Raw genomic sequence first — 570,654 nt, forward strand, 5'->3', positions numbered from 1 at the left:
ACGCGCTATCTCAGAGTTGCGAATGGCATCATTACAGAGTCCCGCAGCCCATACGCCTCACCCATTGTGGTAGCCTGGCACCCCATGCTTGCAGCCTCAGTTATGCAAGTAAAAAAATTGCTTGAGCCCTGGCATCTAATTGTTTGAGCCCCGGGGTACCTCTTTCATTACAAATTAAGTACTGCCTCTGGTAGTGGAGGGAGACCCTGTTGGACACTGGGGATGTGTTGGATGGGAGACCCCTTGGGACATGGTTTCCTCACCGTGCCTCAGTAGTGTAGTACCCTTGGTCCATGGGGCACTGTGCAATGCTTGCTTACCTGGTTGGTGGGAATTTTCCTTTTACATCAGACATATATTGGGGACATTCTGATTGCAATGAACCCGTTCCAGAGCCTTCCACTCTACGAGAAACCAGTAAGTGTCCCCTCATTCCAGTGTATGGTGTGAGTAGCGTGAGTGTGTGGTGTCTTGTGCTGGTGTGGCCCTGGTGGGGAAGAGGTGCAGGTGGCCCTTCCCGGGGCGGGGCGGGCCAGACAAGGGGAACAGAGTTGTGCACTTTGCTCTTGATGTTTGGATCACATTACTTCCCTGTGAAGTTTATATTGTTACCCATAAGGAATGTGGCTAGTTGGGCTTTTGTAGGAGGCTTTTCTATGTACTTTAAGTCCCTGTTTTTTTCAAAATGTAGTAAGTCTCATACAGATTTTGTCAGCTGTGTTTTGATTTCTCTCTGTCACCCATGGCTCTTTGTGCTTCATTCTGTTTGAAACAAAATATTTTAGACAGTTTTAAATCTACAAAGTACTCATTGAACTGAGTATCCAGTAATAAAAAACAATCCTGCTTGCAGCAGCCTTCACATCATACTCACTGTTTACACCCTACCCTCGCCCTCCTCCCCACAAATGCTCAAGAATAGAGATGACCTTTGCAATAAGCCAGAAGGTTCTAAGCAGGGCAGTGGCAGGGGGTTCTGGGGCACATTATGTTTTTGGAAATCTTCATCTGACATGTGGTGTATTGTTTGATTGGCTCTATCAAACCATGGAAAATGTAATCTAAGCTTCTCCCTCCCTTGTCGCAGTGGCTAGCTGAGGTGAGGAGGGGAGAATTTACCCTCTGTCCCTCTAACTGTTCTGGCATTTCACTTTAATTGAATTTTCCTCCTGCTCCCAGGTGTCAGAGAAATATCAGAACCATGACAAGGGTACCCTACCCCCCCACATCTTTGCCATTGCTGACAGAGCATACCAGGCCATGCTGGGACATCTGGCAACAGGACCTCAGAACCAGTGTATCGTCATCAGGTAAGAGAAAATAATTCAAAATATTTGTAGGGCTCCATATTGTGGGACAGTACAGTCTTGTCAGACCTGCATCACTGACAGGGAGAGCAGACAAGATGGAACTATCAACTTTGCACCTTCCGGTCTGTGGCCAATGCCCTCATTAAGCTGGTGTTTAAAGAAGGGGGAATGAAGACCAAAGGCCTCTTCCTGGAATCCATTTAAGTGCTTATTATGGTGGTTAAAACAGAACCTCTGTGTTTTCTTCCCACATACCCACCCTTCACCCTTTTCATTCACTTCCTAAGAGTTGACTACAGGGGCAGTGAGTTCAGAGTCACAGACGGTTAGAGTTGGAAGAGACCTCGGGAGGTCATTTAGTCCAACGCCCTGCTCAAAGCAGGACCAATCCCCAATTTTTGCCCCGGATCTCTAAATGGCCCCCTCAAGGATTGAACTCTCAATCCTGGGTTTAGCAGGCCAATGCTCAAACCAATGAGCTATGCCTTCCCCCAAAGCCAGGGCTTTGTCAAGCCAGGCCTGAAAAACCTGTAAAGATGGAGGTTCCACCCCTCCCCTCCCAGTAACCCATTCCAGTGCTTCACCCTCCTAGTGAAATAGTTTTTCATAATATCCAACCTAAACTTCCACCACTGCAACTTGAGACCATTGCTCCTTGTTCTGTCATCTGCCACCACTGAAAATAGCCGAGCTCCATTCTCTTTGGAACCCCACTTCAGATAGTTGAAGGCTGCTATCAAATCCCCCCTCACTCTTCTCTTCTGCAGACTAAATAAGCCAAGTTCCCTCAGCCTGTCCTTATGCGTCATGTGCCCCAGCCCCCTAATCATTTTTATTGCCCTCTGTTGGACTCTCTCCAATTTGTCCACATCCTTTCTGTAGTGGGGGGCCCAAAACTGGATGCAGTACTTCAGATGTGGCCTCACCAGTGCCAAATAGAGGGGAATAATCACTTCCCTTGATCTGCTGGCAATGCAGCCCAGTATGCTGTTAGCCTTCTTGGTAACAAGGACACACTGTTGACTCATATCCAGCTTCCTGTCCACTGTAATCCCCAGGTCCTTTTCTGCAGAACTGCTGCTTGCTTTGCTAGTTGGTCCCCAGCCTGTAGCAGTGCATGGGATTCTTCCATCCTCAGTGCAGGACTCTGCACTTGTCCTTCTTGAACCTCATCAGATTTCTTTTAGCCGAATCCTCCAATTTGTCTAGGTCACTCTGGACTCTATCCCTACCCTCCAGCATATCTACCTCTCCCCCCAGCTTAGTGTCACCCGCAAACTTGCTGAGGGTGCAATCCCTTCCATCCTCCAGTTCATTAATGAAGATGTTGAACAAAATCGGCCCCAGGACAGACTCCTGGGGCACTCTGCTTGGTGCCGGCTGCCAACTAGACATTGAGCCATTGGTCACTACCCATTGAGCCTGACGATCTAGCCATCTTTCTATCCACCTTATAGTCCATTCATCCAATCCATACTTTTTTAACTTGCTGGCAAGAATACTGTGGGAGACCATATCAAAAGTTTTGCTAAAATCAAGATATATCACGTCCACTGCTTTCCCCATATCCACAGAGTCAGCAGTATGATAAACTGCTTGGCAAGAGATGGGTGATATTCTACGGCATCATCACTAGGCTCTACAGCCAACACTGAGGATATAGGCTTTTTATTGCTATTTCTTTTATTGCAGTACATGCTATGATTGTCTTAAAAGTGCTGAATGCCTAGACAGAACGCCCCATTGAGATGAGTGGGGCAGGTGAGATCTCTCCTTTTGTTTGAGGCTGTCTCTGCAGTGGCATACAGAGTCAGGTATCAGGCTAACCTTTGGAATGTTCTTCATGGCCAGTGGCACGAGACATTTAATCTGTTTTCCAGTAACAGGTTAAATTTTGCAAAAGTTGAAGGGAGCCCCAGTATGATGATGGCCTGGCTTCTGGCCAGATGTGTCTTATTGAACAATGCTCACAAGGAGAGGACATGACAGGGAAAGAATATATGTGTCTGGGGCAGATGTGCTTTTGGGATCACAGATCATTTGGGTAATAAATATTATCAGGCTCCGAGTTAGAGAATGGATGGCTGCTCTTGGAGTAAGGGAAAGAATTAGAAAAAGTCTAATTCCTCTCTGTGCCTGGACAATTAGGTACATCAGTGGTGAGAAATACTAGTAGGAAACTCACCCTTTCTTTCCAGACAAGGACCTGGCTATGGTGATCTGCTTGTTGTCACCTTCAGATTGGATAACTGTAACTCGCTATATCTGTAGAAGCAATGCAGAGAAGGAAGTAATGTGCAAAATCCAGCTCTCTGCCTTCTCAAGGGATGGGCTGCTGCAAATACTTTACACCTGTGCTCTAATCCCTCAGCTGTTTCCCAGTCTTCTTCCATTGCTTGTTTGAGGTTCTGATATTCAATGACCTAGTGGTTCAGGACCCAGCTTAATTTGCAAACACATCTCCATCCACAACCTATTTGAGGGCACTTGTTTTTCTGGAGCAATACAGCTGCCAAAGCCCATGGTGAAGTGCATGAGAGATAGAAGTAAATATTTTTGGGTGAGGAAGTTAAGTGTGGAGATTGAGCTAACTGGGAGTCTGACCCACTGTGAGGTTTGTTGTAGGTTCCGCCTCTTTGGGAAAAGCAGCTCCTACAGTAGCTAGTATAATGAGGATTAAAAATCTTATTCCCAAAGTTGAGGCTCCTATAACCACAGAGTCAAGGAAGGAAGAAGAGCAGAAACCACCCCCTCATCCCCACCCCCGAGCCCTTCAGAGACCTGGCTATGGAGATCTTATTGACCTGGGGTGTTCTAGACACTACAGCAGTGGGCAGTATAACATAGATAGATACTTATAAACAGAGTGAATTTGCTGTGGAACCCTGACATGATAAACAGGAGACCCCATGATGTCATAATTAGACTTCGTGGAACTGTACAGCGCAGTAGAGGGAACCAGCTGGAGGCGAAAGCCCCTGGGGCACGGCTGAGGGGACATAGCTGCTGACTGAGGGCCCAGCTCTGCAGTCAGCAGCGCAGAAGTAAGGGTGGCAATACCATATCATGCCCATCCTTCGCGCCGGTGCTTGCGGGGGCTGTGCCTTCAGAGCTTGGCTCCTGGCCAGCAGCCACCACTCTCCAGCTGCCCAGCTCTGAAGGCAGCGCTGCCGCCAGTAGCAGTGCAGAAGTAAGGTTAGCAGTACTGCAGCCCCCCCGCACAATAACCTTGTGACCCCCCCCCATAATTTTTTTGGGTAAGGACTCCTACAGTTACAACACCATGAAATTTCAGATTTAAATGGCTGAAATAATGAAATTTATGATTTTTAAAATCCTATGGCCGTGAAATTGACCAAAATGGATGGTGAATTTGGTAGGGCCCTAATCATATCATATATATCAGGTTATTAACTATCTTCTCTGCTGCTACAACAGGAAGTTCATGGTTTGTGTTATCTGCAAACAGCAAAGGCTATAACTGAGGACACTTAGTGTGAGCAAAGATCTGGGGGAGGAGGAAGGGAAGGCACCCTTGTTACACATAGCTAAGGCTATGTTTTAGTCACGGGTATTTTTAGTAAAAGTCATGGACAGGTCACGGGCAATAAAGGTCACGGTCCTGGTCTCGGACTGCTGCTCCAAGGCAGTGCTGGGGACCAGCTGCCTGGGGCTGCCAGAGCAGTGGCAGGTGCGTCTGGCCCCGGGGCTTCCCCAGCTGCCGGTGTGGTTCTGGGGTCAGCTGCACCAGTGCTGCAGAATTCACGGAGGTCACAGAAAGTCACAGAATCCGTGACTTCCATGACCTCCGTGAATGATTTGCAGCCTTACACATAGCCTCAATACTAGATGCTACTTTGATGGGCTATGTTTTATTCCATTGCTTCTGGGCACACAGAATGTCACAAAGATGAGAGATCCCATCTTGAACTGACCAGGAAATAGCGTGGCCTCTGTGATCTGTACGTTCCTCACTGCCCAGATTAGTCACTGCAACTCACTCTGCTGGGTCCGAATGAAGTCTCTCTCTGAGACTTCAGCTGGCGCATTGTGTAACAGCCATCTCCTAAGTAACAAAGGTAGATATGATCACATTGCCCTGTTCTCTGAATTCCACTGTCTCCATTTCTGCTGGTGTCAGAGCTAAATTAAATCCTCACCCTAATATGCTTTGCGCTAGGACCTGGCCAACTGGGAGATAGCCTCAGGTAGCTATATTCAGCGTGCACAATACAGGGGACAGAGTTATCTCCGCAGCAGGATCTGGTGATGGAACTCCACTGCTCTCTGGCAGGTTGAGACCTACAGAGCCTTTCCTCAGCCATGGCTCCCATTAAAACCAAAAACTAACCAGCTGCCCCAACCCTGTGACCTGGGGGAGGGCAGGCATTACATAGTTCCTGACTTCAAGAGCTTACATTCTGTCTTTTTATTCTATGTTTGTGCGATACCCAGCACAGTGGGGCCCTGATCCATGACTGGGGCTCCTAGATAATGCCACAATATAAATAATAATAGGAAGCTAAATGTCCTTAGTCTCTTTGTAGCTGTTCAGTGCTTAAGTGCATAGATGATGGGTGCCTTAGAAATACCATAAAGAGAAGGTGGTTTTAGTGATTACTGTGTAGGGCCACGAGCATCCAATGGAAGTCTGGGTGGGTCATACTCCCTTTTGGGAACTGGTGTCTCTCTGTAACCGAATAACAGCAGTCTGGGACTTTTCCTCCTTGCTGAGTGTCAAACTGGCACACTATCCCCTTCCCCCTCATACCAGAGCAACATTCAACCACCTGGCTGTGCGTTGACCCTAGATTCCTGTCCAGCCTGGTGCATGTCAAACCAAGATGATCTCCCTTTCTCCTTTGCTGCTATCCTATGTCTTGTTTAGAGAGAGGAGTTCAGGTCACCAGCCCCCCGCCACCTGAATCCTAGGAGTCTGCTTGTCCCAGCACTCCATTAGACTGTACATCACCCCTCCACTCCACCCTGTAGCCACAGAGAGCTGCAGAGCAGAAGCCACACCTGGGACATAAAGTGCAGTGCCCAGGTGTGTAAACCGTCCTGCCCTTTGGAGTATGTGCACTATTTCCTGCTTCTGCTCTGTGACTCACAGATCTTCACACAGGGTGAAGTCTTAGTGCACATATGCTGTCATGGGATCACAGCCCAATTAAGGACATGGAAGCAGTGGGACAAGTTCTGCTTGTAAGGGTTGGGAGGGGAGGGAATGCCTTGTATATGTGAAGGATTCAGTGAGACAGGTGCCTTTCAAGGTCATTCCTCCCTCTTTGCCCAGAGCTGGGGATACTAAGAAATTCCTTTTGGCCCCATTGCTTAAGGGACTGCCCAATGGGTCAAGTTCACAGATAGGTGGGAGACAATGTTAATGTGGGTAAGACCCCTCCATCCCCAGGGTCAAGAAAGAATCTCAAGTGGAGGGTGTTAAATTGCAACACTGGGTGCGGAGGCTTACTAGGGGATCAGTGCCCTATAGAACCTGTTGCCATGGGGAGTGGGGTGGGTCACGGTGGTGCTAATGTGGAAACTGCCAGTAGGAGGCACCTGGAGCTGTGCAGTAGTGTTGGTACATGGCGGGTGTTGGTTCAAAGAAAGAGAAGATGCGCTGAGGCATAAGGGGAATAGCATCTGAGTCCTAGTGGTGGTAGAGTTTCCTGTCCTCACCCTCTGCTCTTTTTTGACAGCGGAGAGAGTGGTGCAGGGAAAACCGAGAGTGTAAAGCTACTGCTGCAACACATCATGCACCTGTGCAAGGGTAACTCACAGCTGGAGCAGCAGATACTGCAGGTGAGTCATTGAAATAGAATGCAGGGGGACAGACGGAGGGGTGGCCACAGAGCAACTCACGGTTGGCTTAGGGGGTTCTACAGATGAGTCATTGGGAGTGGAAAAAGCACAGAGTAAATGAAATCTTAGCAACGGTATAAATCCAATACTAGATTGTCAGTTATGATGTAGACAAGACATGGGTTCATTAAATATTTGGCAAGAAGCAGGAATATAGAAATTATTTCAGTAATCAGTATATTCCATCAGTAATTAGGGAGGATGTTAAACAGCATCTTTTCAAGTTAAAGATTTCTAAATCAGCAGGACCAGATAAGTTGTATCTAAGAATGTTAAAAGAATCAGCTAAGGAGTTCTTTGAACCATTAATGTTGTTTTTTTATTAAATCTTGGAACACTGGGGAACAGTCTAGTCCAATGGACTAGAAAATATCCAGTGTTGTGCCAATATTTAAAAAGAATAAACAGTATGTCCCTGGTCATAGGCTGGTTAGCCTGATGTTGATCCCAGTCAAAATCATGGAAAGGCTGGTATGGGATGCAGTCAGTAAAGATGCTGTAGCTAAGAGAGCAAATATGATCCTTGAATGTATGTGAAGGGGAATATAAAGTAGAAACAATGAGGTGGCATTGCTTCTGTATACAGCATTAATGAAACCCTTACTGGAATAGTTTGTTCAGTTCTGGTGTCACTCCTCCAAAAGGTTTCAGAGTAGCAGCCGTGTTAGTCTGTATTCGCAAAAAGAAAAGGAGTACTAGCAGCACCTTAGAGACTAACCAATTTATTTGAGCATAAGCTTTCGTGAGCTACAGCTCACTTCATCGGATGCATTCCGATGCATTCCACTAGTACTCCTTTTCTTTTTACTCCTCCAAAAGGATGCTGACAAATTGGAAAGGGTTCAGAAGGGAGCTACAAGAATGATTCAAGGCCAGGAAAACCTGTCTTATAGTGAGAAACTAAAGAAACTCAGTCTATTTAGTTTATCTAAGAGAGAGTAAATAGCTAACTTGATCATTGCCTATGTTTACCTACATGGGGGAAAAGAAATTTCAGATAGCAGAGGTCTCTTTAATCTAGCAAACAAAGGGATAACAAGATTCAGTGTCTGGAAGCTGAAGCTAAACAAATTCAGACTGGAAATAAAGTACACATATTTAACAGTGATGGTAATTAACCATTGGAACAACTAACATAAGGATGTGGTGTATTCTTCATCACTTGAAGTACAGTATTTTAATTCAAGACTAGATAACTTTTTAAAGGAGGTGCTATAGCTCAACCAGAAGTTAGGGGCTTGATGGAGTGATTACTGGGTGAGTTTCTCTGGCCTCTTATGGAGGAGGCCAAATTAGAGGATCATAATGGTCCCTTCTGGCTTTAAAATCTATGAATTGCAGCAGGAGTATTGGAACCTGCAGGAGGTTGGGGGCACAGGGCAACCTGTAGTGGAGCAGTGGATTTGCAGATTATCATGTGGAGGGGCCCTTCCATCCCCAGTCATTAGTAGCCAAGTTTATCAGATTCGTTTCTGAGTCCTATAACTCAGTCATTCTGCCCCATATTAATTTCTCTCTCTGCTGTGAACTTCCCCCTGTGTGTCTGTCTTTCTGTCATTGAGTTCCCCAGACCTGCACACAGTATCCCATGTAGGCCCATCCATGAGAGGGATCCCTCTCAACCCCCACTGCTTGGTGGAAGTGGGAGGCTTCTGGGATTGAGGGGCTGAGGGCAGAATCCCAAGGGTTCTCTCTAGGACCTGACAAACTGTCCTTTCCTTGCTCCAGGATGTGGTGCCTTTGCTTATACAGTCCATGGTTGCATTGGATTATTTTGTCACTGTGTGCATTTCCAGCCTGATTTGAGCGACTCAAATCTTTTTTTTTTTTTCCCCTATGGCTCCTCAAGAGGCCATGAGGCTGTTTCACATGATACCTCTGATACCTTCTGCAACCTAGCTGGGCCATTGTAGGTGGGAGGGGATGTTAAGGGTTCCCTGTTGCTTATACCTCCCCATCAACTCTGTACATTTCCCTTCCAGGTGAACCCATTGCTCGAAGCCTTTGGCAATGCACAAACTGTGATGAATGACAACAGCAGCCGCTTTGGAAAATACATGCAGCTGAGGTTCCAAAGGAGTACAGGTGAGACCCAGGACTAGGTCTCTGGGTGTGTGGAACCCATCATCTGTGTGGTGATTTCTTTCCTTCTGCCCCTTCCCCATGTAGTGAGGGGCGCCAAGCTGAGCGAGTATCTGCTAGAGAAGTCTCGTGTCGTGCAACAAGATGCTGGAGAGAGGAATTTCCATGTCTTCTACTATATGTTTGCTGGGCTCACTGCAGAGGAAAAGGAGATGTATGGATTGCTAGATCCCTCATTGTACAGGTATGCGAGTGGCAGGTCCTACTCTGGCTTCTCAGTGGAGTGCAGGTCAGAATAATGTGCTCCTACAGCCCCATATGGGAAGGAGTGGAGGAAGAGGATTTGTCCTGGTGTGAGAGTTGAGTAATGAGAGGAGAGCAAAGGGTTGGGGGATTGTCATGGAAGGCTGCAGCTGGGCTCTGAACATAGATGTAGTGTGGCCTAATGGATGGGACACTGGTCTGGGACTCAGGAGACTTGGGTTCTGTTCCTGGCTCTGCCAGTGACCTGGGGAAATCACTCCCCTCTCTGTACCTCTGCTTCCCCCCACCCTATGTCTGCGCTGTCTCTTTGGGGCAGGGACTGACTCACTGAGACTGCCCTGCACAGTGCTCTCATATGAGACATGTGTGATGTACTCAGGGTATAATCTGAACTGATGAACAGCTGTGTCCCCTCAGCTTTCCTACATGGGGTGCCTTTTACAGTGAGAGCTACCACGCCTGGTCTGTTCACACAGCTTCCAGCATGTAAATTATTCCTAGTTATATTGTATGAGTGCTGTAGCCAGCTACTCTTGAATTACACTACAGAGTAACACCAGCAAACTCCAAGTCCCAGACTTGCCGCAGAGATGTATGCCTTGTACTGCCCAGCTCTCTTCGGGACAACACAAGCTCATATGAAGTTCATCATTTTATTAATACAAAATGATATGTGCAAATCCTGTTATCCCAAATGGAGTTTCCCAAACACTTCAATTCAAAGACACAGGTTTAGATAAAACAATAAAACAAGTTTATTAATTTTAAAAGGATAGATTTTAAGTGAATACAACTAATGAGGCATAAAAGTCAGAATTGGTTACAATAAAAATAAAAGTAAAACACAACTATTGCCTAACAACAAACTTGAGTGAATTCAAAGCAAGGTGTCTCTCACCACATGTTTCAGCAGTCTTAATGGCTGAACTTCTTTTGTTTGTCAGGTATTGTGGATGCTGTGGGCAGAGAGAAAGGGAAGAACGATGTGGGGCTTCTGCCATCCCTTGTTATAGTTCTTTGCCTTTTTTGAGACAAAAAGTCTTTGTGGACGGAAACCCCAAGCTGTTACTTTTTAAGATCTAGATTTTTTGCTCATGTCATTGTGTGCATGGCCCATGTATAGCCATTTAGCAGGTGATGGCCCATTTGGCCTGTTTACACCTGGCTGAGGCGTCAGTTTATCTTTTCATAGAATCCTAGGACTGGAAGGGACCTCGAGAAGTCATCTAGTCTAGTCCCCTGCAGTCATGGAAGGACTAAGTATTTTGTCTCTGAGGAACTGGTTTGGCTGCTTCCCAGATCAGAATGTGTCTTAGTAACACCATACAGTGGAATTTTATAACTTTATCAGCACAATATTGACCAGTGAGTTACGAGTTTTCAAATGATACCTCACAAGGCATATTCGTACAAAGGTTATTATAATAGCATGCATGGGCTGAATACAGGGGTGCAGAGCATCATAGTATGTAGACTGTACCCTAATACAAATAATATCAGTTGACTCACTTGTTTCCCCAGGTACATAAGCGGCTGGTTTAGGGCAGAGGATGTGGCTGAGTCCTGGAAGCACAAGTACTGGGAGGTGCGTAATGCCCTAGACATGGTGGGCTTCCAGGAACAGGTGAGTACAGTGGGCACTCTGTCATCATCTCCACCCCCTCTGCTCAGTTAGCCCATTTGACCCACTTCTACTTCCCTCCTTCAAGAAAAGGAGGACTTGTGGCACCTTAGAGACTAACCAATTTATTAGAGCATGAGCTTTCGTGAGCTACAGCTCACTTCCTCAGAAGTGAGCTGTAGCTCACGAAAGCTCATGCTCTAATAAATTGGTTAGTCTCTAAGGTGCCACAAGTCCTCCTTTTCTTTTTGCGAATACAGACTAACACGGCTGTTACTCTGATTCCCTCCTTCAGTTTGCTGTGCTGTTCACAGGCTAACAGATTCAGTGCAGAGCTCCCTTCCCCCCCCCACCACATACGTGACCTTCCTCGCCCTCCACCACTGCAGGAAGTTTGAAGTTCCACTGGAAGAGGGCTGCTTATTGCTCATCATGTGTATGTACATGCCCACATACATCTGTGGGTACCAACCCCAAGCCATCTCTGTTGTGTATTTTAGGAGCAGGTGGACATGCAGGCAATCCTGGCTGGAGTCCTGTCTCTGGGCAATGTGACCTTCCAGTCCCAGGAGAACAATGGGGCCGTGAGAGTGAGTGAAGCCTCCAGGGGGTGGCTGAAGGCTTCAGCGGTGAGTCGAGTGAGAGGCTCAGAGGAGTGAGACAAGATTGTGCTCCCACTGGGGACCCGTGTGGGGTTTGGGGAATATTTATATTAGGAATGGTCTTTAAATCCATGTATGAAGGGTAGATGAGGGCCACTGCGGGGGTCCTTCCATTCTTTGGGTGCTGCTTATGCTACACACCTGACTGATGCAGCAGAGGGGACTCCTATCACTGATTCTAAAGACGCTACAAAAGAATTAGGAGTTGTCCCAGGAATGCACCAGATTGCCCTAGTGACTGGTATCTTCAAGCCCTCTTCTCTCCCACCATGCACCTTATGTGGGTTTTAACTACCAGCAGGTTACTCAGTTCAAAGCCAGGTTCAGAATTGGAGGAGAAGATGGGCTGGGGCTACAGACCAATTCTTTTCTATCTCAGCCCCTCACATCCTGGCAGCATCCAAATCCAGCTTTCTCCATATTGTATCGAAAACCTGATCCGTCTTCTCTCTCCTCAAAGCTAAAACACTTGGTCAGACCCTGATCTCTCCTGTGTCAATTACTACAACCTTTTTCTCCCTGGCCTGACACCCACATCACTCTTCTCCCCAATTTTGTCAAAACACAGGTACTAGACTTTTTCTCACCTGTTGATCTGACAGCACCACTCCTCCCACAGGCCCTCCTGCACACTGCATCAGATCTGGCCTTGGTGGGGTGCAGTTTCCTGTAATCTGAGCTTGACTATTGAAGTTCTCACTAAGAATAATGTTCCCTGGCTTGAAAAAGCTCCAGCTCATCCAAAATGCAGCAGCTCATCTGCTTAACAGGCTGCTGTGCGCCACCCCCTCCTCTGCCACCTCAATGCCCTACTCTCAACAGTGGCTTCCTATTGAGTAAATCCAATTCTAGGTCTCTATTTTGATTTCAAAGCCCCACCATGGGGTCGGCCCCAGCTCCCTGACATGTAGCCTTTTCTTTTTAGTTAAAGTAATTTTAGTGACATTAGATGTATTCAGCTTTGGTAGCTACATTCTCAAGTTCAACAGTTACCTCTGCCACTTGTTTCATATCTAGCGTTCATAAGAACACATGAAAATCAAGGAAAGTAGCACATGCAATTACAGAGTAAGGTCTAATGTTTTTTATCAATGTTATTCAAGTTACTGGCACAGTTATGAATATCACAGCATGTATAAATTGTAGCTGCAGTCATACTCCCATCCTCCTAGATAGTGTTAGGGTCTGATGGGTGTTTTATGGAGTGATCATCCGTAGAGGGATGGTTCCTGGAGGAGTTTTTCTATAGGAAGCTCAATTTTTCCAATCTGGGCACCTTCTTTCTATAATGTGATTTTGCCTATACCTACATTGTGTGCATGTGCATGAAAGTGTCAACCGTCTTTTCCGTTTGGTTTGGTTTGGTGTTTCTATAGGTTGTGTATAGTTCCTTTTATTCTCATTATCATTGATGCATAACCTCTATCCTGTGGTTAAGGCACGTGTTAAACAAAAATGTGCTTCTAGAGCATTTTTGCGATCTAAAATTAATCTTTTGGCCAATATTTTTCACTTTCATTTCTTGGTACATCTTTTCGTATAATCTTATGGCATTGGGTTATTTTTTGGTTACTTACTGATGTCAGTATTTTTTATTTCTAAGGCCTAAAATATCTAAGCTAAAATCTTACAGGCCTCAGCCTATAGGCTTTGCATTTCAGCCTTCCTTACTTAGATACCTAATACATATTTATCCCTTCTAACTACTAATCAATCTTATACTTTTATAATCCTATCACTTAAGTTTGGTTAGGATACAATAATTATATATAACATGTCATGTTAGTTAATTATAACATGACAAAATAAATAATAAAATCAAATCATTGGCTACAGAGAGATTCCCCCTCTCCTCAACTTTTCACAGTGACTGCATGCCACTGGAACCATGAAGCTGCCCCTCTGCAGGGGAGGCTTGTGATTGCAGGAGATGGAACCGTCACAGGAGCTGGGTTCTGACTCTGGAATTCACTGCCTGGTGAAATCAGAATGAGCACTAACCTCATTGTATTTGGAGCTAAGTAAAAGCCACACCTCTGCACCCAGGCTCAGTCTGCTCTTGCCAGCAGCGCAGGAATAGAAATTTCCGTGCTGTAGCTTTCTACTTTTGGAGAGCACTCTGGTTCTATGGTAACCAGGAGCCATAGGATCATGTTTTAAATGTCTCTTCCTCCCCTTCAAGGATGGGCAGAGCTCTGACACAGATTTCAGCTCAGGCAATTAATAATGTGTTATGTAAATAATTGGAGGTAAGTGCTGGGAAGGTGTATGTGGGGGGTTGGGAAGGCAGCAGCCCAAGAGGGCTGTTTGTGCGTGAGAGCGAGTGAGCAAGCTGGTCTTAAGGAGAGTGGTGGCTGCAGAGTTTGTGGCTTGATGCCCACAATGTCTTCTTATTATTTACGTTACGATAACGTCAAGAGGCCCCAGTCAGGATATGACCCCATTATACTGGGTGGCGCACAAAGGTGGGGAGACATAGCCACTGCACTATGGAACCAGGGATTGAAACTGACTATTCTCTTTGGTCCCTTTTCTCCCAGGGTCAATTTGGAGTCCAGGAAGAGGAACTATTGAAATGCCTCATTTGTAAAGTGTCCGTAACCCGGGGAGAGCAGATTCAGCGTTTCCACACCCAGCAGCAGGCTGAGGGTAAGGAGCAGGGGAGGTAAATCAGAAAAATTGTCTGGAAGAGCCCTTCTAGGCACATTTGTCTTATCTGTGACCTTAGAGCCTGGTATTGTCCCAACAGTGTATGTAAACTCTCTGGAGCAGGGATTATGTCTCCCTATGTGTTTGTGCAGCCCCCCTTGTAATGGGCCCTAATCCTGAGAGGGGCCTGTGATGAGGTGCCACCTGGAGCTGGGATACCACTGAGCCTCCCTGACCCACCAGCCTGGACTCCCTCTCACACTGTACTGCTGTGACAAGCTGCAAAGCCATCCAGGCTTCAGCTTGCACTTTCACCAACATACATACAGGTAGGGACACACCCACCTGCAGTTTCAGGCAGGTGCTTTGACCAGCCCCTGTATAGGAAGGCAACAGCTAGGGTAACAACCAGCTTCTCAGGCATGCACCCCTTCTGGAGTATAAACCCAAAATTATACCATCTTGCACTGCACAGGGAACTGTACAGTGTAAGCTCATAAAATTCACCCCATCCATCAATGTGGAGAGGAATATGCAATAGCCTTCTACCCCTGAGTTATGTTTCCCACACACTGGTTTAGATAAAGCAAAAATAAGTTTATTAACTAAAAAAGAGAGATTATAAATGATAGCAAACAGATCAAAGCAGTTTACCTAGCAAATAAACAAAAAGTGCAAACTAAACTTAATACTGCCAGTCCTCGACTTTACGATGTTCAAGTTACAACGAATGGCACTTACAACATTTATAAATTATCATTGTGTTTTGACTTTATGATATCGGTTTCGACTTTACAATACTCGATCTGATATTGTTCCTATGGGAAATTCGAGTTACAATGTTTTCGACTTAAGACGCGACTTTCAGGAACCAATTGTGTCGTAAGTCCGAGGACTGCATGTATGCTAAATAGATTGGATATGAATAACAGATTCTCACCCCAAGTGATAATATGAGCAGGCTGCAGATTCTTAAGGGGCAAGCTGCACTTGCTTGCAGCTTGGAATCTCCAGGTGTTCCATTCACAGGCTAAAAATTCCTTTAACCTGGGTTCAGCACTTCCCCCAGTTCAGTCTTTGTTCCTCCAGAGTCTTTGTGTGGGGAGTGAAGAATCCCTGGTGATGTCACTCCCTGCCTTAAATAGCTTTTGTATATGGCAGGAATGTTTTGTTTCAAACCTTAGTTCCCAGACTGGTCAGTGGAAAAACACTGACATCCCAAAATGGAGTCTAGAAACATGTGGTCACATCATATGTCTTTGTAGAATCATAGCAGCCATTGCTCGGAGGCTGTCTGTAGCATCCGTAGGACAACAGAAAAAGCCGATCACAGGAAGAGAATGGCCCTGTTCAAACATTAGAGCCAAAGCAAGATGTCTGCTGCATTGGTCATCCCCACATCTGTCATACTCACAATACAGATACTAAAAAGCCCTTTTAACTGCATTTAAAACCAGATGGGAAAGAGCACAGGAGTATTATTCTATTGGCCTGCATCCTAAGGCTGGAAGTGGTTATAAAACATGACCCTCCTCCAGCCTTGTCAGACCACTTCCACATCCAGGCAGAAACGAGAGTTTTCCCCATTGTGAAGAAAAAATAAACTATTTGTATAGTGCTCCTTGAAAATTTGGATCTCACCAAACTACTGTACTGACAGAAAACTCCACCTACCTGAGACACCAAGGGGTAGAGAGATCAGTGAGGCACTACTGTGGCCATAGATACCCCAGCACCAAAACCATCTCCCCACCACCCACATGGATCACTGTGGCTCTCCAAGAACCTGCAACAGGAAAAGTAGGAAGGAAGGAAACTTGAGCATCAGCGCTGGAAGTAGCATGATAGAAGCAGGCTGAGACAAAAGAAAGGGATCCTACAAACCCATGCTGGTGCCATGAAGGGACAGAAAGAGACTGCCTCTCTTCTGCCATATGGACAGCAAAGTCACACCACACAGAAGCCTTCTGGACTTGAAATTGCTTTAACTCAAACAGCCCCACATCCCATCACTTCACACTGTGGAGATTTCTTATTCCATAGAGTTTACCTGCCCCAGGGATGGCTTCGCAGACCTCCAAAAACAGCCAGCTAAGAGCAGCTAAGAAATTAATGCTCCCAGCCCACTCCTATATTGTCATGGAGGCACTGATAGCATCAGGGCCACCCCTGAGACTCTGCCTCTGCCCTCCCCTGCAGTTGAGAGACTAGAGAGCACCTGGGACACCGACTGGTAGAGACTGTCAGGTGTCATCTTCTAGTGAAAGGAACCTAGTGCGCCCCACACACCCCAACACCTAGCAGTCTGACCTGCATCAAGAAACAGTCATTCAGCTCAAGAGACTTCCCAGCCCAGTGTCCGACCTCCCTTTGGTAAGCCAGCTCAGAGAGAAAATAGCAAAATCTAGTCTCCAATACCACCTGCAGGTGTCCTGAGTCTGTCAGTCAGGATTGAGGCCAGGGCCTGGCACAGAGCCAGCACTTGTTGCCTCCCATGGATGCCCTCCTCTTGCCTTTAGTCAAGGGGAGCCCATCCAGGGATGAAAGGAAAGGGAAGTCCTGAAATGGCTTAGATCTAGCCTAGGGGGTTGTCCTGGACAACTGTCCCCCACAAAGCACTCAGCTTTGGGGCATCATACTCAGCTCTACCATGATATTCAAGATTGGTATAATGTTTTAGGGAGAGCTGAGGAGACAGTCAAAGCTACAGTGTCAGCAGCACATGGACTGCACCCAGCTCTCCATCTTCTGTATGTCCGACACAGCCAGCACCAGCTCCCTGTGTCTTGACTAAGATCAGCAGCTAGATGATGGGGAACCCAGTACGTAAAACCAGCCATACTGGGTCAGGCCAATGGTCCTCGCCCAGTATCCAGTCTTCTCACTCTGACTGTGGCCTGTGCCAAGTGCTTCAGAGGGAATGAACAGAACAGGGCAATCATCAAATGATCCATCCCTTGTTGTCCAGTCCCAGCTTCTGGCAGTCAGAGGCTAGGAATACCCAGAGTATGGGTTTGCATCCCTGGTGTTGATTTAGCAGGTCTGGGGAAGACACGTAAATTGTCTTCACCTGCTAAGTAAATTACGTAACTGAAGTAGCGTAACTTAGATCAACTTACAGTGTTAGTGTAGACAAGCCCTGAAAGTCCAAGTACACTGTATCCACTGGCACACCCTCATCCACATGTTTGTTTGACCTCCTCAAACAATTCTAAATGATTGGTGAGGTATAATTTCCCTTTTCAAAAGCTGTGTTGGCTCTTCCCCCAACAAATTGTGTTCATCTATGTGTCTGATAATTTTGTTCTTTACTATAGTTTCAACCAATTTGCCTGGTACTGAAATTAGGTTTACTTGCCTGTAATTGCCATGATCACTTCTAGAGCCTTTTAAAAAAAATTAGTGTCACATTAGCTATCCTCCAGTCATCCTATACAGAAACTGAGTTAAGCGATAGAAAAGGAGTATTTGTGGCACCTTAGAGACTAACCAATTTATTTGAGCATAAGCTTTTGTGAGCTACAGCTCACGAAAGCTTATGCTCAAATAAATTGGTTAGTCTCTAAGGTGCCACAAGTACTCCTTTTCTTTTTGTGAATACAGACTAACACGGCTGTTACTCTGAAACCTGTAGTTAAGCGATAGGTTACTTACTACACTGCAATTTCATATTTGAGTTCCTTCAGAACTCTTGGGTGAATACCATCTGGTTCTGGTGACATTACTGTTTAATTTATCAATTTGTTCCAAAACCACCTCTACTGACACCTCAATCTGGGACAGTTCCTCAGATTTGTCCCCTGAAAAGAATGGATCAGATATGGGATTCTCCCTCAATCTCTTTGCAGTAAAGACTGATGCAAAGAATTCATTTAGCATCTCTGCAATGGCCTTATCTTCCTTGAGCGTGCTTTTTTTTTTTTTTTTTTTTTTTTTTGTACCTTAGTTGTCCAGTGGCCCCACTGATTGTTTGGCAGGCTTTCTGCTTCTGGGTATACTTAAAAAAAATTCGCTGTTTGTTTTTGAGTCTTTTGCTAGTTACTCTTCAAAAAAAATTTTTTGGCCTGCCTAATTATACTTTTACTTGACTTGCCAGAGTGTATGCTCCTTTCTATTGTCCTCAGTAGGATTTGACTTCGAATTTCTAACGGGAAGCCCTTTTGCCTCTAGCATATTCTTATCTTTATTGTTTAACAATGAAGTGGTAACACTTTTTTGGTCCTCTTGCTATGTTTTTTAAATTGGGGTATTGTCATAAATATAAAGGGAAGGGTAAACCCCTTTGAAATCCCTCCTGGCCAGGGGAAAGCTCCTCTCACCTGTAAAGGGTTAAGAAGCTAAAGGTAACCTCGCTGGCACCTGACCAAAATGACCAATGAGGAGACAAGATACTTTCAAAAGCTGGGAGGAGGGAGAGAAACAAAGGGTCTGTGTCTGTCTGTAGTCGTCTTGGCCGGGGATAGACCAAGAATGGAGTCTTAGAACTTTTAGTAAGTAATCTAGCTAGGTATGTGTTAGATTATGATTTCTTTAAATGGCTGAGAAAAGAATTGTGCTGAATAGAATAACTATTTCTGTCTGTGTATCTTTTTTGTAACTTAAGGTTTTGCCTAGAGGGGTTCTCTATGTTTTTGAATCTAATTACCCTGTAAGATATCTACCATCCTGATTTTACAGGGGGGATTTCTTTATTTCTATTTACTTCTATTTTTATTAAAAGTCTTCTTGTAAGAAACTGAATGCTTTTTCATTGTTCTCAGATCCAAGGGTTTGGGTCTGTGGTCACCTATGCAAATTGGTGAGACTTTTTATCCAACATTTCCCAGGAAAGGGGGGGTGCAAGTGTTGGGAGGATTGTTCATTGTTCTTAAGATCCGAGGGTCTGGGTCTGTGGTCACCTAGGCAAAGTGGTGAGGCTTTTTACCAAACCTTGTCCAGGAAGTGGGGTGCAAGGTTTTGGGAAGTATTTTGGGGGGAAGGACGCGTCCAAACAGCTCTTCCCCAGTAACCAGTATTAGTTTGGTGGTGGTAGCGGCCAGTCCAAGGACAACAGGTGGAATATTTTGTACCTTGGGGAAGTTTTGACCTAAGCTGGTAAAGATAAGCTTAGGAGGTTTTTCATGCAGGTCCCCACATCTGTACCCTAGAGTTCAGAGTGGGGGAGGAACCTTGACAGGTATACATTTAATTGAGCCTCTATGAAAGTGTTTTTAAAAGTTTCTATGCAGCTTGCAGGCATTTAATTTTTGAGACTCCTCCTTTTAATTTCCATTTAACTAGCTTCCTTATTTTTATGTAGTTCTCCTTTCTGAAGCTAAATGCTACCATGGTGGGTTTCTTTGGTATTCTCTCTCTCCTTCCTTCTCCCCACCCCCCAGGATGTTAAATTTAATTATGTTATGGTCGCTATTACTGAGCAGTTCAAGTATATTGACTTCTTGGGCCAGATCCTGTGCTCCACTTAGGACTAAATTAAGAATTTCCTCTCCCCTTGTGGGTTCCAGGACTAGCTGCTCCAAGGAAGAGTCATTTAAGGTGTCTAGAAACTTTATCTCTGTATCTCAGTCTGAGGTGACATATACTTAATTGATTATGGGGATAGTTGAAATCCCCTATTATTATGATTGAGTTTTCTACTTCTATAGTCTCTCTCATCTCCTGGAACATTTCACAGTCCTCATCACCATTCTGGTCAGGTGGTCGGTAGTGTATTCTTACCCAGGCAAGAACGGAGGTGATGTAGGTGGGAAGGGGGATGTGCTTCAAAGAACTTGAGCCGTCTGTAACATAATTCACTATCCAGCACGTCTGCCCTCAGGCTAAGCCCCAGCCTAAGGGTGATAAACTCACTTCCATCTGCAACTGATCAGAGCTTTATCATATGCAGGCTCAGATGTTGCAGTTCATTATATCTGAGAAGACACATCAGTCCCTGAGGGAGATTCAGTTGGTACAAAACTCAATACAAACACATCACCTCTATCTCTGTACTGGCTTCCCCCATAAGCCCTCCATGGGATCAGCCCTGGTTCCCTGAGAGACATCCCTGTCTTTGCAGCAGGACCTCCCATAGGTATGGTCCACCAAAATCCTCAGTCGGGGAGGGCTTGTGAATGCAGGAGACCGAGCTGCCAAAGGTCCCAGACCTAGAATATGAAACTCTGCCATAGGAGAGGAGATCATCGGCCTTGTCATATTTTGAACTAAAACTCATCACATTGACATAACTTCCCCAATGTGCTACATGCACACACAGCAAAACCATCCCCCTTGCTCACTCCCATATACACAAACCATTTTTTGTTACCCAGGGTTCTTTCAACCCAAAGCTCTTGGTAACTTTTACTCTGTGCAAGGTGGTGTCAGGAAATAAATCAGGGGAGACACAGCCGTCTGACCGATAGATGGCGGCACAAACAGGACAACATGAGTGCTTTCATTTAAAGCTAAACTTTACTTAGTCTCATGCACTTACACACGTCGGCAACAGGTTATTAAAAAAACACCCCCAACCCTCGATAATTACCAAAGCTGTGTGTGGCTCTCGAGTGGCACAGTGGCAGCCCGTCTGCCGGTGGGGAACACAAGATGCATCCAGAGGGAGAGTTCAGTCCCAAAGAATCCCACTACCTCATACTTTTCCCCCTTATTTATGCATTAGTAATAGAATGACATGTCCCTTAAAAAAAATTTGTTCGGCAAGCAGTTCCAATGGGCAAGCAAGAGGCTCCTTCTGATCATTGATCCCAGGTGTGGGTTTTTCCAGAGTTTGCAGCCTTGAGGCCCCAATAGATGTTCCTGGGGCACATCCTGCTCTTCTAAAATGCATGCATCAGCAACTTCAACACAATTCTTATTAGGAAGGCTGCGGGGTCAAGCTGCCCTTTCTGTGGCACTCAAAATCCCCTCCCCTCCTGCCTTGGTCAAGCTGAGTTTGCTACATGGCCACTTTACGGCCTGCTGACTTGGCTGCTTTTAGCAATAAGCCGTAGTGGTTTCAGGCACTTTACTGGTTTGCTGACATCTCCCTGTACATTAGCGCCTACTTTCAGCTCTTGCAACTTGCTCCCTCTTCTAGACCAAAAGCAGGATAGATACCTAGGTTCACAGATCCATGTGTTGCAGATACCCCTCTAAGTTGAGTGCTTGCTCAACTCTCTCTCCAGAAATGGGAATTTCTGAGATGCTTGATGGCTTTTGCTTAAAAGCAACTTGTTTGTTTAATAGAGTAAAAAGATGATTTACAAACAAAACAGATGTCTCTCCTGGCAAGATTTAATCTCTTATATATGCTTACTAGCCAGATGGTCTATCTTCAGTTACCTCTTAGACAGCAAGTTTTCTCCCTGTCTTTCTGTTAGGTTTTAGTCCATCATGCTGTGTTTGTGTGTGGCAGACAGACATAATCAGTCAGCCCTTAAGAAGCTGGCCCCTGTTTTGTCTCTGGGATCATTAACAGATTCCCTGGGGATTGTATTCCCTCCCACCTAAACTGGTTTCCTTGGTCTGCTGGAGCTTCCAGCTGGGTCTCTGAGTGCAGTATAATTGTTATTTGCACTCATAAGTGTGTTGCACCATCACCAATAAGGAAGTAGTTAATTTTCCTCCTACTGCTAAGGAGTCCAGACACCCTGTGGAGCTTCAGAATACCCTTAGAACAGGGGTGGGCAAACTTTTTGGCCTGAGAGCCACAACTGGGTATGGAAATTGTATGGTGGGCCATGAATGCTCACAAAATTGGGATTGGGGTTCAGGAGGGGGTGAGGGCTCTGGATGGGGGTGCGGGCTCTGGGGTGGGACCAGAAATGAGGAGTTCAGGGTGTGGGAGGGGGCTCCAGGCTGTGGCAGGGGGTTGGAGTATGGGGAGGGGGGCCCCCGACTGGAGCTGCAGGCTCTGGGGTGGGGCTGGGGTTGAGGGGTTTGCAGTGCAGGAGGGGACTCCGGGCTGAGACCGAGGGGTTCGGAGGGCGGGAGAGGGTCAGGGCTGGGGGTTGGGGCATGGGAGGAGATCGGGGTGCAGGCTCCAGGTGGCGCTTAACAGAAGCAGCTGCATATCCTCCCTCTGCCTCCCACACAGAGGCGCAGCCAGGTGGCTCTGTGCACTGCCTCATCCACAGGCGCCGCCCCTGCAACTCCCATTGGCCATGGTTCCCAGCCAATGGGAGCTGCAGGGTCGGTGCTTGGGGCGGGGGCTGTACGTGGAGCCCCCTGGCTGCCCCTAAACATAGGAGCCATAGGGGAGACATGCCGCTGCTTCTGGGAGCAGCCCCCAACCTTGCTCCCTGCCTGGAGCACGGGAGCTCAAGAGTCGGATTAAATCATCTGGTAGGCCAAATGTGGCCCGTGGGACGTAGTTTGTCCACCCCTGTCTTAGAACATAGGACAGAAAAATCAGATTTTAGCTACAGATCAAAATATACAATGAATACAGGGATATGTGGTTATTGTCACAAACTCTGTAAACTTATCAATTCTTTCTCGTCTTGGGAAGAGGGAGAGAAATACTATTATTGTTTTGATTAATAACAGACTATTCCATTGATAGGGAATGCAGAGGGCTTGTCCACATGACTATTTAGTGTGTGGCAAGCTGGAGTGTAAACCTACAGCACTGTAGCCTGCCATGCACCATCTGACTGTGTGGACCCTGCTACGGAGCACTAACTAATAGTGCACTTTGACCTCCTGCTGTTTGAAACAGCAATAGCAAAAGCAGGTGAGAGGTCAAGTGGGGGGATAAGGTTGAAAAATTATACTTTGAGCCTGTGTATTCAATATTTAAATAAGGGTGTTTGATAAGTCTTTCGATTAGAATGGCACATGTGTGTCTATGGAGTTCAGACCTGACTAAATGTTTACATCTTTCAATGCACAGGCACATTCTGAATTGGGCATACTTCTATAGGGAAGTCCATAGGACATCTGCAGGTGCTAGTTAAGTTCTCATGCGTTAAAAGTTAAGCATTTGTTTGCAAAAAGAAAAGGAGTACTGTTGGTGTAGAGGGCTTCTACATCCATAGTGGCCAGGATGGCATTATCAGGAAAATCACTGATGGATTGTAGTTTCCTCAGGAAGTCAGTGGTGTCTCGAAGGTAGCTGGGAGTGCTGGTAGCCAGACAATCCTGCTGTCAGGGTGCCAATGCCTGAAATGATGGGGCGCCCAGGATTTCCAGATTTATGGATCTTGGGTAGTAGATAGAATATCCCAGGTCGGGGTTCCAGGGTTGTGTCTGTGGGGATTTGATCTTGTGCTTTTTCAGGGAGTTTCTTGAGCAAATGCTGTAGTTGCTTTTGGTAACACAATGCCATCCACAGACTCAGAAACAACTCTGACCTCATAATCAAAAAGGCTGACAAAGGGGGTGCTGTTGTCATCATGAATAGGTCGGAATATGAACAAGAGGTTGCTCGGCAGCTCTCCAACACCACTTTCTACAAGCCATTACCCTCTGATCCCACTGAGAGTTACCAAAAGCAGCTACAGCATTTGCTCAAGAAACTCCCTGAAAAAGCACAAGAACAAATCCCCACAGACACACCCCTGGAACCCCGACCTGGGATATTTTATCTACTACCCAAGATCCATAAACCTGGAAATCCTGGGCGCCCCATCATCTCAGGCATTGGCTCCCTGACTGCAGGATTGTCTGGCTATGTAGACTCCCTCCTCAGGCCCTACGCTACCAGCACTCCCAGCTACCTTCAAGACACCACTGACTTCCTGAGGAAACTACAATCCATCGGTGATCTTCCTGATAACACCATCCTGGCCACTATGGATGTAGAAGCCCTCTACACCAACATTCCACACAAAGATGGACTACAAACCGTCAAGAACACTATCCCCGATAATGTCACGGCTAACCTGGTGGCTGAACTTTGTGACTTTGTCCTTATCCATAACTATTTTACATTTGGGGACAATGTATACCTTCAAATCAGCGGCACTGCTATGGGTACCCGCATGGCCCCACAGTATGCCAACGTTTTTATGGCTGACTTAGAACAACGCTTTCTCAGCTATCGTCCCCTAACTCCCCTACTCTACTTGCGCTACATTGATAACATCTTCATCATCTGGACCCATGGAAAAGAAGCCCTTGAGGAATTTCACCATGATTTCAACAATCTCCATCCCACCATCAACCTCAGCCTGGTCCAGTCCACACAAGAAATCCACTTCCTGGACACTACAGTGCTAATAAAAGATGGTCACATAAACACCACCCTATACCGGAAACCTACTGACCGCTATTCCTACCTACATGCCTCCAGCTTTCACCCTGACCACATCACACGATCCATTGTCTACAACCAAGCACTGTGATACAACCGCATTTGCTCCAACCCCTCAGACAGAGACAGACACCTACAAGATCTCTATCAAGCATTCTTACAACTACAATACCCACCTGCGGAAGTGAAGAAACAGATTGATAGAGCCAGAAGAGTTCCCGGAAGTCACCTACTACAGGACAGGCCTAACAAAGAAAATAACAGAACGCCACTAGCCATCACCTTCAGCCCCCAACTAAAACCCCTCCAACGCATTATCAAGGATCTACAACCTATCCTGAAGGACGACCCAACACTCTCACAAATCTTGGGAGACAGGCCAGTCCTTGCCTACAGACAGTCCCCCAACCTGAAGCGAATACTCACCAGCAATCACATACCACACAACAGAACCACTAACCCAGGAACCTATCCTTGCAACAAAGCCCGTTGCCAACTGTGCCCACATATCTATTCAGGGGACACCATCACAGGGCCTAATCACATCAGCCACACTATCAGAGGCTCGTTCACCTGCACATCCACCAATGTGACATATGCCATCATGTGCCAGCAATGCCCCTCTGCCATGTACATTGGTCAAACTGGACAGTCTCTACATAAAAGAATAAATGGACACAAATCAGGTGTCAAGAATTATAACATTCATAAACCAGTTGGAGAACACTTCAATCTCTCTGGTCACTCGATTTCTGATCTCAAAGTGACTATCCTTCAACAAAAAACTTCAAAAATAGACTCCAACGAGAGACTGCTGAATTGGAATTCATTTGCAAATTGGATACAATTAACTTATGCTTGAATAGAGACTGGGAGTGGCTAAGTCATTATGCAAGGTAACCTATTTCCCCTTGTTTTTTCCTACCCCTCCGACCCCCCACTGTTCCTCAGACGTTCTTGTTAAACCCTGGATTTGTGTTGGAAATGGCCCACCTTGATTATCATACAAATTGTAAGGAGAGTGATTACTTTACATAAGCTATTACCAGCAGGAGAGTGGGGTGGGGGGAGAGAAAACCTTTTGTAGTGATAATCACCCATTTTTTCATGGTTTGTGTGTATAAAAACAAACATCTTCTGTATTTTCCACAGTATGTATCCGATGAAGTGAGCTGTAGCTCACGAAAGCTTATGCTCAAATAAATTGGTTAGTGTCTAAGGTGCCACAAGTACTCCTTATGTTTTTGTCTTCCCAAGGAATCTTAAGGGTGGGTAGGGGTCAAAATCCATCTTGTAATGGATAGCTAGTTACAGTCTCAACAGAGCTTCATAATCTACTCCAGACAGAGCATTAATCACATGTAGGGGGAGGTGCAGAGAAATAGCCCAGGCCCCACATTCCCTATTTAGCATGTGCAACGGTACCCAGTCCTCCCTCTGGAGCCATTAGGTCTTTTGGGCCCCCAGGTGGAGGAGGGTCCCACCCCAAGGACCTCTTGGTGGCCTAGGGAGAAGCTCAGAAGCTCTTCGAGGGAAAGGAGCACCTGTGGTTAGGTGACCATCTTTCTTTATTGTCTGGCTGTGCAGATGCCCGGGACTCCATTGCTAAGGTGGCATATGGCCGCGTGTTTGGTTGGATTGTCCGCAAAATCAATGAACTGCTGGCTGAGAATGTGGATCCTGAGGTGGAGCTGAGGGAGATTGGTGAGTCCCAACTATTTTGCTCCTGTCAGCCCCCTGAATGCACATGCTACAGTCAAAGGGGCAAAGCACCATGGGGGTGGAGGTGTCTCTAGGACTGAATACAGGGTTGTAATTCCCAGGAGATGGTAGCCTTGGGGAAGATTATTTTCACAGTGTCTCTGGAGGACACAGTCAGAAGAGGAACCTGGCTGCACAGATGTAATTCTGGGGGAGAATGCAGTCTTTGCAATGGGGCAGAGCTTGTGCTGGGGTTTGGATTGTTGCTGGGAGTCTCACTAGAGTTCACTGGGATTTAGTTCTAGTGTTCTCTGTGAGGTGGGTCTCTGTGGGGTGGAGGGAGCTGGGGTGTAGCTGGCTGCAGGGATGGGATTGGTGTGAGGGGAATGAGACGCAGTGCAGGGGTGTCATGGCAGCCTGTGGAAGAAGCATTATGCGGGGGGGGAGAGGGTTTCACAAGGCCAAGTCTCTGAGGGGATGAGAGCTTGGTGTGAAGGCATGGGGCTCAGGGAGGGGAGTATTTAGCTGCCAAAGTTGGGGGCTTAGTTTAAGGAGTATTCAGCCACCCCATAGGTGAGTCTACAGGGGTCTATGTTGAGGCTCATCTCCCTCCTTCTAGGGATCCTGGATATCTTTGGGTTTGAGAACTTTGTGGTGAATCGTTTTGAGCAGCTCTGCATAAACTTGGCCAATGAGCAGCTGCAGCACTTCTTCAATTATGTGAGTTCCAGGTGTGACATTTTCTGGCCTGGCAGGGTGCTCCGCAGGGCGTTGGGAGAGCCATGGGAGGGCAGAGTGGTGACCTCTCCTTGTACAGTAGGGCCCCCATGGGGCTGGGGGAGCCCAGAGTGGTGATCCTGGAGCAGAGGCCTCCTCATGCATGGGGGTTACCATTGGATGGTGGGCCTGGCACAGAGGGATTGCTCACAGCAGTGATCTTGTCTTGGGGAGGTTTGAAGCTGTGACTCTGCCTTGCATGTGGAGTGTTGAGGGGAAGGATGCATGACTTGGCTGAAGGCTGTTGGTGCTGCTGGGAGCTCCAATTTTACTCTCTTCTGTGTCTCAGCATATTTTCCAACTGGAGCAGGCCGCATACCAGGAGGAAGGGCTGCCCTGGGAGGAAATTACATTCAACAATAACAAACCCATTTTGGTGAGTGACCTAGAGCTGGGTGTGGGAGAGACCCCTCTAGCCCTAGGCAGAGGCCCGAGGGAGGAAGTGCTGTATCCAATGTTGGGAGGGTTAGGATCTTGGGAAAAGTTCTTTTGAAGGTGGGGGCAGAGAGTGTAGTGAGCAGATGGAGGGGAGATGGCCTCTCAGGAGAGGATGGACTGCCTTCACTCCTGTTAGGTAAGGGGCTCATCTCTTTTCCTTCTCCTGCTGCAGGACCTGTTCCTGGCCAAGCCGCTGGGGCTGCTGTCTCTCCTGGATGAGCAGAGCACGTTCCCTCAGGTATGGCAATTTGTGACTAGAGTGGTACAGGGACAAGCTGTGGATCAGAGAAGATGTTGTGGGGGCTGGTGCAACAGATGTCTGAGGAGAATCATAGAAGATTAGGGTTGGAAGAGACCTCAGGAGGTCATCTAGTCCACCCCCCTGCTCAAAGCAGGACCAACCCTGTGTTGTAATTGAAATCCAATATATTTGAAAATGTCAAAAAATATCCAAAAATATTTAGTACATTTCAGTTGGTAGTCTATTGTTTAACAGTGCGATTAAAACTGCTGTTAATCGCGATTAATTTTTTTAATTGCAATTAATTTTTTTTTAGTTAATTGCATGAGTTAACTGCCATTAATCAACAGCCCTAATAAAAAATGTACCAGGAAATTCCATATAAACACTCAAAAACCAGGAAATGGCCAACGTTAAGTTTTTCGGTATAACCTTAACATGTGTCCTGTTTGTGCATATGCATTACATTAGTCTTTAGTTATATGATCAGGTACTGTTATATATGTATGACCAGTATCTCATCCAGTGAACAAGGCAGGGTGCACTCATTCAGCAGAGGCGATTAAAAAAAAATTAGAAATAATTATACTTAAACATTATTTAAAAACAAGTATTTCATTTTTATAAGGAAAACCAACTCATTCTTAAAGAGCTTGATTGTACATGCATTCATAGAATCATAGAATATCAGGGTTGGAAGGGACCTCAGGAGGTCATCTAGTCCAACCCCCTGCTCAAAGCAGGACCAATACCCAACTAAATCATCCCAGCCAGGGCTTTCTCAAGCCTAACCTTAAAAATATCTAAGGAAGGAGATTCTACCACCTCCCTACGTAACGCATTCCAGTGTTTCACCACCCTCCTAGTGAAAAAGTTTATCCTAATATCCAACCTAAACCTCCCCCACTGCAACTTGAGACCATTACTCCTTGTTCTGTCATCAGCTACCACTGAGAACAGTCTAGAGCCCTCCTCTTTGGAACCCCCTTTCAGGAAGTTGAAAGCAGCTGTCAAATCCCCCCTCATTCTTCTCTTCCACAGACTAAACAATCCCAGTTCCCTCAGCCTCTCCTCATAAGTCATGTGTTCCCGTCCCCTAATCATTTTTGTTGCCTTCCGCTGGACTCTTTCCAATTTTTCCACATCCTTCTTGTAGTGTGGGGCCCAGAACTGGACACAGTACTCCAGATGAGGCCTCACCAATGTCGAATAGACGGAAACGATCACGTCCCTCGATCTGCTGGCAAAGGCCCTAATTATACATCCCAAAATGCCATTGGCCTTCTTGGCAACAAGGGCACACTGTTGACTCCTACCCAGCTTCTCGTCCATTGTAACCCCTAGGTCCTTTTCCGCAGAACTGCTGCCGAGCCATTCGGTCCCTAGTCTGTAGCGGTGCATGGGATTCTTCCGTCCTAAGTGCAGCACTCTGCACTTGTCCTTGTTGAACCTCATCAGATTTCTTTTGGCCCAATCCTCCAATTTGTCTAGGTCCCTCTGTATCCTATCTCCACCCTCCAACGTATCTACCACTCCTCCCAGTTTAGTGTCATTTGCAAACTTGCTGAGGGTGCAATCCACACCATCCTCTAGATCATTTATGAAGATATTGAACAAAACCGACCCTTGGGGCACTCCACTTGATACCGGCTGCCAACTAGACATGGAGCCATTGATCACTACCCATTGAGCCCGACAATCTAGCCAGCTTTCTATCCACCTTATAGTCCATTCATCCAGCCCATACTTCTTTAACTTGCTGGCAAGAATACTGTGGGAGACCGTGTCAAAAGCTTTGCTAAAGTCAAGGAACAACACGTCCACTGCTTTCCCTTCGTCCACAGAGCCAGTTATCTCATCATAGATGGCAATTAGATTAGTCTAGGGAGGTGGTGGAATCTCCTTCCTTAGAAGTTTTTTAAGGTCAGGCTTGACAAAGCCCTGGCTGGGATGATTTAATTGCGTATGGGTCCTGCTTTTGAGCAGGGGGTTGGACTAGATGACCTCCTGAGGTCCCTTCCAACCCTGATATTCTATGATTCTAGTCAGGCATGACTTGTCCTTGGTGAATCCATGCTGACTGTTCCTGATCACTTTCCTCTCCTCTAAGTGCTTCAGAATTGATTCCTTGAGGACCTGCTCCATGATTTTTCCAGGGACTGAGGTGAGGCTGACTGGCCTGTAGTTCCCAGGATCCTCCTTCTTCCCTTTTTTAAAGATGGGCACTACATTAGCCTTTTTCCAGTCATCTGGGACCTCCCCCGATCACCATGAGTTTTCAAAGATAATGGCCAATGGCTCTGCAATCACATCCACCAACTCCTTTAGCACTCTTGGATGCAGCGGATCCGGCCCTATGGACTTGTGCTCATCCAGCTTTTCTAAATAGTCCTGAACCACTTCTTTCTCCACAGAGGGCTGGTCACCTCCTTTTGATTGCAACAAGAGTATTTACAAAGGTTCTGGCTGTAGTGGCAACCCATCTACAAGGTCAAGGTGTATCAATATTTCCTTACTTTGACTGGTTAATCAAAAGTTGAACATAACAGTTAGTGCAAGAGTCCACGTGCACCCTGAGGCTCTTATTCCAACATCTCAAGTACATTTCAAGTTGCAGTGGGGGAGGTTTAGATTGGATATTAGGAAAAACTTTTTCACTAGGAGGGTGGTGAAACACTGGAATGCGTTACCTAGGGAGGTGGTAGAATCTCCTTCCTTAGAGGTTTTTAAGGTCAGGCTTGACAAAGCCCTGGCTGGGATGATTTAACTGGGAATTGGTCCTGCTTCGAGCAGGGGGTTGGACTAGATGACCTTCTGGGGTCCCTTCCAACCCTGATATTCTATGATTCTATGATCTCAGCTTAAACACAGAAAAGGCCACTTTAACCCTATGGACTTTAGAATTATTGTGGCAAGATTGGAGCTCACCACAGAGTGAACATACTGTCTTCTCGAGAGATTCCAAATTACACACAGCTTGATCTATCACCTCCAGCAACCCCTCAGACATGTGCAATTTTGCCTTGTTTGCTTGGGACACATGGCATCATTCACACATGTAACCCTGTTTGTGAGACTCATCTACATTGCATTCAGGCATGGCTCAAGCAGGCGTACGCACCAGGCCAACACAGTCTAGACATGTTGATCATGGTACGTTGGTGAAATCTCCACTCACTGAACTGGTGGAAGGAGAGACAGAACATTTGTATGGGAATCCTATTAACCCCCTTCTTTTCCAGTAAAAAAAAAAAGGTGACATTTCTGTTGGGATGAGAAGCCCATATAAAGGGCCGTGTAGCTCAGGGCACTTTGTCCCCATTGAGACACATTATCAACATGCTAGAACTGAAAGTTGTGTATGAATCATGAAAACGCTGCTTGCTTCTGATCTAGAATCAGCACATGCAGATTGTCAGACAATATGAAAGCTGTCTGCTATATCAACAAGTAGGGCAAAGCAAGATCCTCTCACTTGAGCACAGAAGTGACAACCTCTGGAACTGGCTCATTCACCATCACATCGCACTGTCTGCGGTTCACGTACGGGGAAACAAACCATGTTAGCTGACAGGCTTAGCAGGCATTTTTCTGGGGACCATGAGTGGGAACTACAAGACCAGGTGACACAGAATATATTCTTTCATTGGGGTCTTCTGTTCAGGGATCTGTCTCCATCAAGCGAAAACAGGGATTGTCAGAGATACTGTTCCAGGGATGCTTGAGGCCCAAATTCAACCAGAGATGCCTTCCTGCTTAAATGATTGGATCATCTGATATACACATTTCTTCCAATTCCCCAGCTGCTGAAAGTGCTGGTAAAGGTCGGGCAAGGCAAGGCAAAAGTCATCCTGGTGATACCAATATGGTCAAGGCAATTCTGGTTCCCTGTGTTACTCCAGCTGTCCACTCATTCTCACCTCTGCATCCCATTGTCAGCTGACCTACTTACTCGGGACAGAAGCATACCGTCCCAGCCCAGCATTTCTGTACCTATCAGTAGAGCTGGGACTTGAGTGATAGTGGAGAATGTCAAAAAATATCAGTGTAGATGCTAAGCGTACAAAGTGAACAAACCAAACGCAAAGAAATATCATTTTCACGGATAATCCTATAGCATCTTGCCTGATACTTGAAGTAACAGCAAGTGAAACATTTCCTTACCGAAGAGTGATACATTTTTATGCTGATTTCCATTTACTTTTGGCATTATTCGATTACATTCCCCAAATCTTTGAAGCTAGCTCCCTGTGAAGTCATGTTGGCTGCTGCTGCTCTTTGCATTTTTCCCCCAAAGGAATTACACCCTGAGCACTTTAAGGAGTTTTAGTATTCTCCAGCTGACCTGGTAGATTTTTATCCTTCCTCACAATGTACCAAGCCTATTAGATTTTTTATTTTATTTTATTTTTTTTTTTTAATTCCCACAAATTTGCTTTAGGTCTTGATCATACAGATAGCCCACTTGATTTCAATGGGACCACTCGTGTGTAAAGTTAAATATGTGTATAAGTGTTTGCAGAATCAGGGTCTTTGCCTCTTTCGTTATGCCATTTAGAGTTCAAAGATCTGTAAGTCAGAGAGGAACATTAGACCCATAGAATCATAGAAGATTAGGGTTGGAAGAGACCTCAGGAGGTCAAAGCAGAACCAACCCCAACAAAATCAACCCAGGAGTCAAGCCAGGCCCTAAAAACCTCTAAGAATGAAGATTCCACCATTCATATAGTTTCACTTTGAAATATTGTAGCTGTACCTGGGATATGGCATCATCTCTGTGCAACACATAATAGACAAACTGAAAGGACCTGCTGCATAACACAGGCCACAGAATTTCACCCAGTAACTCCTTCACTGAGCCTAGTAACTTGTGACTGAGATTGTGTGAGTCTCTTCCTAAAAGATCCATTAAATCTTGATTTAAAGACTTCAATTGATGGAGAATCCGACACATCTCTTTGTTCAAATGTGGGTGGATGCCAATCTGGGAAGCTAGTGGGTGGATTTACAGTATGGGCATTTGCAGAAAGGCTAAGTAGCTGTTGGTAGAGGGAGTTGCTGCATGGACAAGAATTCTCTTCATCACTGTCTCAGCTTTTAGGGTGGCTTTTATTGTATTTGTATTGTATTGAAATGTGTTTCTAGTCAGTTGTAGATCCCTGCCCAGTGTCTTGGTGGGAATGGAGATGCTGTATAAATAATAACTATTAATTTCTCATTTTGTGGGATTTTACTATCAAATCTCTTGTGTTGCAGGCGACTGATAAAACCTTTGTGGATAAACTGAACAGCACCTTCAAGGGGAACTCACACTTCCAGCCATGTAGGGGCCGTGTGCTAGGGTTCAGCATCATTCACTATGCAGGGAAGGTAAGTACTTTTTAGGGTACAAAATGGCACTCTGTCTCATGTGAGTGAAAGAGATGGTGTGTGATCCAGGGCCCATGGGGGTATGGGTGGGAGAGATGTGCTCCTGGGGGGCCACTTCTTAAGTGAGGTTGGGCTCTCTAGAAGGTATCCTATTTAACATAGTTATCAATGACCTGGAAGAAAACATAAAATTATTGCTGATAAAGTCTTCAGATGAACCAAAAATTGGGGGCGTAGTAATTAACGAAGAGGACAGGTCACTGATTCAGGGTGATCTCAGTCTCTTGGTAAACTGGGGGCAGGTAAACAGTATGAGTTTTAATGTAGCTAAATATAAATGTATACATCTAGGAACAAAGAATGTAGGCCATACTTAGCCCTTGTCTACACTACAAAGTTTTGTCGGCAAAAGTTATGCCACTTTAAAACCGCTGTTGCGTGTCCACACTAGCTCCTGGTGTCAGGAGAGTGCATCCTTGCTAACAGCTCTTGCATTGACACAAAGAGCAATGCACCTGTAGCTATCCTACTGTGCAATTGCCTGCAGGGTGCTTTGGGAACGGTTTGCAATGCCTCATGGGACAGGTACGGCATCACATGATGCAGGTTCTTCTTCGAGTGGTGTCCCTGTGGGTGCTCCACTCTAGATGTCAGTGCATCCCTGTGCTGGAGATTTTTCGCAGCAGTACTCAGTCGGGAGAAGGGCGTGCACAGGAGCTGTCTCGTGCAGCTGTTGGCGCCTCCTGTAGTGCGTGCACCCCCGACCGTCACCTCAGTTCCTTCTCAACTGACCTTGGCTGCAGATTGAGCTCCGCGGCAGTACTCTCTTTGATACATTCGGGGGCGGGGGGGGGGAGTTAAAGTTACATAAGAACTTCTTATTAATCTATACTTAGTTGCATAGTTTCATTAGTATTAGTCTGTATATAGAAAAGGAGTACTTGTGGCACCTTAGAGACTAACAAATTTATTTGAGCATAAGCTTTCGTGAGCTACAGCTCACTTCATCGGATGCATTCAGTGGAAAATACAGTGGGGAGATTTGTATACACAGAGAACATGAAACAATGGGTGTTACCATACAGACTGTAACAAGAGTGATCAGGAAAGGTGAGCTATTACCAGCAGGAAGGGGGTGAGGGAAGAGGCGGGGGAACCTTTTGTAGAGATAATCAAGGTGGGCATCTTCATCAAGTAGATTAGGGGACGAGAACTGAGGACGAGAACTGAGGAACCCAGAAGTTACCTACTACAGGACAGGCCCAACAAAGAAAATAACAGAACACCACTAGCCATCACCTTCAGCCCCCAACTAAAACCTCTCCAATGCATCATCAAGGATCTACAACCTATCCTGAAGGATGACCCATCACTCTCACAGATCTTGGGAGACAGGCCAGTCCTTGCTTACAGACAGCCCCCCAACCTGAAGCAAATACTCACCAGCAACCACACACCACACAACAGAAACACTAACCCAGGAACCTATCTTTGCAACAAAGCCCGTTGCCAACTGTGTCCACATATCTATTCAGGGGACACCATCATAGGGCCTAATCACATCAGCCACACTATCAGAGGCTCGTTCACCTGCACATCTATCAGTGTGATATATGCCATCATGTACATTGGCCGGACTGGACAATCTCTACGTAAAAGAATAAATGGACACAAATCAAATGTCAAGAATTATAACATTAAAAAACCAGTCGGAGAACACTTCAATCTCTTTGGTCACTTGCTTACAGACCTAAAAGTGGCAATTCTTCAACAAAAAAACTTCAAAAACAGACTCCAATGAGAGACTGCTGAATTGGAATTAATTTGCAAACTGGATACAATTAACTTAAGCTTGAATAAAGACTGGGAGTGGATGTGTCATTACACAAAGTAAAACTATTTCCCCTTGTTTATTTCCCCTTCTACTGTTCTTGTAGAGTGGTGGAAATGGCTCACCTTGATTATCACTACAAAAGGTTCCCCCGCCTCTTCCCCCCGCCCCCACCGCTCTCCTCCTGGTAATAGCTCGCCTTTCCTGATCACTCTTGTTACAGTCTGTATGGTAACACCCATTGTTTCATGTTCTCTGTGTATATAAATCACCCCACTGTATTTTCCACTGAATACATCCGATGAAGTGAGCTGTAACCCACGAAAGCTTATGCTCAAATAAATTTGTTAGTCTCTAAGTTGCCACAAGTACTCCTTTTCTTTTTACGGATACAGACTACACGGCTGCTACTCTGAAACCAGTCTGTATATAGTTTACATAGTTTTTTTAGTTCCTCTTACAGGTTTTTCTTCTTCAACAACAACAAATTCTTTACTTAGTTGTCCGTTTAGGAATAGCTCTACGGTTTACCACTTCAATTAACTCCCACCCTCATCTATTGAGCAGGGGAGAGGCTTAACTGAAGTCATGCTGGGCTCAACAGGGTTTAAAAAATGTGACTCCTGCCATGAACCAATGCTGGTCTCTGACAGCCACGCATCCTGCATACAGTGTCTGGGATAAACTCATATCTCCAAGAAATGCATACACTGCAGCAATTTGAAGTCAAGAGCAAGACGTAATAGGGATCTCCATTTGAAAATGCTTCTGATGGAGAAATCCCTCCAACCGCTGCAAGAGACGTTCTCCAGGGAGTCTCATAAACCGAGATTCCTAAGCTACGATAAGGTTCCGACTTCCAAAACTATCAGGAGGCGAGCCTCGACCTCTCCAAGGAACTTTCACAAAAAGAGAGCTTCTCCAGCAAGGTCTTTACCCTCAGTGCTCCACTCATCCAGAAAGAGCACTTATAAGGCACTGGGCTCCTCCAGCACCATCTGTCAGCGGACCTCTGCCAAGCCCCAAAATGCAGCACCGGAGTTGAGACGTCAAGTCTCCTCCATGGCACTGACTATCCCAGTGTGGCATGCAACACAGGCAGCGGCAATGCAATCAATGCTGCCACCACTGGCACCAGCTCCAGACTTGATGTCGGCTAACAAACTGAATCCGGCACTGGTCAGGGCTCAAATGGTTGACTGCAACCCCGAGGCGGGACCAATGCAACTGCTACATCATACTGACATAGCAGTTTCTTCTGCACCACAGTCACCACTGCTCAAAACCGAACACTCCCCGAGCTACATAGCATGGTACTATCCTTCATCTCCTGCACCGATCTCCATGCATAGTGGTGAGGAAGGAGACGTGCAGGACAACCGCTTCTCTGTGTTCATCCCCATCACAGATGAGACCTACATGGAACACTATGAAGCCTAAGACTCATCGCTCCAAGCATTCACAGCCCTGCTATGCGCAGCACTGGCCTTACCCATTACCACCTTGTGACATTATTGACTTGAACTGGGACCGTATAGAACATTGTTGCAACCAAGGTCCTGTAGTGGCACCAAATATTGTATAAAGGGGGTCAAATAAGGTGTCTAAGATGAGGTTATGGTTTGCTGGTTAGGATTATGCTATCTGTTTGCATGTATCATTTTGTATTTAAAGATATAAGTATTGGCTCTATACTGTCTGTATTCCAAACTTATGCTATGCTTCTGGGTGACACCCCAGACAAGTTGGTGTCAGCTCTGCCTAGCCTGTTTGATGGCCCATTAAGGACCATCAGCTATACAAGTGACCCAATGAGAGAAGGCAGACATGCCTCGTGACTCAGCAAGGTATGCAGGGACCTGCCGATGGACAGAACTCTGAGGGTTTTCCAGGCCATGTGGTGGACAGCTTGTCCTTGGGACAAAGAAAGAAAGACCACATGGCAAGAGAGTATAAAAAGCTGCTGCAGCTCCTCCAGCTGGTCTTCAATCCTGCTTCTTACCTCTGGAGGGACTTTGCTACGCTGAAGCTTTGCACCAAGGACTGAATGACCCATCCCAGCTGCGGATGTACTCCAGAGACTTGATTTGAACCTGCACTTTATTCCATCACTGCTGCAAGCTCGAACCAAGAACTTTGCCATTCCTGTATGTAATTGATTCCATTTAACCAATTCTAGCACTCATCTCTATCTTTTTCCTTTTATGAATAAACCTTTAGATTTTAGATTCTAAAGGATTGGCAACAGCGTGATTTGTGGGTAAGGTCTGATTTATATATTGACCTGGGTCTGGGGCTTGGCCCTTTGGGGTCGAGGGAACCTCTTTTTTTAACCATTCATCCCCATAAGGAGTGGCACTGGTGGTGATACTGGGAAACTGGAGTGTCTAAGGGAATTGCTTGTGTGACTTGTGGTTAGCCAGTGCTGTAAAACCAAAGTCTTCTCTGTTTGGCTGGTTTGGTTTGCCTTGATGGGCATAGAAACCCCAGCCTTGGGCTGTAACTGCCCTGCTTTAAGCAATTTGTCCTGAATTGGCACTCTCAGTTGGGTCCCGCCAGAACCAGCCTTGTTACACACCTTACCCCATGTAATGGCCACAAGGGGGGTCTGTCATAAATATAAAGGGAAGGGTAACCACCTTTCTGTATACAGTGCTATAAAATCCCTCCTGGCCAGAGGCAAAACCCTTTCACCTGTAAAGGATTAAGAAGCTAAGATAACCTCGCTAGCACCTGACTAAAATGACCAATGAGGAGACAAGATACTTTCAAAGCTGGAGGGGGAGAAACAAAGGGTCTGTCTGTCTGTTTGATGCTTTTGCCGGGAACAGATCAGGAATGCAGTCTCAGAAACTCTGTTAAGTTAGTAAGTAATCTAGCTAGAAATGCGTTAGATTTCCTTTTGTTTATTGGCTGGTAAAATACACTGTGCTGAATTGAGTGTATATTCCTGTTTTTGTGTCTTTTTGTAGCTTAAGGTTTTGCCTAGAGGGATTCTCTATGTTTTGAATCTGTAAGGTATTTACCATCCTGATTTTACAGAGGTGATTTTTTTATCTTTTCTTTAATTAAGATTCTTCTTTTAAGAACCTGATTGATTTTTCATTGTTCTTAAGATCCAAGGGTTTGGGTCTGTGTTCACCTATGCAAATTGGTGAGGATTTTTATCAAGCTTTCCCCAGGAAAGGGGGTGTAGGGCTTGGGGGGATATTGATTCACCAAGGGAAGGTCATGCCTGACTAATCTAATCGCCTTCCTTGATGAGATTACTGGTTCTGTGGATGAAGGGAAAGCAGTGGACGTATTGTTTCTTGACTTTAGCAAAGCTTTTGACACGGTTTCCCACAGTATTCTTGTCAGCAAGTTAAGGAAGTATGGGCTGGATGAATGCACTATAAGGTGGGTAGAAAGTTGGCTAGATTGTCGGGCTCAACGGGTAGTGATCAATGGCTCCATGTCTAGTTGGCAGCCGGTATCAAGTGGAGTGCCCCAAGGGTCGGTGCTGGGGCCGGTTTTGTTCAATGTCTTCATAAATGATCTGGAGGATGGTGTGGATTGCACTCTCAGCAAATTTGCGGATGATACTAAACTAGGAGGAGTGGTAGATACGCTGGAGGGCAGGGATAGGATACAGAGGGACCTAGACAAATTGGAGGATTGGGCCAAAAGAAATCTGATGAGGTTCAACAAGGATAAGTGCAAGGTCCTGCACTTAGGACGGAAGAATCCCATGCACCGCTACAAACTAGGGACCGAATGGCTAGGCAGCAGTTCTGCGGAAAAGGACGTAGGGGTTACAGTGGACGAGAAGCTGGATATGAGTCAACAGTGTGCCCTTGTTGCCAAGAAGGCCAATGGCATTTTGGGGTGTATAAGTAGGGGCATTCCCAGCAGATCGAGGGACGTGATCGTTCCCCTCTATTCGACATTGGTGAGGCCTCATCTGGAATACTGTGTCCAGTTTTGGGCCCCACACTTCAAGAAGGATGTGGATAAATTGGAGAGAGTCCAGCGAAGGGCAACAAAAATGATTAGGGGTCTGGAACACATGAGTTATGAGGAGAGGCTGAGGGAACTGGGATTGTTTAGTCTTCAGAAGAGAAGAATGAGGGGGGATTTGATAGCTGCTTTCAACTACCTGAGAGGTGGTTCCAAAGAGGATGGTTCTAGACTATTCTCAGTGGTAGAAGATGACAGGACAAGGAGTAATGGTCTCAAGTTGCAGTGCGGGAGGTTTAGGTTGGATATTAGGAAAAACTTTTTCCCTAGGAGGGTGGTGAAACACTGGAATGAGTTACCTAGGGAGGTGGTAGAATCTCCTTCCTTAGAAGTTTTTAAGGTCAGGCTTGAGAAAGCCCTGGCTGGGATGATTTAGTTGGGGATTGGTCCTGCTTTGAGCAGGGGGTTAGACTAGATGACCTCCTGAGGTCCCTTCCAACCCTGATATTCTATGATTCTCTGATTTTGTGGGAAGACGTCTCCAAGTGGGCTCTTTCCCTGTTCTTTGTTTAACACGCTTGGTAGTGGCAGCATAGGGTTCAAGGACAAGGCAAATTTGTACCTTAGGGACGTTTTTAACCTTAGCTGGTAAGAATAAGCTTAGGGGGTCTTTCATGCAGGTCCCCACATCTGTATCCTAGAGTTCAGAGTGAGGAAGGAACCTTGACAGGGTCCTTGGGCCACATACCAGAACTCATATTCTGATCCCCCTTCCCGAACCAGAAGAGGATTCAGAGTACACCCATCATTACCACATAGAGAAACCTCTGACCCCCCTGACACAGAAATAGAAGAGGAAGAGATACTATCACAGGCAGACCTGGATGATTCACCACTTGCCCTACACTCATCTTTCACACCAAACGAAGCTGGGACGCCATCTACCCCTACGACACCAGATGACCTGAAACAGTTCCAAGAACTCTTCAAAAGAGTAGCAAACAGCCAAGAAATTGCCTTACATGAGGTGCAGAAGAAACAAGATAAATTGTTAATCTTACAGGTGGCATCATTGACCAAGGTCGTCCTCCCCATGGATGAGGCTATAATGGAGCCTGCGGAGGTAATATGGCAAACACCAGCATCTGCACCACCCATCAACAAAAGGGCTGACAGGAAATACTTTGTTCCAGCCAAAGGCATGGAATTTTTGTTTTCATACCCTCAAGCCTGTTCTCTGGTAGTAGAGGCTGCCAGTCAGCGCAGTAAATAGCCTCATTTCTGCTCCACACCACAAGATAAAGAACACAAGAGACTGGACCTCTTTGGGTGGAAAGTTTACTCGTCAGCCACCCTTCTGCTTAGACTTGCCAACTATTCTGCTCTACTAGCAAATTACGACTACTCTAACTATAGTAAAATACAAGCGCTCGTGGAGGACCTCCCCAAGCATAAACGTCCTCAACGCGATGCCATTGTCAATGAGGGTCAGTTAATAGCCCGCACAGCGCCACAAGCCTCAATGGATGTAGTGGACACAGCTGCCCGAACAACTGCAACAACTGTGGTTATGAGAAGAGCATCATGGTTGCCAGCTTCAGGAATTCCGAAAGAACTACAGCTAAAAGAAGAGGACCTCCACTTCGATAGGGATAAACTATTCTCGTCTCAAACAGACGATGTCCTTCATACCGTGAAGGACTCCGGAGCGACGCAGAGTATACTAGGCATACACCCACCGCCTGACAAATGTCCACACTTTACACCACACCAGAGGCCATGAGACGCCTTGTTTAACTGTCAACAACCACGATACTTTGCTGAGAACAGACGCAAACAACGAGCTCAGAGACTACAAGCTCCGCAGAACCAGGCCTCGTCCAACCGTCCATCTACATCTAAGCCACAATTTTGAAGTATTGGTAGAGGGTATGCATGACCTCTCCACACCTCTACCGCAAACAAATACCCCATCCCACAACTTTGGTCACTGCCTATGCCCATTTCACTATTCCTGGGCTGCGATAACCACAGATCAATGGTGGTTATCACATTCCAGTGTTTCACCACCCTCCTAGTGAAAAAGTTTTTCCTAATATCCAACCTAAATCTCCCCCACTGTAACTTGAGACCATTACTCCTTGTTCTGTCATTTGCCACCACTGAGAACAGTCTAGAGCCATCCTCTTTGGAACCCCATTTCAGGTAGTTGAAAGCAGCTATCAAATCCCCCTTCATTCTTCTCTTCTGAAGACTAAATATCCCCAGTTCCCTCAGCCTCTCCTCATAAGTCATGTGTTCCAGTCCCCTAATCATTTTTGTTGCCCTCCGCTGGACTCTTTCCAATTTTTCCACATCCTTCTTGTAGTGTAGGGCCCAAAACTGGACACAGTACTCCAGATGAGGCCTCACCAATGTCAAATAGAGGGGAACGATCACGTCCCTCAATCTGCTGGCAATGCCCCTACTTATACATCCCAAAATGCCATTGGCCTTCTTGGCAACAAGGGCACACTGCTGACTCATATTCAACTTCTCGTCCACTGTAACCCCTAGGTCCTTTTCTGCAGGACTGCTGCCGAGCCATTCGGTCCCTAGTCTGTAGCGGTGCATGGGATTCTTCCGTCCTAAGTGCAGGACTCTGCACTTGTCCTTGTTGAACCTCATCAGATTTCTTTTGGCCCAATCCTCCAATTTGTCTAGGTCCCTCTGTATCCTATCCTATCCCTACCCTACAGCGTATCTACCACTCCTCCCAGTTTAGTGTCATCTGCAAACTTGCTGAGGGTGTAATCCACACCATCCTCCAGATCATTTATGAAGATATTGAACAAAAACGGCCCCAGGACCGACCCCTGGGGCACTCCACTTGATACCGGCTGCCAACTAGACATGGAGCCGTTGAGCCCGACAATCTAGCCAGCTTTCTATCCACCTTATAGTCCATTCATCCAGCCCATACTTCTTTAACTTGCTGACAAGAATACTGTGGGAGACCGTGTCAAAAGCTGTGCTAAAGTCAAGGAACAATACGTCCACCGCTTTCCCTTCATCCACAGAGCCAGTTATCTCGTCATAGAAGGCAATTAGATTAGTCAGGCATGACTTGCCCTTGGTGAATCCATGCTGACTGTTCCTGATCACTTTCCTCTCCTCTAAGTGGTTCAGAATTGATTCCTTGAGGACCTGTTCCATGATTTTTCCAGGGACTGAGGTGAGGCTGACTGGCCTGTAGTTCCCCAATCCTCCTTCTTCCCTTTTTTAAAGATGGGCACTACATTAGCCTTTTTCCAGTCATCCGGGACTTCCCCCAATCGCCATGAGTTTTCAAAGATAATGGCCAATGGCTCTGCAATCACATCCGCCAACTCCTTTAGCACTCTCGGATGCAACGGATCCGGCTCCATGGACTTGTGCTCATCCAGCTTTTCTAAATAGTCCCGAACCACTTCTTTCTCCACAGAGGGCTGGTCACTACCTCCCCATGCTGTGCTGCCCAGTGCAGCAGTCTGGGAGCTGACCTTGTTCATGAAGACAGAGGCAAAAAAAGCATTGAGTACATTAGCTTTTTCCACATCCTCTGTCACTAGGTTGCCTCCCTCATTCAGTAAGGGGCCCACACTTTCCTTGACTTTCTTCTTGTTGCTAACATACCTGAAGAAACTCTTCTTGTTACTCTTAACATCTCTTGCTAGCTGCAATTCCAGGTGTGATTTGGCCTTCCTAATTTCACTCCTGCAAGCCCGAGCAATATATTTATACTCATCCCTGGTCATTTGTCCAATCTTCCACTTCTTGTAAGCTTCTTTTTTGTATTTAAGAGCAGCAAGGATTTCAATGTTAAGCCAAGCTGGTCGCCTGCCATATTTACTATTCTTTCTACGCATTGGGATGGTTTGTCTCTGTAACCTCAATAAGGATTCTTTAAAATACAGCCAGCTCTCCTGGACTCCTTTCCTCCTCATGTTATTCTCCCAGGGGATCTTGCCCATCAGTTCCTTGAGGGAGTCAAAGTCTGTTTTTCTGAAGTCCAGGGTATGTATTCTGCTGCTCTCCTTTCTTCCATGTGTCAGGATCCTGAACTCGACCATTTCATGGTCACTGCCTCCCAGGTTCCCATCCACTTTTGCTTCCCCTATTAATTCTTCCCGGTTTGTGAGCAGCAGGTCAAGAAGAGCTCTGCCCCTAGTTGGTTCTTCCAGCACTTGCACCAGGAAATTGTCCCCTACACTTTCCAAAAACTTCCTGGATTGCCTATGCACCACTGTATTGCTATCCCAGCAGATATCAGGGTGATTGAAGTGTCCCATGAGAACCAGGGCCTGCGATCTAGTAACTTCTGCGAGTTGCCGGAAGAAAGCCACAGTAGACCTGTCTCACCAGCTAGGTCGATAGATAAACTAAAAGAAATCCTCCCTGGAACCAGCTCAGCACTTGGGCTTTATTGGAGCCGACTTAGACTCCATACAAGCTAAGGCAATATTACCAAACCTCAGGTTCACGACATTGACCAATCTTATTTCCACAGTGACCATCAGCCCACAAGCTTCAGTGAGGACCTGCCTTCAGATTCTGGGACATAGGGCAGCTACGACTTTCATAGTAAAGTATACCAGACTCCATTTGCGCTGTCTGCAGCACTGGTTGAGCATAGTCTGTGCACCCAGCAAACACTCTCTCAACAGATGTGTGACACTACCACCAAGGGTTATCCTCTCCCTACAATGGTGGACACAACCAGGCAATGTATGCTCAGGGATTCCCTTTCAACAAGACCCCCCCCGTCTGTGACTATTACAACAGACGCCTCCCTGATAGGTCCGGGCGTACACTTGGGTCACCACAATGTACAAGGCAAGTGGTCTGCGACGGAAACCTCACTACATATCAATGTCCCTTAACTCCACGTGGGTACACAGTGCATGCCACCACTTCCTCCCACTTATATGGCAGACTTCAATCTCTATTGTCACCGACAATGTGGCATGCATGTTTTACATCAATTGCCAAGGGGGAGCCAGGTCTCACTCGCTATGCATAGAAGCCATGAAACTTGTGGAACTTGTGCATCCGCAACAATATAAACATCACAGCGTCATACCTACCGGGATGCCAAAACACTACTGCCGACAACTTCAGCAGGCACTTCTCACAGGAACATGAGTGGGAAATTCATGTCAGAGTTCTCAGCACGATATTCCAAAAATGGGGCCACCCAGTGATCGACCTGTTCGCCTCAGCGACAAACTACAAATGTCCACTCTTTTACTCCAGGGCCAGCCTGGCACCGGGATTGTTAGGGGATGCCTTCCTCATCCTGTGGAATGCATCACTCATGTATGTCTTCCTGCTGATACCAATGATCCCATGGGTCATCCGCAAGATACGAATCAACAGAGCATACATCATTCTCATTGTCCCCACATGGCCCAGACAGACTTGGTTTCCGTACCTGTCATGCCTAGCAGTCTGTGCCCCACAACCGCTGCCCTTATAGATGGACCTCCTGTCCCAGAACAAGGGCCTGATGCTCCATCCAGACTCAGCAAAGCTCTATCTCAAAGGTGGCTCCTGTGTGGTTCCAACATGGAGAATTGAACTGCTCGGAGAAAGTAAAACAGGTATTACTAAATAGCCGTCACCTCACCACTAGGAATACTTACCACCACAAGTGGAGAAGATTCTCCCTTTGGTGCCAGCAAAAACAGCTGGACGCGACTAAGGCGCCTCTAGCTATGATCCTAGACTACCTACTAGAACTGAAGGAAACGGGGTTAGCCATAAGTTCTGTTAAAGTACACCTGGCTGCCATCACGGCCTCCATGAGCGATAGAAGGGGCTTCAATATTCGCTCACCCGATTACACAATGCTTTCTTGCAGATATACAGAACATGCACCCAGAAGTATGCCAACCTATGCCACCATGGGATCTCAATCTTGTGCTCAAATGTCTCACAAGACCACCCTTCGAACCTCTAGCAATCTGCTCGCTCTTACATATGTCAATGAATGCCACTAGGAATGCAACCATCACGTCTGCAAGACATGTCAGCGAAATAGGAGTGTTGATGGCTGTACCATCGTACACTGTATTTACCAAAGACAAAATCATGTTATGTCCTCACCCAAAATTCTTGCCCAAAGTGACTACACATTTTCATATTAACCAAACCATACACTTACCTGCCTTCTATCCCAAGCCACATAAGGATTCTCAAGAAGCAACGTTACACACGCTAGATGTCAGATGGGCTGTAGCCTTCAACTTGGACAGAACTAAACCATTTCACAAGTCACCAAGACTGTTCGTCTCTACAGCAGAACGCTCCAAAGGTTCTACAGTATCGACCCAGAGACTCTCCAAATGAGTCTCTTCCGGTATTCAAACTTGCTACCACCTACAGAACAAAGAATGCCCTGTGGGCATCAGATCCCACTCAACACAAGCCATGGCAACATCAATCGCATTCTTGAACAATGTCCCCTTAATAGATGTTTGTAGAGCTGCAACCTGGACATTGGAGCACACTTTTGCAAAGCATTACGCTATCACCCAAGGCCTTATCTCAGTTTCTATCATTGGCCTCACAGTGCTCTCATCACACACTTATACGTAACTCCAAACCCCTGCCATCCCTAGGGGGATACTGCTCTACAAGCACCTAGAGTGGAGCACCCACAGGGACATCGCTCAAAGAAGTTACTCACCTTGTGAAGTACCGATGGTTCTTTGAGATGTGTGTCCCCGTGGGTGCTCCACTACCCACCCTCCTCCCTTCTACTTCAGAGTTCACACAGCCGAGCTCTGCGGTGGGGAGGGGACGGAGGGGACGGTCGGGGGTGTGTGCGCTACAGGAGGCACCAATGGCTGCACGAGACAGCTCCTGTGCGCGCCCTTCCCCCGACCGAGTACTGCGGCGAAAAATCTCCGATCTCTGGCGCAGAGACACACCAACACCTAGAGTGGCGCACCTACAGGGACACACATCTCAAAGAACCGTCGTTACTGCACAAGGTGAGTAACTTCTTTCTCAATCCCATCGTTTCAGGGGCATCCTAGTAAACTGTCAGCTGCTTTTTCAACTGAAGTGTGTGGGGGGAGTAAGAGAAGAGTGGTGTACATGTGGTGGGAGAGACAGCAGGCTGACCGACCTATCCTGAGGCAGCCCCCAGCTCTGCTCGGCACAGCAGTCTCTCCGGAAGCAGTCTGCTTTGCCTGCCTGCCTATGGTTCCGTGATTCCGTCTTGAGTTCTCCCACAGCCTCCTCAGCTGCCAGGAGCAGAATCCTGAGAAGCTCTGTGAGCTCTCCATGTTGAGGAATGTCAAAGCAGCACAGCAGTGTGTGTCCTGTCCTCCCACAACCCCTGACCTCAGCTCCCCACAGCAGCAGTCTGTGTGCAGCTGTGTTCCTAGTGCAGGGCAGAACAAGAGCATTCCACGTTAATGATTTGCTCTTTGTTCCCCAAAACGAAGCACAGCTGTTACTTCCCGGAGCTTTGAAAAGGGAGGGACGCATGCCTGCAGGGCAGCAGAGATCAAAACAGTGAGCAGAGCTGTCATGGCAGGCATTGTGGGATACTGGTGGAAGCCAGTTATGTCAACAAAACAAACAACAGTGTCTACACTGGCACCTTGTCACTTAAACTTTTGCCACAAAAAGCCTTATGCCTCTTGATGAGGTGGTTTTATTTTGTCAGTAAAACAGCAGAGTTTTTTTCACCAAAAGTAGCTTTGTAGTGTGTACACCACCCCTGTTTTGTCAGCAAAAGGCAGCTTTTGCTGACAAAACTTTGTAGTGTAGACAAGGCCTTAGAGTCCCATATCCTGTGTACTGGGAAGCAGTGACTTTGAAAAAGATTTGAGAGAAATGGTGGATAATCAGTTGAACTCAAACTCCTAATGTGACGCTGTGGCCAAAAGAGCTAGTGTGATCCTGGGATGCATGAACAAGAGAATCTCAGGTTATTTTACTTCTGTCTTTGGCACTGGTGTGATGGCTGCTGGAATCCTGTGTCCAGTTCTGGTTCCCATAATTCAAGAAGGATGTGGATAAATTGGAGAGGATTCAGAAAAGAGCCACGAGAATGATTAAAGGATTTAGAAACCCTGCCTTATAGTGATAGACTCAAGGAACTCAATCTATTTATCTTAACAAAGAGAAGATTAGGGTGTGACTTGATTAGAGTCTAAATACCCACTTGGGGAACAAATATTTAATAATGAGATCTTCAGTCTAGCAGAGAAAGGTGTAAGATGATCTAGTGGCTGGAAGTTGAAGTTAGACAAATTCAGACTGGAAATGAGGCATGAATTTTTAACAGTAAGAGTAATTAATCACTGGAACAATTTACCAAGGGTTGTGGTGGATTTTCCATCACTGACAATTTTTAAATCAAGATTGGATTATTTTCTAAAAGATCTGCTCTAGGAATTATTTTGGGGAAGTTCCATGTCCTCGGCTACACAGATCAGACTAGATGATCACAGTGGTCCCTTCTGGCTTTAGAATCTATGAATCTGTGGGAGGTGTGACGGGGTTGGGCCAGATGGCTACAGAAGAGTGATAGAAGGCAGATATGTTAGCCACAGGTTAAGTAGATCCCTTTTCCCTGGGTAAGGTAACAGGGAAGGTTCCAAACCAATCAGGAACTTTCTGGAAACAATTAAGGCAGACAGGCTGATTAGAACACCTACAACCAATTAAGAAGCTGCTAGAATCAATTAAGGCAGGCTAATCAGGGCACCTGGGTTTAAAAAGGAGCTCGCTTCAGTTTGTAGTGTGTGTGTAAGGAGCTGGGAGCAAGAGGCACTAGGAGCTGAGAGTGAGAATGCGTACTGTTGGAGGACTGAGGAGTACAAGCATTATCAGACACCAAGAGGAAGGTCCTATGGTGAGGATAAAGAAGGTTTTGGGAGGAGGCCATGGGGAAGTATCCCAATGAGTTGTAGCTGTCGCACAGCTGTTCCAGGAGGCTCTCTAGACAGCTGCATTCCACAGGGCCGTGGGCTGGAACCCAGAGTAGAGGGCAGGCCCGGGTTCCCCCCAAGCCTCCCAACTCCTGGTCAGACACAGGAGAAGTTGACCTGGACTGTGGGTTCACGAAAACGGTGAAACTGAGGGCTGCCGCAAATCTCCAAGGTGAGCAAATCTGCCAATAAGCACAAGACCCACCAAGGTAGAGGAGGGACTTTGTCAGAGAGGGCACATAGTCCCTGGGGAAGGTGGGGCTTCCCCTGGAAACTGTGGATTTTCTCAGTATTTGCAATGTACCCATCACCATGGTATAACAGAACCCCATTTATCCGAGCCTTCATTATCCAGCTCTTCGTGTTAACCAAACAACCAGCGCGCACACAGGATAGCATACATGAACTGTTACTTCTAGTAAAGAGCAGAAATGATAAACTCAAGCAACTGCAAAATAATAGTGTTGCTGTTGTTGCAACTTAAAATGATTATTCTGCATTTTTAAAAACTGGTACTCTTTACTGGAAGTAGCTGTTCAGATACACTGAAAATAAAAAAGGAGTGTGTGTTTTAATGCTTCTCTGGGAGGGGTCAGATAGTTTAAAAGCAACTCCATAGAATCATAGAATATCAGGGTTGGAAGGGACCCCAGAAGGTCATCTAGTCCAACCCCCTGCTCAAAGCAGGACCAATTCCCAGTTAAATCATCCCAGCCAGGGCTTTGTCAAGCCTGACCTTAAAAACCTCTAAGGAAGGAGATTCTACCACCTCCCTAGGTAACGCATTCCAGTGTTTCACCACCCTCTTAGTGAAAAAGTTTTTCCTAATATCCAATCTAAACCTCCCCCACTGCAACTTGAGACCATTACTCCTCGTTCTGTCATCTGCTACCATTGAGAACAGTCTAGAGCCATCCTCTTTGGAACCCCCTTTCAGGTAGTTGAAAGCAGCTATCAAATCCCCCCTCATTCTTCTCTTCTGCAGGCTAAACAATCCCAGCTCCCTCAGCCTCTCCTCATAACTCATGTGTTCCAGTCCCCTAATCATTTTTGTTGCCCTTCGCTGGACTCTCTCCAATTTATCCACATCCTTCTTGAAGTGTGGGGCCCAAAACTGGACACAGTACTCGAGATGAGGCCTCACCAATGTCGAATAGAGGGGAACGATCACGTCCCTCGATCTGCTCGCTATGCCCCTACTTATACACATCTTAAATAATGGATAGAAAGCTCTTTGCCCATTCTCCGGATTATCTGAATTTTTGATTATTCGATCTGGACCCGGTCCCAATTAGATTGGATAATTGGGGTTCTGCTGTATGTGAGCTCCTGTCTCAAGCTATTGCTTTGCTGATTTCCTTCTAAGATATACTCTGCATTCTTTGTAGGGCATTGGTGGAGAAACCTAGTGGCCTTATGTCTAGGAGCCCGGAATACCAGAATCACTGCTGTATTACCAAACATTAACAAACCCAGTGGGAGCAGCTAGGTGCTTAGCATTTTGAAAATTGGGCCATTTATTTCAACGCTTAAATATAGACTGAGGAGCCTAATTTAGGACAGATGAACATACACTTCCCCTGGATCGATAATCTTGGCCATAATTTATTAAACAGCTCATTTACATGGAAGTGAATTTTGTAACAAGGGAAGACACAGTTCAGGTTACTAATGTTCTGTGATTTAATACTTTGATTCAGTATTTGTTCAGGGGGTTACCCTCTAAGACATTCATTATTAAAATACTTAACATCTAGTTAAAGGAAAAGAGAGAATGGGAGGCTGAAGGTAGGAAATAAGGGGAGTGGGAGAATGGAGGAAAGAGAGCACAGTGGAAAGGATAACAACCTAATGGAACGAGGGGGAGAGAAAGGAAGTTACAGATGGAAAGAAAATGGAATAAAATGAGAAAGGAAGGCAAAGCAAGAAAAAATAAATATCTTCGGGTTATTCTGCCAGCCGTGCACCATCATTGTAGTGTCTGGGTATTATAATTTGTATTTCATTCCTGGTGTTTAGTCAAAATGCATCCATGGGAAGAGGATACAAAATTCATACAAATGTAAATGCAAAATGGTTGTTGTGTTGGACTCTTGCGAGATGAATTTATTTTAATTGAGGTGATTTAAATCACCAAGTGGAAAGCCTCTATTTTAGTGTTTTTCAAAATTTTTGTGCTAGTGACCCCATTTGGACTTGAAATAAAATCGTGACCTCCCCACTAGAAAAAATTGCAACCCCCCTACCTTTAGCATCACCGTCTGGGAGCTCATGACTGGGGCTCTGGGTCCCCTGCCACCTGTGGGGCCCCCAGCTGGGACTCTGGGCCTCCCGTGGGACTTTCTTCCCTGGCGACCCGATCAAAATGGAGTCATGACCCACTTTGGGGTCACAGCCCACAGTTTGAGACCCACTGTTCTATTTGATTCATCAATTTCAATCAGCTTTTTTATTTGTACTTCAGTTACTTTCTAAAGAAAAGTTAATTCTCATTTGCTGATATAATCATTAAAATATGTTGATTTACAACTAAATAGAGCCTTTACTCTAGACTTGGTACATCTTTTTGCTACTTAAGAGAATACACTGTTTATTTAAGCAATTATAATGCTTAATATTTTCAGATTCTTATTAATTGTACATTTTAGTATGTTAGAAAATAGTGAATGAGATGTTGCTTATTTACTAGATAATTTACTTTTTGCTCATGATTTATGTCAAGCTGCATCTGTGGGAGCTGGAATTTAAATACCAAACATCTTATGAAATTTATTTGTATTAAACAAAGCCACCTTAAATATTTTGGATACATAAACTTCTCTTATGAAAACATCTTTTATATTTACAACTAAATTATAATAAGTTTAGGCCTTAACATATTTTGTATTAAATTCAGATTTTATTCTAAACAGGTAATTTTTAAAAAGAAAAACTTACTATAATTTAAATAACAATTAAAAAAAATCCAACGTAAATATTAAAAAAATCATGTTTAAAAAAAAATCATTGATTTTTTATCTGTCCTGGACTTTTGCGTGCTGCCAGCGTGGCTCTTGGTGCCATACACTTTGGTAGGGTGACCAGACAGCAAGTGTGAAAAATTTGGACGGGGGTGGGGGGTAATAGGAGCCTACATAAGAAAAAGACCCAAAAATTGGGACATCTGATCACCCTACACTTTGGGTTCCACTGTGCTTGGGTTGGGTTGGCAAATTGCTTCCCTTGCTCTGCTTCTCTCCCCAGGTTCAGTATGCTTCCAGTGGCTTCCTAGAGAAGAACAGAGACACTTTGCCAGCAAATATCCGGGGTCTCTTCATCAACAGTGTCACCCCACTACTGAGTGTGCTGTTCACAGGTTAGTCCCCCTGTTGCCGTGGGTGCCCGGTGGGTAGTGTCACCAATGATCCCTGAGTTCATGGACTGTGCTTAGGGGAGAGAATCAAACACTGCTATAAGAGCTGTGCACTGGCCAGGAGGCCGTGCCTGGGACACAGACATCTGCTTAATATTGGACCGTGTCCCCTTCAGTTGCATCCCCTTCACTGTTCCTCCAGCCCAAGGTGTCTGTCTTAGACTGATTTCAGAGTAGCAGCCGTGTTAGTCTGTATCCGCAAAAAGAAAAGGAGTATTTGTGGCACCTGAGAGACTGAGCTTATGCTCAAATAAATTTGTTAGTCTCTAAGGTGCCACAAATCCTCCTTTTCTTTTTGTCTTAGACTGAGTAACTGAATGTTTGCGCACCACACTGATCACAGCTACCCAGATGCAAAGTATTATCCCAGCCCTCCCATGGCAAAAGCATAAGTGCAGCAGACAAGCTTGTGCTGCCCTTAGTGCACCGTCTCACTCCTGCTCTGCCAGGGCCTACAGTTCCAGAAGGGTTTTGTGGAGGCTACAGCATCAGTGCTCCTAGGTAAGCAGGCTTCCCTCTCATGGTCTGGGAGCCATGACTAAATCTGTCAGCAAACTATAGAGCCTGCTGAGCAGTTAGGCCCCAGTTTATTGGAGGGGGAGGATAAAAGCAAATCCACCCCCGACACATTACTCCTGAGGGAATTCTGCAATAAAAAATTAAAAATTCTGTGCACAATATTTTAAAATGCTGCAAAATTCTGCATATTTATTTGTCAAAATAACACAATATAATCACACCAGTTTCAATTATTTTTGGTCATTTATTTCAAAATACCTGTCAACAAGTATCTCTGTAACAATACAGATAACAACAAAGATTCAGGAAACGTTTTTTGTCAAATAAATTCCTTACTAGGCATATTAATACAGAACTCTGAGTAATAATTCATTTAAATGACCGTACAGAACCGTATTTCCCACACCCCTCAGAAGCAGTGCAAAGGCTTGGGGGTGTCAGAGGCAATGGAGGAGTTGAGGGACAGGGAAGTAAATTGCTGGGAAGGAGCCTGGGTGTGAACTTGGAGGGTTGTTGGGTATGGGTGGGGAAAGTATGGAACAAGTTTTTTGGGGGGTCAGGGAGGGATTGTTAAGGAGCTTCCCCGATGCAGACCCTGGCTGACCTCTAGCCTTTCTCGTCAGGCATATCTTCCCCTGTTCCCATGTGTTCCTGCACCCCCATGTGTCCTTGCACCCCCTGTCCACATGTGTCCCTCCACCCACATTCATACACAGTATTCTTGTCAGCAAGTTAAGGAAGTATGGGCTGGATGAATGCACTATAAGATGGGTAGAAAGCTGGCTAGATTGTCGGGCTCAACGGGTAGTGATCAATGGCTCCATGTCTAGTTGGCAGCCGGTATCAAGTGGAGTGCCCCAAGGGTCGGTCCTGGGGCCGGTTTTGTTCAATACCTTCATAAATGATCTGGAGGATGGTGTGGATTGCACCCTCAGCAAGTTTGCAGATGACACTAAACTGGGAGGAGTGGTAGATACGCTGGAGGGGAGGGATAGGATACAGAAGGACCTAGACAAATTGGAGGATTGGGCCAAAAGGAATCTGATGAGGTTCAATAAGGATAAGTGCAGGGTCCTGCACTTAGGACGGAAGAACCCAATGCACAGCTACAGACTAGGGACCAAATGGCTAGGCAGCAGTTCTGCGGAAAAGGACCTAGGGGTGACAGTGGACGAGAAGCTGGATATGAGTCAGCAGTGTGCCCTTGTTGCCAAGAAGGCCAATGGCATTTTGGGATGTATAAGTAGGGGCATAGCGAGCAGATCGAGGGACGTGATCGTTCCCCTCTATTCGACATTGGTGAGGCCTCATCTGAAGTACTGTGTCCAGTTTTGGGCCCCGCACTTCAAGAAGGATGTGGATAAATTGGAGAGAGTCCAGCGAAGGGCAACAAAAATGATTAGGGGACTGGAACACATGAGTTATGAGGAGAGGCTGAGGGAGCTGGGATTGTTTAGCCTGCAGAAGAGAAGAATGAGGGGGGATTTGATAGCTGCTTTCAACTACCTGAAAGGGGGTTCCAAAGAGGATGGCTCTAGACTGTTCTCAATGGTAGCAGATGACAGAACGAGGAGTAATGGTCTCAAGTTGCAGTGGGGGAGGTTTAGATTGGATATTAGGAAAAACTTTTTCACTAAGAGGGTGGTGAAACACTGGAATGCGTTACCTAGGGAGGTGGTAGAATCTCCTTCCTTAGAGGTTTTTAAGGTCAGGCTTGACAAAGCCCTGGCTGGGATGATTTAACTGGGAATTGGTCCTGCTTTGAGCAGGGGGTTGGACTAGATGACCTTCTGGGGTCCCTTCCAACCTTGATATTCTATGATTCTATGATACACCCACTGCCCCTATCCCCATGTGGCCCTGCACCCCTCCCCCAGTCCCTATGTGTTCCTGTACCCCCTCCCCCTGTCTGGATGTGTGTCTGGGCCTCCACCCAGCCACCCCCCTGTTCCCATGTGGCTCTGTACCCCCTCCCCCATCACCATGTGTCTCTGTATGCCCACCCAGCCACTCCCCTATCCCCCTTCCCCCTGTCCCCATGTGTCTCTGTACACCCACTCAGCCACCCTCTGTAGCTCTGCACCCCCTCCCCCATCACCATGTGGCCCTGCACCTCCACTCCCATTCAGACCCTTTCCCAGTCTGTCCTCCCCCACTAGACCTTATGAGCCCCTGTCTGACCCCCACCACATCCCACGCTGTCTGACTCCCTTTAGCCCCGTCTCCTGACCTGGCCTGACAGGCACAGCAACCCTAAGTGTCCTGTCGTGGGCAAAAGGCAGAACTGCAGCAACATTTCAGCAGAAGCTTTTTTCTGTGCAAAAAAATAAAAATGTGTGGCTCATTAATTACGCATGCACGCAGTAGCGCAGCATTCCCCCAGGAGTAACACATACTCATGGTAGTGGAAGCATCCCTCAAAGGCTATCCTGTAGATGGTGGAAGTGTCTCCCAGGGTCTGGCTACTTGGAGGTCTTGTTTAGCTCTGAAATAAAGGAGGCAGTCTTTTCATTTCTCCTGCACAGGTAATGCCCACCTCAGCCCCAAGACCTGGCATGACCTGTTCTTTGTAAAAGCTGCTTGTAGTCAGATGCTCCTCTCTCCAAGTGGCAACACATGATTAATGGGCACCTTTCAGCTAAAGGCTAATGTTTATCTTTTCAGTATCAAGGGCTGTGTGGTGTCTGTAAAGGAAATGTGGCCTTGGCCACTTTGTCATTTTCATTATGGCTGGAAAGCTGGACAAGTTATATCAATTCCAAGAATCAGCCATTTCTTCACCTTCTTGCCCTAGATCAAATAGCCCACCTCCCTGGGGCCAGTGCAGGATTATCCCCTATTATACATTCACTAGTGTTAATTTTCAAAGAGAAGCAATGGGGCTTCCATTTCCCTGGAGACACTGTTTCTTCCATGAAGGCCATATCCCCTTTTGCATCTTACTCTAGGGGAGCTTTTCCTGATTTCCAACCTGTATCTAATGTTAATTAACATTAGGGCTGTCAATTAATCGCAGGTTTCAGAGTAACAGCTGTGTTAGTCTGTATTCGCAAAAAGAAAAGGAGTACTTGTGGCACCTTAGAGACTAACCAATTTATTTGAGCATGAGCTTTCGTGAGCTACAGGTCACTTCATCGGATGCATACTGTGGAAACTGCAGAAGACATTATATATCGCAGTTAATTCCCGCAATTAACTCAAAAAATTAATTGCGATAAAAAAAGATTAATTGCAGTTTTAATCACACTGTTAAACAGTAGACTACCAAATGAAATTTATTACATTTTTTGGGTGTTTGTCTACATTTTCAAATATATTGATTTAAATTATAACACAGAATACAAAGTGTACAGTGCTCACTTTATATTATTTTATTACAAATATTTGCACTGTAAAAATGATAAAAGAAATAGTATTTTTCAATTCATCTCATACAAGTATTGTAATACAATCTCTTTTTTGTGAAAATGCAACTTACAAATGCAGATTTTTTTTGTTATATAATTACACTCAAAAACAAAACAATGTAAAACTTTAGTGCCTACAAGTCTACTCAGTCCTACTTCTTGTTCAGCCAATCGCTAAGACAAACAAGTTTGTTTATATTTACAGGAGATATTGCTTCCCTCTTCTTATTTACAATGTCACCTGAAAGTGAGAACAGGCGTTCGCATGGCACTTTTGTAGCCGGCATTACAAGGTATTTACTTGCCAGATTTGGCCACCATTCCAGAGGACATGCTTCCATGCTGATGACGCTTTTTTAAAAAAATGTGTGAATTAAATTTTGACTGAACTCCTTGGGGGAGAATAGTATGTCTCCTGCTCTGTTTTACCCACATTCTGCCATATATTTCATGTTATAGGAGTCTCAGATGATGACCCAGCACATGTTCATTTTCAGAACACTTTCACTGTAGATTTGACAAAATGCAAAGAAGGTACCAATGTGAGATTTCAAAAGATAGCTACAGCACTCGACCCAAGGGTTAAGAATCTGAAATGCCTTCCAAACTCTGAGAGGGATGAGGTGTAGAGCATGCTTTCAAAAGTCTTAAAAGAGCAACACTCTGATGAGAGAAACCACAGAACCCAAACCACCAAAAAAGAAAATCAACCTTCTGCTGGTGTGATCTGACTCAGATGATGAAAGTGAACATGCGTCGGTCTGCACTGTTTTGGATCATTATCGAGCAGAACCCGTCATCAGCATGGACTCATGTCCTCTGGAATTGTGAAGCATGAAGGGACATATGAATTGTTAGTGCATCTGGCATGTAAAGATTTTGTGACGCCGGCTACAACAGTGCCATGCGAATGCCTGTTCTCACTTTCATTGTAAATAAGACATTGTAAATAAGAAGAGGGAAGCAATATCTTCTGCAAATGTACACAAGCTTGTTTGTCTGAGTGACTGGCTGAACAAGAAGTAGGACTGAGTGGACTTGCAGGCTCTAAAGTTTTACATTGTTTTATTTTTGAATGCAGTTTTTTTTGTACATAATTCTACATTTGTAAGTTCAACTTTCATGATAAAGAGATTGCAGCCGGTGTCAAGTGGAGTGCCCCAGGGGTCGGTCCTGGGGCCGGTTTTGTTTAATATCTTCATAAATGATCTGGAGGATGGTGTGGATTGCACTCTCAGCAAATTTGCGGATGATACTAAACTAGGAGGAGTGGTAGATATGCTGGAGGGCAGGGATAGGATACAGAGGGACCTAGACAAATTGGAGGATTGGGCCAAAAGAAATCTGATGAGGTTCAATAAGGATAAGTGCAGGGTCCTGCACTTAGGACGGAAGAACCCAATGCACGACTACAGATTAGGGACTAAATGGCTAGGCAGCAGTTCTGCGGAAAAGGACCTAGGGGTGACAGTGGACGAGAAGCTGGGTATGAGTCAGCAGTGTGCCCTTGCTGCCAAGAATGCCAATGGCATTTTGGGATGTATAAGTAGGGGCATAGCGAGCAGATCGAGGGACGTGATCGTTCCCCTCTATTCGACATTGGTGAGGCCTCATCTGGAGTACTGTGTCCAGTTTTGGGCCCCACACTACAAGAAGGATGTAGATAAATTGGAGAGAGTCCAGCGAAGGGCAACAAAAATGATTAGGGGTCTGGAACACATGAGTTATGAGGAGAGGCTGAGGGAACTGGGATTGTTTAGTCTGCAGAAGAGAAGAATGAGGGGGGATTTGATAGCTGCTTTCAACTACCTGAGAGGGGGTTCCAGAGAGGATGGTTCTAGACTATTCTCAGTGGCAGAAGAGGACAGAACGAGGAGTAATGGTCTCAAGTTGCAGTGGGGGAGGTTTAGGTTGGATATTAGGAAAAACTTTTTCACTAAGAGGGTGGTGAAACACTGGAATGCGTTACCTAGGGAGGTGGTAGAATCTCCTTCCTTAGAAGTTTTTAAGGTCAGGCTTGAGAAAGCCCTGTCTGGGATGATTTAATTGGGGATTGGTCCTGCTTTGAGCAGGGGGTTGGACTAGATGACCTCCTGAGGTCCCTTCCAACCCTGATATTCTATGATTCTATTACAGTACTTGTATGAGGTGAATTGGAAAAATACTATTTCATTTTTTTACAGCACAAATATTTGTAATAAAAATAAATATAAAGTGAGTACTGTGTTCTGTGTTGTAATTGAAATCAATATATTTGAAAATGTAGAAAACATCCAAAATATTTACATAAATGGTATTATACTATTGTTTAACAGTGCAATTAATCGGGATTAATTTTTTTGTCACTTCACAGCCCTAATTAACATTATTTGTAGCACCCTCATCCTTGCTAGTTGATTCTGAGGAGTTGCCCTTTATAATTTTTCTCCCCGTTCTTGATGTTTATGCCTTCATGTATTTGTGAAGAGTTTTCCCTTCCCTCCCTTACTGTCTCTTAGTGAAAGAATGGAATAGTCTGGCTCTTTCCACCCTGATTAGTGCCATGGCTCTTCTTTGAACTCTCTTCAGTTTGTCTATTATGTGGTTCACAAAGATGACTCCATGTCCCAGGCACAGCTGCAGTATTCCAAAGTCAGACTATTCTGCCTTGCTTTGTGATATGGCAGTCCATGCAGTTGTATGTGCAGCCCAAAACTGTAGAATCATAGAATATCAGGGTTGGAAGGGACCCCAGAAGGTCATCTAGTCCAACCCCCTGCTCGAAGCAGGACCAATTCCCAGTTAAATCATCCCAGCCAGGGCTTTGTCAAGCCTGACCTTAAAAACCTCTAAGGAAGGAGATTCTACCACCTCCCTAGGTAACGCATTCCAGTGTTTCACCACCCTCTTAGTGAAAAAGTTTTTCCTAATATGCAAACTAAACCTCCCCCACTGCAACTTGAGACCATTACTCCTCGTTCTGTCTTCTGCTACCGTTGAGAACAGTCTAGAACCATCCTCTCATGTACTGACATCATGGTTCAGGGTTATCTTTAAACAAAGCCTTGGTTTTACTCTGTTACTTGGCAAACACCCAAAAGCATTCATTCAAATTAAATTTAATTAGGCACAGGAAAAAACAGGAAATTAAAACAGGCATTTCTATTGAAACTGTTGTTGAGTGATTATGCAAAACAAACTTAGTCAGACCTTATCAATGTCTTTCTCCTTTTGTAGTCAAAATATTAGAATCTCTTATTTTCAGAGCAAATTTTCTATGATGAACAGGAGAAAGTTAATTTTACTCTCGGTCCTGATGTGAAAGATATTCACTCATCCTGTTCTTAACAAACAGACAGCCACAAAGGTGGAGGAGAGACCGGATAGAAAAGATGGGTGAAATATGGCTTTTGATTATGTTTTTGGAATACTGTACTGCTGGTTAGTTATCAGTGGATGCTTTGGCTGGCATGTCGACCATGACACCTGTTGCTTGGGCCCTGGTTAGTTATGTTTTGGTCAGTGCTGTCATCTGGTTGGATCCTTTCTCCTTAAACAACACAGGTTTGGATGATCACAGGATAGTTGATTTCAGGATTGAATGAAAAGCCAAGAGAGTGAGATAGGATAAAAGGAAAGAAACAGTAAACATAAGAATGGCCCTTCTGGGTCAGACCAAAGGTCCATCTAGCCCCGTATCCTGTCTTCCAACAGGGGCCAGTGCCAGGTGCCCCAGAGGGAATGAACAGAACAGGGAATCAAGTGATCCATCCCCTTGTCGCTCATTCCTAGCTTCTGGCAAACGGAGGCTACGGACATCATTCCTGCCCATCCTGGCTAATAGTCATTGATGGACCTATTCTCCATGAATTTATCTTGTTCTTTTCTGAACGCTGTTATGGCCTTGGCCATCACAACATCCTCTGGCAAGCAGTTCCACAGGTTGACTGTGTGTTGTGTGAAGAAATACTTCCTTTTATTTGTTTTAAACCTGCTTCCTATTAATTTCATTTGGTGACTCCTACTTCTTGTGTTATGAGAAGTAGTAAACAACACTTCCTTATCTACTTTCTCTACACCAGTCATGATTTTATAGACCTCAATCATCTCTCTCCTTAGCCGTCTCTTTTCCAAGCTGAAAAGTCCCAGTCTTCTTAATCGCTCCTGATACGGAAGCCGTTCCATACCCCTAATAATTTTTGTTGCCCTTTTCTGAAACTTTTCCAATTCCAATGCATCTTTTTTTGAGATGGGGCGACCACATTTGCACAGAGTATTCAAGATGTGGGCGTACCATGGATTTATATAGAGGCAACATGATATTTTCTGTCCTATTATCTATCCCTTTCTTAATTATTCCCAGCATTCTTTTAGGTTTTTTGACTGCTGCTGCACATTGAGTGGATGTTTTCAGAGAAGTATCCAGTGACTTCAAGATCTTTCTTGAGTGGTAACAGCTAATTTAGACTCATCATTTTATATGTATAATTGGGATTATGCTTTCCAATGTGCATTACTTTGCATTTATCAACATTAAATTTCATCTGCCATTTTGTTGCCCAGTCACCCAGTTTTGAGAGATCCTTTTGTAGCTCTTTGCAGTCTGCCTGGGTCTTAACTATCTTTAGTAATTTTGTATCATCTGCAAATTTTGCCACTTCACTGTTTACCCCTTTTTCCAGATCATTTATGAATATGTTGAATAGGACAGGTCCCAAAACAGACACCTGGGGGATACGACTATTTACCTCTCTCCATTCTGAAAACTGACCATTTATACCTGCCCTTTGTTTCCTATCTTTTAACCAGTTACCAATCCATGAGAGCACCTTCCTTCTTATCCTGTGGCAGCTTACTTTGCATAAGAGCCTTTGGTGAAGGACCTTGTCAAAGGCTTTCTGAAAATCTGAGTATGCTATATCCACTGGATCCCCTTGGCCAACATGATTGTTGACCCCCTCAAAGATTTCTCTAATGATACCTCAATTTGGAACAGTTCCTCAGATCTGTCACCTAAAAAGAATGGCTCAGGTTTGGGAATCTCCCTCACATCCTCAGCCGTGAAGACCTATGCAAAGAATTCATTTAGTTTCTCCGCAATGGCTTTATCGTCCTTGAGTGCTCCTTTAGCACCTCAGTGTCCAGTGGGGCATAAAATAACACCATAAGGGTAGAGAATACAATATAGTGCTTTTGTAATGCTGCTAATCATATATCCCCACTGGTGGGCTGAGGACTGGATGACATGATAATGCAATGAGACAAGGTGGGTGAGGTAATATGTTTTATTGGACCAACATGTGTTGGTGAGAGAGAACAGCTTTTGAGTTGCACAGAGCTCTTCTTCAGGTCTCTTAGTGACACAAGTAGGTCCAGTAAAAGATATTATATTATCTCCCTTGTGTTTTTAATATCCTGGGACCGACACAGCTACGACCACATTGTGTATGATAATGCGATGACTTTTAGTACTCGCAGGCGAAAACAAAGTTCCTTAAACAGGAGCAAGGCCAGCCGGTCTTTCTCTCAGGAAGAAAGTCCTTCAGATGAGTTGCAGTGCTGACAGGAAGGGGGATGAACTTTGGGTATGTCTACACTACGAAATTAAGTCAAATTTATAGAAGTCAATTTTTTAGGAAGTGATTTTATAGAGTCGATTGTGTGTGTCTCTACTAAGCACGTTAAGTCGGCGGAGTGCGTCCACAGTACCGTGGCTAGCCTCGACTTTCGGAGCGTTGCACTGTGGATAGCTATCCCACAGTTCTTGCAGTCTCTGCCACCCATTGGAATTCTGGGTTAAGCTCCCAATGCCTGATGGGGCAAAAACATTGTTGCGGGTGGTTTTGGGTACATGTCGTCAGTTGCCCCTCCCTCCGTGAAAGCAATGGCAGACAATCGTTTTGCGCCTTTTTTCCATGCAGGTGCCATACTGCTTTCAGCAGACGGTGCAGTAGGATTGCTAACGGTCGTCATCAAACCACTGCTTTCACTGCAACTCTGCTCTCCTGCTTTTGTCTCGATAGTGAATTTCTCCATGTTGGCAGTCATGGGCTCCCGCTTCCGCTGCAATTCTGCTCTCATGAATCCACCTCGCAGGTCCTCTCGTTGTTCTCTATAAATATCTATTCTCTTGGCATCTGTCATCAGCCACTGCTTCCGCTACAACTCTGCTGTCCTGTAGACACCATACCACGGCAAGCATGGAGCCCACTCATCACCGTGGCAGTTATGAACATTGTAAACACCTTGCACATTATCATGCAGTATATGCAGAACCAGAACCTGCAAAAGCAGGCGAGGAGACGATGGCAGCGTGGTGATGAGAGTGATGAGGACATGGACACAGGTTTCTCTCAAAGTACAGGCCCTGGCAATTTGGTCATCCTGATGGCAAAGGGGCAGGCTCATGCTGTGGAATGCTGATTCTGGGCCCGGGAAACAAGCACAGACTGGTGGGATGGCATAGTTTTGCAGGCCTGGGATGATTCCCCTGCCCTGAAGCGCAGGAATACCAAGATGAGAGCAGCCCTCACAGTTCACAAGCAAGTGGTGATAGCCCTCTGTAAGCTTGCAGTGCCAGACGGCTACCAGTCAGTCAGGAATCCATTTGGAGTGGGCAAATCTACTGTGGGGGCTGCTGTGATCCAAGTAGCCAACGCAATCGCTGAGCTGCTGCTATCAAGGGTAGTGACTTTGAGAAATGTGCAGGTCATAGTGGATGGCTTTTGCTGCAATGGGATTCCCCAACTGTGATGGGGCAATAGACGGAACACATATCCCTATCTTGGGACCGGACCACCTTGGCAGCCAGTACATAAACCGAAAGGGGTACTTTTCCATGGTGCTGCAAGCACTGGTGGAGCACAAGGGACATTTCACCAACATCAACGTGGGATGGCTGGGAAAGGTACATGACACTCGCATCTTCAGGAACTCTGGTCGGTATGAATAGCTGCAGGAAGGGACTTACTTTCCAGACCAGAAAATAACCGCTGGGGATGTTGAAATGCCTATATTTATCCTTGGGGACCCAGCCTACCCCTTAATGCCATGGCTTATGAAGCCATACACAGGCACCCTGGACAGTAGTCGGGAGCTGTTCAACTATAGGCTGAGCAAGTGCAGAATGGTGGTAGGTTTCAGAGTAGCAGCCATGTTAGTCTGTATTCGCAAAAAGAAAAGGAGTACTTGTGGCACCTTAGAGACTAACAAATTTATTTGAGCATAAGCTTTCGTGAGCTACAGCTCACTTCATCGGATGCATTCAGTGGAAAATACAGTGGGGAGATTTATATACATAGAGAACATGAAACAATGGGTGTTACCATACATACTGTAATCAGAGTGATCACTATGGTAACACCCATTGTTTCATGTTCTCTATGTATATAAATCTCCCCACTGTATTTTCCACTGAATGCATCCAATGAAGTGAGCTATAGCTCATGAAAGCTTATGCTCAAATGGAATGGTGGTAGAATTTGCATTTGGATGTTTAAAAGTGCGCTGGCGCAGTTTACTGACTCAGGTAGACCTCACCGAAACCAATATTCCCATTGTTATTACTTCTTCCTGTGTGCTCCGCAATATCTGTGAGAGTAAGCGGGAGACGTTTATGGTGGGGTGGGAGGTTGAGGTAAATTGCCTGGCCACTGATCACGCGCAGCCAGACACCAGTGTGGTTAGAAGAGGACAGCAGGGCGCGCTGCACATCAGACAAGCTTTGAAAACCAGTTCCATGATTGGCCAGGCTATGGCGTTACAGTTGTGTTTGTTTCTCCTTGATGAAAACCTGCCCCCTTGGTTCGCTCTACTTCCCTGTAAGCCAACCGACCTCCCCCCTTCAGTCACCATTTGCAGAGGCAGTAAAGTCATTGTTGTTTCAAATTCATGCATTCTTTATTAATTCGTCACACAATTAGGGGGATAACTGCCAAGGTAGCCCGGGAGGGGTGGGGGAGGAGGGAAGGACAAGGCCACACTTCACTTCAAAACTTATTGAATGCCAGCCTTCTGTTGCTTGGGAAGTCCTCTGGGGTGGAGTGGTTGGGTGCCCGGAGTACCCCCCTTTCCCCCACGTTCTTGGGCGTCTGGGTGAGGAGGCTATGGAACTTGGGGAGGAGGGTGGTTGGTTATACAGGGGCTGCAGTGGCAGTCTGTGCTCCTGCTGCCTTTCCTGCAGCTCAACCTGGAGCATATCAGTTTGATCTTCCAGTAGCCTCAACATTGCAGCCTGCCTCCTTTCATCACACTGCCGCCGCCTATCATCTTGATCCCGCCACCTCTCCTCTGCTCCCACCACCTCTCCTCTCGCGCGTCCCTCCTGCCCTCACGTTCATTTTGTGCTTTTCTGGACTCTGACATTGCTTGCCTCCACACATTCTGCTGAGCCCTTTCAGTGCGGGAGGACTGCATGAGCTCAGAAAACATTTAATCATGAGTGCAGTTTTATTCGCCTTCTTATCTGCGCTAGCCTCTGAGACAGAGATGCTAGTCGCAACGTTGAAACATTTGCAGTTGCGGGAGGAAAAAAGGGAGAGTAGTATTTAAAAAGACACATTTTAGAGAACAATAGGTAGATTCTTTCACGGTGAACCAAGCTGTTAATATTATATAGCACATGTGCTTTCGGTACAAAGGTCATTCCCCCCACCCCCCAAATCTCTGGGATGATTGCTTCACCCCTCCCTACACCCCGTGGCTAACAGCGGGGATGATTTCTTTTCAGCCACAGGCAAACAGCCCAGCAGGAATGGCCACCTCTGAATGTCCCCTTAATAAAATTCCCCTATTTCAACCAGGTGACCATGTATGATATCACTCTCCTGAGGATAACACAGAGAGATAAAGAACGGATGTTGCTTGAATGCCAGCAAACACCGGGACCATACGCTGCCATGCTTTGTTTTGCAATGATTCCAGACTATGTGCTACTGGCCTGGCGTCGTAAAGTGTCCTACCATGGAGGAAGCAATAAGGCTGCCCTCCCCAGAAACCTTTTGCAAAGGCTTTGGGAGTACCTCCAGGAGAGCTTCATTGAGATGTCCCTGGAGGATTTCCGCTGCAGCCACAGACACGTTAACAGACTTTTCCAGTAGTTGTACTGGCCACAAATGCATCCCAAGTCTTCAGGGCAAATTAATCATTAAATATGCTTGCTTTTAAACCATGTATTATATTTACAAAGGTACACTCACTAGAGGTGCCTTCTCCACCTTCAAGGTCCGGGAGCCCACCTTGGGAAGGTTGGAAGGGTATTGGCTCCAGGGTGATAAATAGTTGCTGGCTGTCAGGAAGGACGGTTTCATCCTCCTTTTCATCTTCATCTTCCTCGTCCCCAAAATCCTCATCCCTGTTGTGTGAGACTCCCCCCTTGCGGAAGCCCACGTATAGGGGTGGGGTAGTGGTAGGGGAACCACCTAGAATTGCCTGCAGCTCATCACAGAAGCGGCATATCTGTGGGTCTGACCCGGAGTGGCCGTTTGTTTCTTTGGATTTTTGGTAGGCTTGGCTGAGCTCCTTAAGTTTCACACAGTACTGCTGCGGGTCCCTGTTATAGCCTATGTCCTTCATGCCCTTGGAGATTTTTTTCAAATATTTTGGCATTTCATCTTTTGGAACGGAGTTCTGAAAGCATGAATTCGTCTCCCCATACAGCGATCAGATCCAGTATCTTCCATTTGGTCCATGCTGGAGCTCTTTTGCGATTCTGGAACTGCATGGTCACCTGTGCTGATGAGCTCTGCATGGTCACCTCCGCTGATGACCTCGCCATGCTGGCCAAAGAGGAAATGAAATTCAAAAGCTCCCGGTGCTTGTCCTGTGTACCTGGCTAGTGTATCTGAGTTGAAAGTGCTGCCAGAGCGGTCACAAAGGAGCATTCTAGGATAGCTCCCGGAGCCCAATACCGTCGAATTGCATCCACACTACCCCAAATTCGACCTGGCGATGTTGATTTCAGCGCTAATCCCCTCGTCGGGGAGGAGTACAGAAATCGATTGCAAGAGCCCTTTAAGTCGGCAAAAATGGCTTTGTCATGTGGATGGGTGCAGGGTTAAATCGATCTGACACTGCTAAATTCAACCTAAACTCGTAGTGTAGACCAGGACTATGATGCAAAGTGCGACGAGAGAAGAGAAGGAGAGCTGAACTGAAGATTTTTTCCCAAAAGTTTATTTAAGAAGCCCAAGGGTTGCATAGTTTATCCCCCTCATTATTTTGTTCACCAATTAGGCATACTATCCATAACACCAGTTTTGATCTATTAATTTCTGGTTCCACGCCTTCCGTTTCTCCAAGCATAATTTTAACAGTCCTTGGATTATATCAACATGGCCTTTTTGGGTTAGACTAATCCAGCTTCTTTGGTTCTCTGCCACTTATTTCTACATTCAGTGTTGTAAATAATTTGACCTATTTTTTATGGTTATTGTAACATTTTAGGAACTTTCACTCATTTCTTAGTTTTGAGCTTACAATTGAGGTACATTTTGTAGGCCCAATAGTCACAAAACAATCCTCCTTTTGGGAAGCAAATTCTTTCAGTATGTTCACCTTATACAGAAGGTGTGCTTCATATATATGCATTTCAGCTAGTAGTATTTATAGTTACAAGTTAGAAAACTATTTACGTGTTATGAACATCCAGCCCACCAGTTTGTAACAGTTCTTTAACTTGTTTTGTTCTGTACTTTTCTCATCTCTGTTTTGCATGCTAAATTCCGAACCAGTTGGGCATAGGAGGTACACCCCAACTTGCGCTAGGATATGCTGTTCATGTATTTTGGCTTCGACAGACTTCCTATTTTCTAATGCCAAAGATCACTTCAACTTTGCAAAGTGCTGTGGGATATTTGACATGGGTGAACGGAATTGCAGGGACTTTCCAACATGCATGCGCGTGCTTGCGTGCACACACACACACAATATGTATATTATATAGGGCTGCCAATTAATCGCAGTTAACTCACGCAATTAACTCAAAAAAATTAATTGTGATAAAACATTAATCTCAATTAATCGCAGTTAAACAATAGAATACCAACCGAAATTTATTAAATATTTTTGGTGTTTTTCTACATTTGCAAATATCAATTTCAATTACAACACAATACAAAGTGTACAGTGCTCACTTTATATTTTATGTCTTGTTCAGCTCCTCCAGCTACCTGTTGGCATTTAGCAAATTAAATAAATAACCTGGGTCTCAGCATTTTTCTGTCCTTGATGGGATTTCCAACTCTTTCCAGTGTAGCTCTATGGGCAAATGTCATTAACATCTTGTTTGCTTACCTCTTCCAGATTGTTAATGAAAATGTGAAATAAGACTGAACCTCATCCCCCCAGCTCATTTCTTTGTTGTTTATCTTTGTCCTGTGTTTATGGTCTTTCGGCCAGTCTTCAGTTCAGGTGACAATGTTGTATCCATGTTGTGCGAGACTGTATCACATCCTTCACTAAATTCAATGCTAATTTTATCTGTTTTTAACCTCATCCTGAAATTATATAAATAACTTACCTGGTATGACTCTTTATAAGCCTCCCATGCTGACTGTTGGTCATAGTTGAGTTGTCTTCGTGATATTCAGTGTTGTGTGGGTTCAGGGGTTTTTTGTTTTTGTTTATACTGTTAACATTCCCATTATTCTGATAGGGATAAAAGTTGCAGGGTAGTAGTAATTGTAAGGATCCCTCTTCTTACTTTTTTTTTTTTAAATTGGCACTATTTCTGCTTTTCTCCTTTCTTCTCACACCTCCCCAGTTGTCCCTGACTCTTTCAAAGATGGTGGCCGGTTGTTCAGTAAATTGATAAGCAATTTCCCTCAGTGCCCCAAATGCTACTTCCTAGATCTGTTTTATGTACCTGCACGTTTTCCAAGTGTTCCTTTCCTGCTCTTAAGCTCATTGTTTTACCAGGGTTTCGTTCATTTGTATTCAGCATGTGAAGCTTAAACTTTTTTCTGGGGAAGAGGGTTTACCAGGACAAGCTTTCTGCACCTGTGGGGAGGTTTCCATGTCTGCTGATGGTTTCACCTGGTTTGAGGGATGGGGCTGCAGAACTCAGTGTTACCTTTTTCTTTTATCCAGCCACAGTCTCCAGAACAGGGACTTTGATGCCTCACATTAAAGCCAAGGTAAGAACCATGGGGTCCCCAGGACAACCAATAACTGGGTCCTGGTGGCATGATTCTCCCATCTGGGATGTCTACAATTAAGGTGGGGGAGAGAATGAGGACAGGCAGCCCTGCACGTTGGAATCTGTCTCTGCTCCTATAGCTCTTCCTCCTTTTGTGGCAGTGGGCTTTCCCTCTTGTCTCCCTGGCACATGCATACTCACCTTTTCCTCCTTTGAAATCCATTCTCTTGTCCTTTTCCCAGCACCCTATGGGCTTGATCTTCAGATAGAGACAGGGCTCCAGGCTGGGAGCTCAGGGGAATGATGTTGGAGTATGTGATATACATGTTTAGGTCTGGTTTCAGGTCTTGCCAGGAACAGACAATAACTTCAACAACACACGGAAGCAATCAGTGGGTGCTCAATTCCGGGTAAAGTACTGTTGTTTTGCTATGCTTATTTAGTAACATGCAAGGAATTGCCGAAATGGTCCCCAGGAACCCGAACATAGTCAATAGAGCTCCTGGCACATGGAGAAAGGACTTTTCTGAGCTATAAGTGCAGGCTGTAGTGAGGGGGAAATCTTGGCTTGTGCTGCTGAGAGGGAGCTCCCACTGCCAGAGCCCTGGCTGGCACTGCTGATGGAGTTTTCACCAACAGGACCATGGATCCAGGAGGGTCTGGTTATTCTTTGTTTGCAGTGTTGTTGTAGCTGTGTTGGTCCCAGGATATTAGCGAGAAAAGGTGGATGAGATCATGGGTGGTGGGAAAACCCTGGGCTTGGGGAGACTAGCCCCCAGCCCTGCCCCTTCTGCCCAAGGCCCTGCCCCCTTCCACACCCACCGGAGCCCAGCCCCCACTATGGCCGCTGGCCCCTGCCCAGCACCACCTCCCCGCCACACACACACAGGTTGCTAGCTCCTGCCCCAGGCTAGCACCCCCAGAGCACCAAAGAGCTGGGCCGCGTGGCCCCAGCCTCCCCGGGCCGTGCCACCCAGCCCGACCCCCATGGTTAGCATGCCTTGGCCACACCAACCAGCCCAACACCCAGCTGACCGGCATCCCCTCCCCTGAAGGCGCCCCCCAGCCGAGCTGTGAGCACTGGGAGGGTGGGCGGTGTGGCCGGAGCAGCCCTGGTCCCAGCGGCCCCAGCACAAAGGGAACAGCCTTACAGCAGGCAGGATGGGGCCTGGGCAGTACTGGGTTTACCATGGCCCCGGGTCCAGGCTCCAAAGTGGCCCCGGCCAAGCCCACACTGCTTGGGCTGCAAGGCCCCACCAGCTCTTCTCTGCCCACCATGCTCCCCTGCGGGGGCAGAAGCTTGGTCCTGCCGGCTGCTGGGGCTCATGTTGCAGGGCAGGCTCCGCCCACACCCACCGGCAGCCAAGCTCCCCCCTCCCCCGCCTCTTCTCCCAAGCGTGCCGTGTTCCCACCCCTCCCACTTCCAGCATTTCCCCTGCCACCGAACAGCTGTTTGCCGGCGCTCCTGGAGGGAGGGGGAGAAGTGGGGTTGCAGCGCATTCGGGGGAGGAGGCGGAGAAGAGGCAGGGGCAGGTCCTTGGGAAGGGGGTGGAATTGGGGCAGGGCTGAGCAAAGGTGGGGCCCTGCACTCCCCCTACACATACCCCCTCCAGCCCCCTGCCATGAGCTGCTCAGAGCAGGGGGCTGGGAAAACCCCCACGACCCCAACCAACACCTTCAGCCCCCTGCCCTGACTCCTACACCCCTTCACACTTCCCTAGCCCCCTGCCCTGACTCCTGCACCCCCCATATACCCAGCCCCCAATGCCCTCACTCCTGCACCCCCCCACACATCCCCATCCCCACCCTGAGCCCCAAACAGGAGCTCCTGCAACACCCCCCCACACACACTTTCCCACCTGCACCCGTCGCACCAAACAGGAGCTGTCCCAGGTAAGCGCTTCTCATCCCAACCTCCTGCCCCAACCCTGAGCCCCCTCCTGCATCCTAACTCCTGGCCAGACCCTGCACCCCAGCCCGCTCCTGCACCCTAATTCCCTCCCAGACCCTGCATCCCCAGCCTTGACTCCTGCACCCCTCTCTCACACCCCCAGCCCCCTCCCCACCCTGACTCCCACACCCCTCCCCACATCCCCACCTGCACCCCTCGCACCAAATGGGAGCTGCCCCAGGTCAGCACTCCACACCCCAACCCTGAGCCCCCTCCCTCACCCTAACTCCCTCCCAGACCCTGCACCCCCAGCCCTGAGCCCCCTCCCACACCCTAAGTCCTGGCCAGACCCTGCACCCCGACATTTTTTTATAAAGCATTCTTATCCAAAGAGCTTTACAATAGTTAGCTAACAGTACAAACAATATTTGGAAAGATCATTGTGGTTTGCCGAGACCCCCAACGATTTTCAAGTGGTCTTTGGAAAAATTAGTTGGATGACGAGAACAATCAAGGTACCTCACTTCATTTTCATTTACTTGCTATTACTTATAGGAGGAGGATGAAGAAAAAAAGAATGAAAAACGAGGGTGTGGGGGGGGATAAGAGCAAATGTTCTTTTTCTTGGCTGGGTCCCAAGAAGGGGCCCCAAAAATGAAGCTGAGCACAGGGCTCCACTAACTCTAAATCCGCCACTGGGGCTGACCTTTCCCGCACAGCTCCCTACGCCTCAGCCTGGGGCTGACTCCTCACTCCTCAAGCTCTGCATGCCACTGCCAGGACAGGGGCTGACCCCTCCCTCGCCCCAGCTCCCTGCACAAGTGACAGGAGCTGGGGCTGACACCCTCTCCGCACTACAGCTGGGGGCTGGGGCTGGCCCCTAACCCCCACAAGCTCCATTCTGGCTGGGGTTGGGGCTGGGGTTGACCCCCTGACACCACACGTCGCCACCCCCCACATGCATGTTCCTCCACGCCCTGCTCGGGGGGGCACCGGACTTTTTTTGTAAACTGGGCATTTGTTCATTGCTCTCGCCAACTAATTAGTTGGCGAGAGCAAATGGGATAAATGTCCATTTTTGTCAAAAAAGACAAGAAGGCCAGGACAGAGCTTAAAAAGGGAACTGTCCCTGCCAAATGGGGATGTATGGTCACCCTATCTCCAGACAAGTGGGTCCTGAGGGAGTCTGGCCAGGGCAGGGGCAGACCCTGGCCTGGCTTATCGCACCACTCCTGAGAGGCTGGAGTGATTTCCCCAGCCTGGCACTGAACCGGCCCCGGATGCGCTGCCAGCTCAGCCTGGCAGACGCCGCCACCTTCCAGCAGGGCCGGTGAGTGTGGCCAGGGGGCAGGGTGTGAAGGAGTGGGTCTCTGGAGGTGTCGGGGGGGGCGGGGGCTGCTGGCCAGTGGAGGGCCCATTGGGGGGCGGTGGGGGAGGTCTGTGTGTTGGGATGCTGGGCAGTGTGGGGTCTGAGTGGGGGGCTGTGTAGTTGTAGTGGTGGGCTATGGGGAAGTGCATTGGGCAGTAGTGGTGCGGCTGTGTGTGGGGGGTGCTGGGCAGGGGTGGTAGTGTGCAGGCCGCTGTGCATTTGTGATGGAGGGTCTATGTGGGGGGCCACTGGGCATAGCAGTTCCGGGGGACGCTGGGCATAGGGAGTCGGAGGCTGTGTGGCGTGGCATGGGCCCACCCCTGAGGGGAAGGGCCACGCTGGCAGCACAGGGCTGGGCGGGCCAGTGTGCATCTGGCAACTTCCGGTTTGTATACAGTGCACTTGCACTGGGCTGGGTGGAGCAGGGCCAGCCCCACCATGCTATGCCCCATTGCCCCTGACTGGCTTCTCGCTCTGGGGACCGACCTCCCCACGCCATGCTCCTTTGCCCCCATGGGGCCCCACAAATATGTTTGGCGCATGGCCCACAAAGGTTAATCTGGCCCTGGTCCTGGAGGTGGAGCATGGGCAGGGACGTGTCAGGCTGTTTGTGAAGGTACAGTCTTCCCATGCCTATGATGCCAGCCATCCATGGATGAGGTAATGTTATTGATATTAGTATTTGTTGGCAAAAGAAGCAAGCTTTCAGTTTCAAGCTGACACAGAAGCAATGTACTCAGTGTCACAGCTAACTACAAGTTGGTACAGATAAGGAGTTCACATGTTGCAAAAGGCCATTCAGAATGAAGTGGCCAGTTGACACCTCTATAGTCCTAGAACAAAGGAGGGTGAGTGGGTTACAGATTGTTGTAATGAACCAAAAATCAGGAAATTATTTGGCATTTGCTGACCTGTGTCACCGCCTCCTGCTAGCATTCACTATCCGTGCTGATGGAGCGAATGTACTCTGCTAACCCACACTTTGTGCGCTGCATCAAACCGAACAGCCAGAAGGAGCCGGGCGTGGTTGACAGCCAAGTGGTGCTGGAGCAGGTGAGTGAGGGGCTCAGCATCCCTTCAACCAGGTCCTGTTAGGAACCAGACCTGTGACAGAGCAGGGGGCTGGATACAGCTGGGACTGTGCAGGACAAACCCCATTGTGAGGGTGGGGTTTGAAGACTGAATGGCTTGAATGAATACTGAAAGCTTATTCTTTCAGCAGGAGGGGCAATGACGGGGGCAGGGAGCAGAGAAGGCATAGCTCTTTCTCCACTTAAACTCTGAGTGTTTAGGGTTCTTCTCCACACTCCAGGACTCTGGCACCAAAATTCATACTCCAGCCCTCCCTCTACCACTTTTCCTAATTACAGCAGGATCTGCCTCCCAGGGCACTAGCACTAGAGATCCCACTCCCAGCCCCCTAGTAAGATGCACAGTCGGCTGCATGCTGTTGCTGGGATTCAAGATCCCAACCTCAGATGGTACTTTCCCGACTGAGGTGATAGCTCTCTTCTGAGGAGAACTGTCTTTCGGGTCAGTAAAATCCCATGGGAAGCAAGTCTAAGGGGAAAAACAATTGAAGACAGTTAGCAGTTTTTCAAAGAGACATTAAAGGCACAAGAACAAACTATCCCACTGCATAGGAAAGATGGGAAGTATGGCAAGAGACCACTCTGGCTTAACCAGGAGATCTTCAATTATCTAAAACACAAAAAAGAGTCCTACAAAAAGTATAAAATCTGTCACATTACAAAGGATGAATATAAACAAATAACACAAGTATGTAGGGACAAAATTAGAAAAGCCAAGGCACAAAACGAGATCAAACTAGCTAGGGACATAAAAGGAAACAAGAAAACATTCTACAAATATATTAGAAGCAAGAGGAAGACCAAGGACAGAGTAGGCCCGTTACTCAATGAGGAGGGAAAGACAATAACAGAAAATGTGGAAATGGCAGAGATGCTTAATGACTTCTTTGTTTCGGTTTTCACCAAGAAGGTTGGTGGCGGTTTGACGTTTAACATAGTGAATGCCAGTGAAAATGAGGTAGGATCAGAGTCTAAAATAGGGAAAGAACAAGTCAAAAATTACTTAGACAAGTTATATGTCTTCAAATCACCAGGGCCTGATGAAATGCATCCTAGAATACTCAAAGAGCTGACTGAGGAGATATCTGAGCCATTAGCAATTATCTTTGAAAAGTCATGGAAGACAGGAGACATTCCAGAAGACTGGAAAAGGGCAAATCTAGTGCCCATCTATAAAAAGGGAAATAAGAACAACCCAGGGAATTAAAGACCAGTCAGCTTAACTTCTGTACCCGGAAAGATAATGGAGCAAATTAATTAAGTAATCAATTTGCAAACATCTAGAAGATAATAAGGTGATAAGTAACAGCATGGATTTGTCAAGAACACATCATGTCAAACCAACCTGATAGCTTTCTTTGACAGGGTAACAAGCTTTGTGGATGGGGGGAAGCGATAGATATGGTATATCTTGACTTTAGTAAGGGTTTTGATACTGTCTCGCATGACCTTCTCATAAACAAACTAGGGAATTGCAATCTAAATGGAGCTACTATAAGGTGGGTGAATAACTGGTTGGAAAATCATTCCCAGAGTGTAGTTATCAGTGGTTCACAGTCATGCTGAAAGGGCATAACGCGTGGGGTCCCACAGGGATCAGTTCTGGGTTCGGTTCTGTTCAATATCTTCATCAGTGAGTTAGATAATAGCATACAGAGTACACTTATAAAGTTTGTGGATGATACCAAGCTGGGAGGGTTTGCAAGTGCTTTGGAGGATAGGATGAAAATTCAAAATGATCTGGACAAACTGGAGAAATGGTCTGAAGTAAATAGGATGAAATTCAAAAAGGACAAATGTAAAGTACTCCACTTAGGAAGGAACAATCAGATGCACACATACAAAATGGGCAATGACTGTCTAGGAAGGAGTTCTGCAGAAAGGGATCTGGGGATCATAGTGGATCACAAGCTAAATGAGTCAACAGTGGAACACTTGCAAAAAAAGCAAACCTCATTCTGGGATGTCTTAGCAGGAGTGATGTAAGTAAGACACAAGAAGTAATTCTTCCGCTCTACTCCACGCAGATTAGGCCTCAGCTGGAGTCTTGTGTCCAGTTCTGGGCACCACATTTCAGGAAAGATGTGGACAAATTTGGAGAAAGTCCAGAGAAGAGCAACAAAAATGATGAAAGGTCTAGAAAACATGACCTATGAAGGAAGATTGAAAAACTTGGGTTTGTTTAGTCTGGAGAAGAGAAGACTGAGGGAGGAAACGATAACAGTTTTCAAGCACATAAAAGGTTGTTACAAGGTGGAGGGAGAAAAATTTTTCTCATTAACCTCTGAGGATAAGAGAAGAAGCAATGGGCTTAAATTGCAGTATGGGTGGTTTAGGTTTCACGTTAGGGAAAACTTCCTAACAGTCAGGGTGATTAAACACTGGAATAAATTGCCTACTGAGGTGGTGGAAGCTCCATCATTGGAGGTTTTTAAGAATAGGTTGGACAGACACCTGTCAGGGATGGTCTAGATAATGCTTGGTCCTCCCATGAGTGCAGGGGACTGGGCTAGATGACCTCCCGAGGTCCCTTCCAGTCCTACGATTCTATAAAACAAAATGTCCCTTAGCTCTGCTCAAGGGGTGCTCTGTTTTACCTGCTCATATGATGAGAACAGAGTCGCCCAGAACTAAGACTTTTAAGGCTAAAATAAGATCACACATGTTCTATGGGGCCAAAAACAATGAGGAGTCCTTGTGGCACCTTAGACACTAACAAATTTATTTGGGCATAAGCTTTAGTGGGTTAGAACCCACTTCATCAGCTGCGTGGAGTGGAAAATACAGTAGCAGGTATAAATACACAGCACATGAAAAGATGGAGATGCCTTACCAAGGGACTATTCAAGGGACACCATCATAGGACCTAACCACATCAGCCACACCATCAGGGGCTCATTCACCTGCACGTCTACCTATGTGATATATATATGCCATTATGTGCCAGCAATGCCTCTCTGCCCTGTACATTGGCCAAACCGAACAGTCTCTACGCAAAAGAATAAATGGACACAAATCTGACATCAGGAATTATAACATTCAAAAACCAGTCGGAGAGCACTTCAATCTCCCTGGACACTCAATAACAGACCTAAAAGTGGCAAATCTTCAACAAAAAAAACTTCAAAAAGACTCCAACGTGAAACTGCAGAACTGGAATTAATTTGCAAACTGGACACCATCAAATTAGGCCTGAATAAAGACTGGGAGTTGTTGGGTCATTACAAAACCTAATTTCCCCCATACTAATTTCCCCCTACTGTTACTTACACTTTCTTGTCAACTGTTTGAAATGGGCCATGCTCATTACCACTACAAAAGTGATTTTTCTTCCCTTGGTATCCCACTGTTAATTGAATTGTCTTGTTAGACTGACCTCCTACTTGGTAAGGCAACTCCATCTTTTCATGTGCTGTGTATTTATACCTGCTCCTGTATTTTCCACTCCATGCATCTGATGAAGTGGGTTCTAGCGCACAAAAGCTTATGCACAAATAAATTTGTTAGTCTCTAAGGTGCCACAAGGACTCCTCGTTGTTTTTGCTGATACAGACTAACACGGCTACCACTCTGAAACCTGTCACCATATGGGGCCAGAATTTGGCATAGGGCCATATTTCGGCCTTAGGGATTGTTCAAAATAATTTTCTGAGGAGACTTTCACTTTTTATATGCTGAGGTGGGTGTTCTTTCTTAAGTAGTAGAGCCTGTACTGCTTTTCTTAAATTTTGGTCTAAGATCTGTGCTCTTCTAGATTATAGATGGCCCTGTCTTTGCCTTCAGGAGCTGGAGTAACAACCTGTGTACTCCTTATTTCCATGGTATAAGTCCTTTTAATTTATTATAGATAGGTTGGGTTTCTCTCTTAGTGTTGATATCTTTTAATCAACATAATCAACTAGTCAAACAGACAATGACAGATACTGTGAAGAAGATCTGGCTATGATTCATGATTCTAAGTTTGCCTTTTGGTTTTCTACTTTCAAGACAACTTATGTTTTTATAAAACCCATAATTATGTAAGGCAGATACTCAGTTAAGATTCAAAACCATGGAAACTGCTGTCCCATAAGGCAAACAAAGAAAAGTTCCTTCACATCTTATCTTTTCCCCATGTAAATCTGGAGAGTTGGAACACCTACCTCAGTACCTTTTGGACTGTAGAATTTTCCAGCTGCTGAAAGAATGCTCGTTTTTACCTCTCTTGTCTCAAAAAGAAATTTTGTCACCATCCCAAAAGATAATACTTAGCTTTTTCCTCAGTCCAGAGTAGTAATCAAATCAGTGGTTTTGAATTTTTCTTATTAGCCACATTATTAAAAAGCCACATGTATTAGCCACAATTCAATAGCCTATTAGCCACATGTGGCTAGTGGCGAACATATTGGACACCGCTGAATTACATCATTGATGAAGATATTGAACATAACCAGACCCAGAACCGATCCCTGCAGGACCTCACTTGATGTGCCTTTCCAGCTTGACTGTGAACCACTGATAACTACTCTCTGGGAACAGTTTTCCAACCAGTTATGCACCTATCTTATAGTAGCTCCATCTAGCTTATAGTTCCCTAGTTTGTTTATGAGAAGGGCATGTGAAACAGTATCAAAAGCCTGGCTAAAGTCAAGATATACCACATCTACTGCTTTCCCCCCCATCCACAAAGCTTGTTACCCTGTCAAGGAAAGCAATTAGGTTGGTTTGACACAATTTGTTCTTGACAAATCCATGCTGACTGTTACTTACTACCTTACTATCTTAAGACCACAAGAACAGCCATACTGGGTCAGACCAAAGGACTATCTAGCCCAGTATCCTGTCTTCCAACAGTGGCCAATGCCAGGTGCCCCAGAGGGAATGAACAGAACATGTAATCACCAAGTGATCCAACTCTGTCGCCCATTACAAATCTGGAATAAATTTTCCCTGCCACATCTATCAGACTACTAGGTCTGTAAGAAGCAGGATTCTTTCTATTCCCTTTTAAAAAATAAAATAGGAACTACAGTACTGGACTTCCAGTTAGATGGAATCAATCAAGTATGATTAACAACTGTATATAATTTAGCCAAGACCACCAATTAAGATTCTCCTGAAAAATTTCAGCAGGGAGAAAAATCTTCCCCTGAAGCTTTTTTCTGTTGTTGGACTAAAATAAATTACTATACTTCACTGTCCGTTACTGGAGACCAGAGTGGTAAATCAGACCGAGGATTCCTCATTGCATCAACTATAGTAAAATTAGATTTAAAAAAGCTGGTTTGGGTGAATCATTAAAGACCTGGCCAAAATATACTATCCAGGTGTCATCATTAATATAGGGTTCCTCAACTGAAGTGTCTCTACCAGTGCCTGAGGCTACCATCTCATAAAACATGGAAGAATTTTTAGCTCTAGCTCAGGGATCAGCAACCTTTGGCATGCGGCCCGTCGGGGAAATCTGCTGGCGGGCCAGGACGGTTTGTTTGCCTGCACCGTCTGCAGGTTCAGCCGATCGCAGCTCCCACTGGCCGCTGTTCGCCATTCCAAGCCAATGGGGGCTGCGGGAAGCGGCACGGGCAAGGGCCATATCAATTTGCTCATCCAGACATGCCAACAATGACTCAGAATAAAATGGGGAGTTTATAGAGGGAAAATAACATTTAATACTAAAATTTGGTGATCAAGAAAAAAAATTGAATACAGCCTGAATGCCCTAACACTTTAAGAACATAAGAATGGCCATACTGTGTCAGACCAAAGGTCCATCCAGCCCAGTATCCTGTCTGCCGACAGTGGCCAATGCCAGGTGCCCCAGAGGTAGTGAACCTAACAGGTAACGATCAAGTGATCTCTCTCCTGCCATCCATCTCCACCCTCTGACAAACAGAGGCTAGGGACACCATTCCTTACCCATCCTGGCTAATAGCCATTAATGGACTTAACCTCCATGAACTTATCTAGTTCTCTTTTAAACCCTGTTATAGTCCTAGCCTTCACAACCTCGTCAGGCAAGGAGTTCCCCAGGTTGACTGTGTGCTGTGTGAAGAACTTCCTTTTATTTGTTTTAAACCTGCTGCCCATTCATTTAATTTGGTGGCCCCTAGTTCTTATGGGAACAAGTAAATAACTTTTCTTTATTCACTTTCTCCGCACCACTCATGATTTTATAGACCTCTATCATGTCCACCCCTTAGTCTCCTCTTTTCCAAGCTGAAAAGTCCTAGTCTCTTTAATCTCTCCTCATATGGGACCCGTTCCAAACCCCTAATCATTTTAGTTGCCCTTCTCTGAATCTTTCCTAATGCTAGTATGTCTTTTTTGAGATGAGGAGACCACATATGTATGCAGTTATTCAAGATGTGAGTGCACCATGGATTTATATAAGGGCAATAAGAAGATATTCTCCGTTTTATTCTCTATCCCTTTTTTAATGATTCCTAACATCCTGTTTGCTTTTTTGACTGCCGCTGCACACTGCATGGATGTCTTCAAAGAACTATCCACGATAACTCCAAGATCTCTTTCCTGATTAGTTGTAGCTAAATTATCCCCCATCATATTGTATGTATAGTTGGGGTTATTTTTTCCAATGTGCTTTACTTTACATTTATCCACTGTGACAAAGTTCCTCCTCTGCCTTGGTGAGTCCTGCACTTATTGGCGGATTTCCTTGCCTCAGAGGTTCACGGCAGCCCTCAGTTTGGCCACTTTCGTGGCTCAAACCTGCCCTTCACTCAGTTAGCCTCATCACTGGCCAGCATGGGGAAAAGAAGAAGAACAATCCTTGCAGTCTCTGCTGATCCACCTAGTGGATCAGGGAACAGGCCAGAGACCTTCCCCTTTGGTGGAACTCACAGTCCAGTTCAACTCCTCCGGTATCAAGTAGGGAGGTATGGGGGGAACCCGGGCCCCCCCTCTACTCTGGGTTCCAGCCCAGGGTCCTGTGGATTGCAGCTGTCTACAGTGACTCCTGTAACAGCTGCGTGACAGCTACAACTCCCTGGGCTGCTTCCCCATGGTCTCGTCCCAACACCTTCTTTATTCTCACCACAAGCCCTTCCTCCTGAAGTCTGATAATGCTTGTACTTCTCAGTCTTCCAGTAGTATGCCTTCTCACTCTCAGCTTCTTGAGCCTCTTGCTCCCAGCTCCTCGCACGCACATCACAAACTGAAGTGAGCTCCTTTTTAAACCCAGGTACCCTGATTAGCCTGCCTTAATTGATTCTAGCAGCTTCTTGATTGGCTGCAGGTGTTCTAATCAGCCTGTCTACCTTAATTGTTTCCAGAAAGTTCCTGATTGTTCTGGAACCTTCCCTGTTACCTTACCCAGGGAAAAGGGACCTACTTAACCTGGGGCTAATATATCTGCCTTCTATCACTCTCCTGTAGCCATCCGGCCTGACCCTGTCACACCACATTAAATTTCATTTGCCATTTTGTTGCCCAATCACTTAGTTTTGTGAGATCTTTTTGAAGTTCTTCACAGTCTGCTTTGGTCTTAACTATCTTGAGCAGTTTAGTATCGTCTGCAAACTTTGCCACCTCACTGTTTACCCCTTTCTCCAGATCATTTATGAATAAGTTGAATAGGATTGTCCTATGACTGACCCTTGGGAACACCACTAGTTACCCCTCTCCATTCTGAAAATTTACCATTTATTCCTACCCTTTGTTCCCTGTCTTTTAACCAGTTCTCAATCCATGAAGGGATCTTCCCTCTTATTCCATGACAACTTAATTTACATAAGAGCCTTTGGTGAGTTTAGTAAGGCTTTTGACATAATCCCATGTAATATTCTTCTAAAAAAACCTAGGGAAATGGGTCTAGATAAAACTACTATAAGGTGGGTTCACAAGTGGTTGAAAGACTACACTCAGAGTGGTTATCAATAGTTCAATCAAACTGGGAGGATGTCTCAAGTGGGGTTCCATGGGAGTCAGTCCTGGGTCTGGTACTAGTCAATATTTTCATTAATGACTTGGATAATAGGAGAGTAAGCTTCTAAAATTTGTGGATGACACCAAGCTGGGAGGGGTTGCAAGAACTTTCAAGGACAGGATTAGAATTCCAAGTGACTTTGACAACCTGGAGAATAAGCCTGAAAGAAACACGATGAAATTCAACAAAGACAAGTGCAAAGTACTATATATCATGTTTACTGCTTACCCCTGTATCCACTAGGCTGGTAACCCTGCCAAAGAAGGAAATTAGGTTGGTTTGGCATGATATGTGTTTGAAAAATCCATTCTGGTTATTCCTTATAACACCTTTTTATAACTCAACATCCTGACAAATTGTTTAATACTTTTTTTCAGTATCTTTCCAGGTATTGAAGTTAGGCCAACTGGTCTGTAATTCCTTGGGTCCTCTCTGTTTCCATTTTTAAAGATAGGTGCTATGTTTGCCCTTCTCTGGACCTCAGCAATTCTCCAGGAGTTCCTGAAGATAATTTCTCATGTTCCAAGATTGCTTCTGCTAGTTCCTTAAGTACCTTAGGATGAATTTCATCAGGCCTTGCTGACCTCATTACCTTTGACTTGTCTAAATATTCTTTAGCCTCTTCTTTCCCTGTTTTGGCTTGCAATCCTTCCCCTTATTGTTAATATTAATTGTGTGGAGCATCTGGTCACCGTTAACCTGTTTAGTGAAGACTGAAGCAATATAGGGATTGAACGCATCAGTCTTCTTGATGTCCTATTTTTATTAGCTCTCCTTCCTGGGTAAGTAGAGGACCTACACTTTCCTTCATCTTTCTCTTGTTCCTAATGTATTTAAAGAACCTCTTCTTATTGCATTTGATGTCCTTTGCTAGGTATAACTCATTTGGTGATTTAGCCTTTCTGATTTTTTCCTATATGCTTACGCTATTATTTTGTTCTCCTCCTTAGCAGTTCATCCATGTTTCTGCTTTTTGTAGGATGCTTTTTTTATTTTTAGGTCATTCATTCAAGGTCTCCTGATGGAGCCACCTTGGTTTCTTCCTATTCTTCCTATTTTTCACATTGGGATAGTTTGCAGTTGTGTCTTTAATATTGTCTCCTTGAGAAAATGCCAGCTCTCCTGATCTCCTATATCCCTTAGATTTTCTTCCCATGGACCTTACCCTACCACTTTTCTGAATTTGTTGATGTCTGCTTTTTTGAAGTCTATTGTCCTTATTCAGCTGCTCTCACTTCTTCCTTTCTTTCAAATCATGAAATCTATGATTTCATGTTCACTTTCCCCCAGTTGCGTTCCACCTTCAAATTCACAGTCAGTTCCTCCCTGCTGGTCAAAATGAAGTATAAAAAGGCTGACCCACCTGGTTATTTTCTCCACTTTCTGAAACAAATTTGTCCCAAATACATTCCAAGAACTTATTGGAAATGTTGTTTTGCTGTATGACTTTTCCAACAGATGTCTCTAGATCAACCAGAAGTTATTGGTCTGGTTACAGGAATATCTGCATGAACTTCTTTGACCTATGCTGTGCCGGAGGCCAGACTTAGACGATCATAATCGTTCCTTCTGGCCGTAAAATCTGTTAACCTCTTTTTGAACCTTATTGTGCTCTCACCTCAGCTCAGGTACAATGGATTGCTGGAAACCATCCGGATTCGGCGAAACGGCTTTTCCTGGAGACCCTGTTTTGAGGAATTTGCAGAAAGGTTTGTTAAAATCATGAAATGTTGTTTGATGAAGATCGGTAGGGAAGTGATTCCAATAATGGGGTGAGGGAAATGCTATTCTGATCAACAGTGAGTGAAACGACCTGATTAAAAAGTGTGAAAAGGACCTAAGACTGTGGGTATGGTATGTGTGGTGCAGGAGGAGGAAGTGGACGGGTACTGATTTGCAGTCATCCTTGCTGTAATAGGGACACTGGATCAGCTCAGGGCATCAGAGATTTATATCTCCCTTGTTGTTAAATTTGGTTTGTTTCTGACAGATACCGAATTCTCCTAATTAAACCAGATGTCCCACTCACACAGGAAAGGTAAGAACCTTCCTCTCTGCTCCCTGTAGTCATGAGTAAAGAACAACACAGGAAATTTCTGAAGAGCAAAATTTGCTAAATCAACTTGATTGCTGTTGTGAAGGAATTGCAAACTGAATAGGTGAAGGGAGTAGCGTGGGAAGGGATCTTGCGATGAAGGGGCTATAAGTACCTAGACATAGTGATTTGGAGTTTGGTAAAAGCATTTGATACAGTTATGTATGGAACCTTTCTCCCTCAAATAATTCACATTGGCTTGGATAGGAACTCTGTCACATAGAGGAGAAAGAAAAAGGAGTACTTGTGGCACCTTAGAAACTAACCAATTTATTTGAGCATAAGCTCTCGTGAGCTACAGCTCACTTCATCGGATGCATACTGTGGAGAGTGAGTTTGTGTGTGTGTGGGGGGGGGAGGGTGTGAAAACCTGGATTTGTGCTGGAAATGGCCCAGCTTGATTATCATACACATTGTAAGGAGAATGATCACTTTAGATAAGCTATTACCAGCAGGAGAGTGGGGTGGGAGGAGGTATTGTTTCATGGTCTCTGTGTATATAATGTCTTCTGCAGTTTCCACAGTATGCATCCGATGAAGTGAGCTGTAGCTCACGAAAGCTTATGCTCAAATAAATTGGTTAGTCTCTAAGGTGCCACAAGTACTCTCTTTTTTCCTTTTGCGAATACAGACTAACACGGCTGTTACTCTGAAACATAGAGGAGAGACACCCAGCTGAAGGAGGAAACTGATAATGGGGCAGTGTCCAGCTCTGGTCGGTCTCCCTCCCTCCCCCCCCCCCCCAGTTCTTTATTGATGATCTGGTTTGTGGGTATGTGTGCTGCCTTCTTGCTTCCTACTCTCTATACTCAGTGGTCCAGTTCCTGTGTTTGTGCATGTATAACATTGGGTGTGTGCATCTACTCAGTGTCTGCTGCTAGTTATCTGCCATTCAGACTGTTATGTTTTGTTCAGACTTAACTGGTTCATGGCTATTACATGTTTTGTTTGACAACTTACCTGCGAGTCTTCCTTCATTTTTATTTTTTTTATTTTTTGCTGTTTTGGGATTGTCATTCTGGGGTGCATCTATGCATAACATTATGGCAATGAGTGCTTCTATTGTGTAACCCATGCTGCCTGTACATCCTTCTGTTGTTGAATGGTGATACTTTATTCAGAATTTCTGGAACTGTGTGCAGATCATGCAACTCTCCCATGCTGCTAGATTACCCCGGATGCAGAACTGCTTAGGCTGTTATCGCATTGATATTTATGATGGACTCCTGGAGCCCAAGTCCTCTTTTGATGCAGCTGTGCAGCATCTCAGTGAGTATTTTGACACTGGAGATTCTGTTCTGTTAAAGAGGAAAACAATTTTTTGAAGCTCATCAGCAGCCTAATGAAACCATATGTGAATTTATTTATGGTGGTTGACCCAGGACTGTGATTTTTGGGGATGTTATGATGATCATGCTCTTGGATATTTTTGTGGTTGGCATAGCCAATGACCACCTTGGTGAATGGTTACTGGTGCAAGATGCTAGAACCCTAACTTTTGATTCTGCAGTTACCAAGAGCAAGGCATATGAGGACTCAGGCTGAAAGAGGTTCTGTGTCTCAGACTGCTGCTACCTTTGTGTCTGTGCTTAAACTATTAGCTGCTCATTGTACTTCCATCACCCAGATTCAAACGATACTACATATTCCTGCTCCACAGCCTCAGCAGTGAAAATTGACTGTGTGGTAGTACAGATCACTTGGCCAATTTTTTTGCCTGCTTGGCTAGAACTGCTGAGTGCTGGGCTTGCAGAGAGAAAGGACATTTTAAGTTAGTGTGCCATTGTACACTGGTTCATGACAAGTGCAGAGTCCTAAACTTAGGAAAGAAGAATTCCATGCACCGCTACAGGCCTGGGACCAACTGGCTAAGCAGCAGTTCTGCAGAAAAGGACCTGGGGATTACAGTGGATGAGAAGCTGGATATGAGTCAGCAGGGTGCCCTCGTTGCCAAGAAGGCCAATGGCATTTTGGGCTGTATTAGTAGAAGCATTGCCAACAGATCGAGGGAAGTGATTATTCCCCTCTATTCGGTACTGGTGAGGCCACATCTGAAGTATTGCATCCAGTTTTGTTCCTCCCACTACAGAAAGGATGTGGAGAAATTGGAGAGAGTCCAGCGGAGGGCTACGAAAATGATTAGGGGGCTGGGGCACATGACTTACAAGGAGAGGCTGAGGGAACTCGTGTTGTTTAGTCTGCCGAAGAGAAGAATGAGGGGGGATTTGATAGCAGCCTTCAACTACCTGAAAGGAGGTTCCAAAGAGGATGGAGCTAGGCTGTTCTCAGTGGTGGCAGATGACAGAACAAGAAGTAATGGTCTCAAGTTGCAGTGGGGGAGGTCTAGTTTGGATATTAGGAAACACTATTTCACTAGAAGGGTGGTGAAGCACTGGAATGGGTTACCTAGGGAGGTGGTGGAATCTCCATCCTTAGGGGTTTTTAAGGCCTGGCTTGACAAAGCCTTGGCTGGGATGATTTAGTTGGTGTTGGTCCTGCTTTGAGCAGGGGATTGGACTAGATGACCTCCTGAGGTCTCTTCCAACCCTAATATTCTATGACAAGAAGAGGCCTGAAGTGCATATTGTCTAGGGAAGTCATGGAAGCTCTTTCACTGGAGGTTTTCAAAACAAGGCTGGGTAGCCAACTATCTTGGATGGCTTAGGCACAACAGATCCTGCATCTTGGCACGGGGTTAGACAAGATGGTCCTTTCTGACCCTGTGGTTCTATGATTCTGTATTGGGAAGGTGAAGCCACATGAGACCACCTTGTTGCCTTGAATACAATACAGGGACTCCAATGTTGCCTTTAATACAATCTTCTCATGTGGAAAGGCACTGGAACTGATCTCTCATATCATAGAAATTAATGGTACACTGCTGAGGTGCCTGGTGGATACAGGTGCTGCAGTTAACATTCTCCCTTTTGGGTCAGTTCATAATCTGGACATTTGCCCAACCACAGTGGTTATAAAAGCCTGGAATTTGTATTTGCAGACAGTGGGTGAAACTCTGTTCTGTGCTCTACAAAGGCATAGCCTTGACTGCAAAGTTTTATCTTGTTAAAGACGATGCTGTGAATGTTGTTCCATTATTGTCCTACGATTTGTGCTTACAATTTGGTATCATGCATGAGCTCTCACAGGATATCTCAGGTGTGGTTATGTCAGCTAGATTAGAAGGGGATACCCAATGTATCCTTCAGAGACGCCATGATTTGTTTAACAATGACAGTGTTCCATCCATGGGCTATGCATACTCTTTGCTGTTGGATTTGAACACCAAGCCCTTTGCACCCCGTGCATGAGATGTACCTCCTATACTTGTTGTCAAGATCTGAGCAGAACTGCAATGCATGAAAACTGATTATATCATTTGGGAGGTGAAAGGGCCTATGGATTGAAGCTTATCCACAGTGATAGTATACCAGAAGAATGGTGATATTCAATTTCACAGACTTTAGGGCTCTTAATAAATATGAGAAACGTGAGCAGTTTCAGTTGCCAGTCTTCAAAGAGGTGACCTGTTGGGTCAGTGGATCCCAGATTTTCTCTGTGTTGGATTACTGATCCGGTTATTGGAAAATACCTGTGTCTGGAAGTTTGCTTTCAGCATGCCATTAGGGAGGTACTGCTATCAATGACTCCCTTTTGGTTTAGTCTCTGCTCCTTGAAGTATTTGAGAGTGGTCTCTCAGCTCTTTGGTAATATCCAGCGTGCATGGTGCTATTTGGAAGACATTCTTGTCTTTGATAAGACCCTTCCTGAGCATAATGCTTATCTGGACCAGGTGCTAACCCGACTCCAACAAGCTGGCATAAAGTTGAATGTGGCCAGCTGCAGTTTTCAGAGTAACAGCCGTGTTAGTCTGTATTCGCAAAAAGAAAAGGAGTACTTGTGGCACCTTAGAGACTAACCAATTTATTTGAGCATGAGCTTTCGTGAGCTACAGCTCACTTCATCAGATGCATGCCGTGGAAACTGCAGCAGACTTTATATATACACAGAGAATATGAAAAAATACCTCCTCCCACCCCATTGTCCAGCTGGTAATAGCTTATCTAAAGTGATCATCAGGTGGGCCATTTCCAGCACAAATCCAGGTTTTCTCACCCTCCACCCCCCCACACAAATTCACTCTCCTGCTGGTGATAGCCCATCCAAAGTGACAACTCTTTACACAATGTGCATGATAATAAAGTTGCAGTTTTGTGAAAGATGCTGTAGAGTTTCTGTGGCATTCTCTGTCAGCTGATGGTGTGCAACTGACATCTGAATGGCTACAAGCTGTAGCTTCGCTACCGAAACATACAGATTGTAGCGGTTTACGTTCATTCCTTGGCCTAGTAAAAGAAGTAGGTGGCTGTGTTCTGCCCAATTTTAGTACCCTTGCCAAGCTGCTGAGAGATCTAATCAAGGGACGGTTAGTTTGGACTAAAGAGACAAAACAGATCTCTTTCTCATTTTGATCCAAGGAAGCCCATAGTGATTCAAATTGATGTATGCAATCAGGGTCTGGGCACAGTTCTGTTCTAGGTGGGATGGCCAGTTATATACTAATCCCGTACTCTCACCGTGACAGAAGCAAAGTATTCCCAGATTGAGCTAGAGTTCTTGGTGATGGTTTTTGCTATTGTACACTTCAAAGTCTATTTACTGGGAAAACATTTTACTTTAGAAACTGATTTGCCTATTTTGGGCCTCTGTCATAAGGCTGTTGATATGCTGAACATGAGGCTGCAGCAGTGGGTTATCGGTTGCAGCAATATGACTGGTTTTCATTTGGTACAAAGATCTAATTTACTTATTGATACTCTTTCAAGAAATTCTGATGGGTTGGCACCCTTGTGTGCAGAAATGGCAAGGTACGTGTTATGCTTTTTACTGAACAGCTTGCCAGTTGACTTAAGGCAGACTGCTGCTCTTCAAGATGCTGAACTGTGCAAGGTGATACATGCTGTACAAACGGGTTGGATAGACCCATTTCTTAAGAGAATTTTGTCTATATTCTACAAAATTTTGTTCTGAGCTCACAGTGAAAACATGTGCTACTCAACATATCCTATGCAGAGGAGCACGGATGATCATCCCAGCCTCATTTGACATGCAGTCCTGGATGTGACTCATGAAGGACATTTGGGAGTTATGAAGACGAAGGTGATTCTGTGTAGTTATGCTTGGTAGCTAGGGCTGCACTCAGACATTGAGCATCATGCAAAGGCATATTCAGCCTTCACAGTGCATAGAACTTACTGCTCCTCCAGCCCCTTTGATAATCGTAGCCATAGATAGACCATGGCAGAGAATTGCAGTGGATATTCCTGGCCCCTTGATTGCAGTGCATGGCTACGTGCTATTGAGTGTTATAGGCTGTTACTCACATTACTTCTTTGCATTCATAATTTCACAAGGCTCCTCAAAGAAACTCATCTCTTGCTTAACCACTTTGTGATGTTTGGCCTACCAGAGAGCCTTCTTTCAGAAAATGGGACTGGGGGGGGTTCCCCTGGAGTGCTACCTGGAACTGGGGTACCACTGAGCCTCCCTGACCCACCAGCCTGGGCTCCCTTTACACTGTATTGCTGTGACCAGCCTGCCAAGGCCTCTCCCAGGCTCCAGCACGCATACAGGTAGGGATACACCCGGCTGCAGAACATACAAATGCTCTGCATGGGGAAGCTACAGCTAAAGAACAGCCCAGCTACTCAATTACACTGCAGAGCGGGGAGTGCAAACCCAAAATTATACCATCTTGCACTGTACAGAGATCTGTACAGTATACGCTCATGAAATTTGCCTCCTCCCTCAGTGTGGAGAAAGATATGCAACAGCCTTCTGCCCAAGTTATGATTCCCACACACTGGTTTTAGACAAAGCAAAAATAAGTTTATTAACTGCAAAAGATAGATTTTAAGTGATTATAAGGGATAGCAAACAGATCAACGCAGATTACCTAGTAAATAAACAAAACCCTAAACTGAGCTTAACATACTAGATAGGTAGGATATGATTTAGCAAATTCTCACACTCGATGATTCAAGCAGGCTGCAGAGATTCTTAAGGGGCCACCCACAGTTGCTTACAGCTTAAAAACCCCAGGTGTTCCTTTCACAGGCTAAAACTCCCCTTTAGCTTGGGTCCAGCACTTCCCAACAGTTCAGTCCTTGTTCCTCAGGTGTTTTTCAGGAGTCGCCTTTGGGTGGGGAGTCAGTGAAGAACATGATTTTGGCAATTAATTGATCTTTAAATATTCATGGTAAATAGGCCCAATGGCCTGTGATGGGATGTTAGATGGGATGGGATCTGAGTTACCCAGGAAAGAATTTTCTGTAGTATCTGGCTGGTGAATCTTGCCCATATGCTCAGGGTTTAGCTGATCACCATATTTGGGGTGGGGAAGGAATTTTCCTCCAGGGCAGATTGGAAGAGGCCCTGGAGGTTTTTCACCTTCCTCTGTAGCATGGGACATGGGTCACTTGCTGGAGGATTCTCTGCTCCTTGAAGTCTTTAAACCACGATTTGAGGATTTCAATAGCTCAGACATAGGTGAGAGGTTTTTCGCAGGAGTGGGTGGGTGAGATTCTGTGGCCTGTGTTGTGCAGGAGCTCAGACTAGATGATCATAATGGTCACTTCTGACCTTAATATCTATGAATCTGTGAAGAGCCACGATGATGTTACTCACCTGCCTTAACTAGCTTTTGCATATGGCAGGAACCCTTTGTCTCCAAGCTTCGTTCCCATGCCAATCAGTGGAAAAACACTGGTATTCCAAGATGGAGTCCAGTACCAGGTGACCTGGTCACATGACCGTGTAGGGTCCTAGCAGCCACGAATCTGCCTTTGTCTTCACAAACAAGGTCAGCTCCCAGACTACTGCACTGGGCAGCACAGCATGGGGAGGAGGTGACCAGCCCTCTGTGGAGAAAGAAGTGGTTCGGTACTATTTAGAAAACCTGGACGAGCACAAGTCCATGGGGCTAGATGCGCTGCATCCGAGAGTGCTAAAGGAATTGGCAGATGTGATTGCAGAGCTATTGGCCATTATCTTTGAAAACTCATGGAGATTGGGGGAGGTCCTGGATGACTGGAAAAAGGCTAATGTAGTGCCCATCTTTAAAAAAGGGAAGGAGGAGGATTCGGGAACTACAGGCCAGTCAGCCTCACCTCAGTCCCTGGAAAAATCATGGAGCAGGTCCTCAAGGAATCAGTTCTGAAGCACTTAGAGGAGAGGAAAGTAATCAGGAACAGTCAGCATGGATTCACCAAGGGCAAGTCATGCCTGACTAATCTAATTGCCTTCTATGACGAGATAACTCGTTCTGTGGATGAGGGGAAAGCAGTGGACGTGTTATTCCTTGACTTTAACAAAGCTTTTGACATGATCTCCCACAGTATTCTTGCCAGCAAGTTAAAGAAGTATGGGCTGGATGAATGGACTATAAGGTGGATAGTAAGCTGGCTAGATCGTCGGGCTCAACGGGTAGTGATCAATGGCTCCATGTCTAGTTGGCAGCCGGTATCAAGTGGAGTGCCCCAAAGGTCGGTCCTGGGGCCGGTTTTGTTCAATATCTTCATAAATGACCTGGAGGATGGCGTGGATTGCACCCTCTGCAAGTCTGCAGATGACATTAAACTGGGAGGAGAGGTAGATATGCTGGAGAGTAGGGATAGGATACAGAGGGACCTAGACAAATTTAAGCATGAGGCCAAAAGTAATCGGAAGAGGTTCAGGACAAGTGCAGAGTCCTGCACTTAAGACGGAAGAACCCAATGCACAGCTACAGACTAGGGACCGAATGGCTAGGCAGCAGTTCTGCAGAAAAGGACCTAGGGGTTACAGTGCATGAGAAGCTGGATAGGAGTCAACAGTGTGCCCTTGTTGCCAAGAAGGCCAATGGCATTTTGGGATGTATAAGTAGGGGCATTGCCAGCAGATCGAGGGACGTGATCGTTCCCCTCTATTCGACATTGGTGAGGCCTCATCTCGAGTACTGTGTCCAGTTTTGGGCCCCGCGCTACAAGAAGGATGTGGAAAAATTGGAAAGCGTCCAGCGGAGGGCAACAAAAATGATTAGAGGGCTGGAACGCATGACTTATGAGGAGAGGCTGAGGGAACTGGGATTGTTTAGTCTGCAGAAGAGAAGAATGAGGGGGGATTTGATAGCTGCTTTCAACTCCCTGAAAGGGGGTTCCAAAGAGGATGGATCTAGACTGTTCTCAGTGGTAGCAGATGACAGAACAAGGAGTAATGGTTTCAAGTTGCAGTGGGGGAGGTTTAGATTGGATATTAGGAAAAACTTTTTCACTAGGAGGGTGGTGAAGCACTGGAATGGGTTACCTAGGGAGGTGGTGGAATCTCCTTCCTTAGAAGTTTTTAAGGTCAGGCTTGAGTAAGCCCTGTCTGGGATGATTTAGATGGGGATTGGTCCTGCTTTGAGCAGGGGGTTGGACTAGATGACCTCCTGAGGTCCCTTCGAACCCTGATATTCTATGATTCTATGAGTCAGAGCCTGTTTACAGCATCCTCTGGAAGGCTCCGGGGTGGGAGATAAGCTTTTCCTAAGGCCTATTGTTCTCCCTAATGGTTCATTAACTTGAATGGGCCCTTCCCAGCCAGCCATCTAGACTGATTGCATTCTGCCTAGTAGGTGTTCCCCATTTGTAAACACATTTGTAATAGTTACATAGACAACGTTTCTAACTTAGATACAAAAATGATACATGTATACAAATAGGATAATCTTATTCAGTAAATCAGAACCTTTCCAGTGATATCTGACATGATCTATCTTGCATAAAATACATTATGGTTATGTCATAATCATATAATTATAATATTACCGTGAAGAATATGGGATGCAGTGTCACAGGGACTTGTTTTGTATCAAGAGAGTTTTGAAGGCTTTCTGATGAGTATTGGTCCAGTACATTTATAAATCTGCTGAGTACCATCCCCAAGGAAATGGGATAGTGGAGAGACTGCAGGGAACTGGGAAGAAGCCTGTAGCTTGCATACTGGAGGAATACTGAGATACATCCTTCCCTATTACATTGAGTGATGATTTATGATATTCAGAGTACACATCATGAAAGTACTGGAGAAACCCCATTCTATCAGTTCTTCAGCTGACCTATGAGGACCATTTGTCTATGCTAACAGGAAAGATTCATCCCACCCCTTTGCCATCCCCAAAGCTGACTGATGTGAATAGGAAATATGTGAGTTTCAACAGGTGTATCCATGCAAGACTCCATGAGTTCTTTCCTGGACAAACAGTGTATGTTAGACTTGGGTCTGGAAGAGTTTTCAATACTAGTGGTGTGATCTTCTGGGCTGCAGGGTACAGAACATGGTGAGTGCATTTACTACAGATAGAACATGTTCTTAACCGGCAAGATGTTCTGCCTACTGAAAGGGGAACAGAGAGGGAAGAGGACACTCTTTCTGTGTATGATGGGATCATGGGCAGTTGGGAAGTGGCACCACAGTAACAGTATCCACCTCCTGAGCTGAATCAGAGGTATAATTTACAGCTCTGGGATTACCTGGTGCCTCTAGCAAAGTACTACTGAACTTTTGGGGAGAAGAGAAGGAAATTATGATGTGGTGTGTATGTTGCCTTCTTGCTTCCTCTCCCTGTTCTTTTCCTAGTTCCTGCTCCTTGAACTCAATGATCGGAGGTGTGTGTGTAGTTATTTAGGGTCTGCTGCTACTTATCTCCCTTTCAGACTGTCATGTTTTGTTCAGACAGTTGCTGACTTAACCTTTCATGTTTATTACATTTTGATTGACAACTTGCTTGTGTGTCATGCTTTGGGGTGGGGTTTTGTTTTTTTGTTTTTTGGTGTTTTGGGATTGCCATTCTGGGGTGCTTTTGAATCTCATATCTCGGAAAAGGAGTATGCTTTTATTGATGTTTATATTAAGTGCCCCAAAGTGTCTTGGATATCTCCCAGGTTAGAGAGAGAATGTAGTCCCTGCCCTAAGAGCTTAAAGTCCAAAACAAGCAAAACATACCACGGATGTGGGGAGGGGAAGTGGCACCCATCAGGGTCTCTTGATGGGATGTCCTCCCATAATTTTTTTGATGTAAACCAACCCTTTCTGTTTACTCTATCCTTGCTGTCCTAGTGCCTGATCCTGCCTGCTGCCCCTTGGGAAACAGACCCTTCTCCCATCCTGCCTGCCCCACCAGATAAAACAATGGCTCATTGCAAAGGTGTGAAACACTCAGCTAGTCGGAGCCCTCTTATTCAGTTTGGGGCAAGGGGAGACCAGGAAATGAGCACCTCCCTATCATGGAGTCTGGGAGCAAGTGGCTCCTCCACCCCTTGTGTAATCTGTTAATGAAACATACAGATAATACTAAATTGAGAGGAATTGCAAACTCCAGTGAGGATAGAGATGATACAAAGGCTCTAGAGGGAGATGGGCAGGTAATACAGCATGTTTCCACCTAGAAACATGTACATTACTGCATGTGAGAGAGAAGTAACCTGAAAGATAGATGTTTACACAGCAGGCACTGGCTGGGAGAGACTGAGGAGAGGTACATATTCATTAATGATCTGGAAAAGCGGATGAACAGTGAAGTGGCAAAGTTTGCAGCTGATCCAAAATTACTCGAAGTAGTTAAGTCCAAAGCTGACTGCAATGAGTTACAGAGGAATCGCATAAAAGTTGGTGATTGGACAACAAAATGGCAGATGAAATTCAACATTGATAAGTGCAAAGTAATCTACATTGGAAAAAATAATCCCAACTATACTTACACAATGTTGGATTTAAAATTAGCTGTTACCACTGAAGAAAGAGATCTTGGAGTCACTGTGGATAGTTCTCAGAAAACGTCTGCTCTATGTGAAGCAGCAGTGGTCAAAATGATTAACAGTATGTTAGGAACTATTAGGAAAGGGATAGAAAATATCCTAATGCCTCTACATAAATCCATGGTGTGTCCACACCTGTCATATTGTGTCCAGTTCTGGTTGCACCATCTTGAAAATGTTCAGAGAAGGGCAACAAAGATTATCAAGGATATGGAGCAGCTTCCATACAAGGAGACTAAAAGATTAGATCTTTCAGCGTAGAAAAGAGACGACTAAGGGGGGTGACGGTAGAGGTCTATAAAGTCATGAATGAGTGGAAAAAATGACTAGAAAAGGGTTATTTACCCTTTAACACAATACAAAAAACAGGGGTCATCAATTAAATTAATAGGGCGCAGGTTTAATACAAACAAGAGGAAGTACTCTTTCACACAGTGCATGGTTAACCCGTGGAACTCATTGTCATGGAATGTTATGATGACCAAAAGTATAACTGGGTTAAAAAAAAGAACTGGATAAGTTCATGGGGGTTAGGTCCCTGAAATGCTATATTAGACAAGATGATCAGGGGTGCAGCCCCATGCTCAGAGCGACCTCTCACTACTAGAAGCTGGGAGTGGAATGTAGGGGTGGATCACTCCATAAATTACTTGTTCTGTACGCTCCCCATGAAGCTTTGGTATGGGCCAGATACTAGGTAAGCTGGACCCTGGTCTGAACCAGTATGGAACCAACTCTTACACCTTGAACGTAAGTTTGCCCTGCAAAATGGCAGCAAGGAGCATCTATGTGACTTTAGTGCCTTATCTGGAGTAATCCATTCAGATACAAATGTATGAAGAGTGTAAATGCCACGGAGGGAGAGAAATTATTTAAGGGGGCTCAAGGAGTGTAACTAGGGGTAGTTAGATGAAACTGAGGGTTTGTACACACTAATGCTTACTTCAGTATAACTTAAGTTGCTCAAGAGTGTGGAAAAGCCACCCCCCGAATGATGTAAGTTATACCGATCAATGGCATGGACTGTCTACACTAGCATGCTACAACCGTGCAGTGCATCGCGATTCTAGTGTCAACTAGCCCTTTGATAGTTGTGCTCTACCCAGGTTCATGTTCTGCACTTATCCACTGGGATTTGAGCACTTCCCAGAACTAGGAAGGAAAAAACTTCTGACAATAAGATCTTTATCTGTGGGAATCACCCTCCTGAGGCAAAGGCTGGATTCATGTTTGCTAACAAGCCCCACCATAACCCCTGCACCAGCTGTGATTCTGTGAGATCTACCATTTGGGAGCCAGCTTTCACAAGGGGTGCAATGAAGTACAAAGAGTTGCCTGTCTCTGGCTACACTAAGTGGAAGGGGACTTTTTACTAATTTTTTTTCTCCTCCTTTCTTAGCTGCTTGGAGATTTTGCAGAGTACAGAGCTGAAAGACTGGAGATGTGGGTAGGTGTGGACTGCTGCACATGGGTCTGGGCTGAGCATGATGGCTCTGTGCTGTACTGTACTGTGTGCATGTGTGGAGTGGGGACTAGCTCTCTGCAATAACTGGCACCTTTTATGTACGATGGGCCCGTTCTAGTGATGGGATGGGGTCTGGAATGAGTCCTATATCTTACTATTGCCTTGGCATTCTCTCCCATCCCCACAGGAAGTCCCGCCTCTTTTTTAAGTACTGGCACCAGGAACTGCTGGCAAAGAGCATGGACCGCTTGGAAAAGGCAGCAATAATCATCCAGAAGAGTGAGTATTGGGACAGGAGGGTCTCTTCCCACCCAGAGTGCATATCAAGGCTGGGAGCGGAGGCGGAAGTCCTTCCCCAACCTCTCTCTCATCACAGAAGGTCCTTCGATAGCATTCCAGGGCATTGGAGACAGAAAAACATGATAAGGCTCCATTGCTAAGGCACCTCAAACCCTTTGTGTTCGTGGTGTGAACAACAAATGCTCAGAGCCTTCAATAAGCAGGAAGGCAGTCTGAGTGTGGACAGGAAGGGGCATATGAGGGAGAGCTGAGCAGGTGCAAGCTAGCTGGTCTCGCTGTAAAGTGGATGTCCAGGGAAGTGGTTAATGAGCTTATAATGATGGGATGAATTGTAAGAAGTCATAGGAAGCTGGAGAGAAGCACCAGCAGAAGGGGAGACTAGCAAATGTCATTATCTTCTTAGGGAAGGACAGCAGTGTATGATCCAGGTGCTCACTGCCCTACTAGCCTGGCTTCTGTCCCTGGCAGAACAATGGGATCGTGAGCAATAGGTGTGCTGGTGAGAGACATGGTACAGCTTTCTCTGTGCACAGTCTCTCTGGTATGGCTCTGTATTGGGCACACAGGTACTACAGGATGCTGCTCCTGCCCTGTCCTTGTTCCTTGTTGTTTCAGCGGAGTCTCTGCTCTAACTGTAGCTTCTCTCTGAGCAGCTTACAAGAGATTCTGCTGTAGGAAGAGTTACCAGGAGCTCGTGGTTGAGCTCAGAGCCCGGGAGAAGCACCTACAGGAGGAAGCGGAGAGAGAGAGCAACAGGCAACTGGAACTGGAGTCCCAGGCCCAGAGTAAGTCACTGACACCTCCTCATTCCATCAATATCTCTGTGCCCCAAATGCCTGGCTGCTCACTTAGTGGCTGTTTCCAGCCACTACAGACCCTACCGGGTCTGACTGCCTTATTCCCTAGCTGTAGCTGAGCCCTCAGGCCACACTCTCTTCCATGCCACACCTGAGCTGTGGGTAGTTAGAGGGGGTAATACACCTGCCTCTGTGAAACTCTCCTCCAGCATTTGCCTCAAGACAGGCCCTCTCTTCACTTGGAAATGGAGGCACTTTCCCATAGAGGCTGGGAACTGAGCTGTGAAATCCCACATGCCTTGGGCTGGGAATATGAAAGGCACCCTGGCCTGACCCAGCCTCTTCTGCTCATGTAGCATGGGATGGCTTCATGCCATCTCCCACTCCGAGCTGGCTTTTCTTCCCTAGAGCGTGGAGCAGGAAGTGTCAGCAGAGCACACACCCCACCCCGTCTCACTCCTTTCCATGCTCCATAGCAAGGCTCAGGTGGGATGAGAAAGTTCCAAGCTCCATGGATTAATGTTCCTGGGAGTGCTTTGTCTTGCAGCTGCCATGGTGCCTGCTGGAGAGGCAGAACCTTCCCCATGGTACCCTTGGGTGTGACGGTGTGTGCCCACATGCTCCATTCCTGGGTAGGATGAATCATTCCCTGGGGGTTCCTAATGCCTTTTATTCCCTCCTCTCACCAGTTGCCTCACCAGTCCCTGTGCCACGGAGGAGACGTCCTCAGCCCCTCCCCAGGTCTCAGCCTGGAGCTGATTCTCTGACACAGCCACCAGTACCACGCCCTCGCAGCAAACTCACAGAGGTAATAATGTTGGCTTTGCCTAGGGTCAAATATCCAGGGACGTCCCAACATGTGATCTTGGGGGAGCCCTCCCATCTGCGGATCCCGTACATGTGATCCAGGGAGAACCACACTCCTCATCCATGTAACCAGGAAGAAAGGGGAGTTCATGCCCAGTATTGTGAGTTTAAATAAACCAAACCTGGTAGAACCTTGGGCAGGGCCTGGTCTTGGGAGAACTGGAAGTGGAAGGTGGATGAGGTTCCTGTCTGGTCTCCCCTTGGGCACAGACTTGAGTGAGGTAATCTGTGATATCTTCAAAGGAGCATACTGTAGGTGTCCCCCACCTCTTGCTCCTGCCTCCACTGTTGATTTTCAATAAGTGTTGGGGCACAGCAGAAGTTCCAGGAGACTGGAAGAAGCTAGTGTTGTGCCAGTTTGTAAAAAGACAGAAATGGGATGACACAAGTGATCATAGGCCTGTCAGTCTGGACAAGATAATGAAGTAGCTGAGACAGGACTCGACTAATAAAGAATTAAAGGAGGGTAATGTAATTAGTGCAAATCAACATGGGTTTATGGAAAATAGATCCTGTCAAACTAACCTGGTATCTTCTTAGATGAGATTACAAGTTTGGTTGATAAAGGTACTAGCGTTGATGTAATACATGTAAATTTCTGCAGTGTGTTTGACTTGGTATTTCACAACATTTTGATTTAAAAAACTAGAAGGATATAAAATTAACATGGCACACATTAAATAGGTTAAAAACTGGCTAAATGATAGGTCTCAAAATGTAATGGTAAACAGGGAATCATCATCAAGTGGGTGTGTTTCCAGTGGAGTCCCGCAGGGATCAGTCCTTGGCCCTCCGCTATTTAAAACTTTTATCAGTGACCTGGAAAATGACATAAAATCATCACTGATAAAGTTTGGAGATGACCCAAAAATTGGAGGAGTGGTAAATAGCGAGGACGAGTGCTAGTCCTGGTGCAAGTGCTAGAGGAGCCAACTAGGGGGGGCGCTTTTCTTGACCTGCTGCTCACAAACCGGGAAGAATTAGTGGGGGAAGCAAAAGTGGATGGGAACCTGGGAGGCAGTGACCATGAGATGGTTGAGTTCAGGATCCTGACACAGGGAAGAAGGGAAAGCAGCAGGATACGGACCCTGGACTTCAGGAAAGCAGACTTCGACTCCCTCAGGGAACTGATGGGATCCCCTGGGGGGCTAACATGAAGGGGAAAGGAGTCCAGGAGAGCTGGCTGTATTTCAAGGAATCCCTGTTGAGGTTACAGGGACAAACCATCCCGATGTGTCGAAAGAATAGTAAATATGGCAGGCGACCAGCTTGGCTTAACGGTGAAATCCTAGCGGATCTTAAGCATAAAAAAGAAGCTTACAAGAAGTGGAAGGTTGGACATATGACCAGGGAAGAGTATAAAAATATTGCTCGGGCATGTAGGAATGAAATCAGGAGGGCCAAATCGCACCTGGAGCTGCAGCTAGCGAGAGATGTCAAGAGTAACAAGAAAGGTTTCTTCAGGTATGTTGGCAACAAGAAGAAAGCCAAGGAAAATGTGGGATGATGAATGAGGGAGGCAACCTAGTTACAGAGGATGTGGAAAAAGCTAATGTACTCAATGCTTTTTTTGCCTCTGTCTTCACTAACAAGGTCAGCTCCCAGACTGCTGCGCTGGGCATCACAACATGGGGAATAGATGGCCAGCCCTCTGTGGAGAAAGAGGTGGTTAGGGACTATTTAGAAAAGCTGGACGTGCAAAAGTCCATGGGGCCGGACGAGTTGCATCCGAGAGTGCTAAAGGAACTGGCGGCTGTGATTGCAGAGCCATTGGCCATTATCTTTGAAAACTCATGGCGAATGGGGGAAGTCCCGGATGACTGGAAAAAGGCTAATGTAGTGCCAATCTTTAAAAAAGGGAAGAAGGAGGATCCTGGGAACTACAGGCCAGTCAGCCTCACCTCAGTCCCTGGAAAAATCATGGAGCATGTCCTCAAAGAATCAGTCCTGAAGCACTTAGAGGAGAGGAAAGTGATCAGGAACAGTCAGCATGGATTCACCAAGGGAAGGTCATGCCTGACTAATCTAATCGCCTTCTATGATGAGATTACTGGTTCTGTGGATGAAGGGAAAGCAGTGGATGTATTGTTTCTTGACATTAGCAAAGCTTTTGACACGGTCTCCCACAGTATACTTATCAGCAAGTTAAAGAAGTACGGGCTGGATGAATGCACTATAAGGTGGGTAGAAAGTTGGCTAGATTGTCGGGCTCAACGGGTAGTGATCAATGGCTCCATGTCTAGTTGGCAGCCGGTGTTAAGTGGAGTGCCCCAAGGGTCGGTCCTGGGGCCGGTTTTGTTCAATATCTTCATAAATGATCTGGAGGATGGTGTGGATTGCACTCTCAGCAAATTTGCGGATGATACTAAACTGGGAGGAGTGGTAGATATGCTGGAGGGCAGGGATAGGATATAGAGGGACCTAGACAAATTGGAGGATTGGGCCAAAAGAAATCTGATGAGGTTCAATAAGGATAAGTGCAGGGTCCTGCACTTAAGACGGAAGAACCCAATGCACCGCTACAGACTAGGGACCGAATGGCTAGGCAGCATTTCTGCGGAAAAGGACCTAGTGGTGACAGTGGACGAGAAGCTGGATATGAGTCAGCAGTGTGCCCTTGTTGCCAAGAAGGCCAATGGCATTTTGGGATGTATAAGTAGGGGCACAGTGAGCAGATTGAGGGACGTGATCGTCCCCCTTTATTCGACATTGGTGAGGCCTCATCTGGAGTACTGTGTCCAGTTTTGGGTCCCACACTACAAGAAGGGTGTGGATAAATTGGAGAGAGTCCAGCGAAGGGCAAGAAAAATGATAAGGGGTCTGGAACACATGACTTATGAGGAGAGGCTGAGGGAACTGGGATTGTTTAGTCTGCAGAAGAGAAGAATGAGGGGGAATTTGATAGCTGCTTTCAACTACCTGAGAGGTGGTTCCAGAGAGGATGGTTCTAGACTATTCTCAGTGGTAGAAGAGGACAGAACAAGGAGTAATGGTCTCAAGTTGCAGTGGGGGAGGTTTAGGTTGGATATTAGGAAAAACTTTTTCACTAGGTGGGTGGTGAAACACTGGAATGCGTTGCTTAGGGAGGTGGTGGAATCTCCTTCCTTAGAAGTTTTTAAGGTCAGGCTTGAGAAAGCCCTGGCTGGGATGATTTAATTGGGGATTGGTCCTGCTTTTGAGCAGGGGGTTGGACTAGATTACTTCCTGAGGTCCCTTCCAACCCTGATATTCTATGACGACAGGTCACTGATTCAAAGTGTTCTGGATTGCTTGGTAAGCTGGATGCAAGCAAACAATATGTGTTTTAATACAGCTAAATGTAAATGTGTACATCTAGGAACAAAGAATGTAGACCATACTTACAGAATGGCAAGTAGTGACTCTGAAAAAGATTTGGGGTTTGTGGTGGATAATCAGTTGAACATGAGCTCCCAGTGGCCAAATGCGCTGATGTAACGCTTGGATGCATAAACAGGGGACTCTCACGTAGGAGCAGAGAGGTTTATCTACCTTTCTATTTGGCACTGGTGCTACTGCTTCTGGGATCCTGTGGCCAGTTCTGGGTGCTCACCATTCAAAAAGGAGATTGATAAAGGGTTCAGAGAAGAGCCATGAGAACAGAAAACTCGCCTTATAGTGATAGGCTCAAGGAGGTCAACCTACTTAACTTAACACAGAGAAGGTGAAGGGTTGACTTGATTAGCCTAGAAGTATCTACACGGGGAACAAATATTTAATAATGGGCTCTTCAGTCTAGCAGACTGATCCAATGACTGGAAGTTGAAGCTAGACCAGGGGTCAGCAACCTTTGGCATGTGGCCCATCAGAGTAATCCACTGGCGGGCCACGAGACATTTTGTTTACGTTGACCGTCCACAGGCACGGCCCCCCGCAGCTCCCAGTGGCTACGGTTCGCTGTTCCTGGCCCATGGGAGCTGCAGGAAGCGATGCAGGCCCAGCTGCCACTTCCCACAGCTCCCATTGGCCGGGAACAGCGAACCGCAGCCACTGGGAGCTGCGGGGGTCCGTGCCTGTGGACGATCAACATAAACAAAATGTCTTGCGGCCCGCCAGCGGATTACTCTGATGGGCCGCGTGCCAAAGGTTGCTGACCCCTGAGCTAGACAAATTCAGATGGAACTACGGTGCAAATTGTTAACAGTGAGAGTGCTTAACTATTGGAACAATCAGAGGTGAAAGTAAGCCGGTAGAGTGAGCTACGGCGTACCGGCAAGAGCCAGTATGCCATGCCGGACCTGACCGGCTTCCCCAGACTGGCAATTTAAAGGGCACAGGGCTCCCTGCAGCGGCTGGAGCCCCAGGCCCTTTAAATCACCTCCTGAGCCCCGCTGCCGGAGCCCTGGGGTAGCGGCGGCGAGGCTCCGGCAGTGATTTAAAGGGCCAGGAGCTCTAGCCACTGTGGGGGGGCCCCAGGCCCTTTAAAGTACCACCGGAGCCCCGCTGCCGGAGCCCTGGGGTAGCGGTGGCAGGTCTCTGGCGGTGATTTAAAGGGTCTGGAGCTCCACTGCGGTAGCAGCGGCTGGAGCCCCGGGCCCTTTAAATCACCCCGGGGCTCCCAGCTGCCTCTGCAGCTAGTAGCTCTGGGGGTGATTTAAAGGCCTCAGGGCTCCCAGCCGCAGCCGGAGCTCCTGGGCCTTTAAATCTTTATTTAAAGGGCCCTGGTATTTAAAGGCCCTGCCTCTTCCCGTTGAGGCCACGCCCTCTGCTCAGGACTCTGGTGTACCGGTAAGTCCTTTAAGTTACTTTCACCCCTGGGAACAATATACGAAGGATTGTGGTGGATTCATCATCACTGACCATTTTTAAAATCAAAATTGGATGCTTATCTAAAAGTTATGCTCTATTAATTATTTTGGGAAAGGTATGTGGCCTGTGTTATACAGGAGCTCAGACTAGATGATCGCAGTAGTCCCTTCTGGCCTAGGAATCTATCAGTCTCACACCCACCTTCCTTTTTTCTCTCTCTTTCCTGTTTTCAGTCGACTCCCTTTGATAATTTTTTGCGCTCCACGCCCTGCCCTGTGGTGGGGACAGAGGGGCAGACAGGAGAAGAAGAAGAAATGAGGCAAATCAAGAGGGGAGCAACTCTCCGCTGGTTCAGAGAGACACAGGCCAGGAAGGTTATGCAGGATGATGGGGCCTTTCCTGGCTGGCTGCATGGGATGATCAGCAGGAGGTGAGGACCCTAGGGGCATGCAGTTTACCAAGGGGGCTGAGCTCTGCAGGCAGAGGCTGGCATGTCCTTAGGGAGAGTGTGTGTGTGAGTATGGGTTGAGGTCCCTGGAGCATGGACTGTTTTCTCAGGGAGCTGGGAATAGGACACAGGGCCTTTCCGCTCAAGAGCACTGATTCCCATCCAGACCCGTCAGGGAGACTGGCTGGTTTATGGAGCTAGGAGTGAGATACGGGGCCTTTTACTTCTAGATCACTAGTTCCAATCCAGGGTGGCAGCAGCTGAAGGTCTTTATCTGATTTTTATCCCAAAGATTGATGGAATGGTAAATGCTGAGGAGGACAGGGCAACCATGTAGATTTGAACTGCTTGGTAAACTGGGCCCATTTAGAATAAAAGTGTTTTAATTAGGGGTGTCAATTAATCGCAGTTAACTCATGCGATTAACTCAAAAAAATTAATTGTGATTGAAAAAATTAATTGCTGTTAATCGCACTGTTCAACAATAGAATAATAATTGAAATTTATTAAATATTTTTGGATGATTTTCTACATTTTTAAATATATCTATTTCAATTACAGCACAGAATACAAAATGTACAGTGCTCACTTTATATTATTTTTATTACAAATATTTGCACTATAAAAATAATAAAAAATTATATTTTTCAATTCATTTCATACGAGTACTGTAGTGCAATCTCTTTATCATGGAAGTGCCTCTTTCAAATGTAGGGGTTTTTGTTACATAACTGCACTGAAAAACAAAACAGTGTAAAACTTTAGAGCCTACAAGTCCACTCAGTCCTACTTCTCATTCAGCCAACCGCGAAGAGAAACAAGTTTGTTTACATTTATGGGAGATAATGCTGCCCACTTCTTAATTACAATGTCACCTGAAAGTGAGAACAGGCATTTGCATGGCACTGTTGTAGCTGGCGTCGCAAGACAGTTACGTTCCAGATGCGCTGAAGATTCATATGCCCCTTCATGCTTCGGCCATCATTCCAGAGGACATGCTTCCATGCTGATGACGCTCATTAAAAAAATAATATGTTCATTAAATTTGAGACTGAATTCCTTGAGGGAGAATTGTATGTCTACTGCTCTGTTTTACCCGCATTCTGTCATGTTATTGTATTCATGTTATACACAGTATTCATGTTATAGCAGTCTCAGATGATGACCCAGCACAGGTTGTTCATTTTAAGAATACTTCCACTGCAAATTTGACACAATGCAAAGAAGATACAAATGTGAAATTTTTAAAGATAGCTACAGTCCTCGACCCAAGATTTAAGAATGTGAAGTGGCTTCCAAAATCTGAGAGGGATGAGTTGTGGAGCATGCTTTGACAAGTCTTAAAAGAGCAACACTCTGATGCAGAAACTACAGAACCCAAACCACCAAAAAGAAAATCAGCCTTCTGGTGGTGGCATCTGACTCAAATGATGAAAATGAACATGCATTGGTCCACACTGCTTTGGATCGTTATCGAGCAGAACCTGTCATCAGCATGGACGCATGTCCTCTGGAATGGTGGTTGAAGCAGCAAGGGACATATGAATCTTTAGCGCATCTGGCATGTAAATATCTTGCGAGGTCAGCTACAACAGTGCCATGCGAACACCTGTTCTCACTTTCAGGTGACATTGTAATTAAGCGACAGCATTATCTTCTGCAAATGTAAACAAACTTGTTTTTCTGAGCGACTGGCTGAACAAGTAGGACTGATGGCACTTGTAGGCTCTAAAGTTTTACATTGTTTTATTTTTTGAATGCAGGGTATTTTTTGTACATAATTCTATATTTGTAAGTTCAACTTTCATGATAGAGATTGCACTACAGTACTTGTATTAGGTGAAGTTTAAAAATACTATTTATTTTGTTTGTTACAGTGCAAATGTTAGTAATAAAAAATAAATATAAAATGAGCACTGTACACTTTGAATTCTGTGTTGTAATTGATATAAATATATTTGAAAATGTTGAAAACATCCAAAAATATTTAAATAAATGATATTCTATTATTGTTTAACAGCGTGATTAATCACACGATTAATTGCAATTCATTTTTTTAATTGAACCAACCCTAGTTTTAATATAATTAAATGCAAAGTTATACATCTAGGATCAAGGAATGCAGGCGATACCTGCAGAATGAGGGACTGCGTCCTGGGAAGCAGTGACTCTGTAAAGGATTTAGAGGTCATAGCTGAACATGAACTCTCAATGTGACGCTGTGGCTAAAAGGGATCCTGGGATGTGTAGAGAAGGAGCAGGGAGGTGATTTTAACTCTGTATGTAGAGTTCAATATGGCAATACTGTTGTCACAGATCCATGGGATCTGTGCTACATCCCAGCCTTTAAGCAGTCCCCTTCAGTGTGCCAGACCCCCAAGGATTCCCGCCCTTCCTTCAGGCTAGGCTCTGCAGCATCACTGCCTCCTAGACTGAGCCTCTGGGCTCTGAGCTCTTGTGTAACGTGGTGAGCTCTGTTCAGCAAACCCAACTGAAACAGAGTCCTGGTAACGATTTGGACACTCTTCTGGGACTAATGCGCACAAGCAAGTACTTGCAGTGACACCCAAGTCTTTTCAAGACAGAGAAGGATGTATTAGTCAACTGGAACACGGCATTGGAAATCCTTTCATTAGCATAGAGAAATAAAGATTAAAACATTGTCCATTATGGTCAATCCAGAACAATCCAGCCATTTCAGGCTCTATCTCTCTGACTCCTTTGTCAGTCCAAGGAGAGAGTAACCAGTTTCCTCCAAAAGCCCACACTTTATTCCCTGGCCATCTTGTCTCAGAGACACTGTGGTTGAGATATCTTTTATTGGACCAACTTCTGTTGGTGAGAGAGACAAGCTTTCAAGCTACACAGAGCTCTTCCTCAGGTCTGGGAATGGTACTTACAGTGTGCCTGAAGTGAAGGGGGCAGGATGAGAGTGAGTGCTGGCTGCACCATAGAGGGAGTGTTACCAGGATGTGAAAAAGGGATGGGGGCTCCTGAACAGGGAAAGCTTGCGGGTTTATTGCTGACTCTCGGATTAAAATCTTTCCTGTCTGCTTTCAGGGAAGCTGAGAACTTGCTGATGGACAAGCCTCTGGGCTGCTTTCTGGTTCGAATCAGTCAGAGCAGGCCAGGCTACACCCTGTCATACAGGTAACGCATCCACTGCTTTTCTTCTACCAGGACTCTTGGTGTTGGGCTGCATGGGGCAATGCCAGCACAGTGCGTCAGCTTTCTCCGTGGACTGAGATAATGAGGCTGGTGCTTAGACACCCCTGACCTGGGTGCCCTAGACACACCCCAGAGGGACAGATGGGGACTCTGAGGCCTCCATAAAGAAGAGAGAGCCTCTGCCTTTTACTGAGGATTAGATTGATTCATGAACTATGTATAGTAGCCACAGGACATGAGCTGGAGGGGATGCTAGGTATGGGCACTGCGTGGGGAGCTGAGATGTTGGGCAGTTGATGTGGATGCTCCATCCATCCCCACATGCAGCTGTATGGGAGGTGGAGGATGGTGATTGTGAGAACTGCTTGAGGAAGTGCCATATTGGATGGGAAGGGGATGCTGTTTCTGAGTCCTGCACTGGGGGGATCAGGCTGGAGGAGGTGCTGCCTGGAATGGGGACAGACTGGAGGAGGTTGGGATGTGTAGGCTAGGAACGTACTCAGAGGGGAGTGATGAAAAGGGGTCCTTTGCACAGGTACGTGCAAGCGAAAGTTCAGGGTAGTGATGCAGGGGCACAAGCCTGTAAGATAGAATGGGCTACTGAGTAGTCATAGATTCTAAGGCCAGAAGGGACCACTATGATCATCTAGTCTGATCTCCTAACACAGGCCAGCGAACTGCCCCAAAATAAAGCCTGTTTGAACTACAGCATATCTTTTAGAAAAACATCCAATCTTGATTTAAAAATTTTCAGTGATAGAGAATCCACCATGACCCCTGGTAAATTGGTCCAGTGATTAATTACCCTCACTATCAAAAATGTGCACCTTTGTTTCCAGTCTGAAATTGTCCAACTTCAGTTTCTAGCCATTTGATCTTGTACCTTTGTCAGTTAGGCTGAAGAGCCCTATATTTTCAAATTTCTGTTCCCCATGTAGGTACTTATAAACTGTGATCAAGTCACCATTAACTTTCTCTGTGAGAAACTAAACAGGTTGAGCTCCTAGAGTCTATCACTATAAGGCATGTTTTCCAATCCTTTAATCATCCTCATGGCTTTTCTTTGAACCCTCTCTAATTTATCAATATCTTTCTTGAAATGAGGACATCGGAAATGGACACAGTATTTCCGTAGGGATACCACCAATGCCAAATATAGAGGTAATAAAACCTCTCTACTCCTGCTTGAAATTCCCCTGTTAATGCATCCAAGGGTCATGTTAACTCTTTTGTCCATAGCATCGCACAGGAAGCTCTTGTTTAGCTGATTATCCCCTACAATCCCCAAATCTTTTTCAGAGTCACTGCTTCCCAGGAGAGTCCCACATCTTGTAGATGTGGCTTATGTTCTTTGTTCCTAGTGTATACATTTATATTTGGCCATATTGAAACACACATTGCTTGCATCCAGCTTACCAACCTATTCAGTATCGGTGACCAGCCCTTTTTATTATTTATATTTCCCCAAATTTTTGTGCCACCTGCAAACTTTGTCAGTGATAATTTTGTTCCAGGTCATTGATACAAATGTTAAATGGTGTAGGGCCAAGAACCGTGTCAAGCTATCTCAATTGGCTCATGACCGTGCATGCCTGGCTCAGGGCACACTGTCAAGAAGCAGGGCACAAACCCTAAATTGGTTGTATGTTCCATAATTAGATTTCACCAACCAAGTAACAAGAGTGAACTCCACAAGCTCTATAGCAGCCTTATCCTGGAGTCACAGACGGTCGCATTGGGCACTCCAGTCTATCTTGCCACCCAGGCAAGCTTGTCTTTGTGACAGATGGTCCCTTACACCAGAAATCGCAACACTATTCAGATTACTCACAGTCCCAAAGGACCAGTCACTAACCCCAGGTCAATTGCACTGCAGGTTGCTCACCAAAGACCATGCTTGTAGCCAATTCTGTAATAAACAAACTAAAAATGTATTACCTAAGAATAGAAATGAGTTATTTACAAGGTTAAATAAAGCAGGTAACATACACACACACAAGTGAGTTACAGTCTTAGATTTCAAAAGACAATGGAAACTTCTATAATAAGCAAACTCTGTATGTCCTTTAGGGCTAACTCATGCAAAACAGATGGAGGTCTTTTGCTTATGCTCAATGATTTTTGGACCTACAAGTACAGTAACTCCTTGCTTAACATTTTGCAGTTATGTTCCTGAAAAATGCTTCTTTAAGTGAAATGATGTTAAGCGAATCCAATTTCCCCATAAGAATCAATGTAAATTGGGGTGCGGGGAGGGTTAGGTTCCAGGGGAAAAAATTTCACTATACAAAAGATTTATTTATTTATACACACACACACAAACACACAGAGAGAGTATAAGTTTTAAAGAAACAAGTTAATACTGTACACAGCAATGATGATTGCGAAGCTTGGTTGAGGTGGTGGAGTCAGAGGGTAGAAGAGGGTGGGGTATTTCCCAGGGAATGCCTTGCTGATAAATGATGAACTAGCACTCGGCTGAGCCCTCAAGAGTTAACACATTGTTGTTAATGTAGCCTCACGCTCTACAAGGCAGGACGAATGGAGGGAGGAGACACAATAGACACATAGCAGTGGCTGAAAACATTCCGTACGGAAACTGAACGTGATGATGAACCCACGCTATCCCACTGGAGCACAACACTCCCTCCACTTTCCAAAGTGCCGGGGGGTGCATGTGTGTGTGACAGAGACGTGCAGTGTGTGTATGAGAGAGAGACAGAGACCTACACCGTGTGTGTGAGAGAGATGCGCATTGCCCCTTCAAGTACACTGACCCCACTCTAAGTACACTGCCTTTTTAAGTAGATTAGCAAATTGAGACAGCAGTTGCTGCCAGCAAGCTTCCTCCTCCTGAGCCCTGTCGTGTCCCTCCCCACCCACCGCCCCCCACTCTGTGGAGATGGGGTACAGGAGCAGGGGGGCAGGAGTGGGGGGAGGGAGACACCCTGACAGTAGCACCCCTCTTTGCCCCCCACCTCCTGCACAGTAAGCAGGAGCCTCCCGGGAGCAGCTCCAAGGCAGAGGGCAGGAGCAGCACATAGCAGTAGGGGGAGGGACACCTGAACTGCCTGGCAATTGGTAGCCTGCTGGGCAGCTGCTGCACAGGGAACTTAGGGGAGCGGGGAGCTGATGGGGGCTGCCAGTCCACCCTGGTTCCAAGCCCTCACCAGCTCGCTCCAAGGGGCTGCTCTTCCTGCAAGCAGTGGACAAAGCAGGCGGCTGCCAAACAACATTCTAAGGGAGCATTGCGCAACTTTAAATGAGCATGTTCTCTAATAGATCAGCGACGTAACAACGAAACATTAACCGGGACGACGTTAAGTGAGGAGTTACTCTATGTCTACACTGCAATTAGACACTGTCACTGGCCTGTGCCAGTGGACTAGGGTTTGCAGGGCTCAGGCGAAGGGTCTGTTTAATTGCCGTGTAGATGCTCGGGCTTGGGCTACAGCCCAACCTCTGGGACTCTCCCAGCTCTCAAGGTCCTTCAGCCTGACCCCAGCCTGAGCCCAGATGTCTACACCACAGTTAAACAGACCCTTAGCCTGAGCCCAAGTCAGTGGGCATGGGCCAACCATGGGTTTTAATTGCAGTGTAGACATACCCTGAGAGTCCAAGCAACAAAAAGAACCTAGCTGCTTCTTCGAGTGCTTGTTCATGTCAATTCCAATCGGGTGTGTGCGTGCTGCGTGCATGCCAGCCGGAAGATTTTTCCCTTAGCAGCGTCCATAGGGTTGGCCTGGACACCCCCTTGAGTTGTGCCTTCATGGCGCCCAATATAGGGCCCTGCCGACCCGCCACCCCCTTGGTTCCTTCTTACCGCTGATGATGGCTAGCTGGAACAAACTGTTGCTCTTGCTTTGCAAGTGTGAGTTAGTCAGTTAGTTAATAGTTGATAGTTCTAGTAGCTCTTAAGTTTTCTTTTGGGGATCCCCCCCAACAACGCTTCCCCAGCTCCTGGGTATGCCCCAGTCCCCAGGGTTCAAGCTCTGTGAGGACTTTGGAAAGTTTATGCCTAAGAGTGACCCACACTCTTCCTGTCTGCGGTGCCTTGGAGAGAGCCACCAGAAGAAGTGCAGAATTTGCAAAGGGTTCCACCCTAGGACCTTGAAAGACCGAGATCAAAGACTCAAGATCCTTCTAATGGTGGCGGCACTCCGACTGCAATCCGACCCGGGGTCGGCAGAACCCAGGCCCAGCACCTCCTCATCGGTGCACAGTGCTCCGGCACCGACAGTGCATGAGCCGGTACCGAGGAAGGACCCCAAGGAGTCACTGTACCGCCACGGCTCCGCCCATAGACAGTCTGCTGTCAGGCACTGGTCTCAGCCCCCGGTGCCCCAGAAAAAGAAAAGGCCGGAGAGGGGTCGCTCTCCCACCTCCAAGCCCAAGGAGCAATGATGGTGTGCCGATCTCCATCTCCAGCGCACCTCTCCCTGGCACGGTCCACCCATGTAGGGGAACCGCACCAGTCCCCTCTTTCTTGGCACCACTCGCTGGCACTGCAGAGTACCACTCCTCCATGGTCCTTCTCGGAGACCTCGGAGGCACAATCCTACTGCTCCGACAGGACCAGGAGTAGAAGGTCCAGGTCCCGCCATGACCACCAGCCCTATCCGGCGCCATGGCCACCGCAGTGGCAATCCTCGACTCAGTGGCCCTTCTGGACACTCTGGGCGTATCATCAGAGCCAGGGACAAATCCAAGGGTCAAGGTCCAGGTCCGCATTGGTGTCTTTGGTGTCCTTCGTCCCTCCACAAGTACTATCGATACTGCTGGCAGCCGTGCCAACAAGACCTCTCCCTACACTTGCAGCGCCAGTACCGACTCTTCTGATATCAGCGACCTCAGCACCGCCGGAGTCAGCAACCTTGGCACCGTCGGCATCAGCACCAATGATCCTAGTTCCGGCAGCCCCGGCACTGCAGGCTATGGACCTGGTGGCACAGCAGTACCGGGTGCTCTGTGACCCCCTTGGTGCAGAGGGAAGTGAGCAGGGCCATTGCCAGGACTTTGCTCTTCATCCTCCCCAGACGAACCTGTGGCAGGGACATGGACAGCCCAGCATTGGAGGACAACAGGGTCCTGCAACAGCTTCTGCGAGGGGTGGCCCAGAACCTGTGGATCCAGGTGGAGGAGGTGGTAGAGAATGCCGACCCAATGGTTGACATCCTTGCCCCCTTTGGACCCTCTTGTATTGCCTTGCCATTAATAAAGAGTATTATTGAGACCACAAAGACCTTGTGGCAGACCCCAGCATCTCTGCCTCCTACGGCCAAGAGAAACAAGAGGCAATACTTTGTCCCTTCAAAGGGATACGAGCACCTATATACCTACCCACCCACCCCCCAATTCCCTGGTGGTTGATGCAGTGAACCAGCGTGAGCACCAGGGCTACCAGGGCCCCTCCCCTAAAAATAGGGATGCTAAAAGACTAGACTTTTTTGGGAGGAAGGTCCACTCTACTGGGGGGCTGCAGCTCCGCATGTCAAACCAGCAGGCCATCATTAGCAGATACCCGCATAACACCTGCGGTGCAATGGCCAGGTTTGCTGAGCTGCTACCGGAGGACTCTTATGTGGAGTTCTCGGCACTGGTGGAGGAAGGAAAACTGATTTCCCGAGCTTCCATACAGGCTGCATTGACCCCAGCAGATGCGGCCTCCCACACAGTGGCCACAGGGGTTGCAATGAGGAGGAGTTCCTGGTTGCAGGTCTCTGGTCTCCCCTACGAGGTCCAACAAACCATCCAGGACTTCCCCTTCGAGGGTTTGGCCCTATTTTCTGATAAAACAGAAAAAAGACTCCACAGTCTAAAGGACTCAAGGGCCACGCTCAGGTCCTTGGGCCTGCACACTCCTGACGCTGAGCTCAGGCACTTCTGGCCGCAGCCTCCCTCATGATTCTATCAGCCACAGAACTGGCAGGACGCTCCTCAGAGGAGGAATAGGAGTGTCAGGAGAAGACCACACCCATCCTCTGGCCAGGGCTCTGGCTAGCCCAAGCCACCTCCTGGCCCCAGACCAGCCTTTTGAGGGCACAGTCAAGGACAGCGCACCAGTGCAAGAACTGGATCTACCCTGACTTGTCCCAATTTTCCCCTTTCTACCATCCATGGTCCCGTATCACTTTGGGCGGGTTACTCTGCACAGTAGAGGGGGGATACTCCATCCAATTCTGTGCCTTCCAACCCCCTTCCCTGTCCCTCTTCAGGGACCCCTCTCACAAGCAGATCCTTATTCAGGAGATGCACTCGCTCCTCTCACTAGGGGCAGTGGAAGAGGTTCCTCAGAAGCAAAGGGGCAAGGGTTTCTACTCCCGATATTTCCTAATACCGAAAGCCAAGGGTGGGCTCAGGCCCATCCTAGACCTGCAAGAGTTCAACAAGTTTGTGAAGAAGCTCAAGTTCCGCATGGTCTGTTTGGCCTCCATTATCCCCTCACTGGATCCAGGAGATTAGTATGCCACCCTCAACTTGAAGGACATGTACTTTCACTTAGCAATAAGTCTGCCCCACAGAAAATGCCTCAGGTTTGTGGTGAACAACCGCTATCAGTTCACAGTCCTCCCTTTTGGCCTGTCAGCGGCTCCTCGAGTGTTCACCAAGTGCATGGCAGTCATGGCGGTGTTCCCATACCTTGACAACTGGCTGATCAAGGGCTGCCCCAGGTCTCAAATGGAGGCACAGGTCGGCTTCATGAGAATGACGTTCGATGAACTGGGTCTCCTTCTAAACGAAGGGAAATCAACACTGTCCCAAGGATAGAATTTATAGGGGCAGTACTGGACTCGACACAGGCCAGGGCATACATCCCAGAAGCCAGGTTTTGGATGATTTAATTGGGGATTGGTCCTGCTTTGAGCAGGGGGTTGGACTAGATGACCTCCTGAGGTGCCTTCCAACCCTGATATTCTATGATTCTATGGTCCCTGGCTGACATCATACGGGGTCTCAGTTCCCCACTACCACAGCAAGGAATTGCCTGAAGCTCCAGGACACCTGGCAGCTTGTATCTATGTAGTACAGCATGCCAGACTCAGACTTCAACTACTTCAGTAGTGGCTAGCGTCAGTGTGTCAGCCAGTCTGGGACAGTTTGGACAGGATTATAACCCTGCCTCACCTGGTACTCAACTCCCTCCTGTGGTGGCTCGACCCACGGGTAGTAGATCCAGGGGTCCCCTTCACCATCCCTTTCCTTAGTGACAGATGCATCAGACTTGGGCTGGGGGACACATTTGGGAGATCTCAGAACACAAGGCTTCTGGTCTCAGGCGGATCTCACTCTACACATCAATGTCAGAGAACTGAGAGTGGCGCGCCTGGCATGCCAGACTTTCAGAGCCCACCTAGCAGGGAGATGTGTATCAGTCCTGCCAGACAACACCACGACAATGTTTTATATCAACAAACAGGGGGGTCCACGCTCCTCTCTCCTGTGCCAGGAAGCCCTTATGCTGTGGGACTTCTGTGTAGAGCACTCAATAAGCCTGCAAGCATCGTACCTCGCTGGAATACAGAATGAGCTGGCGGACCATCTCAGCAGGTTGTGTCACGGCCACTAGTGGTCCCTTCACCCAGATGTAGTAAAATCAATTTTCCATCGGTGGGGCTTTCCCCAAATAGACCTGTTCGCTATGTGACACAACAGGAAGTGTCAGTGATTCTGCTCCTTCCTGAGTCACAGCCCGGGCTCCATCACGGCCACATTCTTCCTCCCATGGGGAGGCCGTCTCCTGTGTGCATTTCCACCTGTCCTTCTCGTTCACAAGGCACTACTCAAGATTTGGGGGGACCGAGCTTTGGTGATATTGATAGCTCCAGCCTGGCCCCGCCAGCACTGGTACACATCACACCTGGAAATGTCCGTGGAAACCCCGGTCACCCTGCCACTCTTCCCGGACCTAATAACGCAGGATCATGGCCGCCTCCAACATCTGAACCTCGAGTTGCTCCACCTCACAGTGTGGAAGCTCCATGGCTGAACGCAGGGGAGCTCTCTTGCTCTGATCAAGACAAACAAGTTCTCCTTGGCAGCAGAAAACCTTCCACAGGAGCTATCTACCTTGCCAAGTGGAAGAGATTTTCAATCTGGTTGGAGCAGCACCTCCCATCCCTGATGCTTGCCTCAGTGCCACTTACACTGGACTATCTTCTCCATCTTAAGCAGCAGGAGCTGTCCATGTCGTCAATAAGAGTTCACTTGGCCACCATCTCTGCTTTCCACCCAGGCACAGAGGGCTGCTTGGTCTTTGCAAATCCAATGGTCAGCCATTTCCTTAAGGGTCTCAACAGGCTATACCCACAGGTCTGACAGGCTATCCCAGCTTGGGACCTCAAACTAGTCCTTTCCAGACTTACGGGATCATAATTTGAGCCCTTGGCGACGTGCTCCCATCTCTGTCCCTCATACAAGGTGGCATTTCTGGTAGTGATAACCTTAGCTAGGAGGGTGTCTGAGCTCAGGGCCCTAACATCAGAGACCCCTTACACTGTATTCCATAAGGACAAGGTTCAACTCAGGCCTCACCTGGCTTTTCTCCGAAAGGTTGTTTCCCAATTTCACATCAACCTGGACATCTTCCTCCCTGTATTCTACCCTAAGCCGAATTCCAGCACCAGGGAGCAGAGACTTCACTCATTGGATGTTCAAAGAGCTAACTAGCCTGCCATATTGAGAGAACATTCTGAAGGTCTATCCAGTTATTCGTGGCCGTGGTGGACAGAATGAAATGTCTTCCTGTCTTCTCCCTCCTTTTTATCATGAAACTTGAACTTACAAATGTAGAATTATGTACAAAAAATACCCTGCATTCAAAAATAAAACAATGTAAAACTTTAGAGCCTACAAGTGCCATCAGTCCTACTTGTTCAGCCAGTCGCTCAGAAAAACAAGTTTGTTTACATTTGCAGAAGATAATGCTGTCGCTTAATTACAATGTCACCTGAAAGTGAGAACAGGTGTTCGCATGGCACTGTTGTAGCTGACCTCGCAAGATATTTACATGCCAGATGCGCTAACGGTTCATATGTCCCTTGCTGCTTCAACCATCATTCCAGAGGACATGCGTCCATGCTGATGACAGGTTCTGCTCGATAACGATCCAAAGCAGTGTGGACCAATGCATGTTCATTTTCATCATCTGAGTCAGATGCCACCACCAGAAGGTTGATTTTCTTTTTTGGTGGTTTGGGTTCTGTAGTTTCTGCATCAGAGTGTTGCTCTTTTAAGACTTGTCAAAGCATGCTCCACACCTCATCCCTTTCAGATTTTGGAAGCCACTTCACATTCTTAAATCTTGGGTCGAGGACTGTAGCTATCTTTAGAAATTTCACATTTGTTTCTTCTTTGCATTGTGTCAAATTTGCAGTGAAAGTATTCTTAAAATGAACAACCTATGCTGGGTCATCATCTGAGACTGCTATAACATGAAATATATGACAGAATGCGGGTAAAACAGAGCAGTAGACATACAATTCTCCCTCAAGGAGTTCAGTCTCAAATTTAATGAAGGCATTATTTTTTTAATGAGCGTCATCAGCATGGAAGCATGTCCTCTGGAATGATGGCCGAAGCATGAAGGGGCATATGAATCTTCAGCGCATCTGGAACGTAACTGTCTTGCGACGCCAGCTACAACAGTGCCATGCAAATGCCTGTTCTCACTTTCAGGTGACATTGTAATTAAGAAGTGGGCAGCATTATCTCCCATAAATGTAAAGAAACTTGTTTCTCTTCACGGTTGGCTGAATGAGAAGTAGGACTGAGTGGACTTGTAGGCTCTAAAGTTTTACATTGTTTTGTTTTTCAGTGCAGTTATGTAACAAAAAGTACTACATTTGAAGTTGCACGTTCATGATAAAGAGATTACACTACAGTACTTGTATTAGGTGAATTTAAAAATGCTTTTGTTTATCATTTTTAAGTGCAAATATTTGTAATAAAAATAATATAAAGTGAGCACTGTACACTTCGTATTCTGTGTGGTAATTGAAATCAGTATATTTGAAAATATAGAAAAATATCAAAAATATTTAATAAATTTCAGTTGGTACTCTATTGGTTAACAGTGAGATTAATCACGATTAATTTTTTTGAGTTAATCGTGTGAGTTAACTGCGATTAATTGGCAGCCCTATTTGCTGTCCTTCTAGTTTTGTAATAAAAACATTGTGCAGTGCCAAGTCAAATGCCTTACAGCAGCAGTTCTCAAACTGTTGGTCAGGACCCCAAAGTGGGTCGCGACCCCATTTTAATGGGGTCACCAGTGCTGGCTTAGACTTACTGGGGCCCGGGTCCAAAACCTGAGCCCCACCGCCCGGGGCCAAAGCCTGAGGGCTTCATCCAGGATGCCGAGGCTTAGATTACAGGCCCCCTGTCTGGGGCTGAAGCCCTTGGGCTTCTGCTTTGTTCCCCCTGCCCAGGGCAGTGGTACTCGGGCTTTGTCCCCCCCACCCACTCCCCACCCAGGGCAGTGGGGCTTGGGCGAGCTCAGGCTTCGATCCCCCCTCCTGGGGTCATGTAGTAATTTTTGTTGTCAGAAGGGGGTTGCAGTGCAATGAAGTTTGAGGACCCCTGCCTTACAGAAGTCTAGGTGTATTACCTCAGCACTTCTACTTTTATCAACCAAACTTGTAATCTCATGAAAAAAGATATCAGGTTAGTTTGACAGGATTTATTTTCCATAAACCCATGTCGATTGGCATTAATTATATTAACCACCATTAAATCTTTATTCATTGAGTTCCATATCAGCTGCTCCATTATCTTTCCCGGGATTGATGTCACTCCAAGGATTATCTATCCTATCTAACTCCCTCCTACATTACCATGCACTAGGGCCCAATCATGTGAGGTGCTGAGTGCCTTCAATTCCTCCTGAAGTCACTTTCCAGCACCTTGCAGGATGAAGCCTGGAAGCTGCCCCAAGTCAGAGGCGAATGGCCCTAGAAGCACCTCTGCTCTGAGAAGTGACCCAGAAGAGTGCTAATGTTGTAACAATATTCAAAAAGGAGAGGTAACTATTGGTCAGTTGGCCAGACATCAGTCCTGGGCAAAATAATGGAAAAACTGATTCAGGATTCAATTTATAAAGAATTAAAGGCTGGCAATATTATTAATGCCACTCAGCTTGATTTTATGAAAAATAGGTCTTGTAAAACAAACCCAATTTCTGTTTTTCATAAGATTACAAGTTTGGTGGATAAAGGTAACTCTGTAGATGTATTTTTCAGAGTAGCGGCCATGTTAGTTTGTATCCACAAAAAGAAAAGGAATACTTCATAGAATCATAGAATATCAGAGTTGGAAGGGAGGTCATCTAGTCCAACCCCCTGCTCAAAGCAGGACCAATCCCAACTAAATCATCCCAGCCAGGGCTTTGTCAAGCCTGACCTTAAAAACCTCTAAGGAAGGGGATTCCACCACCTCCCTAGGTAACGCATTCCAGTGTTTCAACACCCTCCTAGTGAAATAGTGTTTCCTAATATCCAATCTAAACCTCCCCCACTGCAACTTGAGACCATTACTCCTCGTTCTGTCATCTGCTACCATTGAGAACAGTCTAGAGCCATCCTCTTTGGAACCCCCTTTCAGGGAGTTGAAAGCAGCTATCAAATCCCCCCTCATTCTTCTCTTCTGCAGGCTAAACAATCCCAGTTCCCACAGCCTCTCCTCATACGTCATGCGTTCCAGCCCCCTAATAATTTTTGTTGCCCTCCGTTGGACGCTTTCCAATTTGTCCACATCCTTCTTGTAGTGTGGGGCCCAAAACTGGACACATTACTCCAGATGAGGCCTCACCAATGTTGAATAGAGGGGAACGATCATGTCCCCCGATCTGCTGGCAATGCCCCAACTTATACATCCCAAAATGCCATTGGCCTTCTTGGCAACAAGGGCACACTGTTGACTCATATCCAGCTTCTCGTCCACTGTACCCCTAGGTCCTTTTCTGCAGAACTGCTGCCTAGCCATTCGGTCCCTAGTCTGTAGCGGTGCATGGGATTCTTCCGTCCTAAGTGCAGGACCCTGCACTTGTCCTTGTTGAACCTCATCAGATTACTTTTGGCCCAATCCTCCAATTTGTCTAGGTCACTCTGGACCCTATCCCTACCCTCCAGTGTATCTACCTCTCCCCGCAAGCTTTGTGTCATCTGCGAACTTGCTGAGAGTGCAATTAATCCCATCATCTAGATCATTTATAAAGATGTTGAACAAAACTGGCCCCAGGACTGACCCCTGGGGACTCCACTTGATACTGGCTGCCAACTAGACATGGAACCATTGATCACTACCCGTTGAGCCCGACAATCTAGCCAGCTTTCTATCCACCTTATAGTCCATTCTATAGTCCATGTTATCAAAGGGATAACATGATCCAATGCCTGGAAGCTAGATTCAGACTGGAAATAAGGTGCAGTTGTTTACCAGTGAAGATGATTAACTATTGTAACAACTTACCTAAGGATATGGCAGATCCTCCATCAGTTGGAGTCTTTAAATTAAGAGGTTTCAGAGTAACAGCCGTGTTAGTGTGTATTCACAAAAAGAAAAGGAGTACTTGTGGCACCTTAGAGACTAACCCATTTATTTGAGCATAAGCTTTCATGAGCTACAGCTCACTTCATCGGATGAATGAAGCTCACGAAAGCTTATGCTCAAATAAATTGGTTAGTCTCTAAGGTGCCACAAGTACTCCTTTTCTTTTTTTAAATTAAGACCCTCTCTCTTTTTAAAAGATTGTGCTGTCGCTCACCCAGAAGCTCTTTGCTGGATAGATGAATCACTGGGTGAGGCTCTTGGGCCTGTGTTATACAAGAGGTCAGACTAGATGATTATAACATAGTTCCATCTGCTCCCTTTGTTCCTGTTCTCATGCAGCGAAGCATCTTTGGTGGAAATCCCATGCCCAGGCTGACTTCATCAATTACAAATTCATTCTTTCCTCTTTCAGTTCCGCCATCTTCCTAGCTAAACAATTCTACGTTTCCAATTTAATTGAGTCCCATGCCCAAAATTCCAGCCATCTTTCCACCACTTTTAACTCATTCCTCAAACCCTCCCGTACTTGTGCCTCTGCTTCTCTCTCTGTTCAGGTTCTTGCCAATTTCTTCCAAAAGAAAACTGACCGAATACCACATGACTTTCTCTCTTACCTTGGCTCTCCTTTCTACACCTCTTTCTTCTTCCAAGTCTCAGATTTCCCTAGCTTACAGGTATGGTCTGAGACCTGTCAGTTAGCCAGTTTTTAATACATTTTGTGTGCCCTGTTGATTTTGTACCATTCTGTTTTTTTAAACAAAATGTTGTGTTACCATATCTCATGCTGGGAGTGCTACAGGGTTTCAGAGCTGTGGACTGTGAGTTGGGAGACCCGTATTCTGTTCCTGGCTCTGTCACCTCCCTGGTGTGACCTTGGGGAAGTCACTTCCCTTCTCTGTGCCACTGTTTCCCCTCCCTGCACTGGTTTATTTGGTATAAATCCAGGGCAGGGACCATCTCTCTCTAGTGTCTAAGCAGCACCCAGAGCTGTAGGGCCTTGATCTCAGCTGGGGCTTCTAGGCACATCTCTAATGCAGATGCTGCTGCTAAGAAAGGCCTGGAGAGGCTCTGGGCCCCAGAGCAGTGAGTCTGTCTGGTTCTGTAGGGGTGAGAGCCGCTGCAGGCATTACATGATTGAGATGCAACCCAATGCACGCTATGTGATCCTGGGGGAGGACCGAGCTCACACCTCGCTCACCGCGCTGGTCCAATACCATCGAACTGTGGGAATCCAGCCCTTCATGGAGACGTTGACTGTGCCCTGTGAGCAGGTGGGTGTTGGGGACTCCAGTTGTGCCTTATGGGCAAAGGGTGGGTGCGGGGGCTCAGACTATTCCCTCTGAGCTAATGGAATTGTCCCGACGGTAATATTGCTTTGTGTTCCCATTGGAAATGTCCAGTACTTTACCAACAGGTCAGGCAGCCCAGACCCCTCCTACCTTTATTCACTCGGAAGCTCTAGCAGATAGGCCAGTGGTTCTCGATCCACGGCCCAGTCAGCACATAGCTGCGGCCCATGTGACATCCTCAAGGCCATATGGGTAGTAGATATATTGTGTGGCTGTGGCCCACACAATACAAAGAAAGCTCCATATGCAGCCCACAATGGTAAATAGGTTGAGAATCAGCAACACAGGTTACTATTTTGGTGGGGGAGAGGAATGCTCCCATTGCATCCCTGGCCATCCCAGGGCAGCTCTACGAGCCAGGCATTATGTCCCTGCCCCCCAGTTACCATCCTGGGGAGTGCCTCTCACAGCTGCATTGCATCCCAAGCCCCTCATTGATGTTCTGGAGGCAGGGACACTCCCATAGCTGGGCACTCCTGGAGGTGTCCTGGGGACTCCTGCATCTGGGCATTTTACTTCTGGCTGCTGACTTGGAGACTCCTGCAGCTAGCTGTGGATCTCTGTCTCTTCTGAATTCTGCCCTTTTTCCTTCAGAGAGGTGATGGGGACTCTGATTATGAGGAGCTGAAATTCCACACCCTGGCCCCATGGCCAGCAGATGGGGAGAAACAGCCTCAAAGGGAACAGGCTGGGCTTAATGGGGCACCTGTTGTCAGCCACATCCAGCATGCAGGAGCAACTGCTGTTCTCAAGCACATGCTGTTCAGGAAATCAAAGAAATGCCAAGAGCAGCAGCTGAGCCCAGACGAGGAGGGGGCGGAGCCAAGCCCATGTGAGGCTGGGGTGGCCAGACGGGCCATTCCTCGCCTCTACCCCTCCATACGGTTGGCAATGTGGGAAATCCAGCAGGTAAGAAGGCTGGCGGGTTCTGTCCATCCACCCTGTATCTGTTGGCCACCGAAGCAAACCCTGTTGGTCCAGAGTGTCTGTAGGTGAGTTAGAAGCTCTTTGCCTGGGGACCAAGTGGGGAAGAGGGCTCCCTACAAGTAGAAGGCAGTGTTCTCCTCCCTGTTGCAGGATTTCCAGGCTTCTCATTTTCCATGCCCTGTGGTCTCTGGATCAAGGATGTATTCACTGGGAACTACAAGGTTTCAGGCTTCCTCACTCCTGGAGAGCAGATGGTGTGAGCGCCTCTGGGCATGAACAGCACAGGGCTCTGCAGGGCTTTGGTGGGGAGGTCCCCAGTGTGGGATGGCAGAGGGGTGTGTGTGTGTGTGTGTGTGTGTGTGTGTGTGATGAGGGGGGCTGACATTATGCCTCTGCTTTGCCCTGCAGTTTTCTTCCCACCCCTCAAATGGCTCCTATTCTGAGCTGCAACTGAAGCCCCAGCACTGAAGGCAGCGGGGCCCACAGCAAGAGTGACATGGTAAGAGCGGGGCCCCTGCAGCAGGACAGGTGGTAGATGCAGCTTCTCTAGGGAAGTCAGAGGAACAGAGGAGCCATTTCATCTCATTCCACCTGTGGCTGCTTGGAGAGTCTCCCTGGGCCAGCACCTGTACAGATTTTGGAGTGGAGGGTAAAATGGGAGAGCAGCTGCCAGCAGAAGCTAGGGGGACTTCTGGGGGCCTGCACCACAGGGAGATCAGGGAAGGGGGGGAAAGCTGCATTTTCAGCTTAGGCTTTTGTTATTTCAGTGGCACTGGGGTGAGCAGAGTGCTTCAAAGGCAATAACTATGTCCTGCCCTGAGGAGCTCCGTCTGTTAAAGGCCACAACATATGACAACAGCTGGGCATGGGGAGCAGGAGAGAATGGGGGTTATGGCAAGTTAATCTGTGCTCTGCTTCATTCAGCTGCTTATACAGCTTGTGGGTCTGAGGGGGGACCCAGGAGCAGGTAGTGCCCGTGGGGAGACACTGAGCAGGTAGCACTGGGGGTGCAGCTGGGGTAGTGAGGAGAGAGAAAAGCAGGGGGCAAAGCTGTGCAGGTGAGGTGGAAAAGCTGGGACTTGATGTAGGAGGAAAGAGCAGCCAGTGATGGGGTTTGAGCAAGGCTGACATAGTCTAAGCAGCAGGAGAGGAAGGGTATTGTAGCTGTAGTATGTGGGATGGATGAGAGAGGGCGCTGGGGAGGCGGTAACCTCTGATACAGGATGGCCAGACAGGAAGGCTGTTCCAGGGGTCAAGAGCTGCAGCAGAGTGGCAGGATTGGAGGGAGGCATAGAGGGAAATATCAGTGCTGGAGAAAAGGCAGGGTTCTGGAGGCAAAGCCTTTGAACAAGGACAGTGAGTGGCCACTGGCTCCTATAACGAATGCAAGTGTGTGGAGCTGAAATCCAGGGTTCCTGAGACTTCTGGGAGCTGGAGACTCAGAGGATAAAGACTGAATTAGCAGCAGCTCAGGCCAGTGTTCGCTGTCTCCACGGGGCACAGCTGGTTCTTGATGGGTGGTGGGGACAGGCTGTTCTGCTTGAGTGTCAGCCTATGATGGTAGCTGCAGTGCTGGGGGATTCATAGATCGTAAGGACAGAAGGGACTGTTAGATCATCTAGGCTGGCCTCCTGTACAGAAGAGGTCAGAGAATTTTAAGCAGCTACTCCTGTATTGGGCCCAATAACTTTGTTTGACTAATGCATATCTAATGGATGTACAGGCAGTGGGTGAGAGCCATGTCCCACCTGGCTGGTGAGAACCAGTGGAGAGGTGTTGATGTTGCTGTTGTGAATCATTGACAGTTATCTCCTAAGAGAAGGCAAGGAGCTGGCTTCTCTCAGCAAGTTAGACCCTGCTGTAGAAACCATCCCTTGGCATAGACAGTCTGCCCAACCATATCCCAAATCTCCCCTGTTGGGGCAAGATTGTTGAGGAGGTTGTGGTAAAGCATCTCCAGTAATATCTGGATTGTTCAGGTCTCTGACGCCCATCAGGTCAGCGTCAAGCTGGTGATGGATGAGCATCAGGTGTCCGAGCTGATTCTATCTGCTGCCTGTGACACCACTGGCCACAAGGCTTTGCTGATCTGTCTGAAGCTCCTAGCAAGAGTTGTCAGGGTGTTCAAGGGGCTCTGCTCTCTTCTTTTGAGAGATTGTGGTGATTAGTATTGGGCAGGGGTCCTATCTTGTCACCCTGTGACATACCAGAGTACAATCCAGACCAGTGAATAGCTGTGTCACCTCTGCCCTGTAACCTGGGGTGCCCCTTACAGTACTTAGCTGCTGTAACCTCCAGCATGGACTGCTCACAGCCTCCAGCATGTAAATCACTCTCAGCCACATCTATGTGTGCTCCAGCCAGCCAGACACACCTTGGCTCTTACCAGCCTTAAAGTCACCGCAGGGTGATTCCAACACACTCCCAGACCCAGATTTCCCCCCAGACACACATGTTCTGTCTTGCCCAGCCCTGTCCTGGACAGTACGAATATATTCAGTCTGTTATTCCTTTAAGGGAATAACATGCACACAACTTGCTATCCCAAATGGGGTTACCCAGACACTTCAACTTGAACACACTAGATTAGATAAAACAATAGAACAAGTTTATTTACTACAAAGAGAGATTTTAAGCGAGTGCAAGTAATAAGGCATAAAAATCAGAAGTGGTTGCAAGAAAAATAAATATAAAATGCTTACTGTCACCTAACTTAACAGTGCCTACATTAGATTCCCAGCAAAGTTCTCTCACCACATGCTTTCAATAGTCTTCCTAACCAAACTCTGCCGGTCTGGACCCCTCCCCCAGTCCAATGGCTGCATCCTTTGCCTCTTCAGGTACAGTGAATGTGATGGACAGGGAGAGAGAAGGTTGCCTTGGGGTGTTTGTCCCTCCTTTTTATGGTTCCAGTCCCCCTCTTGAAAAACATTTCCAGCTGAGAACCAGGAGCCAAAGAGTCTACGTGGAAGGACGTTCCTTGCTGTTTTTTTCACCTGTTTGAACTTCCTTTGTCTTCCCTTCCTGCTTCATGACTCTGCTTACAGTTTAAATGCATATTAAGCAAAGCCAACTTCTGTTTAGGCAGGGCTGTGAGGTTTGGAACATGTGTTAATAAAACCATACAGGGGAATCTTATAACTTCATAGACAGTGTTTCCACAAATATTTTACCAGCACAATACTGGCCAGCAAATTATGAGTTTTCAGATAATACTTTATGAAGCATACGTTTGACAGATGATATTACAATAGTGTTTAGGATGTGAATACAGGGGTATATTCGGTCCGACACCGCTATTGTTCAATATGTGTATGGGATCATCAGGGAGAGGTGAGGAAGTACATGTTGCAGCGACCTCAGGCTGAGGACTCCCAGCTCTGTATTTCCATCTCTCCCAGCCTCCGATGTAGGGGAGTGATTTACTCAGTGTCTCCAGGAAACTAGGTTATCGACCAGGGCAGTTGTCTGCAACTCAGCACAGGAGAGACTGAGATTACAAGGAAGGCAGCCAGAAGGAGTGGTAGAGAGTATGTTGGCTCCCAGATGAACAGGATCCCTCCATCACTGCCCAGGCTTGTAACCTGGGGTCTTTTTGGATCCCCAGTTGCTCTAGATTTTTAGCTGGCGGCAGCAGTTGAGCACTTGCCAAAGAGATTGCATCTGATTCCTTTGGGATACAGAGATCTCTCCAGGTATTTGTGATGTCAAGGTTGGATCATTGCAATGGGCTCTACATGGGGCTGCACCTTCAGTCCTCCAGAAACTGCAGCTACTTAAACAGTGTTCCCTACAGAGCACATTTCTGCCTGTGCTCCAGGGCCTGCACTGGTCCCAGTTGCCCTCCAGTTGCAGGTTTTTCATGGTTTAGGTCTCAAGAGGCACCTCTCTCCCCATGGACACTGCAGCAGCTGACACCATGCACAATTCTGAAGCTAAACAGGAGGAGGTGGGGAGGAGCTCCTGGACTTTGGAACATTCTCCCTGTCCCCAAATCTTGAGTCTGGATTTGGTGATGTTCAGTCCATGGTATAAGACCCACCCACTCTTCTTGGCTTTTCTGTGTGTGTATTGGGCGGTGGAGATCTGTTGGCAACTGAGAGGCTCTTCAGGAGTTCTTGTGAAGATTTCAGATCTGTTGTTTATTGCTGTGCTTTGTGTCTTGCACCTGCAGTCAGATGTACTTGAAACAAAACTACCATGCAATCCGCATTCTGGGTACTTCACAGACCTTCGCTAGCTCACAGTGTGACAATCGCAGAGCCCTCCCTGCCTTCCCCACCTTCCCTTTACATTCTCCCCTGAGACTTGTTTCCCTGCCTCTCTTACAGACAAACCTGGCTCAGGCCCTGCCCTCCTCTGGTGCTGCAAGGCCCTGCATCACCTGGGAGAAGCACCTGGGGAGAAGGCAGCCTCTTCCACATGCACAGGGCTGGCTCTGTGCCCTATGGACAAGACACTGGGAGAGAAGAACTTTCTGCAGCTTTTTGTCATGCTCTGCCACTGGGGAGCTGCTGTACAGGCCAGTCTCTGATTCTGGGCAGGAGGAGGTGATGGCATGACCAAGAGCTGGGGTCCTTGTGCAAATCTGTATGGAAATCTTGGTGGTGATTTTTCTGATACAGCTGGAGAATGAATGCCCTGTACTTCGTGTGTTTAGATATTTGGCTGTGAATGTCTTCTCCCTGTGTGCTGTCCCAGCTCTGTGCAGACAGCTGGCACAGCAGACCTCGAGCAAACCGCCCAATGACCACAAGATCTGTTAAGGTGCGAAGACACCTGGCCAAGTTTATTGTCAACAAAACATGGTAATAGCACCTGGCAGACTCTACGAGATACTAAGATGTGTATGCCCGTGATAAGGGACGCAGTTCAGTGAATGGCGGGACTTTCCATTCCCACCTCAGCTGGTCAAAGATACTCCCTCTGAGATACATCTTTATACCCCAATACAAACAAGTTAGTACTGCCTCTGACATGGTTACTGCCCCCTGATGTGGCTAGTTATCACCCATCACCTTGTACATGTTGGTCCAATCAAAACATCTCTATTACATACTGACAGGTTTCAGAGTAGCAGCCGTGTTAGTCTGTATTTGCAAAAAGAAAAGGAGGACTTGTGGCACCTTAGAGACTAACCAATTTATTTGAGCATGAGCTTTCGTGAGCTGTAGCTGTAGCTCACGAAAGCTCATGCTCAAATAAATTGGTTAGTCTCTAAGGTGCCACAAGTCCTCCTTTTCCTATTACATACTGTCATCCTGACCTTATCTTTTTAGGAGGGGTGAGTTTGTTCCTGTTATCCTTGAGGAACGTTTTTGTACCATCCTTGATTATCAGAATGTTCTGGTACCACTTAATATCAGGATGTGTTTGTGTAAGTCCTCTGTGCTTAGCGCTTCTTAGGAATGTGTATTTCTGCAATATCAGCCCTGTTCTGCCACATTCTATGAGCAGGTCCTCCCTCATACCAGGCCTCTAATACAAGGGCTTATGTCTCGGGCTTTCTTCCTACTACATTTTGGTTAACAAATCTGATCACTCAGGCTGTCTCACAGTATTCCTTTAGCTCACAATTAGAGTGCTGATTTTCAATCTCCCATTTTGAGTTTTCTCTGTGCTTTGGCAAGGTCACTGTGGGGGTTTGGACCCGCTGTTCTGGCAGGCCATGGATGTCTGGCGCTGGGGATAGGGAATTAAATTGATTTGTTCCTTTTGCCTTTCTAGCATCAAAACCAGAACTGAGACCCTCACAGAAACAGGAAGGGGCTGCTGCCTCCCCTAAGCCAAAGCCCTCACTTGGGCTACTCCCCCATCTCTGTGCTGGGTTCTAGCCCAGAACAGAGAAAATGAGGGACCTGTTCCTGTCCCCCATGCCTTGGTCTACATGGAGCAGTAACACTAAGTCTCCAGGCTGCACCATGGTGTCCCCTGACTCATGACACAGAGGACCTAGTACTGCACTGTTTACATTTTTGGGACAGCTTCTCTGATGTTAGGTGGAAGCCATGACCACAGGCGCCAGCTCCGTGGGTGCTCCAGGGCTGCAGCACCCATGGGGAAAAATTAGTGGATGCTCTGCACCCACCAGCAGCCAAGCTCCCCGCCCTGCCTCACCACCTCCTCCTCCTCCTCCCCTGAGCACGCCGCGTCCCTGCTCCTCCGCCTACCTCCCAGCGCTTGCCGCTGACAAACAGCTGTAGCAAGCTGCAGGAGGGGAACGTGGCACGCTCAGGAGAGGAGGCGGGGCCAGGGCGGGGATTTGGGGAAGGGGTTGGAATGGGCACGTGATTGGAATAACAGAGACTTGGTGGGATAACTCACATGACTGGAGTACTGTCATGGATGGTTATAAACTGTTCAGGAAGGACAGGCAGGGCAGAAAAGGTGGGGGAGTAGCACTGTATGTAAGGGAGCAGTATGACTGCTCAGAGCTCCGGTACGAAACTGTAGAAAAACCTGAGTGTCTCTGGATTAAGTTTAGAAGTGTGTGCAACAAGAGTGATGTAGTGGTGGGAGTCTGCTATAGACCACCGGACCAGGGGGATGAGGTAGATGAGGCTTTCTTCCGGCAGCTCACGGAAGCTACTAGATCGCATGCCCTGATTCTCATGGGTGACTTTAATTTTCCTGATGTCTGCTGGGAGAGCAATACAGCGGTGCATAGACAATCCAGGAAGTTTTTGGAAAGCGTAGGGGACAATTTCCTGGCGCAAGTGCTAGAGGAGCCAACTATGGGGGGCACTTTTCTTGACCTGCTGCTCACAAACTGGGTAGAATTAGTGGGGGAAGCAAAAGTGGATGGGAATCTGGGAGGCAGTGACCATGAGTTGGTTGAGTTCAGGATCCTGACGCAGGGAAGAAAGGTAAGCAGCAGGATATGGACCCTGGACTTCAGGAAAGCAGACTTCGACTCCCTCAGGGAACTGATGGGATCCCCTGGGGGGCTAACATGAAGGGGAAAGGAGTCCAGGAGAGCTGGCTGTATTTCAAGGAATCCCTGTTGAGGTTACAGGGACAAACCATCCCGATGTGTCGAAAGAATAGTAAATATGGCAGGCGACCAGCTTGGCTTAACGGTGAAATCCTAGCGGATCTTAAGCATAAAAAAGAAGCTTACAAGAAGTGGAAGGTTGGACATATGACCAGGGAAGAGTATAAAAATATTGCTCGGGCATGTAGGAATGAAATCAGGAGGGCCAAATCGCACCTGGAGCTGCAGCTAGCGAGAGATGTCAAGAGTAACAAGAAAGGTTTCTTCAGGTATGTTGGCAACAAGAAGAAAGCCAAGGAAAATGTGGGATGATGAATGAGGGAGGCAACCTAGTTACAGAGGATGTGGAAAAAGCTAATGTACTCAATGCTTTTTTTGCCTCTGTCTTCACTAACAAGGTCAGCTCCCAGACTGCTGCGCTGGGCATCACAAAATGGGGAAGAGATGGCCAGCCCTCTGTGGAGATAGAGGTGGTTAGGGACTATTTAGAAAAGCTGGACGTGCACAAGTCCATGGGGCCGGATGAGTTGCATCCGAGAGTGCTGAAGGAATTGGCGGCTGTGATTGCAGAGCCATTGGCCATTATCTTTGAAAACTCGTGGCGAACCAGGGAAGTCCCGGATGACTGGAAAAAGGCTAATGTAGTGCCAATCTTTAAAAAAGGGAAGAAGGAGGATCCTGGGAACTACAGGCCAGTCAGCCTCACCTCAGTCCCTGGAAAAATCATGGAGCAGGTCCTCAAAGAATCAATCCTGAAGCACTTGCATGAGAGGAAAGTGATCAGGAACAGCCAGCATGGATTCACCAAGGGAAGGTCATGCCTGACTAATCTAATTGCCTTTTATGATGAGATTACTGGTTCTGTGGATGAAGGGAAAGCAGTGGATGTATTGTTTCTTGACTTTAGCAAAGCTTTTGACACGGTCTCCCACAGTATTCTTGTCAGCAAGTTAAGGAAGTATGGGCTGGATGAATGCACTATAAGGTGGGTAGAAAGCTGGCTAGATTGTCGGGCTCATCGGGTAGTGATCAATGGCTCCATGTCTAGTTGGCAGCCGGTATCAAGTGGAGTGCCCCAAGGGTCGGTCCTGGGGCCGGTTTTGTTCAATATCTTCATAAATGATCTGGAGGATGGTGTGGATTGCACTCTCAGCAAATTTGCGGATGATACTAAACTGGGAGGAGTGGTAGATACGCTGGAGGGGAGGGATAGGATACAGAAGGACCTAGACAAATTGGAGGATTGGGCCAAAAGAAATCTGATGAGGTTCAATAAGGATAAGTGCAGGGTCCTGCACTTAGGATGGAAGAATCCAATGCACCGCTACAGACTAGGGACCGAATGGCTAGGCAGCAGTTCTGCGGAAAAGGACCTAGGGGTGACAGTGGACGAGAAGCTGGATATGAGTCAGCAGTGTGCCCTTGTTGCCAAGAAGGCCAATGGCATTTTGGGATGTATAAGTAGGGGCATAGCGAGCAGATCGAGGGACGTGATCGTTCCCCTCTATTCAACATTGGTGAGGCCTCATCTGGAATACTGTGTCCAGTTTTGGGCCCCACACTTCAAGAAGGATGTGGATAAATTGGAGAGAGTCCAGCGAAGGGCAACAAAAATGATTAGGGGTCTAGAACACATGACTTATGAGGAGAGGCTGAGGGAGCTGGGATTGTTTAGCCTGCAGAAGAGAAGAATGAGGGGGGATTTGATAGCTGCTTTCAACTCCCTGAAAGGGGGTTCCAAAGAGGATGGCTCTAGACTGTTCTCAATGGTAGCAGATGACAGAACGAGGAGTAATGGTCTCAAGTTGCAGTGGGGGAGGTTTAGATTGGATATTAGGAAAAACTTTTTCACTAAGAGGGTGGTGAAACACTGGAATGCGTTACCTAGGGAGGTGGTAGAATCTCCTTCCTTAGAGGTTTTTAAGGTCAGGCTTGACAAAGCCCTGGCTGGGATGATTTAACTGGGAATTGGTCCTGCTTGGAGCAGGGGGTTGGACTAGATGACCTTCAGGGGTCCCTTCCAACCCTGATATTCTATGATTCTTTGGGGGCGGGAGGGGGCAGGGCAGGGGTGGAGTTGGGGTTGGGCCGGGGGCAGAGGAGGGTTCAAGCACCCACCGGTGCCAGTAGAAGTCGGCGCCTATGACCATGACATCTGTGTTCCTATGGTCTTCAGCCATTTCTCTGAGTCCTGGGTGTGGGCAAAGTGTTGTCCAAGAGTCTGCTTAGGGAGCAAGGAAATGGTTAATGATTGGTAACCAGGGCAGAGGTAATATTCACAGCCTCCTTTCAGTGCTAAGGCAACCGTAGTGCGACATTATCCTGCTGTCCTAGCCTGTTGCTTTGACTCTGGCTTCCCTCTTTGTGGATCCCTTCACTGGTGCACCCTTCTCTGTCGCTGCTTGTGTTCGCTGTCAGGGCCCTCCTGGTCAATCCTCATCCTCCCTGTCCTCTCTCATTCGCTATCAAGTTGTTGACACATGGGTGCATGATGCCAGCCTCCACTGCCCACCTGTTAAATATTCAAACGAGCACCTTTATGCTTTCTCCCATGTTGCCTCTCAAGATTGGGAGGCTCTCCCTATATAAACCCTCAAAGCTACCTCATTATTCACCTTCAGATCCCTTCTTAAAACTCTCCTTTGCCGTGATGCCTAAAAAAACATGACCGTGATTAGGCTGTGATCTCAGTGGTCCTCTGGCCTATCATGTTGACCAATAATGTTTCATTGTTTCCTTGTACTCCCGTCAGTCTCTCTATCCATCTATAGTCTCTTGTTTGATACTTAGAACGTAAGCGCCTTGTTCCAGGGGCCTTCTGTTTTTTTTTTTTTTTTGTCCTTGTACAGCGCCTAGTACATTGAGGTCCTGGTCCATGACTAAGGCTCCAAGGTGCTACAGCCATCATCCCAAGCCATCAGTAACAATCACCAGCTCCTGCTACTTGACCTAGTGGTAGTTGATAAATTGTATAGTCAGTTACTTTAACTCACTTTGACTCATCATGAAATATATTCAGAAGACCAAAGAACCATTATCGGTCAGGTTTACTGCTAAAAACCAATAAGAAAATACTATGGGGAAAAAAGAGCCAATATGATACTGGTCTCTGGAAGCCATCTCATGCAGTGTTGTTACGTTCACCTTACACAGATGGTGCACTCCCAGAGTTATACGTTTCAGCTGATAGCATTTATAGGATGATTTGACATGTTACACATCTCTTTACATGTCACTAAAATGCACGCCATCTGTTCAACCCAGTTTCATCTTGTTGCTCTGTTCCTTCCCTTCTCTTTGTTTTGGATACTCCTATTCCAGGTACTGGTTTGTCAGTGTAACTACCTCTTGCTATGGTAAAATAATCATATGTCCTGATCCTGACAACTTTCATAACTATTTAAGCCAAAGCTTGCTTACTTACCAATGCAACGTGTTAGAAGACACTTAGCATAAGAGACCAGAATTATAGTAAAGATATCGGCCATCCAGGTGTGGGAAATCAGTATTTCAAGATTCCCATCATGGATAAGGTCATTCAAGGTTTGATCTGCCTTGTGCATGTCGTGGCTAATATGAATAATGTGCATGTTTTCTGTCTAGTAATGATTTTAATTTAAACTGAGTGGATTAATTTACATGTTTAAAAAACTGGTTGTAAGTTTAAACTTCATCTTGGTATTGGGGATCACTTTGGATAATAAATTCATTTTGAAAAACTGGGATAGACAGTATCATAGTGTGTACCACAGTGCTATGTACATGAGAAATAAACCAGAAATTTGGAGTAGTGACATTATAATTGTGGCCTCCATATATAAATTCAGTTTAATTACTTACTACACACTACTGTCCATCCATGTTATAGGTCGCCCTTTCTGCTTGTTGTGACCATCTGGAAAGCTTCACGAGGCAGGAGTGGCTAGCTTCTGTGTCCCATTGTACTGGCTTGAGCAATCGTGGCCACACACCTGATTTTGCAATGTTAAAAATGTTCCTGGCACAAAAAGCAGTGTGCAGTGCTCTTCAGGTTTGTATTGCTGTGTGATGCACCAGTAGTTGAGGTAGATGCTGTTGTTTCTTGTACATGCTGTCTTTCAGATAATCTTCCTGAATGGACAGTAGTTTATTTATTAAATATTTCTGTATCAGGAACCAGTATTGGTATACATGGAATCAGACACTGAGAAAGATTGTTTTGAATAACATGTGCCTTGATTAGAATGTTGTCACTGACCCCAGATTACCTGAGAACAGCCAGACTGAGTCAGACCAATGGTCCATCTAGCCCAGTATCCTGTCTTCCAGCAATGGCCAATGCCAGGTGCTTCAGAGGGAATGCACAGAACAGGCAATCATTGAGTGATCCATCCCCTGTCACTCCCAACATCTGACAGTCAGAGGCCTAGGGACACACAGAGCATGGGATTGCATCCCCTGACCATCTTGGCTAATAGCCACCGATGGACAGATCCTCCATGAATTTAGCTAATTCTTTTTTGAACGCTGCTTGTAGTTTTGACCTTCAAAACTTCCCCTGGCAACAAGTTCCACAGGTTGACTGTGCATTGTGTAAAGAAGTACTTACTTTTGTTTTATTTTAAAACTGCTGCCTATTAATTTCATTGGGTGACCCCTGGTTCTTGGGTTATGTAAAGGAGTAAATAATACTTTACTTTCTCCACAACATTTATGATTTTATAGATCTCTGTCATGTTCCCCCCGAAGTAGTCTCTTTTCCAGGCTGAAAAGTCCCAATCTCTTTAATCTCTCTCCATAATGGATTACAAATGGTACTAAAGGGGAACTACACTGAGGACAATACCATTTAGCTTTTTATTGCTAATAAGGTCAGGCAATTTCCTTTTTTTAATGTTGCCTAATGAGTTATGATAGTTAACACATAACTTCGATAATCAGTACAAATAATTTCTGTGAACCCAGTTTTCTTTTGCCTTTACATTATTTACTGCAATTAGTTCATTAATTTTTACTTCTTCTGGTGATGGTCCCTATGTAAATTCCACCTGTGGGATATGTGCACACATTATGCACTTGAGTTGAGGATTTTTTAGAAAGCAGTGTCCATTAATCTGCATGTGTGTCGTGGCTGTCCTCGTGCTCTGAACCAAGGGCATAAGGGACAGTGCAGACCAATGCCTCTCCTGTTCCTTCTTGCCACCACATGGTCTATGATAAAAATCTTTGGTGTCCTCAGCTCCTTCTCCTACTGTGTCATTTCTGTAAATATATTGTAATGTTACGAATTACACCTGATAGGTCACGCACAACAACTGCTACGAATTATACCTGATAGGTCATGCACAGTTTGAGTCTAGGCTGAGGCACATGAACAAAGTTCACAACTGCAGAGTTTCCAGAGACACTAAGTTTATTACGCTCAAGCGTGGTGCCCCCCTGCTAGCCAGGAGGGGACCCCAAATGCAGGTTATACAGAGATTATATACCTTTTAGCAAAGCATGTTGCCCTCGTGCATCGGAAACCTTAGCCAATAGACAAACCTTTTTCTTATCTCCCACCTATCCCTGCTAGGTTCATTCCCCGTGCTAAACTGTTATCCCGTCTCCTCACCGTGGCCTTGAAGCAATGCATCAGTAACTTTTCTTGTCAGGATGGGAGGCCCACAGGAAAAAGGCCAGGAGGCAGGGAGTTAGGAACAGACAAAGAACGGAAACTGGGGAGTTGAGACAGGTCGGAGGCGGGGGGGGGGGGGGTTCACAGGAATGCAGTATAGAAGGAACACTCCTTCTGGTGCATGATGTGCTTGCTTTTAGACAATGGTGGGCCCCAAACCAAAATGGAGTCACATATGCTAACTGTCCCTTAACAGTAAATAGTTCTTAGATCCTTTCCACCATTGATGAAGTTCACAGTCCAATGGGACCTCAGTTTTGTTTTTCGCCTCTCACCAATCTTCCCTTTGATCCTCTAGCCATATGCTCTATGGCCCATTGTCTATGAAAGTGGCCTTTCTAATTGCCATAACATCAGCCAGAAGAGTCGGTGAGTTGGGAGCACTCATGGTAGACCTGTCATATACAAGAAGAAAAGGTCTTGCTATGCCCCCACCCAAAATTCATCCCAAAAGTATCAGTATTTTTTCCTAAGTCACATGCCTTGGATGAAGAGAAGTGGCTGCATTCTCTGGACATCTGAAGGGCACTGACCTTTAATCTACAAAGAACAAAAGTTATTAGCAAGACACCTAAATTATTTGTTTCCATAGAAGAGAGATCAAGAGGTCAAACTATATCTGAGTAGAGACTTTCAAAATGGATCTCTGGTTGTATTATCCTTTGCTACCAGCTAGCTCACATTTCCCACCCCTTCCCCGGAGGGATTAGGGCTCGTTCCACCAGAGCACAAGCAATCTCTGCCACATATCTGAGAGACATGCCTGTACTAGAAGTATGTAGGGCAGCCACCTGGAGATCCTTGCACTAAGCATCATGCTTTGGTCCAGTCTTCTGCTGCAGATCCAGCTGTGGGGAGAGTAGTATTTCAGTCAGCGACCACTTTTGTGTCCTCGCATCCACTTCCTGTTTGACTATTGTTTGTTAATCTCTTACATGTGGAATACACATAGGGACCACCACTCAAATAAAAAATGGAGGTTACTTACCTGTAACTGCATGTGCTTCAAGATGTGTGGTCCCTGTCTGTATTCCTCTGCTCACACTCCAGCCCCTCTGCTGAGGATTATCTGGATTTGTGGCAAGAGGAGGAATTGGAGAGGTGTCTGTCCACAGTGTCCCTTATATCATTGGTTCAGAGCTCAAGGAGAGCTACGGCGCCTGTGTGGACCCACAGACATGGCTTGCTAAAAATAAATTCTGAATCCAGGCCTATGGTGTACATGCATATCCCATGTGTGGAATACAGAAAAGGACCATGCATCTCAAGGAACCTCCAGATACAGGTATGTAATCTCCATTTGTGTTTGATTAAACAGCTTTGCAATGGTTATGCATATAGTAGCTTATGTACTTGTTTTTCAGTAGCCAGGCCCTTATTCCCATGAACTATGGGTTCTGAATCTGTTTCTGCTGCCTGATGTTCACAATAGTTCATATTTTTTCATATTACCCCTGTTCCAAATAGGCATTCCAGCTTTTAATAATCCTGAAATGTAACCAATAATTCCATCCAGACTTTGGAGTCTCCTATTTTGAAAGATTCCAGATCGTGGGATGATCTCTTGCATGGCTACTGGGTCATGTGCACGTTCCTGATAAGAAACTATTATACTAATTAATAAAGAAGCATACAGTAATGATACATTTGCTTTTACACAATAACCAAATTAAGCCATATTCCAATGAGAGAGATTTAGTACTACACATGTATGCATGAACTCACTCTGTTTAATAATATACAGTTTAAATAACAATTAGACCAGGTCCAGCTAGTGGTCTTTATAATGTCTCTTGTGATGGACTTGGACCAGAAGGATGGAAGAGAGTAGTGGAAGGCAGGTATATCAGCCTCAGAACGATATCCCTGTTCCCTGGATAGCCAAACAAAGGCTACTCCAGGACAATTAACCAGTTAAAGTTGTTAGGCTAATGGAGACAGCTGAAACCAGTTAAGGTCCTATTCATTCTGCTTAAAAGCTCTCCTTTCCACACACTATACACTCAGTTGTCCATAAACGGTAGATTGATGTTCTCATGGGTTGATAGGATCGTTGCTATGGCCCCAGCTTTGGAACGGTCTCTTGGAGGAACCCCTTCAGTGTGCCAGATCCCCTAGGGTCTCACACTTCCTCCAGGGTAAGCCACGTGGCTTTACCACCTCCTTCACTTGGACCTCTGGGTCTGCAGCCCCCCTGCTTCACACCATGAGCTCAATTTAGTAAGTTCAACTGAGACAGACCCTGATGGAGATTTGGATGCTCTTCAGGGATTAATGCACCTCACCCTGCATTTGCAGTGACTCTCACAGAGTTGTCAAAACAGTAGGGCTTATTAGTCATGTGGAACACAGCATAGGAAATCTTTAGGTTCTTCTTCAAGGAGAGTCCCTGTGGGTGCTTCACTTTAGGTGATTGTGCACCCCTGTGCAGCAGTGCCTGGTTGGGTTACACATGCACTGTCCCTGTCTCGTGTTGCCTCAGGCGGTTACATACCGCAGTGCTCAGTTCCTTCTCTACTGCCTTTGGCTTGAGTCAGAACACTTAGCAGCACCTCTGTACCTAACCCTAAATAGCACAGTTATTTAGTTAAGAGTTAGTTGTTGACTAGCTTATAGTTAACTTTCCTGCCCTGTTTATTTTACTTCCCTTTTTATTAAAAAAAAATCTCTCATATTAGGAAGTTGTGTCAGTTGTTAGTGATCCTTTAGAGTAGAGTAAAAAGAAAAGGAGTACTTGTGGCACCTTAGAGACTAACCAATTTAATTGAGCATAAGCTTTCGTGAGCTACAGCTCACTTCATCGGATGCATACTGTGGAAAGTGTAGAAGATCTTATTATATACACACAAAGCATGAAAAAATAACTCCTCCCACCCCACTCTCCTGCTGGTAATAGCTTATCTAAAGTGATCACTCTCCTTACAATGTGTATGATAATCAAGGTGGGCCATTTCCAACACAAATCCAGGTTTTCTCACACACACACACACACACACACACACACACACACACACACACACTCACTCTCCTGCTGGTAATAGCTTATCCAAAGTGACCACTCTCCTTACATTGTGTATGATAATCAAAGTGGGCCATTTCTAGCACAAATCCAGGGTTTAACAAGAACGTCTTGGGGGTGGGGGGGGGTAAGAAAAAACAAGGGGAAATAGGCTACCTTGCATAATGACTAAGTCTCTATTCAAGCCTAAGTTAATTGTATCCAATTTGCAAATGAATTCCAATTCAGCAGTTTCTCACTGGAGTCTGGATTTGAAGTTTTTTTGTTGTAAAATAGTGACTTTCATGTCTGTAATCGCGTGACCAGAGAGATTGAAGTGTTCTCCGACTGGTTTATGAATGTTATAATTCTTGACATCTGATTTGTGTCCATTTATTCTTTTACGTAGAGACTGTCCAGTTTGACCAATGTACATGGCAGAGGGGCATTGCTGGCACATGATGGCACATTGGTGGATGTGCAGGTGAACGAGCCTCTGATAGTGTGGCTGATGTTATTAGGCCCTATGATGGTGTCCACTGAATAGATATGTGGGCACAGTTGGCAACGGGCTTTGTTGCAAGGATAGGTTCCTGGGTTAGTGGTTCTGTTGTGTGGTATGTGGTTGCTGGTGAGTATTTGCTTCAGGTTGGGGGACTGTCTGTAGGCAAGGACTGGCCTGTCTCCCAAGATTTGTGAGAGTGTTGGGTCATCCTTCAGGATAGGTTGTAGATCCTTGATAATGCGTTGGAGGGGTTTTAGTTGGGGGCTGAAGGTGACGGCTAGTGGCGTTCTGTTACTTTCTTTGTTAGGCCTGTCCTGTAGTAGGTGACTTCTGGGGACTCTTCTGGCTCTATCAATCTGTTTCTTCACTTCCGCAGGTGGGTATTGTAGTTGTAAGAATGCTTGATAGAGCTCTTGTAGGTGTCTGTCTCTGTCTGAGGGGTTGGAGCAAATGCGGTTGTATCGCAGAGCTTGGATGTAGATGATGGATCGTGTGGTGTGGTCAGGGTGAAAGCTGGAGGCATGTAGGTAGGAATAGCGGTCAGTAGGTTTCCGGTATAGGGTGGTGTTTATGTGACCATCGTTTATTAGCACTGTAGTGTCCAGGAAGTGGATTTCTTGTGTGGACTGGACCAGGCTGAGGTTGATGGTGGGATGGAGATTGTTGAAACCATGGTGGAATTCCTCAAGGGCTTCTTTTCCATGGGTCCAGATGATGAAGATGTCATCAATATAGCGCAAGTAGAGTAGGGGCGTTAGGGGACGAGAGCTGAGGAAGCATTGTTCTAAATCAGCCATAAAAATGTTGGCATACTGTGGGGCCATGTGGGTACCCATAGCAGTGCTGCTGATCTGAAGGTATACATTGTCCCCAAATGTAAAATAGTTATGGGTAAGGACAAAGTCACAAAGTTCAGCCACCAGGTTAGCCATGACATTATTGGGGATAGTGTTCTTGATGGCTTGTAGTCCATCTTTGTGTGGAATGTTGGTGTAGAGGGCTTCTACATCCATAGTGGCCAGGATGGTGTTATCAGGAAGATCACAGATGGATTGTAGTTTCCTCAGGAAGTCAGTGGTGTCTCGAAGGTAGCTGGGAGGGCTGGTAGCGTAGGGCCTGAGGAGGGAGTCTACATAGCCAGACAATCCTGCTGTCAGGGTGCCAATGCCTGAAATGATGGGGGCGCCCAGGATTTCCAGGTTTATGGATCTTGGGTAGTAGACAGAATATCCCAGGTCGGAGTTCCAGGGGTGTGTCTGTGCGGATTTGATCTTGTGCTTTTTCAGGGAGTTTCTTGAGCAAATGCTGTAGTTGTTTTTGGTAACTCTCAGTGGGATCAGAGGGTAATGGCTTGTAGAAAGTGGTGTTGGAGAGCTGCCGAGCAGCCTCTTGTTCATATTCCGACCTATTCATGATGACAACAGCACCTCCTTTGTCAGCCTTTTTGATTATGATGTCAGAGTTGTTTCTGAGGCTGTGGGTGGCATTGTGTTCCACACGGCTGAGGTTATGGGGCAAGTGATACTGCTTTTCCACAATTTCACCCCGTGCACGTTGGCGGAAGCACTCTATGTAGAAGTCCAGTCTGCTGTTTTGACCTTCAGGAGGAGTCCACCTAGAATCCTTCTTTTTGTAGTGTTGGTAGGGAGGTCTCTGTGGATTAGTATGTTGTTCAGAGGTGTGTTGGTAATATTCCTTGAGTCGGAGAAGTCAAAAATAGGATTCCAGGTCACCACAGAACTGTATCATGTTCGTGGGGGTGGAGGGGCAGAAGGAGAGGCCCTGAGATAAGACAGCTGCTTCTGCTGGGCTGAGAGTATAGTTGGATAGGTTAACAATATTGCTGGGTGGGTTGAGGGAACCATTGCTGTAGCCCCTTGTGGCATGTAGTAGTTTAGAAAGTTTAGTGTCCTTTTTCTTTTGTAGAGAAGCAAAGTGTGTGTTGTAAATGGCCTGTCTAGTTTTAGTAAAGTCCAGCCATGAGGAAGTTTGTGTGGAAGGTTGTTTTTTTATGAGAGTATCCATTTTTGAGAGCTCATTCTTTATCTTTCCCTGTTTGCTGTAGAGGATGTTGATCAGGAGTAGAGTAGTTCTCCCTTGCAGGAGAAAACCATTCTCTAAGGAGCATGCCTGGCTTCCTGGTTTTAAATGCTGCCTTATGTGTAGACTCTCTCTCCTGGTCTTGGACGGGCACTCACAGTATGTCCTCTGCCTTGGCGAGATGCACGCCCCGTAGAAGTGCTCACATTGCCATAACCTGAAAGTGTGCACCAAGAAGGCGAGAGACCTGCAGTTGAAACTCCTCATTATGGAGAAGTCTGTGCATGCAGCATCTGAACCCGAATCACTGCCTTTCTCCCCCCTGGACAACGGTCTCCCACAGCAGCCTCTGACGGAGACTGTGCTTTATTGGCTCAGGCAAAAGAGCACTCTGCCAAGAAGGCAACTAAAAAGCGGGCTCCAACTTCTACTTCCTGGGAATCTGCCAAGAAATGGCATTTTCCAACTCTGCATACCCCATTGCATACCCCTACCGACCACCCCGGGACCTTCCACAGGCAAGATAGTGGATCATCAAGTACGGTGAGTACCACAAGAGCAAAAGACCCTCAGTGGGCTAGCTCAGACAAGGGCAACAAAGGGAAATCGAAACCCTCTGCCTTGGCACCATCAAAGACTATGAGACACTTGGCACCACTGCAGACCATGGTGCCATCTTCCGTTGGCACAACCCATATGGTGTGATCCTCCGCACCTAGAACCATTCCACAGCCATCGGCACCACCACACAGCATTTCTCTAGCAAGCACCTGTGCAGTAATGCTGCGTTCCTCTCTGCTTCCATGATGCAGCCCCCCACTGGCCTCTTCTCCATCGGTATAATTTTGATTTGTTTCTACCATGTGTATTCACCAGCTCTGCATACCTGTTTGTCACTGCAGGGAGATGTAATGTATCACCCAGTCTGTACAGAAAAGGGTCTGGTTGATTACACTAGGAAAGGTACAGCTTCACTCCTCCAGTTTGCTAAGGCACCCCTGTCCTAGTATTATCTGCTTCCATTTACAGCCTCACCAAAGTGTGGACCTAGAGGCACATATGAAAATCAAATTAACAGTATTTTATCTACTGTGTAATCCTCTTTCCCCCCTTTCCCTCGGCCCATCATGGCCAGTCTCCATAGTGCAGTGTCCAGTGTGTAATCCAGGGCTGTGGTCTCCCTCCTCCATCAGGTCCGTAAAACACCGTTCACTTATGTGGCACTGTGTAAATACCAATAAAAAGGAGAGGGCCTTCTGGGCACTTTGTTTTGGGGAACGCCAGGTGCAACAGCATTAAAGAGGTGGGTGGGGTCTGTCTCTAAACACTAGACTCCCTGTTCTCACATCCTCTCACTCCAGACAGCAAGAATGGGACTAGGCCCATGGATTTCAGGCTGACCCTGGTCTCAGTTCTTTGGAAGTAGCAGGCAGAGCGACCTGTGTCTCGGTGCTGAGCTCATAGGAAGCTCTTCAGGGAACAGCAAGATGGTGTCACGGGCAACACTGTCTTGCTGGTTTAGGCAGCCCTTTGCTGCTGGTCACATCATGGTGTGCTAAATTGTATAGTCAGTTTCTTGACCACCCATTGGTTCCTTATGAAATATATTCAAGAGTCCAAATAACCAATATCAGTCAGGTCTGTTGCCAACTATAATGCAGCACAGGAAAAAGGTTCAGTATGATACCAGTCTCTGGGAAGCTCCCTCATGCAAAGTTGTTACCTTCACCTTCCATAGAAGGTGTGCTCCCAAAGTTACACATTTCAGCTGTGAGCATTTATAGAATGATTTACAAGTTACAAAGCTCTTTACATGTCACTAAAATCCAGTCCATCAGTTTAGCCCTGTTCCTTAACTTTTTCTGTGCCTCTCCTTATCTTTGTTTTGGATACTGGCATTCCAGGTACTGGTTTGGACTGTGAAGGTACCCTCTAACTTGCATTAAGGCATAGAACAAATGTATCTTGATTTTGACAAGTTTCCTATCTGCTTGTGCCAGATGCTGAGTTGTACTATTTTAGGGTATTGTGGGATGTAGTTTAGTATGAGTGAATAGAACTGTGTGGAAAAACACAGGCCAATTCAGCTCTTATAACTGCCAGGCATTCATATAGTGTGATATATCCTAACCCAGCGGTTCTTAACCTTTCCTGGCTACTGTACCCCTTTCATGAGTCTGATTTGTCTTGTGTACCCCAAGTTTCACCTCACTTAAAAACTACTTCTTTACAAAATCAGACCTAAAAATACACAAGTTTCACTGCACACTATTACTGACAAATTGCTTGCTTACTCATTTTTGCCATATAATTATTAAATAATTCGATTGGAATATAAATATTGTACTTACATTTCAGTGTGATACTTGATCCTGTTTTTCACTTGTGAGCCTTGTCATTCTGGGAGGCAGTGAAACGACAGTCACAATTATGTTTTTCTCCACATTGAGTCTATTCCTATTCTTTGTCTTGATGGCAGTCAGAGGAGAAAATGAGACTTCACAAAGATATGTCGACCCAAAAGGTAACAAAATATCCAAAGTGTGGTTCCCAAGGTCAGTGTACTCTTTCTGTACGAAACACTAGAACTGGGTTAGTGTGGAGTCATTAAATATTTGCAGACCACCTTCTGAGGACAGCTGAAAATTTTCTTCTTGACTGGCAGAAAGATTACTACTGCTAACATCTGACCAAATGAACTGGTTTCTTACCCAATCGAGTTGAGTTTAGTTGCGTTGAATGTTGGGAAAATCATTTGAACTGAGAAGTCAAGTGCGCCAAATGATCTACTATTATTTCTTTAATTTCACTCGACTCAGTTTCGGCTAAGAAGCAGACCTCCGTTACGTATGCATAAAGCAATGGAAAACAGGTAAAGTCTTTATCTCCACATTTGGATTTCCAGAATTCAGTTTTCTTGGTAAAAGCATTCACTTTGTCACAGAGATTCAGAATGTTAGTGTCACAGCCTTGCATGGACAAATTTAAATCATTCAGCTTTCTAAATAGATCTGCAAGGTAGGCAAGTTGAACTAACCACACAATATGGTCAAACACAGAGGCAAGAGCGGATGAATGATCAGAAAGAAATGTGTGAACTTCTGCATGTAATTCCAACAGTCCGTCAAGTACTTTCCCTCTTGCAAGCCAGCAAACCTCTGTGTGAAGCAACAGTTGCTGATGTTCTAGCCCATCTCTTCACAAAGAATGTGAAACAGATGATCATTGGGTGGCCTGGACTTGATAAAGTTGATAATTTCGAAAGACTCATTTAAAACTTCATGCAACTCTGAACTCATCTTTTCTGAAGCAAGTGCTTCTCTGTGTATGATACAGTGCACCCACCGCAAGGAAAGATTTTCTTTCCTGCTCCTAGCTATAAGTACGTTCACTCTCCCTGTCATTGCAGCACCCCCATCAGTGCAGATGAATTTGCATAAATTCAGTTCAAATTGTTTTCAGAAAAAACCCCGTCAATTAGTTTTAAAATGTCCTCTCTGGTTGAGTTTGCCTTTATATTTTTGCAAAACAGCCTGTGCTCGCTGATATCCCTGGTTTCAGGGTATTGAACATGAGCAGCCTGCTGAGCTTCTCCACTAATATCTGTGGACTCATCAATTTCAACCTCAGCCACATGCATCACTAGATGGCATAAAACGCACGTGCCTAATTCAGAATGTACGTTACCATGTAATAGTATATACAGCATATAAACACGCCATGGTATGACCTTTTAGTTTGTCCTGACTTCGGTCATGCTTTTTATGTAGCCTGTTGTAAAACTAGACAAATATCTAGATGAGTTGAAGTACCCCTGGAAGACCTCTGTGTACCCCCCAAGGGGGACCCAGCATCCAAGATCCCTTTCTTCTGAGTTTTCAGTGTCTCAGAAACAAATAATGCCATTTTTGACATAGAGTGCCACTGCCCCTCCTCTTGTGCCTCCTTGATCCCTCCTAAATAGGTTATAACCATTGGTTTAACATCCCAATCATGCAAATCATCCCAGCAGGCATGGGCAGTGGGTACCGAAGGCAGGGGAAGGCTCAGCCAACCCAAACTGCCTATGTGGCCCTGCCCACACTCCACCCCCAGACCCCTACCTGCTTCCCACCACACTCTGCTGCGGCTCTTGGCTGGGCCAGAACCGGGGGGATTAGGGGGCCATAACCCTCCCACTTTTTGAAAGTGGACAGGCTTGGCCCATCAACTTTTTGCCAGGGTGAATGCCGCCCCCTTCTTCTCCTCTTCCCCATGAAGCCCCACTCCCCAGCCAGGCCAGCATGGGGCTCAGCTGGGGAGCCTGGGCAGCTGTGGGGAGCCATGGCAGACCCTCCACGTGGCCAGGGTGTGTGAGGGGGGCTGAGAGCAGTCCCGGGCCCATGTCTCTGCCCCTGAGCTCCCCAGCCACCCGGGACAGAAGGGTCCTCAACTTCACGCTGACTTCCCCCCACCCCCCCACAGCTGCCCACACAGCTCTCCCCAACCTGGCTCTGGCTGGGGAAGGGGAAGGGCTTCTGACCCACGCAGGCAGCTATGAGGAGCCGCAGACCCTCCACCTGCCCCCGGCGGCCGGGGAGCCTGGGGGGCAGGGACCCAGGCCAGGGACAGCTTGGGCCCCCCCGAACTGCAGGCAGGTGGAAGGTCTGCTGTGGCTCCCCATGTCACTAGGCTACGGCTCTGAGGCTCCCCGCTCCCCTCCCCCCGGCTGGAGCCAGGTTGGAGAGAGCTATGCGGGCAGCTGTGGGGAGTCTGGGTCCCTCTTCCTGCCCTGGGTGGGGGGCCTGGGACATTGGCACGGGGCTGTCTTTGCCTCTACCTTGGGAGGCGGTCCCCCCACACTTTTGGGAGGGCTCTGACGCCCTTGCCCCAGGTTGGAGTTAGTGGGGGCTGGCCTGCAGCTGGGGACTCCATCCACCCAGTGCTTCAGAGTAGGATGGGGGCCACGCTGGGGACCGTGCTGAGCTGCCTGCCCACCTTCTGTGCCAGGGCTCGGGCTGGGGGCCACGCTGCCTGCCTGCCGGGTGCGGTGGGGGTGGCCCTCTGGGCTCCGGTGGGAGAAGAGGGCAGGGCCCTGGGCAGAAGGATTGGGCCGGCCAGGGGCTAGTCTCCCCAAGACCGCGGTTCAACCCACTGCCTATGCCAGCAGGTTTCAGAAATATCAATTGGATCAAATTTATGCTTATAAATGAGCAATTCCTGGAGCAGCCATCCTCAGCCACTGTGAGAAACAACTCTGTCCCACCCCTCTGCTCCCACTCCAGGCCCAGTTGCCAGGGACAGGGGCCGAGCAAGCCAGAAATGTGCCGGGAGGGAGGCGCAGTGGGAGACGGACAGAGCCCCTCTCCCGCAAGTAACTCTGGCGGGGAGAGAGTGGTGGCCCCGGGGCAGGGTGCGGGGGTCACTGCGGAAGGTGCTGGAAGCAAGTTCACTTTGCTCAACCCAAGTTAGGGGCACTGCCCATGCCCCTCCTCCTGCTGTGGTGTCCATGAGGGTGTGGGAGTTCCAGGGAGACACTGTGGTGCTGTTGAGTCTGCCTGGGCTGGGGCTCGCCCTGGCCCAGCCCCAGCCCAGAGACATGTGCTCCCTGCTTCTTTGGCCCCAGCCCCCAGGAGCCGGCAGGACCTGTTGCCTGGGCTAAGGAAGGTGGGGCTGGAAGGTTGCTCCCAGAGGCAACGTGGGGCAGTCATGTGCCCCCCCTTTACATTGTGCCCCCAGTATCAGCAGGTATGAACCTGTGGTACTGTGTCAAAGGTTTTACGGATGTCCCAGTATATTAGGTTTCAGAGTAGCAGCCGTGTTAGTCTGTATTCACAAAAAGAAAAGGAGTACTTGTGGCACCTTAGAGACTAACCAATTTATTTGAGCATAAGCTTTCAAATAAATTGGTTAGTCTCTAAGGTGCCACAAGTACTCCTTTTCTTTTTCCAGTATATTAGATCTACTGCACTTCCCTAATCTAAAAAAATCAGTCATTTTCTAAGGAACTCAGGTTAGTCTGACGTGATCTACCTTTGGTAAATTCATGCTGCATTACACACCCTTTAATATTTACCTCCATTAATTTAATTATTCTTTCCTTAATAATTTGGTCTAAAACGTTGCATACTACTGAGTCAGACTAACAAGTCTGTATTTGTCTGGATCACTTATTTTTCCTTTCTTAAATATAGGTGCAATGTAAGCTGTTCTCCAGTCAGATGGTACTACCTCAGAATAGATTTATTAAAAATTCTTGCTACCAGACTAGCAATCTCATATACCAGTTCTGTCAGTATTCAGGGATGGAAATTATCCGGTTCCCTTGCTTTGAGCACATTAAGCTCTTTAAGTCTTCCTTCCACCAGATGTGGTAATTTCCACTTCTAGACACTCATTTCCATGAGCCATATTGCCTTCATGCACATGTTCTATATTGTCTTCCTTATTGAAACCCAAGAATTCATTTAGTTGTTCAGTCAGACCTAGATTCTTTATTCTCTTTTCTATCTATACTGCATAGTGGCCCAACCTCATCCTTCTTTATTCTCTATTTATATATCTTAAAAATACACTTAATAGTTATTTTAATTTCTTTGGCAAGAGCTAATTCAGCTTGACTTTTAGCAATTCTCTTTATTCTTACATTTTTCTAACCTCCATGATGTAGCTTTCTTTGCAGATCAGCCCCCTTTTCCATTTCCTGTAGGATCTCTGTTTACTCCTAATAACCTTTTTGAGGTGTTTATTCATCCAGCTGGGTTGGGAGCCTTTCCCTAAAATTTTTTTCACCTTGCTTGGGATGCAAATTTCAGATAATGTTTTTTATAGCTGATTCAAAAAAAATTACAAGCTGCCTCTGCATTTAAGTTCTCAAGCTCTTCACTCCAGTTGATGTATTTCACTAATTCCCTTAGCTTCCCAAAGTCTGCCCTTTTGAAATAAAAAATTATAGCTGATGAACTGGTTTTAATGATCAAGTCACAATCACTTGAGCCAAAGTTATTGCCTATGAGTAGCTCTTCTATGGTGTCCTCACTACTCCCCAAAACTAAGTCTAAAATTTCATCACCTCTTGTTGGTTCAAGTGACTATTCAATTAACACAACTGTCATCTATTGCATCCAGGAATAAGTGAGCCCTACCAGTGTTAGTAGCATTTATTCATAGAATCATAGAATATCAGGGTTGGAAGAGACCTCAGGAGGTCATCTAGACCAATCCCCTGCTCAAAGCAAGACCAACACCAACTAAATCATCCCAGCCGGGGCTTTGTCAAGCCAGGCCTTAAAAACCTCTAAGGACGGAGATTCCACCACCTGCCTAGGTAACCCATTCCAGTGCTTCACCACCCTCCCAGTGAAATAGTGTTTCCTAAAACCCAACCTAGACCTCCCGCACTGCAGCTTGAGACCATTGCTCCTTGTTCTGTCATCTGCCACCACTGAGAACAGCCTAGCTCCATCCTCTTTGGAGCCCCCCTTCAGGTAGTTGAAGGCAGCTATCAAATCCCCCCTTACTCTTCTCTTCTCTTCAATCTATGACCAATTCTCCAATCTATGTCTGGAAATGGCCCAACTTGATTATCATACACATTGTAAGGAGAGTGATCACTTTAGATAAGCTATTACCAGCAGGAGAGTGGGGTGGGGGGACAGAAAACCTTTTGTAGTGGTAAACACCCATTTTTTCATGCTTTGTGTGTATAAAAAGATCTTCTATTCTTTCCACAGTATGCATCCGATGAAGTGAGCTGTAGCTCACGAAAGCTTATGCTCAAATAAATTGGTTAGTCTCTAAGGTGCCACAAGTCCTCCTTTTCTTTTTGCGAATACAGACTAACACGGCTGCTACTCTGAAACCTGTCATTATGCAAGGCACTGCATTTAGCCGTATGGAGTGGAAATCTATCAACTGCATGAAAAAACTTGTACAGATACAGACAGACATCATCTTCCTTTCCAAATGCAAACAGATGGACATCGTACCAAAAGGACTGAAGGTAAAAAATCCATTACAATCTACACACCACACAGACTATGCTGACAGCTTGTGCCACACGCTCTCAAAGAAACTGCAGAACCACCTCATCAATATCCTCTACAGCAAATAGGGAAAGATAAAGAATGAGCTCTCAAAAATGGATACTCTCATAAAAAAACAACCTTCCACACAAACTTCCTCATGGCTGGACTTTACTAAAACTAGACAAGCCATTTACAACACACACTTTGCTTCTCTACAAAAGAAAAAGGACACTAAACTTTCTAAACTACAACATGCCACAAGGGGCCACAGCAATGGTTCCCTCAACCCACCCAGCAATATTGTTAACCTATCCAACGATACTCTCAGCCCAGCAGAAGCAGCTGTCTTATCTCAGGGCCTCTCCTTCTGCCCCTCCACCCCCGCGAACATGATACAGTTCTGTGGTGACCTAGAATCCTATTTTCGACGTCTCCGACTCAAGAAATATTTCCATCACACCTCTGAACAACATACTAATCCACAGAGACCTCCCTACCAACACTACAAAAAGAAGGATTCTAGGTGGACTCCTCCTGAAGGTCGAGACAGCAGACTGGACTTCTACATAGAGTGCTTCCGCCGACGTGCACGGGCTGAAATTGTGAAAAAGCAGCATCACTTGCCCCACAACCTCAGCCGTGCGGAACGCAATGCCATCCACAGCCTCAGAAACAACTCTGACATCATAATCAAAAAGGCTGACAAAGGAGGAGCTGTTGTCATCATGAATAGATCGGAATATGAACAAGAGGCTGCTCGGCAGCTCTCCAACACCACTTTCTACAAGCCGTTACCCTCTGATCCCACTGAGAGTTACCAAAAGAAACTATAGCATTTGCTCAAGAAACTTCCTGAAAAAGCACAAGATCAAATCCGCACAGACACACCCCTGGAACCCCGACCTGGGATATTCTGTCTACTACCCAAGATCCATAAACCTGGAAATCCTGGGCGCCCCATCATTTCAGGCATTGGCACCCTGACAGCAGGATTGTCTGGTTATGTAGATTCCCTCCTCAGGCCCTACGCTACCAGCACTCCCAGCTACCTTCGAGACACCACTGACTTTCTGGGGAAACTACAATCCATCGGTGATCTTCCTGATAACACCATCCTGGCCACTATGGATGTAGAAGCCCTCTACACCAACATTCCACACAAAGATAGACTACAAGCCGTCAAGAACACTATCCCCAATAATGTCATGGCTAACCTGGTGGCTGAACTTTGTGACTTTCTCCTTACCCATAACTATTTTACATTTGGGGACAATGTATACCTTCAAATCAGCGGCACTGCTATGGGTACCCGCATGGCCCCACAGTATGCCAACATTTTTATGGCTGACTTAGAACAACGTTTCCTCAGCTCTCATCCCCTAACGCCCCTACTCTACTTGCGCTATATTGATGACATCTTCATCATCTGGACCCATGGAAAAGAAGCCCTTGAGGAATTCCACCATGATTTCAACAATTTCCATCCCACCATCAACCTCAGCCTGGTCCAGTCCACACAAGAGATCCACTTCCTGGACACTACAGTGCTAATAAACGATGGTCACATAAACAACACCCTATACCGGAAACCTACTGACCGCTATTCCTACCTACATGCCTCCAGCTTTCACCCTGACCACACCACATGATCCATTGTCTACATCCAAGTTTTGTGATACAACCGCATTTGCTCCAACCCCTCAGGCAGAGACAAACACCTACAAGAGCTCTATCAAGCATTCTTACAACTACAATACCCACCTGCGGAAGTGAAGAAACAGATTGATAGAGCCAGAAGAGTCCCCAGAAGTCTCCTACTACAGGACAGGCCTAACAAAGAAAATAACAGGATGCCACTAGCCGTCACCTTCAGCCCCCAACTAAAACCCCTCCAACGCATTATTAAGGATCTACAACCTATCCTGAAGGATGACCCAACACTCTCACAAATCTTGGGAGACAGGCCAGTCCTTGCCTACAGACAGCCCCCCAACCTGAAGCAAATACTCACCAGCAACCACATACCACACAACAGAACCAGTAACCCAGGAACCTATCCTTGCAACAAAGCCTGTTGCCAATGGTGCCCACATATCTATTCAGGGGACACCATCATAGGGCCTAATAACATCAGCCACACTATCAGAGGTTCGTTCACCTGCACATCCACCAATGTGCCATCATGTGCCATCATGTGCCAGCAATGCCCCTCTGCCATGTACATTGGTCAAACTGGACAGTCTCTACGTAAAAGAATAAATGGACACAAATCAGATGTCAAGAATTATAACATTCATAAACCAGTCGGAGAACACTTCAATCTCTCTGGTCACGCGATTACAGACATGAAAGTTGCGATATTACAACAAAAAAACTTCAAATCCAGACTCCAGCGAGAGACTGTTGAATTGGAATTAATTTGTTTTTTCCTACCCCCTATCCCCTCCTCAGACGTTCTTGTTAAACCCTGGATTTGTGCTGGAAATGGCCCACCTTGATTATCATACACATTGTAAGGAGAGTGATCACTTTAGATAAGCTATTACCAGCAGGAGAGTGGGGTGGGGGAGAGAAAACCTTTTGTAGTGGTAAACACCCATTTTTTCATGCTTTGTATGTATAAAAAGATCTTCTGTTCTTTCCACAGTATGCATCCGATGAAGTGAGCTGTAGCTCACGAAAGCTTATGCTCAAATAAACTGGTTAGTCTCTAAGTGCCACAAGTCCTCCTTTTCTTTTTGCGAATACAGACTAACACGACTGTTACTCTGAAATATGTCTGGGAAGTTAGTCTCCCATTGACACAATTCCCAAAAGTATTTCTATCTCTAATAATATTAAAGAGATCACTATCCATATCTGAGTCTGATGCTCAGGGTCTGTAGCACACCCCAGAACACTCTCCCACCAGAACCTCTTTTACAATCTCTTCCCAAACAGAATCTTTATTGTCCATATTATCCCTTTGTATTTCTTTACAGTTAACTACAGAGAATGCTACCCCACCGTCTTTACCTTTGTTCCTATTTCTCCTAAACAGCACATGTCCTCAATACCTGTATTCCAGTCATGAGTTCTGTTCCGCCATGTTTCTCTAATCCCTAGAATACCTGGCTTGGCTTCCTGTTGCACAGTAGTTCCAGTGCCTCCAGTTTATTGCCCAGACTCCTTGCATGCCTGCACAAGCCTGGCAGTTGTTTACCTTAGACCACACGCACATGGGTGGCAGGTATAAGAGCTCAGGGGAGGCTAAGCATCCCCAAACAGGATGTGCCGCACCTCCCTTTGGACCACTGCCACCGAAAGGGCACCCGGGCCATGGCTCTGCCTCGAGGCCCCGCTCCCGCATTCCGCTCTTCCCCTGTGGCCCTGCCTGCAATGCTCCTATTCCCACTCCCAATCCACCTCTTCCTCCTGAGGCCCTGCCATCTTCTGCCTCTTCCTGTCCCTGCTCCACCCCTTCCCCAAGACCCTCCTGCCTGCCGCTTGTGCCCCTTCCCCCATGGCCCTCCGTTGCCTGCCACTCACGCTTCCTCGCCCCTTCCCCCATGGTCCCCCTGCCCGCCACTTGCGCCTCTTCACCCCCTCTCCTGATCCACACCCCGCTGAATAATACCGACTGCAATGGCCAGGAAGATCCCCTGCCAGCTCCACCAGGCCTAGAGCCCTTTGGAGAATTCTGGTAAGCAGCTGGCAGCAATTAGGGGTGCCTGGGGGCAGCGAATGCCCCCTCCCCAAGTTTTTGTACTTGGGGGCCTGATGGGGGAGGGGGCGAAGAGGTGTGAGCGGTGGGAAGGGTGGCCCTCAGGGGTGGGGGCCAAGCAGGAGCAGGGCCTGGGGCAGAGTGGGAGTGGAATGTGGGTGGGGCCTCAGGGGGAGGAGGCTGAGTGGGGAGTGGACCTCGGGGCAGAGCAGGGGGTAGGGCCACTCTCTGGGCACAGATGGTCCCCCCACCCCCACTTCTAGGGAGCTTCCAGCACTCAGACCTAGACTCCCCAAATGCAGGCGTCACATGCTGCCCGTGCGCACCCAGTTTTCTAGCTGGATTGGATGTAGTTCTTTCACTAAGTGTAATGGTTATCTGACTACTACTCCAGTCAATATTTGTATTCTCTTTCTCTTTGCTGTCCATATTCTTACCTTGTGGGGTTCCATGCATTTAGGGTCTAATAATAAGAATTTCTGCTAGAGACTGGGGGCTCATCAGTTGGAAGTGACAGAGAGAGAGGAGGAGAGAGACTTGGATATGTAGGTCAATCATAGGGTAATTATGAACTACCAGTGTGATGCAGCTGTGAAAAACTCAAATGCCATCTTAGGATGTATCAGGTAAGGCATTTCCAGTGGTGAGTAGCAAGAGAGAAGCATTGTACAAGGCACTGGTAAGACCTTATCTGCAATACAGTGTACAATTCTGATCTCCCATGGTCAGGAAAATTGAACTCAGACTGGAACAGGTGCAGAGAAGAGTTACTAGGATGGTCATGGAAATGGAGGGCCTATGTTATGAGGAGACAAAGAGTTTGGCTTGTTTAGTCTAGCAAAAAGAAGGCTGAAGGGTAGTATGGTGCTTGAGCAATATTTTATACTCCTCTGTAGTCATCTGTCCAAGTTTTCACTTCTTGTAAGTTTCCTTTTTGTGTTCAAGTTCACTGAAGATTTCTCTGTTAAGCCAAGCTGGTCACCTGCCATATTTGCTATTCTTTCTGCACATCGGAATGGTTTGTTCCTGGACTCCTTTTTCCCCTCATATTAGTCTCCCAGGGGATCCTGCCCATCAGTTTCCTGAGGGAGTCAAAGTCTGCTTTTCTGAAGTCTGGGGTCCATATTCTACTGCTCTCCTTTCTTCCTTTTGTCAGGATCCTGAACTTGACCATCTCATGGTCATTGCTGCCCAGGTTGTCACCCACTTCTACTTCCCCTACCAATTCTTCCCTGTTCGTAAGCAGCAGGTCAAGAGGAGCACGGCCCCTAGTTGGTTCCTCCAGCGCTTGCACCAGGAAGTTGTCCCCAACACTCTCCAAAAACTTCCTGGATTGTCTGTGCACTGCTGCATTGCTCTCTCAGAAGATGTAACAAAAATGATTAGGGGACTGGAACACATGACTTATGAGGAGAGGCTGAGGGAGCTGGGATTGTTTAGCCTGCAGAAGAGAAGAATGAGGGGGGATTTGATAGCTGCTTTCAACTACCTGAAAGGGGGTTCCAAAGAGGATGGCTCTAGACTGTTCTCAATGGTAGCAGATGACAGAACGAGGAGTAATGGTCTCAAGTTGCAGTGGGGGAGGTTTAGATTGGATATTAGGAAAAACTTTTTCACTAAGAGGGTGGTGAAACACTGGAATGCGTTACCTAGGGAGGTGGTAGAATCTCCTTCCTTAGAGGTTTTTAAGGTCAGGCTTGACAAAGCCCTGGCTGGGATGATTTAACTGGGAATTGGTCCTGCTTTGAGCAGGGGGTTGGACTAGATGACCTTCTGGGGTCCCTTCCAACCCTGATATTCTATGATTCTATGATTCTATGTCAGGGTGATTGAAGTCCCCCATGAGAATCAGGGCCTATGATCTGGAAACTTCTGTTAATTGTCCAAATAAAGCCTCATCTACCTCATCCTCCTGGTCGGGTGGTCTGTAGCAGACACCCACCACGACATCACCCTTGTTGCTCTTACCTCTAAACTTCACCCAAAGACTCTGAACAGGCTGTTCTCAGTTTCATACTGAAGCTCTGAGCAATCATACCGCTCCCTTACATACAGTGCAACTCCTCCACCTTTTCTCCCCCACCCTTCCTTCCTGAACAGTTTATACCCATCCGTGACAGTGCTCCAGTTAAGGCCTTTACTAACCCTAGTTACTAAAACTAAAAGTTAAAGCTTTTACTTTTCTTGCTTAGCTGAGATCTTTGTGATTACTGAGTTCATGACCTTTAAAATGTCTCTAAAGGCTGGCTTTTTTAGTCACCTCTCCTTCCCTTTATAGAGGAAATATTTATAAAGTAAGTCACAATGGAACACAAAGTGTGATGATGTTAGTGACTCACAGTGCTCTGATCAGCTCATTGTGTCTCTGCACTCTGTAACCAGTGAATTGCGTACATTGGTGGGGACAGAGTTTACAGTTGTGGGGAATTGGGAAAGAGCAGCGTTTCCCAACCTTCTGAATGACACACTGTCCTTTAGCAATGCTCAGAACTTGCCTGTATTCTGGGGCATCAGCCTCCCCGCCCCTGTGGCCACCTTTCATTAGCGTAATACAGAGGAACTGAGAGGGGCATTTCCTGCTGTCTACAGGACCCTCTAATGGGATAGGGGCTTTACTCAAATGCCACCATGCTGGTCTCTGCTTAGCTGCTCCTCCTCACGGTTGCTTGCACAGTTAAAAAAAAATGGTGCATGTTTTTTGCAAGTAAAAGTGCCATGTTCTGATTCGTGGGATTGAATTATTCGCTACTTGGGAAAGTTCGGCATGCTCAGCGTTGCAGGAAGTGAACAGCAGTCCTCAAAACACCAGTGATTATCCCTATGGGGCAGTGCATTCTGCATAATTTGCTAGCAGCCAATCACTGTCGCAGGGATGTTTTATTCATGTACAGAGTCCCAAACAATACCAGGCTCCAGACAGAGACTCTTAGCCTTTATCTCCTAGTTTAAACGCTTCCTTATCCAATTGGGAAGAGGAAACCATTCCGTGTGACAGAGGTGACCAACCACATACTGCGAATAGCAATCTGGTTGAGAAGCAGTGTATGAACAGCCATAATCTGTAAATTATGCAGCCCCATGATGGGGCACCTCCTGACAAATAGTGAAGCTATTTGCAGAGATTCTGGCTCAGGGAGTCATTTGCTAACCCTAGCCAGGACAGGATATTGACCAGCCCTGTTCCCTTATGTGGGCCAAGCCCTGGTCTACACTAGGACTTTAGGTCGAATTTAGCAGCGTTAAATTGATGTAAACCTGCACCCGTCCACACGATGAAGCCATTTTTTTTTTACTTGAAGGGCTCTTAAAATCGATTTCCTTACTCCACCCCTGATAAGTGGATTAGCACTTAAATCGGCCTTGCCGGGTCGAATTTGGGGTACTGTGGACACAATTCGACAGTATTGGCCTCCGGGAGCTATCCCAGAGTGCTCCATTGTGACCGCTCTGGACAGCACTCTCAACTCAGGTGCACTGGCCAGGTAGACAGGAAAAGAACCGCTAACTTTTGAATCTCATTTCCTGTTTGGCCAGTGTGGCAAGCTGCAGGTGACCAGGCAAAGCTCATCAGCAGAGGTGACCATGATGGAGTCCCAGAATCGCAAAAGAGCTCCAGCATGGACTGAACGGGAGGTACGGGATCTGATCGCTGTTTGGGGAGAGGAATCCGTGCTATCAGAACTCCGTTCCAGTTTTCGAAATGCCAAAACCTTTGCCAAAATCTCCCAGGGCATGAAGGACAGAGGCCATAACAGGGACCCGAAGCAGTGCCGCGTGAAACTTAAGGAGCTGAGGCAAGCCTACCAGAAAAACAGAGAGGCGAACGGCTGCTCCGGGTCAGAGTCCCAAACATGCCGCTTCTATGATGAGCTGCATGCCATTTTAGGGGGTTCAGCCACCACTACCCCAGCCGTGTTGTTTGACTCCTTCAATGGAGATGGAGGCAACACGGAAGCAGGTTTTGGGGACGAAGAAGATGCTGATGAGGTTGTAGGTAGCTCACAGCAAGCAAGCAGAGAAACCGGTTTTCCCGACAGCCAGGAACTGTTTCTCACCCTGGACCTGGAGCCAGTACCCCTCGAACCGACCCAAGGCTGCCTACTGGACCCGGCAGGTGAAGAAGGGACCTCCAGTGACTGTACCTTTTAAAATACTATACATGGTTTAAAAGCAAGCATGTGAAAGGATTAATTTGCCCTGGCATTCGCGGCTCTCCTAGATGTACTCCCAAAGCCTTTGCAAAAGGTTCTGGGGAGGGCAGCCTTATTGCTTCCTCCATGGTAGGACACTTTACCGCTCCAGGCCAGTAGCACGTACTCGGGAATCATTGTGCAACAAAGCATTGCAGTGTATGTTTGCTGGCGTTCAAACAACATCCGTTCTTTATCTCTCTGTGTTATTCTCAGGAGAGTGATATCATTCATGGTCACCTGGTTGAAATAGGGTGCTTTTCTTAAGGGGACATGCAGAGGTGCCCGTTCCTGCTGGGCTGTTTGCCTGTGGCTGAACAGAAATGTTCCGCCCTGTTAGCCACGGGGAGGGGGGAAGATTGAGGGGGGTAGCCACGTGGTGGGGGGAGGCAAAATGCGACCTTGTAACGAAAGCACATGTGCTATGTATGTAATGTTAACAGCAAGGTTTACTCTGAAAGACTGTAGCCATTGTTTTATAAAAATGTGTCTTTTTAAATACCGCTGTCCCTTTTTTTTTTTCTCCACCAGCTGCATGTGTTTCAATGATCACAGGATCTTCTCCTTCCCAGAGGCTAATGAAGATTAGAAAGATAAAAAACCATACTCATGATGAAATGTTCTCTGAGCTCATGCTGTCCTCCCCCACTGACAGAGCACAGACGAATGCGTGGAGGCAAATAATGTCAGAGTGCAGGAAAGCACAAAATGACCGGGAGGAGAGGTGGCGGGCTGAAGAGAGTAAGTGGCAGGCTGAAGAGAGTAAGTGGCGGGCTGAAGACAGGGCTGAAGCTCAAATGTGGCGGCAGCGTGATGAGAGGAGGCAGGATTCAATGCTGAGGCTGCTGGAGGACCAAACCAATATGCTCCAGTGTATGGTTGAGCTGCAGCAAAGGCAGCTGGAGCACAGACTGCCACTGCTGCCCCTCTGTAACCAACCGCCCTCCTCCCCAAGTTCCATAGCCTCCACACCCAGATGCCCAAGAACACGGTGGGGCGGCCTCCGGCCAATCAGCCACTCCACCACAGAGGATTGCCCAAAAAACAGAAGGCTGGCATTCAATAAATTTTAAAGTTGTAAACTTTTAAAGTGCTGTGTGGCATTTTCCTTCCCTCCTCCACCACCCCTCCTGGGCTACCTTGGTAGTCATCCCCCTATTTGTGTGATGAATGAATAAAGAATGAATGAATGTGAAGCAACAATGACTTTATTGCCTCTGCAAGCGGTGATCGAAGGGAGGAGGGGAGGGTGGTTAGCTTACAGGGAAGTAGAGTGAACCAAGGGGCAAGGGGTTTCATCAAGGAGAAACAAAGAGAACTTTCACACCGTAGCCTGTCCAGCCATGAAACTGGTTTTCAAAGCTTCTCTGATGCGTACCGTGCCCTCCTGTGCTCTTCTAACCGCCCTGGTGTCTGGCTGCGCGTAACCAGCAGCCAGGCGATTTGCCTCAACTGCCCACCCCTCCATAAACATCTCCTTTACTCTCCATAAAGTTTAGGGGACTCATTCCTCTCCGTTGCTCTGACGGAGGGAGGGGTGACTGATGACATGGCTTACAGGGTTGGCTTACAGGGAATTAAAATCAACAAAGTGGGTGGCTTTACATCAAGGAGTATTTCAGGCAGGACTTCACGGAGGGTTCCAATAAGAAATGGTGCACCTAAGTAATTGTTCTTATTGGAACAAGCAGGTTGGTCTGGCCTCTGATTGATACATGGCTAGATTTACCTCGCTGCACCTTCTCTGCAAGTGACTGCAGTGTGACCTAGAGGAATAAGTCACCATAAACGTCTCCCCCTTACTCTCACAGATATTGTGGAGCGCACAGCAAGCAGTAATAACAGTGGGAATACTGGTTTCGCTGAGGTCTAAGCGAGTCAGTAAACTGCACCAGCAGACGGTGCAGAAGGACTGCAAGCCATCCACATCTCATGGCTGCTCGACAGAAGATGATGCAATAGGACTGCTAGCAATCGTATCACCTGCCTGCTCACCATAAGACAGTTCAATAGGACTGACTGCAGGACTAAAGAGAATGACCTGGTCAAGTCACTCCAAATTTAGTCCCTGCGCCCATGTCTCCCCAGGTGCTCCTGATCAACCTCACAGAGGTGACCAGGAGCACCTCGGACATGACGATGACGGCTACCAGTCCTCCTGTACCGTCTGCTGCCACAAGGCAATGGGTTGCTGCTGCTGTGTAGCAATGCAGTACTACGTCTGCCAGCACCCAGGAGACATACGGTGAGCTGAGTGGGCTCCATGCTTGCCGTGGTATAGCGTCTGCACAGGTAACTCAAGAAAAAAGGCATGAAACGATTGTCTGCCCTTGCTTTCACGGAGGGAGGGAGGGAACGGGGGCCTGACTATATGTACCCAGAACCACCCCCGACAATGTTTTAGCCCCATCAGGCATTGGGATCTCAACCCAGAATTCCAATGGGCAGCGGAGACTGCGGGAACTGTGGGATAGCTACCCACAGTGCAACGCACTGGAAGTCGACTCTAGCCTCGGTACTGTGGAAGCACTCCACCGAGTTAATGCACTTAATGCACTTAGAACATTTTCTGTGGGGACACACACACTCAAATATATAAAACCGATTTCTAAAAAACCGACTTCTATAAATTGGATCTAATTTCGTAGTGTAGACATACCCCAAGTCTCTGCATGGTGTGATGACATTTACTATAGCAGCTCTCCTGCACTACATGAGCTGAGGCCTAGCCAGCGTATGTAAATACACAGGTAGATAACAACCTTCTCTAGATTCATTAGCGCTCCTCAGTTGAGTGACGTGTACTATTAACTTACCCCCTTCATTTTGTAGATCTGCCAGACAAAGCCATCAAGTGTCTCTGGTGTGATTTGCTCAGAAACTTAGAATGGGGAGGACTGTATAGTGACTGTGGCTAAGGACATAGGTTGCGTGTGGTGCAAAGGGGTTATAGATCTGCCTCACTCATGGTACAATTACCCTCTACACACTCTTGGCTATTTGCTCCCAGTTCTTGGTTCTTTAGCGTGATGTGACAGTTCAGTGTTTGTCAACGAGTCACCTTTGATATAGAGAGGAATCAGAGGCATGGAAGGTAGTCAGCAAGCTGGACTCAAGCTAAGTCTCCAGCCAGGGCTTACCATGCATGCACCTAGGACACAGGGCATGGGAGACCCTGGAGTGGGGAATGCTGCTTTGGAAATGTGAAGGTGATAAGTACGCTGTGTGTGCTTGGTGTGACCTTCCAAAGGACTATCTACATTGTAAAAATGAGACCATAAAACCAAGCATGAACCTTTGTGTTGAAGCCGGGAATGCAGTCTGGATTGGATTTGGGATACAGGCAATGGGCATTAATAAGGGGCTGTCATCCCCTCCTTGTAGAGCCTATCTCAGGAAATACCTAAGTGGACGAGGGCACTAGGCGCTGAACAAAGCCACCTGGATGGAAGAAGAGAGGGGCCCACAAGAGAGGGGCCCCTCACAATTGTGACTGCATTTATCCTTACGAGTTGTGAGGGCAGCACTTCTATTATCCCTGTTCTACAAATGGGGTCTGAGGCACAGACAAGCCCTGGGTATGTCTATGCTGGAACTGGAAGGTTAAATTCCGGCATGAGGAGACCCACACACTAACGCTGATTGAGTTAGCACGCTGAAATAGAAGTTTCAGAGTGGTAGCCGTGTTAGTCTGTATCAGCAAAAAGAACGAGGAGTCCTTGTGGCCCTTAGAGACTAGCACATTTATTAGGGCATAAGCTTTCATGGGCTATGGCAACACCCATTTTTTCACGTTCTCTCTCTCTCTGTTAGTGTGTGTGTGTGTGTGTGTGTGTCTTCCTACTGTGTTTTCCACTGCATGCATCTGATGAAGTGGGTTCTAGCCCACAAAAGCTTGTGCCCTAATAAATGTGTTAGTCTCTAAGGTGCCACAAGGACTCCTTGTTGTTTTTGCTGAAATAGAAGGTATAGGTGCTGTGGAGGGGCTGGCTGCTTTGAGTGCATACCTGTGGTCTCAGACGGGATTGTACTCAGGATGGCTAACACCTCCTGCCACGCGTGCTCTGGGGGCTACACTTTATTTTTAGCAAGCTCACTTGATGAGAGCTAATGTGGGTATGTCTTCTTGAGCTGGAATTGACACCTTCCAGCTCTAGTGTCAACATACCCTAAGTGACTTGCCCAAGGTCCCACAGGAAGTCTGTGCAAGGAATTGAACCTGAGTCTCCCAAGGCCCATATTTGAGACCTAATCACTTGGCTATCCTTCCTCTACAGCCTAAGGAGTCCTGTCCTGTAAGGTGTGCCGTGTCTGGGGCTGTGGCCCTTCCAGAGACATGAGAAACACTTCACCAAGGTTACAGACAGCACAAGGGGTGTGAGATGGTGTTTTCGAGGGAAAGAGATGAGAGTTCACAGACAGCACTTGCAAGGATTGCTCCTCTCCTTTGGTGAAGATTAGGATCCTGTTCACTGTTGCCTTTCTCTGGTACCTCCCCACCCCCTGTGACTCTCCATGAATATTTACTGGCACATTATCATAGACTCAGAGAACTGTAGGTATGGAAGGGACCTCAGAAAGATATCTAGTCCATCCCCCTGTGCTGAGGCAGGATTAAGTAGATCTACACCAGAGGTTCTCAAACTGTGGTCCGCAGACCACTAGTGGTCTGCAAGCTCCATTCAGGTGTTCTGTGGATAGTTCCGTCTAAGATGCATGTCTGGGCAGCCGCACACAAGAGAATGAAGGGTCACCCACCTAATTAGTGGAGCCGTGCAGGCGTGGCTCCACTAATTAGGTGCCTGGACCCTTGAGAAGACACACATGTAAGGTGAGGTGATGGCCTTGGGGGCAATAAGCAGAAAGCGGTAGGTGAGAGGGCGCAGTGGGGTGAAGGGAATTTGGGACATGCAGGGCTGCAGCAGCCAGGGAAAGAGGTGACTTTCCCCAGCTTTCAGGGTTGTGGCTGCCGGGGAGCGATGGCCCTCCTCCCCAGCCCCAGGTTTGTGGCTGCTGTGACTGGGGAGAGAAGGAGAGACCCCCCCTCTCCTTCCCAGCTTCAGCTCTGTGGCTGCTGGGGAGGGGGAGATACCTGCCTTCTTCCCAGCTCTAGTTTGGGGGCTGCCTCAGCAGGGGAGAGAGGGCACATCCATCACATTAGAAAGACTACTGATATTAAAATATGAGTTGTGTGCTTTTATTTGTAGAACAAAAAAATGTTTATTATTAAGGTTTTTTTTATATAGCGCTTTTATCCAAAGTGCTTTACAATAGTTAGCTAACGGGACAAACAACATTTGGAAAGATGTTGGTCCACTGAGGCCCTTAGAAATTTTCAAGTGTTCCAAGAAACTTTTTTTGAGAACTATTGATCTAGATTATTCCTGACAGGTGTTTGTTTAAGCTGCTCTTAGAAGCCTCTAATGACAGGGATTCCACAGCCTTCCCAGGTCACCTGTCCCAGAATTTAACTGCCCTCATAGTTTAAAAGTTTTTCCTAATATCTAATCTGACCCTCCCTTGCTGCAGACTCAGACAATTACTAAGTGTCCTACCCTTAGTGGACATGGAGAACAATTGGTCATGGTCCTCTTTAAAACAGCCCTTAATATATTTGAAGGTTGTTATCAGGTGCCCCCTCAGTCTTCTTCTCTCAAGACTAAACATATCCAGGTTTTTAACCATTCTTCATCAGTCAGGTTGACTAAACCTGTTATCATTTTGTTGCTCTCTTCTGGACTCTCTCCAATTGATATAGAAGTCTATAAAATCTTGACTGGTGTTGAGAAAGTAAATAAGGAAGTATTATTTACTCCTCATAATACAAGAACTATGGGTCACCAAATGAAATGAATAGGCAGCAGGTTTAAAACAAACAAAAGGAAATATTTCTTCACACAATGCACAGTCAACCTGTGGAACTCTTTGCCAGAGGATGTTGTGAAGGGCAAGATTATAACAGGGTTCAAAAAAGAACTAGATAAGTTCATGGAGGATAGATCCATCAATGGCTATTAGCCAGGATGGACAGGGATGGTGTCCCTAGCCTTTGTTTGCCAGAAGCTGGTAATGGGTGACAGGAGATGGATCACTTGATGATTACCTGTCCTGTTCATTCCCTCTGGGGCACCTGGCTTTGGCCACTGTCGGAAGAGAGGATACTGGGCTAAATGGACCTTTGGTCTGACCCAATATGGCCATTCTTATGTTCAATTTGTGCACATCTTTGTTAAAGTGGGGAGCCCAGAGCTGGACACAGTACTCCAGCTGAGGCTTCACCAATGCTGAGTAGAGCAGGAGAATTCCCTCTCATGTCTTACAAACAACATTCCTGTTAATACACCCTGGAATGATATTAGCTTTTTTCACAACTGCATCACATTATTGATTCATATTCAGTTTGTGATCCACTATCGCCCCCACATCCTTTTCCACAGCTCTGCTGCCTACCAGGTTTTTCCCTGTTTTGTATTTGTGCAATACATTTTTTCCTTCCTTAGTACTTTGCACTTGTCTTCATTGAATTGTACCTTGATTTCAGATCCTTCTGAATTATAATCCTGTTATCCAAAGTGTTGCAAGCCCTCCCAACTTGATGTTGTCTGCAAATTTTATAAGTCTATTTTCCATTCCATCATCCAAGTTATTAATGAAAATACCGAACAGTACTGACCCCAGGACAGACCCCCTGTGAGACCCCCTGGATACGCCCTCCCAGATTGACAGTGAACCATTGATAACTACTCTCTGAGAAAAGAAAAGGAGTACTTGTGGCACCTTAGAGACTAACCAATTTATTTGAGCATGAGCTTTCGTGAGCTACAGCTCACTTCATCAAATAAATTGGTTAGACACAGGAGCAGCCAGCATCACAAAGAGAGAGAGAAGCCTGACGGACCATACTCAAAGAGTAGGTTTCAGAGTAGCAGCCATGTTAGTCTGTCTTTGCAAAAAGAAAAGGAGTACTTGTGGCACCTTAGAGACTGTCTGTCTGTGTCTCTCTCTCTCTCTCTCTCTCTGAACGTTCTAACCATAGAATCATAGACCATCAGGGTTGGAAGGGACCTCAGGAGGTCATCTACTCCAACCCCGTGCTACAATATAGTAGAAAGATAAGTTGCCTCAGGATCCCTAATGGGAACTGTAAACCCTGCCTCAGCCTTTCCCCTTTCCTCCTCCTTCTCTCTGGAAGTAGCATTCCTGCCCCCAAGCATACGGGGACCCTGAGTCTGTTCTGCAGAATCTAGCCCTGCCTGTTCTCTTCCCTCACTGTGGGATGAAGTGGCTGCACTGACCAGGAGATTCTGGGTCTGTAGCAAGACCAAAGGATGTGGTGGGAGGATGTTTTATTATTTATTTTGATTTCTAACTGTTCAGTTTGCCTGAATGTGGAACTGCTCCATGTGCTCTGACATCAAGGGTATGTTTAGTCTGCGGAAGAGAAGAATGAGGGGGGATTTGATAGCTGCTTTCAACTACCTGAAGGGGGGTTCCAAAGAGGATGGATCTAGACTGTTCTCAGTGGTAGCAGATGACAGAACAAGGAGTCATGGTCTCAAGTTGCAGTGGGGGAGGTTTAGTTGGATATTAGGAAAAACTTTTTCACTAGGAGGGTGGTGAAACACTGGAATGCGTTACCTAGGGAGGTGGTGGAATCTCCTTCCTTTGAGGTTTTTAAGGTCAGGCTTGACAAAGCCCTGGCTGGGATGATTTAGTTGGGGATTGGTCCTGCTTTGAGCAGGGGGTTGGACTAGATGACCTCCTGAGGTCCCTTCCAAGCCTGATATTCTATGAATCTATGATTCTATGTCTACACTGCATTGTAAACCCAAGCTCAGATTCAGGTTTAAGCCCAAACCCCTTTATTGTCCACACTCAAATCTTTCTGATTTGAGTCAGTAAGCCCTCAGGACCCAAGCCCATGGACTGAGCCAAGTCCCACTGGGCTTCAGGTCCAAGCCCTGCCATCTTGCAGTGTGAATGCAGCTCAAGTTGCAAACCCGAGTCAGAAAGTCTGTCTAGTGCCATGTGGACGTGTTAACACCGTTGTGAGACTCGGGTCCAGCAATTGGAAGCCCAGGTTTACAATGGAGTGTGGGCTTGGAAACACTGAGTCCACAAACATGAGCCCAGAGACACAAGTTTAGGGTGCAGTGTAGACATGCCCTGAGAGGCTTCATATGGTGTGCTGGGCTGAAGTCCTGCAACCCATCCATCCTTTCTTGGCTGTGTGCCCCTGCCCAGCGCTGAGCCCAGGAGTGTTCAGTGCCCTTTGGAGACCTCCACTGTTTTGCAACAGGTTGACTCTGCATTGTGTGAAGAAATACCTCCTTTTATTTGTTTTTAAACTGCTGCCTATTCATTTCAATTGGTGATCCCTAGTTTTTGTGTTTTGAGAAGGAGTAAATAACACTTCCCCATTTACTTTCTCAACACCAGTCATGATTTTATAGACGTCTATCATATCCCTCCTTAGTTGTTTCTTTTCCAAGCTGAAAAGTCCCAATCTTCTTAATCTCTCCTCATACGGAAGCTGTTCCATACCCCTAATCATTTTTGTTGCCCTTTTCTGAACCTTTTCCAATTCCAATATATCTTTTTTGAGATGGGATGACCACATCTGCATGCAGTATGCAAGATATATATTCAAGGCAAATATAGTGCCCATATTTTAAAAAGAGAAAAAAGAGAACCCGGGTAACTACAGGCCAGTCAGCTTCACTTCAGTCCCTGGCAAAATCACAGAGCAGGTCCTCAGGGAATCCATTTTGAAGCACTTGGAGGAGAGGAAGGTGATCAGGAACAGTCAACATGGATTCACCAAAGGCAAGTCATGCCTGACCAACCTGATTGCCTTCTATGATGAGATAACTTTGCTCAGTGGATATGGGGAAAGTGGTGGATGTGATATACCTTGACTTTAGCAAAGCTTTTGATATGGTCTCCCACAGTATTCTTGCCAGCAAGTTAAAAAAGTATGGATTGGATGAATTGACTATAAGGTGGCTAGAAAGCTGGCTAGATTGTCAGGCTCAACGGGTAGCGATCAACGGCTCAATGTGTAGTTGGCAGCCGGTACCAAGCGGACTGCACGAGGGGTTGGTCCTGGTGTCGGTTTTGTTCAACATCTTTATTAATGATCTGGATAATGGGATGGATTGCACTCTCAGCAAGTTCGCAGATGGCACTAAGCTGGGGGGAGAGGTAGATATACTGGAGGGTGGGATAGGGTCCAGAGTGACCTAGACAAATTGGAGGATTGGGCCAAAAGAAATCTGATGGGGTTCAACAAGGACAAGTGCAGAGTCCTGCGCTTAGGACAAAAGAATCCCAGGCACTGCTACAGGCTGGGGACCGCCTGGCTAAGCAGCAGTTCTGCAGAAAAGGACCTGGGGATTACAGTGGATAAGAAGCTGGATATGAGTCAACAATGTGCCCTTGTTGCCAAGAAGGCCAACAGCATATTGGGCTGTATTAGTAGGAGCATTGCCAGCAGACCGAGGGACGTGATTATTCCCCTCTATATGGCACTGGTGAGGCCACAGCTGGAGTACTGTGTCCAGTTTTGGGCCCCACACTACAGAAGGGATGTGGACAAATTGGAGAGAGTCCAGCAGAGGGCAATGAAAATGATTAGGGGGCTGGGGCACATGACGTATGAGGAGAGGCTGAGGGAACTGGGGTTATTTAGTCTGCAGAAGGGAAGAATGAGGGGGGATTTGATAGCCTTCAACTACCTGAAGGGATGTTCCAAAGAGGATGGAGCTCGGCTGTTCTCAGTTGTGGCAGATGACAGAACAAGGAGTAATGGTCTCAAGTTGCAGTGGGGGAGGTCTAGGTTGGATATTAGGAAACACTTTTGCACAAGGAGGGTGGTAAAGCACTGGAATGGGTTACCTAGGAAGGTGGTGGAATCTCCATCTTTAGAGGTTTTTAAGGCCTGGCTTGACAAAGCCCTGGTTGGGATGATTTAGTTGGTGTTGGTCCTGCTTTGAGCAGGGGGGTGGGACTAGATGACCTCCTGAGGTCTCTTCCAACCCTAATATTCTATGATTTTGATATAGAGGAAATTTGATATTATCTGTCTTATTATCCCTCCCTTTCTGAAAGCTTTTTTGACTGCTGCTGCACATTGAGTGGATGTTTTCAGAGAACTATCCACAATGACTCCAAGATCTCTTTCTTGAGTGGTAACAGCTAATTTAGACCCCATCATTGTGTATGTATAGTTGGGATGATGTTTTCCAATGTGAATTACTTTGCAATTATCAACATTGAATTTCACACGCCATTTTGTTGCCCAGTCAGCCAGGTTTGTGAGATTCCTTTGTAGCTCTTCACAATCTGCTTTGGACTTAACTATCTTGAGTATCAGGGGGTAGCCGTGTTATCCACAGAAACAACAAGGTTTCGTGGGTTAAAATACCACTTCTTCAGATCATAGAATCATAGAATATCATTGTTGGAAGGGACCCCAGAAGGTCATCTAGTCCAACCCCCTGCTCGAAGCAGGACCAATTCCCAGTTAAATCATCCCAGCCAGGGCTTTGTCAAGCCTGACCTTAAAAACCTCTAAGGAAGGAGATTCTACCACCTCCCTAGGTAACGCATTCCAGTGTTTCACCACCCTCTTAGTGAAAAAGTTTTTCCTAATATCCAATCTAAACCTCCCCCACTGCAACTTGAGACCATTACTCCTCGTTCTGTCATCTGCTACCATTGAGAACAGTCTAGAGCCATCCTCTTTGGAACCCCCTTTCAGGTAGTTGAAAGCAGCTATCAAATCCCCCCTCATTCTTCTCTTCTGCAGGCTAAACAATCCCAGCTCCCTCAGCCTCTCCTCATAACTCATGTGTTCCAGTCCCCTAATCATTTTTGTTGCCCTTCGCTGGACTCTCTCCAATTTATCCACATCCTTCTTGAAGTGTGGGGCCCAAAACTGGACACAGTACTCCAGATGAGGCCTCACCAATGTCGAATAGAGGGGAACGATCACGTCCCTCGATCTGCTCGCTATGCCCCTACTTATACCCCTACTTCAGATGCATCTGAAGAAGTGGTATTTTACTCACGAAAGCTTATGCCCAAATAAATCTGTTAGTCTTTAAGGTGCCACCGGACTCTTTGTTATCTTGAGTAGTTTTGTATCATCTGCAAATTTTGCTACCTCACTGTTTACCCCTTTTTTCAGGTCATTTATGAAAATGTTGAACACTACTGGTCCCAGTACAGACCCCTGAGGGACACCACTATTTACCTCTCTTCATTCTGAAAACTGACCATTTATTCCTACCCTTTGTTTCCTATCTTTTAACCAGTTACTGATCCGTGAAAGGACCTTCCCTCTTATCCCATGACAGCTTACTTTGCTTAAGAGTCTTTAGCGAGGGACTTTATTAAAGGCTTTCTGAAAATCTAAGTACACTATATCCACTTGATCACCCTTGTCCACATGCTTGTTGACCCCCTCAAAGAATTCCAGTAGATTGGTGAGGCGTGATTTCCCTTTACAAAAACCATGTTGACTTTTCCCCAACAAATCATGTTCATCTATGTGTGTGACAGTTCTGTTCTTTGCCATAGTTTCAACCATTTTGCCCAGTACTGAAGTTAGGCTTACGGGCCTGTAATTGCTGGGATCAGCTCTGGAGTCTTTTTTAAAAATTGACATCACATTAGCTTATCCTCCAGTCATCTGGTACAGAAGCTGATTTAAATGATAGGTTACAGACTACAGTTAGTAGTTGTGCAATTTCACATTTGGGTTCCTTCAGCACTCTTGGGTGAATACCATCTGGTCCTGGTTGCTTCTTCCTGTTTAGTTTATCAATTTGTTCCAACACTTCCTCTAAAGACACTGCAATCTTGGACATTTCCTCAGATTTGTCACCTAAAAAGAATGGCTCAAGTTTGGGAATCTCCCTCACATTCTCAGCCGTGAAGACCGAGGCAAAGAATTCATTTAGTTTCTCCTCAATGGTCTTATTGTCCTTGAGTGCTCCTTTAGCATCTTGATCATCTAGTGGCCCCACTGGTTGTTTAGCAGACTTCCTGCTTCTGATGTACTTAATTTTTATTTATTTTTTGCTATTCTTTTTGGGTCTTTGGCTATCTATTCTTGAAATTCTTTTTGTCCTTCCTAATTATATTTTTTATACCTCACTTGCCAGAGTTTATGCTTCTTTCTATTTTCCTCAATAGGATTTAACTTCCAATTTTTAAAGGATATCTTTTTGCCTCTCACTGCTTCTTTTACTTTGTTGTTTAGCCACTGTGGCACTTTTTTGGTTCATAGAATCATAGAATATCAGGGTTGGAAGGGACCTCAGGAGGTCATCTAGTCCAACCCCCTGCTCAAAGCAGGACCAATCCCCAATTTTTTTTTTACACCAGATCCCTAAATGGCCCCCTCAAGGATTGAACTCACAACCCTGTGTTTAGCAGGCCAATGCGCAAACCACTGAGCTATCCACTCTCCCCTTCTCTTACTATGCTTTTTAATTTGGGGTATACATTTAAGTTGAGCCTCTATTATGGTGTCTTTTAAAAGTTTCCATGAAGCTTGCAGGGATTTCACTTTTGGCACTATACCTTTTAATTTTTGTTTCACCAACTTCCTCATTTTTGTATAGTCCCCCTTTCTGAAATTAAATGCTACCATTTGGGGCTGCTGTGGTGTTTTCCCCACCACAAGGATGTTATATTTATATAATTTATTGTGGTAACTATAACCAAGAAGTCCAGCTATATTCACCTCTTGGGCCAGATCCTGTGCTCCACTTAGGACTAAATCAAGAATTGCCTCTCCTCTTGTGGGTTTAAGGACTAGCTGCTCCAAGAAGCAGTCATTTAAGGTGTCAGAAACTTTATCTCTGCATCCTGTCCTGAGGTGACATGTACCCAGTCAATATGGGGATGTGAAATCACCCATTATTATTGAGTTTTTTATTTTAATGGCCTCTAATCTCCCTGAGGATTTCACAGTTACCATCACCATTCTGGTGAGGTGGGCAGTAGTATATCTCTACTGTTATGTTCTTATTATTCAAGCATGGAAGTACTATCCATAGAGAGTCTGTGGTACAGTTTGGCTCATTTAAGATTTTTACTTCATTTGATTCTACGCTTTTTTTCACATATAATGCCACTCCCCCATCAGCATGACCTGTTATGTCCTTCCGATATATTTAGTACACTATTACTACTGTGTCCCATTGATTATCCTCATTCCAGCAGGAGAAAAAAACTTGTGTAGTGATAATCAGGGGCTCGTTCACCTGCACATCTACCAATGTGATACATGCCATTGTGTGCCAGCAATGCCCCTCTGCCATGTACATTGGCCAAACCGGACAGTCTCTAAACAAAAGAATAAATGGACACAAATCGGACTTCGAGAATTATAACATTCAAAAACCAGTTGGAGAACACTTCAACCTCCCTGGACACTCAATTACAGACCTAAAAGTGGCAATTTTTCAACAAAAATACTTGAAAAACAGACTCCAGCGAGAAACCAGAATTAATTTGCAAACTGGACACCGTCAAATTAGGCTTGAATAAAGAGGAGGAGTGGATGGGTCATTACACAAACTAAAAACTATTTCCCCATGCTAATTTTCCCCCTACTGTTACTCACACCTTCTTGTGAACTGTTTGAAATGGGCCATCCTGATTATCACTACAAAAGTTTTTTTTTCCTGCTGATAATAGTCCACCTTAATTGATTTGTCTCATTAGAGTTGGTATGGCAACCCCCATCTTTTCATGTTCTCTGTATATATATATATATATCTTCCTACTGTAGTTTCCACTCCATGCATCTGATGAAGTGGGTTTTAGCCCACAAAAGCTTGTGCCCAAATAAATTCGTTAGTCTCTAAGGTGCCACAAGTACTCCTCATTCTTTTTTCATTTGACTGTTTCTCATCAGATCCTATGTGTATTTTATCTTCCATCCTCTCCTCCTTACTAGGACATAGAGAATCTCCATTAATAGATCCTCCCCTAAGGGATGTCTCTGTCCAAATTATGTGCTCCTCTGCACCTGTCGGCTTTCCTCCAGTCTTTAGTTTAAAAACTGCTCTACGACCTTTTTAATGTTAAGTGCCAGCAGCAATCTGGTTCCATTTTGGTTTAGGAGGAGCCCATCCTTCCTGTATAGGCTTCCCGTTTCCCAAAACATTCCCTAGTTCCTAATAAATCTAAACCCCTACTCCCTACACCATTTTCTCATCCATGCATTGAGACTCTGCAGTTCTGCCTGTCTAACTGGCCCTGTGCGTGGAACTGGAAGCATTTCAGAGAATGCTACCATGGAGGTCCTGGACATCAATCTTTTACCTAGCAGAGGATGTAGGATGCCATGCTCATCTACCTGGCATGGGAGGTCTCCTGTGATGAAGCCAGGCCCTGGGGAGTGGCTGAAGGCATGTCTCACTGTATCCCAGCTGAGGAGCTGGAAGGAGGAGCTGATGGACATTCTGAGTGACACTCAGTTCAACCCAGAGCTCCAGGGGGTACCCAGGCTAGGCACGTGGACACAGAGAGATTCCATCAGCAAGTCCAGAGGTGCCTGTATTGGCCTGGCTGGTGCATGGGCCAAGCCCTACTATTAGGGTGACCAGATGTCCCGATTTTATAGTCCCGATATTTGGGGCTTTTTCTTATATAGGCTCCTCTTACCCGCTACCCCCATCGTGATTTTTCACTCTTGCTGTCTGGTCACCCTACCTGCTATAGCTACAAAAGAACCTGACTTGCCTGGAGACAAGGGGATTAGGGATAATCTGTGCTCACTACCAGCTCTGGAAAGAAGCAGCAGGTACACTCTGGTGAAGGACATCAAGGAGCTTGGACGCTCTCCAGGGGCTTTGCTGAGCAGTTTGTGGCCAGGCCTGGGCTGCTGCACTCAGTAGCCTGAGCAGGCCTGGAATTTCCAGCTGAGGTTGTTCTGGGAGGAATGTGCTTCTCCCTCCCTCCATTCACAGCCAGTGCAACTGTCACCTTTCCTCAGCGCTGGCAGCTGCTCCTCGGGGTACCGCTGGCACAATCCAGCGATGAGCAGTCCTCCCCTGGTTCCAACCCCCTCTTGGTGGCAAATGACTGAGTTCAGCCCAGTAACATGGCTGCAGAATGGGGCCAGTCACCTGAGGGACACACTGAACCTGCCAAGTATGTGACCTATTTAGCAGGAGCCCTTGGCACAGTGAGCCAGGCTGAAGAAGCAGTCCCAGCACAGGGGTGCCCAAAGGCAGAAAGAGTCCTTTGCATTAAGGACAGGCATAGCAGCAGGGCAAGCTGGCTCGGGCCTGTATGTTAAACTGCAGAGGCGGTAGCAGGGCCCATGTGAGCACTGCTTGCAGGAGATGGGAGGTACTCTGCATGCTCTTTGAGCAACCACTCCCTATGGGTTGAAGGGTGCGACTGCCACAAGCAGAGTTTAGCAGACTAGCATCCTGGTGGAGGAACTTGTGATTATGGCATAGAACTGGGACGCTGGAGACCTGAAGTCTATTTCCAGCTCTGCCACTGACCCCTCTGTGACCTTGGGCAAGTCCCTTCTGAGATCTCTGCCTGTTTCCCCATCTGTACAGTGGGGCTAGTAATATGCCTTGCCTCCCAAGCATGTGAAGCTAACTCCATTCATGTCTGGGGAACTGGGGAACAGCTCCAAGGCTCTGTTGCAAATGTGAGTGCATGGCCTTTGAGGTTAGCTAGGGCATGCATGGCTTTTAAGACTTGACTGGACCACTGTGATTATCTAGGCTGACCTCCTGCATAACACAAGTCATCGAACTTCCCTGTATTAAAACCTGTGACAAGGCCAAGAGCTGTGCTGGAGTTTGAGCATATTTTTTAGGAAAACATCCCATCTTGATTTAAAAATCTCCAGTGATGGAGGATCCACCACATTCCTTGATAAATTGTTCCAATAGTTAATTACTATCACTGTTAAAAATTTGCACCTTATTTCTAGTCTGAATTAATCTACCTTTAACTTCCCGCTGTTGTGTCAAGTTATACCTTTGTCTGCTAATGTCCATGTAGGTAGTTATATGTTATGATCATCACCCACCCCTTCATCTCTTTGAGAAGTTAAATAGATTGAGCTCCTTAAGAATTTCACTACATGGCATGTGTCAAGGCTGATTCCTCACTCTGGCACTTCGAGGGCAGAAGATGGGGGCCCGCAAGGATTCTAAAAATTAACACTGGCCGCTCCAGGCTTGAATTAAACTCCCAAGGTTAAAGCTTCTCTCTGACCTTGGATTGGTAGATGCTGCCACCACCCAAGTGCAGGTTTCAGAGTAACAGCCGTGTTAGTCTGTATTCGCAAAAAGAAAAGGAGTACTTGTGGCACCTTAGAGACTAACCAATTTATTTGAGCATAAGCTTTCGTGAGCTACAGCTCACTTCATCAGATGCATACTGTGGAAAGTGTAGAAGATCTTTTTATATACACACAAAGCATGAAAAATACCTCCTCCCACCCCACTCTCCTGCTGCTAATAGCTTATCTAAAGTGATCACTCTCCTTACAATGTGTATGATAATCAAGTTGGGCCATTTCCAGCACAAATCCAGGTTTTCTCACCCCCCCCACACACACATACACAAACCCACCTGCACATCCACCAATGTGATATATGCCATCATGTGCCAGCAATGCCCCTCTGCTATGTACATTGGTCAAACTGGACAGTCTCTACGTAAAAGAATAAATGGACACAAATCAGATGTCAAGAATTATAACATTCATAAACCAGTCAGAGAACACTTCAATGTCTCTGGTCCCGCGATTACAGACATGAAAGTTGCTATATTACAATAAAAAAACTTCAAATCCAGACTCCAGCGAGAAACTGTTGAATTGGAATTCATTTGCAAATTGGATACAATTAACTTAGGCTTGAATAGAGACTGGGAGTGGCTAAGTCATTATGCAAGGTAACCTATTTCCCCTTGTTTTTTCCTATCCCCCCCCCCCCCCTCAGACATTATAGTTAAACCCTGGATTTGTGCTGGAAATGGCCCACCTTCATTATCATACACATTGTAAGGAGAGTGATCACTTTAGATAAGCTATTAGCAGCAGGAGAGTGGGGTGGGAGGGGGTATTTTTTCATGCTTTGTGTGTATATAAAAAGATCTTCTACACTTTCCATAGTATGCATCCGATGAAGTGAGCTGTAGCTCACGAAAGCTTACACCCAAGTGCAGAATCCCTTTGAGAGCCCAGGAAGGCACACTTGGGAATTCCTTCCTGTGGGGCACCCTCAAGCCCTTTCACCTGCACCCCCAGGGAAGAGCTGAGAAAGAAAAGAAAAAAAGAAATCATCTGTTTCCACCAGCTAATTAAAAAAAACAAAAAACCACATACACAAACCTCATAAGACACAGAACTTCAATCCTGTTCTTAAAGAAAGGTAAATTTTATTAATAAATAAATAAAAATACATCTGAAAACTCAGGCTATTGCTAGATTTTAAGAGAGAAAATACAAGGATTAAGCACCAAAAATAGCTTTCTTGAGGTCCAACTTAAAGGTTACAAGCAAAACAAAAGCACCTGGAGTTAGCACAGAGGAGTCCACAAGCCATAAAGAAATAAGAAATAAACCTGATCATGTCTTTCTAGACATTTCCTGATCCACTTACATATCTGGGGTTTCAAATGAGTAGTTTCTTGGTTTGATCTGATCATTTTTCATACCTGGCCCAAGCTTTTTAATGCTTAGTTGCTGTCCTGGCCCTCTCCCCGGGAGAACAACCACAGACAGACAAAGGGGAAGTTTTTCTCAATTTTAAAATGTTCTAGCCTTCCCATTGGCTCTTTTGGTCAGGTGCCCACTCCTGTCCTTTTACCCAGGGCCGGCTCCAGTGTTTTTGCTGCCCCAAGTGGCAAAAAAACCAACAATTTGCCGCCGAACATGGAGGCGGAGTCCTGCCTGCCGAACACAGAGGCGGAGTGATGGTGCGGCCGCCGAATTGCTGCCAGCGACCGAAGAAGAGTCATGTCCCTGCCGCCAAATTCCCGCTGCCGCAGAGGGCGGATTGCTGTCCCAGAGCCCAACGTCCTGCCGCCCCTTTACATTGCCCACCTCAAGCACCTGCTTGGTTCGCTGGTGCCTGGAGCCGACCCTGCTTTTACCTATGCATAGCAGTGAGACTCTTTAATCTTTTACAGGTAAAGCAAGTAGAGAACAGCTACTAAGAGGGATTTTATAGCTAACTGGCTGGCTGGGTGTCCATAAAAAGGAGTTTACTCCCCACCCCCTTCATTTATCACAGCATGTTTTCCCATGAGTCAGTCATTCTCATGGCTCTTCTCTCAACAGTCTTTCCAATGTATCCACATCCTTCTTGAAGTGTGGACACCAGAATTGGACACAGGATTCCAGCAGTGTTCAAACGAGTGCCAAATACAGATGTGATATAACCTCTCTACTCCTACTCACTATTCCCCTCTCTATACATCCAGAGGTCACATTCGCCTTTTTGGTCACCCTGGGAGCTCATGATCTGCTGATTACCCCCAGAACACCCAACTCTTTTTCAGAGTCACTGCTTCCCCGGATGAAGTCCCCCTGCCTGTAAGTATGTCCCACGTTCTTTGTTCCTATATGTATGCCCTTGCATTTGGATGTATTTAAATGCATATTGTTGCCTGTGTCCCATTTGCTAAGTGATCAAGATCCCTCTGTATTATCAGTGACCTGTCTTCTTCATTATTTACCACTTCCCTAATCTTTGTCACCTTTATCAGTAAACATTATCAGTAAAAATTTTGTTTTTTTCCAAGTCATTGATAAAAATGTTTAATGGTGTAAGGCCAAGAACTGATCCTTGCAGGACTCCATTAGAAACACACCCACTCTGACGATGACTCCCCATTTATAAGTACATTCTGAGACCTACGGTGTAATCAGTCTGTAATCCATTAGATGTTTGCCATGTTAAATTTATATCACTGTAGTTTATTAATCAATATGTCCTGCAGTGCCCAGTCAAATACCTCACAGATGTCTAAATATTACTATGAGCTTTGTTAGCCAAACTTGTGATCTCATCAAAAAACGGTATGTTACTTTGATGAGACCTGTTCTCAAACGTAGCTGTTGATTGGCATTAATTATATTACATTGTTTTAGTTAGTTATTAATCAAGTCTTAAATCAACCATTCCATGATTTTGCTCGGGATCAGTGTCAGGATGACAGGTTAAAGTAACCTGGGTCATCCCATTTACCTTTTTAAATGTTGACACAAGAGCTTTCTTCCACTCCTCTGGAACTTTCCCAGTGTTCCAAGACTTATTAAAAATCAACATTAATGGTCAGTGAGTTCCTCAGCCAGATCCTTTAATACTCTTGGATGCAAGTTATCTGGACCTGCTGATGTAGAAATGTCTAACAGTAGTAGATGCTGTTTGACATCCTCCTCGGTTGCTATTGGAATGGAATGTATTTCATCAACATATAATAGGATATGAACACATCATCTGTTTATTTCCCAAATACAGAGCTGAAATGTTTACCAAACACTTCTGCCTTTTCTGTATTATTATTGACAGGTCTACCATGCCCATCTAGCTATAGACTATGATCACTGTTAGGATTCTCTCTGTATACTTAAACTCCTTTGTATTGTCCTTAACTCTGCTGAGCAGTGGAATGAGGGCAATATCTGCCTCAGGCCTCACTCTCCTGTCAAAGGGCGTCCCCTTGGGGCGTGGGCTCCTGAGCCCTCTGTGTCACAGGAAGGGTGGGGGGTGTAGTTATAAGTGGATGGGTCACAAATGCTCTGTTTATGGGGCTCATGGAGGAATCTATCCTCAGATCCCATTGCTGTGAGAAGGGCGCTCTGCTTCTAGGGCTCACTGAGGGGTCAGTTCTCAGGTCCCATTGCCAGGGGAGGGGAGGTGTGTTTATGGGGCTTACAGGGGGAGGGGGCCAGGCCACAGCCCCCGTTGCTATGGGAGAGGAGTTGTGGTTATGGGGCTCACAGAGGAGTTGGACCCAGGCCCATTGCTATAGGAGGTTATGTTGTTATGGGCTCATGGAACAGTTGGTTCCACACCCCATTACTATGAGAGAGGAGCTGTGGTTATGGGGCTCACTAAGGGTTTTTTTCCAGGACCCATAGCTATGGGAGAGGAGCTGTGGTTGTGGGGCTCATGGAGGGTTCAGTCCCAGGCCCCATTGTTATGAGAGAGGAGCTGTGGTTATGGGGTTCACAGAGGGGTCAGTCCCAGGCCCCATTGGTATGGGAGGGGAGCTGTGGTTATTGGGCTCATGGAGGGGTCAGTCCCAGGCCCCACTGGTATTGGAGGGGAGCTGTGGTTATGGGGATAATGGAGGGTCGGTCCCAGGCCCCGTTGCTATGGGAGAAGAGCTGTGGCTGTGTTTGAGCTGCATTGCTGGTAGGTTGTCTGAAAAGGAAACCCTGTTCAAGCTCCGGGAGCGTCCCTTGGCTCTAGTCCATGTTAAGGCTCAGTGTATGCACACCCTGGTCCCAGCCCAGACCCCCCAGCTGGCAATGACATTGAACTTCAGGCAAGCTCCCAATGCAGCATGTATTTCACCCTTCACCTGCCCCGCAGACTTTGCCTGCAGTCTCTATAAAAGGTAAAGGCTGGTGACTCACTGCCCCCTCCCGCTCCTGCCCTCTCTCTCTCTCCCTCTCACGTAGACACAGTTCAGCTCCAGCCGCCCAGCACAGCTTGCTGCGGCTCTGGCAGCCAGAGGCAGGCTCTGCAGTGGAGAAGTGGGGCCGTCCCACTGAACTGGTACTTGTTAGAGGATGAGCTGCACCAGGCTGGGTCTCTCTCTCCTGCTGCTGGCTGCCCTGGGCTGGACTGAGGACGAGCATGGCTCAGAGCACGCTTCTCACCCCAAAAAGAAAGGTGAGTAGATCCCAGACTCCGTCTCTGGTTCCCTTGGCCACACACAGCTCTCTGGTGTCTGGCTGCTCACTCTAGGGAGAGATGGGGCGCAGGGTATATGGTGATGGTTCTGCTCCCCACAGGGCTGGCTGGTGTCTCCCTGCTGGTTCTCTAACACATCCCAAGAGGGCTGACTGAAGCATGTCCTGTTTGTGTCATGGGGCAATTGTCTGCCAGGAGAGCAGTGTCACTGTTGCCTGTCCTCAGGCATGGATCAGCCTTTCAGCCGCAGGACCTCTTGCCCTGCACTTGTTCTAAGGCAGCTCCCCATGAGCCATTCATCATCTTACTCATCTTGGCCAAGGAGAGCCCTGCTGGAGGAATGCTCCTGCACAGACAGTGCGTCAGTTCCTGCCCACAGTCCCCCAGCCCAAATCCTAGACCCGCTTCCTGTCTCTCAGCATCTGCTGGACCAGCGCACGCAGCCAGGGCACCCGTCACAGCAGCAGCTAAACCCCGGGGACTCCCACCAAAAGTTCAGTCAGTGGGGATGGAATTTCTCCCAGCTTCACCTTGACACCCACAAATGGCACCACAATGCAGGGAAGGTTGCCAGCTGTATTGACCCTGGAGAACCCAGCAGACCTGCAAACTGGAATAGCCTGGTCAGGTGTAACCACAGCAACATCTCCCCACCAGGCATTCTGCCAATTAAACAAGCATTGTGTACACAGCCGTACCGACCCTCCACCCCCTTTGGCTGAGACCCCATGACCCCCACCATGTATAGATCCTGTGCCCCCTTTCACTCACCCACCATGTATAGATTCTGTACCCCCTTTCCCTCACCTTAGTCCCCTCCTTATGTGCACAGACTTATAGGACTTAAAGCCACAAGGGACCATGATAGTCGTACAGGCTGACATCCTGCCTAGCACATGGTCCCATTCTTCCCACCATGTACACACCCCTCATCTCTCCTGCTCACCTCGCCCGCTCTCTGCATACAGCTCCTGAGCCATCTCCTGCAGCCCCCCCTTTCTCCTCGCTGGGCCCCACACCCCTTTCCACACATTAATTCCTTTTTCCATCAGTTCAAAGGGATTAATGTCAACTTGGCAGTTGCAGCTCTAACACTCAGGGGAAAGCGATGGCATGTGACTGGTATGGTCAGCAACTCAGACGGCGGCCTGGCACAGCTGCCTGGGCAGTGAGGCTGTCAAGATTTATGGCACAGCCACATGGGCAATAAGGTGCTGGGGGGAGGAGAGGCATATGGGGATGGACCTGAAACAGCTGCATGGATATTCCAATGCTGAGCTGGTTTATGGTGCTTTTCCTCTGTAGCGTTGGTCTGTTGGCTGTGAGCTTGCTCAGATACACTGCTCCAATAGGGGCCATTTCACACTCACGTCTATGGCCCCTTAGTGCAGCGCTGGGCTATCACAGAACCTGCCTGAATCCCCTGAGAAATCGATGAGGCGCCTGGGGAGCAGGAGAGAAAAGTGCAGTGATGTTTTTTTCCAAACAGCATCAGTCATGCTCTGTTCTGCTGGAGGAATAAATTCAGCCACATCTCAGTGCAAGGCCTGGAGGCTGTGATACAGCGGAAGGGCTGTGGTCATGTCTCAGTGATAGAGGCTCTTAGGGACTGTCACACACTTCAGTTCAGTAAGACTTGATTATCATGACTGACTAGACAAGTGCTGCAAAGTGCAAGGAAGAAACAGTCCACCGCAGTCTCTGTCGGAGGTGGGGATACGATTCGCTCAGGTCAGTGCTTCATGTCTTTGGGGTTTGATCCCCTGGGTCCATTTGTTGTTCCTGCCCATCCCTGCCCCAGGGCAGGTGGTTCCATAGAGTGGGGCTGTTTCTTTCCATCTCCAGGGTCCAGCAGTTCTTTACTCTGGTAAGATATTGCTTAGGATTCCTGATAGTTGGAGTCTAATTTCCGTTTGTTCCTTTGCTGTGAGACATTGGACTAGAAAGTTTCTCTTTCTCTCTCTTCTCTAAAAAGAAAAGGAGGACTTGTGGCACCTTAGAGACTAACCAATTTATTTGAGCATAAGCTTTTGTGAGCTACAGCTCATTCAATGAAGTGAGCTGTAGCTCACGAAAGCTTATGCTCAAATAAATTGGTTAGTCTCTAAGGTGCCACAAGTCCTCCTTTTCTTTTTGTGAATACAGACTAACACGGCTGCTGCTCTGAAATCTCTCTTCTCTGTCCACTGGCTGGACAGTCACTGCTCTGTGAGTTTGGCATATGCTTTGTGCCAGCTGGACCTCACCCCTGGTTTATGGTCACTGAGTCTGTATTTGGTGAGGGCTTGTCTGTTTCTGCACATGTGGCTGCAGTGATGTCTGTATCACAGTGTGATTGTTCTGTGCAGGGATCTGGGGCTGTTTTGGATTTGTTCTCCCTCGCTGCCCAGTGTATGTTTGCGTTCTAGGTGCTGGGCTTGGGCCTGGCATGTTTTCTGGCTGTGGGTAAGGGTCTTTGCTCTATCGGTCAGGTGCTGAGAGGGCTGGTGCTGAGCCCAGGGAGTGGGGATGCAGAGGTGTCTGTGCTGCAGGGGGCACGGGGGGGTACTATAGCTGGGGGGTGCTGTCACGTTTCCAGGCTGGAAGTTCCCGGGGGGGGTCAATACAAGAGTGAGGCTGCAGTTGTGTTGTCCATGTACAGGGGTTTCCTGGGAGCTCAGAGCGTGCGGCAGCTCTAGACGGCTGAGAGCCAGGCGGGCACTGAGAACACAGCAGTGAGTGCAGTTGGAGAGCCTAGACAGACTGAGCCATGGGCACAGAGTAGTGAGTCCTGGGCAGGATGCCGCAGGGTGCTGTGCAGTCAGGCTCTAGTACTCCTTACATTGTCTTTGTCGCTGTCTCACTCCAGTATGACCCCCCCACATCTCTTCATCATCCTCCCCTCATCACCCCCTGTCACCCCCACCTCATCTCAGCCCCCTGCTGACCCTCCATTACACCCCCCTTACTCCCAACTGGCCTCCAGCACCAAGCCCACACCCAGCTCTGTGGCTGGACTAGGCTGCAGCCCCAGGGTCTCTGCATCCTGCCTCTTGTCTCCTAGCACATGCTGCTGGTTGGAAGTGCTGCTTGCATCAGGGCTGGGGTGACTCAGGGGAAGCTGTGGCATGTGGTTTAGTTTTATAGGGTTGTGCTAGCACTCGAGGGATCTGCACAGGCGGCGTCCCGGGGAGCGATTACTCTCCACAGGTTGCATCATTTCCTCCTACAGTGCCAGGAGATGCACTGAATCGGTGTGGTTTGTGGACGGGATGGTGGGAAGAACCCTGCCCACTGGTGTCAGAGGGGCAGGTCTGGGGCTCTGGGTACAGTGTGTGGTCAGCGCCAGGGGGAGCTTCAGGCTGAGTGCTTGTAAATCTGCTGCTAAGATCTTGGGGGCAGGATGTGTGTCTGTGCAGAGACCCCACCCTACCTGGGACCACAGGGTGTCTGCTGAGGTCCCCCATCTCAGCGCTTGCTCCATGGGGCAGGAAAGGGCTGAGCTGGGCTGGAATTTGCTGTGGCAAAGGAGCAAGCACTGCCAGGTGCCCTGCCTGTCTCTGGGAGGGGGCTTGGCTCAGGGCTCTGTGTTACACAGTGTAGCAATCTTGCGGGAGGAAGGGGTGCCCTCCTCAAAAGGGTCCTGTCTGAGGTATGGCTTGGGAGAGTCAGCTCTGACCTGCCTCCCTGGAGCCTCTGCCAACTGGTCTGAGAGTTTAGTGCTGGAGTGCGAGGAATGCCCTGCAGAATGGATGGGCCCCAGGCAGCAGGGTGGGAAGCTGCAGAGCAGGACCCCTGGCTGTGGGGAGAGGGGATGGCTGTACCCACAGCTGAGCAGTGGTTATTGTAGCAGACTGTGCTGGCAGCATGAGCTCTGCCAGGGTTCTTCTCTGCCCCCCCCCCCACACACACACACAGTGCGGGCTCCTCAGCTGGGCTTACGCTGTGTCTGGCCAGAGGCCCCCGTGCAGCTCCCCAGCCCTCGGGGCCCTTCCTGCCAATCCCTCGCCTCTCAGGCATGCAGCCACCTGGCCTATGCCTGGCACAGAGACCTTGGCCCTAATAAAATGGGCAGGGTTGTTATCAAGAGCGATAGGGAGAAATAGCATTTCCCTGGGGGAAGGAGAAGGAGAGTGAGATTCCATCTGGGGCCTTGACCCCTCCCACCCTGGAGAGGCTCCCCACGAAGTCTGTCCCGGGACAGTGTTCACCTCCCTCTGTTACCCACTCTCCTTATCATAGAATATCAGGGTTGGAAGGGACCCCAGAAGGTCATCTAGTCCAACCCCCTGCTCAAAGCAGGACCAATTCCCAGTTAAATCATCCCAGCCAGGGCTTTGTCAAGCCTGACCTTAAAAACCTCTAAGGAAGGAGATTCTACCACCTCCCTAGGTAACGCATTCCAGTGTTTCACCACCCTCTTAGTGAAAAAGTTTTTCCTAATATCCAATCTAAACCTCCCCCACTGCAACTTGAGACCATTACTCCTCGTTCTGTCATCAGCTACCACTGAGAACAGTCTAGAGCCATCCTCTTTGGAACCCCCTTTCAGGTAGTTGAAAGCTGCTATCAAATCCCCCCTCATTCTTCTCTTCTGCAGGCTAAACAATCCCAGCTCCCTCAGCCTCTCCTCATAACTCATGTGTTCCAGTCCCCTAATAATTTTTGTTGCCCTTCGCTGGACTCTCTCCAATTTATCCACATCCTTCTTGAAGTGTGGGGCCCAAAACTGGACACAGTACTCCAGATGAGGCCTCACCAATGTCGAATAGAGGGGAACGATCACGTCCCTCGATCTGCTCGCTATGCCCCTACTTATCCTTCTCATCCTGCACCTCCCCTAGTCCCTCCAGCCCCATGTCAGTCCCACTGCAGCTATCCTAGTCCATTCCCCTCCCCATTCCAATCTCCCTGCCCAGGCCTGTCTCTGTCCATTCCCAGCTCCATTTCTGGTCACCTTCCATCCCAGTCTTGTCTTGGTGCCCTCTCCCATTTCCCTGCTGGTGCAATCTCCCTCATGCTCACACCTGCAGGAGCAGGGGGCTCCGTGGCTGTCTGGGGATGGGAAAGGTACCTTGGGGCTTGCCAGCCCTCTGCCACCTTCCTCCAGAGAAGCACAGAGGCCGCTGTAGGGAATTGGCTCAATTCCCAGGCACCAGGACCTGTGCCCTCCACCACCCAGGAACACAAGGAATGTTCCCTGCAGCAGCATGAGCTGCCAGCTGCGGATTAGAGACTGTCACAAAGGTTTGCACTAAAGCAAGATTTCTAAACATGGCTGAGGTTATTGCGCAGTCAGAGCTCAGTCTGGGAAGGAGCGAGGCTTGCGTGGGTGGTGCCCAGGGTGTGCACCGGAGAGCCATGCCTATGGGCTGTGCCTGCATGGGAGGGCAGGGGATCCTGGAGAAGCTGAATCTGAGCTATGTGAAGGTGGAGGGGCCAGTGAGCAGTGGAGAAGCAGCACCAGATATGGGGGATATGCAGGGAGGGGCCAAGGAACATCAGATGAATAGTGTCTATGGGGCATGTGCCAGGACAGAGAGGTGGAGGGCAGCATGCCCACAAGGAGGAGGAGGGTGGGAATCTGGGAGGTCAGAGCTCCTCATTTTTGGGGAGCGACTGTCCAGGAATGTGTCCTGGCCTCAGGGCCAGGCACCGTCAGGGTGGGATTTGGGGATCCCTAGCATTGTCTGTCACTAATGGAGGGGATACGGGGATCCCCTCAGTTACTGGGTGAGAGGTCTCTGGGTGGAGCTGAGGTCTGGGGGGGGTCTTGTGCCAGGGTAACCCAGGTTCAAGTGCTGTGCCTCAGAGCAGGGTGCAAATGGAGTAGAGGGGGACGGGGCTCTGTGAGGGTGGGAGGGCAACAGAGCAGGTACGAGCCAGTCACTGACCCGAGGACGCATGCACCACACCAGCCACCAAGGCCTGGTTTCCGGCACAAACAGGCTGGCTGTTTGCCAGGAGCTCCTGGGAACTGGGGGCTTCAGCTGTTCCATGGTCAGCAGCTTCTTTTCTGCACAGGACTGATTCTAACCCACAGCCTTTGCAGCACCTCCCCTGGCAGCAAACTGGCTCTGCTTGCACTCTCTTCCTTGCTGGAGCAGTGTGGACATGCAAAGCTGCCTGCCTTTAATGGCAGCTCCTGCCCTAACTTAGCAGTAAGGAAGGAACAGACAGGGCACTCTCTCAGGCACCGCCATGATGAGCATCCTCAAAATGCCAGATAGAGAGAGAGAGATTTCTGGTGGCACTTGGGTGTGTGCAGTGACGAGGAGAAAGTGGCTGAAATTAACACAGAGGAACTTTAGGCTGAATCTCAGGCTGCCAGAGGAGGGTCTCCCTGGGCAGGGCCCTGTCATCTGCAGCATTTCTTGCGGGGCTTGACAGAAGCCTAGAGAATGTGCAGGTGGCTGGAGTCTGCCTTGGCTCTGGGGATGGGCTGGAACAGAGTGACAGGCTGTCTTGTTTCTGTGATTCTTTGAGCCCAGTGGCAGCTCAACATGCCTTGTGTGCAGCTCTCTCTGCTGAGTTCCCTGGCTGGGATTCTCACCACAGCAAAAGCTTGGCCCTGCCAGTTACCCTGTGAATGTGGTGACCTAACCTGTGGGTGGCCAGTTGAACATTCGCTCAAGGCTTTTGAAGTTATAACCACTGAAGCCTCACTCTTCCTGAGAGATAGGTAATGGATAGTCAGTGATCAGGTCACCCACCACTGAAATGTGTCCTCCTCTGTGTGGTACGTGGCAGCTATTCAACAGTGAATAGCAATGCCACTCAGCCATTTCTGACTGGAAGAAAACTGCACCCGACTGCAAGTACAGGGGGAATTTAGGTGGCAGGCCATAATTACCTGCACAGGAATTGGGCCAGGGCCCCAGTGTTACCATCCCTTGTGCAAAGTGCTGGGGGATTGTTAAAGCCCACAAGTGGTCAGGACCTTGGTATTACAGCCTCTCCAGCAGTGCCTCTTTGCCCCACAGTGGGGCATTGGGTCAATGTGGAGGCAGAGGGAGGAGCCCCAGTCACCCGTGCCATGATGGGCAGTACCTAGGTGTTCCATTGAGGTGCCTCATGCAGGTGCTGATCAGGCCCAGCTCTGCATAGGCTTGTGAGAGCTGATGGGATCACAGCACAAGGTGGCCTGGCCAGAGGCTGTGGGAGTTGCCAGATGATGGTCTCCAAGTGAAACCAATTCTGCTGGTCTGAAGGGACAGGGTGGTAGAGCTCAGGGAAATGCTTATTGCCAGCTAGGAAACATTTTGCTTTGTGGGGGCTGAACAGTAAAGTGTGTTCTGCCTGAATCTCTTTGGCTAAGAATAATTCCTAGGTGCACCTGGAGAACAGCCTGTCGGGCAGAGTCCATCCACCCCCCGCCCAGCACAATGGGGTGTCTGTGTGAAGCCCTTTAGGGACAGCAACCTGTGCTGGGGAGCGTTGGCCTGGCAGGAGCTGGGCAATGGAAATTCCTAGGCTCTCTGCCCGGGCTCCCCCTAGTTCGGGGTGGGGGGGGCAAACTTTTTGACCTGGGGGCCACATTGGGGTTCTGAAACTGTATGGCGGGCCGGATAGGGAAGGCTGTGCCTCCCCAAACAGCCTGGCCCCCGCCCCCTCCCACTTCCCACTCCCTGACTGCCCCCCTCAGAACCCCTGACCCATCCAACACCCCTTGCTCCTTGTCTCCTAACCGCCCCCCCGGACCCTGCCCCCTATCCAACCCCCCCACTCCCTGTCCCCTGACTGACCCCTGCCCCTTATTCAACCCCCCTGATCCCTGCCCCCTTACCATGCCGCTCAGAGCACCGGGACTGGCAGCCACGCTGCCCAGCAGAGCCAGCCACACTGCCGCGCAGTCTAGAGCACCGGGGCAGGCCGGCGGCTCTCGCAGCCCCGCTGCCCAGCAGGAGCTCGCAGCCCTGCCACCCAGAGCGCTGGCAGCATGGTGAGCTGAGGCTGTGGGGGAGGAGGGACAGCATGGGAGGAGATTGTGGGGCAAAGCTGAGTGAGTGTGTGTGGAATAAGAAAAGGAGTACTTGTGGCACCTTAGAGACTAACCAATTTATTTGAGCATGAGCTTTCGTGAGCTACAGCTCACTTCATCAGATGTTTACCGTGGAAACTGCAGCAGACTTTATATACACACAGAAATCATGAAACAATACCTCCTCCCACCCCACTGTCCTGCTGGTAATAGCTTATCTAAAGTGATCAACAGGTGGGACATTTCCAGCACAAATCCAGGTTTTCTCACCCTCCACCCCCCCACACAAATTCACTCTCCTGCTGGTGCTAGCCCATCCAAAGTGACAACTCTTTACATAATCAAGTCGGGCTATTTCCTGCATAGATCAAGGTTTTCTCACATCCCCCCCACCCCCATACACACACAAACTCACTCTCCTGCTGGTAATAGCTCATCTAAACTGACCATTCTCCAGGTTTAAATCCAAGTTAAACCAGAACATCTGGGGGGGGGGGGTAGGAAAAAACAAGAGGAAACAGGCTACCTTGCATAATGACTTAGCCACTCCCAGTCTCTATTTAAGCCTAAATTAATAGTATCCAATTTGCAAATGAATTCCAATTCAGCAGTTTCTCGCTGGAGTCTGGATTTGAAGTTTTTTTGTTTTAAGATAGCGACCTTCATGTCTGTGATTGCGTGACCAGAGAGATTGAAGTGTTCTCCGACTGGTTTATGAATGTTATAATTCTTGACATCTGATTTGTGTCCATTTATTCTTTTACGTAGAGACTGTCCAGTTTGACCAATGTACATGGCAGAGGGGCATTGCTGGCACATGATGGCATAGATCACATTGGTGGATGTGCAGGTGAACGAGCCTCTGATAGTGTGGCTGATGTTATTAGGCCCTGTGATGGTGTCCCCTGAATAGATATGTGGGCACAATTGGCAACGGGCTTTGTTGCAAGGATAAGTTCCTGGGTTAGTGGTTCTGTTGTGTGGTATGTGGTTGTTGGTGAGTATTTGCTTCAGGTTGCGGGGCTGTCTGTAGGCAAGGACTGGCCTGTCTCCCAAGACTTGTGAGAGTGTTGGGTCATCCTTTAGGATAGGTTGTAGATCCTTAATAATGCGTTGGAGGGGTTTTAGTTGGGGGCTGAAGGTGACGGCTAGTGGCGTTCTGTTATTTTCTTTGTTAGGCCTGTCCTGTAGTAGGTAACTTCTGGGAACTCTTCTGGCTCTATCAATCTGTTTCTTTACTTCTGCAGGTGGGTATTGTAGTTGTAAGAAAGCTTGACAGAGATCTTGTAGGTGTTTGTCTCTGTCTGAGGGGTTGGAGCAAATGCGGTTGTATCGCAGAGCTTGGCTGTAGACGATGGATCGTGTGGTGTGGTCAGGGTGAAAGCTGGAGGCATGCAGGTAGGAATAGCGGTCAGTAGGTTTACGGTATAGGGTGGTGTTTATGTGGCCATTGTTTATTAGCACTGTAGTGTCCAGGAAGTGGATCTCTTGTGTGGACTGGACCAGGCTGAGGTTGGTGGTGGGATGGAAATTGTTGAAATCATGGTGGAATTCCTCAAGGGCTTCTTTTCCATGGGTCCAGATGATGAAGATGTCATCAATATAGCGCAAGTAGAGTAGGGGCTTTAGGGGACGAGAGCTGAGGAAGCGTTGTTCTAAATCAGCCATAAAAATGTTGGCATACTGTGGGGCCATGCGGGTACCCATAGCAGTGCCGCTGATCTGAAGGTATACATTGTCCCCAAATGTGAAATAGTTATGGGTAAGGACAAAGTCACAAAGTTCAGCCACCAGGTTAGCCGTGACATTATCGGGGATAGTGTTCTTGACGGCTTGTAGTCCATCTTTGTGTGGAATGTTGGTGTAGAGGGCTTCTACATCCATAGTAGCCAGGATGGTGTTATCAGGAAGATCACCGATGGATTGAAGTTTCCTCAGGAAGTCAGTGGTGTCTCGAAGGTAGCTGGGAGTGCTGGTAGCGTAGGGCCTGAGGAGGGAGTCTACATAGCCAGACAATCCTGCTGTCAGGGTGCCAATGCCTGAGATGATGGGGCGCCCAGGATTTCCAGTTTTATGGATCTTGGGTAGTAGATAGAATATCCCAGGTCGGGGTTCCAGGGGTGTGTCTGTGCGGATTTGATCTTGTGCTTTTTCAGGAAGTTTCTTGAGCAAATGCTGTAGTTGCTTTTGGTAACTCTCAGTGGGATCATAGGGTAATGGCTTGTAGAAACTCGTGTTGGAGAGCTGCCGAGCAGCCTCTTGTTCATATTCCGACCTATTCATGATGACAACAGCACCTCCTTTGTCAGCCTTTTTGATTATGATCTGACAAAGGAGGTGCTGTTGTCATCATGAATAGGTCGGAATATGAACAAGAGGCTGCTCGGCAGCTCTCCAACACGAGTTTCTACAAGCCATTACCCTATGATCCCACTGAGAGTTACCAAAAGCAACTACAGCATTTGCTCAAGAAACTTCCTGAAAAAGCACAAGATCAAATCCGCACAGACACACCCCTGGAACCCCGACCTGGGATATTCTATCTACTACCCAAGATCCATAAAACTGGAAATCCTGGGTGCCCCATCATCTCAGGCATTGGCACCCTGACAGCAGGATTGTCTGGCTATGTAGACTCCCTCCTCAGGCCCTACGCTACCAGCACTCCCAGCTACCTTCGAGACACCACTGACTTCCTGAGGAAACTTCAATCCATCGGTGATCTTCCTGATAACACCATCCTGGCTACTATGGATGTAGAAGCCCTCTACACCAACATTCCACACAAAGATGGACTACAAGCCGTCAAGAACACTATCCCCGATAATGTCACGGCTAACCTGGTGGCTGAACTTTGTGACTTTGTCCTTACCCATAACTATTTCACATTTGGGGACAATGTATACCTTCAGATCAGCGGCACTGCTATGGGTACCCGCATGGCCCCACAGTATGCCAACATTTTTATGGCTGATTTAGAACAACGCTTCCTCAGCTCTCGTCCCCTAAAGCCCCTACTCTACTTGCGCTATATTGATGACATCTTCATCATCTGGACCCATGGAAAAGAAGCCTTTGAGGAATTCCACCATGATTTCAACAATTTCCATCCCACCACCAACCTCAGCCTGGTCCAGTCCACACAAGAGATCCACTTCCTGGACACTACAGTGCTAATAAACAATGGCCACATAAACACCACCCTATACCGTAAACCTACTGACCGCTATTCCTACCTGCATGCCTCCAGCTTTCACCCTGACCACACCACACGATCCATCGTCTACAGCCAAGCTCTGCGATACAACCGCATTTGCTCCAACCCCTCAGACAGAGACAAACACCTACAAGATCTCTGTCAAGCTTTCTTACAACTACAATACCCACCTGCAGAAGTAAAGAAACAGATTGATAGAGCCAGAAGAGTTCCCAGAAGTTACCTACTACAGGACAGGCCTAACAAAGAAAATAACAGAACGCCACTAGCCGTCACCTTCAGCCCCCAACTAAAACCCCTCCAACGCATTATTAAGGATCTACAACCTATCCTAAAGGATGACCCAACACTCTCACAAGTCTTGGGAGACAGGCCAGTCCTTGCCTACAGACAGCCCCGCAACCTGAAGCAAATACTCACCAACAACCACATACCACACAACAGAACCACTAACCCAGGAACTTATCCTTGCAACAAAGCCCGTTGCCAATTGTGCCCACATATCTATTCAGGGGACACCATCACAGGGCCTAATAACATCAGCCACACTATCAGAGGCTCGTTCACCTGCACATCCACCAATGTGATCTATGCCATCATGTGCCAGCAATGCCCCTCTGCCATGTACATTGGTCAAACTGGACAGTCTCTACGTAAAAGAATAAATGGACACAAATCAGATGTCAAGAATTATAACATTCATAAACCAGTCGGAGAACACTTCAATCTCTCTGGTCACGCAATCACAGACATGAAGGTCGCTATCTTAAAACAAAAAAACTTCAAATCCAGACTCCAGCGAGAAACTGCTGAATTGGAATTCATTTGCAAATTGGATACTATTAATTTAGGCTTAAATAGAGACTGGGAGTGGCTAAGTCATTATGCAAGGTAGCCTGTTTCCTCTTGTTTTTTCCTACCCCCCCCCCCCAGATGTTCTGGTTTAACTTGGATTTAAACCTGGAGAATGGTCAGTTTAGATGAGCTATTACCAGCAGGAGAGTGAGTTTGTGTGTGTATGGGGGTGGGGGGGATGTGAGAAAACCTTGATCTATGCAGGAAATAGCCCGACTTGATTATGTAAAGAGTTGTCACTTTGGATGGGCTAGCACCAGCAGGAGAGTGAATTTGTGTGGGGGGGTGGAGGGTGAGAAAACCTGGATTTGTGCTGGAAATGTCCCACCTGTTGATCACTTTAGATAAGCTATTACCAGCAGGACAGTGGGGTGGGAGGAGGTATTGTTTCATGATTTCTGTGTGTATATAAAGTCTGCTGCAGTTTCCACGGTAAACATCTGATGAAGTGAGCTGTAGCTCACGAAAGCTCATGCTCAAATAAATTGGTTAGTCTCTAAGGTGCCACAAGTACTCCTTTTCTTTTTGCGAATACAGACTAACAAGGCTGTTCCTCTGAAACCTGTGTGTGGAATAGACTCTTCTGAGAGCAATGGGAATGCAGCCTCCTGGCCCCTGCCTGCATCACATCCCTGAGTGACTATAGGGCCCAGTGCTCATTGCCAAGGCAACTGGAGCAGGGAGACCTGATTCCTCTCTTTGTGTATGGGCCAGGCAGGGGCCTGGGGGAAGGAGCACAATCATCTCAGGGCACTAGCAGTGAGCAGGGAGGGGCTCGGAGAGAGGACGGGGGCAGGAGAAGGCAGCGTTGGAAGAGTTCTCTAAAAACATCCGCTCAATGTGCAGCGGCAGTCAAAAAAAATTAACAGACTGCGAGGAACAGGTAGGAAAGGGAGAGATAATAAGACAGAAAATATCATAATGCCACTATATAAATCCATGGTGCCCTCACACCTTGAATACTGCTTGTGGATCCGTTCACTCCATCTCAAAAAAGATAAATTGCAATTGGAAAAAGTACAGAAAAGGCAGCAAAAATTATTAGGGGGATGGAACAACTTCTGTATGAGGAGAGATTAAAAAGACAGAGACTATTCAGCTTAGAAAAGAGACGGCTAAGGGGGAGGTCTGTAAAATCATGAGTGGTATGGAGAAAGTGAACAGGGAAGTGTTCTTTACCCCTTCACACAAGTATTTCTTCACACAATGCACAGCCAGCCTGTGGAACTCCTTGCCACAGGGTCAGTGTGGGGAGCAGGGACTGGCAGCTGGGGAGACACTGGAACCTCTCAGTGAGGGAGTGGTTTGCTTTGTGGCTAAGCACAGCCCTCCAGCATCCCCTGTGGTGAGTTCTATTTAAGTTGGGTGGGCTGGGTACCAGGCCCTGGTACCACTGTGGATGGTGACAGGACTGTGCCCTGTGCCTGGAGGTGTTGGATGCTCAGGGCTGAGTTGTGCAGGGGTGAGTGCCTCTGTGTGCTCCTGATGGTGGCTGAGTCTTTGCAGCTCGCTGGGAAATGGCGACGGGTGAGAGAGCTGCCTGTGTAGGCCTCACTTTGTTTCCCATCAGAATGGCTGGGACCGGCTGATGTGAGGCCAGAGGACAGCAGTTAATGGGCCAAGATACCATGTGGATAAGCACAGTGCAAATGCAGGGTGAGTGAACTGCAGGAGAAAGGCAGAAAGAGGGGAGAGAATGCGGAGAGGGGAGAGGAAGGAGCGTGAGGAGGGAGATGCAGATGCAGCTGATACACTGACCCCTGGTGACCCACCCAGGCTCCGCCATCAGCATTTGGACACCCAAGGCCAGACTTTTCCTCCCGTATACATGCTGAAGTCTCTGGGAGCACTTAGAGTAAGGGTAGCAGAATAGGCCATAATGAATTACCTTCCCCCTGCCTTAAGAGCCTGAGTGGGATTTCAGAGTTTGGCTCAGGCCCATTGCTCTGAGGGATACAGAGGAACCATTTTGCCTACTATGAAATATAGTCCCCCCTGATCAGGGCATGGCAGCTGAGTAACAGCCACACAGCACTCTACACAAGAGTGACGAACAGGAAATGGAGGGGTGTGATGCAGCAGGGAGGGGGGAGTGTTGACCTGGGAATGTGGCAGGGGAGTTTCAATGGGAATGGGAGACCTGAGAGCCTGTAACCTGAGCCAGGAGGGGGAGGGGGAGGTAACACCTCTGCCTGGGAATGTGGAAAAAGGCTGCAGGAGAGAGCCTTGGGGGTGGGGAGGGTTCGTTTCAGTTTGGTGCTGGGTGGCGGAACGCAGGGAACCCCAGGGCTGGGGTCTAAGCTCCCTGCTCCCCAGAAGGACTTGACTGAGGGGTCCTGGGTGTACCCACAAGCTCTGTTGTGGACTGTGTTCCTGTTGTCCAATAAACCTTCTGTTTTGCTGGCTGGCTGAGAGTCTCAGTGAATCCCAGGAAGAGGGGTGCAGGGCCTGGACTCCCCCACACTCCGTGACAAGGGGAATCCTGGACTCAGTGAAACTGCAGGCAGGAGCAAGGAATGCGGGACAGGCTCACCTAAGCAGGGACGGGTTGGCAGCAGACATGCCAAACCCGTGAAAAAATGCAGAAATTGGGCTTGTTTTTGGCTTAATTGGCTTATGAGTTCCTTGTTGGCTAGTTTTTGGCTTTTAGCTTTTTGCTTCTTTTTTTTTATTGGATCCTGGCAAGCAGGGGCAACAAGGAGCAAGCAAGGGCAACGGGGGGAGAGAGTCAGGGGTGTACAGTGGGCCCACCCAGCACGCCGGGGGAATCTAGTCACATAGAGTGTTGGGGTTCTTAGGGATTGGCTTGTTTTGGCCTTGTTTTAAAATGGGATTAGTTTGATTTTTGTCTTATTGTGAAAGTCGGGGTGCTTATTTACAGCGTGAAAGTTGGCAACTGTGGTTGGCAGGCCGTGCTGCTGCCTGGGCAGTTCTGTGGGGCCAGTGCTGTGAGCCCCATATCTGTGGCTCTTAGTCTGGTTTCTGTGCAGGCAGCGCCAGGATGAGCTGTGCAGCAAGATGCCTGCCGAACACTCATCATCTGATAGCAGATAGGAAAGATTTATGTGGGAATTGGACTCTTCCTGGGACCAGAGGTGAGGGGGAGGGGCCTGGAAGAATGAGGAGAGGGGTTGATGGGGGACTCTGGCAGAGCTGCAGAGAAGAGCGAGGGCCCTGTTCAGTATGGCGTGGGGGGACTGATTGGCCTCTGAGGCTGGGAAATTCCCTGGGGAGCCCCAGGCCTCAGAGGGTGCCTCTAGCCCAGCAGCTTTAGGGCTGACTCTGCCCTGGGCTAAACATGGCACACATTACATGAATTAAGAACTGGCTAACTGATAGGTCTCAGTGTAAGTGTGAACAGGGAATCGTCATCGAGCAGTGCTGGGGATTGGCCCTATGCAATTGAACAGCTTTATCGGTGACCTCGCAGAAAACATTCATTCATCACCAATAAAGTTTGCAGATGGGAGTGGTAAATAGTGAAGAGGGCAGGTCATTGATACAGAGCGATCTGGATCACTTGGGAGGCTGGGCACAAGTAAACAACAAGTCTGTTAGTACAGCTAAATGTAAGTGTACCCATCCAGGAACAAGGAATGCAGGCCATATTTACAGGATGGGGGACTCTATCCTGGGAAGCAGTGACGCTGGAAAAGATTTGTTTCAGAGGAACAGCCGTGTTAGTCTGTATTCGCAAAAAGAAAAGGAGTACTTGTGGCACCTTAGAGACTAACCAATTTATTTGAGCATGAGCTTTCGTGAGCTACAGCTCACTTCATCTGATGAAGTGAGCTGTAGCTCACGAAAGCTCATGCTCAAATAAATTGGTTAGTCTCTAAGGTGCCACAAGTACTCCTTTTCTTTTTGGAAAAGATTTGGAGGCTGTGGTGAATAATCAGCTGAACAAGAGCTACCAGTGGATTGCTGTGGGCAAAAGGATTAATGCGATCCTTGGATGCATAAACAGGGGAATCTCAAGTAGGAGTAGAGAGGTCATTTTACCTCTCTATTTGACACTGGTGCTTTAATGCTGTGTCCAGTTCTGATGTCCACAATTCAAGAAGGAGGTTGATAAACTGGAGAGGGATCAGAGAAGAGCCACGAGAGTAACCAGACTATTAGAAAACCTGCCTTAGTGACGGACTCCAGGAGCTCAATCTATTTAGCTTAACAAAAAGCAGGTGAAGGGGTGACTCGATTACAGTCTGTAAGCACCTGCATGGGGAACAAATATTTAATAATGGGCTTTTCAGTCTAGCAGAGAAAGGTCTAACATGATCCAATGGGTGGAAGGTGAAGCTAGACACATTCAGACTGGAACTGGGATGTACATTTTTGACAGTGAGAATAATTAATCATTGGAACAGTTTTCCAAGGGTGGTGGTGGATTCTCCATCTCTGTCAATTTTTAAATCAACATTGGATATCTTCGAACAGATCTTCTCTGGGAATTATTTTGGGGAAATTCTCTGGCCTTTGTTCTACCTGAGGTCAGACTAGATGATCACAGCGGTCCCATCTAGCCTCAGACTCTGTGAACAAAGTGCGGGGGTAGGGAAGGGTGACAGTCAGGAGCTGCTAGTCAGCAAGTGAGACTTAAAGCTCTGCAGAGCTTTCTCCCCACTCTAGCAACATCACCTGTGTGCAGCCAGCATAGCTGCACTGAATAGATTCCTGCACAGGGAGTGTGGAGCCAGTGCTTCAGGCGGGGGCAGCGCACGGAACCCTGTGGCCCTCCTGCCTAGGAGCTGGACCTGCTGGCCACTTCTGGGACGCAGCACAGTGCCAGCCAGGACAGGTAGGGACTAGAATCATAGAATCATAGAATATCAGGGTTGGAAGGGACCCCAGAAGGTCATCTAGTCCAACCCCCTGCTCAAAGCAGGACCAATTCCCAGTTAAATCATCCCAGCCAGGGCTTTGTCAAGCCTGACCTTAAAAACCTCTAAGGAAGGAGATTCTACCACCTCCCTAGGTAACGCATTCCAGTGTTTCACCACCCTCTTAGTGAAAAAGTTTTTCCTAATATCCAATCTAAACCTCCCCCACTGCAACTTGAGACCATTACTCCTCGTTCTGTCATCTGCTACCATTGAGAACAGTCTAGAGCCATCCTCTTTGGAACCCCCTTTCAGGTAGTTGAAAGCGGCTATCAAATCCCCCCTCATTCTTCTCTTCTGCAGGCTAAACAATCCCAGCTCCCTCAGCCTCTCCTCATAACTCATGTGTTCCAGTCCCCTAATCATTTTTGTTGCCCTTCGCTGGACTCTCTCCAGTTTATCCACATCCTTCTTGAAGTGTGGGGCCCAAAACTGGACACAGTACTCCAGATGAGGCCTCACCAATGTCGAATAGAGGGGAACGATCACGTCCCTCGATCTGCTCGCTATGCCCCTACTTATACATCCCAAAATGCCATTGGCCTTCTTGGCAACAAGGGCACACTGCTGACTCATATCCAGCTTCTCGTCCACTGTCACCCCTAGGTCCTTTTCCGCAGAACTGCTGCCTAGCCATTCGGTCCCTAGTCTGTAGCTGTGCATTGGGTTCTTCCGTCCTAAGTGCAGGACCCTGCACTTATCCTTATTGAACCTCATCAGATTTCTTTTGGCCCAATCCTCCAATTTGTCTAGGTCTTTCTGTATCCTATCCCTCCCCTCCAGCGTATCTACCACTCCTCCCAGTTTAGTATCATCCGCAAATTTGCTGACAGTGCAATCCACACCATCCTCCAGATCATTTATGAAGATATTGAACAAAACTGGCCCCAGGACCGACCCTTGGGGTACTCCACTTGATACCGGCTGCCAACTAGATATGGAGCCATTGATCACTACCCGTTGAGCCCGACAATCTAGCCAGCTTTCTACCCACCTTGTAGTGCATTCATCCAGCCCATACTTCCTTAACTTGCTGACAAGAATACTGTGGGAGACCGTGTCAAAAGCTTTGCTAAAGTCAAGAAACAATACATCCACTGCTTTCCCTTCATCCACAGAACCAGTAATCTCATCATAAAAGGCGATTAGATTAGTCAGGCATGACCTTCCCTTGGTGAATCCATGCTGGCTGTTCCTGATCACTTTCCTCTCATGCAAGTGCTTCAGGATTGATTCTTTGAGGACCTGCTCCATGATTCTTCCAGGGACTGAAGTGAGGCTGACTGGCCTGTAGTTCCCAGGATCCTTCTTCTTCCCTTTTTTAAAGATTGGCACTACATTAGCCTTTTTCCAGTCATCCGGGACTTCCCCGGTTCGCCACGAGTTTTCAAAGATAATGGCCAATGGCTCTGCAATCACAGCCACCAATTCCTTCAGCACTCTCGGATGCAGCTCGTCCGGCCCCATGGACTTGTGCATGTCCAGCTTTTCTAAATAGTCCCTAACCACCTCTATCTCCACAAAGGGCTGGCCATCTCTTCCCCATTTTGTGATGCCCAGCGCAGCAGTCTGGGAGCTGACCTTGTTAGTGAAAACAGAGGCAAAAAAAGCATTGAGTACAGTAGCTTTTTCCACATCCTCTGTCACTAGGTTGCCTCCCTCATTCAGTAAGGGGCCCACACATTCCTTGGCTTTCTTCTTGTTGCCAACATACCTGAAGAAACCCTTCTTGTTACTCTTGACATCTCTGGCTAGCTGCAGCTCCAGGTGTGATTTGGCCCTCCTGATAACATTCCTACATGCCCGAGCAATATTTTTATACTCTTCCCTGGTCATATGTCCAACCTTCCACTTCTTGTAAGCTTCTTTTTTATGTTTAAGATCCGCTAGGATTTCACCATTAAGCCAAGCTGGTTGCCTGCCATATTTACTATTCTTTCGACTCATTGGGATGGTTTGTCCCTGTAACCTCAACAGGGATTCCTTGAAATACAGCCAGCTCTCCTGGACTCCTTTCCCCTTCAGGTTAGTCCCCCAGGGGATCCTGGCCATCCGTTCCCTGAGGGAGTCGAAGTCTGCTTTCCTGAAGTCCAGGGTCCGTATCCTGCTGCTTACCTTTCTTCCCTGCGTCAGGATCCTGAACTCAACCAACTCATGGTCACTGCCTCCCATATTCCCATCCACTTTTGCTTCCCCCACTAATTCTACCCAGTTTGTGAGCAGCAGGTCAAGAAAAGCGCCCCCCCTAGTTGGCTCCTCTAGCACTTGCGCCAGGAAATTGTCCCCTACGCTGCCTTAGCACCGCAACACTGTCGACTGGACTTTTACCAAAAACTGTACAGCTGGTCACCCTCGGTCAGACTGGTCCTAGGGCCTGTGCTATACACAGGGTCAGATTGGATGGTCACATGTGGCCTTCTGGCTTTACAATCTGTATTCTATGTCCTCCTTGCAGCCCAGGCCCAAGTACCCCTCCAGCAGAGCAGCTTTGGCAGCTTTTAGCAATTGTGGTGGTCTGATCCAGTCGGATATCTGCACACTTGTGGTGTTTGAGTCCTGCCCACAAGCCGCCAGCCCTGGGCCCACACTGCGGAGGGAAGCAGTGGTGGGGCAGCAGTGCCACTGCAGCTCTAAGCTAGGGAGTGAATGTCCTGCTTCTGTTCACGTACTTGTGCAAGCTCTGCTAGAACGAGCGCATGGAATCACTGCCCTTATACATGGTGCAAGGATGCAGCCTTTGGCAGGACGCTACTGAGAGTATCAATTCAGGACAAGTTGCTTCGAGCAGGGCAGTTACAGCCCAAGGCTGGGGTTCCTTTGCACACCAAGCCGGCCAGACAGAGAGGACTTTGGTTTTACCCACTGGCTAACCAGAAGTCACACAAGCAATTCCCTCAGACACTCCAGTTTCCCAGTATCACCAGCAGCACCACTTCTTATGGGGACGAATGGTTATGAAAACCAATACCCAGTAAAAGAAAAAAGGTTCTCCCGATCCCAAAGAACCAAGCCCCAGACCCAGGTCAATATACAAGTCAGATCTGACCCACAAATCACGCTGTTGCTAATCCTTTAGAATCTTAAGTTTTATTCATAAAAGGAAAGAAATATAGATGAGAGCTAAAATTGGTCAAAGTAATCAATTACATACAGCAATGGCAAAGTTCTTGATTCAGGCTTGTAGCAGTGATGAAATAAACTGCAAGTTCAAATCAAGTCTCTGGAAAACATCCACAGCTGGGATGGGTCATTCAGTCCTTGGTTCAGAGGTTCAGTGTAGCAAAGTTCCTCCAGAGGTAAGAAGCAGGATTGAAGACAAAATGGAGATGACGCAGCAGCCTTTTATACCCTTTTGCCATGTGGAAGGACCCCTTTGTTCTTACTGTGGAAAATCACAGCAAGCAAGATGGAGTTTTGAGTCACATGAGCAAGTCACATGTCCATGTGTCATAAATATAAAGGGAAGGATAAACACCTTTAAAATCCCTCCTGGCCAGAGGAAAAACCCTTTCACCTGTAAAGGGTTAAGAAGCTAGGATAACCTCGCTGGCACCTTACCAAAATGACCAATGAGGAGACCAGATACTTTCAAAGCTGGAGGGGGGGAGAACAAAGGCTCTCTCTGTCTGTGTGATGCTTTTGTCAGGAACAGAACAGGAATGGAGTCTTAGAACTTAGTAAGTAATCTAGCTAGATATGCGTTGGATTCTGTTTTGTTTAAATGGCTGATAAAATAAGCTGTTCTGAATGGAATGTATATTCCTGTTTTTGTGATTTTTTTTAACTTAAGGTTTTGCCTAGAGGGATTCTCTATGTTTTGAATCTGATTACCCTGTAAGGTATTTACCATCCTGATTTTACAGAGGTGATTATTTTACTTTTTCTTCTATTAAAATTCTTCTTTTAAGAACCTGATTGCTTTTTTCATTGTTCTTAAGATCCAAGGGTTTGGGTCTGTGTTCACCTATGCAAATTGGTGAGGATTTTTATCAAGCCTTCCCCAGGAAAGAGGGTGTAGGGTTTGGGGAGGATTTTTGGGGGAAAGACGTTTCCAAGCGGGCTCTTTCCCGGTTATATATCTGTTAGACGCTTGGTGGTGGCAGCGATAAAGTACAAGGGCAAAAGGTAAAATAGTTTGGACCTTGGGGAAGTTTTAACCTAAGCTGGTAAAAATAAGCTTAGGGGGTTTTCATGTAGGTCCCCACATCTGTACCCTAGAGTTCAGAGTGGGGAAGGAACCTTGACACCATGCATGATTCAGTTCTTTACAGGTAGAGCAGCCATTGCTCACATGCTGCCTTGAACATTCCCAGGAAGGCTTCCCATATGTAGATTGGAGTCTCCCAAGCTCTATTGTCAGTGAAGTGTTTCTTGATTGGGCACTTAATCTGAAAATTCCTTTCTCAAGAAGCTGACCACATGCCTCACTAATGCTACTAAGAATCAAACACATTGTGATACAAGTACAGAGCCAATATTCATAACTTCAAATACAAAAATGATACACACATACAGACAGCCCTAATTATAACCAGCAAATTACAACCTTTTCATAGACACCTTACTTGACTTCCTTTGTACAAGATTTGGTGCAACTGTAGGACCTTGGTTGCCACAATGATCTATATGTTCACAGTTTATGTCCATAACGTCATGCATGATGACATGGGTAGTAGCACCGGAGGCACGGTGGGGCCATGCCAAATACATGCCCCTCATTTCAGGCATGTTTGTACTCAACACAGCTAAGCCAGCCTCTGCTGCCGTTACCCATGCTACCGGCGCTATGCTGTTATTTATGTATGTCTATGAACAGCAACTCACAGCCAGCTCATAGTGTAGACATACCCTAAGACAGCCCCTGAGTCCTCTGTAGAATGGGGAGGGTTCTCCCCCCTCCCCCCACAGCAGTGCCATTGGGTCTCAGGGAAATGAACAGCCTCAGGGCTGGGCCTGGGAAAATGGATCTTTCTCATCCATAAACTCACTCTATTACTATTAGGTGTCTTTCCATAGCCATTGCCAAGGGTGGGGCCAGAGAGCAGTGCTGTCAGCCCATCAGGCTCACCTCCTGAATGGGCCGAGTGTGACAACACCACTGCTAGGCTCCCGGCCCTGCTCAGAGTCAGGACCATGGAGACCCCAGCTACAAGAGCTGTACCTTGTGGGATGGAGGTGTGATGCAGCAGGGAGGGGGGAGTGTTGACCTGGGAATGTGGCAGGGGAGTTTCACTGGGGATGGGAGACCTGAGAGCCTGTAACCTGAGCCAGGAGGGGGAGGGGGAGGTAACACCTCTGCCTGGAAAACTGGACAAAGGCTGCAGGAGAGAGCCTGCTGGGGGGGTTTTCTTTTCAGTTTGGTGCTGGGTGGTGGAATGCAGGGAACCCCAGGGCTGGGGTGTAAGCTCCCTGCCCCCCAGAAGGACTTGACTGAGGGGTCCTGGTTGTACCCACAAGCTCTGTTTTAGACTGTGTTCCTATTGTCCAATAAACCTTCCATTTTACTGGCTGGCTGAGAGTCTCAGTGAATCCCAGGAAGAGGGGTGCAGGCCCTGGACTTCCCCACACTCCGTGACAACGGGTTGTTCTCCGCCCCAGGAATTGGGGGCTCCACTGGCCCCTTTCACTGCCCTCCTCTCCAATGTTTGTGTCCCCAGATTCTATGGACCCACTCACCCCAGCCCCCACATTGCTGCCTTTCTTGTTCCAGGGTCTGCTTGCCCATTTGATCTGGAGGATGGTGTGGATTGCACTCTCAGCAAATTTGCGGATGATACTAAACTGGGAGGAGTGGTAGATACGCTGGAGGGGAGGGATAGGATACAGAAGGACCTAGACAAATTGGAGGATTGGGCCAAAAGAAATCTGATGAGGTTCAATAAGGATAAGTGCAGGGTCCTGCACTTAGGACGGAAGAACCCAATGCACAGCTACAGACTAGGGACCGAATGGCTAGGCAGCAGTTCTGCGGAAAAGGACCTAGGGGTGACAGTGGATGAGAAGCTGGATATGAGTCAGCAGTGTGCCCTTGTTGCCAAGAAGGCCAATGGCATTTTGGGATGTATAAGTAGGGGCATAGCGAGCAGATCAAGGGACGTGATCGTTCCCCTCTATTCGACATTGGTGAGACCTCATCTGGAGTACTGTGTCCAGTTTTGGGCCCCACACTACAAGAAGGATGTGGACAAATTGGAGAGAGTCCAGCGAAGGGCAACAAAAATGATTAGGGGTCTGGAACACATGACTTATGAGGAGAGGCTGAGGGAGCTGGGATTGTTTAGCCTGCAGAAGAGAAGAATGAGGGGGGATTTGATAGCTGCTTTCAACTACCTGAAAGGGGGTTCCAAAGAGGATGGCTCTAGACTGTTCTCAATGGTAGCAGATGACAGAACGAGGAGTAATGGTCTCAAGTTGCAGTGGGGGAGGTTTAGATTGGATATTAGGAAAAACTTTTTCACTAAGAGGGTGGTGAAACACTGGAATGCGTTACCTAGGGAGGTGGTAGAATCTCCTTCCTTAGAGGTTTTTAAGGTCAGGCTTGACAAAGCCCTGGCTGGGATGATTTAACTGGGAATTGGTCCTGCTTTGAGCAGGGGGTTGGACTAGATGACCTTCTGGGGTCCCTTCCAACCCTGATATTCTATGATTCTATGATTTCTAAACTTCATCAACCTGGAGAGAAATGCATATTAGAACCAGCATGGTACATGTCACAGTGATCAGAGCAACTCCCCACCAGGGAACCCTGCACCTCAGTGACATAAGAACAGCCATACCGGGTCAGACCAAAGGTCCATCTAGCCCAGTATCCTGTCTTCCAACAGTGGCCAATGCCAGGTGCCCCTGAGGGAATGTACAGAACAGGTAATCACCAAGTGATCCATCCCCTGTCCGCTCATTCCCAGCTTCTGGCAAACCATCCCCAGCTGGGGAACAGGGGCCTTGCACCAGGCCTGAACCTCAGCACCCCCAAGGTCTGCCTGCCTGAGATTGGGAGTGAATTCGAGAGGGGAAGACATCCCACACCCAAGATCCTTCAGAATCAGAGGGTTAGAAGGGACTGCAAGGGTCCAGACCTAAGGATGCTGAGCAAGAGCAGGTTAGCTGAGTTCAGTGGCCTATTGACCTCCCCTTTCCTACCTCCCCCCATCCTCACCCTTCTGAAGGGTTGCCAACCCTTCAGGTTGCCCTGGAGTTTCCAGGAATTAAAAATTAATCTTTCATTAAAGATTATGTCATGTGATGAAACCTCCAGGAATATGTCTAACCAAAATTGGCAACTCTACCCCTCCTGGAGCTAAGCCGTAAGGCACCTACCTGCTCCTCCTTAAGATCCAGCTCTGCTCCAGGGCCTAAGGGAAAGTGCCAATGGCTCAGGGCTAAGCAGAAGAGCCAGTGGAGAGAGCTGAGAATGATTATCTTGTAGCAGGCCTAGGTAACTCTGCAGTCTTAGCCCTGCTCCCCTCCTCCCTGCATTGTGTTTCTCAGGCTCACTCATTTCTCTCGAGCTCTTTGGGGCGGATCAGTACCTGTGAGCACTGAGCGTGTCTCTGGGGCAGTACGGTGCTCCAGAGAGGCTCCCTTGCAGCAAGCAGCTCATAGACCTTAAGGCCTGTTGGGAACATTAGATCATCTAATCCGACCTCTTGTATACCACAGGCCAGAGACGTTCATCCATTTACCCCTGTATTGAGCCCAATTGCGTGTATTCGAGTAAAGCTTTTCCAGAAAGTTACCAGTCTTAATGTGAAGACAAGAGGTGGAGACTCCACTCTAGGAGTTTGTTTCAGTGCTTAAGCACTGTTACAAATTGTGCCTCATTTCTAATTTGATTTTGTCTGGCTTTAACTTGTAACCATTGGTTCTTGTTTTGCCTTTCCTGCTAGGTTGAAGAGCCCCTTATTACCAGGTATTTTCTCCCTAGGAAGATCCTTGTAGGCTGTAATCATAGAATCATAGAATATCAGGGTTGGAAGGGACCTCAGGAGGTCATCTACTCCAACCCCATGCTCAAAGCAGGATCAATCCCCAATTAAATCATCCCAGCCAGGGCTTTGTCAAGCCTGACCTTAAAAACTTCTAAGGAAGGAAATTCTACCACCTCCCTAGGTAACGCATTCCAGTGTTTCACCACCCTCCTAGTGAAAAAGTTTTTCCTAATATCCAACCTAAACCTCCCCCACTGCAACTTGAGACCATTACTCCTTGTCCTGTCCTCTTCTACCACTGAGAATAGTCTAGAACCATCCTCTCTGGAACCACCTCTCAGGTAGTTGAAAGCAGCTATCAAATCCCCCCTCATTCTTCTCTTCTGCAGACTAAACAATCCCAGTTCCCTCAGCCTCTCCTCATAAGTCATGTGTTCCAGACCCCTAATCATTTTTGTTGCCCTTCGCTGGACTCTCTCCAATTTATCCACATCCTTCTTGAAGTGTGGGGCCCAAAACTGGACACAGTACTCCAGATGAGGCCTCACCAATGTCGAATAGAGGGGGACGATCACGTCCCTCGATCTGCTCGCTATGCCCCTACTTATACATCCCAAAATGCCATTGGCCTTCTTGGCAACAAGGGCACACTGCTGACTCATATCCAGCTTCTCGTCCACTGTCACCCCTAGGTCCTTTTCTGCAGAACTGCTGCCTAGCCATTCGGTCCCTAGTCTGTAGCTGTGCATTGGGTTCTTCCGTCCTAAGTGCAGGACCCTGCACTTATCCTTATTGAACCTCATCAGATTTCTTTTTGCCCAATCCTCCAATTTGTCTAGGTCCTTTTGTATCCTATCCCTCCCCTCCAGCGTATCTACCACTCCTCCCAGTTTAGTATCATCCGCAAATTTGCTGACAGTGCAATCCACACCATCCTCCAGATCATTTATGAAGATATTGAACAAAACTGGTCCCAGGACCGACCCTTGGGGTACTCCACTTGATACCGGCTGCCAACTAGATATGGAGCCATTGATCACTACCCGTTGAGCCCGACAATCTAGCCAGCTTTCTACCCACCTTATAGTGCATTCATCCAGCCCATACTTCTTTAACTTGCTGACAAGAATACTGTGGGAGACCGTGTCAAAAGCTTTGCTAAAGTCAAGAAACAATACATCCACTGCTTTCCCTTCATCCACAGAACCAATAATCTCATCATAGAAGGCGATTAGATTAGTCAGGCATGACCTTCCCTTGGTGAATCCATGCTGACTGTTCCTGATCACTTTCCTCTCATGTAAGTGCTTCAGGATTGATTCTTTGAGGACCTGCTCCATGATTTTTCCAGGGACTGAGGTGAGGCTGACTGGCCTGTAGTTCCCAGGATCCTCCTTCTTCCCTTTTTTAAAGATTGGCACTACATTAGCCTTTTTCCAGTCATCCGGGACTTCCCCCGTTCGCCACGAGTTTTCAAAGATAATGGCCAATGGCTCTTCATCATCTGTCTTCCTTTTGATAAGCTAAAGAGATGGAGCACCTTAACTCTTTCAGTCTAAAGTATTTTTCAGCCCTCACATAATTTTTGCGGCTCTACTCTTCACCCTCTATAATTTATCAACAGCTTTTTAATAATGTGGACACCAGAATTCACCGCAGTATTCCAATGTTGGTCTTGCCAATGCTGTAAATATAGAGAGGTAAAACCACCTGCCTAGCCTCCTCCCTACTCCCCTGTTTATATGCCCCATGAGCACATGGTCTGGAGTTTCTTCATCTCATTAGGAATGTAGGGAAAAGTGTTGCCTTCCTGATAAGCTAAATGTCTTCAGGCTTTACTCTTTGCGAGCACTGACCCAGAAGAGGTAGGGGTGAGGGGTGGGGTTCTGGGAGGGAGTTTGGGTGCTGGGTGCAGGCTCTGGGCTGGGGCAGTGGGTTGGGGTGTGGGCGGGGGCTGAGGGGTGTAGGCTCTGTGAGAAAGTTTGGGAGCAGGGTACGGGTTATGGGCTGGGGCAGGGGGTTGGGGTGCGGGAGGAGTCAGGGGGTGGCATTTACCTTGGGCGGCGCAGCTCCCAAAGTGACCAGCACACCCCTCTGGCAGTGGCTCCTAAATGGGGGTGTCTTGGGGGGTCTCTGCGCACCACTGCCCGCAGGTGCCACACTTCCCGGCCAATGGGAGCTGTGGAATTGGCGGTTGGGGGGTACAACACGCAGAAACAAACACACACTGCAGGGCTGCTCCTGAAAGCAGCGTGGAGGGAGGGAGGCAGCGTGGTCAGGGAGTTGCCTTAGTATAGCAACCAGGCAAGGTACTAACAAACTTCAACAGGACTTTATTTTTAAAGTGGAAACCTCATTACAAGCTGCTGCTGCACCCTCTCACTCTGCCTCCTCAACTTCCCCCGCCCTTTCCTGTCCTTTCAAACTCCCAACAGCCAGTGCTCCCAGTTCTAATAATTACAAGCAGCATCTAAACACCACATTCCCTCCTCTCTTAAGAAACTCTCCCAATTAAAATAAACATTTTTGTTCCAACCACAGGAACAAATATGAAACAAGACACTATACTGTTGGCAGAAATATTACACTGAAAACACCGTAGATACTACATATCATAGTCTCTAGTCCAGACAGGTGGTCGTCTGGGTCTGACAGGCCGTCTCTCAAGCCCCGGTTCCAGGTCAATGTCTTGTTGTGTTGATACTACAGTGAAGCTGTCCAATGCAGACTGGGTGTTGGCATAATCTCCTCTTGGTGTATAGGCAGGTGCAAGATAAGAAGCATTCCATACCTGCCCATCAGAAAGTTGATAGGTGTAAGGTCCTTTCTTCTCTATGATTTTAAGAGGAGCTGTGAATTTATGGTCCCCTTTGCGTAAAATTCCAGGTTTTTGTATTCTAATGAAGGAACCGCACTCAAACTTTGGTTCCTTAGCTTGTCTGTGAAAGCCTTATACTTTGCTTGGTTCTGTTCAACTCTTTTTCTCACATCATCCTCGGTTGGGGCATCCGGTCGTGCCTTTAACAACCCAGCAATGTTCAGTTTAGTATTCATCTGTTTCCCATGCAGTAACTCTGCGGGTGATCTTTGCGTGGTGGTATGTCGTGTAGCCCGGTATGCTTGCAAGAAATCAGTAGTGAAGGTTATCCACAATCGCCCTTCCAGTTTAGCCATTTGCAAAATCTCTTTCAAACTTCTATTAAACCATTGGATTTCCCCACTGGCTTGAGGGTAATATAGGGATGACCTTCTGTGTAAAATGTTCCTCTGTGCTAGAAAAGTTTCAAATTCCAGGGAAGTAAATTGACTACCATTATCTGAAACCAGTTCTTTGGGGCTACCTTCCCTGCTAAAAACTGAAGAGAGGAACTTAATTACTGTAGCAGAAGAGATTTGCGATGTAAACACTACTTCAGGCCATTTACTGAAATAGTCTATTAAAGTGATGGCATAATGGCAGTCACTTGGAGCAGTATCAAAGGGTCCTACAATGTCAATCGCCACTTTTTCCCATGCAGATTCAGGAAGAGGAACAGTCTGTAATGGAGGGGTACATGTCACTGCTGTCTTATCATGCATTTGGCAAGTGACACAGGATTTTAGTACAGCCTGTGAAATTGTATGCCCCAGAAAGGAGAGTTCAGTTTATCTAAATTTGTATTTGGACCTATTAAGCTTGAGGCCTGCTTTGCTGATGCAGTTTAGTACAGACTGCAGGTTATTGTCATGCTCCTCAGAAGTATTTCCAAACACGATAATATCATCCAGATAGCACTGAACTCCATGTTGATTCTTCAGAATCAATGACATCATTTTTTGGAAGGCACTTGGGGCAGATGCGAGACCCTATGGAACACCTTTAAAATGAAATAGTCCCTCATGTGTAATAAATGCTGTGAGGTCTCTGCTATCTTCATGCAACGTAACCTGGTAGTATGTGCTCTGCAAATCAAGAGTAGAAAACATCTTTGCTCCATGGAGTTCTGTAAATGCTTCTTCTATGTGAGGAAGAGGATGGCTGTCAATCACAATAGCTTTATTTGGCTCCCTTAAATCCACACAAAGGCGAATGCCTCCACCCTTCTTCTGCATCACTACGACAGGTGAAACCCATTCTGAGGAGTCAATCTCTTCAATAATGTCCTTTTGAACAAGTTTTCTATGTTCCTCTGAAACAGCTTCCCTGACTGAAAATGGTAAGCTCCGTAACTTCTGTTGTACAGGCATCACATTATTCTATATTTTAACTTTATGCAGAAACCCATAAGCACAGCCGAGTTGCTCCTCAACCTGGTGTTGGGTCCCAGCTGAAACTGGTGTGTGTACCGCAGGAGTGCTTTGCTGAGAAAGATCAATTCGTCCATGAACTACCCTGAGATTTAAAGCAGCCAATAAATCTCTGCCAAGGATAGGAGTGCCTTTGTGGACAATGTAGAACTCTGCAGTTACACAGCAATCACCAAAAGTAACTATTGTTGGCAGGCAGCCACATACTGGAATATGGTTTTTCAAATAACACACCAAGTGAAGTTTGGGTTCAGGAAGAGGCACATCTTTAAAGTAATGCAAATAGATGGAATCAGGTAGTATAGATACTGCTGAGCCAGTGTCCAACATTAGCTGAATAGAGTGTGGTTTGCCTGAGGGTATGGCGGAAACGTTTACAGTGCACTTTATTTGTTCTGGAATATGTGCAGTAGTGATTTTGTCCACGCTCAGCACAGTAACATCTGGTATTGTAACTGTATGCACCTGTTGATTGAACTGGCTGCTGTGACATACTTTAGCAAAATGTCCAATCTTTTTGCAATGATTGCACTGAGCTACTTTTGCCGGATATCCTGTGTAGCTTGCAAGGTGTTGTGGGGGTCAACAGCGAAAGCATGCTTTTACTGTATTTTGAATTTGCTGATTTGGTGGTTTTTCATTAGTTTTTCTCTTGCAATTGTGTGTCTGCAGCGATAGTGAACTTTTCTGCAAAGGAGTCACAGCTTGGACTGTGCCTCCTGTATCCATGCTCATCATTTTGGCTTCAGCTGTAGCTGACTCAATCTGAGTAGCAATGGTTATTGCTTTTTCTAGTGTAAGTTGTGGTTCTAGAAGTAAGCATTCTCTTACACAAAACATGGTTGTTTTCTCAATGAGCTGGTCTCTAATCATCTCATCTGCCATATTCCCAAAGTTACAAGTTACAATCAGACTCCTCAGGGAAGCAATATACTGCATTATAGTCTCCCGTGTTTTCTGCTCACGCTGGCGAAATCTGTAGCGATTAGCTACTACATTCAGTTTTGGCACAAAAAAGTTCTTTAATGCAGTGAGTGCAGTCTCATATTTATGACCTGCAAGGGGAAAAGTGTAAAATATACGCTGCCCTTTTGCTCCAAGGCAGTGGATTAGCAGAGCACACTTTCTTACTTCAGAAATCTCTGTAGCACTGATTGCAAGCAGATAAGTCTCAAACATATGGATCCAGGCAGTAAAAGCAATTAGAGGCTCACCTGGGCTTTGCAGAAAGGATGCAGGTGGGTTCAGAGGCAGAAGATCCATCCTCGTCGCCAAAATGTTGTAGCAACCAGGCAAGGTACTAACAAACTTCAACAGGACTTTATTTTTAAAGTGGAAACCTCTTTACCAAGCTGCTGCTGCACCCTCGGTAGCTCTCACTCCACCTCCTCAACTCCCCCCACCCCTTCCTGTTTCCTGTCCTTTCAGACTCCCAACAGCCAGTGCTCCCAGTTCCAATAATTACAAGCAGCATCTAAACACCACACTTAGCTCTGCTGTGATGCTGCTGGTACGTCTCTGCGCCCCTTTGGGGGGCGGGGGGCAGTGGGTCTCCATGCACAGCCTGGGGAGGAGCAGTGCGTGGAGTCGCCTCCACCCGCCAGGGACACGCAGAGATGTGCGAGCCGCTTCCGGGAGTGGCGTAGGGCTACCAGCCACAGAATACAGGCAGCCTGCCTGCCTGAGCCCTGCTGCACCACCGGCTGGGACTTGGGGGCTGGTAGTCAGATGAGATTTGTCCTGCATTTTGGGGGCCCCCCTATGTAACGATGATGGCTTTGGTGGGACCCAACGGAGAGTGCCAATTCAGGACAAATTGCTTAGAGCAGGGCAGTTACAGCCCAAGACTGGGGTTTTTCCACCTCTAAGGCAAACCAAACCAGCCAAACATGAGGACTTTGGTTTTACTCCACTAGCTAAGCACAAGTCACACAAGCAATTCCCTTAGACACTCCAGTTTCCCAGTATCCCCAGCAGTGCCACTCGTTATGGGGACGAATGGTTATGAAAACCAATACCCCAGTAGAAGAAAAAAGGGTCTCTCAATCCCAAAGGACCAAGCCCCAGACCAGGGGTGGGAACACTTTTTGGCCTGAGGGTCACATCGGGGTGCGAAACTGTATGGAGGGCCGGGTAGGGAAGGCTGTGCCCCCCAAACAGCCTTGCCCCCACCCCCTATCCACCGCCTCCCACTTCCCAGCCCGACTGCCCCCCTCAGAATCCTTGACCCATCCAACCCCCCCGCCCCTTGTCCCTTGACTGCCTGCTCCCAGGACCCCCCCACCCCAATCTTCCCCCCCGGGACCCCACCCACAATCCAACCCCCCTGCTCCCTGTCCCCTGACTGCCCCCCGACCCCTAGCTACACCTCCATCCCATGACAGGCCCTCCCGGGACTCCCACGCCCTATCCAACCTCCTCTGTTCCTCATCCCCTGACCGCCCCCCCGCCAAACCTATGCCCCATCCAACTACCCCCGATCCCTGTCTGCTGACTGCCCCCAGGGACCCCCTACCCTATATCCAACACCCCCCGCCACTGCCCCCTTACCATGCCACTCAGAGCAGCAGACGCTCGCAGCCAGCCGCACTGTCCGCAGGGCGAACTTAGGCTGCGGGGGAAGGGGGACAGCAGGGGAGGAGCCAGGGACTAGCCTCCCAGGCCAGGAGCTCAAGGGCAGGGCAAGGGCGGTCTGGTGGGCCAGATATGGCCCGCGGGCTGTAGTTTGCCCATCTCTGCCCCAGACCCAGGTCAATATACAAATCAGATCTTACCCACAAATCACGCTGATGCCAATCCTTTAGAATCTAAAATCTAAAGGTTTATTCATAAAAGGAAAAAGATAGAGATGAGAGCTAGAATTGGTTAAATGGAATCAATGACATACAGTAATGGCAAAGTTCTTGGTTCAGGCTTGTCTCAGTGATGGAATAGGCTGCAGGTTCAAATCAAGTCTCTGGAGAACATCCACAGCTGGGATGGGTCATTCAGTCCTTGGTTCAGAACTTCAGCGTAGCAAAGTCCCTCCAGAGGAAAGAAGCAGGACTGAAGACCAGATGGAGGAGCTGCAGCAGCTTTCTATAGTCTCTTGCCATGTGGTCTCTGTTTTCTTTGTCCCAAAGACAAGCTGTCCATCCCATGACCTGGAAACACCTCAGAGTTCTCTCCATAGGCCTGTCCCTGCACACCTGGCTGAGTCCCAAGGCGTATCTGCCTTCTCTCAATGGGTCACTTGTATAGCTGATGGTCCTTAATGGGCCATCCAGCAGGCGAGGCAGAGCTGACACCAACTTGACACCAACTGGGGTGTCACCCAGAAGCACAGCACAAGTTTGAACTACAGACAGGGTAGAGCCAATACTTAAAATTTTAAATACAAAAATGACACATGCACACAGATAGCATAATCATAACTAGCAACCTTCTTTTAGACACCTTATTTGACCCCCTTTATACAAGATTTGGTGCCACTACAGGATCTTGGTTGCAACAATGATCTATACGGTCCCAGATTATGTCAATAACGTCACACCCTGTCAATGTTTGTTTCATGGTAAATCCTCTTCTGCCTGAGTGAGAGGAGGGGGAAGGGTGAGAAACTGGGAGGGAACTGGGAGCAAGTGTGGGGCAGTCCAGCTGGGTGGGGATTGGAGGGCTGCCTGGAACTGGTTTGTTTGCTGCCAGCTCATGGCTTCCACTCATTCTCTCTCTCTCTCTCTCTTTTCTTTTCAAGGTCCTGACCACGGTCACTGGAGCTATGCAGGTAAATACACTATGGTTACTCTTACCCTTTCATATCACGCAGCAGGCCCTGGGCCCGTGCCAGCTAGGGTTAATTATTACAGGGCTGCCTTGCTCACTCCCATGCTCTGCCTTGCCCTGCCCCTGTTCAGCAGCAGGGAGGGGGTCTGGTACCAACCCCAGAGGGGCTCACAAGCATTTCTGGGGCCTCACAGGCCCAGGGAAAGGTGGGAGCTGCTCAGCTTCAAATAAGAATCTGATGATTCAGATTACCCAAATAAGATGATTTAATTGGGTATGGGTCCTGCTTTTGAGCAGGGGGTTGGACTAGATGACCTCCTGAGGTCCCTTCCAACCCTGATATTCTATGATTCTATGATTAAGAGAGAGTGACCCTGTCGGAAACCATTGTTGGGCCCCATCCTGCCCATCTGTTCTGTGTTCCCACAGGCTAAAAGGTTCATTCACTCACTGAGCTGGACTTCACACACACACACACCCGGGGGTCACTGGGAGAGCCAGGTTCCATGTTCACGCAGACCTAGGGTTGCTTCCTCTGCTGGAGCATCGACCCCTGGCTTAGAAGCACCTCCTCTCTTATGGGGTATTGACTCATCAGTCCTGTGTCCCCCTGCCATATGCACCCCGCTTTGCAGCTAGGCTGGCTGTGCAGCTCCCTTCCCATAGGGAGGTGGCCCAGGGCACAAGCCAGGCTCCTGACCCTGTGCCTGCCTGGTGAACTGGCTGTTCTGCTGCCCGCAGGCACAGCCCAGCTGGATAGAGAGTTCCTCACATCACTGGCGTCCCACACCCCTGGGGCCTTTAACTGGGGCTGGGACTGGAAATCTCAGATGTGCCTACAGGACCTTTGCTTTGCTCTTTGAGCTTCCTGGCTCCCCTGACTCCACCATGCTGGGCTTCTCTGCTTACTTATTTTCCTTCCATGCTGGGTTTCCCTGCTTCTCTCTCCACCCACCCCATGCAAGCTGCTGTCTCCCGACGTTCACACCAAGGCCCAGGTCACCATTATCCTGAGCCTTGTGTCTCATTTGCCCTGTAAATCAGCGTGGGGACACCTTACGCTCACTTTGCACTGGTGTCAGTGACAACACAAGGTGTAGGGGACTGGTGAATTAGGCCCCAAAATATGAATTGGGCCCTAGAGAAAGGTCTCACTCAGGGTATGTCTACACTACGAAATTAGGTCTAATTTATAGAAGTCGATTTTTTAAAAAGCGATTTTATACAGTCGATTGTGTGTGTCCCCACTAAGCACATTAAGTTGGTGGAGTGCATCCACAGTACCGAGGCTAGCATTGACTTTGGGAGCATTGCACTGTGGGTAGCCATCCCACAATTCCCGCAGTCTCCGCCGCCCATTGGAATTCTGGGTTAAGTTCCCAATGCCTGATGGGGCCAGAACATTGTCGCGGGTGGTTTTGGGTACATGTCGTCAGTCGCCCCTCCCTCCGTGAAAACAACAGCAGACAATCATTTCGTGCCTTTTTTCCGTGCGGGCGCCACACTGCTTTCAGCAGACGGTGCAGTAGGTCTGCAAACCGTCATCATCGAACGACTGCTTCCGCTGCCACTCTGCTCTCCTGATGCTATGAATCCACCTCACAGGTCCTCTACATGACCATCGTCATCCATCGCTTCAGCTGCCACTCTGCTTTCCTGGTGGTCTTGCAGAGCCGCTTCCACTGCAACTCTGCTCGGCTGCTCTTGTGCTATACCATGGCAAGCGTGCAGCCTGCTCAGCCGTTGTGTCCTGGCAGCAGACGGTGCAGTAGGTCTGCAAAACTGGTCATCCAACTACCACCTCCCCTGCAACTCTGCTCTCCTGCTCTCTTGCAGACGCCATATCATGGCAAGCATGGAGCCCGCTCAGATCACTGCGGCAGTTATGAGCATTGTAAACACCTCGCGCATTATCCTGCAGTACGTGCAGAACCAGAACCTGCAAAAGCAGGCGAGGAGGCAACAGCAGCGCAGTGACGAGAGTGATGAGGACATGGACACAGACTTCTCTCAAACCATCGGCCCCGGCAATTTGGCCATCCTGGTGGCAGTGGGGCAGTCTCATACCATGGAACGCCAATTCTGGGCCTGGGAAACAAGCACAGGCTGGTGGGACCGCATAGTGTTGCAGGTCTGGGATGATTCCCAGTGGCTGCAAAACTTTCACATGCGTAAGGGCACTTTCATGGAACTTTGTGACTTGCTTTCCCCTGCCCTGAAGCACAAGAATACCAAGGTGAGGGCAGCCCTCACAGTTCACAATCGAGTGGCGATAACCCTGTGGAAGCTTGCAACGCCAGACAGCTACCGGTCAGTTGGGAATCAATTTGGAATCGGCAAATCTACTGTGGGGGCTGCTGTGATCCAAGTAGCCCACGCAATCACTGAACAGCTGCTATCAAGGGTAGTGACCCTGGGAAATGTGCAGGTCATAGTGGATGGCTTTGCTGCAATGGGATTCCCTAACTGTGGTGGGGCGATAGATGGAACCCATATCCCTATCTTGGGACCGGAGCACCAAGGCAGCCAGTACATAAACCGCAAGGGGTACTTTTCAATGGTGCTGCAAGGTCTGGTGGATCACAAGGGACGTTTCACCAACATCAACGTGGGATGGCTGGGAAAGGTGCATGACACTCGCATCTTCAGGAACTCTGGTCGGTATGAATAGCTGCAGGAAGGGACTTACTTTCCAGACCAGAAAATAACCGTTGGGGATGTTGAAATGCCTATATGTGTCCTTGGGGACCCAGCCTACCCCTTAATGCCATGGCTCATGAAGCCGTACACAGGCAGCCTGGACAGTAGTCAGGAGCTGTTCAACTACAGGCAGAGCAAGTGCAGAATGGTGGTAGAATTTGCATTTGGACATTTGAAAGTCCAACGCTGGTGCAGTTTACTGACTCGGTTAGACCTCAGCGAAACCATGTTCCCACTGTTATTACTGCTCGCTGTGCGCTCCACAATATCTGTGAGAGTAAGGGGGAGACGTTTATGGCGGGGTGGGAAGTTGAGGCAAATCGTCTGGCCGCTGATTATGTGCAGCCAGACACCAGGGCGGTTAGAAGAGCACAGCAGGGCGCGCTGCGCATCAGAGAAGCTTTGAAAACCAGTTTCATGGCTGACCAGGCTACGGTGTGACAGTTCTGTTTGTTTCTCCTTGACAAAAACCCGCCCCCTTGGTTCACTCTACTTCCCTGTAAGCCAACCGCCCTCCCCTCCCCCCTTCGATCACTGCTTGCAGAGGCAATAAAGTCATTGTTGTTTCAAATTCATGCATTCTTTATTAATTCGTCACACAAATAGGGGGATAACTGCCAAGGTAGCCCAGGACGGGTGGGGGAGGAGGGAAGCACTGGGTGGGGTGGTGGAGGAGGGGAGGAGGGAAGGACAAGGCCACACTGCACTTCAAAACTTATTGAATGCCAGCCTTCTGTTGCTTGGGCAGTCCTCTGGGGTGGAGGCCCCTCCCACCCTCCGCATTCTTGGGCATCTGGGTGAGGAGACTATGGAACTTGGGGAGGAGGGCGGTTGGTTACATAGGGGCTGCAGTGGCGGTCTGTGCCTTTCCTACACCTCAACCATACGCCGGAGCATATCGTTTTGATCCTCCAGTAGCCTCAGCATTGCATCCTGCCTCCTTTCATCATGCTGCCGCCACCTTTCCTCTTGATCCCGCCACCTCTCCTGTTGCTCCCACCACCTGTCCTCTCGCGCTTCCATCCTGTCCTCACGTTCATTTTGTGCTTTCCTGGACTCTGCCATTGTCTGCCTCCATGCATTCTGCTAGGCTTTTTCAGTTTGGGTGGACTGCATGAGCTCAGAGAACATTTCATTGTGAGTGCGTTTTTTTCTCCTTATCTAAGCTAGCCTTTGGGACGGAGATGCTAGTCACAGCGTTGAAATATTTGCAGCTCCGGGAGGAAAAAAAGGGAGATTAAAACTGAAAAAGACACACTGGCCATTTAAAAGGAGGGGCTGATGTTTTCGGGTTAACGTGCAGCACAAACCCAACTAACCCCCACCCCCAATTCTCTTTGATGATCGTTTCACCCCTGCCCCCACTGCATGGCTAACAGCGAGGATGATTTCTGTTCAGCCACAGGCAAACAGCCCTGCAGGAACAGCCACCTCTGAATGTCCCCTTAATAAAATTCCCCTATTTCAACCAGGTGACCATGAATGATATCACACTCCTGAGGATAACACAGAGAGATAAAGAACAGATGTTGCTTGAATGCCAGCAAACACACACACTGCCATGCTTTGTTTTGCAATGATTCCAGATTAAGTGCTACTGGCCTGGCATGGTAAAGTGTCTTACCATGGAGGACGCAATAAGGCTGCCCTCCCCAGAAACCTTTTGCAAAGGCTTTGGGAGTACCACCAGGAGAGCTTCATTGAGATGTCCCTGGAGGATTTCCACTCCATCCCCAGACACGTTAACAGACTTTTCCAGTATCTGTACTGGCTACGAATGCATCCCAAGTCTTCAGGGCAAATTAATCATTATAATCATAGAATATCAGGGTTGGAAGGGACCGCAGGAGGTCATCTAGTCCAACCCCCTGCTCAAAGCAGGACCAATCCCCAACTAAATCATCCCAGCCAGGGCTTTGTCAAGCCTGACCTTAAAAATATCTAAGGAAGGGGATTCCACCACCTCCCTAGGTAACGTATTCCAGTGTTTCACCACCCTCCTAGTGAAAAAGTTTATCCTAATATCCAACCTAAACCTCCCCCATTGCAACCTGAGACCATTACTCCTTGTTCTGTCATCTGCTACCACTGAGAACAGTCTAGATCCATCCTCTTTGGAACCCCCTTTCAGGTAATTGAAAGCAGCTATCAAATTCCCCCTCATTCTTCTCTTCTGCAGACTAAACAAACCCAGTTCCCTCAGCCTCTCCTCATAAGTCATGTGTTCCAGTCCCCTAATAATTTTTGTTGTCCTCCGCTGGACTCTTTCCAATTTTTCCACATCCTTCTTGTAGTGTGGGGCCCAAAACTGGACACAGTACTCCAGATGAGGCCTCACCAGTGTCGAATAGAGGGGAACGATCACGTCCCTCGATCTGCTGGCAATGCCCCTACTTATACACCCCAAAATGCCATTGGCCTTCTTGGCAACAGGGGCACACTGTTGACTCCTATCCAGCTTCTCGTCCACTGTAACCCCTAGGTCCTTTTCTGCCGAACTGCTGTCTAGCCATTCGGTCCCTAGTCTGTAGCGGTACATGGGATTCTTCCATCCTAAGTGCAGGACTCTGCACTTGTCCTTGTTGAACCTCATCAGATTTCTTTTTGCCCAATCCTTCAATTTGTCTAGGGCCCTCTGTACCCTATCCCTACCCTCCAGGGTATCTACCTCTCCCAGTTTAGTGTCATCTGCAAACTTGCTGAGAATGCAATCCACACCATCCTCCAGATCATTTATGAAGATATTGAACAAAACCGGCCCCAGAACCGACCCTTGGGGCACTCCACTTGATATCGGCTGCCAACTAGACATGGTGCCATTGATCACCACCCGTTGAGCCCGACGATCTAGCCAGCTTTCTATCCACCTTATAGTCCATTCATCCAGCCCATACTTCTTTAACTTGCTTGCAAGAATACTGTGGGAGACCGTACTTCCCCCGATCGCCATGAGTTTTCAAAGATAATGGCCAATGACTCTGCAATCACATCCGCCAACTCCTTTAGCACTCTCGGATGCAGCGCATCCAGCCCCATGGACTTGTGCTTTTCCAGCTTTTCTAAATAGTCCCAAACCGCTTCTTTCTCCACAGAGAGCTGGTCACCTTCTCCCCGTGCTGTGTTGCCCAGTGCAGTAGTCTGCGAGCTGACCTTGTTCGTGAAGACAGAGGCAAAAAAAGCATTGAGTACATTAGCTTTTTCCACATCCTCTGTCACTAGGTTGCCTCCCTCATTCAGGAAAGGGCCCACACTTTCCTTGACTTTCTTCTTGTTGCTAACATACCTGAAGAAACCCTTCTTGTTACTCTTAACATCTCTTGCTAGCTGCAACTCCAGGTGTGATTTGGCCTTCCTGATTTCACTCCTGCATCCCCGAGCAATATTTTTATGCTCTTCCCTGGTCATTTGTCCAATCTTCCACTTCTTGTAAGCTTCTTTTTTGTGTTTAAGATCAGTAAGGATTTCACTGTTAAGCCAAGCTGGTCGCCTGCCATATTTACTATTCTTTCTAGAATTAAATATGCTTGCTTTTAAACTGTGTATTATATTTACAGAGGTACACTCACCAGAGGTGCCTTCTCCACCTTCAAGGTCTGGGAGCCCGGGCTGGGAGGGTACTGTCTCCAGGGTGATAAACAGTTCCTGGCTGCCAGGGAAAATGGTTTCTCCACTTGCCTGATATATGCTATCTTCAACCTCCCCCTCCTCATCATCTTCCTCGTCCCCAAAATCCTCATCCCTGTTGTGTGAGAGTCCTTTGCAGGAGTCCATGTACAGGTGTGGGGTAGTTGTAGGGGCACCCCCTAGAATGGCATGCAGCTCATCATAGAAGCGGCATGTCTGGGGCTCTGACCCTGAGTGGGCGTTTGCCTCTTGGGTTTTTTGGTAGGCTTGCCTGAGCTCCTTAAGTTTCACGCGGCACTGCTGCGGGTCCCTGCTATAACCTCTGTCCTTCATGCCCTGGGAGAGTTTTTCAAATATTTTGGTATTTCGTCTTTTGGAATGGAGTTCTGATTCATCTCCCCATACAGTGATCAGATCCAGTACCTCCCGTTCAGTCCATGCTGGGGCTCTTTTGCAATTCTGGGACTCCATGGTCACCTCTGCTGATGAGATCTGCACAGTCACCTGTGCTGATCAGTTTGCCACGCTGGCCAAACAGGAAATGAAATTCAAAAGTTCACGGGGCTTTTCCTGTCTACCTGGCCAGTGCATCCGAGTTGAGAGTGCTGTCCAGAGCAGTCACAATGGAGCACTGTGGGATAGCTCCCGGAGGCCAATACCATCTAATCATGTCCACACTAACCCAAATTCGACCCGGCGACATCGATTTCAGCGCTAATCCCCTCATTGGGGAGGAGTATAGAAATCGATTTTAAGAGCCCATTAAGTTGACAAAAATGGCTTCGTTGTGTGGACGGGTGCAGGGTTAAATCAATCTAATGCTGCTAAATTTAACCTAAACTCATAGTGTAGACCAGGGCTCAGACATGCCAATGGTCAGATCTGCCCTCCTGAGGCCCAGCAATGGGCTGGAGGTGGAGGTCCAGTACCTCTTATATCAGGATTGTGCACCAGCCCAAAGAAGGCTAAATGCATCCCTGTGTCTCCACCCATCCTGTTAGCCCATTAGCGCTAAGGGGGGGCGTTCGGCGCGGTGCCGAGCCGTGTTGGCCAATGCCCCATTAGCGCTCAGGGGGGGCGTTTGGTGCGGTGCCGAGCCCTGTTGGCCAACACCCCGTTAGCGCTAAGGGGGGGGCGTTCGGCGCGGTGCCGAGCCGTGTTGCCCAACGCCCCGTTAGCTCTAAGGGGGGGGGGCGTTCAGCGCGGCGTCGTTAGCGCTAAGGGGGGGGCGTTGGGCGCGGTGCCGAGCCGTGTTGGCCAACGTCCCGTTAGCGCTAAGGGGGGGCGTTGGGCGCGGTGCCGAGCCGTGTTGGCCAACGTCCCGTTAGCGCTAAGGGGGGGGCGTTGGGCGCGGTGCCGAGCCGTGTTGACCAACGCCCCGTTAGCGCTCAGGGGGGGCGTTCGGTGCGGTGCCGAGCCGTGTTGACCAACGCCCCGTTAGCGCTAAGGGGGGGCGTTGGGCGCGGTGCCGAGCCGTGTTGACCAACGCCCCGTTAGCGCTAAGGGGGGGCGTTGGGCGCGGTGCCGAGCCGTGTTGACCAACGCCCCGTTAGCGCTCAGGGGGGGCGTTCGGTGCGGTGCCGAGCCGTGTTGACCAACGCCCCGTTAGCGCTCAGGGGGGGCGTTCGGTGCGGTGCCGAGCCGTGTTGCCCAACGCCCCGTTAGCGCTAAGGGGGGGCGTTCGGTGCGGTGCCGAACCGTGTTGGCCAACGTCCCGTTAGCGCTAAGGGGGGGCGTTCGGCACAGTGCCGAGCCGTGTTGCCCAACGCCCCATTAGCTCTAAGGGGGGGGCGTTCCGCGCAGCGTCGTTAGCGCTAAGGGGGGGCGTTGGGCACGGTGCCGAGCCGTGTTGCCCAACGCCCCATTAGCGCTCAGGGGGGGCGTTCGGCGCGGTGCCGAGCCGTGTTGCCCAACGCCCCATTAGCTCTAAGGGGGGGGGCATTCAGCGCGGCGTCGTTAGCACTAAGGGGGGGGGGGCGTTGGGCGTGGTGCCGAGCCGTGTTGGCCAACGCCCCATTAGCGCTCGGGGGGGCGTTCGGCGCGGTGCCGAGCCGTGTTGCCCAACGCCCCGTTAGCGCTCAGGGGGGGCGTTCGGCACGGTGCCGAGCCGTGTTGGCCAACGTCCCGTTAGCTCTAAGGGGGGGCGTTCGGCACGGTGCCGAGCCGTGTTGGCCAACGTCCCGTTAGCTCTAAGGGGGGGGCGTTCGGCGCGGTGCCGAGCCGTGTTGCCCAACGCCCCATTAGCGCTCAGGGGGGGCGTTCGGCGCGGTGCCGAGCCGTGTTGGCCAACGTCCCGTTAGCTCTAAGGGGGGGGCGTTCAGCGCGGCGTCGTTAGCGCTAAGGGGGGGGGCGTTGGGCGCGGTGCCGAGCCGTGTTGACCAACGCCCCATTAGCGCTCAGGGGGGGCGTTGGGCGCGGTGCCGAGCCGTGTTGCCCAATGCCCCGTTAGCGCTCAGGGGGGGCGTTCGGTGCGGTGCCGAGCCGTGTTGGGCAACGCCCGGGTGCATGGCTTTACTCCTGCTTCACACCACCAGGGTTGTACTGAGCTATTTGCAAACAGTGACAGGCTGCGATGTGCTGCCACACCCTAGGCTTGTGAATACCTTGGGTATTGATCCTAAACCAGTCCCCTGGTCTGCTCACTCCATGTAGGGGAGAAACGTCAACGCTGTCTCATGAGTCCGTCCTACCATTCTTCACTGTGCTCACGCGAACTGCACCTCTCTGAGTGCTCTGCCTGAACCGGTCCCCTCTCATGCCCCCCTAAATATTACCTCCCTGGATACTCACTCTCAAATTCTCCTAACACAAACCGCAGGCTCTTCCCTATATGCTCATCCTACCCTGTTCCCTGGGTGCTCCTGCTGAACATCTCCCTAAGTGTCCACCCCAAACTGCTCGGCCCTTAATGCTCTTCCCTTGGTGTCCATTGTAAAGCTCTCTTCTCAGGTGCGCCCCTAAATGATTCCACAATGGTTTCACCCGACATTGTTCCTCTCTGGATGCTCGCCATACCCGGTTTGCCCTACACTGCTCCTCACTTGGTCCTTGCCCTAAACCGTTCTGTGAGTGTTCACTCTAAATTGCTCCATCTCTGGGATTCACTCAAAAAACATTCGTCCAGCATTCACCCTAAAGTGCTGCTCCCCACATGCTCACGCTGAATTATTCCCTGGGTGTTTTCCCTTAATTGCTGCTCCTTGAGTGTTCACCCTAAACCAAGCCATTGGTGTTCATCATAAACCTTCCCAGGTGTGTGCCCTGACCAGTTCCCCGGGCACTCACTCTAAGCCACTCTGCCTAGCAATACGCACCATGAATTGTGCTCTGTGGGTGCCACCCATCTCTACTCCTCCCCCAGTGCTCACCCGAAGTGTCCCCCAGGTGCTCAGCCTAACCTGTTCCTCCTTATGAGTTCCAGCTTAAACCTCTCCTGGGGTAACTAGGAGCCAGCTGTGACACACCAGTACTGCTGTTTCCAGCTAAAGCCCTGCTCAGGACTTTTAAATATCCTGCTCCCTCTAGCATGGCAGCGGGTCCTGTCGGACCTGTGGGATCCCAGTCCCTCTGCAGGGGTCTACCAATAAGGAAAAGAGCCCATTCACTGAGCCCAGGCAGGGAAACCCAGAAACCTTTATAGGCACTCAAAATACAGGAATAAGGAACAGCGCAGCCTAACAGGCCTTAAAGCAGACACGTGCCTGGGGAGGAGCTATGTGGGCCAAGGGTCCCCCAGAAGTGGTGACGCACACGCGCACGTGTGTCTTCGGGCACAGCCCCCGTAGACACACACGCGCACGTGTGTCTTCGGGCACAGCCCCCGTAGACACACACGCGCACGTGTGTCTTCGGGCACAGCCCCCGTAGACGCACACGCGCACGTGTGTCTTCAGGCACAGCCCCCGTAGACGCACATGCGCACGTGTGTCTTCGGGCACAGCCCCTGTAGATGCACACAGAGACTTGGCTCTGTCTCATGCACACACAAGGGCTTCATGTGTACATGGACACAGGTCCCTGTGTTGCCCAGCTGCGTGGAAATGGGAGAGACGGGACTTGCTCTCTTTGGTGCCGCCTTTGAGTTTCTGGTGCTGCTCACTGTGCAGTGAAGTCCTGTTGCCCACAGGGCCGCCAGCATGTTTCCATTCATGGCCGTACCCTGCTGCATGTCTCTCCCCCCCCCACCATGTGACTTGCATTAGCAGTTTTGCCTCATGTCTCTGAGCTGGCCAGCCAGGCTGCCTCTGAAAGGGCCATGAAGGGCCGGGCAGCAAAGCGTTCCCTTAGTGGCAGAGAGGGAGCAGCACAGCTGCGCCAGGAGCGTGTCTCTCCCTGCCAGGATCAGGCTGTAACTCATCTTCTCACAGCTTGTCCAGCTGCTCCTTAAAATAGATGCTCCTGGCTGTGCACAGGGCACAGAGCCCTGTCCTGTGACAGCTGCCCCAAGATTCCAGCAGCTTCAGAGCCCAGCACTGTCTGCTGGCAGAGCAGGCCCTGGCCATCGGCTGCTGTCTGAGCAGGAAGCAGCATCGCAGTGCTGCGCCTGAAAAGGCTTCTGAGCAAACCTGGAGGGAGCTAGCGCCCAGGGCAGGAGCCCCCCAGTGCATTGTGCTCAGGGCAGGTACCACGAGGCGGGGCAAGAGGGTGCTTGTACTGTCTGTTCCCAGTCCCCCCCACCGCTCCGGGGTAAAATTCAGGGGTAAGTGGCCATCAGTGAAACGGACTGAGTGTGACTAAGCACACTGCGCTGCACCCAGGCCAACACAATCCCTGTGGCACATGCTTGTCAGGAGGGAGCAGTGTTTGCATTTGCGCTCCCCACAGGCTCCCCGGTCTGCTCAGACCTCTGACATCACCATCCTGTGAGTGCTGCAGCCTCTGTGGGTGGGCCCGGAGCCCCCTGCACATTCCTCCTCCCTGGCAGGCTCCCTCACCCCGCAGGCTCACCCACTCGTCGCTCTTTTCCCCGCACAGATAAGGCCCAGTGGCAGCTGGAGTACCCCTACTGCGGTGGGCAGATGCAGTCTCCCATCAATATTGACACCAATTCCACAATCTTCAGCCCTGAGCTGCAGCCTGTTGTGCTGGCAGGTTGCAACCTGGACCCCAGTGAGCAGCTCAGCCTAATGAACAACGGACACACAGGTCAGTGGCGGGGCTGAGTCGTGTGTGCTGGGCTCACAGGGCATGGAACTTGCTTCACAGGGTGCTCAGACGAGATGGGATATTTTGAGACATTTCCCATAGATTAGTCCTGGCCTCTTCCAGCAGGGGGCGCTGTGTGGAGTGGGGCAGGAGCACTCACTGTGGGACTCACAGCTACTCCAGCCCCAGCCTCTCCCAACAGGGGGCACCCTAAGGAGTGGCGCAGGGCACTGGCTGTGGGGGGAGCTCCCAGCTGCCCCAGCCTTTCCCAGCAGGAGGAACTGCAGGGAGTGGGGCAGGAGTGCTGGCTGTTGGGGGAGCTTAGGGCTGCCAGGTGTCCGATTGTTGACGGGAACGCCCGGTCGAAAAGGGACCTTGGTGGCTCTGGTCAGCACCACCGAGTGGGCCATTGAAAGTCCAGTTAGCGGTGCTGCTGGGCTAAAGCAGGCTCGACCCTACCTCTCCTGGCACCACGCTGGGCCCCAGAAGCAGCCAGCAGGTCCAGCTCCTAGGCAGGGGGGCCATAGGGCTCCACGCGCTGCCCCTGCCCCGAGAACCGGCTCCGCACTCCCATTGGCTGGAAACCACGGCCAGTGGGAGCTGGGGGAGTGGTGCCTGCGGGCGAGAGCAGTGAGTGGAGCCTCCTGCCTAGGAGCCGGACCTGCTGGCCACTTCTGGGGTGCAGCACGGTGCCAGGACAGGCAGGGAGCCTGCTGACCCACACCGCGCCACTGACCAGGAGCCGCCGGAGGTAAGCCCTGAGCCCCAGCCCTGACCCCCAACCCCCTGCCCCAGCCCTGATCCCCCTCCTGCACCCCAAACCACTCATCCCCGACCCCACCCCAGACCCACAACCCCAGCCAGAGCCCGTCACCCCCTCCCACACCCCAACCCCCTGCCCCAGCCCAGTGAAAGTGAGTGAGGATGTGGGAGAGCGAGCCACTGAGGGAAGGGGAATGTAGTGAGTGTGGGGGCAGGGCCTTGGGGCAGGGGTGGGGCTAGGGTGTTCAGTTTTGTGCAATTAGGAAGTTGGCAACCCTAGGGGAGCTTTCAGCTACTTCAGTCCCAGCCTCACCCAGCAGAGGCGCTGTGGGGAGCAGGGGGGCAGGAGCGCTGGCCGTGGGGGGAGCTCCCGGCTACTCCAGCCTGGTCTCTCCCAGCAGAGGGGACGCTGTGGGGAGCAGGGGGGCAGGAGCGCTGGCAGTGGGGGGAGCTCCCAGCTACTCCAGCCTGGTCTGTCCCAGCAGAGGGGACGCTGTGGGGAGCAGGGGGGCAAGAGCGCTGGCTGTGGGGGAGCTCCCGGCTACTCCAGCCTGGTCAGTCCCAGCAGAGGGGACGCTGTGGGGAGCGGGGGGGCAGGAGCGCTGGCTGTGGGGGAGCTCCTGGTTTTACAGTTCCAGTCTCCCCCAGCAGGCCCCACTGGGGTGCCAGGTCTGGGTAAGCTCTGGGCTCACTGTTCTGCCCCTCCCAGTGAAGGTTCCCTGACTGTCCTAGAGTTTCATAGATTCCTGGATTCCAAGGCCAGAAGGGACCATCAGATCCCTAGTCTGACCTGCTCTGTAGCACACGCCCTTGAATCCAACCACAGTCCCCTGCACTGAGCCCCAGAACTTGTTTGGCTAAAGCAGCTTCCAGAAAGGCAGCCAGGCTTGAAGATGTCAAAGAGTCGGGGAGTCCAGCACTGCCTCTGGCAGTGTGCGCCAGGTGTTACTCACGTAAAAACATTCTTCCAAATTTGTGCCTGATTTCTCATTTGAATTCATGTGGTTTCAGCTCCCAGCCATAGGTTCTTGTTCTGCCTTTCTCTGCTCAAGTAAAGAGCCCTTGGAACCTGTTATTTTCTTCCCAGGAAGGTACTTAGGGCTAAGGTACTTAGGTAAATAAGGGTTTGTGTACATGGGGACACACAGGAAAATTAATCTGAATTAGCCAAAGGTATGAATTTAAAGTGGATTAGTTAAACTGTCTTGAACTCCTGTGTGGATGCTCTTATTCAGAGTTAGAGTGGCCTTTTTTCAGTTTTGTTTAGTTCACTTTAATTCTGATTCAGAGTGTCCACGTAGGGGTTTAATATGATTTAACTAATCCACTTTAAACGTTAGTTTCCTGAGTGTTCCTGTGTTGTAGACAAACTCTACACCATAATCAAGTCACCTCTCAATCTCCTTTTTGATTAAACAGATGGAGGTCTCTCACTAGGAGACATTTTCTGTAGCACTCAACTCATTTTTATAGATCTTTTCTTCACCCTCTCTAATTTTTAAATGTGGACCCCAGAACTGGGCGCAAGTTCCAGTATCGGCCTCACCAATGCCTTATACAGGGATAAAAGCACCTGCCTGCTCCTCTGCTATCCCCTATTTACACCCCCAAGGATCTCATTAGCCCCTTGTGCCGCAGAGTTGCACTGGGAGCTCCCGTTGTATTGCTGGTGCACTGTAACCCCTAAATCCTCTTCTGAGTTGCTGCTCCCCAGGACTGTAAGTGCTGTAGCCCCCGTCTGTAAGTGCAGCCTGGATTCCTTGTTCTTACATGGAGAACTTGGCATTTGGCTGCATTAAAGCACATTTTGTTGGAATGGGCCCAGCTTACCAAGTGATCCAGATTGGTCTGTGTGGCTGCCCTGTTCTCATCCTTATTGCTCTGCCGATCTTTGTGGCATCAGCAGTGACTTACTGCCAGAGCATTAGTGAAACTGTTGAATAGTGTCAGGCCTTGAACTGATCCCTGCAGAACCTCACTATAGACTCCCCTGATCAGTGAGGATTCCCCATTGGCAGCTGTTTTTTGAGAGCTGTTGGTAAGCTGGGGCATAATCCATTTAACGTGTGCTCTGTTTCTGCTGTATAGTGCTACGGTTTTAACTGCGTGTTGCACTGTACTGAGTCTCAGTGTGTTACATCTCTACCCTTCCCTCTCTCAACCAAACTCCTAACTGCATCAAAGAATGCAATCGGTTTCTTTGCCAAGACCTGGTTTCCATTACACCACATTGACTATTTTCGATAACACACATCTCCGCCTGGTGCCAGCGCATGGATCAGAGCCCACCTCCGACTCCTCTCCCGCTTCACTCCCTCTCTCCTGCAGTTGTCCTTCAGCTGCCAGGCTCTCTGACTATTGCCAGCGGCTACCCCCAGGAGCACAGAGCAATGCAGCTGCACCTGCACTGGGGCTCCCCGGCAGGGCCGGGCTCAGAACACACTGTGGACGGACGCCGCTATGATGGGGAGGTAAAGATCCGTCGTGGACCTTCCCCTCTTGCCTGCTGCTCCCCGGGTGTGCCTCAGTTACTGGCGATGATCACATCAGTCCCACCCGCTCCAGCTGTCTGCACAGGGTGAGGGCTAGGGCCCTGAGGGGGTTGTGGCACCCCCAGGTCACTGGCTGCCCTTTGTCCACACTGCAGCTCCGTTGGCGGGGAGTTGCCACCCCTGCCCTCAGTGGAGTGCTCCGACCACAATCTCCGCTCTTGACTCAGACCCTCTCAGGGCACAGGTCAAGTGCCCAGTGCCAGCAACCCAGAGGGAGGAATCCTGCGCTTCGGGCTGAGCAACTGAAATCAAAGCAGAGTTTATGACACAGCCTGAAACATGGAAGCAGAGGGGAAGTGAGGCATGGAAGGGACCTTGTGCCAGCAGGGTGGGGGTGGGGAGAGAATAGCCTGGAGCCAGGCACCCGGTGCACAGCGCAGGGACAGACCCACACGGGGAGCACTCACTCTGCGTACAGGATAAACAATCCATACTGCTCTGCAGCCAGACTGCCCTGGCACTAACCAGGTGCTCGGGCCACAGGGAGCCCACCCCCACCTAAGTCCAGGGCCCATCGCAGCCCCCTTTAAAATTGCCCGAGAATGTGCCTGGGGGGCACAAACTATCCCAGGGGACCCAGGCCCTAAGGAGGGGTCAACGCAGAGCTCCCAGTGCAGGCTGCCCTGTGCTGGAGGATGATTCATCTTTTCCCCAGAACTCTGGCCCGCTTCTTGGCATGTGAGGGCCGTGATATTCTCTGGGCCTGGGAGTGGGGACAGCTCGCTGTGCCCTCGTCCTTGGCACCAGCCCAGAGCTGTGTGGTCACAGAGATCCTGGGGCTGTTTGCCGCCTGGGTCTGGTTCCTAACTTGTTCTACCCTCCCTCCCCCATTGCTGTTCACACGGAGCCGCCAGGGCCCAGTGCATCAGGGAGGACAGGAGTTGGAGCTGGCTGCCAGCATGCTGCTGTCCCAGCGAGAGGGGCACCAGGGAGACGACCTTGAGCCCTGCCCCATGTGCAGAAAATGGGGGAGGCTGGTGGCAGGGTGGGCTCTTGGGGCAGCAGGGGCTGGCAGCAGCAGCAGTATGCTCAGGTCACCGTAAATGGTTTGGGGAGCTTGCCTGGTGCCAAGTGGGGGGCTCTGGCCAGGTGACCAAGCCCCAGGCGCTGCTAATGGAGAGGCCCTAGTGCTGGGGCTGGCCACACCTGGTTGGGTCACCCTGGGACCAGTACAGGTCTGGGTGGTCCAGCACTCATCCATGGCACAATGGAGCCTCAGGGGGTTCTGTGCTTTGATTCCAGATCCATATGGTTTATTACAACCCCAGCTATGAGAGCATCAAAGAGGCAATGAGGCAGCCCGGTGGCCTAGCAGTGCTGGCAGCTTTCCTGCAGGTGATGCCAATGGGGGCAGTCACTGGGAAGGTGGGGTGGGGGCAGTGCCTGGCAGGGATGTTCTGATCACTGGGCTGGGCGTGGCAGGGTAGGCGAGGACTGAGGCAATTCTGGGGTGGAGGGAAATAGGGGCAGTGGAGGGCAGGGGATCTCCAGGAGGGAGGAATGCCCTGTCAACTGGGCCATGCCAGTGCGGAGATGGGACATGCCCCGATCACCAGGCCATGCTGGTGGTGGGAGGCAGAATGTGCTCTGCACACTGGTCCAGGTGAGGTTAGGGGATGCCCTAATCGCTGGTCAGTGGTAGGGTTCATGCTTTGATCCTGATCAGGGGGTGGAAGGGCCGTGCTGGGGGATGCCCTGACCCCAGCCAAGTCAGTCAGGGAGGTCACAGGTCGATCCTCTGCCTGTGAGAGTGATATTAGTCCCATGTTCGGAGCGATGCTCCCTGCTGTGACCCAGCTGCGGGGGCTCAATAGGCAGGAGACTTGCCCTTCCTAGTGCCTGTGCTCTCACACCTGCTGAGTCTGTGCGTTACAGGTTGGGCCGGAGGACAACGTGCACTATCAGCCTCTGCTTGAGCAGCTGGATGAGATCCAAGAGGAAGGTAAAGCCTTTGCGTGCCTAATGCCCACCATGGGGACAGCCCGGGGCAGCGAGTGAGCTGCCTGCTGCATGGAGAGGCTTGTGCATGCCAGACAGACAGAGGCAGGCAGCTCCTGTGAGACAGACAGACAATGAGTGGCCCGCTCAGCCAAGGCCTTTCAGGGATTCCCGCTCAGCATTTGCATACCTGTCTCATCCCTCGGGATTCTCCGGGCTCCCACTCTGCACCTGTCCCAATGACATGACTTCCCTGGTGCCTTAGGCTTGTCCATCCGGGGCTTGTGCAGACTGGCTGTGCCTGTCCAGTGCATTGTGCTTCTGCAGCGAAACCAGGGGGCAGTTCCCATGCGGCGGAGCAGTCACCGCTCACCGTATCTGGGGGTTGGCTCCTGGGGACGTGCTGACCAGGATCTTGCTGTCCTGATTCGGATCCCCAGGGGCCTGTGCAGTTCTTGATTGTTGCTGTGCTCTAGTCCGTGGAGCTGTGCTGCTCTAGATCGTGCTGTCTCTCTATTCTAGAGCATGGAGACATGCTGCTCTAGAGCACCGGCAGTATTTTTTCCCTTCTAGGCAAGGAAACGGCAGTGGCTGGGTTCAATATTGAAGGGTTGCTGCCTACCAACCTAGGCCGCTATTACCGCTACAGTGGCTCTCTGACCACCCCTCCCTGCTACCAGACGGTGAACTGGACTGTCTTCAACCAGACGGTGTTGCTGTCCAAGGAGCAGGTCCGTCCGGGGGGTGAGGGCCTGCCTGTTCTCCTCTTGGGCGTGGGTGGGGCTGCCCGCAGGTGGCTCTGCCATGCCTGTCACACTAGGAGCTGCGAGCCAGCACCAGCAACGGTGGGGGTGGGGGTGGCCCGTAGGCAACCGGAGACCACCTGAAGCCAGCCCCCCTTGCACCAGGGCACTGAGTGCTGAATCCTGGCTGCGTTCATGAGGCTCCCAGGGGCGGCTTAGTGACTCCGTTCAACCCTCCCTCTCCAGATCTCGCTGCTGGAGACCACGCTGCAGGGAGACGATGACAAGGATCTGCAGAACAACTTCCGGCTAACCCAGAGCCTGCACGGACGGAAAGTCCTGGCGAGTTTCCAGGCAGCCCTCAGCCCGAGGCGGGTCCCGCTTCCTGGTAAGGAGCCGTGGGATGTGGCTGGCCGGTTCTCTCCTGCATGCCACCTTGACACAGACAAGCCTGGCAGAGCAGAGCAGAATCAGGATGCTGGTGTCCCAGGAAGGAATAGCTCACGTAAGCTAGTATCAATGAGCGCTGGGCCCACAACAATGCAAGGGGCTCTGTGGGGAGAGGCAGCTTGGTCTCCAGGGCCCACTCTGTCCTGGCCTCACAGCTGACATGCCAGCAGGGCACAAAAGGAATGTGTCTGAACAAATAGTCACAGCAAGTTGTTTGCAGTTTTCGCCAGCTCACTTTGGGACCCAGGCGTTTGGGTGCTTCTCTGTGTGTCCCCAGCCCTGCTAGCCAAAGCCAGGCAGGAGCTGCAGGGGAGCCGGGCTCTTTGAAATCCCAGAACACACCCTCCAGGGGTATTTTGTTCCTCCCACTTCTGGGCCTGGCTATGCCTCTGCCCCACTTCTGAAAGAGCTTGGTCAGTTCAGCTTCTTTGAACCCTTCCCTGGAACACCCCTTCCCCAGCTTAGGTGCTTGTTGAGCTTCCTGACCCATCAGTGGTCTAGGAAAGCCGCAGTCTCACTGCCCCACTTCTGAAGCACTCAACGACTGAGGCTGGGCCAAGCAAGTGGGCCGAGCCCCGGCATGCCTCTGCGTCTCACCCACAGACAAAGCCACCCTGTGCAGGATACAGCTGGTGTGTACCAGGCGATAACAGAACCATTAACAGCCTGTGATACCACATTGGGTAAACATTTGCCTGGCAGAGCCCCATCATGTGTCCCAAAGTCTTAGTGTTTTGGGCCCAGTTTCAGTTACTGCCTGTAGAGCAGACGATTAACCCACCACCAAGCCGCGTGTGCTGGTGGACGTGCCGGAGCCCTGGCACAGTGAGGGCGGCAGAGGCCTTGGAAATGGCAGTCACTGAGCTCGCCCTTACAGCACATGTCATGCAGGTGAGGGTGGGTTTCAAGGAGAGACAGTGCAGGCGCCCTAGAAAGAGGGGTCACATGCTGTGGGCTCAGCAAGCCCTGGGGATGTCAATCCTGCTGCTGCCCAGCGTGAAGGAGGAACCAGACTCGCTGGAGAAGAACATGTCCCTGACTCTGCCCCACAGGCTCCTTGATGTATCTGCACAGACGTAACACGGCTCCCTGAAGCAGTGAGGAGAGGCAGGTCTGGGTGTCCCACCTCCACAGGGGGATATGATCCCCTCTGTCACGTGGGGGAGCACAAAACCATCAGTGGGCTCTGGCCAGAGCTGCTGCCCCAAACCAGGACGAGCTGAGCCCTTCTCTAACCCCTTAGCTGGGGCTGCTCTCCCACAGAGCAGCCTGGGTGCCCCAGGGAGACAGTGTGATTGTTCCAGGACAGCAGGAGGGGACAGGGTGACACGCTAACGGGCTGTTCTTCCTCTACCATCCCAAACATTACCGCTTAAAACAGGCTCTGGAGGGAACGGAGTCTGGGACTCGCAGCCTCACAGGGAGTGGGGCAGAGGGGGGGACTGTAGCACTATGATGGGCCACAGTGCCTCCTTGCCTGCAGTGACCATGGTCTGGCAAGAGCCTCTGCCTTTGGGCAGATGTGGGAAAGGAAATGGGCTGCAGGCCAGGCTGGGGCTGAGCTGCCTCCAGCTGCACGTGAGACCAGGCAACTCGGTGGTGGCACTGAGCATGTCGGCCGTACCAGGAGGCCCCGGCGCTGCACATTGTAAGGGCGGGGCTGGCAAGAGCTGCCCCAGCCATGGCTCCTGGGGTCTGCCCGCCCCTTTCCCAGCCAGGCATTGAGTACCCGGGGCACAGTGCGAGTGATTCGTCTATCACACCCTGGTCAGAGCTTGGCTGCTGCCTTGGGGAATAGCAGAGGACCCTGCAGCTCTGTCCCTGCTAGGTGCTTGCTGGAGTGGGGCGGGGGGGCTGTCTCTCGCGGCCACACCAGCTCCCTCTGTAAGTGCCCTGGTTGAGGGGGCTCGAAGGGCCCCTTGTGATGGTGTCTTGGGGGGGGAGTGATGGTTAGCACAGGGCAGTGCGGGTGCTGCTGGGCTTGCTCTGCTCGCTTTGCTGTAGGCGCTGAACCTGCAGTGAGAGCTGAAGCCATTGGTAGCATGGCTGAGGGCCCATTTCCTGTGTGCCTCTTTAATTTCTGCTGGCTGGGCATCCGGGGTTCTGGCCCTCCTGGGGTGGTGCTCATGAGCTTGCACCCTGGTGCAGCATGCACCCACGGGCCAGGGCTCTGCTGGAACAGCTCAGATCCACTGACCCACTCTTGGGCCTCTATGGCTCCCAGAAGTTAAAGGTCCCTGGAGGTGGGGGAGGGAAGTGGCTAGGCCCAGCTAATGCATCTCTGTTGTCTTTGGGGCAGGTGATGCAGCTCAGAGGGACAGATTCCCTCTGGCAAGTTCCTGGCGCACTGGCTGCTGGGTGGAGAGGTCCACAGGCTCAGTGGGAGGAGGCCCTCCCAGAGCAGCATCCTCTGACTCCGGCCTAGCCCTGGACATCTCTGTCAGGCTATAGCAGGGCGTGGAACTTGGCTTGGGGTTGTGTATGCGGGAGGAAGGTGCCACTTGCTGCAGAGTTCAGGGCTTTCTTCGTGGCAGCCTGCAGTTCAGCATGACTCCTCCAGCCAGGCTGGGCCCAGGTCCCTGATCTGAGCCAGACCCCTGTCTCTGCCACCCAGGTGCTGTGGGCAGTGCCTAGGGCAGGGGTGGGCAAACTATGGTCCAGGGGCCACATCCGGCCCTTCAGATATTTTAACCTGGCCCTCAAGCTCCTGCCAGGGAGCGGGGTTGGGAGCTTGCTCCCCACAGCTCCAGGAAGCAGGGGCATGTCCTCCCTCCGGCTCCTACACATAGGGACAGCTAGGGGACTCCACACACTGCCTCCGCCCCAAGCACCGCCCCTGCAGCTCCCATTAGTCAGCAAATGGGGCCAATGGAAGTTGCAGTGGCGGCGCCTGTAGGCAGGGCAGTGCGCAGAGCCGCCTGGCCGCGCCTCCACGTAGGAGCCAGAGGAGGACATGCCGCTGCTTCTGGGAGCTGCTTGAGGTAAGCGCCGCCCAGAGGCTGCACCCCTGACCCTCTCCCGCACCCCAACCCCCTGCCCCAGTCTGGAGCCCCCTTCTGCACCCTGAACTCCTCATTTCTGGCCCCACCTCAGAGTCCATACCCCCAGCTGGAGCCCTCACTCCCTCCTGCACCCCAACCCCCAATTTTGTGAGCATTAATGGCCCACCATAAAATTTCCATACCCAGATGTGGCCCTCAGGCCAAAAAGATTGCCCACGCCTGGCCTAGGGGCACACGGTCCCAAAGGAAGCCAAGTTCCCGGCAGGGAATCAGGTGTAACCCTTCTGCCTGTCACAGTTGGCAGCAACAAGGGCCGGGTTCAGTATCTAGGGGTTCCATTCCAATAACACAATGCAAACCGGCTCAAGCCCCCATCCAGTGACCTGGGACAAATATATACCACCCCCGCTGGGCGCCTCCAAGAGTCAATACTTCCCCTCTCGCAAGCACATAGTCTGAGTGTGGCAAAAAGCCTTTTAATAACAGAGAGAAACAATGTGGCATCATGTTGGGGAAACACCACCAGCCGGCCGTAACACAACCCACGAGCAAAACCCCACCCCAAGCAAATTGGGGCGTGCCCTTTCCCTTTGGTTCTTGAGTCCAGCAACCCCAAATCACCCAAAGTCCCAAAAGTCCAACGACGCAAAAGTCTCTGTCCCTGGTTAGGGCAGCCCCAGAGTTCAAAAGTTTATCTGCAGAGTTTTAACCTCCCAACCTGGGTGGAGATGGGGGTGTGTGTTAAGGGGCACCTTACGTGGTCCAACACTGATGGCCCCACCTCTCCATGGGGCTCCGCTCTGCCAGCCGCTCTGCTCTGCTCGCCATCCCACAAACTGAACTGCTCCACCAGCCGCTCTGCCCACCGTGCTGCAAATGGCTCCACCATATAGCGTCAGGCTCCCCCACTACTCAACACAACACTCAGTGATGTCAGCTCTTAGGTGATTTCAGCTTGCAGTAGGGGAGCCCCAGTGCTGGTGCACTGTCAGCCCAAAGCGAATGCAGCTCAGCAGCCTGTAACCAGACTCCTAATGGAATCACAGTTAGCTCTGACATTCCACAGTGGAGAGAGGAGGAAGTGCAATTAGCCTGTAAGGCCCTCCCCAGAGGGCCCATGCCACCAAATATTAATACCTGTCCCCAGCCTCTCTCAGTTCATAGTTTTGGAACCCATGACCCTTGTCTAGCGAGTGCTACTTAAAAAGAAAAGGAGGACTTGTGGCACCTTAGAGACTAACCAATTTATTTGAGCATGAGCTTTCGTGAGCTACAGCTCCCTTCATCGGATGCATATTGTGGAAAGAACAGAAGATCTTTTTATACATACAAAGCATGAAAAAATGGGTGTTTATCACTACAAAAGGTTTTCTCTCCCCCCACCCCACTCTCCTGCTGGTAATAGCTTATCTAAAGTGATCACTCTCCTTACAATGTGTATGATAATCAAGGTGGGCCATTTCCAGCACAAATCCAGGGTTTAACAAGAACGTCTGAGGAAGGGGGGCAATATGAACAAGAGGCTGCTCGGCAGCTCTCCAACACCACTTTCTACAAGCCATTACCCTCTGATCCCACTGAGAGTTACCAAAAGAAACTACAGCATTTGCTCAAGAAACTCCCTGAAAAAGCACAAGAACAAATCCCCACAGACACAACCCTGGAACCCCGACCTGGGATATTCTATCTATTACAGTTATTCTGAAACCTGTCAGAGTGCTACTTAGTTGATGGCGAGTCCCTCCATCATAACAAAAGACCAAGTGCAGTTCCACTGTCCTTGATTCCCATAATCAGGGTAATAACAATTTATTCTTCCTGCCCCAATAACAGAGACACTGGGGATCCCACAGCTACCAAAGTGACCATTTGGGCAGCTATGGCCTCATTCTAGGCGGTGTGGGTGTGCCTATGCAAATGAGATCAGCCCCTGAAGTTCTTTTCCGCAACTTAGAATCATAGAATATCAGGGTTGGAAGGCACCTCAGGAGGTCATTTAGTCCAAACCCCTGCTCAAAGCAGGACCAATCCCCAATTAAATCATCCCAGCCAGGGCTTTGTCAAGCCTGACCTTAAAAACTTCAAAGGAAGGAGATTCTACCACCTCCCTAGGTAACGCATTCCAGTGTTTCACCACCCTCCTAGTGAAAAAGTTTTTCCTAATATCCAATCTAAACCTCCCCCACTGCAACTTGAAACCATTACTCCTTGTTCTGTCATCTGCTACCACTGAGAACAGTCTAGATCCATCCTCTTTGGAACCCCCTTTCAGGGAGTTGAAAGCAGCTATCAAATCCCCCCTCATTCTTCTCTTCTGCAGACTAAATAATCCCAGTTCCCTCAGCCTCTCCTCATAAGTCATGTGTTCCAGACCCCTAATCATTTTGTTGCCCTCCGCTGGACTCTCCAATTTATCCACACCCTTCTTGTAGTGTGGGGCCCAAAACTGGACACAGTACTCCAGATGAGGCCTCACCAATGTCGAATAGAGGGGAACGATCATGTCCCTCGATCTGATGGCTATGCCCCTACACTTATACATCCCAAAATGCCATTGGCCTTCTTGGCAACAAGGGCACGCTGTTGTCTCATATCCAGCTTCTCGTCCACTGTCACCCCAGGTCCTTTTCCGCAGAACTGTTGCCTAGCCGTTCGGTCCCTAGTCTGTAGCGGTGCATTGGGTTTTTCCATCCTAAGTGCAGGACCCTGCACTTATCCTTGTTGAACCTCAGATTTCTTTTGGCCCAATCCTCCAATATGTCTAGGTCCCTCTGTATCCTATCCCTGCCCACCAGCGTATCTACCACTCCTCCCAGTTTAGTATTATCCGCAAATTTGCTGAGAGTGCAATCCACACCATCCTCCAGATCATTTATGAAGATATTGAACAAAACCGGCCCCAGGACCGACCCTTGGGGCACTCCGCTTGACACCGGCTGCCAACTAGACATGGAGCCATTGATCACTTGCCAGACCTCACCACCAGATGTCAGGGTGGAGCTCATCCTGACTCTGCTTACACAGGCAAAGCCGAGCCTAACAGAGACTTGTGCTGAACAAACGGGGCACAGCAGTCAGAGCCCTGACTTTACCTGCCTGGCCCCTCATGCAGGGTCCTGCCCCATTAGTGAGGGCTTCGGGCTGGGACGAGCATTCTAGAAAGAGTCTAAAGCTGCCTGCAGGGTGGTCCCAGGGGCAGGGATGGCATGGGCACAGGATTTGGAGTGTCCTTGCCGCAGGAGTTTGAATTCAGTGAGTCTCTGGGCTGTTTACGGGATGAGGGGGAGACTGTGAGGGTTCCTGGGACATTTTTGGATGCGGGTGCGGGGCCAGGGTTGGGCTGTTCCTGGCTTCGGTGCAGGCATTCCAGGGGAGTTGCTGGGTATACCTGGGCTGGGGGGATGGCTGAGGGGTGATCACAGGGGGTGCTGGGAGGCCCCTGGATCATGCGTGTTTGAGTCCCTGTATCTCACCACAGACGGTGGAGTTCCCCCCATGACGCCCGCCCCTGACGGTGCCACAGAGGGAAGCACGGACGAAGCTCCAGGAGCAGGTATCTCTTGCCTCCTGGTGGCTTTTGTTATCCCCTCTGGGGCTGGCTCTGGCTCTGCCCTGTCCGTCTCCCTGCAGCCAGCACAGCTGTGGGGGGCTCCACCTTGTCTGCGCAGAGTCAGAGCCTCTGCTGGGGCTCTGGCCAGAGGCTTCGGGGCTCTGAGGGGCAGCGTGGCCTGACTCTGCTGGTGGCTGGGTGCGGCTGTGGATCTGTGCAGGTTGAGTGCTCCTGAGGGGCAGGGGCTCGGGACTATCTCAGTGGCTGGCTGTGGGGGATGGATGGCTCTGCTCCGGGGGGGGGGGGAGGGATGGGGCGGGGTGCTTGCTGGAAGGAGGGGTGTGGGGTGGTCTCAGTGGCTGGCTGTGGGGGATGGATGGCTCTGCTCGGGGGGGCGGGGATGGGGGGGGTGCTTGCTGGAGGGAGGGGCGTGGGGTGGTCTCAGTGGCTGGCTGTGGGGGATGGGCTCTGCTGTACTAGGTATTCCCAGGGGTCTTTTTGGAGGGTGGGGGGATGGGAGTGTCAGTAGCTAGTTTGTCCCCTGTATCTCAGACTCTTGCTGGCTGGGGTGTTTTGTTTCTTTTAAACACCGTATGGGGGGGTGGAGGGAGAGAGATAGGCCATGAAGGGCCTTGAAAGGGAAGCAAGGAAGCAAATGTTGGATATGCTAGAGCCGTGGTTCTCAGCCAGGGGTCCGGGGCCCCCTGGGGGGCTGCGAACAGGTTTCAGGGGGGCCGCCAAGCAGGGTCAGCGTTAGACTTGCTGGGGCCCAGGGCAGAAAGCCGAAGTCCCACTGCATGGGGCTGAAGCCCACAGCCCTGAGCCCCGCCACTCGGGGCTGACCCTGAAGCCTCAGTAATGTAGCTTTGCAGGGGCCCCTGTGGCGGGGGGCCCCAGGCAAGTGCCCGGCCTGCTCCCCCCTAGCGTCGACCCTGGCTTTTATGTGCAGAAAACCAGCTGCTGTGGCACAGGGGGGCCGTGGAGTTTTTACAGCATGTTGCGGGGGGGTGAGAACCCCTGTGCTAGAGAAGAGGGTGGCAGGGGAGGGATCTGTGGCCAGAGCGACAGGCTAGGAAATTAGCTTTGCAACAGCATTCCCCATGCATATGAGACACGCGTCAAGACTGGCGCAGTAATGGAGACATGAGCTGACGTGTTCTAGCTTGTGATTGGATACAAAAGGTCGTATCTTAGTGATGTTATGCAAAAAAAGCTCCAAGACTCAGGCTCAATCTGGATGTGAGGAACTAGAGAGTGCTCCATGTCAATGATGACACCCCAGTTCCAGGCCTGAGTGACGAGCAGGGTTCTGTTGTTGTCCACTGTGGTCAGGAAAGGAGGTAGTGGACTTGTGTTTTGCGGGAGATTAAGAGCTCTGGTTTAGCCATGTTGCACTTGAGCTCACGGTGAGACTTCCAGGAGGCAATGTCAGCAAGAGAGGCTGAGATGTTAGTGTTCTACAGAATGAGACTGGTCTGTGAATCACCATCATAGAGCTGGTATTGTGTTTGCAGATGAAATTACTCAGTGCTAGGTGTAGCGGGAGACGAGCCGGGGCCCAAGGCCAGAGCCCTGAGGAACCCCCCAGACAGCTGAAGTGGGACTGAGGGGGAAGTTCAGAAGGACTCCTTGTAGGAGCAATTGGAGAGGTGGGAGGAGACTCAGCGAAGGGCAGTCACACAAGCCAAGGCAGGACAAGACTTCAAGAAGAGCCTGGGCGACTGGGTGGCAGGCAGCTGACAGGTCAAGGCGGATGGGTCTGTGTCGGCTAAGAGGTCATGACAGACTTGGGTGAGTGTGAAGCACAAGGAACAAGAGCCAGAGTGGAGCGGAACGCCAGCCAGCGAGCGTAAACCTTGTGTCCTGTGGCCTTAGAACTGAAAGGGAACTGAGCTTGTTTGTTATGATGGGAGAAACTAAAGCATGCCTGCCGGCCATGGGAAGGTGTTGTCACAGAGGGGCATGCCCCAGAGACCAGTGAGCGGTTACGGAGAAGGGTAAAGGAGGAAATGAGAGTGGCACAAGGGAGCAGATGGTCCTGGGGATCGAGGAGGCGAGCAGATGAGAAATTTCTGCCTCTGTTCTCAGGGAGAAGGCGGCGAGAGCTGTAGGAGGCAAAGGGAAGGCAAGCCGAGAGGGGGAAGGTCACATTATAGTTTGTCAATCTGCTCTTGGAAGGAATTGCCGCATTCCTTTGTGGAGAGAGCAGCGGAGGCAGGAGGAGCAGAGGGTTTGAGGAGTGACTCAAATGTGGCAAAAAGAGGGCTGGGACTGTGGGGGTGCGACTCAGGTAAGGTGGAGACGTAGCGTCATTTAGCAAGGCTGCTGGCAGAGCTGAAAGAGGCGAGAACATAAGAAGGGCCCTACTGGGTCAGACCCAAGGTCCATCCAGCCCAGGATCCTGCCTGCTGACAGTGGCCAATGCCAGGTACCCCAGAGGGAGCGAACAGAACAAGGAATCACCAAGTGACTCATCCCCTGTCGCCCATTCCCAGCGTCTGGCAAACAGAGGCTAGGGACACCATCCCTGCCCATCCTGGCTCATAGCCATTGATGGACCTATCCTCCATGAACTTATCTAGTTCTTTTTTGAACCCTGTTATAGTCTTGGCCTTCACAACATCCTCTGGCAAGGAGTTCCACAGGTTGACTGTGCGCTGAGTGATGAAATACTTCCTTTTATTTGTTTTAAATCTGCTGCCCATTCATTTAATTTGGTGACCCCTAGTTCTTGTGTTATGAGAAGTATTAAACAACACTTCCTTATCTACTTTCTCTACACCAGTCATGATTTTATAAACCTCAATCATAGCTCCCCTTAGCTGTCTCTTTTCCAAGCTGAAAAGTCCCAGTCTTATTAATCTCTCCTCATATGGAAGCCGTTCCATACGCTGAATCATTTTTATTGCTCTTTTCTGAACCTTTTCCAAGTCCAATATAACTTTTTTGAGATGGGGTGACCACATCTGCACGCAGTATTCAAGATGTGGGCGTACCATGGATTTATATACAGGCAACTTGATATTTTCTGTCCTATTATCGATCCCTTTCTTAATTATTGCCAGCATTCTGTTTGACGGCCGCTGCACATTGAGTGGATGTTTTCAGAGACCTATCCACAATGACTCCAAGATCTCTTTCTTGAGTGGTAACAGCTAATTTAGACCCCCATCATTGTATATGTATAGTTGGGATGATGTTTTCCAAAGTGCATTACTTTGCATTTATCAACATTAAATTTCATCTGCCATTTTGTTCCCAGTCACTCAGTTTTGAGAGACCCTTTTGTAGCTAAAAGAAAAGGAGTACTTGTGGCACCTTAGAGACTAACCAATTTATTTGAGCATAAGCTTTCGTGAGCTACAGCTCACTTCATCGGATGCATACCGTGGAAACTGCAGCAGACTTTATATATACACAGAGAATATGAAACAATACCTCCTCCCACCCCACTGTCCTGCTGGTAATAGCTTATCTAAAGTGATCATCAGGTGGGCCATTTCCAGCACAAATCCAGGTTTTCTCACCCTCCACCCCCTCACACAAATTCACTCTCCTGCTGGTGATAGCCCATCCAAAGTGACAACTCTTTACACAATGTGCATGACAATCAAGTTGGGCTATTTCCTGCACAAATCCAGGCTACCAGCACTCCCAGCTACCTTCCAGACACCACTGACTTCCTGAGGAAACTTCAATCCACCGGTGATCTTCCTGATAACACCATCCTGGCCACTATGGATGTAGAAGCCCTCTACACCAACATTCCACACAAAGATGGACTACAAGCCGTCAAGAACACTATCCCCGATAATGTCACGGCTAACCTGGTGGCTGAACTTTGTGACTTTGTCCTTACCCATAACTATTTTACATTTGGGGACAATGTATACCTTCAGATCAGCGGCACTGCTATGGGTACCCACATGGCCCCACAGCATGCCAACATTTTTATGGCTGATTTAGAACAACGCTTCCTCAGCTCTCGTCCCCTAAAGCCCCTACTCTACTTGCGCTATATTGATGACATCTTCATCATCTGGACCCATGGAAAAGAAGCCCTTAAGGAATTCCACCATGATTTCAACAATTTCCATCCCACCACCAACCTCAGCCTGGTCCAGTCCACACAAGAGATCCACTTCCTGAACACTACAGTGCTAATAAACAATGGTCACATAAACACCACCCTATACCGGAAACCTACTGACCGCTATTCCTACCTGCATGCCTCCAGCTTTCACCCTGACCACACCACACGATCCATCGTCTACAGCCAAGCTCTGCGATACAACCGCATTTGCTCCAACCCTTCAGACAGAGACAAACACCTACAAGATCTCTGTCAAGCTTTCTTACAACTACAATACCCACCTGCGGAAGTAAAGAAACAGATTGATAGAGCCAGAAGAGTTCCCAGAAGTTACCTACTACAGGACAGGCCTAACAAAGAAAATAACAGAACGCCACTAGCCGTCACCTTCAGCCCCCAACTAAAACCCCTCCAACGCATTATTAAGGATCTACAACCTATCCTAAAGGATGACCCAGCACTCTCACAAATCTTGGGAGACAGGCCAGTCCTTGCCTACAGACAGCCCCGCAACCTGAAGCAAATACTCACCAACAACCACATACCACACAACAGAACTACTAACCCAGGAATTTATCCTTGCAACAAAGCCCGTTGCCAGCTGTGTCCACATATCTATTCAGGGGACACCATCTCAGGGCCTAATCACATCAGCCACACTATCAGAGGCTCGTTCACCTGCACATCCACCAATGTGATATATGCCATCATGTGCCAGCAATGCCCCTGTGCCATGTACATTGGTCAAATTGGACAGTCTCTACGTAAAAGAATAAATGGACACAAATCAGATGTCAAGAATTATAACATTCATAAACCAGTCGGAGAACACTTCAATCTCTCTGGTCACGCAATCACAGACATGAAGGTCGCTATCTTAAAACAAAAAAACTTCAAATCCAGACTCCAGCGAGAAACTGCTGAATTGGAATTCATTTGCAAATTGGATACTATTAATTTAGGCTTAAATAGAGACTGGGAGTGGCTAAGTCATTATGCAAGGTAGCCTGTGTCCTCTTGTTTTTTCCTACCCCCCCGCCAGATGTTCTGGTTTAACTTGGATTTAAACTTGGAGAGTGGTCAGTTTGGATGAGCTATTACCAGCAGGAGAGTGAGTTTGTGTGTGTATGGGGGTGGGGGGGATGTGAGAAAACCTGGATTTGTGCAGGAAATAGCCCAACTTGATTGTCATGCACATTGTGTAAAGAGTTGTCACTTTGGATGGGCTATCACCAGCAGGAGAGTGAATTTGTGTGGGGGGGTGGAGGGTGAGAAAACCTGGATTTGTGCTGGAAATGGCCCACCTGATGATCACTTTAGATAAGCTATTACCAGCAGGACAGTGGGGTGGGAGGAGGTATTGTTTCATATTCTCTGTGTATATATAAAGTCTGCTGCAGTTTCCACGGTATGCATCCGATGAAGTGAGCTGTAGCTCACGAAAGCTTATGCTCAAATAAATTGGTTAGTCTCTAAGGTGCCACAAGTACTCCCTTTCTTTTTGCGAATACAGACTAACACGGCTGTTACTCTGAAACCTTTTGTAGCTCTTTGCAATCTGCCTGGGTCTTAACTATCTTTAGTAGTTTTGTATCAGATTTGTAATGGCCTGCCTCGCTTGGATGCTTAGAGTATTTCTGGATTTCCAGGGCTCCATGATGGAGTTTTAGGCTATTCCTTGATTCAGAGCGAGGGTTGTGGGTGGCCCTTGGCTGGAAAAGCCCCTCCCCCCCAGACTGTGCATGTTCGAGTCCCCTGTAAGCTCATCCCAGATGGCAGCGATCCTCCTGTGACTCCTGCCCCTGAGGATGCTGCAGGGAGAAGCACGGACAAAGCACCCGAAGAAGGTACTGCTCCCTTTGGTGGCTAGAACTGGTTCTTCCATCTCTGTGCTTCCTACCTGCTTGCAGCCAGCACAGCTGCTGGGAAGGGCTCTCCTTGGGCCAGTCGGAGTCGGAGCCTCTGCTGGGGTTCTGGGCTTGATGGGCTTTGGTGCTGGGATTGTCTTGTGTTGGGGTTTGGCTGGAGGGCCGTCCTAGTCTGGGCTCTGGTGGTGGTTGGGGAATCATAGAATCATAGAATATCAGGGTTGGAAGGGACCTCAGGAGGCCATCTAGTCCAACCCCCTGCTCAGAGCAGGACCGATCCCCAATTAAATCATCCCAGCCAGGGCTTTGTCAAGCCTGACCTTAAAAACTTCTAAGGAAGGAGATTCCACCACCTCCCTAGGTAACGCATTCCAGTGCTTCACCACCCTTCTAGTGAAAAAGTTTTTCCTAATATCCAACCTAAATCTCCCCCACTGCAACTTGAGACCATTACTCCTTGTTCTGTCATCTGCTACCACTGAGAATAGTCTAGATCCATCCTCTTTGGAACCCCCTTTCAGGTAGTTGAAAGCAGCTATGAAATCCCCCCTCATTCTTCTCTTCCGTAGACTAAACATCCCCAGTTCCCTCAGCCTCTCCTCATAAGTCATGTGTTCCAGTCCCCTAATCACTTTTGTTGCCCTCCGCTGGACTCTTCCCAATTTTTCCACATCCTTCCAATAGTGTGGGGCTCAAAACTGGACACAGTACTCCAGATGAGGCCTCACCAGTGTCGAATAGAGGGGAACGATCACGTCCCTCGATCTGCTGGCAATGCCCCTACTTATACATCCCAAAATGCCATTGGCCTTCTTGGCAACAAGGGCACACTGTTGACTCCTATCCAGCTTCTCGTCCACTGTCACCCCTAGGTCCTTCTCTGCAGAACTGCTGCCGAGCCATTCGGTCCCTAGTCTGTAGCAGTGCATTGGATTCTTCCGTCCTAAGTGTAGGACTCTGCACTTGTCCTTGTTGAACCTCATCAGATTCCTTTTGGCCCAATCCTCCAATTTTTCTAGGTCCCTCTGTATCCTATCCCTACCCTCCAGCGTATCTACCACTCCTCCCAGTTTAGACTCTTCCCCCTCATGTTTTTCTCCCAGGGGATCCTGCCCATCAGTTCCCTGAGGGAGTCAAAGTCTGCTTTTCTGAAGTCCAGGGTCCGTATTCTGCTGCTTTCTTTTCTTCCTTGTGTCAGGATCCTGAACTCGACCATCTCATGGTCACTGCCTCCCAGGTTCCCATCCACTTTTGCTTCCCCTACTAATTCTTCCCGGTTTGTGAGCAGCAGGTCAAGAAGAGCTCTGCCCCTAGTTGGTTCCTCCAGCACTTGCACCAGGAAATTGTCCCCTTCACTTTCCAAAAACTTCCTGGATTGTCTGTGCACCGCTGTATTGCTCTCCCAGCAGATATCAGGGTGATTGAAGTCTCCCATGAGAACCAGGGCGTGCGATCTAGTAACTTCTGCAAGTTGCCGAAAGAAAGCCTCGTCCACCTCATCCCCCTGATCCGGTGGTCTATAGCAGACTCCCACCACAACATTACCCATGTTGCTCACACTTCTAAACTTAATCCAGAGACTCTCAGGTTTTTCTGCAGTTTCATACTTGAGCTCTGAGCAGTCATACTGATCCCTTACATACAGTGCAACTCCCCCACCTTTTCTGCCCTGCCTGTCCTTCCTGAACAGTTTATATCCATCCATGACAGTACTCCAGTCATGTGAGTTATCCCACCAAGTCTCTGTTATTCCAATCACATCAAAATTCCTTGACTGTGCCAGGACTTCCAGTTCTCCCTGCTTGTTTCCCAGGCTTCGTGCATTTGTGTATAGGCACTTGAAATAACTCGCTGATCGCCCCTCTTTCTCAGTATGAGGCAGGAGCCCTCCCCTCTCACGCGCTCCTGCTCGTGCTTCCTCCCAGTATCCCTCTTCCCCACCTACCTCAGGGCTTTGGTCTCCTTCCCCTGGTGAACCTAGTTTAAAGCCCTCCTCACTAGGTTAGCCAGCCTGCTCGTGAAGATGCTCTTCCCTCTCTTCGTTAGGTGGAGCCCGTCTCTGCCTAGCACTCCTCCTTCTTGGAACACCATCCCATGCTCAAAGAATCCAAAGCCTTCTCTCTGACACCACCTGCGTAGCCATTCGTTGACTTCCACGATTCGACGATCCCTACCCCGGCCTTTTCCTTCCACGGGGAGGATGGACGAGAAGACCACTTGTGCCTCAAACTTCTTTATCCTCCTTCCCAGAGCCACGTAGTCTGCAGTGATCCGCTCAAGGTCATTCTTGGCAGTATCATTGGTGCCCACGTGGAGAAGCAGGAAGGGGTAGCGATCCGAGGGCTTGATGAGTCTCGGCAGTCTCTCCGTCACATCACGAATCTTAGCCCCTGGCAAGCAGCAGACTTCTCAGTTTTCCCGGTCAGGGCAGCAGATAGATGACTCAGTCCCCCTGAAGAGAGAATCCCCAATCACCACCACCCGCCTCCTTCTCTTGGGAGCGGTAGTCGTGGAACCCCCAACCCTAGGACAGTGCATCTCATGTGGGTTGTGTGTGGAGGTCTCTCCCGTGCTGGAAGGGCCCTGGGCTCTGGCAACGGCTAGTGGGGGGGAATGGGACAGTTTCTCTGGAGTGGGAGGGGCTCTAGGTACATGGGCACTAGAAGAATAAACAACATTCACACTTTGTCCATGAAGCACTTTCAGGCTGTTTGGGCTTTCTGGGCTCTGGGCACTTCCCCTGCACACACCCTGAGTTCCAGTGCCGGGTGCCACACACTTGAACGCCTGGTCTTGGCCTTCAAGGCCCTTTATCACTTGAAGGACTCAGTGATTATGGCAGATGTACACTGGCACAGGAGTGCCCAGCCTGATGGTAACAAAACCTGGTCCTTGCCTGCCGGGGGGGTTCTATTACCTCTGCATATGGCATTGCTGAACACTGTGTCCTGCTCCGGAGGCCGCACTTCAAAGGGAATGTTGAAAAATAGGAAAAGGTTCAGGACAGAGTGGTGAGTGTTCAAGATTTGGAAAAGCTGCTTTGGAATGGAGACTAAATAAACTCCATCTATTTAGTTTAGCCACGAGAAGGCTAAGAGGTGACTGATCACATTCTACAATTACCTCCATAGGGAAGAGATGTCTGCTAACAAAGCGTGCTTAATTCTACCAGACAAAGGCAGAACAAGCTCCAATGGCTATCAGCTGCAGCTAGACAAATTCAGACTAGAAATAAGGCACAAATATTTAGCAGTGAGAGTGATTGTGCCACTATTTAATGGTGTGTGACTGTTTGAAAAGGTTAAATAGAATGACCTAGGTAACTACAGGTTTGTCAGGCTGATGTTGTTCCTGGACAAAATAATGGGACAGCTGATATAGGACTTGATTAATAAAGAATTAAAGGGGGTGGGTGTAATATAATTAATGCCAACCAAAATGCGTTTATGGAAAATAGATCTTGTCAAATAAATGTGCTATTTTTTGATGAGATTACATCAAAGGTAAGTACTGATGATGCAATAGCCAGACTTCTGTATGGGATTTGACTTGGTACCAGAGGACATTTTGATTAAGAAATTAGAATGATATACAGTTAATATGGCACACAGCTGGATTAAAAACTGGTTAACTTTTAGATCTCAAAATGTAATTGGGAATCATCAAACAGGTGGGTTGTCAGTGGGGTCCTACAGTCATCAGTTCCTGGCCTTATGTTATTTAACATTTTTATCAGTTACCTAGAAGAAAATGTAAAATCATCACTGATAAAGTTTGACACAAAAATTGGTGGGGCAGTGGTAAATAGTGAGGAGCACAGGTCACTGACACAGGGATCGGGATTGCTTGGAACCTGGGCGCAAGCAAACAGTATGTGTTTTAATATAGCCAATGTAAACTTATACATCTAGCAACAGAAAAATATAGGCGCAAAGACTGCAGTCTGTACATACGGGACAGGGGCCTCAATCCTGGGAAGCAGTGACTCTGGAAAAGCCTTGGGGTTGTGGTGGATAATCAGTATTTCCCAAGCTGTGTTGCTAGCTGGGTTTTGGCACAGTTTCTGTATGGATGTCCAGCATCCTGTGTGGGCAGCGGGAGTCTCTCAGGAAAGGAGGAAGGGGGCTCTGTGCTCTGTCAGAGGCTAGATTGGTGATGGTCATGGCCAAAGGACTGTCGACCTCCCCTCGCTCCCCCAAGGCGGGGGCGGGGCCGAGGGTCTCCCAGTGCAATTCTGTGTGTGATGGGGGCATTGTTGAGGGTGAGAGACGCTGCTGGTTGGGCTCTGGGTTTTCCTGAACTGGAAATTGGTGGGGTGCGGTTAACAAAGCACCGGAGACCCAGGAAGAAATGGAGCAGAGGCCAAGCCCCGGGAGCAGCTGAGCCATGCTGAAGGACTGACTAGCTGGGTTTAGAGCAGCTGCATTGCTCTGGCTGGTTCGGTGCAGAGTGGGCGAGTGTCCCTGTTGGAGGGGGAGGGGCAACCATGGGGGGCAGGCATTCGCAGCTCTGCTGGGGGGCAGGGACTCTTCAAAGTTGTTTTACCAAAACCAAATAAAAGGGGGCAGAGGGGCTGTGATGGGAGACACCTGCCCATTGCTGCAGTCAGCCCCCTTCTCTCTCTCTCACCGCCCTCCCCCACGGCCTGCTCACCATGTTGCATCTGTTGCAGGTGCTGGCTGCCCACCATGCGGAGGTAAGAGCTGGGCCCAGGCCCCACGCCCCAAGGATGGGGCAGAGGCGAAAGAATTGGCAGGCATCCCCTTAACACCAGCTTGTCGTGGGAGGGCACCAGGGTTAGCCGCCAGGCCAGGGCAGTACCAGTATGGGGGGGTGGTACCTGCTTCCTTAAGGCACACCATGGTGGGAGGGGTTGGGGGAGTGGGACATGTGTCCACGGGGTGACACGAGTTTACATTTGGGGGGGGGGAGTTGGCTGTGTGCCAGGAAAGAGCCTGGCACTGCACATGGGGGTGGGGGGGTACACACACAGATTGGGTGGGTAGGTGCAGATTTCAGTGACCACATGCTGGGATGTGTGTGTGGGGGGGTCAATGTTCCCTCTAATTTCTGACAGGCTGTATGCACAAAAAATGTCTTATGTGCAAATTGTTGTGCTTCTGTGCAAATGTTTGTGTGCACGGTGTCTCGCTGTGTGCACAGGGTTTAGTATCTGTGCGCGCGTGCACCCATGCACAGCTTAGAGCGAACGGGGGGGAGTGGGGGGCTGCACACTGGGCTAGAATGGGGATGGGACGAGGCTGCACACTGGGCTCGGATGGGGGGCAGGCTTGGTGGCTGCGTGCTGGGATGTGGGGATGCAATGGCGGGACAGTGGGCTGGGGCACAGGGGGGTTGTACAGGGGGTGGGTGGCTTTGGCACCTGTCCCCGCCCAGCCTCACCTGCTGTCTCTGTGTCCTCCCCCCCACGTTTCATGTTTAGATTCAGAAAACCAGCTGGGCCTCTCCCTGCAGACAGGTGAGTGCTGCAGGATGGGCTGCCCTGGCCTCCCTGCCAATTCCTTGCCCTAGGGCCACCCAGCTTCTGCTGCCTCAACCTCCTGCCCCGGGCCACCCGGCCTCCCCATCTTCTGTCACCTCCATCCCTTGCCCTGGCTCTCCTGGCCTCTCCCTGCCCCTGTGCTGTGACACCAGCTTCCTCCTCCCCTCCCTGGGAGCAGCGCTTGGCTTGGTCCCACTCTCCCAGGCCTTGAGCTCTCCCTCCCCCTCTGTGTCTGGTACCTCACCCCCCCTTGCTCTCCTGTGTCTGCAGCGGACGTGCTGGCTGGTCTCTTTGGGGTTCTCTTTGCAGTCACGGCTCTGGCCTTCCTCATCTACATCCACAAGCAGCGGAGCCAGAACACAAGGTGAGAGCTGGGAGCCACCGGCATGCTCCACGCCCCGCTGCCTGGATGCGGGAACCACACCCCGACCCTTCTCCCTCCCTCTGTCCTGAACCCCCATTCAATTTACGATTCTCCCTCGCTGCCCCCCCCCTCCCCCAGCCAAGTTCCCCTTCCCCCCTGTGCCCTACCCTGCAAAGGCTGGGAGAGTCGCAGCTCACCTGGCACAAGCCACTCCTGCGTGTAGGGAGAGAGTGCCCAGAGGCTGGGGGGGGGGGTGTGTGAGTGGGGAGAACCTGCCCCATGACACAGAAGGGGGGGCTGCCAGGGAGTTGCAGGCGATCGGTCCTTTCTCAGCTCATTCCAGGGCTCCCTGACGCCCCAGTGTTCTCCCTTCCCTGCAGGCCGGACTCTCACCCCAAGCCCAACGTCATCTACACAGCAGCCACCACAGATGAGAATGCGGTGTAGGCAGGGCTCCTGCTGCCCAGCGAGGGCCTCTGGCACACGGAAGGAGACCAGCACACGCACCCTTGGGCTCTGCTGGCTGGACCCTGCCACTCACAGCCAGCCAAGCACGCCCTCCCTCCCCACCAAGTGGCCAGAGCAGCAGGGGCCCCTTCTCTGGGGCCTTCACTCCTTGAGGCCCGGTTACCTGCACTGAGGCTCAGCAGAGACTGAGGGGAAAAACTCTGCCCCTTTCACAGATACTTTTTTTAAAGATACAATAAAATCAATGAAATAGAAACCTATTGCTATGCCAGCCCTGCCTCTGCTGCAGGAGCTCCTCTGCTGTGGGATCGCCCCAGGCAGATACACCAGGCCAGGGCTAGGAAGCACCCCTGTGTGGGACCAGCTGCCCTCAGCAGCACAGTGGATGGCTCCAGCTAGAGCAGCCAGGAAGCCCCAGAAAAGGATGCTGCAGCTGGGCTTTGCCTTCCTGAGCACTCATGTAGCTACTCTGGCCCACACCCCCGCCAGTGGATTCATTCTTAGTGCACCTTGGGCTGAGCAGCAGGAGAAGTCATTGCCATGGGGCCTGTCACAGGTGGGAGGGGGGGGTCCCATGGCCTCTGGCCTGCCCCCAGGGGCTCAGCAGCCAGACACCCTGCATGCAGCAGTAGAGGCTAGACAGCTACTGCCCAGCTTCCTGTGACCCTCCAGCGGGGTTCGTTACTGTGCCAGCCTGGAGCCCAGCATCCACCTGGCAGCATCCAACCAGCGCCCCACTCACCCACTCGATGCCGGTGCCACGTGCCGTGGTACTGGCAGACGCCTAGTGGCCATGTGGAGTCCCTGCACCATTTCTGTAAAACAAGGACACACAATCCCCTCCCAAGGACAGTGGCAGTGTGGTCCAGTGCATACAGCACTGGACCAAGGCTCAGAACAGCTGGGTTCTGTTCCAGGTTGCCCCACTGGCCTGTTGGGTGACCGTACACAAGTCAATTCCATGCCTGTGCCTTGGTTTCCCCAGCTGTAAAACAAGGATAATGACCCTGCCCCTACACGTGAAATGTTGCATACAAGCTGGGTATCACCCCAACTTCCCACTCCCAGCATGGCAGATGCACCGCATGCGCAGGACCCATCCCATCCCCCACAGCCACACACAAATTCTCTGAGGCTGGTATTTCTCTTTATTGATATAAAAGCCCATTACAAACTCAGTCAGTCTTGGCTCTCTGCCCTGGTGCCTCTGCATGGCTTCCGGGTCCCTGCTCCCAGTTCCACCTCACATCCCCAGGGCTGGTGCCAGCTCGGGCACCTCATATCCACCCCCACCAGAGACATGGGCAGGGTCACTGATCCCGCCCCGGATAAACCTTTGCCACCGCCCCTCCTCCCAGCATGTCTGCACAAGGCATGCAGCTACCAGCTGCACTGTGCCAGCATCACCTGCCCATCCCCTTCCCGCACCAGCATCAGCCCTTTGGCACCACTCATCCCCTCTCCATGCCAGTGCTGGGCAGCCAGTCAGCCTCACCCTTTGCCACCCACCTGTTCTGCATTTCCCATTGAATGCCACCCACCATCCTTCTCAGGCCAGTACCTGGCAGTCTGTCCCATACCAGCAGCCAGGCACTTGGGGCCAGGGCTGGGAATTCAGCCCCCTGGTACAGCCACTCCTGGGCAAGGGGAAAGGACGTTGCAGCTCCTTAGTGCCTAGCCTCCCCGGCTCGGCGCTTTGATGTATCCAGGCAAATTGCTGACCAGATCACAGACTTCCTGGGGCTGAGAAGGACTCTCCCTGTATGTGGCAGAAAGAGCCCACCACACACACTGCTTGTGGACCAGGTACAGTGAGTTCTGGAGAACCCCTCACACCATGTTGAACCATGGGTCTTTCAAGGGTGGGCTAAACCAGTCCAGGTCCACAGCATGAAGGGACAGGGGTTGGTAGGACAGGGTGAGCAGCCCTCAGCTATCAGACATTCTGATGGCTACTCCCTGGCTGCAGGAGCCCCCGGACACCTGCCTCCAGCAGGGACTGATCGGGGGACTCCCATTCCAGAAGAGAGAAAGGATATTGCAGAGAAGGGAACTGTAGGTCCCAGCTGACAGCACCAGAGGGAGGGCAGGGCAGGCAGAGAGCAGCTGAGGGGAGAGCTCCTGATGGACCCTCAGGATCCTGGCTGGGGGCTTGTCTCGCTCTGCTGCCCTGTGGAGAAGCAAAGGCAAGGGGGTGAGTTCAGGCACCCAGCTCACAGGGTTCCAGAGTAGGTCATTTCCTGCCCCATTCTCACAGAAAAGGGGCAGCACCCTGATGAACAGCCCCAGATTGGGGTGTTTCCCCACCTGCTAGTGCTAGGAAAGAGTTAATGTCACTGCTGAAGGGGCTCAGATCAGGGCATTCCCCCTGCCCCAAAGCAGGCCATGTCCTCCCCCAATACTGGGGTAGCCCCTCCCAGCATTCCCCTCAGAGGCATGGCCTCGGCAGGGCTCCTGCTCTGGATGTGGGGCTGGAGCGGGTACTCACCCCGCAGGGACCGGAGCAGGTTCCGAGTGCAGCCTCCTGACAGGATGTAGGCCCATGCCGCCGTGGCAAACATCAGCAGGTAGGAGGGGATGAGGCTGCCCACGTACAGGGGGTTCCAAAACGTCTGGGAGGAGAGCAGCAAACAGGGTGAGAGCAGCGGAGGAGCCGGGGGAGCCCCAGAGGTAGCTGGCTCAGGCCCCCTCGATGCTCTGATCTCCTTCCCTGACACTCCTTGCTCCGCACCTGGCTGGGGCACGGTGCTCTGAGGGATATGGGGCTGGTGTGCCCAGGGCACCGGGCTGTCTCGCTGGTCTGCAGCAGGACGGCACTGCCCCATGGAGCTAGTGGGTCCTGCAGACTCCTCTGGAGCATTTGGAGTTTGAGGTTCAGGGGTGCTGCATCTCTCACTCACAGGCTTTAGTACCTGGAGGCTGCCTCTGTCTGTTCACACTCATGCAGGTCTCACAGGTGACTCCCTGGAGCAATGGTCATGGGGGAACACCCAGTTCTCCTGGGGGCAGGGACTGTCTTTCTGCATGCAGCACCCATCCTGACAGGGCCCACATCCTGAGGGGGCCCTCACACACCTACCAGATAGTAATTCCTGGCCCAGAACCACCCACCCAGTTCCCTGCAGCACTCAGGCAGCGGTGACCCAGTGGTGTGGGAGCAGCCTGCCCAGCCGCCCACATCTTCGGTTTGCCCTGCCCACGCTTACCGATCCTGACACAATGAGGTGAGTGAGGATGACAGCTGCCATCTCCCACCAGTGCTGGGTCTCACAGCCGTGGAAGAAGAGGATTCCCCAGAAGGTGTGAAGGAAAATCATCACCATGGTCATGAAGGCTGTGAGGAGGAGCATAGATGGTCACAGCTAGGCTGGCAAGGCTGTCCACCAAGCAGAGCCCCGGGCAGAGTCAGGGCCTAGTGGGGTGGGGCACCCATCAACAGAGGGTGAGGAGAACTGGCTTTACCTGAGGGGCAGCGTAGGGCACTGATGTGGAGAGCCGTGCTGGTGAGGGGATGGGTGGGGTGCGAGCAGGATGTCCGTGATGGGGGCGGCAGTGGGCAGGCAGTTTGAGGGGCTGTGGTAGTGGGGTGCCTTAAGGAGGAGGCAGTGATGAGGGGCAGCGTGGGTGAGAAAAGGGTCGATGGTGGTGTTAGTGGAGACATGGCAGGAGTGGGGGAGCAGACTAGGGTGAGGAAGGGATGGATTGGGTGCAGTACGGGAGGGGCAGGGGCTGCTACACCTGTTGCTTAACTGAGATCAGGAAGCAAAGCTGCAAACCTCTGTTGTGTGTGTTCCAGTTCCAATTCCAATAGATCTTTTTCGAGATGGGGCAACCACATCTGCAGGTAGTATTCAAGGTGTGGGCGTCCCATGGATTTATATAGCGGCAACATGATATTCTCTTATTATGTGTCTCTTTCCTAACGATTCCCAATATTCTGTTCACTCTTTTGACTGCCACTGCACTTTGAGCGTATGTTTTCAGAGAACTATCCACAGTGACTCCAAGATCTCCTTCTTGAGTGGTAACAGCTAATTTAGACCCCATCATTTTATATGTATAGTTGGGATGATGTTTTCCAATGTGCATTACTTTGCATTTATCAGCATTGAATTTCATCTGCCATTTTGTTGCCCAGTCACCCAGTTTAGTAAGATCCCTTTGTAGCTCTTTGCAGTCTGCTTTGGACTTAACTTTATCTTAAGTAATTTTGCATCATCTGCAAATTTTGCCACCTCACTGTTTATCCCTTTTTCCTGGTCATTTATGAATAAGTTTAATAGGACTGTCCCAGTACAGACCTCTGGAGGACACCACCATTTACGTCTCTCCATTCTGAAAACTGACTATTCCTATCCTTTCCCATCTTTTAACCAGTTACTGATTCCTGAGAGGACCTTCCCTCTTATCCCATGACAGCTTACTTTGCTTAAGAGCCTTTGGTGAGGGACCTTGTCAAAGACTTTCTGAAAATCTGAATATACTATATCCACTGGATCACCTTCATCCACATGCTTGTTGACCCCCTCAAAGAATTGCAGTAGATTGGTGACACAGGATTTCCCTTTACAAAAACCATGTTGACGCTTCTCCAAAAGATCGTGTTCATCTAGGTGTCTTACAATTCTGTTCTTTACTATAGTTTCAACCATTTTGCCCGATACTGGAGTCAGGCTTACCGGCCTGTAATTGAGAGGATCCCCTCCGGAGCCCTTTTTAAAAATACACATCACATTAGCTATCCTCCTGTCATCTGGTACTGAAACTGATGTAAATGATAGGTTACAAACCACAGTTAGTAGTTCTGCAATTTCACATTTGAGTTCCTTCAGAACTCTTGGGTGATACCATCTGGTCCTGGTGACTTATTACTATTTAATTTTTCAATTTGTTCCAAAACCTCCTCTAATGACACCTCAATCTGGGACAGTTCCTCAGATTTCTCACCTAAAAAGAATGGCTCAGGCTTGGGAATCTCCCTCACATCCTCAGCTGTAAAAAGACCAATGCAAAGAATTAATTTAGTTTCTCCGCAATTGTTTTATCATCCTTGAGTGCTCCTTTAGCACCTCGATCATCCAGTGACCCCACTAGTTGTTTAGCAGGCTTCCTGCTTCTGATCTACTTAAAGAATTTTTTGTTATTACTTCTTGAGTGTTTTTGCTAGCTGTTCTTCACATTCTTTTTTGGCCTTCCTAATTATATTTTTACACTTCATTTGCCAGAGGTTATGCTCCTTTCTATTTTCCTCATTAGAATTTAACTTCCACTTTTTAAAGGATGCCTTTTTGCCTCTCACTGCTTCTTTTACTTTGTTGTTTAGCCACTGTGGCACTTTTTTGATTCTCTATGTTTTTTAATTTGGGGTGTACATTTAAGTTGAGCCTCTATTATGGTGTCTTTAAAAAGTTTCCATGCAGCTTGCAGGGATTTCACTTTTGGTGCTGTACCCTTTAATTTGTGTTTAACTAACCTCCTCATTTTTGTGTAGTCCCCCTTTCTGAAATTAAATGCTACAATGTTGGGCCACTGTGGTGTTTTCCCTGCCACAGGGATGTTAAATTTAATTATATGATGGTCACTATTACCAGCTATATTCACCTCGTGGAACAGATCCTGTGCTCCACTTAGGACTAAATCAAGAATGGTCTCTCCTCTGGTGGGTTCCAGGACTAGCTGCTCCAAGAAGCAGCCATTTAAGGTGTCAGAAACTTTATCTCAGTATCCTGTCCTGAGGGGACATGTGCCCAGTCAATATGAGGATAGTGGAAATCTCTATTATTGAGTTATTTATTTTAATAGCCTGTTACAAATATACAGGGAAGGGTAACAACCTTTATGTATTCAGTAATATAACATTTCTCCTGGCCAGAGTTTACCTGTAAGGGGTTAAAAAGCTCAAATAACCTAGTTGGCACCTGACCAATGGTGCTTTCAAATCTGGGGGTGAGGAGGCTTTGTTGTGCTCTTTGTTTGTGTGTTTTTTTAAGGAGAGAAAGAAACTAGCCCCCCCCCCCAAAAAAAAACTCTTAAGAACCTGCCTAAAAAAGCATCCAAAATTACTAAAACAGTAAGTAAAGCCAGAAAAGGCGTCAGATTATTTTTTGTTTTAGCTTGTGAATTTTCCTTTGCTGGAGGGAGGTTTATTCCTGTTTTGGTAACTTTAAAACTAAGCCTAGAGGGGGATTCTCTGTGTCTTAAATCTTTTTATTTTTCCCTGTAAAATTGCCTTCCATCTTGATTTTACAGGGGTGATTCTTTTACTTTTTTTAATAAAATTCTTCTTTTAAAAGCCTAATTGATTTTCAGTGTTCTAAAGACCCAAAGGTTTGGTCTGTGCTCACCTGTACCAATTGGTGAGGATATTATTCTCAAGCCTCCCCAGGAAAGGGGGGTGTAGGGGCTTAGGGTGATATTTTGGGGGAAATAGGAACTCCAAGTGGTCCTTTCCCTGAACCTTTGTCTAAATCACTTAGTGGTGGCAGCATACCATCCATCCAAGGACAAGGGATTTGTGCCTTGGGGAAGTTTTAACCTAAACTGGTAAAATAAGTTTAGGGCATCTTTCATGCGGGTCCCCACATCTTTACCCCAAAGTTCAGAGTGGGGAGGGAACCCTAACATAGCCTCTCTAATCTCCCTGAGCATTTCACAGTTACTATCACCATCCTGGTCAGTAGTATCTCTCTACTGCTACATTCTTATTATTAGAGCATGGAGTTAGTATCCCTAGAGATTCTATAGCACAGTTTGGCAGGTAGATGGTGCAGTGGGTTGTAGGCCCATTGCTCACCCGAGGTCAGGAAGTAGAGCTGTGAGTCTCCATGGATTCCCACAGTGCCAGGCCCCAGGGCATCTGCCAGGAGGTTAATCATGGAGAAGGCGCCACTCATGAGCCCAAAGCCCAGGCCAGCTACTGTGGGACAGAGAAAACACATGTTGCTGAGCCCAGGGACGTCAGAGCCAGAGACTCTCAGAGAGGCTCCTTGACCTGTCTCCAATCCCCAGAGGCCTCCCCCACAGCCCTGCACAGGGACCCCACAACACTTGCCTCCATTCTGAGGGATCCCTGGTGAGAAATCTCCTTTTCCCAAGAGCCCCCTCCCCTCCTCTATGAGATGCTACCTCCACTCATCCCATATACCCCATCACACAAGCTGGGGTCAGCCCTGCCCCATTGAGGAACATACCATATGCCATCTGCTGGATGGAAATCGGGGAGCAGCCATCTTCACTGAGGGTCACCAGCCCTTCGACTGCCTTCCTGGACAGAGAAAGGAGAGAGTCCCAGTCACACCCCAGTGTACGGCTGCCCATGATGGGATTACTAGGCTGGTTGATAACAGTAACTGTGTAGACGTACTGTACTTGGATCTTTGCAAGGTGTTTGATTTAGCACCACACGATAGTCTGATTAAAAAATTACCTCTACGCAATACCAATGAAGCATAAATTAAACAGATTTAGAACTGGCTGACAGATCTCAGAAAGGAGTTTTGAGAAAGTAAGAATATTTCGTTATATTTTTATGAGTCCTGTCAGCCCATTTCCCCTATGTGCTGCATCATTGCCAAATGGGTGGAAAAGGGCTATCTGCTCTCAAGGCAGGCAAAGAAACAAAGGAGTGGGTGTCATCGAACTGTCTGGGCTTTAGGCTCCACGTCAATGTAGCATCTGAGAAGACAAGGGCAAATCCAATCCCTCAGACATTAACACCCAGTGACCAAGGCCCCAGAGGGTTTGGATTTCCCACCTCTCAGCAGAGAGGCTGAGAACTTTCCCCAGCTGGAGAATAAAGGACTGGGGAGGTATGAGATGGGGGGGATCAGAGCTGGCAGCTGGGAGGAGCCGGGCTCTCACCTGGAGTCTGACCAAGGAGGTCAGACAGAGACAGACAGAGCTTGAACCAAGGGGTTCTCTACAGCTTGGCTGGGTGCTGGGTTGGCCAGACTGGATGACGCTCTAACTGTCAGTTCTCTGGGCTACTCTAAGCGCTCCCTGTGCTGTGTCCAGGTGACTAATAAAGCCAACTGTTCTGGCAGTGCTGTGTGAGTGTCACTGCAGATGCTGGGTGAGATGCATTAATCCCTGCAGAGTGGACAAGTCTCCATCAGGGTCTGTCTCAGTGTGACTTGCTGAGCAGAGCTCACGGGGTGAAGCAGGGGGGCTGCAGGCCCAGAGGTCCAGTCTCAGGAGGTGGTTACACTGGAGAAAGAGTGAGACCCCCTCAGGGGGTCTGGCCCACTGATGGGCTCTTCCCAGAGACTGTTCCATGGCTCTGTGACAGCTGTTAAGAGGGAATCATAACTGAGTGGGGCATTTCTGGTATGGTTCTAAGCCCGATGCCATTCAATTTTTTTATCAAAGGATCTGGAAGTAAATATAAATATCACTGCTTATAAAATTTGCTGATGACAAAGACTGGCAGAATGGTAAATAATGACAAGGACAGGACAGTCACAAATTAAAAACTGGATAACTGATAGAGAATCATCTCTGAACAGGACTATTTCCAGTGGGGTCCCACCAGAATTGGTTCTTGGCCCTATGCTATTTAACCATTTTTCAATGACCTGGAAGAAAACAAAATCATCACTGATAAATTTTGCAGATGACAAAAAAGAATTGGGAGAGTGGTAAATAATGAAGAGGACAGGTCACTGATACAGAGCAATCTAGATCACTTGGTAAACTGGGTGCAAGCAAACAATAGACACATTTTAATATGGCTAAACATAAATGTATCCATCTAGAACAAGGAATGCAGGCCATACCTACAGAATGGGGGACTTTATCCTGGGAAGCAGTGACGCTTGAAAATATTTGGGGGGCGTGGTGGATAATTAGCTGAACATGAGCTCCGAGTGCGACGTTGTGATCAAAAGGGCTAATGCGATCCTGGGAGGCATGAACAGGGGAATCTCGAGTAGGGGCAGAGAAGTTATTTTGCCTCCGTCTTTGGCATTATTGGAACCACTGCTGGAATCCTGTGTCCAGTTCTGGGGTCCTCAATTAAAAAAAAAATGTTGATAAATTACAGAGGGTTCAGAGATGAGCCAGGAGAATGATTAAAGCATCAGAAAACCTGCCATATAGTGATCAACTCCAGGAGCTCAATCTATGTAGCTTAACAAAGAGAAGGTTAAGTGGGGACTTGATTCCAGTCTACAAGCACCTACATAGGGAACAAATATTTATTTAATAATGGGCTCTTCTATTTATCAGAGAAAGGTCTAACTCGATCCAAGGGGTCGAAGTATAAGATAGACAAAGTCAGACTAAGGTACAAATTTTTAACAGTGATGTTAAACAACCATTGGAACAGTTTACCAAGGGCTGTGGTGGTTTCTCCATCACTGACCATTTTTAAATCAAGATGGGATGTTTTTCCTCACAGCTCTGCTCTAGGAATTATTTCAGGGCAGTTCTCTGGCCTGTGCTCTGCAGAAGTTCAGATAGATTCATAGATTCTAAAGAGAAGAGTGGACCACTATGGTCATCTATGTATAAACAGGTGATTAGTGAGGAGGAAGTGATTTTAGCTTTTTATACTGCATTGGTTAGGCTGCTACTGCATCCAGTTGTGGGGTTCACATTTTTAAAAGGATGTTGAAAAACTAAACAGGGTGCAGAGAAGAGCCACAAAAATAATCCAAGAGCCGGAAAAATGTTTTACAGCGAGAGACAAAGAAAGACTGAGAGGAAACTAAAGACCCTCACGGGGAGAAAATACCAGGTACTAAAGGGCTCTTTAATCAAGAGGAGAAAGGCAGAAAAGAACCAATGGCTGACAGTAAATGGCTCAGCACAGGAGTGACTGGATGACAGTAGCTGGCCTGTGCTCTGCAGGGGGTCAGACTAATGATGCCTTCTGGCTCAAACACTATGAATCCTGGGTTTTAGGCCTGGCTCTGACACTACCTCGCTGGGCCATGCAGTTTGAGCCCAGGCATGAAAGGGTTTTTGATACCAAATAGGGAGATGCTGTAGTACAGGGTAACTGTGTTTAGAGCCAGCCCTGGCCCCTCACTGCCACCTGGTTTAGGCTTATGAACTTGGCCACATTTAGCAAGATTCCCTGTCCTGGGGTGATCCATTCCCCGTTCTCCCACCCCCCCCCCAGCTTCTGGCAGTCAGAGGCTTAGGGTGACCTATGGGGTTGCATCCCTGACCATCTTGGCTAATAGCCCATTGATTGACCTACCCTACTTTTCCAGTTCTTTTTTGAACCCAGTTATAGTTTTGGCCTTCACAACATCCCCTGGCAAGGAGTTCCTCAGGTTGACTCTGCATTGTGTAAAGAAGTACTTCCATATGTTGATTTTAAACCTGCTGCCTGTTAATTTAATTGGGGGACCCCTGGTTCTTGTGTTACACAATGAGGTAAATAACACTTCCCTATTCACTTTCTCCACATCAGTCATGATTTGATAGACCTCCCTTATCTCCCCCCTTAGTCACCTCTTTTCTAAGCTGTACAGTCCAAATATTTTAAATCTCTCCTGGTACAGAAGCTGTTCCATACCCCTGATCATCTTTGTTGACATTCTCTGAAGCTTTTCCAGTTCCACTATACCCTTTTTGAGATGGGACCACCAGAACTGCACACAGTATTCAAGGTGTGGGCAAACCATGGATTTATATAGTGGCATTATGCTATCTACAGTCTTATTTTCTATCCTTTTCTTAATGGCTCCCGACATTCTGTTTGCCCTTTTGGCCTCTGCTGTGCACTGAGCTAAAGAGTTCAGGGAACTACCCACGGTGACTTCAAGCTCTCTCTTTCGTGAGCAGTCACAGCTCGTTTGGACCCCATCCCTGCCTATGTTTAGCTGGTACAGATGTATATCAACCGTGAGCAGGTCACTTCCTTTCACTGTGCCCCTCTTTGTCGGTTTAGACAGTCAGCTCCTTGGGGCAGGGACTGTGTCTCAGGCTGTGTGTAGCACTGAGCACAAGGCCCCATTCTCATAATCCAAAGGAGGCAGATTTGTGGCCTGAGAGGCACCTTTGTCCAGCAGGCAGCATTAATCCTTGGTGCCCTCTGATGCCCTGAAGGTAAATGGGAAATAGCATCATAGAACTGGAAGGGACCTTGAGAGGTCATCTAGTCCAGTCCCCTGCACTCAGGTATTATCTAGACCATCCCTGACAGGTGTTTGTCTAACCTGCTCTTAAAAATCTCCAATGATGGAGATTCCACAACCTCCCTAGGTGATTTATTCTAGTGCTTAACCACTCTGACAGTCAGGAAGTTTTTCCTAATGTCCCACTTGATCAGGTGGTTCTGCAGTTTCTTTGAGACCGTGTGACAAGCTGTCAGCATAGTCTGTGTGGTATGTAGGTTGTAATGGAGTGGAAATCTATCAACTTCATGAAAAACTTGTACAGATACAGACAGACATCATCTTCCTTTCCAAATGCAAACAGGTGGACATCGTACCAAAAGGACTGAAAGTAAAAAATCCATTACAATCTACATACCACACAGACTATGCTGACAGCTTGTGCCACACGCTCTCAAAGAAACTGCGGAATCACCTGATCAACATCCTCTACAGCAAACAGGGAAAGATTAAGAATGAGCTCTCAAAAATAGATACTCTCATAAAAAAAACCAACCTTCCACACAAACTTCCTCGTGGCTGGATTTTACTAAAACTAGACAAGCCATTTTCAACACACACTTTGCTTCTCTACAAAAGAAAAAGGACACTAAATTATCTAAACTACTACATGCCACAAGGGGCCACAGCAATGGTTCCCTTAACCCACCCAGCAATATTGCTAATCCATCCAACTATACTCTTAACCCAGCAGAAGAATCTGTCCTATCTCGGGGCCTCTCCTTCTGCCCCTCCACCCCTACGAACATGATACAGTTCTGTGGTGACCTAGAATCCTATATTCGACGTCCCCGACTCAAGGAATATTTCCAACACACCTCTGAACAACATACTAATCCACAGAGACCTCCCTACCAACACTACAAAAAGGATTCTAGGTGGACTCCTCCTGAAGGTCGAAACAGCAGACTGGACTTCTACATAGAGTGCTTCCACCAATGTGCACGGGCTGAAATTGTGGAAAAGCAGCATCACTTGCCCCATAACCTCAGCCGTGCAGAACACAATGCCATCCACAGCCTCAGAAACAACTCACGAAAGCTCATGCTCAAATAAATTGGTTAGTCTCTAAGGTGCCACAAGTACTCCTTTTCTTTTTGCGAATACAGACTAACACAGCTGTTACTCTAAAACTCTGACATCATAATCAAAAAGGCTGACAAAGGAGGTGCTGTTGTCATCATGAATAGGTCGGAATATGAACAAGAGGCTGCTTGGCAGCTCTCCAACACCACTTTCTACAAGCCATTACCCTCTGATCTCACTGAGGGTTACCAAAAGAAACTACAGCATTTGCTCAAGAAACTCCCTGAAAAAGCACAAGATCAAATCCGCACAGACACACCCCTGGAACCCCGACCTGGGGTATTCTATCTGCTACCCAAGATCCATAAACCTGGAAATCCTGGGCGCCCCATCATCTCAGGCATTGGCACCCTGACAGCAGGATTGTCTGGCTATGTAGACTCCCTCCTCAGGCCCTACGCTACCAGCCCTCCCAGCTACCTTCGAGACACCACTGACTTCCTGAGGAAACTTCAATCCATCAGTGATCTTCCTGAAAACACCATCCTGGCCACTATGGATGTAGAAGCCCTCTACACCAACATTCCACACAAAGATGGACTACAAGCTGTCAGGAACACTATCCCCGATAATGTCACGGCTAACCTGGTGGCTGAACTTTGTCCTCACCAATAACTATTTCACATTTGGGGACAATGTATACCTTCAGATCAGCGGCACTGCTATGGGTACCCACATGGCCCCACAGTATGCCAACATTTTTATGGCTGATTTAGAACAACGCTTCCTCGGCTCTCGTCCCCTAATGCCCCTACTCTACTTGCGCTATATTGACGACATCTTCATCATCTGGACCCATGGAAAAGAAGCCCTTGAGGAATTCCACCATGATTTCAACAATCTCCATCCCACCATCAACCTCAGCCTGAACTAGTCCACACAAGAGATCCACTTCCTGGACACTACAGTGCTAATAAGCGATGGTCACATAAACACCACCCTATACCGGAAACCTACTGACCGCTATTCCTACCTGCATGCCTCCAGCTTTCACCCAGACCACACCACACGATCCATTGTCTACAGCCAAGCTCTACGATACAACCGCATTTGCTCCAACCCCTCAGACAGAGACAAACACCTACAAGATCTCTGTCAAGCATTCTTACAACTATAATATCTACCTGCTGAAGTGATGAAACAGATTGACAGAGCCAGAAGAGTACCCAGAAGTCACCTACTACAGGACAGGCCCAACGAAGAAAATAACAGAACGCCACTAGCTGTCACCTTCAGCCCCCAACTAAAACCTCTCCAACACATTATTAAGGATCTACAACCTATCCTGAAGGACGACCCATCACTCTCACAAATCTTGGGAGACAGGCTACAGACAGCCCCCCAACCTGAAGCAAATACTCACCAGCAACCACACACCACACAACAGAACCACTAACCCAGGAACCTATCTTTGCAACAAAGCCCGTTGCCAACTGTGCCCACATATCTATTCAGGGGACACCATCACAGGGCCTAACAACATCAGAGGCTCGTTCACCTGCACATCCACCAATGTGATATATGCCATCATGTGCCAGCAATGCCCCTGTGCCATGTACATTGGTCAAACTGGACAGTCTCTACGTAAAAGAATAAATGGACACAAATCAGATGTCAAGAACTATAACATTCATAAACCAGTCGGAGAACACTTCAATCTCTGTTCACTCGATTTCTGACCTCAAAGTGACTATCCTTCACCAAAAATCTTCAAAAACAGACTCCAACGAGAGACTGCTGAATTGGAATTAATTTGCAAATTGGATACAATTAACTTAGGCTTGAATAGAGACTGGGAGTGGTTGAGTCATTATACTAAGTGAAACTATTTCCCCTTGTTTATTCCTCCCCCCCCCCACTGTTCCTCAGACGTTCTTGTTAACTCCTGGAAATGTGCTGAAAATGGCCCACCTTGATTATCACTTCAAAAGGTTTTCTCTCCCCCCACCCCACCTCTCCTGCTAAGGTCGCTATCTTAAAACAAAAAAACTTCAAATCCAGACTCCAGCGAGAAACTGCTGAATTGGAATTCATTTGCAAATTGGATACTATTAATTTAGGCTTAAATAGAGACTGGGAGTGGCTAAGTCATTATGCAAGGTAGCCTGTTTCCTCTTGTTTTTTCCTACCCCCCCCCCCCAGATGTTCTGGTTTAACTTGGATTTAAACCTGGAGAATGGTCAGTTTAGATGAGCTATTACCAGCAGGAGAGTGAGTTTGTGTGTGTATGGGGGTGGGGGGGATGTGAGAAAACCTTGATCTATGCAGGAAATAGCCCGACTTGATTATGTAAAGAGTTGTCACTTTGGATGGGCTAGCACCAGCAGGAGAGTGAATTTGTGTGGGGGGGTGGAGGGTGAGAAAACCTGGATTTGTGCTGGAAATGGCCCACCTGTTGATCACTTTAGATAAGCTATTACCAGCAGGACAGTGGGGTGGGAGGAGGTATTGTTTCATGATTTCTGTGTGTATATAAAGTCTGCTGCAGTTTCCACGGTAAACATCTGATGAAGTGAGCTGTAGCTCACGAAAGCTCATGCTCAAATAAATTGGTTAGTCTCTAAGGTGCCACAAGTACTCCTTTTCTTTTAGCTCATCTTAAGTGATCACTCTCCTTACAATGTATATTTTTTCATGGTCTGCATGTATATAAAATCTCCTCACTGTACTTTCCACTTTATGCATCCGATGGAGTGAGCTGTAGCTCACGAAAGCTTATGCTCAAATAAATTGGTTAGTCTCTAAGGTGCCACAAGTACTCCTTTTCTTTTTGTGAATACAGACTAACATGGCTGCTACTCTGAAATTAATCATTTTTGTTGCTCGTCTGTACTTTCTTCAATTTGTCCACATTTTTCCTGAAATGTGGTGCCCAGAACTGGACACAAGACTCCAGTTGAGGCCTAATCAGCACAGATTACAGTGGACGAATTACTTCTCGTGTCTTGCTTACAACACTCCTGCTAATACATCCCAGAATGATGTTTGTTTTTTCTGCAACAGCGTTACACTGTTGACTCATACTTAGCTTGTGATCCACTATGACCCCCAGATCCCTTTCTGCAGTACTCCTTCCTAGACAGTCATTTCCCATTTTGTGTGCGTGCGCAACTGATGGTTCCTTCCTAAATGGAGTACTTTGCATTTGTCCTTATTGAATTTCATCCTATTTACTTCAGACCATTTCTCCAGTTTGTCCAGATCATTTTGAATTTAATTCTATCCTCCAAAGCACTTGCAACCCCTCCCAGCTGGGTCGTTCGCAGACTTTATACGTATACTCTCTATGCCATTATCTACATCATTGATGAAGATTTTGAACAGAATCAGACCCAGAACCGATCCTGTGGGACCCCACTTGTTATGCCCTTCCAGCATGACTGTGAACCACTGATAACTGCTTGGAAAACCGTTCCCAGAGAGTAGTTATGTACCCATCTTATAGTAGTTCCCATTTAGGTTGTATTTCCTTAGTTTGTTTATGAGAAGGTCATTGAGACAGTATCAAAAGCCTTACTAAAATCAAGATATACCACATCCCCCCTACCACCAAGGCTGGTTACCCTGTCAAAGAAAGCTATCCGGGCTGGTTTGACACTATTTGTTCTTGACAAATCCATGCTGACTGTTACTTATCTCATTATCTTCTAGGTGTTTGCAAATTGATTCTTAATTATTTGGTAATTCATTGAGGGCAGGGCCCAGTCTTTACCCAGATCAGGGCTGTGCTGGCAGCTGGCCAGGGATCTGAGGGTTATGCCTGATTTTCAGTGCAGGTTCAACTGCCTGTGAACATGCATAAGAGAACAGCAGCTCCTGGCATCTGGGATGGGGGGAGGGTGGGGAAGGGGTCGCTTTAAAATAAGGTTCTTGCACCTCCTCCATCCTGCAAATCAATGTGAATTTGCTGAAGCCTCCTCTGGCTTCTCCTGCCAGGGAGTGTCTGGAGAGGATGAGGCCAGGCAAGCCACACGAGAGTTGCACTGACTGGAAGCTGTTTATGAGGCCCAGAGCTGAAGGCTCCCAGGGGCTTTGAGATGCACAAATGCAAGGACTTTCTGTACAGATTATACAGGAGGCAGGATGGCCTTCAGGCTAAAGCCCAGGAATGGGAGTCCGATATGGGGTCTGTTAGTGGCAGTGCTCCGACACACGCTTCCTAACTCAGTTCCCCATCTGCTAACACTGGCGGTTAATAGTGCCCTGCTCCGAGGGGCCGCAAGGCTGAGTTCAGCAGGTTTGTGAAATGCTTCGAGAGCCTTGGATCCGCTGTACTAGAGTCAGGGAAAGAACAACTGGAAGAACCGCAGCGCTGACCTGCTCCATCCACATAGGGAACCAACCCTGCAGACAGCCCCGCAACCTGAAGCAAATACTCACCAACAACCACATACCACACAACAGAACCACTAACCCAGGAACTTATCCTTGCAACAAAGCCCGTTGCCAACTGTGCCCACATATCTATTCAGGGGGACACCATCACAGGGCCTAATAACATCAGCCACACTATCAGAGGCTCGTTCACCTGCACATCCACCAATGTGATATATGCCATCATGTGCCAGCAATGCCCCTGTGCCATGTACATTGGTCAAACTGGACAGTCTCTACGTAAAAGAATAAATGGACACAAATCAGATGTCAAGAATTATAACATTCATAAACCAGTCGGAGAACACTTCAATCTCTCTGGTCACGCAATCACAGACATGAAGGTCGCTATCTTAAAACAAAAAAACTTCAAATCCAGACTCCAGCGAGAAACTGCTGAATTGGAATTCATTTGCAAATTGGATACTATTAATTTAGGCTTAAATAGAGACTGGGAGTGGCTAAGTCATTTTCCAAGGTAGCCTATTTCCCCTTGTTTTTTTCCTACCCCCCCCCCCCCAGACGTTCTGGTTAAACTTGAATTTAAACTTGGAGAGTGGTCAGTTTGGATGAGCTATTGCCAGCAGGAGAGTGAGTTTGTGTGTGTGTGTGTGTGTGTGTGTGTGTCCCCCCGGGGGAAAAAAAGGGGGGGGGGGAGAAAGCCTGGATTTGTGCTGGAAATGGCCCACCTTGATTACCATGCACATTGTAGGGAGGAGTGGTCACTTTGGATAAATTATTACCAGCAGGAGAGTGAGTTTGTGTGTGTGGTTTTTGGAAGGGGGTGAGAGAACTTGGATTTGTGCAGGAAATGGCCCACCTTGATTATCATGCACATTTTGAAGATAGTTGTCACTTTGGATGGGCTATTACCAGCAGGAGAGTGAGTTTGTGGGGGGGGAGGGGGGGGGGAGGGTGAGAAAACCTGGATTTGTGCTGGAAATGGCCCAACTTGATGATCACTTTAGATAAGCTATTACCAGCAGGACAGTGGGGTGGGAGGAGGTATTGTTTCATGATCTCTGTGTGTATATAATGTCTGCTGCAGTTTCCACGGTATGCATCCGATGAAGTGAGCTGTAGCTCACGAAAGCTCATGCTCAAATAAATTGGTTAGTCTCTAAGGTGCCACAAGTCCTCCTTTTCAGTTCCTGACCGTTTGCCAACAGGGAACAGACATTCTGGGTTTCATGGAGGAATCACTGGGCAAGGCTCGCTGGCCTGTGCTATGCAGGAGGGCAGACTGGATGATCATAATGGCCCATTCTGGCCTTGCTTTACCAATCTCTGACTAAACAAAGGGAGGGACCCAATTCCCAGAAGAGTGACTCTGCGCTTCCGGGCCAAGGCCGGGAGAGCCTTGCGCAAGCAGGATCAAATCGTTTGCAATTAGAACCCAATCTCCACTGAGCAAAACATGGAACTTTTGTAATACACTATCACCACCTACTGGCTACTGTAGGGAATGCAGTTCAGGAACCTGAGAACCAAGTCCTGATGCACAGATCTGGGTGTCAGATCAGGTGAAGTGGGGGGCTGCCCCGCCCACCCTCACCCCAGAAAAATCTGAAGAGACCTTCTATAAAAGTTTCTCTTGGGCTGAGCCCAGCAGACGTGTGCAAGCAAGTAGAGTTGTGAACCACCAAGGCCATGGTATCGGCCCCTCCAGAGTGGGAGTAATAGGAGCATCCTGGACCCAAGACCAGAATCCAAAGAACATAGAAACTGTCTGCTGATGAGATCCGATCCCAAACTTCTAAGTAACTGCCTCATTGCTCTTTACCTGGGTCTGAGCCTTTTAGTTCAGAATGAGCACAAATGATAACAGATGGGCATAATACCATCTCAGGCATTGCTTGTCACCTCTACAAGCTCAGTCAGGACTTAAGGCAGAGCCCTGAAATCACCTTCAAGCCGTCCCCGCCACTCCATGCTTTTGTTCTATGTACAGACCTGGGCCTGGATTCTGACCTGAGCTTGGAGGGGAGAGGAAGATGGTTGTATACAGCCTTTGCAGTCCCCTGAGACTGGGACTGTCCAGGGATCATAGAATACCAGGGCTGGAAGGGACCTCTGGAGGTCATCTAGTCCAACCCCCTGCTCAAAGCAGGACCAATCCCCAACTAAATCATCCCAGCCAGGGCTTTGTCAAGCTTGACCTTAAAAACTTCTAAGGAAGGAGATTCCACCACCTCCCTAGGTAACGCATTACAGTGTTTCACCACCCTCCTAGTGAAAAAGTTTTTCCTAATATCCAACCTAACCGCCCCCCCCCCACGACAACTTGAGACCATTACTCCTTGTTTCAGAGTCACAGCCGTGTTAGTCTGTATTTGCAAAAAGAAAAGGAGTACTTGTGGCACCTTAGAGACTAACCAATTTATTTGAGCATGAGCTTTCGTGAGCTACAGCTCACTTCATCGGATGCATACTGTGGAAACTGTAGCAGACTTTATATATACACAGAGAATATGAAAAAATACCTCCTCCCACCCCACTGTCCAGCTGGTAATAGCTTATCTAAAGTGATCATCAGGTGGGCCATTTCCAGCACAAATCCAGGTTTCTCACCCTCCACCCTCCCACACAAATTCACTCTCCTGCTGGTGATAGCCCATCCAAAGTGACAACTCTTTACACAATGTGCATGATAATAAAGTTGGGCCATTTCCTGCACAAATCCAGGTTCTCTCACCCCCTCACCCACCTCCCAAAAACCACACACACAAACTCAATATCCTGCTGGTAATAGCTCATCCAAAGTGACCATTCTCCCTACAATGTGCATAATTAAGGTGGGCCATTTCCAGCACAAATCCAGGTTCTCTCACATCCCCTCCACCCCCATACACACACAAACTCACTCTCCTGCTGGTAATAGCTCATCCAAACTGACCACTCTCCAAGTTAAATCCAAGTTAAACCAGAACATCTGGGGGGGGGGGGTAGGAAAAAACAAGAGGAAATAGGCTACCTTGCATAATGACTTAGCCACTCCCAGTCTCTATTTAAGCCTAAATTAATAGTATCCATTACTCCTTGTTCTGTCATCTGCTACCACTGAGAACAGTTTAGATCCATCCTCTTTGGAACCCCCTTTCAGGTAGTTGAAAGCAACTATCAAATCCCCCCTCATTCTTCTCTTCCGCAGACTAAACAATCCCAGTTCCCTCAGCCTCTCCTCATAAGTCATGTGTTCCAGTCCCCTAATCATTTTTGTTGCCCTCCGCTGGATGCTTTCCAATTTTTCCACATCCTTCTTGTAGTGTGGGGCCCAAAACTGGACACAGTACTCCAGATGAGGCCTCATCAGTGTCGAATAGAGGGTGTTGGCAATGCCCCTACTTATACATCCCAAAATGCCATTGGCCTTCTTGGCAACAAGGGAACACTGTTGACTCATATCCAGCTTCTCATCCACTGTAACCCCTAGGTCCTTTTCCGCAGAACTGCTGCCGAGCCATTCGGTCCCTAGTCTGTAGCGGTGCATGGGATTCTTCCATCCTAAGTGCAGGACTCTGCACTTGTCCTTGTTGAACCTCATCAGATTTCTTTTGGCCCAATCCTCCAATTAGTCTAGGGACCTCTGTATCCTATCCCTACCCTCCAGCGTATCTACCTCTCCTCCCAGTTTAGGGTCATCTGCAAACTTGCTGAGGGTGCAATCCACACCATCCTCCAGATCATTCATGAAGATATTGAACAAAACCAGCCCCAGGACCGACCCTTGCGGCACTCCACTTTATACCGGCTGCCAACTAGACATGGAGCCATTGATCACTACCCATTGAGCCCGACAATCTAGCCAGCTTTCTATCCACCTTATAGTCCATTCATCCAGCCCATACTTCTTTAACTTGCTGGCAAAAATACTGTGGGAGACTGTGTCAAAAGCTTTGCTAAAGTCAAGGAACAATATATCCACTGCTTTCCCCTCAACTCTGAGATAGCGCGTCTCGTCACAGAAGGCAATTAGATTAGTCAGGCATGACTTGCCCTTGGTGAATTCATGCTGACTGTTCCTGATCACTTTCCTCCCCTCTAAGTGCTTCAGAATTGATTCCTTGAGGACCTGCTCCGTGATTTTTCCAGGGACTGAGGTGAGGCTGACTGGCCTGTAGTTCCCCGGATCCTCCTCCTTCCCTTTTTTAAAGATGGGCCTTTTTTTACATTAGCCTTTTTCCAGTCGTCGGGGACCTCCCCCGATCGCCATGAGTTTTCAAAGATAATGGCCAATGACTCTGCAATCGCATCCGCCAACTCCCTTAGCACTCTCGGATGCAGCGCATCCAGCCCTATGGACTTCTGCTCGTCGAGCTTTTCTAAATAGTCCCGAACCACTTTTCTCCACAGAGGGCTGGTCACCTCCTCCCCATGCTGTGCTGCCCAGTGCAGTAGTCTGCGAGCTGACGTTGTTCGTGAAGACAGAGGCAAAAAAGCATTGAGTACATTAGCTTTTTCCACATCCTCTGTCACTAGGTTGCCTCCGTCATTCAGTAAGGGGCCCACACTGTCCTTGACTTTCTTCTTGTTGCTAGGTTTCAGAGTAACAGCCGTGTTAGTCTGTATTCACAAAAAGAAAAGGAGTACTTGTGGCACCTTAGAGACTAACCAATTTATTAGAGCATAAGCTTTCGTGAGCTACAGCTCAAGAAACCCTTCTTGTTACTCTTAACATCTCTTGCTAGCTGCAACTCCAGGTGTGATCTGGCCTTCCTGATTTCACTCCTGCATGCCCGAGCAATATTTTTATACTCATCCCTGGTCATTTGTCCAATCTTCCACTTCTTGTAAGCTTCTTTTTTGTGTTCAAGATCAGCAAGGATTTCACTGTTAAGCCAAGCTGGTCGCCTGCCATATTTACTATTCTTTCTACACATTGGGATGGTTTGTCCCTGTAACCTCAATAAGCATTCTTTAAAATACAGCCAGCTCTCCTGGACTCCTTTCCCCCTCATGTTATTCTCCCAGGGGATCCTGCCCATCAGTTCCTTGAGGGAGTCAAAGTCTGTTTTTCTGAAGTCTGCTGCTCTCCTTTCTTCCCTGTGTCAGGATCCTGAACTCGACCATCTCACGGTCACTGCCTCCCAGGTTCCCATCCACTTTTGCTTCCCCTACTAATTCTTCCCGGTTTGTCGAGCAGCAGGTCAAGAAGATCAGACCAGTCCCTGGCATAAATTCAAGCTGCCTGAGGCCTGCTCTAATTACACCTACTGACCATGATGCAAAGGGCAGTCAGGAATACCTGAAGTGGAGAGGTGCTCTGGCCACATCCCTACATGGAGTCCAGCATAGAGCCACTGCACTTGTGCGTCACCCAGGAATTCTCCTCCTTGTGCAGGGGGGTGCCAACGTAGCCAGTTAAACCAGAATTAGGGGGCGTAAGAACCAGGCCCCAAGTGTGTGTCTTGAGCAAAAGAATCCTGGTGAGCTGAGTACCCAGGGCACCATTAGCTGCTCAGTGCTCCAGGCTTCGGGATGAAACATAGCACTATGGAAGCGTCGCAGCCGGGAGTTGCAGCAGACACTCACACATAGAGAAGAAAGTGGCCTGTTTCAAGATTGCTGTGGGAATATGAAGAGTCCCTTTAGGAGAAGTCCCCGCCCAAACTGTAACCTCCACCTCCACTTAGCTGCTTCTCCCCAAGCGCCTCCACCCTTCCTTCGGTGCATCCCCCCTTCAGACCTGGGGAGCTCAGCAGTGGGGGGGTCCCTGCAGGACGGGGGGAGCTGGCAGAGGGCAGCGATTTGCTCTCATCCAGTTACTAGATGGATGGATTCCAAAGCTGGATGGGTGCACTGTAACACGGAAAAGCAAAACTCCCCACCCCAGCCACATGAGGACATCAGAATCCGCCCCAGCTTCTCAGTTGTTCAATACACATTACCATGTTTACAAAGCTGCGCAGACAACGGTTCCAGCACCTCCCAGCAATGGAGTAATCCACCCGTTCTTGCCACCATGACCTGAACAGTTCTGCCCCTCCCACCCTTATTGCAACATGTATATCCAGCTTCCTCCCTGCGGCGTCCGGCCTTCACCCACCTGCACTCAGCATGCCTAGGCCCAGTACTGAAGATGGAAGTTTGCCTACCCTGGGTAGGCCAGGGAGGTGGCCCGTGCCATTAGGGAAGCCGTACAATAATCTACACATCAGAGGTCTTGTCTACATATCAGGCAAGACCGCTGTGGCCAGTGCTTGGGATGTAGCATCCTGGCCTGTGACTCAGCCAATCCATCCCTGATCCCTTATTACCCATCATAAATGGTCCACAACAGACTCGGACCTCTTCCACCAGCCCACTGGGAGCTGCATACCGCCCGCTGCACCGTTCACCCTCCCAGTACTGGACAGAGATCATGCGCTCAAGGCAAAAGCGGAGACCAGCTCTTCCATGTCTGTCCTGAATGCACCGGGACAGTCAGCAGCCCCTGGTGAGATGGGCCAGATTTTCACAAGAGATCAGCTCCCACGCAGACACCTAGATAATGGTCAATTTCAGGCACACACAAGCACCCAACATGCTGAGCTCTTTGTAACTCCGGCCCAAGGGCTCTCACAGGACTGTACCTACCACAGGCTGGAGATGCGGGGTCAGGTGATACGCAGATTATTGTACGGCTACAGAATGAGGAATGCACCTCACTGCTGTAGTAGGGAAGCTAGCAGGATGCAGAGGAATGCTGGGTCGGGTCGTGGCTTGGAGCAGGATGCAGTGTAAGCATTGCCAGATTCTCAGGCACACTGGATTTTTCCACTACGCTAATTTCTTGGCTTTCCCCCTTTGTGGTAAAGCAGCACTCGTAAGAATGTTGCGTTAAATGAACGGGAATCAAAAAGACAATGGAGAGGTGACTTGCTTACAGTGTGTCAGTGCCTTCCTGGGAAAACAATGCCATGTACCAAAGGGCTCTTTAGTCTAGCAGAGATGGGCTGAACAAGACCCAACACTGGAAGCTGAAACTGGACAAATTCAGGTTAGAAATTAGGCACAAATGTCTAACAATGAAGCTGATGAACCATTGGAAGAAAGTCCTATGGGCAGTGGTGGATTCTCCATTGTTTGGAGTCGGATCAAGCTTGGATGTCTTTCTGGAAGCTGCTTCAGCCAAACACAAGTTATCGGGCTCCGTGCAGAGGGAACTGGGGAAAATTCAATGGGTTGTGCTACACAGGAGCTCAGACTAGATTATTTAATGGACCTTCTGACCTTAAAACTAGATGAATTTAATCACAATTATGATTCTATTTACTATTAGTATTGCAGGAGCACCTAGGGGCGGGAGCTCAGGGCTCCTTTGTGCTGGGCACTCTAAACACCTGTAACAAAAACAAGAGAGAGACAGTCCTTGCACCACAGAACTCACAGTCTGACTACGTAATGAGAGACATCAGGTGAATCAAACAGACAAGCGGGGTGGGGCAGCAGGGTGAGTGTAAAGTCCTGGCTTGTGCAATAAGCAGTGCAGTTACAGTTTGGACTGACAGTCTACAAAGGCAGGTAGTGTGAGGCACCCCACACCACTCCTTACCTGAGCAATTTGTAGTAGAGAAATCGAAAGGCCTCCTGTAGGAGCACGGAGAACAGGACCCCGAATATTAGGAGGCCCTTCTGCAGTGGCTCATCTCCTGGGTCACTGGCTTTAACCGCAATGAACCAGACTAACGATGACAGGAGCAGGGAGACCAGCCAGAAAAAGGCCCTGAAAGAGAGACAGGCCATTTTGGAACGTGCAGCACTATACTGCCTGCCTGCTTCAGACAGCCACCCAGGCTGGGCAGTGTGGAAAGGGCCCCACTATCTGCACATCAGTGGGGTGCAGCTCCCAGGCCTGGTCAGGCTCGGCAGAGCTAGGGGTGGGGAGAGGTGTGGATACCTGTGGCAGGAGTCTCAGCTGGTGGAAATCTGTGACTCCCATGCACCAGCCGAGAGAACGAATCTGTGCTGAAATCTCTCTGCAAGAGCATGACAGATCATGTGCTCGGCCCCTCCAGACAGAGGACTGGTGCTCTCCTGCCACCGTCCATAGCAGCCCCTCTGAGAGCAGCAGGATGCAGTGCCCAGACCAATGGGGGGCCCAGAAACATGGGAAGTGGCAGAAAAACCCTACTGCTAACCCAACTCAAGATCCTGCAGTGCATGGACAGAGGACCCCCCCATCTGGTGTCCACCCCATGACAGACACACCACTCAAATCACCGAGTGCGCAGGGACTGCGCCCTTAGCAGCAGCTCCAAAATGAGGCCCTTGTGCTCCTCAGCCAGGGAGCAGACTGGGGCAGTTAGTGCCCCACCTGAAGCACACGGCACTCAGAGCAGAACATAGCAAACATCTGGAACACCTGGTAGCAAGTGAAAGACACGCAGCCCCCATCACTGCAGGTCTCAGGCACGCTGGGTTCAGCAAGGGGAGCCAGGTCCCAAGGCAGCTGGCCCGCAGAGCTGAGGCCTGCGGCCCAACACACACAGCACCATACCTGTTAGAACAGAGGGGGGCAAACTACGACCCGTGGGCCACATCTGGCCCATCCTGCCCGGTCCTCGAGCTCCCGGTTGGGGAGGCTAGTCCCCGGCCCCTCCCCTGCTGTCCCCCCTCACCCGCAACCTCAGGTCGCAGCGCTGCCAGCGCTCTGGCCCGTTGCTCCTGCCAGGCAGTGCAGTGGCGTGGCTGCGAGCTCCTGCCGCTCTGAGCAGCATGGTAAGGGGGCAGGAGGGGGAGAGGTTGGATAAGGGAAAGAGGGTTCTGGGGAGCAGTCACAGGACAAGGAGCATGGGGGGGTTGGATGGGTTGGGGCTTCTCGGGGGGGGGGCAGGGGCCAGGCTGTTTGGGGAGGCACAGCCTTCCCTACCTGGCCCTCCATACAGTTTGGCAACCCCGATGTGGCCTCGGGCCAAAAGGTTTGCCCAGTGCTGCAAAGAGAGCGAACGCCGACGGACAGCATGGCACATGTTTGCACTGCTGTAAATGACAGCACAAGGGAATGGTGACTTGTCCCACAGAGCATGCCCCATGATGGAGCAGTCTGCATCTCCAGTGGTGTCCGGTGGAGCTGCTGTAGGGCTCAGCCCCCGAAATCTGCAGAGGTGCTCAGCTCCTGTTCCCTGAGCTCCCCCATTCTCTCTGACCCAGGCTGCCCCAGATCCTTCTCTTGGGGCACAGGGGACTGTTGCTGGTCTGCCCCATAGAAAATATACTCGGACCTGAAACCTCCTCCTCTCAGGTCCTGCTTTTTTGATCTACCTGGCCCCCATTGTGCACACCTCACACTCTTTAGCGTACAAAAATTAAACAATACACAACAAATGGAAGAAAGGAGAAGGGGATGGCAATGGATTTAAATCAGAAGTTAGGAATTGTAGAACACTGAAACGGGACACAAAGAGAAACCTGTGGCCAGCAGAGATAAGGACAATAAGAATGTTTAAAATATGTTTGAAAGAACCAGAATCCTGACAATGGATTGGTCTATTACTAGATGGAAGTAGTAGAATTATCAAGAATAATGAGAAAAGGCAGAGGAGTTCAATAAATATTTCTGTTCTGTTTGTGGGAGACGGATATTGTAGGCTCATCATATGACAATATAACTCTTTCCATTCCACTACTTTCTCAGGAGAATGCCACACAGCAGCTCGATCAGATATTTTAAAACAGCAGGTCCATATAACCTGAACCCAAGAGTTTTAGAAAGGCTGGCTGAGGAGCTCATTGGACCGTTACTGCTGATTTTCAAAATGCCCTAGAACGCTGGGGAAAGGTACAGAAGGCTGGAAGAAAGCAAATAGTATGCCAATATTTTGAAAGGGTAAACAGCATGACCTGGGTAATTATGGGCTTGTCAGCCAGACATTGATCCTGGGCAAGATAATGAAGCAGCTGATATGGGACTCTAATAATGAAGAATTAGAGGAGGGTAATATAATTAATGCCAATCAGCATGGGTTTATGGAAAATAGATCCTGTCAAACTAGCTTGATGAGACATGGTGGGTGAGGTAATTTTTTTATTGGACCAACTTCTGCTGGTGAGAGAGACAAGCTGTCTTCACTCTCAGTACCTTTCCCAGACCTGAAGAAGGGCTCTGTATAAACTCAAAAGCTTGTCTCGCTCACCAGCAGAAGCTGGTCCAATAAAGGATATTACCTCACCCACCGAGTCTCTCATTCCTGGGACCAACATGGCTACAACACCATTGCAAACTAAGTTGAAATCACAGTTACTATTAACAAGGGGGAAGGAATGCAAGCAAAATAGGGAAAGAATAGATTCAAGACTATTTAGATAAGTAGATGTATTCAAGTCAGCAAGACCTAATGAAATTCATTCTAGTTCCTACTTACAGAACTAGCTGAAGCAATCTTTGAGAACTCCTAGAGGATGGGTGAGATCCTAAAGGATTGGAGAAGGGCAAACATAGTACCTATCTTTAAGAAGAGGAGCAAAGAGGACCACGGAATTACAAACCAGTCAACCTAACTTCAATACCTGGAAAAATACTGGAAGAAATTATTAAACAGATCAATTTATAAGTGTCTAAAAATAAACAGGGTTATAAGGAACAGCCAGCATGGATTTATCGAGAACAAATCATGCCGAACTAATCTCATTTCCTTCTTTGACAGAGTTACTGGCCAAGTGGATATGGGGAAAGCAGTAGATATGATGTATCTTTATTTTAGTAAGACTTTTGACAGTCCCATGTGACATTCTCATAAGAAAACTAGAAAAATGTGGTCTAGATGAAATTACAATAAGGCAAGTGCACAACTGGTTGAAAGACCGTATTCAAAGAGTCATTATCAATGGGTTGCTGTCAAACCAGGAGGATGTATCTAGCGGGGTCCTGCAGCGGACAGCCCTGGGTCTGGTACTGCTCAATTTTTTTCATTAATGACTTGGGATAATGGAGTGGAGAGTATGCTTATAAAATCTGCAGAAGACACCAAGCTGGGAGAGTTGGAAGCACTTTGGAGAACAGAATTAGAATTCAAAACAACCCCGACAAATTGGAGAATTGGTCTGAATTCAAGGAGATGAAATTCAATAAAAACAAGTGCAAAGTACTTCACTTGGGAAGGAAAAATCAAATGCACAACTACAAAATGGGGAACAACTGTCTAGGTGAGAGTACTGCTAAAAAGGATCTGGGGGTTAGAGATCCTGGGGATCACAAATTGAATATGGGTCAACCACATCATGCGGTTGCAAAAAGGCTGGTATCATTCTGGGGTGTATTAACTGGAATTGTGTACGAAAACCATGGGATGCAATTGTCCTGCTCTCCTTGGTGCTGGGTGAGGCCTCAGCTGGAGAGCTGCGTCTAATTCTGGGCGCCACCTTTTAGGAAAGGTGTGGAACACAGAATGTCGACCATGCTCACAGGATCCTGGGAAACAGAGACTCTAAAAAGCTTGGGGGGGGGTGCATAGGTGCTGGAACTAGGGGTGTAGGGGGTGCTGCAGCACCCCCTGGCTAGAAATGGGTTTCCATTATATTACAGTTTGGTTCAATGGCTCTCAGCAGCCCCACTATACAAATTGTTCCAGCACCCTGGGGGGGATGGATAATCAGCCAAACATGAGTTCCCAGTATGACAGAGTGGCCAAAAGAGCTAATGCGATCCTGGGATGTATAAACGGGAATCTTGAGTGTGAGTAGAGATTATTTTACCTTTTTATTTGGCAATGGTGCAACTACTGCTGGAATACTGTGTCCAGTTCTGATGCCTGTAATTGGTGATAATTTGGAGAAGGTTCAGAGAGGAGCCATGAGAATGATTAAAAAATTAGAAAAAATTAGTGATAAACTTTTAACAAAGAGGTGGTTAAGGTGTGATTTGATCAGGCTATAAGTACCCACATGGGGAACAAATGTTTAATAATGGGCTCTTCAATCTAGCAGAGAAAGGCATAACATGATCTAATGGCTGGACAGCGAAGCTAGACAAATTCAGACTGAAAAGAAGGTGTATGTTTTTAACAGTGAGGGTAATTAACCTTTAGAACAATTTACCAAGGATCATGGTGGATACTCCATAACCTGACAAATTTTAAATCAAGAGCAAATGTTTTTTGAAAAGCTCTACTCTAGAGAGTATTTTGGGACAGTTCCCTGGCCTATGCTGTACAGGAGGTCAGACGAGACCTACAACCAGTGCTATAATCCCAACTGTACATACAAAATGACTGGATCTAAATTAGGCGTTACCACTCAAGAGAAAGATCTTGGAGTCATTATAGACAGTTCTCTGAGAACATCCACTCAATGAGCAGCAGCAGCAGTCAAAAAAGGTAACATAAGAACGACCGTACTGGGTCAGAGCAAAGGTCCATCTAGCCCATTATCCTGTCTTCTGACAGTGGCCAGTGCCAGGTGCCCCAGAGGGAATGAACAGAACAGGGAATTATCAAGTGATCCATCCCCTGTTGCCCATCCCAGGTTCTGGCACATAATTTTGGGAATCATTATGAAAGGGATAGTTAATAACATAGAAAATATCATATTGCCTCTGTATAAATCCAGAATATTCCCACATCTTGAATACTGCATACAGATCTGGTCACCCTACCTCAAAAAACATATATTGGGATTTGAAAAGGCACAGAAGAGAGCAACAAAAGTGACTGAGGGTATGGAACAGCTTCCTAATGAGAAGAGATTAATAAGACTGGGACTGTTCAGCTTGAAAAAGAGATGACTAAGGGGAGATGTGACAGAGGTCTATAAAATCATGACTGGTGTGGAGAAAGCAAATAAGGAAGTGTTATTTTCTCCTTCTCACAACACAAGAACTAGGAGTCACCCAATGAAATGAACAGGCAGCAGGTTTAAAACAAACAGAAGGAAGTATTTCTTCACAGAGCGCACGGTCAACCTGTGGAACTCCTTGCTATCATCAGCAGGAGAGTGAATTTGTGTGGGGGGGTGGAGGGTGAGAAAACCTGGATTTGTGCTGGAAATGGCCCACCTGATGATCACTTTAGATAAGCTATTACCAGCAGGACAGTGGGGTGGGAGGAGGTATTGTTTCATATTCTCTGTGTATATATAAAGTCTGCTGCAGTTTCCACGGTATGCATCCGATGAAGTGAGCTGTAGCTCACGAAAGCTCATGCTCAAATAAATTGGTTAGTCTCTAAGGTGCCACAAGTTCTCCTTTTCTTTTTGCGAATACAGACTAACACGGCTGTGACTCTGAAACCTGTCATTCTTGCCAGAGGAGGCTGTGAAGGCCAAGAGTATAACAGGGTTTAAAAAAGAAGTAGGTAAGCTCCTGGAGGACAGGCCCAACAATGGCTATTAGCAGGGATGGTGGCCTTGGCCTCTGCTTGCCAGAGGCGGGCAATGGGCGACCGGGGATGGGTCACTGCGGGATTCGCCGCCTGTTCGCTCCCCGTGGGGCGCCGGCCCCTGACGGCGGACAGGACGCGGGGCTGGTCGGACCCTTGGCTCTGACCCCGGGGCACGCAGCAGGTCCGCCCGGGCCCCCCCCCCCCCCGGGGCTCCGCCAGGGCCCCCCCCCCCCGGGGCACGCAGCAGGTCCGCCCGGGGCTCCGCCAGGGGCCCCCCCCCCCGGGGCACGCAGCAGGTCCGCCCGGGGCTCCGCCAGGGCCCCCCCCCCCGGGGCACGCAGCAGGTCCGCCCGGGGCTCCGCCAGGGGCCCCCCCCCCGGGGCACGCAGCAGGTCCGCCCGGGGCTCCGCCAGGGGCCCCCCCCCCGGGGCACGCAGCAGGTCCGCCCGGGGCTCCGCCAGGGGCCCCCCCCCCGGGGCACGCAGCAGGTCCGCCCGGGGCTCCGCCAGGGGCCCCCCCCCCGGGGCACGCAGCAGGTCCGCCCGGGGCTCCGCCAGGGGCCCCCCCCCGGGGCACGCAGCAGGTCCGCCCGGGGCTCCGCCAGGGGCCCCCCCCCCAGGGCTCCGCCAGGGCCCCCCCCCCCGGGGCACGCAGCAGGTCCGCCCGGGGCTCCGCCAGGGGCCCCCCCCCCGAGGCACGCAACAGGGCCCCCCCCCCCGGGGCACGCAGCAGGGGCCCCCCCCCGGGGCTCCGCCCGGGCCCCCCCCCCGGGGCTCCGCCCGGGCCCCCCCCCCGGGCCGCTCCCGCGCACTCACCCGGCGACGAGCACGATGACGCGCAGCGGGTCCCGCAGCACGGTGAAGAGCAGCAGCCCGAGCGCCGGCCCGAAGGCGATGAAGCTGCAGCCGAAGAAGACGGGGAGGGTCATGGCGGGCCGGGCCGGGCCGGGCGGGGGCACCAGGGCTCGGTCAGTCGGTCGGGCTCCCGGTCCCGGTCCCGGTCCCGCCTCGCCGGCCCTGGCCCCGCCCCTTCCGGGGGCCTGGTGACATCACGTCCCGCAGCCCGGCCGCGTTAAAAGGGCAACGCCGGGGCGAGCGCTGGGCCCCTCCGCGGGGCCGCGCTGGTGACCCCGAGCCCCGCCTGGGGCCGCAGCGCGCGCCCCGGGGTGCGACGGACCCGCTCAGGCCGGGGGCCCCGCCCCTGTGACCCTCCCTCCTGCCGGGGCCGCGCGGGCTCCTGGGGGGCCGGGGCTCCCTCTGCCCTGCCCGGCACGCGCCTGGGGGCTGAGTAAAGGAGCCGGGCGCTGACCTCGGGGAGCCTGGGGTCGGCTGTGGGGACAGGGCGGGGCGGGGGGGGAGCCTGGGGTCGGCTGTGGGGGCGGGGCGGGGCGGGGCGGGGGGGGGGGGAGCCTGGGGTCGGCTGTGGGGACAGGGCGGGGCGGGTGGGGGGGGAGCCTGGGGTCGGCTGTGGGGACGGGGCGGGTGGGGGGGGAGCCTGGGGTCGGCTGTGGGGACAGGGCGGGGCGGGGGGGGAGCCTGGGGTCGGCTGTGGGGGCGGGGCGGGGCGGGGGGGGGGGAGCCTGGGGTCGGCTGTGGGGGCGGGGCGGGTGGGGGGGGAGCCTGGGGTCGGCTGTGGGGGCGGGGCGGGGCGGGGCGGGGGGGGGAGCCTGGGGGCGGCTGTGGGGGCGGGGCGGGGCGGGGGGGGGGAGCCTGGGGGCGGCTGTGGGGGCGGGGCGGGGCGGGGGGGGGAGCCTGGGGTCGGCTGTGGGGGCGGGGCGGGGGGGGGAGCCTGGGGTCGGCTGTGGGGGCGGGGCGGGGCGGGGGGGGGAGCCTGGGGTCGGCTGTGGGGGCGGGGCGGGACGGGACGGGACGGGACGGGGGGGGGGAGCCTGGGGTCGGTTGTGGGGACGAAGGGCCGGGTGGGGGGGGAGTCTGGGGTCGGCTGTGGGGACGAAGGGCAGGGCGGGTGGGGGGGGGAGTCTGGGGTCGGCTGTGGGGACGAAGGGCAGGGCGGGTGGGGGGGGGAGTCTGGGGTCGGCTGTGGGGACGAAGGGCGGGGCGGGTGGGGGGGGAGTCTGGGGTCGGCTGTGGGGACGAAGGGCGGGGCGGGTGGGGGGGGAGTCTGGGGTCGGCTGTGGGGACAGGGCGGGGCGGGTGGGGGGGGGAGTCTGGGGTCGGCTGTGGGGGCGGGGCGGGGGGGGAGGCTGTGGGGACGAAGGGCGGGGGTGGAGTCTGGGGTCGGCTGCGGGGCGGGGGGGAGGTTGTGGGGACGAAGGGCGGGGTGGGTGGGGGGGAGTCTGGGGTCGGTTGTGGGGACGAAGGGCCGGGTGGGGGGGGAGTCTGGGGTCGGCTGTGGGGACGAAGGGCGGGGCGGGTGGGGGGGGAGTCTGGGGTCGGCTGTGGGGACGAAGGCCGGGGTGGGGGGTGGGGAGTCTGGGGTCGGCTGTGGGGACGAAGGCCGGGGCGGGGGGGGGGGGGGAGTCTGGGGTCGGTTGTGGGGACGAAGGCCGGGGTGGGTGGGGAGTCTGGGGTAGGCTGTGGGGACGAAGGCCAGGGCGGGGGGAGAGTCTGGGGTCAGTTGTGGGGACGAAGGCCAGGGTGGGGCGGGGTCGTCTGGAGCCAGGCCTTTTGGATCCTTCCCCCCCAGAGCAGAGCGCTGAAGCTCCCTCCCTGAGCTCAGGGGAAGGGCAGGGTGGGAGCTCCAGGAATGAACTTGGCCTGCCAGGAAGCTTGGACGCCAACCCTGCCGCAGGCACAAAGTTCAGCCAAGCCAAACCACGTGCGGAGCACAGAGGATGCACCTGTTTCCTGAGGTGGGTGGGTCTGATCATCTGCTTGGCCAGGCCCTGCCGCTCTGACACCTCACGGCCGACCCTGCCATGGACCTCACAACCCGAATCGGACATATCGCAGCAAGGGGGCCAGCCAAGAAAGGAGGGAAGCAGCATTTAAATCAATACGGCTGCCCTTCCCGCTTTTACAGGGAGATGATTTCCCAGTCTGATACACGTGCCTGGCAGGGAGCTTCCCTGAGATCGCCCTGAGTCCTCCATTCCCCCAAGTTAGAACACCCTGTGAGCCTCCCTGAGTTCCTCTCCCCGCCCCCGCCCCCTCCACAAAAGTTCAGTGTGGACAAATAGTTTGGCCAACTCTGCTCTAGCCTGGCTTTGTCTACACTGAACTTTTATTGGTCAAACTTTTGTCATTCAGTGGTGTGAAAAAAACACACACACCCTCCAATGACAAAAGTTTTACAGACGAAAGTGCCAGTGTGAACAGCACTTTGTCGAACAGTGGCTACACTGCGTACCTTTTAGTGGCATGGATGTAGCAGCACAGGTGCCTAGTGTAGACATACCCTGTGTTTACTGTCTGCCTTAGCCAGGAGGCTTAGGCTAAACCTCCCTGCTCTGTCCCACCCAGAGGGCCACAGCTTCCCTTATAGGCTGTTAATTGCTGTCTTCCCTGGCCTGGAGACTCTGGGCTAAAGACTGCTTACTGCTCTGCCACGCCCAAGGGGCTAGAGCTCCAGACTGCTAATGACAGGTTTCAGAGTAGCAGCCGTGTTAGTCTGTATTCACAAAAAGAAAAGGAGGACTTGTGGCACCTTAGAGACTAACAAATTTATTTGAGCATAAATAAATGAGTGAGCTACAGCTTATGCTCAAATAAATTTGTTAGACTGCTAATGGTCATTTGCTTCTGCGGGGAGGCTGCGAGCTACAAACTGCTGACTGCTTGGCCCCACCAGCAGGACCCAAGCCCAAGTGCTGCTGCCTGACGTGGCGAGGTGGGGTGGCCTCCCTCCCCACTTGACAGCGAGAGACCACTACAGTCCTGGTCTACGGAGAGCTTGCTTCGGATGAAGAGGACGGGGGATTGGGGGTAGTTTGAAGGCCAGAAGAGGGGGTTCAGGAAAAATTTTCTTTCAGGTCCCCATCAGGTTGTAGTCTGATGACATGCCATATGGGTTCCAATGTGGGGTGGTAGGTGACAACTGGGGTGTGCAGTAAAAGGGGGTTTTATTTCTGTGTGGAAGCAGGTTCTCTCGGAGTATTAGGGTGGCTCATTCCATGATGAGATCTACTGCTCTGGTGAAGTGTCCTGGTTTGGTGAAGGCTGTTTCACGTGTGTTAAGGTGCACATCCTGGACTTTCTCCTCAGAGCACATGCTTTGCTAGCTGAGTGAGACACTGGTCAGACATTGGTGTGTTGTGCCTGCTGAGGCATGCCTGTGTCACAACCAGTTGGGCTGTTGCTGGGTTTGATATGTTCTTCCCAGTGACTTGGCTACTGGTGCCGTGTTGGCAGACAGTATGTTTGCTGGGGCGTTACTGAGCACAGGAGCAATGATGTGTCAAGAAGAATGGAGCATGTTTCTATTTGCGTTTAGTGTCTGACCCCCTTTGGGTGGGGTGGGGTTGCTGCTTTAGAAGAGGTGGTCCCAGAGCTGAGTCAGTTCCGTTTGTTGAGTGCCCGGGGAATTGGTCCAGTTCTTCTCAGCAGCTGTCAGCGCTGCATCTCCCACACACAAGATGCATTCGTGTGAGGTGTCTATTTGGGTTTTATCCCAATCAATGAACCAGTTCAAGCTGGGCCCCAAACGTCACTTGTGTAGAATGGGCTGGACGGTCCCATAGGAGGGATTCACCACGGTATTTAGGCACCAGGTCCCAGGTTTGGCTCTATTGCAATTCACAAAACTCTGCCCTGTTTAGTCTGCCTGTCAGCATTTGCACTCCTGCCCCACTCTGGGCATCAGGATGCCCCAGCCCTAGAGCAATTCACAAGCCAGGGAGACGGGCGAATGCATGCCTAGCTCACTGCAGGGCCTGATCCCGTAGAGGTGCTAAGAGTCTGCTGACGGGATTGCAGCACTTTCAGAATCCATCAGGAGGAGATTGTGGAGCTGCCACATTATACCTTCTACCCCAGTGATAGAACCTGTCTGGGCTGTGGGAAACCTAGGAGTCAGTTCCCTCCTGTCTGCCAGAACCTGGGCTCCCGCATCTAACCACTGGGCTAAAAACTATGAGAGTATCCCCTCCTCCAGCTGCTGTGTGGTATGAGGCCCCTGCCTAGCTCACTGTCACAAAGCAGCCTGACTCCAGGAGATGGTTTCTGGCTGTGTGTCCCTGCAGCCCAGGCCAAGGCACCAAACTCCCTGAGAGGGATGGGGCATGGACAAATCCCTGTTGTTGGCATCTCCCATTGGTTTCAGCCCTGCTCAAGCCCCAAACTCCGGCAGGTATGCCCCATGGGGCTGAAGCCTGGAGACCCCCCTCCCCATTGGGCTGAAGACCCAGCTCCCCGCTGCCAGGCAGAGGACCTGAGCCTCCCCCCCACCCACCCCCATAGGTGGAGAATGGTGGTGATGTGGGGGGCTCTGCAAGCTTCACTTTACCTGTAAAAGACCCACATGTGGCTCACAACCATGGTTTGGCCACCCCTACTCTAGAGCTCTGGCCCTTTGGGGGCAGGACAAAGCAGGAAGCAGGCTTTAGCCTAACCTGGCTAAGGCAGCCACCAAATACAGTCTGGAGCCTACAGTCTTCTGGTTTGGGCAAGCCACAAGCAATGCACAGGCCTTCTGGCCTTGGAGTGAATAGGCTGCCACCCTGGGATTGGGGTTGGCAGCAGAGGGTAGGGGTTCCAGGCCTACCTTACTCCACAGGGTCCCAGCCCAGAGCCATAACAGTGGTGAATAATTTTACCACTGGGTCAGTGGGGATCCTACTGAAACATGCTGATTCCTTCGGGGGGAGGGATAGCTCAGTGGTTTGAGCATTGGCCTGCAAAACCCAGGGTTATGAGTTCAATCCTTGAGGGGGCCATTTAGGGATCTGTGGCAAAAATTGGGGATTGGTCCTGCTTTGAGCAGGGGATTGGACTAGATGACCTCCTGAAGTCCCTTCCAACCCTGATATTCTATGATTCTAATAAAACCGGACTAAAGTGTGTTTCCCTTGGGCTACTTCCATAGGTGCTGGAAGTAGTCGTGCTGGGAGGGCTGCTGCACCCCTTGGCTTGAAGTGGTTTCCATCATACGCAAGGTTTGGCTCAATGGCTCTCAGCACTCCCACTATACAAATTATTCCAGCATCTCTGGCTACTTTGTACCACAGTCTGGGCAGGGGGTTCCGTAGTCCAAGAGTCCTCGGTCTCCTCGGGGTACACTGCAGATGGCAGACCCGGCAACTCCTCTCCAGGTCAGTTTTCCCTGGGGTCAGGGTGCTGCACAGTAGCTGGTTCAGCTCTGGAGTTCTGCAGTGGACTGGAGACATCTGTCTCCTTCCCTGGTTCCTGGTAACTGAGCTGCAGGGCCCTCCCTTTATACTTCCTGTCCCACCCTGGTACTTCCGATGCAGGTTTGGCTCTGCCAACCGGGGGAGTATAGTGGTGCCTTGCTCTCAAGTCCAGAGGGAGGCCATTCCACCACATTACACACCCCACCCCCTCAAGTCCATCTCTAGGAAAAGGCAAAGAGATGGCAAAGTCCCCTTCTCCCAACCGAGAGAAGAAATTGGTATTGGTGTGGTCCCTACCAGTCCGATGACACACCGTGAACGTGTAGGGTTGCACGGTGAGATACCAATGCACCAGTCAGGCAGACATTTTCTTGACCATGTTCAGCCACTTTAGGGGAGCAGTCAGTCAGAAGCACAAAGGGGGTCCCAGGAGCTAATATCTCAAGGCACTCATGGCCCACTTGACTGTCAGAGCTTCCTTCTTGATAACTGAGTAGTTCTTCTCTCAGAAGAGCAACTTGCAGCTGATATATAATATGGGGTGCTCTTCCCTGTTAACCTCTTGGGAGAGGATGGCTCCCAGTCCCACTACTAAGGCATCTGTCTGTAAAAGGAAGTCCCAGTTGAAGTCAGGGCTGAACAGCAGATGGCAGTCCTTGACTTTAGCAAAGCTTTTGACATGGTCTTCCACAGTATTCTTCCCAGCAAGTTAAAGGAGTATGGGCTGGATGAATGGACTATAAGGTGGATAGAAAGCTGGCTAGATTGTCGGGCTCAACGGGTAGTGATCAATGGCTCCATGTCTAGTTGGCAGCTGGCATCAAGTGGAGTGCCCCAAGAGTCGGTCCTCAGGCTGGTTTTTGTTCAATATCTTCATAAATGATCTGGAGGATGGTGTGGATTGCACCCTCAGCAAGTTTGCAGATGACCCTAAACTGGGAGGAGAGGTAGATATGCTGGAGGGTAGGGATGGGATACAGGGGGCCCTAGACAAATTAGAGGATTGGGCTAAAAGAAATCTGATGAGGATCAACAAGGACAAGTGCAGAGTCCTGCACTTAGGATGGAAGAATCCCATGCACTGCTACAGACTAGGGACAGAATGGCTCGGTAGCGGTTCGGCAGAAAAGGACCTAGGGGTTACAGTGGACGAGAAGCTGGATAGGAGTCAACCGTGTGCCCTTGTTGCCAAGAAGGCCAATGGCATTTTGGGATGTATAAGTAGGAGCATTGCCAGCAGATCGAGGGACGTGATCGTTCCCCTCTATTCAACATTGGTGAGGCCTCATCTGGAGTACTGTGTCCAGTTTTGGGCCCCACACTACAAGAAGGATGTGGAAAAATTGTGAAGAGTCCAGCGGAGGGCAACAAAAGTGATTAGGGGACTGGAACACATGACTTATGAGGAGAGGCTGACGAAACTGGGATTGTTTAGTCTGCAGAAGAGAAGAATGAGGGGGGATTTGATAGCTGCTTTCAACTACCTGAAAGGGGGTTCCAAAGAGGATGGCTCTAGGCTGTTCTCAGTGGTAGCAGATGACAGAACAAGGAGTAATGGTCTCAAGTTGTAGTCGGGGAGGTTTAGGTTGGATATTAGGAAAAACTTTTTCACTATGAGGGTGGTGTAACACTGGAATGCGTTACCTAGGGAGGTGGTGGAATCTCCTTCCTTAGAAGTTTTTAAGGTCAGGCTTGACAAAGTCCTGGCTGGGATGATTTAGTTGGGGATTGGTCCTGCTTTGAGCAGGGGGTTGGACTAGATGACCTCCTGAGGTCCCTTCCAACCCTGATATTCTATGATTCTATGAGCACTGGCTCTTGGCACAGTTGGTCTTTGAGGGTCTGGAAGGCCCGTCCACACTCTGGAAGACTCGTCCACACTCATCCATCCAATGCACACATCGGGGACTATCTTTTTTCAGGAGCCACGATCGAGGCAAAATTGGGGACAAAGTAGTGGTAATATTCTGCTAGCCCCAGAAATTGCCACACCTGTCTTTTTGTGGTAGGGGGCTGAGTAGGCCTGCAGACCCTGGAGCTTTCCCACTAGGGGCCATACTTGGTCTTGCCACAGGGTGTATCCCAGATAAGTAATCTCCTGCCACCCAATCTTGCACTTCTTGGGGTTAGCAGTCAGCCTGGTGGTGCACAAGGCTCTATAGATAGTGGTGACCCAGTTGAGGTGGTCTTCCCAGTGGCTGCTGTAAATCACTGTCTCATTGAGACAGGCAGCAGTGCAGGCATAATGGGGTTGTAGGATCCAGTCTATCAGCTGCTGGAAGGTGGTCGGGGTGCCATGGAGATCGAAAAGCATCCAGGTGAATTGGTACAGCCTGGTCAGGGTAGTGAATGCAGTCTTCTCCCTGGAGCTTGGCTCCAGTGGAATTTGCCAGTACCCTTTGGTGAGATCCAGGGTGTTTCTGGGCATCACTGAGTGAGTCTAGTTGCTCATTGATCCATGTTATCAGGTAAGCATCGAATTTAGAGATGGTGTTGACTCTCTGGAAAATTAAGGCAGAACCCAAGGGTCTCATCAGGCTTAAGGACCAGAACAAGGGGACTGTGCCACTCATTTTGGAACCTCTCGACTATGCCTAGTTCCACCATGGCTTGGACCTCCTTCTCAACTATTTCGGGTGTTTGGCATGGCAATTGCCTTCATGACCTCCTGAGGTCCCTTCCAACCTGATATTCTATGATTCTATGAATGACCTCATGGTCTCTGAGACAACTTCTCCCGGGTTCATCAATATTCTATGCTGTACAAGTGTAGTCTGTCCTGGCTGAGCCATGAAGGTTTTAGGGAATGCTTTCAGCAGGCTCCTGACTTGCTTCTGTTGCTCCTCAGTCAGAGTATCCCCCAGTTGTGGCCCTTCAGAGTCCGTTAGGTCAGGAAGCTGGGCCCCTAAGTCTGGCTCCAAGGCATATGAGGTGATCAGCAGCCCCTCGAGCTTCCGCCATACCTTTAACAGATATGACAGATTTACCATGTCATTTTCCTTCCAGTCGGGTTGGGACACTTCATAGGTGACCGGCCCAACCTGGCGAATGATCCCATAAGCCCCCTGTCAGCGTGCTAGGAGTTTTGACTCCTCAGAGGGTAGGAGGAGGAGAGCCCTTTCATCAGGCTCAAAAGGTCCTCCCCCGGGCTCCCTTGTTAGAAGTTCACTCCTGTGCTTTCTCGGGTGCCTCGTCCACTTCCTCAAAGGGCTCTCCCTCAAAGGCCACTTCAGGCTGATGGGACCCCCAGGTTTGCAGCATGCAGGACCTCCACAAATCCCCTCTAGCCGTGGACCAAGATAACAGGATATGCTAGCCTTGGTGCTGGCCTACCGTCATGGTCTGTGCCTCCCCCTTCACCATCACGATGACCCAGGCCTTGGAGTAGGGCTTCACCTCCCCGTGGATGCATTGCAGCCGAATGACTCCCAGTGATAGATCCAGGGGCTGGATGAGGTCCTGATGGTCGAGAGTCTGCCTGCATCCAGCATCAATGAGGGCTGACACTCAGACTCCGTACGTGTCCAAGGGGACTATCAGCTTACCAGGAGGGCTGCTTACGGGCCTGAGACTCCCCAGAGCAGACCCGGCTGAAATTGCAGTCCAACATGGGGCACTCGCATCAAAGGTGCCAAATCAGCTGAAGATGAAACAAGGGCCAATTTTGGGGTGCCTGGGCCAGTCTAGAGTTGGGTGGGGGCATTGGCTCACCTGCCATCTGGGGCTTCCCCACCATATCTGGGTTCTCAGGTATTATATATAGCTGGACCGCTTGGTAATAGTGACCGTAATATAATTAAATTTAACATCCCTATGGTGGGGAAAACTCCACAGCGGCCCAGCACTGTAGCATTTAATTGCAGAAAGGGGAACTACACAAAAATGAGGAGGTTAGTGAAACAAATTAAAAAGGTACAGCACCAAAAGTAAAATCGCTGCAAGCTGCGTGGAAACTTTTTAAAGACACCATAATAGAGGCTCAACTTAAATGTATACCCCAAATTAAAAAAATTAGTAAGAGAACCAAAAAAGAGCCACCGTGGTTAAACAACAAAGTAAAAGAAGTAGTGAGAGGCAAAAAAGGCATCCTTTAAAAAGTGGAAGATAAATCCTAATGAGGAAAATAGAAAAGACCATAAACTCTGGCAAATGAAGTGTAAAAATATAATTAAACAAAAATAGAATTTGAAGAACAGCTAGCCAAAGACTCCAAAAGTAATAGCAAATTTAAAAAAAAAATACATCAGAAGCAGGAAGCCTCCTAAACAGCCAGTGGGGCCACTGGACAATCGAGATGCTAAAGGAGCACTCAAAGATGATAAGGCCATTGCGGAGAAACTAAATGAATTCTTTGCATCGGTCGTCACTGTTGAGGATGTGAGGGAGATTCCCAAACTTGAGCTATTCTTTTTGGGTGACAGATCTGAGGAACTGTCCCAAATTGAGGTGTCATTAGAGGAGCTTTCGGAACAAATTGATAAACTAAACAATAATAAGTCTCCAGGACCTGATGGTATCACCCAAGAGTTCTGAAGGAACTCAAATGTGAAATTCCAGGACTACTAACTATCATCTGTAACCGATCATTTAAATCAGCTTCTCTACCAAATTACTGTAGGAGAGCTAATGTGACGCCAAGTTTTAAAAAGGGCTCCAAAGGTGACCCTGTCAACTACAGGCCAGTAAGCCTCAGTTCAGTACCAGGCAAATTGGTTGAAACTATCGTAAAGAACAAAATTGTCAGGCGCATAGATGAACAATTTGTTGGGAAATAGTCAACATGGTTTTAGTAAAGGGAAATCATGCCTCACCAATCTACTAGAATTCTTTGAGGGGGTCAACAAGTATGCAGACAAAGGAGATCCAATGGATATAGTGTATTTACATTTTCAGAAAGCCTTCGATAAGGTCCCTCACCAAAGGCTCTTAAGCAAAATAAGCAGTCATGGGATAAGAGGGAAGGTCCTCTCACGGATCAGTAACTGGTTAAAAGATAGGAAACAAAGGGTAGGAATAAATGATCAGTTTTTAGAATGGAGAGAGGTAAATAGTGGCGTCCCCAAGGGAAGTTCTGGGACCAGTCCTATTTAACATACTCATAAATGATCTGGAAAAAGGGGTAAATAGTGAGATGGCAAAATTTGCAGATGATACAAAACTACTCAAGATAGTTAAATCCCAGGAAGACTGCGAAGAGCTACAAAAGGATCTCACAAAACTGGGTGACTGGGCAACAAAATGGCAGATGAAATTTGATGTTAATAAATGCAAAGTAATGCACATTGGAAAACATAAACTTAACTGTACATATACAATGATGGGGTCTAAATTAGCTGTTACCACTCAAGGAAGAGACCTTGGAGTCATTGTGGATAGTTCTCTGAAAACATCCACTCAATGTGCAGTGGCACTGAAAAAAACGATCAGAATTCTGGGCATCTGTAACGAGGCTGGTTCTGGCGGGACCCAGCTGAGAGGTGCCAATTCAGGACAAATTGCTTAAAGCAGGGCAGTTACAGCCCAAGGCTGGGGTTTTTCCACCTCTAAGGCAAACCAAACCAGTCAAACAGAGAAGACTTTTGTCTCACCCCACTGGCTAACCACAAGTCACCCAAGCAATTCCCTTAGACACTCCAGTTTCCCAGTATCACCACCAGTGCCACTCGTTATGGGGACAAAAAGTTATGAAAACCAATACCCCAGTAAAAGAAAAAAGGTTTTCTTGATCCCAAAGGACCAAGCCCCAGACCCAGGTCAATATACAAACCAGATCTTACCCACAAATCATGCTGTTGCCAATCCTTTAGAATCTAAAATCTAAAGGTTTAGTCATAAAAGGAAAAAGATAGAGATGGGAGCTAGAATTGGTTAAATGGAATCAATTATATACAGTAATGGCAAAGTTCTTGGTTCAGGCTTGCAGCAGTGATAGAATAAATCAAATCTCTGGAGAACATCCACAGCTGGGATGGGCTATCAGTCCTTGGTTCACAGCTTCAGTGTAGCAAAGTTCCTCCAGAGGTATGAAGCAGGATTGAATACCAGATGGAGGAGCTGCAGCAGCTTTTTATAGTCTCTTGCCATGTGGTCTTTCTTTCTTTGTTCCAAAGACAAGGTGCCCATCCCATGGCCTGGAAAAACCTCAGAGTTCTGTCCATCATCAGGTCCCTGCATACCAGAGTGGTCACTTTGGATGAGCTATTACCAGCAGGATAGTGAGTTTGTGTGTGTGGTTTTTGGGAGGGGGGTGAGGGGGTGAGAGAACCTGGATTTGTGCAGGAAATGGCCCAACTTGATTATCATGCACATTGTGTAGAGAGTTGTCACTTTGGATGGGCTATCACCAGCAGGAGAGTGAATTTGTGTGTGGGGGTGGAGGGTGAGAAAACCTGGATTTGTGCTGGAAATGGCCCAACTTGATGATCACTTTAGATAAGCTATTACCAGCAGGACAGTGGGGTGGGAGGAGGTATTGTTTCATATTCTCTGTATGTATATAAAGTCTGCTGCAGTTTCCACGGCATGCATCCGATGAAGTGAGCTGTAGCTCACGAAAGCTCATGCTCAAATAAATTGGTTAGTCTCTAAGGTGCCACAAGTACTCCTTTTCTTAAGGCATGTCTGCCTTCTCTTAATGGGTCAATTGTATAGCTAATGGTCCTTAATGGGCCATCAAGCAGGCTAGGCAGAGCTGACACCAACTTGTCTGGAGTGTTCCCCAGAAGCATAGCACAGGTTTGAAATACAGACAGTATAGAGCCAATATAATAACTTTAACTATAAAAATTATACACACATATAGACAGCATAATCATAACCAGCAAACCATAACCTTGTCTTAGACACCTCATTTGACCCCCTTTATACAAGATTTGGTGCCACTACAGGACTTTGGTTGCAACAACGATCTATACGGTCCCAGCTTATGTCAATAACGTCACAGCATCATTAAGAAAGGGATAGATAATAAGACAGAAAATATCATATTGCCTCTATATAAATCCATGGTATGCCCACAGATGCGTGCAGATGTGGTCGCCCCATCTAAAAACAAAGATATATTGGAATTGGGAAAGGTTCAGAAAAGGGCAACAAAAATCATTAGGGGTATACAATGGCTTCCATATGAGGAGAGATTAATAAGACTGGGACTTTTCAGCTTGGAAAAGAGGCGAATAAGGGGAGATATGATAGAGGTCTATAAAATCATGAGTGGTAATAGAGAAAGTAAATAAGGAAGTGTTATTTACTCCTTCTCATAATACAAGAACATGGGGCCACCAAATGAAATTAATAGGTAGCAGGTTTAAAACAAAAACAAGAAAGTATTTTTTCATGCAACGCACTGTCGACCTCTGGAACTCCTTGCCAGAGGGTGTTGTGAAAGTCAATACTATAACAGGGTTCAAAAGGGAGCTAGATAGGTTCATGGAAGATAGCCATTGATGGACCTATTAGCCAGGATGGGCAGGAATGGTGTCCTTAGCCTCTGTTTGCCAGAAGCTGGGATTGGGTGATAGGTTATCATCAAGTGATCCATGCCCTGTCTGTTCATTCCCTTTGGGGCACCTGCCATTGGCCACTGTCAGAGGACAGGATACTGGGCTTGATGGACCTTTGGTCTGACCCAGTATGGCCATTCTTATCTATTCTCTGAGATGCATGGGATGGATATTGAGGATTGATGGTGTCGCGTCCTTCATGGCGTCTTGGACCGGGCCTGGGTTAGTTCCTTTGGCTCTGGATCCTCTCTTCTCTGGCGCTGGCCATCATCAGGGCCATTGGCCCCGACAGCAGTCTCTGCAGCCAAAGAGTCCTCCATGAAGGCCATGGCTGCACTCAAGGTTGGCGGCCAGTGGCAAAGGCCCCCGGTTCTTCCTTGTACTGGGAGGACATTAAGGATAAGTGCAGGGTCCTGCACTTGGGACGGAAGAACCCAATGCACAGCTACAGACTAGGGACCGAATGGCTAGGCAGCAGTTCTGCAGAAAAGGACCTAGGGGTGACAGTGGACGAGAAGCTGGATATGAGTCAGCAGTGTGCCCTTGTTGCCAAGAAGGCCAATGGCATTTTGGGATGTATAAGTAGGGGCATAGCGAGCAGATCGAGGGACGTGATCGTTCCCCTCTATTCGACATTGGTGAGGCCTCATCTGGAGTACTGTGTCCAGTTTTGGGCCCCACACTACAAGAAGGATGTGGATAAATTGGAGAGAGTCCAGCGAAGGGCAACAAAAATTATTAGGGGACTGGAACACATGAGTTATGAGGAGAGGCTGAGGGAGCTGGGATTGTTTAGCCTGCAGAAGAGAAGAATGAGGGGGGATTTGATAGCTGCTTTCAACTCCCTGAAAGGGGGTTCCAAAGAGGATGGCTCTAGACTGTTCTCAATGGTAGCAGATGACAGAACGAGGAGTAATGGTCTCAAGTTGCAGTGGGGGAGGTTTAGATTGGATATTAGGAAAAACTTTTTCACTAAGAGGGTGGTGAAACACTGGAATGCGTTACCTAGGGAGGTGGTAGAATCTCCTTCCTTAGAGGTTTTTAAGGTCAGGCTTGACAAAGCCCTGGCTGGGATGATTTAACTGGGAATTGGTCCTGCTTTGAGCAGGGGGTTGGACTAGATGACCTTCTGGGGTCCCTTCCAACCCTGATATTCTATGATTCTATGATTCTATGACATGTATGAACTGCTCAAGGATGACTTGTTCAGTGACTTCAGCACCAGTACGCTCTTAGGGCTGTAGGCACTGCCAGCACACGTCCTTTGGCTGTTGGGCTACAACCCTCGGTCAGGCCTTGGGCGGGTAGGTCTTCTCCTGGAGTTGCTGCCAGAATGTCTCTGGTGTGATCTTGAGCGCATCGAGAATTGCAGGCTTCAGCTGACCTGAGTCTTGGGCTTCCCCTGCCAGGAGCCCCCTGTAGGCATCCTGAGCCAGGCCCATCACATAAGAGGCCAAAAGGGTGGCCCACTGCTTAAGAGGCCACTTAGCTGCTGAGGCGACCCTCTCAAAGGCATTGAGAAAGGCACTGGGTTGTCCTCAGGGCCCATTTTTGCCAAGCACACAAGCACAGTGAGGTCAGTTGGGGCCACTGCTCCCCTGGGGTTGGAGCCCCCAGGGGTTGGTATGAGTGCATCAAGCTGATGCGAGCAATGCAGTTGTCTATAAGGGTGTTGGGCCCCTGGCTCTCAGACCAATTGCTGTTGCTGATTCTCAGCTGTTGCATTTGTTGTTGCTGCTGCTGCTGGAGCTGCGCTGCCTGCTGTTGCTCCTCAGCAAGCCATTTGATCAATTTTTTTTACCTCCATCCTTTCCAGACCAGTGAGAGGGGGGCCGATTTAATGCTGTCCTAAGCTCATCCCCTTATCTCAGGGCATGGATGATGCCCGCATTCTCCACCAAGTGTTGTGGTCTCTCACACACAAATGGGGGAGGGAGGCCACCCTGTCTCGCTGCATCAGACAGCAGCACTTGGGCTCCTGCTGGCGGGGCAGAGCCATAAGCAGTTCACAGGTCGCAGCCTCCTTGCAGAGGCAAACAACCATTAGCAGGCTGGAGTGCTAGCTCCCTCAGGCAGCGCAGGGCAGGAAGCAATCTTTAGCCCAGTGTCTCTGGGCTAGGGCTGTCACCAATCAAGAGTCTGGGTTCTGGCCCTCTAGATGGGGCAGAGCATGAACAGTCTTTAGCTTACAGTCTCCAGGGGTGGGGAGACAGAAATCAACAGTCTATCCAGGCAGCTCTGAGCTACTGGGCGGGACAGAGCAGGGAGCAGGCTTTAGCCTAGCCTGGTTACAGCAGCCAGCAAACACAGTCTGGGCCCACAGTCTCCTAGCTGGGACAACACACAAATAATGCACAGACCTTCTGGCCCAGGGGTGAATAGGCCAGCACCCCAGGGGCCTGGGCCCACCCTACTCCACCAGGTCACAGCCCAGGGCCCAAACAGTGATGAATGGTTCCACCACTGGGTCAGTGGGAATCCTACATCGGGTTTCCTTGGACTACTTCCTACCACAGACTGGGGGGGTGTGTGTGGAGGGGGGAGTTCCAAAGTCTCAGGGTCCTCTGCCTCCTCATGGTACAATGTGGATGGCACTCCCAGCAACTCATCACCAGGATCGGTGTTCCCCAGGGGCAAGGTGCTGCATAGCACAGGTTCAGCACTGCAGCAGAGTGGAGACATCTGCCTCCTTCCCTGGCTCCCACCCAACCAAGTTGCAGGGCCCTCCCTTTATACTTCCTGTCCTGTCCCAGTATTTCCTGCACAGGGGGTGGGGCAGTTTTGGCTCCACCCAGCAGCGGGAGTGTAGTGCTCTCTTGCTTTCAAGTCCAGAGGGAGGCCACTCTGCTGCACTACAAGGACACACCAGACCCTGCCAGTACAACAGATGCCAAACCTGCAGACATATCACCACTGCTACAATGATGAACACCAACCCAACACACCTTTCAAGATCCACTGTTCCTACACAAGCCTTTCACAACATGAGGTGTACCTTATCCAGTGCACTAAATGCCCCAATAACAACTATGTGGGTGAAACCAGACAATCACTATGTTCTTGATAAACTCTCAAGGGAAAACGAAATGGTTGAACGTGTTTCACAAAGTGATCACTCAGGCCTTAGTCTCAAAGGAAACCTGCACAATATTTTCAATAGATGAGCATGAGAGCTTAAATTCATAACTTTGCTAGCCCCTAAAAATCACGGACTGACCAAAGACACTGGATTTATGGCTTATTACACTAATCTGTAATCCACTAACACCCACCCCACACAGAACTTCCTTCTTATCTCCCCCTTTCCTTTCCCTCCAGGGTGTTAATTGGCCACTTCACCATGAATCGTTCCTTGAAATACATTACTACTTACACTAAACAATTTCTTCCACCTTATATTTAGCTGTGAGTTTCCCAGACCTGAGGAAACTCAGTGTAACTGCGAAAGCTTGTCTCTGTCACCAACAGAAGTTGGTCCAATAAAAGATACTACCTCACCCCTCTTGTCTTGCCCAGCTTTGCAATACTTGACCAAAGGTGTGGGGGAGGGTCACATGTGGTCTCTGCCAAAAGCTAAGCACTAGCTGATCGTCGTGGTTATTGCCAGACATTTCCATGGGAAGTATTCTAGGAGTTCTGTAAAATGTAGGATCTGAGGTTCCAAACAACTGGAGCTGAAGCAGGTGACCTGGGATGGTTTGATAAATGAACAGGGGGAGGGTAGCTTCCTTTTATGGACCCAGACAGCCAGTTAGCTATAAAATCCCTCTTGGTAACTGTTCTCTACTTGCTTTACCTGTAAAGAGTTAAGAAGTCTGACTGCATGCATAGGTAAAAGGAAGTGAGTGGGCATCTGGCCAAAAGAGCCAATGGAAAGGCTAGAACTTTTTAAAATTGAAACAAGGCTCCCCTTTTGTCTGTTGTTGTTCTCTGGAGGGAGGAGACACAGAGCAGGAACAGGGCTGAACTACGCTGTAGGAAGCTTTAAGCCAGGTATGAAAAACCATCAGATCATACCTAGAGACTACTTACCTGAAACCCCAGATATGTAAATAAATCAGGGAATGTCTAGGAAGACGCGATTAGGGTTATTTCTTTTATTTCTTATTGGCTTGTGGCCTCCTCTGTGCTAACCCCCAAATGCTTTTGTTTTGCTTGTAACCTTTAAGCTGGACCGCAAGAAAACCATTTTTGATGCTTAATTATTATATTTGCTCTTTTAAAATCTAGCAATAGCCTACGTTCCAGATGTATTGTCTTTCTTTTTGTTTTTAATCACATTTACCTTTTTTAAGAATGGGATTGGGTTTTGGTGTCCTAAGAGGTTTGTGCATGTTGTTTGATTAGCTGGTGGCAACAGCTGATTTCCTTTGTTTTTCTTTCTCAGCTCTTCCCCAGAGGGGAGGTGAAAGGGCTTTAGGGTACCCCACAAGGAGGAATTCCCAAGTGTGCCTTTCTGGGTTCTCAAAAGGGGGTTTCTGCACTTGGGTGGTGGCAGCATCTACCTATCCAAGGTCAGAGAGAAGCTGTAACCTTGGGAGTTTAATACAAGCCTGGAGTGGCCAGTATTAATTTTTAGAATCCTTGCGGGCCCCCACCTTCTGCACTCAAAGTGCCAGACTGGGGAATCAGCCTTGACAGGCGGGTTAGGGCTCAGCTAACGCAACCAAGAGTGAGAACACCCAGCATCTGTCGAGCTAGGCCGGTCCTGGGTTTCCATCTGACCCATACACAGGCCTGAGCAGTGACAAAACCAAAAGAACCCCAAGAAAAGACTCTGAGCAGAGGACCCTGAGATCTGCGCTGAAGTGAATGAAACACTCAGGTTAGGAAAAGAGCCCAAACCTCTGGGACTGTCCAAGTGAGGAAGCAAGGGCACAAGGCGTTAGCATTATGGAGGTGACAACTTGCCAGTATGCATCTCATGGAAAGTGGACCCAGCTCTCTGGCCTGGACAGGCACTATGTGGACTGATCCTGCACTTAGGACGGAAGAACCCAATGCACAGCTACAGACTAGGGACCGAATGGCTAGGCAGCAGTTCTGCGGAAAAGGACCTAGGGGTGACAGTGGACGAGAAGCTGGATATGAGTCAGCAGTGTGCCCTTGTTGCCAAGAAGGCCAATGGCATTTTGGGACGTATAAGTAGGGGCATAGCGAGCAGATCGAGGGACGTGATCGTTCCCCTCTATTCGACATTGGTGAGGCCTCATCTGGAGTACTGTGTCCAGTTTTGGGCCCCACACTTCAAGAAGGATGTGGATAAATTGGAGAGAGTCCAGCGAAGGGCAACAAAAATTATTAGGGGTCTGGAACACATGACTTATGAGGAGAGGCTGAGGGAGCTGGGATTGTTTAGCCTGCAGAAGAGAAGAATGAGGGGGGATTTGATAGCTGCTTTCAACTACCTGAAAGGGGGTTCCAAAGAGGATGGCTCTAGACTGTTCTCAATGGTAGCAGATGACAGAATGAGGAGTAATGGTCTCAAGTTGCAGTGGGGGAGGTTTAGATTGGATATTAGGAAAAACTTTTTCACTAAGAGGGTGGTGAAACACTGGAATGCGTTACCTAGGGAGGTGGTAGAATCTCCTTCCTTAGAGGTTTTTAAGGTCAGACTTGACAAAGCCCTGGCTGGGATGATTTAACTGGGAATTGGTCCTGCTTCGAGCAGGGGGTTGGACTAGATGACCTTCTGGGGTCCCTTCCAACCCTGATATTCTATGATTCTATGATTGGGGGGTTAGAAATACTTAAATAGACAGGACAGGCACTTGTTAATAAGTAAAGGCCACAGACTGGGTTTTATTGCTTTTCTTTTACCTGTAACCTTATGTTTCCAAAGCCTTTTACTTACTTTTATTTGAATCTTTATCTCAAGCTCCATTAAATAAACTTCAAATTTGTTTTACTAGAGCCACGCCCCAGAGCTCTGTGCTAAGGCATGTGTCGAACTGGGTGAAGCCTGTGACCTGGGCTGCCCTGCTTCCACAGAGGCAGTGGATCGGTGGACATTGCAGGTGTCCAGAAGACAAGGAAGTGAGTATGTGACTGTAACAAGGTGGGCTGGGTAAATTGCTAGCTTGCAGCAGGAAAGAGTGGGGCTTGCAGTATCCCAGAGTAGATCACCTGTATTGCCTGCAGCCGGTAGCTTTGGGAGAACTTCCCCTGGTGGACACAGACAAGATGCCCTCACACCATAAGCAGGTGGTAGCAAGTCACCCTGGACACCTTCATTAACCCTGAAAAGTGTCACACTGGCTCCAGCTCCCTGCACAGAATGATCGTGAAAGCACAGACCTGCAGAATTCTGGGAGCCTCTCAGCAAATCCAGACTCAGAGACTGTGCACTGGGGGTGGGCTGGGGAGGCACAAAGCACAACAAGCAAGGAGCGACAGGGCAGCCAAGGGGACAGAGAGATTCTAGCTCAATGTCCCAGATGTGACGGAACAAGATAAATTTATTTCCTCAAACTACCAGGAATCCGAAGTGATGTCTCTTCAGAGTGAGAAGGAAAAACTCCCTGCCTTTGGGAGATGGAGAGAGATGGCTCCGTGCTATGGAGGTGCCTGCTCTAGAGCAGGGACAGGCAGCAATGACAAATTGACGCAGGAGATCAAACCCCAAAGACAGGAAAGCCCTGATGTGGACAAGTCCCCCCCTCCCCTCAGCAACAGAGACTGGAGGGGGCTGGCTCCTATACTTTGGCAAGATCTGTCTACCCAGTCAGGCCAAGGGCCCCACTGAAATGAGCTGGGGAGGGGGGCGCAGAGGCTCCCAGCTGTGGGCAGCTTCTCCCCACCCCTGACCCCCCTTGGCTAAGGACCAGACACATCTGTCTATCTTGTTAAACTTGCTTTAATATTTGGACATGAAGACAGGACAGAGCCGATCTGGCTGTGCACAGACAAGATGCCCCAGGGCCAGGGTATGGGCCGCAGGGTTTCCCTTCTCATGGATGTGTGGCTTTGGCCATGACGCAGTTCACTTGGTGCCTCCAGAGGGTGCCAATGGGGTTCAGGTGCAGGGGCAGGTGGATAGAGTGGGGCTCTTCAAGCGGCTCAGAGGTTGTTCAGCTCCAGCAGGGTCTGGTCTAGAACTTGGTGAATGCCAACGTTCTCCTCTTTGGCACTGGCCAGATTCTCTGTAAACACAAAGGACATCCAGACACACATCCAGACAGACAAACGCAGATGCCAGCCACACGTGATCAGCCACACGGATGGACAGAAAAACGGACACAAATCACACACAGACAGACACGCAAGGAGACAGGCCCACCCATGCACAGAGACAGACCAACCGAGCCACCCGCCCAGACAGACCAAGCCAAGACACACAGACAGACACGCAAGGAGACAGACCCATCCATACACAGGGACAGACAGACCAAGCCAAGACATACACACGGAGACAGACCCACCCATGCACAGGGACAAACAGACCGAGCCAGACAGGATCAAACCCAGACACAAATGGACATTTCAGTGTCGCTGGGGAACAGCATTTCCACACAGCACCATAACGTACCCCAGCTCCAAGCCAAGGCCTTACCAGGGACACGGCCCGACCTCACAGAGCAGCAATAGCTCAGAGGCCAGGTAGGGTGCTTAGACCAATCAGATCCTGGCAGCCTAACTTCACACCCACGGCTTCTGCCTGTGCTCCCTGCAGGGTGCTACTGCACATGGGGCTGTCAGATGGCACAGCCTCATTTCCACAGCCATGTGCTTCCAGCAGAGCCAGGTCCATCCCCAGAGAGTCCTGCCCACGGACCGATGAAAGGTGCATAGCACTGCCCAGCTGCTCCGTGATTCAGCTGGGAGCGGTGATCCATGGAGCAGTGGCAAGGCAGCAGCTCAGGAGGAGAGAGGACAGCACAGAGGGAAGAGAGACCAGCACTAACGAAACTGCAGGAGCCAGTTCTTCCAGCCCTCGTGTACAGAACATGCTACAGGGGAACCTGCCCACAGCCAGCGCTTCTGCGCTGTCCCCTACATCACTTCCGCTGGAATGAGACTCGCCATGACACCCTCAGCTGGGAGCTCACCCTTCCAGAGCCTCTGTCCTGCTGCCTACCGGAGCCTTTGCTGGGACAGGCGTTTCCATGAGGTCCACCTGCAGCCAAAGCCGCTGCCCTGCTGCCTAGAGCACCTGCTGGGAGAGGCTGGGGCCGGAGTAGCTGGACTCCCGCCCTGTTCCTTACAGTTCCTGGAGCTGGAGAAGCTGGATTTAACTGGGAATTGGTCCTGCTTCGAGCAGGGGGTTGGACTAGATGACCTTCTGGGGTCCCTTCCAACCCTGATATTCTATGATTTTATGACCTGCAAGAGCAGTATCCAGACAGCCTTTGCCTGCAGCAGTTGAGTGGTTTAGGAAGAGTGGTTTCCTGGTAGAGCCGGTGGGGGGCTGGCTGTCCCCTTGCCTTGGGGAGCACTACAATGTAGGGAGGGAGTAGGCAGGGTTCAGGTGGCTCAGCCCATCACATGGGCACTCCCTCCCCAGCCTGGGCAGCTGGCGCTGGCTCAGCAGTGCCCCTGTGGGGAAGGTGGGGGCTCTGGGTCGTGATGGCAGCAGGCTCCCCCCTGGGCAAAATCAACCAGCTCAGGAGGCAGGAGTCTCCAGCTGTTCAGAGCAGGCTGGTCACTCTGAACTGTAAGGCCAGGGGGTGAGGGTCCATGTGCCAAGTACCCAGCAGCAGGGTGAGGGCAGGGACTCCCCAGGCCCAGCTGGCCTGGTGGAACCTGTTACCAGGACTCAGAGCTGCAGGGAATGTCCTGGGCAATGGAGGGGGCGGGCGATGGGGCTGGAACACCCCAGGAGACACAGGCTACATGACATAAGCAGGGCATGGGCTGAGGCTGGCTCAGTTGTTAAGTTCGTTAAGGATGACTCGCAGTTCGTTAGTGAGAATACGGTTTTTCTCCGCCTCCTGCTGGGAGCGCGCTATAGAAAACAGACGTCAGCGGCAGCAGAGGGAGAGAGAGAGAGAAAGGAGAGAGTTAGTGCAAAGAGAAAGTCAGGTCAGCACAGAGACGCTATCAGCGTAGCTGAACCCCGGGGGCGTATGTCCCGAAGCCCATCTGCCCAGTGCAGGAAAGAGAAATGAACTCAGGTCTACAGGCAGAAGGGGAGCAGGCTCTGGTCTGGCTAGGGGATGGTGCAGCAAGGAGGCCATTCGAGAAGGAAAGAGGACATGTTTCCAGGAGCTGGGGAGATTTGTAGCACAAACTGGGGTGAGTTCTGACCCAGAAACATAAGGCTCTTTGAAGGGGAAAATCAATCAACCTCCAGGAAGGAAAGTGCTGCCCTACTCAGCTACACACGAAGCCAGGTCAGGGCTGTGAAAAGGTGTGTGCGCTGGGGCAAGTCCAGGCAATGAAAGAGAGACAGGGTCAGATCTCAATGGTAGCAGATGACAGAACGAGGAGTAATGGTCTCAAGTTGCAGTGGGGGAGGTTTAGATTGGATATTAGGGAAAACTTTTTCACTAAGAGGGTGGTGAAACACTGGAATGCGTTACCTAGGGAGGTGGTAGAATCTCCTTCCTTAGAGGTTTTTAAGGTCAGGCTTGACAAAGCCCTGGCTGGGATGATTTAACTGGGAATTGGTCCTGCTTTGAGCAGGGGGTTGGACTAGATGACCTTCTGGGGTCCCTTCCAACCCTGATATTCTATGATTCTATGATCTAGCTCAGTTCAGGCTGGGACCCGAGAACCAAGGACCAGGAGAACCTTCCTCTCAAATGGAGCTAGCTGTGCGTTCGTCCCTCTCCCTCCCCCGATGCACCGGCAGGGCTGAGCTCAAGGACTTCCCACAGGGTCTGTCCAGGTTCTTATGCTCAGCCCTTCCCCGCAGAGTCAGAGCACCTGTGGCTATCTGTGTTGTAGAGCACACCTGGCAGGAGAACCCCCCATAAAGGGCCATGTACAGGCATGAAAATGAGACATGGCTAGAAAATGAGTGTGAAGGTGAAAAACCAAAGCAGCATGAAGAAAACAAAGGCGAAACCAAGGAGAGAAAATGCTTTATTGAGACCAACGCATCGACCCAGAAGGACAGAAAAGAAAGTAAGTCATGAAATGTGAACTCAAGAGTAACGTGTGAAGGACAGGAAGAATGCAGAGCAGGGACTGGGAAGCAGTAAGGGCTGCCAAGCCTCCCACGTGTTTTCCTTCCACCCCATGGGAGTGACCCTCTCCTCTCCTCCTGCCTTCAGCTTTGGAGAAGCTGCTTCCAGCTGGGGGGAATCCCCTTCAGGGGGGTGTCAATGGGGAGCGGAGCCCAGGCAGATTTGGTCAGAGGACGTGGAGCCCACGCTGTCCCTCCCAATCCCAGCACTAGCTACTCCCTTCTTGTTCCCAGCAGCTGGGCTAAACGTGCCCGTCTCTTGGGACCCGACATAAGTAAAGCTCCCTTTGCACCAGGGCACGCCCCTCCGTCTCCTCCCCCTGGCCCCACAGCTGCCATCTTCCCCGGGCGTGTTAGAACTTGGCAGCCCTTTGACACAAAGCATGCCCCATGGAGCAGGAGAGGCAGAAGGGAGCCAGAAGGCTGGTACCCTGGGGAACCCTGGCTGCTTCTCCTGGGCTGCAACAGGAGCTTTTCTCTAGTTTACCGTCTGCACCAACTGCTCTTGAGGAAAGAGAGAAATCCAAATCTGCAGCCGTCCCCCAGCCCATGCCCATGGAGCGAGGATCAGCCCAGGCCAGCAGACAGAGACCCAGCATGTGGGGTGAGATGGGACCATGCACCTTCCATCCTCAGACCCCACCCCCAGGCAAGAGGTCAGCCCACTGTGTAACTGGACACTTCGCTGCAGCTCGGCAGATCAGGCTAGCTGGCCACACGCAGCACCGGAGCAAGGCTTATGCATGGCACATTGCAGATGGGCTGATCCCGGACCAGGGATGCTCCCCAGTCTGGGTTATGGGCTGGTCCCTGCTCAGGGACCCTCCTCTTCTGCAGCTTTCACTGAGCAAACTACAGCCACCCAGCAGCACTGGAGCTTGCGGGGACAAAGAGGGGAATGGACAGACTGACAGAGGTGGTGGGGAGCAGAGACCAAGGGATAGATGGAGGCAGGCAGGCAGGGGCAGCCATGGCGACTGAGGTCACAAGCAGGCAGGGTGGGAGGGGGTGGGCAGACAGCATGAGTGGAGTGCCATGGTGTTGGGACCGCTCAGGGGCTCAGAGGGAGGTGATGTCGTTAAGTGCATTGTCCAGCTCCTCACTGATTGCCTTATACTTCATCTTCTGAGCATACACTTCGTCTGCAGGCAGGAGGGTGTGCAGGGGGCGGCCCGTGGCAGAGCAGGGCAGTGGCGGGGAGGGAGAAAGAGAGAGTGAATGTGAGAGAGAGAGAGAGAGAGAGAGAGACCTTGCTGCCATGGGAGGGTGCCGGGTAGGGTTCACACAGGTGCATGGGCCTCTGATAGGCCAGACTGGTTCTTCCCACCCCTGCCCTTACCTCATTGCTCCAGGGTTTCACTTGCCCCTTCTCACCAAGGGACTCTCCTGGTCCGGCCTGAGCTCCCTGGCCACTCTTCCTTCCCTCCCTGGCTATCATGCTCCTGGCCAGCCCCTTGTCCTGGGACGCTTCCTGGCCCATGCCCATCACACAGTGATCCTGCCTCCCCTCCCCTCAGACTGGGATTCCCACCTGGGGGACAGCTCGTTCTGTGAGACCCACCCAGGCTCCCTGTCCCTCCCTCCTCTCCAGATCCCAGCATTCAGCCACAGCCCCACGGCCGGAGGTTTCGGCTGAGCAGACCCTGAGGCACGTCCTGGGCCTCCTAGGCTGGCTGTGCTCTGTGGGGAGGGGGGCAAAGGGCAGGCGGGGTCTCTACCTTCTAAGTCATCAATGGTTTTCTCCAGCTTGGCCACGGATCGCTCAGCAAACTCCGCTCGGGTTTCAGCCTAGGGTCAGGAAACGGGGCGTTAGCTATGGTACCGACTGTCTGATGGAGAACCGGGCAGAAGGTAGCATCTTCAGGGCCAGAACTCTCCACAGGCAAAGGAGGGCCAGATGCTACCCTGCTTGGCCCCATGGAGGCCCCCTTACTGGAGCTGGGACATGGCGAGCTGCCGAACCTCCTGTTGGACTCACTCCCCCAGCATTTCTGCAAGGCTCGGCTGGCCTGCTTTCTTGTATCTGAAGTTGCAGCAGATCTAGCCTACCTGTCAGCTGCTTTGCAGTGACTCCAGCCCTGCAACAAGGGGCCCAGGCCATGGCTGGAGGAGCAGCAGCATTCAGAGCCATGTATCTGTCCAAAGCAGAATCTGCCTTTGTACTGCTAATTTCAGCTCCGCTCCAGGAATGACTGTCTCTCCCCCACCCCCAGCACCCCGGGGCCCCTTAAGTGCATCAGAACCACATAGCTGGGCAGGGGAAGGGCAGTGGGGACTGCTCAGGTTTTGGGGTAGGGTGTTAGGGGAAGCTGGCCGTCTGCACAGTCCGGGAATCCTGCCCAGGCGGGTGGTGGCTTTAGCCACTCAGGGGAGCAGGGCAGTAGACTCAGAGTGGGTCAAGGATGACCCCAGGGATTGTGCCCACAGAACAGGTGCCGACTCTCCAGTGTGCCGGGGAGGGTGCTCGACCCCCAGCTCTGCCTCATGCCCTGCCCCCACTCCACCTCCCCCAATGCCCCACCTCCGCCTCACCTCCTACTGCACCCTGCTCCACCCCCACCTCTTCCCGCCCAGTTCCGCCCCCTCCCCGAGCACGCCACAGCCTCGCTTCTCCCCCCGACCCGCAGTGCACTGAAACAGCTGTTTGCGGCGGGAGGGTGGGGGAGGCGCTGATCCGTGGGGCCTGCCAGTGAGGGGAGAGTTGATGGGGGGCTGCTGGTTGGTGCTCAGGACCCATCATTCCCCCCCGGGTGCTCCAGTCCCAGAGCACCCACGGAGTCGGCACCTGTGACCCACAGCCAGTCCCACTCTGATGGGTGGCAGCAAACCCGTGCACCCTGTGGAGGATGGGGCGATTACACCAGGCCCTGCCCTCCTGTCAGGGTCCCTGATTCTGGGCATCTCTCACCTCCTTCAGTTTGTCTGTCAGCAGCTTGATCTCCTCCTCGTACTTATCTTCCTTGGTGGAGTACTGTGAAGAAAGACAAGCCTGAGTCGCTTCCCAGTCCCTGTAGCACCCGCTGGGTCCCTCTCATAGCGACAGGCTGGCAGGCCCACCCCTAGGTGCCCCACCATTGCCCAGATCCCAGGGCATCTCCCAGGAGAGCAGCACTCTGCTCTGCTCACTTCTCGGGCCCTGCTCCTCGCCAGCTGCAGGGCCAGGTGCTGCGCTCCTCCGGTTCCTACCTTATCGGCCTGGGCCTCCAGGGACTTCAAGTTGTTGGTGACAATTTTCAGCTCTTCCTCTAGGTCCCCACATTTACTATTCCCAGCAGGCCAGGGCGCGCGGAAGAGAGAAGGGTGCAGGGTGGTGGGAGGAATGAAGGAAAGGAGAGAGAGAAAAAGCTCAGGAGAGAGAAACAGCAGTTCAGATGGAGAGGAAGCAACAGCCAGCCTGGCCCGTGGCCCATGACCTCAGGCAAGCCACCATCCCTGCTGACCTACCCCGGTGACAGCTCCTAGGAGAGTCCGGCTGGGACGCAAGAGGCAGGCTCAGACCCCCAGACTGCGCCCAGGCAGCGAAGGAGTAGAGTGAATCACCTGCCTGAGCAGGCTCGGCAGGTAACTGGACCTAAATAAGGGCCAAAAGTCCAGAGCAGAGATGCCAGAGTGAGAGGGCCACCCAGCCCAATTTGCCTCTGCCAGCTCAGCCCCACCTGGGGCCCTCACAGGACCGCGAGAACTCCTCCTGCAAGCAGCACAGTGGGAAGTAATTGGGACAGAGACTCTTGCGGTGCTGAGACAGATGTAGACAGGGAGTGGGAGAGGTCTCACTCCCCACCAGGGCCTGCCTCGCACCTGCAGGGCCCCAGCCCCGGCCAACGCTCAGCTCACCCTGTGGCACAAGGAGTGGCCCTGTGACGCAGGCAGCCAGGGAGAGGTGTGGGTCGAACCAGGCAGCAGCCAGACCAAGGGCTGCCCAGCTCGCCTCCAACCCCAGCCCCTCAGTGCATCGAGCCCCATCTGTCTCAGCCCCAGAACTAGGACCAGACCCAAAGCCGCACAGGATGGCGAGGGAAGAAGGAGAGGGCTCAGAGTCATCTCACAGGAACGATGGAAAGGAGACAGCACGTCCAGAGGGTCAGAGAGGCGGAGAGGGACAGAGAGGAAGCTGCGAGACTCCCCAGTTCCCTGCCCCAGTACCTCTTCCTCTGAGGCCATCAGGGATTTGAGGGTTTGGTCCATGGTGCGCAGCTCCTCTTCCAGCTGTCTCACTCGGCTGGGGGGGTGAGAGGGGGCATCCCAGGGGGAGCGTTCAGCCATGGGAAACCGAGCAGAGAACAAGATCAACCATTCCCAATCCTTGCACCCCCACCCACCTGGCCGGGCCCCGTAGGGACAGGGGACAGCGACAGGGCAGGAGCCAGCTGCCATTCAGCCTGATCAGAGACAGAGAGCCAGGGGCCCCCCTAGGATTGGGCCACCTGCTCCGTCAGCCCCATAAAAACCTCACCGCTGCACCTGGATGCTGTGCCTCTAACGGGGTCAGTGTCGCCCCCTGCTGGAGAACCAAGGGAAGGGACTCACCCCAGCCATGGGCTCTGGCTGCCCGCTGAGTGCCCTACGCGGCTTAGTTCCCCGAGGGCTGCATCCCAGCTCAGCCTCATCTGGGGGGGCGGGGGGAGAAGCAGAAAGTAGGGGCCCGAGAAACCCCATCCCCATGCCCTCCCCCAGTTGCCCGGAGGGTAGAGACAGTACTCACCTTTCTGCAACCTCCGCCCTTTCTTCCGAGCGCTCCAGCTCCCCCTCAATGATCACCAGCTTACGGGCAACCTGGCAGGCCCGGCAGAGGAGAGACTGTCAGCCTGGCGCAGGCCCCGCCTGCGGGAACACAGCTCGGCAGCAGCCCCCTGCACTGCAGTGGTGGCTGCAGATAGAGGCCTCGGGATGGGGGGGCACCCCCCAGGGTGGCAGTGGCAGCCGGAAGAGGAGATGCCCCCCCAGAGACAGTGGGAGCAGGCAGAGAGTGGGCAGGGGCCGCAGCAGCAGGACCCACTTGCTCGTGCTCCATTCTCCTGGGACCTCTCCTACGAACGGGGGTGTTGCCAGGAGCTGCCAGCCCCCAGAGGCATGCACCCCCCCCCCCCCCCCAAGGCAGTGCTCCAACGCACTAGGCCATCCTCGGTGTGAGCCAGCCGGAGCCGTGGGTGCTCCTGGGGGTGTCAGCAGGAGCCCCAGGAACGATGGTCATTGGGAAGGGCTGGTTCTCACCTCCTCGTATTTGCGGTCGGCCTCCTCAGCTATGTGCTTGGCCTCTTTCAGCTGCATCTCCTGGAGCTCCATTTTCTCCTCATCCTTCATGGCCCGGTTCTCGATGACTTTCATGCCTCTGAAGAAAATCCAAACCACAGTGTTACGGCTGAGATCTAGACTTCCCCGAAATTGAGGCATGATCTAGAGCACCCAACTTGCCTCACAGCAAGCTAGAACACCCCGGCTCTGCCCCACGCCAGAGCGTCCCGGCTCTGCCCCACGCCAGAGTGCCCCACACCTGCTGCAATCTGGCACATGCGCCCTCTCTTTTTGCAGCCCTGCGCACCCCACCCCTCCCAGTGAATTAAATCATTCCCATGTTCCAGATCATCTTCCAGTCTTGGGAATTAGCCTCACACTTATCCCAGTGCCCATCCTGCCACATCCTTCACCCCTCTCAGATCATTGCCACATGGAGTCAGATACTCCTAGCATTGAGCTAGCAGCCCCCTTCAGCCCCATCCTAGCTCACACACCGAGCTAGTTCTGCACCCTCTGTGTTAGGTATCTGTCCTGCCACCCATCACCACAGCATCTGAGTGCCTCCTTCAGAGTCAGTAGTAAGAGCGAAACCACTAGTGGGCATGGGCCCCTCTGGGACAGTGCAGATGACAAAGCCCAGCCCAAAGCCTGGGAGAGCTGGGAACAGAGCATTCTCCATCAAGGGGAGCCAGCTGCAGAAAAACCTCCCAGTGGAGATCAGGCAAATTCAGTCTGACCATCTTCAGGACACCCTTACACCCTCCTCTCCCCCACTAGTGATACTCACCGCCCTGACACCCCATCTGCCCAAATAGCCCCCACATAGTACACAAAAGCCTACAGCAAAGGATCAAATCATCCAAACGGGCTGGGAGCCCATGGAGGGACAGGAGCAGGGGCCCCCTGTGCAGACAGCCAGCAGTAGCCCTCAGCTGTGAGCCTCTGAGCCAGGTCGACAAGCTCGGGCTCATGGGGCCCCTGCTACACTCTCAAGTTGCAGCTCGGGCTCTAGTGTGGGCTCGAAGCCCAGCCCCACCCTAGGTTTCAGAGTCCGAGCTCCAGCCGAGCCATGTCGACCGGCTAGTGTTAGCAGGTAACGCAGGCCCTGCCAGCTCAGTCTGTCGACTTGGATCAGCAGCTCACTGGTGTGGGCAATGCAGACCGGTGCCTGGACCATGGAGAAGGCAGGCAGCCAAGGGAGCTACAGTGACCCAGCCTTGAGTGATGGACACAAGGGTCATCGGGTCCAGGCCCTCGGCCAGGGGGAAGGGACAGAGAGTCCTAGTGAACTGGAGATGAAATAAGGCATTTTTAGACAGCTACTCCCTGGTCCCCCAAAACTTAACAAGGAGTCAAACAGGACCCCAAGGCTTTGCACAACTCTGGTGAATGGAAGGTGGGGACAAAATCTTTCCAACAGCATCACTTTGGTTTTGTCTGGGGTCTCCAGCTGCAAGCCAACTGCCCTCCATTCAAGAGCCGATCTCTGGGACGTACTGTGAGTGACATCTTAGTCGTGGTGGTGGCTGCATCGGTGGTGAACTAGTAGATAGTTGAGTGTCGTTAGCAACTGAACCCTGGTGTCTTCCTCTGTCTCCCAGTGGAGTCACGTAGACATTGAGGAGAGGCCTCATGGATCAGGTCCTCAAGGAATCAATTCTGACGCACTTAGAGGAAAGTGATCAGGAACAGTCAGCATGGATTCACCAAGGGCAAGTCATGCCTGACTAATCTAATTGCCTTCTATGAAGAGATAACCGGCTCTGTGGATGAGGGGAAAGCAGTGGACGTGTTGTTCCTTGACTTTAGCAAAGCTTTTGACACAGTCTCCCACAGTATTCTTGCCAGCAAGTTAAAGTGTGGGCTGGATGAATGGACTATAAGGTGGATAGAAAGCTGGCTAGATTGTCGGGCTCAACGGGTAGTGATCAATGGCTCCATGTCTAGTTGGCAGCCGGTATCAAGTGGAGTGCCCCAGGGGTCGGTCCTGGGGCCGGTTTTGTTCAATATCTTCATTAATGATCTGGAGGATGGTGTGGATTGCACCCTCAGCAAGTTTGCAGATGACACTAAACTGGGAGAAGAGGTAGATATGCTGGAGGGTAGGGATAGGATACAAAGGGCCCTAGACAAATTAGAGGATTGGGCCAAAAGAAATCTGATGAGGTTCAACAAGGACAAGAGCAGAGTCCTGCACTTAGGATGGAAGAATCCCATGCACTGCTACAGACTAGGGACCGAATGGCTCGGCAGCAGTTCCGCAGTAAAGGACCTAGGGGTTACAGTGGACGAGAAGCTGGATAGGAGTCATCAGTGTGCCCTTGTTGCCAAGAAGGCCAATGGCATTTTGGGATGTATAAGTGTAGGGGCATTGCCTGCAGATCGAAGGATGTGATCGTTCCCCTCTATTCGACATTGGTGAGGCCTCATCTGCAGTACTGTGTCCAGTTTTGGACCCCACACTACAAGAAGGATGTGGAAAAACTGGAAAACATCCAGTGGAGGGCAACAAAAATGATTAGGGGACTGAAACACATGACTTATGAGGAGAGACTGAGGGAAATAGGATTGTTTAGTCTAGTGGAAGAGAAGAATGAGGGTGGATTTGATAGCTGCTTTCAACTACCTGAAAGGGGGTTCCAAAGAGGATGGCTCTAGACTGTTCTCAGTGGTAGCAGATGACAGAACAAGGAGCAATGGTCTCAAGTTGCAGTGGGGGAGGTTTAGGTTGGATATTAGGAAAAACTTTTTCACTAGGAGAGTGGTGAAACACTGGAATGCGTTACCTAGGGAGGTGGTGGAATTTCCTTCCTTAGAAGTTTTTAAGGTCAGGCTTGACAAAGCCCTGGCTGGGATGATTTAGTTGGGGATTGGTCCTGCTTTGAGCAAGGGGTTGGACTAGATGACCTCCTGAGGTCCCTTCCAACCCTGATATTCTATGATTCTATTATTCTAAGCGGGTGATGCATGGGGAGTGGTGATGGGTAGAGCCTTCGGAGCTACACATCTCCACTCCCCAAGTTCTGCTGGAGAGGAATGATCACCCACTGGAGTGCTGGGCCATCGGCTCCTCTGTCACGTAGGTGAGTTAGTACCTGTGGTCCACTGCAGTGCGGCAGCATGAGCATGGTGACCTTACCTGCATCCATGGCCCAAGGCAACCTCTCAGCGCCACTAGAGCGGTCTCTGTGTTGTGCATTAGTCTGAACCCAGAATCCCGTGCATCCACAATCACGGCGCATGTTGGAGCTTGGTTGGAGCCCGTGCATCCACAATCACGGTGCATGTTGGAGCCTTGATTATTTTACCATGGAACAGGAGGCTGGAGAGGTCTTCAGGGTTGACTGGTGGCTTCTAGAGGACAGGGCAGACTACTGGGCTTTCCAGGAGACTACCCTGCACTACACTAGTGCTGAATTTGTACATCTGACCAGTTCCCTGCTCTCCACACTGGTTTCCCGTAGAAGAGAGAGTCCGGCCTTGGTCCTTATTTCCAAGATGCTCAATGGCCTGGGTCCAGCATATCTAGAAGGACCTAAAGCTCCAGGACGAAGCCCTGATCACCAATTCTGCTCCTTGGCACAATGGGACTCTCCCCCTGGAGGCTACAGTGCATCTGGATGCGAGACAGAGCTTTCTGGGACCAGCTGAGACTGTGAAAAGAACTCCCTCAGGGGCCTAGTACCATCACAAACTCCCCACCTTCCAGTCCCAGGGCCAGTGTGCTTTTCCAGCTCTCCTTTGCTGACACAGACACTGGGCAGCATGGACGTGTTCAAAAAACCTAATAGCCCTACCAAAATCAAGCCCTGCACTGCACAACTGGGTCCTCACCTGGGGAGAGGACAGGCACGCGTGACAGATGTTAGCCACAGGGCTTAACACGCAGCTGGAAGGTGCCCAGAGACCTCAGCAGTCAGCGTGGGGAAAGAAAGAGTTTCAGGACTGATGAGCCCTGCCTGAGACAACAAATATCACCTAGAGCAGGACTGTCACTTGCTCCCTGGGGAAGGCCTAAGTCCCCTTTTAATTATGGCCCGCAGGCTGGGTATATATTCTGAACTCTAGACACTCCGCCATGAATGGCAGAACCCACTCAGGGGTCACTAAGAATTTGCATAGAGCATGGGGGAAACTCTATTTGTTATCTGCTCAGCACCTTACAGCCACAACCAGCATCACCCAGCGGGAACACGCTCCCCTTCAGGACCATTTCTGGGAGCTGTTTCTGTCCTCTGCGTCTCCTTTCCCCAGCCACGTTTGCCATCCGCTCCCTTTCACTACCTTTGTGTGTGTGTCTCCGCATTACCTCCCTTCTGCCCCCTCCTGAAGGCCAAACGATTAGCAACTGACTAATTAATTAGGACATTGCAAAAGTGTTATCGTTAGGCTTTAGAGTCAACACCTTGGTGAGGTCCCCACCATGCGGGGCAGTTCACACCTCCCAGAGCTCCCGTCCCAGTCGCTGTGATACTTGAAGTCTAGAGAGCTAGACCCTAGCTTTTGAAAAGCCCCATGAAATCTTAGTGCTGGCACAAGCTGAGCCTGCTCCAGGGGCCACATGACCCTGCCGAGCAAGAGAGAAGAGGCCGGAGGTGCCCCTGTTTGAGAGCAGTAACTGGCACTTTCAACTGTCCAACATACCGCTCATGGCAACCGAGAGCACAGCCGGCCTCGGGCAGGCTGCTGTCGTGCTGCAATCTTATCTGCAGCCTGATCTCCTGCCCCAAACTGCCCCCGTCCAGGGATGCCAAAAGGGGCAGCTAGGGGGCCATGGCCCCTGCACTTTTAAAAGTGGGAGGGCTATGCACTTCCCCTAAGAGCGAGAGACGGGGGAGGAGGCCAAAAGGAGTGGAGAAGAGCAAGCGGGGTGTTGGGGGCAAGAGGCGGCATGGGAACGGGGCCTTGTGGGAAGGGGCGGGGCCTTGTGAGAAGAGTGCCTGTGGGCCCTCCACCTTCAGGGCGCATCCACCGCTCCTGCCCCCATCTCGCCCTGACATGGGGCTTAGCATGGGGCCCAGCTGCCCGTTGCTGTCTGTGACACCAGCAGGACCCCACTTCCATGGGACGGGGGGGTTGGAGCAATCCCGGAGCAATCCCATGGGGGCAAGCGGCCACATCCAGGCCAACTCGTGCCCTCCCCCCGCAGCTGCCAAGCCACATCCCCCTCCATACTCCTCCCTTCCCACCAACCACACACCTCTCGCTCTCATCAGCTGCTTTCTCAGCCTCCTCCAGCTTCTGCAGCGCAGTGGCCAGGCGCTCCTGGGCTCGGTCCAGCTCCTCTTCCACCAGCTGGATACGGCGGTTCAGGGAGGCCACATCAGACTCAGCCTGAGGGAGAAGCAGCACCAGAGTCAGTCCCACCCCAGAGCTGGAAAAGGGCCGAGAGCCACTGAAAGTGCATGAGCCCCTCAGCACTGGGACCCTGCACAGAGGCCACAGGAATCACTGCCTGGATCAGCCAGGGGTCCATCCTGCACAACTGCCGGCCTCTGAGAGGGGCCAGCATCAGATGCTTCAAAGGTACGTGCAAGATGCCCACAGTAGGGAGAGGTGGAATAATCTGCCCCCACACCAAATCTTGTCCTGGTCTCGAATTCTTTGAGATTGGCTCAAGCCCCTGAAGCACGAGGTTGAGTATACTTGCCAGAATTTATGGTAGCAGTAACTAGGATAGCCCTGGATATTCTTATCTATATAAGGATCCAATCCTTCTTTGAATTGGGCTAAATTTTGGCCCGAATGTCTTGTGGCAGTGAGTTCCACAGGATAATTATGAATTGTGTGACAAAGCATTTCCTTCTGTTACTTTTTAATTTGCTACCTTTAAATTTCTTTCACTGACCCTGGGTTCAGGGATAGCAGAAGTTCCCAATCTACATTCTCTAGATCAGCGGTTCTCAAATTTTTGTATTGGTGACTCCTTTCACACAGCAAGCCTCTGAGTCCGACCCCCCTTATAAATTAAAAACACTTTTTAAATATTTAACACTGTTATAAATGCTGGAGGCAAAGCGGGGTTTGGGGGTGGATGCTGACAGCTCGTGACCCCCACATAATAACCTCGCGAGCCCCTGAGAGGTTACACCCCCCAGTTTGAGAACGCCTGCTCTAGACCATTGATTGCTTTAGATGCTTTTGTCATGTCCCCCTCTTATTTGTCTCTCTAACTCACAATCTTGATCAGTGCACTCTCCCCTCACAGGAGTTTTTCCAGGCCCCTGATCATTCTCATCACCCTTCTCTGAACCCCTCTAATTCTGCAATATCCTTTCTGAGACAGGGTGCCCAAGGGAGGCCAAACCATTGATTTACATAAAACCATTCAAAATTCTCCATCTTACTCTCCATCCTATTCTGTATTCCTGACATCTCATCTGGGTTTTGGACCACACAATCTAGCCAGCGCCTGAGTCCAGTGAATCCTGCACCTCTCCCCAGAGTCCAGCTCAGCCCCAAGGAACTGCCCCCAGTGGCCCCTGCACCGTCCTCCCAGACATAGGCGCTGACTTCTAGTTTTCCCGGGTGTGTGTGTGTGTGGGGGGGCACTCTCCATCCCTGCTCCGCCCCAAGGCCCCGTCCTCACTTCGCCTCTTCCTGCCCCTGCTCCACCCCGAGGCCCCACCCACCTGCTGCTCACTGCTCTCCGCCCTCCCCCAAGCCTCTCCCCCAGCCATCAAACAGCTGTTTGGCAGCGCTCCTGATTAGCTCATCAGAGGTGCTGCCAAACCACTGATTGGCGCTGGCGGGTGCTGAGCACCCTCTATTTTTTTTCCGTGGGTGCTCCAGCCCCAAAGCACCCCGGAGTCGGTGCCAGTGCTCCCAGAGTCCAGCCCCGTCCTAAGAACGGATAGACAGAGGGATGGATGGACAGACAGACACCCCACCCCACCCCAAGCCAAAGCCCAGTCCGGTCAGCATGCCAGCCTGGGCAGACAGACTTGTGCGAGCAGGGCCTTCACGCCCGGCCGATGTTGGCTCTGAGCTCAGGGGGCCGCAGTCTCCACACTGCTCGTTTAGTGCCCGACCTCAGGCCCCACCAGCACACGACTGTCCCAGGCTCGGAGGCTGGCTCCCGCTGCAGGGCAGACACAGCCCAGGAGCCCCCCACACGCCCCTGTGAGCCAGAGCCCAGCCCGGCCAGTCCTGGCTGGCCCCCACCGGCCCCCTGAGCCCGGCGAGGGAGGTGGTACTCTTCCCCGGCAGGGTGGCGCGGGGCAGCGTTTGGGTTTGCAGAGCGCTGAGTAAAGGAGCAGGAATGCCCGGCACAGATTCGCTCCCAAAAAGGAGATTGGAACAACTTGTGGGTTTCCTGTTTACTGAAGCCAGCAAGGCTGCCCGTGCAGGGTTCCCTCCCCCCCCCGGCTGCCGGAGGCAGCACTGGCCAGGCTGGGGAGGGGACCTCGAGGCTGGGGGGCCTGCGGATGCCCTCGGGGCCCCGGTCACTCTCTGCCACCTCTGGCTGGAGGTTGGCTGGGCTCCTCAGCCTGGGGGGCAGAGCTGGGCCAGGCCTGAGCCCTCCCTGATTTACAGTCCCCAGGGACGGAATCCGGCAAAGCGCCTCCATGGGGCTGGCCCACAGCCAAGGCCAGGCTGCAAGGAGCCCCAAAGGCCAGAAACCAGCATATTCCCAGGCTCCAAGCACCACCCCTTCCCCACAGGCTGGGTTCCCTGGGGTGAAGGGAAGGGGGTAGGCGAGCCAGGGCAGAGGAGACTGGGGTGGGGCGGGACAGGGAGTGGGATGAGAGCATGGGCAGTGGTGGGGGGCGGGGAGAGGCCAGAGAGAGCTCTTGTGGGGAGTACAGGCACACTCCTGCAGCGGGAGCCAGGGCGTGGACTGGGAGACAGACCCCTGCCGGCCCCATGGACAGACCCCCCCCCAGCCCCGCACCAGCCTCCCATGCCATATGCCAGCTCCCCAGCCCCACGCTAGCTCCCCCAGCTCCATACCACTCCCCCCTCCCCCCTCCAGCATCTGACCAGCTTTTCTTTCCATTTAGTAACTCTCGCCTTGCTCCTACTCTCGGAGGCCTGAGCTCTGCCCCGGAAATGCCTCCAGCGGGTGCAGCAGCCCCCAAGCGCTGAACTCTGCGGGGAGAGGAGAGCGTGGCTCAGTGCTACTCAGCACCCCCCAGGGCACAGGCCACCAGGCACCGTCACCCCAGCCCTGGCTACTGAGTGCCCTGCCCAGGAGGCTGGGATCTGTGCACCAGGACCCAGAGAGCAGAGCACACAGAACAGGGGTGAGCCTACAGAGTTAGGTACACCCCCTCATGCCATCATGACCCTGCCCTATGTCCCCTTCCCTGGCCTCCCATGTCCGCAGGGGTGCTGGAACTAGGGGTGCTGGGGGGGCACACCCCCAGCTTGAAGTGGTTTCCATCCATACAGGATTACAGTTTGGTCCAATGGCTCTCAGCACCCACACTATGCAAAGTGTTCGAGCAGCTCTGCCCTCAGGGACAGACAAACCCCCCAGGGACCTTGCCCCCTCCCCAGTTACAGCCAGACCCAGACCTGCCCTTCGCTGGCTGTAACTCCACAATGCCACCTCCTCCCCGGCCAGACACCAAGGCAGCAGGGAAAGGGGGTGGGATTGGCTTTAGAAGGGGCTTTGGGCAGAAGGCCCCAGGGAGACCACAGTGGGCTGCTCTCCTACCGCAACCCTCTCCCCCTGGAGCACTGTGCTGCCATGCTGGGGTCCGGGCTGGGTTCGCTGGCTCCACATCATGCCACAAGGGCTGGGAAGGCTCCCAAAGAACAGTCCCTGCCTGGCACAAGGCACAGCAGTGATGGGGCTCCAGTGGGGCCCCCCAGCACCAGCAGAAGGTGTTAGCCAGGCCACAGAAAGCTACCTGACCCCACAGGGCCTGCAATAATGTACTTGGCCTATGTTGGTTACAGAGACTCAGGGGGTGGGCAGAGCCCCCTTCTCCCGATTGGGGCCCCCTTCCCCTCCAGCCATGCTCGCTCCCCGGCATGCCAGGGTTTCCCTGCAGCATGGTCATAGAACAGAGGAAGCCAGGAACAGGGCAGGACTTAGCACACACTAGTAGGGAGATCAGAGGAGACAACCTCCCCACCCCCACCTCCACCTGGCCAGGTTCAGCCCTTGGGACGCGCAAGCCAGGACTGGGCCCTTCCAAACCGAGGTCCCAGGTCCCTTCCCTCCTGGAGTCAGGGCAGGAAGCCACGCAGTGCAACTGCTCTATTGAGAGTTTCCGGTGGCTCCTGGACCTCAGCCAGGCCCAGCGCTGGAGTGACCTGCCAGGCTCTCTCCTAGAGATCATGTTACTGGGCAGGGCAGCCCGGCTTCCCCTGCAGCCAATGAGCACCACAGCGTGAGCAGACTGGGGCTGCGGGAACAATAGGAAAGCTCCCTGCAGGGCACCCTGCCCAGGAAGCTCCTGGCAGAGTCTGCTCCACCCAGCCTCAGGTACACGATCCCAACAACACAGCCAGGAACAGGAGCACTTGGGCCTGCTAGTGCCGCCCCAGGAAAGCAGCCTCTAGCCCAGCCGCACCCAGCCAGGGAATGCCCTCCTCTGCCCAACTGAACTCCTCCCAGAGTCAGATCAGATCTGCAAGGCCCAGTCCTGCATGTGAAGTTTCCTGCTGGGACCCCCTCCCAGGGGACTCTGCCCAAGACACCCGTAACCCACCTATAGGGCTCTCTCTCTAACCCACCTATAGGGCTTTCTCCTCTCCTCTCGTCCTCATGCTACTTATGGCAGGAGCAGCTTCCCTGAAGAAGGCCTCTCTGGTATGGCCTGAAGCAGGCCAGACTCCTGATTATCCAGACTTCCTCTGGGAACACGAGCTCCCCATGTGATGCTGTGGCGAAAAAGGCTACGGCAATCCCTGGATGTATAAGCAAGGGCTAGCAAAGGGAGTAGGGAGGTGGCATTAGCATTAGTAGTAGTAGGGAGGTGGCATTCCTGGATCCCATGGCCAGTTTCGGGAGCCACACTTTGCTGACAAACTGGAAGGGTTCAGAACAAAGTTACAAGGATGATGCGAGGTCAGGAAAGCTAGCCCGACAGCGAGAGACTGAAGAAGCTCAATCTAAGAGAAAGTCAAGAGGTGACTTGACGATGTTCTACAGCTACCTACATGGGGAAGGGCTGCCTGGTAGCACAGGGCTCCTGCACCTGACAGACAAAGGCAGAGGGAGAGCCAGTGGCTGGCAGCTGAAATGAGACACATTCAGACTAGAACTAAGCTGCAGTTTTTAACAGTAAGGGCTGGGTGGATTCTGGGTTCTCTCTCCCAGACCTACCCCACTGGAACGGATGGGCTGGAGGTGGCAATCACTGGGTGACATTCTCTGGCCTGTGCTCATAATGGCCTCTTTGGGTCCCCACATCTCTGAGTGTCTGAGTCTAACCCCTCTCCTGGCAGGCAGCCCTGCACTCCCCAGCAGTGGGGATACCATGGAAATATTTGAGGCACCTGTCGCTCTGGCATCTGGGAGGGCATTACAAATGGAGTGCCTTTTCCACACCCCCTCCCCTGCCAGCACTCAGCTACAGGGCAGGGCTAGGGAGGGCGCTTGCAGCCAGCGGAGGCCTGGACACCTGCGTCTCACAGCCTGCTTTGGAAGTGGCCAGGCTTGGCCACACACATATTTCCATTGGTGAGAATCCCAGAGGCAAGGACGCCACCCTGAGAATGGTCGACACCCCTCCTGCAAGTCCCTGCAAGAGAGGGGGCCTCTGAGATCACTGGGGCCTAGGCCAGCTAGTGCTTTTTGGATCCTTGGGGGTCTTTCTGAGCAGAACCAGTCCCAAGCTACCCCTTCCCCCATGGCTCGTCCCTACAGCTGAGTGCAGCACGGAGGGGGCGGTGGAGTCGAAGGCTGCTGGGAGAACCAGCAGTGTCAGCAAGGGCGGCCGATCTGTCCCTTGCTGTGAAGCGACAGAGCTGGCCACCAAGCCTACTGCCATTCCCAGGGACGAGGCCTAACTGATCTGGGTCGAGCACAGAGCCCTGGATGGGATCATGTGCTTCTGGAGCTCCACTCCCACCCGACTCAGGGCCGGGTCAGGCAGTTACACCAGCGTTCGAGGACGGCTTCCCAGGCCAGATCCAGCCCGACAGGCTTTCAGAGCTGCCTGCCCCTTGCCCCCCTTAGGCGGCCCAGCACTGCCCACTGCCTGTCCCCAGCCCCACAGGGCAATGAGCCAGCTCCCAGGGCCTCTCGAATCCCTGCTCAAGTAACTGGCTGTGACTCCACCGGGGAGCACAGTGGGACTGTCCCTTGGGCTGCCCTGAACCCTGGGAGCCAGTCGGCACCGAGAGCCGGTCGGGTCAGCTTGGGTTAATCAGGGCTGCACAGGTGCGGCGCAGCAAGGGAGAAGCTCCTGCACCCACCCCACGTCATTGCCAATCATCCAGCCCCCACTCCCACCAGCAATGCCTCCGGCTCTTCCCCTCACCTCCTCTGCTCCAGGGCAAGGGGAAGCCACAGTGAGCCCAGAGGGAGGGAGGGGTAGATGGGGACACAGCTCTGCATCCTGCGTACCATCCCGGCGGGGCCAGGACAGCAGAGGCTGAGGCCTCAGCCTGGAGCAGGAGATGTTCCCTCCCCGACAGAGAGCCCGCTGTACCTCCAGCCAGACCAGAGCACGGCCAATTCTGGACTCGGGGCTCAGCAACTGACTGAGGTGAGCGCGTGGTGCAAGGCCTAGGCAGTGAGTCAAAGCTGCCAGAATGGGCACCCAGTCCGCCAGGATGGTCAGTTGGGGCAGCCAGCGGTAGGCCTCAAACTGACGCCACAGTGATGGGGACCCCAGAAGCACCCAGGGTGCAAGAAGGGCTTCATCCCTACTGGGGGGCACTTTCCCAGCTGGGTCTGGCCACTGTCCGAGATGCAGGCGCAGCCCGTAGCTGGACAGAGAAACTGAGCCTCACAGGGCCTGCTAAACCCACAGCCAGGTCAGGGGGCACTTGGATGGGGATGGGCTTTCCTGGCAGCCAACTGCATCCAGAGTGCCATGAGTCCGGCACTTGGGTCATTCTTGGCTGTTGCCCTGCCCTGGCATCACCACAGGGACAGGCACCGGATACCCACCTACTAGACCACACACCTGGGACCAGCCCATGGGGAAAATCCCCCTACCCCCAACTCTATGTAACCCCCAGGCCTGAATTACAGCACCAGGCCCCATCTCCCAGCTACTTCCCAGACCCCTCCCCCCGAGTCCTAACCTTTCCCTGGCTGCATCCTTGACCCAGTCTGCTCCCCGCCTTCCCCAGCTAAACCCCAGCAGTGTACACCCCGGCCCCTCACTGGGTCCATCCCAGACCCCCATCCCAGCTCTCCCTGCTGCAGCTCAGGCCCTACAGCCTGCTGCCCCGGCGGCTGGTTCGTTCTGCCTGGAGCAGGTGAGGAGAGCCCTGGCTGAAGAAGTTGGGAGTAAGTGGATCTGAGCGCCTGGCCGCCCTTTTCTTTTCCTCTTGGTCTGCCCCACCCTCCCGTGAGGGATGAACGGAGAAACCTCCAGGGCTGCCTCAGACTCTGGCTGGCTCTGAAACCCTTCAGCCCCCACCCCGGAGCCCTGAGGCAGGTGTGATCCCTGCTGGGGGGCCTTGTTTGCATCGGTACCCGGAGAATTGAATCCATGCATGCTGGGGGCTCCTGGGCCCATTGCACAGCCAGGGTAACCCTTGGCAGCCTGGGTCTGATCACTGCAGTGCCCATGGCTGGGGTCACCACACAGAGTCGGGGGGGGGCGGTATTACTTGCGGGAGACAAGGAGAGCAGGGGGACAGGCGGGTGGTGGGATGCTGGGATTGGGCCAGACGGGGTGTGAGTGCAAGGAGAAGCTCCCTGGATGGGGAGTCCAGCATCAGGCAAGAAGGGTGCCCGGTGAGCCCAGCAGGGCTTGGGGTGGGGCTGACTGGGCCTGCCAGGCCCTGACACCACAGGGAGCGGAGGGGACGTCAAACCCAGGCTGGCACCCAGGCCTCTGGGGGAGCGGGGCAGGAAGGGCATTGGGAGGAGCTGGCTGGGACCTTCAAGCCCTGGACCACCTTACCCGCTCCCTGGCCTGTCTCTCAGCATCCACCTCCCTCTGCAGATGCTCCGCACGCTCCTCAGCCTCGTCCGCCACCTGCTGCAGGCTCTGGATCTTCTTCTTCACCGCATCAATGGAGGTGCTCCCGGCCATCGTCCACCCCGGGGCCACGCCCAAGGAATGAGGCCTGAGGGTGCTGCTTGGGGACCTGAGCAGGACAGAGGCGTCCCTGGCTTGCCTGGGGCAGGGTCTGTGGCCTGGGGCGCAGTCTGAGCCCCAATGCAGCCTGGTTCCAACCCACTGGGTCCTGCTGGCTGTCCCTAGCCAGCTCCGTGCTCCAGCCTGAGCTCGCCGGGTCACTGACTCTGCCGGTGACAGCTCTGCGGCAGCCTCCCCAGCACACTGTGCTTCAGCCCTTTGTGGGACTACCACTCCCGCTCCAGCAGGAAGAGCTCAGGATGCGAGCTCTCCCCTCCCTGCCTTCATCCCCTTTCCTGCTCCTCCTCCCCCTCTCCTGCATCTCCTCCTCAGGAAACCCAGTGTCAGAGCTTGCACACTTCCCTCCTCTTAAAGAGGCAGCACCAGGTATCCAAGCTGCTTTTCCCACTGCAGCTGCGGGGCTCCCCTCCCTCCCCCAGGGAACCAGCCCTCACCCTCCCCACGCCCAGAGAGCATTGCAGCGGGGTGGGCCCACAAGCGCCTGCTCTGGGTGCCTGTGTGTCCTGGGGAGCAGCTTGGCCTGCAGAGCCCAGAGAGGAGTGCCCAAGCAGGGGCTCTGCTGTAGGCGTTTGCTCTGTCTCTTTCAGGTGGGGCTGAGCAGAGAGGCCCCTTTTTGCATTCGCCACTGCTGTAGCCATGGGCATGGTTTCCGGACCCTACTTCTGCTCTCCATGGAGTCAGGGGGCTGGGAAATTGGGAGGGCTCCTTCCTGCCCCCTGGTGGGTCCTGCGCACAGCACTGAGGCCCTGGGGGGTGTAGGAAGGGGGAGCCAGGAAGTGGTGAGAACAAAGTTTCCCATAAACGTATGTCCATGGAGTCAGGGTTTGTGATGTGTAAGAGAGGAGCAAAGCCCGAGCCGGGGAGACTGGAATGAAGGCCCAGGTGCAGAAGAAGGGAGACACAACAAGGGAGCTCCTGGAAGAAGCAGCACCTCCTTCCCCTCATCCAGGCTGCTATCGCTAGTATCTTTCTGAAAGGTCTCTAGCTTGCCCACAAGGGAGGGGCTGAATGCAGGAGTCACCGGCTCAGATCTGGCCTGGAGGGTCCTCCTGGGCCCTATGAAATCATTGCAGGGCCTCCCCACCTGACCAGGGGCTCTGACCTTAGCCATTAGAGGGGCTGCTGAGACTGCAGCCCCATGGGGGTTCTCAGACACTTCGCATTCATTTCTCGCTGGGAGCTGTGCACCCTTGGATGATCCTGGTCGGCTGCAATACATCAAGTCCAAGAGCCAGAGCCAAGGTGCGTGGCTGCTCCAAATGCCAACGGAAGGGAAGGGTGTCTGGGAGGTTTAAGCCCCATTTGCCCCAGGTTCCAGCACTATTTCAGCATCCCTGCACTGTGGAACAACTGAAGTAGAACCCCGTGACAGGCAGGAACCACGGGGCCTGCGGATGTGAACCACATGACAGCCTGCTGCATGCAATGACTCCTACAGCACAGCTGGGCCTTTAGGGTCAGCAGCCAGATATGAACGACTTGAGCTTCTGCCCGTGCTTGGACCACATCTCCATGGGAAAGGGTCTCCAAGCCCCAGGGTCCTGATACCATCCACCCCATTGCCTGGGATCTACAAGCCCCTTGGACAGACCTGCGGATTTCATGTCTGCAGCCTCGGTCTCTACTCTGCGCAGGATATAAGAAATCGCACACACAGCTCCCCAGTGCTCAGACACATTTGCTATCTTCATCCCTGCTTGTCTTGGAGTGCATCACTGATGCTATCTGGTGTCAGGGGGTATGCCCTGGTGTCCCATGCTCTGGGACATGGTCTGATCCGTTACAAGGGGAGCCCTCCTGGAATTACACTCAATCCCTCCTTAATGAACAGCGACAGACAGCAGGCAGCTCAGCTGCACTTCACGCCTGCATTTAAAGAGCTCAGCCAGCACAAGGATTCCTGGGCTCCATATGCAACAGCTGAGCCCAGCCGCTGACCCAAGCCAGCGCTTGAGGGACCCCAGCAGGGCCTATGTCTTCACTGCTGAGAAGTCTGTTTTCCTTGCAGGGTAACAGGCAGGTGAGCTGTCCCGGTTGCACTGTACCCTGCCTGGGGCTGAGCTCGGCTCATTTACCTCAGGGTACAACCCAGAGCCTTGGCTCCACTCGCTCACGCATTAGTCACCCCTGGTCCTCAGCCCTGCAAGCAAGGCCTGTGCAGAGCCCGGCTGCAAGCATAGCACTTTCACACCAGCCGCAGGACAGGGCAGGGAGTCAGGGCCTGGCTGTCAGGAGTGGGGCAGGTTCAGGGGCCAGAGAGACAGTTCTTTGAGCAGCTGCTCTGCTAAGTGGCCTCTGCTCTAGCCACACCCTGGGACGCCAGCCAGCTCCCTCCCACTGGCTCAGGGAATCACCAAATAAGAGCAAAGTCTGGACTAGGAGGTGGGCTGGGGCGGATCCTGTCACAGCCTCACTGAGAACTTTCAGGATCACAGTCCTGGAATCCAGCAGCTTCTTTCTCGGCACTCTCCCTGCATGCCCCAGAGACACACACCAGCCCTGCTACTGCAGCTCCTGGCACAGCCCACTTATGGGCACCCAGACCAGCTCCTGCCCCAGGGACTGGGAAATGGAAGAGACTGGAGCAGCAGCTGGGTGCCTCCCACACAGCCAGTTCCACTGCAGGTTATTGGGCTCGCAGTGTTAATTACAGAGCAGGCAGGAATAATTCCCTCCACGGCCAGAGTCACTGGGTGAGGTTCCCTTGCCCATGCTATGCAGGAGGTCAGCCTACAAAAATCTAAGAATCAGTGCGCCCGCCCTGCACCCACAGCGCCTCCTGCTGGGAGAGGCTGGCACTGGAGAAGCCAGGCACGGCCCCCCCAGTGGCCAGCACCTGTACACTGAGCTCTGACATGCCCCGCTCTTGGGATTGGAGAAGTCAGCCCCCCCCCAGCCAGCACCCCTAAACCAAGCTCTGACGCACCCCACCGTTGGGATTTCAAGGACCTGCGAATCCCTGAGCCTGCCACACTTGGATTTATGCTGGAAGCTGACACCCCTCAGCGGGGTGTGCAGGACGGGGCTCACATTAACACCCATTAGCACAGACCCAATTACATTAGCATGTCGCAGCCCCATCTGCAAGCAAGCCGCACTCCTGTCTCCAGACAGGCTTGACAGCTCAGGCTGTGGGCCAGGGGCACGTTCCCGGTGTCCCCAGACGAGCACTAGAGAGGGTTAGTTATTTTAATGTATTTGTCAATATTTCTACAGAGAGCAGCTGCCTCTCTGGCTATCGAGGCCCAGGGAGCTGGGAGCAGCCCTGCACGGGTCAGGCGCTCCTGTCTTGCCCTGCTAGACTCACAGGAACGGAGCATCTTTCCATCTCCGGAGGTGCAGACTCCGCAGGCTCCAAGGAAGGAGCTGTTCCAGATTCTCAGCCTGGAGGTTTATTCTCCTCCTTTCCCAGGTGCCCTCCAGCTCCTGCTGCACCTGCCCCACCATCTCCTAGCACCGTCCTGCCCTTGGATTCACTCGCGGGTGATTAGGCAATGAGAGATCCTGGAAATAAGCTCCAGCAGTCATGGAACAGGGTCCTCCCCCAGAACAGAGCTCCTCAGGGGCTCCCAGAGAGAGATCCTGTTCAGACAGGCTTGGTCCCTGCACTTCATTGTCCAGGGTTCTGGTCAGTCCCGAGCAGTGAGGCTCCCAGCCCCACGCTGGGACACAGGTCCCCAGCCAGGTTAGTCCATCTCTAGCACCCATCACCGCAGGGCCTGCACTCTTCAGCTCACTCCCGGCAAGTTTTCCCCGACATTTCTTTCTGTTTTTCCTTTTCTGAATGGGACCCCATTCCTCCTGGTCTCTCCCTCTGGTCCCCGAACAATTCCCCTCCCTCCTGGAGGGTCACATCTCTCAGATATGTGGAGAGAGGTCGCAGGACTCCCCCTCGCCCCCGTTATCAAACTAGGTAGGTTTGTACAGCCCTCCTTGAGCCTTCCTGTTACTCTTCTCTGAGCGCCCGCCAGTTTGCCAACACTAAGCACAATATTTCAGGGGTCGTCCCAAATCAGAGCCACATAACGAGGGACTCTCCCCCCCACCCCCCTTCCCGGAGCATGCACTGCACATCACGCTGCAAACTACACTGCGAACTCTGCATCCGCCCAGGCCTCTGACATCCCCCAGGGCCATCCCCTTTCCACCGCCACCCATCTGCATCTCAGTTGGACCCCCAGCCATTTGCACTCCGCGCTAGTCCACACCACAGGGTAATCTACATGCAAATTTGCACAACTTTAGTTAAAGCAGTGCTAACCCCTTGGTGGACACTTAGGCTGCATCTACACGGAAGACCCCCCAAACCCCTGCAGTGGGAAATCTCAGAGCCCTGGGCCACAGCCTCTGGCTCACGGGGCTCCTGCTACGGCTCGGCCCAGAGTTCAGGCTCTGAAACCCGGTGAGGGGGGTGGCGCTCAGAGCCCAGGCTCCAGCCTCAGGGGGAATGGCTACACTGCTATGTCTAGTGCCCTGCCTACAGGCTGAGTCTGTAGATCTGGGTTTGAGATGCGCTGTCGTGGGGCTTTATTTAGTGGAAACTTACTTTAAAAACTGCTCTTAATCTTCACCAGCCGAACTGAAACAAGCCTGTTTGGAACCAGAGTGTCTGTCCACAGGTTTCTCCACTGGCTTAACTAAATCAGCATGCAGACAAGCACCAGGCCCCAGGCAGACCCATGTTCCGGAGGCCCCTTCCCCCTTCTCCGCCAGAAGAACAACTGATTAATAGATTCCTAAAGTTTTAGGCCAGAAGGGTCCCCTGTGATCACCTAGTCTGCCCCCTGTGGAACCCAGGCCAGAGAACTGCCTTGCATTAATTCCCATTTGAACTACAGCAGATCGACATCCCGTCTTGATTTAAAAACTGCCAGGAATGGAGAAGCTGCCATTGCTATATTCCAATGGTTAGCGACTGTCACTGTGAGTAATCTGCCCCTTAGTTCTAGTCTGAACCTGTCTAGTTTCAGCTTCCAGACTTTGGGTCGGGTTAGATCTTTGTCTGCTAGAGACGGACGAGCCCATTATCAAATATTCGTTACACACTGGGATCAAGTCACCCCATAACTTTCCCTTTAAGCCAAGCAGATGGAGCGGCTGGAGTCTCTCATGATCAGGCAGGTTTTCCAGTCCTTTAATGCTGCACAGCCTGGCTCCAGCTGCCCAAAGCCCAGGGGAGCCTCTGCCAAGAGCCACCAGGGTGAACTCCTGGCTCTGTGGAAATCAATGGCAAAACTCCCATGGACTTCAGTGGGCCCAGGATCTCACACCAGGACCCCCCTAGAACAGCTGCCTCAGGTTAAAGGGAGACAGAGGCCAAGAGGAGCTTCTCCTCGTCTCAAGTGCCCGGTTGCAGATTTCGCCCCCAGTTCTGCTGGGCTCCGAAGCAGGGTTTGGCTCACTCTCCAAATGGAGCAGACCGTCCCAGAGCCAGAACAGCCAGAGAACAGGGAGGAGGTTGTTACATGCCAATGGTGGGCCCCAGACCAAAATGGAGTTACATGTGCTAACTTTTCCTTAACAAGGTAACAGCCTCCTCCACGCCGCCTTTATACCTGGAGCACTCGCGGGGACCAGGGCCAGTAGGCCACCACCTGCAGCCCTCCTGGCGAACTAGCCCCAGTGCCTTGCCTGCACGGACTCCGCCAGCTAGTGCTGGTTCGAGGGACAGGAGTAGGTGCAGGACACTTGTGCGCTGGGACTGTAAGCTCTTTGAGGCAAGGTCTGTCTCCCTGCATGTTTATTCAGAGCCTCGCACAGTGGGGCCCTGATCCTGGACTATCAATATGTTTGTGGGATGGGAGAGTCCTTCTGCCTGAACTCAACCAGGGCTTTTTGCTGCTCCTGGGAGTGGGGGAGGGGACGTATCGCACTCCCACAGCCTTGTCCTTCTCCGGACTCCCCTGTCCTTGGTGGCTGCCTCGGAGATTTGACACATCTCCCCCATTTAGCTCCACAGACCAGCTGGGATTGAATTTTTGCTCTTGATCCTAAAAAGCTTGGCCCTTCCCCCACTGGCTGTGCTCCAGATGGCTCCCTTCAGCTTCTCTTCCACTTGTCATGGGTGGTTTTCATCAAAGAAGGGCTGGCTATGAAAAGGAGGATTTATTTATAGGGTGTCAAATACCCTGGGTGGCACAGCGGGTCACTACACCCCATTCCACTCCCTGGAGCAGCCGGGGGCTGCACACAGCTGTTCCTCACTGTGCCCTGCCCCGACACAATGTCTTCCCCGAGGCAGGAGCTGCTGTCTCAGGCGAGAGAGAAAACCGTCCAGGCCTGTCCTTCCAAGGGGCTGGGAGGGAGCCCTCAGCCCCTGGTGCTCATGGAGGAAAAGGATTTCCCCAAGCACAGCTATGACCTCCTTCCTTCCAGCCAGCCACTCTCCAGCCCCCCCCCCCGCCCCCTCCAGCCCTGGGTTTCATTCAGACGCACAGACACGAGCGGTGTCTGATCCCTCCCCTTGGCTCCCGGCTCTACTCAGCTTTCCCAGAACAGGCTAACAAGCACCCTGGAACTTTATGGGAGGCCGATGAGCTGGTCTGTATCCCGCAGATACCAATTGCCGATTTGAAGATACTCAATATTGGCTGGTGCCGTGACCGCTCCAGTCCTGGCAGGGCCGTATCACTACTAGAGGGGTGGGCCCAGCCCGCTGGAACAGCAGAGGCCTGCAGAGCTCCAAGCATATCTAGTGTTGTCAGCAATGCATTCCATCCATGAGCAAACTCCAAACAGCTTCTCACCTCCCGCAGGTCAGAGCTCACTGCCCCCCATCAAACTACACCCCTCTGCCCCTTCCCCCTGCTGACTGTGCCCTTACCTCCTATCGCCCACCAGACTGCACCTCAAACTGTCTCCCCCATCGCCCGCCAGACTGCACCCCAAACTGTCTCCCTTGCCCTCCATCTCCAGCCAGACTGCACCCCAAACTGTCTCCCTTGCCCTCCATCTCCAGCCAGACTGCACCCCAAACTGTCTCCCCCATCACCCGCCAGACTGCACCCCAAACTGTCTCCCGTGCCCTCCATCTTCAGCCAGACTGCACCCCCTCGCCCCATCCCTCCCATCGGGCTGCACCTCCCCACTCCAGGGGTCAGGCCCCTATTATCCATTTTCTAGTGTTTAGTCCAGTTTAGTGTAAGTGTCCCAGGTGATGAGATTTCGACTGCTTCCACCAGGAAAGGTTTCCCAATGGGGCTCCCACCCCTTAATCCCCCAGTGACAGATTCTCCGTCTCATGGGGAGAGGGGCTGGCAGTAGGTACGTACATCTGCTGCCTTCTTCTCCGCCTGTTCCAGCTTCTCCTGGGCCTCTTTGACGGACTCAGAGTATTTATCCACCTCATCCTCAGTCCCCTTCAGCTTCTTCTGCAGGGCCTGCTGCTCCTCCTCCAGCTGGGAAGGGAGATCAGAGCAAGGGGGTTAGGGGCCCGGACAGAGGTTCAGCGGGAGCCAGGCAGCATGCTAGATAACAGGAAAGGGGCAAGGCGAGCTTGGGTGGCATCCCAGAGTGGCTGCCCCAGGACTGGCCCCAATACAGAGCTCGGTTCTTGGCACCCGAGGCCAGTGGGAGAATGCTGGGCAGAGTCTCCAGAGACAGTGGCTCCCAGGATTGTCTCCTTGGGCTTCCAAGAACTAGGGGAGCCCAGGGCAGCCTCTCCCCGGTCCTGGCACAGACGTGGGGAAGTGATGTTCTCGCCCCACATTTCTGGTGAACCCGCTGCGTGGAGGAGAGAACCCCGACTCAGCCCGAGATTCTGGCTCCATCCCAAGGGCCTGAGCTGCTAAGACAGGCAGTGTCCAAGGGAGGTGGGGCAGGATGTGCCCAATGCCTGGATGTGCTGGCGGGGGGGGAAGGATGCCTGTTTGCAATGGGTCCCCTACAAGTCTAGCTCCAGGAGGGGCCAACATGATACCTGGTCAGGGGATAGAACTGAGGGTTCCTGAAGTGGTCCCCAACAGTGCAGTGACCCCCACTTGGTCCTCACCCTATCAATGGGGGTTTAAGGGGGAGGTGCCCTGAGGGATGAGGGTATCGGTCCTCACCCTGCTTAATCTGTCACTGGATGGGGATACTGGGCAGGGTTAATCCCAGCTGGGGGGGCTGGACAGGGGGCTGCCTGGAAAGTAGAGGGGCGCTACTCGGGGGGGGGGCACTGGAGGGAGCTGCCAGGGTGTGTGCCGGGGGGGAGCTTCCCAGGGACTGGTGGGGGACCTGGGGGGTTGCCTAGGGACTCAGGGAGGCTGCTGCCCAGGTGTAGGGTGGGCTGGGGAGCCTGGGGACTCGGGGAAGTGTTGGGGCTACCTGGGGACTGTACTGCCAGGGTGCTGGGAGGGGCCCCGTTGGGGTTGCTGCCCAGGGACTTGGGGAGCATGGGGGGTCCCAGGTCTGCCTGGAACTTAGGGGGGGTTGCCTGGGAACTGGGGGGCTGCCTAGGGACTCGGGGGGGGGGCACTGACGGGGGCTCCCGGACACCCCCCACACCTGCTTGCAGCGATCCTCTGCCTGCTTCTTGTCCGCCTCCGCCTGCTCGGCGCGGTCGATCGCGTTCTCCTTGTCCAGCTTCAGCATCTGCATCTTCTTCTTGATGGCGTCCATGGCTGCGGCGCGGGGCGGAGACCGGGCTGGGAGCGGGGCTGGAGCGGGCCGGGCGGAGCGGGGCCGAGCGGGGCTGGAGCGGGCCGGGCGGAGCGGGCTCTGGGGCCCGGGCGCCGCCGCCGCGCCTAAAAGCCGGGGAGGGGACGGGAGGAGCCGCGGGACCCGGACCCTCCCCCGCCGGCCGCCGAGCACCTTTTAGGGACAGGCTCGCGAGCCGAGCCGCGGGGAGGGCGGGATCGGCGAGCAGCGGCAGCACCCCGTGCGGGACCGGCCCGGCTGCGCCCCCAGGGACCCGGAACCGGAGACACCCCCCTGCGCCCCCACCCCAGGGACCCCACCCCCACTGCACCCCCCGAGGGACCCCCAACTCCACAGAGTTCCCCAACCCCACTGAATCACATTGATCTCCCGCGAGACCCCCCTAATCCCACTGAAATGCTCTGCACTCTCCAGAGGGACCCCCAAACACCAGGGACCCCCATCCCCAGAGACTGACTCTGTTAGCCCCAGAGATTTCCATTTCCCAAATACAGAGGAAGCTACTTAAACAGAAATCAAAAGGAAAAGGCATGAGTGCAATGCCTGGAAGCTGCATGGAAACTTTAAAAAAACACCATAATAGAGGCTCAAATTAAATGTATACCCCACATTTAAAAAAATGATACCATGGCTCAACAACAGAGTAAAAGAGGCAGTTAAAGGGGAAAGGAAAAGGAGTACTTGTGGCACCTTAGAGACTAACCAATTTATTTGAGCATGAGCTTTCTTGAGCTACAGCTCACTTCATCGGATGTAGCTCACGAAAGCTCATGCTCAAATAAATTGGTTAGTCTCTAAGGTGCCACAAGTCCTCCTTTTCCTTTTGCAAAGACAGACTAACAGGGCTGTTACTCTGAAACCTGTCAAAAAGGGGAAAGGGCATCTTTTAAAAATTGGAAGCCAAATCCTACTGAGGAGAATGGAAAGGAGCATCACTCTGGCAAGTGAAGTGTAAAAGTGTAATTAGGCAGGCAATAAAGAATTTGAAGAGCAACTAGCAAAAGACACAAAAACTAACAGCAAATTTTGTTAATGGCATCAGAAGCAGGAAGCCTGCCAAACAATCAGTGGGGCCACTGGACAGTAGAAATCCTAAAGGAGCACTCATGGAAGACAAGGCTGTCGTGGAGAAGCTAAATAAGTTCTTTGCATTAGTCTTCATTACAAAGGATGTGAGCCATACTTTTAGGGGATAAATATGAGGAACTGTCCCAGATTGAGATGTCAGTAAAGGTGGTTTTGGAACACATTGATAAATTCAACAGTAATAAATCACCAAGACCAGATAGGATTCACCGAACAGTTCTGAAGGAACTAAAATATGAAATTGCAGAACTAAGAACTGTGGTATGCAACCTTATCATTTAAATCAGTCTTGGAACCAGATGATTATGGGGGAGGAATAGATCAGTGGTTTGAGCATTGGCTTGCTAAACCCAGGGTTGTGAGTTCAATCATTGGGGGGGCCATTTGGGGAAAAAATTGGGGATTGGTCCTGCTTTGAGCAGGGGGTTGGACTACATGACCTCATGAGGTCCCTTCTAACCCTGATATTCTATGTTTGGAGAATAGCTAATGTGATGCCAATTTTTAAAAAAGGTTCCAGAGAAGATCCTGGCAATTATAGGCCAGTAACCCTAACCTCAGCACTGGGCAAATCGGTTGAAACTATAGTAAAGAACAGAATTGTCAGACACATAGATTAACATGATTTGTTGGGGAAGCATCAACACAGTTTTTGAAAAGGGAAATCATGCCTCACCAAGCTATAAGAATTCTTTGAGGGGGTCAACAAGCATGTGGACAAGGGGGATCCAGTGGGTACAGTGTCCTCAGATTTTGAGAAAGCCTTTGACAATATCCCTCATCAAAGACTCTTAAGCAAAGTAAGCTGTCATGGGATAAGAGGGAAGGTTCTCTCATGGATAGATAACTGGTTAAAAGACAGGAAACAAAGGGTAAATGGTCAGTTTTCAGAATGGAGAGAGGTAAATAGTGGTGTTCCCCAGGGATCTGTACTGGGACCAGTCCTATTCAACATATTCATAAATGGTCTGGAAAAAAGGGTAAACAGTGAGGTGGCAAAGTTTGCAGATGATACCAAAACTACTCAAGATAGTTAAGGTCAAGGCTGAATCATAGAATATCAGGGTTGGAAGGGACCTCAGGAGGTCATTTAGTACAATCCACTGCTCAAAGCAGGGCCAACCCCAACTAAATCATCCCAGCCAGGGCTTTGTCAAGCTGGACCTTAAAAACCTCTAATGATGGAGATTCCAACACCTCCTGAGGTAACCCATTCCAGTGCTTCACCACCTTCCTAGTGAAAAAGTTTTTCCTAATATCCACCCTAAACCTCCCCGACTACAACTTGAGACCATTACTCCTCGTTCTGTCATCTGCTACCACTGAGAACAGCCTAGAGCCATCCTCTTTGGAACCCCCTTTCAGGGAGTTGAAAGCAGCTATCAATCCCCCCTCATTCTTCTCTTCCGCAGACTAAACAATCCCAGTTCCCTCAGCCTCTCCTCGTAAGTCATGTGTTCCAGTCCCCTAATCATTTTTGTTGCCCTTCGCTGGACTCTCTCCAATTTATCCACATCTTTCTTGTAGTGTGGGGCCCAAAACTGGACACAATACTCCAGCTGTGGCCTCACCAATGTCGAATAGAGGGGAACAATCACATCCCTCGATCTGCTGGCAATGCCCCTACTTATACAGCCCCAAATGCGGTTAGCCTTCTTGGCAACGAGGGCACACTGCTGACTCATATCCTGCTTCTCGTCCGCTATAATCCCCAGGTCCTTTTCTGCAGAACTGCTGCTGAGCCATTCGGTCCCCAGCCTGTAGCAATGCATGTGATTCTTCCTTCCTAAGTGCAGGACTCTGCACTTATCCTTATTGAACCTCATCAGATTTCTTTTGGCCCAATCCTCCAATTTGTCTAGGTCCCTCTGTATCCTATCCCTGCCCTCCAGCGTATCTACCACTCCTCCTAGTTTAGTGTCATCCACAAACTTGCTGAGGGTGCAATCCACACCATCCTCCAGATCATTACTAAAGATGTTGAACAAAACCGGCCCCAGGACCAATCCCTGGTGCAGTCCGCTTGATACCGGCTGCCAACTAGACATCGAGCTGTTGATCACTACCCGTTAAGGCTGACAATCTAGCCAGCTTTCTATCCACCTTATAGTCCATTCATCCAAACCATACTTTTTTAACTTGCTGGCAAGAATACTGTGGGAGACCATATCAAAAGCTTTGCTAAAGTCAAGATATGTCATGTCCACCGCTTTCCCTATATCCACAGAGCCGGTTATTTCATCATAGAAGGCAATCGGGTTGGTCAGGCATGACTTGCCCTTGGTGAATCCATGTTGACTGTTCCTGATCAGCTTCCTCTCCTCCAAGTGCTTCCAAATGGATTCCTTGAGGACCTTCTCCACGATTTTGCCAGGGACTGAAGTGAGGCTGACTGGTCTGTAGTTCCCCAGGTTCTCTTTCTTCCCTTTTTTAAATATGGGCACTATATTTGCCTTTTTCCAATCATCCAGGACCTCCCCCGATTGCCAAGAATTTTCAAAGATAATGGCCAATGGCTCTGCAAGCACATCAGCCAACTCCCTCAGCATCATTGGATGCATTAGATCTGGACCCATGGACTTGTGCATGTCCAGCTTTTCTAAATAGTCCTTAACCTGTTCTTTCACCATTTAAGGCTGCTTACCTCCTCCCCATACTGTGCTGCCCAGTGCAGCAGTCTGGGAGCTGACTTTGTCTGTGAAGACTGAGGCAAAAAAAGCATTGAGTACTTCAGCTTTTTCCACATCATCTGTCACTAGGTTGCCTCCCCCATTCAGAGTAGCAGCCGTGTTAGTCTGTATCCGCAAAAAAAAAAGGAGGACTTGTGGCACCTTAGAGACTAACCAATTTATTTGACCATAAGCTTTCGTGAGCTACAGCTCACTTCATCACCTCACTTCAGCTCACGAAAGCTTATGCTCAAATTAATTGGTTAGTCTCTAAGGTGCCACAAGTCCTCCTTTTCTTTTCCCCCCATTCAGTAAGGGTCCAACACATTCCCTGACCTTCTTCTTGTTGCTAACATACCTGTAGAAACCCTTCTTGTTCCCCTTCACATTCCTTGCTAGCTGCAACTCCAATTGTGCCTTGGCCTTCCTGATTACACCCCTGCATGCTCGAGCAATATTTTTATACTCCTCCCTAGTCATCTGTCCAAATTTCCACTTCTAGTAAGCTTCCTTTTTGAGTTTATACTCACCGAAGATTTCACTGTTAAGCCCAGCTGGTTGCCTGCCATATTTGCTATTCTTTCTGTACATCGGGATTGTTTGTTCCTGCACCCTCAATAAGGCTTCTTTAAAATACAGCCAGCTCTCCTGGACTCCTTTCCCCCTCTGTCACAGAGTCCCCGGGCAATGCTCTGGAACTGCTCCATACGAAGCCAGGCAGGACTCTGGGGAAGTCTCCTCTCTGTGAGCAGCCTGTCTGCAGGACACACAGCTCACACAGCTTCCACCTTCCTGGGTCTGACCTCGGAGCATTCAGCATCCTCTGCCCCTCCGTGCGCTTCCCACAGCGAGTCCGCTCAGGCGGGGTCCTGGGGAAGCCAGAGGGTCCTGCACCCCAACTTCGCAGTCAGACATAACTCTTAGCCAGCCAGTAAAACAGAAGGTTTATTAGACGACAGGAACATGGTCTAACACAGAGCTTATAGGTACAGAGAACAGAACCCCTCAGCCGTGTCCATTTTGGGGGGCAGTGAGCCAGACAACCACATCTGCACTTCACTCCATCTCCCCAGCCAGCCCCAAACTGAAACTCTCTCCAGCCCCTCCTCCTCTGGGCTTTGTCCCTTTCCTGGACCAGGAGGGCACCTGATTCCTTTGTTCGCCAACCCTTTAGCTCTCACCTTGTAGGGGGGAAGGGCCAGGCCATCAGTTGCCAGGAAACAGGGTGTCGGCCATTCTCTGTGTCCAGACCCCTGCACACACCTGCCTTCTAGGGCTCTGCAATGATCATACACCCTTATCCCATCACCTAGATACTTAAGAACTGCCTAGGGGAAACTGAGGCACCCCCACAATATTCAGAGAAAACATTAAGAACAGTCCCACTTTGTCACACCCTCATATTAGCCTTCCAGGGGATCCTGCCCATCAGTTCCCTAAGGGTGTCTAAGTCTGCTTTTCTGAAGTCCAGGGTGCATATTTTGCTACTCTCCTTTCTTTCTTTTGTCAGGATCCTGAACTCGACCATCTCATGGTCACTGCTGCCCAGGTTGCTACCCACTTCTACTTCCCCTACCAATTCTTCCCTGTTTGTGAGCAGCAGGTCAAGAGGAGCACGGCCCCTAGTTGGTTCCTCCAGCGCTTGCACCAGGAAGTTGTTCCCAACACTCTCCAAAAACTTCCTGGATTGTCTGTGCACTGCTGCATTGCTCTCCCAGCAGATAGCAGGGTGATTGAAGTCTCCCATGAGAACCAGTGCCTGCGATTTAGTAATTTGCATGAGTTGTCCAAAGAAAGCCTCGTCTACCTTATCCCCCTGGTCTGTAGCGCACGCCCACCATGGCTTCACCCTTGCTGCTGTCGCCTCTCAATTTGACCCAAAGACTCTCAACAGGCTGTTCTCCAGTTTCAAACTGGAGCTCTGAGCAATCATACCGCCCCCTTATACTCAGTGCAACTCCCCCACCTTTCCTCCCGTCCCTGTCCTTCCTGAACAGTTTATACTCTGACTGCAAAGAGTTACAAAGTGGAGAGTCTGCCAAGACTCATCAAGCCCTCAGACCGCTACCCCTTCCTGCTTTTCCACGTGGGCACCAATGATACTGCCAAAAATGACCTTGAGCGGATCACTGCGGACTACGTGGCTCTAGGAAGGATAAAGGAGTATGAGGCGCAAGTGGTCTTCTCGTCCATCCTCCCCTTGGAAGGAAAAGGCCTGGATAGAGACCGTCGAATCGTGGAAGTCAACGAATGGCTACGCAGGTGGTGTCTGAGAGAAGGCTTTGGATTCTTTGACCATGGGATGGAGTTCCAAGAAGGATTGCTAGGAAGAGACGGGCTCCACCTAACGAAGAGAGGGAAGAGCATCTTCGCGAGCAGGCTGGCTAACCTAGTGAGGGGGGCTTTAAACTAGGTTCACCGGGGGAAGGAGACCAAAGCCCTGAGGTAAGTGTGGAAGCGGGATACAGAGAGGAAGCATGAGCAGGAGCGTGTGAGAGGGGAGGGCTCCTGCCTCATACTGAGAATGAGGGGAGATCAGCGGGTTATCTCAAGTGCCTATATACAAATGCACAAAGCCTGGGAAACAAGCAGGGAGAACTGGAGGTCCTGGCAAAGTCAGGGAATTAGGATGTGATTGGAATAACAGAGACTTGGTGGGATAACTCGCATGACTGGAGTACTGTCATGGATGGGTATAAACTGTTCAGGAAGGACAGGCAGGGCAGAAAAAGTGGGGGAGTTGCACTGTATGTAAGGGAGCAGTATGACTGCTCAGAGCTCAAGTATGAAACTGCAGAAAAACCTGAGAGCCTCTGGATTAAGTTTAGAAGTGTGAGCAACATGGGTAATGTTGTGGTGGGAGTCTGCTATAGACCACCGGACCAGGGGGATGAGGTGGACAAGGCTTTCTTCCGGCAACTCGCAGAAGCTACTAGATCACATGCCCTGGTTCGCATGGGCAACTTCAATCACCCTGATATCTACTGGGAGAGCAATACAGCAGTGCACAGACAATCCAGGAAGTTTTTGGAAAGTGTAGGGGACAATTTCCTGGTGCAGGTGCTGGAGGAACCAACTAGGGGCGGAGCTCTTCTTGACCTGCTGCTCATAAACCGGGAAGAATTAGTAGGGGAAGCAAAAGTGGATTTTGCTGGGAGGCAGTGACCATGAGATGGTTGAGTTCAGGATCCTGACACAAGGAAGAAGGGAAAGCAGCAAAATACGGACCCTGGACTTCAGAAAAGCAGACTTTGACTCCCTCCAGGAACTGATGGGCAAGATCCCCTGGGAGAATAACATGAGGAGGAAAGGAGTCCAGGAGAGCTGGCTGTATTTTAAAGAATCCTTATTGAGGTTACAGGGACAAACCATCCCGATGTGTAGAAAGAATAGTAAATATGGCAGGCGACCAGCTTGGCTTAACAGTGAAATCCTTGCTGATCTTGAACACAAAAAAGAAGCTTACCAGAAGTGGAAGATTGGACAAATGACCAGGGATGAGTATAAAAATATTCCTCGGGGATGCAGGAGTGAAATCAGGAAGGCCAAATCACACCTGGAGTTACAGCTAGCAAGAGATATTAAGAGTAACAAGAAGGGTTTCTTCAGGTATGTTAGCAACAAGAAGAAAGTCAAGGATAGTGTGGGCCCCTTACTGAACGAGGGAGGTAACCTAGTGACAGAGGATGTGGAAAAAGCTAATGTACTCAATGCTTTTTTTTGCCTCTGTCTTCACGAACAAGGTCAGCTCCCAGACTACCGCACTGGGTAGCACAGCATGGGGAGGAGGTGACCAGCCCTCTGTGAAGGAAGAAGTGGTTCGGGTCTATTTAGAAAAACTGGACGAGCACAAGTCCATGGGGCCGGATGCGTTGCATCCGAGAGTGCTAAAGGAGTTGGCGGATGTGATTGCAGAGCCATTGGCCATTATCTTTGAAAACTCATGGCGATCGGGGGAGGTCCCAGACGACTGGAAAAAGGCTAATGTAGTGCCAGTCTTTAAAAAAGGGAAGAAGGAGGATCCTGGGAACTACAGGCCAGTCAGCCTCACCTCAGTCCCTGGAAAAATCATGGAGCATGTCCTCAAGGAATCAATTCTGAAGCACTTAGAGGAGAGGAAAGTGATCAGGAACAGTCAGCATGGATTCACCAAGGGCAAGTCATGCCTGACTAATCTAATTGCCTTCTATGACGAGATAACTGGCTCTGTGGATGAAGGGAAAGAAGTGGATGTGTTGTTCCTTGACTTTAGCAAAGCTTTTGACACGGTCTCCCACAGTATTCTTGTCAGCAAGTTAAAGAAGTATGGGCTGGATGGATGCACTACAAGGTGGGTAGAAAGCTGGCTAGATTGTCAGGCTCAACAGGTAGCGATCAATGGCTCCATGTCTAGTTGGCAGCCGGTATCAAGTAGAGTGCCCCAAGGGTTGGTCCTGGGGCCGGTTTTGTTCAATATCTTCATTAATGATCTGGAGGATGGTGTGGATTGCACCCTCAGCCGGTTTGCGGATGATACTAAACTGGGAGGAGTGGTAGATACGCTGGAGGGGAGGGATAGGATACAGAGGGACCTAGAAAAATTGGAGGATTGGACCAAAAGAAATCTGATGAGGTTCAACAAGGACAAGTGCAGAGTCCTGCACTTAGGACGGAAGAATCCAATGCACTGCTGCAGACTAGGGACTGAATGGCTCGGCAGCAGTTCTGCAGAGAAGGACCTAGGGGTGACAGTGGACGAGAAACTGGATATGAGTCAGCAGTGTGCCCTTGTTGCCAAGAAGGCCAATGGCATTTTGGGATGTATAAGTAGGGGCATTGCCAGCAGATCGAGGGACGTGATCGTTCCCCTCTATTCGACATTGGTGGATATTAGGAAAAACTTTTTCACTAGGAGGGTGTTGAAACACTGGAATGCACTACCTAGGGAGGTGGTGGAATCCCCTTCCTTAGAAGTTTTTAAGGTCAGACTTGACACAGCCCTGGCTGGGATGATTTAGTTGGGATTGGTCCTGCTCTGGGCAGGGGGGTTGGACTAGATGGCCTCCAGAGGTCCCTTCCAACTCTGTTATTCTATGATTCTATGATATCCCAAAACTGGTGACTGGGCAAGAAAATGGCAGATGAAATTCAATGTTGATAAATGCAAAGTGATGCACATTGGAAAACATAATCCCAAGCATATCTACACAATGATGGGATCTAAATGAGAAGTTACCACTCAAGAAAGAGAACTTGGAGTCATCATGGACAGTTCTCTGAAAACATCCACTCAGAGTGCAGTGGCAGTCAAAAAATCTAACAGAATGTTAGGAACTATTAGGAAAGGGATAGATAATAAGACAGTGTGCAGTTCTGGTTGCCCCATCTCAAACAATATATATTAGAAATAGAAAAATACAGAGAAGGGCAATAAAAGGATGGAACATCTTCCATGTGAGGAGAGATTAAAAAGGCCAGGACTTTTCAGCTGGGAAAAGAGATGAATTAGGGGGTATATGAGAGAGGTCTTTAAAATAATGACTGATGTGGAGAAAGTGAATAGGGAAGTGTTATTTACCACTTCACATAACACAAGAACCAGAGGTCACCTAGTGAAATTAATAGGAAGCAGGTTTAAAACAAACAAAAGGAAGTACTTTTTCCACACAACGCAGAGTCAACCTGTGGAACTCACTGCCAGGGGATGTTGTGAAGGCCAAAAATATAACTGGGTTAAAAAAAGAACTAGATCAGTTCTTGGAGGACCATCAGTGACTATAAGCCAAGATGCTCAGGGTTGCAATTCCATGCTCTGGGTGTCCCTAAAGCTCTGATGGCCAGATACTGGGAATGGGCAACAGGGGATGCTGGGCCCAGCACTGCTCTGGAGAGTCCTAAGGGGAAAAAGCAGCAGAAAAAGCCTTTAAAAACAAACCAAGCAGTCAACCCTCCCTGTGCAGCGTGAAGCAGCCGAAAGGCAGCCAGGTTTTGCCTTCACATCACTGCTTCAGGGAGGGACGCAAACCCTGAACTCAGCAACAGAGCGCATATTCCAATTCTCACCCCGAAAGCGGGTAACACCATGAGCTGACTATCTGCCCTTGTACTCCTCCTGCAGTCCACGTCTCAGAGACACCCCCTGCTGCCAGTGTGGCCCACAAGGCTCACTGCACAGCGCTCCGTGGCTGCATTCTGCTGTGGACATGCTTCCCAAGGCAATACCGATGCCGCTGCTGTGGTTCACCGACCCACCCACGTTCTAGGACTGTGCTGAACTGCAGCAGGCAGTAGGTTGGCAGCTCTCCTGCACTCCAAACACCCTGCCCCACTCCCTCACCCTGCAAGGGCCAAGGCACCCTGAATGCATTCTGCTCAAAATCAATCATATGCAACAGGCTACACATGTAAAACCCCCAGACACAAGAACCTCTAAAAATCACACACACTGAACAGCTCATAAATGCGTCCAGTGTGAGCCAGGACAAGCCAGTGCTTGGGCCCTGTGGGCGCGCAAGGAGGGACTGGGGCCACGGCAAGAGAAGAGGAGCTGGGCGGGAGGCTGCAGGGCGGGACATGATGGGGCTGAAGGGTTACGGCAGTGCTGGAGCGGTTGCTGGTGGAGCGGCTGAGTGGGGGTTCCCCAGGCATGGATGGGTTACGAGCGGACAGCCAGGGTGCAGCCATTGGGGATGGGAGTGGGGTGGTGATGCAGTAAATGCAGCTAGAGTGGGCGAGGAGAGAAGCTGTGACGGGGTTATGTCTATAACTGGAGTCTGTGATCATAGAGCAGGAATAGCCCTGCCAGGTTCCCTCCAGCCCATCTCCAGGGCCAGGGCAGGAGTCTTCCCTACAATCCATTTTCCAGGGCTCTGGCCAGTCCTATGCTGTGGGGTGCCCCACCTGGATCCACCCCCTCACCCCACAGGGAGCAAGGGGCTCCTGACCCCTCCCTGGAAGATGATTCCTTAGCTTGATACATGTCATGGCTGGGGAATGTGCCCTAAGATTCTGCCTACAGGTTCATTATTCACTTTTAATTTCAATTTAATTTCATTCCGACCCCTTGTACCAACCATACCTCACCCTTCCCCAGGTCCCTGCCCCTCTGCTCCAGAGTAACCCTGTCCCTTCAGTTAGCTCAGCTACCAGTATTTACCTGCCCACAGCCTGCGCAAGGAGTGCTCTCCCAGACCAGCATGCCCTTACTGCCTTCCAATGCCTCCTAAAAAGTCACGTCTGCCACGAGGGCCACAGGGGAAGGAATTAGAATTAAATTATCCACTGAGCAGCACACAAGACACTCCAGTCACTGCACTGTCTGATGTGCAGCCCATCCCACCCAAACCAACCTGGGCTGTGTTCTCCCTCGCTTGGGCTATGTCTAAAGGCCAGTTCCTACGTGCTCAGTGTTTGGGGAGGCACCTGGCACACCTTTGGGTGCAGCACAGAGACGGGAATCCAGGATTGGTTCCAGTCCCAGCATCATGTTCGTTGCTGTCTGAATTCCTGAATTCCTCGCCAGGTGTTCGCAGGCTTCTCCTACGGAACCGAACACTGTGTTCAGGGGAATCATCACAAACCTGCATGCCTGGGGGCTATCAGCAATGATCTCTACAGCAGCAGCTCCAAAGCAATAGCAGGCTGCAGACTCCGGCCTCATTTGCTGTCCCCTCTGCTCAGGCACACGGAGAGGGGTGGGCAAGAGAGACGCTGCTTCCCTGGCTGATTTACTGGCATTCAGTCGCCCAACAAGCTGCCCAACATTTCTTACCTCGCCAGGTGCCTTTGGATCATTTCTCTCTCCTCAGCGCTGACCACAGCTCAGCCCCGGCTACCAGCATCCGTAAACTCCATTGTGGTGGTGGGTCCCCACCTGTCCCAGCTCATTGTTACACACGCGGCGGGGGAGAGGGAGGCTGGCTGCCAGTGCTGCAGAGGTAGTGGGGGGCTGCATTTTCAGGCAAGATGCGTAGGTGGTTGGGGGGAAGTACAGGACAATGAAAGATGGGGTGATAGTGAATGAAGCCTGAGCTAGTGCTGGGCCCATGCACAGTGCAGACTCAGGGCTGACGCGTTACTGTACCCAGAGCAGGGGGGTGGTAAATAGGGAAGCTTCACACCACTTCACACATTTACAGTCAGACGGTGAGGGAAATGATCCAGGATATTGCTGTGCAAAAGGAGGAAGCTGTCTCCTCCAGAGCTCTGCAAAGAAAGAAGCGTTGGGGCGGGAAGGCGAGCAGAGGAGCCGATTTTAAGAAAGGGATGGAGAGTGCTGGGAAAGCGCTAATGGAACTGGAGCAGACAGAAAAGGAGGACTAGTGGCACCTTAGAGACTAACCAATTTATTTGTCTGTAAGGTGCCACAAGTCCTCCTTTTCTTTTTGCGAATACAGACTAACACGGCTGCTGCTCTGGAGCAGACAGTGAGCGTAGTGCAAGGAGCAATGGGGATGGACAGATGCATCAGCCTGTCTCATTGCTGCCAGGCCTGGCAGCTCCCTTCTGATCCCCAGTGAGTTACAAAGACCAGGGGCTCAGGCTGGAACTTGTCACGCAGCAGGAGCCCTGAGAATCACACTAATGCGATCTCTCTCTCCCATTAACACCCACGCCACCGGAGTGCCCAGAGCAGGTGCACTGGAGGGCTGATACCGTAGGGATGTTGCCACCACTGGCATCTCGCTATACAGCAGCCTGCCCAGAGCAGAGCCCCCACGACTCCGGCTGCTGCAGGGATGGAACTGCAGGGTTATTCTCAGTACGGGAGCCCCAGAAACCGAGCTTTCAACAGTACCACATTTGTCTGGAAGCTCCAGCTGGCTGTGGCGATCATGGAGTTGCAAGGGCAGCTGGGATTTCTGATCCCGGTACATTCCTGCTCTTGCTGTAGCAGCCATTCACAGGCTGGAGTAAAAGCTGCTCTGAAGGCCAGTCAAAGGGGATAATTGAGAATGACCTGGGGGGTCCTTCCCCCCACACACAGAGCCTGATACCTGAGCCCCTGCCAGCTCAGGGAGAAGTCAGAAGCTGGGGTAGGATCCTTCCCCTTCCGCCACAGGACCACCAGAGACAGGGGCTTGCAAACTACTGGTCTTCAAAATAATCAGTACACGGAGGTTGAAAGGGACTGATGCAGGCTCTGATGCCCCACCCCCACTGTGCAAACACGCACGTGCACAACCTCCCTCCCCACACGTACTCCGAACAGTGCAGCACAATTCAAAACTCCACTCTTCAGAGAGACACAGGACCAAGGTTTCCAGAAGTGGGGCCTAAAGTGAGGCTGCGTGGCCCATATTTAGGTGCCTGACAGCTGGTAATCAATAGGGACTTAGGAGCCTAACCTGAGACACCTGGATTGGAACATCTTGGCCACTGCAGCTATTCAAACCCACCCACAATGCACGTTCGCTCAAGTGCGGGAGCTTTACGGAGATTCAGCTGTAGCCGGAATGCAGTATTTGCAGTGGATGGAAGGGCAGCTTGTAGCAAAGTCTTGTCTTATTTCCTGGCTGCAATGTTCTTGTAACCAAGTTGGCCCCAAGATACTAAAAACATCAGAGAGACAAGGTGAGTGAGGTCATATCTTTTACCGGACCAACTGACCTCACACCCTCCTTATCTTCTTTTCTGTAATATATTTATTCCTGTTTCCTTAGGGTGCCCAGCCCCATAATCTCTGGGTTCACTGGACAGAGCCGAGCATCTGAGCGCCATAAGTCCAATGTCCGTGGGTAGAGAGCTAATCCCCAGGTAGCTGTAATGGACAGACAAAGGGTTCGCGGAGAGCAGCAGGGGGAATTGGAGGCAGCCTGTGGAAAGCCTGGGCAGAGCAGCCACTCTGACAGCACATGGCCAGATTGGGGTACAGGTAGATTTCTGGGGTGCTGAGCTCCAGAGGGGACAGTGCCCTGGCGCTGCTTCCCTTGAATGTCCCAGCTGCTCATTCTGCCAGACCTGTTCTGTGCTGCCCATTCCCCACACTTTGCCCTTGGTGCCGTGGGACGGCACAAAGACTGCGAGGCCAGCGACAGCCCAGCTCACATGGAGGCATGTGTCTATTACCTGGATGACACCCTGACGCAGCGTCAGGGCAGAGCAGATTGCTGGGGACAGCTGGGGAGCGCTTGGCATTCCTGACCAAGAGGAAAAAAATCCTTCCTGCAGCCAGGCCCCTGGAGAGCGTCCCTCAGCTGACAGGCAGGAGGCCACGTCAGCCCTGCTGTGCCTCCCAGGGACAAAACTGGGGCAGGTCAGGGGGTGGAGAGGCACCTTAGCTCCCAGCCTGCACCCCACCCTGCCTGTGGTTGCCTTCCCTTGCCTGGGACCATTACGCTGCCGTGGCTGCAATGCTCAGAGCAGAGACACATGGTGGCAGCCTGTCAGAGGCTCCCTCTCCTGCTTGCCCAGTTTAGATGAGAACAGTCGCCATCCCCCTGGCATGCAGACCATTGACTATGTGACGACTGTGTCGGCTCTGGGCAGCTCCAGCTTCTGCTGCCAGTGCAATGGCTGCAGGGCAGAGTTACTGTCTCCTCGTTTAAAGTCCCACAACAAGGTCTGGGAGGCCAGAACCCCCCTGCTCCTCTCTCCCCAGAGGGGGTTAGATGGACTCCTCAGTGCTCGTCCCCCACAACAATCCCATTCCCTGTCTCCCTGTGCTTGGGGTGCAGCATGCCTCCTTGCTACGGCACCTAGCCCTGGTGCTGAGGTGCAAGTGGGTGGGGGTCGTCGGGCAGGACCAGCCAAGCCTCCAGCTGGCCTGCTCCGCTCTTCTACCGACAGATCTCTGGCCGCGGTCGGGCTTTGTTGACGGAGTTGTTTCTCCAGGCCCAGATTTAGCTGCCTTGGCTCCAGACCCCCATCCCCGGCTGCATGTCAGCTGAGGGGACAGCTGAAAGATGGATCTTTCACTGCCAGGTTAACTGAATGCCCAAGGGGGCTGGGTCTGTACGTGGCCTCTCTGGCCACAGTGATAGCAGCTCAGGTCACGTTGGTCCCCTCGAGCGGGTCAGAGGGGCCCGACGCCAGGCGTTCCCCTTTGGAGGGGGTTCTCCCTATTTCCCCGCTGGGAGGCCTCATGGTGACTCTCTCTCTGCATCGGGGGGGGTGCTGTTCTTTTGGGATTCCTCCTGGCTACCCCCGACCGACTATTCACAAACTCGTCGGCCAGCTGCCCTGCGTGCTGGGGGTTCTCGAGCTTTTTGTCCACCAGCCACAGCCTCAGGTCGGACGGGCACTGTTCATACAGTTGCTCCAGTACAATTAGGTCAAGCAGGTCCTCTTTAGCTCGGGCCCCAGCTGTCCACTTGCGGGCATACCCCTGCATCCGGTTGACCAGTTGTAGGTAGGTGACCTCAGGCGTTTTACACTGACTCCGGAACCTTCTCCGGTACATCTCGGGGGTCAGCCCAAACTCACGGAGCAGGGCCTGTTTGAACAGTTCATAGTCCCCTGCCTCCGGCCCTGTCATCCGGCTGTACACCTCCACGGCTTTGGGGTCCAGTAAGGGGGTGAGAAACTGGAGCCGGTCTGCAGGGTCAACCCTGTGCAGCTCACAGGCATTCTCAAAGGCCGTCAGGAAGCTATCTATGTCCTCCCCCTCCTTCCGCTGGGCCAGGAAGCACTTATCAAAGTTCCTTGCAGTCTGGGTCCCCCCTCACTCACCCCAGCCGGGGCCCCACTGCTCCTCAGCCTGGCCAGCTCCAGTTCATGCTGTCTTTGTTTCTCCTTCTCCTGACGTTCCCTCTCCTTCTCCTCCTGCTCATGTTGACGTTGTTTCTCCTCATGTTGACGTTGTTTTTCATGATCCTCCAGCTCCCTCATTTTCATCTCCCTCTCCCTTTCCAGCCGCCTCCACTCCAGGGATGGGGAGCTCTGCCGGGAGGATCCCCTGCTGGCTGACGGGGTCAGGGTGCCCTCGGTATTTGCCGGGCTTCCCCCAACCCCTCCCCCAGGCATAGGTAGGAAGGGTCTCAGGATGTCCACAGTATTCTTGTCAGCAAGTTAAGGAAGTATGGGCTGGATGAATGCACTATAAGGTGGGTAGAAAGCTGGTTAGATTGTCGGGCTTAACGGGTAGTGATCAATGGCTCCATGTCTAGTTGGCAGCCGGTGTCAAGTGGAGTGCCCCAGGGATCGGTGCTGGGGCCGGTTTTGTTCAATATCTTCATAAATGATCTGGAGGATGGTGTGGATTGCACTCTCAGCAAATTTGCGGATGATACTAAACTGGGAGGAGTGGTAGATATGCTGGAGGGGAGGGATAGGATACAGAAGGACCTAGACAAATTGGAGGATTGGGCCAAAAGAAATCTGATGAGGTTCAATAAGGATAAGTGCAGGGTCCTGCACTTAGGATGGAAGAATCCAATGCACCGCTACAGACTAGGGACCGAATGGCTAGGCAGCAGTTCTGCAGAAAAGGACCTAGGGGTTACAGTGGATGAGAAGCTGGATAGGAGTCAAGTGTGCCCTTGTTGCCAAGAAGGCCAATGGCATTTTGGGATGTATAAGTAGGGGCATAGCGAGCAGATCGAGGGACGTGATCGTTTCCCTCTATTCGACATTGGTGAGGCCTCATCTGGAGTACTGTGTCCAGTTTTGGGCCCCACACTACAAGAAGGATGTGGATAAATTGGAGAGAGTCCAGCGAAGGGCAACAAAAATGATTAGGGGTCTGGAACACATGAGTTATGAGGAGAGGCTGAGGGAGCTGGGATTGTTTAGCCTGCGGAAGAGAAGAATGAGGGGGGATTTGATAGCTGCTTTCAACTACCTGAAAGGGGGTTCCAAAGAGGATGGCTCTAGACTGTTCTCAATGGTAGCAGATGACAGAACGAGGAGTAATGGTCTCAAGTTGCAGTGGGGGAGGTTTAGATTGGATATTAGGAAAAACTTTTTGACTAAGAGGGTGGTGAAACACTGGAATGCGTTACCTAGGGAGGTGGTGGAATCTCCTTCCTTAGAGGTTTTTAAGGTCAGGCTTGACAAAGCCCTGGCTGGGATGATTTAACTGGGAATTGGTCCTGCTTCGAGCAGAGGGTTGGACTAGATGACCTTCAGGGGTCCCTTCCAACCCTGATATTCTATGATTCTATGACTGCACGGCGCGGGCCTGTGCCTATGCCACTGGGGATCAGGTGATGGTTCTCATCCCTGTGAGAAAGAACAAACTACAGGCCGCCAGGGAGGGCCCTATCAAGGTCGTCAAGCAGCTCAATGAGGTAAACTATGTGGTGGATCTGTCGAACCGGGCGCACCACCGCCGGGTGTACCATGTGAATATGATGAAGCCATATTATGCCAGGGGGAAGGTGGTGTTGGCCGTGTGTGGACAGTGGGAGGAGCAGGGAGATGACCCTTTAGTGGATCTATTCCCTGGGACCAGAGCTGGTTCCCCCCTGGAAACAATTCCCCTCTCAGATCAGCTAACCCCTGCCCAGCAAGCTGAGGTCAGGAGGGTGCTGCATCCGTCCCGACAGCTGTTTTCCAACCAGCCTGGACGCCCTAATGTGACTGTCCACCGGGTGCAGACAGGGTCGCACCCGCCGATAAGATGCTCCCCCTTCCAAGTCACAGGGAAAACTGCTCAGGACCTGGAAAGAGAGGTCCGGGACATGCTGGCTTTGGGGGTGATCCAGCCATCTGCCAGCCCTTGGGCCTCGTCGGTGGTGCTGGTCCCCAAAAAGGACGGGTCGGTCCGGTTCTGTGTGGACTATCGGAAGCTCAATGCCATCACAGTATCTGATGCCTACCCCATGCCCAGGCCGGACGAACTCCTAGACAAGCTGGGAGGAGCTCGGTACCTTACCACCATGGACCTTACAAAGGGCTACTGGCAAGTGCCGCTGGATGCAGATGCCCGACTGAAATCGGCCTTTATCACCCCTCTGGGGCTATATGAGTTCCTGACCCTGCCTTTCGGCCTCAAGGGAGCACCGGCCACCTTCCAGCGCCTGGTGGACCAGCTCCTGAGGGGGATGGAGAGTTTTGCTGTGGCGTATATTGATGACATCTGTGTCTTTAGCCAGACCTGGGAGGACCACATGTCCCAGGTTAGACAAGTGCTGGACCGACTCCAGGGGGCTGGGCTGACTGTAAAAGCGGAGAAGTGCAAGGTGGGGATGGCGGAAGTATCTTACCTGGGCCATCGGGTGGGGAGCGGCCGCCTAAAGCCGGAACCAGCCAAGGTGGAGGTGATCAGAGACTGGCCCGCTCCCCACACCAAAAAGCAGGTCCAAGCCTTTATTGGGATGGCAGGATACTACCGAAGATTTGTGCCCCACTTTAGCGCCATCGCCACCCCCATCACAGAGCTATGCAAGAAGGGGAAGCCAGACAAGGTGGTCTGGACCGAGCAGTGCCAGGAGGCTTTCCGGGCGCTGAAGGAGGCTCTGGTCAGTGGCCCAGTTCTGGCAAACCCAGACTTTGACAAGCCCTTTGTGGTGTTCACCGACGCCTCAGACACGGGGCTGGGGGCGGTGTTAATGCAGGAGGATGAAAAGGGGGAGAGACACCCCATCGTATACCTGAGCAAGAAGCTGCTACCCCGGGAGCAACGCTACGCGGCCATCGAGAAGGAGTGCCTGGCCATGGTGTGGGCCCTCAAGAAACTAGAGTGACACTTCGGGCAACACTTCACCATGTACACCGACCACTCTCCCCTGACCTGGCTGCACCAGATGAAAGGAGCCAACGCCAAACTCCTGAGATGGAGCCTGCTCCTGCAGGATTATGACATGGACGTGGTCCACGTGAAGGGAAGTGCCAACCTGATAGTGGATGCGCTGACCCGGAGAGGGTGTCCCGAACTTCCCCAGGTCACTGGTCACAGTGACCCCGCTCAGTTCAGTCTCGAAGGGGGGAGAGATGTGACGATGTGACCCAGTAGGGAGGGGGAAGTGTTGACCTGGGAATGTGCCCTGGGGATGGGAGACCTGAGAGCCTGTAACCTGAGCCAGGAGGGGGAGGTGACACCTCTGCAGGGGAATGTGGACAGAGGCTGCAGGAGAGAGCCTGCTGGGGGGGTTTAGTTTTCAGTTTGGTGCTGGGTGGAGGAACACAGAGAACCCCAGGGCTGGGGTCTAAGCTCCCTGCTCCCCTAGAAGGACTTGACTGAGGGGTCCTGGGTGTACCCCACAAGCTCTGTTTTGGGCTGTGTTCCTGTTGTCCAATAAACCTTCTCTTTTACTGGCTGGCTGAGAGCCTCAGTGAATCCCAGGAAGTGGGGTGCAGGGCCTGGACTCCCGCACACTCCGTGACACCAGGAAACAGGGTGTTGGCCATTCTATGTGTCCAGACCCCTGCACACACCTGCCCTCTAGGGCTCTGCAAGGATCATACACCCTTATCCCACCCCCTAGATACTTAAGAACTGCCTAGGGGAAACTGAGGCACCCCCACACTATTCAGAGAAAACATTAAGAACAATCCCACTTCATCACACAGGGTTCCTTTCCCACTCTGAACTCTAGATGTGGGGGCCTTCATGAAAGACCCGCTAAGCTTATTTCTAGCAGCTTAGGTTAAAACTTCCCCAAGGCACAAATTCTTTGCCCTTGGAGGGTACACTGCCACCACCAAGTGATTTAATAAAGAATCAGGGAAAGGACCACTTAGTTTGGGGGGATATTTTGGGGGAATAGGAACTCTGTTACACCCCCTTCCCTGGGGAGGCTTGAGAATAATATCCCAACCAATTGGTTACAAAGTGATCACAGACCCAAACCCCTGCGTCTTAGAACAATAGGGAAATCAGTCAGGTTCTTAAAAGAAGGATTTTATTTTAAAAAAAGGTAAAAAATCACCTCTGTAAAATCAGGATGGAAAAATAACTTTACAGGGTAACAAAAGATTCAAAAACACAGCAGAACTTCCTCTAGGCTTAGTTTCAAAGTTACAAAAAACAGGAATAAACCTCCCTCCAGCAAAGGAAAAATTCACAAGCAGAACAAAAGATAACCTAACACGTCTGGCCTGGCTTTTACTTACAATTTTTGTAATATGAGAGACTTTTAGGATGGTTTATAGGAGAAGGAGTTTTCTGACCTGATGCTTCTATGCTTCCCAAGAGAACACACACAACAAAGCCTCGCCCCCCTGAGATTTGAAAGTATCTTCTGTCCCCATTGGTCCTTTTGGTCAGGTGCCAGCCAGGCTATTTGAGCTTCTTAACCCCTCACAGGTAAGGCGGGGTTTGTGGCCACCCTCAGCTGTAGGGTTGTAACACAGTGTGTGGCCCATAACGGGCGGTGGGATTGGAGCTAATCTGGGTCTGATGGGCCCAGAGAGGAGGCATTGGGGGAGGCCCCAGGGTCAGACCAGAGGGGGGTTGGCAGATAGGGAGTCGGGGGAGTGGGGGGTCAGAGCAGAGGGGGGTTGGGTCAGAGCAGAGGGGGGATGGCAGGGGAAGAAAGGGGGTTGTTGGGAGGGTCCAGAGTCAGAGGAAAAGGGGGCTGCAGGGGGGAGCTGGGGGGATGGTGGGGAGCCCTGTGGTCAGAGTGGAAGGCGGTTGTAGGGGGGAGATGGGGGGCTTGTGGGGGGCCCTGTGGTCAGAACAGAAGGGGGCTGCAGGGGGGAGATGGGGGGGTCTGTGGGGTGGCCCTGGGGTAGAGAAGAAGGGGGCTGCAGGAGGGAGATGGGGGCTACAGGGGGCGTCCTGTGGTCAGAGAAGAAGGGGGCTGCAGGGGGAGACGGGGGGGTCTGTGGGAGGGCCCTGGGGTCAGAGCTGAAGGGGGCTCCAGGGCGGAGATGGGGCCTGCAGGGGGGGGCCCTGTGTTCAGAGAAGAAGGGGGCTTCAGGGGAAAGATGGGGGGGTCTGTGGGAGGCCCTGGGGTCAGAGCGGAAGGGAGTTGCAGGGGGGAGATGGGAGCTGCAGGGGGGGCCCTGTGGTTAGAGAAGAAGGGGGCTGCAGGGGGAGATGGGGGGGTCTGTGGGAGGGCCCTGGGGTCAGAGCTGAAGGGGGCTCCAGGGCGGAGATGGGGCCTGCAGGGGGGGGCCCTATGTTCAGAGAAGAAGGGGGCTTCAGGGGAAAGATGGGGGGGGGTCTGTGGGAGGCCCTGGGGTCAGAGCGGAAGGGAGTTGCAGGGGGGAGATGGGAGCTGCAGGGGGGGCCCTGTGGTTAGAGAAGAAGGGGGCTGCAGGGGGGAGATGGGGGTTGGTGTGAAGGACATGGGGAGGATGCAGAGGGCGGGTGGCAGACCGACAATGTGGAGGGAGTCCAGAGACGAGTGGCAGAAATATTCCGGGGGCCGGGACCTGCGTTCCGAGGCAAGATGAAAAGAGCTAAATCTGTCCAGCTTGGCTAAGCTGTGGCTAAGGGGCGGGGGGTTAGACCAGTCTGCAAACATGGGAAAGGTGCAAGCCCCGAGGGGGCAGGGCAGATGTGGGGGATACTTGGGCCTGGGCTGGAGTCAGCAGGAGATACCTGGGCAGCTGGCACAAAGAGCTCTCCAGCTGTGCCGTGTACCAGGCTGGGGAGCAGCCTCCCGGGGGAACGGATGGCGTGCCAGCTCGGGGCAGTGTGTCTCCTGGGGGCGAAGGGACAGCACTGGGAATCCTCTGGGCTGTGGGGGAATCATCCCAGGGGGTGGCCCCCTCGCTGGCGGATCAACGCCCAGACTGAAGCGGGAGGGTTGCTGGCGGGAGTCCTGCTGCCGGGCCCTGGATGGGACCATGGCAGGTGTGCTATGGAAGCGCTCCCACCCAGCACTAGCCACGCTGGGCTCTCAGCCACCTGCGGGACGGGCGGGAGCCACTCCCAGCCCCGTCTGCCTCAGCGCCCTGATCCCGCGCCTATCAGCTGCCATCCTTTCCCCCGGGCAGCTAACCACAGCCAGGCCCCCGAGCTCTCTGGGCAGTCTGGCAGGCCAGGACCCCAGCAGTGCCCACGGAGCCCTGTCCCACCCCGCCGAGCGGCTGGACGCAGGGATCCGTGGTTGGGTTTGGCTCTGGCTCTGCAAATGCCAGGTTGGGTGGGCAGAACCGTCCTGCCGGCCTTAACACCACGAATCTAGGCCATGGCATGGCTGAGCATGGCCTGTTGGCTGGTCTGTGACCAGTTGGGGGGGGTGTCAATGGGAGGGGTGGGCGGTGGCTAGCGGGGGGGGGTGTCAATAGGAGGGGTGCGCCAGTGACCAGCGGGGAGGAGGGGGTGTCAATGGGAGGGGAGGCCCGGTGACCAGCAACGGGGGTGTCAATGGGAGGGGGGCGGTGACCAGTTTGGGGGGGTGGGCTAGTGACCAGAAGGGCAGGGGTGTCTGGGGGGGCGGTGACCAATGGGGGGAGTGTTAATGGGAGCAGTTCCGGTGACTGGGGAGGTGTCAATGGGAGGGGGATTGCTGACCGGGGGGGGCGTTAATGGGAGGGGGGCACAGTGACCAGCGGGGGGCTGTCAATGGGCGGGGTGGGCTGGTGACCGGGGGGGTATCAATGGGAGGGGGGTGCAGTGACCAGCAGGGGGATGGGCACTGTCTGGAGGGGCCATTGCCCAGCCCTGGGCTCTGGTCAGGGTGATCCTGTTGCCAGCCTCGGCTGCATTTGCAGCTGCCCTGGGGTGGGGGCATGGCTGAGAGGGACCCCGTCCGGAGGGCAAACTCCCAGCTGCTCCCCAAAGCCTCCCCGGCAGAGTGAGCTGCCCGCCTGCCCCTGCTCTGACCCCTGGCAGGGGGTTCTCCTGCCCCCAGGCCTGGGGGTGGCTGGTCCCTGCGCCGCAGAGGGGGCATATCAGCAGCCAGCTCCCCAGGACACAGGGTCCGGCCCTTCGCTCACGCCCTAGGGCAGCGTTGACTCCAGCCCGGGTCCCCCCCGCCGCACCCCCAGGAGCCTGGGCTCAGCTCAGGAGGTACGGCCCAGCTGTCCTGGGTGCTCACTGCCAGCTGCCCCCTTCGCAGGCCCTGCCGCCCTTCCTCCTGTCATCCTCCCTGCCCCCCTGTACCCGGGGGGGAGCGTCTCCCTCTCCACAGCTCATCGCTCCCCAGGCCCAGAGCCGCCTCCCTATCTCCTCACGTTTCCCACCCAGCGGCTACCTGCGCGGCCCCCCCACGCCGCACCCCCGCCCTCCAGCAGCAGCCGGGGACCGGCAGGCCCGAGCGATGCGGGGAACTCGCCTTCCTGCCTCCTGTTCCCTCTCGTTCCCCAGTGACAGGGTGGGAACAGGTGCCCGGAGCGCTGCCCTTTCTCCGCAGCTGCCGGCCGCCCGCTTGGCCCCTGGGCTCTATTTCTAGGCGTGAGATCAGTGCAGGCAGCCGGGGCCGCGCTGGCCCCACATTCCGGGCCCCTCGCAGGCCACGTGGGTCTGTCTCGCGCAGCGCTGGCCCTGGCTGGCTCGGACCCGCACTTTATTTAGACACAACAGGCCAGAGTCAGGGGGAGGGGCCCGAGCGGGGCCCGCCTGCTCCCCTCCCCCCGGCAGAGACGGAGGGGCCCGAGCGGGGCCCGCCTGCTCCCCTCCCCCCGGCAGAGACGGAGGGGCCCGAGCGGGGCCCGCCTGCTCCCCTCCCCCCCCGCAGACGGAGGGGCCCGAGTGGGGCCCGCCTGCTCCCCTCCCCCCAGCAGAGACAGAGGGGCCCGCCTGCTCCCCTCCCCCCTGCAGAGACGGAGGGGCCCGAGCGGGGCCCGCCTGCTCCCCTCCCCCTGGCAGAGACGGAGGGGCCCGAGCGGGGCCCGCCTGCTCCCCTCCCCCCGGCAGACGGAGGGGCCCGAGTGGGGCCCGCCTGCTCCCCTCCCCCCGGCAGAGACGGAGGGGCCCGCCTGCTCCCCTCCCCCCGGCAGAGACGGAGGAGCCCGAGCGGGGCCTGCCTGCTCCCCTCCCCCCGGCAGAGACGGAGGGGCCCGAGTGGGGCCCGCCTGCTCCCCTCCCCCCGGCAGAGACAGAGGGGCCCGCCTGCTCCCCTCCCCCCAGCAGAGACAGAGGGGCCCGAGCGGGGCCCGCCTGCTCCCCTCCCCCCGGCAGAGACGGAGGGGCCCGCCTGCTCCCCTCCCCCCGGCAGAGACAGAGGGGCCCGAGCGGGGCCCGCCTGCTCCCCTCCCCCCGGCAGAGACGGAGGGGCCCGAGCGGGGCCCGCCTGCTCCCCTCCCCCCGGCAGAGACAGAGGGGCCCGAGCGGGGCCCGCCTGCTCCCCTCCCCCCCGCAGACGGAGGGGCCCGAGCGGGGCCCGCCTGCTCCCCTCCCCCCGGCAGAGACAGAGGGGCCCGAGCGGGGCCCGCTTGCTCCCCTCCCCCCGGCAGAGACGGAGGGGCCCGAGCGGGGCCCGCCTGCTCCCCTCCCCCCGGCAGAGACGGAGGGGCCCGAGCGGGGCCCGCCTGCTCCCCTCCCCCCGGCAGAGACGGAGGGGCCCGAGCGGGGCCCGCCTGCTCCCCTCCCCCCGGCAGAGACGGAGGGGCCCGAGCGGGGCCCGCCTGCTCCCCTCCCCCCGGCAGAGAGGGAGGGGCCCGAGCGGGGCCCGCCTGCTCCCCTCCCCCCCGCAGACGGAGGGGCCCGAGCGGGGCCCGCCTGCTCCCCTCCCCCCAGCAGAGACAGAGGGGCCCGCCTGCTCCCCTCCCCCCGGCAGAGACGGAGGGGCCCGAGCGGGGCCTGCCTGCTCCCCTCCCCCCGGCAGAGACGGAGGGGCCCGAGCGGGGCCTGCCTGCTCCCCTCCCCCCGGCAGAGACGGAGGGGCCCGAGCGGGGCCCGCCTGCTCCCCTCCCCCCGGCAGAGACAGAGGGGCCCGCCTGCTCCCCTCCCCCCTGCAGAGACGGAGGGGGCCCGAGCGGGGCCCGCCTGCTCCCCTCCCCCCGGCAGAGACGGAGGGGCCCGAGTGGGGCCCGCCTGCTCCCCTCCCCCCTGCAGACGGAGGGGCGTGAGCGGGGCCCGCCTGCTCCTCTCCCTCCGAGGCGGGGAGGAGCTGGAAAACAAGGGCCCAGTGCCTTTGAAATTAAACACACAGGGGGAGATTGATGATCCTGGGCTGTGCCAAGTCCAAAGATGGAGCTGCTGCACGGGGCGGGGCTGGGGACGCAGGAATGCAGAGCCAGAGTCCAGCTAGGGATCCTGGCAGCCGCTCTCCCACAGGGCTGGAGACTGGGGTGATGGGCACACAGAGAAGACAGAGACAAGGGAGACTGGCCCCAGCACTGCGGGCAGCTGGGGGGATGGGCCCTGAGACTGGCCCTGTAGCTCCATTCCCGTCGGGGAGGGGGCCAGGGTGGGGACGGCCCTCTCCAGTCCCAGCTGCCCCGTTCGAGGGTGGGAGGCTGCCGGACAGGGAGCGGTTACTCCCTCCTCGCACTTACCTCACTCGGCTTCACAGCCTTTCCGCTGGCACCGGTGCGACTCCTGGCTCTGCCTGCACCAGGCACGGCTGGCGCTGAGCCGGGGACCCAGCCCACTAGGTGCGCACCCCTGGGTCCCTGTGATCTCTGCAAGGCACCTGGCTGCCAGCCAGCGAGGTCCAGGGCCTCGCACACCGGCCTGGCTGGGAGGCCGGGCAAAGTGTGGGGCACTGGACATGAGCTGCTGTGCACAAGCGCCGCTGGGGCTGCCGAGACCTCCCAACCCCCCCCCAGGTAGAGCCGCAGCCAACACTGGCCAGTGCACGGGGGGAGCAGGTGGACTCCTGTCAGGCCCCTCTCTCTGCAGGGGCAGGTGGCCACAGTCACGTGGGGCGAGGGAGGTGGAAGGTGAGTGGGTGTGCAGTGGGCACGTGTCTAGTGTGCCAGCACCAGGGTGAGCATCCACACACCCAGCATAGTCAGTTGGAACTGCAGTGAGCGGCCATGGTGAAGGCCGCCCTGTTATGGCCCTGCAGTCAGGCTTGCTGGGCTCAGCTCATCTGCCCCCATGGTCTAGGAAACAGGGCTGTAAGGAACAGCCAGCCTGGCTTAGTCAAGAACAAATCATGTCAAACCAACCTTGTTTCCTTCTTGGGCAGGGGTACAGGCCCATGGCTTGGGGTGTGTGCTGGGCTATGCACCCCAGCCCAGCCCTGGGAGGGTTAATGACAGCCTGAGACACCAGTTAGGTGACCAGGCATGACCTGTGCAAAGGGTTAACTGAGAATGAAGCACTAAAAGCAGGAAGCTGAGGGCTGCAGGGAAAGGGGGCAGCAGGCACTCCCTGGGAGGAGGCTGGCTGGCTGTGAGGGGCGAGCAAGCTTTGGGTGCCTGCCCTGGAGTAGGGCATCTGAGCAGAGGGTAGGAGGGGTGCAGTAGCCACGGGGATGGATTAAGCTCCAGGGGGGCTTGGTAAGAAGGGCCCAAGGGAAACAGGGAAATGGGGACAGAGGAACTGGACTGTTGGTGACAGGGACCCTGGACTGGAACCTGATGTCATGGGTGGGCCTGGGTTTCCCTGTCAGCCACTGATATAATGGCACAGAGCCCGAGCTGGGGCCAACCGCCATCTGGAGATGGCATGTGGACAGGGGTTCATGTTACCGGAAGCAAGGCTATTGCAGAGCGAGCAAGGAAGAGCAGGGGGGCACCCGACGCAGCGAGAGCTCCATTCCCCAACTTAGCTGCAAGGAGGCGTGCTAGTGGTGAGTGGCAATGCTGTTACTGGGGAAGCTGGAGATGGGGTGTATCTTGATTGTAATAAGGCTTTTGACGCATTCCCATGTGACATTCTCATAAGTAAAGTAGGGAAATGTGGTCTAGAGGAAATTACTATAAGGTGGTTGCACAACAGTTATCAACGGTGTGCTGTCAAACTGGTGGGGTCCCCCGGAGTCAGTCCTGGGGTGGGCACTAGTCACTATTTTCATGAATGACTTGGATAATGGCATGGGGAGTCTGCTCAGAAAATGTGCAGACGACACCAGTCTGGGAGGGCTGGAAGCACTTTGGACGACAGAATCAGAATTCAAAACAACCCCGACAACTTAGAGAATTGGTCTAAAAGCAGTTGGTTTGGCAAAATTTGAAGATGATACAAAAACTACTCAGGATAGTGAAGTCCCAGGCAGCCTGCGAAGAGCTACAATGGGATCTCACAAACCTGGGTGACTGGGCAAGAAAATGGCAGATGAAATTCAATGTTGATAAATGCAAAGTGATGCACATGGGAAAACATCATCCCAACTAGCCATACAAAATGATGGGGTCTAGATTACCGGTTACCACAGAAGAAAGATCTTGGAGTCCTTGTGGACAGTTCTCTGAAAACATCTGCTCGATGTGCAGTGGCAGTCAAAATAGCTAACAAAGTCATTAGGAAAGGAATGGATAATAAGACAGAAAATATTATAATGCCACTAGATAAATCCATGATAAGCCCGTATCTCGAATAGTGCGTGCAGTTCTAGTCATCCCATCACAGAAAAGATCTATTGGAACTGGAAAAGTTTCAGAGAAGGGCAATAAAAATAGTTGGGGCATGGAACGGCTGCTGCATGAGGAGAGATTAATCAGACTGGGACTGGTCAGCGTGGAAAAGAGACAACTCCGGGGGGATGTGACAGAGGTCTGTACAATCGTGACTGGTGCGGAGAGAGTGAAAAGGGAATGTTATTTACCCCTTCTCATAACAAGAACTAGAAGTCACCAATGAAATTTACAGGCAGCAGGTTTAAAACAAACAGAAGGAAGTATTTCTTCACACAATGCACAGTCAACCTGTGGAACTCACTGCCATGGGATGTTGTGAAGGCCAAAAGTATAACTGGGTTCAAAAAAGAATTAGAGAAGTTCCTGGAGGATAGGTCCATCAGTGGCTATCAGTCAATATGATCAGTGGCTAAACTTCATTCTCCGCGTGTCTCTGATTGCCAGATTCTAGGACTGGATGACAGTGGGTGGATCACTTGATGATTACCTGTTCTGTTCATTCCCTCTGAAGCACCTGGCATTGGCACTGTCGGAAGACAGGATACTGGGCTAGGTGGACCTTTGGTTTGACCCAGTACAGCCGATCTTATGTTCTTATAAAGAGGATGGTGATCAGTTGTTCTCCACTTCCACTGAAGGTAGGACAAGAAGCAATGGGCTAATTTCTGTAGCAAGGGAGATGTAGGTCAGATATTGGGAAAAGCGTTCTAACTCTCAGGGTAGTTAAGCTCTGGAACAGGCTTCTGCTGGAGAATGTGGAATCCCTGTCACTTGAGTTTTAGAGAAACTGTCAGAGAATGAACCGGATGACTTCTCAGGGTCCCTTGCAGGCCTACGTTTCTGTGATTCTTTCCCCCATCAGACCCATGCACAGAGAACACCCAATCTCACTCTGGGATGGGCTGCAGCACCCGGGGCGTTAGCTGAGTGGGCAGGAATGGCCCAATGTAGCAAGGGCTCAGCCTTCTCCCTAGGCCCAGGCCTGATGCTGGCCCAGATGCACAGGGAGGGAGCTGGCAGAGGCGGCGAGTGCTGCTGGCCTGCTGTTTGTCAAGCTGCCACGTTCTGCGTCTTGGGATTTCCAGGCTGCCAGCCCCAGGGGCAGAGTCCCAAAGCTCTAGCCAGGGCTGCAGGGACACAAACAGCCAGACCACTGGGCTGGGCTAGATCTTCTCTGGGGGAGGGGGTCCTGGCCTGGAAAGAGGCGTCTGGCACAGTTGTTGTTTTCTGGGCTGTCACGGAGTCCCTGGGCGATGCTCTGGAACTGCTCCCCATGAAGCCAGTCAGGACTCTGGGGCAGTCGCCTTTCTGTGAGCAGCCTGTCTGCAGGACACACAGCTCAGCCGGCTTCCACCTTCCTGGGTCTGACCTCGGAGCATTCAGCATCCTCTGCCCCTCCGTGCGCTTCCCACAGTGAGTCCACTCAGGTGGGGCTCCTCGGGAAGCCAGATGGTCCTGCCCCCAAACTCCGCAGTGAGACGGGACTCTCAGCCAGCCAGTAAAACAGAGGTTTATTAGACGACAGGAACATGGTCTAACACAGAGCTTGCAGGTGCAGAGAACAGGACCCCTCAAGCTGGGTCCATTTTGGGGGGCAGTGAGCCAGACAACCACGTCTATACTTCACTCCATGTCCCAGCCAGCCCCAAACTGACTCCCTCCAGCCCCACCTCCTATGGGCTTTGTCCCTTTCCCGGGCCAGGAGGTCACCGGATTCCTTTGTTCTCCAACCCTTTAGCTCTCACCTTGCAGGGGGGAAGGTCCCAGGCCATCAGTTGCCAGGAAACAGGGTGTCGGCCATTCTCTGTGTCCAGACCCCTTCACACACCTGCCTTCTAGGGCTCTGCAGTGATCATACACCCTTACCCCACCACCCAGTCACTCAAGAACTGTATAGGGGAAACTGAGGCACCCCCACACTATTCAGAAGAAACATTAAGAACAGTCCCACTTTGTCACATGGGTGTCTGGGATCAGCACTTTGGGCTTCTTTGGTGAGCGGAGGGCAGGTGCATAGAATCATGGAATCATAGAATATCAGGGTTGGAAGGGACCTCAGGAGGTCATCTAGTCCAACCCCCTGCTCAAAGCAGGACCAATCTCCATCTAAATCATCCCAGCCAGGGCTTTGTCAAGCCTGACCTTAAAAACTTCTAAGGAAGGAGATTCCACCACCTCCCTAGGTAACGCCTTCCAGTGTTTCACCACCCTCCTAGTGAAAAACTTTTTCCTAATATCCAACCGAAACCTCCCCCACTGCAACTTGAGACCATTACTCCTTGTCCTGTCCTCTTCTACCACTGAGAATAGTCTAGAGCCATCCTCTTTGGAACCCCCTTTCAGGGAGTTGAAAGCAGCTATCAAATCCCCCCTCATTCTTCTCTTCCACAGACTAAACATCCCCAGTTCCCTCAGCCTTTCCTCATAAGTCATGTGTTCCAGTCCCCTAATCATTTTTGTTGCCCTCCGCGGGACTCTTTCCAATTTTTCCACATCCTGGTCCACTCTCCGCAATGGTACCTGTGGAGGAAACATGAAAGTGGTTAGTTACCTGTGTCCGCGTTGCTGGAACCCGGATATTCCCCCTTCTTCTTCTGGAGGTCACATGTTGCCACATCCTTCTTGTAGCATGGGGCCCAAAACTGGACACAGTACTCCAGATGAGGCCTCACCAGTGTCGAATAGAGGGGAATGATCACGTCCCTCGATCTGCTCGCTATGCCCCTACTTATACATCCCAAAATGCCATTGGCCTTCTTGGCAACAAGGGCACACTGTTGACTCCTATCCAGCTTCTCGTCCACTGTAACACCTAAGTCCTTTTCTGCAGAACTGCTGCCGAGCCATTCGGTCCCTAGTCTGTAGCGGTGCATTGGATTCTTCCGTCCTAAGTGCAGGACTCTGCACTTGTCCTTGTTGAACCTCATCAGATTTCTTTTGGCCCAATCCTCCAATTTGTCTAGGTCCCTCTGTATCCTATCCCTACCCTCCAGCGTATCTACCTCTCCTCCCAGTTTAGTGTCATCTGCAAACTTGCTGAGGGTGCAATCCACACCATCTTCCAGATCATTTATGAAGATATTGAACCAACCCGGCCCCAGGACCAACCCAACAAAACTGGCCCCAGGACAAACCCCTACCATTCCACTTGATACCGGCTGCCAACTAGACATGGAGCCATTGATCTTGAGTGAGTAACAAGAAGTGAGTAACAAGAAGGGTTTCTTCAGGTATGTTGGCAACAAGAAGAAAGCCAAGGAAAGTGTGGGATGATGAATGAGGGAGAGAAGGACCTAGGGGTGACAGTGGACGAGAAGCTGGATATGAGTCAGCAGTGTGCCCTTGTTGCCAAGAAGGCCAATGGCATTTTGGGATGTATAAGTAGGGGCATAGCGAGCAGATCGAGGGACATGATCGTCCCCCTCTATTCGACATTGGTGAGACCTCATCTGGAGTACTGTGTCCAGTTTTGGGCCCCACACTTCAAGAAGGATGTGGATAAATTGGAGAGAGTCCAGCGAAGGGCAACAAAAATGATTAGGGGTCTGGAACACATGACTTATGAGGAGAGGCTGAGGGAACTGGGATTGTTTAGTCTGCAGAAGAGAAGAATGAGGGGGGATTTGATAGCTGCGTTCAACTACCTGAGAGGTGGTTCCAGAGAGGATGGTTCTAGACTATTCTCAGTGGTAGAAGAGGACAGGACAATGAGTAATGGTCTCAAGTTGCAGTGGGGGAGGTTTCGGTTGGATATTAGGAAAAACTTTTTCAGTAGGAGGGTGGTGAAACACTGGAATGCATTACCTAGGGAGGTGGTAGAATCTCCTTCCTTAGAAGTTTTTAAGGTCAGGCTTGACAAAGGCCTGGCTGGGATGATTTAATTGGGGATTGGTCCTGCTTTGAGCAGGGGGTTGGACTAGATGACCTCCTGAGGTCCCTTCCAACCCTGATATTCTATGATTCTATGATCACTACCCGTTGAGCCCGACAATCTAGCCAGCTTTTTATCCACCTTATAGTCCATTCATCCAGCCCATACTTCTTTAACTTGCTGGCAAGAATACTGTGGGAGACCGTGTTAAAAGCTTTGCTGAAGTCAGGGAACAACACGTCCACTGCTTTCCCTTCATCCACAGAACCAGTTATCTCATCATAGAAGGCAATTAGATTAGTCAGGCATGACTTGCCCTTGGTGAATCCATGCTGACTGTTCCTGATCACTTTCCTCTCCTCTAAGTGCTTCAGAATTGATTCCTTGAGGACATGCTCCATGATTTTTCCAGGGACTGAGGTGAGGCTGACTGGCCTGTAGTTCCCAGGATCCTCCTTCTTCCCTTTTTTAAAGATGGGCACTACATTAGCCTTTTTCCAGTCGTCCGGGACCTCCCCCGATCGCCATGAGTTTTCAGAGATAATGGCCAATGGCTCTGCAATCACAGCCGCCAATTCCTTTAGCACTCTGGGATGCAGCGCATCCGGCCCCATGGACTTGTGCTCGTCCAGCTTTTCTAAATAGTCCCGAACCTCTTCTTTCTCCACAGAGGGCTGGTCACCTCCTGCAATGCACTGTGCTGGGGAGAATCCGCAACAACAGAGATCCTCCCTGCCATGCCTGCCCTGGCCACGGGGCTGCCTCCCCTGTCATCCACATCAGCATGAGGGTCCGGCTACATAGCTGGCAGGACAGGGTGCAGGGTATGCCTGGCATAGTTTCCATGCTGTCCAAGCACTGGTGGATCATTCGTGCCCCTCCACCCACCCTGAATGAGGACAGTCTCCTATAAAGCCACCCCTGGTGCTGTAGGGGAGAAGAGAGCCTCGGGGGTGGGGGGAGAGTAGAAATGTGATGGGGGATCAGGTGCATTTCCCCCCACACACACCAGGGAGAGGCTTTCAGTGGGGGACCCCTGTGACGGGCTGGATCACAGAACCTCCCCGGGAGCTGCCCCCTGAGGTGCCAAAACTACTTCTACCCCTGCTTTCCTGCCCCGCCAGCTTAGGACTCCAGCGCCCTGCTTGGTTTGAGGCAGACCTGCTAGCCTGCTGCAAACCCAGACCCGGGTCTGAACCACGTCCCCTAACAGCTGTAGGCTTAACTGAAAGCAGCTCACAGAAGTGTGCCTGTCTTTAACACTCAGATGCCCAACTCCCAATGGGGTCCAAACCCTAAATAAATCTGTTTTACCCTGTATAAAGCTTATACAGGGTAAACTCAGAAATTGTTCGCCCTCTATAACACTGATAGAGAGAGATGCACAGCTGTTTGCCCCCCCCCAGGTATTAATACATACTCTGGGTTAATTAATAAGTAAAAAGTGATTTTATTAAATACAGAAAGTAGGATTTAAGTGGTTCCAAGTAGTAACAGACAGAACAAAGTGAATTACCAAGCAAAATAAAATAAAACACGCCAGTCTAAGTCTAGTACAGTAATAAAACTGAATATAGAAGTAACCCTTCTGCCCGTCAGAGTTGGCAGCAACAAGGGCCGGGTTCAATATCTAGGGGATTCATTCCAATAACACAATGCAAACCGGCTCGAGCCCCCACCCAGTGACCTGGGACAAATCTATACCACCCCCGCTGGGCGCCTCCAAGAGTCAATACTTCCCCTCTCGCAAGCACAGAGTCTGAGTGTGGCAAAAAGCCTTTTAATAACAGAGAGAAACAATGTGGCATTAGGTTGGGGAAACACCACCAACCGGATTCATAACACAACCCACGAGCAAAACCCCACCCCAGGCAAACTGGGGCATGCCCTTTCCCTTTGGTTCTTGAGTCCAGCAACCCCAAAATCACCCAAAGTCCCAAAAGTCCAATGACCCAAAAGTCTCTTTCCCTGGTCAGGGGAGCCCCAGAGTTCGAAAGTTTATCTGCAGAGCTTTACCTCCCAACCTGGGTGGAGATGGGGGGGGGGGGTAAGAGGCACCTTACGTGATCTGAAGCTGACCGCCCCACAGCTCCATAGGCCTCCGCTCTGCTCCGCCAGCCGCCCCACGAACTGCTCCGCTTGGCTCCGCTCCGCTGCCCACCAGCAGCTCCCGCCGTCCCATGAACGGCTCCACCGGCCTGTCCACAAGGCACTCCAGCCGTCCGCAAACGGCTCCACCATAGATCTTCAGGCTCCCCCACTGCTTAACACAACGCTCAGTGATTTCAGCTCCTAGTCAGTTCAGCCCTTTGGTGAATTCAGCTTGCAGTAGGGGAGCCTCAGTGCTGGTGCACCATTAGCCCAAAGCGAGCTCAGCAGCCTGTGACTAGACTCCTAATAGAATCAAAATTAGCTCTGACATTCCACAGTGGAGAGAGGAGGAAGTGCAATCAGCCTGTAAAGCCCTCACCAAGGGGCCCATGCCACCAAGTATTAATACTTGTCCCCAGCCTCTCTCCATTCACAGAGTTTTGGAACCCATGACCCTTGCCTAGCGAGTGCTACTTAGTTGATGGTGAATCCCTCCATCATAACAAAAGGCCACGTACAGTTCCCAGCATCAGGGTAATAACAATTTATTTTTCCTGACCCAATAACAGAGACACTGGGGATCCCACAGCAGCCAAAGTGACCATTTCATAGAATCATAGAATCATAGAATATCAGGGTTGGAAGGGACCCCAGAAGGTCATCTAGTCCAACCCCCTGCTCAAAGCAGGACCAATTCCCAGTTAAATCATCCCAGCCAGGGCTTTGTCAAGCCTGACCTTAAAAACCTCTAAGGAAGGAGACTCTACCACCTCCCTAGGTAACGCATTCCTGTGTTTCACCACCCTCTTAGTGAAAAAGTTTTTCCTAATATCCAATCTAAACCTCCCCCACTGCAACTTGAGACCATTACTCCTCGTTCTGTCATCTGCTACCATTGAGAACAGTCTAGAGCCATCCTCTTTGGAACCCCCTTTCAGGTAGTTGAAAGCAGCTATCAAATCCCCCCTCATTCTTCTCTTCTGCAGGCTAAACAATCCCAGCTCCCTCAGCCTCTCCTCATAACTCATGTGTTCCAGTCCCCTAATCATTTTTGTTGCCCTTCGCTGGACTCTCTCCAATTTATCCACATCCTTCTTGAAGTGTGGGGCCCAAAACTGGACACAGTACTCCAGATGAGGCCTCACCAATGTCGAATAGAGGGGAACGATCACGTCCCTCGATCTGCTCGCTATGCCCCTACTTATACATCCCAAAATGCCATTGGCCTTCTTGGCAACAAGGGCACACTGCTGACTCATATCCAGCTTCTCGTCCACTGTCACCCCTAGGTCCTTTTCCGCAGAACTGCTGCCTAGCCATTCGGTCCCTAGTCTGTAGCTGTGCATTGGGTTCTTCCATCCTAAGTGCAGGACCCTGCACTTATCCTTATTGAACCTCATCAGATTCCTTTTGGCCCAATCCTCCAATTTGTCTAGGTCCTTCTGTATCCTATCCCTCCCCTCCAGCTTATCTACCACTCCTCCCAGTTTAGTATCATCCACAAATTTGCTGAGAGTGCAATCCACACCATCCTCCAGATCATTTATGAAGATATTGAATAAAACCGGCCCCAGGACCAACTCTTGGGGCACTCCACTTGATACCGGCTGCCAACTAGACATGGAGCCATTGATCACTACCCGTTGAGCCCGACAATCTAGCCAGCTTTCTACCCACCTGGGCAGAAAGGTGGGTAGAAATGGCCTCATTCTAGGCGGGGTGGGCAGCTATGGCCTCATTCTAGGCGGGGTGGGTGTGCCTATGCAAATGAGATCAACCCCTGAAGTTCTTTTCCACAACTTGCCACACCTCACCACCAGATGTCAGGGTGGAGCTCATCCTGACACTGCTTACACAGATAAAATCTCACCCTTAGAGATGTTTCAATAAGATTCTTTCACAGACTGGAGCTGGACACCTTCCTAGTCTGGGCACAATCCTTTCCCCTGGTACAGCCCTTGTTCCAGCTCAGCTGGTAGCTAGGGGATTCCTCATGATGGCTTCCTCCCTTGTTCTGTTCACCCACTTATATATCTTTTGCATAAGGCGGGAATCCTTTGTCCCTCTGGGTTCCCACCCCTTCTTCTCAGTGGAAAAACACTAGTGGAGGTTAAAGACGGATTCCAGTTCAGGTGACATGGTCACATGTCCTATGAGACTTTAAGCCTTCATCCCTCCCAGTCTGACTCACAGGAAGGCCTGCCTGCAAACAGAGCCATCCACAGTTAATTGTCCTGGCTGCTGGGAGCTATCGGAGACTCCAAACCACTATGAATGGCCCACACTTTGCATAACTACAATAGGCCCTCAGAGTTATATTTCATATTTCTAGTTTCAGATATGAGGGATACATTTATACAGATAGGATAACCACACTCAGTAGATTATAAGCTTTGTAATGGTACCTTACAAGAGACCTTTTGCATGAAGCATATTCCAGTTACATTATATTTACAATCTATATAGAGTGCGTCTCAACCCCCATTCTCAGCTGTAAGGTTCAGAGAGCCCTGGTGGCTCCCCTATGCCATGTGAACAAGCCTGATTCCTGAGGCTGCATGCCGATAACAGACAGTCTGCATGGCAGAAGCACAGCCCTCTGGCCAGGCCTGGACAGAGTCCTAGAAGCACCGGGCAGGGGCTGCAGGAGCCAGCATCTGTCACCGTGTGTCCTGTGTAGGAAGGGGAGGGCTGGGCTGGGCAGGGCAGCCTGGGCCAAACCCCTAGCTCCTCCTGCTATAAAGGAGACAGCTCTGGCCAGGGCAGGGCAGGACCAGCTAGAAAACTGGTAGTAAGGTGCCACAGAGTATGGGGAAGTCGGGGCCCTGCACCCTTCTCTTCCTGCAATTCACCATGACTCTCAGCCAGCCAGTAAAACAGAAGTTTTATTGGAGGACAGGAACACAGTCCCAAACAGAGCTTGTTGGTACAACCAGGACCCCTCAGACAGGTCCTTCTGGGGGGCAGGGAGCTTAGACCCCAGCCTTGGGGTTCCCTCTGTTTCCCCAATCCACTTCTAACTCAAAACTCCCTCCAGCTGACTCACCCGCCGACTCACCGAGCCTCCCCCGGCTCCTCCTCCAGCCTTTGTCCAGCTTCCCAAGGCAGAAGGTGTCACCTGGCCCAAACCCCCTCCTGGCTCAGGCTACATGCTCAGGTATTGTCCCTCCAGTGAAGCCATCCCCTGCTATCCCATCCCCAATGCAGACAGTCCCAGTAAAACTCCCTTGCGGCATTCCCAGGTCAATCTGTCCCACTCCCTGCTCTGTCACATCTTTCCCCGCTTCGAGACTGAACTGAGCAGGGTCACTCTGACCAGTGACCTGGGGAAGTTCAGGGCCCCCTCTCCGGGACAGCGCATCCGCTATCATGTTGGCTTTTCCCTTCACGTGGACCACGTCCATGTCGTAATCCTGCAGGAGCAGGCTCCACCTCAGGAGCTTGGCGTTGGCTCCTTTCATCTGGTGCAGCCAGGACAGGGGAGAGTGGTCAGTGTACACGGTGAAGTGTCATCCAAAGAGATAGGGCTCTAGTTTCTTGAGGGCCCACACCATGGCCAGGCACTCCTTCTCGATGGCTGGTTAGTTCTGCTCCCAAGGTAGCAACTTCTTGCTCAGGTACACGATGGGGTGTCTCTCCCACTTTTCATCCTCCTGCATTAACACCGCCCCCAGTCCCATGTCTGAGGCATCGATGAACACCATAAAGGGCTTGTCAAAGTCTGGGTTTGCCGGAACCGGGCCCCTGACCAGAGCCTCCGTCAACGCACAGAGAACCTCCTGGCACTGCTCGGTCCAGACCACCTTGTCTGGCTTCCCCTTCTTGCATAGCTCAGTGATGGGGGTGGCGATGGCGCTAAAGTGGGGCACAAATCTTCGGTAGTATCCTGCCATCCCAATAAAGGCTTGGACCTGCTTTTTGGTGTGGGGAGCGGGCCAGTCTCTGATCACCTCCACCTTGGCTAGTTCCGGCTTTAGGCGGCCGCTCCCCACCCGATGGCCCAGGTCAGATACTTCAGCCATCCCCACCTTGCACTTCTCCGCTTTTACAGTCAGCCCAGCCCCCTGGAGTCAGTCCAGCACTTGTCTAACCTGGGACACGTGGTCCTCCCAGGTCTGGCTAAAGACACAGATGTCATCAATATACGCCACGGCAAAACTCTCCATCCCCCTCAGTAGCTGGTCCACTAGGCGCTGGAAGGTGGCCGGCGCTCCCTTGAGGCCGAAAGGCAGGGTCAGGAACTCAGAGCCCCAGAGGGGTGATAAAGGCCGATTTCAGCCCGGCATCTGCATCCAGCGGCACTTGCCAGTAGCCCTTTGTAAGGTCCATGGTGGTAAGGTACCGAGCTCCTCCCAGCTTGTCTAGGAGCTCGTCAAGCCTGGGCATGGGGTAGGCATCCGATACAGTGTTGGCATTGAGCTTCCGATAGTTCACACAGAACCGGATCGACCCGTCCTTTTTGGGGACCAGCACCATCAGCGAGGCCCAAGGGCTGGCAGATGGCTGGATCACCCCCAAAGCCAGCATGTCCCGGACCTCTCTTTCCAGGTCCTGAGCAGTTTTCCCTGTGACTCGGAAGGGGGAGCATCTTATCGGCGGGTGCGACCCTGTCTGCACCCGGTGGACAGTCAGATTAGTGCGTCCAGGCTGGTTGGGAAACAGCTGTCGGTATGGATGCAGCACCCCCCTGACCTCAGCTTGCTGGGCAGAGGTTAGCTGATGAGAGAGGGGAATTGCTTCCAGGGGGAGCCAACTCCTGTCTCAGGGAATATATTTACCAAAGGGTCGTCTCCCTGCTCCTCCCACTGTCAACACCACATTCCCCCTGGCATAATATGGCTTCATCATATTCACATGGTACACCCGGCGGCGGTCGGCCCGGTTAGACAGCTCCACCACATAGTTTACCTCATTGAGCTGCTTGACAACCTTGAAAGGGCCCTCCCAGGCGGCCTGTAGTTTGTTCTTTCTCACAGGGATGAGAACCATCACCTGATCCCCGGTGGCGTAGGCACGGGCCCACGCCGTGCGGTCATACCAGACCTTCTGCTTCTTCAGGGCTCTGGCCAGATTCTCCCTGGCCAGGCCCATGAGTTCAGCCAGTCTCTCTCAGAAGATCAGGACATACTCCACCACTGACTCCCCATCGGGAGTGGCCTTCCCCTCCCACTCGTCTCTCATCAGGTCCAGGGGGCCTGTCACCCTCCTTCCATATAACAGTTCGAAAGGCGAAAATCCAGTAGACTCCTGGGGCACCTCCCTGTACGCGAACAGCAGGTGAGGTAAGTACTTGTCCCAGTCCTGTGGGTGCTGGTTCATAAAGGTTTTCAGCATCATCTTTAGCATCCCATTGAACCTCTCCACCAGCCCATTGGACTGGGGGTGATAAGCTGAGGCCCAGTCGTGCCGGACCCCACATTTCTCCCACAAACACCGGAGCAGGGCCGACATGAAGTTGGAGCCTTGGTCTGGCAAGACTTCCTTGGGGAGCCCCACTCGGCTGAAAATGGTCAGGAGCGCATCGGCCACGGTGTCTGCTTCAATGGAAGCTAAGGGCACTGCCTCGGGGTAGCGGGTGGCAAAATCTACCACCACCAGAATGTATTTCTTCCCCAACCGGGTCGTCTTGCTGAGAGGTCCCACAATCATAGAATCATAGAACATCAGGGTTGGAAGGGACCCCTGAAGGTCATCTAGTCCAACCCCCTGCTCGAAGCAGGACCAATTCCCAGTTAAATCATCCCAGCCAGGGCTTTGTCAAGCCTGACCTTAAAAACCTCCAAGGAAGGAGATTCTACCACCTCCCTTGGTAATGCCTTCCAGTGTTTCACCACCCTCCTAGTGAAAAAGTTTTTCCTAATATCCAATCTAAACCTTCCCCACTGCAACTTGAGACCATTACTCCTCGTTCTGTCATCTGCTACCATTGAGAACAGTCTAGAGCCATCCTCTTTGGAACCCCCTTCAAGGTAGTTGAAAGCAGCTATCAAATCCGCCCTCATTCTTCTCTTCTGCAGGCTAAACAATCCCAGCTCCCTCAGCCTCTCCTCATAAGTCATGTGTTCCAATCCCCTAATCATTTTTGTTGCCCTTCGCTGGACTCTCTCCAATTTATCCACATCCTTCTTGTAGTGTGGGGCCCAAAACTGGACACAGTACTCCAGATGAGGCCTCACCAATGTCGAATAGAGGGGAACGATCACGTCCCTTGATCTGCTCGCTATGCCCCTACTTATACATCCCAAAATGCCATTGGCCTTCTTGGCAACAAGGGCACACTGCTGACTCATATCCAGCTTCTTGTCCACTGTCACCCCTAGGTCCTTTTCCGCAGAACTGCTGCCTAGCCATTCGGTCCCTAGTCTGTAGCGGTGCATTGGATTCTTCCATCCTAAGTGCAGGACCCTGCACTTATCCTTATTGAACCTCATCAGATTTCTTTTGGCCCAATTCTCCAATTTGTCTAGGTCCTTCTGTATCCTATCCCTCCCCTCCAGCGTATCTACCACTCCTCCCAGTTTAGTATCATCCGCAAATTTGCTGAGAGTGCAATCCACACCATCCTCCAGATCATTTATGAAGACATTGAACAAAACCGGCCCCAGCACCGACCCTTGGGGCACTCCACTTGATACCGGCTGCCAACTAGACATGGAGCCATTGATCACTACCCGTTGAGCCCGACAATCTAGCCAGCTTTCTATCCACCTTATAGTGCATTCATCCAGCCCATACTTCCTTAACTTGCTGACAAGAATACTGTGGGAGACCGTGTCGAAAGCTTTGCTAAAGTCAAGAAACAATACATCCACTGCTTTCCCTTCATCCACAGAACCAGTAATCTCATCATAAAAGGCGATTAGATTAGTCAGGCATGACCTTCCCTTGGTGAATCCATGTTGGCTGTTCCTGATCACTTTCCTCTCATGCAAGTGCTTCAGGATTGATTCTTTGAGGACCTGCTCCATGATTTTTCCAGGGACTAAGGTGAGGCTGACTGGCCTGTAGTCACCTGGAAAGGCTCCTCTATGATGGGCAAAGGTCTCAAAGCCGCTTTCTCCTTGTCCCGGGCCTTCCCCACCCTCTGACAGGGGTCATAGGATCGGCAATACTGCCAGACCGTGGTAAAGACCCCGGGCCAGTAAAATATATTTTCTGTAGCAGCCTCTGCCTGGTGCGCCGGATGGATGCGACCTAGTTATAGGGCCATTCTCCTGAGCAGACACTAACTTAGGACCATTCCCTTCCTGGGCTTTAGCTGAATCCAGAACCAGCTCTGAGACAACTGCATGACCCTCAACCATCACAGGCTGAAAGGCCCCTTCTGTCTGCTCCACAGACAAAGAAGAGCCGGACACACTTTCTCCTTTTCCAGACACACAGTTTGGGATCTCATTCACCTGTTCCCAGCACACAGGGCTGGTCACAGACAACTGCTTGGAGACCAGGGTAGCTCCCTCCACAGGCAAGTCAATACCCCTGACAGACACAGGCACGTTTCCTTCACTGTCCCAATTCTCCACCCAGCTAACAGGTAAGGTCCAGGGACACTCATCTTCCACTCTCCTCGCCTTCCCACCCTGCTGACTAGACAAAGCCATCAGCTCACAAGGCTGCCTAGGTTCAGATGTGATGAAGCGGGACTGTTCTTAATGTTTCCTCTGAATATTGTGGGGGTGCCTCAGTTTTCCCTAGGCAGTTCTTAAGTCTCCAGGTGGTGAGATAAGGGTGTATGATCATTGCCCATCCCTAGAGGGCAGGTGTGTGCAGGGGTCTGGACACAGAAACTGACTGACACCCTGTTTCCTGGCAACTGATGGCCTGGCCCTTCCCCCCCTGCAAGGTGAGAGCTAAAGGGCTGGAGAGCAAAGGAATCCGGTGACCTCCTGGCCCAGGAAAGGAACAAAGCCCAGAGGAGGAGGGGCTGGAGGGAGTTTCAGTTTGCGGCTGGCTGGGGACATGGAGTGAAGTGCAGATGTGGTTGTCTGGCTCACTGCCCCCCAAAATGGACCCGGCTGAAGGGTCCTGTTCTCTGCACCTTCAAGCTCTGGTGTAGACCATGTTCCTGTCGTCTAATAAACCTCTGTTTTACTGGCTGGCGGAGAGTCCCGTCTGACTGCGGAGTTGGGGGGCAGGACCCTCTGGCTTCCCCAGGACCCCGCCTGGGCGGACTGGCTGTGGGAAGCGCACGGAGGGGCAGAGGAGGCTGAATGCTCCGAGGTCAGACCCAGGAAGGGGGAAGCCGGGTGAGCTGTGTGTCCTGCAGACAGGCTGCTCACAGAGAGGAGACTTCTCCAGAGTCCTGCCTCGCTTCGTAGGGAGCAGTTCCAGAGCATCGCACGGGGACTCCGTGACACCCCAGGCCAGTAAAAGTTCTGTAGCAACCTCTGCCGGGTGCGCCGGATTCCCTGGTGCCCTGCGAGGGGGATGTCATGGGCCAGGGACAGGAGCCTGCGGCGATACTTCTGGGGGACCACCAGCTGCCTCCTGATCCCACAGGACTCCACTTCCCTTGGGGGAGCCCATTCTCGGTACAGGAACCCCTTCTCCCACAGGAACCTCTCCTGGCAGCCTCTCCTCATGGTCCGTACCACACTGAGGTCGGCCAGGTCCCTGAGCTTCCGCAAGGAGGGATCTTTCCTCAACTCGGCCTGGAACTCAGCGGCTGGGGAAGGGACGGGGACCGGTTCCCTCTCACTGGCCGGGTCTGAGGCCTCCGCCTCTCTGAGCCGTGCCCCTTGGCGCTCCCTCCCCACCAGGGTAGGGTCCTGAGCCTCCGGTGCGGTACCCTCCCTGAGGTCAGGGCGCAGTGCCCCTCGCCGGCTCTGGCTACGCGTCACAACCAGGGCGGCCTGGGGCTTGCTTGGCCAGTCCTCTAGGTCTCTCCTCATCAAAACCTCAGTGGGCAAATGGTGGTGTACCCCCACATCCTTGGGGCCCTCCTTGGCCCCCTATTTCAGGTGTACCCTTGCCACGGGCATCTTGAATGGGCTCCCGTCCACCCCTGTCAGGGTCAGGTAGGTGTTGGGTAGGTGTTGGGTGACCTGGGGCCACCACCTCGGGCCGGGCCAGCGTCACCTCCGCACCCACATCCCAGTATCCATTGACCTTCCTCCCATCCACCTCCAGGGGAACAAGGCACTCTCTCCGCAGGGACAGCCCCGCGCCCACCCTGTAAACCGAGCACCCTGAGTCCAGGGTATCCAGCCCTCTGGCAGAGCTGGCCAGGGGTACTCTTCCATCCTGAGCAGGTGGTAAGCTGTCAGCCCCCCTTACCTGGGAAGCCTGCCCCTCGTCCGGCTGGGTCCCTACCCAGTTAACCCTGTGCGGGTTCGGTCTGCTCAGTCAGTCCTTGAGCTTGGGGCACTGGGTTTGTATGTGGCTCTCTGGCCACAGTAATAACAGCTCATGTCCCATTGGTCCCCTCGAGCCGGTCGGTTGGTCCTGAAGCCGGATGTTCCCCTTGGAATGGGGTTTTCCATGTTCCCCCTTTGGGAGGTCCCAGGGTGACTCTTTCTCTGCATCATGGTGGACCTGTTCTTTTGGGACTCCTCCCTGCCACCCCCTGACTGGCTGGTCACAAACTCGTCGGCCAGCTGCCCTGCCTATCGTGGGTCCTCTGGCTTTTTGTCCACCAACCACAGCCTCAGGTCGGATGGGCACTGTTCATACAGTTGCTCCAGTACAATTAGGTTAAGCAGGTCCCTTTGAGTCTGGGCCTTATCTGCCCACTTGTGGGGATATCCATACATTCGGTTGACCAGTTGTAGGTATGTGACCTCAGGGGTTTTACGCTGACTCCAGGCCATGGAGAAACTTGCAGTAGGATAATCTGCCCCACATCAGGCCTCCTCCTGGGCTCAGTTTTAAGGGATAGGACAGAGTTATCATTAGGTTGCAGAGGCAACACTCCCTGGAAGGAAGGGGGCATTTCTCCTGCTCAGGGCTGCTGTTTCAAGCTGCCTTCTGCTTTTTGAGCCTTCAGGGTGCCCTGGGGTCCCATCTGGAAGCTTTCTCCATGGCCTTGGGGGCTAGAAACTTACTTTTTCTTTAAGAACAACGGTTGAAATCATCACAGACCCACAGACGCCAGGAGCTGGGGCTTTATGGAAAACAATAATTATTATGAGAATAGGCAACACTGTGGAAGTGCAAGGCCAGGGGGGAAGCCTCATTCGTGGCTCTGGGGTGAGAGCTGGGGGGCAGAGGGCACTGCTCCCCTACAGGGCTGGGGGTGTCTGTTAGACTGGCAGCTGTTGTGCAGTGAGGAGCCCTTGGGTGCTGCTTCAGGGGATTGGCAGAGCTGTGCTTTCTACTCTGGATGTAAAAGGGGTCATGTTACTGGAAAACTCATAACGCACTGCTCATTAACAGTCTTGCTGGATGTACGTACAGAACAGTATGCAGCTGGGCTGAAATTATGTGACTAAATGGTGCTTAAATCAGGCATGTCGGGGAGTCCAGAAATAGATTTTCTTCAGATTAAGGAAAGAGGCCAATACCTCAACTGCAGGGTGACCAAGTTCCATGGGCTACTGCAGGAACAGCTGGTGTCCGTTGTAAGCAATCCCACGTGGGGAGAAGACAGCCTACAGTCTCCATTAGGCCGCCTGGCTGCTACCACCGGCAGGGAAAAGGAACGTGGCAGGGAAACATTTCAAAGGACACCGTGCAAGGGTTCTCTGAAGTGAGTTTACACCCGAGGAGAGGAGGAAAACCAGCTCCTTGGTCTCTGGGGGACCTCGCCTAAAAGCTCGCTAGCCATTGCTGGCAAAGGGACATTGCTCATGGCAGGGTCCTCACCAGGCCTGAGCTTGTCTTAGCTTCCCCAGCATGGTTTTGTTTTTGTTTGTAACCCTTTAGTCTTTATACCTCAGCCCACTGCAGACCTGGCTTCTTGCCTGAATGAACCTGTTTGACTTTGTATCTGACCCACCCCCTGCGTTGACAGGATTGGATAACTCCAGTCAAGAGAACCACCTGCTGTTTCTGCCTCTTCAAAGCAGTGGCAAACTTACTAACTTCTGCATGTTCCTGGAGGAAGCTGGGAGACAGTTTAAGGCAGGGGTGGGCAAACTACGGGCCATGGGCCATATCCAGCTGGTTTAATCTGGCCCTCGAGCTCCTGCTGGGGAGCTGGGGTGGGGGCTGGGGCTGGGGCTGGCTCTGCTCACGTGCTACAGCCAGGGAGCGGGGTTGGAGGTCACTCTGTGTGCACGTGCCGAAGCTCCCAGAAGCAGCAGCATGTCCCCCCTCCAGCTCCTACGTTTAGGGGCATCCAGGGGGCTCTGTATGCTGCCCCCGCCCCAAGCGCCACTACTGCGGCAAACGGGAGCTGCAGGGGCGGCGCCTATGGACGAGGCAGCACGCAGAGCCGCCTGGCCGCACCTCCATGGAGGAGCTGGAGAAGGGACATGGTGGTGCTTCTAGGAGCTGCTTAAGGTAAGTGCTGCCCAGAGCCTGCTTCCGACCCCCTCCCATACCCCAAGCCCCTGCCCCAGCCCTGATCCCTCTACCATACCCCAAGCCCCTGCCCCAGGCCGGAGCCCCCTCCCACACCCTGAACACCTCATTTCTGGCCACACCCCAGAGCCCACACCCCCAGCCAGAGCCCTCACCCCCTCCTGAACCCCAATCCCAATTTTGTGAGCATTCATAGCCCGCCATCCAATTTCCATACCCAGATGTGGCCCTCGGGCTGAAAGGTTTGCCCATCCCTGGTTTAGGGGAATCCTGGTACTGGGAGTGCCTCAGTGTCACTCTGCAAATGGTAATGGGCAGTAGGAGCCAGGGAGTGACTGTGCATGGACATTGGCCGGCTGCTGGTGTCCAAGCTGTGAGCCATGGCAGCACAGCATCGAAAGCACCCAGAGGTGCAGGGCAGGTGGTGACCCAACCTCCCACTGGTCTGGATTCAACCCCAGAAGAACAACCGCCAAGGCTCGCACCAGCCTTTTGGCCATGGTGTCACACAGGGAGCTCACGTCCAGGTAATTATCCACCCCCAAATTCTTTTCAGAGTCACTGCTTCCCAGGACAGAGTCCCCCAGCCTGTAAGTGGGGCCTACGTTCTTTGATCCTAGAGCTGTGCAATTAGCGGTAGCAAAACACGCTCTTTTCTTGTTCCCAGCTTACCAAGAGATCCCAATCACTTTGTGTCAGTGACCTGTCTTCACTATTTACCGGCCCTCAAGTTTTGGGCCATCTGCAAACGTTATCAGTGATGTTGTTATGTTTTGTACCAGGTACAATTATTAAATAGCGTAAGGCCAGGAACCAATCCCTGTCACCGGGGACATCGAAGGGGTGGGCCTCGAAAAGGGGACGCTGGCACGCACCATCATCTGCTCCAGCCACCACCAAAGGGCTGAAATTACCAATGGCAGAAGTGTGATCACCTTGTCCAGAGGATGTTGGTCTGGTATGTTTGCCGACACCCACCATAACTCGAGTGGCCTCAGACAGAGTCCCGCGCGTTGCACCACATAAGTACAAGACACAATGTGCCCCAGAACCTTCAAGCAGTTTCCTGCCATGGTGACGGGGGAATCTCTCAGACTATTTATGAGAGATCTGATGACTCTGAATCAGCCTGCTGGGAGGGAGGCTCTGGTCTGGCTCGAGTTGAGAACTGCTCCTATGAACTCTGTTCTCTGAACTGGTGAAAAGGTGGACTTTTGCGTATTTATCAACAGCCCCAGGTTCTGAAAGGCTGACTGTACCAGCTGTACATGGGCCTCCGCTTGATCCCTGGATCGACCTTTGATCAGCCAGCTGTCCAGGCAGGGGTACACCTGCACCCCTCGGCTCCTGAGGCAGTGAACACCCAGGGGGCGGCTGACCGGCTGAAGGGTAGAACTGTGAACTGATAATGTTTGTGGCCTACTATGAACGGTAGGTATCTCTGTGTGTCCTGAAAGATGGCGATGCTCTTTAAGTCAATGGCGGCGTACCAGTCCCCTGGATTCAGAGAGAGAATAATCAAGGCCAGGGAAACCATGTGGAACTTTATCCTTTCCATGGGTCTGTTGAGGTTTCGCAGGTCCAAGATTGGTCGAAGGTCGCCACTGGCTTTTGGGATTAGGAACACCAGCCCCTTGATTCCAAGTGGAACCTCCTCCACTGCTCCTGCCCTTAGGAGCGACTGCACTTCCCGGGCCAGAAGACTCTCGTGAGAAGGGGCCCTGAAGAGTGAGGGTGGGAAAGAGGGAACTGGAGGGTGTATCCAACTTCTACCATGCGAAGTACCCAGCGGTCCATAGTAATGCGAGCCCACGCACAATAGAAGTGGGACAACTGACCCATGAACGTAGGGGAGATAGGATCCGGAAACTGTCCTGGTATGCCATCCTTGGGCATACTCTTAAAATGCCTGTTTTGAGCCTGTTGCATTCCTTGAAGGGGCCTGTGTCTGGGACGATGCAGAGTGAGTCGGACGCCTCATCTTGTAGCCGGTTTTTCCTGCTGCCATACTTCTGTCTTGGTTGTGGTGGATAGAATCGGCCCAACGGCTGTGGCTTATAATGTTTCTTCCCGCGGCTGGCTTATGCAGACCCAAGGACTTCAGGATAGCCCTTGAGTCCTTCAAACTGTGGAGCTCTGAATCCATTTGCTCCAAGACAAGGGAGCCCTCTTTGAACGGCAGGTCCTGAAGGGCCTGTTGGATCTCGTAGGGCAGCCCTGAAACCGTGAGCTCCATCTCATAACCACCACGGAGTCCATGGATTGGGTCAGGGTATCCAATGCCTCTAAAGCTGCCTGGGGGGAGCTATCTGGGCCACCCTGCATAGAAGCTCTTGATGTGCCGCATCACAGGCGCAGACTTCGCAAAGTGCCGGGGGGCTCGCCCCCGGCTCTGCCCCAGGCCCCACCCCTTCCCCCGAGGCCCCACCCAGCCCCCACCTCCTCCCGCCCAGTTCCGTCTCCTCCCCCAGCCCCCTGCACACCACGCAACGGCGGCCTGTGGTGGGCGGGAGGCGCTGATCTGCGGGGCCTGCCGGGAGGCAGGAAGCACTGGGTGGTCGGGGGGCAGCTGATAAGGGGGTGCTCCAGCCCCAGAGCACCCACGGAGTCAGCACCTATGTGCCCCATAGTCGTCCTGTGTGGGCGCTATAGTGGGCCCTGCCAGGGAGGAAGACGGTAAGGCTTGTACTGGCATCGGGTCCTGGACTGCCTCCTCTGCCGGCGGGTCCCTTGGTGGTATGTCCTGCCCCGCAGTACCCACTTCAGCACCAGGGACCGATCCCTGTTCTGAGGGGCACGGTGGGGGAGCTCGGCCTCTGGTGCTGCCAGAAAGGAATGCCGCGATTGACACCGCAGAAACTGTTGGAGCCCCCAAGGGTTACACTTTGGCCAATGCCTGGGCATCTGCCGCTGTGCTGCTGGCCGTGGTGTTGGCACCATACTTTGCACTGAATCCGCTGCCCAGTATCTGTGGTCGGATCGATGTTTACTCCTATATGAGGTGCAGGGCTCTACTCCGAGGCTGTCTCACGTCTGGATGAGCACAGGGGTGCGGTGGCGGTCGGTGCCGTGCAGAAGAGCAATGCTGCACAGGGGAGCAGCTGTCCCATGCCATCACTGCCAGCTTGCCCCTTGCAGGTGCTTGCTTTGGGGCTGAGGTACCCGCGGAGCCGGAGCTGCTGCTGACAGCTCACGGCCGGCTGGAGATGGTGGCATTGGGAGGAAAAGGAGGTCCCTCCCCACCTCGAACACCTCCATGGTGTGGCCAGGGTGGCACCAGCCTGGTGGCTCTCTCTGTGGGGAGAGTCCACCAGCACTGGACTCGACAATACCCTTCCGGGGGCTGGAGTCAATGGTGCCATGTGTGCCGATGATGTTTCCAAGCGGTCTGGCATGGGCCGTGTTCTCTCTGTGATCCTATTACTCACTGGTCTTGGGGTTGGTGAGTGTTCCCGGTCCATCTGCCGTTGTTCGTTCTTTGGCACTGGTGATGGTGAACAGTGCTCAGGAGTCAGTGCTGGAGTCGTCTTCCCATGCACCAGGGAAGACTGATGGTAACCTTGCCTTTGGCGCGGAGTCTTTCCTTGGCGCTGGGGAGGCAGAGCGGCACAGGGCCTCTCCCAGTGACAGCAGGGCGCTCCTGACCGAGACCAAAGTGCTCGGTGCCGCCCCCATCAGCAGGAATTTTAATGTTGTCCTTCTGCTTTTTGGTCTTGGGCCTGAAGTTCTCACAAATGCGACACCGTTCTTGTACGTGTCTCCCCCACAGGCACTTTACTCACTGGGATGGGTTTGACATGCCACACACAGTTTGGAGCTCTGGGACCGAGGCATGCCCTGGAGCCCAAGGTGGACTAGCCCCACGGAGCGGGGAACCTACTAACTAACTACTTAACTACATCCTAACTGAACTCTAAGATAACAACTATATACAATTTATTGACAGAAAGTCCACTGAGAACAATGCTTGCAAGCACAAGAGAGTGGTAATATGCCAGCGACCGTCATGGGCAGTAAGGAACTGAGGTGGCGGCGGGTCAGCAGGTCCCTATATACCACGCCACGAGGGCGCCAATCCAGGGGACACCAGAGCCAACCCAACGGATACCACTGCGGGAAAAACTTTCTGGAGAGGGTGCGTGCGTACACACACCAGAGCGGAATGGACATGAGCAAGCCCTCAGAGAAGAACTGAAGCTATTCAGGAAATTCAGGCAAGGCACTGGGGCTAGTTCTCTGGGAGGGCTGCAGGGTGGTGGCCTTGTGACCTTGTTCTCACGAGCGCTTTAGGGGTACAGGTGGTGTGGAGCGAGTCTGCTTCCTCCTCCCTGTTCTCTGGGACGCTCTGCTCTCCAGGCCTGGTGCCTGCTTCATTTGGAGCGTGAGCCAAACCCTGCATCGGAGCCCAGCGTAACGGGGGGCGAAATCTGCAACCGGGCACTTGAGACGAGGAGAAGCTCCTCTTGGCCTCTGTCTCCCTTTACCTGAGGCAGCTGTTCTAGGGGGGTCCTGGGGTGAGATCCTGGGCCCACTGAAGTCCATGGGAGTTTTGCCACTGATTTCCACAGAGCCAGGAGTTCACCCTGGTGGCTCTTGGCAGAGGCTCCCCTGGGCTTTGGGCAGCTGGAGCCAGGCTGTGCAGCATTAAAGGACTGGAAAACCTGCTTGATCATGAGAGACTCCAGCCGCTCCATCTGCTTGGCTTAAAGGGAAAGTTATGGGGTGACCTGATCCCAGTGTGTAACGAATATTTGATAATGGGCTCGTCCGTCTCTAGCAGACAAAGATCTAACTCGACCCAAAGTCTGGAAGCTGAAACTAGACAGGTTCAGACTAGAACAGGCAGATTGCTCACAGTGACAGTCGCTAACCATTGGAACAACTGACCTTATCTGCTCTAGTTCAAACCAATTAATTCAGGGAAGTCGCACAACCTGTGTTTGTCCAGGGGTGAGACCAGATGATCAGGGATCCATTCTGGACTTACGACGCTAGGAAACTGGGTAGTGACAAAACAAGGGCCCATTGAGGCTACAACCCATGGCAGAGACTAGCCAGGCTCTAGCCAGCTCACAAACAGCTGTGTGGGTGTTGCAGCTCCAGCAAAGGCTCGGGCTAGCCACCACTGACCACGGCTAGTGCAAGCTGGTCTACCCAGGCTGGGAGGCTGTTTCCTGCAGCAGGGCAGACATGCCCGCAGGCCCGCCCAGGGTGTCACCCCCAACCCAGCATCCCAAGTTCCCACTGTCCAGCTGTGCAGCGGGATGCTCTTGCCCTAAGCACTGGACACACGGCCAGCTCCGAGGGCGACGTCCCAGCGTGGCGGCATCACCAGGGTAGGACGGCCATTCAGGGTCTAGGCCCCTCACTGCAGGGCAGTCTGCACTTGGACCTGCGCCCTCCAGCAGCAAGTCCAGCCCTGCTCTGGCCCAGCACCTCCCTGCCCAGCCGGGGGTGGGGGTGGAGGAGTGCAACTCCTCGGTAGGTGTGGGCACAGAGCAGCTCTTCGGGGGAGCGGCCAGGGGATCAGGTTCAGCTCAGCAGATGGAGTAGGGCCACTTGAGCGCATGGAGGAGGCCTCACTGCATCAGGGGTGAGGGCTACAGCCAGCCGTCAGCACCTGGGAGCATCGAGTTGTGCCCTGGGGAGACGCAGGTCGAGGGAGCAGCCCCTGGGGAGGCTCTAGTCCAGGGTAGCTAGGGGAACAGCTGTGGGGTCTGGATAGCTGATGGGACAGGTGCCGGAGGGGAGGGGGCAGTTTAGGGCCAGGATTCAGGGAGCTCTCTGTGAGACATGGTGGGAGGGGTTTGGGTGATGCTGGAGAAGGACCCACATCTTCACCCATGACTCGGGTCATGCCCTGCCTTGGACCAAGGGCTGGTCCCTGCCCAGAGCAGGCTGCGGAGCTGAGAGGCAGGGATGTGGGAGCCCAGTGTCTGCTCCTTGCTGGATATAGCCTCTTAGGTTGCTGTTCCTTCGAGGGGGGGCTGCCTGCGAGCTGAGGGGGAAGAGGGAGAGCAAAGGTGGTGGCCCTGCCCTGGGCACTTTGGCCTCACCCCTCTCCCCGCACAGTCTGAAGGGAGATGGGGAAGTCCCCAGCTGATGCAGGCTTGGAACCCACAGGCCAAGCTCAGCCCAGCCCCTGGGAGAAGAATGAATATTGGGCCGGTGGCAGGAGAACCTCCCAAGCAGCAGGACCCTCCCAGTGATGGAGCAGCCTGTCTGCTTGTTGGGCATTGGCCCAAGGGGCTGGGGCGAGATCTGTGCTCAGAGCCGTGTCGGCTGCTCCTTCCTCTGCTTCCTTGGCTGAGAGCAGCTGGCTGGGGGCTTCAAGGGCAGCATGGGCCCAACTGCCTGACAGGGAGGGAAATTCAGTCCCCACTCTGCTAAAACCAAAGAGCTGCTTTTTGTTCTAGCAGGATCGAGACCCGGCAGCTTGTGTAAGGTCACCCTAGTCTTGGGCCCACTGAGCTTTTCAGAGGGGAAGGTTTATAATGGGGCAGATTGAGCACCAAAGGGTCTGAAAACTCTGCCACCTCTATGCTTTGGCTCTAAAAGCAGTGGGGAAGGAGGGGGCACCCAGCAGAGAGGAGTGCCCAGGAGAGGCCCCTGGGATCTCACATACAGGGAGGGAGCAGCTGCCCCCAGCAGAGAGGAGTGTCTGGACGAGGGCCCTGTGGTCTCTCCCAGCAGTCTGGGGAGAGCAGACTCAGCTGAGTTGTGGCCACTGATGCAGACCAAAGAAGCAGGAAAGCTGGTTTTATTGATGAAGAATCCTTTGCAAGGAGCTGTCCCATTCCCCACCCCGGGAGTGGCAGGGCAGCCGCTTTCCCTTCATGATTAACAGTGGAAGCTCAGAGTATCAAAATAAGAGAGGTGAGAGAAGCCTCAGCGAGTGCAGAGGAGGGGGAGGGGGATGCAGGGCTTTGTGGCCCAGGGCAGGAGATGCTGGGGGAGGGGGGTTAGTGGCTGGGGAAACAGGCGAGTAAATGAGCTTTGAGACCTACAGAGTCAATACTTCCGAAATTCAACACTACAAAAATACTGGCAATCTTGGATGCACACTGCAGGCACTTGGGAAGAAGGAGCAGCAGGGGGCGCTGGCTGGGGGCTGCTCCAGGGGCAGGCAGGTCCCTGCAAGGAGGCAGCACAATGGGGCGGGGGGGCAAACCTAGAGATTAACCCCTCGCACCCTGGAGCAGACACACAGTGACAGGGAAGGTGCAGCCAGCAATAAGGCATCAGAGGTGAGGGGTGGTTTGGTGCAAGAGGCACCAGGGAAGCAGTTTCTGTCCCCACATTGCACGACTGGCCCCAGAGTGGAGCTGGGTGAGAACCGTCTCCACGCTTGACACCCAGAGACGTGGAACCCACAAAGGCACACAGGAAAACGCCTGAAAGGTGTGGGTGGGTGGGGGAGGGGTGGAGGGAGAGCTGGGGGGAGGTGCAGCCCCAGCCCTGCAGGGCTCGAGGCAGCTGCATAGGTGAGCCCCAGCCCAGGCCTGCAGAGCGCCAGCCTCCTCCTGGCCCACGGAGCACCTGGCACCGTGGCCGTGCCCCAAGCAGAGTTCAGAAGCGTGGGCCCGTGGCGCTCCGGCTGCGCGGTGAAGCGGGGAGTTGCTGGTGCAGCCCCCCGGGGAGCAGCGGGGGGCAGTGGCAGACGCAGCCCCAGGGCAGCAGGCCAGTCTGGGTGATCCAGGCAATCCTTGCTCAGGAGGCGGGGGCAGCAGTCTCTGCGGTGAGTGGGGATGGGCAGGCTCCGCTCATGGCCACGCTCCCCTCAGTTCTGCCCCTCGTCCCGCAGCTCTGAGGGCAGGAACTTGTACTGCTGCTGCCGGATCATGGCCAGCTTCTTCCGGGCCTCTTCCAGCTCCCGCTCCTTCCGCAGCATCTCCTCCTGCGCGGCAATGATCTGCCAGGGAGAGACGCAGCTGAGAGCCCGCCCTGCCCAGGGGCTCCGGGGCCCTGAGGGCACCGGCTGCAGCCCGCCATCCCCCAGCTAGCCGGGGCCACGCTAGAGGTGTGTGACTGCTGCCTTGCAGCCGAGGGCAGCAGGCTGGACTCTTATTCCCGCATCCTGGCCCCAGCATCAGATCCAGGGCTACGCGGTATTCCCTGGTTTACGCTGAACCTCTGACTCCTCCACCTGACCCCGTGCCCCAGGGCCGGAGTCCCCCATGGGGACAAACATACATTCCATGTTCCAGGCATCCTGTAAGAGCTGAGAAGCGGGTCTCCCCGCGGGCCCCACAGAGCCGCCTTCAGGCCGGGGAGCCAGGGTCTCACCCATGGGCCCCACAGAGCTGGCTCTTGGTATGTAGCTACCACGAATATCCAGCTACAACAGTTACTGCTAACATTCTGGCAGGGATATCCAATCTCATGCTCAGGGCTGGATGCGGGACTCCAATGGTCAGAGCCCAGGAGGAGGCCTGATGTGGGGCAGATTATCCTACTGCAAGTTGCTTGCACCCGCCTCTGAAGTGTCTGGTGCTGGTGCTCCAGGCACGACAGGACCCCAGGCCTCACCCTGTCTGTCAATTCCTGTCCTAACATCCAATGCCATGTCTCGACCGCAGCCTCATTCTCAGCCCCCGCAGGGGTGCAGGCAGCGTCTCGCCACAGCAGAGACGTTTCCAAGGGGGAAGGCGGAGGTTCGGGCAGCTCTTGGCCCTGAGGCTGCGAGGGAAGCATACTCTCTGGCTGTATCCACTTAAATAAGCAGCAGACACACAGTTTTAAGGGATAGGACAGAGTTATCGTTAGGTTGCAGAGGCAACACTCCCTGGAAGGAAGGGGGCATTTCTCCTGCTCAGGGCTGCTGTTTCAAGCTGCCTGCAGACTTCAGGCGTGACCCCCGCTCCTCACCTGCGCAATTCCCCCGACCATTTTCTCCTTCACCACCACCGTCTCGTTCTCCTGGTCCTGGAAGGCGGCTGCTTTCTGGGCTGCCTTCACCAGATGGTCCGATGCCCTCTTCACGGCGTTGCCAGCGGCCTGGACAGAGAGAAAGGGAATGTGGTGCAGACTCGGCAAGGGACATGGTTCTGTGACCTGAGAGTGGGCAGCCACCATCCAGGATGGCAATAGCAGGGCTTACTAGGCTCCTGGGGGAAGGTTGGGGTAGGCTGGCTAGGGGACATGACGGGGGCCGAGGGCTGGTGGGGGCATGGTGGAGGCTCCAGGCATCAGTGAGGGGCAATAGGACCCGTGCTGGTGGCTGAGAGGATGGGGGCAGCAGTGGGATGTGGTGACTGCAGGGGGGTGTGGGGAGGCCAAGCTGGGGACTTCCTGCAAGCACAGGGTCAGGGCAAAAGGCGGTGGCCTGGACACCGAGGGCTACTGCCGTGAAGGTGGCTCTGCTTTCGTGCCTGGGCCCCCGAGCTGCGGGTCGTGCAGGTGCTGGGAGCTGCCAGGGATTCCTGCGTGTGGCCAGCAGCGCAGAGCGGTGGAAATGCTGCTCATGGCCATTTCAGGGCCAAAGCCAGGCAGAGCCGGGCCCCAAGTGGGGGCTGGGCAGGACAAAGGTCTCTGTACTCTGGGAGGGGGCTGGGGTGACAGGGCTGCCAGGAAGGCCTCTGAGCTGGACAACAGGCACCCCATGCCCCCGCGCCAGGGCCTTGCCCCCCCGTAACTCCTTGAGCACCAGAGCATGTCCCCCGTTAGCCTCGCAAGCGCCAGAGCCAGGGTCTCACTCGCTCTCCCCAGTAAACCCTTTGCGTGCCGGAGCCCGTGTCCTCCCCACACAGCTAACCTCTCCAGTGCCGCAGCCTGAGGGTTTGCACCCATCCCTCTCTGCCCCCGCATTAACCCTGCATCCTATGCTTGCTGGAGCAGAAGTGCTCCAATTCACCCAGTCATCATTAACCCTTCGGGTCCTAGACAGCGTGGGGTAAAGCGGGCGTCACCCCAGCCCTGGTAACCCTGGAGTCCGTGCCGTGGAACAGGTGACCCGGCACAGCCCAGTGCAGCTGGGAAGGGAACTGTGCTCAGTTGCTGGCAGCAGCCTTGGGTTTGGTGCCCTGGGGGTGTTAATTCCCGCAGGTTGAATCATGCTTTATAAAGACACGGGCAGGCCAGGTTACAGTGCGGCAGGGCTGATATTTCACACCCCACTCCTAGGCCCAAGACCTGCCCCACCGCCCTCAGCGCACAGGCCCTGACAGGGTGGGGAGCACCACTCACCCCATGCCCTGCGGTGGGAAGGGCCCTGCCAGCACCAGGACACCAGCCCTGCTTGGGATGCCCCATCCTGTGCTGCGCATGCGCCCCAGCTCCAGAGAGCCCCCTGCTGTCCCCGGGGAGCCAGCCCCCCCGACCCAACCCAGGGGGCCCTTCCGGGGCAGTGGGCTCAGGGACTCACCTGCAGCCGCTTCATGGCCTCAGAGTCCTGGTCAGCCTTCACCTTACAGGCCACCAGGAGCTGCGCTGTGGAGGCAGCCACCTGCTTGGCGGAGGAGATGAGTTTCTCCTCGCTGGCATGGCCCTGCACCGCTGCGTTCGCAGCCTCACACAGGTTGTTGGTGGCAGCCGCCACCATGCGGGCCTGGCAGGGAGAAGGAGATGGGGTGAGTGGGGAGGAGCCTGGAATGGCAAGATCCTGGGGGAGAGCAAGGAAGGGGCGGGGCACATGGAAGGGCGAGGTCCTGCAGGGGGGGGCGAGGTCCTGGGGGGCAGGGAGTGTGGAAGGGCAAAGTCTAGGGGGTCAGGGCGTGTGGGGGGTGACGTCCTGCGGGGATAGGGATGAGGCGCATGGGGGGGCCATGTGGAAGGGCAGGGGGTGGTCATGGGGGGGGTCGAGGTCCTGCGGGGGAGGGGATGGGGGGGCGGGACCGTGGAGGGCAGGGCGTCTGGAGGGGTCCCAGGGTGGGGGGCAGATGGGAGGAGGGAAAGGAGCGGCCTCTGTGCCCTGCTACAGCTGGCATGAGGAAGGAAGGGGAGGAAGGGGCAGGATCTCACGGGAAGAGGCTCCCCACAGAGAAGGAGACGGCACCCCAGTCCCAGGGAGGGAGAACATCAAGCGGGGAGGAACCTGCCCCCCACCCTGGGGCAGGGCCCGGGGATAGTGACCTTGATACTAAAGGGCCTTTGATACTCACGGCTGAAATGAGCCCCTGGGACCACTGGCCATCGTCCACTGCATTGGCAGGGATGGCACCCACCTGCGGGAGCAAGGACAGGTGAGTGAGCCCTGCTGTGCCCGGCCCCCTGCCAGCCATGGTAATGGCGCAGGGCCCAGCGAGCATGCAGCCCTTCTCTGTCCCAAGGACCCCATGGGCACAGGAAACCCTGGGCCTTGACCTGCTCTCCAGAGCATCCAGCACCCAGGGAGGGGTACCTCTGCGGCTGGGTACTCCAGGGCTGTCTGCCCCCTCCCACTGAAGGCACCGGGCCTGGACAGGGACTCAGAGCCAGACACTCCAAGGCCAGATGGGACCATTGTGAGCACCTTGTCTGATCTGGATACCACAGGCCATAGGACTAGTCTGACCCCCTGCATAGCACAGGCCCCTTACAGGGCTTCCTTGGATTAATTCCCGCTTCAAAGCCAACTACCCACACCGGCACCTTACTGCTGGCTTCAATTTCCATCCACTAAATCTTTTGTCGCTTGAAGAGTCCACTGTGACACCCAGGCACTCCCTTATTCACCACGGTCAGATAATTAGGATATGTTTTGCACAAACTGTGCCTTGTGAAGTATCATTCTAAAAGTCTGGATCAGCTAGACAGTAATATCTGGTTGGATTGTATGTACCATTGTTGTATGTGAAGTTATGAAGTTTGGCTTTGTATGTGTTACTGGAACACGTTGTGAGGTTGAAAACACCCACAAGCAGCCTTTCAGGTACAACAGTAAAAAGGCCAAACAATGTTAATGGCTTAAAGGTTAATGGTGTAAAAATATAATTAGGAAGGCCATAAAAGAATTTGAAGAACAGCTAGCCAAATACTCAGAAATACTAGCAAAAATTTTTTTTAAGTACATCAGAAGAAGGAAGCCTGCTAAACAATCAGTGGGCCCTCTGGACAATCAAGATGCTAAAGGAGCACTCAAGGATGATAAGGCCTTTGTGGAGAAACTAAATGAATTCTTTGCATTGGTCTTCACGGCTGAGGATGTGAGGGACACTCCCAAAGCTGAGCCATTCTTTTTAGGTGAGAAAGCTGAGGAACTGTCCCAGATTGAGGTGTCATTAGAGGAGATTTTGGAACAAATTGATAAGCTAAACAGTAATAAGTAGGGTTGTTGATTAATCGCAGTTAACTCATGTGATTAACTCAAAAAATTAATTGCAATTAAAAAATTAATCTCGATTAATCGTACTTTTAATCGCACTGTTAAATAAAATACCAATTGCAATTTATTAAATATTTTTGAATGTTTTTCTACATTTTCAAATATACTGATTTCAATTACAACACAGAATACAAAGTGTACAATGTTCACTTTATATTATTTTTATTACAAATATTTGCACTGTAAAAATGATAAACAAGGAAATAGTATTTTTCAATTCACCTCATACAAGTACTGTAGTGCAATCTCTTTATTGTGAAAGTGCAACTTACAAATGTAGATTTTTTTTGTTACATAACTGCACTCAAAAACAAAACCACGTAAAACTTTAGAGCCTACAAGTCCAGTCAGTCCTACTTCTTGTTCAGCCAATCGCTAAGACAAATAAGTTTGTTTACATTCACAGGAGATAATGCTGCCCACTTCTTATTTACAATGTCACCTGAAAGCGACAACAGGAGTTTGCATGGCACTTTTGTAGCTAGCATCGCAAGATATTTACGTGCCAGATATGCTAAAGATTAGTATGCCCCTTCATGCTTCGGCCACCATTCCAGAGGACATGCTTCCATGCTGATGATGCTTGTTAAAAAAATAATGCATTCATTAAATTTGTGACTGAACTTCTTGGGGGAGAATTGTGTGTCTCCTGCTCTGTTTCACCCGCATTCTGCCATATATTTCATGTTCTAGCAGTCTCGGATGATGACCCAGCACATGTTCATTTTAAGAACACTTTCACAGCAGATCTGACAAAAGAAGGTATCAATGTGAGATCTCTAAAGACAGCTACAGCACTCGATCCAAGGTTTAAGAATCTGAAGTGCCTTCCAAAATCTGAGAGGGATGGAGGTGTGAAGCATGTTTTCAGAAGTCTTAAAAGAGCAACACTCCAATGCAGAACTATAGAACTGAGCCACCAAAAAAAGAAAAATCAACCTTCTTTCTGCTGGTGGTATCCGACTCAGATGATGAACATGAACGTACGTTGGTCCGTACTGTTTTGGATCATTATCAAGCAGAACCAGTCACAGGCATAGATGCATATCCTGCAGGAGGGTGGTTGAAGCATCAAGGGACATATGAATCTTTAGCACATCTGGCATGTAAATATCTTGCTATGCCGGCTACAACAGTGCCATGAGAATGCCTGTTCTCACTTTCAGGTGACATTGTAAACAAGAAGCAGGCAACATTATCTCCTGCAAATATAAACAAACTTGTTTGTCTGAGCGATTGACTGAATGAGAAGTAGGACTGAGTGGACTTGTAGGCTCTAAAGTTTTACATTGTTTTATTTTTGAATGCAGTTATTTTTTGTACATAATTTTACATTTGTAAGTTCAACTTTCATGATAAAGAAATTGCAACACATTATTTGTATTAGGTAAATTGAAAAATACTATATCTTCTGTTTTTTACTGTGCAAATATTTGTAATAAAAATAATATAAAGTGAGCACTGTACTCTTTGCATTCTGTATGGTAATTGAAATCAATATATTTGAAAATGTAGAAAACATCAAAAAATATTTAAATAAATGGTATTCTGTTATTCTTTAACAGTGTGATTAATCGTGCAATTAATCGCAATTAATTTTTTTAATCGCTTGATAGCCCTAGTAATAAGTCACTAGGACCAGATGGTATCACCCAAGAATTCTACAGGAACTCAAATGTGAAACTGCAGAACTACTAAGTTAGTTTGTAACCTATCATTTAAATCAGCTTCTGTACCAAACGACTGGAGGAGAGCTAATGTGATGCCAATTTTTAAAAATGGCTCCAGAGGTGATCCTGGCAGTTACAGGCCGGTAAGCCTGACCTCAGTACTGGGCAAACTGGTTGAAACCACAGTAAAGAACAAAATTGGCAGACACATAGATAAACATAATTTGTTGGGGAAGAATCAACATGGCTTTTGTAAAGGGAAATTGTGCCTCACCAATCTACTAGAATTCTTTGAATTCTTTCAACAAGCATGTGGATCCAGCGGATAGAGTGTACTTAGATTTTCAGAAAGCCTTTGACAAGGTCCCTCACCAAAGACTTTTAAGCAAAGTAAGCTGTCATGGGATAAGAGGGAAGGTGCTCTCACGGATTGGTAACTGGTTAAAAAGATAGGAGACAAAGGCTAGGAATAAATGGTCAGTTTTCAGAATGCAGAGAGGTAAATAGTGGTGTCCCCCAGGGATCTGTACAGGGACCAGTCCTAATCAACATATTCATAAAGGATCTGGAAAAAGTAGTTAACAGTGAGGTGGACAAATATGCAGATAATACAAAACTATTCAAGATAGTTTGGTCCCAGGCAGACTGCGAAGAGCTACAAAAGGGTCTCTCAAAACTAGGTGACTGGGTAACAAAATGGCAGATGAAATTTAATGTTGATAAATGCAAAGTAATGCACATTGGAAAACATAATCCCAACTATACATATAAAATGATGGGGTCTAAATTAGCTGTTACCACTCAAAGAGATCTTGGAGTCCTTGTGGATAGTTCTCTGAAAATATCTACTCAACGTGCAGCGACGGTCAAAAAAGCGAATAGAATGTTGGGAATGATTAAGAAAGGGATAGATAATAAGACAGATAATATCATATTGCCTCTATATAAATCCATTGTACGCCCACATCTTGAATACTGCATGCAGTTCTGGTAGCCTCATCTCAAAAAAAAAAAAAAAAAAGATATATTGGGATTGGAAAAGGTTCAGGAAAGGGCAACAAAAATGATTATGGATATGGAACGGCTTCCATATGAGGAGAGATTAATAAGGCTGGGACTTTTCAGCTTGGAAAAGATGACTAAGAGGGGATATGATTGAGGTCTATAAAATCATGACTGGTGTGGAGAAAGTAAATAAGGAAATATTTACTCCTCCTCATAACACAAGAACTAAGGGTCACCAAATGAAATTAATAGGTAGTAGGTTTAAAACAAACAGAAGGAATTATTTCACAACGCACAGTCAACCTGTGGAACTCCTTGCCAGAGGATGCTGTGAAGGCCAAGACTATAACAGGGTTCAAAAAAGAACTCGACAAGTTCATGGAGGATAGGTCCATCAATGGCTATTAGCTGGGATGGGTAGGGACGGTGTCCCTAGCCTGTTTTACAGAAGCTGGGAATGGGCAATAGTTGATGGATCACTTGATAATTCCCTGTTCTGTTCATTCCCTCTGGGGCACCTGGCACTGGCCACTGTTGGAAGACCAGATACTGGGCTAAATGGACCTTTGGTCTGACTCAGTCTGGCCATTCATATGTTCTTACTGAGGAAATACACACACTCACAAGGATTACCCCAGGAACTGCATACAATGGAAACCTCTCAGACATAGCACCACAGAATGGGAACTGTTGACCCAGGTCACAGCAAAAGATCTTTCCAGCAAGTTGGAAAAAGATATAAAAGGAGGGAGTGACCTCATGACAGGACCTCACCCCCCCTCCCCCCGTCCCCAGAAGAGAACACCTGGAAACTTATAGCTGCTTTCAACTACCTGAAAGGGGTTTCCAAAGAGGATGGTTTTAGACTATTCTCAGTGGTAGAAGATGACAGGACAAGGAGTAATGGTCTCAAGTTGCAGTGGGGAAGGTTTAGGTTGGATATTAGGAAAAACTTTTTCACTAGGAGGGTGGTGAAACACTGGAATGTGTTACCTAGGGAGGTGGTGGAATCCCCTTCCTTAGAAGTTTTTAAGGTCAGGCTTGACAAAGCCCTGGCTGGGATGATTTAATTGGGGATTGGTCCTGCTTTGAGCAGGGGGTTGGACTAGATGACCTCCTGAGGTCCCTTCCAACCCTGATATTCTATGATTCTATGAAACATCCAAGAAACAAAGACTGAACTGGGGGAAGTGCTGGTCCCAGGCAGGAAAGGAAGCCTGTCTGTGTAGAAAACCTTGGTGGACTGTTTAAACTATCTAACAGGGTGAGACACTGATTAATTCAAATCCTATGTAGTATATTAGGCTTAGATTGTGGTTTTGTTTTATTTCTTATGGTAATCTTCTTTGATCTGTTTGACCACTTAAAAGCTATCTTTCTGTAGTTAATAAACCTCTTTTATATTTTACCTAAAACACTGTGTGTTGTCTGAAGTGCAAAAGGGATAAATCTCAGCTCATGAACAAGAGCTAGTGCACCTCCACTTTCCTTTGTGGAAGTGGTGGACTGGGTAATAAATTCACACTGGTCGGGTTTTGACCAGAGCAGGACGGTACAGCTCTGGGGTCCTAGGCTGAAGAGCTGGGGAGTATTTTGGCTGGAGCCTCTCCACTGTGGGTTCATGAGTGGCTGGCCAGAGCAGTCATGAACACAGCTGGGTGGGGTCCCTGCTTGTGGATGTTGGAGAGAGTTCAAGCTTGGAGGGCTTTGCAGTGTGTCACTACGCCACAGTGCAAGAGAGAACCCAGATTGGTAAGGCAGAGGGCTCAGCTGTTCCCCAGTTCCAGGTGGCACCCCGAGGGGACCTATCACACCCTCAGTGATCAAATATTGGTTCTTCCTGGAGGTCCTGACCCGCTGTGGGGGAGTCACCCCGTAACCTGGTTGAGAGGCTAAACAGACTGAGTCCTCTGAGCAGGTTTGCTATTCCTCGGATCATTCGCGTGGCTCCTCTGAGCCCTCTGCAATTTATCAACATCCTTCTTGAACTGTGGGCACCTGAGCTGGGCACAGGATCAGTATTGGTCTCACCACTGCTGTGTCAGAGATAAAATTCCCTCCCTGCTGCCCTGTTTGTATACCCAAGGGTCGCACTAACCCTTCGTACCCCAGCATCGTGCTGTGATCGTGCTTGGAGAGGATGTTTGTGCAATACCCAGAGCGGGGCTCCGAGCCTGGCCGGGCTCCTCGAGTAGCAAGTGCCACAGGTCTCATGGCCTCTCCCAACTCGTCAGCGTTACCTTTCCTTGAGCCACCAGCTCTCTCTGGGCCGCTGAGGCTGCCTTCACTAGGGCACTGGTTGCAGCAGCAATGGATTTTGCAGCCTCCAAGATCTGCTCCTCAAAGTTGAGACTCTCGTCCGCCTGCTGCAGATTGAAACAGAGGATGTGAGCCCTGGTGGAAGAGGAGGGGAGCGTCGGGGACAGGTGGGAAGGGAGCTGAGCTAAGAGGTGGAAGGGGACAAGCAGCACACAGGGCAGAGAGCGGGCATGTATACAACACGGATGGATGGAGAAGGAACAGGCACCACTGTGACCCAGGGAGGGAGCTCCGTGGTGCCAGGCGAAGGGGCAGCGGGAGCAAGTGACACTGGAGAGCTCTCCCCGGGGACAGGGTGGAGCCCAGCTCTCCCCACAGTGAAGGCCTTGGAGCCACAGATGTTGATGGGGGAACCCTTGGCCCGGTCAGGGCACAGCAGCCTCCAGGGGGCCTGGCAGGGAGTGGCGGATCCTGGTCTGCTAAGCCTGGCGCAGGTAGGGGCAGGGCAGCCGTACCTTGGGTTTGGCCCTCGGCTTCAGCTGCTCCAGTTTCTTGGCTGCAGCCTCAATGGCAGCTGCTGCTCCCAGAAGCTCATTCTCAGCAATGACCGTGGGATCCTCTGGGTCGACCCACTCGGTTCCTGTGGTGGCGAGAACCGAGATGTGGGACTGAGAAACCATTCCTGAGAACACAAGCCAGACCCCACAGCACCAAGGGCTGGAGATAAGACCCCAGAATCCTGGCTCCCAGCCCCCTTGCTCTAACCCACTAGATCCCACTGCCCTCCCAGAGCCGGGCATAGAATCACAGGAACATAATAATGGTCACACTGGGTCAGACCAAAGGTCCATTTAGCCCTGTCTCCCGACAGTGGCCAATGCCAGGTGCCCCAGCGGGAATGAACAGAACAGGGAATCATCAAGTGATCCATCCCGTCGCCCATTCCCAGCTTCTGGCAAAGAGAGGCTAAGGACACCATCCCTGCCCATCCTAGCTAATAGCCATTGACGGACCTGACCTCCATGACTTTACCTAGTTCTTTATTGAACCCACTTATACTTTTGGCCTTCACAACATCCTTTGGCAAAGAGTTCCACAGGCAGACTGCGTTGTGTGAAGAAATACTTCCTTCTGTTTGTTTTAAACCTGCTGCCTATTCATTCCATTGGGTGACCCCTGGTTCGTGTGTTACAACACATCCTTATTCACTCTCCCCACCCCAGTCATGATTTTACAGAGCTCTGTCACATTCCTCCTTACTCGTCCCTTTTCCATGCTGAACAGTCCTTCAGTCTTCATATGGAAGCTGTTCCATACGCCAATTATTTTCCATTTCTAATGTATCTTTTTTGAAATGGAGCGACCAGAACTGTACACAATATTCAAGGTGTGGACTTTCCATGGTTTATATAGAGGCATTATGATATTTTCTGTCTTATTATCGCTCCCTTTCCGAATGGGTCCTACAATATTCTGTTCGCTTTTTTGACTGCCACTCAACACTGAGTGGATGTTTTCAGAGAACGATCCACAAGGACTCCAAGATCTTTCTTGAGTGGTAACAGCTAATTTAGACGCCGTCACTTGCTATGGCTAGTTGGGATTATGGTTTCCCATGTGCATCACTTTACATTTATCAACATTGAATTTCATCTGCCATTTTGTTGCTCAGTCACCCAGTTCTGTGAGATCCCTTTGGACTCTCTGCAGTCAGCTTTAGACTTAACTACCTTGAGTAATTTTGTATCATCTGCAAATTTTTCCACCTCATTTTCCCACATCATTTATGAATACATTGAACAGCTCAGGTCCAAGTACAGATACCTGAAAGACCCCACAATTAACCTTTTGCCATTGTGAAAACTGACCATTTATTCCTACCCTTTGTTTCCTGTCTTTTAACCAGTTACTGATCCATAAGAGGACCTTTCCTCTTACCCCATGACAGCTCACTTTGCTTAAGAGCTGTTGTCAAAGGCTTTCTGAAAGTCTAAACGACACTATATCAACTGGATCACCTTTGTTCACGTTTGTTTGACCCCCTCAAAGAATTCTAATAGATTGGTGAGGCATGACTTCCCTTTACAAATGCCAAGTTGACTCTTCCCCAACATAGTTTGTTCATCTATGTGCCTGATAATTCTGTTCTTTACTGTAGTTTCAGCCAATTTGCCTGGTACTGAAGTCAGGCTTACTGGACTGGGATCCTTTTTAAAAAATTGGCGTCACATTAGCTATCTCCCAGTCATTTGGTACAGAGGCTGACTGAAGTGATAGGTTACATACCACAGTTGTTAGTTCACCAATTTCATATCTGAGTTCCTTCAGAACTCTTGGGTGATACCATCTGTCCTGGGGACCTTCTACTGTTAAATTTATCAGTTTGTTCCCAAAACTCCTCTACTAACTGTGACGGTCTGTATCCCCATGTTCATCCTTTTTACAAAGCTATAATGGATATTGTACAAAGTATGCCTTGTAAGGTATCATTTGAAAACTCATAATTTGCTGATCATTACTGTCCTAGTAAAATATGCACGGCAACACTGTATGTAAAGTTGTAAGATTCTAGCGTTTAACATTACTGAGACATATTCCAAGTTTAGAAAAGCAGGCACAAAACAGTTCCTCAAAGATAAAAGGCTAATTGATGCTTCAGCTAGGTGTCAACAAAATCAAATGGACTATCACCTGGTTAAGTGGCCATTCTCTTGAGGAAAAAAGGTGTGAGTGAGAAATTTACACCTTGGCAAATAAGTTGCAATCTCCCCAGACTTTCTGTTCCCTGAACCCCAGCTGGAGATTATTCTCAAAGAAGAGGAAAAGATATAAAAATGGGGAACAGACGCCCCAAATCGTCTCTCCTGATCCCTCTATTCATGGTATCAACAACACTTGAAGGACAAAGGAAGCATCACTGGACTGGGGGAGGGATCCTGACTGCAAGATTCTGCCATTAAGACTGCTGAAACATGTGGTGAGAAAGACTTTTTGCTTTGAATTCACTCAGCTTTTTGAGTTAGGTGTTCATTGCATTTTATCTTTTATTTCTTCATAACCAATCCTGACTTTCACGCCTCATCCCTTGTAATCACTAAGCATCTTTCTGTTGTTAATACACTCGTTTGATTGTTTTATCTAAACCAGTGTGTTTGGATGGAAGTGTTCGGGAAACACCATTTGTGATAACAGGATTTGTGCACATCATTTTCTATTCATGAAATGACACACTTTCTATGAGCTTGTGTTGTCCAGAAGCAGAGAGCTGGGCAGTACAAGCTGCACATTTCTGGGGGAAAGTCTGGGACTGGGAGTTTGCTAGTGTTGCCCTGAAGAGTAATTCATGGGTGGCTGGAGATAGCACTCACACAGGAGAGCTGGGAGTGGTTTACGTGCTGGAGGCTTTGAGTGACCAGACCAGCTGTCATAAAGGGTAGCCTAGAATTTCTTCTTACCTGTAAGGGGTTAAGAAGCTCGAATAACCTAGTTGGCACCTGACCAAAAGGATCAATGGGGAAGAAGATACTTTCAAATAGGGGAGGGGGGGGGAGGGCTTTGTTTGTGCTCTGTGTTGTGTGTTCTCTGGGAAAGCAGAGAAGCATCAGGTCAGAAAACTCCTTCGCCTAAAATCATCCTAAAATGAGTCTCAATATTACTTTTTGCAAGTAAATACGGCAAGGCACATTAGATTATCTTTTAAGTTGTGAATTTTCCCTATGCTTAGAGGGAGGTTTATCCCTGTTTTTTGTAACTTTACAGTTTTGCCTAGAGGGGAATCCTCTGTGTTTTTAATCTGATTACCCTGTAAAGTTACCTTCCATCCTGATTTTACAGAGGTGCTTCTTTTACTTTTTATTTCTTTATTATAAAGTTCTGTTTTTTAAGAATCTGGTTTACCTATTTGGTTAGTATATTATTCTCAAGCCTCCCCAGGAAAGGGGGTGAAGGAGCTTGGGGGGATATTTTAGGGAACAGGAACTCCAAGTGGTCCTTTCCCTGAATCTCTGTCTAACTCACTTGGTGGTGGCAGCAGTACCCATCCAAGGACAAGGAAGGATTTGTGCCTTGGGGAAGTTTTTAAGCTAAGCTGGTAGAAATAAGCTTAGGGGGTCTTTCATGCAGGTCCCCACATCGGTACTCTAGAGTTCAGAGTGGAGAGGGAACCCTGACACCAGCATGGTTGCTCTCCCAGCGAAGCAGTGTAAAAGGCACCCAGGCTGGAGAATTGAGGGGACACAGCTACTCAACAGTCCAGATTGTACACTGGGGAATGTCATGTGACTCCTCATTCTGGGACAGTTCCTCAGATCTGTCACCTAAAAAGAATGGCTCAGATGTGGGAATCTTCCTCCCATCCTCTGCAGTGAAGACCAATACAGAGGATTCATTCAGCTTTTCTGCAATGGCCTTGTCTTCTGTGAGCGCTTCCTTAGCACCTCGCTCATCCAGTGGCCCCGCTGATGGTTTGGCAGCTTCCTGCTTCCCATGTATTGAAATTTTTTTTTTTGCTGCTAGTCTTTGTGCTCTTAGCTAGTTTTTCTTCAAACTCTTTCTTGGCCTGCCCTGTTGTACTTCTACACCTGACCTACCTGAGCGATGCTTCTTTCTATTGTCCTTGATAGGTTTGGACTCTCCGTTCTTAAAGGGCGTTTTTTTGCCTCTAATCGCCTCTTTTACTCTGTTGTTTAGCCATGGTGGCCTTTTTCTGGTCCTCTTACCGACGCCCAGATCCCTCCCAAGCACTGGGTCAGAGTCCCAGCTGAGATCCTAGCCACTGAGATGGAGCCAGTGACCAAAGAATGAACACCGCTCCGGAGCTGGACTTCACCTTTCATGGCTTCTGCAGCCTGGATGAGCTCGGTGACGGAGCCAGCCACTCGCTTGGAATATCCAGCCAGCTGCTGCTTCAGCTCGTGACTCGGCTTCTGCAGGATCTGGGGAGGGAGAGGACTGTGAGCAGAGGCAGGCTGTGTCCCCAGAGAGAGAGAGCCCCTGGGGACATGGCTGGCAATATCTGGGGTTACTCCATCCAGGACCTTTCACAAACCTAGGGTTCTGCCAACTCGCACCCTCCCGGGCTATCCCCTTATTCCCCAGAATAATACCATTTGGAACAGGAACTGGCAGCCCAGGGGCCCATCTATCCCTGCCTCTGGTCTCTAACAGTGCGTAGGACCAGCTACCACAAGAACCTCTCAGTGGCCATTCTGGAACAACAGGCCTGTAGGGGAGTTTCCCCTACTCCTGGCAGGTGGGGAGGGCTTGTGCACTGAGGTGGTATGTCCATTGTTTTAACCCTTTCTACAGAGACTTTAGTTGGTCTCATTCTCCACAGAAATGGCTGATCATTTCCTGAACCCAGCTGAACTGGTAGTCTCAGTGACACCTTGGGGCGGTGAGTTCTGCAGGTTAAGGTGATGCCCCCTTCCTCCACGGTGGAATTATCCAATACAGAATCCCTTCCTCCAGAGTCATGACCTTGACCTCCCCTGCCCTGGGTTCCTGGAGCTGAGACCCTGACCCCACTCCTGTCTGTCTGTGTGCCAGGGAAGGCTGCTGGTCCCACACCTGGAGGTGCTGAGGTCTGGCCAGGCAGGTGCCGAGCCGCCGCAGGAGTGCAAACAGCACAGTGCAGGAGATGCTCGGATCCCGTAGTGCAGCTGGGGCCCAGCTCGTCACATGCCCTGCCTGGCTCTGCAGCTGCTGGGCCAAACTGGGGGCACCTGCTGCACTCTGAAGGGCTGGGCACGGGCCGGCCGCACGTCTGTGGTTAATGCACATGGCCCCGTGGCTCAGCGAGTGCTGTCACTGAGGAAGGGATCTCTGAGGGGCGATGTCCTGGAAAATGGGGCTCAGAGAGCCCTGCAGTGACCCCCACGCCACCCAGGGGGCACACAGACCGTGCACCCCATCCCGGATCACTGGCGCATGCGCACGGGCAGTGACACACACAGAGCACGTCCCTGCTCCCGGGTGACCCAGCGCACACACGTGTGCGCACAGAGCGTGCCCCAGGCCCACATCACCTGGAGCATATGCACACGCATGCACACGCGGCACCCTCCCAGAACGAGGTCACCTGGCACACGTGCCCACGCAGCGCACACTAGGCCGATGTCACCGGGAGCACATGTGGACACACAATGTGCACACACTGAGCACACCCCACCCATCACGCACAACGTGGGCATGTGCACTGAGAGCACACCCCGGCACGTGCACTGAGAGCACACCCCGGCACGTGCTCTCACATGCGCCGGCAACACAGCCCTAGGCCATGTCACCTAAAGCACGTGTTGTGTCCCACACCCAGCCCAGCTGCGTCACTCGGTGCTCACACGCACGCACGTGGGCTGTGACCAAGGCTCATGCTGGGGCAGACACACGGGGTCACTCCAAGCACCACTGTACTCACCGGCTGAAAGGGTGGAAAGAACAGAATATAGAAAAGAAGAGAGTAAAGCAGTGAACAGCCTGCAGGGGCAGTGCCAATCAAAGGCCCTGAGGGGCTCTGAACATGCATGTGGAGACAGGGCCTCACCCCGTGGGGAGAAGGGAGCCTGGGGGGCAGGCGTCTGCCTGGGAACGGCTGAGGTTGCCAAGGGAGGAAGTGGTGTGTGCAGCGGAAATAAGGGCGAGTTCTGTATCATGGATGAGCCATTTGGACCATCTAGTCTGACTTTCTGCACTGAGCGCGCCAGAGAACCACCACCCCTCCTCCAGGGATTCCTGCATCAAGCACAACACCTCCTGCTTGAGCTTCAGTGTGCCTCGGGTGGGTGGGGGAAGCAGGGGCGGCTTTGTGTGCAGCCTGGGCAGCTAAGGGATGGAGAATACACCACAGCCCTAGGGCAGTTGTTCCAGTGGCTCTTAATGATCACTGCACCTTATTTCAAGTCTGAATGAGTCTAGATTCAGCTTCCAGTCACTGGATGGTGGTTCGCCTTTGTTAGATTGAAGAACCCTGGCTAACAACAATCTCCTCCCCAGGCAGGGAACTGTAGACAACGGTCCAGTCATCTCCCACGTAAACTAAACAGATAAGACTTCTTCAGCCTCACAGTGTCAGGCCAGTTTTCCAGACCTCAGATCACTGATGCAGCTCTTCTCTGAACCTTTTCCAATTTATCAGCATCCTTCTGGAAGTGTGGACCCCAGAACTGGACACAACATACAGTACCGGTACCGTTAATGCCACAGACAGTGGTAACATCACCTCTCCACTCCTACTCTATATTGTCCTGCACATCCATCCAAGGACCACAGCCACTCTCTTAGCTCCAGCATCGTGCTGGGAGCTCATATTCAGCGGGCTATCTAGCATGATCCCGAAGTCCTTTCCAGGATCCAGTCCTCCATCTCATAAATGTGACCTGTGCTCTTGGTTCCTAGATTCGTATTTTAAGGTCACAGAGGCCCATTAGTTTATCTCATCTAACCTCCTGTATAGCACAAGCCAGGGAACCTCACCCAGTTTCCCTGGATTGAGCCCAGTAACTTGTGTTTGACTAAAGCACCTGTCAGAAAGGCACCAGTCTGGATTTGAAGCCATCAAGAGATGGCTTTCCTGCTTTGCTTGGGAGTCTGTTCCAAGAGCTAATCCCCCACTCTGATAACAACGTGTGTCTGATTTCTCATTTGAATGTGTCTGGTTTAATATTTTTATGAGCCTTTTTTGCGCTCTGTGTGTTGCATGGTTACCCGGGGGTGGGAACGGGCTGTTTGTTCTCAGGGCAGGCGAAGAGACAGATCTGGATGTCGCTCGGCTGTCTGGGTCTTGGTCCTCACATCAATAGAGCCTCTCTCTGATAATACAAGGGTAGATCCAATCACTCCGACATTGACACATAGCAAACCAATGCCCCAGAGGGACAGGGGACTTCCCCAGCTCTCTGCAGGAAGGCAAAGTGGCATTTCCCCAGCTCAGGTACTGCAGAGGTGTGAGGTGGGGGATAAGTGCTGGCTGCTGGGAAGAGTTGGAGGTCTCACCTGGAGTCTAATGAGGAGGTCAGCTGGAGAGACAGACAGAGCTTGAACAACGGGGTTCAGTAGAGCCTGGCTGGGCTCTAACCTTTAGTTCTCTCTGCTAACCTAAGGACTTCCTATGCTGCGTTGCCATTGACTAATAAATCCGACTGTTCTGGCAGCACTGTGAGAATGTTGCTGCAGATGCTGGCAAGGTGCATTAGTCCTTGCAGAGCGTACAAGTCTCCACTGGGGTCTGTCTCAGTTGAACTCACTGAATGGAGCTCATGGGGTGAAGCGGGAGTGTTACAGGCCTAGAGGTCTGGTCTAAGGAGGCGGTGAAGCTGCGTAGCTTATGCAGGAGGAAGAGTGAGATCCCTTGGGGGTCTAGCACACTAAAGGGTTCCTCCAGGGACTGTTCAAAAGCTGGGGCCATAGCACCAATCCTGTGGATCCGTGACAGGTGGTGGCAGGGTGGGATGCTGAATTCTCCAGTAGCATTTTGCTATAAGTGATTTGCAGCAGTAAAACCAGGCTAGTTAGAGGAAGCAGCAAGAAAATGGTGTATAACCGCCTCCCTAAGAAGGGCATTGCAAACCTGTGCAGGGAGAGAGGGTTAAGCGTTGGGAACCTCAACAAGGCGCAGCAGATTGCACGGCTGGAGAAGGATGATCAGTCCAAGAAGCAGGTTCCAGACCCACACAGGGTTCCAAGAGGGTCTGAGAGTGACAAAGGCAGCAGCAGAGGGTCCTGAAGACCCGGTTCCCCGTCCAGCAGGGGGTCTTCATTACCTGACTCCCCATAGATAGATTTGAAGTGGCGGGAGTTGGAACTGAAAGCGAAGGACCGGCTTGAGGCCCAATCAGCACAGAGCTACGGCCCATGTAACATCCTCAGGGCCTCCAATGAGTGCAACTTACCAACTGATCCCAACTGCTCTGGATAAATGACAAGTCCCCAGCATCATTTGCCAAGCCCCTATTTTGGGGCAGCTCCAATTTTACCAGTACCGATTTTATATGTTCTTCCAGATCACTGATACAGGCATTGAATGGCACTCAGGCAAGAACAGATCCCTGCAGGACCCACTGAAACCCCCTCACTGGATGACATTTCATGTTTCCTAAACTGATAGGTCAGTAGACTAGTTCTTAAAGCAATTTCAGATGGTGTAACAGGGTGCTTGGAGAGCCGGGTGGCCTAGTGGTTGGCGCACCTGCCTTCTCGCCCCTTGCTTCCCGGGCCAAGGTGTCTCAGTCCTTAAGGGACCCAGGCACTCCCTCTCCACTGGGTCCCAGCCCAGGGCCACGTGTGAAGCAGCCCCCCGATAGCGAGCTCCTGGCAGAGAGTCTCAGTCCACTGCCCTGGGCTGCTCTCTACCGCTCTGGCCTCTCTAGTCCAAACTGTTTTAGAGGCTTAACTCAAGTAGCGCTCCCCCATGGACCTTGGGCATCCTGCCATGGCCTCAGGTTCCTCCAGGCAGAGGGCTGTAAGTTTGCAGGGACTGAACCCCAAAACACACTACTGTCCAATCACCCCATTTATGCAGATGCTGGGTGCTCCTTGGTCTCCTCAGCCGACTCCCTTGGTCAGGGACGCAGTGCTGCTGGCCCGGGTGCCAGGCTCCTAGGGACTCTGCCCTCAGGTGGGGAGGTAGCTGGCTCCTGCCTCTTTGCCCGTCCACTCTGAACTGAGCCAGGTTCTCTCTTTTTCTTCCCCTCCAGGCCTGGTGTTGGCTGCAGCTACAGCGGGGCAGGTCCAGCTGGGACCACAGGCTCTCCCGCTTTTTCTGTGCTAGTGTGAGGTTTCGCAGCTTCATCACATGTGGGTTACACTGACTGTGCATAGTGCTTGTTTTTAGTCCAGTGCCTTGGAGAAGTCTCAGTACGTTAACCTATAGTTACTTTTAGCATCCAAACTTGTGACCTCAAAAAACACAAGTTTATCTGACCAGACCCGTCTGCCATAGAACCATGTTAACTGGTGTTAATCATGCTATGGTCCTTCAGTTCTTTACTGACTGTAACCCGTATCAGCCTTCTCATGATTTTGTCAGCCTGTGGTTCCCTGGGTCATCCGATTTACTCTTTTTAAATCCTAGCACAACACTGACTGTTTTCCATTCCTTTGGCGCTTCCGAGATTTGATAAACAACATTAATGGTTTAGAAAACTCCTCAGTCAATTCTTTAATACTCTTGGATACAAGTTATCTGTCCCTGATGATTTATAAATGTTTAACTATAGTAGCTACTGCTTAACATCCTCTCTAACTACTGATGGAACAGAAACTATTTCATTGTCACTCATACGAATAGAACATCCGGCTTCTTTCCAAATACAGAACAGGAACAGCTGTTGAATACATCTGCCTTTTCTGCATCATGAGAGATTGTTATGAGACAAGGATGGTAAAACTGACCTAGACCTCTGCTAGGATTTTGTTTGTCCCTGATATTTTTTTTTTTTAAATAGTTTTTATTTATACAGGCCATAAGCTTTTCATTATACCATTAGCTTCCTTTATCAATTGTCTGCCTTTCCTAATTGCTACTAAGAGGTCTCCACAGGGGACGGTTCATAGATTCACAGAGTTTAAGGGTCCATTAGATCACCTAGCCTGGCCTACTGTATATCACAGACCAGAGAATTTCACCCAGGTACCCCGGCACTGAGGCCAGTGACGTGTGTTTGACTAAAGCATAACCCGTGGAGGGTGAGGACAGAGTTCTGGGTGTATGAGGGGAGAGTTGAAGGGGGATAGGGGGGAAGGATCCCAGAAGAAGAAACACTGGAATGGGTTACCTAGGGAGGGGGTGGAATCTACTTCCTTAGAGGTTTATAAGGCTTGACAAAGCCCTGGCTGGGATGATGTAGTTGGGGATTGGATTGGTCCTGCTTCGAGCAGGGGGTGGGACTAGATGACCTCCTGAGGTCCCTTCCAACCCTGATATTCTGTGATTCTAAGGTGCTACAGAGTGACCCCTGTATCCATGGGGCGGCTGAGCATCGTGTGCCTGGGCTCCCCTGGGATGCCGCCAGGAGATGGAAGCTGGCAGGGGATGGGGTCACTCACCACCAGCACGTGCTCCAGCAGCTCCAGGTAGCCGTTGGCGCACTCCTTGCCGTAACGCAGCGCCCGCAGCCGCACGTCCGCGCTCACCTCAGGGTGGTAGGCGGCTTCCTGAAAGCCGGAAAGAGTGAGCAGTGCTGAGTGCTGCCCCACACACAGCCCCGGCCACACAGCCCCGGCCTCACCTAGGCCAGTGCCATGGCACCCACACCCTCCAGTGCCTGAAGGACCCACTGCCTCCTAGTGCCCCCGGTGCCCGCCCGCAGCCTCCGGCCCTGGCCCCACCCCCAGTGCCCGCCCGCAGCCTGTCGCCCTCCTGCCCCGCCCCCGGTGCCCCCCCGAAACCTCCTACCCCACCCCGGAGCCCCCCTGGAGCCTGTCGCCCTCCTGCCCCGCCCCCGGTGCCCCCCCAAAACCTCCTACCCCGCCCCGGAGCCCCCCTGGAGCCTGTCGCCCTCCTGCCCCGCCCCCGGTGCCCCCCCAAAACCTCCTACCCCGCCCCGGAGCCCCCCTGGAGCCTGTCGCCCTCCTGCCCCGCCCCGCCCCCGGTGCCCCCCCAAAACCTCCTACCCCGCCCCGGAGCCCCCCTGGAGCCTGTCGCCCTCCTGCCCCGCCCCGCCCCCGGTGCCCCCCCAAAACCTCCTACCCCGCCCCGGAGCCCCCCTGGAGCCTGTCGCCCTCCTGCCCCGCCCCGCCCCCGGTGCCCCCCCGAAACCTCCTACCCCGCCCCGGAGCCCCCCTGCAGCCTGTCGCCCTCCTGCCCCGCCCCGCCCCCGGTGCCCCCCCGAAACCTCCTACCCCGCCCCGGAGCCCCCCTGGAGCCTGTCGCCCTCCTGCCCCGCCCCCGGTGCCCCCCCAAAACCTCCTACCCCGCCCCGGAGCCCCCCTGGAGCCTGTCGCCCTCCTGCCCCGCCCCGCCCCCGGTGCCCCCCCAAAACCTCCTACCCTGCCCCGGAGCCCCCCTGGAGCCTGTCGCCCTCCTGCCCCGCCCCGCCCCCGGTGCCCCCCCGAAACCTCCTACCCCACCCCGGTGCCCCCCTGGAGCCTGTCGCCCTCCTGCCCCGCCCCGCCCCCGGTGCCCCCCCGAAACCTCCTACCCCGCCCCGGAGCCCCCCGGAGCCTGTCGCCCTCCTGCCCCGCCCCCGGTGCCCCCCCGAAACCTCCTACCCCGCCCCGGAGCCCCCCTGCAACCTGTCGCCCTCCTGCCCCGCCCCCGGTGCCCCCCCGAAACCTCCTACCCCGCCCCGGTGCCCCCCTGCAGCCTGTTGCCCTCCTGCCCCGCCCCGCCCCCGGTGCCCCCCCAAAACCTCCTACCCCGCCCCGGTGCCCCCCTGCAGCCTGTCGCCCTCCTGCCCCGCCCCCGGTGCCCCCCCAAAACCTCCTACCCCGCCCCGGAGCCCCCCTGCAGCCTGTCGCCCTCCTGCCCCGCCCCGCCCCCGGTGCCCCCCCGAAACCTCCTACCCCACCCCGGAGCCCCCCTGCAGCCTGTCGCCCTCCTGCCCCGCCCCGCCCCCGGTGCCCCCCCGAAACCTCCTACCCCGCCCCGGTGCCCCCCTGCAACCTGTCACCCTCCTGCCCCGCCCCGCCCCCGGTGCCCCCCCGAAACCTCCTACCCCGCCCCGGTGCCCCCCTGGAGCCTGTCGCCCTCCTGCCCCGCCCCCGGTGCCCCCCCGAAACCTCCTACCCCGCCCTGGAGCCCCCCTGGAGCCTGTCGCCCTCCTGCCCCGCCCCGCCCCCGGTGCCCCCCCAAAACCTCCTACCCCGCCCCGGAGCCCCCCTGGAGCCTGTCGCCCTCCTGCCCCGCCCCATCTCCGCTTACCTTGCAGGAGCGCAGCATGTCAGCGATGGCGCGGCGGCTCAGGTTGGCTGTGGCGATTACATCCTCCTGCCGACATGAGTTGCCGGCGGCCACGGCCTTGGCTGTCGCCATGGTGATGCCTTTGGTCATGCGGATAAAATCCTCTGGCGTCGAGGTCTTGGCTGGAGGCACCTGGGCGCAGAAAACCTGAGACGCGAGCAGTGGGGGTGAGACCAGGATGGGTGGGGGCAGGGGGCACAGAGTTAGGGCTGGGCAGGTACCGCAGCCTGGTCACTGCCTGACTTCCCAGCGCACGGCCCGCAGCCTCAGCTTGCCCGAGGCTGACCCGCGACATCCTGCTCCTTGGAGGCAGGCGCTGCCGGGGCGCAGAGGGGCCCCGTGCCCCGGGGGGGGGGGGAAGAGCGGGCACTGCCGGGGCGCAGAGGGGCCCTGTGTCCGGGGGTGTGTGTGTGTGTGTGTGTGGGGGGGGAGCGGGCGCTGCTGGGGCGCAGAGGGGCCCCGTGCCCCGGGGGGGGGGGGGAAGAGCGGGCACTGCCGGGGCGCAGAGGGGCCCCGTGTCCTGGGGCGCAGAGGGGCCCTGTGTCCGGGGGTGTGTGTGTGTGTGTGTGTGGGGGGGAGCGGGCGCTGCTGGGGCGCAGAGGGGCCCCGTGCCCCGGGGGGGGGGGAAGAGCGGGCACTGCCGGGGCGCAGAGGGGCCCTGTGTCCGGGGGTGTGTGTGTGTGTGTGGGGGGAGCGGGCGCTGCTGGGGCGCAGAGGGGCCCCGTGCCCCGGGGGGGGGGGGAAGAGCGGGCACTGCCGGGGCGCAGAGGGGCCCCGTGTCCTGGGGCGCAGAGGGGCCCTGTGTCCGGGGGTGTGTGTGTGTGTGTGTGTGGGGGGGAGCGGGCGCTGCTGGGGCGCAGAGGGGCCCCGTGCCCCGGGGGGGGGGGAAGAGCGGGCACTGCCGGGGCGCAGAGGGGCCCTGTGTCCGGGGGTGTGTGTGTGTGTGTGGGGGGAGCGGGCGCTGCTGGGGCGCAGAGGGGCCCCGTGCCATTTCACTCCACCCCTGAGCCAGGTGCTGGGTGCAAAGGCAGCTGGTGAGGAAGGGGCAGCTCCGAGCAGAGGGGCACTGGCCCGGCCTGTGCTCACCGCCAGCTCCTGCCGGATGTGCTCTATCGTGGCCTCCAGCGCACGGGTCCCCTTCGTGGCCTCGTCCTCCACGGCCTTCACCGTCTTCAGCAGGGAGGTGACGTTGGTGACCATCACCTGGCAGACAGAGAGGGAGGCTCAGTGACTCACCGCGGGGAGCCCCCAGATCTCCTCCGCCCCCCACGGCCCCCATCCCTCCACTCCGCCCCCAGCTCTCCTCCGCCCCCCACGGCCCCCATCCCTCCACTCCGCCCCCAGCTCTCCTCCGCCCCCCCACGGCCCCCATCCCTCCACTCCGCCCCCAGCTCTCCTCCGCCCCCCCACGGCCCCCATCCCTCCACTCCGCCCCCAGCTCTCCTCCGCCCCCCACGGCCCCCATCCCTCCACTCCGCCCCCAGCTCTCCTCCGCCCCCCCACGGCCCCCATCCCTCCACTCCGCCCCCAGCTCTCCTCCGCCCCCCCACGGCCCCCATCCCTCCACTCCGCCCCCAGCTCTCCTCCGCCCCCCACGGCCCCCATCCCTCCACTCCGCCCCCAGCTCTCCTCCGCCCCCCACGGCCCCCATCCCTCCACTCCGCCCCCAGCTCTCCTCCGCCCCCCACGGCCCCCATCCCTCCACTCCGCCCCCAGCTCTCCTCCGCCCCCCACGGCCCCCATCCCTCCACTCCGCCCCCAGCTCTCCTCCGCCCCCCACGGCCCCCATCCCTCCACTCCGCCCCCAGCTCTCCTCCGCCCCCCACGGCCCCTATCCCTCCACTCCGCCCCCAGCTCTCCTCCGCCCCCCACGGCCCCTATCCCTCCACTCCGCCCCCAGCTCTCCTCCGCCCTCTGCCCACCACAGCCCATAACCCATGTCCCTCCGCTCCGCCCCCCACGGCCCATATCCCTCTCCTCCGCCGCCAGCTCTCCTCTGCCCCCCACAGCCCATATCCCTCTCCTCTGCCCCCCACAGCCCATGCCCCATATCCCTCCACTCCGTCGCCAGCTCCCCTCCGCCCCCCACAGCCCATATCCCTCCGCCCCAGCTCTCCTCTGCCCGCCACAGCCCATACCCCATATCCCCCTAAGTGACCCCCTACTCCCCAGTACCCCCCCACACACCCTGCCCTGCCAGTGACCCCCTTCCCTAGTTAACCCCCTACCACCTGATTTTCTTCCCCTGTGCACCCTGCACCATCCCCTCCCGCTATGTGCCCAGCTCCACTCTTCCTCCATCTACCCACACACTGACCTTGGCCGAGTTCTTCAGCTGGTAGACGGAGGGGTCATCCCCGGCTTTGCCGGCCGCCGCCTTGGTAGCACTGATCAGGTCCCCAAGCGCCTTGGCCACGTCTTTGACTGCATTGATCAGAACCACCTGGGAAGGAGCAGGGCCAGGTCAGTGGCTTGGCTGGTGCCCCGCAGTGTCGGGCGGGGAGGAGGCAGGCTGAGACGGGAGCGAGCTGAATGTGCCGGGTCACCAAAGGCCAGACCCCACCCCAGCCCAAACGCCGTGTGGTACCAGATCTTACCTGAGTCTCAGGGTCCTCGGAGCCCAGGCTGGCAGCACCCAGCTTCACCACTTCTGCAAGGCGGGTGATGGTGGCCACGGAAGACTGGGCAGCCTGGGCCAGCTTCTCCTGACTGGCAGTGGCATTCTGCACCAACACCTTGGTGTCCTCCACCAGTGCCTTGGCTGTCTTCAGGATGCCCTCCCTGTGGGAGACCCATGAGTCAGAGACCAACGGCCTGCACACATCCTCTGTGGCTGCTCAAAGCAGGATCGATCCCCAATTAAATCATCCCAGCCAGGGCTTTGTCAAGCCTGACCTTAAAAACTTCTAAGGAAGGAGATTCCACCACCTCCCTAGGTAACGCATTCCAGTGTTTCACCACCCTCCTAGTGAAAAAGTTTTTCCTAATATCCAACCTAAGCCTCCCCCACTGCAACTTGAGACCATTACTCCTCGTTCTGTCATCAGCTACCACTGAGAACAGTCTAGAGCCATCCTCTTTGGAACCCCTTTCAGGTAGTTGAAAGCAGCTATCAAATCCCCCCTCATTCTTCTCTTCTGCAGACTAAACAATCCCAGTTCCCTCAGCCTCTCCTCGTAAGTCATGTGTTCCAGATCCCTAATCATTTTTGTTGCCCTCCGCTGGACTCTTTCCAATTTTTCCACACCCTTCTTGTGGAGGATGCCCAAAACTAGACACAGTACTCTAGGTATGGCCTCACCAGTGCCGAATAGAGGGGAATGATCACGTCCCTCGATCTGCTGGCAATGCCCCTACTTATGCAGCCCAAAATGCCATTGGCCTTCTTGGCAACAAGGGCACACTGCTGACTCATATCCAGCTTCTCGTCCACTGTCACCCCTAGGTCCTTTTCTGCCGAACTGCTGCCGAGCCATTCGGTCCCTAGTCTGTAGCTGTGCATGGGATTCTTCCGTCCTAAGTGCAGGACTCTGCACGTGTCCCTGTTGAACCTCATCAGATTTCTTTTGGCCCAATCCTCCAATTTGTCTAGGTCCCTCTGTATCCCATCCCTGCCCTCCAGCGTATCTACCTCTCCTCCCAGTTTAGTGTCATCTGCAAACTTGCTGAGAGTGCAATCCACACCATCCTCCAGGTCATTAATGAAGATATTGAACAAAACCGGACCCAAGACTAACCCTTGGGGCACTCCACTTGATACCAGCTGTGAAATAGACATGGAGCCATTGATCACTATGGGTGTGTGCAGCACAGACAGGTGGGGCCAGAGTGCACCCCCCATGGCCTGCCCCACCCTTTCTGGGGGGAAAACGGGTCACAGAAAGCACTGCCTGTCCTGTGTGTGCATGTGTTACAGCTGGTAGGGGACTATGAGGGGGGCGGGGGAAGAGCCCAACCACGCAGCCCGCACCCGCTGTGTGTGAGAGAGAGAGCGAGAAAGAGAGAGAGAGTTGTGCCCGGCCTGCCACTTGCATCCACCCCTTCTGAGGGGGTGGAGTCAGACAGCATGGTGGGCACCCAGCCCGCTCTCTGGGCAGAGCCATGCCCGAGGGACATGTGAAGGAAGGATCATATAGCCAGCTCCCCGGGGGCTGTGTTTGGATTGCCCAGTGGGCTCCCCGTCCAGCCCGGTACCGGTGGTCAGCGAAGGTCTCGGCATTCTCCCGGTTCAGCGTCCCCGCGGTGGCGAACATGATGGTGGTGTCAAGGTCGGCAATGATCCCGGAGACGGCACTGGCTGCAGTGATGCAGGCCTGGGTCCCGCGGTTCCCGGCCTGCAGGGCTGCCAGCACGTGGGACACCTGCGGGGAGGAGGCTGGGATGACCCTGAGACCGATGGTGAGTGTAGGGATCCCGCTCATTGCTGTCCCTGTCACAACCCATCACTGTTTCGGCACCAGCAGACACCACCCCAGCTGCCCCCCTCCCACAGCTTGGCAGCAGCTGAAGCCGCTGGGTATCCGCTCTGCCATGCAAACTAGACCCTGTGCCACCGCATAGGCAGGTCTGGAAGCAGCTGGCACATACCAGGGACCAGAAAGGGAAGTGCCAACATCAGACTCACATGGATAGAGAACATGAGGGAGTCCAGAAAGCAATGCAGAGGAGCTGGGGGGCATATGCCAGGCATAGGGGTCTAGCGGGCACAAAGGGGCTGGGGGGGGCACGCCCAGACATAGGGGTCTAGTGGGAATCCAGCAGGCACAAAGGGGCCGGGGGGGGGCACATGCTGGTCCAGCCCCACGCTCCGTTCTCCCACTAGTTTTTCTGCCCATGCCCTATTCCTCTCCCCCCGCCAGCCACTCCACGCTCACTCCTGCCTCATCACCTTCTCAGACACTTTGCGCGCACACTCGATCAGCTCCTTCTTCGTGTAGGCATCGCTGGGGCTGCACTGCAGGGCTCCAGCCTTTGTCACCAGGGCAGCGCAGCCGTGGCCCAGCTCCTGCACCCGGTTCTTGATGTGGGAGCCAATCTAGGAACCAGTGCATAGGGTGGCGTGACCCAGAGCAGAGTCACCACCACCCTCCACAGGGGAGCTGAGACGACCTCAATATCCAGTGGGAAATCCCAACTGCCCTGCCCCACGGAGACTCACCGCTCTCACCCCAAGGGAGACCCTGCCCTTCTCCAACCCCCAATGGGAGATCCCAGCGCTGCCCATTCCAGTGCTCTCCCTGCCCCAGTGAGAGATCGCAGCACTGCCCATTACCCCGGCCCCAGTCTCCAGTGGGAGGCCCCCGCGCTGCCCCCATCCTCAGGCCCCAGTGGGAGGCCCCTGTGCTGCCCCCCGGCACCCCTCACCTCATCGTTCTCAGCAGTGATGGCAGCAGGCTTGGCCTGGTGAGCCAGCTGCCCGTAGTCGCTGGTGAGTTGGTTGGCCAGCGTGCCCAGCTCGTCCGGGTTGGTGGTGGATTTGGTGACCTGCAGGCAGAAGATGCGTGAGAAGATCCCATCACACCCAGGAACCGCTGGCCCTGCAGCATCAGCGAGCCAGCCCAGTGCTGCCCTCGCATCCCTGGAGAAGGCCTTGCAGGGACTCGTGCTGCAAGGCTGCACGCGGCCCCTGCCATCTTCCCCAGACAGAGAAGGGGTGAAATGGGGAGGCCCAGAAGTCACTGTCTGCCCCCAACACTCACCATCTCCTGCACCGTCACTGCAATGGCCTTGGCTGTCTTGACCATGGTGGTCTGGTAATCCACAAAGGTCCCCTCCGGCTCCCCCATGGGCCCCTCATCCAGCTGCCAGAGAGAGAGAGAGAGAGAGAGAGAGAGAGCGCCATTAATGGGATTCAGCCTGCTCACCACCTTCCTGAGCACCCCCCGGCAGGCAGGATCCCACAGTGCCCCAGCCTGGGCCTCCCACCACATTTCTCCAAAGGCTTCCCCGAACATGCCCTCCCTGGACTGTGCCAATGGGTACCGTGGGCAGCCTGCTCTGGCTGGACAGAGGGGCGCGTGGCCCTCCCTGCCCCTCCTCATTCCCAATCACACTCAGTGCCAGGGTCATAGCCAAGTCTGAGGTTCATAGGTTCCAAGGCCAGACGGGACCACTGTGATCATCCAGGCTGACCTCCTGCCCCGAAACAATTCCTAGAGCCCATTGCTTAGAAAACCATCTGATCTTGAGTTAACTGTTGTCGGTGATGGAGAATCCACCGCCCCTGGGTAAGTTGTTCCAATGATTAAATTACTCTCCCCATTAAAAACGTACCCCCCATTTCCAGTCTGAGTTTGTCTCGCTTCAACTTCCAGACACTGGATCATGTTAGACTTTTCCTGGCTAGACTGAAGAGCCCTTTAGCAAATTTCTGTTCCCCATGTAGGGACTTACAGACTGGCATCAAGCCACCCCTTCACCTTCCCTTTGTTAAGTAAACAGATTGAGTCCTGTAGCCTTTCACTACGGATGTGTGTGAATAGCCCCCGCCTCGGCCCGTGGTAGTGCTCTAGACCAGAGCTTCTCGAACCGGGGGGCACAGAATGTATTCCGGGGGGCATGAGAAGCCGCTCTGCCTTTGGAGCTGGGCGGCTGGGGAGTGGCAGCCGCTGTCTGGGCACCCAGCTCTGAGCAGCGGAGAAGGGTGGCAGCAGGGGGTGCTGAGGCTTTGATGGACCCCAGCCGGGAACTGATGTAATTCCTCCTCCGGCCGCCGGGGGCGCTGTGCTTTGGGAGCCAGGTGGGCTGCCCCCTGGCCCTGGGGTTCCCGCTGCTGCCGGGTGGGTCCCTGGCTGCTCTGGTGGGCCTGGGCTGCTCCGAGCCCCTCTACCCGCAGCCAGCCCCCGCCTCCAGACACCCCCTGCCCTGCCCGCAGCCAGCTCTCCAGCTAGCTCTGCCCCCAAGTCCACTGGTGCCCTGCAGTTCCCAGGGCAGTAACCCTGCACACCTGCTTCAATGAGGGGGGCAGGGAGCAGCTGGGACCCACACATGTGCACACCCTAGGATGACCAGGCAGCAAGTGTGAAAAATCAGGACGGGGGTGGGGGGTAATAGGAGCCTATATAAGAAAGACCCCAAAATCAGGACTGTCCCTGTAAAATCAGGACATCTGGTCACCCTAGCACACCCCCAGGGAATGGCGGGGACCCACACCTGTGAAACGGAGCTCATTTCTAGGTCAGGCCCATCTTTTTAACAAAGAACTTTAGGCAGGGTTAACACACCCGTATTTTCCCGGCCTTGTCCACTTTTTGGTTCTTAAATCGCCGTGCGGGAGGAATTTTTGAATTTTTAAAATTCCTCCCGGGAAAATACAGACATATGGTAACCTTGTTGGTACAAAAAAATACATACTGGGGCACATCCCTTACATCAGAACTTTTTATAGAGAACCGATCGTTAAGATTTTGGCAGCTCATCACTGGCCGTATATGTACTTGTGTGGAGGGATCGGGTGGAAACTACAACCGACACAAGGAAGTGGGCACAATCCAGTCAATTTGAGAACCACTGCTCTAGACAGCTGCGGGGACAGCACTCTGCAGCTGTGGCTTGGGCCCACCTGCCCCCGAGGACTCAACGCCCAAGCCCCTGCCCCAGCTTCGAAGGCTGACTGCATGGCGATCTGTCGGGCGCGAGGGCGAGCCCCACTAGCCCACGCCTGTTGATCCAGGCTGGCACACCTGCTACCGCAGGCTGCGCAGATGTAGGCTAAGGTACGTTTTCCAGTCCTTTAACTGCTCTCAGGGCTCTGCTTGGGAAGGAGCAGCGCCTGGGATGGGCCCATCTCATGCCACGTGACGGAGGAGGCAGGGACCCCAAATCCACCCAGCACTTTATCCCTGAGCCTGTGGGCAGAAGTCCCTGGATTCTAGGGCACAAGATGGCAGCCATCAGGAAACCGCACCCGTCCCTGCCCAGGCCAATCCTTCCCCTCCTCTTGGCCCCTCGCTGTGCATTCTATGCTCCCCCTTGCCTGGTTTATGGCCTGGGTGATGGAGTCCACCATGCCCCCGACGACCCCGGCAGCGCTGGCAGCCTCATTGAGAGTGGTGGTCAGGTCCTCCACAGCTTCCTTCATCATCTGCACCGCCTCCTCCAGGGCCTCCTGCGTGTGCGCGGCTTGCTGCAAGCACAGGCCTGCGTCAGGCCGCGGCAGCCACCGGCAGGGTACGGTGGCGGATGAGAACCAGTGACCGGGAGCACTTGGGCCTGTGCTCACGGAACCCTCCTTGGTCGCCTCCCATGCACCCGCCCCAACGTCGTGTTACACACACTCGTTGCTGGGGACATGCCTAAAATGCCCACTGCGGGCCGCCCTGCACAAGCGCCCACCACCCCAGCACAGGCTCTCACCTGGCATGTGTGCCTGAAATCACACACCAATGCAGCGTGTGAGCCTCGCATGGGCCAGGAGGGATTAATGAGCCGTGGTGCGCTCTACCAACCCTGCCCCTCGCCCCTGCATGAGCGGTCAGGCATGGAGGGGGCGGTAAAAGTGGGGAGCTGGCTCTAAGGGCTGGGCAGTGACCAGGAAGAAAAGCAGTCTGGCTGGGCCAGCAGCTGACTGAAGGGCTGGCCTGCAAGAGGCAGGGCTGACCCTGCCTGTTAGTTTGCTTTGTTACCAGGAACCCACTGGCAGGCTGCAGCTGGGGCCTGCCTGAAAGGAGGCGGCTGAAAGCTGGGCCCAGGAAGGCAGGGATTCCTTTGGTTCGTGTTTATGTTGGACTTCGACTTGGGGATTCTCCAGACTGGGCCAGCCTCCCAGTGACTGGGCCGTGGGCTAAGCTACGCGTGCTGAGGTGTCCACTGGGGAAACTGAGGCACAGCTGGTGCAGTGGTGCACTGCACCATGAGGGGTGCACAGGGATAGCACCGCTGCTACACACACAATATGAGACCCTGCTGCAGGTGTGCACACAACTGGAGATGGGCTGCACCACTCCTCCGCCCCCACACTCAGACATGCTTTGGGCAGCCCCCCTCCTGCTCTGGAGGGAGTGCCTCCCGCTCGCACCTTGGGGTTCCCGCCGGCCTCCTTGGCCGTGTACAGCATCTGCAGGGCAGACTCGGACAGCGTCTTGGTCTGGTCCAGGAGGTTCATCTGCTGCTGGTGGTTGAGCGTCTTGGACGCAGCACCGACAGCGGCCAGAATGAGCGGCTCGAAGTACTGAGCCATCTGGGACACCTGGGGAAGAGCAGCATTAGTCCCAGGGCGGACTGAGGCTAGTCCTCCTCGCCAGGCACCCCAACGCAGGCCCCATCCCCCACGTCCAGCAGGCACAGTACCTCCTGCCCCAAGGCACCCCGACTCCAGTCCGTTACCTTGTGTCCCAGCTGCGAGGCCTCTGCTCTGGCAGCACTGGCCACAGGCTCAATCAGATTGCTGATCTCCTGAACAGCAGTGATCATCTGGTTGTGCAAAGCCTGGGGGAGACACCGAGAAATAAGGCTGCCCCACGGCCAGGCCCTGGGGGCTGGAGTCACAGGGCCTGGCCAAGGGACCTAGAGGGGGAAGGGGGATGAAAGCCCAGGCTACTGGCCTGCCCCAGGAGCAGGTGGCAGTGACTTGGTCACCGGACTATCCCAGCGGGGCTGGTTTGGGGGCTGAGAAGTTAGACCCCCCACCAGGGGTCTGTCTAAGCCACACCCTTTGGCATGTCAGGGCAGCCAGGCTGGTGCTGGCCACTGCCTGCCCTATACAATGGAACCCCGCTCTACGTGACCACTGGGGTGCACAAGTGTGTGACCACCTGCCCCACACAGGAGGGGGCAGTTGGTCCCCAGAGTCACTTGGCAGGGACCCAAGAGAAGGGCAGGTCCCCGTGGGACCCGCTCTGCAGGATGCCCGGCACCAGTCACACAGGGTGGGGAGCCAGGCAGGGGCTGCGGGGAACTGGTGCGTGACCGCCAAATCCCAGCATCTGTCATGGCAGCAAGGGGGGGCTCAGCCAGGAAGCAGCCGCTGCATCTGCCCTAGGGACAATCCCGGGATCTGTAGGGTGCAGGTGCAAGGCAGGGTTCCAGGAATGCTGAGGGAGCAGAGCCCCCATAGGGGTAAGGCAGATTTCCAGACTCTGTGCTGAATTTAACAGCAGTTCGGTCCGTTTCCCCAGGCGTCAGGCTCCTGCTAAGAAGGGGAGCCCCTGACTTTGGGGGGTGAGGCTGTGCAGGGAGCTCTCTCTAGAGAGCAGCCCCCAGCCCCAAGCATGGCAGCCACTTGTCTCTGGCCTTTCCCCTAAGAACAGGGGACAGAGGCACCCTGGCTGAGAGGGGCTGGGAGCAGCCTGTGCTGGGGGAGTACAGAACCCGCAGACAAAGGACCCATGCTGCCCCCCAGACTCACCTCCTGGGAGATGCCCTCTCGGGGGGCCAGCTGCTGGCTGATGGCAGCCAGGGAGGCCTGGTCCACATCCCGCATGCACTTGTTCAGCACCTCGATGGCCTCGTCGCACTCCCGCTGCCCGGGGGCCTTATCCCTGTGTGACAGCTCACTATCAGCAACGCCCGGGCCAGGACAGAGCCTCAGCTTCCCCCAGGGCAGAATGCAGGGAAGCCACGGCCCAGGGGAAGGCCAGGCTAGCACCCCAGGCTGTTCACCCCTCCATTGCCTCCTCCCAGAGCCACGGGGAACCCAGTCCCAGGCCCACCCACTGGGCAGCTGCCCGTCCTGAACCCAGACAAATGGCCCCAGCCCTGCTGCGTGGGAGCAGGAACAGGAGCATGGTGCTGGAAGTGTTCATGGCTTTCCTCCAGCTCCATCCCAGCATGCATCGCTGCACTTCACTCAGACTGGTCTCCCCATCTCCGGGCCAGCACGCCGCCATCATCCTTCCTTGCCCAGCGGCTGCTGTGGACACTGCCAATCACACCCTCCTTTTCCTGGGCTCCCATCTCCCTGTCCCCTCCCACACAGATCCCTGCTTCAGCGCCTGGAATGCCTTGTTCCCACCCAGGCAGGTGCTGCCCAGCCCTGGTGCACAACCGGCCGCCACAGAGACGCCCAGCAGGGAAATGGCTTGTGAGTCCTGGTCTGGGCTCTAGCAGCAACGCCCCATGAGGTGAACGTGGCTGCTGCCCGTTTCGGAGCCCAGCTGCCTGCAGACCCAGGCAGACGACCCTGCGTCCCTCCCACTTGTGGCATGTTTCCAAGCCAGGATAGAGGCTTTGCGTCTAAACGAGATTTGAGCCGTGGCCCCAGGATCCCCAGCCCAGCCCGCAGCTCCAGGCAGCTTGGCAGCTGAGAGGAGAGCAGACTCTGGAGGTGAGACCTCAGCAATCGGCCTGCACTCACCGCATGTTGGTGATCAGCTTCTTGATGGAATCAGAGACGGTGCGGGAGTGACCGGCCAGCACCGACCACTTGGGCGGGTCCTTGGGGTTGACAGCCAGAGAGCGGGCTGTCTGGATGAGGCCTGCCGAGCTCTCCAGCATGGTCTTGGCAGAGGTGATGATGGGCTCCATGGCTCTGCGCCCCTGCCAGGGAGAGATGATGGCCTCTGTGACCCAGAGGCACTGCCTGCTCTCTGCAATGAAGTCCCCCTGTCCTCAGCAATCTCCCCTCCCCCTCCAATTCCCCCCATATCTGACCTCATCACCCTCTTCCCATATCCCCTCCAGTTCCCTGAGACCTACCCCATCCCCCCGCCCACACACCTGATCCAGGAAGCCACCCCAATCCCATCCCCCAGGGCCTAGGGCTCTCGCAGTCTGAGCTAGGAAGAGGCAGTCCCTGACACCCCCCATGCCCAGTGGCTGTGAGCCCCGTGTAGGGCACGCTCCATGCCCGCCCCGTGGCAGCTCTCACCTCAGGGCTGATCTGGGCAGGGATGGTAGCGAACTCTGGGTTGGAGGCGAAGGCTGTCAGGTTATCCACGGCCTCAATGAGGGGGGCGGTGGCTGCCCGGCATCGCTCCCGGTTGTCCTCGTTAAAGGCTCCGTCCAGCGCCTGAGACAGTGGGAGAGACCAGCTGGTTATTGCAGTGGGCCCAGACGCCAGCCCTGCTGCCCCCCCATGCCCCTGCTGCCCACTCCCCAGTGCGGTCGCCAGGGACCCCCTGAGCAGCCAGCCAAGGGGGTGATGCTTCTCTCCCACATCGCGCAGGGGCAGAGAGGTACCTTGATGGTCTTGACCAGGTTGGCCGTGCTGTTGGCCACCTCCTTGGCGGACTGGACGAATTGGCGCTTGGCGACGGGGTTAGCGGTGCGGGAGGAGGCCAGGCGGCAGGTGTTGCACAGGGCTGAGGTGTGCTTAGCTACGATGGTGGCGGCCGATAGCACCTGCAGAGAGGGGCAGGGGTCATGCGCCATCCTGTCCAGCCCTAGATCCCAGCTCCAACCCCTCCCGCCACCAGGGGAGAGGGGCCTCCCTGCACTTCCCCGCCTCAGCCCTGCCCGTCCCCGTGTCCTGCTCCTCCCACAGAGCAGAGACTCCCTGCACCCTGCTCCCTCACCCCCACAGAGCAGGACCAGAGGGGTCACCCAGCATCCACTCCTGGACCAGCCCCCCACAAAGTGGGGACAGGAGGTGCCTGGAGTGCCCATTGCCACAGCCCCATCGAACCCCCAGGTGACAGACAGGGCCTGGCTGAGCCAGCAGGGACCCACGCCCGAAGTGCCTGGAGCCGTGTCATTAGCCAGCTTGGTTCTGGCCCCAGCCACAACACTGGGCTCTGCCTCCCAGTCACAAACCCCCAGGGCTGGTGCCACACCATGCCCAGCACTCAGCCCTTCCAGCTGCTCCTATGTTCCCTGCCTGTGAGCGCAGGAGGGAGCCTGGTGCCCAGACAGTCTACTCCTTCCCAGTGCCCTCACTCACCTGGGACTGCGTGCAGGCCGGGTCCACCAGGTTCTGGCAGGCCATCTGGATTGCTTGGTTGGCTCTGGCAAACTGGGTGGGGTCCACTAGGCCCTGCTGTCCGGCCTGGCTGTTAGGGTCCGAAACAGCCACCAGATAGGCAGCCTGGGAGCACCAGAGAGAGGGGAGAAGTTGGGAACAGAATCAGGGCCAGACAGGCCTAGCAGTCGGGGGTGAGGCAGCGTGGGGAGGGGCTCTGGGGGATGGCACAGGGGGTGAGGGATGAGGCAGCAGGGGGAGGGGCTCTGGGGGGATGGCCCACAGGGGAGGGACGGGGGGGTGAGGCAGTGTGGGCAGGGGCTCTGGGGGACGGTGGGAGTGGGGACAGGTTTGGGGACACAGGTGGCAGTGTAGGGAGGGGCTCCAGGGCACGCAGTGGCCATGCAGGGACGGGGGCTCCGGCAACCGGCCCCAGCGCTGTTGCGAGGGGCTGAGGCCAAAGGCTGGGCTGAGGTCTCTCTCACCTGAGCTGCGGCCTCAGTGAACCCGCAGAGTGCCTTGGAGGCTGTGCTTATCGATTCCCCGAACTCGGGCAGTTTGCTGTTCTTGGCATGCTGGGAAATTCCAGCCATGGCTTCGCCCAGAACCTGCCGGAGAGAGAGGTGTCCAGACACCCCACAATGCCCCGTGAGTGAGCATGAGATGGCTTGGCGGGGTGGACAGAGAGACAGACAGACACGCTGCCCCTGCTGTGTCCAAGGTCCACATTGTCCAGCCTTCAGCACCACCCACCTCTCTCTGCTCACATTGCTCATACCATGGCCCTGGGTCCTGTTCGGACCACCTCCCTCCTCTGCCCCCCCATCTCAAGGGCATCACGTTCAGGCTTCCTCTTCTCCCCGTTCAGGCCCTTCACGGCTCAACTGGCCCCACTCACCCACTCTTATGCCATTGCCCCCCTGCCTGGCTACTCCTTCCACAAACCTCTCCACTGCTCTGGGAGGCCAGACCCTCTCCCCTTGTGCCCTGATGGGAACCAGCCCGCTAATGTGGGGCTGCGAAGAGCCCAGTAGGAGAGCTAGGCCTGCAGCACAAACTTCTCTGCAGAGGTCTTATCCCTCCCTGCACTACATGGGTGGGTGGGGTACCAGGCACACTGCGGGCACTTTGGGGAACAGCAGGGACAAGATGCCCTGGATAGAGACAAGCAGTCCACCTAGAGGAAACATGCATCCCTGCCCTGGAGCTCAGTCAGGCCATGGGACCAGCAGCCCAGACCCTATGTTCAATGAGTGGAAGGGGTCCAGGCACCCAGGAGCACAGGGTAGGGGAGACCTCAGACACCGACTGGCATGAGGAGAACAGGAGAAAAGCCTGCCCGGCACTGCGACTGGCCCAGGCCACGAATGGCCAGAATCCCGGAGATGTTGGTCTCTGCACAAGAACCCGAGCCCCTGGAGCATTCCCCTGGGCAGGGCCCTAGAGAGACCTGGGCAGCCAGGGACAGGCAGAGCCAGCACGGGCGAAATGGCATACGCATGGACATAGAGTGAGAGCAAGTCACTGCACCTGTCAAGCAGGAAGGAGCGGGAAACCAGCTGGGAGCGATTAACTCAATGGGCTTTCCCAAACAGACACCAATACCCACCCTCCCCCACCAAGCCCCAGCTCCCCACGAATCACCCACCCGCTCCTCCCCCCGATCCAGCTCCAGCCACGTGCCCCCTGTGCCTCCATATCCCCAGCCTCACCTTGGAGTTCTCCATGACGCTGTCCAGGCAGTTGAAGTAGGACATGTCATTGACGGCCTGGGTGGGGTTCTCCAGCAGCTCCCGCACCGTCTGCAGGGGGAGACGTGTCAGAGTGAGCAGTGGGGGGACTGAACAGTGAAGCTGAAAGTCCCCCCTTATCCTCCATTCCCGAATGTTCAGAGCCACAGCCAGGCCCCCACAATGTGATCAGTAGGAAGGGCTCAGGGATATCATGCTCCGCACCATCCGCAGTGCGTCCCCCTGCCTCGGGCGGCCCTCCGCCACCCCCAGCTCTCCCAGTGCGTCCCCTGCCTTGGGCTGCCCCTCACCTCCAGCTCCCGCAAGGCGTTATCACACTCCTTCTGGCCCGGAGCCTGCTGGGTGCACATTGTGATCAGCTGGTTAATGCTGTCGGTCACGGCCCTGCAAAAACAAGGAGGTACTTTTCATTCTGCCAGATGGAAGCAAGACTGCTCCCCCGACCTCACCGGGTCCACCAGCACAGGCCATCATCCGCTTCCCAAAGCTGGAGTAACTATCCCTACTGTGAGCACCAACAAAACCCTCACTGGACGAGTAAACTGGCCCAGCTGGACGCAATTCTCCGACTGCTACAACACTGGGATCCTGCACGACATCTCTATTGATATAATAGGCATCACAGAAACCTGGTGGAGTGAGGACAATCAATGGGACACAATCATTCCGGGGTACAAAATATATCGGAAGGACAGAACAGGTCATGCGGTGGCTGTGTGTGTGGGGGGGAAGTGGCACTATATGTGAAAGAAAATGTAGAATCAAATAAAATAAAAATCTTAAATGAATCCACATGTTCCATAGAATCTCTATGGACAGTAATCCCGTGCTCTAATAAGAATAACACAATAGGGATCTATTATCGACCACCTGACCAGGACAGTGATAGTGACGATGAAATGCTAAGGGAGATTAGAGAGGCTATCAAAATAAAGAACTCAATAATAGTGGGGGATTTCAGTTATCCCCATATTGACTGGGTACATGTCACCTCAGGACGAAATGCAGAGACAAAATTTCTAGATACTTTCAATGACTGCTTCTTGGAGCAGCTGGTACAGGAACCCACAGGGGGAGAAGCAACTCTCGACCTAGTCCTGAGTGGAGCGCAGGATCTGGTCCAAGAGGTAACTATAACAGGACTGCTTGGAAAGACCATAATATAAAAACATTTAACATTCCTGTGGTGGGAAGAACAGTGCAGCAGCCTGACACAGTGGCGTTTAATTTCAGAAAGGGGAACTATACAAAAATGAGGGGGTTAGTTAAACGGAAATTAAAAGGTACAATGACTAGAGTGAAATCCCTGCACGCTGCATGGACACTTTTCAAAGACACCATAATAGAGGCCCAACTTAAATGTATACCCCAAATTAAAAAACACAGTAAAAGAATTAAAGAGCCACTGTGGCTTAACAACCATGTAAAAGAAGCAGTGAGAGATAAAAAAAAGCATCTTTTAAAAAGTGGAAGTCAAATCCTAGTGAGGTAAATAGAAAGGAGTATAAACACTGCCAAATTAAATGTAAAAAGCTAAAAAGAAGTTTGAAGAACAGCTAGTCAAAAACTCAAAAGGTAATAAAATGTTTTTTAAGTACATCAGAAGCAGGAAGTCTGCTAAACAACCAGTGGGGCCCCTGGACGATCGAGATATAAAAGGAGCACTTAAAGATGAGAAAGTCATTGCAGAGAAACTAAATGAATTCTTTGCTTCAGTCTTCACGGCTGAGGATGTTAGAGAGATTCCCAAACCTGAGCCATCCTTTGTAGATGACAGATCTGAGGAATTGTCACAGACTGAAGTGCCATTAGAGGTGGTTTTGGAATTAATTGATAATCTTAACAGTAACAAGTCACCGGGACCAGATGGCATTCACCCAAGAGTTCTGAAAGAACTCAAATGGGAAACTGTGGAACTATTAACTATGGTTTGTAACCTGTCCTTTAAATCAGCTACTGTACCCAATGACTGAAAGATAGCTAATGTAACGCCAATATTTAAGAAGGGCTCTAGAGGTGATCCTGGCAATTACAGACCGTTAAGTCTCACGTTAGTACCGGGCAAATTAGTTGAAACAATAGCAAAGAATAAAATTGTCAGACACATAGAAGAACATAAAAATTGTTGCGCAAAAGTCAACATGGTTTCTGTAAAGGGAGATCATGTCTTACTAACCAATTAGAGTTCTTTGAGGGGGTCAACAAACATGTGGACAAGGGAGATCCAGTGGACACAGTGTACTTCAGTTTCCAGAAAGCCTTTGACAAGGTCCCTCACCAAAGGCTCTTACGTGAATTAAGTTGTCATGGGATAAGAGGGAAGATCCTTTCATGGATTGAGAACTGGTTAAAAGACAGGGAACAAAGGGTAGGAATAAATGGTAAATTTTCAGAATGGAGAGGGGTAACTAGTGGTGTTCCCCAAGGGTCAGTCCTGGGACCAATCCTATTCAAGCTATTCATAAATGATCTGGAGAAAGGGGTAAACAGCGAGGTGGCAAAATCTGCAGATGGTACTAAACTGCTCAAGATAGTTAAGACCAAAGCAGACTTTGAAGAACTTCAAAAAGATCTCACAAAACTAAGTGATTGGGCAACAAAATGGCAAATGAAATTTAATGTGTATAAAAGTAAAGTAATGCACATTGGAAAAAATAATCCCAACTATACATACAATATGATGGGGGCTAAATTTAGCTACAACTAATCAGGAGAAAGATCTTGGAGTCATCGTGGATAGTTCTCTGAAGACGTCCACGTAGTGTGCAGCGGCAGTCAAAAAAGCAAACGGGATGTTAGGAACATTAAAAAATGGATAGAAAATAAGACGGAGAATATCTTATTGCCTTATGTAAATCCATGGTACACCCACATATTCAGATGTGGTCTCCTCATCTCAAAAAAGATAGACTGGCATTAGAAAAGGTTCAGAAAAGGGCAACTAAAATGATTAGGGGTTTAGAATGGGTCTCATATGAGGAGAGATTAAAGAGGCTAGGACTTTTCAGCTTGGAAAAGAGGAGACTAAGGGGGGATATGATAGAGGTCTATAAAATCACGAGTGGTGTGGAGAAAGTGAATAAGGAAAAGTTATTTGCTTGTTCCCATAATATAAGAACTAGGAGCCACCAAATGAAATGAATGGGTAGCAGGTTTAAAACAAATAAAAGGACATTCTTCTTCACTCAGCGTGCAGTCAACCTGTGGAACTCCTTGCCTGAGGAGGTTGTGAACGCTAGGACTATAACAGGGTTTAAAAGAGAACTGGATAAATTCATGGAGGTTAAGTCCATGAATGGCTATTAGCCAGGATGGATAAGGAAGGGCGTCACTAGCCTCTGTTTGTCAGAGGGTGGAGATGGATGGCAGGAGAGAGATCCCTTGATCATTACGTGTTAGGTTCACTCCCTCTGGGGCACCTGGCATTGGCCACTTTTGGTAGACAGGATACTGGGCTGGATGGACCTTTGGTCTGACCTAGTATGGCCATTCTTATGTTCTTACCAAAGCAGCTTACTGCGGTTCACAAAACCATTTACAAGCTGCCACCAAGTCCCTCCCAGGAGGTTGTTACAAGTCCCACGCTCCCTGCCTGGGTGAGGAGTGTGCAGAACTCCTCAAGCAACATGAAGCAAGTGGTGATTCAGATATTCCCACGTGTCTTTAGACGACGTGAACATTTCTAGCAGAGCAAATGAGAGCAGGGTACCATGGAACGGAACACGTGATGTCCAGCTGCAAAGGGCACCATGAGAGAGGCTGGTGCTGCTCAGAAGCCTCCAGCTAAGTGCCAGTCTCTCCGGACAGCTTTGCTGCCACCTGGCACACACTGCAGAGCTGGATAAGGACAGGAAGGCTGAAGGAGAGGCGAAGAAACAACGGTGGTAATACAGACAGCACTACCGAAGGAGACTCCCAGCCTTTCCCCGAAGCAGAAAGAGAACGGGTGATCCAAAACAATGCCAACAGGTACATCTCTCCTGAACTCCTGGAGAACCTGGGAAAAGCTATGGGGATCCAGCTTCGTATCTAGAGTCAGTCAGCAGAACAAAACACCTGAAATCTGGAGCAGAGGAAAAGCAACAGCCTTGCCAACACCTGAGAAAGATCCCTGACTTGCCACCACGTACTGCCCCACCTCTCCGCTAAGCTGCTGGTACAAATATCCCTCGCAGAGTTGCCCCCACCCTCGCTATCCCGAGTGCGGATCAGGCAGGTTTCAGATCAAACTGAAGTGCTGGCACTCAGCACCGGCCCTGAAAATGGCTTCCAGGCCCGGCAGACCACAGGTGCGGTATTCCTAGATTTTCCTGCTGCATAGGACAGGATCTGGCACACAGGCCTCCCGTGCAAACTGTCACTGGTCCTACGGAAGTGGGTTGTCTGACTGTAGGCCTGTTGCTGAGAGGCAGCTGGTTTCAAGGTTCACTTGGACAAAAACACAGCTTCTGGGAGTCCAACAATGGTCTATCCTCAGGGCCCAGTTCTATCACTGACACTTCCAGTGACCATCCCAGCACCACTCCCCGGCACTTTATTTACACAGACCACAGCTGTCTGGCAGTGCCGGACGGGGACTGCAAACGTCTAGAAGTCCTGAACGCTACGTGACAGAGACAGCCTAGGATTGTGGAAGGGGGAGACTTAACCTAGTACCAAAAAAACAGTTTCAAGCTGCTTCCACCTACACCAAAACAGCCAACGAACAGCTTCTTGGAGGGGGACAGGCTGGTCTATGACCCAGAGCCTGTGTATCTAGGTGTTATGCTGGCCTGAACCATGACTGTCAAGGACAACTTCACCAAGACCTCACTGAAAATAGAAGAAACAAACTGAGGACCAGCCAGCTAGGTCTATGTGGGATGCCCAGGCGCAGACCCTGCCTTGTGTTGCCCTGGAGCAGAGTCCGTCTCCCCACTGTGGCATTAGCGGACACACGGCTGAATGAAGCCATATGTGCAGGCTGCACCCGTCGGCAAGGGCTGCCTGGTCTCTCGTGGCCTTGTACACCGCCCTTCCCCCAGCGGTTCAATGGCTCAGACAGACTGTCTACGTAGATGCAAACACACCCGGCACTGCAGGCACTCGCCCATCTCCCCCTCACGGGGCTGGCCAGCAGGGCACTAGACTGTGAATGGCATCTCCTACCGTGCAGCAGCCGCCAGCTGGTTCTTGAGGTTGGGGGCAGTGGGGTCTGCGGAGAGCGCCTTAGCGGCCAGGAGCAGCTTGCTGGAGGACATAGAGATGCTCTTCAAGTTCGACACCACCTGTGCCTGGTCCTCCTTATTCTGCAACCAGCCAAAAGAGCCACCAGTCAGCCCTGCAGGTCACTCAGCCAGCTCCACTCAGCCACACCTCCTGGCTCTGCCCACACCCCCAGCAGCCTCTGCCAGGCTCAACCCACCAGGTGCCCTCCCCAATTCAATCAGAACTTATTGGTGCCCTCTACCACCAGCCAGCCACCCCCTTCCCAACTCCACAAACAGCCGAACCGCCAGTCAGCTAACCCAGCAGTCACATTCCCATCTGGCCCAGGCACTGAGTAGCCAGCCAGGCACTGCATCAGCCTCTCACACCAACCCCCCAGCCATCCCACCTACAGCCAAATGGCTCTTCAGCCACCCGGCCAGGCACTGGGGAGCCAGCCAATCCCCCAGCCAGCCACTGCATCAGCCACCCACACCAACCCCGCAGCTAGCCAAAGACTGTATCAGCTGCTCACGCCAACCCCCCAGCCACCCACCCCAAACCGCCAGCCATCCCACCTTCCTGCCAAATGGCTCTTCCGCCACCTGGCCCAGACACTGGATAGCCAGCTGACCCCCCCCCCCGCCCCACCCAGTCACTGCATCAGCCACTCGCCAACCCCCAGACTAGCTAGCCACTGTACCAACCAACCACACCAACACACCAGCAATCCCACCTATCTGCCAAACACTCTTCAGCCATCCAGGCCAGGCACTGACTAGCCAACCATCCCCGGCCACTGTAACAGCTGCTCACCCCCCAGCCATCGACTGCCGATCAGCACAGCTGGCCAGCTGCTCACCCCACCCAGACACCTATTGTACTAATTGCTCCCGTAACCCCCTTGCCAACCAACCCACCCATTAAACACCCCCTGGGCTGGTCAGCAGCAAGGCGCCTGCTCTTACCGGGGACTGGCCAGCCATCTCCACGCCAGCCTCCAGGAACTCATTGAAGTCCTGCCCGAATTTGCCGGAGGACTTTGCCAGGTCTTGGGGGGTGCCCCGGGAGGCCTGTACCAACTCGTTGGCAGACTGGTTCAGCCCAGCTGCTGCCTGGTTCAGCTGGCTCTGTGCCTCCTGGAAGCTCTTGGTGCTGGGTGGGAGCTGGGAGCAGAGACACAGGGGTTGTGAGGGGGCGACACACAGGAGGCGGGAGGTCACGGCCACAGGCATCCAAGCCCTGTTCCCTCTGGGCAGTGCAAGGAGCCCTAGAGATGGGGCACATCAATTCCAACAGCGGGGCTGGCAGCAGCAGAGAGAGAGCCTGCCAGCGCCCACAGGCTGCCACCGCCTGGCGTGCCAGGAGCATGTCGCTGTGCCAGGCAAAGCGGCCATGCTGCTCAGACTGAGCAGTGCCTAGCCAGGCGGGGCACTCGCCGCTCAGGGGGGCTTAGCAGGGTACGTTGCTCCTCGTTCAGGGAGCTTCCCACTGAAAACATCCCCTAAAACGTGGCCCAGGGGGCATTCATAGAATCCTAGAATACCAGGGTTGGAAGGGACCTCAGGAGGTCATCTAGTCCAACCCCCTGCTCAAAGGGGCCCCCTGCAGGACTTGGGCTGGGCACTTCAGACCGCAGTCTTCTTGGTGCTGTGAACGTGTCGTTGTGGAGGCGAAGTGGGGCTGAACCTTGGAGAACGGGTGTCAGAGTGAGCAGCCAGCTCACGTGGGGTGGGGGGCCCTCCTGGACTGGGCTGCAGGGAAGGATCGATCCAGCCCCATGGTGGGAGGGATGCAAGGAGCATCTCCAGCTCATCTGGTTGCACTCACCGACTGGGCCAGCAGCTTCTTGCTAGCCTCGCTCACTGTGCGAATGGCGGCGTCCACATCCCGCTGCCCCGGGAGGCAGTTCACGCAGCGGTTCAGGGCCTGAGACACGGCCTTGGCCACCTGCCAGGAGAAAGGGACAGCCAATCACATGTGCACATGCCTGTCCTCTGTGGTACCCCCTTCCCCACAGACCTGTCCCTCGAGCGTGAGTGGTGGGCACCTTCCCTCAGCCCCACTGCTGGGGGGATTAGGGCTGGAGGGTGCTGCTGGCTCTCGGGGGGGCCAGGTTGGGGGACGCTGGGGGCCCCACACTCACCTGGGCCAGGCGCTGCTGGCTCTCAGGGTCGCCCGGCTTGCCCACACCCTTGCGTGCCTCCTCGATGAGGTTTCCGGCTTTATCCATGACGTCGCCAGCACACTCCAGCATGGCACTCTGCACCTGGGGGTCGGACGTGTTGGCTGCAACGCCGCGGGCAGCCTGGCTGAGCGAGCGCAGGGCCTGGGCCACATCCCGGGCAGCAATCCCTGGGAGAGACATGAGCCACTGACCCAGCCTGCAGAGAGCTTCCCTGACCCACAGTCACAGACATTGGGGGAACCCCTCCCCTGCTCAGACATCCCTTGTGCAAGCAAGGATCGGCCTCTGTCTTCAGCAGCCCAGAGCCGTACAAGCCTTCCCATTTCTGGGCCACAGGGCCGGCCCCACCTCTCCCCCGTTTCTTCCATCCGGGCCCACATGGCTGGCCCCTTTCCCCTGCCTCTCCCATCCAGGCCAGGGGGCTGGATGGTATTCCTGCCCACAAGCACTGGCCACAGCCATTACATTTGCCTTCCTGCTGTCACCCTACACTGCCACGACAGGCTGTCAGCCCCAACGTGAGCCACTGAGGGCACGTGCGCACAGCACCCATCACCGGGGCAGGGCTGTACAGGGCCACAAACAGAAGGCAGGCCTGAGCCTGCTCCCCTGCCCCTTTGGAGGGCTCTGCCCTGGTACCTGTATAGTTCTCGTTGCCCTGGGCCACCTCCCCCAGCAGCTGGGCGATGGCAGAGCTGACGGCCTTCGTGCTGTTCCCCAGGTCCTGGGCGCACTTCTCCATCTGGGGGCAACCAGAGAGGGTTCACCCATCACCCCACAGGTCACCCCGCATCCTCATCCCCTCCCACTCCTTACCCCAGCCCCCACGCACCCATCCTCTTACCCCCACTGCCCATCAATCCCACCACCATCTCACAGCCCACCCACTGTCCCTCCTTCTACCTGGCCACCCACGCACCCATCTACCTCCTGGAGCCCTTACCGTCTCCCCTGGTAGGGGCTTGAGCTTGCCATCTCTGGCAGCAGCCTTGGCTTCCTGTAGGTCTCGTTCCAAGCTCTGCACCATGCTGAGCGCCGAGTCTATCTCCAGGGGCCCACAGGTCTCCTGAGCCTGCAGCAGCAGAAAGGAACTGAGCCACATGGGCAGCAAACCCTGCTCCTGGCATCTCTACTCTCCTTTCTCAGTTAGTGCCCTCAGGGGCAGGCCAGGGAGGAGCCGCTTACCTTCTGGGCAGCTGTCCGGAGCTCAGCAAGGGCTGCGGCCAGGTTCTTGGCACACTGGCTGAGCTGCATGGCAGAGGCCTGGTCCGTGATGGTGGGGACAGAGGCTTTGGCTGCAGCTACCATCTTCCCACCAGGCTGTTGGGTGGAAAGGATAAACCATGAGAACAGGACAAAGGGCGGCACTCCCATCCCATGCCCAGCAGAGCCCCCACAGTCTGGAGGGGCAGGCGGGGAGATCCCAAACTCAGGGGATGGAATCCCCATGTGCTAAGCAGACAGAGCCACTCAGCTTGCGACCAGGGTCAGGAGAGCAGAGGGTGAGGCTAGCCTGCACCAGAGACGAGGTGAGGGGAGTGCCAGGGAGCAGGATCCCGTGCCAGCGGCGGGAGCCCGGCTGGTACCTGCAGGAAGTTCTGGCTGGCCGCAATGAGCGCAAGCTGAGCACTGGGGCTATCTGGCTGGGACTGGCTTCCTCGCACGCCCTGTACCAGCATCGGGATCTGATCTGCCACCACCTGCAACCAGACAGAAGAGTGAATCAGTAGGGAGCCCAGAGTGGGCAGCGGGACAGGGAGAGAGTGGGGCATGAGTGAAACGCACTGCAGGGTCAGGGAGTGGTCCCTACGACAGGCCTGGGGGCAGAGCTGGGCTCCCTGAGGACAGGCCTTACAGAAGGGTGAGCTGGGACACACTGTGTGGAGAGCAGAGTTGGGACCCCATTCCCTTTCTCAGCCAGGAGAGGCCACTCCAAAGCAGGGACTCAGAGCTGAAGGCCAGGAAGGGACCAGCAGATCCCCTAGTCTTATCTACTGTGTGGCATAGGCCCTTGAATGCTGCCCTGGCCCCCCTGCCTGGAGCCCCAGAACTTGCGTGTGGCTGAAACAGCTTCTGGGAAAGGCAGCCAGGCTGGATCAAGAGACAAGAGATGGAGAATCCAGCATTGCCCACTGTGGGAGTTTGCTCCCAGGGTTAATCACCCTCACTGAAACATTTGAGCCTTATTTCTAATCTGAATGTGTCTGGCTTCAGCTGCCAGCCAGTGGCTTGTGTTCTGCCTATTTCCGTTAAGAGCCTTTTCTCCCTGGGGAAGGTAGCTACACACTGCAAGCAAGTCACCCCCTGACCTTTAAGCAGATTGAGCTCTTTGAGTCTCTAACTAGAAGACTTTTTTTTTCTTCTAGCCCTTGACTCTTTTGTGGCTCTTCTCTGCACTTTCTCCAATTTTCAATATTCTTTTCAAAATGCAGACACCAGAACTGGTCACAGGATCCAGAGTCAGTCTCACCAGAGCCACACACAGGGGTCAATTCACCTCCCTGCTCCCCTTTTTATACACCGCAGGGTCACATTAGCCCTTTGTGCCACAGCATCGCACTGGGAGCTCCTGGACAATTGTCCACTGGGACACCGAAATCCTTTGCAGAGCCACTGGTTCCCAGGGTACAGCCCCCAGTTCTCAGAGGTCTGGCTGCACTCTTTGCTTCTGGATGGAGAACTTGGCATTTGACTGTATTAAAACACATTTTCTTTGAGTGGGCCCAGCTTATGAAGTGACCCAGATCACTCTGTATGGCTGCCCTGTCCTCCTCATTATTTACCACTCCGCCAATCTGTGTCATCTGCAGATTTTATCAGCAGTGATTTTATACTTACTGACAGATCATTAATACAAATATCAAATAGTGTTTGGCCTAGAACTGATCCCCACAGAACCCCACCAGAAACTCCCCCATTCAATGATGATTCACCATTGACAACTACTCTTTGAAATTCACCAGTTAGCCAGATCTTAATCTAGTTAAGATGTACTTTACTGATATAAGAGGGCTAATTTTTAATCAGAAGGTCATGTGGTACAAAGTCAGACCCTTACAGAGGTCTCAGTATATTACATCTACACAGTTACCTCTCTCAATCAAACTTGTAATCCCAACAAACAATGAAATTGGGTTTGTTTGACAAGACCTGTTCTCCTCAAACCCAAGCTGGCTGACATTAACTATGTTCCTGCCATTCAATTCTTTACCTGTTGAATCCCTTATCACTTTTCCACCGTTTTGCCCAGGATTGAGGTCAGACTAAACACTTGACTCAAGCTCTGAAATTTCCCCAGTATTCTGAGGTTTATTATAAATCAAATCAGCAACGCCAGAGATCTCCTCAGCCAACTCTTCTAGGATGCTTGGGCGCAGGTTATCTGAGCCTGCTAATTTCAACAGATTTGTCCCTACTGGATGTTGTTGAACATCCTCCTTAGTTATTAAAGGATTAGAAAGTACTTCCTCTTCCTCGTGTGATACGAGTACATCGGCCGGCTTCTTACCAGATACAGAACATGTCTCCCTCTTCTGCATCATTCACTGTTTCACCATCTCCATTTACTAATGGGCCTATGCCACTGCTAGGCTTTATTTTGCTTCCGATAAGTGAAAAAATTTCTTACTGTCAGCACTGCCACCCATGGATTTCTCCCCGTCTTTAGCTTCCTTTATCAATGTGAACTTTACAACTTCTTATTTATACTGATTGCTATCTACTTCTCCTTTCTTCCAGTTGTTAATATATACATATTATTTCTAGTTGTTGCCTTCACTTGCCCCCTTAACCAGGACAGCCTTTTAACCCAAGTTGTCTTCTTTCATGATCATGGAATTGTGGCTTTTTGGTTATCTAATAACGCCCCCCAGCCAACCAGCAAGAGGGTGCTCCAAGAGCAGGGTCCTTCCTCATCCCTGCCAACCTGGGAGAAGCCATTCTGAGAGCAAGGATACCCCCCACAACCCTGTAGAAGTTCCTCCCACCCCGAAAGGAAGCACTCCAAGAGCAGGGACCCCCCACAATCCCTCCAAACTGGGAGAGGCTGCTCCCATCCCCCTGCCAACCTGCGAAAGGTCACTCAGAGTAGGGATCTCGCCCACACTGAGAGAGGCCACTCCCACCAACCCCCCCCCCCCCATGTGGGGGGAGCCGCTCTGGGACCCCTAAGCAGCCCCAGGGCTTGGGCTGCAGGACTAAGATCCTGGCACCGCATGCTACCTCCCACAGTTGGCAGTGAAATGCTTCCCATGGGGCACTGCAGCTCCCCATGCCCCTTGGGGCTGCTCCTGTGCCCAGCTCTGACACCAGGGGGAGCACGGGCTCAGAGTGTGCCAATGTCCGGCGGGGGGCAGGGCAGCAGGCAGGGGAAGGACTGGGTGAGGTGACCCTGCACTGCGACTGCTGGGACAGGGTGGGGTGGGACACGCAGGTGGCCGGGAATGCCCTGCTCCTTACCTTGCAGCTCTGCACCAGCTGCTGCTGCGCTGCTGGGTTCTTGTTGGAGGCAGCGGCATGCTGCGCGGCGGCAATGGTCTGCGTGGCGGAGGCTGCAGCCTGCTTGGCTGTGTGCTGGCAGGGAAGAAGCAGCAGGTCCATCAGAGCTGCCTGATGCTCAGGCTGCAGGGCACAGGCAAGGGGGCAGCCTGCCCAGCAACCCCAGCCCAGGGCTCCCTCCTGCAGCTGGCCCGCTGGCCCTGGGGCTCTCGCCTGACACTGGGGAGCAGGAACCGCCCTGTGCAGCTCTGGGGGCCTGGCCAGCACAGACCCTGCACTCGGGGACACCACACCCCAGCCAGCTGCAGGTGAGATGCAGACACCAGCAGAGAAGCTTATTCACAGAGCCACCCCAGGCCCTCTGGTCAGGGAGCCGAGAGCCCATCCCAGCATGGTGCGTCGAGAGAAGGGGACTCCGTGAGGCGCATCGAGAGAAGGGGACTCTCTGCTCCAGAAAGCCCACTCCTTACAGGCTCGCTCGTCATCAGGCCCCTCTGCCCTCCCCGCCCCCTGGCGGCGCCCCCAGGCATCTCACCTCCAACTTGTGCACCAGCTTTTTCTTGATGGCATTCTGAGCTGCGGCGTTGGTCGCTATGCGGAGCCCCTCAGCCGCTTCCCGGAGCCGCTGCTGCTGCTCCTCGCTGTCTGGGTGGGCTGCAGCCCCCTGGGCAGAGCAGGAAAACCCATCAAGCCAGATGCCTCCCAGACGGCACCCAGCAATCTCCCCTACCCTGACAGCAGCGGCTGCATCTCACCCTTAGCAGCAGAGCCCCCCCCCCAAGCTCGGTTTGCGCAATCCGAGCCCCGGAGGAGCATGATGCTTCTCCTAAAGTGGTCAGTAGTGAAAGTAGTATCAGCACCGCTATTCAAATGCCAGCATTAGGTTTCAGAGTCAACAGCCCTATTGAGATGCACGGAACCGGCAAAGAGAACCTCAAGGACTGAGAAACAGGAATCAGCCCCTGCCTGGGGGTAACAAGGGGGCTGCTGTTTTACAGCTTTGGAATCCCCTCCATGGTGCAGCCTACAAAGAGAATACCTGTATATGTTTATACGAAATACTGATATGTAAGTACGCACAAAAATCTATTTCTTAAAAATACCCTTGACAGTCATCAAGTGAGGCTTAATACAATAGAAGTAAAGTGAAGTGCGACAATTTAAAGGCAAGTTAAGAATAAGTTCAAACATGTTTCGGTTCAAACTGGTCTTTACAAGTGTTTTAAAGTTTTAAAAAATGCTCTGTATATTATAGTTATTAATACGGTACTTATGCAAATTAAATTAAAATAATGCTTAATGTTAAATAGGCAATAAAAAGTATAAAATGTAATTATATTAGCAAAAACAAATAGAGTAAAAAGTAAATTTAATGGTAATGAATTAAAGTAAGTTATAATTAATTATATGTAATTTTAGATTAGGCACATACATCCATCTGCCATCAAAGCAATGTTAAAAAAATTCACCCCATTCTCCTCATTTAGGGGCTAACTGCCCCTAAACACATCATTTCATCTTAAAATGCAAGTATAAGGTTACCTTATAAGGCCTGCCTGCTTACCTAACTACTTAATGGAAAATAGCTTTTAACTTTATCACTCACTGTCACTCACAGCCGCCCCCCCCAACGTAATTGTCTGTAACAGCCCGAAAAGCTCAAACCTTGAAACATTCAGTTTAGTTTACTTTTAAATTACTAACTACAGACATTACAGGGGCACTCAGGCCTGCAGATCTGCACAGAGCAGGTCCTGGGGTACTTGTCTCTCTGCCCTATATGCTGAATGCCTCACAGGCCCTGCCCTGCCCTGCCCTCCCCAGGCCGCGCCATGCTTGCCCTCAGCCTTAGAGCTGCAGCTACTCTCCGCTACTCCTGGCACCAGGTCAGGGCTGTCTGCCCTGCACGGGCCAGGAGCCGCACTGGATTTCCAAAGGAAATTCTAATCCTGCCTCCCCGCCAGCTCCGCCCAGAGTGCTGCAGACCTTCGCTGCCTCCACCATCTTGGCTGTGGCGTCGGCCAGCATCTTGGCGGCGCTTAGCAGCTTGCGTGAGTTCTCCAGGTCCGTCTCCCCCTCAGCGTCTGCTTTGATGGCATTTACGAGGTCGGAGGTTGCCTGAGCCAGAATACGAGCCTGGCGCACCATTTCCCCTGGGGACCAAAGGAAGAGCTGCCTGTCAGTAAGCCCTGGGCATCCCCCACTTGCACACCACACGGAGCTGCAGAGGGGTCAGCCGGCGCCCTCCACCCCATCCTGGACCGTGGCAGGGTCAGTCAGCACCGCCCCCTGCACCCCTTGCAGCACTGTCAGCTGGCACCCCATACCCGCACCCCTGGGACTGTGGCGGGGTCAGTCAGGGCTGCCCCCTGCACGCCCCGCAGCAGGACCAGCTGGCACCCCCCGCCCGCACCCTCACTGGGAGCTCTTCATGTCCCTGCTGGTGCTGGCCTGCACCCCCTCCTAGGCCATGGCAAGGTCAGTGCAGGCCCGGCAGAGACGGACCCTTCACCTTGTGAGGTCACAGCAGGCTCTAGGTCAGCCCCCTACGCACAGCCACAGTGGGCCACCACCCTCAAAGATGCGGTTACCCTGTGATGGCCTCCCCGGCCCCTCACCTGCGTCGCCCATGGAGCTGAAGATGTTCTCGGTGACGTTGAGGATGGTGTCGGTGGCCTGGTCGTAGCGCCCGATGGGCTGCCCGCCGGTGGCATGCCGCTTGATGTGCTGCAGCAGGTCGTTCAGGGCCTGTGTCACTGCTGTGGCTGCCACCCCCACCTGCTTCAGCAGCTGGTCGTCGTCGGTGGCTGCCTGGGAGGCCTCCACACAGCCTTCTGCTGACTTCGCCACCAGCTTGCCAGCCTCAATCAGCTGCTCCTGGCACACAGGGGAGCTGATGGTGGGAGCCACCACCTGCAGGAGAAGGGAAAGACCACCAGCGCCCTGTTACTGACCCCGGGCCTACGTCCGCCAGCAGTGCGGCACACACAGAGTTAATACTGCCCCCTGGGTCCGGCACTGCAGTGCAGAGAAGGTTAATGCTCCCCCGCCCCGCACTGCAGAGGGTTAATGCTGCCCCTCCCCTCACTGGCACTGCAGCGCAGAGAGGGTTAATCCCTCCCGGGGGGTTCATTCAGTGTGTAAGGGCTTGGGGCACAGGGACAGTAACGGACACAACAAAGGCCACGGGGCAGGGAGCTCTGCCAGCCCTGCAAACCCAGGGCCAGGAGACAGAGCAGCAGCTCGGTGCATCAGCCCCAGGTCCCACTCCCTCCCATGAACGCGGGGCAGCAGAAGGGGCTGGGAGGTACCCAGGGCCCAGCCAAATTAGAGCGAGCAGCTGGCGGACACGGAGAACTGGCCCTGGGAGTAGCTCCCCGGGGCTGCCCAGCTGGGCTTTCTGAGCAGCTCTGCAGAGCGTGGAGCTCTTGCCTTTCGCACTATGCCAGCTCTGCAGCGCTGACCCGAGGGTGCTGGGCACAGAGCAGGGGAGGTGTGCGGGCAGGCAAGGGTTAAGCCACCTGGCTTCTGAGCCAGCTCTTACCTTGGTGCAGGCCACCAGCTGGGAGGTGGAGAGGGCGCACTGCGTTGCAGCCGCGATCACCTGGGTCTGCAGCGCCGAGTCCTCTGTCTTCTGGGCCACATTCTTGGCTTTCAGGACCAGCGCAGCGGCTGCGCTGGCCACGGCCTTAGCCAGTTGCATGAGCATGTCCTGGGGGGAGGCAGAGGATCAGTGCAGGCCCCGGGGCATGGAGCTGCAGGCCAGCTGGCAGGCCCACCCAGAACCTCGTGAAATATTCAACAGGGAAACAGGAGTTCGTAGGAACTTCTCATCTAACCAGCCCCAGGGAGGGCTCAGAGTCAGCAACACCTGCGGGCAACAGTGGGCACCGCCCACTGCGGGCTGCGGCCAGTACTGAGGCACGGCACATGCGGCAGGCGCCGAGCAAGTGTCACCACCCGATGGGCACACCTCGGGTAACATCACCACCAGCCACACTCCAGGCAACCGCCTGCCCCTCAGCAGACCCACGGCTCTGACAGCACACAACAGACAACCACCGACACAACACGCTGCAGGCAACACCAGGCAGCACACGCAGCAATCAACAACTCCACAACCCCCACACAGCGCTCCACACGCGGCACATGGCAGCCTGCAGGCACAGGCCACGAGGCCCTGGCCTTGCACACATGGCCGGCCAAACCACACCCTGCCCTGGCAGTCCAGCTCCCTCACCCAGAGCCCCTGCTACAGACAGCTCCAGCCCCGGTAGGCCTTACCTCCCTTGCTCCTCAATCTGCTGCAGCCAGAGGCTGCTTTCCCCCGACCCATCACCAGTTCCAGCCACAATCACAAGCCAGAAGACATGCACCAAGCTCATTAGTTCCCAGTCCCAGTCACACCCAGATTAACTGTCTGCAGCAGAAGCGACCCCGACAGGAGAATGCGGGAGGCTGGAAGTGGATACACTCGGGTCTGGCTGCTGAGTGGCAGAGCCTGGCAGATGGAGGTCAGGCTGGGGCTCGGACTGCACAGCTCCCCTTGGTGTGTGTCTGAACGGCTACATGCCAGTCACTGTGCCTGACCCAGCCCCTCGGCCTGCAGCGCAGACAAGAGCCTCAGGGCCTAGAACGGTAAGTCCTGCGAGCGGCTGAGACAGACCAGCCCCATCACTCTCAGCCCCTTGTTCCCTGCTGGCTGCCTCTCTCTAACCTTCCCTTCATGGACTCCTGCAGCCCACTCCTTGCTCCGAGCACCTCTCAGCTCCATCTCCCCAAGCCCCACTGGCCGGGTGCCCATGAGAGCACTAGGCATCTGTGCGGCCCCAATGCCAGCTTGAGCCCAGGCCGGAGGGCCCTGCTCGCCCAGGAACAGCCAGTGCTGGGGGAAGGGGCGGGTCCACAGGAGCAGAGGGGACTGGGCGGGGGACGGACGGAGGACTAGGGGACGACAGTGCTTGGGGGTGCAGGGCAGAGCTGTGAGTAGTCACTGGAGCAGAGGTGACTGGGGGGGGCCAGTGCTAGGGATTTGGGGGTGCGGGAAAGAGCTGTGAGTTGTCACTGGAGCAGAGTGACCTGAGTGTATGGACTTCCAAGATTCAGTTACAGGAAAAGCAGATTTTGGCAAGTTCCCTTCCCAAAGAACCCAGCTGATTGTGTTCCCGAGAGGAAGGCTGGGAGCCCCTGCGCTCCCCACCCTTTACCGTCTTTGGCTCTGAGGTGGGCAGGGTCCGAGCGCGGCGGCTCTCTGGGATCTGCACAGGAATCCACAAGAGAAGAAGCGTTACTCTGTGGAGGCTCCAGCTGGGGGCAGGAGTGGCCCTGCCCTCTGTGTACCTGGCACAGCCGTCGTCCACAGGTCCCAGGCTGGGGCAACCCACACCGCCTGCCCCGGCCTCCATGCTGGGAGAAGGGACCCGCAGGACAATTCTGGGAAAAGGACCTGCTTCCATTAGTGTCCATCCACCCCGCCCCTCCCCTGGCCAGGGCTGCACTCACCTGGAACCGAGGATCAGTGTCGCTCTCTCCAATCTGCTGCAGCAGCTCCCCGCTTGTCTGGCCCACGGTGCCGGCCGCTTGCAGCAGGTTCTGTCGCGGCTGCAGGGAACCAGGGCAAACACATGGTCAGCCCTCGGAGCCCCACCCAGCTGCTCCCCTCTGTTCCTCTTTTCCCCTTCCCTCCCCTGCCCCACACTCACCTCGGCACTGGCTGGCTGCGCAGTTTTCAGCAGGTCTGAGACGGCACTTGCCAGGTTCTTGGCAGCCTGCAGGAGCTGTCGCCCATTCCCACCTTCGTCTTCCATGAGCGCGGCCAGCAGCTTCACGCCCTTGGACATCTCGGTCAGGTTGGAGGAGATGGTGGTGACGGCACAGCCCACGGCCGTGTAATCCGTGTCGGCCGGGTCCCCTGCGCAGGGCGGAGGCAGGAATAAGTGGGAGCAGCATGGGCAGCAAGTAGCCCCCACAGCCCAAGGAGACAGGGGAGCACCCACCCTGCCCCAGCTCAGCGACTGCCTGGCCCGACTCCCCTGCCCATCCTGGAGCCAAGGGGGCACAGCCCAGGCCTGACATGCAGCTGGCATGTGGTGCACTGGGCTGGGAGGCCAGCGCCCCTATGGGAACTGTGTGATACACTCACATTCAGAGGGAAAGCAGCAACTCAGAGCAGGGGCGAGGCCGTGGGAGCCAAGCTCCTCGGGACCCAAGAGGGGCACGGGGCAGAGCACTGGCAGCAGGTGGCAGCATGGCTAGGATTTCTGCTGCGTGGGGGCAGGGTCCGGGGCACGGGCCTTGCTGGGGGAAGGGGCAGACAGTCTCTACCCCAGGGTCCAATCTTGGGTCACACCAGACGCAGAGGTCCAAGCACTAGGCAGGGGCAGGGATCCCTTGCAGCCCAGCCCCAAGACACACCTGCAGTCAGGTTCACCACGGAGGCAGTGCCGGCAGTGATGGCGTCCACCTGCGAATGGATCTCGTGCTTCGACTCGTCCATCTTGTTCTTGCGCCAGGCTTTGGAAGCCTGAAAAAGCGAGAGCAGAGTCAGCCCAGGGACCCCTCAGCCCTACCTGTGAAGGTGGGTTGGGGGGGGGGGGTAGGACACACACAACACACACCACCCCCAGGGCAGCTGTAAGAGGGGGAGGGGACCCACCCCCGGGGCAGCTGGTGCCTCCTCAGCCCCTCCCTGAGCTCAAAAGAGAACTAGATAAGTTCATGGAGGATCGGTCCCTCAGTCGCTATTAGCCAGGATGGACAGGGATGGTGTCCCTCGCCTCTGATTACCAGAAGCTGGGAATGGGCGACAGGGGATGGATCACTTGATTCCCTGTTCTGTGCATTCCCTCTGGGGCACCTGGCGTTGGTCACTGTCAGGAGACAGGAGACTGGGCTAGATGGACCCTTGGTCTGACCCAGAAGGGCCATTCTTACGTTTGGGATCTGGGTCCCCTAGACCTGCCCCTCATGGGACAGACCTCCTCAGGGCAGAAGTCACTCCCAGAGACGTGGCCCCCTCATCCCTGGGGACAGGCAACCTCACAGAACAAGGTCCTCCCCAGCAACTCCATACCCTGCCCCCCGCCGGGCTTGGGAAGGGCTTGGGTATTCGAACACTCACAGCGTCCTGCCCAAGGGGTGGCAGCGTCTCAAAGTCATCCAGGGTGGCCTGTGCCGCGTGCACGGCCTGCATGCTGGAGTTGATGGTGCCCGTCAGGGCCTGCTGGGCTGAGGTCTGCAACACACGAGGGGAACTGGGCTCAGGGCACTGCAGGGGCTGAGCGCCCGCTCGGTCCCTGCCCCACTCAGCACTCTGTGGGTGCTGTGCTGACCCATGCAGAGGGACAGGAAAGTGGCTGCCCATGCTGAGGCTTTGGGCAGGTGTTTCTGCACAGAGGACACAGCCAGCATTGCGTCCAATGCGTGGCATGACAGCCACTCCACAGTGACAGGGAGGGAACACGGCCTGCCCAGAGCCCCCCGCTGAGCTGACCAGTGCAAGGTGCCTACAGGTTGCCAGGGGTCCAGCTGGGAGCCCGATGAGGCCTTCCCAGAGAAGGCCAGCACCTCTCGCCAAGCCCTGGGCAAAGCCCGGAGCCAGGGCCCCTACCTGGATAGACCGAACAAGGAAAGATCTGGAGCTGTGTGCGACACCCACGCCGAGGGCGACATTTGGGAACACAGGCAGCTCAGGGCTAGCCACATCTTGGGCCAAAGGAGATGCACGAGGCCGGTGTCAGCAAGTCTGTGTCATGCCTCCCCCACTCCATGAACACAGCACCAGCCGAGCAGGGCCCCTGCTGGAGTGGGAGGGGGGCACATCCAGCTTCTAGGGCAGAGATTGCTGCCCCACACGGAGCACAAGTGGGGTAAGGCTGCTGACCAGGTCAAGGAAAAGCCCCTTGCCACACACACCGCTGCAGGGGCCACCAGCCTGGGCAGGGCCAGATGCCACGGGTGCCGACAAGCTGCTGGCAATGCCGAGCTGGAAGAGGTGCCCAGCTGCAGGGAGCTCAGGCTGAAAGGAGGACCCAAGCGACCGTGGACAGGGGGATCCAAGAGCGGTTTGGAGGGAATGGTGCAGCGCAGAGAAAGATGGAAAAAGGGTCTACACGGGGATGTCTGTGAGAACGCCCAAGGGCAGCGTGCCAATTAACTTGGTGTGATGGACACCCAGCCCAGGGGAGAATGGCCCATCCCAACACATTCCCCACGATCAGTCAAAGACGGGCAGAGCCAGCTGTCTGTGGCAGAAGCAATTCTTACCAGGGGGGGCATGTGCCCTCGGTGCATCTGGCCACTGGTGACCTGCTGCTGCGCCTGTGGCATTGTGCCAACCTGGAAGTTCTCTGGCCCGCCGGCCCCTGAGCGCATGATGGCTGGCAGGGCTACGGAGCCGTGCTCCACCTTGCCTACACGGTTAAACTGCTGCTGCAGAACAGTCGACCTGCAAGAGAATCAGCACCACCGGCTACAGCTCAGCTCACAGGGCCCAAAAGGGCCATGGTGCTTGGTAGGTCTCACCCTCTGCACAGCACAGGCCAGAAACCGACCCTGAGCGAGAGCAGGCCTTTCAGAAACACATCTGATTGCTTTCAGTATTGTCAGGGATGGAGAGCCCAGCGTGACCCTTCGTTGATGGCTCCAACAGCAAACGACCTTCCATCAAACATTTACACTCTGAATGTGTCTAGCTTCAACTCCCAGCCACTGGATTGAGTTCCACCGTCCTCTGCTAGGCTGAAGAGCCCACTAGTACAAAAGCGGCTCCGTAACTGTTCTTCGAGAGGTGTTGCTCATGCCCATGGCATTCTAGGTGTGCGCGGCCACCTGAGATTTTTGCCTTAGCGTAGGGCAGGCTGTGGCGTCCCCCCACCCCCGGAGTGCCACGCTCATGTGTCGGCATATCAGACGCTGTCAGCCCTACACCCTCTCAGTTCCTTCTTACCAGCGACTCTGACAGAGGGGCAGGAGGGCGGGGCATGGAACGGACACGAGCAACACATCTCGGGGAGTCTAAGTACATCTCATCAACACTCACCTTTGCCATCCAGGCTCGAAATCTCATTGAAACAAGATGTCGAGTTAGTCAGACAGAAGCTATGACTCTCCTTTAGTACTCGAGTCCTGTATCGGCTGCTCCATTACCTTGCCCAGGTTCAGTGTCAGGCTGACAAGCCAGTAATCGCAATGCTGGGGGGGGGTCTCCTGCCCCGCTCCCCACTGCTCACGGAGCTGGCAGCCCTCACATGCAGCACGGTGAGTTGGCCGGGAGAGCCCCGCTCACACTCACTGTAGAACAGCCGACACATCTACATGCTTCATGCACAACCCTGCAGCCAACCCGAGGGACTGAGCCCTCCTTCCCCAGAGCCCTCCCCGCCGGTTGCCCAGAGCCATACTTCTTGGGAGAGACAGAATCTTCCAGCATGGTGGACTCCTCATCTCCCTCCAGCCCAAAGTGATCTTTGCTCTTTTTCTGTGGGACACCGAGAGAGAGAGAGACAGAGTCCATTAGTCAGCATCAACCCCAGGGGAGTCCCACAGAGGAGGGTGCAGAGACCCGGCCTTGGGACAGGCCCAGCATGGCTTCCGAGCCCTGCTGGGGGCTGGTTGAGGAGGGGCCAGGAGATTTTGCAGATAGTGGGATCCCCCTGTGACTACAGGAGGGGGAGTGCGAGGGGGAGGGGAAGCTGCTGCTCTCCCTACTTGATCCCATGCAGCAGCTACAGGAGGCGGGAGCATCAACAACTCTGCTATTCCTGACTCCTGAGCACTAAACCCCATGAGACCCCACAGCTGGGCTGGCCTCAGCCCCCACCCACCTGCCCTCTGCTCCTTGCAGCAGCGTGACTCCTTCCAGCCCAGCAGAACAGGAGCCTTTTCCTGGGAGTTCAGCGGAGCCTATACAGCTGCCCCCCTTCTCATGGCAGGACTGCCCCCTGCTTGCCACGCTCACCCCTCGCCCCCCGGAGCGCTCACCCCCCCCCGCGCACCCCTCTCCCGCCCAGCCACGCCCCCCACATACACCCCCCCCGCGCACCCCTCTCCCGCCCAGCCTCGCCCCCCGATACACCCCCCCCGCGCACCCCTCTCCCGCCCAGCCTCGCCCCCCGATACACCCCCCCCGCGCACCCCTCTCCCGCCCAGCCTCGCCCCCCAGAGCGCTCACCCCCGCGCACCCCTCTCCCGCCCAGCCTCACCGGAGCCCAGCCTCACCCGGAGCACCCCCCCTGCAGCCTCACCTTTTTCAGGATGATGTCAATATAGCCGGCGATAAGCTGGGCGATCTGCTCCCCTTCTGTCGTCTGCACTGAGTAGTACCCATCCTGGTAATCTCCGAAATCCTACAGCGACAGGGCACTGGGCAGCACCAGAGCAGGCACCTGCTGCCCTGCTCAGCTTGGCTTGCACCTCAGCTCCATGCCAAAGGTACTGCTCTGCCCCACAGTGAACCCATGTGCCTGAGGGGGAGGGAATCCAGAAGGCAAGCAGAGGTGTGGGAGGCATGGCTTGGCCAGAGGTGTGCTTGGCCAGAGGTGTTGGAGAGGGGCAAGAGTCCAGGCCTTACCCAGGGGAAGCTCTTGGCAGACGCTCCCCAGCACTGGAGGCTGGTGCGGTCAGGGAGGAGGCAGTGCTGGAACAGGAGAGTCAGTGGGGCAGGACACTGTGGGACAGGCCCTTACCAGGGTGATGCTCTTGGGAGAGGCACCCCAGCCCCAGAGGCAGATGTGGTCTGGGAGGAGCAGGCTGGAGGGTGCTGTGGGACAGGCCCTTACCAGGGTTGCTCTTGGGCGAGGCACCCCAGCCCCAGAGGCAGATGTGGTCTGGGAGGGACAGGCTGAAGGCAATGGGGGGCAGGCTGGAGGGTGCTGGGGGTCAGGTCCTTACCAGGGTGAAGCTCTTGGGCGAGGCAGCCCAGCGTTTGATGTTGGTGAGGTTCCACTCCTGAATCACCTCCTTGGTTTTCTCATCCACACGCATCACACACTCTTTGGTGATCCCCAGCAGCCGCGGCACCAGCTTGTTCTTTCCCTTCATCTTCTCCTAGCACCAGGACAGGGAAGGGTTACAGCTGCCCAAAGCAAAGCCACCAGCAGGGCCCAGCTCCACCAGCAGGGCAATGTCCCATTAGTGAGGGCACAGCCCCACGGGCCCCACTCCGCTGGATGATGCCCCAGTGATGAAGGAAGGAGAGAATATGTGAGAAGAGGAGAGAGGAAGGGAGCCCTGAAGGCAGGTGTGGGGAGGGGTGTTGGGGGGGTCGCATGGACCCCAATAGCTGGAGGGGTGGCAGGGACAGGAGGCCCGGGGCACATGGGGAACCGCTGGCTCACCTTGACCAGGAAGAAGGAGACTCCGTAGGTTTTCAGGGAGCGGGCGAGTTTCACGTAGCGAACTTTGGCCTCAATCTCGCTCATGTTGCCGCAGTTCTTGTGAGCCTGAGAGAGCAGAGCTGATCACCCCAATGCCATGGCTCCCCACAGCATGCCCCATCCCTTCCTGTCCCCCCTCTGCCCCGGCCACCCTGTCACGGCCCTCCCAGCCACTGGGGCCCTCCCGCCTCCTATCCACCACTTCTCCCAGCCACCCTGTCACAGCCCTCCCAGCCATCGGCCCCCACCCGGCCCTCGTCCTGCTCTCTCCCACCCTGCCTTCCGCCAGCCCTCCATGAACCTCCCCTCACAGCAGCTGTGCTCGCCAGCCTGAACCACTACCCAGCCTCTCCCGCAGCCGGTGTATCCCCTGCCCCTCCCGGCAGGCGTACCCCCGCCCCTCCCCCCATTATGGGCTCTCCCAGGAGCTATAAGGTGGATAGAAAGCTGGCTAGATCGTCGGGCTCAACAGGTAGTGATCAATGGCTCAGTGTCTAGTTGGCAGCCGGTATCAAGTGGAGTGCCCCAAGGGTCGGTCTTGGGACCGGTTTTGTTCAATATCTTCATTAATGATCTGGAGGATGGTGTGGATTGCACCCTCAGCAAGTTTGCAGATGACACTAAACTGGGAGGAGAGGTAGACACCCTGGAGGGTAGGGATAGGATACAGAGGGACCTAGACAAATTAGCATGACAAATGGGAATGAGGATATGGAGGTAGACTTTACCATATTTGAGGTAGAAGCCAAACTCGAACAGCTTAATGGGACTAAATTGGGGGGCCCAGATAATCTTCATCCAAGAATATTAAAGGAATTGGCACATTAAATTGCAAACCCATTAGCAAAAAATTTTAATGAATCTGTAAACTCAGGGGTTGTACCGTATGATTGGAGAATTGCTAACATAGTTCCTATTTTTAAGAAAGGAAAAAAAAGTGATCCGGGTAATTATAGGCCTGTTAGTTTGACATCTGTAGTATGCAAGGTCTTGGATAAAATTTTGAAGGAGAAGGTAGTTAAGGACATTGAAGTCAATGGTAAATGGGACAAAATACAACATGGTTTTACAAAAGGTAGATCGTGCCAAACCAACCTGATCTCCTTCTTTGAGAAAGTAACAGATTTTTTAGACAAAGGAAACGCAGTGGATCTAATTTACCTAGATTTCAGTAAGGCGTTTGATACCGTGCCACATGGGGAATTATTAGTTAAATTGGATAAGATGGGGATCAATAGGAAAATTGAAAGGTGGATAAGGAATTGGTTAAAGGGGAGACTACAACGGGTCCTACTAAAAGGTGAACTGTCAGGCTGGAGGGAGGTTACCAGTGGAGTTCCTCAAGGATCGATTTTGGGACCAATCTTTTTATTACTGACCTTGGCACAAAAAGTGGGAGTGTGCTAATAAAGTTTGCAGATGATACAAAGCTGGAAGATATTGCCAATTTAGAGAAGGACAGGGATATCCTACAGGAGGATCTGGATGACCTTCTAAACTGGAGTAATAGTAATAGGATGAAATTTAATAGTGAGAAGCGTAAAGTCATGCATTTAGGGATTAATAACAATAATTTTAGTTATAAGCTAGGGACGCATAATTAGAAGTAACGAAGGAGGAAAAGGACCTTTGAGTATTGATTGGTCATAGGATGACTATGAGCTGCCAATGTGATATGGCTGTGAAAAAAGCTAATGCGGTCTTGGGATGCATCAGGAGAGGTATTTCCAGTAGGAATAAGGAGGTTTTAGTACCGTTATACAAGGCACTGGTGAGACCTCACCTGGAATACTGTGTGCAGTTCTGGTCTCCCATGTTTAAGAAGGATGAATTCAAACTGGAACAGGTACAGAGAAGGGCTACTAGGATGATTCGAGGAATGGAAAACTTATCTTATGAAAGGAGACTCAAGGAGCTTGGCTTGTTTAGCCTAACTAAAAGAAGGTTGAGGGGAGATATGATTGCTCTCTATAAATATATCAGAGGGATAAATACTGGAGAGGGAGAGGAATTACTTAAGTTCAGTACCAATGTGGACACAAAAACAAATGGATATAAACTGGCCACCAGGAAATTTAGACTAGAAATTAGACGAAGGTTTCTAACCATCAAAGGAGTGAAGTTTTGGAATAGCCTTCCAAGGGAAGCAGTGGGGGCAAAAGATCTATCTGGCTTTAAGATTAAACTCGATAAGTTTATGGAGGAGATGGTATGATAGGATAACATGGTTTTGGTAATTAAATACTCATGGTAAATAGGCCCAATGGCCTGTGATGGGATATTAGATGGGGTGGGATCCGAGTTACCCAGGAAAGAATTTTCTGTAGTATCTGGCTGATGAATCTTGCCCATATGCTCAGGGTTTAACTGATCGCCATATTTGGGGTCGGGAAGGAATTTTCTTCCAGGGCAGATTGGAAGAGGCCCTGGAGGTTTTTCGCCTTCCTCTGTAGCATGGGGCACGGGTCACTTGCTGGAGGACTGTCTGCTCCTTGAAGTCTTTAAACTATAATTTGAGGACTTCAGTAGCACATATATAGGTGTGAGGTTTTTTGCAGGAGTGGTGGGTGAAATTCTGTGGCCTGCGTTGTGTAGGAGGTCAGACTAGATGATCATAATGGTCCCTTCTGACCTAAATATCTATGAATCTAGAGGGTTGGGCCAAAAGAAATCTGATGAGGTTCAACAAGGACAAGTGCAGAGTTCTGCACTTAGGACGGAAGAATCCCATGCACTCCTACAGACTAGGGACAGAATGGCTCTGCAGCAGTTCTGCAGAAAAGGACCTAGGGGTTACAGTGGACGAGAAGCTGGATATGAGTGAACAGTGTTCCCTTGTTGCCAAGAAGGCCAATGGCATTTTGGGATGTATACGTAGGGGCATCGCCAGCAGATCGGGGGACGTGATCGTTCCCCTTTATTCGATATTGGTGAGGCCTCATCTGGAGTACTGTGTCCAGTTTTGGGCCCCACACTACAAGAAGGATGTGGAAAAATTGGAAAGAGTCCTGTGGAGGGCAACAAAAATGATTAGGGGACTGGAACACGTGACTTATGAGGAGAGGCTGAGGGAACTGGGATTGTTTAGTCTGTGGAAGAGAAGAATGAGGGGGGATTTGATAGCTGCTTTCAACTCCCTGAAAGGGGGTTCCAAAGAGGATGGAGCTTGGCTGTTCTCAGTGGGGGCAGATGACAGAACGAGGAGTAATGGTCTCAAGTTGCAGTGGGGAAGGTTTAGGTTGGATATTAGGAAAAACTTTTTCACTAGGAGGGTGGTGAAGCACTGGAATGCGTTACCTAGGGAGGTGGTGGAATCTCCTTCCTTAGAAGTTTTTAAGGTCAGGCTTGACAAAGCCCTGGCTGGGATGATTTAGTTGGGGATTGGTCCTGCTTTGAGCAGGGGGTGGGACTAGATGACCTCCTGAGGTCCCTTCCAACCCTGGTATTCTAGGATTCTACCAGGCTCCAACCCAGCTGCAGCTGCACACCAAGTGACCGAAGCCCCAGATGCCCCATCTGAGTGGCCACGCCAGGCTGCTGGCTCATCTGCAGGGACTGGGCGCTGCAACCTCGGGAGAGGCAAGGGCCTGGCTGTGGCCAGGCCAGGTGAAGAGATCCCAGGCCAGGCACAGGAAGTGGCCTGCCCCAGCTCTGAACACTCACCATGAAGATCTTGCGCTCGCCTTTCTGCTTGATGTACTCCTTGGGCAGGAAGTCCTTCAGGCTGCAAGGACAGCAGAACCGCTGTTACCGGCAGAGCCTGGCGCAGGCCTGTCCGGCCCCCAGCATGGGCCTGGGATAAGCCCCAGTGCCAAGTCCTGGCATCAGCCCCCATAGGAGCCCCAGGCAGGGCATGAGCAGGGAGAGAGCCCTTCGGGCATAGCGGACATGGAAGAGGCCGAAGAGGGGAACCGGGGTCCTGCAGCTCAGGGCTCTGTCAGGACCCTCATCCCCAAAGCAGACCCCTCCGCACTGCAGAGGTACCCAGAGCCCAAACGGCTGCAGCCCCAGTACCCGAGCGAGAGCTCCCTAGAATGGGGTGTGGCAGGGAGCAGGCCGGGGGCTCTGCCCTCACAGTAGTGCTGAGCCAAATGCTGCACTGGGGGGAAATGGGGGGTGGGCTGGCCTGCGGGAGGCACCTCAGCAGGCTCCTTGGGATACTCACTCCAGAAAGCCTGGCTTGTGCTTCTGCTCATTGTGAGGGCCAAACTGGATCTGACACTGGAACCCAGCAAACTCGCAGGCCTTGTCGAAGGAGACAGGGTGAGAGCCGTTCAGAATGTCATCACGAGCCTGCGGGAGAGGAGAAGGGTGAGTCTGGGGCATTGGGCTGGGGGAGGGGAGCCACACACTGACTGGGGCGTGGGGAGGAAGAAGAGGGGATGGGGGCCACACGCTGGCTGGGGGGGGGGGGGGGGGAGGAAGAAGAGGGGATAGGGGTTGCACACTGGCTGGGGGGGAGGGAGGGGAGCCACACGCTGGCTGGGGGTGAGGAGGAAGGCGAGGGGATGGGGGTCGCACAGTGGCTGGAGCAGGAGGGAGGGGAGCCACACGCTGGAGGCGGGGGCAGAGGAAGAAGAGGGGAAGGGAACCGCACGCTGGTTGGGGGGGGGGGAAGAGAGGAAGAAGAAGGGAAGGAAACCGCACACTGGCTGGGAGGGAGGGAGGGAGGGAGGAAGAGGAGGGGATGGGGGTCGCACACTGGCTGGGGCAGGAGGGAGGGGAGCCACACGATGGCGGAGGAAGGAGAGGGGAAGGGAACCACACTCTGGCTGGGGGGCCAGTTCCTGCACTGTGGCTTAACATGACTGTCTGGAGAGACTGTTACGGAGCCTGTTCCTGGCCAGCGCTCCGAAGGGGACAGTTTGCTGCCTTGGGGCTAAGCTGCTTTGTGGTTTTGCCAGGGGGTGGGGGACACGTCAGGCCCAGGAGCTAGCTGGGGCCTAGCCTTGCACAGAGTGTATGGTGGGGAAGGAAAGATACCTTACTAGCCGCTCAAACACTTCTCCTTGGGGCTAAGAAGCAGCAGCCCCTGAGGGACAGGAGGTGCGAGACCAGGGCAGCCCATCTCCCACGCGCACACAGGGCAGCAGCCTGAGTTGCCCCCCCGACCCCGCGAAAGCACAGACAATGCTAGTTCCCCAGGGGAAGGGCTAGAAGGGAGCAGGAAGCTGACCTGAAGCATGGCAGGGCAGGGCAGGGCGGACCCCAAGAGCTCAGCCAGTCCAGCCTGCTGCAGCAGGATGAACTGACACCAAACCATCCCGGACGGGGTTCGTCCGGTCTCCTCCTAAAACCCTGCAATGACGGGGACTCCACAGCCTCCTTGGGTCACCTGCTGAACCATCCCTGCGGGGAGAGAGCCAGGCCTAACGTCCAGACTCTGGCCACGTCGACAGTGGCGAGCTGAGAGTGGCCAAGCCATACCAACGCAGCTGTGCTGCTATCAGGTCGCTCATGTAGCCGCTCTCCCGGCGACATCATAAAACCAACTCCCCGAGCGGTGGTCGCTGTGTCAGGGGAGAGCATCTCCTGCCGACCTAGTGCTGGGCACACAAGCACGTTGCTGGGGGAACTTGTGTCTCTCAGGGGGTGTTTTTCACATGCCGAGCGACATGACTTTTGCTGACATAAATGCTAGTACAGACAGGGCCTAAATCTCTCTTGCCCCAAACTAAGCCAAGTCCTTCCTAGTCTCCCATCGGCGGGCATAGAGAGCAATCAGCTGGCAGAGCGCTGGCTCCCAGCCACGGAGAGCTGCCCTGAACCAGGTACCAGAGCGCAAGCCACACGGCAAAGCCCCAAAGCATCGGGGCCAGAGAACCCAGGACACCAGCCCTGAGCAGCCCGGGGCTGAGGCTGGAGAGGACCCGCATGGCCTGGGGAGGGGGAAGGGTCACTAGCTAAGCTTTGGCGGCAGGGCTCCAGTCGAGAGGCAGGCTGGGGGGCAGGTACCTGCACGTAGAGCAGGTTGAGCTGCACCGGGTCCCTGGAGTCCACGTTCTGATCGGAGTAGAAGAACTTGCGCCGTAGCAGCAGCGTCTCGTTGTCGTCGATGCCCTGCTCGCGCAGCGTTCGCCCGTGATCCAGCCAGTTCACTGCCGAGAGCACAGAACATGAGCAGGGCCGAGCGCCAGCCCCACAGCCAGTCCCCCCCAGGGCGTGGCACAGACCGACTGACCCAAGGCACTGAGACACACTAAGCAGGGACAACCTCCCTCCATCCACAGCACCGGCCGCCCCCCGGGACCGGCCTCACCCCACAGCGCCCACTTGCCGCCCGCAGTGCAGGCTGGCCCCACCCCTCGTGCCCCCAGCACAGTGCAGGTCCGTACACTCATCATCCGTGTGCAACTTCTGCTTGAGTTTCTCCATTTTCTTCTCATCCCGCAGCAAGGTTTTGTCCTTCTTGAGAGTGCCCGTGATCTCCTCCTTCTTCTCCTCCATCATCTCCCGCACCAGCGAGTACTCGTCATGATTGGTGATGCCTGCAGGGGCAGACAGCACAACGCCCATCATAGCCTGCCCGGCACCCTGGGCTGGAGAGCCCCTGGAGAACACGGAGCTCCCCCTGCCCAGCTCAGCATCCCTGCAAGACGCCCTATGGGGCACAGACACCCCCTGCCTGGGCAACATCCCTGAACGGCAGCACACCCTACCTGCCTGCAGACACTGCCCCCCACTCTCCCCGACCCCCTACAGCCAGGCAACGCCCCCTCTCCCCATCCTCTCGCCACTGCATCCCAGCCAGGCAATACGCCCACACCATCCTCTTGCCCCCTCACCAGGCAACGTCTCCTCCCTATCCTCTCGCCACCCCACAGCCAAGCAATGTCCCCTCGTTCCCCCCGACCTCTCCAAGCTGGATATCGCACCCTCCCATCCTGCCCCCAGCTCTGGCCTGCACAGTGCTCCCTCCCTTACCGATCCGGGCACAGATTGTCATGAGCATGTCTGTGACCGTTTTGGAGTCGTCCACCATGACCGTTTTAACTGTCCCATCCAGCATGCGAATCTTGAGCGGTCGTTGCTTCTTCTTGTACTCCATGGTGTCCTGCAGCAGAGATGCTCGATGTTAGCGCCAGCGAGCGGTCCCGCCCGCAGAGGCATGTGGTCACCACACCCTCCCCTCTGTACCAGGGAACCCCACCCGCCCCCGAGGAACAGCCCTGCCAGGGAGGCGGAGGGAGTACCCAGGGCTATGAAGCAGGCTGCACCAGGCACTGCAGAGCATAAGGAATCCCATGCTGGGGCTGGTAGAGCACATACCGCACTGCAGGGCATGTCCTAGTCCAGAGCTTGGGGAGGGATGTGCGGGGACTCTGCACTTACCCCATTGCGGAGCATGTAGTAGTCCAGAGCCTTCCCAGCTTCCAGCCAAATCCCCTTCTTTGGGTCCTCATCCGAAAGGAACAGCCCAAAATCACTGGCTGAAAAACAGAGCAGAGACTCTCCCAGCACAGGCCCATGATCCCGGGTCCCTAGTCTCCCAGCATGGGCCCCTCAGCGCCCAGGCTCCTGGCCCCAAGAGCAGGGTCTCTCCTAACAGAACGTTACATTACAGAGGTGCAGGGATGGATGGAGGGGCTGTTCTGGGGGGCAGAGGGGGGCAACAGTAGAGAAGAGACTGGGGGAGGTGAAGGGGCTTTTGGCAGAACAGGGAGGCCGAGGGGGACAGGAGATGCAGGAGGGTGGAGTTGTGTAGAGCTTTGGAGACTCCCCTCTGAACTTCTAACGTGCAGCTACACGGCTCAGAGACATGGAGAATAAGGTGCGTGCTGAGGTGTCCAGGGAATGGAGGGAGGAGGGGAGGCAGCCAGACCCAAAACTATTATGAACAGAGGTAAAAACTTGCACTGAATTTTGAAGGTGCACAGACGTGGAGAGAGCTCTCTCCACCCCACGGCCCGTTGCAGGAGAGAGTGCAGGACCACCCTCCTACTTGCAGGCAAGTCCCGTACCCGGCATCTCCCTCTCCCTGAGTACTGTGTCAAGGAAGGATGGACTCTGCGTTAGCGAATTGCCCAGGCTTCCCCGCTCTAGCTCTGGCTGCTGGTAGCCGATTACACAGAGTCATCTGCTCAATTGCTCTCCATCAGTATCAGGAGTTCCTGAGGCATCAGCATTTTGCTCATCTAGGCTAGCGGCTGTTGGATCGTTCCTCTGACAGGATCCCAAATGGCATGAAAGTCACCAGTCTTGTCTTCATCTATTTGCTCCAAGAAAACTCCACAGAAGAAAATGCATCACTGCAGAACGCAAGGAACTCAGCCAGGGAGAAGCCCTGACTACGGGTAGCAAGGAGCTGCCTGAGAGAAGGAGAGTGAGAGGGAACCTGGACACTTTGACCCCAAGCTGACTGAATTAAACACAGCGAGGAACAGACCATCTCAGAACATGGCTGCGCAGTGGGCTTAGATTGCAGGGGAACAAATGCTGGGGAATTCAGAGACCTAGGGAATAAAGGGCCTTGGGAGGCAGTAATAAAATCCACCAGCGGGGAAGGTGGTGGGAACTAAACTGACAGCACAATAGCCTGTGAGGTCTCTTCCTGTACCAGAAGCAGGAGCTACCGAGGGTTACAGAGCCAGGCGAGACTGGCCCGGAAAGAGATGGCATCAGGAACGGGGTAACAGATGGTGGCAAAATCTTATTCTCAAAATTAACTGGACGGGAATCATGTGGCCTGTGCACCAGCTAAAAGGAAATGACAAACGGTGAGCAATGGAATGAATTACAAAGCAAGGAATGGAGGACTTGTGGCACCTTAGAGACTAACAAATTTATGTGAGCATGAGCTTTCGTAAGCTACAGCTCACTGAATGCATCCGATGAAGTGAGCTGCAGCTCACAAAAGCTTATGCTCAAATAAATTGGTTAGTCTCTAAGGTGCCACAAGTCCTCCTTTTCTTTTTGCGGATACAGACTAACACGGCTGTTACTCTAAAGCAAGGAATGAGTTACAGCTGACAAGGAATGTTAGAGACAACAGGAGGGGGGGGGCAGTTCCTTCAAATCTGTCAGACACAGAAGAGCAGTCCAGGATGGCGTGGGTGCACTGCTCAGTGGAGAAGGTGAGCTGGCGATGGTAGAGGAGAGGAAGGCAGAGCTGCTCAGTGCCTACTTTGCTTCAGTCTTCTCACAAAAAACAACAGGTGATCAGACTCGCAGCAAAGTTATTACAGACAATAAATGGGAAAGCATGCAGATCAGGACAAGTAAAGAACGTGTCAGATCTTCTGACTCATCTGAATGAATTCAAATCAGCTAGGCCAGATGTTATTCACCTCAGGGTACTGAATGAATTAGCTGAAGAACTCTCGGAGCCCCTGGCAACAAGATTTAGAAGCTCATGGATGACCGGAGAGGTCCCGGAAGCCTGGAGAAGGGCTAACGTAGGGCCCATCTTTAAAAAAGGGGAAAAGGAGGAGCCAGGGAGCTATCGACAAGTCAGCCTCACCTTGATACCTGAGAGACTACTAGAACCATGTATAAAACATTCACTTTGCGAATACCGGGAGGAGGGAGAGGTGATCACTAGCAGCCAGCCTGGATTTACCAAGAACAAATCATGCCAAACCAGCTTGATTTCCTTCTTTGAGAGGGTAACTGGTTTGGTGGCTGGGGGGAATGCAGTGGATATAGTATACCTAGAGTCTTCAGCAAGGCTTTTGACCCAGTCCCAGGTGACATTCTGATAGCGAAGCTGGAGAAATGCGGGCTCGACAGAACTGCTATTAAATGGATACACAATTGGTTAAACAACCGCAAACAAAGAGTAGCTATTAATGGAATGTCAGGAGGTCTCAAGTGGGATTCCACAGGGATCTGCTCTGGGTCCAGTGTTTAACATCTTTATTAATAACCTCGAAGTAGGACCAGAGAGCAGACTGATCAAATTTTCAGATGAAACAAAGCTAGGGCAGGTTGCCAACACTGAGGGGGATAAAATTCAGAGGGATTTTGATTAACTGGAGAAGTGGGCTATAGAAATCACAATGAAATTCAGCAAAGACAAATTAAAGGTGCTACACTAAGGGATGAAAAAACAAGGGAGCAAATACAGAATGGGGTAAAACTGACTTGCTCGCGGCACTGCAGAGAAGAATCTGGGCGTTGTGGTGGATCACAACCTCAACATGAGTCAGCAATGCAATGCTGTTGCAAAAGCAAATGCAATTTCAGGTTGCATTAAGAGAGGTACAGCATGCAAGTCACAGGACGTGATCGTATTGCTCTGTTTGGCGGTTGTTAGGCTGGGGAACTGTGTCCAGTTTTGGTCACCAATGTATAGAAAGGATGTAAAGAAACTGGAAGGGATCCAGAGGCGAGCGACAAAGATGATCAAAGGGATGGAATGCAAGCTATATGAGCAAAGGCTGAAGGAACTGGGTATGTTTAGTTTGGAAAAGAGAAGATTAAGGGGGGGGCATGACAGCGGTCTTCAGATAGTTAAAAGGCTGCCATAAGAAAAATGGAGAAAAGGGGGCAGGACAAGAGGCCATGGGTTCAAACTACAGCAGAACAGATTTAGATTAAATCTCAGGATACATTTCCTACCTGTAAGAACAGTAGGACAATGAAAAACACCTTGGGAGGCTGTGGAAGCTCCTTTGCTGGAGGTTTTCAAAAGGAGCCTGGAGCCATCTGTCTGGGATGGTTTAGACGCAACAAATCCTGCACCCTGCCCGGGGGTTGGATGAGATGACCCTGGCAGCCCCTCCTAGCCGCACGGTTCTCTGAACTGGGCAGAGGCACCTTGAGGTACTGCATCGTTAGGGCCAGGTCAATTTATCAACTGCAGCAGGAGTGAAGCCCTGTCCTGGGGTGGCCCTCTGGAGAGGCAGACATCCAGTCCTCCTGTGTCAGGCTCTGCTAAGGAGAACAAGCCAAGCCAGATCCACCTGTGGATGGCTGACTGGATAAGTAGCTGGCAGCTAGCTCAAGAACACCTGGCCCTCAAAGAGTTAGGATGGCTCAGGCTGAAGCCTAGAACAGAGAAAGGAAACTACTAGGAACTAGATAGACAGCTACTCCCAGGGGCTCCTGGGGAAAGGAACAGCCCCAGGACACAGATGGGATGCTCCAGAGGACAGCACTACAGAGCTCTACAGGCTCTCATGAGGCCACAGGGGAGGGACTGCAGAGCCCAGGGAGCAAAGCCTGGGGACTGACAGGAAAAACAGAAGGCGTGTTTCCCTACCATGTCTGGCAGTTGATTCAATAAACTAGAGCCCTTGTATGTATTGTTCACCATGTACAAGCCTCACTGAGCTTACTAAAAGTCCATTAGGGGAAACTGAGGCAGAGATGTAACTCTGGTTCCACACTGGATGCCAGGGAGCCCTCCAGCAGGGCGTGCCCACCGTTACAACATGGTTCTAGGAGTGGGACCTGAGAACACTCCTATCAAGGCCGAGGACGACACAGAGCAATGCTAACAACTGTCTCAAGCGTGAGATGGCCAATATCCCAGATCGGCACATGGAGCAATGACAACCCTAAGACAACCTGTCACTGACTGGACGGAAAGCGGGGCCCCCATGACAGCAACCAGACAGGCTCAGCCATTGCACACAGGAAAGAAAAAGGAGTCAGGTGGTCCTGCCTACTGGGGGTGGGTGCCATAGGCAGGACTGGTCTGCTGGTGGGCGTCAGAGACAATGGGGATTACTAGCTGGCACAGAACACTCAGGCACCTGCGGAGGTCTGGGTTACAAAGGACGCTGGGTCTCAGATACCAGAGACCATAATGGCTGATCACAGCCAAACCAAGGACTGAGGAGAAACCATTCAGGGCTGAGAAGCATGACGTCCCAGGGGTAACGTGCTGCAAGTGTGAAGAGCTGAGGCACGCCAAGAGACTCATGTGAGCCCCAGACAGATGGAGCATTACTAGGGGGGCGACTGGGTATCCTGCAGCACACTGGTCAAGACAGCAGCTTCGCTAAGGGGTTTACCCCTTCCCCCATTTATCAGGGTATGAGGCTTGGAAAGGCCGGGGCTTAACACAGAGCCAAAAACACATCCATTAGAAGAAGGGCCCATTACTGGAGGGGAAAGAAAGCAGGGTCCCCGATTGAGGAAACTCATGGTCCCAGGGTTCCCAGGAAATGTGTGTGATAAGAACATTGGTAAGGGAAGCAAAGGGACATGAGGAAAAATCTATGGCTGGCAGAGTTAAGGACAGTAAGAAGGATTATTTAAAAGTATATTAAGAACAAAAAAAAAAATACCCCTAACAGTGGTATTGGTCCATTACTAGATGGAAATGGTAGAATTATCAATACTACCAATGCAGAAAAGGCAGAAGTGTTCAATAAATATTTCCGTTCTATATTTGGTAAAAAATATTGTGGTCATATAATATGAAAACACTCTTTCCATTGCACTAGTATCTCAGGAGGATGTTAAACAGCAGCTGCTAAGTTAGACTTCTTTAAATCAGCAGGTCTGGAGAACTTGCATCCAAGAGTTTTAAAAGAGCTGGCTCAGGAGCTCACTGGACCATTGATGTTGATTTTTCAATAAGTCTTGGAACACAGGGGAAGTTCAAGAAGTCTGGAAGAAAGCTAATGTGTCAATATTTTAAAAGGGTAAATGGGATGACATGGGTAATTATAGTGCTGTTAGTCTGACATCAAACTCAGGCAAGATAATGAAGTGGCTGATATAGGACTCATTAATAAAAAATTAAAGGAATATAACAATTAATGCCAATCAACATGGGTTTATAGAAAATAGATCTTGCCAAAGTAATGATCTTTTTTATGAAATTACAAGTTTGGTCGATAAAGGTAATAACGCTGATGTAATATACTTAGATTCTTAAGTATATTCCTAAATATTCCTAATCTAATATACTTAGATTTGAGTTGGTACCACAACATTTTGATTAAAATACTAGAATGATATAAAATTAGCATGGCACACATTAAATGGATTTAAAGCTGGCTAACTGATAGGTCTCACAATGCAATTGTAAACATGGAATCCTCATCAAATGGGTGTGTATCTAATGGAGTCCCACATGGCTAAGTTCTTGGCCTTGCAGTATTGAGTATTTTTATGAATGACCTGGAAGAAAACAAAATCCTAACTTATAAACATTGCAGATGACATCACAAAAATCTGGGGAGTGGTAAATAATGAAGAGGACAGGTCACGAACATAAAGCAATCTGGATCACTTGGTAAGATGGTGTGATAAATAAAGGTGGGAGAGCTCCCTTTGATGGACACCCAGCCAGCCAGCTAGCTATAAAATCCCTCTTGGTAGCTGTTCTTTAATTGCTTTACCTTTAAAGGGTTAAAAAGTCCCCCCAATGAAAGAAAAAAATTGGGCACCTGACCGAAAGAGCCAATGGGAAGGTAGAACTTTTTAAAATTGGAAAAGAAACTTTCCCTTCATCTGTTGTTCTCTGGGCTGGAGTGACAGAGCAGCCATGCTATAAGCAGCTTAAGCCAGGTATGACCATAAATTATCAGATCATGCCTAGAACTACTTATCTGAACTCCAATGTGTACATAGATCAGAGTATTTAGCTAGACACGATCAGGGTTATTTCTTTTATTTCTTATTGGCTTGTGGACTCCTCTGTGCTAACCCCAGATGCTTTTGTTTGCTTGTAACCTTTAAGCTAAACCCCCAAGAAAACTATTTTGGGTGCCTGATTTTTGGAATTGCTCTTTTAAAATCTAGCAAAAGTCTAAATTCCAGATGTATTTTCTTTCTTTTTGATTTTAATAAAATTTACCTTTTTTAAGAACAGGATTGGATTTTTGGTGTCTTAAGAGGTTTGTGCATGTTTGATTAGCTGGCAGCCACAGCTAATTTCCTTTGTTTTCTTTCTCAGCTCTTCCTTGGAGCAGGGGTGAAACGGCTTGAGGGTACCCCACAGGGAGGAATTCCCAAGTGCTCCTTCCTGGGTCCAAGGGGGTTTTCTTGCATTTGGGTGGTGGCAGCATTTACCAAGCCAAGGTCAGAGAAGAGCTGTAACCTTGGGAGCTTAATACAAGGTGGGAAATACTAATTTTTAAAATCCTTGCGGGCCGCACTTCTGCACTTGGAGTGACAGGGTGGGGCTTCTGCCTTGACAGATGGGCACAAGCAAACAATATTCGTCTTAATATGGCTAAATGTGTACATCTAGAAACAAAGCATCCAGGCTATGATTTCATGATGGGGCTCTCTACCCTGGGAAGTGGTGACTGAAAAAAAAGGTTTGGGGGGGTGTGGTGGATAATCAGCTGAACAGGAGATCCCAGAGAGACACTGTGGCCAAAAGGGCCTACTGCGATCCTTGGAGGCACAAACAGGGGAATCTCGCGTAGGGGCAGAGAGGCTATTTGACCTCTGTATTTAGCTCTGGCGCGACCACTGCTGGAATCCTGTGTCCAGTGCTGGTGTTCACCATTCAAGAAGGATGTTGAAAAATTTGAGAGGGTTCAGACAAGAGCCACAAAAATGATTTAAGGATTAGAAAACCTGCCTTTTTGTGACAGACTCAAGGAGCACAATCTACTTAGCTTAACAAAGAGAAGGTTAAGGGGTGACTTGATCAGTCTGTAAGTATCTACATGCAGAACAAATGTTTAATAATGGGCTCTTCAGTCTAGCAGAGAAAGGCAAAACATTATCTAGCGGCTGGAAGTTAGACTCAGATTTTAAGGCCAGAAGGAACCATCATGATCATCTAGTCTGACCTCCTACACATTACAGGCCACAGAACCTCACTCACCCACTCCTGTAAAAAGCCCATAACCTCTGGCTGAGTCACTAGCATCCTTAAAACTTGATTTAAAGACTTCAAGTTACAGAGGATCCATCATTTACTCTAGTTTAAACCAGCAAGTGACCCATGATGAAAAGGAAAGTGAAAAAGTCCCAGCATCTCTGCCAGTCTGACCTGGGGGAAAATTCCTTCCCGACCCCAAATATGGCAATCAGACTCTGAGCATGTGGGCAAGACCCACCAGTCAGACACCAAGAAAAAAATTCTCTGTATTAAGTCAGGGCATTACCGATCTAGAGTCCCATCTCTAGCCATTGGAGATATTTGCCAACAGCAGTCACCGATGGGCCACATCTCATAATTCCATGCAGTCCATAAACTTATGAAACTCCGTTGTAACAGTTCAGTTTTCTGCCCTACTGCTCCCTTGGGAAGTCTGTTCCAGAAGCGCACTCCCCTGATGGTTGAGAAACCTTTGTCTCATTTCAAGCCTGAACTTGTTGATGGCCAGTTTATACCCATTTGTTCTTGTGTCCAAACTGGCACTTAACTAACTCCTCTCCCTCCTTGGTGTTTATGCCTCTGAGGTATTTATAGACAATCATATCTCTCCTCAGCCTTCGTTTGATTAGGCTAAACAAGCCAAGCTCCTTAAGTTTCCTCTCATAAGGTAGGTGGCTCTATTAATTGGATCATCCTAGTAGCCCTTCTCTGCACCTGTTCCATGCTTGAGAGATTAATTCAAACTGGGGGACCAGAATTGCGCACACTATTCAATATGAGGTCTCCCCCGTGCCTCGTATAATGGAAGTAACACTTCCCTAACACTATTGGAAATACCTCGCCTGGTACATCCTAGGACTGCATTCACCTTTTTCATGGCCACATCACATTGGCAGCTCAGGGTCATCCTAGGACGGACAAATATACCCAGGTCTCCCTTTCATCTGATATATCCCCAGCTTTCAGCAAAAAAAAATCTTGTTAGTCCCTATTAGCATGACCTTGCACTTTGCACTATTACATTTCACCCCATTTCTATTACCTTTTCAAAGTTTTCAAGGTCATCCAGATCTTCTTGTACAACATTTTGGTCCTTCCCCGTATTTACAATCCCTCCCAATTTTGTGTCATCTGAAAATTCTAGTAGCACACGCCCACTTTTTGTGACAAGGTCATTAATAAAAAATGTTTGATAAGATTGATCCCAGGACTGATCCCTGAGGAACTCCACTAGTAACCTCCCTCCAGCCTGACAGTTCACCATTCAGTATGGCCTGTTGTAGTCTCCCCTTTAACCAGTTCCTTATCCAGCTTTCAATTCTCCTTCTAATCCCCATCTTCTCCAATTTAACTCATAATTTCTCATGTGGAACTGTATCAAATGCCTTCCTGACATCAAGGTAGATTAGACCTACTGTATTTCCTTTGTTGAAAACATTGGTTATATTCTCAAAGAAAAGATCAGGTTGGTGTGGCATGATCTACCTTTTGTAAAACCATGTTGTATTTTAGCCCAATTACCGTTTACCTCTATGTCCTTAACTACTTTCTCTTTCAAAATTTGTTCCAAGACCTTGCGTACAATTGAGGTCAAACTAACAGTCCTGTAGAGATCCCTGATCACTTTTTTTCCTTCTTAAAAATAGGTTCTATGTTAGCAATTCTCTGGTCGTAGGGTCTGACCTGAGTTTACGGATTCATTGAAAATCCTTGCTATTGGACTTGCAATTGCATGTGCCAATTCCTTTAATATTCTTGGAGAGAGATTATCCGGGCCCCCCGATTTGATCACATGAAGCAGTCTGAGTTTGCCTTCCACCTCATATATGGTCATTTCTACTTCCATATCCTCATTTCCATTAGCCTCCCTGCCACTGCCCCCAAGCTCCACATTATCTTCACCAAAAACTGAAGCAAAATACTCATTTAGGATTGGGCCAGGCCTACTTTGTCTTTAATCTCCAGCCCATCCTCAGTGCTTAGTGGTCCAACTCCTTTCCTTGTTTTTTTAATATATGACTACAGAGCCTTTTGCTACTGGTTTTAATTTCCTTTTCAAGGTATAACTCTGCTTGGCTTTTGGCAGTTTTGCCCCTACACTTTCTGACCTCCAAGAGGTATCTTTCCTTGCTGATCCCTCCCATCTTCCATTCCTTGTAGGCTGCTTTCTCTTAATAAGCAGTTTAAGAGGTTTGTTCCTCCAGTTTGGTCTGCAACCTTTGCCTATGAATTTTTTTCCCTTGCTTGGGATGCACGCTTCTGATACTTTAAGCAAAGTTGCAGAAACTAATTCCAAGTCTCCTCCACATTCTGACCCTTGTGTTATTCAGTCCAGTCCAGTCCCCTTCCCCCAACACTTTCCCCCAAAGCCATAACGAGAGAGTTGTCTATCAAGGGTCATCAGCTGTACAATGAACCCAGTGAAAGGCCAGGACTACACTTTGTGACTCAGCAGGGCATGCTTATGGATAAAACTCTAAGGCTTTTCCATGCCATGTGCTGTAAAGCTTGTGTTTGGGACACAGGAAGTACAAGCCACCTGGCAAAAGGAATATAAAGGGCAGCTGCATCATCTCCATTTTGTCTTTATTCCAGCTTCTTACCTCTGGAGGAACTTTGCTACACTGAAGCTCTGAACAAAGGACTAAATGACCCATTCAAGCTGTGGATGAGTTTCAGCTGGACTTTCAAGCCAGGAAACTCACCAATACTGCTAAGAACCTCATGTGTAAACTCTGAAGTCTCTGTATGGATCTGATTACTTTATCAACAACTCTCCTCGTTTTCTTTCTTAAGAGCCAACCTAATACTGGCCTGGTAATGTGACTGGCCATTTGGAAATCAGAAGAAAATTTTGTGAAGAGTTTTAAATAACTTCTCACTGTACTGGACCTAGGTGCTGACTGGGAGCCAGAGAACTAGAATGCAATAAAGGGGGCTGTGTGATTTCGTTTTTTGCTTTTTGATAACGTGAGAGAGTGAGAGGAGAGTTTACTGCAGTGTTAACCACCAGTCTTTGGGAGAATCTGCTCTCCCTTTTGCAACCTGTCCTGACCTTGATGTTTTCAGTGAGGGCTGCCCCGGGCACCATGGGTCACAACATCTTCGGCCTCAGAGAACATTTAGTCTTTGAAGCATTTTCATAGATTTGTAGACTGTAAAGCTAGAAGGGACCATTATAGCCATGCCATCTGAGTTCCTGCAGAATCCAGGCGAGAGAACCCCACCTTCATGCATCCAGCCCAACAGCTTGTGGTCGAGCTAGGGCAGATCTTTAGGAAAGAGATGCCTAATCTTAATTTAAAGACTAAGTGATAGAGAATCTACCACATTCCTTGGTAAATTGTGTCAATAGTTAATTGTTCAAATTTTGTACCTTACTTCTAGTCTGAATTTATCTAGCTTCAGCTTCCAGCCGTTGGGTCTCATTATGCTTTTGTCTTCTAGATCAAAGAGCCCTCCGTCAAAAATCTTCGCTCCCTGCACATACTTGTAAACTGGGATCAAACCACTTCTTAACCTTCTCTTTGTTAAAATAAATATCTGAGCTTCTTCAATCTCCCGCTGGGGGGAGCATTTTCCAGACCTCTAATCGTGCTTGAAGCTCTTTTCTGAACCGTTTCCAATTTGTCAACATTCTTTTAAAAGTGTGCAAACGAGAACTGGACACAGTATTATAGGGACACGGGAGCATTGCATTATGACATCTGTTTAAAGGTCAACTGGTCTAAGTCTTCTAAACTGGTCAGATTTCTTTGAAATTTCGTGTGCCTCACAAGGGTACAGGATGGGGTTAGTGACCCACATGTGGAGACATTTGAACCTGGTGTTCTAGATTTATAAGCCCCCCTAAAAGTCATTTTTTAAAAAGCTCTTCTTTTTGTTCAACTTTATTAATGATCTGAATGATGGGATGGATTGTACACTCAGCAAGTTCGCAGATGACACTAAGCTCGGGGGAGAGGTAGATACACTGGAGGGTCCAGAGTGACAGACAAATTGGGGGATTGGGCCAAAAGAAATCTGATGAGGTTCAATAAGGATAAGTGCAGAATCCTACACTTAGGACGAAAGAATCCAATGCACCGCTACAGATTAGGGACCGAATGGCTCGGCAGCAGTTCTGCAGAAAAGGACCTAGGGGTTACAGTGGACGAGAAGCTGGATAGGACTCAACAGTGTGCCCTTGTTGCCAAGAAGGCAAACGGCATTTTGGGCTGTATAAGTAGGAGCATTGCCAGCAGATCAAGGGTCGTGATTGTTCCCCTCTATTCGAATGGAATGGAATGTTCCCCTCTGGAATGGGTTACCTAGGGAGGTGGTGGAATCTCCATAGAATCACAGAATATCAGGGTTGGAAGGGACCTCAGGAGGTCATCTAGTCCAACCCCCTGCTCGAAGCAGGACCGATCCCCAATTAAATCATCCCAGCCAGGGCTTTGTCAAGCCGGGCCTTAAAAACTTCTAAGGAAGGAGATTCCACCACCCCCCTAGGTAACGCATTCCAGTGCTTCACCACCCTCCTAGTGAAAAAGTTATTCCTAGTATCCAACCTAAATCTCCCCCACTGCAACTTGAGACCATTACTCCTTGTTCTGTCATCTGCTACCACTGAGAACAGCCGAGCTCCATCCTCTTTGGAACCCCCTTTCAGGGAGTTGAAAGCAGCTATCAAATCCCCCCTCATTCTTCTCTTCCGCAGACTAAACAATCCCAGTTCCCTCAGCCTCTCCTCGTAAGTCATGTGTTCCAGTCCCCTAAATCATTTTCGTTGCCCTCTGCTGGACTCTCTTCTATTTTTCCACATCCTTCTTGTAGTGTGGGGCCCAAAACTGGACACAGTACTCCAGATGAGGCCTCACCAGTGTCGAATAGAGGGGAACGATCACGTCCCTCGATCTGCTGGCAATGCCCCTACTTATACAGTCCAAAATGCCATTGGCCTTCTTGGCAACAAGGGCACACTTGACTCCTTTCCAGCTTCTCGTCCACTGTAACCCCTAGGTCCTTTTCTGCAGAACTGTTGCCGAGCCATTCGGTCCCTAGTCTGTAGCGGTGCATTGGATTCTTCCATCCTAAGTGTAGGACTCTGCACTTGTCCTTGTTGAACCTCAGATTTCTTTTGGCCCAATCCTCTAATTTGTCTAGGTCCCTCTGTATCCCATCCCTACCCTCCAGCGTTATCTACCACTCCTCCCAGTTTAGTGTCATCTGCAAACTTGCTGAGGGTGCAATCCACACCATCCTCCAGATCATTAAAGATATTGAACAAAACCGGCCCCAGGACCAACCCTTGGGGCACTCCACTTGATACTGGCTGCCAACTAGACATGGAGCCATTGGTCACTACTCGTTGAGCCCGACAATGTAGCCAATTTTCTACCCACCTTGTAGTGCATTCATCCAGCTCATACTTCTTTAACTTGCTGACAAGAATACTGTGGGATGCTGTGTCAAAAGCTTTGCTAAATTCAAGGAACACCAAGTCCACTGCTTTCCCTTCATCCACAGAACCAGTTATCTCGTCATAGAAGGCAATTAGGTTAGTCAGGTATGACTTTTCCTTGATGAATCCATGCTGACTGTTCCTGATCACTTTCCTCTCGTCTAAGTGCTTCAGAATTGATTCCTTGAGGACATGCTCCATGATTTTTCCAGGGACTGAGGGGAGGCTGACTGGCCTGTAGTTCCCAGGATCCTCCTTCTTCCCTTTTTTAAAGATGGGCACTACATTAGCATTTTTCCAGTCATCCGGGACTTCCCCCGATCGCCATGAGTTTTCAAAGATAATGGCTCCGCAATCACATCCGCCAACTCCTTTAGCACTCTCGAATACAACGCATCCGGCCCCATGGACTTGTGCATGTCCAGCTTTTCTAAATAGTCCCGAACCACTTCTTTCTCCACAGAGGGCTGGTCACCTCCTCCCCATGCTGTGCTACCCAGTGCAGTAGTCTGGGAGCTGACCTTGTTCGTGAAGACAGAGGCAAAAAAAGCATTGAGTACATTAGCTTTTTCCACATCCTCTGTCACTAGGTTGCCTCCCTCATTCAGTAAGGGGCCCACACGTTCCTTGACTTTCTTCTTGTTGCTAACATACCTGAAGAAACCCTTCTTGTTACTTTTAACATCTCTTGCTAGCTGCAACTCCAGGTGTGATCTGGCCTTCCTGATTTCACTCCTGCATGCCTGAACAATATTTATATACTCATCCCTGGTCATTTGTCCAATCTTCCACTTCTTGCAAGCTTCTTTTTTGTGTTTAAGATCAGCAAGGATTTCACTGTTAAGCCAAGCTGGTCGCCTGCCATATTTACTATTCTTTCTACACATCGGGATGGTTTGCCTCTGTAACGTCAATAAGGATTCTTTAAAATACAGCCAGCTCTCCTGGACTCCTTTCCCCCTCATGTTATTCTCCCAGGGGATCCTGCCCATCAGTTCCTGGAGGGAGTCAAAGTCTGCTTTTCTGAAGTCCAGGGTCCGTATTCTGCTGCTTTCCTTTCTTCCTTGTGTCAGGATCCTGAACTCAACCATTTCATGGTCACTGCCTCCCAGGTTCCCATCCACTTTTGCTTCCCCAACTAATTCTTCCCGGTTTGCGAGCAGCAGGTCAAGAAGAGCTCTGCCCCTAGTTAGTTCCTCCAGCACTTGCACCAGAAATTGTCCCCTACACTTTCCAAAAACTTCCTGGATTGTCTGTGCACCGCTGTATTGCTCTCCCAGCAGATATCAGGGTGATTGAAGTTGCCCATGAGAACCAGGGCGGGCGATCTAGTAGCTTCTGCGAGTTGCCGGAAGAAAGCCTTGTCCACCTCATCCCCCTGGTCCGGTGGTCTCTAGCAGACTCCCACCACGACATCACCCGTATTGCTCACACTTCTAAACTTAATCCAGAGACTCTCAGGTTTTTCTGCAGTTCATACTGGCGCTCTGAGCAGTCATACTGCTCTTACATACAGTGCAACTCCCCCACCTTTTCTGCCCTGCCTGTCCTCCCTGAACAGCTTATATCCGTCCATGATAGTACTCCAGTCATGGGAGTTATCCCACCAAGTCTCTGTTATTCCAATCACATCATAATTCCTTGACTTTGCCAGGACTTCCAGTTCTCCCTGCTTGTTTCCCAAGCTTTGTGCATTTGTGTATAGGCACTTGAGATAACCCGCTGATTGCCCCTCTTTCTCAGTATAAGGCAGGAGCCCTCCCCTCTCACACGCTCCTGCTTTAGGAGGTTTTTAAGGCCCAGCTTGACAAAGCCCTGGCTGGGATGATTTAGTTGGGGATTGGTCCTGCTTTGAGCAGGGGGTTGGACTAGGTGACCTCCTGGGGGGAGGGATAGCTCAGTGGTTTTGAGCACTGGCCTGCTAAACCCAGGGTTGTGAGTTCAATCTTTGAGGGGGCCATTTAGGGATCTGGGGCAAAAATTGGGGATTGGTCCTGCTTTGAGCAGGGGGTTGGACTAGATGACCTCCTGAGGTCCCTTCCAACCCTGATATTCTATGAGGTCTCTTCCAACCCTGATATTCTAGGATTCTATAGGAGTCTCAGATGATGACCCAGCACATGTTCATTTTAAGAACACTTTCACAGCAGGTTTGAGAAAACGCAAAGAAGGTACCAACGTGAGATTTCTAAAGATAGCTACAGCTCTTGACCCAAGGTTTAAGAATCTGAAGTGCCTTCCAAACTCAGAGGGACGAGGCATGGTGCATGCTTTCAGAAGTCTTAAAAGAGCAACATGCTGATGCAGAAACTACAGAATCCAAACCACCAAAAAAGAAAATCAACCTTCTGCTGGAGGCATCTGTCTCAGATGATGAAAATGAACATGTGTCAATCCGCACTGCTTTGCATCATTATCAAGCAGAATCCATCATGAGCATGGACGCATGTCCCCTGGAATAGTGGCTGAAGCATGAAGGGACATATGAATCTTTAGCACATCAGGCACGTAAATATCTTGCAACTCCAGCTACAACTGTGCCATGCAAGCGCCTATTCTCACTTTCAGGTGACATTGTAAATAAGAAGCGGTCAGCTTTATCTCCTGCAAATTGTAACCAACGCTGTTTGTCTGAGCGATTGGCTGACCAAAAAGTAGGACTAAGTGGACTTGCAGGTTCTAAAGTTTTACATTGTTTTATTTTTGAATACAGTTTTTTTTGTACATAATTCTACATTTGTAAGTTCGACTTTCATGATAAAGAGATTGCCCCACAGTACTAGTATGAGGTGAATTGAAAAATGCAATTTGTTTTCACAGTGCAAATATTTGTAAACAAAAATATAAAAGTGAGCACTGTATACTTTGTATTCTGTGTTGCAATTGAAATTAATACATTTGAAAATGTAGTAAACATCCAAAAATATTTAAATTAAATGGTATTCTATTGTTGTTTAATCACACGATTAATTTGTTTAATTGCTTGACAGCCCTAATTTTTATACAACGTATGTGCCAATTCAGAAAAACTACAGGGTTTCTATTCCTGCCATTTTATATGCTTCAAAAGCTAAAGCCTTGCACATGCTCTAAAATCCAAACAGTTCCTCTGATTGCTTTGAAAGGTGGTGTACCTCAGGGAGTGTGGGGTAATGTTAGTGATCCAAATCTAGAGTCATTTCACTCAAAGGTAGGGAGGCCATTTGTCCAGTTTAAAGACTGAAAGTTCTAGTTTTGTAGAGCATTGTCCTTGTCTGGTAGGGAGTTAGCACCTGACGCGGATTTGTCTGGTGAAAATGAGTAGAGAGGAGGAGACTGTGGAAAAAGTTTGATGGCCGCGGGGGCGGTGCTTCCGTACAGAGTGACGCAGCAGGGATGGGCCCATGCCCAATGCTGTTCTGCCATTCACTCTATGCAGCTGAAGCAGCTGCCCTTCCCTCTCATTGGCTACTGGAGGCTGCAAACCAAGCAGCCAGCCACTACTTTGGTAGGGCTAACAGCAGGTTAGACTCTGCTGCAGGGGCTACACTGGCTTGTGCAGTAGCCTGTCAGGGATTGGAAAGCCCATGAAAATGAGGTTACAGTAATTAAAATCTGAGATGATGATGAGGGACAAGAGTTTTTGCCGGATGTACAGAATCAAAAAGATCAGATTTTAGAAACAGACAGGAAAACAGAGCCTGATGTGGGGACATGGGAGAGGGAAGATTCAAAGACCAGTGGAACTCCTTGCTAGAGGTTGTTGTGAAGGCCAAGACACTAACAGGTTCAAAAAAGACCTAGATAAGTCCATGGAGGATAGGTCCATCAATGGTGTCCCTAGCCTCTGTTTGCCAGAAGCTCGGAAAGGGCGACAGGGGATGGATCACTTGACGATTGCCTGTTCTGTTCATTCCCTCTGGGGCACCTGGCTTTGGCCACTGTCAGAAGACAGGATAATGGGCTAGATGGACCTTTGGTCTGACCCAGTGCAGCCGTTCTTATGACTCACAAGTTAATGGTCTGAGTGACTTATAGGTAAGATGTTTCAACAGTGAAGGAAAATGCAGGAAGGGCTTGAGAGGAAAGGAGTTCCATTTTGGATCATGTTACATTTCAGATCAAGGGAAGACACCTAGGAGGGGCACCAGAGCGGGCGAGGCTGAAGCACAGGGGATGAAAACAGAACGGATGGAGAGAAATCAGAATCAAAAAGGTAACTTTGTGAATCAAAGCCAATGGAAGGGTTTTGGTGGCTGAGGGGGAGGCTGACATGCTGTTCGAACTGAAGATCTCCTAAACTGAGGGCCTGCTATTAAAAACAATTTCAGACTCCAGCAGGAACCCATGTCTATCTGTCCGTCCCCTGGTGTGCACCAAAAAGCTCTGTGAAGAAAATAGTGACAGTGTGCTTAAAGACTCTTCACCCCACACTCCAGAGCCTGCTACACCTGACTCTCCCAGACAGAACACGGGGCTCCATCATCATTGTATCACGGCCTTGTGTTTATCAAAAACACCAGCCATGTTCATGCTGTACAAATGTGTCGAGGAGAAATGTACACAGTTTACAGCTGACTCGTGGCCTCAATATGCAGCCAACAAGGAAACAAAGTCCCTCTCCAGCAGTGCCCTGGGGCTAGTCTGAAAATGGAGGGAGAACTTGTGTGGCACACTGTCTCCGTAGCTAGGCAGGGCAGTGGTGGAAGCTGCACGTTACAGAACATGGCGGTGTGCCAGAATAACCCGTTTACCTTAAATGCATATTACTGAGGCCTTTCAAGAGCAGCTGGACTGTCTGGCTCATGTTATGATCACCTCAATGAGCCCCACATGAAGGTTCCTCATTGCAGAAAAGGCAGTGAGTAGCAACATAACCAAAGGACTGGGGAATTCTAGATTTGCTAACATTGGCTACTTCAGTCTCGCTGAACCATGGGAAATCGGAGTCTTGATAAAATCCTGATACTTGGTGGAAAATTAACAATCAGGGTGACTACACTGCTCTACAGATAGACTGTTCCCTCAAACACCGATTCATGGTCAGTTCTCTGCTGTGGTGGATAAGGCCAAGATCGTCTCGGAGTTGATGTATAGTCACTAAGCTGAAACACAAGACCGTTGAATCCTGATGGGCCAAAAAGACATGAGCTCATTGCTCAAAGTAGGAAAGGAGAGCACCATGCATGCTGCAGCCTGTGTAGGCGTGACGTAGATGTCAGCAATCATGGACAAGGAGATTTGAATCAGCACATTTCTTCTGAAAATCACAAACAGAACTCATGTAGTGCAGCAGCTTCAAGTAACACAGGTTCTCTTCAAAATTAGTGTGTCACCTCCTCATGACAATAAAGGGTCTGCTGCTGAACTTTGCAAACTGTTCCATGCTGTCATGCAACACCATTCTTACTGAAGCATAAAAGTTGATGCAACTATTTACTAGGACTGGTCTGTGGCTGAAGACATGACTTGCAGAAAAAACAAGGCAAGAGTACTGAGTGAGACCATTTTAACCTCAGATCCAGTTCAGAAGCATTTAGACTATATTAACGCTAATGATCTATAACTCTCTTTGGCCACTGATGCTTCAACTAAGGGAGCGAGAATTTTTTTTTCCGTAAGTATTATAAGTTTTTTTTTTTTTTTGTTTGTTTTTTTTTTAAAAGGGAGTCAGTACTTTCTCTTGGATTTTTACACTGATAGGACACTGCACAAGATATTGCCACAGAAATATTTGAAAAACTCTAGGCCTTTGACCTCAGTCTGAAGAAACAATCAGCACTTGCAGCTGATAATGCCAGTGTAAATTATGGGAAGCAGAACAGCATTTATGTCCAAAGAGGACATTACAGCAGGCAGCTGCTTAGCGCACATTCTTACTAAGACACAGAGAATCTCCATTAAGAGCTCCTCCCCAAGGGATGTCTCTGTCCAAACCTCGTGCTCCTCTCCACCTGTCGGCTTTCCCCAGCCCATAGTTTAAAATCTGCTCTGTGACCTTTTTAATGTGAAGTGCCAGCAGCAATCTGGTTCCACTTTGGTTTAGGGGGAGCCCATCCTTCCTGTATAGGCTCCTCCTTTCCCAAAAGTTTCACCAGTTCCTAATAAGCCTAAACCCCTCCTCCCTACACCATCATCTCATCCATGCATTGAGACCCTACAGTTGTCTGACTGGCCCTGTGCATGGAACTGGGAGCACTTCAGAGAATGCACAAGGCGGTGAAGCTGCGTGGCTTACCCTGGAGAAAGAATGAGGCCCCCGGGAGGTCTGGCCCACTGACAAGCTCTAGCACCAATCTGTGACCCACCCCAACCCCCGTGACCCTGGCTCCGCCAGCGCACCACAATGCCCATGCCCTCAACAGCTCTGCCAGTGGATCCCAGTCCTCCCATACCCAGCCTTCCTGCTCTTCAACACAATTTTGCTTTTACATAGTTGCCATTTGCTCTAGGCACTGATGTGAGTTGGGTTATAGAACTGGGGAGGGGGGAAGTAACGGTAACAGAAACATTTGTACACAAGGGAGTGAAGACCTCAGGGAGATGCATTCCCTGCTTTCAGCTGGGAGGCGGGAACACTTTGAATGGGTCAGAGGAATGGCTGAGAAGGGGGGCTGAAACAAGCCTGGTGGGGCCCAGCTGATTATGTATTTGTGAGGGCAGCAGCAGCTGACTCAGCATGCTAATTGCAGGACATGATATGTACAACTGTCTAAACAGGACTATTAACTGCTAACAACAACCTATCTTTTCCTGTTAAAAATTCAGTGGCAAAAAACTCTGTACACAGAAGGACGGTTGCTTGGCGGCATGTCGTCCCTGCAGACTACTAAGCTGAGCTACCTCAGACCCCGCTGAAAACCAGGAAATGCAGAGTTTGCCCATGCAGCAGTGCCACAATGCACCCCATTGACAAATAACCCCACAGCTGCTGAAATGTACAAGCTCTTCGCCTCCTTTTACAGCCCATTCACTCTCAGCCACAGAATTCCCTTGAACACTATTAAGGGACGAAATGTGGGGGCAGGGGAAGGCTTCCTGTGCCACTTCGAACTGACAGTGGCCAATGGGAATTATTTGGATACCCTCTGTCACGGATGTGTGTGAACCCATGATTCACAGGTCTGGTGCTCTCTGAGGTTCTGTAATTGTCCCAGAGAGGACCCCTTTAGAATGTGAACCCCCTGAGAGTCCCACTCTCTTGCTGGGGTAAGCCCCTTGGCTTCACCATTGTTTTTGGCCATAAAATCCAGTAATGTTGTCACTTATGCCACATGGGATACATGAAGATAGGGGACTGAACCTGCCCAAAGTTGCAGAGCCAGTCATGGAGCCAGGACTAGAACTCAGGGGTTGCAAACGCTAAACCTCAGGCTACAGGTCACAGCACTGACAGGAGTCTGAGGGGCGTCACGCCCCAGAAAGACTTTGGATTATTTGGGGTGGTATCTGGGAGCATAACGAGGAACAGGTGGAGTTAAGGGGAAATTCAGCTGGAGCAGCAGCAGCAAGGTGTCAGGCTGAGGATTGGTCTTCCGGCCGGGAAGGGAGCCCTGCTGCTGGGGATAAGTACCCCTGGCAAAGTGATGGCTCTGGCTGGGGACAAAGACCAGATGGGACTTTTCCATCTCTACCCACTATGCCTCTGGGGGTCCTGTCACTTACGCTGCCCCATCTGTGCCTCAGGCACACGCTCCCGGATGATCCGACAGGCGTCGTACACCATGGTGGAGGGCTCAAACTGCATGGTCTTCACCACATTGCCAATGCTGATCTTCAGCGATAGGGCAACCATGGTGGCGGCTGGACGGTCCCTGCTCCTGTTTCACCTGCCAAAAGAAAGTCACAGCCAAATCAGTTCCCATTACTGCTACCCAGACCAATGCCAGCCCTCACAATGGTTCTAGGGACTGCCCCCCTGCTTCCCAGCACTGCCTCCCCCCGGGAACCAGCTACAGGTGGTTATAATCCTACAGGCTCATGGAGAAGAGCTCTTTCACAGTGCACAGACCCCTGCAGCGCCAGGGTGCAGTAAACAAAGGATCACCTACTTTTCCCTTCCCCCTCCTGGGGTGACCCTTTGATTCCTGTCCTCTGCGGAATGGCTCCCCAATTACAGGCAATGGTTGTGCCCTTCATTTAAGAGCCCGTGGAAAGGGGTTGCTTTTTCCCTCCAGGGGCAGAGGGTCCTGTGAGCTGCTCACACCCAAAGAGATTCTCTCTCGGACCCAGCTGGCAGCCTGGGTAAGGGATCCAGCCCTTCTCCAATTCATGCCAGGGCACAGATAGCCCTGCCCCTGTACACCTTGGTGGGGTGGGGGCAGCAGGGCTGCAGCTCATCATGCTCAGAAGGTCCTTCACAACCATAAGGACTGAATGGTTTTAGCAGAAGCCCCGAATCTGCAGCAGTACCAAGGGGCAGCTTTGCCAAAGCTATTGGGAGCCATCTATCCTGGTCAGGATCATCACCTCCACTGTACAGATGGAAGCACAGAGTCCAAGGAAAGGGAAGGAACTTGCCCGCAAGGTCACCAAGTGAGCCATGGACAATGACTGTTACTTCTGTGCGGGGAAGGAGAATGACACTAGTGTTTACTTGGTAGTGACACTGTCATCCTGAAGGAAGCGATTGCACAGGGAGTACAGGCCGATAGGATGGGGAGGGTGAGAGGGAACGAATTATAAATAAAAGCTGCCATGACACAGAAACCACAAGAGGAAAACCGAGCTCAAACCATGAGCCAGTAGGGCCCTGCCTTCCTTCTCAGGGGTTTCTCAAAGGTCTCCCCATGACACCCATCTGTGCTAAGGAGTCACCAACAAGAGGTGTTGTGGCCTCACCCATTCCCTGGAGCACGTGCAGCATGCAGCCACATCTCCCAGAAAGGGGGGACCCGGAGAGAGAGGAAAACCCTGTCTGCTCAGAGATGGGATGGGAGGGAAGGGAGTGATAAGAGAGCTGGTGAACAGGGCGCCCTACCTACCCTCTCTGCTAACATGGGAACAAGGGGTCAGTCACCAAAACTAAACAAAGAGGTGAATTTAAAACTGAGCAAGGAAAATTATTTTTATACAGTGCATAGTTTACCTGTGGAACTCTCTGCCACAAGAGCTCATTGAGCCAAGAGAACGAGAACAGCCAGTTACATTCAGTAGGATCAAAATAATGAGCTGCAACTCCTCCTAACTCAAGGTATGAGGCACCCCTAATGGCTGGGTTAGAGGGACACTTCCTCACATGCTGTATTATTCCACAGTTGTTCCAATTCAGCCCTGGGGGGAAGGGATGGGATACAGGGAGCTTCCCCTCTAAGGCACTGGTCTGACCCCTCTCAGAGCAGCCAGCAGCTTGGCATGAGAGTTAGAGGCAGCACCCAGCAGTGGGGAAAGCCAAGGAGTTGAGGAATTCACGGTTCCAAGTCTCCGAGCCAGAGGAGAGCTACTAATGGCAACATGAGAGTTAGAAAAGGGGGAACATCTTGGGTGTGAAAAGGAAGCACAGATACCTCAGGTCTCCTCACGGCCCCTCCACCAGAGAACCCCCCCCCCCACACACACACACACACACACTCCATTCTCCTAACACACACATCCAGATCCTGGGAGCTACCCTCAACCCCCCCCCTCCCCAAATCCTGGGGAGACGCCCAGTGCTCCTGCCTCTGCCGCAGGACATCGCACAGGGTTCAGCTACATTGTGTAGCTTCATTGTGTAGCACGAAAGCTTATGCTCTAATAAATTGGTTAGTCTCTAAGGTGCCACAAGTACTCCTTTTCTTTTTGCGAATACAGACTAACACAGCTGTTACTCTGAAACCTGTCATTGTGTGTGTTGACATGGATGCTGCCTCCTCCCCGCCCTGTCCATCGTGACCGTGTTAACTTCCTCACAGGCCAGGCACTTCCCCAGAGGCAGCAGCTGCCCAGAGCCAGACTCCCTCCTGGGGCTCAGCCCAGGCCATGGGGCTCACCCAGCTAACTCCGCTCCGTTAGAAGGGTCTGTGTTTCTCCCTGCTAGGGTGGGGAATCAGACCCAGGCGCTGTATCCGGGGCGGGGCGGGGGGGAGGGGGGAGCAGGCAGCCAGGGGCAGCGGTATTGTGGGCAGGGCAGGAGGACACACAGGGGCTGTGAGAGCGAGGAGGGAGCAGCAAGGGAGCAGGCGGGTCAGAGAGCGTGTGAGGGGCTGAAGGGAGGGCGATTTGGGCCTGGCTTGGGGCAGGAAGGGCAGCCCAGCCAGGCCCCATCTCCAGTAGATGCAGACCCAGTGACTATATCGTTCATGAGGGGCAGACAAGACGGGAATGAAGCACCCTGGGGATTCCATAGGCTGTCCCAGAAGCTATGGGGCCATACAGAGGCTACTCAACCTGCAGGAGCCATCAGGGCAGAAAGGTAACTCCCTCAAGAGCCTCCCCCACTGGTGGTGAAAAAGCCCTGTGGCTAAACTGTCCTCTCCTGCCAGAGACCCCACCAGGGTGACCATCATTAGAGGCTGCTGGGAGATGCAACACTGGGTGCAAGCCTCTACCCATCATGGGAAGAGGGGTGTCCACCAGTGTCACTGAGCCAGGCTCTGTCCTAGACTTGAGGCCTCTAGACCCTGCCAGGGCTGCTTCACCCCCACTTCCTTAGTGGGGAGCTTGAGCACAAATTGTGAGCTCAGCCCCAGAGACCCCTCCCAGCCGCCACACAGGGTGTCAAGTTCACCAGGCCCAAACCAGCCAGAAAGAAGTAGGGAAGACAGAGCTGCCACCCAGGGCAGCAGTTGGCAGGACTACAGCACCCTCTTACTCCCAAGCCGCTGGGGGAGCTAAGCTCCTCCGCAGGGCAGAGCCCCCAGGCCTCAGCAGCACCCCTCACCTCTGGAGAGTAGGAGTCAGGGAGGTTTTTCAAGGCATGCAGCTGGTGACAGTAAGACTTGCCGAGACCACTCCCGCGACACACCTGTGTACCTGCCACCCTCAGTAACCCGCAGACCTAGGAGTCCGCATCCCACCCTGCTCACCTCTCCTTAGCCGCAGTCAGGCTCGCCAGCCCTAGCTGCAAGGAGCTCGCTGAATCAGTGTGGAGGAAGCTGCAGGCCCCCGTGGTTTGCGAGCAGCCTGCACAGGCACTGAGCAGTGTCAACCGCCTGCAAACAAACCCTACCCCCCTCCACTCTGATATGAAGCTGCTGATTTCCTGCCACAAGCAGATGTTGAATTCTGGGTAAGTTCCAGCTCTTCTGAGCGCGACATACTCCCTGCAAGCAACCGTCTGCATTAGCAGGTGAGAGGAGCTGCGGCTCAAACCTCCCACACTGGGGGTTTATTGAGGGCCAGACAGTGGGGATGAGGTGAAACATGGTACCCTGCCCACAAACAGCACCCTGCAGCCACCCAGGGCACATTTGCTCACAGGGAGGTGGGTCTCCCTCCTGCAGACATGAACACCTGGTTCCGTCTGACGGCTGATGGTTTAACACGCAACAGTGAAAGGTATTCTAGGGTATTAAATGACTGCCCATCATAGTACCTGAGCACTGGCCTCTGCAGACACAGCCAGGATTCCTGCCCCAAAGAGCTCACGGCACAAAGGAGGGGATGGGGCAGAGCGTAGTGACGGCCTGGGCCTGGCAGATCGACGGCTCTGCAAAGGCTTTGCACAGGAACTCCACTCTGCCCAGCCGAGTACATACTGAGGCAAAAGCCAAGTGGTCACTCTGCTGCTACAGTGCAGGTGTCAAAGGCGCAGCATGCCAGGGCCATCGTGGGAACCATAACAGCGGCATTTCCTGACTTCTGCGCAGCTCGGGTCTCAGCTTCCTTCACCAAATGGGAGGCGTGGGGGGATGGGGGGACTCAGTGCCCATGCTCAGACACACCGGTATGATCACTGTGCGTGCTGCACCCATCCAGCCTGAGCTGATCTCCACAGCAAGGGGCGCTCAGTCCCCAAGGCAGCGAGGGCAGCATCCGGGAGAAGTCTGCAGGCAGGGACTGTGTCCCTGTGTACGTACAGCATCTAGCACAATGGGACACTGGGCACGACAGCAACTGTAGTAAACAGGACTGAGAACAGATCTCCGAGCCACACCGACAGCTCCTTGTACTCACAACAGCTCGACAGCACCCCCTCTCGCCCCAAGGGGCACTCTGCCCTATGCAGGGCTCACTCTCCCCACCTCTGGTGTGGGACGCAACAGACGCAGCCAGAAAACCTCTCTCATGGGGGCACCTGGGGAGGGGATGGATAAACCAGTTCTGCAGAGTTTGGGATTTTGTGAAAGTTTGTTTCTAGCTTTCCAGCGCGACTTTGCAGGGGTTAGGGCTGTGAGGCCACAGGCGGGTAGCCCTGCATCTCGGCGCTCCCTAAGCGGCTGAGAGGGTTTGGTTTCTCAGCTTCTGCCACACAGAGTTCCAGGGCTACCAGGGAGCTCTCAGCAGTGCTGGAGTCATTCGTGGGGGACCAGCCAAAAGGCGGCGGGGCTGAGTAGCAGAGCTGCCATCAGGAGGCAGAGGGGCAGAACCTTTCTTCTCCCTGCAGCAAGAGTATGACAAGGGAGCTTTAAATGCTCCAGGCCCCAGCTAGCCAGAGGCGGACTTGGATAGTGGAGCCCTCTGAGGAATGGCAAGGCGGTGCTCGATAGGATCCTCATGCCTTGTCTGCAGGAACAGCCTAAGAGAACACAGTCCCCAGCATGCAACGCTTCCTTGGAGTCCCAGATGCAGGACACGTTGCACACTGGGACTTGTAGTCTCCATGGAAGTGGTCCCCAAACATTTGAGGATCACACCCCTCCTTACCCCTGTCGGCCACCCCCGGGAGCCAGGGCCAGGGCTACGGGCTCAGGGGGTGGGGGGAAGAGGGACACAGACAGAGGTAAGGGGGCCACAGCTGGGGCTGCAGCTGGAGGGAGTCTGGGGCTGTGAGCAGAGCTGCACTGAGGCTGGGGACGGGGCCAGGCTGGGAGAGGGAGATGCAGCTGGGGGAAGGGAGGGCCTGGGTGGCACTCCCTCTCTACCCCCCCATGGGGGCTGACCTGGGCCCCGCCACACACTCCTCCACACACCCCTAGAGGAGTGCGTCCCACAGTTTGGGGACCTCTGCTCCATGGTTGTGCAGCTATTACAGTCAAGGGCAGCTGCCAGAAGCTCCCTTGCACACAAATTACGTGTAGTTCTGGGCTCCGGGAGAGTTGGCCGTACTGGGCAGAGTCAACCAGGGGCTGCATGGGGGAAATGCTGCATTTCTGGTGTCCTGGGCACATGGGGACCATAACATACCCACCCACCCACCCTCTGCCCACAACCAGGAAACTCAGGAGCATGAAAAACTCTAGAAACTCCCTGACAATAGATTTCTACATCCCACATACTTCAGCACACAACTTCCAGTCCCTACCACATCATCCACTGCTCCCTCTGAGAGCCACCCAGCCACAGTCCTATTGCAATTCCCAGCCAGCCTGCCCTGCCGCCCACTGAGCTGCACAGCCTCCTGTAATCCCATAGCCCTGCTGTAAACCCGACCCCCAGCCTTCTCTCCCTCTGCCCCGAGCTGCATGGCCCCCCTGTAATCCCACAGCCACGATGTAAGCCCCTAACCCCCAGCCTTCCCTCTCTCTCTTCCCTGAGCTGCACAGCCCCCCTGTAATCCCACAGCCCTGCTGTAAGCCTGACCCCCAGCCTTCCCTCCCTCTGCCCCGAGCTGCACAGCCCCCCTGTAATCCCACAGCCATGATGTAAGCCCCTAACCCCCAGCCTTCCCTCTCTCTCTGCCCTGAGCTACACAGCCCCCCTGTAATCCCACAGCCCTGCTGTACGCCCGACGCCTAGCCTTCCCTCTCTCTCTGCCCCGAGCTGCAGAGCCCCCCTGTAATCCCACAGCCCTGCTGTAAGCCCGACCACCAGCCTTCCCTCCCTCTGCCCTGAGCTGCACAACCCCCTGTAACCAAATCTCTCTATTCCTCAGCAGAAGGAGAGCGCCTTTCTAGCCACACTCCAAAGAGCACTACAGGCCCTTTGGTGCAAACACTGCTCTGGCCCCCAGACAGCAGTGCTGTCAGTCTCAGGCAGGTTTGGGTTATTTATTCGCAAACCCCTTCCCAAGCGGCACCTTGCTCAGGGGGAGCGGTCTGTTGTGCATGCAAGCTGAGCGGAGCAGACTCCAGACAGGTCTACGCTGCAATCGGAGATGTGACTGCACCACGTGTAGACAGACCTGAGCTAAAGCAGTGAAGCCACAGCAGTCCAGGTACACTGTGGGCCAGCTGCCCAAGTACGTACCCAGGGCCCTGGGTGGCCTTGTACAGCCTGCACCTGAGCCCGTGCTGCCACAGCAAGGCGGGCACAGCCCAGAGAACAGTGGGACTCTCTACACATGGGAGTAATGGATACTGCTGCCTCTCATCCCACCTGCTGGAGTACTACTGGGTGGAGCACAGACCAACCACACAGCAAGTGCCACAGGACAGGAAGTAAAGGAGAACCCTGTACCCAAATCAGACTTCCATGGGATTTGGGGAGACAAAATGGAATCACACCAGCTGGGATCAGACCAGGACGTTCGGGGTAGTGATTCCTATTCCCAGGGCAAGACCACGAGATCTGGACCGGGACTTCAGCCAGCTCCTCCAGCAGAAGCCTATCTGGTGCTGTACCAACTACACCCACACCACTCCTTGCGACACCTGATCTGAGCTGCTGGTCTCCCTTCTAGATACTGCCATGCGCTCACCTGCTTAGCTTAAATGGCAGGGCACTAACCCTAGTGACACTCCGACACCCCTGCAGAGAGCAGCGGCTTCCTCCCACTCCTCACACAGGTATCCCTAGCTAACCCAGTTCCCAGGAGAGCAGCCAGAGCCTTTTGGGCCACGATGCACAGGGGGAACGTGCTCCGCATTACTGCTCACACTTATAGTCAAAGATCAGCTCAAACCATTGTAAGCCATGTCTCATCAAAGAGCGATGAGGAAAAGTCATGCCTGACCCTGGGGGAAGGAGGACAGCCCTGCACTATGGAGCTTCCTACCACCAGGTCAGGGATGGGCACTGCTGACAAAAGGAGCCAGGGAATCAAACCCCAAACGCAGTATAGCCCCATCTCCACAGGTCATACCTGCCCTAACAGATACCCGAGGGTCCATGGGTAAGCTTTGGTAATGCTGCCCAGTCCATCAGTCTCAGAGGTGAATGCTCTACATTTGGTCAGTGAGCCCCACCCTCTGGAGAACCAGGTCTCCTCCCAGACTCAGACTTGTAAGGGACCCCACAGTGTCCAAGGAGCACTGGTGCTTCTAACAGGCTGCCTCTGAGAAAGAAGCACAAAGCAAGTTGCCGAGCACCACTTGCTGACTGGCAAGGAGCAGCCAGAGGCAGAACGTGCCCCAGTCTGGAGCAACAGGAGTTTCAGAGCTTGAAAGAGAAAAAAAAAGAGCAATGTCACTTCCAATTTATACCATGTCCAACGTGCTACAGTGAGCCTGAATCCTGCAAAAACAGCACAAAGCTAGCGCCCAGCACCTCTGCTGGGACCGGATGGAACACAGGGCCCCTCTTTCCTCCCTCCCCAGTTAGTTACTAGGTGTAAGCCCTGGCCCTGCTTTCTTCCACAGAGGCACCTGCACAAGTCACTCCTGCTGTGACCTCCACAAGAAGCCAGCCAGCCAGCCAACACCCCATTAAAATCATCAGTTTAACCACCTTACTATGTATTCTGTATGCTAGGAAAGCATCCAGACGTGCCCATGGTGCTGGGCGCTACACAGACTCACAGTGAGAGACTGTCTCTGCCCCCACAGAGCTCACAAGCCACTGAAGAGACCAGACAGAGGAAACAGTGGCACGGCCAGGGGCTGGTCTCTGCCCCAGGCCCCACAGTAGGAAAGCTGGAAGGAGAGCCCAAGTCTCCTCACTTCCAGGACAGTGCCCTTCCCCCTGGACCATGCTGCCTTTTAAGAACCATCACCGTCCCCAGTGCTCACTATGCTCGTGTAGGAGTCCACCCCCTTTACTCTCATCCTTGCCCTGTTTGTCACACCCATTTGTATTGTCTTTCTGTTTAGACAGGTTTCAAAGTAACAGCCGTGTTAGTCTGTATTTGCAAAAAGAAAAGGAGTACTTGTGGCACCTTAGAGACTAATCAATTTATTAAATTTACTAAATTGGTTAGTTTCTAAGGTGCCACAAGTACTCCTTTTCTTTCTGTTTAGACAGAGCTCCCTGGATGCACAGTTCCTGGAACGACTGGGCCTGATCCTGATCAAGGCCTCTGGCTGCTGCTAGATACAAACCCTGCCAGTGAGCAGAGCTGCCGCTCCGCATTTCACCGTCTCCGTAGCCCTTGCTCACGTCACCCAGAAAGCCAGAGAGAACAGGAGTGAGTCCAATGGCCTGCAGGCCTTAGAGACGTGACCCTCTGTGTTCCTGCTCAAGCCTCCTCCTGATCCTCCCTGACAGGCATGTGTGAACCCTCAGCTGGTGTTTCAGTGTCAGATGCTCTTGCACCCCAATCCCACAGGCCAGGTATTGCCTCTGTTGAAGAAGCGCTGCCCGGGACCCAAGGTCTCTGGGGCTGCAGCAAGGTGCCTCTCCCTCTGTCCCCACCCACTCTCCTGTCTTGCCTAAAACCAATGAAGCTACATGCAAAATACTGCTGTTAACGTCGCACTAACAGTGAAGCTGGGAATGGCAAAAATGAAGGTTGCCACAGCAATGATCAGCTCCCAGGCACTGGGCCTGGAGCTTCTGACATCCCTGGTCAGAGCTGTGCTGGGAGATGTTACACCAGTCTGGCTACCCCAAGCAGCGGCATCTGGTCTAACCACCACCCCACAGAAAGGTCCCTCCTCTCCTAACAGGGCCATGGCATGGATAGGAGCTCAGAGAAAACCTAACAGGAAGAGATTAAAAACCCATCCCAGGCACCCTGGCCCCCAGCTTGTCACAGCAACACCCTGCCCCACAGCAAGGAGCCCCGTATCAGTAACCCACGCTATAATATATGGGGTGGAAGACACCCTGGCTTACCCTCTGTGCCATGGAGGATGGGCTGCGTGCTTAGAGGCCCAGTCACTGCCCCAGGCCAGGCCCTTGAAGTCCCAGATGTTCATTTCGCTCCTGGGAGCGGAATCCTGGCCAGACAGTGGAACTCTCAGCCAGGACCAAGGCCTGCAAGCCCCAGGGCAACAGCAACGAAACACCCCTGCCCAGAGCAAGCCCCAGAGGGGAGGAGTAGAATCTGGGCCAATTTCAGCAGCTGGCACTGACTGGGCAGTAAAGTCAGGAACAGCCCGAGCAGAGAGGAGGAAGGTGAGGAAGGTGAGGGGGGCCAGGCAGAGAGGGGGCTAAGGCTGGGGAGGGTTAGGATTAGGGTCTGGAGCAGCAGATCACACTCCCCCATATGATCATGGTCAGAGGATTCCCTTCCGCTTTGGTTTCCAGGGGACCCCATAGCTGAGAGACACACCCAGGGGTGGGGCTCTGAGCAGCTCTCTCCTCTCCTGCCCTCCCACATGGAGCCATTCCAGCTGCATTCCTGAGCACTGCAGCAATGTTTCTGGGACAGCCTTGCTCGGAGGCCCAGGGCTCCCCATGGCTCTGCATTGGCTCACAGCAGGTCTGACGAGGCAGGAACCCTAGTCCAGAGGAATGTCAGCTGGGAGGGGGAGAGAAATACACAGGGAGTGTGCGCACGCATCCCTTCCCAAACCACAAACTCGGCCAGCCCTCCACACACCCTGCTGCAGCATCTCCCCCACCACAGCACTCCCCCATACCCCTCCCCACACCCACACACACCCTGCAGCACTCCTCCCAAACCCCTCCCCACACCACCCTCACCCGGCAGCTTCTCCCCCCACCACAGCACTCCCCCATACCCCTCCCCACACCCACACACACCCTGCAGCACTCCTCCCAAACCCCTCCCCACACCACCCTCACCCGGCAGCTTCTCCCCCCACCACAGCACTCCCCCATACCCCTCCCCACACCCACACACACCCTGCAGCACTCCTCCCAAACCCCTCCCCACACCACCCTCACCCGGCAGCTTCTCCCCCCACCACAGCACTCCCCCATACCCCTCCCCACACCCACACACACCCTGCAGCACTCCTCCCAAACCCCTCCCCACACCACCCTCACCCGGCAGCTTCTCCCCCCACCACAGCACTCCCCCATACCCCTCCCCACACCCACACACACCCTGCAGCACTCCTCCCAAACCCCTCCCCACACCACCCTCACCCGGCAGCTTCTCCCCCCACCACAGCACTCTCTCATACCCCTCCCCACAACCAGGGCCAGCTCCAGGCACCAGTGAACCAAGCAGGTGCCTGGGGCGGCCATTATAAAGGGGTGGCAGGACGGCGGGCTCTGGAGCAGCAATCCATCCTCGGAGGTGGTGGCAGGAATTCGGCAGCCGCTCCATCACAGTGCGTTTCACGCTCGGCGGCAATTCGACAGTGGGGACACGACTCTTCTTTGGTCGCACCATCAATCCGCCTCCCCGTTCAGTGGCAAGGTTTGTTTGTTTTTTTGGCCGCTTGGGGCAGCAAAAACACTGGAGCCAGCCCTGCTCACAACCACACATACCTTGTAGCATCTCCCCCAAACCCCTCCCCACAACCACACAACCTGCTGCAGGATCTCCCCACGCTGCAGGACTCACCCGTACCCCTCCCCACACTCCCATATATCCTGTAGCATCTCCCCCCACTGCAGCACTCCTCCCAAACCCCTTCCTACATCCCATTGCACCCCCACAACCACACAAACCCTATTGCAGCATCTCCCCCCACTGCAGGACTCACCCATACTCCTCCCCACACCCAATAGCACCCCCACAGTGCAGCACTCATACATACCTCCCCACACCCCACAGCACTCCTCCCAAACCCCTTCCCACATCCCATAGCACACACCCTGCATCATCTCCCCCCACCGCTGCATTCCTCCCAAACCCCTCGCCACACCCCATAGCACCCCCACAACCACACACCCTGCATCATCTCCCCCCACCGCTGCATTCCTCCCAAACCCCTCGCCACACCCCATAGCACCCCCACAACCACACACCCTGCATCATCTCCCCCCACCGCTGCACTCCCTCATACCCCCTCCCAAATCACACTCCCCGCCCCTCCACACCCCAGCACTCCCCCATATACCCTCCCAAATCACTCCCCTGCCCCTATATATATATACACATACACACACACACCCTGCAGCATTCCCCCCTCATACCCCTCCCTGAATCATAGAAGATTAGGGTTGGAAGGGACCTCAGGAGGTCATCTAGTCCAACCCCCTGCTCAAAGCAGGGCCGATCCCCAACTAAATCATCCCAGCCAGGGCTTTGTCAAGCCTGACCTTAAAAACCTTTAAGGAGGAGATTCCACCCCCTCCCTAGGTAACCCATTCCAGTGCTTCACCACCCTCCTAGAGAAATAATGTTTCCTAATATCCAACCTAGACCTCCCCTACTGCAACTTGAGACCATTGCTCCTTGTTCTGTCATCTGCCTCCACGGAGAACAGCCGAGCTCCATCCCCTTTTGAACCCCCCTTCAGGTAGCTGAAGGCTGCTATCAAATCCCCCCTCCCTCTTCTCTTCTGCGGACTAAATAATCCCAGTTCCCTCAGCCGCCCCTCATAAATCATGTGCCCCAGCCCTCTCATAATTTTTGTTGCCCTCCGCTGGACTCTCTCCAATTTGTCCACATCCCTTCTATAGTGGAGGGACCTAAACTGGACGCACTACTCCATGTGTGGCCTCACCAGTGCCGAATCACACTTCCCTGGCCCTCCACACACACCCCACAGCACCCACCCAGGCTCCATCCTCAAATCACACAACCCTGCCCCAGACTGAGACTTTAAGACCAAAAGAGATCATCATGATCATGTAATTTGACCTCTTGCACATTACAGGTCACAGAAACTCACCCACCCAACTCCTGCATAGGCCCAGAACCTCTGGCTCAGTTACTGAAGTGCTCAAAATTTGATTTAAAGGCTTCAAGTTCAGGAGAGTCCACCATTTAATGTAGTGAAATCCAGCAAGTGTCCTGTGCCCTATGCTGCAGAGGAAGGCGAAACCCCCCCAGGGACTCTGACAATGTGATCTGGGGCTAAATTCTTTCCTGACACCAAATGTGGAGATTTGTTAAACTCTGAGCATGTGGGCAAGTCCCACCAGCCAGACACCTGGGGAAGAATTCTCTGGAGTAACTCAGAGCCCTCCCCATCTAGTGTCCCATCTCTGGCTGTTGGAGATATTTGCTAACAGCAGTTGCAGCTGGGCCATATTCCATGTAGGCAATCTCATCATACCGTTCCCTCCATAAACCTAGCTTGATAAGTCTTAAAACAAGTTAGGTCTTTTGCCCAAACTACTTGCCTTGGGAGGCTGTCCCAGAACAGCACTCCCATGAGGGTTAGAAACCTTTATCTAATTTCATGCCTAAACTTATTGATGGCCAGTTTATACCAATTTGTTCTTGTGTTAACACTGGCTCTTAACTCGTCTCCCTCACTGTTTATCCTCCTGATGTAATTATAGAGAACAATTGTATTTCCCATAGCCTTCGTTTGGTTAGGCTAATCAAGCCAAGATCCTTAAGTCTCCTCTCGTAAGGTAGGTTCTCCATTCCTTGGATCATCCTAGTATCCCTTCTCTGCACTTGTTCCAGTTTGAATTCAACTTTCTTAAACATGGGAGACCAGAACTGCACACAGTATTCCAGATGAGGTCTCCCCAGTGCCTTGTATAACGGTACCGACACCTCCTTATCTCTACTGGAATACCTTGACTGATGCATTAGCCTTTTTCACAGTCACATCACACTGGCAGCTTAGAGTCATCCTATGATCAATCAATACACCCAAATCTTTCTCCTCTGTCGCTATCAACTGATAGCTCCCCAGCATATAGCCAAAAAATGTTGTTAGTCCCTATGTGCATGACCTTGCACTTTACACTATTAATTTCATTCCATTTCTATTACTCCACTTTTCAGTCATCCAAATCTTCTTGTATGGTATTCCGGTTCTCCTCATTATTGGCAATACCTCCCAACTTTGTGTCATCCGCAAATTCTATTAGCACACTCCCACTTTTGTGCCAAGGTCATTAAGGAAAAATGTTAGATAAGATTTTTCCTAAGGCCAATCCTTGACGAACTTCACTAGTAACCTCCCTCCAACATGACACATTGTAGTCTCCCCTTGAACCACCTTTTGATTCTCAAATTTATCTCTATCTTCTCCAATTTAACTGATCAACATGGGAAATTATTAGATCTACTGCATTTCCTTTGTTTAGAAAATTGGTTACACAGGTTACACAGATCTGGCAATCTGCCTTTTGTAAACCCACATTGTATTTTATCCCTATTATTCACGTCAATGTTCTTAACAGTTCTCTCTTTCAAAATTTGTTCCAAGACCTTGGATACAACTGAGGTCAAATTAACAGGCCTGTACTTTACTCAATTAGTTTTCCCCCCTCCTTTCTGAAATATAAGTACTATATTTACAATTCTTCAGTCATAAGGTATGAGCCCCAAGTTTACGGACTCATTCAAAATCCTTGCTATTGGGCTTGCAGTTTCATGTGCCAGTTCCCTTTAATATTCTTGAATGGAGATTATCGATCCCTCTGATTTGGACCCAATTAAGCTGTTTGAGTTTGGCTTCCACCTTGGATGTGATCATTTCTACTTCCATATCCTTGTTCCCATTACTCATCCTGCCACTGCCCCCAAGCTCCTCAATACCCTTAATGAAAACTGAGATGAAATATTCATTTATGTGTGGGCCATTAGATTATCTCTAATTTCCACTCCATGCGCTGTGTTTAGTAGTCCCACTTCTTTCCTTGTTTTCACAGAAGTGTGACCAGAAGGGACCTCAAGGTCACCTAGTCCAGTCCCCTGCACTTAAGGCAGGACTACGTAATAACTAGATCATTCCTGACAGGTGTTTGTCTAACCCAGTAGTTCTCAAACTTATATTGGTGACCCCTTTCACATAGCAAGCCTCCGAGTGCAACCCCCCTTATAAATATATTTAAGTGTTTTTAATTTAGCACCATTATAAATGCTGGAAACAAAGCGGGCTTTGTGGGGTGGAGGCTGATAGCTCGTGATCTTCCATGTAATAACCTTGCGACCCGAGGGGTCCCGACCCCAGTTTGAGAACCCCTGGGGTAACCTGTTCTTAAAAACCTCCAGTGATGGAGATTCCACAACCTTCCTAGGCAATTTGTTCCAGTGCTTAACCACCCTGACAGTTAGGAAGTTTTTCCTAATGTCCAACCTAAACCGCCCTTGCTGCAATTTAAGCCCATTGCTTCTTGTCCTATCCTCAGATGTTAACAATTTTTCTCCCTCTTTCTTGTAACAACCCTTTATGTACTTGAAAGCTGTTATGTCTCTTCCCCCCCATCCCGCCTTCTCTTCTCCTCTTTATTTATTTACTGTAGGTTTCAATTTCCTTTCAAAAGTCCAACTCTGCTTGGCTTGTGGCAGTTCTCACTGTTTCTGACCTCCAAGAGGTAGCTTTCCTTGATGATCTAGTCCTTCTTTCATTCCTTGTAGAATCATAGAATATCAGGGTTGGAAGGGACCCCAGAAGGTCATCTAGTCCAACCCCCTGCTCAAAGCAGGACCAATTCCCAGTTAAATCATCCCAGCCAGGGCTTTGTCAAGCCTGACCTTAAAAACCTCTAAGGAAGGAGATTCTACCACCTCCCTAGGTAACGCATTCCAAGTGTTTCACCACCCTCTTAGTGAAAAAGTTTTTCCTAATATCCAATCTAAACCTCCCCCACTGCAACTTGAGACCATTACTCCTCGTTCTGTCATCTGCTACCATTGAGAACAGTCTAGAGCCATCCTCTTTGGAACCCCCTTTCAGGTAGTTGAAAGCAGCTATCAAATCCCCCCTCATTCTTCTCTTCTGCAGGCTAAACAATCCCAGCTCCCTCAGCCTCTCCTCATAACTCATGTGTTCCAGTCCCCTAATCATTTTTGTTGCCCTTCGCTGGACTCTCTCCAATTTATCCACATCCTTCTTGAAGTGTGGGGCCCAAAACTGGACACAGTACTCCAGATGAGGCCTCACCAATGTCGAATAGAGGGGAACGATCACGTCCCTCGATCTGCTCGCTATGCCCCTACTTATACATCCCAAAATGCCATTGGCCTTCTTGGCAACAAGGGCACACTGCTGACTCATATCCAGCTTCTTGTCCACTGTCACCCCTAGGTCCTTGTAGGCTTGCTCTAAATAACTTATTGGAAATGCTTGTTCATCTAGTTTGGTCTGCAACTTTCCCTTACAAATTTTTTCCCCTTGCTCAGAATGCAGGTTTCAGAGAGCTTCTGCAACTTTGACTTAAAGCAATTCCAAGCCTCCTCCACATTCAGATCCTTGAGTTCTTCAGTCCCGTCCACTTCCCTAACTCCCTTAATTTTTTAAAGTTTCCCCTTCTGGAATCAAGGACCCTAGTTGCAGAGCTATCTGTTTATCCTTTCATTTAGTTTAAAAGTGAATTGACTCATGATCACTTAAACCAAGGCTGTCCTCTACAACCAGTTCTGTGAAGTTCTCGCTACTTACCAATACTGAATCTAAAATAGCTTCGCCTCTTGTTGGTTTGGTGACTATCTGGTGACGAAATCTATCTGCTCTCACATCCAGAAATATCTTGGCCTTACCATTATTGTCCTCCAATCTATATCTGGGAAATTAGAGTCTCCTATAATCACACAATTCCCAGTAGTATTTATTTCATTAACCATATAAAAGATCTCTATCCATATCCAAATCAGATCCCGGGGGTCTGCAGCTAAATTCCCTCTAAGATGTGGGGCCACACAGCTGCCTATTAAGCCCCATCCCAGCAGGGAGAGGAGTTGCTGTGGCCAGGAGAGAGGAGTCCCTCCCTCGGCCCAGCCCCGCCGAGGCACCTCTCCCCTGGCCCCGAGCTGCTATGGCGAGAGGGGGCTGGAGAGAGTCCTCTCTCCCCACCACCGCCCAGGGGCAGCCTGCACCCCAAACCCCTCATCCCCGGCCCCACCCCAGAGCCATCATCCCCCAACAACCCAACCCCCACTCTGCCCTAGCCCTAAGCCCCCTCCCACACACTCAACCCCTTGGCCCCACCTTCACCACATGAATTTTGTTATGTGCACCCATATGGAGGTGATGTGTCACACCTCACCTCCATATGGGTGCACATAACAAAATTCATTCCCACGTGGATGTAAAAAATTAGAGGGAACACTGATCTGTAGCAGACTCCAAGCACTATCCCAGTGGAGCCTTTGTTACCTTTCTTCCCCAAAGCAAATTTGACCAAACGGATTCTGTTTTATCCATTCCAGCACTTCTAATTTCTTTAGTCTACTTAGTCTATATACAATGCTACTCCACTTCTGAACAGCACATGCTCTTCAATAGCCTGTATTCCAGCCATGACTACTGTCCCACCACTCATCATTACAATATCTGGTTTCGCTTCCTGCAGCAGTAGTTCCTCCCTTTTGAGACCCAGGTTCCTTGCACTGTACAGACACCTTAGTTCTTTCTGCTTGGCTTCAACTAAGATATCTGTACTGTGGCACCCCCATGCCGTCCCCCCACTCCTGCCACACACCCCCATATGCATACATCCTCTGAAGCAAGTAATGCACATTGGAAAACATGACCGATGCATGAGTAGAAAGGGTTAAACATCCTGCAAAATAAATAACCCACAGAAGGGATGTGGGGAGCTAATGTTTGTGTATTTACATGTCAACAGTCCCTGTCTACAATTCATTTAAATGATATAATACAGCATAAACACGGGATATCTCGGTACTCATCTCTCTTTGAAATGGACTGTGAATGGTGAAGGAAAACACAAATGGCCTTATGTTAATTCATATAGCTAAGTATCAGTGATGGACCTCCTGCAAAGTTATCCTAATTACCCCCCCCCCCCCAGGAAATCCCAGCTTGTCAAAGAAGACATGAAATTGTATAAAAGATCCTTGGGGTCCCGATTCTGCCATCTCAGATCTGCTTAGGCTTCATCAGGGGACATTTGAGTCACAAGACTGAGGTCCCAGTTATGCTGGTACGCCCTGAATATGAGATTTGGACATTGGACTATGACTTATGAACTGAATTCTAAAAACTCTTTGCAACTACAAAGCTCACCATCTTTGCTATGAATCTGAACCTCAATGAATTGAACTCATGTCTGTCTGTATATTGATCTTTTAAGCATACTCTCATTTTTTAATAAATTTTAGTTTAGTTAAAAGTGTAGCGTGTATTTGAGTAAGATCTGAAACATTCATTAACCTGGGAAGTAAAGTGTCTGATCCTTTTGGATTGGTAGAATCTGTTCTTTTATATGATGAAATAAGATTTACAGAAATTTTCATATTTGACGTGGGTACCTGGATTGGGGCCTGAATCATAGAATATCAGGGTTGGAAGGGACCTCAGGAGGTCATCTAGTCCAACCCCCTGCTCAAAAGCAGGACCCATACCCAATTAAATCATCCCAGCCAGGGCTTTGTCAAGCCTGACCTTAAAAACTTCTAAGGAAGGAGATTCTACCACCTCCCTAGGCAACACATTCCAGTGTTTCACCACCCTCCTAGTGAAAAAGTTTTTCCTAATATCCAACCTAAACCTCCCCCACTGCAACTTGAGACCATTACTCCTTGTCCTGTCCTCTTCCACCACTGAGAATAGTCTAGAACCATCCTCTCTGGAACTACCTCTCAGGTAGTTGAAAGCAGCTATCAAATCCCCCTCATTCTTCTCTTCAGCAGACTAAACAATCCCAGTTCCCTCAGCCTCTCCTCATAAGTCATGTGTTCCAGACCCCTAATCATTTTTGTTGCCCTTCGCTGGACTCTCTCCAATTTATCCACATCCTTCTTGTAGTGTGGGGCCCAAAACTGGACACAGTACTCCAGATGAGGCCTCACCAATGTCGAATAGAGGGGGACGATCACGTCCCTCGATCTGCTCGCTATGCCCCTACTTATACATCCCAAAATGCCATTGGCCTTCTTGGCAACAAGGGCACACTGCTGACTCATATCCAGCTTCTCGTCCACTGTCACCCCTAGGTCCTTTTCCGCAGAACTGCTGCCTAGCCATTCGGTCCCTAGTCTGTAGCTGTGCATTGGGTTGTTCCCAATGCACAGCTGGATCACTTTAAGGGAACTGTGTTGTTTGGACTTCTGAGTAACCAGTAAGGTAATAAAGAAGCTGTTTCATGCTGGTTTGGTGAATCTAAGTATTGGAATAGCCACCAGCTTTTTGGGGATTGTCTGCCCCGTTCTTTGCAGTTCACCCTAATTGAGTGATCACAGCTGGCTCCCCACTAGGACCCCAGTCACAGTGGTGTAGTTGTGCTTGGATACACATTACCACAGGTTAATTGGGTTTTTGGGTCAGAACCACACACTTATCAAAATTAAATTTTGATATTGGAGAGTTTAAGGGTTAAAAATCAGTTACAGTGAGTGACCCATGATCAAGATCCTGACAGAAAAAGCCTGGAAGAATTGTGCTCACAGAGGGGTTTGTCTTAAGAAAAAGGCCCCAGGGGAGGAAGCTGACCCAGTGAAAATGCTTGCAGTGAGAAACCAGCGGCTAGAACTTGAACAAAAGCAAAAAATAGCTGATTTGGAAGGAGAAGCTGCTGAAAGAGAATGCCTGTGTTTTGAACAAGAACAACGAATGGTATATATTCGATTGCAGAAACTAGAAGCTAAGGCAAAAGTGGACAGACTTGAGCTCCAACTCAAGAGAATAAAGGAAAAAACAGCTCCTCTCAACAGCAAAGATGGGGATAGAAGCTATCCAGTTGTCACAATGTTGGTATGTTGTTCGACTCTAAGCCAGAGGTGAGCAAACTACAGCCTGCGGGCCACGGGAGCTTTGGGCCAGGGAGGCTAGCCCCCGGCCCCTCCCCTGCTGTCCCCCCACCCCCACAGCCTCAGCTCACTGCATTGCCAGCGCTCTGGGCAGCGTCCTGTCACTCTGAGCGGCATGGTAAGGGGGCGGGGAGTGAGGTGGGTTGGATATGGGGCAGGGGGTCCCGGTGGGCAGTGAGCGGTTGAACGGGGCAGAGGCTTGGGGTGGGGGGCAAGCGATCAGGGGACGGGGAACGGTGGGGGTTGGATAGGCATGGGAGTCCCAGGGGGCCTGTCAGGGGGTGGGGGTGTGGATAGGGGTCAGGGCAATTAGTCAGGGGACAGGGAGCAGGGGGGTTGGATAGGGGGTGGGATCCGGGAGGGGGTAGTCAGGGAACAAGAAGCGGGGGGGGGGGGGGTTGGATGGCTCGGAGCAGTCACTGAACAAGAAGCAGGAGAGGGGGGAATGGGGGCAGGGGCCAGGCTGTTTGGGGAGCACAGCCTTGCCTACCCAGCCCTCCATACAGTTTCGCAACCCCGATGTGGCCCTCAGGCCAAAAAGTTTGCCCACCCCTGCTCTAAGCAGTTGTCTGTGTGTAACCAAAAACTTACCCCAACACTGCCACCTTTTATGTAAATGCTTCGACCGTGAGCTTGGGTGACGGTAACCCCATAACTTGTGCAGAGAATGTAAAAAGTCAACGGTAAAAGCTGTTTAGGGCAAATTACAGCTTCTAACATCACTCTGGTTAAAGCAGATCTTGTCAAAGAGGAAGATTATTTACCAAATCAGAGTGTGAACATTATAATCCTCTGAGTTTACGGTAAGTGTGCCTTTAGCCAGAATCCATCTTGAATGGAATGGTGTTAAACATGAAGTTATAGCTGGTCATCACCATCATTTTGCTTTAGCAAAGCTTTTGACACGGTCTCCCACAGTATTCTTGTCACCAAGTTAAGGAAGTATGGGCTGGATGAATGCACTATAAGGTGGATAGAAAGCTGGCTAGATTGTCGGGCTCAACGGGTAGTGATCAATGGCTCCATGTCTAGTTGGCAGCCGGTATCAAGTGGAGTGCCCCAAAGGTCGGTCCTGGGGCCGGTTTTGTTCAATATCTTCATAAATGATCTGGAGGATGGTGTGGATTGCACTCTCAGCAAATTTGCGGATGATACTAAACTGGGAGGAGTAGTAGATACGCTGGAGGGAAGGGATAGGATACAGAAGGACCTAGACAAATTGGAGGATTGGGCCAAAAGAAATCGGATGAGGTTCAATAAGGATAAGTGCAGGGTCCTGCACTTAGGACGGAAGAACCCAATGCACAGCTACAGACTAGGGACCGAATGGCTAGGCAGCAGTTCTGCGGAAAAGGACCTAGGGGTGACAGTGGACGAGAAGCTGGATATGAGTCAGCAGTGTGCCCTTGTTGCCAAGAAGGCTAATGGCATTTTGGGATGTATAAGTAGGGGCATAGCGAGCAGATCGAGGGACGTGATCGTCCCCCTCTATTTGACATTGGTGAGGCCTCATCTGGAGTACTGTGTCCAGTTTTGGGCCCCACACTACAAGAAGGATGTGGATAAATTGGAGAGAGTCCAGCGAAGGGCAACAAAAATGATTAGGGGTCTGGAACACATGAGTTATGAGGAGAGGCTGAGGGAGCTGGGATTGTTTAGCCTGCAGAAGAGAAGAATGAGGGGGGATTTGATAGCTGCTTTCAACTACCTGAAAGGGGGTTCCAAAGAGGATGGCTCTAGACTGTTCTCAATGGTAGCAGATGACAGAACGAGGAGTAATGGTCTCAAGTTGCAGTGGGGGAGGTTTAGATTGGATATTAGGGAAAACTTTTTCACTAAGAGGGTGGTGAAACACTGGAATGCGTTACCTAGGGAGGTGGTAGAATCTCCTTCCTTAGAGGTTTTTAAGGTCAGGCTTGACAAAGCCCTGGCTGGGATGATTTAACTGGGAATTGATCCTGCTTCAAGCAGGGGGTTGGACTAGATGACCTTCTGGGGTCCCTTTCAACCCTGATATTCTATGATTCTATGATCATCAATCATGTTCCTATTACGTCTCTGGCGTTTAGGGCAGCGACAAAGCTCCTCCACTCCTGTCTGTTTCTGGCGAGTCTTTCAGTGGTTCCCCAGCTGTGCCCCAGGTTTTCAGCTCAGCTTCCACAGGTCTTCACCACGTTGCTTTCGGGTGGCCTCGTTTTCGCTTGCCTTCAGGTGTCCAATCTTATTGCTACTCTGGTGATGGAATCAGTTTGTACCCGAAGCACACGACCGATCCATCTCCAGCACCTCCTGGCAATGATGGTGCTCAGATCCTCTTGGCTGCACTGTGTCATTAGATCTTGCTTTGAGATTATTCTGGGCCAAAAGATATGGAGGATTTTTCTAAGGCAGGTTGTAGGGAATGACGACAGTTTGGACAGGTCCTTCTTCCTCATTCCCCAGCATTCTGCACTCTAAAGTAGTGTTGGAAGTACGCAGCTCTGATAAATCTTGAGTTTGGTTTGGTGTTGTATTTTGAGGATTTCCAGACTGTATTTAAGTCTGGAAGGTGTTTCTGGCTTTATTGATTCTGTTCCGGATCATAGAATCATAGAATATCAGGGTTGGAAGGGACCTCAGGAGGTCATCTAGTCCAACCCCCTGCTCAAAGCAGGACCAATCCCCAACTAAATCACCCCAGCCAGGGCTTTGTCAAGCCTGACATTAAAAACCTCTAAGGAAGGAGATTCCACCACCTCCCTAGGTAACCCCTTCCAGTGTTTCACCACCCTCCTAGTGAAAAAGTTTTTCCTAATATCCAACCTAAACCTTCCCCACTGCAACTTGGGACCATTACCCCTTGTTCTGTCATCTTCTACCACTGAGAATAGTCTAGAACCATCCTCTTTGGAACCCCCTCTCAGGTAGTTGAAAGCAGCTATCAAATCCCCCCTCATTCTTCTCTTCCGCAACTAAACAATCCCAGTTCCCTCAGCCTTTCCTCTTAAGTCATGTGTTCCAGTCCCCTAATCATTTTTGTTGCCCTCTGCTGGATGTTTTCCAATTTTTCCACATCCTTCTTGTAGCGTGGAGCCCAAAACTGGACACAGTACTCCAGATGAGGCCTCACCCATGTTGAATAGAGGGGAACAATCACGTCCCTTGATCTGCTGGCAATGCCCCTACTTATACACCCCAAAATGCCATTGGCTTTCTTGGCAACAAGGGCACACTGTTGACTCCTATCCAGCTTCTCGTCCACTGTCACTCCTAGGTCCTTCTCTGCAGAACTGCTGCCAAGCCATTCGGTCCCTAGTCTGTAGCAGTGCATTGGATTCTTCCATCCTAAGTGCAGGACTCTGCACTTGTCCTTGTTGAACCTCATCAGATTTCTTTTGGCCCAATCCACTAATTTGTCTAGGTCACTCTGTATCCTATCCCTACCCTCCAGCGTATCTACCTCTCCTCCCAGTTTAGTGCCATCTGCAAACTTGCTGAGGGTGCAATCCACACCATCCTCCAGATCATTTATGAAGATACTGAACAAAACCAGCCCCAGGACCGACCCTTGGGGCACTACGCTGGATACTGGCTGCCAACTAGCCATGGAGCCATTGATCACTACCTGACGATCTAGCCAGCTTTCTGTCCACCTTATAGTCCATTCATCCAAACCATACTACTTTAACTTGCTGGCAAGAATACTGTGGGAGACCGTGTCAAAAGCTTTGCTAAAGTCCAGGAGTAACATGTTGACTGCTTTCCCCTCACCCACAGAGGGAGTTATGTTGTTATAGAAGGCAATTAGATTAGTCAGGCACGACTTGCCCTTGGTGAATCCATGCCAACTGTTCCTGACCAATTTCCTCTCCTCTAAGTGCTTCAGAACTGATTCCTTGAGGACCTGCTCCGTGATTTTTCCAGGGACTGAGGTGAGGCTGACTGGCCTGTAGCTCCCTGGATCCTCCTCCTCCCCTTTTTAAAAGATGGGCACTACATTAGCAGTTTGTCTGCTCTCACAAGGTGTTTGACCTCCTTGTGTGCCTTGCTGTACTGCTTGTGGTATCTGTCCTTTAGCTTCTAGGATTGTCTCTCTAAAACCTTTTTCTTCAGGGCTCTTCTGGTTTCTATGGCCTTCCAGGTGCTGGGTGTAATCCACTCCTTCCTTCTCTTCTGCCTGTAACCGAGACAGGCGTCACTGCTCTGTTTATAATTTGCTGTTACTTTGTCCCACTTCTTGTTGATCTCATCTGCATTCCCCTCCTCTCCATCAAGGTTTGCAAGTGCTTGAAACCTGTTATTTAACTGCAGAACGAAGGCTTTCTGTATTTCAGGGACTTTAGCTTGTCAGTATCCTAATGTCTATGTCCCTTGTTTGGTGGACCCACACTTCCCAGTTTTAGGTTGATGGAGGCTGTCACAAGGTGGTGGTCGCTGCCAACATCTGCACCCCTTCTCACTTTCACATCTGTCAGTGAGCATCACCATTTGCCGTGGATGATATGGTCAATCCGGTTCTTATCTCTGTCACTTGGAGAACACCATGTCAGCTTATGAATGTTCAAATAGGGTTCTGCCAATGACTAGGTCATTCATATTACAGAAATCAACAAGCCTTTCTCCATTTTCATTCATAGTGCCACACCCATATCTTCCCATTGCTCTGTCATTGTTTGTGTTGTCCTAACCGACCTCAGCATTCAGGTCTCCCATGATGCTAGTTAGGTCGTGGCACGGTACTCTCTCTAACTCCACCTGTAGTGTAAGGTAGAATTTGTCCTTTATGTCTTCATCACCGTCATTTGTCAGAGCAACACACTAAATCAGGGTTATGTTTCCCTTTCAGTCTAAATGGAACTGAATGGAAATCCATCAGCAGCAGACCTATAGATGTGCCAGACATATAGATGGTGTAAGGAAGTTATTGCCTAAGGATCTTTTGATTGGGGATGATATTAAAGCTTTGTTCAGTCAGGTTGACATAAGTCAGTCACAGGAAAGAAATAATCCTGAACCTGTGTCTACTAGGGGCAAAGATTTGCCAATGGAGGGTTTCTCCAAATGTCTGTATGAGGAAGATAGCTGTTTATCTGTGCAAAGAAGCAGTGCATATGTGGAAGAAATTTCTGAGTGTCCATCTGGTATCTCAGAAGTGAATCTGGCATTAGATAAGGCTCAGGGAAATGTTTCTCTAGAGCAAATTAAAGTTGGTGATCAGGTTAAAGCCCTAACTGAGGAAGGAAGAGGTACAGTCTTGGTGAGTGATGGATTGTTGGCAAGTAAAGTTTGTGAAAGTAAGCCTGAAAAAGGTAGAAATGATTTGTTTAAAGCAGCTCAGTATAATAAGACTATCTGAAAGAAACAGCTGTTTGTCTGTTAAAGGGAAAAGTTTCTCCAGCTCTTTTCTGTCTGTAAAGCAGATAGAAGCAGCCTGTCAGCCTATGATGGTTGAAAATTTATCAGCTGATCCAGAGTTGATTATGGATACAACTAAAGCCCAGGAAAGAAATGGTCCTACATTTGTCTCCGCTAGGGATGATGATACTGTAACTAGGTTGCATCCAGTTAATGGCATAAATAGCCCCCAAGAGACCAAGTGATTCTGGTGCTTCCATTTTGCCTGTTGCTTGTGTGTTGCTGGGTGAATATATGACAACCTCGAATGATCAGGGTGATGATATAGCCAGGGCACAAGGAAAGCATGAAGGTGATTTAACTAGGTTACCCACTGACAGTGTGGAAACTTGTAACAAGGAAGAGAATGTTTCTAATCTTTTGACTATGAAGTCTAGCAGTTAACCTGAAAGGGGGTTGTGTGAAAATCCTCCTGATGGGCCAGAGGTGATTCTAGATGTAAGTGAAACTCAGACAAATCACCAAACTCCTTCTGTTGTGCCAAATTCGGTTCTGGACATAAATAAAGCTCAGAAAGAATCAGTTGCAGTGCATGATATTGCAGAAGGAAGGAATTTCTGGGTGAAGTCCTTGACGTCTGTGAAAAGGAATTGTTTCCATTGACTCTTCATGGGCCATGGTGGATAGTAAACAGTCTCTCTTCTGAGGAACGTGTGTTGGTGCCTAATGGCCAAAGTCTTTCAAATGTGTATGGATCCACTGGCCTTGCTTCAGAAAGACCCAGTGTGGATAACTTTGAAAAGATTTCAGAGGAAATAAAAGAAAAGGAGTACTTGTGGCACCTTAGAGACTAACCAATTTATTTGAGCATAAGCTTTCGTGAGCTACAGCTCACTTCATCGGATGCATACTGTGGAAAGTATAGAAGATCTTTTTATACACACAAAGCATGAAAAAATGGATGTTTACCACTACAAAAGGTTTTCTCTCCCCCCACCCCACTGTCCTGCTGGTGATAGCTTATCTAAAGCTATCACTCTCCTTACAATGTGTATGATAATCAAGGTGAGCCATTTCCAGCACAAATCCAGGGTTTAACAAGAACGTCGGGGGTGGGGGGGAGGAGGAAAAAACAAGGGGAAATAGGTTACCTTGCATAATGACTTAGCCACTCCCAGTCTCTATTCAAGCCTAAATTAATTGTATCCAATTTGCAAATTAATTTCCTATTCAACAGTCTCTCGTTGGAGTCTGGCTTTGAAGTTTTTTTGTTGTAATATCGCAACTTTCATGTCTGTAATCGCGTGACCAGAGAGATTGAAGTGTTCTCCGAATGGTTTATGAATGTTATAATTCTTGACATCTGATTTGTGTCCATTTATTCTTTTACGTAGAGACTGTCCAGTTTGACCAATGTACATGGCAGAGGGGCATTGCTGACACATGATGGCATATATCACATTGGTGGATGTGGAGGTGAACGAGCCTCTGATAGTGTGGCTGATGTGATTAGGCCCTGTGATGGTGTCCCCTGAATAGGTATGTGGGCACAGTTGGCAACGGGCTTTGTTGCAAGGATAGGTTCCTGGGTTAGTGGTTCTGTTGTGTGGTATGTAGTTGCTGGTGAGTATTTGCTTCAGGTTGGGGGGCTGTCTGTAGGCAAGAACTGGCCTGTCTCCCAAGATTTGTGAGAGTGTTGGGTCGTCCTTCAGGATAGGTTGTAGATCCTTAATAATGTGTTGGAGGGGTTTTAGTTGGGGGCTGAAGGTGACGGCTAGTGGCGTTCTGTTATTTTCTTTGTTAGGCCTGTCCTGTAGTAGGTGACTTCTGGGAACTCTTCTGGCTCTATCAATCTGTTTCTTCATTTCCGCAGGTGGGTATTGTAGTTGTAAGAATGCTTAATAGAGATCTTGTAGGTGTTTGTCTCTGTCTGAGGGGTTGGAGCAAATGCGGTTGTATCGCAGAGCTTGGCTGTAGACGATGGATCGTGTGGTGTGGTCAGGGTGAAAGCTGGAGGCATGTAGGTAGGAATAGCGGTCAGTAGGTTTCCGGTATAGGGTGGTGTTTATGTGACCATCGTTTATTAGCACTGTAGTGTCCAGGAAGTGGATCTCTTGTGTGGACTGGACCAGGCTGAGGTTGATGGTGGGATGGAAATTGTTGAAATCATGGTGGAATTCCTCAAGGGCTTCTTTTCCATGGGTCCAGATGATGAAGATGTCATCAATATAGCGCAAGTAGAGTAGGGGCGTTAGGGGACGAGAGCTGAGGAAGCGTTGTTCTAAGTCAGCCATAAAAATGTTGACATACTGTGGGGCCATGCGGGTACCCATAGCAGTGCCGCTGATTTGAAGGTATACATTGTCCCCAAATGTAAAATAGTTATGGGTAAGGACAAAGTTCAGCCACCAGGTTAGCCGTGACATTAATCGGGGATAGTGTTCTTGATGGCTTGTAGTCCATCTTTGTGTGGAATGTTGGTGTAGAGGGCTTCTACATCCATAGTGGCCAGGATGGTGTTATCAGGAAGATCACCAATGGATTGTAGTTTCCTCAGGAAGTCGGTGGTGTCTCGAAACAGCCCTATAAGCTTAACCAGCTTGTTGGGGAGACAATGTTGTTGGAACATGAATGTCTCCATGTTGATTCTTTAAGTAAGTAGTCTGTGTTATCTCCTACCCAAAAAAAGGTTCATAAACACTATAGGAACCATTGTAGAACATTAGAGGACAAAAGCCTTTGTTGATTGCTGCTCCTCCTCCCTCAACCCAGGAAGAGGAGGCAAGTAATTGAATTCCTCCCAACAGCTGAGTTTGCAACTGGAAGCAGAAAGGGGGGAAGGCATAAAAAGCTCTAACAAGAAGGAACCGTATCTTTTATGCTGCTTGGATCCTGAGGGGCCTGGATTACTAAACACAAGCAAAAGATCCCCAGTGCTTCGTCTGGATTAGCCCTACAGGACATACAGAGCTAATTTATCACAGAAGATTCTATGACTTTTTGAAACTTAGGATTGAAACTCATTTGTGCATATCTATATCTACCTGCGTTAACCTTGTAAATAACTAGGAAAAGGGAACGAGAGTTAATAGAGCTTGGAGATAGTTTACTATAGGGTTGGCTACAAGTGTGGTCTTTGGTGCAATTGACCTGGGATACGTGACTGATGCTTTAGGACCAGGAGTAACTCCTGATCCTAAATTGTGCTTTTTATTGTGATTTTTGTATTATTATTGTGATTTTTGGTGTAAGGGAAAGTCTGTCACACAAGAAAGCTCGCCCAGGTAACAAGTTAGATTGGAGGACTCAAGATTGGATGACTTTTCTAAAATACGTGCTCTAGGAATTATTTGGGGGAAGCTCTCTGGCGTATGTTATGCATGAGGTCAGACTAGATCATCACAATGGTCTCTTTTGGCCAAGGAATGTATGAATCACACAGAGCCTACACACCCAAGTCTAATTTCAGAGCTGGCCATAAACCTCCCTTCCAGCCCACTTCCTGATGCCCAGCTGAGCAGCCACATGAGAACAGTCACTTCCAAGTTGAGGTCAGAGAAGGCCATGTGTTTAACGCCTATTCCTCTTCAGTCTTCATTAAAAAGGCTACTCAACACAATAAGAGGGAAGAACTGCAATAAGAGGGAAGAACTGCAAGCCAAAATAGGGAAAGAACAAGTTAAAGACTATTTTGATAAATTAGATGTATTCAAGTTGGCAGAACATGAGGATATTCATCCTAGGGTACTTAAAAACAGGCTGAAGCAGTCTAGGAAACTTTAGCAATCATCTTCAAGAACTCATGAAAGATGAATGAGATCCCAGAGGACTTGTAAGTTCAGACAGCAGCAGACCCCCCTCTGCGCCCCTCAAACACTCACAGCAAACACCATTCCACACTAATGGTTGCTTTGTCCCAGAGCAGATAAGCAGCCCGCTGTCAGAAACGGAGCTTTGAAAGGGCATATCCGCATTCCTGCGGCCGATTCCAAAACAATGACAAGAGTGGCCACTTGGCTTAAGGGGATTATGGGATCAGAGCACAGTAATGCAACACCTCGTTCACACTGATGCTGGGGCGTTTCAGCGGAGGCATAGAGCGTTATGCTTCTCGTGCAGGTGGATTACCAGGAGCACTCCAGCTGCAGAGTCCAGGCGCTCTAAGTGCCTTGCCAGTGTGGACGGGTCAGGAGTTAGGGCGCCTGGGGCTGCTTTAATGAGCTCTAACTTGCAAGCGTAGCCAAGCCCAAGGTTGTCTGAGGAGCACCAACTACATCTTTCTCACCGTCAGACACGTAGGTGTAACAAAACATTTAGTGAATTTCTTATTTAAACTTCTTTAAGGAAATTCCAGAACCAAAGATTTTAATCTTGTTTTTGCAATGAAACTCGAAATATTGCCAGATGGCTAGTCACACAGTGAATATGAAGACTATAGAACCCTGAAGTGTATGATATGAGCAAGGCCAATGGATGACTGGGTATAGTCTATGTATCTCAGCAAAGGGAAAAAAAGCAGTGTTACCGAATTGCTGGCTACTTTGAGTATTGCCACCTCCACCTTCCCCCGCTGACTGATAGGATATTCTCCTACTGCTGTTCAGTCTGCTGTTCTTAGGTATCATCTTTTCAATTTGGAAAGCACCTAGAACATTTCAAGGCTTCTAGGAACAAAATCTTAATGGGGTGGATATATTTTTAGTTGTCTGCTTTAGGAGACGAGGACACGGGTAGGGTTTGGATGAAAAAAATAAACTAACATTGTAGTTGGATTGTTTGTCTTTAGGCACCCAGCTCCATTGCACAATAAATGAATACAAACCTTCAAGTCATTTATTTCACTATTTTAATGTATGAACTCCCATGGAAGGCAAAATACCAGATTATCTTATGAAAACCCTGAATTCCTTGGAAAAGACACAGCTCTGGAACGTTCTTTCCAAACTCATTTGGCTGGGTGAAAAAAAGGGCACGAATGGCTGTAACTCTCTTTACAGGAAGTTATTTGAGAGACGGCACAGTTACAGACTGAATAGCTTGGCTCCCAACTCTTACCAGAGCTTTTTATAAGCACGGCAGACACATACCCAGTGAACATAGACATGGCTTGTAACTGCCAAGAACTACACACTCGTCAGTACAGCCACAATGTTTATAGCCTCCGTAGACAGAGCAGTAGAAGGTATAAAAACAATGAACACCTCCATTTTATGTGCATGGTGGACCACAAGCAAAAAGACTCAGACACTAATAGCAAAAAAAATTGTAAGTACATCAGAAGCAGGAAGCCTGACAAAACCAGTGGGGCCACTGGACAAGTGAGGTGTCCAAAGAGCACTCAAGGAAGACAAGGCCATTGTGGAGAAGCTGAATGAATTCTCTGCATCAGTCTCCACTGCAGAGTATGTGGGGGGGATTCCCACACCTAAGCTATTCTTTAGGTAACAAATCTGAGGCACTGTCCCAGAGTGAGTTGTCAGAGAATGTTTGGGAACAAATTGATAAATTAAACAGTAATAAGTGTGGCATCCTGGCACCCCCTTATTCACCACGGTCATATAATTAGGATATGTTTTGCACAAAGTATTCCTTGTGAGGTGGTATTCTAAAAGTCTGATTTGCTAGACATTAAGATCTTGTTGGATTAATAACATCTTGCAGCCTTTCAGGTACATCAGTAAAAAGGCCAAACAATGTTAATGGCTCATTGAGTAAATGCACACAAGCACAAGGGTTACCCCAGGAACTGCATACAATAGAAACCTCTCAGATAGCACTACACAATGGGAACCGTTTCACCCAGGTCACAGCAAAAGAGCTTTCCAGCCGATGGGAAGATATAAACGGGGGAAAGGACATCATGATGGGACCTCACTCTCTACACACCACCACCACCACACCTGGAAACACCTGAGGAACAAAGACTGAACTGGGAGAGCTGATGGTCCCAGGCTAAAGGGATTTCTAGCTGTGTAAAATCCTGGGAAAGCCAAGCTGCAAAGCAAAGGCAGCGTGCGCCTTAATCTGCCAGCCGGTTTATCGCTCAGGGTGAGAATTTGCTACTTCACATCCTACCCTATCCAGTATGTTAAGCTCAGTTTGCAGATTTGCTAGGCAATCTGCTTTTATCTGTTTGCTATCACTTAAAATCAGTAAGTGGAGCTTATTTACTCCTTCACATAACACAAGAACCAGGGGTCACCCAATGAAATTAATAGGCAGCAGGTTTAAAACAAACATAAGGAAATATTTCACACAATGCCCAGTCAACCTGTCAAACTTGTTACCAGGGGATGTTGTGGAGGCCAAAACTATAACTGGGTTCAAAAAAGAATGAGAAGTTCATGGAGGATAGGTCCATCAATGGCTATTAACCAAGATGGTTCGGGATGCAGTCCCATGCTCTGTGTGACCCTAACCTCTGACTACAAGAAGCTGGGAGTGGCTGACAAGGGGTGGATCATTCAATGGTTGCCTTTTCTGTTCATTCCCTCTGGGACACCTGGCACTGGCCACTGTCAGCAGACAGGATACTGGCTAGGTGGACCATTGGTGTGGACCAGTACAGTCGAACTTATGTTCTTACAGAAACCCTGCATCAATTTAGCAGAGTCTGGAACTGTTGAAGTGTAAGAGCTTTCACCATTGCAGCACCTAGAACCTCGGTGCAGAGTCACGGAATTTACTACTTGCAGCTCAGAATTTCTTCAACTTTCTGAGACAGCAGAACTGCAATTTTCCTGAACTGTAGCCATTTGCCTCATTGATTTTTCCAGGCGCTTTTTGTGGTCTAATCTGACTCCCGGCACATCACAGGCCAGAGAATTTTACCCAGCTACTGTTCTATTAAACCCAATAACTCATGTTTGACTAAAGCAGCTCTTCCAGAAAGGCAAACCATCTGGATTTCAGGACACTAAGAGATGGAGAATCCGCTGCTTCCCATGGTAGTTTACTCCTGGGGAAATTCTGCGCGACTACGCAATGCAGAATTTTGCAGAAATTAATGTTGTGTGTGCAGAATTTCCTTTTTCCCCCCCACTGAAATGGGCTGCAGAGATGTTGGCTGCCACTACGGGCCGCTGAACCCAGCGGAGCCCAGCTCACAATAGAAGACAAGGGCAGGGGTTCTCAGGGGGAGGGAACTGGAAGGTTTCAGAAGCTGCAGTTCCCACCAGCATGCTCTGAAGGAGGCAGCGGTGCACAGGAAACGCCGTTCCAGCCCAGGACCCAGCATCAGGCTGTTTGTCCCTCTGGATCCCTGGGCTCTGGGGGGGGTAGAGGGTGTGAGTGTCTGGGCAGGGAGGGTCCCTGTAGCTGGCCTCCAAGGAGTCAGGGGTGCAAGTGTCCAGGATAGAGGGGACTGCGGTTGGGCTCTGGGCAGGAGGGGTTTGGGTGTATTGGCTGGGGGGGCACCATGGCTGGGCTCTCGGGAGAAGAGTTGTGGGTGTCTGTCCCTGTGGCTGGGCTCTGGGGAGGAGGGAAAGAGGACAGATAAACAGGAACTGGGATGTTGTAGGGGTTTCTTTAACTTTCTACTCATGGGTAGGGCCCTACCAAATTCTCAGCCATGAAAAACATGTCACAGACCATGAAATCTGGTCTCCCCCCATGAAATCTGGTGTTTTGTGTGCTTTTACCCTATACGATGCAGATTTCACAAGGGAGACCAGTGTTTCTCAAATTGGGGGTCCTGATCCAAAAGGTAGTTGCGGGGGGCTTCAAGGTATTGCCACTCTTACTTCTGTGCTGCCTTCAGAGCTGGGTGGCCTGAGAGCGGCGGCTGTTGGCTATCCCGCCAGCAGCAGCACAGAAGTAAGGGTGGCCTGTCATTCTTACTTCTGCGCTGCTGCCTTCAGAGCTGGGAGGCTGGAGAGTGGCAGCTGCTGACTGAGGACCCAGCTCTGCAGGCAGCAGGAGAGAAGTGTGGCAATACCCTACCAGGCCATCTTTACTTCTGCGCTGCTGCTGGCAGCAGCTCTGCCTTCAGAGCTGGGCTCCCGGCCAGCAGTCGCTGCTCTTCAGCTGCCCAGCTCTGAAGGCAGCGCTGCCGTCAGCAGTAGCACAGAAGTAAGGGTAGCAGTCCTGTAAACCCATCCCCCAATAAGCTTGCGACCCTCCCCCCCACACTCCTTTTTGGGTGAGGACTCCTACAATTACACCACCATGAAATTTCAGCTTTAAATAGCTGAAATCATGAAATTTACGATTTTTAAAATCCTATGACCGTGAAATTGAGCAAAATGGACTGTGGATTTGGTAGGGCCCTACTCATGGGGGAATTTTTTGTGTGTCAATATTGTTAGAGGCATACTTGGTGACAGGTATTTTGAAATAAATTACCAAAATAATTGAAACTGGCATGATTATAGAATGTTATTTTGACAAATAAAATACGCAGAATTTTAAAATACTGTGCACAGAATTTTTAGTTTTTGGCGCAGAATTTTTATTTTTTTTTGGTGTAGAATGCCCCCAGGAGTAGTAGTTGGTTCCAATGGTTAGTCCCACTGTGAAAAAACTGTACCTTAGTTCTGTTGCATTTTCTTCCCACGCCAGGATTTGCAGAAGTTATAAAAACGTGGACACGCACTATTGAGCATGACCTCAAAACATTTCTAGATTGTCTTCTCTGCTTTATTAGTGAAGGCAGTGCTATGCACCAGCTCTCAATGCAGATTCTCTCTCACACACACACAGCTAAGAAGCTGGCTCTGAGTTAACAGGGACAAGGACAGTCAGTCACTTTCTCAAAGAGTGAAAAGCTATTTATCTAAATCTTGTGTCTGAAAGCTCCATAAACCTGTCCCACCTGCCCCGGTGAGGAGGCATGGGGGAAGAAGGCAAAATAACAGGGAGATGGAGAGAACAGGACTTGCCCTCTGCATGGAGCAGACATTGCATCTATTTTGTGCATTTGACACCTACATCCAACATTGATGTGTGCAAACATGGACTCACCCACGGGACAGGGCTCAGCTGTGCACCAGGCATCCCCAAAGGGGTCTTGCAAGGGATTCTCCCAGGCTAGTACCACCCTCTCCTCCCTGTGGGAGGGTGCTCAGCCCTGGGGGTCATATCCTGGATGGGCTCTTCCACCAACACTCAGATAGCCAGTGTCACTTCTGTTGTCATTATCAGTGCAGAAGTCCCAACAGCCTGTGTCCTGGCCCTGCCCCAGCACCCAGAGGCCAGCAGCCCCATGACTTGGGCAGCCCTGAAAGGGGTTTATGGCAAGCAAGATGGCCAGAGGGAAAGTCAATAGCTACTTCATTTAGTTATATCTCATTCAAAAGACAAATGAAAAGGACAGAGAGAAAGTCCCTGGCTAGTCTGTGCAAAGACCTGTTCCAATGGCTGCTACTCCAGTCTGACCTCCTTTGGCTGTTACACTCGTCTTGACTTAAACTGAGCTCTCTGAAGAAGGGAAGGTCTCACTCTATCTGTGCAGCAGCGAGCCCAATGGGTACCTGATCACTGCTGTGGGTGCTAGTCCACCACGACTAACCCTTAAAGAAGAAGTGCCTGTGTGAGGATGTATACACACGCACATGTTAGAAAAGGGACTATCAAGCCCCGTGCCTGTTGCCACCCTCAGCTGTCTCCCTGACTGGTGTGTCCCCCACTGCCCCCCTTTGGCTCTTCAGAGTAAGCATTCCAGGCCACAGACCGTATGTTCGTACGGTGTTCAGTACCCCGGCCCCACTCCCAACTGGGGCGTCTCAGTGCCCAAGTGCATTCATTCCACACTCCCAGCTCCCCTTCATTTAGGCGCCTGGCTATTTCTGAGCAGCGCAAGTGACAGCTCAGCGGCTTCTCCCACCACCCCCACGTACCAGACCCCGCCCCCAGCTCCCCCTCGTAGCATGGCTTTGGGCCTCACTTCAGGAGACACGCAGGGAGCCTACGCTTTGCTGACAAGCTCACATTCCAGTGGCTGCTCCAACAGTATTTGTGGTTGGAGCCAGAGACTTCAGGGAAAGGGATAATCACAGGGGCTCTCTACAGATGCAGCTCCCCAACCAGCTCCTAGCGTGCAGAGCCCCCAGCATGCTTCCTCCCAACCGGCTGTACACACAGCCGTGCAGCTGGGGAGAGAGAAACATCCCAAGGGTCCCTATGCAGATGGGGGTGTGGGGGGTGAGCAGCGCACAGGAATCCTTGATAGTGGTTTGAAAGGGCTAAAGCATTCAGCTGAAGAGAAAAGTATAATTGGGACAGGTCCCATGTCTGTCAGCCCCCTGCCCTGGCTAGGGAAAGCACAGGAAACCCAGGACACAGTGAGGCACAGGGGAGTGGGGTTCACAGGGCCTGAGAGCCTATGTGCATGCAGCTGAAGCAGCATCTGCTGCCCACCGCTGGCAGGACCTAGCCAGCACACAGTCACAAGAGGGGCAGACCAGGACTAGGGAGGTACTAGAGCCCCCCCCGCCCCCCTCAGAACAGCATGGGGGAAGCTCAGGAAGCATATGACAAAGGGATCCCCACTCCCTTCCAACACCAGGGCACCTAGGAGCTGCACTAGGCTCATGCTGTCCAGCAAACTAAAGCCAAAACGCTAACAAGGCGCACACAAAGCTGCAGAGTCAGGGCGAGTTGCAAACAAGCAGCGGGGTCTGCGCCTTGCCTCTCCACAGCCAGACTGAATCCTGCAGGCCTGGCTCAGGCATTTCTATCACTTAGCCACCCCACTCTTCCCCATCAGCACTCAGAATCTGCTCTGCAGGCCCTTCCCAACAGTCTGAGCAAGGCACAAAAGCAAGCCTGGCATCGGACTGTGGGAGACAGAGCCCTGTGCATACGCCGGGCCAGGAGTCAGGTTGGGCCAGGGAAGAAGTGAGCTGGACGTTTCCCCTACAGGCTGTCACAATGAAGCTATCGGCAGCAGCAGGCGTCACTGTTAACACTCCCCTGGCTAAGGGGGCGCAGCTCTCTGGTGTCAGTGGGGATCCCTAGACAAGTCCCGCCCACTGACAGACTTGGCTGCCTACCTGCCTCTCTCAAGGGCTGGGCCAGCCAATCAGGGACCCAGCTCCACCCTCACTCAGCACTCGGCCAGCTGGGCCCCACAGAGCTTCAGGCAGCAAAGGGTGCATCCTGCTGAAGGGGACCTCCCACCCAGGACCCCACGCAGCCACTCTCGGGAGGTGACCTGCTGGGAAGGGGGTGCCTTGGCTCCGAGCTGCCCAGAGGCAGTGGCCTTACAAGGCCCATGCAGACGCACGGCACGCGGGAATGAAGCGCTGCGAGTGGCACCAGGAAGGGGAAAACTGAGTTCCCCAGGCGTCGGAGACTTCCCTGCTCCCCCCACCAAAAAATGAAATTATATCCTTAATGGCACTGGGAACAGGGGCAAAGGACCCACTCCCCCCAGCCAACACACCAGCCTTCAGCCCAAGACATTCTACAAGCCACAGCAACACCTGCTTCTATCTTCGTCAAGCCCCTTGCTGGGAGCAGCTGCCAGTTCAGTGCTGTTACTCTAGAGCAATCTGGTTTCCCTCTGCCATTTGAATCCTTTCGGTTTCCTCTCTCACCCTTCCAGGTTCCTCCAGCCCCTTTATCAGGAAACCAGCCGATTCACCAGTATTAATGTCTCTGAAAAAATGCCCCCTCCCCCTACTGCCTTCCCCAGCAAGGACAAGAAAGGGGCAGAGGAGACAAGGAGTAAACAATGACTGCTACCAAATATGGAATTAACAGCCAGCGATGAAGCCACAGTCCAAGCATTTAAACATCCTGCTGGGCAGATTTAAAGGGCCAAGGAAACAGCCTTCTGGATAGGGAGCCAGGCCCCAGGGAGCTCACTGAGCAGCCGAGCTAGGCGCCAGGGCAGGGGACAGAGAGGAGACAGAGTGGAACTGAAAAGTCATAAGATTAATTACGGAAGGAACAGAGTCAAAAATTCCCTCTCACTAAGTTTCCCACCCAGACACCCCATGGCTGGGGGGTTCCTGGGCTCTCCATGGGACACACTGCTCCCCACACCCAGGTAGTGACAGCCTTGTTCTTTAGAAGGATGCCCCCCAACTGTCCATCAGTCTCTGAAAAGGGCCCATGGAGCAGCCAGCATGGTGCACAGGCTGTGGGGGCAGGACAGATCACTGCACTTCCCCTTTTCTGGGTTACATCTGCATTCTGTCCAGGGTGACGCCAGCTCTGGCCAGAGCATCCACTTCAGACCACAAGCGTGACAGACACACCCCAGCTGATGGGGGAGAACTGGAGTTATGTGCCCTGCCCCAGTGCCCTCTCCTCTGGGCACAATCAGCCTTTTGTCTTAGGCTGTCAGAGCTCCAGCCAGCCCTGCTGCCAGGCCAGTCCTGCAAGCAGGAATTCTCAAGAGCACCCAGTGACCTGAGTCCCCCCCTTGCACGCCACTGGGGAGCAGACATGGCTGCAGTAAAGGCCAGCATGGCTCCCGCTGTGGAAGTGAATTCCAGCCCCTCACTCTGCAGGGTAAATTCCAACACCAGCACTGAGAGCAAGACTCTGCCTCCTGGGCTCAGAAGGGAAGGAATCCAGCAAGTCTGGATCTCCACAGCCAGCAATCCTGTCCCGTGGCTAAGCAAAGGGGAGGGAAGTTCCAATGTCCCCTCCTTCCCCCAGCTCTCTGCTGCCAGCTCCAAAGCAGAGGGGTGGGGGAAGAAGACTGGCACTCAGGCAGCAGAGCCAGGGCACTGGAGGAGAGCCCAGAAATCAGGGTCCTACACCGGGCTCTGCTACCGACTCCCGGTGTGACCTTGAGCCAGTCACGTAAGTCAGCCACGGGGCTAGTACCTCACACTGCAGGAGAAGATGACTCTGTTGGTGCTAACGAGATACCCACAAACAACGGTGAGGGGACTGCAGAGTACCCAGATAATTTACAGCATTTAGCTCATATTCCAAAATGACCTGCTTCTGGCACCCCTCCCCCCGCAGTAACCTTCCCTCAGGCCCCCAGCCCTCCAAAGGCCCAAACAGAAACCCTGCCAGGCTGGGAAGGGGGCACTGACAGTGCCAGCTATAAATAACCCCCAAGGCGCCAGTGCACCATGCAGGGGACGGGAGCTGCACCTTCTGCGGAGCTGGGCAGCTAGAATTTAGTTGGGGTTGGTCCTGCTTTGAGCAGGGGGTGAGACTAGACCTCCTGAGGTCCCTTCCAACCCTGAGAGTCTATGATTCTATGAATTGGCTCCAACCAGCAGTGTGTGTCAGGCCCCAAGAAGAGCGAACACCAAGAGCAGCCTGGGCTCCCAGGGATGTCCCATTAGAGCAGCCCTACAGGCAAGACAAGACACTGTCCACCCGAGCCCCACCTCCCAGGTTCTCCTTGCTCTTTTCATCAGGCCAGCTCCCCTTATTGGGGAACAGGGGATCAAAGCCACACCAGTCACCTGGCTGGGTAATTATAACAGCTGCCACCCCCACCTGGGACCAATCACAACATGGACCTTTCTGCATCCTGCTTCCCCAAGATGGCACTTCTGAGCCAGAGATGGGAGTCCAGGCTCTCCCTGCCCACGGCCCATGTGTGAGGGAGCAGCCTCACCAGGATCAGAGCACCTAGGTGGTCTCCAACCCCAGGGTGAGACTCTTCCCTTCTCACCACCACCTGAGCTGCATCCATCCACGCGACAGGACCTGCCACGCAGGACCGGACCTATGGCCAGCCTAGCACCAAGAGGGGTGGGGGCTTCTGAGGAAGGCAGCCCCTCTGACATGCAGCTGTGTGCTACCAAAGAGGGATGCTACTTCCTCCTGACCCTGGGTTAGAGACCAGCCTGCACGCCCAAGCCTGACAGACGTCAGAGCTGCTGTCACGCTGTATCCTGCTGAGTGCCCACAGACACTGCTATTGTTCTTTATGAAAATTAACCCTTCCCATCCCAGACACAGAACTGCTGGCCACTGCCATCCCCTGGAATTTCACATGTATAACTCGTTTCAGAGTAACAGCCGTGTTAGTCTGTATTCGCAAAAAGAAAAGGAGTACTTGTGACACCTTAGAGACTAACCAATTTATTTGAGCATGAGCTTTCGTGAGCTACAGCTCACTTCATTGGATGCATACCGTGGAATGCATCCGATGAAGTGAGCTGTAGCTCACGAAAGCTCATGCTCAAATAAATTGGTTAGTCTCTAAGGTGCCACAAGTACTCCTTTTCTTTTTTCATGTATAACTCTGAACTCATTGCACTCATGGTGCTAGCAAGATACCTGACTACCCTGGGAAGGCCCCTGATATGCCCTCTCCTCATCTTCAGCAGGCTTGGGGCTGAGCCTCTCTTTAGCAGCCGCTAGGGCTTTCCCAGTAACAGGTTGAATTTCTTCAGGTTTGAGCAATCAGCCTCCCTCCTCCCCACTCTTCTGGTTCTTGCTGCGTTTCCAGGAAGGAATGCGCACCAGCACTAGCATGGGATCTCTCATGGGCCCACAAGGGCTGACTGTATGGGCTTGTGCATCAGTACATGTAGCCAAGATGGGACTAGGGCTTGTGCGTCAGTACATGTAGCCAAGATGGGACTAGCTAGAGAGTTCTGGACCCCCAGCATGCCAGAAGTAGGGGCATGCTGCTCTCCTTGACAGTCCTGCAGAGGAAGGATAATAGCTTCCCCCAAGACTTTAAAGGAGGGGAAGCAGCTGTCAAACATGCTCAGTTCAGTCCCCTCTGTGAAGCCCTCAGTCTCACAGCAACAAAGAAGCTGGCAGGGACTTGTTATTGCAGGTCCTTTGTTTTGATTCCACAGCAGGGTAGATGTGAACTTCAGAGAGTCACATGGAGGTGACACTGTGGTTAACAGAGATGGGAGTCCCTTCATTCCCAGCCCATTTTGGTGGCTGAACCCCCTCCAAAACTAGGATCTCCATCCCCGAAGTGCAATTTTCGAAGTGCACGCGAAACACAGTTTCCACCTGAATATCTGGATCATTTGTCCAAGGGGTTGAGTGCCTATTTGGAAAATGCACCAGGAGGAACAGGAATCCTTGAGTCCTGGCACAAGGGACAAAGGTGCTTCTCCTGCTGGGGCTAGGAACCTCTATAGATGCTTGGTGCCATGACAAGCTATAGCGATGCGAATTGTTGGAAGCTCATCCTTCCCTCATCTCCATCACATCCAGGATCACTGTGCAAACCAGCTGAACACAGAGCCTGCCTGGAAGATGCAAACAATGATGCACAGAATCTCATCAGGTGGAAATTAAACTAATTGCGCACATCCTCTCTGAATATGTGATCACTAAATTCAATTCAAATAGTGCACACTCTGGTGTGGCATGCCCCATCACAAACTCTCATGATGCTGACTAGTACTAACCAGTCAGCATAGTCACAATTAAGTCCTGAACTATGGATTGCCTACACTGCAATGAGAGGTGTGACTGCAGCACGTGTCACCCAAATTAGCTTGAAGCTAGCTACCGTGAATACTAGCAGCAGTGAAGTTCCAGCAGCAGAGAGTTCAGTGCAGGCTGTGCAAGCCTGCCCATGACCCTGGGTACTTGCTGGGGTGGCTAGCCCTCCCCGAAGTCCATGCTGCCAGTTTTGCTGGTATTGGTACTTGTTATACCGAGATCACAGCTAGCTCAGGTATCCTACATGTGCTACAAATGCACCTCTAATTGCACTGTAGGCATTTCCTAAGTGACAATGCTGAACATGCCTTGCCCTGGATGGCAGTCAGCTCACTCGATTTCACAGGTATGCTGTGACGCAGACAGCCCCTCTCCCACTTCTACACTATTCCTAGCACCAAGGCTAGTGTAGACCGGCCACCAGTGTTTTATCACCCCACTGCCTGATGCTGCATGGAGTGGCAAAAATGCCTGTCCCCACTTAGCACGTGCACTCCCACCAGTAAGGCTGTAACCCTGCTGGCTTTCCCATAACTGCCAGTGCAGGCAATGGCTAAGGATGCCTGAAATAGCACAGGGGGCCCCTGCAGGACCAGCTTTACACAGTGCCCTGAGGGAGCTGGGGAGGCAGAGTGTGCCTACTTGTGACAGCAGGTCTGTTCCTAAGGGAAGTGCAGCTCTGGAGACTTTGAGCAGGGTGACAGCAGCTGGCTGAACTGACCAAGTCCGTGTACAACAGAGAAGAGCAAATGTTTGCAAGTTTGCCTCTGCTATTCCAGCCAGCATCTTCCTGTGCAGGAGCCAGTTAGTGACAGATTGACACGTCTGCCCTGGTCGTCCCATGTGGAAATAACATCCACCACTCTGGCAGCATCAGACCCTTCCTTTGAGATGCACATCACCCAGCCCCAGGGCCCAGAGTCTATCATTCAGAGTAACTGTAATAAGCTAGGTTTCAGAGTAGCAGCCGTGTTAGTCTGTATTCACAAAAAGAAAAGGAGGACTTGTGGCACCTTAGAGACTAACAAATAAATAAATTTAATAACTAAATTAATTCGTTAGTCTCTAAGGTGCCACAAGTCCTCCTTTTCTTTTTGTAATAAGCTAGAGACCCTGTCAAATCCTGCGCAGCAGGTCAAGGCTATAAGGATACATCTGGGAGGCATAATTGGCTCCTCAGCTTGGGGCATCAACCACCTTTATTTCAGGGAGATTCCCACAGTTATGTTTTAATGTCTCAATTCATCACCAAATCCTCTCACCCCACCTCCATCAAAACAGCAGCGTGTAGAGGTGATGCTGTGTTGCTGTCCCTCAGGGGCTCTGTACAACAGGGACCCTGCAGTCTCTCCAGGGCAGTCTGGGTCCCTCCCTGCTGCTCTTTTTGCAGAGATAATTTCCATACCTCATCACTGAGAGCAGCTCCAGGGGCCCTGGGACATCCCAGGGAGTCACCAGCTGATGCAGTCAAGCAAGCTGCCTTCAGCAAAGAAACTCTGTATCTCTCAGAAGCCTACTGCTGCCAAAAGAGGGCGTGAAGTCCCCATGGCAGGAGAAATCAGTGCCCAAGAAGAGACACTTACCAGCAGGGATGGATTCAGGAGGACAAACTCACTCCAACACTAAAGCCCCACTGGAAGTGGGTGCCCCATTAAAGCTCCCACCCTGCAATCCCTGGCAGGAAGTGATTACAGTGCTCAGAAAGAGCCAGAAAGATACAAGTTCGTTAGCTCAGTGACCCAATTTATCCATGCCAGCAGCAGGTCAGGCACACCACAGGCAGGGGTGAAACACGGCTGCAAACCAAACACTGCAGGCCATCCAGCCTGTCACCAGGAGATTCCTGCTGGCGAGAGATTTCCTGGGAGGTGCGGAGTAAACCCCAGTGGTTTTACAGCTCAGCATCTGGAATGTGCCCAGGAAGCCTTATCCAGTGCAGAGCTTTTAACTCAGGGGGAGGGAGCGAGGAACCTGGAGGAAGAGTCACAGGCACGAGAATTACTAAAGATGGAAAGTGCCTAGCTCACCACAGCTGCCTGGCCCTGCTGCCCAATTAGATCAGTCATGCACATCCATTAATCACATATCTAGCCAGAAACAGTTACATTGCTCAAGTGCTCAGAACCACGACCAGCTGGGGCTGAGTTCAGGGATGGAGAGGCAGAGGTACCCCATAGAGCCAGCACATAACCCGCTACCACTTTCATAACCATGTTCCCACACCCCCTCCCAGGAAAAAAAAAAAAACACTGATCCCTCCCTAAGTACTCCAGGGTCATTCAGAAAGGACACCCCCTCACAAGAAAAGGTGCAGAATCAGAGGTCAAAGCAACCCAGGTACTGTTTCTGAGATTGGCCTAGCTGAACCAGGCAACGCCCCTCCCCACAGCATGCATCCACCCACACATGCTGGAAACCATCAGCTATCCCCACACACACACACACACACACACACACTAAAACTGACCTTAAGAACCACACACCCAGGCCTCACCCCAGAGAGCTGCAGCAGGGGAACCAAGACAGAAGGACAACTCAATGTTTCCATCCAACAGATTAAAGCTGGGTCAGGACCCAGAGATACACATGGCATCCAGGATCCAGTTCTCAGCTGAACACCACAGAGAAACAGGGGACAGAGACATCTCACCCACGTGCGATGGGCATTACTGTTAACAGACATTCCTTAAGGCACAGTGCCCTGCCACAACGTGCCCACACACTTTCCTACCACCAGCAGCTCTGGGAAAAGTTCTGTACTTTGTATGCCAAAGTTAGTAAGAGTTTGCCCAGAACCCCCCTTCCATTCCCAAAAAGAAAAGGAGGACTTGTGGCACCTTAGAGACTACCAGTTTTATTTGTGCATAAGCTTTCGTGAGCTACAGCTCCCTTCATCAGATGCATACTGTGGAAACTGCAGAAGACATTATATACACAGAGACCATGAAACAACCTTCCATCCGATGAAGGGAGCTGTAGCTCACGAAAGCTCATGCTCAAATAAATTGGTTAGTCTCTAAGGTGCCACAAGTCCTCCTTTTCATTCCCCACACACACACCCCAAAGGAGCCCTCCATAAGCATCCACACTGTGCATGCCAACGCAACCTGCAGGACTCCCTCTGAGGACAGCTATCACCTCCCAGGCCATTTCAGCTGCCCTATCCCCTCCCCTTCTGGCACTGGGCAGCAGACAAACCTGTTCCACAAAACCCTGCCCTACAGGCACGGAATCAGCAGGATGAGGGAGACAGAAGCTCCAGGCAACACTTCCAGTGGTGGATACAAGCCTGTGCAGAAGCCAGTACAGGGAGAAGAGGGTAACTTCTGCGAGCACAGTCCAGGGGACAGCAGAAGAGGGATGGAGGGAGGGGTGTTAGAGCTCTAGCAGGAGCTGCAGACAGATGAACGAGGCAGCCTGTGTTTGCATTTCCTGGCAGGAGGCAGCAAACCCCACCCCACCTCAGCACACACAACCAGAGTTCAGCTCCTCATAGCCCCATCTCCTCCAGCCTGAGTAACAGTGAGCAGCGCCTGACTCAGCTCAGCCGAGACAGCAGCGGAGCAGGAAGCAGACAGGGAGGGGGAATAAACCCCAATCCTCATCCTACAGCTCAGGAGAGAAGCCTTGGCCTTTCCCTGGACAGCAAGATTCAGCAGTCTGGCGGGCCCTACAGGAGCATGGCCCCTGTGAAAACCTAACACAGACGGGCCTGACGCTGCTGCTACTGCAGCCAGAGAGGGGCAAGGACAGGCTGCACACCGAGGGAAGCCAGCAACGAAGCCAATGCACAGGATTTTAGCAGACCCACAGAGAGACCAATAAAGAGAGGTGTAAGAGCACAGCCCCTTGCCCCAGGTGCAGTGAATCCTAGCACATGTTTCAACTGGACCCTATCTGGAAGCATCTTTCAGATTCATCTCTGACTAGAAGGGGACTCATCAACTCAAAGCTCCCCTCCTCCTCACCACAGCTCCTGGCAGAAAGGAGCTGTACCACCCCCTCAGCCAGCTGTCTGCTCCAAGGGGTCATCCCCATTACTCTGCTATTCCCCCAGCCTTTCTGGGGCCCCCTCACTGCAGGTAGCTCTGGCTGTGCCACTCAAGCTTCCCTGACCAGCAGCGTGACAGTGGTATCAGACTTACCCCCCAGCTGACGCCTGTCCATGGGAACCCGAAGAGCAGCCCTGAAACTGCCCCAGGCTTTGTTAATCTCACTCTTGAGGTTGCTTGGGGAACTACCAGAGGCAACAGAGGCCCAAGAGCTCCCTGTCTGCAGTCTCAGGCACTCAAGTGCATTCAGAGAAGGGCTAGAATTGTGGGTCTGTGTGGGGGGTGTTTAAATGAAAGCTCAGATTCTGCAGAAACTGAAGAGGCCTGAGACCTCGACCTTTGCAAGTTTCCTACTAACCACTACTTCCTGCAGCAAGGTCTGTTAATGCAAATGTACTGTAATTAACAGATGGCAAGAGAACTGGACTCAGTCTGAGCAACTGAGCCGAGCCAGACAGAGCCATCACTGAGTAAGGACTGGGCTGGAAAGCAGAGAAACTTCACTCTACAGCCACTGTGCAGCTGCCTGCCACCCCGAAGCTGCTGCCTGCTCATCCCGCAGGGAGAAAGGAGCAAGCTACGGCTGAAAAGCTAAAAACAGGAACGAACAGCTTCAGCTGCAAATGGGTAGTGAGTGCATACACCAGGCAGCAGAGTGCTGCTCCCTGTAGCGCTCAGGGAGGAGGCAGCATAGGAGGCCCTTTGCTCAGTGTTCATGTAACTGTCAAAGACCGTTCCCGGGGAGGTCATAGAATCATGGAATATCAGAGTTGGAAGGGACTTCAGGAGGTCATCTAGTCCAACGCCCTGCTCAAAGCAGGACCAATCCCCAATGTTTGCCCCAGATCCCTAAATGGCCTCCTCCAGGATTGAACTCACAACCCTGGGTTTAGCAGGCCAGTGCTCAAACCACTGAACTATCCCTCCCCCAAGAAGGTCCAGAAGCAGAAGTGACAGGCAGAGGGGATGGTATCTGCTGAAGGCATTTGTCCCGCTGTGCTGGGTCAGTAAAATGAGCCAATCCCAGCTGCCAGGCTGTTAAATTAGTTAGTGACACAGCCTGGCAGACAGGTAGTCTGGGAGCTGCAACAGTAGGGAAAAGAAGTGTGGGGGTCAGATGCGGGGTACCTTGCCTTCTCCCACAACAGCTCCCATCCTCTCCGCCTGCAAGTCGCTGAGTCAGCGGGTCTGTCTCGGCTGCCTGCCAGGCTCGGGGCTTGCACAGCCACTGATCGATCATTACCCTGCAAGGCGTGTCCTCTGCGCTTTGCAACCCTCACGTTGGGCACACACACCGCCCATGCCTGGCCTCCCCCCCCAACCACGGAGCCTGGCCTCCCCCTTCCATGCCTGGCCTCCCCGCCCCGAGCCTGGCCTCCCCCTTCCATGCTTGGCCTCCCCTCCCCCGTCCGTCCGAGCCTGGCCTCCCCTCCCCGAGCCTGGCCTCCCCCGGCCGAGCCTGGCCTCCCTCCCCTCCCCCGGCCGAGCCTGGCCTCCCTCCCCTCCCCCGGCCGAGCCTGGCCTCCCCTCCCCTCCCCCGGCCGAGCCTGGCCTCCCCTCCCCTCCCCCGGCCGAGCCTGGCCTCCCCCTTCCATGCTTGGCCTCCCACCCCACCCCGTCCGAGCCTGGCCTCCCCTCCCCCGTCCGAGCCTGGCCGCCCCCCCGAGCCTGGCCTCCCCCTTCCATGCCTGGCCCCCCCCCCCGAGCCTGGCCTCCCCTCCCATGCCCACCCACCCCCCCCGCGCACACCCCGCCCCCCCGCAGGCTCCCGCGCACCAGACCCCGCCCCCGGCCGCTCTCCCGCCGCCCCGAGCGCTGACCCGCCCGGGCCTACCTGGGGCGCCAGGAGGGTCCCGCTGCGGCGCTGCTCCGAACGCGACTCGCTGGGAGGGAAAGACAGAGCGACGCCCCCCGCCCTCAGGGAGACGCTCTGTGCTGACCCTCTGTGGTACCGCCGCGCCTGCGCACTCGCACCGCCACGTCCCACCCCCAGCGCGTAGCCAGCCTGCCGCCATCTTGGTTGTGGGCAAGGCCCGGCCCCGCCCCGCTTCGCGGGAGCAGGGCCCGGCGGCGCCAAAACCGCCCTCAGGGAGGCGACGGGGTCCGAGCGCCAGGCCCGCGCGGCAGCACGGGGTCTCCGCCGGGGCTGCGCAGGGCCCTGCAGGCAGCAGCCGCCCCCGCCATTGGTTTTCTCCCAAGAGCCCGCAAGAGACCCCGCCCTTCCCCGCCCAGCTCGCCCCGCCCCCTGCCCCGCCCAGCTCAGCTCATCCCGCCCCGCCCCACTCACCCTGCCCCGCCCCCTGACTCCACCCTTCCCCGCCCAGCTCGCCCCGCCCCCTGCCCCTGCCCCGCCCAGCTCATCCTGCCCCGCCCCCTGCCCCTGCCCCGCCCAGCTCATCCCGCCCCGCCCCACTCACCCTGCCCCGCCCCACTCATCCTGTCCCGCCCCCTGACTCCACCCTTCCCCGCCCAGCTCGCCCCGCCCCCCGCCCCCTGCCCCTGCCCCGCCCAGCTCATCCTGCCCCGCCCCCTGACTCCACCCTTCCCTGCCCAGCTCGCCCCGCCCCCTGCCCCGCCCAGCTCAGCTCATCCCGCCCCGCCCCACTCACCCTGCCCCGCCCCGCTCATCCTGCCCCGCCCCCTGACTCCACCCTTCCCCGCCCAGCTCGCCCCGCCCCCTGCCCCCTGCCCCTGCCCCGCCCAGCTCATCCTGCCCCGCCCCCTGCCCCTGCCCCGCCCAGCTCATCCCGCCCCGCCCCACTCACCCTGCCCCGCCCAGCTCATCCTGCCCCGCCCCCTGACTCCACCCTTCCCCGCCCAGCTCGCCCCGCCCCCCGCCCCCTGCCCCGCCCAGCTCAGCTCATCCCGCCCCGCCCCACTCACCCTGCCCCGCCCCCTGACTCCACCCTTCCCCGCCCAGCCCGCCCCGCCCCACTCACCCTGCCCCGCCCAGCTCATCCTGCCCCGCCCCCTGACTCCACCCTTCCCCGCCCAGCTCGCCCCGCCCCCCGCCCCCTGCCCCGCCCAGCTCAGCTCATCCCGCCCCGCCCCACTCACCCTGCCCCGCCCCCTGACTCCACCCTTCCCCGCCCAGCTCGCCCCGCCCCCTGCCCCTGCCCCGCCCAGCTCATCCTGCCCCGCCCCCTGACTCCACCCTTCCCTGCCCAGCTCGCCCCGCCCCCTGCCCCGCCCAGCTCAGCTCATCCCGCCCCGCCCCACTCACCCTGCCCCGCCCCGCTCATCCTGCCCCGCCCCCTGACTCCACCCTTCCCTGCCCAGCTCGCCCCGCCCCCTGCCCCGCCCAGCTCAGCTCATCCCGCCCCGCCCCACTCACCCTGCCCCGCCCCGCTCATCCTGCCCCGCCCCCTGACTCCACCCTTCCCTGCCCAGCTCGCCCCGCCCCCCGCCCCCTGCCCCTGCCCCGCCCAGCTCATCCTGCCCCGCCCCCTGACTCCACCCTTCCCTGCCCAGCTCGCCCCGCCCCCTGCCCCGCCCAGCTCAGCTCATCCCGCCCCGCCCCACTCACCCTGCCCCGCCCCGCTCATCCTGCCCCGCCCCCTGACTCCACCCTTCCCTGCCCAGCTCGCCCCGCCCCCCGCCCCCTGCCCCCGCCCCGCCCAGCTCATCCTGCCCCGCCCCCTGCCCCTGCCCCGCCCCCTGACTCCACCCTTCCCTGCCCAGCTCGCCCCGCCCCCTGCCTCGCCCAGCTCAGCTCATCCCGCCCCGCCCCACTCACCCTGCCCCGCCCCGCTCATCCTGCCCCGCCCCCTGACTCCACCCTTCCCCGCCCAGCTCGCCCCGCCCCCGCCCCCTGCCCCTGCCCCGCCCAGCTCATCCTGCCCCGCCCCCTGCCCCTGCCCCGCCCAGCTCATCCCGCCCCGCCCCACTCATCCTGCCCCGCCCCCTGACTCCACCCTTCCCCGCCCAGCTCGCCCCGCCCCCCGCCCCCTGCCCCTGCCCCGCCCAGCTCATCCCGCCCCGCCCCACTCATCCTGCCCCGCCCCCTGACTCCACCCTTCCCCGCCCAGCTCGCCCCGCCCCCTGCCCCCTGCCCCGCCCAGCTCATCCCGCCCCGCCCCACTCACCCTGCCCTGCCCTGCCCCACTCATCCTGCCCCGCCCCCTGACCCTTCCCTGCCCCGCCCCTGACTCCGCCCTTCCCCGCCCATCTCATCCTGCCCTACCCCCTGACCCCGCCCTTCCCCGCCAAGCTCAGCTCATCCCGCCCCGCCCCACTCACCCTGCCCTGGCCCACCCCGCTCATCCTGCCCCGCCCCCTGACTCCACCCTTCCCTGCCCAGCTCGCCCCGCCCCCTGCCCCTGCCCCACCCAGCTCAGCTCATCCCGCCCCGCCCCCTGACCCTGCCCCGCCCAGCTCATCCTGCCCCGCCCCCTGACTCCACCCTTCCCTGCCCAGCTCGCCCCGCCCCCTGCCCCGCCCAGCTCAGCTCATCCCGCCCCGCCCCCTGACCCTGCCCCGCCCCGCCCAGCTCATCCTGCCCCGCCCCACCCTTCCCCGCCCCCTCATCCCGCCCCGCCCCCTGACTCCGCCCTTCCCCACCCTGCCCAGCTCATACTGCCCCGCCCCGCCCCACTGACCCCGCCCTTCCCCGCCCCGCCCCTCTCACCCTGCCCTGCCCCGTCCCCTGACCCCGCCCTTCCCCACCCTGCCCAGCTCATCTCACAGCCCTCGGCCCCGCCCCCTCCCGCGCCCCGTCACTCACAGCCCTCGGCCCCGCCCCCTCCCGCGCCCCGTCACTCACAGCCCTCGGCCCCGCCCCCTCCCGCGCCCCGTCACTCACAGCCCTCGGCCCCGCCCCCTCCCGCGCCCCGTCACTCACAGCCCTCGGCCCCGCCCCCTCCCGCGCCCCGTCACTCACAGCCCTCGGCCCCGCCCCCTCCCGCGCCCCGTCACTCACAGCCCTCGGCCCCGCCCCCTCCCGCGCCCCGTCACTCACAGCCCCAAGACCACGTCGTTCAGGGGCGGGCTGGGGGCGGGCTCTTCAGTCCTGGCTGAGTGACATTATTTCCAACCAATGGGGTCCGAGCCAGCCCCAGCGCACCAATGACGGGCTTTCGGCGCAGAGGCTGCTGGGGGCTCAGTGACGTCATTCTTGATGTGTTGGAAGCGGGTCCGCGCAGCGAAAGGTGCCGAGTGAGGTACGGGCGGGGGGGGAGGGGCGGGGTGCGACCGCCGGGAGAGAACCCAGGAGTCCTGGCTCCCAGCCCCCCACTCTAACCACTAGCCCCCGGGCCGGGAGAGAACCCAGGAGTCCTGGCTCCCCCCCCCCAACCACTAGCCCCCGGGCCGGGAGAGAACCCAGGAGTCCTGGCTCCCCCCCCCCCCCAACCACTAGCCCCCGGGCCGGGAGAGAACCCAGGAGTCCTGGCTCCCCCCCCCCCAACCACTAGCCCCCGGGCCGGGAGAGAACCCAGGAGTCCTGGCTCCCCCCCCCCCCCAACCACTAGCCCCCGGGCCGGGAGAGAACCCAGGAGTCCTGGCTCCCAGCCCCCCACTCTAACCACTAGCCCCCGGGCCGGGAGAGAACCCAGGAGTCCTGGCTCCCCCCCCCCCAACCACTAGCCCCCGGGCCGGGAGAGAACCCAGGAGTCCTGGCTCCCAGCCCCCTGCTCTAACCACTAGCCCCCGGGCCGGGGGAGAACCCAGGAGTCCTGGCTCCCAGCCCCGCCCCAACCACTAGCCCCCGGGCCGGGAGAGAACCCAGGAGTCCTGGCTCCCCCCCCCCAACCACTAGCCCCCGGGCCGGGAGAGAACCCAGGAGTCCTGGCTCCCCCCCCCCAACCACTAGCCCCCGGGCCGGGAGAGAACCCAGGAGTCCTGGCTCCCCCCCCCCCAACCACTAGCCCCCGGGCCGGGAGAGAACCCAGGAGTCCTGGCTCCCCCCCCCCCCAACCACTAGCCCCCGGGCCGGGAGAGAACCCAGGAGTCCTGGCTCCCAGCCCCCTGCTCTAACCACTAGCCCCCGGGCCGGGGGAGAACCCAGGAGTCCTGGCTCCCAGCCCCGCCCCAACCACTAGCCCCCGGGCCGGGAGAGAACCCAGGAGTCCTGGCTCCCCCCCCCCCAACCACTAGCCCCCGGGCCGGGAGAGAACCCAGGAGTCCTGGCTCCCCCCCCCCCCAACCACTAGCCCCCGGGCCGGGAGAGAACCCAGGAGTCCTGGCTCCCCCCCCCCCAACCACTAGCCCCCGGGCCGGGAGAGAACCCAGGAGTCCTGGCTCCCCCCCCCCAACCACTAGCCCCCGGGCCGGGAGAGAACCCAGGAGTCCTGGCTCCCCCCCCCCAACCACTAGCCCCCGGGCCGGGAGAGAACCCAGGAGTCCTGGCTCCCCCCCCCCCCCCAACCACTAGCCCCCGGGCCGGGAGAGAACCCAGGAGTCCTGGCTCCCAGCCCCCCCCCCAACCACTAGCCCCCGGGCCGGGAGAGAACCCAGGAGTCCTGGCTCCCAGCCCCCCCCCCAACCACTAGCCCCCGGGCCGGGAGAGAACCCAGGAGTCCTGGCTCCCCCCCCCCCCCCAACCACTAGCCCCCGGGCCGGGAGAGAACCCAGGAGTCCTGGCTCCCAGCCCCCCACTCTAACCACTAGCCCCCGGGCCGGGAGAGAACCCAGGAGTCCTGGCTCCCCCCCCCCCCAACCACTAGCCCCCGGGCCGGGAGAGAACCCAGGAGTCCTGGCTCCCAGCCCCCCACTCTAACCACTAGCCCCCGGGCCGGGAGAGAACCCAGGAGTCCTGGCTCCCAGCCCCCCACTCTAACCACTAGCCCCCGGGCCGGGAGAGAACCCAGGAGTCCTGGCTCCCAGCCCCCCCCAACCACTAGCCCCCGGGCCGGGAGAGAACCCAGGAGTCCTGGCTCCCCCCCCCCCAACCACTAGCCCCCGGGCCGGGAGAGAACCCAGGAGTCCTGGCTCCCCCCCCCCCAACCACTAGCCCCCGGGCCGGGAGAGAACCCAGGAGTCCTGGCTCCCAGCCCCCTGCTCTAACCACTAGCCCCCGGGCCGGGAGAGAACCCAGGAGTCCTGGCTCCCCCCCCCCCCCAACCACTAGCCCCCGGGCCGGGAGAGAACCCAGGAGTCCTGGCTCCCCCCCCCCCCCAACCACTAGCCCCCGGGCCGGGAGAGAACCCAGGAGTCCTGGCTCCCAGCCCCCCCCCAACCACTAGCCCCCGGGCCGGGAGAGAACCCAGGAGTCCTGGCTCCCAGCCCCCCCCCAACCACTAGCCCCCGGGCCGGGAGAGAACCCAGGAGTCCTGGCTCCCAGCCCCCTGCTCTAACCACTAGCCCCCGGGCCGGGAGAGAACCCAGGAGTCCTGGCTCCCAGCCCCCCACTCTAACCACTAGCCCCCGGGCCGGGAGAGAACCCAGGAGTCCTGGCTCCCCCCCCCCCCAACCACTAGCCCCCGGGCCGGGAGAGAACCCAGGAGTCCTGGCTCCCAGCCCCCCACTCTAACCACTAGCCCCCGGGCCGGGAGAGAACCCAGGAGTCCTGGCTCCCAGCCCCCTGCTCTAACCACTAGCCCCCGGGCCGGGAGAGAACCCAGGAGTCCTGGCTCCCCCCCCCCCCAACCACTAGCCCCCGGGCCGGGAGAGAACCCAGGAGTCCTGGCTCCTCCCCTCCCCCAACCACTAGCCCCCGGGCCGGGAGAGAACCCAGGAGTCCTGGCTCCCAGCCCCCTGCTCTAACCACTAGCCCCCGGGCCGGGAGAGAACCCAGGAGTCCTGGCTCCCCCCCCCCCCAACCACTAGCCCCCGGGCCGGGAGAGAACCCAGGAGTCCTGGCTCGCAGCCCCCCACTCTAACCACTAGCCCCTGGGCCGGGAGAGAACCCAGGAGTCCTGGCTCCCAGCCCCCCACTCTAACCACTAGCCCCCGGGCCGGGAGAGAACCCAGGAGTCCTGGCTCCCCCCCCCCAACCACTAGCCCCCGGGCCGGGAGAGAACCCAGGAGTCCTGGCTCCCCCCCTCCCCCAACCACTAGCCCCCGGGCCGGGAGAGAACCCAGGAGTCCTGGCTCCCAGCCCCCCCCCCCAACCACTAGCCCCCGGGCCGGGAGAGAACCCAGGAGTCCTGGCTCCCCCCCCCCCCAACCACTAGCCCCCGGGCCGGGAGAGAACCCAGGAGTCCTGGCTGCCCCCCCCCCCCCAACCACTAGCCCCCGGGCCGGGAGAGAACCCAGGAGTCCTGGCTCCCCCCCCCCCCCCAACCACTAGCCCCCGGGCCGGGAGAGAACCCAGGAGTCCTGGCTCCCAGCCCCCCACTCTAACCACTAGCCCCCGGGCCAGGGAGAGAACCCAGGAGTCCTGGCTCCCAGCCCCCCAACCACTAGCCCCCGGGCCGGGAGAGAACCCAGGAGTCCTGGCTCCCCCCCCCCCCAACCACTAGCCCCCGGGCCGGGAGAGAACCCAGGAGTCCTGGCTCCCCCCCCCCCCCAACCACTAGCCCCCGGGCCGGGAGAGAACCCAGGAGTCCTGGCTCCCCCCCCCCCCAACCACTAGCCCCCGGGCCGGGAGAGAACCCAGGAGTCCTGGCTCCCAGCCCCCTGCTCTAACCACTAGCCCCCGGGCCGGGAGAGAACCCAGGAGTCCTGGCTCCCCCCCCCCCACCACTAGCCCCCGGGCCGGGAGAGAACCCAGGAGTCCTGGCTCCCAGCCCCCCCCCAACCACTAGCCCCCGGGCCGGGAGAGAACCCAGGAGTCCTGGCTCCCAGCCCCCCCCCAACCACTAGCCCCCGGGCCGGGAGAGAACCCAGGAGTCCTGGCTCCCAGGCCCCTCCCCTCTCGTGCTCTAAAGCAGATTAGCTGATGTTATAGGATTTTGGCATGTTCCTGAGCTGTCATTGTAAGGTGGCCTGGCATGGCATGGTGAGGCAAAGAAATTGAAACCAGAGTTAGGCTGAACCTGTTTGTAACCCCCAGGGCCAGATGGTCCCCTGGGCCTGCAGGCTGTGTAGAGGGATGCAGTCACCCTGTGCGGTGCAGGGTGTAGCTGTCTGTTTAGGGCTGAGAATTGCAGAAAAAAGCAGCGCAGGGTGGCTGCAGAAAGCACACATGATGAAAGTAATCAAGGATCTGTGTAGGCCAGTCTATTGCCGGGGGTGATCACTGGGGCAGTGGCTCATTGCCATGGAATTGGCCACTGGATGCCCACAGAGAACTAGTCTGATTCTCCATTCCTGTATGTGGGCTGCCTATCCGCAGCTCCCCAGAGCTCAGAACTGGCCAGGAGAGGGGTGCGTTTTGGGGCTGCATGATTGGTCCCTTGAGGGCCCAGACATAGGGACTCAAGGCAGTGAGGCGATGCGGGAGCCTAGCCCTGCCTCAGGCTCTGCCTCTAGGTACGCTTCTGCAGCGATGCCTTCTGACTCAGCAGGGCAGAGCCGGCTCCCAGCCTTCCTGTTCCTCAGACAGGCTTGCAGGGGCAGAGAGTGTGGCAGCCGCGTGACCCCCATTCAGCGTTGTCTGACGTGCCCAATAGCTGATGCCTTGGCTGCTGGGTTTGCGCGTGCGCACACACGTATGGTGTGGGAGGTGTCACTCTATGTGCAGAGCAGCTTTTATGACCCTTCCTTCCCAATCGCCTGCTGTAGCCCACAGTGGCCCAGCCCCTCCTCTGGCTGCCTGCCTGGAGACCTGTTCAGTGTGCTCGCTGGAACAATGGGGCCCCTGCGTCCCCCTTCCTCTCACTGCCTTGCTTCCTGCTCCTTTGATGCAGCAGAGGGAGGGATCCACGGACCAACTTCCTGTTTCCGAGCAGCCGCTGCGGTGCTGAGATTCAGGCTTCTGGGATCTGCCCTCCAGCTTGGTCACAAGCTGATGCACCTGTCATCCAGATCTGAGGCCTCCAAGGAGTGCCGGCCTAGCTGGCATCAGGCCAGGGTGCAAAGAATCTTTTGGCTCTAGGGAAAGCTGTAGGAGCCAGCCTTGTATCGTGGCTGGGAGAGGTGACTGCCCTGGGCCCTGCCCAGCCAGCTGCGCCTTGTTGCAGTGCGCTCACACTGTGAGCTGCCGTGGCCGCATTGCCTGCTTTCGTTGCCCTGCTTGTGGGCTGCTGGGCCCAGACAGTGCACGGCCAGCCAGCCAGAGGTGCACCAGTAGTCCTGCCGCAGGAGTCTCCGGGGCCTGGCTTGGCATGTGTTGTACCCTTCCCTGTAGAGCTCCTGGCAGTTACAACCTTGGAGATGTGAGTGCCCGGGCAGAGGGACAGGAGGGAGGTCCTGTCCCTCTCCTGGATGCGAGGGTGGGTCTCTCCCACGGCCCCTGGATGGCCCTGTCTGTCTTGCTCAGATGTCGTGCCCAGAAGAGGTGGTTGCCTCTGCAGATGACGAGCTGCTCAGCTTCCTCCTGGTGGATGATGCTCCCTGTGCAGAGTTCTCAGGGGACGAAGCCAACCTGCTGGGAGACTGGGGTCTGCTGGAGCCCGAGGTGAGACTGCTGTCTGGTGCAGAGCATAGAGAAGTGAGCTAGGCTGGGCCGTTGGAGGGGGCTTTCAGGCCTCCATCCTCTGCTTAGCAGCAACTGTTCTCTGCAGCTCCTGAATGACAAGGAGGTGGAGGACTTTCTCAGCTCCCTGCTGAGCCCCTTTGAAGAGGGGCCGAGTGCCTTGCAGGGTCACTCGCCTCTCAACAGTGATAGCGGCATCTCAGAGGACCAGAATCCCTTCCCCAGCCCCAGCAGCTGGGACGCGTCTCCAGCCAGGGACCTCGCCTGCAGCCCTTTGAGCTCTGACATCGTGCAGGTTGATCACAGCTACTCCCTCCATCAGGACAGTGCGGTGCTGGAGAGCGTGAGAGCAGACACGGCAGAAGGAGACATCTCCATTGACCTGGGTAAGGGAGAGGCCTGGGGAATCCCAATTCCGCATCTTGAGCCCATGGCTACTGGCCGTGCTCGGCTTGGCAGGGAAGCAGCCTAGCACTTGGTGCTGTCTGCCAGGTGGAAGAAGAAGGCCGGGGGTTGGGAAGAGGGGCCTGCTGGCTCAGTCTTCCTCTGCCACATGGGGCCAGCTGGCTGAGGGTGTACAGTGGGTGGCGGCTGACTCTCGTTCCTCTCCCAGATATGTGGGGGGACTCGGGAAGTACAGAGGAGACGCTAGTCGAGGAGCAGAGTTTCAGCTTCCCGGTTGCTGTGCCCATGGATGACTTCGTGCCTGGGACCCCCATGCAGGTACTGAGGCCCACGCCCCAGGGACAGGCCCCACTGCTAATGCAGGTGGCTCCTTCCTTCCCTCCTCACTTACACTTCCATTCCCTGTTCGGGTGCTGACTCCCTGTGGGCTTCCCTTGCTAGTTCAGAAGAGGGGTTCCCTGCCCTGGGGGCTTCCCTTGCTAGTTCAGAAGAGGGGTTCTCCGCGCTCAGCAGCGGGTTGGTTTGTGTTGTAGTTCGGTTTCCCGGAACTGATCCTGACAGAAGAGGAGAAACAGCTTCTGGAGAGAGAGGGTGTCTCCTTGCCATCTCACCTGCCCCTGACCAAGGTGAGTTCACGCTCCCCCCCCCCCCCACGCTCTAGTGCATGGCCCCTCCCCTCACTCATTCCTTCAGAGGGGGCCCAGGCCAGAGACTGATAGGAGCCATGAAGCGGGGGCCCCATTACCACGGTGCAGCGCCGGTGTCTTGCTGAGAGGCTCAGCCTGCAGCTCCGTGAATGGGGATGGTGCTGGATTCCTGCCCTGGACCCTGCTTGCAGGGCTCCATCTTCCATAGCAGCCACTGGCCAGACCCCAGCTAGGTGATCTGCAGCCACTGCCCCTCTAGCTGCTAGAAGGAAGAAGGTGTCGGGGAGGTGTGGCCTGCTGCTGCCCCTCCCCGGCATGTTGGCCACCGTGGAGGGATGGTGGGGTCTGTGCTGCTGCGGAGAGTTCCCCAGTAGCAGGAAAGCTAGTGAAGTGAGTCTTGACAGTCCTCAGCTGCCCACGGGGACCTGAAGAGCAGCCATGAAACTGGCCAGTCTTAGTCTGATGTGCCTGTTTGCACCCTCCGGATGGCTGTGCTACGTGGGGCTGTGTTCTGCAGGGACACTGGCTCAGGCCCTCCCCTCCTGCCAAGGAGTTTGGCCTGGTCTCCTAGGGCCAGTGGCTCTTTCAGGCCCTGTTTTTGAGACCTCTGGCTGGGCCGGGTTCTGGTGGGCCTGCCTGGTGTGAGCTGGAGGCCAGGCCCAGGCGTGCATGCCCGCCTGGTGTAGGGGCTGTGGGCTGACGGCAGCGGAAGTGGGTGTGGGTGCATATGCAGAGACTGGAACAGCACAAGGTGCTGTCAGAGCTGGGGCTCCCCTGCCTTTTGTCTCCCTGCTGTGCGGGTAGCGCCCCTGGATTTCCTGACGCACTGCAAGGCAGCAGGTCACTTCGCCCTCTGGGCCAAGGCCTGCAGCTGGGTTCCTAGTGACACCACAGGCAAAGCATGTGAGAAGTACCTGGAGTAGCCTCTGCCCACCCCAGGCCCTTCCTGCCCTGGCCCAATGGCAGATACCTGCCAGCTGCTCCTCCCTGTGCCCTGGAGGGTCCTTGGCAGGGCGGGGTCAGGGCTCTCGCCCCAGAGTCTGGAGGCCCAGGCATGGCCTGTAGCCTGAGTTGGCTGTTTCAGGCTGAGGAGCGGCTCCTAAAGAGAGTCCGTCGAAAGATCCGGAACAAGCAGTCGGCCCTGGACAGTCGGCGCAGGAAGAAGGTCTATGTGGATGGCTTGGAGAGCAGGTACTAGGGGCACAGCAGTGGGTTTTGCATCCCCCCCAGGATGTCAGGGAGTGATAGGCCCAGCAGAGGGTGTTGCTCCTCCCGTGGGTCTGGGGAGCGCCCACTGCCAGAGTACTGGGGGTCGTGAACGCTCTGGCTTGAGGACACCAAGCGCTTGCACTCCTAGCGCTGGAGGCAGCTGCCAGCCCCCGGGCCCAGAGGAGCAGAAGCCGATAGGCAGGGCCTGTTTGTACCACGCTCTGGCGGAGCTGCAAAGCTCTGATCAAGGGCTGAGCCCCACCGGCGAATGAGCCCTTCCCCCTCCCATGGGAGCCGCGTTCTGCCAGACACTCCTGCTGAGCTGCCTTGGCGCCAGGGCAGTGCCTGCTGCGAGTGACCCCAGCAGCCCCGTGCTGCGGGAGCAGAGCCGGCTCGGGGGCTCCAAGCACTGGTGTGAGCGTGCGGAGGAGTGGGACCTGATTTTTACCACTCAGAGGTTTGTCCCAGGGTGACCCCAGCGACCCCGTCTGCTTGCCCTGCGACTGTACTGCAAATCGGGCTGCCCCGGCCCTGCCTCCTAGCTGCGTCAGAGCAGTTTGGCTGTCTGTGTCCCCAGCTTGTGGCTGTGCTAGGGACAGATGAGGTCACACCTGCCCCCCACCCTCAGGACATTCTGCACCAGGCACTGAGCCAGGACCCTCCTGAGCTAGCAGCGCAGTTTCCCCTGGGGGTCAGTCTGACTCTTTCCTCTCTTCCCGTCGCTGCTTGGGAAGGGTTGTCACCTGCACGGCGCAGAACCACGAGCTGCAGAAGAAGGTGCAGCTGCTGCAGAAGGAGAACATGTGAGTTCCTGACACTCCAGACATGGAAACCTGGGGGCAAGAAGGTGGGAAGGGGGGCACTGTCTCCCTGTGCCCCTCCAGTCAGCACTGACTTGCCAGGGGAGCGAAGCCTGTTCCCCAGGGTGGAGGGACACGGCGGTCTGTGCGGGGCTCAGCGGCAGGATGGGCAGCTTGGGATCAGGACCTGCACTCACCTACGTTTCACACTTTGCCCTAGGTCATTGCTTGAGCAGCTACGGAGGCTCCAAGCCCTGGTGAGACAGTCCTCGACCAAAACCACCACCGCCAGCACCTGCGTCATGGTGAGTGGCCCTGTAGCCAGGCATTGGCCCCAGCTCCTGCCCTCAGGATCTGTGCTGGCCACGTGGGTGGTGCTGAGGAGCCTCCTTGGCTGGCGGGGCTGGAGTCATACGCTGGTGCTGATGGCTCAGTTGTCTCTCTCCAGGTCCTGCTCCTATCCTTCTGCCTCGTTCTCTCACCCAGTCTCTATCCGCTCGGAGCCAGAGTACAGCAGGAGGGGTTCCGAGGAGGTGAGTGACTGGTTGCATGGGGGTGAGCGGGAGGGGCAGGATTATGCCCTACAGTGAACTCTTCCAGGGTGAATGTTCCAGGTGATGCGGCCCCAGCAGAGACATGGTTTCCCAGTCACGGGCTTATGCCTCGTGTGCACGGGGCCTGTTTGTGGGTTGCTCTGCTGTCCTGTCCGGCTGCTGGCAAAGCTGCTCTCCCCTGCCCCGCGCAGAGTAGGGCCAGGAGAGCCTGGGGTCAGCCCCCACCCTGGCGCACGACGTTCTTGGCGATGTCAGGCTAACTCTCCTCTCTCTTACAGTGCTGTCTCGTCAGATCCGGGAGTACCCGAGTGACACGGCCCACTTTCAGGCAGCAGCTGCCCAGCAGACAGAGGGGCCTGAAACACGGGGAGAGCGCACAATGGAGGGACTGGCCCTGGAATCTGAGACGGCCCCGCTGCCAGGCAGCCTCAATCACTCCCGGGATGGGGGACAGAGCCCACCCAAGGCGGAGCATGGCTCTGCCATCAACAGTAACTCATCCTCCGACCCACCGCCAGGAGTCAGCTCTGAGCTGGGTCCCCCCCAACAGCAGCCAGAGCAGCTTCCTGGGAAGGGCCCCCTGCACTCTGCGCAGCCATCAGCCTGGGGGACCAAGAAGCAGGAGTGGGTGGAGCGCACCACCAGCGTCGTGATCCAGCAGCACCGTGCAGATGAGATGTGAGCGCCAGGCACCTCGTGCTGCCTGGCTGTGAATTTGCCAGGGCCGTTTTGACTGATCCTTGTCTACGCAAATGCTTCTAAATGCCCCTGAGCAGGATCTGTCTCCTCACCCACCAATCCTGACTGGGGGGGCGGCTGGGCTCTGGGGTAGCAGGAAACGGTTCTAGCTGCAGCGTGGAGGGGGCCCAGCATGGGGAGTTGGGCCTGCGTTACTTAGTACCCTGCAGCTGGTCTGAGTGGAAAACCACTTTGATTGGGCTGGGCCCCTGCGTCCGGGTGCCCTTAGCAAGTCCCGCAGCTCCAAGCGACCTGTCCCTTCCAGTAACACGATGATTCCCCATCCCTCAGCTGGGCACGCCAAGAACCTGTGCCTCGCAGGGGATGCCAGCTGGGTGTGGTTCTGCCAGGGGACAGCACTAAACTTCTCTCATCGACCTCCCCGCTGCAGAGCCTCAGCTGCTGTTCTTGGTGTGGCTGGGGGCGGCTGCAGGCAGAGGGTCCCTGCCCAGCGCTATGTGCTGCCTTCCTGCTGGTCAAGGGGCTGCTGATCATGATCCCCCGGAGGGGAGGGGGCTGCTCTGCTGCAGGGGTGGAGGTTCAGAGAGCCCTGAGGGGCGGGCTGGTGGGGCCTGGGGCCCACGGCAGGGGGGAGGGCTAGGTCAGCTGGGCCTCCTCCATAAATTGACCTCTGGCCTGCGGCCCTGGGCAGGGGTCGCTGTAACGTGGCTGAGCCATGGGATGAGGACCGCCAGCTGAGCCAGCACCAGCCAGGGTCGCCCTCCCACCCGGCCAGCTCCAGCCCAGGGAAAGGAGAACAAGGGGGCCTGGTCCAGCAGGCTCCTAACTGCTACAGTAATGGCTCTGTTATAATAAAGTATAAACAAAGTGGACCCGCTGCTGGGCTGTCCCCTGTGTGCAGTGTCTGTCTAACCCCACAGCTGCCTCCCAGCCAGGCAAGGGGGTACCTCACTATGCTCCCAGGGCGAGACTTGGCCCCTGTTGACCTGGGGCCTGTTCCAGGCCTGCTCCCTCTCCAGGGCAGGGGGTGCTGTGTTTCAGCCAAGCCAAAGAACCAGCCTCCTGCAGGCAGCCTTTGCTCAGAAGCAGCTGAGCCTCTTCCCCTGGGGAAGCTGCTTTGCCCCATGTGCGTTTGGAACCTCGCTGTCTGCACAGTCCCAGGAAGCCGGGCAGAGCCTGAGCCTGGTGCAGCCAGGGCCAGCCCCACCTGTTTGGAGAGAGGGGCCTGGCCCTGCCCCCAGGGGGAGACAGGTGGTAAAGCAGAGGGGGGAAGTGGGGCTGCCCTGTAGCACCAGCCTCAGAGAGTTTATTCAACAGAAGGCTCAGGGGTGACGATCACACTCGCGGTATCAGTGGGGGAAGAGGAACTCGGTACGCCAGGGTCCTTCACTCAAGCTGAGAAAGGTCCCACTCAAGCCAATGCTGCAGCGGGACCATTCACACTAGAGCGAAGGTGTAAGTGGTGACAGTGAGCGAGGAGCCACGGCAGCAATTTCATACCGGGGTGGCAGCGGATTCTCCATCGCTGGAAATTCTTCAGCCACCAGGGGGGTGTTTTTCTAAGGGACGGTTCAAACCAGGATTGATTCAGGGAAGTTCTGTGGTCACAGCAGTGCTGCAGCTGAGTGAGTCACCTGCCTGCCCCCTTTGCCCCTGGCTGTGCCCTGGGGGGAGGGCAACTGCTCCTGCTCCCCCCCGGGGCAGTGCCCGGTGCAGTAAGGCTTATGTGCCCCAGGAGCTGACCTCTCCATGGCCGGCAGGGCTCAGCTAGGCCGGTGCTGAGCTGCAGGCCCCTCGTGAATGCTTGTCCATAAATCAGGTTTCAGAGTAGCAGCCGTGTTAGTGTGTATCCGCAAAAAGAAAAGGAGGACTTGTGGCACCTTAGAGACTAACCCATTTATTTGAGCATGAGCCTTCGTGAGCTACAGCTCACTTCATCGGATGCAAGAATAAATGTGTTTGTCTCTAAGGTGCCACAAGTCCTCCTTTCCTTTTTGCGAATCCTTGAAATGAATCAAACATAAAAACCTCCAGTAAAAGGAATTTGTTACACACCAGCGGCACCTACTGGCTACCAACAGATGTAGCAGAGAAACTAAGACCAGAAATCTGAGCGCCCCTTTGACAAGCGTCCAATAAGCAATTAGAAGGCTGCAGCTTCCAACAGGCATATGAGGTCACCCTGGTGGACCTCAGAGTTTGCTGAACCCCCCAAGGAAGCTGCAGAACCCAGAAATGCTACTGGATGCTTGGGCCAGGCTGCCGGCCATCTGTGCCATCTCCCAGGGTCTCCAGGGCTGAGGAGCAGGAAGAGTTCATTTCCGAGATTATCCTTCTCTTTGTGAGCTTTAACAGATGTAACTGACCATTCTTCTGCGAGTGCCTGCTCATAGAATCCTAGAATATCAGGGTTGGAAGGGACCTCAGGAGGTCATCTAGTCCAACCCCCCTGCTCAAAGCAGGACCGATCCCCAACTAAATCGTCCCAGCCAGGGCTTTGTCAAGCCTGACCTTAAAAACCTCTGAGGATGGAGATTCCACCACTTCCCTAGGAAACCCATTCCAGTACTTCACCACCCTCCTAGTGAAAAAGTTTGTCTTAATATCCAACCTAAACCTCCCCCACTGCAACTTGAGACCATTACTCCTCGTTCTGTCATCTGCTACCATTGAGAACAGTCTAGAGCCATCCTCTTTGGAACCCCCTTTCAGGTAGTTGAAAGCAGCTATCAAATCCCCCCTCATTCTTCTCTTCTGCAGACTAAACAATCCCAGCTCCCTCAGCCTCTCCTCATAACTCATGTGTTCCAGTCCCCTCATCATTTTTGTTGCCCTTCGCTGGACTCTCCAATTTATCCACATCCTTCTTGAAGTGTGGGGCCCAAAACTGGACACAGTACTCCAGATGAGGCCTCACCCGTGTTGAATAGAGGGGAAGATCACGTCCCTCGATCTGCTCGCTATGCCCCTACTTATACATCCCAAAATGCCATTGGCCTTCTTGGCAACAAGAGCACACTGCTGACTCATATCCAGCTTCTCGTCCCCTGTAACCCTAGGTCCTTTTCTGCCGAACTGCTGCCAAGCCATTCGGTCCCTAGTCTGTAGCAGTGCATGGGATTCTTCCGTCCTAAGTGCAGGACTCTGCACTTGTCCTTGTTGAACCTCATCAGATTTCTTTTGGCCCAATCCTCTAATTTGTCTAGGGCCCTCTGTATCCTATCCCTACCCTCCAGCGTATCTACCACTCCTCCCAGTTTAGTGTCATCTGCAAACTTGCTGAGGGTGCAATCCACACCATCCTCCAGATCATTAATGAAGATATTGAACAATGTCGATTCCATTCTAAGTGTGTGCGTGCCCATGTGTGTGGCCACCGGCTATTTTTGCCTCAGCGGTACCCGTAGGGCTGGCCGTGGCGCCCCCTAGAGTGCTGCGCTTATGCCGCGGTGTATCAGACGCTGCCGGCCCACGCTCTCGCAGTTCCCCCTTACCGCCTGTGGTGGTCAGTCAGAGCGCCTCTTTTGCTTGTCAAGAGCTAGCGGTTTCTTCCATTGGGACTTTGTGCCGTCAGGCTGTTGTTCGATTGTAGTTAGTGTTAAGTGCATAATTAGCTCATAGTTAAGGTCCCAGCAGGGAATTCATCCCAAGTGGGTCGAGCTCCCGGGAAACTGGGTTTAGCCGTCGCTGCCCTTCCTCCTCTCACTCGCCAGCCCAGCCCAGACCCGCTAAACACCCAGGGGGCTAAAAGCGATCGTTTTGAGGGTGCGCTTGAGAGCGACGCCCTAGTCAGCTAGCCAGATCCTGTCCATCCTTTGCTCTACTGCCTTTCTCCCTACCTCTCAGCCTGGTCTCAGGTTACCTCAGACCACTGGGTCCTGGACATAGTAGCTCAGGGCTATACCCTGCAGTTTGTGGATACCCCTCCTTCCCATTCCCCTGCTTCCCCATCCCTCTTCAGGGACCCCTCTCACAAGCAACTCCTGGTTCCAGAGGTCGACAAGCTCCTGCAGCTGGGGTCTGTGGAGGCGGTTCCTTGGGACATGGAAGGAAGATGATTCTATTCCCTCTGCTTCCTAATCCCAGAGGCCAAGGGGGACCTCAGACCCATCCTGGACCTCCGTGGCCTCAATAAGTCTCTCTAGAAGTTGAAGTTTTGCATGGTCTCCATTATTCCCTCCCTGGATCCGGGGACTGGTACGCGCTCTCGACTTAAAGGACATGTATTTTTCCATGTCTCCATATTTCCAGGACACAGACGGTTCCTGCGTTTCATAGTGGCCAGGCACCACTTCCAGTTCACGGCGCTACCCTTTGGCCTGTCCTCAGCCCCCAGGGTGTTCATGAAATGCATGGCACTAGTAGTGGCTTACCTTAGACGTCGGGGGGTCCAGATCTCTCTGTACCTTGACGACTGGCTCGTCAAGGGCAGGTCTCCAGGACAGGTGCGGAGAAGCCTCGATCTGGTACACTTCACCTGCAGTGACCTGGACCTGCTAATAAACACAGAAAAGTCCTCATTAACGCCAGTCCAAAGCATAGAGTTTATCGGAGTAGTTCTTGATTCCACGCAAGCCAGGGCCTTCCTTCCGGAAACATGCTTCCAGGCCATGGTGGATCTTATTGCCCACGTGAGGAGACATCCAATCACCACAGCCCACACTTGCCTGTGGCTGATGGGCCACATGGCAGCATGCATGTACATGGTCAGGCCCGCTTGGCTTCATCTGTGACCCCTGCAAATGTGGCTAGCAATGGTCTACATTCCCAGCAGGCACCCCCTAGACCAAGCGGTCACGGTGCTGCACCACATCCTCTCATCCTTGAACTGGTGGCTAGACCCCAAGTCAGTGCTAAGGGAAGATCCCTTTGTGCCCCCATCATCATTGCTCACCTTGGTCTCGGACGCCTCAGATCTGGGCCGGGAAGCCCACCTGGGCAAGCTCTGCACCAACGGTTGCTGGATGCAGCACGACTTAGCTCTTCGTATCAACGGCGGGGAGCTCACGGCAGAGCACCAGGCCTGTCAAGCGTTTTTGTCCCACCTGGGCCCCACCCTGTTTTCCTGCATAATATCTCTATTTCCTCACATATAGAGGCTTTATCTGATTCAAGGGATCTGTTACAGAGTCCCCGAGCGATGCTCTGGAACTGCTCCATACGAAGCCAGTCAGGACTCTGGGGCAGTCTCCTCTCTGGGAGCAGCCTGTCTGCAGGACACCCTTCCTGGGTCTGACCTCGGAGCATTCAGCCTCCTCTGCCCCTCCATGTGCTTCCCCCAGCGAGTCCGCCCAGGCGGGGTCTTGGGGAAGCCAGAGCGTCCTGCCCCCCAACTCCACCGTCAGACGGGACTCTCAGCCAGCCAGTAAAACAGAGGTTTATTAGACGACAGGAACATGGTCTAACACAGAGCTTGTAGGTGCAGAGAACGGGACCCCTCAGCTGGATCTATTCTGGAGGGCAGTGAGACAGACAACCATGTCTGCCCTTCACTCCATGTCCCGGCCAGCCCCAAACTGAAACTCCCTCCAGCCCCTCCTCCTCTGGGCTTTGTCCCTTTCCCGAGCCAGGAGGGCACCTGATTCCTTTGTTCTCCAACTCTTTAGCTCTCACCTTGCTGGGGGAAGGGCCCAGGCCATCAGTTGCCAGGAAACAGGGTGTCACCCATTGTCTGTGTCCAGACCCCTGCACACACCTGCCCTCTAGGGCTCTGCAATGATCATACACCCTTACCCCACCACCTAGATACTTAAGAACTGCCTAGGGGAAACTGAGGCACCCCCACACGATTCAGAGGAACCATTAAGAACAGTCCCACTTCGTCACATCTCTCCCCCCTTCGAGATCGAACTGAGCGGGGTCACTTTAACCGGTGACCAGGGGAAGTTCGAAGCCACCAGCGTTCACATGGATGCCCCAGCATCTCTCCCGTTCCTTGGTGGGAGTTACACCAGGCCCTTCCAGTTTCACGCCCTCCCTTAGGTCGGGGGTGGTCGATAGCCCTCACATGCCGCATGTGGGAAGGTTTATGCGGCCCATGCCCTTTGGCCACCCCAAAACCCCAGGGAGTCAAACTGGGATCGGGTCTTCTCCCAGCACTCCAGTCTAGAGGGCTGCAATTCGGGCTCTCTTGGTTAAGAGCCCCCATCTTGACCTGGGCCACATACTGTTCACTTACAGAACCAGCATGGAGACATTCCTTTCTCAACACCGTTATCTCCCCAACAAGCTGGCCAAACACAGCTACTTGGTTAGAGGACTGTTTAACTTTCTTAACAGCTTTCACTCCATCTGAGACCTTCTCAAAGCTCTCCACACTGGATCCTTCAACAGGAAAGTCGGTGGATCCATTCACAACAGAAAATTTCTGGCTGTTAGGAACTGAAACTTTCTTGATTAAATCACTTTCACACCCTTCAGTTGCAGTAAACTGCTTGCAAAGACTCCATGAGGATTCCTTTCCCTAGGGCTTTTCTATGCAACAATTCACCCTTCACAGAAATTCTGCCCTTACCCTCTTCACCTAGGGCTTGCTCTAGAGGAACACTTTCCTGAGCAACAACAGACTCTTTCTGGGTCTCCCTTACATCCAGAATTACCTCTGGCCCATCCGGCGGATTCCTACACAATCCCCTTTCAGGCAAATTTACAGACTTCCTAGATAACAGGTCAGAAGCATTCTCCTTCTCTTTGCCACACACAAGTTCAGGAATCCTTTCCTTCTTGCTACAGGTTTCCACACCCTCAGTCGGTAACACAATCATAGAATCATAGAATCATAGAATATCAGGGTTGGAAGGGACCCCAGAAGGTCATCTCGTCCCACCCCCTGCTCGAAGCAGGACCAATTCCCAGTTAAATCATCCCAGCCAGGGCTTTGTCAAGCCTGACCTTAAAAACCTCTAAGGAAGGAGATTCTACCACCTCCCTAGGTAACGCATTCCTGTGTTTCACCACCCTCATAGTGAAAAAGTTTTTCCTAATATCCAATCTAAACCTCCCCCACTGCAACTTGAGACCATTACTCCTCGTTCTGTCATCTGCTACCATTGAGAACAGTCTAGATCCATCCTCTTTGGAACCCCCTTTCAGGTAGTTGAAAGCAGCTATCAAATCCCCCCTCATTCTTCTCTTCTGCAGACTAAACAATCCCAGCTCCCTCAGCCTCTCCTCATAAGTCATGTGTTCCAGACCCCTCATCATTTTTGTTGCCCTTCGCTGGACTCTCTCCAATTTATCCACATCCTTCTTGTAGTGTGGGGCCCAAAACTGGACACAGTACTCCAGATGAGGCCTCACCAATGTCGAATAGAGGGGAACGATCACGTCCCTCGATCTGCTCGCTATGCCCCTACTTATATATCCCAAAATGCCATTGGCCTTCTTGGCAACAAGGGCACACTGTTGACTCCTATCCAGCTTCTCGTCCACTGTCACCCCTAGGTCCTTTTCCGCAGAACTGCTGCCGAGCCATTCGGTCCCTAGTCTGTAGCGGTGCATGGGATTTTTCCGTCCTAAGTGCAGGACCCTGCACTTATCCTTGTTGAACCTCATCAGATTTCTTTTGGCCCAATCCTCCAATTTGTCTAGGTCCTTCTGTATCCTATCCCTCCCCTCCAGCGTATCTACCACTCCTCCCAGTCTAGTATCATCCGCAAATTTGCTGAGAGTGCAATCCACACCATCCTCCAGATCATTTATGAAGATATTGAACAAAACCGGCCCCAGGACCGACCCCTGGGGCACTCCACTTGACACTGGCTGCCAATTAGACATGAAGGTATTTGGTGCGGATCCGATGACTAAGAGCCAATCACATCACCTTCATGCTCCCCTTGTGCCCTGGCTAGGATCTCACCCTTGTTGGGGACACTGGGGCATGGCCACTAGGTAACTCGAGGGGATGGAAGACCACGAGAGTCGATGAAGCCCCCTCGCACTAGGCCCAAGTGTCCTTGCCCCCCCGCCCCCCGGAGGCACACACAGCAGTTATGCTGAGGATCTGCAACAATATGTTGCAGAGTCAGACTGTCTGAAACTAAACAAGGCCAAACAGGGCAGATATGGAAGAACAATGCTGAATAAAGCAGCTTTATGTATGGTTTAACAGATGGTACAGAGAACAAGGGAACTAGCTGGTAACTGGATTGGCTGGCTATATGGATACTTAGGGCAGCTTGCTATTGGATAAGTATGCTGAAGAAAGGATGTATAAAAGCCTGTGTAACTTCCTGCTCTGGGTGCAGGATTTGAGATTCTATTCTCCCTGTGTCTAGTTTGCAGCTGCAAATAAACTTTTCTGCTTCTCCACCCTGTTGTGATTATTGGGTGACGCACACCGGGTATCGGACCCCCCCCCCCCCCGCTGTTGTTTTGCCTCTCGGCATTGGGTGCCAGCAACAGCTTTTGGCGTCCCTCGGTGGGCGACGAGGCTGCTATTTAGCCTTGCCTGGACCCCTCCTGGAGGTCGAGGATTGCGGTGAGAACCGACGCCCAGCGCGCACCAGTGAGTTCATTGAGGGCCTCGGAGGAGACGCAATTTGATCGACCCTGGAGGGCACAACGGTGCAATGCACTCATATAGTGGAGAAGCAGCTGTGGGCGAAGGTGAGGAACCGGTCCCTTGGATAAGGTAGGAACCTTTTGAAATCCGGATTGTATGTTCTGTTGGAACCTGGGGACGCCCAGAGTTACTCTGTAGGTATGGGACAGGGACAGAGCTCGGGGGTTAGGGCACAGTGTACGCCCCTAGAGTGCATTCTAGCAAACTGGAAGGTATTTGGTGCGGATCCGATGACTAAGAGCCAATTAAAACGATTCTGTACAGTTGACTGGCCTCAATATCAACTCGAGGACAGGAGTGGTGGCCACCAGGAGGGTCAATTAATTACAACACAATCCTCCAATTAGTTTTGTTTTGTCAGTGAATGGGTAAATGGAATAAACATTTGTATGCACAAGCGTTTATACCTTTAAGAGATAGAACAGAGTTGTAATTCTCCAGAGCTGTAATTTGACTCCGACTGGTTCGGTAGTAGTTAATGTTAGTCCCCAGACCTCCACCCCCACTGTAATGGCAGAGCCGGTGTCCCCTTCGGCCCCCACACCCCCACATTATAAGGGTAGGATGCCTCGAGTTACAGAGATTGCCCCCTCAGTGGGACTCTATCCTTTGATTACTGAGACTGTTGTGGCTTGCCCAGGGGCAGACGGACGTCAGGCTACCACTATGCAAGTTTACACCCATGTGCCATTCAATCCAATAGACCTAGCAGCTTTTAAAACACAGGCTGGGGAATTCTCCATGAACCCAAGCTGGTTTATTTCAGTCTTTGAGGGGTGCCTCAGTAGTCACAAGCCGGATTGAGACAACTGTAATATCCTCCTGAGAACCCTGTTGTCTGAGGTGGAGAGGGATCAGGTTACAGCTAAGGCAAGGGGAGCGTCAGCTTTCAAGCAAAAGAAAGGAAGCTATCTGTCAAGTTCCTACCCCAAGTAATCGTAAGCGGCTCAGGGCATTTCTGGGTATGGCAGGCTTTTGCAGGATATGGATCCCAGAGTTTGGACTGTGGGCTAAACCCCTGTACGACTGTGTAAAAGGAGCAGATCATGACCCCTTGTATTGGACCCCAGAGGCTGACAGGGCATTTAAAAATCTTGAAAAGGAAGTTGATGGAAGCCCCGGCTCTGGGCCTGCCGGATCTCTCTAAGCCGTTTCAGTTGTATGTACATGAACGAAGGGGGGTGGCCCTAGGAGTGCTCACACAGCTGTTAGGAGCATGGAGACGACCCGTGGCTTATTTTTCTAAGCAATTGAATCAGGTTGCAAAGGGTTGGCCGGCATGTTTACGGGCGGTCGCAGCTACTGCCCTAGTGCTTGAGGAAGCCGAGAAGCTAACATTGGGAGGGGTTATGCAAATCTATACTCCCCATATGGTCCGAGCCTTATTGGCTGCAAAGGGAGGGCTTTGGCTCACCCAGGCTCCATTGCTCGGTACCAGGCTAAGCTGTTAGAGAACTCTGAAGTCACCCTACAGCCTTGCCCCTCCCTTAACCCAGCCACCCTCTTGCCAGAAACAGAGGAACAGAAACATGACTGTTTAGAGATCATAGATGTCCAGTACTCCAGCCGTCCGGATTTAAAGGATGTACCCCTCCCAAATGCAGATTATGAGTGGTACACTGATGGTAGCAGTACTGTAATAGATGGGCTAAGGAGGGCGGGTTATGCTGTTGTGACCCTCCATGACACTGTGGAAGCTGAAGGTTTGCCTGCTGGGACCTGTGCCCAGCTTGCCGAACTGATAGCCCTGACCCGTGCACTTGAACTGTCAAAAGGAAAGCAGGTCAACATTTTTACTGATTCAAAGTATGCTTTCGATGTGCTCCATGCTCATGCTGGCCTGTGGAAGCAAAGGGGAATGCTGACAGCCCAAGGCTCCCCAGTCAAGCACGGGCCCCAAATCCTCCGGCTCCTAGAAGCCGTACAACTCCCCTCGGAAGTGGCAGTGGTACACTGTAAAGCCCATCAAAGGGAAGATCAAGATGTGGCCAGAGGTAACGCCCGGGCAGATAGAGAGGCTAAGCATGCTGCCACCCTGCCATCCCCTCAGGCTGAGAACGCCCATATGCATGCCCTTATCCCATCAGTAGGGGAGCTTCCAACCCCTCAGTACTCTGGGGAGGAGAGACCGGGAACTGACAAACTCGGTCTCCGGGAAAAGGAGGGATGGCTCCATTCCCCAGAAGGGAAGATCCTCTTACCAAAGGGCCTGATCCGGCCGGTGCTGCAGAAACTACATCAAACCACTCATGCCGGCAGGGAAGCATTTATCCAACTAATGGGAAAATACTTTATCACTTCCGGACTCCGACCCCTGGCTGCCCAGGTACAAGCGACTGCTTAGTCTGCCAAAAGAATAACCCCCGACCGGGACATCCTGTGCCATCAGCTGCCCTAGAACCCACTCCGGGCCCCGGACAAGTGGGGCAAATAGACTTTACTGAGTTTCCCCGGACCCAAGGGTTGAAATATCTCCTTGTCATAGTGGATCGGTTCAGCGGATGGCCAGAAGCCTTCCCATGCCGTAACTGCACTGCCAGGACAGTGGCCCTCAAGTTTGTTAAGAAGCTCATTCCTCGCTTTGGACTTCCCCCGTGGATGGAATCTAACAATGGGACACACTTCACGTCAAAAATCATTCAAAGCATCTCAAATGCCTTACCGATCCCCTGGAAACTCCATACGCCCTGGAGACCGCAAGCCAGTGGTTTAGCGGAGCGTACCAATCAGACCCTTAAACGGCATCTCTCAAAAGTGTGCCAAGAAGCCTCACTGCGATGGCCTGATGCTTTGCCCCTCGTCCTACTCCGTATCCGCGTTCTCCCAAAGGGTAGATTAGGGCTTAGTCCCTTTGAAATTATGTTTGGAAGGGCATGGCCCATGAATGGCACCCCGGTTCTGTCAGGGGAATGGGAGTTGGGTAATGTTTTTTTGTCACAGAATATGTGTTCCCTGTCTGCTGTTCTCTTGTCTCTTCACAGGTATACCAAGGATTCCCAGCCTCTCCCCTTGGACTCTCCCGTTCACTCCTTACAGTCCGGCGACTCCGTGCTTGTTCGTACCTGGAAAGACGAGCCTCTCCAGGAAAAGTGGAAAGGACCCTATACCGTCCTGCTGGTCTCCCATACAGCGGCAAAGATCGAGGGACACAAGAACTGGATCCATCACTCTCATCTGAAGGCAGTACCCGCCCCCTCGTCAGCAGAACAGTGGACCGTCCAACCTGCTGACTCCTCATCTAGTGACGATCTCGGGCTAAAGCTACTGTTTAAAAGACACAAATAGCGGGCACCTTAATGCTAAAATGGGCCCACCCAGGTCCTGGAGACCCTGGGTTGGGAAGACTCTGGTGATAATTAATTGGGTAACATTGTTATTCTCTGTATTGGTATTTCCAAACTGTGCATATCGGGAGCATAACTCCTTTGTTTTGCTTGCGCACCATGTTGCTAATTTAACAAACCAGACTGATTGCTGGGTATGTGCTCCGGCTCCACTGTCCCCCAAAACGGGAATGCCCCTTGACATGCTGCCCCTGACCCTAGCAGAATTAGCCACCACCAAAGAGCAGGAAAGAACGGACTCGCCGTTCTGGAACAAGACCTCTTTACAGCAGGCCACCTATCAGGACCAGGAGTATTCAGTTGCAGTACTCACTGAGGGAGTGTTATGTTTTACCCGAAGCCAATCTGATCCCTATGGGTGTCCTGTGGGAAACAGCTCCTCTGTTATTACACAGTGGGCTGAGGGGTATTGGATAAAGACCAAAAGGCGAGGCCAGCAATGTGGGTGTAATGGTTCCTCCCCTTTTAGAGAAACTCTTACAAATAATCTTACCACAAGAAAGGGGTTTGGAAATGTAACTTGCCGTCCAGTTAATATCTCCAACGTAGCAAGCCAATGGTGGGTTTGTAGTGGTCCCTATGGCGAGTGTAATTTATACGGCACAATTAGAAATGCCCCCACTTGTACCCAATCAGGAGGATGGGATGCCCCCCTAGGGGCATATGAACAGTTTGGAAAAACAGCTTCAGATATCCCAGGAATCCCCTTAAGAAACAGTCCTTACTGGGCCCTACAGGGTCACTATTTTGTATGTGGCCGAAAGGCTTACAAGGTGCTGCCAGCCAACTGGACAGGTAGCTGTTATATAGCTCGTGGAGTTCCTCATCTTTCCATAACTGCCACACTGCCCAAAGGAAAGATTAGAAATGCCCGAGACACCTCTGTTGAGTCACGAGAAAAGACCCTGCGGCGACTGACTACCGCATAGGAGGGCAATATGAAGAATCCCCTCACAACCGAGAAGCTGGTAGGGTGCTCTGTACTGGGAATAGCGCCACTGTTTACCGGGCCAGCCATGGCATGCATAGGCCGCTATACTGTAAGGCTGCAGATGGTACTTGAGAAGGTGGCCCTAGAGTTAGAGGACTCGGTTAGTGATTTAGGGTCAGCAGTAAAAACATTAAATAAAGAGGTTCAGCAGCTCAGGACGTTTTCCCTCCAAAACAGGCTGGCTTTGGACTATCTCTTGGCATCCCAAGGAGGGGTTTGTGCCCTCGTCGGGCCCCGATATTGTGTGTATGTAAATGATAGCAGTTGTGAGATCTATGAAAGGGTGGTACAGGCTGAGGCCCATGCCCGAGCCGGAGCACAGGTTGCCTGTACTGCCCCAGAGAGTGATTGGTTGCAAACCTTGTTTTCAGGCTGGGGTTTGTCATCTTGGCTTGGTGGTTTATTTAGCCTGTTATTGAAACTTCTCTTTCCTGTATTGCTTGTTGTCACAGAGTCCCCGGGCAATGCTCTGGAACTGCTCCGCATGAAGCCAGGCAAGACTCTGGGGCAGTCTCCTCTCTGGGAGCAGCCTGTCTTCAGGACACACAGCTCACACGGCTTCCACCTTCCTGGGTCTGACCTCGGAGCATTCAGCCTCCTCTGCCCCTCCGTGCGCTTCCCACAGCGAGTCCGCTCAGGCGGGGTCCTGGGGAAGCCAGAGGGTCCTGCCCCCCAACTCCGCAGTCAGACGGGACTCTCAGCCAGCCAGTAAAACAGAGGTTTATTAGACGACAGGAACATGGTCTAACACAGAGCTTGTAGGTGCAGAGAACAGGACCCCTCAGCTGGGTCCATTTTGGAGGGCCGTGAGCCAGACAACCCCGTCTGCACTTCACTCCGTGTCCCAGCCAGCCCCCAACTGAAACTCCCTCCAGCCCCTCCTCCCCTGGGCTTTGTTCCTTTCCCGGGCCAGGAGGGCACCTGGTTCCTTTGTTCTCCAACCCTTTAGCTCTCACCTTGCAGGGGGGAAGGGCCCAGGCCATCAGTGGCCAGGAAACAGGGTGTCCCATTCTGGACCCATTCTCTGGGTCCAGACCCCTGCACACACCTGCCCTCTAGGGCTCTGCAATGATCATACACCCTTATCCCACCCCCTAGATACTTAAGAACTGCCTAGGGGAAACTGAGGCACCCCCACACTATTCAGAGGAAATATTAAGAACAGTCCCACTTCGTCACACATAGTCACCCCCTCCTAGCACCCTGAGATACCCCCTGCCCACACACAGCCCCTAGTCACCCCCTACCTGCACCCTGAGCTACCCCCCCGCCCACACACAGCCCCTACCTACCCCCTCCTTGCCCCTTGAGCTGTTTTCAAACTTTTTGAGCTTAGCCCCCCACTTTTGAGTTATAACTTTTGGTTGCACCCCCCGGCCAACCCAGACAGGTGGGTGGCCTGCTGCGGTGAGTCGGGCGGGGGGGAGGGGGCGCTGCCTCCCCGGAACCGCTGTGCGGAACTGGCTCAAGTCCTGCTGGCCCCTGCCCCCAAAATAGACATCAAAGTACACCTATGCCTGAGCCCTCCCCCTGCCCAGATGGGAGCTGGGAGCTCAGAGAGGGATCCCCTGGGAGTGGGGGGGGGCTGGGGAGGGAGGGGTCCCTTAGAGGCAGGGGTAGTGGCTAGGGGCCCAGGGAGGGGTTCCCTAGAGGCTGGGGGTGGGGCTGGAGGCACAGGGAGGGGGTCTTCTGGGAGTTGTAGGGGGCTGGGGGCACAGGAAGCGGTCCCTTGGGAGCAGGGAGGGTGGGGGCTCAGGGAGGGGTCCCCTAGAAGCGGGGGGGCTGGGGGCAGAGGGAGGGGTCCCCTAGAAGCAGGGGGGCTGGGGGCACAGGGAGGGGTCCCTTAGAGGCAGGGGGCATGGCTGCAGGCACAGGGAGGGGTCCCCTGGAGCAAGGGGAGCTGGGGGACAGGGCGGGTTCCCCTAGAGGCAGGAGGTCTGGGGGCACAGGGAGGGGTCCCTTGGGGATCAGGCCCCCGTAACACTTACTGGTCTCTTCTTTGCCCTGCAGTTTTAGTCCCCTCCCCTCCCAACCTGGTCCTGGAAGAGGCCGGCAACTTCCAGCTCCCATGGGCTGGCCGAGACGCCCCCTCACCGTCCTTGGTGCGGTGCGGCTTTCGTTCGGGTGCGGAGGCGGGCGCTGGGCTGGGCGGGACCCCACGTGGGGTGGGGAGCAGGACAGCGCTGGGCAGGCGGGAGCAGGGTCACCGTGCTGCTGGGAGCTTCTCCCGCCGGGGCTGGAGCATCTTCACTAGCCCGCTGCAAGTGCACCGTGACCTGGGTGGGACATCAGGTCACCCTGCCACAGCACCACGTGTCACCAGCAGATCCGGCCTCGGGTGCTACATAAAGACCAGATCCTCCCCTGGACCTTTGTGCAACCAACCCAGTGAGAGTGGGGGGGGGCTGAGGGGAGCACCTGGTGTGATGAAGCGGGACTGTTCTTAATGTTTCCTCTGAATAGTGTGGGGGTGCCTCAGTTTCCCCTAGGCAGTTCTTAAGTATCTAGGGGGTGGGGTAAGGGTGTATGATCGTTGCAGAGCCCTAGAGGGCAGGGGTGTGCAGGGGTCTGGACACAGAGAATGGCCGACACCCTATTTCCTGGCAACTGATGGCCTGGGCCCTTCCCCCCTGCAAGGTGAGAGCTAAAGGGTTGGAGAACAAAGGAATCAGGTGCCCTCCTGGCCCGGAAAGGGACAAAGCCCAGAGGAGGAGGGGCTGGAGGGAGTTTCAGTTTGGGGCTGGCTGGGACACGGAGTGAAGGGCAGACGGGGTTGTCTGGCTCACTGCCCCCCAAAATGGACCCAGCTGAGGGGTCCCGTTCTCTGCACCTACAAGCTCTGTGTTAGACCATGTTCCTGTCGTCTAATAAACCTTCTGTTTTACTGGCTGGCTGAGAGTCCCGTCTGACTGTGAAGTTGGGGGGCAGGACCCTCTGGCTTCCCCAGGACCCCGCCTGGGCGGACTCGCTGTGGGAAGCACATGGAGGGGCAGAGGAGGCTGAATGCTCCAAGGTCAGACCCAGGAAGGTGGAAGCCGGGAGAGCTGTGTGTCCTGCAGACAGGCTGCTCACAGAGAGGAGACTTCCCCAGAGTCCTGATTGGCTTCATGGGGAGCAGCTCCCGAGCATCGCCCAGGGACTCCGTGACACCTGGTACCAGGCTCAGATGCTGCCCTAAAAGCATCTCTAAAATGGGACTCTGGCCCCGGTGGAACTGGACACCCTGCACAAAACAGCCTCCCCGTGCTGGGTTCCTCTGGAGCCTTACGCCTCCCGTGGAGGGTTTCAAGGGAGAACCACACAGAACTGAGCCCTGTTTTTCTGATGGAAAATGTTTGTTTGGCTCCTGGTGCCTAGATCTCGAGGTGGGTGGTGCTGGATGCTGGAGAGAAACGAAACCCAGGGCTGAGAGCGCTGGACAGGAACCTCCCGAGTGAGCGAAGGGCCGTTTAGCCGGGAAGGGCATCTCCTAGGGGCTGTACACCGGCTGCTGCATTCTGTATCCCGGCCACGGGCAGGGAGCAAAGGAGCGACCCAGGGGGATGAACCTGCCAAGGGGTGTCCCAGGAAGGGCCCGGCTAACGGGAGAGAATCCGGCACCTCCCAGGGAATCCAGGGAGGGCCAGGTGGGACTCACAGCTCAGCAACAGCTTCACCCCAAGGGCCAAGAGCGGTAAAAACACCAGAGACTCATTTGCCTCCCGCGCTAGAGCTTTACTGGGAAAGGAACTAAACTGCAGCATGGGGGGGTGGGGACAGCGATTCTGGGGGGGTCACCGGAGAGTGACGGGGAGGTGGAGACAGAGACGGGTGATTCTGCAGCCCAGCAAACAGCCCTGAGGCCGGGCGAGATGCTCTCGAGAGAGCCCAGGACAATCCCGGACAGGGGGCCAGGAGCCCTGGGGCTGCAGAGTGTGGTCACGGTGCTGCTGGGTCACCGGGCACCGTCGCTCCTCACGGATTCGCCCACGTTCCGTCACTTGATCCGAGTGAAAATGTTTGTGCCGACCCTGCGGGGAAGCACAGAGCTGGAGTTACTGGCCCAGCACAGGCCTGCGCTTGGGGCTGCCCCATACATGGGGGGGGGCAGGGGCAAAAAGTGCATTAATCTGAGATGGATAGAAGCCCAAAGAGGCACCTCCTCCAGGCTCCACTTCATGGGGGCACCCAGCCACCCAGCCCAGGGAGGCAGCGTGCCTGTGGGCACCCCGCACCGGCAGGGCCTCAGAGCCACCCAGCTGCACCCCGGGGGTGGGCAGGGGCTCTGGGGGCTGCTCATCCAGCCATCCCCTCCTGGGTGGGTCAGCAAGACCATTCTTTGTGCTTTTCCCTGGCGACTGACTCGTCTACCCTGGGGATGCTGCCCCTCACAGGATGCCCACACCCCTGGTGGATTGCTCACCCATTAGCAAGTTCTTGGAGAAGAGTTGTGGGGATCACACACAGCCCTGGGGTGTGACAGGGCCCAGGGAACTCAGCAAACCTTCTGTGACATTATTGACATGAACTGTGACCGTATAGATCATTGTTGCTACCAAAGTCCTACAGTTGCACCAAATCTTGTACAAAGGAAGTCAAGTAAGGTGTCTATGAAAAGGTTGTAATTTGCTGGTTATAATTAGGGCTGTCTGTATGTGTGTATCATTTTTGTATTTGAAGTTATGAATATTGGCTCTGTACTTGTATCACAATGTGTTTGATTCTTAGTAGCATTAGTGAGGCATGTGGTCAGCTTCTTGAGAAAGGAATTTTCAGATTAAGTGGCCAGTCAAGAAACACTTCACTGACAATGGACCTTGGGAGACTCCAATCTACATATGGGAAGCCTTCCTGGGAATGTTCAAGGCAGCATGTGAGCAATGGCTGCTCTACCTGTAAAGAACTGAGTCATGCATGGACATGTGACTTGCCCATGTGACTCCAAACTCCACCTTGCTGCTGTGATTTTCCCTAGTAAGAACAAAGGGTGTCCTTCTACAAGACAGAGGATATAAAAGGCCCTGGAAACCCCCCCATTGTGTCTTCAATCCTGCTTCTGACCTCTGGAAGAACTTTGCTACACTGAAGCTCTGAACAAAGGACTGAATGACCCAACCCAGCTGGGGATGTTCTCCAGAGACTTGATTTGAACCTGCCGTTTATTCCATCACTGCTACAAGCCTGAATCAAGAACTTTGCCATCACTGTATGTCATTGATTCCATTGAACCAATTCTAGCTCTCATCTCTATTTCTTTCTTTTTATGAATAAACCTTTAGATTTTAGATTCGAAAGAATCATAGAATATCAGGGTTGGAAGGGACCGCAGGAGGTCATCTAGTCCAACTCCCTGCTCAAAGCAGGACCAATCCCCAATTAAATCATCCCAGCCAGGGCTTTGTCAAGCCTGACCTTAAAAACTTCTAAAGAAGGAGATTCCACCACCTCCCTAGGTAACGCATTCCAGTGTTTCACCACCCTCCTAGTGAAAAAGTTTTTCCTAATATCCAACCTAAATCTCCCCCACTGCAACTTGAGACCATTACTCCTCGTTCTGTCATCTGCTACCATTGAGAACAGTCTAGAGCCATCCTCTTTGGAACCCCCTTTCAGGGAGTTGAAAGCAGCTATCAAATCCCCCCTCATTCTTCTCTTCTGCAGACTAAACAATCCCAGTTCCCTCAGCCTCTCCTCATAAGTCATGTGTTCCAGTCCCCTAATCATTTTTGTTGCCCTCTGCTGGACGTTTTCCAATTTTTCCACATCCTTCTTGTAGTGTGGGGCCCAAAACTGGACACAGTACTCCAAATGAGGCCTCACCAATGTCGAATAGAGGGGAACGATCACATCCCTCAATCTGCTGGCAATGCCCCTACTTATACATCCCAAAATGCTATTGGCCTTCTTGGCAACAAGGGCACACTGCTGACTCATATCCAGCTTCTCGTCCACTGTCACCCCTAGGTCCTTTTCCGCAGAACTGCTGCCGAGCCATTCGGTCCCTAGTCTGTAGCGGTGCATTGGGTTCTTCCGTCCTAAGTGCAGGACTCTGCACTTGTCCTTGTGGAACCTCATCAGATTTCTTTTGGCCCAATCCTCTAATTTGTCTAGGTCCCTCTGTATCCTATCCCCACCCTCCAGCATATCTCCCTCTCCTCCCAGTTTAGTGTCATCTGCAAACTTGCTGAGGGTGCAATCCACACCATCCTCCAGATCATTAATGAAGATATTGAACAAAACCGGCCCCAGGACTGACCCTTGGGGCACTCCACTTGATATCGGCTGCCAACTAGACATGGAGCCATTGATCACCACCCGTTGAGCCCGACAATCTAGCCAGCTTTCTATCCACCTTATAGTCCATTCATCCAGCCCATACTTCTTTAACTTGCTGGCAAGAATAAAGGATTGGCAACAGCGTGATTTGTGGGTAAGATCTGACTTGTATATTGACCTGGGTCTGGGGCTTGGTCCTTTGGGATCGAGGGAACTTTTTTCTTTTACTGGGGTGTTGGTTTTCATAATCATTCGTCCCCACAACGAGTGGCGCTGGTGGGGATACTGGGAAACTGGAGTGTCTGAGGGAATTGCTGTGTGATTTGTGGTTAGCCAGTGGGGTAAAACCAAAGTCCTCTCTGTTTGGCTGGTTCGGTTTGCCTTGGTGTGCAAAGGAACCCCAGCCTGGGGCTGTAACTGCCCTGCTCTAAGTGATTTGTCGTGAATTGATACTCTCAGAAGTGTCCTGCCAAAGGCCACATCGTTACACCTTCATCCTTCCCCAGCAAGATACACAGCTTCCTAGATTCCCAGGCCAGAAGGGACCATTGTGATTTGTGCCTGACCCCCTGCATAGCACAGGCCTTAGGGCTTCCCACCTAAAATTCCTAGAGCACATGGTGGGTCCCCCAAGAGTTTGTGATTCTGGGCTGAGAACCCTGCCCTGCCCCACCTCATCCCACATGGGGTTCCCTGTATCCCCAGCACCACAGCCCCAGAGCCGGGCTCGGGATCCCAGCCCTTGGCACAGCGCCGAGCAGAGACGGGGCCAGGCCCTGCAGTCCCAGCTCTGCAGGCAGCACCTTTGCTCCTGGGCAGTCTGTGCCCCGTCACCCACCTGGTCGCTTCCCAGTCGGCACCGGGGGATACGACCTCCTTGCGCAGCAGCCACGTGGTCTGCAGGGTCTCTTCTCCCTGGTCATCCGTGAAGCACTGGCCCACGAAGACGCTCACGGACTCTGGTGGAGACTCTGACAGGTGATAGAGTGACCAGGTCAGCGCTGCTCGCTCTGAGATCCCGGCACAGGGTCCCCAGACAGAGCCCGGAGCCCGAGGGAGTCTGCTGCGTGTCGCTGGGGCAGTGCCACGCACCTGCAATTGTCACACCCACTGGGTCCTCGGCAGCATCTCCCCAAGGCTGGCTCCAGCCCCAGGGGAGGGTCAGAGCAGTGACCCATTCTTGGGGCAGCGGGCGGGGGGGGACCAAGGAAGTTGGGGAGGGGACAGAGCACTGGGTGTGGAATGGGGAGAGGGAGAAGCAGCTGCCCAAAGGTGGAACCGGAGGTTTCTGCAGCAGCAAGCAATGTCAGCCTTCCCCTTTGGCATCACTGCCCCCCTAGCCCCGTGCCAGGTCAGCCCACGACAGGCCTTAATCACCCATCACAGCCCAGACCCCGAGCGGTGCGTCTGCAGAGACAGGCTCTGATTCTCATGTAATGGGACCCTGCACAAGCCTCCTTCTCCCTGTCTGCCCCCATACTGGGTGCCCCGCAAGCCAACACGCCGGAGCAAAATATAAGGTGGGTCGCTCGCCCACCCTCAGTAACGGGCCTCCCTGCTGTTACCCCTCTGTGCCCGCGTGGTTGGCCCAAGGCAGGGCCCTGCAGGTCGTTCAGCTCCGCAGGAGAAATGGGTCTTGGAGCCAGGTATCTCGGAGGCAAACACGGCAGGCAAGAGCGGCTTTGGATGAATGCACTATAAGGTGGGTAGAAAGTTGGCTAGATTGTCGGGCTCAACGGGTAGTGATCAATGGCTCCATGTCTAGCTGGCAGCCGGTGTCAAGTGGAGTGCCCCAGGGGTCGGTCCTGGGGCCGGTTTTGTTCAATATCTTCATAAATGATCTGGAGGATGGTGTGGATTGCACCCTCAGCAAATTTGCGGATGATACTAAACTAGGAGGAGAGGTAGATACGCTGGAGGGTAGGGATAGGATACAGAGGGACCTAGACAAATTGGAGGATTGGGCCAAAAGAAATCTGATGGGGTTCAATAAGGATAAGTGCAGGGTCCTGCACTTAGGACGGAAGAATCCAATGCACCGCTACAGACTAGGGACCGAATGGGTCGGCAGCAGTTCTGCGGAAAAGGACCTAGGGGTGACAGTGGACGAGAAGCTGGATATGAGTCAGCAGTGTGCCCTTGTTAGGAAAAACTTCTTCACTAGGAGGGTGGTGAAGCACTGGAATGCGTTACCTAGGGAGGTGGTGGAATCTCCTTCCTTAGAAGTTTTTAAGGTCAGGCTTGACAAAGCCCTGGCTGGGATGATTTAATTGGGGATTGGTCCTGTTTTGAGCAGGGGGTTGGAGTAGATGACCTCCTGAGGTCCCTTCCAACCCTGATATTCTAGGATTCTATGATTTTGGCGCAGCTCCGAGCCCTGCCCAGCCAGCCCTGGGCCCCACAGCTCTCCCCATTGGCGCCGACTCCGGGCTGGGCTGGCCGGCTCGTCTCAGGGCCAGGCTCCCAGGGACTCGGGCTGCGCCGGCCACTGCCTTCTCGCTGCGTCTCTGCTCCTCCTGCCTGCCTGTCCCAGGCACAGAAACCTTCCCAAAGGACCCCCGGGGACCCCTCTGGCCCCGGGCCCGGGCGCGCCTGGCCATGGGGTGCCGGGGACTCTCAGCCCCTGCCTCCAGAGGTACGGGAACTCGGGGTGCGGGGGCTGCCACACCCCCTGACTGGACGTGGTTTCCATTCTACGCGGGGTTTACAGCTTGGTTCAATGGCTCCCAGCCCCCCACTACACACATGGTTCCCGTCCCCCGGCCTGCCTCTCCCCATCACCCCACGGGGAGCGCGGCGGCCACACCATCGGCTTCACACCCGTTTAACCCACTCCAGACCAGTCGGGAGTTGCCGAGCTTCCCATCCCCGGACCCCCTCCCATCCCCCATCCAGTCAGCAGTCGGGGGGTGACTGGGATGCCTCCCTCCCCTCCCGCGGCCTGCAGGCCTTTTCCAAACCCCATTAATAAAGATGTTGAACAAAACCGGCCCCAGGATTGACCCCTGGGGCACTCCGCTTGATACCAGCTGCCAACTAGACATCCACACGGCCCCTTGGGCCTGGGGCCCCCTACCCTATGCTCACGCACATGGCCCCCTGGACCTGAGGCTTCCTGCCCCACACTCACCCAGATGGTCCCCTGGGCCTGGTGTGCCCCCTGCTACACAAGCAGCCACATGGCCCCTGGGGCTGGTGCCCCCTACCCCATGATCACCACATTTCTGTCCCCATTAAAATCCAGTTTTGCCTGCAAGGCATCCAGATGTCTGGCTACTCCCCTTCTTTCAAACCGCTGCCTCCGAGTCTGTCTTTCCTTAGTCTGGAAGCTCTTTAGGGCAGGACCACCCTGCCTTGCTCGCCTGAAGAGTGCCCAGACGTGCACATGGGCTCCGGCGTAAACAAAAATACATTAAACAACCTCACTGAGCAGATGCAAAAACCTCATTGCCCCGTACTGCTTTGCTGAGAGTCCCTGAACCTGGGGATCGCCAGTGTAAAAGCATGAGGCTTTTGGTATAAGCCACTGCAGTAAGGATACGCCATATAAGAATATAATAGCATTAGAATGGCTAGACTGGGTCAGACCAAGGGTCCATCTAGCCCCGTGTCCCGTCTGCCGACAGTGGCCAGTGCCAGGTGCCCCAGAGGCAGTGAACAGAACAGGTGATCACCAGGTGATCCAACCCTGTCGTCGCCCATTCCCAGCTTCAGTGTGTATTACAGAAGAGAGATTTAAGGCACAATTTTGTTTATTAAAGGAAGTTTAAGGGTGACATTAGAAGCATGGTCTAAATCAGGACCACCTGTCTTCCACAATTCCACCACATGGAGTTCTCCCCTTGCTCCTGAATTATTACTATGTTTAATATTAAAATTGTGTCCCTAGCCCCTCTGGTAGCAGAGAGAACCTTGAAAACCTGGCCTGCGCATAGAGCAAATCTGCAGAACACCTGCAGCACCGGCTGAACGAAGGGGCCGTCCCAGTCCGGGCTCCACGGATTCCAGCTGCAGAAGCTGATACTTTTGCCATGGAAATTCACTATTGTGCTACACCAACCCGTTTCCTGTCTCCCTGCCCTGCCTGCAGTATCCTCCTGCTCCCCCAGTAGGAGTCAACTGGACTTCAAGGCTGGGGGAAGGAGGTTTTGAGCTGGGCCACCTGAAGACAACTTCCAAGTAGTTGTGGAAAGTAAGCGTGACAACCTCCCTCTGGGCACTGAACCCAGGATCTCCCCAGTTAGCGCACAACACCTTACAGTGTGAGCTGCAAAGCTAGTGTCTGTAACGGACTCACATCCTCCGTGGCCTGAGCATCGACGAGGACATGTAACACACTGGTCAGTGGATTACATGAGCATCACAAAGTTTCCATCAATGAGTATTTTCCATTGCGAGCTGTATCTGGCATGGGAGGGAATTCCATGGAGACAGAGATCCCCACCCTGAGCCTTCCCTGCGGGTCCTTCTCCCCAGACCAGTCTGCTTCCACTCTCCACGCCTTCGCTTAAAGTTTGGTTTGACCATCACTCACCTCCTCCCAGCCTAAGCCTGGACCGCCATGCACTGTGCCTTCCAGGCCTACCTTCAGAGACCACCACAAGTGGTTCCAGGCCTCTCACTGACTGAGGAACAGGCTTTCCTTGTACACTGTCCTGACCCCCTCAGCCCCAGGGTACCCGAGTCACCAGCCCTCCCCAAGACTGGGGCATGAGACCTCCAGGTTTTTCAGCCCCCCCGTCAGATCATGCTTACCCCAGCTCCACCTGGCCAGCACCGAGGCAGTGGAGGCTACACACCTGAGAACTGCCACTTCACCGTGAACCCGAAGGTTGGCTGCTCCTTCTGGTTGGCATTGTGCTGGACTCCATGCAGGGGCGATGACAGGATATCAGCCTTGGGGGCCATTGCCACAGAGTGGTATGAACCCGAGAACGCTCCAGCCTTGCTGAGTTCAGATATAACCATCCTGCAGCCCAGGCTGCTCTTCCATGATCCGGACAGGACACACTGAAAAGGGAGGGATGCAGTTAGCAGGAACAGGGGCCCCACACAGCACTACGGGTCCGATGCTCAGCCGAGGCTATGACCCTGCCAGTCCGGAACGCAGGGCACAGACCGCTCAAACTGGAGATGAACAATGAAGTCTTGGTGTGTGCTCTGCTTCCTGAGCTCTCCAGGGAAGCCCATTCCCTCCCTCTGTGACCCCTCCCCACTTGTTTCTGGGTTTTTCAGGCTGGGGATTCCACCAGAAATGCAACTAACTGAATAAATCCTAAACCATATGTCACGAAGTGTGGGGGAGACAAGGACCTGCACCCCCAACTTTCTGCGATTCACCATGACTCTCAGCCAGCCAGTAAAACAGAAGGTTTATGAGACAACAGGAACACAGTCCAAAACAGAGCTTGTAGTTATAGAAAACAGGACTCCCTCAGTCAGGCCCATCTTGGGGGGCAGGGAGGCCAGACCACTGTTCTGGGCCTCCCTCTCTTTCCCCAGCCAGCTCCAAACTGAAACCCCCTCCAGCCATCTCACCCAGCCTCCCCCCCCCGGCCCCTCCTCCAGCCTTTGTCCAGTTTCCTGGGCAGAAGGTGTCACCTGGCCCCAACCCCCCTCCTGGCTCAGGTTACATGCTCAGGTATCGTCCCTCCAGTGAAGTCACACCCTGATATCCCACCACCATCCAGCACCAATGCAGACAGCCCAGTAAAACTCCCACACAACATTCCCAGGTCAATACGCTCCACTCCGTGCTCCATCACATCATAAACACAGAACTGGGGACCTCCTCTGCTCCTGGGAGGTCCTTTGCTTTCTCCTTCCTAACCCATAGGGTGGGGGGAGCTGTCCTCCATTCCCTTGCCACCTGGGCCCTCTCCCCACAGACTGAGGAGCTTACTGAAGCAGGAGAGAGGAGGCAGCTGCACCCCAGAGAGCAATGGGGCCCAGGCTGGGTGTGGGTCCTGGAGAGCAGACAGGCTCCATGGCGCTTGTACTGTAATGGGATGCTAAGCTGTATCACACTGTTTGGCCACGAGGTGGCGCTGTGTGGCACACACTTTATTTAAGCCACCGTGGGCCATCCCCAGCAGACCATTAAAGGATCTGAGACCGAACACACCGGCTGTGTATCGCACTCAGACGGAAGCTCTGTAGCCAGCCCGCATCTGGGACAGGCAGACGACAGTGCTGGCTCCTCTTCCCATTCCCAGCTGCTCTTCAGGGCCCAGTGAAGCCCCCTGGATGGAACGCACCCCTGTATTCACATCCTACACACCCCTGCAAAATCTTGGTACACAATGTGCTGTGTGAGCTATCGTCTGAAAACCAAGAATGCACCGGCCAATAGTATCAGGGCGAAATGTGTGTAGCAACATTACGTGTAAAGAGATAACATACGCAGAAATCGTGACTGAAGTGTGTTCACCAGAGAAGTCTGGGGCGGGGGTGAACCTGTTTCTCAAAGACAAAGGACAAGGTGACACATCTGGCCAGGTGCCATCAAAGCCGATGAGCCATCACCTGTCAAGTGTCCATTCCTTGGCAAGGGAGGGAGGCAGGAACAAACAGTTCTGCATCTTAGCAAACAACAGCAGGGAACCTCTTTCACCACCAGACTCCTTGACTCCAACCTCACCTCAGGAATGAACTTTATCAAGGGGTATCCCTTGGGAAAATGCATTTCAAAGGGAAAAGGAAAACAGCCGTTGGACTTTGGGAGCAGATCCAGTCTGAGAATTTGGTCAGCAATGATATGGAAACATGTACTAAGGGAACCTCACCTTGAACCGAGTCAAGTTAGTTAAATTTACTACAAGGAAGTGTTTTACCATTATGTCTCTTGTAGCCATTTCTGACTTTAATGCCTTACACTTGTACTCCCTTAAAACTTGCCTCCTTGTAGTTAAATAAACTTGTTTTATTCTTTAATCAGAATGAATCCAGTGTGTGGATAGCTCCATTTAGGGTAGCAAACTATTGTCTATTCCAGGGGTCAGCAACCTATGGCCCGCGTGCCAAAGGTGGCACGCGAGGTGATTTTCAGTGGCACTCTGCTGCCAGTCTGGGGTTCCGTCTGCCGGCCCCTTGCCAGCCGGGGTCCTCGCGGCCGGCCCGCTCAGCCCGCTCCCTGCCTGGGGACATTGAAAAACTCAGCAAGGAAAAGCAAGGGCAAGGATCACACTAAACTGATAAGATCAGCATTTTAATTTAATTTTAAATGAAGCTTCTTAAACATTTTTAAAACCTTATTTACTTTACATGCAACAATAGTTTAATTATATAATATAGACTTATAGAGCGAGACCTTCTAAAAACATTTAAATTTATTACTGGCATGCAAAATCTTAAATTACAGTGAATAAATGAAGACTTGGCATACCACTTCTGAAAGGTTGCTGATCCCTGGTCTATTCATTCCCTTAGAAGGGCAACAGACCTCCTATATCTGGACTGCCCAGGAGTGGGCTGGACAGTACAGAACACACATTTGGGGGGAAAATCCAGGACTGGGAGTGTGTTGGGGTCATACGGTGAGTGGTAACCCAGGCTGGTGGAAGCCGGAGCATGACTGGAGTTCTGCTGGCAGGCTGCACCTACACACAGACACTCAGGTGTGACCTGCTGCCCGAAGGCTTCTTGTGAGCAGCCCAGCTGGGAGCTGCAGCAGCAAAGCATTGGGAGGCACACAAGTTTGCAGGGGAGGGGGTGACAGCCCCTCACTGGTCTGGACTGCACCCTGCAGTGTCATTACCCCCTACCCCCGGCACTGATACACAAGAGGATGGGGAGAGGACAGAGAAGACACCACTGACTTGGCAGCTGTATGCAGGAGTGGAAACCTGCAGAGGAGCAGGGTGGGCAGCATGGACCCAGCCTGGGGGAAGGGCCTCATGGCCCCCTCTCTGATCTTTCCAGCCATGGACGCAACGTTTCTAGTGGCCGCTGTGTCTGATGCAGGCCTGATGAGCTCCCTGCTTTGTCCATCAAAGAACCTTCAATGCAGCTTCCTTTGCCAGAGGAAGTGGCTCTGCAGATGCCCCTGTGTGGCTGCCACAACAGCTTGTGCTTTACTCACATTCAGGCACTGCACTTCTCCTCCCAGAGCAGCCAAAAGCTCTCCAGAAGCTACCGCCTCACCAGGGGATCGGATCCTCACATGCCAGCATGAACGTAGCCTCACACCCTGGTGGGGTAGAGACATGCGTGCTTCTGCCAATTCATGGAGATGAGTGACTTGCCATGGTCACACAGGAAGTCTGCCACAGGGCTGGAAGCTCCGAACCCCACGATCATCCATCCCCCAAAGGGAGCTGTGAGCACCTGCCTCTCTGCAAATCAGGCCCTTCTTTTTAGGGGCCTGATTCTGACATCACGCTGGAGGGGATCAGGCACCACTCCACTGAGATCACTGGACTTATACTGGGGTGAAACCAGAATGAGATCAGGATCAGCCTCTTGGGTACCATGGCAATGAGATGAGATGGTTAGACAGAGTCCAGCTGCTTTCCTGCAATGTGGGATGGAGCTGCAAAATACCTACTGACCCCCAATCACAACACTTAAGCTAGACAAAAAGATGTGTCTTTAAAACAGGTTGGCTGACATGTTTTACCTGACAAGTCTTAGAACCCTAGTGTAGACAAGGCCAGTTGTAGTTTAAGTATTAGTTGGGAGCCTCGGCTACAACATAATCAGCTAACGTGTTAAAATACAACTCATCTTGCTTACAGCTGGGTTTTTAAAATGTTACTTAAAACATTAGCAACCTGTTTTTGAGAACCTGCTCTTTTCCATTTCCCGGCCGTCGAACCACCGGGCCCTTCCTTCCCGAGAGCAGACAAGGGATTGTCACCCAATGAGATATTGCTGGGTCCTGCCAGTCTGCTGGTATAACTTGGGTAATGGGAGGGGTGGGGAAAGCTGAGCTGGGAGTAAGGAGCAGAGCTACACTTGGCATCCTGCTTTGTAAACTGTCATCTTGGTGGTGATGGGGGCCTTCAGCTACCCAGAGACCTGTTAGGAAAATAACACTGCAGGGCACAGATTATCCAAAAAGTTCTTGGAATGTATTGGAGACAATTTTTTAGTTCACAAGGTGGAGAAAGCTACTAGGGGAGAGGCTGTTCTAGATTGGGGGAGTTCTGGATGATTGGAAAAAGGCAAATAGAGTGCTCATATTTTAAAAAGGGAAGAAAGAGAACCTGGGGAACTACAGACCAGTCAGCCTCACCTCAGTCCCTGGCAAAATCATGGAGCAGGTCCTCAAGGAATCCATTTGGAAGCACTTGGAGGAGAGGAAGGTGATCAGGAACAGTCAACATGGATTCACCAAGGGCAAGTCATGCCTGACCAACCCGATTGCCTTGTATAGAATCATAGAATCATAGAATATCAGGGTTGGAAGGGACCCCAGAAGGTCATCTAGTCCAACCCCCTGCTCAAAGCAGGACCAATTCCCAGTTAAATCATCCCAGCCAGGGCTTTGTCAAGCCTGACCTTAAAAACCTCTAAGGAAGGAGATTCTACCACCTCCCTAGGTAACGCATTCCAGTGTTTCACCACCCTCTTAGTGAAAAAGTTTTTCCTAATATCCAATCTAAACCTCCCCCACTGCAACTTGAGACCATTACTCCTCGTTCTGTCATCTGCTACCATTGAGAACAGTCTAGAGCCATCCTCTTTGGAACCCCCTTTCAGGTAGTTGAAAGCAGCTATCAAATCCCCCCTCATTCTTCTCTTCTGCAGGCTAAACAATCCCAGCTCCCTCAGCCTCTCCTCATAACTCATGTGTTCCAGTCCCCTAATCATTTTTGTTGCCCTTCGCTGGACTCTCTCCAATTTATCCACATCCTTCTTGAAGTGTGGGGCCCAAAACTGGACACAGTACTCCAGATGAGGCCTCACCAATGTCGAATAGAGGGGAACGATCACGTCCCTCGATCTGCTCGCTATGCCCCTACTTATACATCCCAAAATGCCATTGGCCTTCTTGGCAACAAGGGCACACTGCTGACTCATATCCAGCTTCTCGTCCACTGTCACCCCTAGGTCCTTTTCTGCAGAACTGCTGCCTAGCCATTCGGTCCCTAGTCTGTAGCTGTGCATTGGGTTCTTCCGTCCTAAGTGCAGGACCCTGCACTTATCCTTATTGAACCTCATCAGATTCCTTTTGGCCCAATCTTCCAATTGATCTAGGTCCTTTTGTATCCTATCCCGCCCCTCCAGCGTATCTACCACTCCTCCCAGTTTAGTATCATCCGCAAATTTGCTGAGAGTGCAATCCACACCATCCTCCAGATCATTTATGAAGATATTGAATAAAACCGGCCCCAGGACCGACCCTTGGGGCACTCCACTTGATACCGGCTGCCAACTAGACATGGAGCCATTGATCACTACCCGTTGAGCCCGACAATTTAGCCAGCTTTCTACCCACCTTATAGTGCATTCATCCAGCCCATACTTCCTTAACTTGCTGACAAGAATACTATGGGAGACCGTGTCAAAAGCTTTGCTAAAGTCAAGAAACAATACATCCACTGCTTTCCCTTCATCCACAGAACCAGTAATCTCATCATAAAAGGTATGATGAGATAAGTGGCTCTGTGGATATGGGGAAAGCGTGGATGTGATACATCTTGACTTTAGCAAAGCTTTTGACACGGTCTCCCACAGTATTCTTGCCAGCAAGTTAAAGAAGTATGAGCTGGATGAATGGATGATAAGGTGGATAGAAAGCTGGCTAGATTGTCGGGCTCAAAGGGGAGTGATCAACGGCTCCATGTCTAGTTGGCAGCCGGTATCAAGCAGAGTGCCCCAAGGGTCAGTCCTGGGGCTTGTTTTGTTCAACATCTTTAGTAATGATCTGGATGGTGGGATGGATTGCACCCTCAGCAAGTTCGCTGTTGACATTAAGCTGGGGGGAGAGGTCAGTACGATGGAGGGTAGGGATAGGGTCCAGAGTGACGTAAACAAATTGGAGGATTGGGCCAAAAGAAATCTGATGAGGATCAACAAGGACAAGTGCAGAGTCCTGCACTTAGGAAGGAAGAATCCCATGCACCGCTACAGACTAGGGACCGAATGGCTCGGCAGCAGTTCTGCAGAAAAGGACCTGGGGATTACAGTGGACAAGAAGCTGGATATGAGTCAGCAGTGTGCCCTTGTTACCAAGAAGATCAATGGCATGTTGGGCTGTATTAGTAGGGGCATTGCCAGCAGGTCAAGGGAAGTGATCGTTCCCCTCTATTCGACATTGGTGAGGCCTCATCTGGAGTACTGTGTCCAGTTTTCCCACTACAGACGGGATGTGGACAAATTGGAGAGAGTCCAGCGGAGGGCAATGAAAATGATTAGGGGGCTGGGGCACATGACTTATGAGGGGAGGCTGAGGGAACTGGGGTTATTTAGTCTGCAGAAGAGAAGAATAAGGGGGGATTTGAGAGCAGCCTTCAACTACCTGAAGGGGGGTTCCAAAGGGGATGGAGCTCGGCTGTTTTCAGTGGTGGCAGATGACAGAACAAGGAGTAATGGTCTCACGTTGCAGTGGGGGAGGTTTAGGTTGGATATTAGGAAAAACTTTTTCACTAGGAGGGTGGTGAAGCACTGGAATGCGTTACCTAGGGAGATGGTGGAATCTCCTTCCTGAGAGGTTTCTAAGGTCAGGCTTGACAAAGCCCTGACTGGGATGATTTAGTTGGGGTAGGTCCTGCTTTGAGCAGGGAGTTGGACTAGATGACCTCCTGAGGTCTCTACCAACCCTAATATTCTGTGATTCTATGATTTAATTTTGACAAACAAGGAGGAACAGATTGAGAATTTGAAAGTGGAAGGCAGCTTGGGTGAAAGTGATCAAGAAATGAGAGAGTTTGTGATTCTAAAGAACGGTAGGAGGGAAAACAACAGAATCAAGATAATGGATTTCAAGAAGGCAGACTTTAGCAAATTCAGGGAATTGGTAGGTAAGATCCCATGGGAAGCAAGTCTAAGGGGTAAAACAGTTCAAGAGAGTTGGCAGTTTTTCTAGGAGACATTATTAAGGTCACAAGAGCAAACTATCCCATTGCGTAGGAAATATAGGAAGTATGGCAAGAGACCACCCTGGCTTAACCAGGAGATCTTCAATGACCTGAAACTCAAAAAAGAGTCCTACAAAAAGTGGAAACTAGGTCAAATTACAAAGGATGAATATAAAAAAATAACCCAAGTATGTAGGGAGAGAATTAGAAAGGCCAAGGCACAAAATGAGATTAAACTACCTAGAGACATAAAGGGTAACAAAAAAACATTCTACAAATACATCAAAAGCAAGAGGAGGACCAAGGACAGAGGAGGCCTGGGTGGAAAACAATAACAGAAAATGTGGAAATGGCAGAAGTGCTAAATGACTTTTTTGTTTCAGTTTTCACCAAAAAGGTTAGGAGTGATTCAATATGTAACATAGAAAATGCCAGTGAAAATGGGATAGGATCAGAGGCTAAAATAGAGAGAAAAAGTTAAAAGTTACTTAGCTAAGTTAGATGTCTTCAAGTCCCCAGGGCCTGATGAAATACATCCTAGAATACTCAAGCAGCTGACTGAGGAGATATCTGAACCATTAGCAATTATCTTTGAAAAGTCATGGGAGACGGGAGAAATTCCAGAGGACTGGAAAAGGGCAAATCTAGTGCCCACCTATAAAAAGGGGAATAAGGACAACCCAGGGGATTACAGACCAGTCAGCTTAACTTCAGCATCCTGAAATATAATGGAGCAAATAATTAAGCAATCAATATGCAAGCATCTAGAAGATAATAAGGTGACAAGTTACAGTCAGTGTGTATCTGTCAAGAACAAATCATGTCATACCAACCTGAGAGCTTTCTTTGACAGGGTAACAAGTCTTGTGGATGTGGGGAAGCGGGTAGACGTGGTATATCTTGACTTTAGTAAAGCTTTTGATACTGTCTCGCGTGACCTTCTCATAAACAAACTAGGGAAATGCAGCCTAGATGGAGCTACTGTAAGGTGGGTGCAAAACTGGTTGGAAAACCATTCCCAGAAAGTAGTTACCAGTGGTTCACAGTCATGCTGGAAGAGCATAACGAGTGGGGTCCTACGGGGATCAGTTCTGGGTATGGTTCTGTTCAATATCTTCATCAATGATGTAGATAATGGCATAGAGAGTATACATATAAAGTCTGCGAACGACCCAGCTGGGAGGGGCTGCAAGTGCTTTGGAGGATAGGATTAAAATTCAGAATGATCTGGACAAACTGGAGAAATGGTCTGAAGTAAATAGGATGAAATGCAATAAGGACAAATGCAAAGTACTCCACTTAGGAAGGAACAATCAGTTGCACACACACAGAGTGGGAAATGACTGCCTAGGAAGGAGCACTATGGAAAGGGATCTGGGGGTCACAGTGGATCACAAGCTAAATGAGTCAACAGTATAACACTATTGCAAAAAAAGCAAACCTCAGTCTGGGCTGTATTAGCAGGAGTGTTGTAAGCAAGACACGAGAAGTAATTCTTCTGCTCTACTCCGGGCTGATTAGGCCTCAACCGGGGTATTGTGTCCAGTTCTGGGTGCCACATTTCAGGAAAGATGTGGACTCATTGGAGAAAGTACAGATTAGAGCAACAAACATGATTCAAAACAAGACCTATGAGGAAAGGTTAAACAAAACCAATTTTTTTACTCTGGAGAAGAGAAGGCGGGGGGTGGGGGAGGAGACATGATGACAGTTTTCAAGTACATAAAGGGTTGTTACAAGGAGGAGGGAGAAAAATTGTTCTCCTTAACCTCTGAGGATAGGACAAGAAGCAATGGGCTTAAATTGCAGCAAGGGCAGTTTAGGTTGGACATTAGGAAAAACTTCCTAATTGTCAGGGTGGTTAAGCACTGGAATAAATCGTCTAGGGAGGTTGTGGAAACTCTGTCAGTGGAGATTTTTAAGAGCAGGCTGGACAAACACCTGTCAGGGATGGGCTAGAATCGATAATACTTAGTCCTGCCCTGATTGCAGGGGGCTGGACTAGAGACCTCTGGAGAGCTCTTCCAGTCCTAAGATTCTATGATCTACCAGATGTGATGGGACCCCCAATAATGATAACGCTTCCAGGGTGTCACGGAGTATGGGGGAGTCCAGGCCCTGCACCCCCCTTCCTGGGATTCACTGAGACTCTCAGCCAGCCAGTAAAACGGAAGGTTATTGGACCACAGGAAAACCGTCTCAAACAGAGCTTGTGGGTACAACCAGGACCCCTCACTCAAGTCCTTCTGGGGGAGCAGGGAGCTTAGACCCCAGCCCTGGGGTTCCCTGTGTTCCTCCACCCAGCCCCAAACTGAAAACTAAACCCCCCCAGCAGGCTCCCTCCTGCAGCCTCTGTCCACATTCCTGGGTAGAGGTGTTACCTCCCTCTCCCCCTCCCGGCTCAGGTGACAGGCTCTCAGGTCTCCCATCCCCAGGGCACATTCCCAGGTCAACACTCCCCCCTCCCTGCTGCGTCACATCCTCACACAGGGCTCCTCCCATCTGTTCCCCAGTTTGCTAGGGACAGCCCGGTGGGCTTTATTTTCTGCAGCCCAAATGTGCCCTTCATGTGGCTTGCTGCTCCCGGCTCCATCACTCCTATGGGGTTGGGGAGATTTACAATGAAATAACCCCTGGAGCTGTTCCTGTCCCTGCCCTTTATGGGAGACAGAATCTCCCTCGCTATAACAAACATTGCAGCTTTACAGCCAGAGCGAAATCCCTGCAGGGGGAAAGGCCCCACCCCCTCTTCACCTCCCGCAATAGTCCCGAGCTCTCACTCCTGCCTGCCCACAGCAGGAACCCCCTACATGAGCCTGATCCATCAGACAGTCAGCCCCCAGCCCCCTCAGCCCCTTGCCCTGCCCCACCCTGAGATACCCCAGAGTGAGCACCCAGCCTCCTCGGCCCCTCACCACGCCCTGTCCTGAGACAGCCCAGAGGCAGTGCCCAGCCCCCTCGGCCCCTCACCCTGCCCAGTCTGCCCCATACCTTTCTCTCTGAAGAGGTGTCAACAGTCACCAGAGCCAGGGCGAGGAGCAGGGAGAAGCCGATTTTCCCCATCGTCACTTGGAGTAGAAGCCACCTGCAGAAGCCAATTGAGTCTCCCCAGCACTTAGTCTGGGGCCACCAGTCAGGCCCCGTCTTTATATCCCCTCGCAGCAGGCAAGGGCTGCAACCTGAGCTGCGCTGGTTCTCGCCTTGCTGGCAGTTCCCAGAAGCGAACGGGCACTTTGGTTATTTTGTTTATGTCTCACTGACATTCAATCTCCAGCCCCAGCTGCTGGCAGGGCCAGCAGGACAAAATGAAAAGAAGGGACGTGTGACCTGGGCAGTGATGTGAGGAGTGCAGTCAACGTGACCCCCTATAGATAGATCCCAGCACATGGGAGAGCTGGACAGAGACCAGCAGGGCCATTGGCCTGCAGTGACAGGTGGAAAGGTGCCTGGCTCTGAGGGCTGTGCCTGCCATGGCTCATGGGGTGTGTGAGGGCACATTGCCCCGGGTTGGTGAGAGAGGTGATGGCAGGACAAAGGTTCTCCGTGTGCCATGCATGGCAGAGCAGGGGCAAGGCAGGAGCTGGAGTCCGTTAGCAGTCAAGATCCTGAGCCTCTGAATGGCCACTAACTCCAGCAGAAATAATGACGTCTGATGTCAGCCAGCAGCAGCCCCTGCCTCCCGGACAGGTGGTAACGAGTGATCCAGGTGCTGCATCAACCAGGCCAGGTACTAACAAGCTGCAACAGGACTTTATTTTTGAAGTGGAAACCTCTTTACCAAGCTGCTGCTGCACCCTCGGTAGCTTTCTCCCAGCCTCTCAACTCCTCCCCACTCCTTCCTGGTTCCTGTCCTTTCAGACTCCCAACAGCCAGAGCTCCCAATTCTAATAATTACAAGCAACATCTAAACACCACATTCCCGCCTCTCTTAAGAAACTCTCCCAATTAAAATAAACATTATTGTTCCAACCACAGGAACAAATATGAAACAAGACACTATACTGTTGGCAGAAATATGACACTGAAAACACTGTAGATACTACATAACATAGTCTCTAGTCCAGACAGGTGGTCGTCTGGGTCTGACAGGCCATCTCTCAAGCCCCGGTTCCAGGTCAATGTCTTGTTGTGTTGGTACCACGGTGAAGTCTTCCAATGCAGACTGGGCGTTGGCATAATCTCCTCTTGGTGCATAGGCAGGTGCAAGATAAGAAGCATTCCATACCCACCCATCAGAAAGTCGATAGGTGTAAGGTCCCTTCTTCCCTATGATTTTAAGAGGAGCTGTGAATTTATGGTCCCCTTTGCATAAAATTCCAGGTTTTCGTATTCTAACGAAGGAACCGCACTCTCACTTTGGTTCCTTAGCACCCCGCCGCTTGTTTGTGAAAGCCTTAGACTTTGCTTGGTTCTGTTCAACTGTTTTTCTCACACCTCATTTGGGGCATCAGATCGTGCATTTAACAATCCAGCAATGTTCAGTTTAGTATTCATCTGTTTCCCATGCAGTAACGCTGCGGGCGATCTTTGCGTGGTGGTATGTCATGTAGCCCGGCATACCTGCAAGAACTCAGTAGTGAAGGGTATCCACAATTGCCCTTCCAGTTTAGCCGTTTGCAAACTCTCTTTCACACTTCTGTTAAACCATTCGATTTCCCCATTGGCTTGAGGGTAATATAGGGATGACCTTCTGTGTAAAATGTTCCTCTGTGCTAGAAAAGTTTCAAACTCCCCGGAAGTAAATTGACTACCATTATCTGAAACCAGTTCTTGGGGTTACCTTCCCTGCTAAAAACTGAAGAGAGGAATTTAATTACTGTAGCAGAAGAGATTTGCGATGTAAACGCTACCTCAGGCCATTTACTGAAATAGTCTATTAAGATGATGGCATAACGGCAGTCAATTGGAGCAATATCAAAGGGTCCTACAATGTCAATTGCCACTTTTTCCCATGCAGATTCAGGAAGAGGAACAGGCTGTAATGGAGGGGTACATGTCACTGCTCTCTTATCATGCATTTGGCAAGTGACACAGGATTTTATGAGTGCTTCAGTTTGAGAGTCCATCCCTGGCCTCCAATACAGATCCCGTAGTCGTTGTTTGGTTTGGACAATTCCTGGATGAGAATCGTGTGCCAGGTGTATGAGTTTTGACTGTAATTCTTCTGGCACAAGGAGCCAGTGTGTAAATGGTAGCACACAGCCATCAAGCAAAGAAAATTCATCCTGAACTCTAAAATAAGGCAACAAAACCGGGTCAAGGTTTTTAGGGTGACTGGGCCACCTCTTTGTCAGAAATTCCCGTAGTTTTTGTTGAACTGGACACGCTGAACAAGCAGCTTGAAATTGTTCTCTTGTAACTGCAGTGAGAGCGCTTGTAATAAGTGCAAGCACGACATCCTCATCCTCCGGTGGACCATCTGGTGAAGGCAAAGGCAGGTGAGAAAGGCAATCGGGGACCATGTTTTGCTTTCCAGGCTTATATTCCCGTTCATAACTGAAAGAGAGTAGTCCTGCAGACCCTCGAGCAATACGGTACCCTGCTCTTCCCAGTCCTTTCGTGGTGAGCGACGTCGTCAAAGGGCTGTGGTCTGTGCACAACTTGAATGTGTGGCCCCACGGGTAAGTTCTCCATCTTTCCGTAGCCCAGACACAAGCAAGTGCTTCTTTTTGGACTGTAGAATATTTCCTCTCAGCATTACTTAGTCTCCTTGAACCAAACGCAACCGTCCTCTCTGTGTTGTCCTCACGCAGTTGTGTGACAACAGCCCCAAGGCCATAATCAGAAGCATCAGTAGTTACAAGTGAGGGCAATGCAGGACTGAACAGTGCAAGTACTGGACTATGAACAATCAAGTCTTTCACTGTTTCGAAACTAGCTTGTGCATCTTCTTGTCCACACTAAGGTTGAACTTCTCCGTAGTAATTCCCGTAACGGTTCAATGACCTCAGGAGGTCATCTAGTCCAACCCCCTGCTCAAAGCAGGACCAATCCCCAACTAAAGCATCCCAGCCAGGGCTTTGTCAAGCCTGACCTTAAAAACTTCTAAGGAAGGAGATTCTACCACCTCCCTAGGTAACGCATTCCCATGTTTCATCACCCTCCTAGTGAAATAGTGTTTCCTAATATCCAACCTAAACCTCCCCCACTGCAACTTGAGACCATGACTCCTTGTCCTGTCATCTGCCCCCACTGAGAACAGTCTAGATCCATCCTCTTTGGAACCCCCTTTCAGGTAGTTGAAGGCTGCTATCAAATCCCCCCTCATTCTTCTCTTCCGCAGACTAAACAATCCCAAAAAGAAAAGGAGGACTTGTGGCACCTTAGAGACTAACCAATTTATTTGAGCATAAGTTTTCGTGAGCTACAGCTCACTTCATCGGATGCATTCAGTGGAAAATACAGTGAGGAGATTTATATACACACAGAACATGAAAAAATGGGTCTTATCATACACACTGTAATGAGAGTGATCACTTAAGATGAGCTATTACCAGCAGGAGAGCGGGGGGGAGAAAACCTTTTGTAGTGATTGTCACGGAGTCCCCGGGCGATGCTCTGGAACTGCTCCCTACAAAGCCAGGCAGGACTCTGGGGCAGTCTCCTCTCTGGGAGCAGCCTGTCTGCAGGACACACAGCTCACCCGGCTTCCCCCTTCCTGGGTCTGACCTCGGAGCATTCAGCCTCCTCTGCCCCTCCGTGCGCTTCCCACAGCGAGTCCGCCCAGGCGGGGTCCTGGGGAAGCCAGAGGGTCCTGCCCCCCAACTTCACAGTCAGACGGGACTCTCAGCCAGCCAGTAAAACAGAGGTTTATTAGACGACAGGAACATGGTCTAAAACAGAGCTTGTACATGCAGAGAACAGGACCCCTCAGCTGGGTCCATTTTGGGGGGCAGTGAGCCTGACAACCACGTCTGCCCTTCACTCCATGTCTCCAGCCAGCCCCCAACTGAAACTCCCTCCAGCCCCTCCTCCTCTGGGCTTTGTCCCTTTCCCCGGGCCAGGAGGGCACCTGATTCCTTTGTTCTCCAACCCTTTAGCTCTCACCTTGCAGGGGGGAAGGGCCAGGCCATCAGTGGCCAGGAAACAGGGTGTTGGCCATTCTCTGTGTCCAGACCCCTGCACACACCTGCCCTCTAGGGCTCTGCAATGATCATACACCCTTATCCCACCCCCTAGATACTTAAGAACTGCCTAGGGGAAACTGAGGCACCCCCACACTCTTCAGAAGAAACATTAAGAACAGTCCCACTTCGTCACATCGATAATCAGGGTGGGCCATTTCCAGCAGTTGACAAGAATGTTGGAGGAACAGTGGGAGGTGATGGGGGGGAGTAAACATGGGGAAATAGTTTTACTTTGTGTAATGACCCATCCACTCCCAGTCTCTATTCAAGCCTAAGTTAATTGTATCCGGTTTGCAAATTAATTCCAATTCAGCAGTCTCTCATTGGAGTCTGTTTTGAAGTCTTTTTGTTGTGATATTGCGACTTTTAGGTCTGAAATAGAGTGACCAGAGAGATTGAAGTGTTCTCTGACTGGTTTTTGAATGTTATAATTCTTGACATCTGATTTGTGTCCATTTATTCTTTTACGTAGAGACTGTCCAGTTTGACCAATGTACATGGCAGAGGGGCATTGCTGGCACATGATGGCATATATCACATTGGTGGATGTGCAGGTGAACGAGCCTCTGATAGTGTGGCTGATGTTATTAGGCCCTGTGATGGTGTCCCCTGAATAGATATGTGGGCACAGTTGGCAACGGGCTTTGTTGCAAGGATAGGTTCCTGGGTTAGTGGTTCTGTTGTGTGGTTGCTGATGAGTATTTGCTTCAGGTAGCGGGGCTGTCTCTACACAAGGACTGGCCTGTCTCCCAAGATCTGTGAGAGTGATGGGTTGTCCTTCAGGATAGGTTGTAGATCCTTGATGATGCGTTAGAGGGGTTTTAGTTGGGGGCTGAAGGTGATGGCTAGTGGCGTTCTGTTATTTTCTTTGTTGGGCCTGTCCTGTAGTAGGTGACTTCTGGGTACTCTTCTGGCTCTGTCAATTTGTTTCTTGAACAATTTTTTTCAGCTGAAGTGAAGAAACAGATTGACAGAGCCAGAAGAGTTCCCAGAAGTCACCTACTATAGGACAGGCCCAACAAAGAAAACAACAGAACCCCACTAGCCATCACCTTCAGCCCCCAACTAAAACCCCTCCAACACATTATTAAGGATTTACAACCTATCCTGAAGGACGACCCATCACTCTCACAGATCTTGGGAGACAGGCCAGTCCTTGCCTACAGACAGCCCCCCAACCTGAAGCAAATACTCACCAGGAGTTCAAGAAGCATAGGGTTCAAGGCCAAGGCATAGTTTGTGCCTTGGGGAAGTTTTTAACCTAAGCTGGTAAGAATAAGCTTAGGGGGTCTTTCATGCGGGTCCCCACATCTGTATCCTGGAGTTCAGAGTGGGGAGGGAACCCTGACAGCCACCTGGAAAGATACCCTGAGACCACTGCATGCGTCACCGAGCAGACAGGGAGGGGACTTTCAGATTTCCCAAGGAATGTCCAGGGTGGGGCTGACGGCTGGTCACCTGAGGGCGGGGCAGTAGAGTTCAAACCGATGGCCAGGGAGGTGAGAGCAGGCATTGTGGGGCACCTCCCGGAGGCCAGGCGCAGCCCTGTGCCCACCAGGGAGTCTCCACTGGCACCGTGGCGCCGTACCCCGGCCCAGGAAGCTCGATGCCGCTCGTCGGGGTGGGTTTTTAGAGCACGGCATCTGTGCAGTTTCTGTGCATGCGGTGGCTTGGCCTTGTGACCCCTCGGGCGTCACAGCGCAAAGCTGCTTTACTGCCCAGAAACTTGCCAGTGTAGAATCAAACACATTGCGATACAAGTACAGAGCCAATATTCATAACTTCAGCTACAAAAATGATACACCCAGACAGACAGCATCATCCTAACCAGCAAACCAGAACCTTCCCCTAGACACCGCACACGACAACCTTTGTACAATATCTGCTGCAAATATATAACAGTGGTTGCAACAATGCTATATACGGTCCCAGTTCATGTCAATAATGTCACATCCCCAACACAAAATTGATGCAGGAAGGGATGACACCAACGTCACTGACTGCATCCCAAGAGCTCCCCATCCTTGGTTCTGTCTTACTACAGCAAGTACTGGGTTAGAAGCCATATCCGTGTATAACAGAAATGCCATGTTATCAAAGCCATGTTCAAAAACACGATTGAATCTTTTTACAAACTCAAGGTAAAACTTGGTTAGAACAACAGTGGATTGGATCTGCTCTTGCAGCATGGTTCCTTTATGTCTCATGTGATCTTGCCAAGAGCTAAAGAACATAGCTACTTTATCCATACAAGCTCTGGCAAATGTTTGAAACCCAATTAGCATCAAGTCAATGTAGATATTAATGTTGTTCATAGTACAGGAATCTTGACATTTAGCCATGAAAGCAATATGGTAGTGTGCCTCAGTTTCCCTCACTAACCTGCCCACCCTGTCAGTCCAGCTGACTTGGAGCCCTGGCATCTCCTGATTGGCCATGGTGACTGTCAGTCTCAGACTGACTCCTCTTCTGCCCTTCCTCGTTCTCGTGGTATTGGGAGAAAAGCAACCAAAAAAACCCACTAAGTTTTATCAAGCTCCCTTGCATTCCCCCTTGCTAAAATCCTGCCATTGCCAGAGTGCTCACACCTGCACAGCCAGGTCCTATATTTACAACAAACATGTACACACATCATAGTATATATAGAAAACTAGGGCTGTCAAGGAATAAAAAATGTAATCGCGATAAAAAACATTAATCGCAATTAATCATACTGTTAATAATACCATACCATTTATTTAAATATTTTTGGATGTTTTCTACATGTTCAAATATATTGATTTCAATTACAACACAGAATACAAAGTGTACAGTGCTCACTTCGTATTTATTTTTGATTATAAATATTTGCACTATACAAAACAAAAGAAATAGTATTTTTCAATTCACCTAATACAAGTACTGTGGGGCAATCTCTTTATCATGAAAGTTGAACTTACAAATGTAGAATTATGTACAAAAAAAACTGTATTCAAAATAAAACAATGTAAAACTTTAGAGCCTACAAGTCCACTCAGTCCTACTTCAGCCAATCGCTCAGACAAACAAGTTTGGTTACAATTCGCAGGAGATAATGCTGCCCACTTCTTATTTGCAATGTCACCTGAAAATGAGAATAGGCTTTTTCATGGCACTGTTGTAGCTGGCATCACAAGATATTTACGTGCCAGATATTTACGTGCCAGATGCGGTAAAGATTCATATGTCCCTTCATGCTTCAACCACCATTCCAGGGGACATGTATCCATCCTGATGACAGGTTCTGCTCGATAACAATCCAAAGCAGGGCGGACAGACACATGTTCATTTTCATCATCTGAGTCAGATGCCATCAGCAGGAGGTTAATTTTCTTTTTTGGTGGTTCGGGTTCTGTAGTTTCCACATCAGAGTGTTGCTCTTTTAAGACTTCTGAAAGCATGCTCCACACCTCATTCCTCTCAGAGTTTGGAAGACGCCTCAGATTCTTAAACCTTGGGTCGAGTGCTGTAGCTATTTTTAGAAATCTCATATTGGTACCACCTTTGCGTTTTGTCAAATCTGCTGTGAAAGTGTTCTTAAAATGAACATATGCTGGGTCATCAACTGAGACTGCTAGAACATGAAATATATGGAGAGTGCGGGTAAAACACAGATCAGGAGACACACAATTCTCCCCCAAGGAGGTCAGTCATAAATTTAATTAATGCATTATTTTTTTAACACGCATCATCAGCATGGCAGCATGTCCTCTGGAATGGTGGCTGAAGCATGAAGGGGCATACTAATGTTTAGCAGATCTAGCACATGAATACCTTGCAACGCCAGCTACAAAAGTGCCATGTGAGCGGCTGTTCACACTTTCAGGTGACATTGTAAATAAGAAGCAGGCACCACTATCTCCCATAAATGTGAACAAACTTGTTTGTCTTAGCGATTGGCTGAACAAGAAGTAGGACTGAGTGGACTTGTAGGCTCTAAAGTTTTACGTGGTTTTGTTTTTGAGTGCCATTATGTATAAAAAAAATCTACATTTGTAAGTTACACTTTCACGATAAAGAGATTGCCCCACAGTACTTGTATGAGGTGAATTGAAAAATACTATTTCTTTTGTTTTTACAGTGCAAATATTTGTAATAAAAATAATAATATAAAGTGAGCACTATACACTTTGTATTCTGTGTTGCAATAGAAATCAATATATTTGAAAATGTAGAAAAAAATCCACAAATATTTAATATATTTCACTTGGTATTCTATTGTTTAACAGTTAATCACGATTAATTTTTTAATCGCGATTAAATTTTTTGAGTTATGAGTCAACTGCGATTAATCGACAGCGCTGTAGAAATCGTTAATAACTAACAAACCAATTTCTAACACATTTTACATTCTATTTTCACTTGCTTGTACTATTCATTAAAACAGCACATGAAACCAGTAACAATCAGATCTAAGTGTAATGAGCAGTTGTGACAAATTGGGGTTTTATTCACCTTGTTATGTTGCATGTGAGTCCCATACTAATACGGTGTGTACCTCAGTTTCCCTTTGTACTGCACCAATGCTTAGGTGATGGGAATTTGGTGTGTGACTTTCGCTGTGGCCTTTGGGCAGATGTGGTTGCCCAGCTCTACACGTAGGCGATGGCCTTTGTAACCTGAGACCCTGGAGGGGGATGCGACCAGGTGACTCTTTGCCCAGGAAGTGAGACAAAAGGCCAGGAGGAGGAGCAATGGGCGGGTCAGAGGTCGGGTCACTGGAAGCTGGGGAGTCAGGATTTTTGGGGACTAGATATGGGGGAGTCCAGGGCGTCTGACCCAGGATTCCCAAGATGGACTTGGCTGAAAGTCACTGATTTCTGTGCTAACAAGCTCTGTTTTAGACCGTGTTCCTGTCGACTAATAAACCTTCTGTTTTACTGGCTGGCTGAGAGTCACGTCTGACTGCGGAGTTGGGGGGCAGGACCCTCTGGCTTCCCCAGGACCCCACCTGGGCGGACTCGCTGGGGGAAGCACACAGAGGGGCAGAGGATGCTGAATGCTCCGAGGTCAGACCCAGGAAGGTGGAAGCTGTGTGAGCTGTGTGTCCTGCAGACAGGCTGCTCACAGGAAGGCAACTGCCCCAGAGTCCTGCCTGGCTTCGTAGGGAGCAGTTCCAGAGCATCTCCCAGGGACTCTGTGACAACTGGTGCCAGAGGTGGGATAAACTGCACGCCGGGGACAGAGCATCCTGCAGTAAGTGACTGGGGAGCAGTAAAACAAAGGGGGATTAACGAGGACCAGGCTCAGAGAGGTGAGGTTCCAGGAGGCGAAGGGGCCTACGACTTGACCCCTGAGAGGGAGTGGACCTCCGAGAAGGGCTGTCACACTGAAAGGGTCCCCCCAAGCGCCGTGGGGAGCTGAGAGAGCACAGGCCTATGAGTCCGTGACCACTTGGGAACGGCGTGGAGATGGCCTATAACCATCCCTTAGAAGGACGTTGTGGAGCTGTGCAGGGAGAGAGGACTGCACATTGGAAAGTTCACCAAGGAGCAGCTGATTGCTCGGTTGGAGGAGAATGATCGCTCTAAGGAGCCGGTTCCTGACAAAGCTGAGGTCCTGAGAGAGGCTGGGAGCAGCCCCAGGGGCTGCCCCAGGCCTCAACCCAACTGAGGCCACGGGAGGGGCTGAAAGCAGCCAGGCGATCATGGGACCCACCTATCCAACCAGCAGGAGATCTTCACAGCCAAGTTCCCCGTCGGTGGAGCTGAGATGGTTGGAAGTGGAGCTGAAACTGGAAGAGCTGGAGGACTGTGAGAAGTAACGGCAGGACCGTGAGAGAGAGTGAAAGCACGAGGAAGAGCAGAGACGGCATGAACTGGCGACGGCAGAGCTGAGAGGCAGAGAGATCCCTGCTGGGGTGAGTGGGGATGGGCCAAGGGTGGCTAAGCCCGCAGGGAACTCCGATATCAAAGTGGTGTCTCAGTTTAAGGAAGGGGTTGATGTAGACACCTTCCTCACTGCTTTTGAGAAGGCATGCAATGCGCACCAGGTTGACCCTACAGACAGGCTCCAGCATCTCACCCCCTTACTGTGTCCCAAGGCCATAGGGATGTTCAGCCAGATGGATGGGGTGGAACCTGGGGACTATGAACTGTTCAAACAAGCCCTGCTGCGCAAGTTTGAATTGACCCCCGAGGTATACAGGAAAAGTTTCCAGGGTGTGCAGAAGACCCCGGGGATGACCTACCTGCAGATGGCCACCTTGATGGGTGACCGCCCTTCTGTGGTGGTTAAGCACTGGAACAAGTTACCTTGGGAAGCTGTGGAATTTCTGTCATTGGAGGTTTTTAGAACAGTTCAGACAGACACGTGTCAGGGATGGTCTCGATAATATTTAGTCCTGCCTCAGTGCAGCGATTGGACTAGATGATCTATCAAGGTCCCTTTCATTTCTACATTTCTATGATTCTATGATACAGACAAACCAACAGGAGAGTACAAGGAAACGATGAGACCATTTCAGTCAGCATGATGGGCAGTTGAGAGGGGGGATTGAATTGCTGAGAAAGAGAGAGATGGGGAAATATATTCGCAACCCAGCATGCTCCACCGATGCCGTATGACCCCTCTACATTAAGTAGTTCCCCATCACTCTCCTTGTCCCAGGTCACTATGCAGTTTTAAGTAGCCTGCTGCAGATGGTGAACTAAGAACTATTTTCAAATAATAATAACACAGAATGGCACAATATTTTTCCGTTGGAACAAAGTTTATTTGGTACCTAGAGTCCAGAACTCACGAAGGGCTGAAACTTTCTAAGAGAAATGAACCTTTGAGCTGGGAGCACTGAGAGTGGATAGCCCTGTGCGAACGTAAAGGCCATTTAGAAGGGGAGCACCATTTCCTTGGGACTTCAGTAAGGTTGGTGCAATCTCTACCATAGACTGATGGAGAGTGAGGAAAGGAGTGAACCCAGGGCAATAAAGCTGCCAGGAGTGTCTCAGAAAGGCCCCAGCTAATGGGAGAGATTTCGGAACCATCCAGGGAAGTCAGAGAGGGGCAGGTGGGCGTCACGACTGAAAAAGCCAAGAGAGATAAAAACACAAGAGACTCATTTGCCTCCCGCGCTAGAGTATTGCTGAGAAATGAACTAAACTGCAGCGTTGGGGGCGAGGCAGCGATTCTGGGGGGGTAACCAGAGAGCGAGGGGGAGATGGAGACAGAGACGGGCGACTCTGCTGGGCGAGACGCTCGAGAGAGGCCAGAACAATTCAAGACCGGGTGGGCACAGGAACCGCGGAGCTGGAGAGCGTGTTCACTGTGCTGCTGGGGTTGGAGTTGGAGCATCGCAGGGTGGAGAGTGCTGCTGAAGGATTTTCCCCCGCTCTACATTTCGTTTCCGGGTGAAAACGTTTGTGCCGACCCTGCAGGGAAGCACAGAGCTGGTGTTACTGGCCTAGCATGGGCCTGCACTGGGGGCTGCCCAATACAAGGAGAGGCAGGAGCACCAAGCTCCCCTGGGGATGCTCCCCCCTCACAGGATGCCCACACTCCCGCTGGGTTGCTCACCCATTAGCAAGTTCTTGAAGAAGAGCGATGGGAGGACATGGCCCTGCCCCGGCCTGACCCACCAGGGGATCACACACAGCCCTGGGGTGTGACAGGGCCCAGGGAACTCAGCACATTTGGGGAATAAACCTTCATTCATGTTCACACCACCTCCTTCTCCTCCAGCCAGGTACAGGGGATGGATTTGTGATTTTGGGCTGAGAGCCCTGCCCTGCCCTTGGCCATCTCATCCCGCACAGCCCCAGAGCCGGGCTCGGGATCCCAGCCCTTGGCACAGCGCCGAGCAGAGACGGGGCCAGGCCCTGCAGTCCCAGCTCTGCAGGCTGCACCTTCGCTCCTGGGCAGTCTGTGCCCCGTCACCCACCTGGTCGCTCTCCAGCCATCTCCAGGGGATCCAACCTCCTCACGCAGCAGCCACATGGTCTTCAGAGTTTCCTTCCCTTTATCATCCACGAAGCACTGGCCCACGAAGACGGTTGTCGAGTCTGCGAGGGAGCCGGAGAGGAGACAGAGGGAGAGACGGTGCCACGTGCTCGGTGTCCCCCAGAGACACCGAGCCCAGAGCCCAGGGTGGAGGGAGGGGGTGCGCTCTGTGGCGATGACACGACTCCCGGGCCACAGGCATACAAAGAGCCCATCTCTCCCCGATGACGCACTTTCCCAGGCACCGGCCCAGACGGCGGAGCAGTGCAATGACTCCATTTTCAGGGGCGGCTCCATGAGCCGGGTCAGGGCCAGGAAGGGGAGAGGCCTGCAGGCTGGGGGACACTTGGACTCCGCCTCCCAGGCCCCACATGCCGAGGCCATCTCCAAAGTCTGCTGGCTTCCTCCTCACCATCACCATCTCCACCTCCTCACCATCTCCTTCAGGCCCTGGTTCTACCCCTCAGCCTCTGGCCTCCCCAACCCTCGGCAGGCCATACAAAGTGCAGCTGATATCTTCCTCCCGGTCATTTGATCACGCCATTGTCCTCCCTGTGATCAGCTGCAACCTGGCCTCCCAG

At 51.6% G+C, this 570,654-nt stretch overlaps 8 protein-coding genes across 29 annotated transcripts in view; 3 read left to right on the plus strand and 5 right to left on the minus strand.

Annotated features, from left to right (window-relative positions):
* Positions 1-105: 105 nt before the first annotated feature.
* Positions 106-154,519, plus strand: LOC140911037 (myosin-IIIb). Of its 5 annotated transcripts, none has more exons than XR_013635754.1 (30): positions 106-417; positions 1,180-1,310; positions 7,013-7,115; positions 9,158-9,260; positions 9,345-9,501; positions 11,043-11,145; positions 11,643-11,771; positions 14,345-14,453; positions 26,278-26,394; positions 27,011-27,111; positions 27,458-27,544; positions 27,779-27,844; positions 33,104-33,217; positions 51,200-51,311; positions 67,361-67,407; positions 67,754-67,819; positions 71,603-71,722; positions 81,308-81,393; positions 81,675-81,722; positions 94,011-94,058; positions 94,264-94,355; positions 95,030-95,161; positions 95,863-95,981; positions 101,041-101,237; positions 104,316-104,405; positions 118,075-118,240; positions 118,913-119,227; positions 119,654-119,744; positions 130,108-130,269; positions 153,869-154,519. XR_013635754.1 is itself a non-coding variant. In XM_078852684.1 (29 exons), the coding sequence occupies exons 1-28, from the start codon at positions 379-381 to the stop codon at positions 119,711-119,713; spliced, it is 3,057 nt and encodes a 1,018-aa protein (XP_078708810.1). In that variant the 5' UTR covers positions 106-378; the 3' UTR covers positions 119,714-119,744; positions 153,869-154,519. The 5 variants fall into 5 exon arrangements, 2 of the variants coding, with proteins under 2 accessions (XP_078708810.1, XP_078708809.1); XR_013635755.1 differs by lacking the exon at positions 130,108-130,269 and adding an exon at positions 152,682-152,780; XR_013635756.1 differs by lacking the exon at positions 71,603-71,722.
* A 19,490-nt stretch (positions 154,520-174,009) lies between these two features.
* On the plus strand, positions 174,010-244,171 carry CA9 (carbonic anhydrase 9). 3 transcript variants are annotated; one of them, XM_073343230.2, is made up of 13 exons: positions 174,010-174,243; positions 207,125-207,154; positions 218,452-218,622; positions 221,713-221,855; positions 223,179-223,271; positions 223,812-223,878; positions 224,448-224,605; positions 224,864-225,005; positions 231,548-231,622; positions 242,253-242,276; positions 243,024-243,059; positions 243,354-243,447; positions 243,828-244,171. In XM_073343230.2, the coding sequence occupies exons 1-13, from the start codon at positions 174,141-174,143 to the stop codon at positions 243,892-243,894; spliced, it is 1,203 nt and encodes a 400-aa protein (XP_073199331.1). In that variant the 5' UTR covers positions 174,010-174,140; the 3' UTR covers positions 243,895-244,171. The 3 variants fall into 3 exon arrangements, with proteins under 3 accessions (XP_073199331.1, XP_073199333.1, XP_073199334.1); XM_073343232.2 differs by lacking the exon at positions 231,548-231,622; XM_073343233.2 differs by lacking the exons at positions 231,548-231,622; positions 242,253-242,276.
* Positions 244,172-245,040: 869 nt separating this feature from the next.
* On the minus strand, positions 245,041-274,873 carry LOC140911042 (gamma-secretase subunit Aph-1b). Its single transcript, XM_073343248.2, has 7 exons — positions 274,612-274,873; positions 268,036-268,206; positions 251,106-251,179; positions 250,709-250,831; positions 247,122-247,249; positions 246,404-246,527; positions 245,041-246,085 (listed from the first exon to the last, which is right to left on the minus strand). Exons 1-7 carry the CDS (start codon positions 274,722-274,724, stop codon positions 246,048-246,050), a joined length of 771 nt encoding a protein of 256 aa, XP_073199349.1. The 5' UTR covers positions 274,725-274,873; the 3' UTR covers positions 245,041-246,047.
* TPM2 (tropomyosin 2) lies at positions 267,151-324,862 on the minus strand. 13 transcript variants are annotated; one of them, XM_073343240.2, is made up of 9 exons: positions 324,638-324,860; positions 323,422-323,547; positions 308,110-308,243; positions 302,886-303,003; positions 302,377-302,447; positions 301,818-301,893; positions 300,583-300,645; positions 299,393-299,462; positions 267,151-267,239 (listed from the first exon to the last, which is right to left on the minus strand). In XM_073343240.2, exons 1-9 carry the CDS (start codon positions 324,749-324,751, stop codon positions 267,166-267,168), a joined length of 846 nt encoding a protein of 281 aa, XP_073199341.1. In that variant the 5' UTR covers positions 324,752-324,860; the 3' UTR covers positions 267,151-267,165. The 13 variants fall into 13 exon arrangements, with proteins under 13 accessions (XP_073199341.1, XP_073199337.1, XP_073199335.1 ...); XM_073343236.2 differs by lacking the exons at positions 267,151-267,239; positions 301,818-301,893 and adding exons at positions 294,386-294,687; positions 300,861-300,936 and having other exon boundaries at positions 324,638-324,859; XM_073343234.2 differs by lacking the exon at positions 267,151-267,239 and adding an exon at positions 294,386-294,687 and having other exon boundaries at positions 324,638-324,857.
* Positions 324,863-375,999: 51,137 nt separating this feature from the next.
* Positions 376,000-511,243, minus strand: TLN1 (talin 1). Of its 3 annotated transcripts, none has more exons than XM_073343249.2 (58): positions 510,882-511,243; positions 465,047-465,210; positions 444,552-444,649; positions 444,144-444,273; positions 443,555-443,707; positions 443,175-443,317; positions 441,385-441,512; positions 440,883-440,943; positions 437,181-437,285; positions 436,735-436,890; positions 436,089-436,190; positions 435,246-435,322; positions 434,110-434,290; positions 432,965-433,078; positions 432,259-432,367; positions 431,547-431,755; positions 431,347-431,445; positions 431,052-431,102; positions 429,389-429,556; positions 428,463-428,757; positions 427,831-427,997; positions 426,380-426,508; positions 425,806-425,919; positions 422,934-423,047; positions 422,533-422,667; positions 422,291-422,419; positions 421,987-422,089; positions 421,306-421,514; positions 420,990-421,109; positions 420,128-420,325; positions 419,121-419,260; positions 414,263-414,356; positions 413,934-414,023; positions 412,707-412,829; positions 412,204-412,347; positions 411,504-411,665; positions 411,193-411,333; positions 410,680-410,861; positions 409,732-409,864; positions 408,711-408,812; positions 408,403-408,573; positions 407,362-407,511; positions 405,086-405,187; positions 404,751-404,870; positions 404,275-404,421; positions 403,581-403,747; positions 401,984-402,167; positions 401,704-401,829; positions 400,473-400,589; positions 399,348-399,533; positions 397,532-397,639; positions 391,320-391,425; positions 387,007-387,131; positions 386,473-386,598; positions 380,356-380,418; positions 379,620-379,802; positions 378,125-378,253; positions 376,000-377,168 (listed from the first exon to the last, which is right to left on the minus strand). In XM_073343249.2, exons 2-58 carry the CDS (start codon positions 465,174-465,176, stop codon positions 377,037-377,039), a joined length of 7,680 nt encoding a protein of 2,559 aa, XP_073199350.1. In that variant the 5' UTR covers positions 465,177-465,210; positions 510,882-511,243; the 3' UTR covers positions 376,000-377,036. The 3 variants fall into 3 exon arrangements, with proteins under 3 accessions (XP_073199350.1, XP_073199352.1, XP_073199353.1); XM_073343251.2 differs by lacking the exon at positions 510,882-511,243 and adding an exon at positions 465,794-465,964; XM_073343252.2 differs by lacking the exon at positions 431,052-431,102 and having other exon boundaries at positions 510,882-511,242.
* Positions 511,244-514,097: 2,854 nt separating this feature from the next.
* CREB3 (cAMP responsive element binding protein 3) lies at positions 514,098-524,694 on the plus strand. Of its 2 annotated transcripts, none has more exons than XM_073343254.2 (10): positions 514,098-514,206; positions 519,348-519,485; positions 519,592-519,889; positions 520,117-520,226; positions 520,442-520,534; positions 521,640-521,746; positions 522,499-522,567; positions 522,785-522,869; positions 523,013-523,097; positions 523,397-524,694. In XM_073343254.2, exons 2-10 carry the CDS (start codon positions 519,348-519,350, stop codon positions 523,798-523,800), a joined length of 1,389 nt encoding a protein of 462 aa, XP_073199355.1. In that variant the 5' UTR covers positions 514,098-514,206; the 3' UTR covers positions 523,801-524,694. The 2 variants fall into 2 exon arrangements, with proteins under 2 accessions (XP_073199355.1, XP_073199354.1); XM_073343253.2 differs by having other exon boundaries at positions 514,122-514,206; positions 519,216-519,485.
* A 15,638-nt stretch (positions 524,695-540,332) lies between these two features.
* LOC140911989 (avidin) lies at positions 540,333-558,056 on the minus strand. The gene is made up of 4 exons (XM_073346143.2): positions 557,985-558,056; positions 547,770-547,980; positions 543,809-543,929; positions 540,333-540,725 (listed from the first exon to the last, which is right to left on the minus strand). The coding sequence occupies exons 1-4, from the start codon at positions 558,054-558,056 to the stop codon at positions 540,692-540,694; spliced, it is 438 nt and encodes a 145-aa protein (XP_073202244.1). The 3' UTR covers positions 540,333-540,691.
* Positions 558,057-569,396: 11,340 nt separating this feature from the next.
* The window catches only part of LOC140911991 (avidin), a 3,685-nt gene continuing 2,427 nt past the window's right edge, over positions 569,397-570,654 (minus strand). Inside the window, exons 3-4 of the mRNA XM_073346144.2 lie at positions 570,015-570,135; positions 569,397-569,505 (exon numbers count right to left, since the gene is read on the minus strand). Of these exons, the coding sequence (XP_073202245.1) occupies positions 569,397-569,505; positions 570,015-570,135 (230 nt within the window). The remainder of the gene's footprint in view (positions 569,506-570,014; positions 570,136-570,654) is intronic.

Source organism: Lepidochelys kempii, chromosome 5 (assembly GCF_965140285.1).
Source record: "Lepidochelys kempii isolate rLepKem1 chromosome 5, rLepKem1.hap1, whole genome shotgun sequence".
Taxonomy (NCBI): domain Eukaryota; kingdom Metazoa; phylum Chordata; order Testudines; family Cheloniidae; genus Lepidochelys; species Lepidochelys kempii.

Excerpts from the sequence above, each read along its gene's own strand:
- TPM2 (XM_073343236.2), bottom strand. The coding sequence starts at position 324,751 with ATGGACGCCATCAAGAAGAAGATGCAGATGCTGAAGCTGGACAAGGAG. Across the intron at positions 303,004-308,109 it reads GCAGCTGATGAGAGCGAGAG|AGGCATGAAAGTCATCGAGA; the intron begins GTGTGTGGTTGG and ends GATTTTCTTCAG. Across the intron at positions 302,448-302,885 it reads CCGACCGCAAATACGAGGAG|GTTGCCCGTAAGCTGGTGAT; the intron begins GTGAGAACCAGC and ends CGGGCCTGCCAG.
- CA9 (XM_073343230.2), top strand. The coding sequence starts at position 174,141 with ATGAGCTGCACCAGGCTGGGTCTCTCTCTCCTGCTGCTGGCTGCCCTG. Across the intron at positions 218,623-221,712 it reads AATGAACAACGGACACACAG|TTGTCCTTCAGCTGCCAGGC; the intron begins GTCAGTGGCGGG and ends TCTCTCCTGCAG. Across the intron at positions 223,879-224,447 it reads GGATGAGATCCAAGAGGAAG|GCAAGGAAACGGCAGTGGCT; the intron begins GTAAAGCCTTTG and ends TTTCCCTTCTAG.
- LOC140911042 (XM_073343248.2), bottom strand. The coding sequence starts at position 274,724 with ATGACCCTCCCCGTCTTCTTCGGCTGCAGCTTCATCGCCTTCGGGCCG. Across the intron at positions 250,832-251,105 it reads CATCCAGCAGATGGCATATG|TAGCTGGCCTGGGCTTTGGG; the intron begins GTATGTTCCTCA and ends TCTGTCCCACAG. Across the intron at positions 246,086-246,403 it reads CCTGCTCCGGTCCCTGCGGG|GGCAGCAGAGCGAGACAAGC; the intron begins GTGAGTACCCGC and ends GCTTCTCCACAG.
- LOC140911037 (XM_078852684.1), top strand. The coding sequence starts at position 379 with ATGAACCCGTTCCAGAGCCTTCCACTCTACGAGAAACCA. Across the intron at positions 67,408-67,753 it reads TGCCTCACATTAAAGCCAAG|GTCTTGCCAGGAACAGACAA; the intron begins GTAAGAACCATG and ends GTCTGGTTTCAG. Across the intron at positions 71,723-81,307 it reads GCCAAGTGGTGCTGGAGCAG|CTCAGGTACAATGGATTGCT; the intron begins GTGAGTGAGGGG and ends CTCTCACCTCAG.
- TLN1 (XM_073343249.2), bottom strand. The coding sequence starts at position 465,176 with ATGGTTGCCCTATCGCTGAAGATCAGCATTGGCAATGTGGTGAAGACC. Across the intron at positions 444,274-444,551 it reads ACTACATGCTCCGCAATGGG|GACACCATGGAGTACAAGAA; the intron begins GTAAGTGCAGAG and ends TCTCTGCTGCAG. Across the intron at positions 377,169-378,124 it reads TGGTCGGGGGAATTGCGCAG|ATCATTGCCGCGCAGGAGGA; the intron begins GTGAGGAGCGGG and ends TCTCCCTGGCAG.
- LOC140911989 (XM_073346143.2), bottom strand. The coding sequence starts at position 558,056 with ATGGGGAAAATCGGCTTCTCCCTGCTCCTCGCCCTGGCTCTGGTGACT. Across the intron at positions 543,930-547,769 it reads GGTGAAGTGGCAGTTCTCAG|AGTCCGTGAGCGTCTTCGTG; the intron begins GTGTGTAGCCTC and ends AGTCTCCACCAG. Across the intron at positions 540,726-543,808 it reads GCCGACTGGGAAGCGACCAG|GGTCGGCACAAACATTTTCA; the intron begins GTGGGTGACGGG and ends GCTTCCCCGCAG.
- CREB3 (XM_073343254.2), top strand. The coding sequence starts at position 519,348 with ATGTCGTGCCCAGAAGAGGTGGTTGCCTCTGCAGATGACGAGCTGCTC. Across the intron at positions 519,890-520,116 it reads AGACATCTCCATTGACCTGG|ATATGTGGGGGGACTCGGGA; the intron begins GTAAGGGAGAGG and ends TTCCTCTCCCAG. Across the intron at positions 523,098-523,396 it reads GCAGGAGGGGTTCCGAGGAG|TGCTGTCTCGTCAGATCCGG; the intron begins GTGAGTGACTGG and ends TCTCTCTTACAG.